We start from the raw sequence: 576,716 nt of genomic DNA on the forward strand, positions 1-576,716 counted from the left end.
AGATTGCCTGGCCCAAACACAGTTGCTCTTCTTTTCGTGCCTAGGTTCGACCAGATCCCCCATCCGTGAGGTGACCCATTTTTCATGAAATGACAATATTGAATAAAGAACAATTGTCTCCTTCTGCCAACCTGTTGGAGGCACTGCAAAGGCTCCACTTCCCAGAGCTTCAATCTCACTGCCAGTAAGCTGACTTTGACTCATAGCAGCAAGGTAGCCTTCTGATAAGTTCAGTGTAGCCTCTTTGCCTTACAGGCTCTCCCAAACCCGTGTATACACAAAGCCCTCTGTTTCTGACTGCTCTACACAGAGAGCTCGGGAAGTTACAAATCCATAATCTTGTGATAGATCTTAAGTTTCTCATCCTTAAATATGGATCCTCAGTTCTCCATCAACCGGTCCATTTTCAAGAACCTCAAAATGTTATTGCAAGAACAACTGAACAGGATAACGGAAGTAGATGCCGGTAAACCAGCATTCTCAAAGCCATTTCTGTTGATGGCCAATACCCCATTTGACATATATGTATCAGAAAGAGATAGAAGATATAAATTATAAGGAGGCTGTGTTGTGATAGATAGCTCTATGGAAAAAAGCATTGGGTTCCTAATTGGAAAAACTGGATTTTAATTCTGCTACTACTTTGGGCAAGTGCTTTTTGTTTGGGAAAAATTATGCTTATGAAAATTCCTCTTGGGGTATAGGGAGCAGTTGGTAAACAAATGTAAAAACCAGATTTTTTGTGTAAAAATTGACTAATATCACAGATTTCAAATTCATTTTCTGAGAATTGGAAATCTTAGTACTTGCCCAACTACCTCAGTATGATTTCCTATGGCCAATTAAGCAATAGATGTGACTGCATTTTGGGAAATACATGGCACACTGAGCTACACGAGGACTTGCGGTATAAATGATCATAATCATTATAAACCTGTTCCAAAGCCTTTTAGTTTGCTCTGAAGACAAATGCCATGCTGACCTCCAAAGTAGGGCAGCTACTTTCCCAATGGATACACTGACCTTTGGTTACAGTTTTGTATTTCTTGGTCTATTGCATTCTCTGTTTATTGGCCCATGTCCTTCCTTGTCAGAAATAATCAGCTTCCAGTGTTGTTTTCAAAGTATGAATCATACTTACTTTTGAATCACTCATGTTATTGTGTCTGGGCATCAATTAAAAAAGTGCTCCTTGAGCACCTACTGTATGTGTTAGACACTATACTAGATCCCAACAATGCAAAGACGAATTCAGTAGCTTTAGAGCCAGTCTCAGGTTGTTAGAATAGGAGTGAAAGAAAAGACAATCCGGGAAGGATACTCTCAAGGGCACATCTGGGAATGCCTCATATCATCCCATTGACACTCTCTTGGCTCGAAGCTACACAGCACGCTGGGGGCTGTAGAACATGCCCTTCCTGTGTGTTCAGGAAAAGAAAAATGAAACAACACACTTTGACCACTTAGCATTGTCTCTGCCAAATGAGCCCTTCACAAAATATGATATTGGCTTCGGTGTGCACATGGCACTGTGGGAACAGAGAGGGCGCTGTCATTAATTCTGCTCAAGGGTTGGGGAAATTGGCACTAAAGTGGAGCTTTGAAAGATGACTCTATTTTGCTAGCTGAAGAAAGTGGAGGCAAGATATAAGATATTTTTTTAGAGAGAAATGGTGTGGCACAATTGTTGAGACATGGGAATGCACCTGTTTCGTAAGCGAACAATACTTTACTAGTGAGGCCAAATTTCACAGCTCTTTGAAATATGGCAAAATGTAAGATTGGAAAAATGAGCTGGGGACATATTTCTAAAATAGTTGAATGCCAAGTTAGAATTTAAATTCACTCTAGCAGGCAATGGTAAGCCATTAAATTTTTTCCATAAGAAACTTGGACGTGATTTGAAGAGAAAGAGCCTTTCAGAAACAGAATGGATAGGAAATTGTACAGAAGGAGACTACTGAAGAAATGAACTCCTATCTGTGGTTTGCAAACCTGGCTGCACACTAGAATTGTCCTGGGACCTCTTAAAAATACCGATGCATGGACATTTCACCAGACCAACTGAACCAGAATTTTTGGTTCGTGCACTGCCTTTTTCAAAATACCTTATGTGATTCACAGGTAGACAAGAATGAGAGTAACTGAATGATACCAATTAAATGATAAATGTTTAAAGGGAAATCCTGTGTATCTAGCATTTTAAAAAACATTTGACAAATAATGAGACCAGGCATCTCTATGTGGTTGACTGATGCATATTTTAGGTAGGGTTTTTCTGATTCAGGCCAGTGCAAAACTATGGTTTGGGGTTCCATTCATAGGGGAAATTAGCTTGGAAAGCCGTTTGCATGGGAGGGAGGTGGTAGGAGTGGGTACTAGGTCCCAGATATACTGCTTGGCATTTCACACACCACAGAGGTTATTCTTAAATGTTTTCTGTGTGTGCATTTTCACATATAATTAGGTGTAGGATTCATCAACGCCACAAGGTTTCCACACCTTCTAAAATCTTATTTGTTTTGAGATATTTGATTCAGCTGCAAAAAAAAAAAAAGAATTGAGAAAACTACTTTCTAAACAAGTCTAACATTTTATGTACTTTTCACACACACCCTCCAACAAGCATGTTATGTGTCTGCTATGGTTCAAGTCTAAATCTGCCAGGTGATAGGATCGCTAACCCTCCCAGTAACCATCTTCCTTTCCCTGGGGCACAAGTGCTACTGCTCTCCCCCAAGGGCATGCAGGAGGAAGAAGGCAGGAAATGTGGAGTCCTTTGAAGGGGAAAAGCCTGTGGGTCTGGAGCTCTTTTAGCAAATGAGGTTTGGATGCAATCACCTTCTGTCCTTGGGAATCTCTTGATGCCTTGAACTTGTTCCTCTCCACAGCTGCTGCTCCCCTGTTCTACTGATTGCTCCAACATGACTCCCAAGCTTACTTATGGTTCTCCATGGGTCCATGTTTACCATCTGCTTATGGAAGGTCTCCCCTTAGCAACTAGAACATTTGCAATTCGATTGCATTCAGACTGTCTCCACAGCAATATCTCTGAGGGCCTCTCTGGGGAGAGTCACAGTGTGGCACTGCGTTTTCATAACAAATATCTTCTAAGCTTCCAGTAGTTCACTCAGGAATCCAGCCAATATGGCACGAGATTATCTCATACTCAAGACTGCCGCTTCGGTGCTGGTCTGGTGCACTCTAGTGTGGCAGCAGAGCCCCTTTCATCTCTGTAGCACCGACTGAAGTCAAATAGGCAAGGGCCAAGTTCATCTTCATCTACCTCCTCCAAGACATGCAGCAGTCTGTAGCAACAATCACAGTAGATCGAAGGATCAACATGAATTCACATCCCTCAATAGAGCTGCATTGCTTTTAGAACCTCCCAGCTTCTTTTGCAAAAGGCTGTTGCATATTTATTATATTATTTATTATACTTACAAAGTGTGGGGTCATTTCATGAACATGCTCTAATAAAACATGGTGACTGCATTTGTGAGCTAAGTTTCTGACAATGATCCCCGGGCTATTGCATTTACTTTATAAAAGTAACAACCTTTGTATGAAAAATAAACAAAATGGCGCCAGGTGTCGCTTACACTGCAGACTTTGCAGCTGTGTGTTAGTGTTGAGCAGCTTGTGGCTGGTTTGTTACCACTCTGACTTTTTTTTCCCCCTCCTGGGAGTGTCGGATGCAGGTGAGAACTGCAGCCGTTACATGTTCAGCTCCGAGGAGGCCCTGCAGTGCCTGCTGCTTCATTCAGCGGTTGCTTGCCTGCCTGCCTGTCGGCTGCAGTGCTAAGCAGCTGGTCAGAAAGCTGCTGCAAATTTCAACTACGGTTATTCAACGTGATACTGGTCTTCGAGTCTAGAGACTGGCGAGAGAACGGGAGTGGAATACGAATCATTGACATCCCACTTACATCTCTTGCCATCTTTGAACACTGCTTTCAAAGCAAAACATTTCCACTTCACAGGAACATGCAGCTGCCAAGTGTAAAGCCTGGTGTTCTCATTTACATATCAGCCCCAGACTGCTTTTCCACCTTCAGCTCATTGGAGCTTGCGCTTTCAGGTGGAATAAATAAAAGGCTGAGGTGTCCCTATGGTTTCCAATTTCATGAGATTTGTACCTATGATAGGCAAACAAGAGAAGTAGGACATTTTTCCTGTGCCCCAGGATTCGTATGACTTCAAATTTAAAACCGAAACTGTGGACAAGCAGAGAAGGAATGATGCTCTTGCTTAATCTGTTTACGGGAACGTTTGAGTGCTTTGATTCTAGGTTCTTCCAATCTGTTTTATTCTCTAGTTTTAGTCTTATAGACTGGTACATGTCCTAGATTCATAGACCATCAGAACTAGAAAGGGCTTGACAAATTGTCTAACTAAGGCACCCCAGTCAATGGGCCACCATCATTAGCAAGCTTTTTAAACCAGTTACTGCTGCTGGTTCAGCTCCCTCTGCACTAAGTCCCCTTGTTGACACTTGTCAAAAGTGACAGCAGGAGCAAGAATAAAGTCATCAGGGGCCACGTTCCTGCTGACATTGACTCTGGCCAGTAAATATTTCTGACCACCTGCCCCATGAACACGTAGCTTCAGAAATATGAAATGTGCATCTCTGATCGAATAAAAATGCATACCTTTCTTGGACTTTTTATCGCAAAAGGAAGAAAACAGAAGCCAACATAGAAGGCCTCCTCACTGTTAGAATGGTGGCAGCATAAGGCGAGGTTTCTGGTAGTTAATTCAGGGCTCAATCTGCCCTCCACAGGAAGTAATTAAAAGCACCTCACATTTGCCAGTCCCTGGTCCGAGCCTGAGGATTCCAGGATGACCAAGAATGAGAGTGGCCATTCTCCAGAGAGCTTGTACTCTAGCAGCAAGCACAACTCCACTTGCAATTAATTCCAGTGAATTAAAATAGTAGAGCTGAGTTGGTTCTTGTTGTTGATAGTCTCTAACTCTGGCCCAGAGGGCCGCTCTAGCTGGAATGGAGGACGTGGCAGTGGATCTTCCTCTCATTGTTTTCATGGAACTTCCAAGCAGGAAGTAAGAAAGTCTCTGAATTCATGCATTTTATGAGCATCCAGTTAGTGAAACACAATCCAAAAAATCCAGTGCTGAGACAATATTTTCTTCCATTGATTGAATACTCGTTATTTGTTACACTCTATATGTGGCATTAGAAATTCAATGAAAAGTGAGGGCATTTCTAGCCAAGAGAGCATAGCATGGCTTGACAAAGCAAGAATCACATGAATAAATGGATATTTATTATAGTAACTACAGTAAATCATCCCTAAATTCCCATTGTCATCAAGTCAGTTCCAACTGAAACTGATGTCTGGTTTCCAAGGCTGTAAATCTTCCTCTCTTGGAGTGGCTGGTGGGTTTGAACCACTGATCTTGTAGTTAGCAGGACAGCACCTACTTGACAGTGCTACAAGAGCTTCTTATAGTATGCCATAGTAAGTTAATAATGATCGACAGTAAGACCAATTCCCAAGATGGAAAGACAAATCATAGTCCCTCTTTTCTCCTTCTCTATTATTCTAACAGGAACCCTGGTGGCATATTGGGTTGTGATGCGAAAGGTTAGCAGTTCAAAACCACAAGCCACTCTGCAGGAGAAAGATGGAACTTTCTACTCCCATAAGCAGTTGCTGTCTCAGAAAATCTCCGGGCATTTCTACCCTGTCCTATAGAGCCACTATGAGTCAGCATGGACTTGCTGGCAAGGAGAGTACTATAACACCAGCCAAACACACGGCACTTTCTCTGTGATCCGAACTGCTCAAAACTTGGGTTTAGACTGTCCTTCCAGCACGACACATACACAAAAGGCAACCTTTGTGCTGATTTCCACTGCAGGTAAGACACATCTCCTTATCAGTAGACAAGTGCAAGGTGTGACAAGGCGTTATGGTTAGACTTTATATCACTTTGATGTAGCTGTGGGAGGTAGAGGCGATGTCAACCTGTCAATGTGGCCTTTCTATTAGGCAGCCACTCTGGAGGACTGCGTTCTGCCTCAAACGGCAGTCTCTCCTTTTCCATCCGGGTTCTATAATTCATTGCAATGGCCATAAACTCCAGACAGACAAGATTCACGATGAATGGGTTTAGTAAGGAAGTTAACAGGTTTCGATGTAGGTGAGAAATGCTCAGGACACAGATATCCCCTCAGGAAAAGTTCCTTCAGGGCTGCTAACATACGTGCAAAGGGCATGCCACTCCGCTGTAAACATAGTAAATCCGAAAGCGGTCCGCTCAGATACTGAAGGCCAATGAACGCAACTGCGCAAGTGAAATGTCCAGAGGCACTCCATTCCCAAAGCCAGCCTCCTGCCCCAAAGCACGCAGCTCTGTTTGCTCGGGGGGCTGGGAAGTTCACTATTCTGTCTCTTCCTCTAGCTCCTGGTGTTCCTGCTACTGCTGGCTCTTTGCCACTCAGATGGCAGAACTGTCTTCTGAATCAAGGAGGTCCACTTATGAGGGATCTCGGGCTCTGTAGGATATGCTCTGGTTGGTAGTGAGATTCTTCCCTCTTGCCAACCCTGAGAGCTGTGGCACCCTGCCATGTTCCTGTGACCTTGGGCCCATGCCACTCTGCAAAGACTAGTCTGTGGTCTCTCAGATCCCTGATGTGCCTTCCTGCTCCATCCACTGGTAGCTGAGTGAGCATGAGCGTCTCCAGGTAGCATCTCTCCACCCGACTGTCTGTACTGCTTTCTTAAAATAAAAATGCTCTCTTGATATGAAGCTATTTCTCATACCTGTCTTGAGTGTCACTGGCTTTATTTCACTAGAAAACCCAGTCTAATGCAGGCAGAAAAACATAGGATATACACACCACCCCGCAGTGGCTGATTTGACCCTAGTTTGTTTTGGGGGTACTTTTTGGAGGGGATGGACATGGGGCCCTGGCATCAAAGACATAGCATGGGCTCTGAGGAACACGTACCGAGAAAGGGGAAACATGCTATGGAAAGCCAGTCAACATCAGAAGACCCATCGGAACGACAGGTAGCCAAAGGTGGATAGTCTGCCTTTAGTAGGATTAAAGCCGGGATTTTCATACCATGGGGTCCTCAGATGGGCTAGCTCTCCTTCAGTGCTCCATACAGATCAACCCAAACCAAACTCACCATCATTGAGTTGATGCTGACTCACAGGGGAGGGGAGTTTCTGAAGCTGTAACTCTTTATAGGCATATGATCTTATCTTCTGAAGAGGCTGGTGGTTTTGAACTGCTGACCTTGCAGTTAGCAGCCCAATGTGTAACCCTTACACCACCAGGGTTCCTTCTTCCATACCGATCCAATGCCAAGCACACTGCCATCAAGTCAATGCGGACTCATAGTCACCCCTCTCTGTGTTTCTGAGACTGTAACTGTTGACAGGAGTAGTAAGCTCAGTCCATAATGAAATAGCCCTTTAATAGACTCACTCGTATTTGTTCAAATTTCTTATCTGACTGGTCTAAGGGCTGTCCCACGCTTGCAAACTTTCCTGCGAACAGGTCAATAACCGAGAGAGAAGAGGCTTGAAATGCCAGGACCCCTCCCAGTAACATCAGGGGTAAACTGGAAGAGAGGGCAGGATCAAATCAGAGAGCTGCTTAAAATTTGTTCATGACCAATATCCATTGACCAATTCATGTCTGTGTTCTCTTGCATAAAGTCAAGTTATGGGAGTTCTTTGTGTAGTCACCAAGGAAAGAGCAGAGAACTGAAGAATGACTTCATCCCTTGATGTGCTATCAAGGGTCGGATAGCTTGATCTCGGGAGCAAAACTCATAAAGCTAGACTTTGAAGAGTTAAGTTCGAACTTTGATTGTATTATCTCTGCAATATACCTTCTGTCTCAGTTTTCTCACCTGAGGTGTGACATAGTGAATTGATGCGGACTCAGCATCCCCATGGGACAGGGTGGAACTGCCCCTGTGGGTTTCCAAGATTGTAGCTCCTTACAGGGCCAGAAAGAATTGTCTTTCTCCTGTGCAGCGGCTGGCGGTTTTGAAATGCTGACCTTGCGGTTAGTAACCCAATGCATAACCATTATGCCACCAGGGTTCCTTGTGGTTGTTTTTGTTAGGCGCCATCCAGCAGGTCTGGCCCACAGTGACCTTCTGTACAACAAACAGAATGAAACTCTGCCTGATCCTGCACCATCCTCACAGTGGTGTCTTCCCTGGGTCCATTTATAGCAGCCGTCGGGTCAGTCTTTCTCTTTGAAGGCCTGCCCTTCCTTCACTCCCCCTTTGCTCCGCCAACCATGATGTCCTTCTCTGGGGACTGATCTCTCCTAACAACATGTCCAAACTATGGGAGAGAAGTCTCTCTGTCCATCCTCCGAGGAACACTCTGGCTGTGCTTCATTTAAGACAGTGCCTGGTTCTTTCCGCAGTCCTTGACACGCTCCATCGGCCTCTCCGCCCCAGAACTCCAATGCATGGCTTCTTCTCCAATCTTCTCCACACAATGCCCAACTTTCCAAAGCAATGAGGCAATTGAAATACCAAGGCTTGGGCCAGGTGCACCGGAGTTCTCAAAGTAACACCCTTACTTTTCAATACTCTAAAGAGGTCTTGTGCATCAGCTTTACCTATTTTACCTGGGCTCCTATTTTAATAAGGACCAAGTGAATTAATGATAGGAAGTACATAAAACACTTCCTAACAATCCAATGCATATTAACTGTTCTTGCTTGGGCTATGGTGAGAATTGCTAATGGTTGAGGAAAAACATTTGGAATTAGAATGGTGAGTAGTCCTGGGAGAGGACTTGTGGTTTTAAGCCCCTCATCTCTCTGTCATATTGATGGCAACTTATCCACATTATAACACAAGAGCCAGAGGGGACTCTCTCAATCCAGCAACCAGGTTGGCCTGAGTCATTTTTGAGAGCACAATCTTTGCAAAATTTATCCATTGCCAGGAGACAAATATCAGACAAAGTTACAAGACAATGGGAGCACACAGTGATCGTTAAACTCTTTGGCCAAGGTATCCCTGGGTAACAGTGACTTTGGACTTTTACTAGCCCATCAAGGTGAAGGTTTCTTCAAACCTTCCTTCTGCACATGGGTAAACAACACGGGGAAGGTAAAGCAGGACACGCACACAATCCACACAAGTAGACAGACTACTTGGAAGCACACTTGACATCTCGACAGGCACCAGAATTATTTGGGGGTCTACTACCAGGAATAGACACATGAGCTAGGTTGGTTTTACAAGGGATAGTAATCATTTTCATTTGCAATCACTCATAGTATGCATTATTGAATATATCTCTTACTGCTTCCTCACACATAGTAGAGGAAGAAGAATGGCTTGGATCAAGGTATGTATAGGCTTGATAAATAATGTGAGGAAATAGGTGGAAATGCCTTTCACATCTAAGTTCCTGAAGAACCGCATGGTATCTGGTGGAAAACCAGCACCGAGTTTACATAGCTTACTTTGGCTGCCATGTAGGAGCCAGGCCAAATCCAGGTTCATTATCCACGTGTTACCTCCAACCTCTAATCAAGAAAATGCATTCGTGCTAAAAACCAAAAGAAATCCGTTCTGCAGAAGTCTGTGTCCTGCCGACAGAAAACATTTGTTCTATCCTATGCTTTGAGTCAGCCCCAATCCACCTTGTGTATTTTACCCACATATTTCTAACCACTAAAATACAAAAGTGACCAGGAAAATCCTGATAAAGCAATTATAATTAGGATGCTTTTGAGGGAAAAAGAGGATAATGAGGGTGTAAATCAATTCATTAAAGCAGGCAGGCATACACACACAAAGAATTGGGAAGATGGATAGATAGATAGATAGATAGATAGATAGATAGATAGATAGATAGATACTAGTTCACTGATTTCACCAACTCATTTACAATGGACAAAATATCTCAGATTTTTAATCAGCTCAGTGTACCCACCAGAGGAAAATTGGGGACATAACAGGTTGAGCTCATGGTCCTTGTCAGCGCTGCTAAGCTGAAGGAATTGCCCAGGCTCTCCCACTCCTTCCCAGCACTTCCATAATAGTTCTTTTGTTTCAGTTGGGATATTTGGGTTTTTATTTATGCACATTTTATTCTTGTCCCACCTTTTACCGCTTAGGTCCATAAAATGTAAGGTACTTTTTATCAGACCCTTGAATTCATATGTAGTTTAAGAACAAAACCTTTCTCACCGCTGTTGTCCAAGTCTTACGTGGGCAAGCCTTCCTAGACTGGCTTCCTCCTCTCTCTGGGCCCAGAGCCACTCACTTTTCTCATGGCTCGTTCTGTCTTTCCTTCCGCACTCTGTTCATCCTCCAAACCTGTCCAAACGCACTTTCCTGAGCATCACCATCCAAGATGCAACCTAAGTTTTCACTTGACCTAACACAAGTATGCTATAAAAATTATGACAATACTCTATACTGCATTTTATATTTTATAGTACATGCAGCTACTTTTTCTTGAATCAATTGTTAAGTTTTGAATGAACTCATATTTTATATCACAAGAAATACAAATTATTTTTGTAAGTAATTCATTTCACTGTTTACCCAAAATAATTTTCTTCTTAGGGCAGGGCACTTGAAAACCTGATCACCCACATTTACTTGCTGCATTGCCAGTTCCCCCACACCCTTGGCTCATAGCCATTTTCTCACCACTGGTAAATATAGCATCAACATCAGCCTCTCTGCAAATTAATAGTTTAGTCTTGAACAATATGGGGAGGATTTCAAGTCAATATGTAAATTTTGGAAGATGAGAAACATCTTTTCATGAGGATTCTAGACTTTAGTTGGTTATGAAAATACTGACATTTCAACACAACTGCATTTCTCCATCAATACAGACATGCGGTATTCCTATGGATATAGCCTATCTGGAGAGAGAGCCTTTCTGTGCTTTACAGAAAGCTGACCTGTCTATTTTCCTTAAAATGTCGAGTACGAGCTCACTAAGAAATTGCAAATGTTTGCACAAGATGACTTTTGAAAAGGAACTTCTTTGAAAGACTGATGAATCACACAACACCTAAGAAAAATGATTAAATAATTCAAAAATAATTTTTATAACTCTTGTATCCCAGCACGCCTCAGGAGGGGCACTGTTCTTTGTTGAACAAATAAACAACTTCAAGCATTCAGTAATTTTTTTCAATTTTCTAAAGGTGACTTTGAACATTTACCTTCATAGCGCTCATGCTCGGTCTAGGAGCTCTCTCTCTCTCTCGTTCTCTCTCTCTCTCTCTCTCTCTCACACACACACACACACACACACACACACACACACACACTCACAATTTTGCAGAAGTTCTCTGGTTTTTGTGCTTCCTAATCTTAATGTTGAATTACAGTCAAAGCATATGTTCAGGCAATGATTTAGCTTTACAAACAACAAAAGCTATAAGCCAGAGACTAGTGACACATAGTAACCAGCATGGTGGACGCATGGTGAGGAGCTAAATCCCACACAGGATTTGAACTCAGATCCTTTGTGCCCAATTTTGCTTTGACTTTCACTTTCCGTCATACTTTTTCTTTTTCAAATCATTCTATTAGGGGCTCATACAACTCTTATCACAATCCACACATACATCAATTGTGTAAAGCACATTTGTACATTCATTGCCCTCATCATTCTCAAAACATTTGCTCTCCACCTAAGGTCCTGGCAGCAGCTCCTCATTTTATCCCCTCCCTCCCTGCTCCCTCCTCCCTCATGAACCCTTGATCATTTATAAATTATTATTTTGTCATATCTTTCCCTGTCCAATGCCTCCCCTCATCCACTTTTCTGTCATCCGTCCCCCAGGGAGGAGGTCACATGTAGATCCTTGTAATCGGTTCTCCCTTTCTAACCCACCCTCCCAGTATTGCCACTCACACCACTGGTCCTGAAGGAATCATCTGTCCTGGATTCCCTGTGTTTCCAGTTCCTATCTGTACCAGTGTATATCCTCTGGTCTAGCCAGATTTGTAAGGTAGATTTGTGATCATGATAGTGGGGGAGGAGGAAGCATTTAGGAACTAGAGGACAGTTATATGTTTCATCATTTCTCCGTTGTACCCTGTCTCGTCTCCTCCCCGAGATCCTTCTGTACGGGGATGTTCAGTGGCCTACAAATGGGCTTAGGGTCTTGACTCCACACACTCCCCCCAACTCATTCACTATGATATGTTTTTTTGTTCTGATGATGCCTGATACCTGATCCCTTCGACATCTCATGATTGCACAGGCTGGTGTGCTTCTTCTATGTGGGCATTGTTGCTTCCGAGCTAGATGGCCGCTTGTTCACCTTCAAGCCTTTAAGACCCCAGATACTATATCTTTTGACAGATGGGTATCAGCAGCTTTCTTCCCCACATTTGTTTATGCACCCATTTGTCTTCTGTGATTGTATCAGGGAGGTGAGCACAAAATGATATGATTTTTGTTCTCTGATGTTTGATAACTGATACAGGGATACATATAGTAGACAACTAAAACAGAGGTGGGGAAAGGGAGAAAATAATAAAGAAATGGGTAGTGTGGGCACAGCGTACTAACACACACATAGGTGGGGATATTGTTTTTATCTCCACAGGGAAAGAGGGACCAGACTTTAACCCAGTGCTCCAAAGTATGAATGCAACATCCCTTCGTGGAGTATGGAACCAGTGGAGAGGTCTGAGGGGCCAGCCCCAATTCCAACTACTATGTGGACACCTGCCCCTCCACCCAGAAGAATTTATTTCAAAAGACGGCATTAAATCTGCAGCTCTGGGAGAGAGCTATATCTGATCTGAGCACATGGGAGCAGATGAAGTGGGAGGAAGAGAGAGTGGAGCATATCCTGGCCCACCAGACCTTGAGGACAATGTTCCTGATTAGAGCAGTCAATCCACAAGAGGACCACATGGCTGGCACCACTATGAGACATGACGTCCCTTACTGATCCATGACCCGACAGGGGACAACACTGGAGACACAGTGTGGGAATTATGCCCGACCTGATCCCACCACGCTGAGGCAAAGCACTGGGGGAGTGCAGAGGAACAGCAAGGAAATGGGGCGGTGAGGTCCCTAGGGAATGCTGAAGGTGGACTTTGGGGCCAGGGCATGGTGCCCCTACAGACTGGACTGGAAAACACTCCTAAAGGCCAATAAACAGTCCTTGAACAAACTACAACCTCTTCTTTCTTGTGTTTTGTTTTGTCATTGGTTATTTGTTGTTGTTTTCTTGTATATTTTTGCTTGTTTTTGTGCAGGTTATTATATCCGCAGGTCGTTCTAAATAAGATAGGCTGGATGAACAATCTGGAGGAGGAAACAATGGGACCATTAGTTCTGAGGGGACATGGGAGAGGGGGAGGTGGGGGGAAAGGAAGTGGTGCTAACAAACCCAGGGACAAGGGAACAACAAGTGATCCAAATCCGTGGTGAGGTGGGTGTAGGAGGCCTGGTAGGGCATGATCAAGGGTAATGTAACCAAGAGGAATTACTGAAACCCAAATGAAGACTGAGCATGATAATGGGACAAGAGGAAAGTCAAAGAAAATAGAGGAAAGAGTTAGGAGGCAAAGGGCATTTATGGAGGTCTAAATGATGGCATGTACATAAGAAAATATATTTATATATGGGGATGGGGAAATAGATCTATGTACATATATTTGTAGGTTTAGTATTCAGGTAGCAGAAGCATATTAGGCCTCCCCTCAAGTACTCCCTCAATGCAAGAATACTTTCTTCTATTAATTTGGCAATCTTTGATGCTTACCTTCCCGACACACCTGCTGAAGACAAAGCGGGTGAATAAGCAAATGTGTTGAAGAAAGCTGATGGTACTTGGCTATCAAAAGATATAGCATATGGGGTCTTAAAAGCTTGAAGGTAAACAAGTGACCGTCTAGCTAAGAAGCAAGAAAGCCCACATGGAAGAAGCACACCAGCCTGTGTGAGCACGAGGTGCCATCTTACTTTAACTCTGTTTATTCCTCTGGTAAATCTTTATTTAATGCAAAGGGAAAAAAATTCAATGCTATCAATTCCAAGACCAATTCCGGTCAAAAATAAGCACCGATACCCTAACTTTTGCTAGTTGCCAAGTACCTCTGTACTAGTGTTGTCAGTTTGTTGGGGCATTGTTGACCTATTGTTGTTGTTTGATGCTATGGAGTCAGCTCCAATGCATAGCCACCTGATGGACAAAAGAACGAAAAATACCCAGTCCTGCACCGCTCTCCCAATTGTCGTTAGACCTTGGCCCATTGCCGTGGCCACGGTGTCAATCCATCTTGCCAAGAGTTGTCTTCATTTTCACTGAAGACAAAGTGACAGGGTAAGGAGGGGGTTCCACTTGGTGAAGCTTGGTCTTCCTCCTTTCATACCGTTGCTTTTGGATCAAATCCTGACTCTTGAAAGGATGCCACACCTCCCTGTTCTTTGTGGTGTGTGACTATTGTTGTGCTTTCTATTTTTTTTAATGATTCTTGCACCAATCAGTATTTTGCCTGTAGACTCCCTGAAATTATCATCTTGAAACTTGATGTTTGCACCCAACCCCCTTTCATTTATTCCAGTTTAAACTAATCCGACCATGTTCTTCTTTTCAGGTTTCCTAATACCAGATTTTCACACATTTCATGACAGTGCTCTGTCTTCGTGATCTGACGTTTGAAGTTGTGAGTTCAACTCTTTGACTTCACACGGTCGTTTCTTTCTTTGCTGTCTTCCTAAGGACCTTTAGTGATTGGAATGTGGTGGGTGTTTCCTTCATGCGTGGTGTCCTTGAGGCATGACCAGGCCGAACTGGTCTGGGCTCCAGGCATTAGTGTTCAGGTCATTACATCTCTTCTCGAGACGGTCTGTCAGCTAAGGGGAGATGTGTGCACGGTCACATATTTGCTCCCTGGGATCGCTTTAAATTTGTTCAGCTTTAACAGCAACTTGCATATAAGTAATTGACGTTCTGTTTCACAGTCGGCCTCGATCCTTGTTTTAACAGATGACATCTCCAGCTTGACTTGCTACAGATGTTGTCAATTTAATCCTGTGTGTTTCCTCTGCTCAGTTTCATGAGCAAAACTGAAAAACCTCAAACTCACGGTCAATTGTGACTCAGGGATGCTATAGGGCACAGGAGAACTGCCCCCTTGGAGTTCCCGAGGCTGTCACTCTTCTGAGGAGCAGAAAGCCCCATCTTTCTCCATGAAATGGCGGGAAGTTTCAAGTTCCTGAACTTGGACTTGCAGCCCAGAGCTTAACTAACTATGCCCCTCATTTCCACTGGTGTAGTTACAGTTCATGTTACCTAAAGGGCATTTTCAATGTATCAGTAGTTGGTTTTATAGAACTCTCTCATGGATCATCTAGTTTCTTCTCTATCAGCAAACCCACACTTTCCAGCTATTGATCTTTGTGTTTGACTTTCACATTCCAATCACTAATAACTATCAACAGATTACAATTGCTTGTTTGATCAAGTTCAGACTGAAGAAGTTTGTAGAATTTTTCAATTTCTTCATCATTATCTTTAGTGGCGGGTGTGTACAGTTGAATAATAGTTGTATTACCTGGTCTTCTTCGTAAATGTATTATCCTAACACAGTCCATGTTGTTCTCCAAGACCATTCTTACAGTGCTCTATTTGAAGGTGAGTGCCACCCCGTTACTGCAGTATCTTCCCTGCCTGGCACAGGGGACTGTACAATTGTCCAATTATAATTGGCTAACCCATTACATCGTAGCTCACTCATGCTTAAGAGAGCCATCTTTATGTGTTCAATGTCATTTTTGACTGGTTCTAATTTTCCTAGATTCCGATTTTGTACGTGTTTGCACTTGTTTCTTCTCATTTTGACTCTTGCTCATAAGGAGGTGATGTTCTGTCCACACCATTAAGGTCAAGTCCACCTTCAAGAGACAGCTCTTCCCCTAGCCATATTTTGAGTCCAGTACCACTTGAGGATCAGATATTGTTCTGCTTCTACTCAAAAGCTTTTCTGTGGCCAATACTTCAAAAGTGTATCATCTCCTTCTTTCATGTCTGTTTAGGCTGGAAACCCCCCTAAAACTTGTTCATCATGTGTAACCATGTTTGTATTTAAAATGTTGGTGGCATTACAAATACTCCTAACATTATTGCAACATGCAAGCCACAACAGTATGACAAGCGCTCAGATGAGTGTGTGTGTGTGTGTGTGTGTGTGTGTAGGTGGGGGGGGGGTTATCTATGCTGAGATAGAAACAGGAATATTTTGCTGAATTTATAGACTTTGGAAAATAGACTTAACTGAAACTTGCTACTTTTTCCTTCTAAAAAGAGCTCATGTAACATTGAAAGAAAATAAAAGGAAAGCAAGGAATCCCATCACAGAAATTCTTTATGGGTTTCTCCAAATTTAATTCTGACTGCAACATATCTGTGAATTTTTGACAGCACATTATTGAGAATTCTCAGTCTAAATGAGTATGCTCGGTTTATTCACTCCTGTTTAATTTGTATTACTCCTGTGGCCTTATTATCACACTGAAATATCAATTAACCAGGGAATATAATGCTATGGTTCTTTGATTTTACTGGTTTATTGCAGGCTAACTAGAAAATAGTTTTCTGCTCCCAATCTTATAGAAAGTTTTACCAAAGTTGCCCACTTTCATTATTATTCAGCCCATAGCGGGACAGTGCTTGTGCTCTATGGACAAGGTTCAGTGGGGGGCACTAGGTGCACACGCCTGAGAGACTTGTCCACCTAATAGTCAGAGATAAAGTCTCCTTATTGTCACATGTGGAACATAGGATTAAAGGCTGAATAAAGGTACAACCACTGTGAGGAAAGTGTGGAGAAAAGGCAATCTCAGCGAATGTGGGAACTCACTGCTCACAGGTTTCATGTCTTCACCAAGAACTCCTCTCTCTCTCTCTCTCTCTCTCTCTCTCTCTCTCTCTCTCTCTCTCTCTCTCTCTCTCTCTCTCTCTCTCTCTGTCTTTCTCTCTCTCTCTCTCTCTCACACACACACACACACACACACCCTATACACAAAGAACTCCCTTCACTTCCAGTTTGCAATCTTCAGGAATGAGAAGTGTTTTCACTCCACAACTTGAATCATTCTTTGGTTCCTCCCTTCTGCCATATAAGTTGTGTCTCACATGAAATGAGAATGCCAACAGTCATACCACCCCTGCCTCATGACCTCTTAATGAAGGCATTTTGGTTGCCTGTGCATGTTAGAGATTCCAGAAGAGGGTTGCATGTTGAACTCCTCTGATGAGAGCGAGACTGTCAGAGAATTAGAAATTTCAGGGATCAGAGGCTGTCATGTGTGAAGCATGCTTGTATTCAGGGAATTGTGGATTATTCAGCCTGTATGTTCCTTGTGAAGATGGATTGTTGAATCCAATCTTTAGCTGAAAGACTATGAACATCAATATTGGAGTGTTGAGCCAGGGAGAAAAAGTATCATAATCAAATTCGTTTTTTAGAAAGATATCACTTGGATCCTTGCTGGGAACTGATAGGGACAGGGCAAGAGCTAGGTGTAGCCAGATGAGATTTTGACATGTGTGGTGATAATTAAAACAGGGTGAGGTTGTGAAATTGGTGAGGCGTATAAAAGAAAGGAAGGAGAATTCTACAGCTTGGTGGTTTTTAAAGTGTGCTTCTATGACTAGCAATGGTAATATGGCCTTTCAAGCAATGTATCTCCTCAAGTTTCCCCCCTGAGTGATTTAACTCCAGATTATGAGGGTGGAGCAAAATAAAGAGTCCTAGTCATTCTGATGAATAGTTTTACCCCCAACCCTCCTCTGGTCTCCTCTTGGCCTTGCCACTGGCTAAACCCCACCTGAACTCAGAGGTAGCAGGAGTCACTGCCGTGGAGTGCAGCATCTTGGGACAGAGAGTTAGGTGGAGAATGTTGAGCAGACCATGGGGGGTGGGGGTGGGCACTGGGAGCAAAATCAACATGGTCCGCACAACCTCTTGACAGCCAGGTTTCTGCCCAGATTACTGTCCACTCCTCCTGGTTTCTCCCTACCTCTTGGTCTGTTAATAAAAAATACCCAAGGGCCCAATCCCTGAACCTCTTCTCTTTTCTGTCTACTTCTCCCCTCTTCATGCCTTCTCCCAATTGTGTGATTTTAAAGGCAGCCTAAATCTATACGCCCAAACTCTCAAATACCATCTCCAGCACAGACTTTTTTTGTATTTGCAGTCTGGTACATCTAACAATTTACTTGCCTTTTCAATTGCCAAATTGCCAACCTCAATTTGTTCAAAATGGAGCTCCCCATTTCCTCCTCACCAGCAGGCCCATACTTCTCACACCACCCCACATTGTAGTTCATGAAAGCTCTACTGGACCTTTGGTCAGCTTCAGCAGCTTGAGCCCATTCTTGATTCCATCTTTCACTGCATAGCCACATTATATCCATAAATAAATCTTATTGGATGTATTTTCTAGTTTATTCTAGACTGGATCACTTGTTTTCCTTCCCCATGGCTACCATGGTATTCCAAACCACCATTATCTCTTGCTAGGATTTGTTACTTAAGATCATGTAGTCCCTTACTTTAAATTTCATAGCGATGTCCTATGTCAGCCAACCAAGGTCATGCTGCTGCAGCAAAAACCACAATCACAGTTAAAACCATCTGTTTTCATTTCTTTCTCAGATAGCATGTCCAGAGAAGGTTTTTGGAAGGCTTTGGGGAACAAAAATCACTCTGAGAACCAGGTTGTTGAAATTTTACTTTGACATGTATGAGAGGATTTTTTTAAAGTTTGTGAAACAATCCTATTAACTTTTAGTTCCATTTTCCCAGGAATGGTTTTAAGTGCACGTCTACTTCCATCATCATTGCAACAATGAGAGAGAGTGGGGAAATACCAGTGGCTTTTAAAGGCTCCATTTCTACCTGAATAGATGCATTATATTTCCACTATAATTTCAATGATAAAGCAAGGTGTCCTATTGTCTAACAAACTACTACAAACCTCTTAATGGCATGCACCTAGGATGCGTTTTTCTCATGGTGATGGCAGAAGTTCAAGAAGGCAAACCCCACTGAGCAAAACATACCAAGCCTTTGCTTTGATGATGTCTAGTTCCACCTCATTGTCCAAAGCAAGCCACATAAATAAAAACATAGACAAAGGGTAATGAAGTGTACCACTAACAGACTAGGACATCGTGTGAGTGCAAAACATAGTGAAGAATTGGGACAATGATTCAGGGTGCTACACAGAACCACATCAACCTCTCGGGGACCAAGCAAGATAAGCAAACCTTCTGTGTGCCTGGGAGAACAACTAGAAATATTTATGGACTCTTAAAAAAGACTTTTAGTGATAAAAGTCAACGTTTTTACAATGGCTAGAGAATGTCTATAAAATATGACTGCAATTAGCACTCTAACTTCACCTGTTACCATGTACCCATAATTGTATTCCAGTCACACGGAGCAAGCTTCCACCTCTGACCATTTATACTGACCACTTCTACTTGCTTTTCCCTCTTCCTGGAATACTCGTTTATTATTTAACTATATGATGGGCTACCTTACCTCCTTTGCATTTCTACTTAGCTTCGGAATGAGCCTCTCTCCGTTGGTATTCCGTCAGTTCCTGAGCCCAGGCTTTGGTCAGTGCCTTCAGCACAGCTTGGACTTCTTTCTGTGATAGTATTGGTTCTTCATTATATGCTACTTCTTGAAATGATTAAATGTTGATTAATTCTTTCCGGAACTATCATATCATGTCTTCCTTCCAGTTTCACTTGGTATTCCCTGCATCATTCAATATTTTGCTTACAGAATAGATGACATAGTGACCCCATTTAAAATGGGTTTGCCTTCCTGGCTTTCATTTAACCATAACCATATTTATTTACTTCTCACATACTTTATACATTTTTACTGACTTACTTGTCTGCTTTCCTTACTTAAAGCTCCATAAGGAGAAGAAGTTTTAGTATGATTTGTCCCTTATTTTATTCGCAGGAACCATAATTATGCTTGGAATATAGTGGTGTAGGTATTTAATATACTTTTTTGAATAAAAGAATGCATATTCTCGAAGATTTTTTTTTGCCACCTGAAGCAATTTCTGGAGTTCACTAAGGGATTCTGTCAGCTTCTAAGCCTATTCCACTCCCTCTGTCTGCTTGACCTTTCTTCATTTGCATTATTCTCATTTTCAGGTAATGTCTTCTTTCTAAGTTATATTTACAGAGTAAATGAAGTAAACCCAAAAGAGCCAGCGTTTGTTGCTCATATCATTCTCTATGCCATTGGTTCCCAACTGAGGATGATTCTCCCACCATCAGAAAGCCCTTCATTCATAATGTTTGAAGATATTTTTGATTGTCCCTACTGATGTCAGAAGAAATCCTGAAACTTGCTCTTGAACACAAAGCAGGTAATGGAACTAGAAGAAATGATAAAGTAACACCACTGAACAGTAAATTTCATAGGGAAGTTCAAGAAGACAAAATGTTATGTAATGAAATATGATAAGGCCAGATGTTAAAAAAACAAAAGGTGAACAACTGATTCAGCTCTTTTTAATCTAAAAGAACTGAAGAAAAATCCAAGCGTCAAGTTGCAACACTGAAGGCATCTAAGAGCGAAACATTGAACAGTGCAGGAAATATCAAGTGAGGATGGGAGGGATACATAGAATCACCATTGCAACAAGCGGTGGTCGACATTTAACCATTTCAAGAGGTATCATATGATCAAGAACCAATGTTACTGAGGAAGAAGTCCAAGCTGCACTGAAGGCATTGACGAAAAATGGAGCTCCAGGAACTACTGGGATAGCAACCGGGGGAGGCTTAGTATGCACCTTCAAGATGCAGATTACACAGCTTTGCTTATTGAAGGCAAAGAACTTGTGTCATCAGTCGCTTAGTGGTGAAGGTCAAAGCCTCCAGCCTTCAGTCTTGAGTGTCCTCACAGCCAGATCAATAAGCGACACCTTGATTGAGAAAAGACTGAAACTATCAAAGAGCTCGTTTTACTTGGATCTGAAATCACTGCTTATGGAAACAATAGTTAAGAAATAAAGCAGTCCACTGCACTAGGAAAATCTGTACAAAACCTAGTTAAGTGTTAAAGGGAAAATATGTCCTTTGGAGGTCTAAGGTGTCCCTGACCTCGTCACGTATTTTTCAATCACCCCCTACGCATGTGAATGTTGGGCAATGAGTAAGAAAGACTGGAGAAGAAATGTTGCATTGGAATTATGGTGTTAGTGAAGAATACTGAAAGAACCAGACTACCAGACCCGAGGAACAAACAAATCTGGTTTTGTCCAACAAATAAATACAGCCAGAATGGCCTTAAAAACAAGAGTGGTAGGACTTCATCTTAGGAAGGACATGCTTTGTCGAGGGCCAGCACCGCCAGGAAGACCCTCACTATTAGGTGGGTTGACACAGAGGCTCAAACATACAACTGTGAGACTGGCACAGCGGTGTTTCCTTCGGTTGCACATAGGGGTGCTGTGCATTGGAACTGACTTGATGACGCCTAACAATACTGAAGAAGGGACTCTATGCTACTGACATGAAGGAATGCCGATGAGCATCCCAGAATGCATAGTAAAACTCCATTCAGAAAAAATAAAAGGTCCAAAATGTGAATAACTCTGAGGTCAGGACACCTTGCTGTTAGGTAAATGAAGATGTCCTTGTCACAGAGCTTCTGAAAATTGCTTTAGATTATTAATGCTTTGCAATTTACCATTATTAAGTTATAAATACTACAGGAGCAAGAACTGAAATGCTATTATTCATTTGTGTATTTCAAGCATCTTGTAGTAACAGAAAGATAGTATATTTTACAGACAACTTGCTTCCTTTATTCTATTTTAACATTAAACTGAAACCTATAATTTTCATAGTACAGTGGCTTTCAGTCTGTTTCCAATTTCTATTGAATCAGATAAGAATGTCATATTGTCTCAGTCTTGTACAAAGGTTCACATATTTCATGGAAATGTCTACTGGTGAAAAATGTTTTCCCATAAATAAAACAAGAAACATTTCTAATTCTTATAGAACTTTATGTGGTAAGTTTACAGTATTGGAATCTAGAGAAAAATTTTAATTGTTTACCACTTTTAAAATTGTGAGTTAAGTGGGGGCTCACGTTTCAGATCTTTAATTTTGTATTCAATAATTTAGACTAATTAGCCATCCCCCAACCGACCCCCCAAAACCCGCAGGAGCATTCCCTACTCCCTGCTCTGTTCTCTTTTCCCTTTTGTGTCAATAGTTTAAATTTATTTTTCTTAAAAAGTATTAATATACTTGCTCACTTCACCCAGTCTATTCTAGTCCCCACTTCAGCTTTCCGATGAGTGATTTCAAGCTGCATTTCTCAGCAAAGCTCATTTGTTCCCCATTTCTTGTCAGAGCTCCGTATTACAGGCAAGGGTCTTCATTTAGGCACGTGTGTGAACAGGGAAAGATAATATGTCACAGAAACCTTCCCTTTTTATTTCTGTGATAGCTAGAGTTTTATGTGATGTTCAGATAAGTCTTACCTAGAAAAAAGAAAAATACTTTTAATAAAATGAGAGTATCGGTAAAACCAAGGTGATATCATTTGATTTATTGAGGGAAACTTTGCCCAGGAAACTCAGAAATCAACTTTTCTTTTTTTCTCAGATAAAAAATTCCCCACAGAATCCAAGACTTAATAAGAGACTAAGAACCTTTGAAGGTAACTTTGATTCTGCCACCCCAATCAAGCTTTCCTACCCCTGTTCTTTCCACTGAGGTGAAAGAGCGCCCCCGTTCACCCGAGGTTTCAAACCTGGATCCTTGGTGACATTCTTGACTCCATTTCTTCCCACATGCTCTACATTACAATTTTCACATGTCCTGAGACTGCCAACTGCTCATTTCCTCCGCCGCCCAGCACCTCCAGGTGAAGCCACCATCGGCTCTCGCTCCTGAGCCCATGGTAAGCATTTCTTTAGAAGGCCCACCAGCTTCTACCCTGGGTTCTAGAGTCCAGTCTCTACGCAGGGAAAGATCCTTGAACACCTTGAAACGCGTGATTTCATTTTCCTGCTTAAAACACTCTAAAGACGTCTCAATATATCCAAAACCCGAACTCCAGATTTATCAAGACTTAGGAGACCTTGCAAGGAGCCCGAGGGGCGCAGTGTTTATGCATCCGGCTGCTAACTGTACTGTCCGTGGTTAGAACCACGGTCCCTCTGCCGGGAAAGGGGGGTCATCCCGCCTGCGAAGAGTGACAGTCTCAGAAACCCGCGGGGCAGTTGTGACCTGTGCTGTGGGCCCTCAAGGACTCAGCCTCAACTGGATGTGACAGCGAGTTTCGATTTTGTTTGTGTTTTAGATCCTTTATGAACTGGCCACATCTCTTCCACTTTCTTTTCTGTTATTCTACTCCATCCCCCTGACTCTCTTGCTCTCCTCTCAGAGCCTTTGCCCTCTTTTCTTTAGCCCGGTCTTCTAGGCTGGCTTCCCTAAAGAAGCAACAACAATATATATATATATATATATATATATATATATATATATATATATATATATATATATATATATATATATATATATATATATATAATCTTTAGAGATATTTGTATCAAGGAACTAGCTCCCAGTCGGACAAATGGGCAAAGTCAAAGTCAGTGGATCCGATGGCAGACTGAAGGTTCTTGCCTCATATATATCTACAGGGCTAATGAACCCAGGTTTGCAGGAAGGCTACAGGCTTGTGGCTACAGAGGCAAGTTATTCCAAGAGCTGCAGGTGAGACGGTAGGTCACTGACAACTCCCAAGATCAGCAGCCCAGACACCAGGCCACTGTCTCAAGTCCTACAAACTGGAGGTCTACTAGCCAGTTGCAGGACACAGACCCAGCTGAAAGCAAGCAAGGGTTTCCTCGCTCTTCATTCTCAGACGCTCGCAAACAGACATTGGCCAAATGACAAAAACAAATGGCAACCAAGAGCATCCACAAGACTTTCAGCTCCTTTTCTGAGTTTATCTTTTTATTAACCTTCTGTCATTTAACAATATGACTTCCTTTGCATTTTTGATTTACATGTCAGAAAGCATGACAGTCACCATTCATTTAGTTTTGTCTTCTTCTGCCCAAATTACAAAAGAGCTCATGTTAATTTCTTCCCAAATGGATTCATCCTAAGAAACACTGGCCAGCCTTGAGTCATGTGTCTCCCTTTGGATATCCAGGGACGGCTCACTGGTGTGGTACTGATATTGGCTATTTTGTTGTCAACTTATGGGTGGTCTAGAGCTGGCTGACCCATACAACAGCCACTAGCAGCTGTTTACATGTAAATACAAACTAAAATTAACTACAATTTAAAGTTTCTCGATCACATTAGTCACAATGAAGATGCTCAGTAGCTGTGTGTCTCGTGAACACAGTATTTGGCAATGTCAATGCTGAATGCTCCCATCATGACAGACAGTTCAATTATGCAACACTGCTCTTGAGGAGGCTTTCCACAGAGATGGGGTAGGTTGGACATGGGCATAGGAAAGAATATTTCTGATAAGTCAGTAGTGACTCTTACATTTTCTAGAAAATAGCTCATAAAACTGGCCCATTCCTTTTGGAACAATTTATTTCTCAGGAGGTCTACTTATGGTCAAAATTGCCTAATAAACATTTACTCCCTTTAATCTTCATCCCCTAAGTGACTCAGCTTCATTTGTGGCTTTTAATAGCTCAATGTTGATGACTTCCAAATTCACTTAGTTGCCTACTTAGCATCTCCAACTGGGAACTTCATAGGCCACCTGGTACTAATGTCTTCTACTGGAATTTTATTCTTCCAGAAATCCCTCCTCTCTTATACTACCTCTAGTTCACAATTTGTCATGCCAAAAGACTGTAGATACATTGACAGCTCTCATAGCCTTATTCTCAGCACATAATCACTAACTGGTCAATTTAACTTTCAAACAATTTATTCTTCATGCACGTTAAAAAAATTCTAATGCCACCATCCTAATACCACATTTTTGGTGTCTTTTCCAATATTGTTTTATCAAAGGATCCCTTCCTACCCTTAACCTAGAACCTGCCTTTCATGATCATTCTGCAAAAATACTGTGCCTTTTACAAATGTAATCAATTATATATGTAGCTGTTTTGTTTAATGCCTATCCCATACTCTGGATTGAAAAGGGTAGAAACCAAGTCTGTTTCATTGAAAAGGGTAGAAACCAAGTCTGTTTCATTTGTCTGTGAATCTGTGTCTAGTATTTAAAACAAAGAAAAACAAATAAACAAGCAAGACTTACTTCCAGGAGCCCTGACAGCATAGTGGTTTATGTAATTGGTGGCTAGCCTCAAGGTCAACAGTTTGAAACCACCAGATGCTCTAAGGAAGAAAGCTGAGGCTCTCTACTCCTGTCCAGAGTTATGGTCTTGGAAACCCACAAGAGCAGTTTTGCTGTGTTTGTGTGTAGGGTCATTATGAGTGACTAATGTATAGTTGGGTGTGAAAGTAGCCCTGAGTAAATAGGGATACACTCGGGTTCAATATTAGCTGGTGCTACTGGAAGCACTGCTCCCCGATAACTACTGTAATAGAGGGCTCTTGTCTTGGAGTAATTGCTAATACTCAGAGAGGCAGAAAATTTCCACACAAGTCAACGTTTATTGAAAGAAAGAAGTATGTTCATGTTGTTAGTGAAAACAGGAGGGACTACCAGCCCTCCCCTTACCATCCCTGAAGTGAAGGAACTGATCGCATCTATTCATTTTCCAATGCTAGGGGTCTCACATATTTATTACAGTGGGATTTGCCCGGCATAATCTGAGCTATGCTTATAGGGTGCTCCCCTAGTTTCTTGCCAATACATGTATTTAATACATGCAATATTGTTCCTGAGCACTCTAATGGAAGCCATACTACCAGACAAGGTGACTCAGCCAAAACAGGTTCTTCTTGAGATACAAATTTCAAGGAAAAGTTTATCTCCTGTCTTTAGCATCCCAGGGGGAGGGTGCAGTGGTGTGCATCGGCGTGGGTTTATCTGGCTGCAGCTTCTAGTTTGTTAGGGCAAGTGGTCCCTCTAAGTCAGCGGTTCTCAACCTGTGGGTTGCAACCCCTTTGGGGGTGGAATGACCCCTTCACATGGGCGCCCGATTCATAACAGTAGCAAAATGACAGTGATGAAATAGCAACCAAAATGATTTTATGGTTGGGGGTCACCACAACATGAGGAACTATGTTAAAAGGTTGCAGCATGAGGAAGGTTGAGAACCACTGCTGTAAGCCCAAGCTCCTGGTGTTTCCCCCAGTCTACCCTTCAGACTCATATGAGAGTGGCCGCTTCTTCTTCTTTCTTTGAAAGGCCATTTCATCGATATATACTTTGTGTGTGATACATGCCAGTCACTTACGTATATTAAACCAATTGGGATGTTGTCCCTCAACACCCCCTCCACAACCCTACTCATTGCCATTGAGCCTGTTCTTACTCATGGTGACCTAAGGGCGTGTTAATGTAATTATGGCTGACACAGATGTCCATATCTTGGATTTAATATAAAGAAAATCCTGCCTCCCAAATCCCATTAGCAACAACAAAACACAATGCAAATAAACTTTCATTAAGAAGAACACAGAAAATAATAAACAAAAGTTAAAATGAGTGAAAAGTGAAAACAAATGTTATGATGTTAAATTTTAGGCTAATTATATCTGCACTAATCCATTTTCCAATGCACTCCGTCTGAAGACAAAACTTCATCTATCTGGTCAGTGGTCTGGGGAGTTTAGTGGAGAACTTGGTTCATGAAGGGACTCTGCAAACAAATTGTGTACTTCCAGGAGAATGGCTCTTTGAGTTATCTCTGGTACTGTCTCATTTGAATCTACTTGATCACAATTGGTTACATATTTATTAAATTTTTTGAATACATAATTTTTTAGTGTACTCTGTGTTTTCTTTTTCTTCTCTCTTTTTCTGGTTTCATATATATATATATAAATCTTCTTATGGTTTTAGCTTCAACACTATCAGGATGATGCCCAGTCAATGTGACAATCCCTGGCTCCTCTTCTGAGAGACATGCTTTCTTTTCTCAAAAAGTGGCTTCTACTTCTTGTCTACCTTATTTTCTCAGGAGAAAGCCCTTAAGATTCCAACTCAATAACTCTTTCATCAGCACAAGCTCCCTTCTGCCTGATTCCTCCTCCCATATAATCACTACGACCTGTGAATTGCCCTAACCTTTCTTGAAGTTTCACTTTATGCGAATGACATCTCCTGAAATGGTGGCAGCGAACACAGCCTGCACCTCCACAGGGAGCACACAGCCTTACTTTCTCTGAATTCTCGCTTCCATACTTACTGTTAGAACCTCATGCGGTCGCGTAATTCATATTCCCACCCTATCCTTCCTGAAGACTGCTCTCTCCCAAAAAGGCCAGGGCAGAATTGCTCTGCTGAAAGGGACCTATAGATCCGAGAGTGGCAGACATGTCACTATCCGCAGGCCTTCTTTCTGCAGGAGTTCCAGAATCTCCTGAGCCCACACGACGCTCCAGGCCTAGTCCTCTCCTGTACAGGGAAGAGGAGACTTCGTTGCCATCTATGTGAGACTTTGTGGAAGCAAGCCTTAGCTTCATTTTAAAACTTTACCACCATTAATCCCTGTATAAACCTCTCTCCCTTCTTTCAGTCATTCAGTTATACTCTCTATTTTTGACTGCTCCACATTCACCTTCTGCATTTTTGCTGGTTTGTTTTTGACCCCCACCCTCCCCACACATACACACGCACACTCTTATTCCACTAGGATTAAGTTTCTCAAATTTTATCCTCAATTTTGAGTTGATGTTTTGAACCCCAATGCGTACCCAATACACAGTGAAATTTGATATATTATATAGTTAAATGAATGACTAATTTAGCTAGCTTCCTCCATATTAATGTTGGCCAAATTCCTTTTGATAGAGTTCAATACATATCTACCACCTTATCTATCTTATTCTGAATGTTTCATTATAATGGATAATATTACAGAATAGTCACTTGATGTCTTCAACTCTCAATAGGCTATATTTTCTTAAACTATTTTCAAATCTTGCCCTATAAAATGTTCACTTGGGGATCCGGGCATCTGTTCCCTTTAATAGTTGACCCTCACTTCCGGTGCCTTCCTGGCTCCCTGCACCTTGAAGACTTATAGGGAAAGCGTGGCGAGAAATGGCAAGAGTGTGGGGGTCCCAGGAAGTACAGACATCTCATCAAGTCTAGAGAAGAATGAGTCAGGAAGTACAGACATCTCATCAAGTCTAGAGAAGAATGAGTTGATAACATGGACTCAACAACAGAGTGATGACAGAGAACCCAACCTTGAGACTTTAGATATTAAAAGAGAACTTGTGTGTCTAGGCATTACTTGAAATATGAATTAAAGCCAAGGGTATTTTTAACACTTGGTTCCTGGCCAGTAAAGCTGGTAACCACCATCTAACAGTTGTTCTACAATTTGAAAGTCAAATGGTTTTGTTTAAAAATGAAGATTGCTTGGCTTATAACTTGTCGTACTGGGTACATTAACCTACTCTCTTCTAACATGACTTGCTAAAGACTTCCTAGAGATCTCTGTAGAAATAAAATTTAAAAGTATTGAAGTTAAGTTTTCAAAATTCAGAAATATACTTGAGCAGCAAACAAACAGTCCCAAATTCAATGGCATGTTGCTATTCACTGGTTGTGTAGTATATTAGGGCTTATGTTAAGTGATGGTGTATTATGCTAAGGTATTAGGTTAAGTGTGTTATGTTAAGTTTTGAGGGCATATGTAATCTTTAACTTGATCTTTTTAAACAACAGAATTTTGGTTAATGTCAATAAAGCCACTGAGTTATAAATATTCTATATTCCAGCATATTTGATACAGGATGGTCAAGAAACAAATTGTATTTCCTAGGATTATATGCATGAATAATAATTTATGAATTTTAGTTTAATATTCTACCAGAGGACTCTAGTAGAATGTGAACAATTTGGACTTCTGTTGGCTTATTATTACAGTTAAGATGGACACAATATACATTTCATGAAGTGAAATAAAATTTGTAATATGTTCACATTAAAATCCTGTTTCTATATATGGCTATTTGGATGTTTTACATGAAAATCAAGTTATCTGCGTGAACAGAAATATTCGCTCTTTCCCTCATCTCTTCTCTTCACTCGGACACATAGTAGCTTGTAGTCTTAATGGTACAATTAATTTTTGCCATCGAATACATATGTCTGTACTCCCATTGCCCAAACACCCTATAGCAACAAAACGAAATGAAGTGGCGATTTCACACGACAGTGCGCAGCTGTGGCCCTGTCTCTGGGGGGATCATGACAGAGGTGAACCCCACGCAACTGCAGCCAGCCTTGCAGCCAGACCAGCTCTCTTTCTACTTGAGCCGCCTCAGGACTTGGAATCCAGCGTGCTGGGAAGGCACCGCCTCCACAATGGTCCCCTCACCTGACAACGCTGCATCGATGAGCTGTGATGTCTTTCCAGACGTGAATGGGATGGGCAGGCGACGCCGAATGCAGTCCCCTAGGTGAGAGAAGGGAGGCTGTTTCCTAAGTGAGAAATGCCAGAGGACAATAATCCCAATTGTCTTCAAGTAGATTCCGACTCGTGTGCAGGGGAGTAGAACTGTCCTCCATAAGGTTTTCATTGACTGATTTTTTCCGTGAGAGACTTCAGGTCTTTTTGTTAAGGAAAGGTACTTCCAGAGAGACTTGAACATCAACATTTCAGTTAGCAGTCAAGTAAACTAACCATTTGTATTGCCCAGAGAGTCCCAGAGGAAATGATATTTAATTGAAAGTCCCGTGGGGAGACAACCATATGTAGATTTCACAATAGCAACAACAACAACAACAAAAACCAAACCGTGCCTCGTTGAATAGTGACGGGAAGCTGATGGAGTGAAAGCTGGTAAATTGGAAGCTTTCAGCAGAATAGCATGAAGTGCTCAGAAATCACCCCATCTTAGCATTTCAAATAGTTGGGTGCATTTGTGAAAGTAAGTCTGCAACATTATTCAGCTTTTAAAGCTACAATTGAGGACTAAATAATGGAATGGTTTTGTTCAAAAACAATATTTATTTTTCATGATAACAAGAGGCATATTACATTTGCTACAGAGAATGATATAGAAGAAAAAAGTTTCATTATTACCAACACGGCCAACAACAATAATAATAGAATGTATTATGAAAGTTTTCTGCTCTCCAAGAGTACATTGAATGAAAGACATTATCCCAGGCAAGTGAACCATGTAGAAATGTGCATTTATTAGGATTTATTTTGAAATGTAAATTGTACAGTAAGCTTTTTATTCCTTTAATGGAAATAAAGCAGATGTATTGACTACAAGTTGGAAGTGCAATGGAGACAGATGACCAAGGAAGAACTTTTAACAAAGGAGCCCCCACATCAGAAGAAAAGGAGTAGGAAAATGGGATGAATACACTTGCTTACATTGCCCCTAATAAATAAAAAGTACAGAAAAGACAAGAGCTGAGAACCATCCTGGTTATTGTAGCTAGGAACGTTTATTGAAACTTGGATCAAACTATTGATTTTTATATTTATAGTGATGGTATGAGCTACACAAACTAGTGATGTAGCTCACGTTGTGAGTGTGGTACAGGAAACCGATGTTCTCACGGGAATCTTGGGAGTAGTGAGTGATTACTAGACTGTTTACCTGGACCATTTCTGATTTTAGTTTCTGGTTTGCTCTGGAATTTGGAGAGCATTTAATTTGACTACGTCCTCATGATATCATAACATTGAGTGTATCTTCAATGATCGTTGAACGTTCACCTCAGAGAGCTGGGAAGGAATGGGGTTCTAAGGCTAATTGAGAACTGAGTCCTGAACGTACCAGGCTCAGGAATCTGACTGTGTGGCGGTCACTCATCTGGCGCTGGGACTTACCCAGTCGTGTCACATACCACTCACGCCCACGTTGGTTGTTTTCAGTTAAGTCTTACATCAGAGAAGAGCCCGGCTGTCTTTTTCTCTCCAGGCAGGAAGAAAAAATGAAGCTCTCCTTTAGAAGCCCCCAAGTAATCTTGATTTCATAGTTGCTCCCTTAAAGACCTTGCTTTAGAGAATGATGAATCACTTCCTACCCACTGGATTCAGTGTTCTTTAAAATAGACATTCGGGAACAGGGATGAAATTTTCCTATAAATATCCCGAACAGCCTCTGCACACACAGTTCTCTTGTGGCGGAGCAGGGCTGAAGCTGTGGTTTCTAGAACAAACTCCATGGGTTTGGAAAGGACCTGATTTCATTTGTTTCAGAAACAAGAACTTAGAACAGTGAGTGAATCTATCGTTAGGGATTGGCATTACTAATATGTGGTTGTTTCATTAGTACACAGGAGTTTTTAACCTATAAATAATCTATGGTGGCATGCCGAGCATAAATATCATTTTAAATCCATGTCCACCTATGGAAGAGACAGAAACACAAAAGTAAAGTATCTCAAAGGAATTAGCATAAGATGGAGAGTGAACACATGACCAAATAGGGGTCCTCTGAATTATGCCATCCCACACCTTTAAAAAAATACTTTCAATGGCCCAATCTTCCAATGAACACTATTTGGGAAGTAAAGTCCTCACGGGGCTCTTGAAGTATTTGCTCTTATGGGGGACATTTGGGAAAGAAAAAAGCTCAAAATTCTCTTCCCGTTTACAAATTGCCTCCTGTGAGATTACAATAATAAACCAGTCTTTGAGACATGTGTCAGTTAGTCGGCACGCCTCGGCAAAATGAATAAAAAAGAAGACAATGACTTAATTCCCGTAGCACCTATCTGACTGCCATGTGGCTTGGGAAACGAGTGATTATTGGACACACAGACACATGTGTAGTGTATGTCACAGTGGGGGGAAAAGGTTCATTTTTGAGTTTTTTTCTACTATTTCTCCCCTTTTATTTGTGATCCATTTAGATGTATACATAAAAACAACTTATCTTTTGTTTTTAATATATGTGGTGCTTTCTTTAAAAGAGTGAGAACTGAACCTGTTTACCCATTAAAAATCAAAATACAAACCAATCAAATTCATCTTCTGGTGTTAAAAAAAGGCTGCACATATTTGAGACATCCATTATTTTGTCAAAGGGTCCAAGAAACAATATATAAGCTCTGTCTATATATACTGGATAAACCATTTGATTTCCCTATTTACATATATGATGGGGTTTCAAAATGTTATTGGGAAAAATCCATTATCTTTTAATTCCATTTTTCCATAAACATTTTGAAGCCTTCTTGGAGACACAAGCATCTATATTTTAAGTGAGTGGATCCTCCGACACTATTAGTATATGCAATCTTATACTCTTGGCTATAGACGTTGCTAGTTGATGATGCATCTTCCTACTTTACATAACACTAACAAAGCTAGGTTGAAACTCAGCAACCGCTTGCATTCACTGCGAGCCTGGCTAGTCCTAAATTCAGATGCTGGTGGCAAAGGGTCATCTTACCACACCCTGCTTAGACTATAGGTTCCTTCCGGTTCAATTTAGGTGCGTGCACAATCCTTTATCGAGGTGGTCTGGAGCTGCAGATACAATCGCATCGTTCATGGTGATCCAGCTGGATGTCAACAAAAGCCATGCTCTTAGCCTTGCCCTTCCTCTTGAAAGGGCCAGGCTCAAACTTCAAAACCTAGGACAAGAAACATATTTCTTGTTAGAGAGCTCTTGGAGTTTAATTCAACCTTACTCTTTTTAAGGCAAATGAATGGTTCTTCAACCTTTGAGGATCTGGCCAAACCTATCGCATCTCTGACTATGAACATGCATATATTTTAAAAAACAATCTTTGATTTCCTGATGTGAAGGTTTCCACTGTTTGTAAGAATAACGTGACCTGCCCCAAGAAAGATTTTCGTGAGTGCAGCAGGTATTTTCGATACCTTTCCATGGGTCTTCTCAGGCCAAGTCCTGTCCTGAATACCATCGGAAGATTGCTTCTGACCACGGCATGCATTACAATGAATGCAATCCGAGCTTATTGTGAAGACAACACGGAAAGTTGGGGGCATTCTATGGCTGACTATTTGACGGATGTAAAAAAATAATTGCCCCCTTGAGGGTTATTTGTAGCCACAAATAAATGAAAATACCATTATGTTCTTCCATATTAAGATACAATAGAATTAATACTTCAAATCAGATTCAGATGCCACATTTTTCTTTATACATTGACACCTGTATATCAATACAACATTTTAAAAAATTACCAGGAATATACTTAGCTTCTTAAATGGATACATTTAAACAGAATCTTAAAACATTAAGCTTTAAAAGAAGCTCACTATTCATTCCTGCTATACCATTATTAGATTCACCTGGTAAATGATACAATTTTTCCCCCACATAAACTTTACAATTGGAAAACTGCTTCTTTTCTTCATATTCTTAGGGACCTGTTACCTTTTGGTTTTCATCTTATTTTTTGTTTCACATTATAAACTCTGCAGCGGCGCCACCAAACAGTTCTGTAGCACTTGACGGCCCAAGGAAATTGTACACAGCCTGTTTTATTGGTTCTCGGTGGCTGTGGCGGGGGCGAAGGGGATGTGTCTTCGTGGTCAGTGCTGTTGTAACAGAAATACCACCAGGGAATGGCTTTAGCAAACACGGGTTTGCTCTCTTCCAGATGAGGAGGATTCACGTCTAAATTCAGGGTGCGTGCTCTAGGGGAAGGCTTTCTTTCTTTGTTAACTTAGTTTAGAAGCAAGGTCCTGTGTTTGTTGGTCTGTTTTTGAGTTTCTGTGGGCTCAGCGTTCCTTGGAGGCCCCCATCTCTTTTCCCGTCTTATTCCGGGTCCAGGAGGTGACCAGCTCTGAGACCACCGTATGGTTTAAAGGTAAAGCTCTACTCCTAGTGCTTTTGTCTTGGTGATAATAGATCCTTCTCTCTCTGCTTCCTTCTCCCTTCTTTTATCTCTGGTCAGGTCAAAGGTGATGCAGGGAAACTCCTTTTACATTGTATCAGGGATCGATCAGGTCTGTAAGCCTATTAAGGGTATGTCATCCACCCTAATCCACTTACAATTGATTGACTAATTACAACACATCACATTATACAGATTATTGTGTTATTACCTAAATGCCAAATCACTGATAATCACACCCCATGAAGGTTAACACGTTTTTTTTGGGGGGGGGGCGGGCACAGTTTAATCTGTAACACCTCGTCCATCACAAAGCGGAGAAGGCACCACTATGCCCATTTCCTAGATTAGAGAATGGTGATTCTGAAAGAGGCCAACTCTCTTACTGAGAACCTATCAATAAATTTGACCTAACACCAGACCTGTGCTCTCTAACACCCCGGAATCCCATGCCTGTCTCGTGTGTCTACAGTAGCTTTTTATAAAGTATTTTCATGGGACCAAAGGTTAATACATTGGCTGTATGAAACCACCTAGCTGATCCCCGGGAGAAAGGCCTGGCCATCAGCTCCATGCAGATGATAGTCCAGAAATCTCCGAGGTGGTTCTGTTGCTTCACTGGGGCCATCAGGAGCGCAAATGGACTTGATGGACTGCTCTCTCACAGGTATGTGTGAGCTGACGTGGAGCCTGCTATGCGTTGCTTGGGATATTTGGAGAGGCGTTAGATCAGAAAAATATTGCTTTAGCTTTGGCAGGATTCTGAAAGCTGCTGTTAGGTACGATCCAGCCCATTGTAACAGACAGCAACACGATGTACAAAAGGACCTAACACAACTCGGGGACCAGGTAGGCCCAGTCCTTGGAGAAGGGCGTCATGCTTGGGGAGGTAGATTCTGTGGACAAGAGGAAGCCCCTCAATGAGACAGATTGACACCGTGCTTGCAAGAGTAGCCTCAAGCACAGGCCACAAGGCATCCCACTTTTCTTCACTCTAGATTGGACTGGCCACAAATTCCTATCTTCACATTACCTGCTTAAAAGTTATGACCAGACAAAAACATCAACTAGGAAAACTATCCCCTAGCGCCTCAGCGCTCCTCCATCCTAGTCTGTGGACCCCTTTCCTGGAGCACGTGAGCCCGCTGTTCCGTGGGCGGTCCAAAGAGGGAGAGCAGGAATCACCGTCTATGCTCAATGGTCGATCCAGCAAGCGAGCCTGGCCTCTGCTAGCACCGAGTTCTGGTGCAGAACGAACACTCCCATTGGCAGCAGAGCCTGCAAACCCTAACTTTGAACAAAGTACAAAATGGGTTTGGGGGTAGCGTGGGTAGGGAGGAGACCCTAAGAGAGCTCATGAGACATCAAAAATATCTGATACAAGTACATCGTGTCCAAACATCAATTTATAGTTAATTCAACTGTTATATTTTCTCCTAATATCCTATTCCATTTGCAATCTGTCTCATACAATGCTACATGATTTTCTTTGCATTACCCTTAGGAACTGGATTATCAGCACTTTGGAAGCAAGGATGACCACTGACATTTGTGGAGGTCTAAAGAGCAACACATCATAGTGCTAGTGGTGTAGCGGTTATGCACTGAGCTGTGATCCGCAGGGTCAACTATTCAAATCCCCCAAGAGCTCCATGGGAAAGAGACCAGACTTTCTACTCCTGTAAACAGGTATAACCTTGGGAACTCACAGGGGGTCGCTATGCATCAGTATTTGAATCGATGGCAGTGAGTTCAGTTTTGTCTGTAGCTAGCAACCCTCTGAGAGAGGTATTTTTCTAACCCTTCTCTGGTTGTTATCTGCTCTCTAGTGGGCTCTCCCCTCATGGGCACTCCATGCCCACCAGAATACAGTACTGCCCAGTCCTGCACGGCCTCCGATGGAGTGGCTGCAACCCATAAGGTTTTCGGGGTTGATTTGCAGAAACAGGCAGTCTGACTTAGTCTGCGGGGTCGGTTCAAACCCTTTCCACATCATAGGAAATGTAAGTCTCCACTGACAAATGGGTGTGACTCAGATGCATAGGGTGCTTTGGCAGAGAACTGAACCTAGGTTTTCCATGAATCCCAATCTGAACACATCTAGTTAATTCTGACTCATGGGCACCTTTCACGGGGTTTCCATGACAGTGCATTTTGAGGGGAACAGGGTGGTCTCCGTTTTCTCCTGTGGAGTGGTTGGTGATTTTGAACTGCCACCTTTGTGGTTAGCAGACCCAAACTTATCCCACAATGCTGCCCAGCTGTCTGCAGTCTCCCACATAGAAGGTGAGAATGTACCACTGCACGGCCACGTCCCTAAACGCTTCCTTTACAGGAGAGAAAGTAAGACACTTGCCCAAAGTCACAAAACTCGCAAGGAGTGGACTCAGCATTTGACTACACGTGGTCTGGCTCCTACCCTTCCCATGCAATGCTTTGTTTGTATTGCTCAGCAGCATGGCGGGGACACTGCAGGTGCTAAAGAGACGCACCCGGATGAACATGGTGAGCGATGCTACAGCCATAGAGTTGAACAGAAGGGAATGGCTTCCTACCCTCTCCTTTTGTCTCCTCAGGCATCCTCATACCATCGTGGTGATGAGCTGGGCTTCAACCCACAAGGTCAACAGTTTGAAACCTCCAGCCACTCCATGGGAGAAAGATGAAGCTTTCTACTCCCTTAAAGAAATGATCTTCAAACTCAGAGGGCCAGGTAGACCCTGTCCTATAGAGTCTCTCAGATAGCAGAGATTCCAGAGTAGCGTGTGTGTGTGTGCGCGTGTGCTTGTGTTTGTGTGTGTGTGCATGTGTGTTTGTGTGTGTGTGTGTGTGTGTGTCCCTTCTAGTCCAACCCCAACAAGCTAAAAGGAGCCGAACAAAATCATCTCTTTTCTGGGTCAGTTTTTACCCTTTCTCAATTTTGATGAAAAGTCAAGTAGAAAGAAAACGTTTTGAAAACTGGACACCCCCTTACAGAAGAGTCTCAGGGAGGAGACAAGCCAGTCAGGATGTGATGTAGCAACAATGAAACATACAACTTTCCTCTGGTTCCTAAATTCTTCCCCCACCCACCCCAACTATCATGATCCCAATTCTACCTTACAAATCTGACTAGACCAGAGGATGTATAATGGCACAGATGGGAACTGGAAACACAGGGAATCCAGAGCAGATGATCCCTTCAGGTGCAGTGGTGTGAGTGGAAATACTGGGAAGGTGGTTGGAAAGGGGGAACTGGTGACAAGGACCTACATATAACCTCCTTCCTGGGGGACAGACAACAGAAAAGTGGGTGAAGGGAGATGTCAGACAGTGCAAGATATGACAAAATAATACTTTCTAGATTATCAAGGATTCATGAGGGAGGGGGGTTGGGAGGGAAGGGGAAAATGAGGAGCTGATGCCAGGGGTTTAGGTGGAGAGCAAATGTTTTGAGAATGATGAGGGCAATGAATGTACAAATGTGCTTTACACAATTGATGTATGTATGGAATATGATGAGATTTGTATGAGCCCCTAATAAAATGATTAAAATAAGAAAATGATGATGGAAACATATGTACAAATGTGTTTAATACAATTCATGTATGGATTGTTATAAGAGCGGTAAGAGCCCCCAATAAAATGATTTATTCATTTTTTTTAAAAAAAAGTTCAAGTACGGAGAGCAGAGTTTTGATGGCATTTGTTTTTTCTCTACCTCCCAAGCTCCTCTTGCCCTCAGCACTTCCTTCAAAAATGGGGAAAAGGAGATTAGATTCTTTCCCACTGGTCAGCTATGAAGAATAAAAGACACGACCTCTTCATGTGAAAATATGCTGTCAAAACAATGGATGAAGAGTGTGTTCGATTTGGGGTGTGAAGTAGCACATCCTCTAGCACATGAAAACAACCCCGTGTGCCCATCTTGGATCACGGAAGTTATTGAGGGACCGGTACCCTATTGGTTTGCCAAGAAACTTCCCAAGATTATCTAGTCGCTATTGTCTCAGATCCTTCCACCTATTAGCTAGACTCAGATCCTTCCACCTATTAGGAGTCGGGGATGCGGGGAAGGGAAATGACGCCTGTGGAGCTGAACATGTGGAAGACCATTATCACAGCCTCATACTCTGTGATGACAGGAGTCTGTCAGGTCAGCAGCCTGTCCATTTGCTTTCTCATTCAACGGCAAACAGCAGTGTGTGCTTGGGGATGAAAGCAAAAATCCAGGCAGTTTTTCTAACCAGCCTCCTGGCTGTTCAGGGACTTTCCTTGTGTTTTATATTAAGCAATGTGAGCCCACTATATATGTGTTTTGCTGATAAGAAGAGAAAAATGAATTGGCAGACACTTTCCCAGACAAGACAGGAAAGCTCTATTGGAACAAAGTGGAAATTGGACTGCTTTCCTGGCTGATCACAGCACTGATGTTCAAGGCTTTCAGACCATGTAATAGTCTTAGGTTCAGGTATACAACCTTGAAAGGAGGAAGAAAGCAAGGCTGATTTTCAGGAGCACAAGAAGGTAAAAGAAAAATGAAAAGCCTTTATCAGAGAAAGTAAACTGGCTGGTTATGGGTGATCTGGCCACCTTTAAAGGGATAGAGCCGCTGAATTAATTACACCTGCCGGAGAATGCTTGTTCATAAGTACCATCCGAAAATGCTTTCCGATTTTCAGAGCTGAGATTCGCAGTTGCAAGCACACATATTGAATTAATAATCCACTGAGGGGCAGTCACCCATTTCACATCACCCATGGGTGAAAATGAAAATCTTGACTCTTTTTCATTGCCTGGAAGGCCAGTGAATGAGCAAGCCACTAAAAAACATCAAAGATGCTCAGCTTTACAAATGACTACACATGAAAACAATATGTGACTACTGTAACCACTGGATGACTCATTGCCATAAGACAATTACACTAATAAAACAGAACCGCGCAGCAAAGCTCTCTGCGGAGTCGGGCTCTTGTTTATTGAGGATATAAAAAACGGACGGTAGGGCCTTGTAACCATTCTCAAATTAACGGCTGACATAGGAACCCAAGTACATATTTCAGCACAAATATATTGTGTAAAGCCGAATCATTAAGCGTTTATTTAATATTCTACCCAACTGCTAAAGCAGGCAGTCTTCAAGATACATAATTTCTTGCCTTAAAAAGTGCTGGTTTTTATTTCATTTTTACTTCCTTCTCCTGCTTCCCGACTTTTTTTGGAAAGTGTGCAGGGCATCGGGGCTTTGAGGGAGGGTAGGAAATAAATCTGAAACCCAGAGGCTAAAAGGCTCATGTTTCACCCTCAGGTCATGTTGCCGCAAAGGGTGAGTGTCCAAAGGAGGGGCTGAAATCAAGTCCTGGGGCCCAGTCCTCCTAAGAAGGACACAAAGGGACAAAGGGTTCCTTACTGGCATGCTGAGAACTAACTTTGAAGGCGACAAAAGAGGTTATAATGGACCGCAATGTTCAACGAATAACACCCTCCCCACCCCCAGGGGGGGAACAACAGAAACATGGGTGAAGGGAGACAGCAGTTGGTGTCAGATATGAAAACAGTAATGATTTATAATTTATCAAGGGGTCACAGGGGTGGGAGAAGGGGGAAAAGAGGAACTGATACCAAGGGCTCAAATAGAAAGGAAATCTTTAGAAAATGATGACGGCAACATATATACAAATATGCTTCACACAATTGATGTCTGGAATGTTATAAGAGTTGTAAGAGCCCCAGTCAAATGATTTAAAAAAAATTCTATTGAACCGTGAACATTCAGTCTTAATATCTATGGACATTACTATTGGTTAAAAATTTTTTATGAGCTCTCTGGGATTACAAGGTAGTACATTCCTACTTTTATAGAATTAAAAAGTTAAAAACATTGATGGCACTTTGGAGGAACCATGACTATATGTTCAGGCTATCCACTGAGGAAAACATAATAGAAACCTAGCTGGGCATGGAATGTAAGGACACTTCATTCGGCATTGAATTTTAGCACTACATTAGCATGATGTAGAGGCCCTGCATGGCCCCAGTGGTTAAGCACTCAGCTGGTAACGGAAAGATCTGTAGTTTGAATCCACCCTGAGCCCTTTGGGAAGAAAGGTCTGACAATCTATGTTCTAAGTCAGACATTGAAAAGCCTATGGCGCACAGAACTTCTCTGATTGACATGGATCCATATGAGTTGAAATTGATTTGATAACAGCTGGGTGATTGATTATCATTCATGATGCAGCTCAGATTTTCTCTGTGGCAGGAGTATCATGGACAAGGCAGGCTTTCTGAGCCTTGGCAGGAAGGGCTGATGCGTAGCTTGATAGAAAAGAGAAAGGATGTGAGCATTTTATAGTGTTTAAATAAAGACCTTGTTCAAGTGCCCTTGGCTAGTATCTCAACAGGGTTGTCAGGAAATCAGAGGGCAGCAAGCCAGGCCATACTCTACCATGTTGTCACCACCTTTGTCATGTGCTTTTCAGATGGCAAGGTACACGGGAGTGACCATTTAAACCCATGGGTGGACTATTTGACAAACAGACTATAAAGATTAATCACTTGACCTGGTATCTTTATTCTTGTGCCTATACCTAATGCTTCAATCATCAATCTTTTAAATATATATATTTACATATATACATATATATATATATATAATTTCATTAAGATGTGGGTTTTTTGAGGGGGGGAGGTGGGAAATAGAGCATACTCTTTTAAAGGTATGTCATTTTAGATCTGACAAGAAAGTCAAAATTATAAGGTGTGATGGGAATTACATAAGGACTCCTGAAGCCCTAGGAGGTGTTAAGTGGTGGGCCCTTGGTTGCATCCTCAGGGGTCAGGAGCTAGAACCAGAGCCCACCTCTCCCTTCTTCCAGCGTGTGACTTTCCACTCACCCATGCTCTCTCTAAGTAGGAAAAAAAGGAAAGGCAAAAGAGGGCCTGCATAGTCCTCAAAGAGGGAGGAAGGGACAGAAGCCTAGGTCCTCTCTCTAAGCTCAGGGAACATGTTTTGGAAAAACAACAGAAAAGAAGAAACTATATATTCATTGACTTCGTATAGTTAATGATAATCATGACTTATAAAACTCCCTGACTTGTTGACAGATCGTAGGAACTTCTTGAAAATTCTTCTTTCTAGGTCCCCTGTCTCCAACTGCAGTCTTAGGGAGGTTTGTTTCAACGGCCGCTACTTAAAATATATTACAAATGACAAATGCTGTTTTACCTGCGCTCAAAGTCTGATACCCTATTATTTCTTCTATCTCCAAATATTTAGACCAAAGAAACATTTTTTTCATGTAAAGGTAAAATTCTCTATTAAAGTAGAAAGAATTCTCCTGAACCAGGTCGGCGACCCTACGGCTTTCCAGTTTTGCTGGACTCCGGATAGGCGTGATTTCAGTGTTAACAAGGAGAGATGGGTCTAGACCTCCTGGCAATATGGCAGTCACTCACCATGTGTGACTATTTGCATTTAAATTAGTAATGCAATGAAATAAATGAAAGTCTTTAATCTCTCCCTTGGGCTGCTCACATTTCGAACGTTCATTGTCACACATGTCCAGGGAGAATTCTCGTCACTGGTAGAGCTGGTAGCTGTTCATTTTTCCGACAAGATCACAAACTTCCTCTTTACTCCGTCGATGAGAGGAGGCAGAGAAACTGCACTTCTCTCTCTCTCTTTTTCTGTTGTTTCCTATGTTGTTGACCAAATGGACCTCGCCTGGTATAGGGTGGGATGTAGGGGTCAACTGAAGAAGAACACTACACGTTAGAGTGTCATCCGGCTCCTGAGGAATATTCTGTTCTTTCATTGTGCATTACCAAGGGGAGAAGGACAGGATGTTTGGCAAAGCAGAGGGGCACGGAGGGAGAAGGAGGCCCTGAAGGAGACGGATTGACACAGTGGCGACCATCACGGGCTCCATCACAGGAACACTTGTGAGGACGGGTCAGGACTGGGCAGGGTTGCATTCTGTTGTGAACAAGGTCGCTACGGTTGGACCCGCTCAGTGACCCCTAACAACAACAACTATGGGAGAAGAGGACAAAAAAAATAGTCTACTCCAACTGTCAACCCAATTCACGTCTCCCGAGAAATGATCATTTAAAAATCACTCCCAAGTGTCTGTGAAGTCCTGCTTAAGCCAAGAGGCATGTCGTGGAAAATAATAACTCTAACATGCTGTCTAGAGCCGTTTAAGGACATAGGTCATGCAACAACCTCTTTCACAGCGCAGAATGGTCACACACCTTCGAGCAGAAGCAGCGCGGCCTGTGAAAAGAGCAGTGACGTTAGATTCATTAGGGATGCTGTCATTTTCTGGACTCCACTGCTCAACTGTTGAGCATTCAACTATTTGCAGAGAATTGCACGGGCCTGATTACTGAGACAAGCTCCATCCCTCCCAGAAGGATGCTTCTCTCTCGTAGAGACTCTGCACATCTCATCAGTGACGGCCATCAGCTGGGGAAACTAGCCTCCGGTGCCTCCGAGGTAAAAATACAGACAGTGAGCTAGCAGAGTAAAGGACTGAAATATTTCCCTGAAGACCCTGCATTCATGACACCCCCATTCCTGGACACGCAACAAGCTGCCTGCTATTTTCCACAAGGCATTCAAAGGAGCAACAGCTGTGACACACTTCAAGGGTATTTTAGAAGTTGAAGGAAATATGACAGGCACGTTGTTCCAGGTATGCTGGTACCGACTGAGTGATCGATGTTGTTTTGTCCCCTTGCCCGGGACCTGGCAGAGGGCTTTTGTACAGTGCTCCGCCGAGTCCTAGGAGGAAGAATACTAAGACACAGGCTTGAAAGCCATGGCGTTATAGAACAGTTTCGATGATGGTGATATTGGAGACTCACTCAGGTGACAGAACAAAGGGATCGGGGGTTTCCGGCATAGATATTAATTGTGACCAGAGATGTATAGGTAACAGCTATTGTGTGCAGAGACAAAAAGGAACCAAAAGAAGGAACGTGAGTGAACCCTTCAGAATTCTATGCCAGGGAGGGAAAAATCCCTGGGAATGTGGTTAATGCTGCGGTTTCCATAATAAGCAGTCAGAAAAATCACAATAAGCAAACAAAATTCAGGAAAGCAATCAGTGCTAAAATAAAGCATTCTACATTTACTATAAAGACCCACACTTAAATATTCTTCCCCAGATTTTACCAAATAGACTTGTGCCATTTCCTGGATCTACTTTAGCTCATTTGAACTTTGACCTGGTTATTGCACTCTGATTTATCCTCAGGGTATGCATAAACATTACAGAGGTCATCAGGTGTTAGCATCCAATCTAGGGTTCTCCAGGTCATACGCACATAAAACAATGCACACGGTGGGAGCATTCTCTGGCCATGAAATAGTAGGCCTAGTCCTAAGCCTGGCCAGTGTGGCTTTCATTTCTCAGTGTCATATAATATTGATGACCTACCTATTTTCATTTAGGCCAGACATCCTCTCATAACTTATCATTATTTTTAAAGGAAAAATCATCATCTTTTGCAAAGCTGGAGAGCTCACTTAGGGAGAGATATCTATTCCTTCCACCATCCACCTGTTAACCTATCACCCAGTGCTGACCTGTGTGTTGCCAATACTGGAAGCTATGTACTGGTCGCAGAGGAGTTTCTAGACTAAAAAAAAGCCTGGTCATCTATTTCTAAAAGTCAGCCAACAACCATCCTGGGATCACTACAGTCTAATCCTGTGAACAGGGATCACAATAGTCTAATCCTGTGAACACGGTCAGAACAAACTGAATATCCATTAGCAACCGTCTTTTCCTTTAGTTTGGTGATAGTTTATAGAAGCAATTCAAATACGGTAGAGTCTCATTCACAGGGCCAGTTCTGCTCTGTCCTGTAGGATCGATATTAGTTGGAATCAACTTGGGAGTGGTGAGTGCTGTCAACATATTCTCCAGAACCAGTTGAGAGGGATGCACAAATCCTGGCTCCATCATTATTGTTTCTTTCATTTATACATAGTTTCTCTTCCAGAAAAGTTTAAATAAAAATTGATGGTTCTAACCACACCCACGGAATATTCATCGATGAAAGAGAACCTGAACAAAACATAGACTGTATCACATGGCTCGGCCTTCAAGAGAAAAACAAACACAACAACCAGCTGACAGTGAAGCACCTCAGCAAAGTCCAGTAAAGTCACACTCCTTTGGGGCAATGAATAGGAATGTGAGGAAGTTTCAAATGAATACAAGTTAATACAAATGCTGAAGTCTTTAGGTCAGAGGACCTCTTTAGAAGCCTTTGACCTCACAGCCATTCCAGTTTGAAACTCAATTTCAGAGTAAAGCATAATAAATATGAACAAAAGTTTCATGGTCAATAAGGACTATAAAATTCTTCATGTCCTCTGATCCCAATAAAACTAATTTAGAGTTTTTGTATTTATTTTCTTAAAACAATTGCCCAGAATGAAATAAAAGATAAGTAGACAGCACACCAGTTTTGCTGATTTTTGTTTGTTTGTTAGTTATTCAGAGTTGAAGGATTTGTTTGGGGGGGGGGGTTGGGCAGATAGGGAGGGTGGCTTTCTACCAGTATATATTAAACACAGAAGAACTACTGTAAAGCCATAACAGTTCAAGGGAAATGCATATTGGTTGCACTATACACATGCTAAAACTATCATTACTTTAATTTCAATGGTAAAATATAGGTTTTATAATTGTTTTATGATATATATATATAAAAGAAATTCTAACACTTTTTATTCCATTTCTAACCTTACCAATAAGTATATCTCCACACCACACATGACTCAAAAGAATAGACAATTTCAGTTTTCCTTGCCTTCAAACTATTTTAGCAAATCCTATATTTCTGACCTCCTTTTAAAGCACATAGAAAATAAGTCAGAAATATTTCAGTGAACAAAATACACCAAAATGCCAGTAATAAGCAATACTCATATCTTTGAGGAAATGGCTGTTAAAAAATCCAGTCTCTATACACAAGAAAACTTCATCTTTTTCTTCTTCTTTAAAAAGCTGTTTTCCTCAAATAACATTCCACACAATTGCCAGTGAAGGCTTAAAAGATCAGGAGAGATAAGGGAGAGGATATGGGTGTAGGGACCATGAACACAAAGAAGTGTTAAAGTGTACCAATTGAAGCCATTTATACCAGACGAGAGTAATAATCCAAGACACAACGGCCAGTTCAAGAAATGCACTCTTTTGCAGGAACTAGGGTGTGGTAGTTACATAATTTCCCGTCAACATGAAGATGTATAAAAATGTAGGGGTGGTAGCCAACCTGTCAATCAGGTCACAGCCTGACGGCGCCTCCTTGTGTGTGTGCCCTTCTCATAAGGAGGGCCTGGGAACCTCTCCTTCTCTCTCTGTCTTCAGCTTCTTGCTGATGGACCCTGCTTGCTGCCAGAGCCCTATGCCCACCACCATTGGATCCACAGTACTCTGCACCCACCAACCTGGGATGTTCCTGCATTCTGCATCATGGATGTGCCTTCATGGTCTGAAAAGGGACTTAAAGACTAATACCAGACATGGTCTTGCGTTGGAAAGGGCTGGGATCTTTATTAATATATAATTACTTCTTGATATAAATCTCTTTCTTACACATATAGGAGTGTCACTGGATATGTTTCGCTGGTCAACCCAGCCTAACACATAGGATATGTATTGCCACATGGTGACCAGTGAAGAGGTATTCACTGCCTTGAAGCAATTCCTCTTTTCACCCCAAATCCTGGCTTTAGTACCATGTCACTTTGGGGAAGGCCTGTCAATCCATCACCCAGCATACCTTGAGGGCTTCCAGGTCCCCACAGGTGGTTGTCTCAATGGTCTCATTCCTTGGCAGCTTGAATTTTCTTCTTGTCTATGATGGACTTCACTTCTGAGCATGATAGGCTTGTTGCTAATAACTTTCTGAATTAGTTCAGAGTCATTAAACACAAGAACACTCAAATTAGATAATTTTCCACCGCTGTTGGTGATCCTTGGTGGTATAGTGGTTATGAGTAAGGCTGCGGTCTTTGCGGTCAGCAGTTTGAAACCACCAGCAGCTCCTCGAGAGAAAGACTAGGCTCTCTACTCCCATATGCAGATATGTCTTGGAAACCCACAGGGGGTTGCTATGAGTCAGTCGGCAGTTAGTTGATGGCAGAGATTTTAGTTTTTGGAGTTGATGAGCAGCTCTACCACATTCTAATAATTTTGAAAGAAATCTTTAAACGGTGATTTGTCCATCTCACGAGGCAGGTTATCAGTGAAGAACTGGGGTATCTCACACTTCTTGGAGGTTCAGCATGACCTCATCGTGTCAGTCTCCCAAATCGATCTAGAGCCCCTTTGTGGAGGAGGATCTATTCGCTCTTTGTTCCTGCACTCTTTGAACCCTGACAGGCCTCTGTGGTGGAATCTGAGATTTAGGTTTCGACTCAGAACAGGGCTGTGATGGGACTTTAGCAATATGAGATGGCATCCCAGTAACTGGATGAGCTCCACTGGGAAGAAGGTTCTTACTGGTCACGATGCCCAAGAAAATGTCCATGGGCTTTTGTGCACTGTTTGAGCTACGTCTGCAGGGGCGAGGGAAGAACTCTTCTGAGCATCCTTAGGAGCAGTGTCTTCTAATTCAGGCTCAGATTCTCCTCTTGGATTTCAGAAATGGGCTTTTGATCTGATTTGGGTTCCAGATCAGGTTCTGATTCAGTAACAGGTTCCTCTAAATCAGTGCTTCTCAACCTTCCTAATGCCGTGACCCTTTAATACAGTTCCTCAAGCTGTGGTGACCCTCCAACCACAAAACTATTTTTGTTGCTACTTCATAACTGTAATTTTGCTACTGTTATGAATCGGGCGACCATTGTGAAAGGGTCGTTTGATCCCCAAAGGGGTTGTGACCCACAGGTTGAGAAACTCTGTTCTAAATGTCCTTGCATGTCACTGCTGTCATTCTGACCATAGAATGTTTCAGCATCATCAGGGACCACTTCTGACACCTGCTGCCTTTCTTCAGGTGCCTCTACTATTTCTTGAGATTCCTCTTGAAGCTCAGAGACAAAGGCACGGAAGACTTCATACTGGCATTTAAAGTTATCACGGTGAACATTAAACATAAATTGAAATAGAGCCAGCAGAAGCAAGGAAAGAGGCCTGTGTGAATCTCCTAGAAGCTTGGCTCGTATTAGAGCTCAGCCCCATCACTAGGACCACCGGACCATCACTTAGAGTAGCATGAGCACCCACAGGGTGAATATCAGTGTGACAGGTGGTCAAGCTTTGAGACATATTTTCCCATGGTTGTCCATAGACAGTATCTGTTTTCCATTTGACTCCAAGCCTCTATGGACGTAAGAAGAGTTTTTCTCCCCATAAAATCTGTGCAGCATGTCTGGTCCTGGTTCAACAGCATATAACATCCTCCACAGATTCCCACCCCAAGCCGCAGGTCAATTCCACCTGTGCAACTGAGCAGGAGAGGGAATAGCTTTGCTCTACAGCAGGACGGATGATAAAACACTAACACAACTGCGTCCATGCTTTCACTGTTCCTTTGGGCCTCAATTTTCTCGTTCATAAAGAGAGTATGAAAATAGTCTCTCTTTACAGAGAGAGGAGACATCAATAATTAAGTTCCTGGGTACTTACAATAGTGTCTGGCATGCAGTAACTGCTTGTAAGCGATCGCTATTCCTGTCATTCAAAATTGCCATTCTCTGTACATTTTGTTGTTCTTCTAGCTTTCTACTTACTTTTGTTTATTTTCACATAATCCAAAAGCCAGTTCCCTAGGTACTACTGAGCGGTACTTCAGGAAAACTGAGCATTTCTAGAGAAATATGCCTTCATATTCACAGAATGAAAAGGTCTCTGAAAATTTATATTTTCTATTTCTATTTTTGCAATCTTTTCTGTAATTTATTTTTCATTGTCTGAGTTTAATTAAAGTTTGACTCAGTCTTTTTTTTTTAATGTGACCTAGATTTTGCCATCATGTCGTGGTAAATTAGTAAGATTACATTTCTAGGTGGATGTGAAACAGATCCGGAAATTAATAAATCATAAATAGGGGCTTTGAATAGTTAGTGGGAACATTCCATTACCTTTCAACTCAATTTTTCCATGAAGTTTTTAAAGTCATCCTCATACATTAAATTAGCTATTCTAGCTGAGTTTTAGTGTGGAAGTGTGAAAGTGAGAAAGAATCCTTTTTCAGGGTGAATTCCAGGCCTTAGGCATGGTAAACTTACCGTAGATAGAAATTCAACTCCCGGTCCTTCCCCTGGCTGAGAGCCCTGGAGCAGTGAACACATGGAGCAATCATACAGAATGGCTCTGTAACCCTAAGACAGCGCTAATGCCACCAAGAAGGCTCGATGTAATATGGTAACAGACAATTGAGAAGAATCTACCTCGTGGTATTTTTTCACAGTTTTCCCAGAACTGCACGTGCAGGACCTCCAGTTGACGATTCCACAGCCGCAATTCCCTCCACAGCGCTTCACCAGCAGGCAGCGTGGGAAGAAGACCACATGGGTCAGCTTCAGCTCCTGCCGTAAGTTGGCAGAATAGTTCCTGGGAGTGCAACTGTACCTCTTGACGTCATCGTTAAGCCTGTCCAGGTCAACTGCAAGGAAACACACGCACACTTTGAGGGTCTGTGATTTGGGGAGTTTGTGGGACCAGGCTAAGAAGACAGATACCTAGAGATGGAGTCTGTCCTTGAGATCTTGCCCATTCTCCTGAAAATGCAAACTGGAAAATCAAGTTTCTATTTGGGTCCTATTTAACAATTTAAACAAAATTAAAAACTTGGTTAAATCTATAACTGTCGCACATTTTCTTGTATCGTTATTCTATTATATATGTTCAAAATTCTGAGTAGAGGCAAGCCAGAAGAAATTTTAAACAATTGCTTTTTTCATCTTTTTTTAGGGGAGGGTAATGGTTAACAGTGAGACTTTCTAAAGAGTTCATCACTAAAAGAGGCTGGGGCCTTGAAAAAGGTGTTTTCTTAATACAAGCAGTTATGTAAGTGAGAAATCAGCTAAGTCCATGCAGAGGAAGCACACCAACCTGTGTGATCCATACCTGGAAAAGGAAATGGAACCAGTGCCCAAATCCTAAACACTTGATTGTGGAAAGTACATTGGACAGTGATAGCTCACAGTCCATGTACAGGGTACTATGTGGGATGTGAATCCCCACTGCAATCCCCACTATGCAATCCCCACTGACTCCCCACTATGCAATCCCCACTACAATCCCCACTGAATCCCCACTATGCAATCCCCACTGAACCCCCAATGCAATCCCCACTGAATCCCCAAATGCAATCCCCACTATGCAATCCCCACTGAATCCCCACTATGCAATCCGCACTGAATCCCCACTATGCAATCCGCACTGAATCCCCACTATGCAATCCCCACTGAAATCCCCACTATGCAATCCCCACTATACAATCCCCACTGACTCCCCACTATGCAATCCCAACTGAATCCCCACTATTCAATCCCCACTGAATTCCCACTATTCAATCCCCACTGAATCCCCACTGAATCCCGACTGAATCCCCACTGCAAACTGTTTAGAAGTGATGATGAGCATTTTCAAGAGGACTTTAGTCATTGTATTTAAGCCAGACTAGAACGTATCATAATTTGATCACCCTATGGTCTCAATGTGAATTCATTCTAAACTTGTAATACTCTCTGCTTTCTATCGTAATGAGGTCTCAGTGAGTTTCATATGGGTACCATTGATGTCTGCCCTAGTCTTGTTTGGTTGTCTGTACATGAAAACTGGCATGGAAGGAAGCAGGAAGATAGTAAAACAACAGATGATTCACTGGAGACAGAGATGGAGGTGGAAATAAGGAATCAACATCAATGTATAAAAAATAAGAAAACAAGTCCCAAAGTTGATCGTGATTATGAATACACAGTCCTTCTCGACTTGATTGAACCACTGAATTGTGTGATGTGTTAATCATAACTCAATTAAAAAATTAAAAATATAATAATTACATCTCAGAAACCCCCAAGGCAGTTCTACAAGCTGCTATTATTTGGACTTGACTCCACAGCAGTGAATTTGGTTTTGGATTTGCCAACCAACCTCGGATTCTACAGCCATTTAAAAATATCATTGAAATCATTTGGGGAATTGATGTTGTCAGATGCCATTGAGTTGGTTCTGACACATAGCGACCCAATGTGCAACAGAATGAGCCACTCCTCGGTCATGTTCCATCTTCACAAATGCGCTTATGGTTGAGCCTGTTGTCACACCCACTTTGTCAATTCATCTCATCAAAAGTTTTCCTGCCCCTCCACCCTACCTACCAAGCAAGAAGTTCTTCTAAGAAGCTGGGGTCCTTCTTAGAGGATACATTAGGGATAACAAATCTAATTGATTTACTCGGTGGAGGAAATTTTACAAGTGAATTGTTAAGGGAGAAAAATGCTTGGTATCCTTTTAATTCAAAGAGAAGTAAAGTCTTAAAGGAAATGGCATTGTATTGTTGTTCCTGGAAGGGTGGTGCACATTTGTCCCACGAGTCCTAGATGGCAGTAAAGTCTAGTGGGTAGGAGCTCAGCCTGGACCTTCAAGCTCTGGCTCCCTTCATGGAAGGGCTCTGCTTCTGTTTACTTGGACAGTTACTTACTGGCTCGGAACGTCTGCTTTTTCACCTGTAAATTATAAATAATACAGCTCTTCATATAACGACTTGATGGTTTCCTTGCTGGGGCCTGTCACACACTTGAGGATGAGGATGGTTATCCTCATCTCATCATCCTCCACACAGATAAACTCACTGCCATTGAGTCAACTTTAGTCGGTACTGACGCCTAGTGACCCTAGAGGACACGTTAGGGCGCTCTCTATGAGGTCTGAGACAGGAACTGCTTTTAGGAAGCTCCATCTTTGACCAAGGTCTCCAACTTCCAGCCTTGGGACTCCCAGCCCAGTGTGTCATCGCTCTGCCAGCAGAGCTCCTCCACACAGAGAGTCAGCTACAACCAGACAGAATCGTCAGACAGACACTGCTCTCTTATGATCATGACTCCATGTCAAGAATTGTCAATGGGGCATGGTTGGTGGGGCTTCTATGAATTAAGACTGAAATCCAAGTTGCAATGACATACTCATTCCCCTTGCTGGCTAGTCTATTTTGATTCCTTGGGGCCTACGGTGCTCCAGGGTTATAAATCTGTAAGGAAAAAGACGGTCCCGTCATCGTGGAAAATATTTCTCCTGTGGAGTGACTCCTAGGTTCAACCTGCCAATTCTGTGTCTCAGAGCCAGGTGCCTTAACCATGGCACCACCAGGCCTCCTCATAAATACGACTTCAATGAACTTGCCATGCATTATTGCTTCAGATATCTTATATTTTAATTTTTGTTCTTAAAAACCCCTCCAATTCTCACCTACCTGGCATTCAAACCTTATCATTAGTGAGCACATACGTGAATATCTTCTCTCAAGAGTGCACTTATGAGAAAAGGATTTTACCTGCACAAGTGCCAGCCACCATTTCTAAGTGCGCTGCGTGTATGTGTCAGGTAGGAAACCACAGGGAGCCTTGCCTCTCAGAGAATCACAGTCTTCAACCACCATTCCTGGAGGAGTGGCAGGGAGTGGGATTTTGGAGTAGAAGTTAAGGTCAAGGATTCTGTCAGCAGAATATATCGGAGGCGATCTTTTCTTTATAAAAAGAAGGCACAGATATGGGCAAGTAGTCAGCCTGATCTGAGTACTGCAGCTAATTTCACAAACCACAAGGAAACAAACAAACAAAAATCCTGATCATATGGCGAGATACCCCTTGAATAAGGACTTAAAGGCCATTGGTCAGAAGCCCTAAGCCCTGTCCGTGAATAGGTAGGTGAGCATCCTTTCATATGTGCACCGATGCCTTGACTCTGAAGGGCAGGGGCTTATTCCCAACTGCTACATGCTGAGCCGAGGATACTGTGGAAACTGGATATATGCTAAATAATCATCATGCATAATTGACCATTGTTTTACGCCCTTCCTTTGTAAAGGCATGTCATAAGTTTAGTTATAATCAATCCAGATTTAAATTGAACGAACTCTGTCTTGGGAAAGGAACCCTTTTATTGCCGCTAAAGCCCTGAAAATAACAGCAAGTGAAAGCAGGAAGGCTTACAAAAATGGATTAAGAAGTGCAGCCATCATCCATTACAATGTCACCTTGAGCTAAACGCTGCTGCGGGCCTGTGCTTTGCTGGACTCGGGGCAGGGCTGGCTCAGAGGGCCAACTCTGCCGCCAGTGATAATGGGGATCTACTTGTCTAACAACAAGAAATAAAGAAGTGTCGTTAGCAGGTAGGGGTGACAACGCATGGGAAGACAGAAAGGAAGTAATGCTACTGAGAAGCACCTACACATGCCACTGTAGGGAGTTGTTCCCTACCCTTTTGAAGGGTACTGTTTACCCAAGGAGAACAGAAAGTGGTTCAACTAGAACTGAAGCCCTTCCTCCTTTTGCTCCCTGGCTTTAGTTTGCCATGTCAACCAGAACAGAGTGATGATGGGTAACTCAGCTGAAGGAAGAGGACCAATTTCCCGGGTGCTGCATCAAGCTTTCCTGCAGGGTGTTATTTGGGGGGATGGTGGTGAATGAGCAGCTTCCTATTTTCAGGATATATTCAAGTCAAATGATACCATAGCTACTGTTTGGGATCTAACTATCCCCTGAAGTACCTTCAACAAAGAGGAGAAGGCAGATCTGCCTTACTCCTCTTGAAATAAAGCACTTCATGTTCCTCACTTGTGCTAGTGCCGAGTGTTGGTGACTTCCGTTTCTTACTAGCCTGCCGAGATGTATACTGCTGTCATTTTTACGTATCAATCACCGACGTGACTAAAAACTGTGGCCCTGTGTGACTGCTGCACAATCCACCTGCCTCCTTACCAGGGGGTTGAACTCAAATTAGAATTAGAACGGAAAGCTTCCTCTGACTGGATGCAACTAACTTCAAAGCCCGATTGCAGACTCTGCAGGGGATATTGAGTTTCCAGTCAGAGAAGACTGATTAGGCAGCTTGGCTGAACATAGAACCAGGCATGAGGCTGAGCGGCAACTAACGCTGCTGGTGCTTGGCCTGGAAGAGAGATGAGTAGAGACTTCTGGGAAACAGGCAAGGGGAGCTGTGCAGACACAGGGAGAGGGGCTGCCCTTTTTCTGGCTCCAGTCTCCGTAGCTGAACATTACAGAGCAGCAAGGAGACTTCTACTTTAATTCCAAGGCCCATTAATCTCATCTAATTTTCCTTATCTCACTCAGGTGTATTAATGCTGCCATCCTTCTTCAGAACTTGAATCTTACATTTTCATGGATCTTCAACATTGGTTAAACATGGTGGGTGGCATTCTGACAACCTGCCGCTAAGTCCAACAGGACCCACCACATAAAAGGGCTTCTTCTGGACATCCATTCAGAGTGGGGTGCTACACAATGCAGGGGCTTCTTCTGTAGCCCCAGAGGTCCCTCGCGCCATGATGTCTGCGATTGGAGTATGGGGGTAAGAATACGGAAGGCAGTGGGAAGCTGGGCAGTGTGATAAAACAAACTGCTAAACATGTTGCTAACGGTCCTGACTCATGGCTCCCACCCCATTTGTTGCCCAGGAGAACTGCCCCAAGCGTTGCTTTGTCTCTACTCTTAATGGAAGCAGATCACCAGGCCGTCCTTCCCTGGTGCTCCATCACTAAAATACCAAGTTTGACAGTTCGAATTTACCAATGGCCAAATTAAGATTAGAGTCAAGATTACTTAGGTTAGAGTTGAGGGGTGGGAAGAAGGCCTTTCTGATCCTGGTACTCATATGTGCCACGTAGTGTGGAAAGTTCTTTACAAAATTGTTATGAATTGCAAATCAATATTATTACCCTTCCTGAACCTTTGAGAAATTAAACAAGAGACATCCGAGCACATAGGATGAGTAAACGGGAGAGTGGTAAATTTGGGGTGTCCAGGCTTTCTAAGGCGTGTGGTCTTATGAACCTGCGTCTGAGAGATGATGCAGACTTAACAGCTTCCCAAGCCTTCCCACCGGAGCGACTGCAGCCTAAATGACTCCCCTTACTCCGCTGAGGAGCTGCGAGGCCATTTTCAACATGTCACCAGTTACACTGACATGTGCATAAAGCTGCAGACCCAAATTCACCTAGCGCATCCCCCGGGGAAAGTATAGCATGTTTCTCCTTATTAAGCCAGTGGACTGCACAGAATCAATCTTTTTCTTTGAATTGTGCACTATGCCACGTTCCACCTTTTCCACCTCGACGGAGGGGGCTTTTGTCCATTCAGATCTTCCTGTGGCTCTTGTTTCTCTGTGACCTTCTTGTCCTCACCCACTTCCACTATTTGTCACGCAAGCGAAGGGCTGGGAGGACTCGTAACAATGATTGTCCTTAGTTGGAACAATGCCCAGCGTCCCAGAGCCTCTTTCTCGAGGACAGATAAGGCATCGAACTCACTGCCATGGGGTCCACACTGCCTTCCCGGCCGCGCCGTGAGCTTCTGAGGCTGTAACAGGTCAGGGGAGTGCAAAGCCCAGTCTGTCTCCCTCGGAGCTGCTGGTGATTTCGAACTGCCAACCATGTGGATGAAAGCCCAGTGTGTAAACACCACACCACCAGGCTCCTCATGACCGATAAAGCCAATCTTATATTTCACATACTTGGCAAGAAAGGCCTGGCTGGAAACCAACAGAGGAAAACATTTTAATGTGTGTTCTGAATCGATCATCTCCATTCTGTGACAACAAAACTCGGAGAGTGAAACAAATAAGCCCCTCATGTAGAACCGCTTGTCCTTCCCACGCATTTTTAATCACTGCTGGTTTTGTTCAACAGGAAGATGGTTTCCCGGGCCAGTCTCTGTCAAGTTAATGGCCAGCTTTCACTGTGCTGTTCTCACATCAGTCTTTATTCTGTTCAGCGTGTCACCAGGCATTTCTCCCCCTCTTGAGCTCCCTGAGTCTGCTAGAGCATCCAATTAAACTCCGGCTCGTTATTAGCGATGGACAGTAATGACTAGATAGTAACCTAGCCTAACCTTTGTAATGCTGACATCCTGTATAGACTTTCGGAGGCAAGAACAACCGCCTGCGGATGACTGCACATTTGGCCCCTGGTGATGGCACGAGGACATTCCTGAAGCTTTTAAAGTTGGGCTGTACTCTTTTTTAACCACGTGCATTTGCCATTGTATTTCCCCTTCTCTACAATCTGCCTGCCACGCCTCTAAAATCTTTTGTGATCTAAGTCAAAAGGTGCATTCACCCGATACTTCTCTCTCCTTCGCTGGGTGTCGCCCTCCCTTCTCTGCTTTCTGTTACCGTGCTCACTTTCTAGCGCTTGCTTTATTGGTTGCTGTACTTAATGCTTCGCTTGGACGGAACAGTAAGCTTCTCAGAAGCGGGAAGAGAGCCACCTTTTCATCTCTCCTGTTATCCCTCCCAGTAGACGGACCAAATGCAGGCCTTGAAGTCTACTTCCTTGAAAATAATTTTGTTTCAAGTGTTAGAAGTAAGAGCCTGACAAAGGGAACATGCCGTGTTCATATGCTAAGTGTACATGCTGTTACAGCATGCTTAACATAGCAAATTGAATCACTACAAGCAGCTAGTGCCATTTTGGCACCCTTAGCCAAGCATTAAGGAGCCCTGGTAGCACAGTGGGGAAACACTTACTCACTAACAGGAAGGTCCAAGGTTCCAATCCACCATCCACTCCCCTGGAGAAAGAAGTAGCAGTCTGCTTCCGTGAAGATTACAACCTGGAAGCCCTGGGAGGCAGTTCTCCTCTGTCCAGTGGAGTTATTACGACTCAAAATGGACTTGCAAGCAATGCATGTATGAAGCCAAATATAACCAAACTTTTGTAGAAGTTCATCTTTTGGGACTCTTAATAGATACCTATACATTTATGGTCCAATTAGAAGGGTTTGGCCATGTGTGGCTATCATGTCATAAAATATTGATATAGCTCTTCGAGCCAGGCTTTTCCTGGTGGGTCTGGGTGAGAGAACACAGAGTAAGATCTGATCGGATTATGTGATTCCGTTGTCCGTGATTGCTAACAGACTTCCTTGTGTTCATAAAAACTTGAAACTCTAACCTGGTGATTGGTCAGTTTAATATCCTGCTGGGCCTTAAATGAGTATCTCAGAAGCACAAAGTGGGAAATCTATCACCATCTAGGAAAAGAACCAATTATGAAGGATGTCTCTTGGGCCATGATATCCCTATGCCTTGAACCTTCTGGATGTAGGGATAAGAAGCTGTAGGCATGGAAGCAGCAAAGAAGTGGCAGAGGAGCAGAAGAACCAGGAGGAACATGAGCTTCCTGGCCCATGGAGTGAGTAAAACTGAGTGCCTTTTGGCTGGAGACTCACTTTGAAGGAGGTGGCCACCAGGTACTTAATCTGGCAAGCTAGGTTGGCTGAGTCATGGTGCTAGAACTGTGGGTTATTGGGTTAAGTCTTAGGGAATGGAGCGCCCTGTGGACCTTTAGGAGAACTGGTGGGCATAGAAGTTCCGAATTAGGCTGCTTATCACGAAGGCCCCAGTTTGAAACCATCAACTGCTCCATGGGAAACACACGAGGCTTTCTTCTCATAAAGAGTTACAGTCTCAGAAACTCACAGGGGCAGTTCAACCTTGTCCTATAGGGTCGTCCTAAGTCAGAATGGACTCAGTGGCAGTGAGTTTGGTTTGCTTTGGACCTCTACCAGCAGTGTTAAAAGAACTTTGCAACATTGTTAAGCAGAGAAGAAGCCAAGTCATTAGACTGAGAACCCAAGAGAGGCTGGTCTGGGCACACAGCAGAAAAAAGGATATCCTGACCAAAGAACTGTATCCTCATCATTTCTGATATTGAATTGTAACCTGTAAACTTCCCTAACAAATACCATAATTATGGGTATTGTCTATGAGTTGTGTGACTGTTGCAAAGAATTATTAAACCCAGCAGGGAAGTAGAGAGTACTGTGGGAGGGATAGATGGTGTCAGAACTGATAAAGGCAGAAGAAGAGTAAGGCATATCTGACCCTTGCCTCATAGGGAAAGGCCTTGGGCTGATGTGGAGCTTGCTCCTCCTTCTCCCTTGTGAAGTCAAAGGAGATAAGATGTTGTCTTCATATCATTTACAGATAACTTTACCTGCCATATATTTCCTTGTAAAGCACAGGTACCCTGTAACTACTACTTGAATATATCAAATAAACTAGCTTTTAAAATTTTATTTTCTTGAGAGGGTGGGAAAGATCCAAACTAGCTACCAGAGAGGGAGGAAAGTGCTTTTTCATATGTTGCAATGTTTGTTTCGGACACAAGACATACCTTGGTGCTGCAATGGGAAGGATATAAGATGGAATTGAGAAACTAGAGTTCTAGGAGCAGCTTCCTCGTGCCCATGATACATGGACATGCCTAGGGTCAAGCTGCGTGGGAGTGAGAACCCAACCTACCCATAGAACAGATGGTATCCAGAAGGCTGGTTCTCAGACACAAATCTCAAGGCATTCAGGAACACGTCATTGGTGAAGAAGAAATATCAATACTACAGGCTGTTTTTGAAGTGCTAAAAATTTGACTTTGATATTAAGACACCAAATTTGCCACACGTTGGGGGTGAAACGTGAGGGGAATGGTTACTTACAGCATCTTTACTTTAAGCCACCAGTGCCTCTCAGCCTTTTTCAAGGTTCATAAAGTCCTCAGGAGGAGTCTATTCATCTTTATGGACATTACATGCACTGTGATGTTAAGACTCCTTCGTCTATAAATCATTACATAATTTTCAGAAGGCTTATTATGCTTCAACCCCAATTTGGAAGTTCAACTATATCTGGGAAGCAAAATCATCTTAACACTTCACATGAAAAAAAGACTGGGATCTACCTTAAAATCATGAAATACACTAAATATTATGACTCCATTTATTTATTTGAGTCTAAAAGAAAGGAAACTTTGACCACTTGCATTCAAAAAACAGCAAAAAGCTATTAGCTGGTTTTCTAAGAGGAGAGGAGAGAGAAATTAACTTAAATCACAGGGAAAAATTTATCATACAATTCCTGATTTCCAGGTTTTAAAATGTTTTTAACTTGTGAGAGAATGAAAATTTACCTAACACTTACTATGTATCTGTCACTGTATGAGATGCTTCCACAAATTCAAGTGTCATGAAATTCCCATGAAAAATTTCCTACTTTTAGAGATCACAATTCACAATTGGTAGATGTGGAAGCTTACTTAAAGTCACTAAGTATATAGTAATCGCTCAATAAATATGTGCTGGAAAATGGTCGAATGAACGGATATCTGCTAGGCCCTGCATGAGGCATAAAGCAGCCCATAAGGAAATGCTGTGAACACCAGGCCCTCATGACTCACGGGGATGTACGAGGCACATCTATAAAATGGAAAAGAAGGAAGCAAGTTAGGGGATGATTGAGCACCGAGCAGGCCTTGAAACATTTCTCTTTCCCTCTAACTGGGCCATGAGTCTCTGAGCTTTAAAAGCCTCTGTGTCACCCACAGAGCATGCCCGGTCTGACAGATCCAGGTTCATGTCATGGCACTCTATTTTCTACTGCCAACGAAATTTCCTATTTATTTATTAAATCATGTAAAATGGGAATATCAGTACTTTCCTACCAAGAAATACATTAAGATGGAATGAGTTAGGAGTATTTGATGAGTTTGAAGCTAGTACCTGGCTTTCAGTAGTCACGATCCATATTCTTTATGAAAAGAGTAAAACAATGAAGTGAGATAAGGTGAATAATAGAATGTCCTAAAACCAGAAGTCATTGAGGCGCTTCATTAGAGGATCTTCTAGGAAAGGAAGGTCATGCACACGTCAGTTCAAATGTCATAAAATGATGGGTAAGTAAGTGTATTCGGTTTAACTTAATGGGACGTATCCCTGTCCTTTGCAACTGAAGACTCTTACTTAGCTGGATTCTCCAAAACTAGCTTTTCTTGGTTGGTGCCCTGCCCTTCAAGTCCTGGGCACTGAGCCAAGGATGCTGCAGTGCTTCTCAGGCACCAGGAACTAAAATGGCCTGGAAAACACATAGCATGCAGATTTGCCTTTAGTAAGAATAATTGCTATGAAAAATGCACCATACTAGGAACTCCTTAGTAAAAACCAAATACACTGACACCAAGTCCAGTCTGACAGATCCTGACCCTGCGGACCAAGGAGAGGGCTCCTGTGGGTTTCAGAGGCTTAGATTCTCTAGGGAAATAGAAAACTTCATTGTTCCCCCAGGGAGTGGCTGCTGGGTTCCAGTTGCTGGCATTGTGGTCAACATTCCAACAGGGAACTCACTGCCACCAAGGCTCCTGCACATCAGTACACCTAGACACAGAAATTACTAACAGTGTCAAATGGAATTTTCTTCTTGATTTGCATTTGAATTATCCACCTAGGCAGGAGGTTTAACTTGGCTTATGAGAGTGTGGTCAGGATATCCACAAGGATGGTCAACCTCACCTAGGAGAACAGGACAGCAAGCATTGGCTCTAGGGGGAAAACCAGCTTGTCCCTGGGAGGGCAGTGTCTTCATACGATGTCTGCGTGCCCTTGCAGACACATGGGGCACAATAAACAACAGCATGGCTTTTGTCAGTGCTTGCTGGTACACTCAGTGAGAGGGGAATCTAGAGACTTACAAATCACATGAGCCATAAACCATGGCTAATGTTAAAAACAACAAAAAAAGCATTAGCAACGAAAACATCCAACAAACAAAACAATGTCAGAAAATTTCTAGTTAAATAGTATGACATTAGTGCTGGGTGATTTTTAAAGACTGTACTGGTTATACAGATACTGGAATATGAGAGTATTTAGAGAGTGGGCAAGAGGCTCTCTAGATGATCGATGATGATCAATAGAGCCTCACAGGGAAGGCAGCATACGAATGCACAGACACTCCTTGGTCTTCGCAGAGCAATTAGAGTAAAAAGAGTAACGATGAGTCTACGAGATGCTAGTTGGCACATAGGGGCCGTAAGCACTCGGCTCCACCAAAAGGTGAGTGGACAGAATCCACCCAGAGCCACTTGGGGACAATGGCCTGGTGAGCCACTGAAAAAACAGCCATTGAAACCTACCACTCACGAGTCACCGTGAGGGAGTGGACGTGGCTGCAATTGGTTTGGTTTGGGTACATGCTATGCTGTGTATTATCTTATCTTCACATGGTTCCGCAAGGTATTATACGTAGATCCTTAGAGTTGTGGAAAATGAAGACCCAGATTTTTAACTGACTTCCATAACATCTTAGGAGCTGGGTTAGAATTTTATCACAAGTTTGCTTAGGAAAAGACCCTCTGTTTCCCCCATTACTTTTGGGTTCTATTTCTATGAACTTTATGGTAAACAATTTAAATATTAATAAAGAAGAGGAGTGACTAAGGGCACATGTCATGATTTAAAAACAAAACAGTGAAGTTAATCCCTTTTCCATGAATAAAAATTAGAAAAATAAATCCACTTTGATTTGATGTTCCCAGTATCTGTGTCTGTTTACTTTTACACAGAGGAGTGATACCTCAAGACCAACTTTTCTGACACATCCTTGGTGTCAGCCTAGGGCTTTTTTTCATTTTTGACAAATTCTCACCCAGATACAAAATAAGCAAATGGAGATCATTGCAAGTCTTCAGTTTATGGTGACTCCAGCTCGCTTCCAAAAATATATTAATATCTTTATACGCTGATATTTTTTCCCAGATTCTAAATTGCATTTGAAGGTGAGAAACTGGTTAGCATGCTATGACATGACAAATACATGCCTAATTTAAAAAGCAAGCAAAAAGGATTAGGATTTCTGGAATTCCACACAAATCCAAAGTTCCTGATGGGAAACGTATTTTTATTTGATTTGCTCCTTAGTTACTTTTGCAAATTATTTACCAACAAACAGTGTGTAAACAAAGAAGTCCAGTGATTTAGGTTTTAGGACAAAATAATATCATATAGGAAATTCTAAGATTAGTAATATGATCAGTGAAAACAGATCAGCAACCCTCCCAAAGTTGCACCTTATCATTCAGAGTATATAAACAGTATGTATTTTATACTCTATCATTTGAAAACAACATAATATCAAGATATTTGCTCCACGCCATATAAAAATGCTCATTTGTTTTTTTCAAAGAAAACTGCATGAGCATGTTAACATTGGCATGCTCATCCAAAAAGTCAACTCCTTGTGGAAGAATTACTTTAATTAAGCACAGTTGTCCTTTGCAGTTATTGATTGGGAGTGTCTCAAAATTATATACCCATATATTAATGACACCACAAACTGAAAAAAAAAAAACAGGGTACCCTCCTTGCATGCTGGATCTTTGGACAGCAGATTGTCATTATGGGATGTCAATTCCTCCTATTTCAGCAAAAGAACAGTTATCACTTACATTGTTAATATCCATAAATCACTTCTTATTTAATGTTCAATCTGGTAGAGCTCAGACAATCATTTCTTAATTTAGATGTCCCAACTATCATCTCTGCACTCAAACATATTCTGTCACCAGTTTAGAAATGTGTGTTTTAAATTAATCATAGCATAGTTCAAGTGAAAGGACCAAACCAGTGGCCTAGCTTGATGATCATCCTTATGAAGCGATCACCAAAGAAATGGGTGCTATGGCACAATGTAGCAAAGACACAAGAATGGCGTCTGGGCTCATAAGTCTTATCTTTAAAGAGGCAGTCATCTAAGTGAGGTGTCAACTAAACCCACATGGCAGAAGCACACCAACTTGTATAATCCAAGGAATTTGGGTGGGGGGGGGAATCCAGCTTTGAAGGACAGAATGATATCAGAGTTTAAATTGTGGACACCTGGTCTTCAGAAGGCTACATATGACAGAAGGAGTCCAAAGTCCATTCACAGGGTCTACACATGGGTATAAGCCTCTGCTGAGTCCCCTCTGAACATACACTAGGGACATGAGTAGCCTTGCTATCATGCAGAGCACAATAGATTTTTTCTTTTGCATATTTTGTTGACATGAAATCCAGGATATGTAACGCTATAGAGCCAGTGACCGCACTGATGATTTCGTGGAGGGGATGGCAGGGAAGGTTGAGGGGCCATGGGGGCTGATGACAATGAGTATAAGAAAGAGGAACATTTTCCAAAACTGATAGTGGAGATGATAATACAACTCCTTTAATATGATTAACCTACTGAATTATACGATGTGAATTATGCGCCAATAACACTGTTAATAAATAAGTAAAATAAGCTACCGAACACACTGCCATCAAGTCAATGCCGACTCATAACAACCCTATAGGACAGGGAATAGAAATGTCCCTGTGAATTTCTGAGACTGTAACTCTCACGGGATGTAGAAGGTGTAGAAAGGCTCATCTTTCTCCTGCAGAGTGACTGGTGGTTTCAAACCATTCACCTTGCAGTTAGCAGCCCAACATGTAACCACGACGTCAAGTCCACAGTAACCATGTAATGATTCACATTGGGATTTGGTAATTTAAATAGAATCTATCTAATATTATTTTCAGTACTCAACATGCATAATTCATCAGAATAAGTAAATGAAACCTGAACGTGAAAAGGTTCTTTTTTTTTTGTATTTTAACTTTGCAGCAGCTGCCTGGCTGAAACACAAGGCTGAACTTCTTTGGGCATTGGAACTAGATTGTCTACAGATTTCAATTATACATGCAACCCTTCTCTCCTTTACCCCCAGGAACTGAAAGTTGGATATATTAACTTGTCATATTATCTTCAGTCCAGAAGCATTTTCAGACAAGTCTGAGCCCATCTATCACTTGTGAATTTAAACAAAAGGCCTTATACATCAAAGTTTTGCCTTTGATACTTGTCAATGTTTTCTCTTTCCTCTTCTTTGTCTTTAAAATGTTTTATCTTACTCTTCTGCCCAAACCTTTATATATTCACTTGCTTCTCATTTTCAACCTTTGAAGAGACATAAATTCTATCAGCTGACCTATCTTTTTGCCAGATAAGCAGAAGCCGAATAAAGTTTAATTTTGAAATATCAATGGTTCTTGCTTCATTGCATATGGTCCTTCACTCAAGTGTATTTGTATTTTGCTTTAGAATTTATAAAACCCTGAACTAGATATTCGTAGTCCATTGTGCATTCCCACTCTTTGGAACCACGAATATTGTTACTTTTGATCAATTTAGGCAAATGAGAAGAAAAGATGCACAGTCCATATTAATAAATGGTAAGCTGATTTCTGTATAGCACCCATAATGAATTATCCTGATAGTAAGACATTTTGTTATAGACCTTTTGAAGTTCACACTGTCTTTGACAAGTGGTGACTAGTTCTGGTTTCAGATCCATGCCGGCTTCCTGGTGTTTTGGAAACAGAAAATGACAGCTGAAATATGAAAGAATCTTCCCGAGCCTTGTGATCAGGCAGGTGATTCAGCTTGCATGGAATGACAAGCAATTAAATCAGTGCATTTATGCAAGTGCAGAGACAGTGGTGACCTGGCAGGGTTAAGTAAAGCAGTGCCAATCTTCCTTGAGGGCATTCTAAACAAGAGATTAATAAATGGAACTTAAGCCACAAGAAAGAGGAATGATGTTTACTCTGTCACAAATAAGTAGCACCTCACCTCGAATGCTCTTGCATGGTTATTCCAGTAACCCGAGGCATTCTTAATGGAGCTACCCTACGTCTCTGGGAAGGTTTCTGTGAACTTCAGAAACACATCTAGTCAGTTCCTGGTTTTGATTTCACATGCACGTTAACTGAGCATCTACAATGTGCTGCGTGCTAGAGACTTAAGATGAGCATCTTCGAAGACAGTGGCTCTCGGTCTTGCCTGCATCTTAGGTTTGACCTCCTAGGAACTGGGGCCAGGAATATAACACCGTTAACTCCGTCTCATCCCCAGACTCGGGCCCAATTTGACTAGAGCGGTACCTGCGCACCAGCTGATTCTAATAGTCAGCCAGGATTAAGGCACACAGGAAGGTCTAGAGGCTCACATTATCTAAGACAACACACACACACATGTTTAATAATGTAGTGTTGGCTCAGATGCTGTGCTCTAGAGTCCTAAGGACCCTTAAGCTTGTGGAGGTTTTGCATCCCAGGGAGAGGACAAGAAAAGTGTCACCAGCAAAGCACTACAGAACAGGAATCAGAATTCTAAGTCACTACAATGAGTTACGGGGCCCCACTGGGGCAGTGGTTATGCGATCAATATGGCAGCACCTTGAAACCACCAGCAACTCCGATAGAGAAAGGCTTGACTTTCTACTCCTATAACCAGGTAATCTGGGAAACCAAGAGGGGGGTCCATATGAATCAGCATTGACTCCACGGCAGTGAGGTTGGTTTGGTTTGGTTATAGTGACCTATAGGGGCCATTACCATGCATTAATTAACACCTGACTGCTAACTGAAAGGTTGGAAGTTTGAACTTAATCATCAGTTCCTTGGGAGAAAGACCTAGAGACAGGCTCCAGAAGAGATTAAAACTCAAAATAAAACAAACTTATTTCCATTGGGTCCATGCCAATTCACAGTGAGCCTATAGGGCAGGGTAGGAGTGCTCCTCTGAGCTTCTGAGACTCTTACTCTTTATGGGAGTAGAAAGTTTTTCTTCCTAGGAGAGGATGGTGGCTTTGAACTGATGATTTTGTGAATCTCAGCTGAACTCATGACCACTCTGCCATTGGGGTTCCCAAATAAATATTACAAGGATAAGAAATCCTATAGGACAATTCTGCTCTGTCATCTGGCGCAACAATGAATTGGAATTGACTCAACAGCAAATAGCTGCAACTGGGGACACTTCTTGTAAAAGCACCATGTGCCATTTGTTCTTGGTTGATCCTCCCACAGTTCCTGACATAGTGATTAGACACGGTATACACGCAAGTTCACGGGGGTCAGTCAGAAAGGGTTAGTGACCTGTTAACAATCATCAAGTTTGTCAGTGGTAGGCTGGGTTGGAATGTGAATCCAGGTGCCTGGTTCCAGTGAAACAGAATTTCCAAGCGACAAAAATAAATCAATATACATAAAGATAGATAAATAAATAAATAAGTGATTTTAAATAAGTGCAAAAATGGGCTCTCCCTCAAATAGTTATAGTGGTTAAATTCTGTACGACAAGTCAGATTTTTATTGCTTGCTTACTCAATATCATTCTTAATCTTTTGAGGGAAATTAAAAAATGTGCTTATTTTATATTCCTGTAAACTTGACCAATGTTGGCATCGTTTTACAGAGAAGCGGGCTCTTCTGGGGAGGTTCCGTCTGAGTGTCACAATGCTCTGTAAATGGCATCTCTCTAAGTATTGTGCTCGACAGTTACTTTCTTGCCCCCACCCGCTTAGCTATAAGTTTTAATTACATGAGATTTATAACCTGAGCCAGAAGCAGAAGGTTCTGGTAGGAGTTAACTAATTAGTCATTTTGGCTGAAATATTCTAATAAGCTGTGCTTACTTAACAAAGCAAACATTATCTGCTAATTCGACCCAATGGGCTGTTCTTTAAAGTACCCTTGATATTGAAAAGTGCAGAAAACAAGCTGTAGGTTAGCTGTATCTCTACACCTATAATAGCTTTAGAAGACTTTTTAGAGAGAGAGAAAAAATTTAAATAACAACTCTCAGCAAATAAAGTGAAGATATAACAGACTAGACATTATAGTTGGACTCCATAAGATGCCATCTATCTGAGAAGCAACAAAGCCCACATGGAAGAACACACCAACCTGGGTGATCGCGTGGTCTCGCAGGGATCAGTTATCAGGCATCAAAGAACAAAAAATCATACTATTGGCTGCACACCTCCATGATATGATCGCCGGAGACAAATGGGTGCATAAGCAAATGTGGTGAAAAAAGCTGATGGTGCCCGGCTATGGAAAGAGATAGTGTCTGAGGTCTTAAAGGCTTGAAGGTGAACAAGCAGCCATCTAGCTCAGAAGCAATAAAGCCCACATGGAAGAAGCACACCAGCCAGTGCAATCACGAGGTGTCAAAGAGATCAGGTATAAGGCATCATGCAAAAAAATAATAATATGTGTGTGTGTGTGTGTGTGTGTGTGTGTGTGTGTGTAGTGAATGAAGGGGGAAGTGCAGAGTGGAGACCTGAGGCCCAAATGTCGACCACTGGAGATCCCCTCATAGAGGGGTTTAGGAGAGGAGATGGGTCAGTCAGGGTGCGATGTAGTACCAATGAAGAACACAGCTTTCCCCCAGATCCTGGATGCTTCCTCCCCCCAACTACCATGATCCGAATTCTACCTTGCAGGACTGGATAGGGCAGAGGTTGTACACTGGTGCATATGGGAGCTGGAGGCACAGGGAATCCAGGGTGGATGATACCTTCAGGACCAGTGGTGTGAGGGGCGATGCTGGGAGAGTGGAGGGTGAGTGGGTTGGAAATGGAGAACTGATTACAAGGATCCACATGTGACCTCCTCCCTGGGAGATGGATGGCAGAGAAGGGGGGGGAAGGGAGACTCCAGATAGGGCAAGGTATGACAAAATAACAATCTATAAATTATCAAGGGCTCATGAGGGAGGGGGGAGTGGGGAAGGAGGGGCAAAAAAAGAGGACCTGATGCAGAGGGCTTAAGTGGAAAGCAAATGCTTAGAGAGTGATTAGGGCAAAGAATGCACGGATGTGCTTTATACAATTGATGTATGTATATGTGTGGATTGTGATAAGAGTTGTATGAGCCCCTAAAAAATGTAAAAAAAGAAAAGAAAAGAAAGAAAGAAAATGATTAGGGCAAAGAATGTACAGATGTGCTTTATACAATTGATGTATGTATATGTATGGATTGTGATAAGAGTTGTATGAGCCCCTAATAAAATGTTTTTTTTAAAAAGATGCTATTTATTTGTAATTTCAAATAAGTACTCTCATCATAAAATAACAACCTTCGGTATACGTTTCAGGTATTTACTGCTAAGAGTGTGCTGTCATTTTGACTCAAAATCTTCTCTCTGCTTGGATGTTCTCTCTTCTAACCTCCTGGCAGTTGCCTAACTTTCTGTTGCATGTGTGCTTTCATCTATCTTGAAGATAGCTCCTAGCCCATTTTCACCTCTCATTTGCAACTTTTTTATCCTTGAAGCTAAGTGGGGCATCTGCCAGAGAAAAATTGTCATTGAGTCAATTCTGATTGTGTCAGTGTAGAACTTTCTCCATAGAGTTTTCAAAGGATGATTTGTCAGAAGTACGCTAGACAGACAGACCTCTCTTCCACCTGAGAGTGGATTTTCATTAGCAGCTCAGCGTGTTAACCACTCAGCTCCCCAGGGACCCCACCAACCAGGTCATCAGTGCTTGCAAAGCATTTCAAGAGCATACTTTGGGTAGAGCTGAAATCTCCAAACAGGATTCCAATCATTGCTTTAATGGCAATTTCTCTCATGCCAGCATTGGTAAGTCCTGTGCTAAACCAGCCTTCATATCTACCAGGGAGACGTGTTTGGTTTGGGTTTGTTGTTTGGTATGGTTTTTCACGAGTACCGCTGCTAAGGGCAAGAGGCCACAGTTCGCATTCCCACCGTTCAATAGCCTTGCAGTGTTCGGCAAAGTATTTATCTCCCTCAACTTTTCTGCTGCCTCCACTGTTCAACTGGGGCTACTGATGGCTTAGTGCATTAAAATTATGAAGCGTATAGCTCCAAAATATGACAAATTTTTGACAACCCAATTTTTTTAGTACCAAACAACATAGTTTGGGGAAAACACCAAATTTCATGTGAGGACTTGGACAAATATATGTGGTAATGGATCGGAAGTATCATCTGATTTATATAACATATGTTACATTGCTAGTCCTTGCCGATAACTAATGCCTTCTGGTGCTAACTGAAACCCTCATGATTTGAATTGACCCAACAATTCTATAGGAGAAAGGCCCGGTGAATTGCTCCATTAAATTCCCAATATAGGAAACCCTATGGGGAGTGGGGGACAGTAATACTTGACAGCGTCTAACAGAAGTTGCTTGCAAAGGCCCCTCAACCTCTCTCTTACCTTTTGACTTCTTGTCATGGTACGACCTGCCCCGATAATGCGGGGTGTCCAAATACAGACTCTCCAGGTCTTCTTGCCATGATTCTGGATTGAAGTGCTTGAGCAGATCCTCCACAGTATCAAATCTTGCGATGGTCTTGTCCAGAGCGTCCGCAGTGAGAGTGGGATCCGTTACTGATGGAGAGTGATAGGGGACCCCCTAAGGGTGACATACAGATCAGTGAATTCAGAACAAGTCCATTGCTATCAAAGACAACAGTCATACAACTATATGTATGGGGTATATATACAAGCTTCAACTTATCAGACAGTGGTTCTCGACCTTCCTGATGCCACAACCCTTTAATACAGCTCCTTAGGTTGTGGTGACGCCTAACCATAAAATTATTTTTGTTGCTACTTCACAACTGTAATTTTGCTACTGTTATGAATCACTATGTAAATATCTGACATGAAGGGCATATTTTCATTGTTACAAATCGAACATCATTAAAGCATAGTGATTATCACAAAATCAATATGTCATTATATATTGTGAGATATTTATTTCTAATTACAAATAAATGAAATGTTGTCTTGGAGCCTGGTGTAGCATGGGTAACAGTCTTCAGACTGGGTACTCATAGGTGGGCGTACCTGCGTGGAGTGGACCCGCATGGAGATGAGAGAGGAGCAGTGTCTCAGTTCCTAAGACCATTGGAAATGTGTTTTCTGATGGTCTTAGGCGATCCCTGTGAAAGGGTCTTCCAGCCCAATGGGGCCACGACCCACAGGTTGAAAATATAAGATACCATATTTCTAAATGCCAGACAAAATACCTAGTCTTGCCATAGACATAACTAAAAACAATGAATTATCACAAGGCATTCCTTTGTAGATCAAATCTGAGCAGATCATAATATTCTGGTTTATCTGGATTTTAGTCATTGAAAAAGATATAGGCTAGGTGGAAATACCAAGAGTAAGTCCTTTAATTTCTTGGTTCTGGGTCTCAAGTCATTCAGGTCCATATGATGATCATGTAAATCCTGAAGTCCTTCCCAGCAAGTTTTGTACAGTTCTTCCCTTATGTTATTTCTCTGCACTCCCCACCCCATACAGGTCAGCTAGTATTACTGCTATGGTTTGCATAGTATTTGAATCTACTGGGAGGCTTCTTGATATAGTTTGCCATTCTAACCAGTTTATTTACTGTCAGCAAGGATAATTAACCATTAAACTTGCTCCCTTTGACTTATACATGAAAGCATCCTATGGGAAGAAAGTGGAGGAGATTGTTGTGGCTTAGTGGTCCCAGTTGCCATTTAAACATTCTCAGGAATACAAAACATCATTGAAAGGCTGGAAGGGATTATATATTTTGCTATGGAACACAACCCCACACAGATTTCCAAGTGCTTACTTCACTAAACCTTGTACAATCTAGAGGTAAATGAGCCATGATCCAAGCATCTCTGTAAAAATTCATGACCCATTAACAAGGAAAGAGTGCACAGCCACAGATGATTTCTAAATGCCTTTAAAGAAACTGCCAAACAAATAAGATTCCCCAAGGGCAAATATCTACTATCACTAAGGGAAAATGAAAATTAATGAAAACTTGTTTCCCCGAAACTTCACTGCACTATCCTATTGAGAATAATATGTGTTGAGTGGCTGACAGTGAAGTCCACAGTTAGGGTCTCACTTGCCGTCAACATTTTCTCTCTCGAACCAGTCCTGGTCCAAAGGTCAGTAAGCAGTTCATGGATCCAATTATCTCAGAAGAAAGCTCCCCAGATAGCAAAATTTAAGGGGCACTAAAACTCTAGCCTGTTTTAAGGATGCAGACCCTACATAGCACACAGAGTTAATAGGCTTAACTGCTAAGTGAAAAGTTGTAAGTTTGAGTCCACCCAGGCACACCTCAAAAGGAAGGCCTGGACAGCCATTTCTGACCAAGTGGACATGGACAACCGTACGAAACACCTGGATGTCCAGGACCTAGAGTCTACTCCACGGCCACTCGTTGTTACCCATGGTGCAGTGGGGCAGCAAGAGCATACGCAAATATACTATGGAGGAAACAGGGATGGGGGTGGAAGGGAAGGAGAAAGTGGGGGGAACCTTGAGGGATGCTTCAGGCCAGGTATTTAATCTAGGCTGTTGTATGGGTGTTAGGCAGAAAAGGGTAATAACAACTGAACTCTGATTGAAGTACTTAATTTTTTTCTTGCACAGCTTTCTTGGTATCACACGCAGGTGAACAATATAGAACATTTCAAATTCCCCTTCCACTTTTGTTGCTGTTGGTAGTGGCCGTCCAGTTGTCTCCAACCCAAGATGACCTTCCACATGACCGAAGGAGCCTGTGGGAAATCTGTAGCTGACCTGGCTTCTCGGCACCAGATGCTTTACATTTAGCTTTGTTGCTTTGCAGTAGCCTGGTTCTAGGATCCGCAAAACCAAAATGTGTTGGCCCAAACTAGGCATATAGTAGCATTATAAAAGCTTTGAAAATAAGGGTTTCCATCTTTTTTTTTAAAAACTAAAGCAGGACATCAATCAAGCCAATTCCATATCAAAACAACAACACCCAGACCCTCTATTTGTCTGTGCACAGTGGTTGGAAGAAGTTGTATTGGGTGGGGCTGCTCTTAAAAGTGCCCACATTATAGAATGTGCCCAGGTATGTCTCCACCAAAAAGCAGTGGTGTGGCTCTCACTCCCTGAGGGCAGGGTGAAATCTCCTCTTACACACTGACACACACATCTAAAGTGGGGGGAAAGGAAAAGTTGTTCTGATGTATACTCTTTACTGGTGGTCCTTTCAAGTGTGGACTCAGAGAGGTTGAAAAGAAACAGCAGTGGCAGCTAAGAAACTATTCATGAGTGAGATGATGACCTAAGAAACCCAAGAGGACGTTCTGTTCTGAGGGAAACATTTTCAAGTTGTTTTTGGTTGAAAGCACCAATTGGGCGTGCCTCTTTCAACCACCCTGTACATGTGACCTCATTCAGTTTCTGTTGCACATTTAGAAAAGTAAAATTTTAAAGTTAATAGAATTACTTCCAAATAATAATAATAATAATGTCTAAAAGGTATGCCCTGAAAATTGTATGATTTTTGCAGAAGTGAACGGTAGGTCCAAGACGACTTGTTGATACTGAAAAGGATTCTTTTCTTTCTTCTTTTTCTTTTTTTTACTTGAGAAACAGAATGTGAGGGAAGAAATGAGATATCTCCCTGACCTGTCCAGAGGGATAAGCAGTGGCTCAACTAGGAACTCAACCCAGAAGAGTCTCTAGTAGCTATGGGTCTTGGCTAAGCAGCCCAGGTATCTCAAGTGAAAAGGACAATCTACCTCTTTTAAAGCAACCAGACTAGCTGTAAATAGTAATGCAATTTTTTAAGGCTAGCAATTTCTATCTGTGGTTGAGGACTAGTGAGGAAATCCTGAGCTATTGTGTTTAAGATTCTTGAGCAATGGGGGACCCATCGACAGTACAGCACACTAAGCTCTGGTTGCAGAAGTTGGAGTCTATATTGCTGAGGCAGTTGTGTAAACCGAGCAAGCGAATACTGCATGATTTAAAACGAGGAAAGATGTGCACCAGGATTGTATTCTCTCACCACACTTATCCAATCTTCATGCTTAGCAATGATCAGAGAAGGTCTTGGCTTAATATGCAGAAGAATGTGGCTTCGTGATTGGTGGAAGGCTTATTAACAGCCCGTGGTATGCAGATGCCACAGCTGAAAGTGAGGTGGACTTGAAGCACTTGCTGATGAATCAAGGAATGCAGCCTTCAGGAAGGATTCCAACTCAATATGAAAAAAGACATTTGCTTTTTCCTCGCCACTGACCCAATAGGTGACATCACGATACATCGAGACAAAGTTGAAGATGTCAAGGGGTTTGTCTTGCTTGGATCCAACAGCAATGCTCATGGGAGCCGTAGTGAAGAGATCCAGAGACACGTTGCGTTTGGTCAATCTGCTGCACAGGATCCAAAGCAAAGCTGTTACTTTGAGGACTGAGGTTCACTTGACTCAAGACATGGTATTTTCAAAAGCCACATATGCACATGAAAGTTAGAGCGTTAACAAGGAAGACCAAAGAAGAATCGATGCACTTGAATTGTAGGCTAGTGAAGAATATCGAAAGTACCTTGGGCTTCTAAAAGGACAAATCAATCTGTCTTGGGAGAAGTAAGACCAGATTGCTCCTTAGAGGCAAACATGGCAAGACTTTGTTTCACGTACTGTGGACATCTTGAAAGAAGAGACCAGTCCCTGGAGAAGGACAGCATACTGGTAAAGTAGGGGAGCAATAAGAAAGACAGCCCTCGACAAGATGGTTCGACACAGTGGACGCAACAATGGGCTCAGGCTTAGGAACAATTGCGGGTATGAGCAAAGACTGTGTCGTGTTTCCTTCTGTTGGGCATCGGGTCACTGGGAAGCAGAACCACGTTGTTAGCACCCAGCAATAAAAACAATATTGCTGCCAGGCTCAGATTGCCTGCATGTTGACATGATGCTGTACAGGTTTCCATAGAGGCAGACCAGGGCAGAGTAGGAAGAAAGGTCTGGCTATATACTTCTGAAAATCTGTTCATGGAAACTCTGTGAATCACTGTGGTCTGATCCACACACTGTCATAGGGAGGGTGCAGGGCCAGGCATTGTTATAATGTGTTGTGCACAGTCAGGAGCTGACGCAAAATAACAACATGCTTATCAAGGTTCACAGCATGAATTCGAGACAGTCAGAAACAAAACAAATCAAACACTCTTAGTACTACCAGAATAGCTTTCACTGAACCACTGTTCAGATGTGCCTTTTTATGCCAGCAGCCCAACCAGACAAATGAATAATCAGAGACTCTATCAGTGAGGAAATCCTGCCATAGAAATATTTTTAACGATCCCTCCAAAGAGCCAAATACAGCATACAACTTTTTCTTGGGGTGGGGTGGGGTGGGGGGTGTCAGTGTCTTGGACTCCCTTTAGAACCAGGAAGAGCCATTCTCCCTGCTCTCGACCTTGTGATGAGCAAATGCCTTTATTGTCTTCCACTTTATTGCTCCATGAGTGCTACACAGAGGACTGGGGGAACAAGGGCTGTCTTTCTGTGCAAAGTAGATAAGGAGAGAGAATACTGATAAATGATTAAATTTGGAACCAAAAATGAGAGCATAAACCATTGTGCAGCTTCAGGGTGTTATGTTTTATTTCCAAGTCAAATAGAACCCATGCTCGATAGGCACTTATCTTACTATAAACAGAGGGATTTTTCAAGTCTGAAAAGATCCTTGAAAATGGAAAGGTTAGGTCTCTTCTGTAATATTCAAAAGTGATTTCAAAATTTATCACTTGAGTTTGGGCCACGGACCAATTTCACAGGTTTGATACGTCTGGCCTGTCTTTCAGTTGGAAGGTTGTGCTTTGAAATGAATAATTACTAAAGGCACTGACGATCCTTGCCTTCCTACAGCGACTACTGGCATTTCCCGAGAGCCTTTCTGAAAGAGAGGGAGAGAAGGCATTCTGCCACAGCCCACTGCAACCTGCGTAAAATGGAAGAAAAAATCCTCTTGAAACCTGACTTTTGGTCGAGCCATAGGTCCTTAATGGCGCTGAAGTCACAGGAGGTTAACTTTAGCTCTCCCATCATCCCCCCACCCCCACCCCCTGCTGCCCACAGGCAACAGAGTAATTAATTACTTACTGAGATGGAACTTGTGACTGACTCCCAGTTAGTCTCTGAGGCTTCCGCAGGTTGGAAATCCTCCTAGAAGACAAAGAGACATCCATGCAAGTCAGTCCCCCCTCAAGCCAATTGTTTATGTGCAGGGTTTCATCATGTCAGCCACCCCAATTTCCTTCCAACAAAGTAAAAATCATCTATGGTCACCACCACCCCAAATGCACCCAATCTCGTCAAAGTGACAACTGGAGTAGGGACCATCCGAGATAGTTAAGGTTTATTTTGCCAACCTGGCTGATACACACATATAGGATTAATTGAAGGGAGGAGAGATAAATGGCTGTGAGCTTCACCTTTCTAGTTCTCGGGTCTCTTGCTTTCTGATGGTCGGAGCAGGGTGCAGCTGCCATAGCCAGTTCCCTGCTTCAGCTGGTAAGGCTCATTTCAAGACACTCCCGAGGAGAAGCCACATGGACCTACCCCGATGCAGCCCTGTGCTGGAGCAGCTACGTGGAGACCCCTGCCAGCACTGAGATGCTTACACATTCACTGATTCGGCTTTCCTCCTGCAGTTGGTGTCATTGAGTGTGTTTTATGAGATGGAGGAGGCCTTTGTAGATCGGTGTCGGACATATGGTTAATGTTGGACTTACGGGCTTGGACTGGACTGGGTTGGGATGCTTTCTGAATGTACACTTACCCTCTCTATAAGTCTCTCTTAGATGTTTGAGTTTCTGTGGATTTGTTTCTCTACTTTACCCAGACTCACACACCATCTTTCTACGGAACAGGCTACCATTTGTCTCATGCACTGTCCCTGCAGACTCTGACCATTTGAGACAGCCACATTACTGAGACGATCTGGCGAAACAGTGAAAGTTACAATTGTGACTCAGCCACCTGGGTAGCTTCTGGGAATCGACTTGGCCTACCTGAGCTATTACTTCCGCATTGGTAAAGGTTGGTATGAAATGCTTCTTGAATTAGAATTACTTATGTATTTGCAATTGACAATAACCAAAAAACCCAAACTCACTGCCAGTGAGTCAGTGCTGACGCATAGCAACCGCCTCTTAGTTTTTGAGACTGTAACTATTTCCAGGAGTAGAAAGCCTAGTCGTTCTTCCGAGGAGCTGGTGGAGGTTTCAAACTGCTGACCATGCAGATCGCAGGCTTACTCATAACCACGACACCATCAACTAACAGCTTAAAATTAATGCTTAAAATTAAGAGTAAGTCTTATTTGTACATTAGCTTTAACTAGGTTCTGTCTCATATGCAGCCCTGACGGCTCAGCTAGTCCACATCTGAGTGATCTTTTCAATAATAGATTAACTGACAGAGGTCTGTCCCTGAGTCCATTAAGAAATGTCAGGAGAAAGGGCAAGGCAAAGCAAATGGCTGTGGCATGGTTTAAAGCACTGCCCCTGGGACGACAGAAGGGAAAGGCAGAGCTGGGAATATGATCTGGAAGTCATAAAAGATTTGTGATGGTAATGGATCTCAGGAGGAGAAATCTCTTTTAAAGGGCGAACTTCTCTCCAATTTGGATGTGATATCCATAAGAATTCCTGGAGCCTCTCACGCACGAACTGCCACGGAGTCACTTCTGGCTCACAGCAACCCCCCAGGGCAGACTAGCACTGCCCTCCCAGGCTTCCGAGGCTGTAAATCTTACAGGAGCAGAATGCTTTATTGTTTACCTGTGGAGTGGCGGGTGGGTTTGAACTGCTGACTTTGTTAGCAGCTCATATGTACATCATCTACTAAATCACCAGGGATCCCACTGTAGCACTCCTAAGTTAAAAAATAAATAAAATAAAACCTGCTGGGAATAAAAGCTGATTGTGTCATTTTCAAATGCCGAAGATGGTTTCTTGATCTTGCTAAAATACATCACCTTAGTGAGTTTCTTCCAGTCAGGGAGTAGGAGATATTCCGGGATGATGCTAAGAAAATTTAGCCCCTTAGTCTGACAGCTGATTTACTCAAGGATATCTACTGAGAGAGGGCTAAGGATCGGGTCTACATTTCATTAACATTTTCAGGAGTTGGAAGTAAAATTGCTAATTGCTCCTGATGAAACTCGTTTCTATATGAATATCTGTACTGAAGAAAACTTCAGTTGTTTGCCAAAATAAGAAGAACTAGCCAACGTGGGATTCAAAGAATGAACATGACTTACTGAAAACTAACTCGGTATCACGATCATTTCAAACATAGGGAAGGGCAGAAAAGACACAGGAAGGGCGGCCCCTGCGCTCCGCAAAGCAGATAGAGATTAAAAAAGACAAGACTTTCCAGAGCACCGGGATGTGTACAACAAGTAAAGATTAGGATTGATAAACTGGTAACCGGATGAGATAGATAGAAAACAGAAGAATTTGTTGCCTTTCTGTAATTATTGAGAAGAGGACATATGCCTAGTGAGTTATGGCATCAGAAATCCTCAGATCACTGATTGTTTCTTTTTTAAAATCCATGAATGATGCATGTTCTGATGCCAGTCTGATCATGATTGTTTGAAAGGCAAAGGACAATTCTACCTGGAAAATAAGTCAGCCAGCCAGGAAAAATCTCACACCAAGGAAATGACTCTTGAGCTGAGTTGAGAAAGGTAAGTGGATGCCACTGGAATTGAGAGTAGAAGATTCAAAGGAAAACAGAGGCAATGCAAGTAAATTATACACAGAAAGAAGCAAGTTCCCAGGGAAAGTTACACTTTGTGCACTGTACCTTTGAGAAGCCTATGGACTATCTACATAGAGATATTCCAGAGGCCGTTTGCTTTCTGGGGCTGCACCCCTTGAGAGGGACTTGAACTTAGACGCAGATGTGAGAATCATCAGCAGAAATTGGCAGTTAAGACAAACTATGTGTTATGCTGACCAAGCATGAAAATCTAAGGAGGTATATAATTTTTACTTTTAGAGTTAGAAAGAAGTTTAGGATTATCTAGTCCAGTCTCATTTCAAAGATAAGAAAACCAATTTTTAAAGATTAAATTGTGTGCTTTGGGCTATCCAGCTATCTACTGGTGAAGCTGGGGTCATCGGAGCGCATTCATAAGTTCAAAATGTTCGGCCATCTTTCACATCAGTCTAGTTGGCTTGGGCAATGATGTGCCTGGAGGAAGATGGAACAGTGTCTGAAAGGGAAGGCAAAGGAAACAGGGAAGCCCTAAAGCAAGGAACTGATGGAGAGTTCTGAGAAGGTATTCATGGATGTTATTCTTCCTGATTTGGATTTGACATACATCTATTTTGTGCGAGTTCTTTGCTTCCTTTGCTTAATACTGACACATGGAACATAGTTAGTTAAGCTACTTTGAGTACGAAGCTATTGTGTGCAACACTAGACACCTGCTCTACTAAGAACTTTGCACAGAAATGACAGAGAATTTTATTAAATCCAGATGAAATATAAATTCATCTATTTTTAGTGTCATGGATATCAGAATTAAAACAATTATTTTTATCTTCAAAAGTTTGCCATTGTTTATACTGTGCTGGTTACATAACATATATACTCATGTATAAGTTGAGTTTTTCCAGCACATTTTTAATGCAGTTTTTGTGGTAAAATTAGGTGCCTCAGTTGATATTCAGGTTGACTTATACAGTACTTTCATGTCAACTTGAAGCTATATAAAATTGTAGGGGTGGAGGTTAGCCTGTCAATCAGGTCACACAGCCTGATGATGCCTCCTTGTGGGTGTGGCCTTCTCATAGGAGGGCTCTAGGAACCCCTCCTCCCCACCTCACTGCCTTCGCCTTCCTGCTGGCAGACCCTGGTCACAGCCATGTCCCTGGAGACGCATCCCCCACTACCACTGGATCCACAAGATTTGCACCCACTGGCCTGTGATCTTCCTGCAGTCTACATCATTGCTTGTGGCTGCATGAGTCTGAAGAGGGATTTATGGACTAGTATTGGACTTATGGACTTAAGTTGGACTGGGCTGGAATGTTTTCCTTATCTATAAAGCTCTTTCTTCTCCAGTCAACATGGTTGAACACAGATGTATTTAACATGAATTTATAAAAGAGGAGGAGCCATGATGATAGAGTGGGTTATGTGTTGGCCTGCTAATCACATGGTCAGCAGTTTGAAACCACCAGCCACTCCACAAAAGAAAGAAGAGACTTTCTCCTCCAATACAGACCTACAGGTTCAGAAATCCACAGGGCAAGTTCTACAGTTCCCTGTGGTGTTGCTATGAGTGGGAATTGACTTGATTGCAGAGAGTTTGGTTTTGGATTTTTAAAAAGTGAACAATGTCTTTTATAGAGAAAAGACATGGGAGTTTCAAAATTTTTGATCTAGAAGGAAAAGATCAATATGGGAAGGAACATAAAGATTTTATCTTCTATGGCTTTGGGGCTTGCACTTACTTCTAGCCCCAATCTATGAACAATTATTTAATATAATATGCCCCTGTTCAGTTCTCAGTCTCATAAAGAGAGATTACTGAAAATATGGATGTGGAGTCATGAAGAAACTAGATAGTGCCCAGCTATCAGAAATAATAGTGTCTGGGTTTTAAAGACTTGTTTTAAAACAGGCAGTTACTTAAGTGAGGCTAAACTAAGTCTACATGGAACAAGCACACTAGGTTGTGTGTCCAAGAATTATCAATCATAAAATCAGAATCTGAAGGTGGGAATGGTGTCAAAATTAAATTGTGAACACCTATTTTGCAGATGACAGTAGAAGCCCCAAATCCCTTTACAGGGTCCCCACACGGATTAAGTCTCTGGTGAATCCCTTTGACCATTGTCCAAGGATGTGAATAGGTTTGTTATCAGGAAGATAACATTGGGAAGTTTTTTATAGAAGATGCAGTTAGCTTACAATGTAATACTTAATGATTTTCTCTCCCTTTTGGCCCATTCTAAAGTTTCTTCCTTTCTTTTTCAGTTTTAATATTTGCTGCTTTCCTTTTGATTGAGCTTTTCCTGTTTTGTGTAGTCACTGTTGCTGGTGCCTGCATTTCATATGGTTTTGTGTACATCAAATCCAGAATAGGCAGATGTATGGAGAGAGTAACTGCACTGATCATTGCCTAGGGGCCTGGCAGGGAGAATGGGGAAACAGGGACCTGAGAACACTGAGTACCAGACAAAATGTTCTCAAACAGATTGTCATGATGACTTCACGCATCTTCTTAATATGATTGAACTATTAAATTGTATGACGTGTGAAGGATATGCCAAGAAAACGGTTTAGAAAAAGGTGTTATCTTCTAAAGAGAAATATCTAGAATATGATCAGTTCATAAGTTGTCCACCATCACCTCCCCAATCCAAGATTCCAGTCAGTCTCCTCACACCTGTCTGTTAACTTTAGCCATGCTTCCACATTTATCTTTTGATGGTTAGAGATTATGTTAACTAGACACTCCTGGGTAAGGGGAGGGGAGGAGCTCAACTTATCAATTGTGTCATAACCTGATGACACCTCATTGATGTCATACGCTATTTTTTTAAAATAAAAGAAAGAGGATACTCTCTTTGTCTATTCACCTCCTGCTGAAGTTGGATCTTGTGTCTGGCTCCCTATCTCCTGTTGCATCCCCTGCCAATCTCAGGAGCCATCGATGGACTACTGATGATGGATTCATTTGGCTGATTTCCGACCTCTTCATCCACCAGCTTGAGTCCCCTGCTGTCTCTGCTTCATCATCCTACTTGCTGTTTATCAGCTTCCAACAGTTAGGAAAAGCCTCATTTGAATCAGATTAGATTTACCTATTTCAACACAATTGTAAGCCGTTCCTTGGTATAAATCTCTTTGTATAGATAGCACACGAAGTGTAATTAGTTGTGTTTATCTAGAGAACCCAACCTAGCACAGCCCTAAGATCCACCTGGCAGTCAAACACTAAGTGTAACATGAAAGCAAATCATTTTTATCCTCTGCTTATAACTCTCCACATTTAGAATCTGGCCCTCTAAGATCTGGACGCAGCTTGCCTTGGTCTATGACATCTTCTTCCAGGGTTCCTCTTTGAATTGACGTATCATATTTCCTACTGATCACACTCCTGCGACACCAGCCTTCCATAGTCTTTAGATAACACTGTAGAGCTTTTTCTTCCTCAAGGCACTCTGTGTTGTTTCCTCTGCAGGGATGCACTCTCCTCAGATGTTCCGGAGACTCCTCATCAGTTAAGTTTGTGCATCATTTTCTTTTGAGAATGTTCCTTCAGCACTAATTAAAAAATATCCACAGCCGTGGTCATCGTGGAAATGGCAGGATGATGTGGGGGTGCCATCTCACATCCTCTAACTTCACAAAAGGGAAAGAAAATCACCAGTATCAGCTGCCCAAGGCCAAAGCCCATGAGACTGAGGTCAGGCATGCCTCCATCCTCATCCCTTTTTACCCTGTTTTTGCACAAACCATCCCTCCCACCGCCCTCTGCTTTGGTGATTAGCTCTCTAAGTCATTGCAATGGCCATGTAGACCTCACGGATGATGCTCATTATTACAGGGCTTTTAAAGGGAAGTTAACAGGTAAGAAATGCGCAGGAAAGTTTCTCCTCTAACATGCCCACAGGAAGGTTTCTCTCTGGTCCTCAGCAAATTGGCCTGGACCATGCCCCCTCAGGCAACATTCCACAGCTGTTTTACAGTGACCAGTAAATTCCAGAAGGTTCCATCACTCTGCTATAAGCCTCAACCTAAGGCAGTTAGCTCCTGATCTGTGGATTAGCAAATTCAGCTCTCCCGACAGAGTGCCCAGAGGCACTCTACTGCACTAGCCAGCCTCCTGCCGCCAAGGACTAAACATTATTTGTGCTGTGGGATGGGAAGTCTACCACGCTGGCTCTGGCTCCTGGTCCTCCTGCTACTCCCCTGCCACTCTTCTGGTATTCAAGCTGCCTCCTGGATCAAGGAGGTTCAATGAACCAAGATTTGGGGGCCAAAGAGACACACTCCATTCCGGGCTCTTCTTTCTTACTGATAATGAAATCCTCCCTTCATGCTCATTTTATACCCAACCGCGTGGCTGTCATGATTAACTCTGCTCACAATAACACAAAGCCAAGGCATTGAATCCTCTCAGCATCTCCCCCCACTTTCTGACCCAGTCCAATCAGGTAGAAAACATTGGGTGGGAGTAACAAAGACTAACGATGGCTAGACGAGTTGTCTTAAATCAGTCACTGTCCTGCAGCCACACATTACATTGAACTTGCTTAATTTTCGTTAAGGCATTTATGGTTCCTTAAGTGGAATCTTACATTTTTACTTTGATTACTGGGGTTATCGAGAGGTCCACTGCTCTCCCATGAGAGATGAGCAAACTGAAGCTCAGAGAATAAAGTTAACTGCTCAGCACCCTGAAGCTGTTCCTGCAGTAAAGACTAGAAATCAATAAGCCATTATGCATCTCTAGGCATATACTTTTTCTTACCCACCAAAGTAGTCATATAATAAACAATTCTGCCATTATAGGCATCTTAATTTGCAAGGCCTTACTCATAATAATTGGTTTATATCACTTAACAATTTGCATTCTCAGTTTGTCCCTACATTACAACAGTTTATAAGTCTATTTTGGCAATGAAACTCATTATTTGGGCTCTTGAAGCGAAACTTAGTCCCATTCTTGGAATTTTCTTATTTGAAGTAACTTTGAAAATTTAAAAACTCTCAAATTTCTACTTTTTAAATTTATTAACATGCATAGTTTGGTTTATATCTAAATATTATGGACCCAAAAGAAGGGAGGCATGTGGAAATAAAATAACATAAATTGAAATTAGAGAAAATGTTTATATAGTCAGAATGAATATGGAAGTGATATTTCTATTCGTGAATGCTTCCATCAGAAATCATGAAAATAAAAATTAATACATCTCACACATATAAAATATCATTTACGTTTGTAAAGACTACCAGAATTGAAGTAATGATGACAAACTAGTAAGCATACTCATGAACAATGTAACACTGTATATAATATAAACAGTCCCCATACTTATAATGAACTCTTAAAAATCTTCTTAGTTTTAAATTTATCTGTTTGTTTTAAAACTGCCATAACAAGCCTCTAGTTTTACTAAGAAAAGGTTAACTTTCTGAAAGAACAATAGGAAAACAACCTGGGAATGTATGTGATTATTTAGACTTAAAACTTTGTCATATGAGTCTATTAAATACGATTACCTATAAGATTCATGGTGGAAAAAAGTGGTCTTGTAGAAATGCTTCTGCCCATGAGAGATTTGTTCAAAGAAGGGGACCCAAGGGCTCTGGAATGATCACATTCCATTAGCGCCTCTTAAAGTAGGGCCAATACAGCACAAACTTTGATGTTTTTCAAAAGCCGTGAATGTATGCAGTCAGCCACTAGCTCAGGGTCAGACACATATTTGTCTGGCTCTCTTAGAGGAAAGTTTACACAAACACTATGCAAACAGCTGGGGATAAAAGAGCGCAGGGATGAGTGTTCTCAAAGAGACTATCCCTATAAAAGACTAAGAGCTAACTGATGAAACATACAACTTTCCTCTAGTTTTTGAATGCTTCCTCCCTCCCGCTTCCCCAATCATGACCCCAATTCTACCTTACAAATCCGGCTAGACCAGAGGATGTACACTGGTACAGATCAGAGCTGGAACATGGGGAATCCAGGACAGATACACCCCTCAGGGCCAATAATGAGAGTAGCAATACCAGGAGAGAAAGAGGAAGATGGGGAGAAAGGAAACTGATCACAATAACCTACATATAACCCCTTCCCTGGCGGACCGACACCAGAAAAGTAGGTGAAGGGAGACATCGGACAGTGTCAGACATGGAAAAACAATAATAAGTTATAAATTATCAAGGGTTCGTGAGGGAGGGAGAGGAAAAATATGAGGAGCTGATACCAAGGGTTCTAGTAGAAAGAAAATGTTTTGAGAATGATGCCAACACATGTATAAATGTGCTTCACACGAGGGATGTATGTATGGATTGTGATAAAAATTGTACGAGCCCCCAATAAAATTATATATATATAAAGACTAAGATCTAAATGGGAATATTCATTTCTGGAAAGGGTATCTCCTTGTCATGAATTACCTTGAGGATCAGTGTATATTGCAAGAAAACAAAGGTAGAATCCACTCCTTCCTTCACCAGGGCACACCTGTTGGTTTTCTGTTAGGTGCCATTGAGTTTCTTTTGACTCAGACTGACACTGTACAACAGAATGAAACACTGCCTTGTCCTGTGGCATCCTCACAGTGTTTCCTGTGCCTGAGCCCTTTGCTGCAGCCACTGTGTCCATCTACCTCCTTGAATGCCTCCCTCTCTTTCTGCTGCCCCTCCACTTTAACAAGCATGAGGCCTTCTTCCAGGGACTGGTCTCGCCTGACAAGTCCAACGAATATAAGATGAAGTTCCACCCTCCTCCCACGTAAGGAACGTTCTGGCTGTACTTTTTCTGAACCTAGACCTATCCTTCAATGCCCGAGAGAGATGTCCAAATGACTGCCTTACCTGTCCTTTGATGGTTGTTATGGTTTAAGTTCTGTTCCCCAAAATATGAATAGTAGATTCTAACTCCTATGCCTGTAGTTATAATCCCATCTGGGAAGGGGCTGGCCTTTTGTGTTAATGAGGCATACATGACTCCTGTAAAGTGAATTTTGAGTCAATCTCTTTTAAAATATAAAAGAGATTAAACAAGCAGAGGTGGAGAGGAGAGATGCCAAGCCACTAGAGTAGATGGCCCAGGTGAGAAGTGACAAAGACCTTTCAGAGCTGCCACAGAGAGAAAGCCTTCCCTTAGAGTTGGCACCTTGAGTCTGGACTTCTCGCCTTCCAAACCATGAGAAAACATTTATTGGTTGAGTAAAGCCATCCTCTTATGGTATTTCTGTCCTTCGCACCAGATAACCCAGTCAGTGGCAAAGCAGGGAAAGCTTGTCTTTGAGTTTGGGGGACAGCTGTTGCCAGGCCACTCTTCCCAACATTTGGGATGACGAGTGGTCCCACCTGTTCCTGGATCTCACAGAAGAAGATGGCTTGTTCATTTTCATCCTCAGCGATTATGTCATATGTGAGTACGTGAGCTATAAATCGCGCACTGCTGGAGAACTGCACGCCACCCTCACTTAAGATCAAACACATGCAATTACTTGGGCTTGTTAGGAAGCTTTCAACAACAACAACAACAACAACAACAACAACAACAACAAGAGCCAGGCTTTATTTTACCAACGATGACTTACTTTAGGAATGTTCTAAAAGACTTTTTGTTTCAAATGTATTTATCCTAATTTTGAAAACTATTTTTTTTTTCTGGCTGCTGTTTCATACTCACTCCTCAGAGGCATAAATTCAAGGTCTCTCTCCTAATTGTGTCTGGGTGTCTCTACTGAGCTAGTAATGTCAGAGACATTTCTTTTGAAATGTGAACGTGACACACTGGGGTCTGTTGGTATTCATAAAACAAAAGCCAACAAGTATGCGGCTAACATGTGCTCGGTCAGTGAATTCTTGGTTTGCCCAGGACACACGGCTTCATTCCACATACACTCAGTGAAATTCAAACACTGTTTCACTGGGAGCCCTGTGTCCTGGAATCACACTGTAGGGAGGGCTATTAGAGCAAAGACATGTGACCCTTCAGTACATGAACTACGGCGTGCAGTCTGGCCAATAACGATCAGCCGGGCCTCAGTAGCTCTCTCAATAGGGTAAATCAGAACTCGACAACCAGCCGGCTGATCCAGATAAACCTTTCCAAGGATACTTTCCATGTTCATCACCAAACAGCTCTTCTACAAATAGTATGGCAAAGGCTTTGCCAGTAGGCCAATGTCATTGTCAAGAACATCTAATACAACAATAATGAGTGCAAGAATTTGAGTGTCTTTTAAAGTTAAAGGATTTATTTATGAAATTTAATTTTATATTATTCTTAGAATCATAAGAACTCCTGAACACAAGTCTTCTGTTATTCAAAATGTATTTTTATGAAAATAAATATGATTGTCAATTTATTGTCATAAATATTCCTCATCAGTAAGATACTGATGACTTCACATTGATTTCAGAGCTAAGTTTATAACTTATAAAATATCTTATCATGAGAGACAAAAAGCACAAAGCACAATGGTTAATTTAAAACATCTAGCTTATTTTAAGGATCCCTGGAAGGGCTGTGGGTCCATAGTTCACAGACAACAGCCATTCTCTGGAACATTTACAGTCAGGAAAACCCTATCGAGGGTCCCTATAAGTGAGAATCAAATCCATAGTATGGATAGGTTTTTCAAGGCCAAGGTGTTGTTGTTAAGTGCTATCAAGTCAGCTCCGATCCACAGGGATCCTATGCAGAACAAATATGCACCATCCTGTTCCCATGCTTGACCCTATTATTGCAGCCACTGTGTCCATCCATCTTCTGGGGGCCTCCCGCTGCCCCTCTACTACACAGAGCATAACGTCTTCTCCAGGGACTGGTCTCTCCTGACAATATGTCCAAAGTATGTAAGACGAAGTGTCACCATCCTTGCCTCTCAGGAAGGATGACACAAATTTGGATTTCCTTTTAGCATTTCCTGGTATTTGCAATATTATTTTCCAGCACCACAATTCAAATGCAAATATAGGAACCCCAGAAGCTCATTTTTCTTAAGATATAAGATAAGAAAGTTTTCCTACTTGCAGTGTCTGCTTTCATCAAACCAGTTTGAAAGGTTGTTCCCAGTCTGGTGAGCAACGATTGCGGCAAACAGCCAGCCAATCGGTAATAAAATAGAAGAGAAGGGCTAGACTTCCTTTATCTCAGAAAGGGTCATGAGTTAGACATGGGTCAAGATAGACTGACAGACAAAGGAGCTCTACACATTAGGCTGATCACCACAAGGTCAACGGTTCAAAATCACCATTCTCTCCGAGGGAGAGAGACAAGGCTATCTACTCCTGTAGAGTTACAGTCTTGACAACCCACGGGTTGCTATGAATGGGAATCGACTCAACGCAGTGAGTTTGGTAGGTTTGAGTTTATCCAAAATATAAAAGGATGCAATCATTGCTTGAGCACTATGCGTTGAAGACATCACAATTATCCTTGGAAAAAAGATTGGGTGGTTAATGAAAGTGAATTAAACCCTATGTTTGCCAAAGGGCTGCAACGAGAAATACAAATCCCACAATGCACCACAGGGAACAGCTTTCATTCTGTGTGTCATGCAGGGCAAAGACCATTTAATTTTCATCCAGAAAAAGATGATGAGAAGTTGATTTACAATGTGTTGCTGAAAAATCTGTTATACATTTGTTTTCTTACTAGTTTTTGGAAAAAGACTTAAGTGGTTTAGTATGAAGAACACATTTCATAGTAAGAGCTGCCATGTACAGAACATAAATTGTGTGGCAGTATCGTATGAAACCCTTTTGACCCACAATCTCATTCACCAGTTTGACAGTGCCAAGCGATGCAGAAGCAGAGGGCCATCGTGGTTAAAGGAACTTGCTCTCCAGGAGGCAAGGAGCTCTGCAGATATCTGAACCTGAGTCTGGTTCTCCGTGTACTTGCTTCTCTGCTGAAACGTTTCTCTTTCCATTTACCAAGTAAAGAATGCTTTTATAAGGTAAGCAAGCACCCTTGATTTGGGCTAAGTACAGGTTTTCATCAATGTCTTAAATGCATTTTCAAAAAGAATATATGGTTCAGTTCACCAGTAGCCTGAAAATTACCTAAGATTGTGCTTCTGATATTGCTGAACTAATATTAAAGACTATTTGCACAACCAAACTAAAATGGATGGCTGAGGAAATTATTCTGCTAGCTTAGGAAAATTACAACTTTGAACAAAAGGAAGAAAAATGGACCTGAATTATTCATATCTCCATTTCTTTGTGCTTAGCACAATGCCTGGTCTGTACTGAGCACTCCTTTCATGTTTTGTGTTTTCTTTGTTTTTGCTCTAGAGGGAGGAAATGTGGTTTCTTTCTCAAAATTCAACAAACCCACCATTTTACCGTGACTGGATGACCCTGAGCTGAAAGTCACACTCAATAGAACCGTTAAATGTCCCTATACTTGAGTGGCATTATAGCAATGGATTATCCTCAATGTGGCCCAGAGCTAGTTATATTATTGAAACAAATATTAGAGAAAGTAAAAATTAGAAACAGTAGGAAGATTAAGGTCACATCACCCAAATCCTTTAACGAAAATCATTACCTTTATAAACTCCAATTATCCCACTGCTAATTAAACTCCTAAGATCTGACTTTGGGGAGAAAATACCATGTGAAGTCCCAAAGACAAACTTGCAGTCAGCACAGCTTGCATACTACCCGGGAAAAAATGCATTTATGAAACATTATTCAGCAAGCGATAGGCTTTTAAAATAAAGGGAGGAATCTTAAAAGAGAACCAAGGGCAGGCATTTCAGTCACAAAGCATTAAAAAAAAATCTGTGAATTCTGTTTTATAAACACCCCTATTGCCTAGGGGGGTGTCTCATTCATCTTTATCCTCACACTCTTCCCAGAGAAATAAGCGTACGTTTGTGAGATCTGCTACCCTTTGAAATTATTATTTGATACCATAAGCTACATGGGATGCAAAATATTTCATTGCCATGCTACTATCACAGAACTCTGTAAGTGAAATAACAGCTTTTTCCTTGACCTGACCGCAAGGGGATTGTCAGGTGCACTTCTGAGGTGAAACTAGCCACAGCTAATAGCAACTTGGAGCAGGAGTCTAGTGCTCATACCTCTGCCAGTCACTCCTCAGACAAAAGGTGAAATTATCACATTCTTGACCTTGCAATTCCTCTTCCCACTCCATGCTCAACTAGTTCACAAAGCAGGTCACAGGTTTTGGATCTCAAAACGGGCTGGCTGTCTAAGCCCATTAGCTCAGCTTGTTGGAACTGAGAGCCAAGCACATAAGGTCATGGGCTCCATTCTGATAGGAGCTGGAAAAGTCTTCAGAGAGAAAAGTCAAGGCCATGGCCAGACTGAGATTTGCTCGTGCCAGGGAAGAAGACCCCCTGGGCACAAATGGGTGACTCAATCCGTAGAACCCCATCATTACTCCGGAGAAAATGCCCACTAAGCCTCTCTTCCTGGCTGAGAGGACACTTCTGATACCATTTAAATGACAGAGCCTGATATGTGAATCTGCTTAGCTCATGCTTACATGTTTTCAAAATTCCTTTTTCTCTTTGGCTGGCCTCGTGAGCAGTAGCATCCTTTGCTTTGCCTGCCACTCTATTTATTAGACAACCTCATCAGCAGCTTTAGTGAACGTTTGATCATATCCAGCAAATAATTCATCTTAGACTGGCACATCTTTGCCTTATTCTCTACATGTTTTAAAAGCAGGCTGGTAGAGTAATAAGTTGGCTCTACACTGGGCTGCTAACCTCAAGGTCAACAGTTTGAGTCCATCAGAAACTCCGAACGAGGAAGATGAGGTCTTCAGTTCACATACATATTTACAGGCTCAGAAGCCCACAGGGACAGTTGTGCTCCGTCCTACAGGGTCCTTATGAGTCAATGGGCTGGATAACAATGGGCAGTGGATAGTATGAATACTTTCTATATCACATACTTAAGTAATGCACATTAATTGCTTTCTTTGCCTAAAATATAAAATGGCCCACGGTATGGCACCCTTACCAGACAGAGGAGAACTAACTGTTCCTAAGAGTTTCTGAAACTGTAAAATCATTATGAACTAGACAGACTTATCTCTCTCCCTTGGAACTGCTGGTGGATTCAAATCGCTGGCCTTCTGATTAGTAGCCCAAGGCTTAAACCGCTCTACCACCAGAGCCTCTGTTTTCCTCTAAGCCAAATGTAATCAGAAAGGGAACTTTGGCTGCAGAAAATTATAGAGTGCAGTAATTTGCAATTGAGTGAGCTTCTTCTCTATTGGACTGTGTCTCTTCAGAGCTGACTGAACCATGTTCTCCCCACTGCCTGCTAGATACATGTTAAATTCCTGGACCTGATACTGTATATGTTATCCTATTTGGACATAGGGTTTGTGTGTTATGTTAAAGTGGTAATAGCAGTATACAGTGGATATTAAACTTAATCACTTCTGGATTCTAAAAATTCCAAGAGTAGACCCCGACAACAGTTACATCCCCAAGGAATGCCAAGGTTTGCTTTCATTCACTGGAAGCTGAGATGCAGAGGAGGGGCCTCCCTCCAGCCACCTGCAGATTTCGAACCAACTGAACTGTGATAAACTAAATATCTGTTCTTGAAAGGCGTCCACTTGTGGTATTTCTGTTATGGCAGCACTTGGTAACTAAGACACTCAAGTCCAAGGATTAGCTGAGCTATTCCCTGCAAAACTGGAATTTGTATGGCAGGCCTCATGTTTCCAACTTAGGTCAAGGGGTTTGGAAACTGGAACCTTGGAGGTTATGAAGCTCTATTCACTCTCAGATGGCAATTTTAGAGTGGTCCAAATATTCAATGCACAGGGCTAGTTGCTGGGGTAATGAATAGATTCACAGAATACAATATTGCTATTAAAGAATTTACTCTATGAATTAATTCTAAGTCCCCAGGCTTGCCATCCCCTACCACATCAGCAACTTTTATTTATGAATAACATCATCAGCAGTTATCTTATTTGCTAATTGTTGTCTCATGTTTAGAATGTAAGAGAATAGAAACTTTTCTCACTTTTTTTCTCCACTTTTCTATCACACAGCTTCTAGGACCTGATACCTATTATGCAATTAATAAATACTAGTTAAATAAACTAATAGTCATTGGATTGCTATGAGGGTGCTTCACATTGGATGGTTCACTGTGAGAGTTCAATAAGCACTTGTAGAATGAATAAACAAATAATATATGGCCTATATTATAGGCCCTATAAGATATTATAAATACTATACAGGTAGAATGGATTGTGTCCACTTAGGTGGACTGGTAAAAAGTCAGAAGTGGATTTGTAGTTGACTTTAACATGACTATCAGGAGTCAGGAAGATGGCCTCCAAAGCTTGCAACAGAGAGGTCAAATACGCAGGGCATCCCGGTCCTGGCTCTGTAAAGATGTCTATGTGCTCACAGGCCTGGGTGGGAAATGAGGCTGGATAAATCACAGGATACGTCACAGAGCACCTTGAGCACCAAGGATTAGCATGGCATCTCCCCATCCTCAGAGGTAATTTATTCATGCATTCAACATTGATTGACATCCTGTTGTTACCGAATCTATATGTCAACATGTTGGGAACATAGGAGTGACGAGGCACTGCTCTTGGGCACTTTCATTCTTTAGGTCCCTTGCAAGCCACCAAAGGTTCAGTGGCAGCTTCCCTGGCAGATGCAGTGATTGGAATCTTTGGCACACTATACTGCACTGCGGGACCTTGGAGGGGGCTGTCTTTTACATAGCCACACCACACCTGCTCACACACCTTCCTTTCTACATACATAAGAAAATAAGGCCAAAATATCATTGTGATTCCAACACAATAGGGTTCCTGGAGAGCAAATAAGGAATGATGTGTCCCTACGTTGAGAGCTGAGTGAAAAGGGGAAAAAAATTAAAAGAAAGAAATTCAGTGAATTTCGTTTAGAAAGACTGTTAGAAATGTCTACAATCTTCTAAGACAATCTTAGAAATAGAAGTCATTCCTTATTTGGGTAATCAAGGCCCTAAAATGATAATAGCATTCTCCACTCAAATACAATTTAGTTCTCTCCTATCCCTCAGCAGGGTACAAAATTACCTTTCTTCTTCAAAGAAGAGTTAGAATGTCTGCCTGATCAGAGAACTCAATAGCGGAGAATCCTTTAACTACTTTATGATGACCCCTGAGGTTGGTCAGCAGGAATTGATTTGGTGGGATTACTAAAACCCAGTGGGGATCATAAAGATGCTTGAATATAAATGGCCCTGGACGGACTTTCATCAGAGGATCTCTGAGTAAAAGCAAAGTCGAAGCAAACCACATGCCTTTAAATGAAGAGCAGGCGGTAGGGAAACACCTTGGCTACTCACCTTGCTGAATGAGGATTGCATTCTCCACTGATGGAAGAGATTTGATCATCAGTGTGATACAGTGTTTATTAAAAGTGGTTTTGGAGACAGAATGCTTGGAATCAAATTCCCCCGGAACATTAAGTGCATGACCTTGGGCAAGGTAAACTCTCTTGGCTTGAGCTTCCTGATTTGCTAAATGGGAATTCTACTTTTTTTTTTTTCCTTTTCACACCACAAGGTTAGATTAAGGATTAATCAGGCAACTCATGTGAAAGCAACAGTCTCAGAAGGTCATTCATTGCATATTTTTCAAAGTCAGTGCAACAGTACCTAGTATATTATCTTTCTATTTGGAAGATGACTATAGGCTGATTCTAGGGAGGGTGAGAGGCACCTATTATAAATCCTAGTGTCAGCCTGATGAAAATGGCAGCATGTGCCCTTTCCCAGTGATCTGATCTCTCAGAGCCTCAGTTGTCTTGTCTGTGAAATAAAAATAGTAATGCTCTATCCATCTCAAACGGATATTTGTAGATTAAATAAATCATAATATGATAAGCTATTCTAAAACCGTGTGGCACACACTAAGTGGGTAGGAGCCTGAATGGAACAGTCACTAAATGCTAAGAGTCTAACCCCAAAGTGGGCAGTTTGAATCCACCATGGGAGAAAGATGAGGCAGGCTGCTCCTGTACAAATGGAAAGCTTTGAAGACCTTATGGGATAGTTCTGCTCCGTCCTGTTGAGCCACCACAAGTCAGAAGCAGCCCGATGGCAAAGCGTTTCTAGGAATTTCCTGTCATCATCCTCAGCTTGAGAACATTCCACATGTCTAGCTTGGGAGACATGTTGATTGGTTCTTTCAGTCTTTGCTGGCGTAATATTAAAAATGATAAACAAAGCCAAAATAAGTCCAAAACAAATGCTGTGGTTAAGCGGACTCAGACTGATGGCCACCCCACGAGAATCAGAGCACAATGGTGTGACATCAGGTGTTCAATGGTTGAACTTTAGGGAAAAAAAAGAGTAGGATTTTCGGGCAAGGCACCAAGGGGTAGATTTGAACCTCTAACATTTTGGATAACACTCAAGTACTCCAGCCTATGAGCTAAAATGTGTATTTACAGATTGAAACTTGCAAAAAGAAAAATGAATAAATTCCATCTCATTTAACTTTTCCATCACCACATGAGCGGGATACTGGCACAAATTGGGTTGATTAGTCATATTGAAGAGGAGATTTGGGCTGAATTTCTGAAGCCCAATTACTGTTTTCAGTATCAGCCTCCAGAATTTCCCCACCTCCCATTCCTCCAACCACAGATGATTTAGTGTTAACTACTTGCCAGGCAGGAGATCGGGTGTCGTAGTGGATTACATGTTGTGCTACCAACGACAAGGTCAGCAATTCAAAACTACAAGCTGCATCTCAGGAGAAAGTTGAGGCTGTCTGCTTGCATAAGATTTTCAGTCTTGGAAACAAACAGTAGATTACCGGTCCTGTAGAGGGTTACTGTGAATCAGAAATCACTCGATGGCAGTTTGTGAGACTTGTCAGGTTAGGAGCTAGGTATTGGGAATATGTGTTGAATCAAGGTAGGATGCACTTCTGATCACAGTCCGAAGTATATCAGAAATGTCACCATTCTCACTTCCAAGGAGCTTTCTCACAAAGCCTATTTGTTTGTTCTTCGGGCGGTCCCAGGCACATTGAATTTTCAAAAGCAACAATCCTGTGGTCTTCTTTACTAATTGTCTGACTTTCACATGCATATACGCTCTGCTATCAGGTCCATGTTAACTGATAGCTGCTCTAGGACAAGGTAGAACTACCTTGGTGAGTTTCCTAGACTGTAATTGTCATTCTTCCATGGGATGGCTGGTGCTTTCGAACTGCTGACACTGTGGATTGTAATCACTCTGCTCCCAAGGCTTCCTCATATGGATCTAAGGCAACTGAAAATACCATAGCATGCTCAAGTTCACCTTAGTCTTCAAGGTTGAGGTAGTTAGTTTATTGTGCCAACATGGCCGATAAACACATGTGGGATTAATTGAAGGGCGGAGAGAAATGACTTGGCGAGCCTCGCCTTTCTTGTCTCTTGCTCTTTGATTATCAGACCAGTGTGTGGCTGCCTTGCTTGTTCTCTGCCTCCATTTGCAAGCTACACTACCTGTGGGATACCTAACCCACAGACTGTGTCGCTGTAGTTTGAAGTTCGCCACGACATTGGAATTTACATCTCTTGAGCTGGGGACTGTTGGACCCTGTCATCTGGCTGACTGTTGGTGACCTGCCTTGCTGTTTGCTGCCTGTGCCTGGATAGCCTGAATTGCTCTACAGAGGACTACCCGGTGGCCCTCAAGACTTGAAGGACTACCAGTGTCTCACAACTGTCTCATGGGTGTGAGTTGCACTGAGCCATTTGACTGCTTTATAATTTAATTGATTGTTTATTTTTATATTACATATCTATATATCTGTATAAATATATATAAAATTATTAGCATTCTGATTTCGTTTCTCTAGAGAACCCTAACACAAAGGTGTTATCTTTAAAGAAATATTTTACAACAGATTTGATACCTTGGCTGCTGCTTTCATGGACATTGACAATGGATTCAGGTTAAAATGAAATCCTCAACTAGTTCGCTCTTGCCTCTCTTGATCATGATGCTGCTTATTGGTCCAGTCATTAGAGGTTTTGCTTTCCTTTTATTGATATGTGATACACACTAGAGGCTGCGGTCTTTGACTGTCATCCGTAAGTGTTTCAAGTCGTCTTTGCTTTCAGCAAGCAAATTGTGTCACTTGCTTACTGCCGGTTGTTAATGAGCTGACGTGTTCCTCTTCCGGCAGTCCAGCTTCTCAGGGAACCTGGTCACTGAGTGGAATGAATACGTAGGGCAATAGCATACAACCCAGACACACATTTTTCCTGATTTTAAAACACACCATTGCCTTGTTCTGTTGTAATGACTACCTGTTGGTCTGTGCACAGGTTCGGGATGGGTATAATTAGTGTTCTGAAATTTCCGTTTTCTGAAATGTTAACCATAATTTGTTATGATCTGCTGGTTGCTATTTTTTGCTTTCAGTCAAAATCCATCTCCTATCGATGATGATATTCATGTCTCCATGAATCCAGCTTGAATTTATGGAAGTCCCTAACCATGCACTGCTCCAGTCATTTTGAATGATCTTCAACAGCATTTCACTGACATGTAATGTTGATGATATTGCTTGAGAACTTCCAGATTCCGTTGGATTAGTTTTCCTTGGACTTGGCACAAGTACAAGCCCTGCCAGTTGTTAGCCAAATAGCTGTCTGGTAAACTTTTTGTAATAGGTGAATCCGTGCATTCCAGCACAGCACCACTTTGTCCAAATACCTATTCGTATTCCATAGGTTTCTGTTGCGTTGTTTTTCACTAACATCTTCAATGGTGCTTACCTCTTCCTTCAATATTATCCGTTTTTTATTATATACCACTTCCTGTGATGGTTGAACACCAACCAGTTCTTTTTGCTTCGGCGACTCTATGTATTCTTTCTCTTTTTCTTCCTGCTTCCTGTGCCATTCCCCAGTTTCCCCATAAAACCCTTCTTTAATATGTCAACTCTAATTTGGGCTTTTTTTTTAAGATTAAGAAATAATAAATGTGTTCTTCTCTTTTGTTTTCTAACTCCACCTATTTAGGTATTTACACATTCCAATTGAAGGCTTTACTTTGTCATCTTAAGGTGCCTTTGGACATCTGTTTAAGTATTTTATAACATCATTCCTTCCAATCACCCTGGTTACCCTACATGTTCAAGAGTGAGTTTCAGACTTTGTTTTGATATTTATTTTTGGTTGTTTTCTTTCTTGCCTTTTCAGTAGCCTTTTGATTTTATCATGTATGCTGTTCACGATGTCCTCCCTAACCTACTCTTCAGTGCATCACTTCATTCTTGCGGTGGTCTCCATCCAAGATGTACTCAAGGTCACACTTTGGTTTCCCTTGGACTTGATTTCATTTTCTTCAGCTTCTGCTTGAATGTGCATATGAGCAACTGACAGTCTGTTTGCAGTGGTTTCTTGTCTTGTTCAAACTGATGATCTTGAGCTTCTCCATTGCCTCCTCCCATGGATGTAGTTGGCTGTTTACCATGTATTCCATATGTTGAGGTTGAAGTGTATAGTTGCCATGTATGTTGTTGAAGAATGGTATTTGAAATGAGTAAGTTATTTGCCATGAAAAACTCTATCTTGTAATCTCTGGCATCATTGTTTCCAAATTTCACATTAAAATCATTAGTAGTTAAATGCATCTTGATTGCTTAATAAAATTCAATATCTTGATTGCTTAATAAAATTCAAATATCAACTTCTCATAGTGGTGAAAATCTTTCATTTCCTAAACTTTGGCATTAGTGTTCGGTATAAGAATTGGAATAATAATCTATTAATCTATTGATATTTATATGACCTTTAGTGTAGTCATATAAATATCATCCAATCATAGTGTTGCACTTCAGAATAGATGTTGAAATGTTCTTTTACCTGATGAATGTGAATGTATTCCTCTTTACTTTTTCATTCCTGGCATATGACTGTTTGATTCAGAATGGCTAATATTAGTCCATTTTAGTTCACTAGTGTCTAGGATATCTATCTTCAAGCATTCCATTTCATTTTTGACAACTTCTAATCTTCTGAGATTCGTAAATCAGACATTCCGTAGTCGACTGTTAATGAGTGTTGTCAGTTGTGTCTTCTCATTTCAAGACATACCTTCTTGGAAGGCCCTACCAGCTGGACTCCAGCCACATCAGTAAGGTGGTCTCTCCTTTGAGGAGCACGGTATTCTCCTGTGCCATCCCATCTCCGGGACTCATCTTCCAATACTGAATCAAACAATATGCTGTTGCTACTTTTAAGGTTTCCACTGGCCTTTTGCCCACAGAAGCTGATAACCAGGTACTCATTTCTAGTTCTTCTTAGCCTGGAAGTTCTATTAAAGCATATCAACCATGAAATGACCCTGTTGGCATTCGGAATACTGATGGTATAGTTTCGAGCATGTGCAAATCATGACAGTTTGAACACTGACAGAGGATTGATGGAAACACAGTCTATATAAGCCTATTACATTTCTTTATCTTGAAAATCTTAAATTAGGAAGGAACTTAGGGTTGTTCTAGTCCACCCTCGTAGCAATCATATATATATATCACGTGTTTCCCTGAAAGTAAGACACCCTCCAAAATAAGACCTACTTACAGTTTTGCCTCTCAGTGAAATATAAGGCAACCCCCCAAAATAAGGCCTTCCGAAGCTACCATAACTCTGGACTCTGGACCGTAGTGGCAGGCGCTGCCACGCAGCTCATGGTTGGCCACAGCATAGCCGGAGCAGACAGGAAGTGTGAGGTCTCTTTTAATAAAACAATACATGTGTACCATATTCTTCTTCATGGAAAAATAAGATACTCCCTGAAAATAAGACCTAGCGCATCTTTGGGAGAAAAAAATTAATATAAGACACTGTCTTATTTTAGGAGAAACAGGATCTATATGTATGTATATATATATATATATATATATTCAAAAGGAGTTAGAAGCCACTATCTCTTTTTCTTTCTCTCTCTTTTCTTTTTATGGAACTTCTACTTGAAAACACGTCCTATAGTTATTTAAGCACTTCCTCTTGATTGTTTTTAATTACATGCAGAGTTTGTACTGTATTGCATGCATTACTAAGTGGGTGGGACTCTGCTGGGGTGAAATATCACAATTGAAATCTCATTCTCTTATCTTCTTGTAGAAAAGAGCTAGACAGCCCTGGCAACATGGAGGAAGGCAGGAGGAACTGGGGTTAGGCAGAGTTCAGCGTCCAGCTCACCCCTGTCCTGAGCTTCAATGCTGACCATCAGAGCCTCCCTCTGAACTGTGAAGTCCATAGTTCTTTGGTGAACTCCTGTCAGTCTCACTGACAGCTTCAGAAGCAGCCTCCTCGGTACCAGGAATAACTTCACTTAGCAAAATGGAAAACTCTTGACATTTCAACAGTCCCTTGGTATCCAGGATGGAGGGGGTGGGCAGCCGGGTGAGGTGGGCTGAGCTGTCCGGGTGACAGCAATGGGAGGCTAGTCTCAATTTTCTCTCAGAAACAACCCGATGACAATTTAGCAATAGTGAATGTTTCTGCCTTTGTGGTTTGTTCGATGTCACGGGACAGAGTATGACTGCCTTCCCCCACCTCTTCCCCGCCAATAGGATTTTCAAGGCTATGATCTTGATGGTGATACTACCCATTCTTCCCATATTGCTTCCCGGTGGGTTTGAACTGCTGGCCTTTCGGTTTTCAGCCAAGCACCTACCCACTCTGCCACTAGAGCTCTGTGCTTTTGCCTTTAGTCCTTCTTATCTGTTATCTCCGTCTTAACAGATAAGAAGGAGAAGAGAGGAACCTTTTCCATATTTCTACATAATAAGGGAGAGAACTCTGTGATCCCATTTCATATGTAAAGGCAAAAAAGAGATTTGGTTTGGGAAAAATAAAATTTATTAAAATTATTTTATAAACTATCGTTTACGTAATGTGCTACTTAGAGGTATATTAAGATGTTTCCCACTGAGTTATGATGGATAGAGTGGAGGACGAGAGAGGAGGCAGGAGAAGATTGTTTAAAGTATAATAATATCATTTTAAACACATTATCAAATGAACCTTGGGTTTAGGAAAACTAAGTATTGGCTTACTGATAATTTCATGGGCTACATGGATTTTTTCTCATCCTCAAACAGGTCTACATAACTTCTATAGTCACTACTCAGCAAAAGCATATATTAGATTTCATAAGGGTAAATCAAACTTTCTCAACTTTCTTGTGTTACGTGGAAGATTCTATCCTTTCAAGACCAACAATGAGAACAAAACAATACACCCATGACATTTCATAGACGCTAATGTAACACGAATCCTTGCTCTCTGGAGGAAACTGCATTTTCTGCCAGCTTCTTAGTTTACTGAGGGGATCGAAGGGCCCTGAGTTATTGCCAACAGTAGAGAATATTGCTTTCGGGAGCTCTTTTAGCATGGCCTCCGGATTCCTTTAAAAACAAAAGGGAAGCTTGCTATTCGATTTCTGACATTGGTTGAGTGCTTTCCTTCAGTGTGATAACTATTAAGTAAATTAGCTCTAAAACGGTGCACCAGAAGCCCAATAGCGATTCCAAGAGGCTACTACTTATGCAGGGCGCACTAGAGCTCTGGACCATTGTGGACAGATGACTCCAATACCCTTGACAATGTCACTGACCCCTTCCTCTGCTTTGGCTGTCACCAAAGTCTGGCTCTCCAGGCCTCAGTCTCCTACTCTGAACACCCTGGCCGGCTGTGAAAGCACGGGGCAGGCTGCTTTTCTTCTGGACTGCCTACGCAAGGCTAGATTCCCTACTTCATATGGCTATGGGTCCCTCCTTTGCTAGCAGCGCACAGATTGCATTGTTTCACAGACTCGGGCTGTGGCAACCCTGTGCCCCGCAAGTCTAATGGCATCAGCTTTCTGACAGCAAGTACTCACTGCTGTCTTTGGAGTCACGTTGCTGGTAATTCTTCTGAAGCTTCAGATTCCTTCTTAATGCTTTTATATACTTCGCGGGCTGCAGTACAGCACAAACATAGCTTGGATGTGCACTTGGAAAGCCAAACATTCATGTGACTCATTCCTTTGTTTCTGTGGTTTGCTTCAAACTGCAATGTCTCTGGGGTATACCTGTCATTCAAAATCCGGAAGTGATGAAGGGCTGCCACTCAGAGACAGGCATTTCCATTCCTTATGGCTCTTTCTATAAGCACTGTAGGCATGTACAGGTCAACACATACAGCAAACAAGCAAATAAGGACTATTGATGTCGAGTTGACAACAACTCAGTAACTCCGTGCATCTCAGAGTGGAACTGTCCTCCATTGGGTTTGAAAGAGCTGATTTTTCAGAAGCAAAGCCTCAAAGCTTCAACTTTGTGGTTAGCAGCTGAGTGTGTTAAGGATTTGTACCATCCGGGGACTCCTACGTTCTATATAACCTTGTGTTGTCTTAATTAGTGTCCCCTGTTTTCTAATAGCCATTGCAATGGCTACACCGAGTGCTTGGACAAAAATTATGATGGACAGGTCCATTATGAAGGACGTGAACAAGTTGTGAGGCCAGGGACAAATGCTCAGGGGTGTTGCTCTTTCAGGACACGAAGTTCTCTCAGCTCTGGTAATAAGTGACCACAGAATCACTGTAAGCCTCAACCCAAAGGCACTGAGCTAAAGCTCTGTGGGGCAACACACCCAGCTTCCTGAATTAAATGTTCAGAGGCACTTCACTCCGGTAAGCCTCAGCCCAAAGGCATTCTGCCCCACGTGCGTGGGTCAGCTCCGTGAACTCAATGCCCCAGGCAACCCACTGTGCCAGCCAGCCTTCTGCAGGAAAGCGCTCCTCCTAACTCGTTCTGTGGTTGGAAAGTCCATCGCTCTGTCCATGCTCTGGCTCCTGGTTCTGTAATGGTCCCATCCGATGGCACAGCTTCATTCTGCTTTCAGAAGGTTCCCTGTGTGAGGATCTTCGGTCCAGGGGGTACAGTCCACTCCTGGTTCCTGCTGATAATGCTACCTGTCCTCTTGCTTCCCGAGGGCTCATTTTCTATGCAGCAGGATGGCATTGCAGGGAATCCTGTTCACAATTACTCACAGGTGAATCGTACCAGTTTCAGCCTCAACTTTTTCATCAGATTTCTTCAGCCAAAGGCCATGGGGTGGGAGTGACAGACTCTGGCTAGAAGAGCTGCTCTGCAGGTTCTCTTTGCCTCTATCCAGTCAGGTCACCTCATTCGAAGCTCATGTCACTCCGCTGTCATTCCCTGTCTCCCCCTTCCTATGATGGCCTCTGCTGATGTCTGAGTCACTTCCTCATAGGCACATTCAAGGACCACCGCATTGGAGTACTTGGATTTCTCTCTGCCTTCTCTTACCATCCCCTTGGATGGTGCTAGTGTCCCTGTGGATGACACAAATGATGTCCTTGGCTTGTACCCATTTAACTCTTTTGACTGTAAGAACACTTTTTATACATCCCACTCTATACTATCTTCTTGTTTCATCTGGAAATGTCAGAGTACACGCTTTTCTTTCTTTTTTTTTTTTTTCAGAGTACATTCTTGACCATGGCCTCGTGTCCTTGCATGCTCTCTGTCTTAGTTATGTAATGTTTATATAACCGGAAAAATAAAGTTATTTCCTCAAAAGTTGAGAGACCATACATTCAAATTCAGGGCTCCTGCTCCAAGGGAGGGATTTTCCTCTCTGTGGACTTGGACTCTGAGAGAAGGTGCTTGTCTCTCAGTGTTGGGTGCCTCCTTGGTGATCGTCACAGAGCATGGCTTCTCTCCCTGCTTCACTGCTTGCGTGATATATTTTTAGCTTAAGAGAATGACTTAAGGCACAAGCAGCATTAATATCATTCATTAACATAACAAAGGCACCCATTCCTATGTGGGGTTGTAGCCCTAGGTATGGGGGTTATGATTTACAACATATATTTTAGGGGACACAATTCAATCCATAACACCCTCTTCCTTCCTTGCTGTTAGTCCCTCGTGAGTCATTCAGACACTCGGTCTCTCTACAATTTTACAAGTCGTGGCAGTTTCCTAGAGCTCCCATAACAAGGTACCACAAGTTGGGTGAACACCCCATAACCCATCTGTTTGTCATATGTCAGTGGCTTATATGTTGCTTTAATGCTGAGAGCTATGTCACTGATATTTCACAGAGATACCAAGAGTCACCATAGTGGATAGACTTTGGTAGAACTTCCAGATTAACACTGATCTGGAAGAAAAACCCTGGCCATCCATTTTTGAAAATTATGCTGTGAAAGCTCTATGGATCACAAAAGAATATTGTCCTATATATTGCTGGAAGATAAGTCCTCTTGTTTCGATGACAACCAAATACACAGTGGTGACAGCAATGGCCTCAAACATACTGATAATCTCAAGGCTGGTGTAGGACTGGGCCATGTTGTGTTCAGCGTTATAAAGAGAACTGCCATGAGTCAGGGTTGTGGCCGCTGACAACAGCAAATATGAGCAGAATTTTAATCTTGCTTAGTTCTGGAGGGTAGGAGTCAGACTTCAGGGCATTGACAGGACCAAGCTTCCGCTGTCCAAGCTAGGGGGCTCTCTCTTGTCTCTTTCATTTTCTGGTAACTCCAGGCATTCTTTGGTATGTGATGTACCTCCTGCTATTGTCTGATTTCTCTGTCAGTACGGCCATTTCCCTCTTTATAAACATACCTTTCAAATGCGACCTCATCTTAATTTGACTGATCTCCACATCTTCAAGGACCCTATGCCCAGCTACAAGAGTGAGGACAACAACATGTATTTTTTTCCAGAGGTGCAATTCAGCCTACAGCACAAACTTCAGCCTTCTATTGACCTTTAATATCAGACCCCTGATTCTCCTTTAAATCCTCTCGTATTGACAACACTACCTCTTCACCTAGTTTCTCCTGGGCATGCACCCTGCAAAAACTCCACTCTGGAACAATCAGCAATTGGTCAACATCTGTCTGCTGCTGCTAGATTGTTGTAGGCGGACCCAGGACACCATATTGCTTTCTTTCTCTTACACCCTTCCTCTCTCCTTTACATTTTTGGTGTCTTACAATCTGTGAAGAGATATTTAGGTATCTTCCATCTCAAAATAGATTTCACCGGTGATAACCTCCTCTCTCGGCATTATTTCTTTCCATCGGTCTCATGTTTCACTCAGGCACTCACATCACCTGCTTGCTGCAAATGCGGCTCACCCTTCATCTCAGGAAGCACTGTTTCTTGCTCTATCACCATGATGGAAAGACTCATGACTAATTCTGGTAGACCATGAATTGCCCCAATCCCTGGATTTATTATAACTTTTCTTTTCGGTGACCTCTTTCAGTAATATTGTATTTGGCTCCTTATTTCCTTCTTTGGCTCATGATTCTCCTCCTACCTCAGCATTTCTTCTCAGAGCCCTGTCCTTTCAATGATGGTGACCCTCGGTGTCCTCATATTTGACATTTGGCACCCATCCAACAGCTGACCGGATTCCCTGGCTTCACCAATCATCTATACACGCATTGTGTCTGAACCAATAGTGTAGGCCATGAAGTCTTTGCTGAGAGCCAGGTTATTTTGCCAAATTCCCTCTCGCTCTCTCCTGTTGGCTGGTCCAGAAGCTTCTTGAGTTCAATATGCCCCAAACAGACTCACAAATTTCCCCACAGAGCCTCTTAGTTTTCCTGAGGACTCTTTCTACAAAAATACCACGAGCATCAGCCTGACTGCATGTGTCAGATAACCCGGGACTCGCACTGTTGTACCAGGTTAGTTACAACACTGCTCTAGCTATATTTTCTTCATCCTCAGACCACACAGGTACACTATGATTTAATTGAATAGTGCATTATCACTCTCAATGACTGCAATAACCTTCTAACGGGTTTTACTCTAGTCTGGCCCAAGTGCCACCTGTCTCCTATCGATCTGTCATATTGGTATCCAAAAACAATAAGTGAACACAGGCTAGCATTTGCGTCATTCCCTCCAATCCCAGAGTCCTTCGGCGGGGCAGAAACCCTAGCTCTCCTTTCAAGGACCCATTGAAATCCTCACCATCTGCTGTGGGGCTTCGTTTCTAACACCGTGGCTGACGAGTTGGCCACATTGCCTCAGCCTTCGGCGTTCTTTCATGATTCATCAGCCCTCTTGAATTTGCACGCGCTGTTCCTTTTGCATGGTTCACTGGAATGCAGAACCCAGGCGAAAACCCTTCCTTTGAGAAATAGCATTCGTTCTGCTGCGACATGTTCGCCCCTGGGCTCACCGGAGCAGACAGACTAGCAGCATGCGTTTGTTGGTTTTCTCGCTTCTCAGCCGCGTGCCCAGTGCGTGGAGCATCAGGGGGCTGTTAGGTATCACCGGACTGCTTCCAGCTGGCAACCCGGGTGCCGTGTGCCGCAGACGGCAGCTCTGCCCAGTCCTGCGCCATCCCAGCAATTGCTGTAACGTCGGAGCCTCTCTGCCAGTCCAGCTCATCCAGGGTCTTCCTCTTCTTTACGGACCCTCTGTTTTGCCGAGCATGGTGTACTTCCCCAAGGACTGGTCTCTCTGATGACATACCCGAAGTATGTGCAGTGACGTGTCAGTAGCCCTGAGTCTGAGGAGCAGCCTGGCTATAGGGATTCTTGTTCTGGTAGTCCATGGAAGAAGCCCCAGTACTCTTGCCAACATCGTAACTCAAGTGCATCATTTCCCCCCTTTGATCTTCCTAGCTTGGACACGCGTATGAGGTGATTGAAAGTACCAGGACTTGGGTCAGGTACACGTCAGTCCTTAACTGATATCTCGGGTGTCATGGACACGGAATAACTATTCGAGGAATACACGCAGGAGATGTGATACTTGCCTTTCTGAAATTTTTAAGAAAGAGCCATTGTGTATCACAAAACAATTCAGTGAAAATTTTAAATCCACATTTCTAGGTGGCCTGTTTGGTTTCTTTTTTTTTTTTTTTTCTTTAAGGCCATCTTCCTTCATACAAGTAACGGAAAGTTGCAGGTTGGGATCAGGGTTGAAAGGTATTTCTATTCTTAAACATTTCTAAATGTGTGATCACTAAGGTCTTTATAAAGCCATTTGCTGACAGCAAGAAAGCAGCTGACATTTAGCTTTATCTCTAAAGGCGTCGCTCTCTTTGGGAAACTGGTAAGATATTGCCCTCAACAAGCATGCCGGGAAGGTGAGGTGGTAGATGGTGAATTCAATTACTGTAGGGTTGTGTGAAAAGGATATTTTCTCTATTTTTATGTCTTTTGATATATCAGAGCTATTCCTGAAAGTGCGCTCAGTACTGAAAGTCAAGATAGTGCAGCGGTTTCCACAGATTTAACTATCAAATGGGTCAAAATCTGTTAAGCGCTTATTTACTAGTCATTTTAAATAAAAATATATACATTTTAGTAACAGTAAAATATTCAGACTAACTGCCCCACCCCTGCCCCTCCACAATGGTATTTCATAAAATGCCCATTTGGGGGGCTGGAGAAATCTATAAAAGTGAATGCTGTGAGAACATTTTGCTATAAGATAGAAAACATGATATTAAAAAAGGGATAGGAATGCTTTTAAAATAGTTTTCAAGATATCGGTGATCAAGGTTAAGCGATTTGAAAACAGAAAGGTGGATACTGTAATTACACACACTATACATCTAGATAGAGGGGTCGCACTATTTTCCTGAGAAATGTCCCTAAATAACTTTATTAAACTTCCACAAGTATATGTACAAGGTCCTTGTGAGGGCAGAAAAATGGGGCATAATATGTATTACTTGCATGGAAATATATATATATATATCACCAGGATTGACACACATAGATATTTGTGATATATGTGTGAAATATTTCTTTAAATTTCAATAACTAATGAAATATGGCTATAAAAGATCTTATACAGGACTGGTAGGGAGGAGCAAAAGAGCTTAATAAAGAGTTGTTAAGCCTCTAAGGTGCCACCAAATCTAGAAATATAACTGCTTTACCTGCAATTTCAAAGAAACACGTAGTGTGAAATATCAAAAGTAATGAAAAAGAACTATGGAAACAACAGTAAGACGTCTTAGGGGTGCCAAAATGCATGCACATTAGACTGAAACTAGGAATCAAGTGTTACTCTGTGCAGTGCATTGGTACAGTGAGAATCAGATTACCAAATCATTTCTTGAGTAATTTAATATAAGATGTTGACAAACTTGGGGGGATTTAGGGAAGAATTGATTGATCAACAGACTGGGAAAAATGACTTGTGAGACAAGCTTATAAAACTAAATATATTGTTCATTGACTAAGGAATTAAATACTTGATTTACAGTATAGATAAAATTGTGTTCAGATAATTACTTAGGGGGATATGATACAAATATCTAAGAATTCAAAATGCTTCAGCATCACGAGAAAGAATTGTTTATCATGCTTCCTGGGGGCATAACCGGACATCAGATATGAAACTGAATAAGAGGAAATGTCGGCTCCATGTCTACAATGTTTTCCCAAGAGTGAGAGCTACTAAGTTGTCTCACAATGGAAGTAGTAGAACAGCCATCATGTAAGTCATTTCACACAAGAGTGGACAAAATAGTCAAAGATATACATTTGGAATAAAGCCAAAAAAGCATGCACAAAACCCTACTCTAGTGATGTGATGGAGAGTGTAATGAAGGACCCACTAGAGCTTTCAATTTCTGGGTTTAGAGAGTTTTGCATTTTCATCAAGCATTGGTGCTCTATTGTGAATGTATTCATAACATAGTTTTCATTTTATTTTTATTATCTCAATATCTATTTGCCCCCCCTCCATAAGTGCTTCGGTTTATAAATTTTTTTATTTGAAATGAACATGCTTTTGGAAAATCACATTTTTATTTAATATCCTAAGCTCTCTACAATAAACTGCTCTAGGGGAAAGCAAACAAACAACCCATAGAAAGCCGTTAGTTGTGCTTTAATCCATTTTACAATATATCTATAAATCTATGCATCAAACTCTAAACTAGTGGCCCATGAAAGTGATGAGAAAATAGAAGTAAGTTTCCATATTTTACTTATTACTATAAACCCCACTTGTAACTACTGAAATCCCTAACTTTAACCATTCATAAATATGTAATTTTGCTTTTATAAAAAATCATTTTATTGGGGGCTTGTACAACTCTTATCACCAGAAAGATGTTTACTTGTGTTTCATTCACAAATGCAAAGGCATTTGACTCTGTGGACCATAATGCACTGTGGATGCCCTTGAGGAGAATAAGAACTCTGGAACACTTCATTGTGCTCATTTGGAAGTTTTACATGGATCAAGAGGCAGTTGTGCGAATGGAACAAGGGAAGGATGCATGGTTTAAGCTATCAAAAGAGATAGTGTCTGGGGTCTTAAAGGCTTGAAGGTGAACAAGCAGCCATCTAGCTCAGAAGCAAAAAAGCCCACATGGAAGAAGCACACCGGCCAGTGTGAGCACGAGGTGCCAAAGGGACCAGGTATAAGGCATCATGCAAAAAAAAAAAAGAGACATATGTGTGTATATGTATGTGTATGTATGTGTGTGTGTGTATATATATACCATATTGAATGAAGGGGGAAGTGCAGAGTGGAGACCCAAGGCCCAAGTGTCGGCCAATGGAGGGGTCTAGGAGAGGAGATGGGTTAATTAGGGTGCAAGGTAGTACTGATGAAGAACACAGCTTTCCCCCAGATCCTGGATGCTTCCTCCCCCCAACTACCATGATCCGAATTCTACCTTGCATGGCTGGATAGGGCAGAGGTTGTACACCGGTACATATGAGGGCTGGAGGCACAGGGAATCCAGGGTAGATGATACCTTCAGGACCAAGGGTGTGAGGGGCGATGCTGGGAGAGTGGAGGGTGAGTGGGTTGGAAAGGGGGAACTGATTACAAGGATCCACATGTGACCTCCTCCCTGGGAGAGGGACAGCAGAGAAGGGGGGGAAGGGAGCCTCTGGATAGGGCAAGATATGACTAAATAACAATGTATAAATTACCAAGGGCACATGAGGGAGGGGGGAATGGGGAGGGAGGGGGAAAAAAAAGAGGACCTGATGCAAAGGGCTTAAGTGGAGAGCAAATGCTTTGAGAATGATTGGGGCAGGGAATGTATGGATGTGCTTTATACAATTGATGTATGTATATGTATGGACTGTGATAAGAGTTGTATGAGTCCCTAATAAATTGTTTTAAAAAAAAAGATCAGGACAGGTGTGTCGGGATTGTATCCTCTCACCATACTTGTTCCACCTATATGCTGAGCAAAACATCACAGAGGTTGATTTATATGAGGAGGCATGTGGCATTAGCATTTGAGGGAGGCTTAACCTGCGTTATGCAGATGGCACAACGTTGCTTGCTGAAAGTGAGGAGGAATTGAAGCACTTGGTGTTGAAGACCAAAGCTTGTAGAGTTCTGTATGTATGATAACTCAATGTAAGGAAGGCCAAAGTCTTCACAGCTGGACCAATAGGTAACAGATAATAGATCAACAGAGAAAAGGTAGAAGTTATCAAGAATTCTGTCTTGCTTGACTCCACAACAAATGCTCATGGAAGCAGCAGGCAAGAGATCAAAAGAAGAGCTGTATTAGGTAACTCTGCTGCACAAGACCTCTTTCAAGTACTGAAAAATGAGCACATTACTTTGAGGATTAAAGTATACCTGACCTACATCATGACATTCTCCACTGTGTCATATATATCTATATATATGGAAGTTGGACACTGAATAAGGAAGACCAGAAAAGGGTAGATGCGTTTTCATTGTGATGCTGGAGAAGAGTAGGACAAACCGATCTCTATTGGAAGAAGTGAGGGTAGAGTGCTCCTTAGAGATAAGGGCGGCAAGACTTCATCTTGCATACTTTGGACATGCCGTCAGGAGAGATCAGTCCCTGGAGAAGGCTATCATAGAGGGGCAGTAAAGAAGAGGAAGGTCCTTGGTGAGATGGACTGGCAGAGTGGTGCATGAATGGGCTCAGGCATGTTCCATTGTGAGGATGGTGCAGGACCATGCGGTGTTTTGTTCTGCTGTGCATATGTGGATATGGGTAAGAATCGATTCAAGGACACTTATATTTGACCTTTGGGATTCAGATTATCAAATACACATACAGAGTTGACCCTTGAACCACTTGTGCTTGTGCTGGGTGATGGCAGGCCCACTTAACATGCAGAATTATTTTCCCGCTGCTGTAATGATGAATTCAAGTTTGCCATCTCTGTCTCAAATGCCAGAGGACTCTAATCCCCTCCATGTGAGCAGTTCAAATCCATACTATTCAATAGTCAATGACAAACTATGTTTTTTGTTTGTTTATTTAGTGTGCTGGGGGTCACTGCCCTAATCCCCATGTTGTTCGTGGATCAAATTTTGTAGGAACCTAAGTCCATAGGTGGTACAAATGATTTGCACTGCAAGGCTATTTTCAATGTGGTAGGTTCAAATCCACCCATACATTCCCAGAGATACAGTGCAAGATATGCCTGGCAAAGTACTTCCTATACAATTCCAGGTATGTAAACTTACTCTGGAACCTATGGGTCATCACAAGTCAGGATTGAGTTGATGGCAATTAACAAAAGCAGCAACACATATATACTTAAATCTTAAAAACAAAAACAAAAACAAAAACAAACACTCAGGCTTAGAGGGTTTCAACAATCTCGTATAAAATTTTACCACCACATTCCAGGAACTTTACAGAAACCCCTCCAAATACCAGTAAACCCGTTACCCTAGAGTCAAATCTGACTTATGGGAAACCCCACGTGTAGGATATTCAATGGCTGATTTTCAGAAGTACGTCTTTCTCCAAAGATATCTCTGGTTGGACTCAACTATTCAATCTTCCTCTTAGGAGCCAGGCACATTAACCATCTGGACCACTCAGGGGCTCACCTCTAAGCACAGGAAGCAAATATGTCTACAGCCTGTGCGAAGATCCCACCTATTATTAGAAGTACACTGGCACCAACCAGAACCTGTGTGAGGGAGTCTAGGTTAGAGGCAGAAAGTTCACATTCCACAGAACAAAGAGTGGCAGGAGAGTGGTGACTGCACCCTACCAAAGGTGGAAAGCTTCAGAGATTTAGGAAACAGGACAGTCCCACTCAGTTCTGGCTCTGGCCGATATCCCTGTTTCATAACGCTTATCCTTTTGGAACTAAGAATTATACACTTCTTTTTAACAGTTTCGGATCCCTGGTGGTGTAGTGGTCTCACCTTGGGCTGCTGAAGGCAAGGTCAGCAGTTCAAAATCACCTGATGCGACATGGGAGAAAGACCAGGCTTTCTACTCCGGTGAACGGTTACAATTTCAGAACCTCACCTGGGCAGTTCTACCATGCTCTACAGTGTTGCTGAGTCAGAATTGCCTTGATGGCAGTGAGTTTGGTTTGAGTTTTTTGTTTTGGTGGTTTTTTTAAAAAAAATGTTATTGGGAGCTCATACAGCCTCTTATCACAATCTATCCATACATCCAGTTTGGTTTTAGTGTTAAACACTTTACCCTGGTGGTACAGGCAAGTGCTCATTGGACTTCTAACCACAAGTTTGGCTGTTCAATACACGTGCAGCTGCACCAAAGAAGGACGAGGCTATCCGCTCCCATAGCTTTGTGATATAAAGTCTATTGTGCCAACCTGGCCGATAAACACATGTGGGTTAATTGAAGGGCGGAGAGATAAATGGCTCAGCGAGCCTCACCTTTATAGTTCTCAGGTCTCTTGTGCTCACTTCCTGCAGCACATCCCAGTGGAGAAGCCATATGGACCTACCCCGATGCAGCCCTGGGTGCTGGAGCAGCTGTGTGGAGTCCCCAGCGCTGAGATGCTTACATGTTCACTGACTTGGCTCTCCTCCTGCAGTCGGCATTATTTTGTGAGATGGAGGAGGACTTTGTGGATTGGTGTTGGATATATGGGTTAATGTTGGACTTGTGGGCTTGGGCAGCACTGGATTGGATGTTTTCTTGATGTGCACTTACCCTTTATATAAAACTCTTTCTTATACATATACGTTTCTGTGGATTTGTTTCGCTAAAGCATCCAGCCTAACACACCTTGGAAGCCCTTTATAAGGAATGTTCTGGCTGTACTTATTCCAAGGTGGATTCTTTCAAGATTCTTTGTCAGCACCACGATTTAAATGCATTGATTCTCCTTCAGTTTTCCTTATTCAGTTTCCAACTTTCACACACAGATGAGGCAGTTGAAAACCATGGCTTGGGTCAGGAACACCTTAATGCTTAAAGTGACATCCTTGCTTTTCAACACGATACAGAATTTTTGTTTACCGTATTTACCTAATGCAATGTGTTGTTTGATCTCTTGCCTGCTGCTTCCACGAACATTGTGGATCCAAACAAGACAGCATCCTTGAACTCAACCTTTCTCCATTTATCATGATAATACCTATTGGTACAATTGTGAGGATTTTGTTTTTCTTTACATTGAGTTATCATCCATACAGAAGGCTGCAATGTTGATCATCAGTAAGTGCTTCAAGTCCTCATTTTCAGCAAGTAAAGTTGTGTCATCTATATATTACAGATTGTTAAAAAGCCTTCCTCCAATCTTGATGCCAGTAGTTCTGGGAACACTTACCCTTTTGTGATACATAGGGACTTTGGGAAGGTCAATGATCACTTTGGTATTCAAGGGAAATACAGTATATTGTGCACAAATACGTTTTCTTATTTTTTAAAAATATAGTTATTGAGGCCACTATTCCAAATAATATGAAGCAGTAATATGAACACTAAAACCTCTTAAGAAGCCATTAAAGTGGAAGCTTTAATATACTATGAACTGCCCTTTTGTTTATCCAACTCCATGTGTGTCAGGATAGAAACGTGTTCTATATAGCTTTCCATGGCTGATTTTTTGGAAGTAGATCATCAGCATCCCCTGCCTCCCCACAGCCCCCATCTTGCCTTTTGTGTGCCAAGGTACTCGGGATATTCTGAAACCTCCAACCTTTTGGTTCACAGCTGAGCATATTAAATATTCGCACCATCCCGAGACTCTGTAGGATTACTAGAACTAGGGAAAATGGGCCCCGCTATACTGCAACGCGAGCAGAAAACAAACTTACAGCCCTCCGTAGCACAGAGAGGTTGAAAACAGGCGGCGACTACAACTTCACCATCAATTCCTCTTTAGAGAAAGAGTCCGCCTCACTACTAACAGCTGGGAAAAATTGACATTGAAAATACTCTAGTATTTTCTCAGTCTAAGAAAGCAACTTTTATTTTAAAACATTGTGAAACAGAAGGAATTTTCACTTCATTGAAGGTAGGAACTTCAGTGTATTCAAAATGATATCTTACTGAGAAAAAAATGGACAAAGTATATGGGGATTGATGGATAAACAGTAATGGGGTTCCTTTGTTGTTGTGTCCTTACTTTTTCATGATTACCTCAGAACATGAGTGCCTCTTTCAACGCCACCACCTGGGTACTTCCTCTCCTAACACGTCCTCCCGCACACGTAACTGACAGAATGCGGTCCTAATGCTGTTGCATTCAGGGTCGCGGGGACCTTTATGATCACTGTCTAATTAGTTTTAGGCTTTTTAAAGTGTTTTGCTTGTAAATGTCAATACTTGAACTGAAAAGGTTTTACACTAAGAAAGAATTGTAAAAGTTTGTGGAAAATGAAATCAAAAGATAATGCACATTTTCTACCAGTTACTGAAAGTTCCTTCCTACCATCACCCACTGCGTCAATTCTGCTCCTTTTCCTGGAAGTGCGTTCTGTTTTCTCCATGGGTCAGCTGCTGTTGTCTATGGAGATGATTTTTTTAAAAAATCATTTTACTGAGGGCTCATACAACTCTTATCGCACTCCATACATATCATGCATTGTGTCAAGCAAATTTGTACAGTTGTTGCCACCATCGTTTTCAAAACATTTTCTTTCTACTTAAGCCCTTGGTATCAGCTACTCATTTTTCCGCTCCCTCCCCCAGTCTCCCTCCTTCATGAGCCCTTGATAATTTATAAATTATTATTTTGTCATGTCTTACACTGTCCAACATCTCCCTTCACCCACTTTTCTGTTATCTGTCCCCCAGGGAGGGGGTTATATGTAGGTCCTTGTGATCAGTTCCCCCTTTCTCCCCCCATCTTTCCCTTACCATCCTGGTATCTCTGCTCTCATTCTTGGTCCTGAGGGATTTCTCTGTCCTGGATTCCCTTTGTTCCCAGCTCTGATCTGTACCAGTGTACATCCTCTGGTCTAGCTGGATTTGTAAGGTAGAATTGGGATCATGACGTGGGGGTGGAAGCATTAAAGAACTAGAGGAAGGTTTTATGTTTCATCGGTGCTATACTGCGTCCTGACTGGCTCAACTCCTCATCTATGGGGGGTGATTTGCCGACTTCTTTCCCTGTCCCTTAAGCACAAAGACTGCCTCTTCTCCCTTCCCATAAGCCCTCCTTTGTACTTCAGTCTTTGCTTACCATGTCATTTGATCTCCACCTGTGACTGGCTGGAGAGCTTGGTGACCAGGGCCTGTGTGGACAGCCACAAGGAGACAGAGATTCCGAGAATGTACGCAGACGGAGTGAGCAGATCCATGAATCCAGGGATTCAGTTACAGCCCAACCTCCCTGAAAGATCCCTTATTGATTTTAGGAAAGACCTTTGGTGCATCCGATGGTAGTAGGTTGGGGTTGTGGTTTGAGGGTGACCGAAAGAGGAAAGTGAATGCATAAAAAGAAGGTGTTTTCACCATTCTGCCCAGAAGGACTTTCGGAAGAATGGTTTGTCTTCATATCGATACATGACATGCATTGTTGTTTGGTTATTCTTAACATAAAGAAAACTCCTGAAAAGGGCTTAGAATGAAGCAGAACAATTCACAGTCATTTGTTACAGACAATTATTCTGTTAGATCAAAACTATATCCTCGTCTAAAATTTAATTTAGAGGTCTACATTATAATACTGATTTTACTTCAAAAATTACTTATTGGCTAAAGTGTCTTTTCATATTTTTATTTTTTAACGATTAAAATGAAGCGAATCTTTGGTTACTTTTCTTGGCTCAATGAAGTAATTTTCTATTTGTTATTCATACACACACATATATACATATATAAACTCCCCAAACCAAACCCACTACCCTCAAGTTGGTTCTGACTCATAGTGATTGCATAAGACAGGACCGGGTCAAACTCTTCTTGTGGGGTTCCAAAGCTGTAACTCTTTATGGGAGCAGAAAGCCCTGGATCACCATGTGGATTCAAACCAGTAACTTCGTGCTTAGTAGCCCAACACACAACAGACTGTGATATCAGGTCTCCATATATATGTGTACCTCCTTTTTTTTAAAGATTACAACAGTAGGAGGCAGGATAGAACACCATTTTTCCTTGGGAAAAAATGAGCTGCTTTTACTCTTTCAATGGCAGCAATGGTTAAATTATATGTCAACTGGCTGCCTACCTTAGTTGGTGCCCATTGTTTGGTTAAAAGAGTATAGATATTGTAATGAAGTACTTTCATGCGTTAACTATTTAAATTAGTTGGCCTAAAGTAAAACAAATTGCCCTTCATACCATGATGGGTCTCATCTATCAACTGAAGGGAAACTGGGACGTTTTCTGTGGAAAAAAATCTGCCTCCTGTCATAACCTGACCCGCTTCCAGAGTCTGCCTTTCCCTCCGCCACCTGGTCTCCTGACCTGGGGACACACACCTCCCATAATTCCCAGCCTGTCTTGACCTGTGGATTTTGTACTTGCCAAACCTCATGATGGTGCTGATGAGCTGAGCCTGGTGGAGGGACAGAGTATTCAGCGCTGAAGAGTTCAGGAATCAGTAGTACTTTGGACGTAAATAAGCCCTAGACTAGACGAAGAAAGATGTGCATCCTTGAGGGGGTAGAGGAAGTCTTGAGTTCCAGAGTGGGCATGCTCCATGAGCGCAAGCCATATTGTTACTACGGCTCTGGGTCCTGCCTGCATTGCATGGATCCCAAATGAAACATATTCCAACATGTCTCTGCACGTGGATGGCTCTGACAAGCTCTCTTTGTGACACGCTCATGCGTTGGTCTCACTAGAGTGCCTCTAAATCAGGCCCAATCCAAATCAGTGGCTCTGAGGGGATCTGCTTGCTCAGCTAGAATCAGGTCAGAGAGGTGCGCTCAGAAGGTGGTGCTGAAAGATGTTGCTTCACAAGGGCTGGCGGGGTTGGGTAGGTGGGGGGAGGGTGGACGGATCTTCTTGAAGGACACAGGTATAGTACGGGGGGCTTATGATCAAGACGTTTTAAGAAAACCGAAAACTATGCCGGTAAGCAAACAGCCAGGGAAATAGCCCTGAAGAATCAGAGCATGTTTTGCTGTGTACACTTGTGCCCCAATCAAAATCCAGCCAAACAAAACAAGTGACCGTGAGCACAAGGAAGCAGACGATGTTCTAGAATTGAATGTGGTGGTGACTGTACAACTCTACTTGAGATGGTTGAATTGTCTGACATGGGTGAAGTGCTAATAAAATGGTTTTAAACAGTGAGAACAAACAAAAGGACATTGAGGGCATTTTTTCCCCCATTACGACCATGCGCCGGCTCAGTTTTCAAGCTCCGCTTGCGAGGGCTGGCTGAAAATCATTTTGCTGGAAAACCTGATTCTATCCACCTTGCTGCCCTGATACTGCCCTTTCCAGGCTTTTCTTTTGTTGCTCCTGAACCTAGCGGATATTTAAAAGGAACGTGGTTTGTGTCCACAGAGGATGCAACACTGCTGTCTTGATGTGGTATAAAATGAAGAGCACAGAATTCTTTAAGGAAGAGTACGAGCGATGGAAATGCCACCTTCAGAAGGGAGTAGACCTCGCTGGAGTATATCTTGAGAAATAGTAATCTCACATTTCAGTACTCTTTATTTAGAAGCTTTTATAATTTTCTAACAATATCTTTTGATTTACCCTTATATAATGTTTTCATGGCTGAAATATTTAGGAAATCTGATTGCTAGGCTTCTACTGAGTTTGAACCAGGTAAGTAGTCAAGTGCTCGACACGGGGGTCTTAACAGAGACAAGCAGCAGCTACTCATAAAACAGTGAGATGATGGGGGGATAACACTGTTTATCTTGATTGAAGATAACAGACAGAGGCAAAAGAAGAACGGATGCTGGAATTTTAGGTTGGGGTCAGAACATGGAAAGCGCTTGATAGAATTGGGCGTTTGGACATTATTCTGTATGGAATAGGGTGTCACTCACAATTTTTGTGCTGGAAAATTATATGAGACGGCTCTCCTTTAACAGGCATCCAAGTTCAGGACAGATTGAAGGTAGGGGAGACTGCAGGAGGGGAAACCAATCAGAAAGTGATTACCAGGACCTAGCCAGAAGCCATGGTTACTGGATTATTTATTCATGTATTGCTGCTCTTCAGGGGTGACCCTCTGCCTTTTTAATCTCTCTGGGCGTTTTCCTACCTATATGATTCCTATTTTCAATTGCAAAATGAAGGAAGAGTCACTCTGAATCTATAGCTTAATTTTCTCACAGGTGAAAGAACTATTCTTGAGTGGAGGTCAGCCTTAATCTGCCCCAGTCTCACTGATAATGAAACATCAAGGAGCAGTTGTTTGCAAGGCTGAATGAATCCTGTCTTTATGATTGATGTCTAATTCCTTTGTTTGCATGAGTTTGGAGACTGAAGTCTCCCCAGAAGTTTTTGAATTATTAGCTAGTAGATGAAGCCAATCCTTACAAAGGAAGGAGCCAGCAGGCTTGCTAGCTCTCCTTAAGACACGTCACAAGTAACATTGATTTACCAGAGATGCCTAATTGAAATGAGTATTTAAAAATTACAGTGTATGTGGACCGTTTATGGGAACATGGCTCGTTGCTCTTCTGTGTGGGGGGTGGGGGCAAGGGTTCAGGGCTAATTCTTTTCCTCAAATTCCTGCCTCAGCTTATAGATGTGTGACATGAACAAGTATTGTTGGTCTTTCTCTTCACATATTATTTCCTGCCAGCCTTTCTTTTGTTCTTTCTTTCTACCTTTCCCCACATTTCTCTGCCAACACCACTCATTGGGAAGGTTTATGGTTCTATTCCATCTCCAAGGGCCATCTGCTAAGCACAATGGGGTCCCTTTGGGCTTGGATTGTAAACACTGATATCTCATTGAGGAGGCAGGGGGTGCCAGTGCACCTCACATATCTTTTTGAGACCTCAGACCTCCGACAATAACCCTTGGATCTGAGTGTGAAACAACGGTTAGCTGTCATTGAGTCGGCTCTGACTCATGGCGCCCCAAGCACAACAGCATGGCATACAGCCTGGTTCCACGCCAACCCCATCATTGTGGCTCCACAAGTTGTGATTTGTGGTATTTTAATTGGCTGATTTTTGGAAGTAGATGATCCACAGATGTTTTTTCTAGTCTGCCTTAGTCTGGAAGCTCTGGTGAAACCTGTGTAGAATCCAAGAACTCTATACACCTTCTTCAGTGACAGAGACACCAAGGCGCCAAAAAGGGACTCTGGCTACAGATTGCACTTAAGTATCCCATATCAAGTGGGAAGGTGCTCCCACTAAACCACAAACACATTTTGACTTTAGGTTTCAGTCAAGTTCTCTATTTTTTTTTAAAACAAGGGAATAGTAAACGTCGGTGTTTCTTGGATCACCATTAATAGAGGTCCTAGTCTGAGCACCTTTTGGCTTGTATTTCTTTTCTAGTGGTTAGGATAAAGAAGGCTAGTAAATAGTTTCCCCCTTTAGCCCATGACACTTTCAATGAACCCCTCAAGTTATTATGAATCCTTTGTGTGTATGTGTTTTGAATTCGTGTCTTAAAAGAGGCAAGGTTCTCTTCCTGGCTTCCTCTCCTTCCCTTAACACATTGTGGACTATTCCGAGTTTACTTGTGTTTCGCGCGTCATCTGTTACGGACTGATCATGAGATAATTTGTGATTTCTACACACTGTCTTCAGATGCCATCTGCTTGGTATATTTTAACTACTTTGTCTATTGAGGTGTTTTCCTCAGTAGTGAATGTATCAAACTCGGTTGTCTTCATGTTCTTTTTGTTTATTTAGCATTTTTGTGCATTTTGGTTAAATCAAATAGTTCCTATTTGTTTGAATTGTTTTGCAGTGAGTTGTGCACTTATCATGATCAAACCTTAGTGAAATGTCAAACATCGCCTAAATCGCTCAAGTGGTCTCCCATTACACGAAAAGACATGAAGAAATTCTTAGCCCTAGTTCTTCTAATATTTCAAGTAATATGGATTAGGTTGATTATTTTTACAAGTTTATAGTTTCATGAAGGTTATAGTTCATAAAAGTAACAGTGTTCTGCATACATTGCAAAATATTGTTTCATAAAGTGAGACAATGTTTTATATTCAAAAACTGAAAGTTATAAATAAATATGATAAAAAGTTGATGAGATGTAAACCCATTTAAGGTTTAATGCAAAAAACAACCTAACAGTCAAAAAAATACATGGCCAATTAGGTAAGTTGTTAAAAAAAATCCAGTCTTTTATGTGTTAACTTAGTTCAGCAACCCTTGCCTTTGTGAAATGTAAATGTCCTTGTTCCTTGAACACAAGACAAGATTCAGATGTTTTTTATCACTACATTTCACACTGCTTTATAACTGCATGGCGTTCTTCCCCACAGGGCTGTCATGTTCTCATTATCCAAAGTGAGTCCTCAGAGATATGTGTTGGATGGAGACATGAATAATGAAGGGGAGGTACTTTTTACTGAGTTCATTTCTTTCCTAGCTTTTTAATAAAAAAATACAGCTCCATTTTAGGCATATCTTAAATATGGAGGACTTCTAATACAAATTAATATTTTTTTCATTCTTCACCTTTCTAATTTCCCAAAATATTCGTGTATCAAAAAGCACAGTTCCAGAGAAAAGGTTCTATGCTGATGTCTGAAGAGACACAGTCATAAGAAATCACTACATTCTGTGGCTTTCCAGGATCAAAGTTTACATGTAGCATGTCCATATAGTTTATCTACTTTATCAAACACCAGATAAACAGGATGCTGGACGATGTCATTAAACAGCATCTTCCTCAAAGCCGGACATGTGTTTACCCAGCACATGCAGAATCATCTGCTCATGTGATTAACGCACAAGATTTATGAGGAAAATTAATTACAATAGCAAAGGATTATTTTAAACTCTGTGTGTTTGAAAGAACAAGTTAATGTGGAAGTAAGCATCGCAAAAATGAGGTACCACAAAGGCCAGTACATTCTGGATTATGAACTGGCATCTGGAAACTCACTGGGCATCATGGAAAAGATCAGGAGGTTCATTAACTGCCTAGAATTCTATGTATAATTTTGAATATATTTATTTTTCTTCAGAGAGGGTTCTCATTTTTCATTGCTCATGAGTATCACGTATCGTGAGTTCTGTGACCACCTACAATTCCATAACCTCCCTGTGTCCCCGTTTAAATTACATCTCCTCACTTGTGGAATATGAGGGATTAAGTCTGGACATGTGATAAACCGAGCACTTGGCTGCGTATATTTGCCCTTATTCCTATACTCGCAAACACAGGTCTGGGAAACTGGCCCAATTTAGAGAAAGATGCCCATTGTTCTGAAATAGAAATGCCTTCAAATACACATTCTCCAGGCCAAAAATGTGCCCCCCAAACAACCCTCTATTAAGGTGAATTCATCCATAAAAGATGAATCATTTCTGCATCTGGCTATTCCTTGTATCTGAAGGTTATCTGTAGCTAAGAATTATCAGGTTCGACAGCCCAATCCACTCCCACCAGAAAACATAGCAACCCCCTGGGAGGTATCAGGGGCATGGGAGTTCAACTAACACTAGGTCAAGATGATGAATCAACTCATTGAATATTTAGTATATTACCTGCATATGATGTTACCCAATTACTGTGCAATATGTTCACTGTATGATGTATATGCCTTTTTAAATTTTTACTTGTTTTAATTAAATACATTTATTGGGCTCTTACATCTCATCACAATCCATTCATTCATTCAGTTTGTCAAACACATTTTCACATATGCTGCCATCATCATTTTCAAAACATTGTTTTCAAATTTGAGTCCCTGATATCAGCTCCCCATTTCTTCCCCCTCCCCAGCCTGCCCACCCTTACAAATCCTTGATAAGTTATAGATAATTATTTCCATATCTTACATTGTCCTATGTTGCCCCTCACCCACTTTTGTCATTCATCCCCCTGGTGGGACAAGAGGAAAGTAAAAGGAAATAGAAGAAAGAACCAGGAGGCAAAGGACATTTATAGGGATCTAAATACAGGCATGTGCATATGTGTATGTGTGTGTGTGTGTGTGTGTGTGTGTGTATAAAATAAGAGGGGAATAGAACTATATACCTATATCTATATGTTAAGAATTAAGGTTGCAGATGGACATTTGGCCTTGACTCAAATACTTCCTCAACACAAGAACACTTTGTTCTAACAATCCGGCATTCTGTGATGCTCAACCACCCACGATCACTGAAGACAAAGTGGGTGTATAAGCAAGTGTGGTGAAGAAAGCTGATGGTGCCTGGCTATCAAAAGATATAACATCTGGGGTCTTAGAGGCTTGAAGATAAACATGCAGCCATCTAGCTCAGAAGCAACAAAGTCACATGGAAGAAGCACACAAGCCTGTGTGATCATGAGCTGTCTATAGTATTAGGTACCAGGCATCTAAGACCCAGAACAAAATCATACCCAAGGTGAATGGGGTGGGGGGTGAGTATGGAGTGGAGGGAGACCCAATGCCCATCTGTAGACAATTCGACATCTCCCTACAGAGGGGCCACAGGGAAAAGATGAGCCAATCAGGGTACAGTATAGATGAAACACACACCTTTCCTCCAGTTCTTTGGAGCTTCTTTCTCCCCACTATCATGACCTCAATTCTACCATATAAATCAGATGTGTATGCCTTCTGACAGATTTGTAATCCCCGTTGTATACACCCATTGGAAACTACATTCATGGTCTTGGTCCTGACATAGGAATGAGGAGCCCCTTTACCCGCTGTCTGTCTGTGTCTGTTTTCTGCAATTGCAAAGCCATGCCTGAGGACCATTTGACTGTGGGAGACCCATACCCCCACATCTACATGTTTAAGGTGCTACAGTCCTAAACTCCATATTGTTTCTAACTCATTTTTCATAGGGATGTTTTAATGTGAGATCTAGCTGTAACAGATTATTTTCAGAAAGCTGTGCATTGCAATCACATGCCACATATAGGACCTCATACATTCAGTCATCACAGTGCTGTGAAATGCTCTATCTTAATCTTTTTACTAATCTTTTGTAAGTTATTATTATTTTTGTTCCTTTTGTCAGATCCATGCCCACTGAGCTATAAATGATGAGGGCAGGAACTTTGCTTTCTTCACTGTTCTACATGCAGTACAATATAGTACCTGACATAGAGTGAATGATCCACTTTTTAAAATCTGTTGATGAAAAGAATGCATGAATGACTGATATAAAAAGGGACTGAATCAGACAAGGCCAAATAACATTATGGGATTTAATTTTACCTCACTTTCTTGTCTTTTAACCAAAAAATCCCAAATGCCTTGCCATGAAGTTGATTCAGATTCCTGATGACCCTGTATGTATCACAGTACAATGGTGCTCAGTTGGGTTTCTAATGGCTGATTATTCAAATGTAGATAATGAATGCTTTTACCAGAAGGGCCTGTGCGTGTACTCAGACCACCAACCAAATCTTTGTACCACCAAGAGCTGAGTCTCGTTTCGTCTAATCCTTTTTACGCTACCTGTTCGTTTCTTCCCCCTCCCACCTCCTACTTGAAGCTGACCAACTATCAAACAAACTCACTCTCACTGAATTTCTTCGGCCTCATAGCAGCCCTATAGGGCAGGATAGAACTGTCACAGTGGGTTTCTAAGACTCTAACTCTTTACAAGAGTGGAAAGTCTTGTCTTTCCCATGGAAGAAGCTGTTGTTAATCTCATCCACATGATTTCTTTAGACCCAGAGAGGTATACTGGCTATACCAGTTTATCATTTGTTCCCAGATTATATTAAATCTTGCTTTTTACTCTCCATTGAAATCTATGTATTCAGGTTTTTGTAAAGCAATCTGACTAAAACGATGGATTCATTTAACTATCCTAGAGAGAATATCAGCTTCTCAATAATGTCTTCAATAGGTCAAATATTTAACATTAAAACATTTAATAAGGTTTGTCATCAATCGACATTTCACCTTTTTTGAAATGAGAAAACCACTCATACACTTGAGTTTTTCCCATAGTGCTGTCCTTGTATGCTGTGTTCAACATCACAACAGTTTCTGCGACATTTTTCCGGAGCAGGAAACACCATTTTGCAGCTGCATGCTATTCTCTTAAATTGGCCATCACAAAAAAGCAAGGTTTGCGTGAAACTGCTACAATGACCAAACTGAACCTTCCCGGCAACACCACTGGGCGCACTAACTCAGAACGGAGTTGCCTAATGCTCGCCTAAAAAAGCTCCACTCCATCTAGCCCCGTTCCAGTTTGGGGGAGGGGGCGGGTATCCTCTTGTACATCTCTGAGCCAGGGGGCTCAAGTGTCTAAATGAAAAGACACAAGACCCTCAGCTTAAGGGCAGAGTCCCATTGCTTCCCGGGCAGCCCAGAAGTCACCAAGTCTGCAACACAACTGTGGACCCCCAGACCCAAATTCATAGCACCAGTGCGCCTCAGTTCCCGAGACTTGGTGTGTCTGGTACGCATGTCTTGCTTGGTGTGATCCCATTGAACACAAATGGAAACGTATAATTATGGGGGCCCCAGCCCTGCCCGAGCATCTTTATGAGTATCCCATATTGCTCTCAAGCATCTTTATGAGTATCCCATATTGCTCTCACCCCAGGCAGGTTTTCAGACGTGAATTGTACTTCCCTGCAGCCGGATTAACAAAGAAGACTGCAACAGACAGGTGGAAACTGGCCAAGTGCATCCCTCTGGCTGCTGCAGCTGGAGCTGCCTGGTTTGTACAGTGCAGAAGCCGCGGGGCTTGCGCACCCTGAGGATCCCACAACATCCAACTGACATCCTGTCGCAGTAAATAGAACGAACAGAATCGTGGACGTGACGTGGTGGACACATACACTTAACCAACTGCTCTGATATCATTGCTTTTCAGTCTTAGAGTTCTTAATGTAACTAGCAAATTTCAACTCATAAAGGAGACTTTATTTGTAAACAAGTACTATTTCCGAATAGCCTTTCAATGACTTAAAATTTTGTTTTTAAATGAGAAATACAGAATGTACCCACCATTAAGCGTGCGCGTGTGCGCGCGCGCGCACACACACACACACACACACACACACACACACAACTTCTATTTGTCCCACTGGGAAATTGAGGGTTTCCAGTTTAAGTGAATGGAAGTGGAAATAAGTCACAAGACTGCCAAACTTATGTGCTACTTTATGTGAAAACATTAACGTCAATGAGAAAGGTAGCAATAAGAGCAGTGGGCATGTGGGTGTTTAGTACATTCTAGAGCCAGTTACAAATGTTAGCTAATTTAATGGCGACAATTAACTAGAGACAGGCAGTAGTCTCACCATTTACAGCGGAGACCATTCAGGCCGGTAGCACTAGAGCTGAAGTTCTCATCCATGCAGTTCACTTCTCTGCACACCATCCTCTGTGAGTCTCATAATTGGGCATCTTGAAAATAATGTACGAATGGTGGGAGAAACCATGTGAGTCCAGCACACACATTTTGCCTGTGTGATCCCATTGGGCGCTAATGGAAAGGTAGAAGCACAGGGGCCCCAACCTGGCTCTGGAAGCCTCACAAGCATCCCACACTGTTCTCACCTGAGGCTGTATTTCATGGGTGACTTGTATTTTCCTGCAGCTGGTTTAACAAAGAAGACCGCAATTCGGAACCATTTATCCATTCATTTCCCAGACTAACTGAGTTTCAAGAAGGTGATTGTAGCCTATTTAGACAGTAACTTCTTGCTACCAGTGTTTGATAATATTACCCATTCTGTTTGATAAATAATACCCTCTAAAGAGATCCTCCTCTATGGAGTGATAATAGGAAATAAAGCTGAGAAGGGGAGCAACAAAAGAAAATTAGGCAGCTCCTATAAGAGATCACCCCCCACCCCCACCCCCAAAGAGGTCAACAGACACACTATAGGCATGCTCAGGGTAAGCATAGCACACGTCGAGAAAGCGTAACACACACAGGAACAAGATACTGGTTCTACTTTCACAAAGCTTACTGCTATCTAGATATAGCCATATCCTCCCTGAGTGATGGTAAAAGGTAAGCTTATTATCATCACCAGTCGTTGAACACTTCCTATGTTCTACGCATTGTATAAATATTCTTTCTCTTTCTAAGATCTCACAGCCACTTCCATTACTATTCCTATTTTTCAGATGTGAAATGAAAGTGGAAGAAACTTGTTCAATAATTATTATACCATTAAAATGATGAACTCTTACTTTAATGCAAAGTCTGCTTTGCAGGAAAACTTTGGTCCCAAACATAATGCTATTCTGCCTCCCTTTAGGTAGGAGGAGACTGCGATTGGTGCTGAAAAACAGATACAAGTTTGAATTCTCAGATCATCAAACAGAAGTATAAAAGAAGACCATCCAAATCAAAACTGATGATCTTTTTTGTTTGTTTGTTTGTTTGTTTTACTGATGATCTTAATATTCATTACTGCCCAAATTTTGCTGGAGTAAAATAATGGCTAAAAACTGTAGACTGGCCTGGAATTCAAAAAGCTATAAGCATCAACCACATTGGTTTAGTTTCATTTACTGGACTCTGTGGTCCTGGGCACCTACTGCTTCCAGTCTCAGGGAAGTTCCCAGATACCTGAAAAATCAATGGAGTCGAAGTGCAAAGAGGTTTGTTATGAGGAACAGACGTAGACAGGTGAACTGAAAAGGAAGAGGGTCTGGACCTACTAAGAAAACGACTTGCCATTTATCCAAGAACGCTTTGACACTTCTGAACAAACATAAGACTCATAGATTCCTAATGCCCATCATTCCTTAAAGTACAAGTTTCAAACAACTACCTTTGGGCTACAGAGTATTTTTTAAACCATTATTTAAGTACACTTAAACAGGGCCTATCATTTTTAACCTCACTGCCTCCCTATTACTGTCTACCCGGCCCGCGTTGAGTTACAAGCCTGGCCCCTGCAATGTTTGCATCACGTGCTTGTACTCTGCTTTCAAGTCTTTCCGTGAAATACTCATACAAAAATAAAATGATCTTCTCAATATATTACTCAAGCCATAGATCCCTATTGAGCAATAATTAAATTGAGAGTGTTGTCAAAAAGGCATGCAGATATAAAGTCTCTACATACATGGAGGTTAAGCTCAATCCACTCTTGGGATACATCCACCAAACGCACTTTGGTCCTCATTGACCATGCTGAGCCTGGTGGCGTAGTGAGGTAGCAGCTCAAAATCACCAGCCGGTCACTTTGAGAAAGACAAGGCTTTCTATTTCTGCAAGGTAGTTACAGTCTAGGAAACCCACAGGGACAGTTTTACCCTGTCTTTTAGGGCCCCTAAGAGTCGGAATCAACTGGATGGCAGTCAGAATGAGTTGGTAGTAGGTTAACACACTGGGTTGCTAACCACAAGGTCGGTGGTTCAAAGTCACCATCTGATCCATAGGAGAAAGATCAGATGTTCTGCTCCTATTAAGATTTAGAGCCTTGGAAACGCACAGACAGTCCTACTCTGTCTTACAAGGTTACTGTGAATCAGAATCAACTGGGTGGCAGGGAGCTGAGTGCTAGCAGCCTCTTAGCAGGGGATGAGAGTCCATGAGTGCTGGCCAAGAGACTGAAAGGCAAATGTGTGAAAAGTTCTATACCTACATGGAGGTGAAGCCCAATCCCCTCTTTTTTTTTTCTATTTTTATTTATTTATTTATTTTTTAACAATTTATTGGGGCTCATACAATTCTTTTCACAGTTCATACATATACATACATCAATTGTATAAAGCACATCTGTACAGTCTTTGCCCTAGTCATTTTTTTCTCTTTTCTTCTTTTACATTTTATTAGGGACTCATACAACTCTTACCACAATCCATACATATACATACATCAATTGTATAAAGCACATCCATACATTCCCTGCCCCAATCATTCTCAAGGCATTTGCTCTCCTCCTAAGCCCCTTGCATCAGGTCCTCTTTTTTTTTCCCCCCCTCCCTCCCCATTCCCCCCTCCCTCATATGCCCTTGGTAATTTATACATCGTTATTTTGTCATATCTTGCCCTATCCGGAGTCTCCCTTCCCCCCTTCTCTGCTGTCCCTCTCCCAAGGAAGAGGTCACATGTGGATCCTTGTAATTAGTTCCCCCTTTCCAACCCACTCACCCTCCACTCTCCCAGCATCGTCCCTCACACCCTTGGTCCTGAAGGTATCATCCACCCTGGATTCCCTGTACCTCCAGCCCTCATATGCACCAGTGTACAGCCTCTGTCCTATCCAGCCCTGCAATCCCCTCTTTTTAATTACCATCATTTAAAGAAAACACAATTGACTGTGTACTGGAGATGAGTGAGAGAGTGAGGAGTGAGTACATGGAGTGATGCCCAACAATGAGCCTTCACCAACTACAGAGGCTACTCAGTGTTCCTCTTCATGTTGGCCAGGAAATGAGAAGCCAGCTTATACGATCGCCCATCACACCTCAAATAAGAGTATTCATTCCTCTCTAACACATCCTGTCCTTTCCTCTGCAAAAAGAGCTCTTTCTCCTTGAAAATATTGTGCTGAGGTTCTGTGCATCAACGCATGGAATCCAGGGCAGATAATCCCCTCAGGAAGCGTAATGGGAGTAGCAATACCATGAGGGTAGGGAGAAGATGGGGGAGAAGGAGGAGAAAGGAGGAACCGATCACAACGATCAACCTTTAACCCCCCTCCACTTCCCTACGCGAGGAGGACGGACAATAGAAACATCAGTGAAGGGAGACAGCAGACAGTGTAAGATATGAAAACAACAATTATTTATAATTTATCAAGGGTTCATAAGAGTGGGAGGGTGGGGGGGAGGGAAAAAAGAGGAGCTTGATATCAAGGGCTCAAGTAGAAAGAAAATGCTTCAAATATCATGGTAACAAATGTGATTGATGTAATCAATATAGGGATTGTTATAAGAGCTTTAAGAGCCCCTAATACAGTTATTTACAAAAAAATTGTGTTTACTGTGTCTGGCATATTTATGGATCAAGAAACTTACTAGTCACAATCAAACTTCAGAGCCCATATATTTCTGGTCTAATTGTGCCTAATATCTTAAAGAAAAAAGAGATTTATTTTCAATGTTTATCCTTTGCCATTCTCACATGCCAAGGCTTCTTTGTCCTGAAACTGTTTGGAACAGCTGCATCATGGAACACACATTAAAAGATGAAGGAATGCAGAAACCAAAGGTTCAACTTCCAGTTGACTATTTAAGCAGCATTGTATAGGTTTTCATAAGGTCAATCATGCTTAATGGATTATTTTCAAATTAAAATGGTAACCAATGGGTGCTCCTTTTCATTTACAATGTTCTATACAGAACTCACTTAATGTTTGATAACTCCTCATAATGCGCAAAATATAAACTATCAATTTTTTTCTAATCAAAATTTAACTCTTAAGACAAAAAAAATACAAAGCAAAATAAAACAAAACTCTAAATAATATCATTTAGGCTACTTGGTTCTTTTGTGACATCTGTTTAAAAAATATAGCTGGACTTCAAAAAAGTAAAATGTTGTGAGTAGACCCCAAAGAAACATCCTTTGAGTGACTAACCATTTCAGGGATATTAAAGATTACTTATACAAAAAAGTATCCCACTGTCTCCCTGAGTTTAAGCTAATCTAAAGCACTCAGTATTTCTCCTGTCTTTACTCATTATTCTCTATTGCTACTCTGTTATTCCCAAGAGTTTAAACTCCATGAGCTTCAACGGCCTTGCCTGTCTCATTGTCTTTGTATCCACTGCACCTGTCAACAGGTCTTCTGGAGAACAGGAACTTGCTACTGTCTTACTCAGGGAGGGACGAATAACGGAAGTGCATGGTGGTGTCTGACACAACAGATAGAATTTACTACACAATAGAGTTTAATGCAGTCACGCTGAGGCTGCAACTCTTCTAACAGAATCATTTGAAATTGGAAAGGACTGCACACGTGTTTGAGTAGTGGTGAGACCAGAACTAAGCATGCGTGTAGTTTATAGGATTCAAATCTGGGTCCTAAATTGAACCTTACAATCTACCTTAGCATCTGTAAGATGCTTGCCAACCAGAGGCTCTATGATTATAACTAATGGAGAGCCCATGGCTGGGTCACGATTTGGACGGAACATATTAGGTCTCCTTTTGAAGACTGGCTTTTCAACCCAGGGGAAAACACTTCCTTACATTTTTAAACCCATCAAAGTCATCTTTGCGAAAATCTGTTCAAGGTTCCCGTCTATAATTACTATTTGTGATCCATTACCTTGTTGCAATTGAACCAAGGGTAGCTTAGGGTCAACTTTCTTAGATGCTCTTGTTTTCAAAATGTGTGGACCCAAGGAATGACTTAAGAGATCCAAACAGCATTCCTTACTGATGAAAACTTTAACATTTTGGCCTCACGGAGAAGCAAAGCATGCCATAAAGACATGCCACAGCACGGTGTTTAATCATAGAAAATGAGCACTATGCTTCACCCAACCGAGGTCTGCTTTTAATCACAGGGCGGTCAAGCCACTTACCACAAAAGAATAATAAATCTTGAATCCAGGTTTAGCCACAAAGTAGTCATCAGACTTGAACGTGATCTTAATTTGGTTTGTTCGTGATGTTATCCTTGGAGGCACATCCTTGTGTCCACACCATCGTCCTCTAACAACAGTGCTGGTTTCCGATACGTCTTCAACTTCCACAAAGTCATACCTAGAAGCAATTTGGCATGCGTGAACATGTTTTCATAAAAGTTAACCTTAATATGCATATCTTCACCAATATATTTAAACTAAGGAACATAATTTCTCATGATCTTCTATCTGAGCTGAAAATTACTATCTACATAAACATGGGAAGAAAGCTATGTTTTCCAAGCCCAAATTTCAAAAATGTACTGGGACATACAGAAACCTTTTCCTCTTTCAGCTTCAGCTATTCCTAAATCATCAACCATTGAAATAGTCTGCTTCCTAGGGAAATAATAAGCCTAAGCTATGGACATACTTTGGGATGTAGCTCTAGTTATGTCTAACTACTTACTATACAAGGTTTATCCAAGAAAATTAATTGACCATCTTTAGGTGATTCACTCAGAAAGAAAAGGCTCTGTTTTTATATTTACGTATAAGAATCAGCCTGATTGTCTATCTTCTCATTTGGGACACTGAATCTTTTGGAAGGATCACAACACAACATAACTTTTTCATGGTAGAGGTAGAATATAACTGGGGAGAGATGGAAGAGAGATGGAAAAGTATTTCTGTAATGACTTATAAAATACCAAAATGTGAGAGTCTTATTTTTTGGCATACCCTCAGTCCACATTCACATGTTTCTGAGGGTTTCATTTCTCTTAGTCTTCCCTTGAACAATTCTGTACTCTCCATTTTATACCATGTCAAAGTAGCTGTTTTGACATCTTCAAGAGACTTAAATCATAGTCCCTTTCCATGTGATTTGAGTTTGGGGAACAAACGCAAATTTGAAGGCGCAATATCAGGTTTGTAGCTCAGATAGGGTCAATGCTTCTAATGCAATGCTCCTAGGACAACTCTTGCTTCCCTTGAAGAATAAGCAGGTGAATTATTGTGGTGGAAAAAAAAAGTGTCCCCAGAGCAATCTTCCTGGCCTTTTTCTCCCCGGTGTAATTTTCAATTTTACTTCCTAAGAAGCTCCTATGATGACTTGGTGTCCTTCAAAATGAAATCTATCAAGATTATCCCTTCTGAGCATCCCTAACAAAACAAAATAACATTTGCAGTGTCCTCTGACCTGCCTTTCTGCCTTACTCCAACTGGCCCAGGAAACTATCTCAAGAGTCATTCCTTCTGAAGGTGCCCCAAAGACACAAAGGACAGTCCAATGTTTGCTGGAGGAGCTTGTCTGCAGCCAGGCAGGGACTGCAAGGACACGTGTAAACACATTCTGCTTGCCTGAACTGGAATCACAGTAGCAGTAGTCCTTGAGTCATGCTCAAGATCAGCTAACATTGGAAATGGCGGCCTGTTTAACAGAGGATGACTCATTGGGACACCTTAGACAGTGAGAGAAGCATCGTGGAGGGGTACCTCCCCACCCCAAAAAACTGATTTTCCCCCCAAAGCTTTTTCTTTTCTTTCTCTCTCTCTTTTTTTTTTTTTTTTACAAAACAACCCTATCACCTTCAAAGTACTCTCCATTATACCTAGTACATTCATCAAATCTGCAATTCCCTTATTGGAAACATTTTTAAAACTCATCTGTTTGAATGGCTGACAGCACTGCCTCATTTTATTCTTCACCTCTTCTATGTCATCAAATTGCAATTCTTTCATGTCCCTCTTCATTCACAGATATACAAACAAGTCAAATGAAGCAAGGTTAGGTGAGTAAGGTGCTTGGGGCAAGAGAGGCATACTGGGTTGGTTTTTGTTTTTTTGCCAAAAACTGATGCACTGAGATGACTTTGGGAGCAGATGCATTGTCATGGTGGCAAAACCAGCCCCCATCAACCACAAATCATGCCTTTTTTGTCACACACTGTTAAGCTATCTTTTCAGAATCTGTAAATATAAAGCTTGATTAACAGTCTGACTTGGTGGAATGAACTCCAAATACTCTATCCCCCTCACATGAAAAGAACAAATAAGCATCATCTTGATCTTTGATTTCACTGGACAAGCTTTTATTGGAGGAGGCGATAATGAATGGGATCTCCCACTGGCCGGTGAGCAGACATGGTCCTATTCTTACTGCCCTGAAAGCAAACATCAATCAAGCCGGTGGGGAACGTGTGGGTTGCTTCGGAGCTGTTCTTTCCTAGACTGCTTCCAGTCTATGCTCTTTTTGCTGGGATTCAGAACCCAAGGCACGGACTTCACCGCAACCCTGCAACCCTTCTCAGTCCAAACTCTTCTATAAAATGTGCTGAACTGAGCTCCAAGACAGTCCAAATAACTTCCCCATCTCTTCAATGGTCCACTGTTGGTTTCTAAGCACCAGTGTGTGAATTTTGTTGATATTTTCTTCTGTTTGGGAAGTTGACAGACATCCAGAATGGGATTTGTCATCAATCAACATTTCACTTCTTTTGAATGGAGAAAACCACTTGTACACTTGAGTTTTTTTTCTGTAGCGCTGTCCTTGTAAGCTGTGTTCAGCATCACAGCAGCTTCTGCAGGGAAACAACATTGCACAGCTGCACGCTGTTCTCTTAAATTGGCTGTCACAAAAATAGAGGTTTGAATGAAACTGCTTTTATGAAAAAGTCACTGAGGTACTTAGTTTATTGTGCCAATCTGGCCAATAAACACATGTGGGGTTAATTGAAGGGTGAACGGATAAATGGTTCAGTGAGCCTCGCCTTTCTAGTTCTCAGGTCTCTTGCTTTCTGATGGTTGGACCAGGGTGCAGCTGCCTTAGTCAGTTCCCTGCTTCAGCTGGCAAGATTCACTTCCTGCAAGACACCCCCAAGGAGAAGCCATATGGACCTTCCCCCATGCATCCCTGGGTACTGGAGCAGCCGTGTAGAGACCCCTGCCAGTGCTGATATGCTTACACATTCACTGATTCAGCTTTCCTCCTGCCATGGGCATCATTGCATCTGTTTTGTGAGATGGAGGAGGACTTTGTGGATTGGTGTTGGACATGTGGGTTAATGGTTTAATGTTGGACTTGTGGGCTTGGGCAGCACTGGGTTGGGATGTTTTCTTGATGCGCACTTAACCTTTATATAAAACTCTCTTTTACACATGCTTTTCTGTGGATTTGTTTCTCTAATGTACCCAGACTAACAGTCAATATCCAGAGAGAGCCTTTCTAGGCAATGCCACTAGATGCACTAACTCAGAGTTGCTTGATGCTTGCCTAGTGGGAAAATTGGGTACTGCAAAAGCTCTACTCTGCTTAGATTTTTCCGTTTTGTAGTGTGTGTGTGTGTGTGTGTGTGTGTGTCTGTGTGTGTGTGTGTGTGTGTCTTGGGGGGTACTCCCTTGTACAATCCTAGTATTAAAGAAGACAAGTATGGTAGTTACATAATTTCATGTCAACTTGAAGTGTAGGGGTGGAGTCTAGCCTGTCAATGAAGTCACAGCCTGATGGTGCCTCCTTGTAGATGTGATCTCCTCATAAAGTGGGTCCTGGGAACCTCCCACCCTCTCTCTGCCTTCACCTTCTAGCTGGCATGTCTTGTGATGCTTCTATTGCTCTTGGATCCACAAGACTTTTCATCTTCTGGCCTGTGATCTCTCTGCATTCTGCATCATTGCATGTGGCTGTGTGAGTCTTAAAAAGGACTATGGACTAGTATTGGACTATGGACTCGTATCAAACTTATGAACTTGAGTTGGACTCGGATGGGATGTTTTATTGATGCATGATTACTGCTTGATATACAGCTTTTGTTTACACATATATGAGTATCTCTGGATTTGTTTCTCTAGACAAACCAGTGTAACACAAGAAGGTGTCTTAAGATGTTCCACATAAGCCTTCGAGCCTTAAAGCTCTATGTTAACAGTCCACCTTTCCATCATATACTATAACATCTTCAGTGACAGATTTCCCATTTTCTAGTGATCTTGTTTGAAAGCAGAGAATTTCAGAGTAATGTTTATCTGTGCTTTATTGACTTTGAAAAAGTATTCAATTATGTGAATGCTGACAAAATATGCATAACATGTTGGAGAATGGGGGTCTCAGACAGTTAATTGTGCTCCTGAGAAAGCAGAATATAAGTGGGAATCTTGCATGATTTCTAATCAGGATGTGTTAAGGTTCTACACATTCACCATATTGATTTAATTTGTATTCTGAGAAGCTAGACTATTTGAAGACTATATCAGGATTGGAGGAAGGCCTATTAGGAACTTCTGCTTGGTTAAAGTGAAAATTACATAAAGTACTTACCAATGAAAACCAAAGACTACACCCTTCAGTATGGATTAGACTTAAACATAAAGAAAACCATACTTTTCACAACTAGACCAATAAGCAAAACACGATCAACAGAGAAAGATATTAACTTATCAAGGGTTTAATTTTACTTAGATCTTTATTTGGAAACAACAGTCAAGAAGTCAAATGTTATATGCCTTAGGCGAATCTGCTGTAGAAGGGTTGTTTTGTATAGTGTTTATAAGTAAAGATGTCACTTTAATACCCTAACCCATAGTAATTTCAATTTTCTTAAATATATGCAAAATCTGAACAATGAACTGATACATTTGAATCTTGATTATAGGCATATTACCAGGAGGGACCAGTACCTAGGCATCATGCTTGGTAGAGGGTCAGTAAGAATAACAGAACTACCCTTCAGAGATGGATTGATACAGTGACTGTGGCAATGAGCCCAAACACAGCAATTGCTTATCAGGATAGGATGAGCTACAACGGTGTTTTACTTTGTTGTACATATGGACACTCTTGAGTTGCAACTGACTTGCTAACACGTAGCCAAAGCACTTTAAATTTTCAGATCTCAAGACCTTGGAACATTATATTCAGTAAGTGGAACTATTTGCCTCCTTTTTAGTTTTGATCTGTGTCTCACTCCTCTACACTACAAAAACAAACAACAATAACACACTTCTATCTAGTCAATCCAACTCATAGCGACTCTATAGGAAAGAGTATAACTGACCCTGCGTGTTGCTGAGATTATAACTCTTTATGGGAATAGAAAGCTTTACCTTTTTCCTATGGGACAGCTCATGGTTTTGAATTGCTGACCTTGGGGTTAGCAGTCCAAACCATAGCCACTACATAGGGCTCCTCTCTGCCCCACTAAGTTACTCCAAAATAACTGCAGGTGATAAACCCCCAACACAAATTATGGGCATTCAAGATAAGCAGTAGTATGTCTGTTTATATACATTTTCTCCCTATCATGGTTACCAAAGGGAATTAGCATGCGAAACATTATCTCTGAGGATGAAGGGAAATCAATATGGTTTTAACCACATGTCCCTCATGGCTATTATTGGATTGGGCAGAGTAATTTAAGGAGCAGGTGAAAAATAATGATATTGTGACTAAATTTTTCTGACAGTGATTTACAAGGTCCTGGCATCCTTTGCCTCAGTTTCCTTATGGGCAAAATAAGAGGTTTATATAATTTTAGAAGCTGGTCTCTCTTGGGTGCTGTGTAAATTAATTACTTAACATTTATATGGTGCTTGGAAGGTGAAAAGCACTAACAAAGAATCATTATTCAAGCAATAAAATATTACAATGTAAACACCAAGGAGGTTTTGGAACAGATGGTAGGAAATCAATTGTATTTCATTTTATATACAATATGTGTAAATCATATTTAATGCACAAAGCATGAACACACTTGAAAATCTGTTGATAACACAATAAGTCACTGTTGTTTAAAGATACAGAAAATTGGTTTAATTTTAACTCTGAATCTGAAGTCAAAAGAACATCTTTTTTTTCTCCTTGAAGGAAAGAATGAGGTGTCTCTTGAATCTATTTCCTTCTCCTTTTCTCCCCTCCTTTTACATCTTTTACTCTTTCCTCCATTATTTTTGAGCAATTTTCAAGTCTAAGATGTCAAAAGTACTAACAAAAATAACAAAAATCAGTTGTTATGGAGTGAATGCCAAGTTATGGCAACTCATGTATTTCAATACTCATAGAAGCAGCAGTTAAGAACTCAACTGAATAGATTGTGGGACTGGGCACAACTATGTGGATCCCTCCCCTGCCCATCCCCAGAAGAATGCACTTCAGAGGACAACGCTGAAGCTACAGCTCAGAAATAGGGGCACATCTGATCAGCGCACACAGGAGCAATCGAAGAGGGAAGGAGAGAGAGTGGAACAGATCCTGGCCCATCAAGCCCCAAAGACAATATTCCTGCTCAGAGCAGCCTTTTCACAGAAAGGACCATAGAGTTGGCCCCACCACAAGACATGATGTCCCTCACTGGCCTATACAGCTACAAGGTACAACACTGGAGGCAGTGCAAGAATTTTCCTAATCTGATCCCACCACACTGGGGCAAAACGCTAAGGGCATGCAACAGAGCAGCAAGGGAAGCAAAGCAAAGATGTCTTGAGGGAATACTAAAAACAGACATTGGGGCCAGGATGTGGCACCCCATCAGACTATCTATAGGCTTTTCTTTTGATGTTTTTTTGTTGTTGATGTTTTGTTTTCCTCTTGTTTTTGTACTTATTATTGTCTCTGCATGTCTATGTAAATAAGAGAGGTGGGATGAACAATTCGGAGGCAAAAACAATGGGACCCAGGGTTCAAAGGGGACACTGGAGAGGGAGGGGCACGAGAAAGGAAGTGGGTGCTAACAAACCCATGGACAAGGCAACAACCAAGTGATCTAAAATCAATGGCAAGGAGGGCGGAGGAAGCCTGGTAGGGTTTGATGAAGGGCAATGTAATTGAGAAGAATTACTTAAACCTGAATGAAGGCCAAACATGATAGTGAGATAAGAGGAAAGTCAAAGGAAACAGAGGGACGAATTAGGGGGCAAAGGACATTTGTAGAGGTCTAAATACAGGCATGCACATATGTAAATATATTTATATATAACAATAGGGAAATAAATCTATGTACATATCTTTATATGTTAAGTATTAAGTTAGCAGACTGACATTGGGTCTCTACTCAAGCACTCCCTCAATGTAAGAACACTTTGTTCTAATAATCCAGCATTCCATGATGCTCACCTTCCCAACATGATTACTGAAGACAAAATGGGTACATAAGCAAATGTGCTGAAGAAAGCTTATGGTGCTTAAAGTCTTGAAGATAATCAAGCGGCCATCTAGCTGAGAAGTAACAAAGTCCACATGGAAGAAGCACACCAGCCCGTGTCATCATGAGGTGTTGAAGGGATCAGGTATCAGGCATCAAAGACCCAGAATGAAAGATTATATCATCTTGAATGAGAGGGAGTACCGAGTGGAGACCCAAAGCCCATCTGCAGACAATTGGACATCCCCTTACAAAAGGGTCACAAAGAAGAGATGAGCCAGTCAGGGTGCAGTGTAACACACCAATGAGACATACAATTTTCCTCTAGTTCTTTAATGCTTCATCCCACCCCCACTATCATGACCCCAATTCTACCTTATAAATTTCACAAGACCAGAGCAAATGCACCTGTACAGACAAGAACTCGGATTCCAGGACAGATAAAACCCTCAGGACCAATAATGAGAGGAGGGTAAGGGTAAGGTGGGGGGAGAGAGGGAACCGATCACAATAATCTACCTATAACCCCCTCCCAAGGGGACGGACAACAGAAAAGTGGATGAATGGAGATATTAGCCAGTGTAAGACATGAAAATAAAATGATAAATTATCGAGGGTTCATGAAAGAGGAAGGAGCTGATACCAAGGGAAAAAAAAGAGGAGCTGATACCAAGGGCTCAAGTAGAAAGAAAATGTTTAGAAAATTATGATGGCAACAGATATACAAATGTGCTTGACACAATAGATGTATGTATAGATTGTAGTAAAAGCTGTATGAACCCCCAATAAAATGCTTTTAAAAAAGCCCTCTTTAAAGTATTGAAAACAAGAGTATGATTTTGAGGACTAAGGTGTGCCTGGCTCAAATCATGGTACTTTCAATTGCCTCATACGCATGTGAAAGTAGGACATTAATAGAGAAGACAGAAAAAAAAATGATGCACTTGAACTACAGTGTTGACCAAGAATTGTGAACGTGCCACGGACTATCAAAAAGAACCAACAGAGGTGTCTTGGAAGAAGAGGAAGAACCAAGTGGATGGTGCCTAATCATAAGAACATATTTCATATTTCGGAGTGGGATTTTTCAATGGCTATGACCTTTGGAAGCAGTTCCCGAACTCCATCTCTTGGAACCTTTCCAGGTTCATTAGGACTGCCAACCTTTTGTTTAGTAGTCCACCTATTTTGTTAGTGAGTCAGAATTGACTAAGGAGCTACCAACAATAATAACAGGCCATCTAAAGTACTCAGCACTGGGATCAAAATCTCAGCTCAGTCATGGATGCCAAGCTCCCCTCCATCTGATATTCTTTAGCCATCCTATAACACAGTGTGTTCACCATCTCTCTCTCTCACCCCCCCCCCCCCCCCGAAATTAGTTCAACCTTTCAAGGTTAGAAAGAAGCAAAGATCAGCTTTAGGTTATTCTTTGTAAATATTAACTGCCTCTTCCAGTAGAGATTACACTCTGCTCTCTGGCATACATTATCCTCCGCGGTCCTGGAAAGTAATAGTCACTGTTGTTATTTTTTGGAAAAATAGAAACATAATAAAAACTGTCAGCATAATAAACATACAACAAAGGACAGCCAAATTTGTGGCACTCGCCTTTTATTATTCAAAGAAAATAAACCTGCTGAAAGGATTTAGCAGTTGAGTAGTTCATTGAGATGCAGAACAAGCGTACAGTAAAGCACAAAAGGAGGGAAAAATTCCTCCCTAAGTCTCCTACATGCTAATTAACTAAATGAGAAGCTCTGAGAGGACAATTCAAGGGACAGCAGCCTACAGCTTCTCTGATAAATATGCTAAGAAGGAAGATGATTCTTAGACTCAGATCTCTTCTTCTGGCCCAGAAACTAAGGAAACAGACTTTCTCTGAAGCACAGAATTGCTCAGGTTGTTTTCCCTACTGTCTCCTACATACCTGAGGCCCTAAAACTGTAGAGCTGCACAAGTGTGTCCCTGTGATGCTGTAGAGGGGCCTTGAAGCTTCCAGGCTGAGATGGACCCAGAAGAAAGGCTCAGTGCTCTACTTTGGGAAGGCAGCCAGTACATATCCCGTGAATCAGGCTGCTGCAGGACTGGGTAGCATTTCATTCCTGGTGCACGGGCTCGCCATGAGTTGGGGATGATTAGTCAGCAGTGAATAGCAACAAATCCAGGCAGACTTTGACCTAGGCCAAATGCCAAGTGGAGGTGACAAGGGATATGGAAGGCCTGGATGTGCTTACAAAGGCTGCTTTGCACATGCTCCAAATTCCCTTCTTTTGAAGTCATGCAAAGTGGCCCTGACCATCCTGGAAGGAGGTTCTGTGACTCATGAAAATGTATTTTGTTGTCTGCAGCTGAGGTCTATGCAGGATGCCATTTGTCTTCCAGGGCAGACATAAATGTTCTTAAAAAGCGCTAGTGTGTCTCAGGTACAGAGGGCCCCAAAGGGAAATCGGATGTTATATTTTCAATACATCATTTTTATATCTTGGAAAAATAAGGATGGATTTCCCCCCAGCCCCCAGCCCCTGCTCCACTTACCTACAGATATCATTTTCTGCTTCCTCCAATCCAAACTGATTGTCAAATGATAGCTGGATCCTTGTTTTCTCCCGAGAACGGAGGCTCCATGTCAGAAGCAGGTTCCGAGGGTAGCTGTTTGGGAAGCGAGGACTCTGCAGATGGCCGTTTCCTGTCACTTGGATGGCTTCGTCTTTTCGGTACAAGTCTGTGAGGTGATTGCTCTCTGTTAGTAGTCACAACTTGTAGAAATTAGTATGTTGCTCCAATTACAGGAAAGCAAAAAAAACAACAGTTTATAACACATCACTTTCAAACACTTTCTCATAATTCCAGCTCACTCTCAATTGAAATCAATGTAACAAATAGTTTTAAATCCTTCCTTTTATAGGAGGGGAATATTCAAATAAATATGTGCTTAGAGTATATCAGAACCTCCACACGGGTACAGGTAGGGCTCAATAAGTATTATTGTGAGAATATGGGATGAATAACTACCACATAAAGGCATTGAATGGCATTTAATGCCATATATTTTATATTCTACAACCATTTTCTAGTTGGTTCCCCCATCATTTCACAACAAAACCATGAATGAACAAAAGAGCCCTCCATTGGTTTTTCTGTGGTTTACATTTTATCCTCCATAGAGTCCTTCTCCATGTTAGTCTTTGTGTTTTGGAGTCTGACTTTTCACACCCCACCAATAAGCAGACCCCCGCCATTGCCTATGGGTATCCTCCCCCCGCCGTCCCGCCCTCCCCCGCCCCCATGAGAATTTACATTCACACCCATGGTGAGGGAGCCTAACCTGCCTGGGAAAACCATTGGAAGATAGGGATGCAGAAGGCAGCCTTCCAATGGTCTCAAATAAAAGATGAGAATGAGCTGGGAACCGTATGTTGAACACAAGAAGCCTTTCTCTGTCACAAATGCTTTTTGTGAGGATGGGATCAAATGTTTTCTTGGAAGAATTTGGTGTTCATTATGCTATGAATTGCCCGTATAGGCTATCCGGGAGAGAGTTAACCCAGGCGCGGCAGTGGGAATGGGTAGACTGAGGTCTACACTTGGTCTCACTCTGACTCCGCAATCACCATCTTCACCTCCAGGGAACATGAGAACAAGGGCATCTTTTGCTGAGAAACATATTTCTTCTATTTATTCTTTACTTCCTTACTCTTATTTTCCTTTGACTTTATGCTGAGTAGAAGTATAGCTATGAAAATTAATTAAATTAGTTTTTCACAAAGGAGCCCTCAGGGTATAGTGGCTACCAGTTGCTAACTACAAGGTCAATAGTTTGAAACCACCCGCTGATCCAGGGAAAAAAGATGGACCTTTCAATTCTCATAAAGAGTTACAGGCTTATAAACTCACAGGGGTAGTTCTACCCTGTCCTCTAGGGTTGCCATCAGTCAGCCACCACTTGATGGCAGTGAGTATGTTTTTTATAGTCCTGTAAAGGTTTACAGTCTAAGAAACCCACAGAAACAATTCTCCTCTGTTCTGTGGGGGTGCTATGGATCCCTGCAGAGTCAGAATGGACTCCATGCAAGTTGAAGGTTGGAAGGTTTTACCCAAAGGAGCCCTAGGGGCACCCTGGGTTAGGCATTGGTCTCCCCCCAAAAGGAAACTCATTGCCACCAAGTCATTTCTGACTCATATTGACCCTACAGGACAGAAATACTGTGGGTTTCTAAGATTGTAACTCTTTAGGAGACTAGAAAGCCTAGTCTTTCTCCCCAGGAGGAATCTGGTGTTTTTAAACTATTGACCTTGCAGTTAGCAGCCAACTGACAACCACAATGACACAGGAATAGAGAGCCTCTTTTTCTTCCCAATGAGCAATGGGTTTAGATCGATGGCTTTTCAGATGGCAGCCCAATGTGTAAGCACTAGACCAGGGGTCCTAAGGTTGGGCTATGCATCACAAAGGCAGCGGTTCAAATCCATCAGCAGCTCTGCTGGAGAAAGATGGGCTTGTCTGTTCCAACAAAGATCCAGGTCTCAGAAACAGAGTTACTATGCCTCAAAATCCACTTCATCTCAGTGAGTTTGTTGTTTTTGTAGGTAGTGATTTTTAGGAAATGGGTCTGAAAAACTGCTTTCTAGGGAGATGTATGTTTATTAAGCACAGACTCAAAATAGAACTCATAGCAATATTTTAAACACGTAAGTTTCTAGAGTTCTAATAGTACCTTTTTATACCTCCTCTAGTACCGTTATGTATTTAATATTTCCCTTTAAATTAATATATTTAATTAAAATAAAATTCATCTGGAAATAAGTTATTTATCAATATTATAAATTCAAACAAACACCCTTTACTAAGAAAAGTGAAAGCCATAAATATGATACATAACTATTAAAATTTAAAATATACCTCTCAAGTATTTTCATTCCTCACTTACTGGAGCAGGGTGAGTTTAACCCAATTGGAATGATGTCCTTACCAATGAGGAGAGGGGACACAGAGTGGTGAAAATAGAATGATGCTGCTGCATGCCAAAGAATGCATGGTGCTATTAGAAGCAGAAATAATAAAGGAGAAAAGAGAATAGTCTCTGAAACCTTCCGACAGAGCCAAGCCCTGGCAACATTTTACTTCCAGATGACAAGCCTCCAGAATCATGACACAATACATTGTGTGTATAATCACGTCCATTGGGAGGTCTTGTTACTTCAGATTGAAGACACCATATAGAGACAAGAGCCCTGGCGGCTTAGAGGCTTAGTTCCACACTGGGATGCTAACCTCAGGTTGGCCATTTGAAACTACCAGTCACTTCATTTGAGAAAGGTGAGGCTTTTACTCCTATAAGAGTTAGTCTCTAAACCCGAAGGAGAAGTTCTACACTGCCCTATAGGGTCACTATGAGTCAGAATCGACTCAGTGAGTTATTGAGTTGAGATAGAGACCAAGGGTTGGGAGCCAGCAAACATGCACAGGTAGAGGCAGATGATGACCAAGGTGCACCCGTGGGAATCACAGAGGTAATGCTGGGAAAAAATAGGGGACTCAGAGTATAGTCATGTTGACATTGGGAAGAGAGGAAAAAGATGATTCAAGGACAGAGTGGCCAATCACATAAATTACAAAAGAGTAGGAAACAGAAGAAAGAGGAAGGCCCAGAGAATTAAGCAATAATAATATCAATACCATTCTTTAAAAGTACACTTTCACCGATGTGGGGAAGTAAGAAAAAAGGTTATTGTGTTGTAGATCCCTACTGCTAAGCAGAAAATCTTAGAGGCAACCACACAGGTCATGAAGGAAAGGCAAGTATGTCGTTTTCGAAGGGCTGGAGAGAAGCATGGGATAGAGGGGCTCACCAATTTGAAATAGTCTGACCAATGAAAAGCTGGCTTCCAATTTCACACACTCGACAGACATGTTTCATGACATTAAGCTAGAGACACACAGAGAATTCAAGACTTTTGCATGGTGTTCCCTTATAAACAAATATTTCAAAAGTACATATTTAGAGGAAAAATATGAATAGCTGGAAAACCTAGTGTTTCATGTCAGTTAGTGAATTAAGCATCAATAATACAGTATTAATTAAGTATCAATAATACAGTGGCTGCAACAATGGGCTCAAACGTAACAATTATGAGGATGGCAGAGACTGGGCAGTTTCCTTCCATCGTGTGCACAGGGTGGCTATAAGTCAGAGGTGACTCAAGGGCATCAACAACAGGGCGCTAAGCACTTGCATGTTACATTGAAAGGGTCAGAGCAATTTATCTATATGATCTCACGTGTGTTTATGGGGGACAGTGATCATCTATACTCATCAATAACTTGATGACACATGTATTATTATTACAACTTTTTCATAGATGAAGATGTTGAGGCAGAGAAGCCATGTAACTTACTGAAGGTCACCAAGCTAGTGGAGGAGGGCGTCAGAATATAAACCATGGCATTCGGGTTCCAGAGTTGGTACCCTGAAGAATTCTGCTATACCAATGATTTTTCTTTCTTATTCCGCAATTTGTGAGCGACAATTTTAGATTCTTTGCTCCCTATAATACATTTTAACTTTGGAGTCATATTGTTTACATACAATCATGCCAACTCAGTGCTATTCTCAGCAAAAGAACTATAATGAATTATAAATACAGAGAGGGACTTATCAGGTGACGACTGAGATAACTACCAAAGTAAGATATACAAAGTCACATTCCTTTACGAAGATATTTACTTTGGTGTTCTAATATAGGCTAACATTTATGAAGCAATCACTATGTACCAGGCACTATGATAAGCGCTTAAATGTACCATTTCGTTTAATGTGGGCATCAACTCTATGCTATTGATATTATCGCATTTTACATAAGAGGCTAAGAGAGTTTAAGAACTAATGATCTCAGACAAAAGCTAGTGGTAGAATAAGGATTTGAACATAAGCAGTCTAATTTCAGAGCACACACGTTTTACTTTTTTAATAAATCATTTTATTGGTGGGCTCTTACAGCTGCTATAACAATCCATACATCAGTTACAGCAAGCACGTTTGTACATATGTGGCCACCATCATTTACAAAACATTTTCTTTCTACCCGAGTCCTTGATATGAGCTCCTCTTTTTTCCTCCCTCTCCCACCTTCTCACCTTCATGAAACCTTGATAAATTATAAATCATTCTTATTTTCATATCTTACACCATCCATATAAAGCTCTTTCTCACATATATGAGATATGTGAGATATGCTTTACCTCAGGAGGTTCACATGAGTTGGAATTGACTCAAAACCCATAACAACAACACTCAGTCATGCATCCTCACATATCATAATGCTTAAGGTTAAATGAAGTCAAGAGTAATGGTGACATTTTTCTCCTTGGAATGTATCATTTTCTATGGGGTAAGCCCTGGAATATTTGATGTACGAGAAGCACAGACAATAGCATACGTGCCGATGTGTCACCTCACATGGAATTTATGGATCAGTGCGATCATAGCTATCTGCTCTTATGGCCCCACGAGACCAGTGTGATCATAGCTATCTGCTCTTATGGCCCCACGAGACGGCCAGGGACTAGCATGGTGACCGAGAGTTACAAAATCTGTATTTTGAAGCTCCAAGTCAAAAACAAAGGAGAGCCATTGTCAAGGAATCCCCAAATTGTAGAGTTTTATTACAAAATTTACTTTCAGATGACTATCTTATGATCATACAACCCGCCATGTCTGCCCAGGTAATAGTAAATACTATGTAAACCACAGCCATGTGTCTATAAACAACCACACCAAGAATGATTTCTATTTGCAGAGGCAATTTTATTTAGAAGCATCAACGTTCTAAGTTTATCATAAGAAAAAGTTGAAAAAAAAGAAGGTAGTAAATATCAGCACTTTTAGTCAATTATTATTTAATCATTTTAATAGGAAGCAAAAGTGACACAGAGAAGTTAAATATGTTTGGTGTAAGTAAAAAAGATGGAAGACTGGTTATGTAAACATGAAGGCTTGCATTAAGTTCTATTGTTGTTATATATTGTTAAATTAAGTTGACTTATGGAAACTGTACATGACTCATGTACCATAGAAAAAGATGTTACTGTATCCTGGGTCATTTTTATGCTATAATTCATTGTTGTAGTTATTGTGTAGTTTGCATACCTTCAATCTAGAGAGTTCACAGACCACAGATCTGTCTCAGATGATACCTATGTGGCACAGACTTTCTATTGGCTTATTTTCAGAAATAGATCGCCAAACCCTTCTTCCTACTCTTTCTTAGTTGTCTGCAAGCTCCGCTGAAATGTCACCACTTTGGGTGACCAGTTGGTAAATTAAAATCACAGTAGAATAGTTTTTAGCCTAAAAGGAACACACATGTCTCTACTGCATGACAGACTGAAGAGCAATGGTGTTCTGTTGTTGTTAGCGGCCACGGAGTTGACTGCTACTCATCAAGACAAGAATGCAGAGTAGAGCTGCTCCTTGGAGATATCAAGGACATGAACTTTTAGAAGCAGATTGTCATATCTGTCTTTAAGGGTTCCTTTGGATAAGGCTGAACTGCCAACCTTTTGGTTAGCAATCACGCTCTTAACTATTGCTACCACTGATATTAATATTAGGAACATTGTGATAGGTATGTTTATTGTGCCAATCTGGCCAATAGGAACATGTGGGATTAATAAAGTTACAGTTTGAATGGAGGGCAAAGAGATAAATGGCTTAACCAGGCCCACCCATCACTCTCTTGCTCTCTGGTGATCGGATCAGTGTGCAGCTGCTTTAGCTAGTTCTTTGCCTCAACTTGGGAGCTACACTACCTGTAGCACATCCAACCTGGGGATTGTTTTGCTTGGTTCTTTTGAGACCTGCTTTGCTACGCTGCTGGTGTATGCCTAGATTGAGCTTAAGGCTGGTGGATCCGATTGTTATACATTGCTTGAATTTAATATCCCATACGGACCTACTTTGCTAAGCTCCTGAGTTGCTGATTGTTGGTGACCCACCCTGCTGTTTGCTGCTTGAGGCAAGACTGCCTGCATTACCATAGGGAAGACTCAGCTGTCTGTTTCCTTGACCTTGGACTCAGCAGCCCTCCTGAGTTGAAGGATTTCCAGTATATTATCTGCTCCATGGAAGTGAGTTGAACTGAGCCCTCTGTACTGCTGTGTAGACTAATTAGCTGTTATATTCCTCATGGCATATTTCTGGTTTCTATTTCCTGGACTATATTTAGTGAGCATGGTGATGTGGCAAATATCATTCCTCTAGGGCCCACAATGACATGATTTCTCAATAATTTTCTCTCAGCAGCCAGAACTGTTAATGATATGGTCATGGTGAATAGGAAAGAGTGAGGCACTGATGAGACAAAATGAAAACACCAAACCTACTAGCAGCAAGTTGATTTTGGTGTGAAAATAGAAGATGAAATCTAAAATAGTTAATAGGCAAATGGACACTTTTTCATAGAAAATGATGTTATATACAGTTGTATGTTTCATCTCAAACAAGGATGAATTACACAGGAATAAAATCAACTACATCTGTGAACTGACGCAATGGAGAAGTTCAATATCTTTATCAGAATAAAGCCCGGGACTGCAGCAGAATAGACCATTAATCACTCCTCTTCTAGTAAGGTTAATGCCGAAGAGAATTAAAAGAAGTCCATGAGAGCTAAAATGCAACCCTACCTGAATTTATGGGGCACTTCAAGAGTAACTGTTGACCAAAGAGCAAGTGAGTTGTAGGAAGACATCATAAATGAAACAAAGAAACCAAAAACACCAACCTAAAAGGTCATTTAAAGATAATAAAGACAGAAAATCCAAAGTAGGTGACAGAAGAGCCTCTGAGAAGTGATTTTGAATATAGAAGTGCTAACGTGAATGGAAGAAATGATGAAGCCAAGGAAGCAAATAGAGAATTCTATGGATAACTGGATATGATAACAAAATGTGCAAGGACTTGCAATTAGGATACCAAAGGGGAGAATATGCGGTCAGCATTTCTCATGCTGAAAGCACTGAGGGAATAAAAATGTAAACCTCAATTTGTTATATTGAAGAATTCTATTGACCAAATATTGAACACTGCAGAAGGTATCTGAAAAAAGACGGGAGGAATACCCAGAGTCACTGTACCAAAAATAATTGGTTGTTTTTAACTATTTCAGCGTGGCAGATGATGAAGAACCTATGATATTGAAGGAAAATGGCTAAGTTGCACTGACTGCATTGGTGAAAATCAAGGTTGTAAGAATTGATCAAATATCTCAAGAAACAGATACATACCTGAATGTACTCACTTGTCTATGTCAACAAATTGGGAAGACAGCTATCTGGCCAAATGACTGGACATGAACTGTGTTTGTATCCATTACAAAAGTAAGTGATCCAACAGAATGAGGAAATTATCTAACAATATCATTACTATCATAGACAAGCAAAAGTTTTCTGAATATAATTTGAAAACATTTGCAGAATGATAACAGCTGGGATCTTTCAGAATTCAATTTGGATCCATAAGAGGATTGGAAATGAGTAATATAATTTCTGATGTCAGATGAATCTTGACTGAAGGCAAGGAATGCTAGAAAGACATTAACCTGTGTTTTATTGGCTCTGCAAAGGTAGGCATTCAACTGCTCGATCATAACAAGTTATGGGTAAGATTGTAAAGAATGTGAATTCCAGAACATTCAATTGTGTTCATAGACAACTTGCACATAGACTAAGCATGGGTCACTCAAACAAGAAGATATTACCTAGATTAATACAAGGAAGATGTATATCAGAGTTGTATCCTTTCAACATACCCATATAATCTGTATGCTGAGTAAATGATCTGATAAACTGGGCTATCTAGAGTTGGAGCAAGACTCATTAACAAACTTGGATATTCAGGAAAAAAAACCCAGTGTTGCGTGTTAGAAGGGGGTTTACTGATGAAATTCCAAAGACTACATGCTTCAAGATGGCTATTACATAGAAAACCAACGTTCCCCACAACTGTACCAATCAGTTATATCACAATAGATGGAGAAAAGACTGAAGTTGTCAAGGTTTGCATTTAACTTGGATCAAAACCAACCTTCATGAAAGCAGCAATCAAGAAATCAAATTATGTATTGCATTGTGCAGATTTTCTATTAAAAAACTTGTTAAAGTGTGGAAAGACACAGATGTCACCCTGAAGACTCAGGTGAGTCAGATCCAAACCATGATGTTTTCAACATGTGAAAGTTGATGGATAGGGAAGATTGAAGAAGAATTGATGCCTTTGAATTATGGTGCAGAAGATTATTAAATATACTATGACAACAAATAAAACTTTGTTTAAAAAAGTAAAGAAAGAATGCCCCTTAGAAGGAAAGATGGTGAGACACCATCTCATATACCTTGGGCATGCCATCTGGAAAACCAGTTCCTAGAGGAGGCCGTCATGCTGCGTAACATAGACGGTGACCAAGTGGGAGACACCTCCAAGGACATAATTGTTTTAACAGTGGATTCCAGTATAAGATTGACTGTGAAAATGACAGTATGGCAGGGTAATATTTTATTCTATTGAAAACTGAGTTGATATGAATTGGAACATACTCAAGGGTAACCCTGTTTTACAAAAACAGCAGTGTAATATGAGTTGACATTCATTTTTAAACTCCAGGGACTAGAACTGTAGGTTCCAGGGTCAGAGTGGCTGGGCTCAAATCTGGCTTATTTATAAATTATGTGGTCTTGGTCAAGTTAAAGAAGATGACAACACATCATATCTTGGTAATCAACAGGAATAGTCAAGTCAGAAGCCCAGAAGGTCTAGTCAATATGATTATTTCTCTATAGTTATGAATAAAACCAATGACTAAAAAAAACAACCACATTCTCTTTCTTAAAAATCTTGTCCACATAATTTGACATCTTCATATCCATACGGTGTAATGGTTAAACTCTTGGTTGCAAACTGAAAGACTCATGCTTGGAACCACTGAGAGACAGGGTCTGTAGATGTATCTTAAAGATCACAGCCTAAAAATGGCATAGCTTTTTCAGTATTCCTAGTCATTGTCCAGTTTTCATATATATATGTCAGGTGATTGAAAATACCATGGCTTGCATTAGATGTGCTTAGTAGTCAAGGTGATATCTTTGCTTTTTATTTTTTAAAAAGCAGTTTTAATGGCACAACTCCCACCTCATACAATTCCATAGTTCGCTCATATTCAGAAGAGTTGTGTAAACACCACAGCCAATCTGAGGACATTTCTTCTTCCTTGTACTCAGTGTGAATGCCTCATTTCCTGCTATGCCCCAGGAAAACAATTCATCCTGTTGCTGTATTTACAGATTTACCTATCCTGGATTTATCTTCTTTCTTTCTTTCTTAATGAATCATTTTATTGGGGGCTCTTACAGTTCTTTTTACTTTTTAAAATCATTTTATTAGGGGCTCATACAACTCTTATCACAATGCATACATCCATCGATTGTATCAAGCACATTCATTGCCCTCATCCTTCTCAAAACATTTGCTCTCCGCTGAATGCCCTGGTGTCAGCTCCTCCTTATCTTTGCTTTGAAAACACTCAAGAGGTTTTTGGTTCTTGTTCTCCCCCAGCGCCCAGCGGTTTTGTCAATGTAATACATTGTTTGATCTTTTGATTATAGCTTCCAGGGGTATTGGTTTTGGATCCAAGTAAAAGGCAATGCTTCACGACCACACTAGTGTATCCATTTGGCACAATATTGCTCTGTGTCCATTCATGAGAATTGGTTTTCTTAACGCGACTTCAGCCTTGCATCACCACCAGTGAGTGGTCCACGTCCTTTTCACTTTCAGCCCGTGGGTTGTGTCCTCTGCATAACACAGGTTCCTTCATGAGTCTTCCTCCAATCCTGACGCCACCTTCTTCCTATGCTCCACTTGTTTAATTATTTGTTCAGCTTGAATGGGTATGATGAAAGGATACAACCTTGGTATTCATCTTTTCATGTGTTTATACCATGCAGTCTTCCCTTGTTCTATTGAATGATTGTATCTTGGTTTATGGGCATTTCTGCATGACCACAATTAACTTTACTTGAATTCCATTTTTTCTCAAGGTTTTTTCATAGTTTATAAAATGCAGTCAAATATCTTTTTACTTCTCTCTGTTCTTTATCAAGACCCATCTGATATCAGCAATTATATCCTTCATTCTCTTCTGAATCACGATAAATTTCTAGCTGTTCCCTATTGATGTATTGCTGCCACAATTTTTGAATTATCTTCAGCAAAATTTTACTTGCATGTGAAAATGTTGATATTTCCTATATTGTGTCGAATCAACTTTCTTTGGAGTTGATACAAATCTGAATTTCTTCCAGTCAGTTGACCAGGGGGCTGTATCCCACATGTCTCAGCAGAGATGAATGAGTGTCCCAGCCCTGAATCACTTTACTGGAACACCATCAATGTCAGGGGTTTAGTTTTCATCAGTGTCTTCAGTGCAGCTTGGACTTCTGCCTTTCATACAATTGCTCTTAAACACGCGCTGCTACCTCCTGCAAGGTTTACATGCTGACCAATACTTTTTGATGTAGTGACTTTTTGTATTCTTGATACTTTCAACTTTAATCCATAGCTTCTCCATCAGTAGCTTCTCCATGAGTCAATGAGGACTCCTCATGACCCCACAGGTAGGGTAGAGCGATCCCTGCAGGTGTCCGAGATTGCAACTCTTTACAGGAGTAGAAGTTTCAGCGTCTCTTCTTATATCTATTTTGGTCTTTTCTTTCTTTCCTATCTTTAACGCAGTTTTGCTTTCTTCATCTATGATGTCTTAGACATCATTCCACAACTCACCTGGTCTTTGGTCAGTAGTGGTCAATGTATCAAATACATGATTAAGATAGAGTCTACGCTGGTCTGCATTTGAAGCCCTGGGGGCTTCCGACTCTGAACTCCTGCTGCTCTGAGCCGTCCCCGCCTTGCTGGGGTGCTGACACTATGGAGACACTATCAGAAGCAAATGGTACCTTTGCCTTAAGCCTCTTGTGAGAGCTGGGTGAGAACTACTCCAGAAATGTGTTTTTTTCATTCACGAGCATCTCCTCTGCCCTGGCCATGATCTTGATGGGAGTTAAGGGAAACACCAGCACCCAGATGAGCCAGGCACTTTCTTTAAATAAAAGCCCAGGTGGAGGTGGAGATGTTCACCAAGGTTTCCTGTTGTTTCTCACTGAAGTTAACAAAACTGTCATGCAATTCTTGCTCAGAACGGCCGATGGCCTATGCAATTTCTTCCCATCTTTCAAAGATTCCTGCCATAAATTCTAGTAAGCAGAAATGGAAGAGCTGGACTTCGTTAATGCTACAGAGGATTCCAAGAAACATCCCAACACCTGGGGAGCCGAGAATACAGAAGATGAAATTACAGAGCTGTTGTGTCCAGGCACATTTGGTTCAATGACTAGCTTGGGTCGCGTCAATGCCTTCTACTTCAAGGCACCTAGAACAATCAGTTTAACAAAGAGCAGACCAAGGAAAGACCGTCTAACATCAGCAAGAAAGAGGCGAAGCGTGTGCAGATGATGTTTAAGACATCTACTTTTCCAATGACCTGTGTAGGAGAAATCTTCACCAAAATTCTCGTGCTTCCCGATATCATGAAGGAGCTGGACATGATCAGCATGCTTACAAATGAAGACACTGACTTGAGCATGTTGAAGAAAGAACTTGCTTTTGGGAGGTTTATGGAAGTGATAAGGCCAGCTGTGTTGGATGAGGAAGAAGTAGAAGTCTTCCTTCCTAGAATTCAGCAGGAGGAGAATTGTGACACGGAGGAGTTCCTTCGCAGTCTGGGTTGACTGACGCCTTTGACCAGGACAAGGCAGACCGCTCCTCATTATCACCTGAGACAAGCCTGCTTTGCCCAAGATTGTGCACAAAGCTTTTGTGGCAGTCAACGAGGAAGGCACAGGGGCAGGGGCTGCCACCGCTGCCATCATGAGGATGTGCCGCATGCAGATCACCCCCCGGTTCTGCACCGACTGCCCCTTCCCCTTCTTCATCCACCATGCCAAGACTGACACGATTGTGTTCTGCAGCCAGGTCTGCTCTCCAGAAGCAAGAGGAGTCATTGGCTGTAGCCCTTCTCCTTTCTCCTACTCACCTGCCTTTCCGCTCACACTTCACAATGGGCCTGCACCCCGAGGTGACCTTTTTACCACAGTGATGGCAATTCGGAAAGAAAGAGCCTGATATTTGGGGGTGGGGTGGGGTGGAGAGAGGTGGGAAAGTAGTGTCTACATTCACGTGAGATGTATTCAAAATTTCATCCTCTGATACCAATACCCGCTATTGTCAATAAATTGTGATGACTAACAGTAACCCTAGAGCACAGAGCAGAACTGCCGATGGTATTTCTCACGCTATAAATCTTCATCCAGCAGACAACTTCATTTTCTCTCACACAGTAGCTGTGAATTCAAACTGCCCACTTTTTGGTTAGCAGCCAATGCTTAACCCACTGAACCACCAGGGCTCCTTTTCATCCGGTGCGAAGTAAAATTGTTTAAAGGGGCTTCTTCTCTCTAGCTTTCGCCGGAAGTCTGGTGGTGTAGTGATTATGAGCTGGGCTGCTATCAATGAGGTCAGCAGATTGAAACCGTGAGATGCTCCACGAGAGATAGACTGTGTGTTCTACTCCTGTGAACCGTTACTGCCTCGGAAACTACAGGGGCAGTTCTGCCCTGTTCCAGTGACCACAGGAATTGAGTGGAACTCACTGCCGTCAGTGTGGGAGTAGGTAGAGGCCCCTAAATGGGGATTAGTCCACTTTCCCAATCTTCTGAGTATAAGATAGCCGCCTCAGACACAGGACCAGAGAGAATCCTATGATCATGAAGAACAAAGATCCACCAGGGGTGCCATGGAAGATCCCTGTCTGAAGTGGCAGAGGCAGCAAAGGCCACAGCATAGGAGCCATGCCAAGACAGAGCAGAGGAACGATGCTGAGCCTACGCAGCTGTGATGCAGAGGGGTGGGCAGGCTCCCTGGCACAGAGACAGAGGCCAAGGGACCGATTGATTAAGGCGCAGGACCACAGGTAAGCATGACCCCTGGCTGAGCCACGAGGACTCTATCATTAATGTCTTCTGGTCCTGTGATAACTTTGTAACTTCCTCAGTAACACCCCATACTCACGAGTACTGTATGTGAGTTCTGTGTAGCTACTGCAATGAAATATCCCAAGAAGGAGATGTGCTATGGAGGCATGGTCGGTGTCGGAATAGATAGAAAGGAGGATAGAGGGGGTAGGCACATATGGTGTCTGCTTAGTGGCAATGGCCTTGTTCTAGTCTGGGTTTGGAGCCCCTTTTCCTCTGCTGAAGCCAGAGGGGGTCTGACACAGCCTCCACACCATTTTCCTCCCAACAACTATTTAATTCTGAATAATAGTGTCACCCAGAATGAGGTATGTACATTGACTAATCATTATTACTATTATTCAACTACTTCCAATGAACCTTGCTCACTTCCTTCAGAAATAACAACATAAAATAGAAGCATTCCTAGAATGCAAAAGAACACCTTAATGCAGTATGTTCTTAAAGAGCCAGCAAAACAAAACAAAACAAAAACAAGTCAGCAATAGAAAATGTAGGAAGTAGGGCAGGAAGTCCTAATTTAAAAATGAATAGGTCAATTTGTAGAACATATCCTACAATACACAGTTGAGATTGAATTGAACTTAATTAGATCACTTCCCATAAATTACCTCCTAATTTATAAAGTACAGGGTTGGAGTCTCAATATGTGAAATGGAAAAGGTGAAAATTAGAGGTTCATTAACTATGCTAGCTTAAAAAATCAGCGTGGAAGCCTTTTGAACATTTTCCCCCTCAGTGTTTTCTGAGGACCTGAAACTTGCAACCAATGAACTAAATTCCTTTTGAGATTACTGAGTGGAATAATCTTTACTGAAACAATTTTGGGTTGCCATTTGGCAGGTGTTCCTAGTGAGAACCAGGGTTGTAATTGCTCATTATACAATTGGTGTTGAGTTGACTCTGCATTGAGTCAACTCCATATTAATTACAGCAGGACTACAGTCCATAGCACTTTCAATGGTTGATACGTAGCATGGAGGTGACTAAATCTGTCTTCTGAGGTGTCTCTCGGTGGATTCAATCCTCTACCTTTAGATTAGCAACAAAGAGTATTAATCATTTATACCACTCAACAACTTCATAATTCCCTATAGATCTCAAAACCAACAATCAACTGTACTTCTCTTTTTTGGATTTTTTAAATCTTTTATTGGGAGCTCTTACAGATATCATAACATTCCATAGTTCAATCACATCCAGCAGTATTGTACCATTGCTACCAAAATCAGTGTCAAAACATTTTCTTTCTTCTTGAACTCCTTGATATCAGCTCCCTGTAGCCCCTCCCTCCACATCAAGTTAGGGTAAATTTTAACATTTACCCCTTTTTTTTCTTTTAATCCCTTTTCAACTTCTTCTAGTTTTATTACATTGTTATCTTTTTGATTTTGTTTTTTAATTGTTTTATTAGAAGCTCATACAACTCTTATCAAAATCCATACATACATCAGTGGTGTAAAGCACATTTTGTACATTCATCACCCTCATCATTCTCAAAACATTTGCTCTCCACTTAAGCCCCTGGCATCAGGTCCTCATTTTTCCCCCCTCTTTCCCCACTCCCCCCTCCCTTGTGAACCCTTGATAATTTATAAATTATTCTTTTGTCATATCTCGCCTTGTCTGCCATCTCCCTTCACCCACTTTTCTGTTATCCGTCCTCCAGGGAGGAGGTCACATGTAGATCCTTGTGATCAGTTCCCCCTTTCCAACCCACCCTCCCTATACCCTCCAGTATCACCACTCACACCACTGGTCCTGAAGGGATCATCTATCCCAGATTCCCTGTGTTTCCAGTTCCTATCTGTACCAGTGTACATCCTCTGGTCGAACCAGACTTGCAAGGTAGAATTGGGATCATGATAGGGGGGTTGGGGGGAGGAAGCATTTAGGAACTAGAGGAAAGTTGCATTTTTAATCTTTGCTACATGGCACTCTGGCTGGCTGATTGCCTCTCCAAGACCCTTCTGTGATGGGATGTTCAGTGGCCTACAAATGGGCTTTGAGTCTCCACTCCGCTCTGTTCCCGCTCATTCACTATGATAAGATTTTTGTTCTGATAATTCCTGATACCTGATCCCTTTAACACCTTGTGATCACACAGGCTGGTGTGCTTCTTCCACATGGGCTTTGTTGCTTCTGAGATAGATGGCCGCTTGTTTACCTTCAAGCCTTTAAGACCCCAGAAGCTATATCTTTTGGTAGCTGGGCACCATCAGCTTTCTTCACCACATTTGCTTATGCACCCATTTGTCTTCAGTGGTTGTGTCGGGAAGGTGAGCATCATAGAATGCCAATTTAATAGAAGAAAGTATTCTTGCATTGAGGGAGTACTTGAGTGGAAGCCCCATGTCCTTCTGCTACCTTAATACTAAACCTATAAATATATGCACATAGATCTACCATATATACTCGTGTATAAGTCCAGTTTTAAATCTGGGGTTCGGCTTATACATGGGTCAGTGGTACCCCAGTGAGGTGTAATATCTCATGGGTGACTGCCATTCCTCCACTGTTCATTCAAAGCCCCGCTGACACTGCAGGGCTTTGAAAGTTTGTTTACTCACATCTAACCAATCAGAGCCGTCCTATGACATGGAGAGCTCCAATTTACAGAAGCACCCGTACTGATTCACTTACGCCGGCAGCTGAACTGGTAAGGATGTGTCTGTGGCTGCGCTCCGTCTCTCCCCTCTGGTCTCTGTGTTAATTCACAACCTGCATTTCCCACCCTAGGCTTATACTCGAGTCAATCAGTTTTTCTGGTTTCCCAGGTAATAATTAGGTACCTCAGTTTATGCTCGGGTCGGCTTATATTCGAGAATATATGGTATTTCCCCATCCCCATATATAAATATATTTGCATATGTACATGTCTTTATCTAGACCTCTATAAATGCCCCTTTCTTCCCAGCTCTTTCCTCTATTTCCTTTGACTTTCCTCCTGTCCCACTATTATGCTCAGTCCCCACCAGGATTTCAGCAGTTCCTCTTGATTACATTGCCCTTGATCATGCCCTACCAGGCCTCCCACACCCTCCTCACCACTGATTTGGATAACTTGTTCCCTTGTCCCTGGGTTTGTTAACACCACGACCTTTCCCCCCACTTCCCCTTCTCCCATGTCCCCCCGGAACTTTTGGTCCCGCTGTTGTTTTCTCCTCCAGATTGTTCATGCAACCTATCTTATTTAGACAGACCTGTGGAGATAATAGCATGCACAAAAACAAGACAGAGCCAAACCAAACAACAATATACAACAAAACAACAATAAAAAACCGATGACAAAAAAAGCTTGTAGTTAGTTCAAGGATTGTTTATTGGAATTTAGGAGTGTTTTCCAGTCCAGTCTGTTGGGGCACTACACCCTGGTCCCAAAGTCCACCTTCAGCATTCCCTGGGGACCTCACCACTCCATTCCCTTGCTATTCTATTGCACCCCCTTAGTGTTTTGCCTCTGTCTGGCAGGATCAGATTGAGTGCAATTCCCACACTGTTTCTCTGGTGTTGTCCCCTGTAAGGCTATGGGTCAGTGAGGGCCATCATGTCTCATAGTGGGGTCGGCCATGTGGTCCTCTCTGTGGACTGGCTGCTCTAATTGGGAACATCGTCCTCACAGCCTGGTGGGCCAGGATGTGCTCCACTCTCTCCTCCCCCTTCACCTGCTCCTGTGTGCTTTGATCAAATATGTCCCTCTCCCAGAGCTGCAGATTTAATGCCGTCCTTTGAAATAAATTCTTTTGGGGGACAACTGTACTTCTCTATGGCTTGTTTTTAAATAACTCAAGAGCAAACTGATTAAATACCAGGAATTTGTTTACAATTCTCCAGAACAGAGTTGTTTTTGTTTGATTTTGGTTTTACCCTAAGAATTCTCTTGTTATAGAAAACTTTTTTTAGTTTATGAACACTTGGGGAAGAGACAGCTAGTTGTTTATCAGTTACACTTCTTCTTCTTTTTTTAATGGCAGTTTCTTTGGACCCAAGTCAAGACGTGAAAGTTTTACAAACAATCTTCTTCACAGGCACAATTTAGAGACAGTGTTTTTGGAGAGTAAGCTCTTGGTAGTTCCATAACCTCAACGTTTTTCTTCCCTAAGAATCTGAGTTCATCATAAAAGAAAAAAATGATCCCTATTCTACCTTACAAACCTGGTTAGACCAGAGGATGTACAGTGGTACAGATAGGAACTGGAAAAACAGTGAATCCAGGACAGATGAACCCCTAAGAACCAGTGGTGAGAGTGGCAATACCGGGAGGGTGGAGGGAAGGTGGGGTAGAAAGGGGGAATCGATTACAAGAATCTGCATATAACCTCCTCTCTGGGGGATGGACAACAGAAAAGTGGGTGAATGGAGATGTCGGGCAGTGTAAGATATGATAAAAATAATAATTTATAAATTATCAAGGGTTCATGAGGAAGGGGGGCGCGGGGAGGAAGGGGGGAGAAGAAAAATGAGGAGCTGACTCCAAGAGCCCAAGTGGAAAGCAAATGCTTTGAGAATGATGAGGGCAATGAATGTATAAGTGTGCTTTACACAATTGACCTATGTATGGATTGTAATAAAGAGTTGTATGAGCCCCCAATAAAATGATTTAAAATCAAAAAATCTTTTGAGCATTTGTACAGGAGGGGTAACAATACTCAAAGCCCAACAGTGATCATCTTAACTAGACTCTTCTTAATGTGGAAGGACGTGTTTTGTCACTCTACAGCAGTGAGTAGACATACTCCTTCAATATAGCATGTGTTTTATGGGTCGATTGCAGATGTGGCTATAAAATGATACTACGTTGAATATGACTTACCTTGCTGAAATAATTTTCCATCTACTGTCTAGAAAATTAAAATGAGTAAAATAAAACTTTTCCTCAAAAAAGGTAACATTATATTTGATTATAATAAGAAAATGCATCATTCAGTTTTCTTCAATTATCATATTTTTGTGTTGTGATATTGTACTTTATATGTAAAGGTGGCAAAAAATGCATAATAAAATAAAATCTCTGGCAGATGAAGAAGGAAGATGCTGGATGGCATCACAGAAACTCATTCACAATCAAAGGTTTCTGAGTAGAAAGATATTTTCAATCAAACTAACAATACACAAAAGACAAGGCAACAGCAACAATGCATCTATGCCCATTGCCAATCCAGCTCAGAGATACAGAAAGATAAGAGAAAAAAAAATAAAGAGAAAAGCCATCTCTAGAAATGTCAATAATTAGAATTTTCAACAGAACATGTACTGTAGGCAAATCTCTATTCTTATAAATATTAGCTAGGATGACTATGCATTGAATGTATCAACATTAAGCATCGACAGGAAATTCTGTTTTCTGAAATTATTTTTACAAGGGAAGGTTTTGGAGTTGGTAATCAATATAACAAAGTTAGTGTGGACTTTCATAATGTGGGATAGAGTAGATGAGCATGAAATTCCTGTATGATTAAAAACTCGATCCATGTGGACAACATAAAAAGCATGAACTAAGTCCTATTTGACATAAAACGAAAACAAACCCACTGCCATAACATCCAATTTGATTCACAGTGACCCTATGTAACAGAATAGAAGTGCTTCTTTGAGTTCCTGAGACTGAATGCCTTCACACCAGGAGCGGCCGCATCGTTCTTTCTCCACTGGTACAGGTGGTCGCTGGGACCTCTGACCATTCGGTAAGCAGCCCATTGTTTAACCCGTGAAGGCTCCATCATTTGATTATGGGCTCACCTGTTCCTGTGCGAAATGCAACTGGGAATTACTAGGAGAACTAATAAGATGGCTATTATTATACTTATGTTTATGAGGAATGCCTGCACAGTGCAAATGGTCAATGTATATTGTTGCTCACTAGTAAGTTAGTGGTTTTAAAAAAGCCAGTGAAATCCTTTGGCAAACAGTTCTACCGGAACACATATGAGTTGTAATTGCCACAGTGACATCTAGTTTTAAATAATCCTTGAGAATTTATTCAGAATGCTTGTAAATACTCTTGACCTCTGCAATATGCCAATACAAATCATTCTATTTTTTTGAGGGGGAGAAGCACGCCAGTGACAATCTAAAATTATTTGAATTAATTTATTTCTTTTTATATTTCCTTTTCTCTCTTTCTAACCCTAATCCAAACCAAAACCTGAACCCTAAAATTATTTTCTTTAGATGAGTTAGAAACATCTGGTATTTTGTGCAGTAAAAAATTACTTATTAGTGTTTAAAGGAAAGTAAATAAAATGGAATTGATGTAAAAGAAACCTATTTCTGAATGCTAATCAGCACCTTCAGCGGTTAACTGAGAAGTTTTGTAAAAAGAAGAACGGATGACATGCCATCGTATATTTGGCTTTTATACTCGCTGCTACTGAGTTGCCTATGAATCATAGTGACCATAGAGAACTTTCCGAGGCTCTAAATCTTTGTGGGATCAGACAGCCTCGGCTCTCTCTTGACCTTGCTGTCAACAGTCCAATTCTTACCCAATAGTGACATAAAGGATGATTTCTAGCATCAATAGAAGCCCATATATTAATATTAACCAGATGAGCTCTTCCTAGATTACCAGGAAAGAACCAAATGAAATCATTTTCTTGGGCAAGACGCACATAGTTCATCCCTCCACCTCCATTTCCTAAGGTCTTAGAGTTCTCAGTGGGGATTAATGGAGCCAGGTCTTGTTTTCATAACAAAATACAATAACACTAAGGAGGATAGCAACTTTTGAATTCTTTTGTTGTTAATTCTTTGCAAAGGAAAAGCAACAATAAATTTATCTAGTCTCATCATTTGAAGGTTACCAAAAGCCCCAATCAACTCACTTCCATCAATTCCTGCCAGCTCACAGTACCCCATAGGGCATGGTAGAACTGCCTTGGTGAGTTCCCAAAGTTATAAGACTTTATGGGAGTAGAAAGCTCCCTCGTTTTACCAAGAGCTGCTGGTGGTTCTGAGCTACTGAACTTGTGGTTAGTTGCCCAATGCGAAACTATTAGTCCACATCACTCACTCACTCATTCACTACTGAGTGCCATCCAGTCCATGCCAACTCATAGGAACCCTACAGGACAAGGCAGACCTGTCCCTGTGTTTTTTCAAGACTCTTTATAGGCCTAGAAAGCCGCATCATTCTGCTGCAGGGAGACTGGTAGTTTTGAACTGCTGAACAGGTTAGCAGCCCAAGATGTAACCACTATGCCACCTGAGGGCTCCTTGTAAGACAGAACATATGTATGTTACTCCAGACTTGCAATTATATTATCTTTTTATTAAAGTCCTCAACCCAAAAGAGTCCCTCTTTAAACCTCCTAGTTTTTCATTCTGAAAATTACACTCAATAAAATTCTAACTTTTAAAGTCAGCTACCGTTACTTATATTCTGCGAGACATCAGCTACTGAAACACTTCTATTTTTTTTCTTTCTTAGATTGACATAGTTATTGTTTGAAAAAGAAATGCATATTTGTTTATTCCCAAGAGGTTTCAGATATGAACAAAGATAGCTTTTAAGCCAATCTAAGAAAAAGGCCAATTTCAGAGGCAAGAAGGCCTCTAAGTGATCTCTTCTGTTACTTCAAAGAGAATGCCAGGGCACCATTGCCTTTGCCTTTGGAATCGAAAACAGCAGCTTTCTGTCAACTTGAAGCACATGTGCTCATAGGAAAGCACATCTTTAACATATTTTTAAAATTCAGCTGGCATATCCAAAAGTATGTTTTTCGAACTTGCAGGATTACAGGTCTGTATAATAGCCCTAACCATCTTATATACAGAATAAAAAATGGAGTATAAATAGCCTCAAAAGTTGAATACATTAAAAACCACTAGAGAATTGGCCTTAAAATTACTTATGAGGGAAAAAAAAAAGAGGACCTGATGCAAGGGGCTTAAGTGGACAGCAAATGCTTTGAGAATGATTGGGGCAGGGAATGTATGGATGTGCTTTATACAATTGATGTATGTATATGTATGGATGGTGATAAGAGTTGTATGGGTCCCTAATAAAATGTAAAAAAAGAAAAGAGGAGAAAAAAATGATTAGGGCAGGGACTGTACAGATGTGCTTTATACAATTGATGTATGTATATGTATGAACTGTGATAAGAATTGTATGAGCCCCTAATAAATTGTTAAAATTAAAAAAATTACTTATGATGCAATAAAACAAATTATTAAGCAGTGCAATTACTTATCATGCTATATTTCACCAAATTATGATACTTTGTGAGAATTCTGGGTGGTTGTCCCGTTCCGATATTCATGTCTTTCTCAATTCTATTTTCGCTTTTAGTTTAAAAGAGAAATTTCTTTATATGGCTCTTCTATCCATGTCTTTGTCAATCCCACCAAACGATTGGGTGGAACTATGTGGACCGGGCATGAGATATAAAAATAGTGAGGATTGGTCCATTGTAGTTGTCATCCTCTCTAAGCTATGAGTTATCTCAAAAGAATGAACAGAGAGAAGTCTTAGGATCTTCAAGGAAGAGGAGTCAAGCAGGGCACATGTTCAAGACCACTGCTGCCTGAAGTGGTGGAGCAAAGGCTGAGGCCCAGTAAGGCTGCTTCCCTGGAGACTATGGCACGGAGCAAAGAAGCTGCACTAGGAGAGGCCAAGACAAGGAGACCATGACACAGAACAGAGGAGTGGAGCCAAAACTAGGAGAATGTCCCACAGGTGCCGAGACCAATGGACCACTTGGCTGAGAGGCTGAGGACTGGAGAGGGCCTTGGCTTCTGGCTGGGAAGAGGGCTTTCTTTGGACCAGTGACTGTATCCCCACTGTTCACTGATTCTGACTTGTGGTAATGTGTTAACTTCCCCAACCAACCCCCCTTAGTTGTGAGTAGTGTCTGTGAATTGCGTGTGGCTGCCGCAAGGGATTCTCAAACCCAGTAGACAAGTCTAAGAGGAAGGGTTGGTGTCAGAACAGGATGAAGCAGGATGGACAATGGAGGCTTGTCTGAGCTCTGCTGCACAGCAATAGGTCTTGGCTGGTGAGGAGTTGGCTGCTCCTTCTGCTTTTGTAGCTTCCATGCCAGTTTATGCTTCTCCATATGTAGTTAAAGCTCACTTAGAAATTAAGTAAAAATGCTAGCTGTTTTTCACTATCGATACCATATTGTGCAACAGAGTTCAGAACCCCAACAGCCACGTATTATCTCCCAACTGATCAGTTTCCAAAGAAAACCAAGCTCTCCAGAAATACTTGTTGGAGTTGTCTCCACCACCTTGAGACCGAAAGAACTAGATGGTGCCTGACCGCCACTGCCAACTTCTCGGAAAACAATCACGTTAGAGGTCCTAGGTTGAGTGGGAGAAAAGTGTGGAACAAAACTCAAAACTACAAAAAAGACCAGGCTTATTTGTTTGATAAAATCTGGCAGAAGCCCTGAGATTATGGCCTCTGGCCACCCTTCAGTACAGAAACTGAACTTACCACGGAGGTTGCATTTTCATCTAAAAAATTGACAAGTCCATAAGGGAACAACATCCAGGAAGTACATACACCTTAGAATAATTATCCATTTGATATCAAAAGGTGATATTTACCCAAGGACAAAATTCAGAAGGGTTAGGGAAGGACAAATGGAAACAGGAAACATGGGGGGAAGAAAAAGAAATGATGCTATACTCTGTGGAGTGCATGAAACAAATATGTATGCGTTAATGAATCGAAAACTGATCTGCTCTGTAAATCTTCACCCAATTCACAATATGAAGTTAAATTCTTGCTGAGTGAATTCCTCTGGACGTCTACATATAGAGAAGAGGCCTGTATGTATTGCCCAGTACAGACAGCTAAATGAAAGGCGACTTGAGCAATAAGGAACATGTGTCATTTCACGTGGGAAGACCTGGAGGTAGGCAATTTTCAGATTAGCCCATTCCAGATGTAGTTCAGCATCTTCCCTTCTTTCTGTTCCGCCATCATTGTATCGGCTGCTCTCTCAGAAAGGTGACAAAGTGCTTTCTTCCCAGGAATTCTTCTTAAGAAAGAAACAATTCTAGAACACCCACATCCATCCCAGGCAGGTTTCCCCTCCACCTCATTGGGCAGAACCGGGGCACTTAACCCCAGGCAGAAAATGAGGTGACCATGCCAAATGCAGGCTCACGAAACAGTTTATCCCTGGAGTTCTGAATGCCAGATTTGCCTGTCAGAAACTGCATGGCATTTGAAATGGCCAGTCCCGGCAGCGATTCGATAACTGCTGTGTGTGCATGTGATTTCCTCCAGGCTTACGAGGTGACTTGCAATGTATACTACTATAGGAGCAAACCGATTAAGAGGGAATCTTTTCTGTTCTAGAAATGGTGTTTGTAATCTGTTTGGTATAAAGCAAGACTGGTGGGAAACGAGTCTTCCTGTTCTTCCTGCCACATGGCACCCCACAAGAAATGTTGGCCATGTCAAAGTCAATTTGTAGAGCCTCTTCTCAGACATCCCTTCCCTTTCAGAACTTCCGGCTAATTTCCCCCAAGTGTTTCTATCTCACTGCTATTATCAAACACATAAAAACAATTGGAAGGGACATTAGGTAGATTTTTTGAACCCTAGTCATCACAGGCTTAGCTTCCACCCACTTTAGCCAGCCTTCAGTCCCAATCTCCTGGTTCTCCCGTCTAAATATCCAGTCCAGAACTCAACAGTCTTATTTGCGGTCTTGTCCTACCCCCACCCCACTGCAATAATGACTTATTCAAGATGCTAGCTCGTGTTAATCTTCACAAGTTCCACATGCTTAAGCATGGAAGTGCCCCATCAATGTAATTGAGGTATAGAGGCTTTGATTTCTTCCACCTGTGTGTGTGTGCGTGCGCGCACGCCCGTATGCGTGCATGGGGTGGGGAGGGGGGGTGTGGGCTGATATTTACCTTGAAGGGCATTCAAGGTAAATTCAAGTGGAATTGTCTGCATTTTTAAAAATCATTTTATTGGGGACTTTTACAGTTCATCACAATCAATCCATCCATCCATCGTGTCAAGCACATTTGTACATTCATTTGTACATTCATTGCCATCATCATTTTCACTTGAGCTCTTGGTATCAGCTCCTCATTTTCCCCTCCCATCTGCATTTTGACCTTATCTCATTTAACAAGGATGTTAACTTTCGTGAAAAGAGAGCCTCACAGAAAGTACATGTTCAATAATTAACTGTTAAAACAAGTAAATGGTTTCAATAAAATCTCTGCCATTTGTGAACAAGTTGTTTGTTTGTTAGGTGAAGGTACACCATTGTCCTCCTACCTCCTGAAAATCTGGAAGCCTGCCCAGTATCTATTGCTGTTCTTACTGGTGCGCAACCTTGGGACAGGAGAATGTTTAGATTTCAAAAGAAAATCAAACTATCTTTGGATGTAGTAGTGGAGATGTGGAGCGGGAATTCATATTTCCCGAGTCAGGCATTGGGATGGAATGCCAGTGCGTGAGCTCATTTACTCCGTCAGAAGCGCTCTCCTCCTCTCCCAACTCCTCATTTCCCAGATGCAAAGCTTAAGGAAAATAGAGACTAAGTTTCCTTCACTTTTGAACCAGGACTTAGTAGGAAACAGGAAAGGTTGTCACTAAAATTTTCTTTGAAAATTTAAAGAACATAAACTCATAATATTCTTGCAGTGATATACTATGTGCAGTGTATTCACTGTGACCCAGTACAGAAGAATGTAAGCAATTAGTCCATTTGCACACTTGATAGCTTGTTTGTAACTTCAAAGGCGACTCACAGCCCTGTTGTCACATCATGTGACCTGTTGTATTGGACAGGGTTCTCTAGAGAGACAAACCAGATTGCTAGTAATTATATATAAATACATTTTAAAGATAGATATATAATTCAAGAAACAAACCGTTAAATAACATACAGATAGATAATACAATAAATTAACAGTTAAATTATAAAGCAGTGAGACACTAGCAGTCCTTCAAGTTTTGAGAGCTGCCAGGTGCCAGTCTCCTTCTGTAGAGAGAGCTGGGCTATATATACCCAGGCAGCAAACAGCAAGGCAGGTCCCCAACTGTCATCAACTGTCAGTCCCCAGCTCCAGAGATGAACATTCCAATTGTGTGGGCTTAAAGGGACCTCAGTTTACAGCGACACAGACCACAGGCTAGGCAACCCACAGGTAGTGTACCCCTTTAAACTGAGGCACAGAATGAACAATCAAGGTGAGGCTCCCGAGCCATTTATCCCTCTGCCCTTCAGTTAATCCTACTTGTGTTTATCGGCCAGGCTGGCACAATAAACTATAGCACCTGTGTTCCTGTCAGACTGCGTCTGTGAACTAAAATATGTGTTTTGCTTGTTTGTGTTTGGGGGGAGAGTTGAGGGGAAGTCTGCCCCCCTCATGTCATAGGCCTTGTTCTGTGACTTGAAACCAGGATGGGCCCAGGTGGCTGCTAGGGCAGGGCTGATTTCCCACCAGCAATGTTGGTTGCACATCAAAGAGCCCTGGTGTTTGCACCTTCCTTCCCTCAGGGCACTTCTTTTCCTGCTGCTTTTTCATCTGGTTTATCCTTCAAGCACGTTCAAGCCTGCTTTTCCTTCCCAGATAATGTGTGACTCTTTTCCGGGTTCAATGTGTTATTAAAAGCACGTATTAGTGTTAAATGTATTAAATATACGTCAAGTCTTCTCATCAATTTGTGTGATTTCCCTACTTACTATTGGGTTCCCCAAGGGAAAGGGCTCTGGCTTTATCACTTAGTTCCTGCTCTCTAGCCTGTCCTGTACTCTGTTGATCCTAGCTCTTCCTCCCCTCAGGACGTCCTCACATGCCACTCCACCTGCAGAGCGGGCTCTCCCTCTCCCAGTCTCACCAGAGAATCCTGCCCCTCCTCATGTGTACATTATCATTCTATTTATTCACACACAGCACACTTTGTATTATGTGTCTGGATCTCGTCTTTATGGCCTGGCTCTTCCAGAAGATCATAGTCACCCTGAGATGAAGATGTGGGGTTGTCTTGTTAAATACTGTGTATCTAGCACCTAAGACAGTTAGCCTTTTTGTTATGTAACAGAGTAAATGATCTGTTATAGAGTTAATGCTTAATAAATGTCACTGAATGAACTAATTTTGAGCGCCAAGAGCATAACCCAATGCCTGGTATCGGTAATAATAGGTGAGGCTCAATAATAGCTGAAGAACACAATTCCTAAGTAATGATAAAGAGATAATTCTTCCTTCTAGCCAACCGAATTCAATCAAAGTATGATTTACATGCTTCTGATCAAACATGAAAGGAGCACCGGTGGTGTAGTGGTTATGCTTTGGACTGTGAGTTCCTCATGGCCGGCAGTTCAAAACCATCAGCTGCTCCAAGGGAGAAAGACTGGGCTTTCAACTCCTGTAAATAGTTACAGTCTCTGACACCCACAGGGGGTCGTTATGAGAGAGCTTTGACTCAATGGCAGTGTTTTGTTTATGGAGAATCATACGTGATAGGGGATTGTGTTCTCTACTCGTTTTTGCTTTTTTTGGACAATGGTAACAAAGCTCTCCGACCTTGTTATTTTGAGCATTCACAGCCCGCACCTGGTAGTACCAACCGCTGGAGGGTGAGGTGGGGAGTGGCTGTGATGGTTAAGGCTCCTTGACGACTGAGCCGAGTCACAATTCTCAGGGGGTTGGTAATTACATAATGATGTAATCTGACAGCCATGTAAGGAGGACACTTGGCAGTTATATGAGGCTGCAGTCACTGTCCGCTTTGTTATCTGATGTAGTAAACCCTCATCTTTACAAACCCCCGATTTCTGATTAGGGTCTTTGGAACCTAGTTGGGTCGTTCATTGAGGAGTGGGTCAATATGTATTTAGTATTTATTGCTTTTTCCGAAATAACATGATCACTTTACAGGATACAGATAAAAACAGGGCATAGATCCCATGTAAACAAGGCACAGAGAAGGGAAATCAATCACAACAAATCCCGATGCCAATTCCAAAAGAAATGTATCCGAGTGGGTATTCTCCCATAGTTAATACTTTGTAACTGAGTTCCTTTGGAAAATATCACCTAACCTCAGCACCAGATTCTTTAGATGAAAAAATGACTTCTTTACAGTGTTTTTCACATAAGAGAATGGAAAAAAAAGATCGCTATACATACCCATCTTTTAAAAAATACAAGAAGTCTAGCGATGTCATTTAGTTAAGAGAACAGACAGATGGAAAAATAAAACAAAGGAGCAAATAAAGGCCAAGTGACCTTTTGGTAGTAAGCATTGTAGGATCACAGAGGATGAGAGTCAGGTTATTTTCAGTCAGATTTAATGCTTTAGAGAAAAAGGAACATATGTAATTAAGTGTAGAGATGGAAACAGATATCTAATATTTAAATTCTGCCTTTCACTGACATTACTACTAGAAACGTTAGGCCCTGTAGATATTTCTTCAATATTTTCCTAATAAGTTTGAAGTAACTGTGACTGTTGACTGCTGACATATTACACTGACATTATACACTCCACAAAATATTACCTGATTTTATCTACTGAAGCTCTCCCAGAGATACCGCAAATGATTTATTGACGACTTCTAAATGAACAGGAAAAATCCAATCTACCAAGCATGAGATCATAAGTATTACCAAGCATATACATATTAATAATAACAATAATTATTTTATTCTATTTCGACTGTACTTTTAATAGGTGTTTGTACACACAATGAAGAGCCCTGGTTGGATAGTGGGTTATGCAATGGGCTGCTAACCATGAGGTTCGCAGTTTGAAACCACCAGCTGCTCCTTGGGGGACAGATGAGAGAAAAGGCAGCTGTGGCTAATTTTTAAGTGTTTATTGTTATAGATTTATTCCAGTTGTTTACTTTTTCTTAGGTTCCATTCTTTTCTATATTTCTTTACATGGATTTCTCTAGTGTTAGTCACTTATTTTCTTTCTCCTGTGAGTTGGAAGCTGGTAGGTGACTTAATTAACTGTGACAACTGAATGCAGGTAAAATGATTGGTTTGGCAGTTCAAGGTCTGGAACTTAACTTAGAAATAATCCTATGTTTCTACTCAACTCTCTCATGCACATTTATTGGGTAGCCTGTTAGTCCCACAATGGGACATAGGGCAGACTTGAATCCAACCTCATTAGAATCCAAAGTCACCCAGAGTCTAGGTCAGTCAAATCCCAGTTGATCTCAGAAATAGCTACGCCAATGAGTTTGCAGTGCTTGCTACCAGCTCCTTAGGTTAACAGCCAACCAATGAACATGTGAACAGGACCTTCCAAGAGTCAAGGGATAAAAAAGGTATTGATGAGGGTACTCTCACACCAGAGCCACTGGCACAGTAAAAGAGGCACTAAAGACTAGGTTTATGAGTAGCACTCCCAGGCCACACCTAACTCACTGCCATCAAGTCAATTCTGACTCACAGTAGCCCTGTAGAACAGTGTGGAAATGCCCCCATGGGTTTCCAAACCTCTAACTGTTTAAGGGAGTAGAAGGTTACAGCTCTCTCCCAAAGAGTGACTAGTGGTTTCAAACTGCTGACCTGGTGGTTAGCAGCCCAACAACTAACCCACTACACCATCAGGGCTACTGAAAACTCCAAATTTTAAAATTCCTGATATCTTTCTCAGACTGTGATACAAAGAAAGGGCTGTTCTTCCTTACTCTCATCTCCAGTTCCCAAACCCAACCTCAATGGCATCAGACTGACTCTGAATCGTAACTACATGAGTACAGGGTCGAATTGCCTGTGTGGGTTTCCAGGACTGTAACCAGTCGTTAAAAAAAAACAACCTAGTCATTCTCCCCCAATAGAGCTAGAGTAGCCAACAAACAAACAAAAACAAGAATAGAATAGAATGCACCAAGAGCACAACTTTGTTAATGAAATAAGAATGTTTCCTTATACCTCAAAGCTAAATAGTGGTTTGAGCAGATGAACAACAACAAAAAAAGGAGGAAAAGTAAAATCATATGGACTTGGAATCTTCAGTGACAAACAAGTTCATGTCAAATAAACAAAGAAAGAATGCTTCAAGCCTTAATACATTGAATTAACTATAAATTAATAGAATATATTTAGCATGAGATACATTGAATTATACTTTCTTAGAAAAGTTACAGTGAAATAAAAGTTAATTCGCTTTTCCAGTGTGGACTCAACAGATGTCCTACTCATCTGTTTTCCTCTCAAATCCTAATGGAGAGATCTCATCAGGATATTGTTCAAGATTGACATGTAGACCCAAGAGCCTTAAAGAGAAAATTGAAATAATTCATGTGCTCTCTTTGAACAGATTGATCAAACAGGATTTCTCACCAAATACTTGGTCAGAAGTGTGATCTTACAATGACATATTTTCTGTGACACTAATAAAGAAAGACTTTCCTCCTCCAATTTTATAAGGTTAATTAAAAAAAATACCCAAGTGTGGTGCATATATCTGAACAATAGAAATATTTGGTTAAATGTAAGTGTTTACACACCCATAAATATAACTGGGCATTTTTATTGTTATTAAATTTTCCTGACTATTATGCAGGTAAATCGTTTTATAAAATGAATTTTTCTCCAAAATTGTGTTGGTGTCTAGTTGAGTTAGTAAAACATGAAAGCTATGGAACAACTATTGCCAGAAGGAACAAACCATATACACAAACCTCTGATTTAGCAACTGTAGCCAAACTCTGCGGCTCACTTAATAAATTGGCTAGAGCCATTTTGGGGTTCCCCAGGGTGAAATGTTCCACTTTTTATAGCTTTGTATATAATTAAAATCTGCCGTAACTATGACCTCAAACATCTTCTGGAATAGGCATAATTAAAACCTCGGAATCTCTAGTAAATAACAGCTGCGAGATCAGCAACACACACGACTCCTGAGCAGTGCTTGATTTGTCTTTCGCATCAACAAATGTCTTCGCCCTGATGCATTTGAACTAGAATGTCAGTCATCCTATGTTTCCAGGGAGCTCTTGCTCCCACAAGATTCAATTTTCCTTTAGCAATTAAGGTGAAATTTCTTTCAGCTCACTTAATTCACTCAGCCAAACTTACATAACCGTTGTGGAAGCGCTCCTTCCGACTGGGCCACATTTAGGCGGCATTGCTTTTGAGCACAAGGAAAAAGAGGGCATTGACCGCTCTTATATCCATAGCTCTGACTTAACATTTCAAAAGTTCATTAATGATCCATTCTTAGTAAACCACGTACTTTTTCTTAATACCCAGTCTCAATGTAAGTTTTAAATAATGCAGAATTAAGAAATGTCACGTATACTTTTTAGGAAGCACATGGTGCAGCCATAGAATTAAAATTAAGTAAATATGACCTAGAAATGTGCTACAAAGATGTTTATGTAGCATTTCTCTTCTGACACTGAGCCAGTACTACAGTACTGATGTTCAAGTGGAATGTTATACATTGGTAGAGCCACTGTCCCAGCATGCGTAGGATGAGAGCTTTCCTGTTGTTGTTTTGCTAGAAGCTTTGCTGCTGGCATTTGAAATACCACTCGACTCATCTCTCATGAACACGTCATGAACATGTTACAATGGAGCTTCTAGAATAAGAACTGACTTCTTCAAGACAAGGAAGAAGGAATAAATTATCCACTCCTGAGAAAATAGAAACCTTATGAGCATTGATTTTTCCCACTGGATCCTTAGAACATTGTCTGGGGATCAGGAAGTGTTTCCTCTTGTTATTCTTAGTGACGATGAGTTGGAAACAATTTGCCAGCAACTCTCAACAATAAGGACCCTTGATGCTATAGTAGGTTACTGAACCAACTGTTGTGCTGGAGGACGCTGTGGCTGTTTCCTCTCAGAAAGATTTCTACCCTGGGAAGCAGAAAGGGCCAGTTCTACCTTGTCCTCTAAGGGCACTAGGGCTTGTAATTCATTTGGTGACAGGAGCTTAGGGTTTCTTTCACCAATAAAATCACTATTGGAACTTTCATATTAGATTTAATTTATTTTAGAAACCATTTCCCTGTTATTCTGACTGTTAAATTCATAATGAAATTATAATCACATATTAGTCATTAAAATTTAATATACAACACTGCTAAACTAAGCAAAAGAGATGAACAAAGTTGAGAAGTGTTAATTAATGTTTATATAATTTCAAATTATTCTTCAACATCTTTGATTTTGAGATCCTATTATAAATTTAGGAGCCCTGACAAGGGAACAAGTGATCCAAAATCAGTGGTGAGGAGGGTGTAAGAGGCCTGGATGGGCTTGATCAAGGGCAATGTAACCGAGATGAATAACTGAAACCCAGATGAAGGCTGAGCATGATAGTGAGACAAGAGGAAAGTAAAAGGAAATAGAGGAAAGAACTAGGAGGCAAAGGGCATTTATAGAGGTCTAAATACAGACATGTATAGATGTAAATATATATGATGATGAGGAAATAGATCCATGTGCATATATTTATAGGTTTAGTAATAAGGTAGCAGATGGACATTGGGCCTCCACTCAACTACTCCCTCAATGCAAGTACACTTTGTTCTATTAAACTGGCATTCCATGATGCTCACCTTTCTGACACGCTTGCTGAAGACAAAAGTGGGTACATAAGCAAATGTGGTGAAGAAAGCTGATGGTGCCTGGCTATTAAAAGATATAGCATCTGGGGACTTAAAGGCTTGAAGGTAAACAAGCAGCCATGTAGCTCAGAAGCAACAAAGCCCACATGGAAGAAGCACACCAGCCAGTGCGATCACGAAGTGTTGAACAGATCAGGTATCAGGTATCAAAGAACAATAAATCATATCATTGTGAATGAGGGGGGAGTGTGGAGTGGGGGCCCCAAACCCATCTGTAGGCAACTGGATATCCCCTTACAGAAGGGTCGTGGGGAGGAGACGAGCCAATCAGGGTACAGTGTAGCACCATAGAAACATGCACCTTTCCTCTAGTTTTTTAATGCTTCTGTTTCCCCCCCCCCCCCCACACACACACACTATTATGATCCCAATTCTACCTTACAAATCTGGCTAGACCAGATTTAGTACAGATCAGAACTGGAAACACAGGGAATCCAGGACACATGACCCCTTCAGGACCAGTGGAGAGAGTGCTGATACCGGGAGGTTTGGAAGGAAGATGGGGTAGAAAGGGGGACCGATTATAAGAAATGCATATAACCTCCTCCCTGGGGGATGGACAACAGAAGAGTAGATGAAGGGAGGCCTGAGATAGGGTAAGACGACAAGATAATAATAATTTATAAATTATCAAGGGTTCATGGGGTGGGTGTGAGGAGGGAGAGGAAAAATGAGGAGCTGATACCAAGGGTTCAAGTAGAAAGCAAATATTTTGAGAATGATGATGGCAACAAATGTACAAATGTGCTTGACACAATGGATGGATGGATAGATTATGATAAGAGTTGCACAAACTCCCAATAAAATGATTTAAAAAAATTTGGAGCCCTGTTGGTATAGTGGAGTAGTCCTGGTGGCAGAGTGGTTACACATCAGGCAGCTACACAGGTCAGCAGTTCAAAACCTATAGCTGCTCCTCGGGAGAAAAATGGAACTGTCTACTCCCATAAAAAATTATAGTTTTGGATAGTAACAGGGGCATTTCTACCCCATTAAATAGGGTGCTATGAGATTGAATCGGCGTGATGGCAGGGACGTTTGTTTTGGTTTTAGTGGTGTTAACCCCATAATTACGTATTTGAATCCACTTACTGCTCCATGGGAGAAAGATGAGGCTTTCTATTCCCATAAGGATTTCCAAACATGAAAACCACAGGGCAGTCCCACTTTGCCCTGTGAGAGTGTTCTGAGTCAGCATTTACTTGATGTCAATGACAATAGTTTTATAGCACACCAAATCTAAATATATATTGTATGTGAAACATTAAGTGGGACTTTGAGAAGCAAAGATGATTATATATATATATATATATATATATATATATATATATATATATATATGAAAATCGTGCTTTCTTTGGGACCCTAGTGAACAGAAATCTCCATAAAATACATAATTTTGTATTTAGTGTCAAAGGAGTTTTCACCTAGCCCTATAAATTAACAAAATAGATCACCAAAGGATGAATATCACCAAGTGTAATCCTTAATAACAAATCTGAACAAGATATGGTATGAATAAAATAGAAACAACACTTTAATTCATTAGTTATCATGTTGCTATTTTATTCATATTTCATATGTAAAAGAAGTGGTCAGCATATATGAATTTTCTTCAAAGAGCCACAGTTGACTGAACTGCATAGAAACAACCAGCACTTAGTGTCTCTTCAATGTTTGCTGACATTGTCAAAACAATGAAAGAGACACATAAGGCCTCCGTCAAGAATGTGCATACAAATGACCTATCTGCACATATAAGTGTCAGATCTGTATAATCTCCACTGACGAACTGATTTCAATAAATTGTGTGCAGAATATGGAACAGTTCTTTAGCAAAGTTATATTGCTCCATTTAACTGACTATGATTAAGTAATAGAAAAATAAGTCATCACCATTGAGTTTATCCCAACCCATGGTTTTCCCAATGCAGGTGCTTTAAAAGAAGAAAAAATAAAAAGCTAAGCGAACTTCTCAGTGGTCAACAGTATATCAACATTGAGAGCCTTCTTTAAAATGTACATACATTTATGCACAGAACTATTAGCATTAAACTGTGATTTGAACTACAGTGTAGCCAAAGTTCATGTCCTTAAAAGTTTATGCCAAATTTTCTGCCTATTATATTTTATTATTGACTGAAATGACCAAATATAGAAAACGGTGAGATCTGTCAAGGTACATTTAAATCTGAATGAGCCAATTTAGAGTAATAGCTGAAAACACAATTAAAGAACAGATAGAATAAACAAAGGTCCACACTGACCTTGGACCCTAATCGAGTCACCAAGATTGTGACCAGATGGTGTGAATTGTTTGAGACTAAAATACTTGAACAAAATAAACAGCATACATTGGATGAAGTATGTGCTATTCCACCCTCTCCCCAGCCCACCTTGAAACAAGCAACAAACAAAAACAAACACTAATTCATGGCTTGTTTCTTCTTAGAAGCTGATTCAGAATAAAGGACTAGGGTGTAAACTGTAAAAATCAAACTCACTACCACTGAGTGAATTCTTACTCATAGCAACCCCAAGGGACAGGACAGACAGCTTGCAGCTGGTCTGAGACTGCAACTCTTTACCGCAGTAGAAAGCCTCATCTTTATTCTGCAGAGCGGTTGGGGGTTTCAAAATGTTGACCTTGTAGTTAGAAGCCCACCATGTAACCACTGAACTACCAGGACTTGAGTGCAGCTAGTCCATGCGTGGTGCAAATGTTAATGCACTTGGCCTCTAACCCCTAAAATTGAGGGGCTTACAAGATGCACCTCAGAAGAAAGCGTTAGCAGTCTGCTTGTGAAGTCATCCATTGGAAACCCTATGGAGTAGCATGCACTCTGATATAAAAGGCATGCCGCTATCAGCTATTATCATCTCCACAGCAACTGGCAGGTTTTATTGGAGAGGTCATGCAAGGAAACACACGTGGGAAAGTGGGTACACTGAGACCGGGAAGGAAGCAAGGCTAAGGAGAGTAGTATTGCTTTGGGCCTATGAAGCAGAGTCCCTTCTGAAGAACCGTTCAGATGTACCTCAGAATTGCCTCAGTGAGTGATGGAGATGCTGGGGGATTTACCCACAGGATCCTATCGTTTACTGTTTGAGAGTTACCATTGGTGGTGATATTAAAGCGCCCGAATTTGAGGCTGAGGATGTGTGAGCCTCTCTAGGCTCCAGAAGAAGTTCTCAGACTGAGAAATCATGTCAGAGTTCACACACACAAACACAAAATGCAAGCTCAGAGAAATGAGATGGGAAGAAAGAGGGTCCGTATCACAAGACCATGCTTTTTAGAAATCACTACTGTCTTTCTGAGATATTAGACTGGGCCGTTCAGTTCAGGAGTAGTGCAGCTGATCCATGAGCTCAGCTGATAATTAACAGACTGAACGTTCCCAGCAGGGGTGCCTTGATGAGAGGGAGGGGGACTTGAAGCTCTGCTGGTGAAGCTCAAGGATTGTAGCCTTCAGGAGAGATTACAACTCAGTGTAAAGCAGACCCAGGTCCTCACCACCACGGGACAAGTAGGTAACATGATCAATGGAGAAAAGATTAAAGTTATTTAGGATTTCATTTTGTTTGGTTCCACAATCAGTGCTCATGGAAACAGCAGTCCAGTGATCAACTGCACTAGACATCTTTAAAGTGTTCAAAAGCAAGAAAGTTACTTTGAGGACAGGCAATGATTTTTTCCAATGGTCTCATATGCATGTGAAAAGCAAACCTTGACTCAGGAAGAATCCATGCATTTGAATTGCGGTGGTGGAGAACACTGAAAGCACCACAGACTTCCCATAGAACACACTGATTTGTCTGGGAAGACGTGGTCAGAGCTCCTTACAGGCAATGGTAGAGTGAACAGTCCTTGGAAAAGACATCCTGCTTGATGAGTAGTGGCAGCCAAACAGAAGAAGACCCCCGACAAGAGAAATTGACTCCATGGCTGTACAATGGTCTCAAACATAGCAATTGTGAGGACGGCAGAACACTGAGCGACGGCACTCTCCGTTGTACACAGGGTCCCTAAGAGTTCACGCAGATGGGAAGGCAACTCACAACAACGATCTCTCTCAAAACAAACATTTCTAGGCCCTGGGAACCAGAATAAATTCTTTGGGAACTTGTTTTCCTCTTTTCCACGTTTCTTTTGGATCTGCTCACATCGTTTGGCCATTGGATCATGCTGGTGTCTCCAGATATTTTCAACTTACTTTTGTAAATCACTTCCCATATGAGGGCACACTAAGACACGGGGATTTCTCTGTTGCTCTTGTCATTGCTGCTTTGCTGACCTACATGGATATTGGTGTCACTGTCAGCTCTGGACTTCCACCTGGATGTTTAGGAGAGGAACTTTCTCTGTGAATGTGATGTGATGTGGGTGGATGACACTCAAAGTCCCTTGTACCGTTCTCTTGCCCTATTTTGATTCTGTGCTCCCCTGAAAGGATGGATACGGGCTCTATGTCCATCCATTCCAACCATCACTAACACACTGTCTTTTAAGACAGTATATTCAAAAAAAGATATTGCACGTGAAGCTTCATTGGTGAAAACAACACATTATAATTTGTTTACATTTATTTTTAATTGCTCGACTGAAAAATTCATATCATCTTTATATTTTACTATACTAATTTTTTTGTTGATAATCATCACTGAGTGGATTCCAATTCAGGGCGACCTCATGTATGCAGAGTAGAACTCCTCCGTACTATTTTCCAAGTTGTGAGCTCTCCGATTTCTGTGCTTTGCTTTCTGAAGTGCCTCAGGATGGGTTTGAAATGCCCACCTTTCAGTCAATAGTCAAGCACTTGCTTAGCCACATGTACCTCCCAGGGACTTCATAAATTATACTGTGCACGATTATATACTGAGGTTGTGATCATTTGTCTATTTATTTTAACTAATGAAGTGTCCCAACGAAAACAACTGAAGGCTGTTATTCAGGGATGCTCCATGATTTTTCCTTTGACCACAGGATCCATGATTTCTGTCAAAATCCCTTTTATTTTTAAGCCCTCCTACCGCTCGCTGTCAATTGTCCTGCGAAGGAGTCTCCAAGATGGTAAGCCTCATTGCCTCATGCTTACACTGCCCCTTCCAAATGCCTGTGAGAATGTACCCTAGTGCTTGATCTGTTCGCCTCTGCAATCTGTCCCGATGGTTTGATAAAAGAAGGAAGGAAGGAAGAGATGAAAGAGGCAAGGAGGGGGAAAGAAAGACATTTGAGAAAGTGTTTCTTGGAATGAAGCTCTCTTGGTGTAACCATAGTCCAGGTTACTTACATATTTTGGACATCAAATCAACCGTTCAGTGGCACACATCTAAACAACTACCATTCAATATGGAACATAGTTTTCATACTTAATTATGGTGAATGAATTTTTAAAATTTTTCTTCTGTTTGTCTCCTCAATGATTCTGTACCTTACAAGGAGTGTACATACTTTATATACTACTGTGCCAAGTAGTATAGACATTTTAAGTTTCAGGAATACCTGTAGACTGTTATAGTTGAAGATGACATTAAATAATGTGCTTCACTAGTGCTCATTGAGTTGGTAAGGGACTTACCTTAATTTTATTTTCACTCAATGTTCAATTGATATGTTAAAAGATATCTATATATTTCCTCTAGGATTTATAAATGTCATCCGGTCTTTTTAGTTTTCTAGATTATTAATTAGTGCTTTTACTCATATGAGAAGGAAAATAATTACTTTGGGTTGACACTACTATTTATAAGTAAAATGGAAATTACTCATTGAGTTAGCCTCAAAATCTTATGTGAATGATTAATGATATTATCCCCATTTAACACATGATGATAATGATGCTCCAAGAAATCAATGTTCTGTTCAATGACCCTCAACCTGCAAGGCCTGGAAGCCTCTACACCTAGGAGACCTTTGCCAAACCGGGAGTTGGTTATCCCACTGATCCATATGACTTTATGGCTCCAGTTTATTTGTCTTTGAAATTTTACCCCACCACTAAAGATCTACAACACTGTAATTTTATATAAAAGTAAAACAAAATAATTTGTTCAAATTTTGACCCCGGTCTTTGATGATCCTTGCATTATGTAGCCTTCTCTTTGTCCAGAGGTTAAAGAGGGATTTTTTTTAGCATTTTATTAGGGGCTCATACAACTCTTATCACAATCCATACATATACATACATCAATTATATAAAGCACATCTGTGCATTCTTTGCCTTAATCATTTCAAAGCATTTGCTCTCCACTTAAGCCCTTTGCATCAGGTCCTCTTTTTTTTCTCCCTCCCTCAACACTCCCCCCTCCCTCATGAGCCCTTGATAATTTATAGATTGTTATTTTGTCATATCTTGCCCTATCCGGCGTCTCCCTACACCCCCTTTTCTGTTGTCTGTCCCCCAGGGAGGAGGTCACATGTAGATCCTTGTAATCAGTTCCCCCTTTCCAACCCACTCACCCTCTACTCTCCCAGTATCGCCCCTCACACCCCTGGTCCTGAAGGTATCATCCACCCTGGATTCCCTGTGCCTCCAGCTCCTATATGCACCAGTGTACAACCTCTGCTCTATCCAGACTTGCAAGGTAGAATTCGGATCATGGTAGTGGGGGGGGGGGGAGGAAGCATACAGGATCTGGGGGAAAGCTGTGTTCTTCATCGGTGCTACATCGCACCTTGACTGACTCATCTCCTCCCCTAGACCCCTCTGTGAAGGGATCTCTAGTGGCCGACAAATGGGCTTTGGGTCTCCTCTCTGCACTTCCCTCTTCATTCACTATGGTATTTTTTGTTTGCATGATGCCTTATACTTGATCCCTTTGACACCTCGTGATTGCACAGGCTGGTGTGCTTCTTCCATGTGGGCTTTGTTGCTTCTGAGCTAGATGGATGCTTGTTCACCTTCAAGCCTTTAAGACCCCAGACACTATCTCTTTTGATAGCCGGGCACCATCAGCTTTCTTCACCACATTTGCTAATGCACCCGTTTGTCCTCGGCGATCAAATCATGGAGGTGTGCAGCCAATGATATGATTTTTTTGTTCTTTGATGACTGATAACTGATCCCTTCGGGACCACGTGATCAGACAGGCTGGGTTGTTCTTCCATGTGGGCTATGTTGCTTCTGAGCTAGATGGCCGTTTGTTTATCTTCAAGCCTTTAAGACCCCAGACACTATCTCTTTTGATAGCCGGGCACCATCAGCTTTCTTCACCACAGTTACTTGTTCACCCGCTTTGGCTTCAGCAGTTGTGTCGGGGGGGTGAGCATCACAGAATGCCAGTTTAATAGAAGAAAGTATTCATGCATTGAGGGAGTGCTTGAGTAGAGTTCCAAGGTCCTTCCACCACCTTAATACTAAACCTATAAATATAAACACATAGATCTATTTCCCCATCCTCATATATATATTTGGAGGTACATGTCTTTGTCTAGACCTCTATAAATGCCCTTTGCATCCTAGCTCTTTCCTCTTTTTCCATTGACTTTCCTCCTGCCCCACTATCATGCTCCATCCCCACCTGGGTTACAGGTACACCTCTTCTTTTCGTAACCTTACCCTTGAACATTCCCTACCAGGCCTGCCGTTCCCCCCTCACCACCAATTTGGGTCCCATGTTGTTCTCTTGTCCCTGGGAAGTGGTGTTAAAGAGGGTTTATAGCTTCAAATAACTAATCTCACTGCCCTACTTATAAGAAGTAACTAACTGCGAGCCTATTATATTGAATGTGAATCTTTTTCCTCTAAAGTATCCTGTATAAATCCATTGCCATTGAGTTGCTTCTGATTCCTAGCAATGCAACAGGATGGCATAGAAATGTCCTGTCAGATTTCCAAGGCTGTAAGTCTCGATGCAAGGCAAGCATCACGTCTTTCTTCTGCAGATAAATTGGAGGGTTTCAATCACCAAGCTTTTCTTTGGCAGCTGCACACTTTAACCACTGTCACATCAGAGCTACTATCTTGTAACAGAATGAAGCAATCTTTTAGTATCAACTAGGATGAAAGATTACGGAGTCCTGGTGGTCTAGTGCTTGCAAATCAGGCTGCTAACAGAAAGATCAGCAGGTGGAAACCATCAGCCACTCTGCCAAAGAGAGACCGGCTTTCTACTCCTGTACAGAGCTACAGTCTTGGGAAGCCACAAAAGCAGTTCTACCGTGTCCTGGAGGGCTGCTGTGAGTCAATATCAACTCAATGGCAGTGAGTTCGGTTCTGGAGACTAAAAGAGACTGTTTTAGCTGCAAAGTTGCATACCGTAGGAGAGTGGCTTGACCTAAATGCACAGCAGGTCCAGACCGGCGTTGCGTTGCTGGGTGTTTGGGTTGCAGAGCCATCATGCAGACAGACACCGTTCCTTCCTTCTTTCCTGGTGAAAGCTGCCGTCACCCTGGTTTCCACGCGGACTCACTGCAAAGTTAGGAGGGTTGACCTCACTCCCCTTAAACTTCTCTATCGCAGAGCTCCCGTTTAAACAGCAGAGGCCCTGAACAGCAGAGACCCTGGACAGAGTGGGGCTACTACGCTTTTATTTCAGTAGAACGCCGGTGCAGCTCATGTGACTTAAGTGGTACTTTACGAGTTGTCCTTAGAACATTCGGTCCGGTGTCTCTTAGCCACAGGCATGCAGGCCCACCACAATGCCACATTCTAGATGAGACACACTGCCACAAGAGCATACATTAAAAATAAGTCTGTTCAAAATGAAGGCTTTTAAGTTGCCTTTAAGAGAGACGAAAAGGAAATTCCGATAAACAAAAGACTCAAAGAAAATTCATTGCGGTTGCCTGAGATATTTAGATTTCATTATAGATACAGTTTGTAAGGGGAAAAATACACATCAATAGTCCACCCTTCTTCCTCTACAATATTAGAAAGAGCCCCTGATATTGAAAGCAAGGTTATGTGGTCTGATGGGTTCTAGTCCTCTGGAGGTCCCCAAAGTTAGGCTGTTAATGGTCCGCGAACAAGTAACACTGGGAGCACAGTTTTGCAAGCTGAGTACAAGGGGATTTCAGAAGTACTATGGCAAAGGTACCGGAACAGAGATGGGCATGGAAGTGCCACGGCTCTCAGACTCAAGAGAGTGCCATCAGAGGCATATTCGTTTTCCCAAACCAGCCCAATCAGGAAAGGGATTATGGTCAAATAAAGGATTTACTTGTATCCAGGCTGTTAATTTTTTTTCTGGGAAGACTAGAAGATGAGTTGATTTATCTTTTATTTTGATTTTAAATGAAGCTTTTGTTTATCATGCTTTGTTTTTCATTTTCATGGTTGAGATATAATTAAATTCTATAGACAGATGGGCTTTAGCCATCCATGCTAATTACCATGGTGATCAATTAACTCAGCTGCTGCTTCAAATGGAGAAAGTTACATAAACAACAATCTGGGAATTTTGTCTTTTATAAGACAGTCATAGAAATATCACCTAGCATGCATATAATTCATGCAGATATTTAAATGACTATGTTGTCATGGTACAATAGGGTTTTATATTGGGGACATTTTCAATATCACTCTGTCTTGGTAAAGTAGCATATGTCAATCTACAAAGATAATTGGACCCAAAGTGTCACCATAAATGAAGTAATTTTCTATAAAACAATATGTTAAGGTGTCATGGTTGGGTTTGAACCTTTCAATTAGATGAACACATCACTACTATGTTTCCATGGCTCCTTCTTGTAGCCACCTCCCTCACTGCCATCTAGTCGATTCTGACCCATAGTGACTCCATAGGACAGAGCAGAACTGTCCCCATCAGTTTCTAAGGTGTAAATCTTGACAGGAGCAGAAAGCTTCCTCTTGTTCCTTCAGTTCAGCTGGTGGTTTTGAACTGCTGACCTGTTTCCAACCCAACCTGCAACCCAATAAACCATCGGGGTTCCTGTGTACCACCCCACCGAGACCCAGACCCAACGGAACTCGCTGCCTTTGAGTTGAGGGCGCCTCATAATGGCTGTATTATAGGAGAGGATAGAATTGCCCTGTGAGTTTCTAAGACTGTAACTCTTTATGGAAGTAGAAAGCCCCATCTTTCTCCTGTAGAGCAGCTGGTGGTATTGAACTGCCGACCTTGAAGTTAGCAGCTCAGTACTACCAGGTCTCCTTACCAACTAGACACTCCAAATTTAAGCATGGTTGTGATCAAATCATTCTTCTAGCCCCACCTCAATGGCACTTCCTCTGGTGAGTCCGTCTACTCCTGACTCCCTACCTCACACAGGGAAGGCAACCTTTGTGTCCTCTGAACAATCTTGACATCATATTTGCTCATTCCTCATGACTCTTACTGACTTCCACCACACAAAATTGAAAGTGCAGGTGCCTTCTATTTCCTCTAGCACAGTGGTTCTCAAACTTCCTAACGCCGTGACCCTTTCATACAGTTCCTCACGTGGTGGTGACGCCCCAACCATAAAATTATTTTAGTTGCTACTTCATAACTGTAATTTTGCTACTGTTATGATTCAGACGACCCCTGTGAAAGGGTCCTTTGACCCCCAAAGGGGTCGCAACCCACAGGTTGAGAACCACTGCTCTGGGAGCTCTCCCTTGTGTTAAAAGGAGGAAGCAGACATTTGTTCCTTCTTCTTTGCTCCAAGTCCCTCGGGACCCAGCCTTGCACACAGGAAGTAGTCCTGAAATATTTCTCCAATAACTGACTCACATGCTTATCCCCAAATGGTGGAAAACTTAAACAATTTTGTAAATACTAATCAAGTTTATAACTTGCCCAATACAATACAGTTCTTTTGGGCAATTCATGAGACCAAGAGGCTTCCAAATAATTATGTTACGCTCCACATTATTTCCCGATAGGGTTGATTAGAAGGGGAAGAACAACATGCACAAAAGCATAAAAATAACAAAGAAAATGGAATTAAATCTAAAACAAATACAAATGCTGAGGTTATGGGACCCAGTGGTTTCCTCCCAGCCGCAAGGAGAAGGACGACTGGTAGTGTTAGTTTCTGGTGTAGTTGTTTTCTGTGGACACTTGTAAATGGAGGAGTTCCTGTGTAGTGAGATATGTACATGCTTCCCAGAGATTCGACCATCTCAACCCACTAGTGGAGCGTTGGAAGATAGGTCCAACGGTCTGTTCCCAAAGGTCACAATCTTGAATGAAAAGTTGTACTTTTGTACATACCAGCTTGCCGGGAATCCTCTGAATCGACGCGACAGGAACTAACAACTTGTCTCTCATGGAGACATAGATGGGTATCTCATTTAGATGTTGCGCTGCTAACCACAAGGTCACTTGTTCAAACCTATTGGATGCTCTGAGAGAAAGAAGATGAGGCTGTCTGCTGCCCGGTGAGTATTTATGGTCTCAGAGTCCCTGGGCAGGGTCACTTTGAGTTGGGATCGACTCTGTGGTGATTTTGTTTTGGTGTGATCGTGCTCGACGGAGTCCTTGATGGTGTAAATAGTGAGCGCACTTGACTGCTAAGCAGAGATCGATTTAACATTTGAATCTATCCAAATGCTCTTTGGAAGAAAGGGCAGGCCCTTTATTTCCCTCCCCACGAGAGCCGATGGAAATCCCGTGGAACACAGTTCTCTAACACACATGTAGGCTCTCCAGCCGAGGGGACAAACTTGACAACAACGGATGGCTATCATGACCAAGACTCTAAATTAGGGACTTGGGGGACATTTCTAGGTTGCATAAGATAAAGTGTCAAAAATAAATAAAATAGGAATGCAGGAAATGTACAGATAGTTTTAATGAAACAAGGCAGCATTCTTTCTTTTCAATAATGTTTAAGAAGGATTTAATGAAGTCACTGACTGACTGTATATACTCGAGTATGAGCTGAGTTTGTTCAGCACATTTTTAATGCTGAAAAAGTCTCCCAGTTTTTGTGGTAAAATTAGGTGCCTTGGCTTATACTCGAGTCTATACTGTATATAGAAATTCCTTTGCATTGTTCTTTAATGCACATGATTAGACTTGGAGGCTAAGGAAAATGCTCAGAATCATGACTTTTCTATCTAGAAGAAATCCTGGTTTGCTACCAGCTAGACAAGAGTGCAAGCCTACCAAGGCTTTGCAGAAACAAACAAACAAACAAAACACAAACAGTGAGGCTATCTGCTCCCACAAAGATGAATAGCTTCCGAAACCCTCTACAGGGTTTTGATGAGTCAGAAACAAGTCGAGGGAAGGGGGTTTGTCTTGGTTTGGGGTGGTAGGAGAGATAGGGAACAGGACGTTTGGGAATACTTTGTTATTGGATGATAACTATGAGATGATTAAAAGCAATGATGACTTCATATAGATGCTAAATTAATGCTAAAGATAGGAAAGTATAATTTAACTTAATAACAGAGTCCATTGCTATTTCTGACATGTAGTGATAGATGATTTTAAAAATGTTTATCATAAGTCAGTAGAAAATTTAAAAAAACAATAACACAACAAAAATGATTTGAATGACGTTCTGATTCACAATGAAATTCAAAATTGCACTCACTGTTGATGGCATAGTTATTTGCCACGTAGCTGGAACAGGAAGCTTTAGACCTTATTTTCCTAACATGCACTGAAAGCTAAGAAATGTGAAATGCCAACCCTTTGAGTAAAATCACCATTCAAAAACTGGCTGCGATACCTTTATTTAATCTGTAAATATTTTCTCGCTAATGATACAAAAAAAAATAAAGCCACCCCAAAACATCACTGCCATCTTAACGACCCTTTAGGGCAGAGCAGAGCTGTCCTTGTGGAATTTCAAGACTGTAAATCTTTCTGTAAATCTTTCCAGGAGTAGACCCCTTCATCTTCCTCACAGGGAGTGGCTGGTGAGTTTGATCTGTCCACTATTCAGTTTGCACCCAAACGTGTTAACGACCATGCCACCAAGGACGCTTCAAATTTCCAGGAACAATGTGGATCATACCTTTCTTATTATGTGATCTGATGGTGGGAGAGACCACAGTGTATAAAATCAAAAGAGACAATTTTAAAAAGAAGGAAATTCATACAAGATCACACATATACCTATCCTGGAAGCATACGTTTTGAAAAATCCAAAAGTTATATTTTGTTGTTTTAAACATGAAATTTGCAGCTGAAAATGAATCTTTTCATGCTGTGTTAAAACTCATCATGTATAATGAAAGCAGTAAATAACGAATAAATAAATGAAAAGTCCCATGATAAAATGCTCTGCTGCAAAATGATATGATCGTTTAATTGCCTTTTCTAAGTAATTAAAAACATATCTTGACTGACTGTGAATGCTCACTTCCTCTGTCTCTCTTTCTTGTATGTGTGTGTGTGTGTGTGTGTGTGTGTGTGTTTGCATTCTATCCACACCTATTTCCATATAATAAAGAAAAAAGTACTAGCTGAGTTCCCTAGGGACGGCTGGAGACTGAATTCTCTGGCCCCATGTGTGTCCTCAATAATGTCTCCTCACTTATTTATTCCCTTAACATCATCCATCAGGAGGCTTACCCTTTACATATGAACAATGCCAAATCTATTTTACATGGGAAAGTTTTCAACCACACAAAGAAAAATTATTAACGTTGTAAGAATAAACTTTCTTTAACTTTTTAGCTATGAAGTAACTAGCTGATGGAATAAGTCGTAGCCATTCATGATCGTTCTGGTATAGTCTACTGCATTATTATAAGGCAAATAAAGGAACAGCGAGAAAATTAGTTGTTTACTTTAGGATACAGCTTTGAAGATCCCGCTGCTTTTCTAGATTAAATTTAAAATCTTTGCTGCTGATTTAACTAGCTTAATAAATGTCAATTGCACCTTATTTTGAAAGAAACACTAGGCATATATTTAAAGGAAGGAACCACATACCACAAGAGAATGTTTACTAAATTTTATTTATTGCATATGTTACATAATGACCTTTCTCAGCTATTTTATTTTTCACAGAAAAGACATTTTATTTTTTGCTTTGTAAAGCAACATTGTTGTTGGTGGTGGTTTCAGTGAGTCAGTTCTCAATTACTTCCCAGTACTGAACCATTCTTACATTTATTGCTATATTTGAGTAGTTATTCTGTCAATATGTTTCATGGATGTGTTAGACAGGGTTCTCTAGAGAAACAAAACCAGGACACTTACTGTTTGATAGATAGATAGAGTACAAAGGAATCTAACAGCTAATTAGCCCACACAGCAGTACAGAGGGCTCAGTCTAACTCACTTCCGTGGAACAGTTAATATACTGGAAGTCCTTCAACTCACAACGGTTGGGTCCAAGGTCAAGGGAGCAGACATTTGAGTGTTCTATAGAGCAATACAGGCAGACTAGCCACAGGCAGGGAAATAGCAGGGCAGGTTATCAACAGCCAGCCAGATGACAGGATCTGACAGTTCCAAGCTCAAGCAATTTATACACCAGCATCGAGGCGAAGCGGGTCCAAAGGAATCTCAAGCTCTAGCAACACGATTCACGGGTTTGGTGTCCTACAGGTAGTGCATCTTGCATGTTAGGCAGAGAACTAGCTAAGGCAGCTGCACGCTGGTCTGATCACCAGAGAGTAAGAGAGAGTCAGGCACAGCCGTTATCTCTTTGCCCTCCAATCAAACTATGACCTTATTAATCCCACATGTTCCTATTGGCCAGGCTGGTACAATAAACCTACCTAATGCTTACCCATTAACTTTAAAACCATGATGCTTCCAGGCAATGGTCCCTCCAAATAGCTTGGCCAAAGTAAGGTAGCCTTGCCCATCTTGACTCCAAAATATTTCCTGACTATTCTTCTACAACAGCACTCTGTTCTTCTGGCAGCCCATGTTATATTCAATATTCTTCACCAACATCATAATTCAAGTCCGTCATTTCTTCTTTGATCTTCCTTATTCATTATACTAGTAAAGCGATAGGCAGCACTTAAACTTCAATGGAATCTACTAAGCACCAGCAATTAGCTGAATTCTCATCCCCCACCCGCCCTGCATTAAGCTTTAGAAGAAGGCAAATTATAAAGGTATTCTTGTGGATTAACTCCAAAAGAATACCTCTGAGGTATTTACTTGGCCAGCATGAAATCAGAGCCATCTCTTCTATTTTATGGGGTGTTTATTGTATACAATGAGAATTGATTTTCTGAGAGATCGCCCTGAGACCCTGCAGGCATCTCACTTTTCAAAGAAAGCTTCAATTATGTGCCTATATTATATCTACTAAGGAAGAAAAATAAAGGAATATACTTCACAAAGAACTCCTCAAGAAAAATAGGAATAATCTTGAGTTACTTGGATTATTAGACCTGCATAATTCAGATCACCCATTTACCCATTTTTTAGCCATCGGTGCAATAAGGATTTGTGGTATAAACAACCTTTATGAAGAGAGTATTTCTTTATACAGTCCAAACCTACAGCAGGCAGACCCCATGTTAAGTAAAATAAATCTTCCAATGGAGGAAAATCCAAATATTTCTAGTAGCACAATTACTATGAAATCATATGACTGCATCCTGTTAAAGGTGGAAACTTGTGAGCCCCCCCAAAAAACCCAAAGCAGCCTCATAAAATTACAACTGTCACAGGTTTTACCACATCTTTTCCAGTAGTCCCAACTTTTTAATAGAAGCATAAGAAATGTTTTGCTACATTTTTGAAGTAAGAGCATTACACATTGGACAACTGAGTCACCAACGTCACTTTCATTAGACGCAGTCAAGTGATTTGGGTCTCCTTGTGATTCAACATTTAGCGCCGGTAAAATGGAAGAATGATGGAAGAAAAAGTATGAGATTGCCCCCAGGAAATTGCATCTGTATTTTCAGATGTCACGGTATTTGACAATAAGAGGCATAAGCATTGGGTGGGTTGAAGGTCTAAAGGACGAGGAGGCTCCCTCGCAGCCATGACACCCTGTGATCCTCAGCATGGCAACAGTGAGTTAATTGGCCAGATATGCTTTTCTGCTTTCTCTGTTGTCCTCCAAGTGAAGGGTCAAATTGTGAAAAAAGCACATAGGTGCAAAGGGTGCCATCAAAAGTGTGTAATTACTATAAAATAATAAGACTATTCCCTAAAGTTCCATTATGTTCAGTAGCAAGGTGATGCTAATATTAAAGGAAAATGCTCGTTATTTTTATGTGAGCTTTGAATTAATCTATTTAAAAACAACATACTTTCAGAGCTCCTTAATGATGGATCCTTAAGATTGTAAGGGCAACTTGCTCAAAACTTCTGGAGGCCAACAAAGCAGCACTGGATTCGATTATCACTGGCATTTCACCTATTGTTTAGTTTAGAGATTTTCATGTGATATCACTTATAGCAAACCTGTTTCCAAGCTCAAGAGAAACCTTTGTGGATCTCTGCTATCACGATGCCAAGAAATTTAAGAACTTACTCTGACTGGGTGGAAGGGCACTTCTGCTGCGCAGGACCTCTTTAAAGGATGTAAAGAGCAAGGAAGTCACTTTGAGGATGAAGGGGCGCCTGACTCAAGCGTTAGCAATTTCAGTCACCTCGTGTGCATGTGAGAGCTGGACAATGGATGGAGAAGACAGGAGATCGATGCATTGATTTACAGTGTTGGGGAAGAATGCCGGAAGTACTCTAGACTGCCAGAAGGACAAACCAATCTGTCTTGAAAGAAGTAGAGCCAGAAAGTTCCTTAGAAGCAAGGACAACAGGACAGCCTCCTGTCCTTTGCACATGTTACGATGAGACAAGGCCTTGGAGAAGCACATCATGCTCGCTTGGGAAAGCAGAGTGGCTTTATAAACGAAGAAGACACTCAGGGAGATGGGTTGACATGGTGGCTGTAACAATGGCCTCAAACTGGAACAAGAATTTGGAGGATGGAGCAGAACAGGGCAGTGTTTGGTGACCCTTGAGCACAGTCAGGGTTGCTAAGAGGAAGCACCCGCTAGACAGCACCTAACAACCACCTCAAAAGGCTGTTCAGCTCTAAGCATCATAAAAAAGCAAAACACTCACAATTTTCTGAAGGAAAATTACAGTGATGAATTTCCCTCAGATTGCACAAAATCCTCATATCATAAAGTGTTGCCTTTTCAGTTAATGACTCAGAATCCAGCCATATGGTCCTTGGCAGGTTTTCTTTGTTTTTCCACCTCAATTCTGACCTACTTAGCAGCCTCTCATCTTTCTAAGCCTCACTTTTCCAGGAAGCCTCTCCTGTCTAACACCCTTTACCATCTCTTTCATTTGCTTTCTTGCTATTAAAATTGCTCCCTCACTGTGCTCATTTCTACTGTGTCTGACGCCCAAAGTTTCCAAGTGCTTACGTGTGTGTGTGTGTGTGTGTGTTTTGCCTTTTTGAGATTGTGAGTTCCTTTAAGGGAAGAGCCCGTGTTTATAATATTCCTGACTGCAAACTTAGCATATACTAAGAGGATGTTGGGTCAATATTTCTAAAATAAACAAATAGGAGTATGAAAACCATACTCATAATTAGATAATTAGAGCAATGAGTGAGACAGCTTCTTCTCCCTGTTAAACAAGAGAAACAGGAGCAAGGGGGAAAATATCTCTAAAATGATGATGTCTCCTCTTCTGATTGATGATGGGACTTCTCTGGAATAAACAAACAAACAAAAAACAAAACTTGAAATAAAGAAAGGAAATGAGGCAAACGATGCTGACTTCCCTGTGTTCCATCAGCAATTGCACCTGGGAGGACTGCGTCAGGAAAAACAAAACAAAAATGCTCCCCTCCCCCTTTAAATGTAGAGAAAATTAAGTGATACTCATGGAATTCTATCTGATCACCAATTTTTCTGAGGTTCCACTCCCATATGAATGAGGGGTGCACTGTGCTCTAGGGTCAGAATCATATTTGGATCTCAGCATGGTATTCATAAATCCATGTAATGCAGAATTAAAGTGAATTTTCTCATCACAAAGGGCCATCTCACTGGTATGTTAGAGACTGCACCTATTTCAAACCAGAAACGAAACCAATTTCCCTGAGTCGATTCTGATGTAAAGGGAGAACTCATATATCTGTGTAGAACAGTGTTCAATGAGGTTTCCAATGTCTCATTTTTTCCCCCTGAAGTACATCACCAGGTCTCTTTGGAAGGAGCCTCTGGATGAACTTACACTGCCTACTTTTCAGTTAGCACACAAGTGCATTAAGTGTCTGTACCTCCTATCGACTTTCTCACCAGTTTTGTTTTTTGAGACCCTCTACTGTCCATATTATTTGCTTCTTTTATGTGCTCACACCCAGTGGGTCAATGTCTTCTGCTCATTTTGCTTAAGAAAAAATTGCGTATCCAACAATTTCAGTCTTTCTTAGGCCTTTTGGAAAGTAGCAACAATTCTACCTTTGAGCTATTATTAAGGACACCTCCTAAATGGGTCTTCTGACTCCACTCGCCCCTCTATATGGCATTAGAAGGTCTTCCTTGGGTACATTAAGAACATTAACCAAACAAAACTAACCATAAGTGTCTTTACATTGTTTCCTTCTCATCTCTGTTTTTTGTGGGCATAGAGGAGATTCTTGCTTATTGATGACATGTAAACCCCTTGGATTTATTCAATATAGGCGCAAATTCAAATCCATGTACAAATCCCTCTTATTAAATTGAATGTTTTCTTTTTCTGCCATGAGTTCTTGCTTTTCTAAATGATTCTTTTTGTCTAGACCGATGCTCACCAATTTTCAGTGCGCAATGGTTAACTTCACCACCCAGCTTGAATATCCTTTTGAGAGAAAACACAATTTGTCATTTTATTCTATTTCATTTTGTTTTAGCAACATGGCCATATATATGTAAAAATACTTGACCAGCCTTCTGATCCTTTACCCATCAATCCATCCCTGGTATGTGAGACTGTAAGAGCAGGCATCAACTCTGACTTATTTTTCCTGTTAAGAGCATACCAGAACACTTCTCATATAGAAAACAAAAAAGGGAACCAGTAAAAGTACATGACATTTAAAAATGAACAAAACGAGGGTTGGCATGGTGCTTTGGAAAAAAGTTTTGGAAAGAATCGTCCCCCTTTCATTGCATCCATTGGCTTTGAACGGGTGGCCTTAGAACCCACCGGACGTAAGCAATTGTGTTTCTACGGAAGCAGACAATCTGAGTTCCAAAGCACATACCTACACATGAACTTCGGAACACAGCAAGGGACTTCCACACTCCATGGGCCCCAGAAGCAAGCACTACAGCTGGGTGGGAGTGGACCTCTTGGGGAGCTGAATGAACCCGAGCCAGCGTCAAGCCTTGAGAAGCAGAGGCTCAGAAACCAGAAACCATCTCTGGTCAGCAAGTGAACCATCCAATGTCATCTGCTCACCTGGCCCTCCTGGGCCCAGGCCATGCTGATCACTGTGTACTGTGTGCGGAGGGACCTCTCCGAAGTCACCTTCTCTCTCCAAGTCAGTCCTGATTTTGAGCTTTACAACTTCCGGGTACTTTGTGAACTTGAGTCTGGCATTCCTTTGGAGGAGACTCAAATCATCTTCACCGAGCGACTCCTCGCTGATGACCATTGCTCCTTGGGGTCCTATGGCCTCAAAGATGGTGATGTTGTAGTCTTACTTCAGAAGGAGAATACAGGGTCTCGACCTCCAGGCCGAACATCCAGCCAGCCTCAGCTAGATTTAAGTGGGGTGGCCGTACCTGGAACATCCAGCTCCCGCCAACAGCAATACCATCAACAGCAACGTGCACAAATAGCGCATCAGGCCCGCCTGGCTTCTGGAGAGAAGATGGCGTCTTCTCAAGGTCTGGACAGTCCAGCCTTGATCCGGAGCATGCTGCTGTCCAATCCCCATGATCTGTCCCTGCTGAAGGAGCGCAACCCTCGCTTGGCAGAAGCTCTGCTCAGTGGGAATCTTGAGACCTTTTCTCAGGTGCTGATGGAACAGCAGAGGGAGAGGGCGCTGAAAGAGCAAGAGAGGATTCGCCTCTACGCTGCTGACCCGTTTGACCTGGAAGCTCAGGCCAGAATAGAAGAAGAAATCCGCCAGCAGAACATCGAGGAAAACATGAACATAGCTATGGAAGAAGCGCCGGAAAGTTTTGGACAGGTTGCAATGCTTTATATTAACTGCAAAGTGAACGGGTATCCTTTGAAGGCTTTTGTTGACTCGGGCGCACAGATGACAATAATGAGCCAAGCTTGTGCCGAGAAATGTAACATAATACGGCTGGTCGACCGACGATGGGCGGGCATTGCTAAAGGAGTGGGCACCCAGAGGATTATTGGCCGCATCCATCTAGCTCAGATTCAGATCGAAGGTGATTTCTTACAATGCTCTTTCTGTATATTGGAGGAGCAGCCCATGGACATGCTGCTAGGACTCGATATGCTTCGAAGACACCAGTGCTCCATCGACTTAAAGAGAAACGTGCTGGTGATCGGCACCACGGGCACGCAGACTTTCTTTCTTCCTGAGGGCGATTTGCCCTCGTGTGCTAAGTTAGTAAGTAATTCAGGGCATGATGAGTCTTCCAACAAGGAAGTTGCAGGTTGTTTTAAACACTAGGTCCTAGGTTAAGGGGAGAAAAAGCATTGAGGCAGGTTGTGAATGTATCACCGCTCTCCAGGTCCCAGAAGAAGTGAGCTAACAGCAATATAATCATTAAAAACATCAGTAACAACGACTCTTGGCATGGTCATTAAGTTTTGGGATCTGTAACTTTGTGAAATTCAGTTGTTGTTCTCGGCCCTTCCTTCCATTTCCTTTACTCGGAGATCATTGCAATTCTTTGGGGGAAAGTTCTGGAGGCTCCAGCTAGTTTCTAAACAACACCCAAGAGAAACCAATCCCTTCCTTTAAAAGACACCATCCCAGTGCATTAGAGAGTTGTCACTGTTAGTTGTCATCAAGTATCTTCCAGGTCATAGTGGCCCAACGGGGAACAGAACAAAACACTACCAGATCCTTAGCCATCCTCGCAATTATTAATGTTTGTGCCCATTGTTTTAGGCACTGTGTCAACCCATTTTATTGAGTCTTCCTTGTTTTCACTGATCCTCCACTTGACCAGGCATGATGTCCTTTCCAGGGTCATGTCCCTTTAATGCGTCCACAATACATGAGACAGATCGTCACCATCCTTGCTTTGAATGAGCCTGCTGGCTACACTTCTTCTAAGACAGATTTGTTTCGTCTTCCGGTAGTTCATGGTCATTTCAATATTCTTCACGCACACCACAACTCTAATGCACCACTTCTTCTTTGTTCTTCCTTATTCGGTAAAGCGTAGCTTGTCTGAACTAGCTGCTATTCTGTAGGGTCCCATGGAAACTAAATGGCTGCGCATGCCATAAGGCATCTAAGCAAAGCTCTTCCATATCTCTTATAATGATTGTTTGTATTGAGAGAAATCTGTTTCATTTCTCAGAATTTGTTTTCTTGTGAAAGGTATTCAATTATACATTTGAGTTATTAATTTTTGTGACTGTGATCTGGATAGCATAAAGGGAAATTTCTTCCTATTTTACATATGTTTCCACTGAAGACTGTCAATACCACAGCATGTTGAGTTTTGCCATATTTGAGATTTCTATTCACTTACTTTTTCCCCTTATATACAATCCCCCTGCCAAAAAAAAACCCCAAAACCTGGCTGTAAAATGAAGGCAATAATTTAGGTTTTATTCTCAAACCATTTGTGGGAAGCTGTTATTTACATAGTGTTGGAAATTTGGTGGTGGTGGTGGTGGCACAGTGAGCCGCAGTGGTCCAAGCGTCCAAAGCTCATTCTAGCTCAATTTCCTTAAAAAAAAAAACCCAACTAACCAACCAACCAAAAACCCTACTTCGTATATTAAATTGTTATGTAAGAGTTTTAAACAAGCAGTTTAAGTGCTAAAATAATACTTGAGAACATCTGAATCAGAAGAAATCTAATGCCTCTTTCATCTCCATTTTAATAGGCTACTACTGATGGTGGGAAATGAAGGATCCTAGACTTCATTGAAATTATGGTTAATGCACTCCAGAGAAAAGGCCTGCTTGAGCCCATCACACTCAGGACACATGATTCAGGGCCATAATTCATTCAGACTGGTATTAGAAACAAGCGTGGATTCAGAGCCAAGATATTTATGTTCTCATAAGCCAAGTAAACCAGATGCATTGTTGTTGAGTCGTTCCCAGTTCACACTAACCCATAATTCCAAGCAGGTCTGCCCCATGTGGTGTCCAAGGTGGCAACCTGTAGAGAAGTGCATTGCCACGTCTCTCTCTAGTGGAGTGGCTGGTAGTTGGGACCCCCTGGGTTTTCAGTTAGCAGCTAATTCCTTAGTCACCAAGGTCCCTTGTGTGTCTGCGCAGCTCTGTATCAGGTTCGGTTTACGTATTATAGAACTCATATTCCTCATGTGTAAATTCTCTGTGAGGATAAGTCATGTTCATTTTCTAAAAGTAGATTAGGATACATATATCCTTTAAATTATTTCAGCTACTTTCCCAAGGATGTGGAAGTATTACCAATGGCTTATTTTTAAAAAGTCTCTATAATTATATCTTTTTTGTGGCTTCCTTCTGAGTGAGACTTATTACTTTCCTTCTAAAGAGTCACCTATTTCCCCTCTAGCTGCACTCAGTTCACATCCCAGTTTTCCTCTTCCTTTGAGGTCTAATCCTTATGATTAAATTCCTTAACCTAGTCTACCCTTTCACCACCGCTTACATCCTGCACAACTGCTCAAAAGGACCCAATGGATAGATTCCTACTTTCGTTTCTAATAAACTATTCAGGAATAATGCAATTAACATCTAAAGGGAAAAAATCAGAGTAAAGTCAAAGGTAAGGCAAATGTCTATGGATTTATAAGACCTGACCTGGTGAAAATATGTACAACATTGACAGTTTCTCTGTTGTCAGCTTTAAGGTCTATATTTAACACACACCCCACCACAGACACACACACAAGGCCCAAAGAACAATTTTCAGGTCATATGAAAATATAAGATTGCTTAAGAACCAGCAAATAAAAATTTAGTATGTAGCCTATTAAAATGTTTGGCATGCAAAAGCTAGTCAAAATATTACAGAAGTTTGAAGCTAAAAGACAACAAAGGTGGGGTGGTGGTGAGAATCACATCACTGTGAATGAGGGGAGTGAGTGATGGGGACACAATGCCTATCTGTAAACAGCTGGACATCCCTTGCAGAGGAGTAGTGGGGAGGAGATGAGTCACCCAGGATTCAGTGTAGCAACAATGAAACTAAAAACCTTCCTCTAGTTCCTGAACGCTTCCTCCCCTTCCAATTATCATGACCCCTATTCTACCTTGCAGACCTGGTTATACCAGAGGATGTACAGCAGGGATCTGGAAACACAGGGAATCTAGGACAGACGAACCCCTCAACACCCGCGGTAGGAGTGGCGACACCAGGAGGGAGGGGGGTGTAGAAAGAGAGAACCGATCTTGGAGATCTATGTGTGACCTCCTCTCTGGGAGATGGGCAATGGGGAGGTGGGTGAGGGGAGACGCCGGGGAGTGTAAGATAAGATATAATAATTATTTATAAACTATCAAGGGACCAGGGGGAAGGGGGGAGTGGGGAGGGAGGAGGAAGGGGTAAAAAAGGGAAACCGAGCTGATTCCAGGAACCCAAGTGGAAGGTGAATTTTGAGAATGATGAGGGCAACAAATGTATAAGGGTGCTTTGCTCAATTGATGTATGTATGGATTGTGATAAGAGTTGTATGAGCCCCAATAAAAAGATTTATTAATTAAAAAAATAAAGATAGTTATCAATGTTATTTACTCTAACCATGCTAACCTTGATCTACCTCAATCTTATCATTGGTAACAAGCTCATATTATTATGAAATATCGATGTAAATTCTTCTAATGATACGGCCTGTCTTTCTAAGGCAGCTGTGCCGTTTCGGAATACGTAGTAGGAAAAATCCTTTGGTTTTTATTTGGAATTCAAGTCTATTTTAAACTTTCACTAAATTGGTCTTACATCTTCCTTTTGCTAAGAGCACATTTAATCTTTGTGGATTAAATGGATCTACTTAATAAATGACATCAGTGTCATCTTAAATATTCTCCTTTGTGAGCTTTCACAAGATTATTTGACTGTTTTCATAGGCCAAGCTTGGAGCCTACTAAGAATTTCATCATGTTCTCTGGACATATTCCAGCTTCTATAAATATCACTTTATTGAATTGATTTGTAAGTTAAAAACACTTTCATTGAATTGAAAAGCAATGACCTCAAAGAAAAATCAATCAGTAAAGTAAATTAATTGAACGTTGCCCTTATTGATTAATTTTTTAAAAAAATATCATGCTCTCTCAATTTAGAAACTATTTTAAAAATTAGTTTCATGGGATTTAAAGTCTTCACTAAATTCTGTGTCCATTAAAGTGCATTCTAATCAATTAAGTTAAAAATAGATTGGTTTCAAGTAACATTAGTACCCTTTAAAATCTAGGTACTGTGGGTGGTTATGCATATGTTACTGCCATAAATATTCAGAAAAAACTTCACAATAGTTGTAACTAACTCCATTTTACAGATGGAAAATTGGACACTTTCAAATATTCATAGCATAGGTTTCTTTTCAACTTTTAAATAACCCAAAATTAGAGAAATCTGATTGTATTGTGAATCAGTTTTACAGACACATGCATGTCATTGTTAGGTGTTATACAGCTTGTTCTGAACTCTAGCAAACCTATGTACAGACTAAAACAAACAAACATTTCACAGCCCTGCTCCATCCTCACCATCGCTGTTACATTGGAGCTCATTTTTTCAGCCACTGTGCCAAGCTATCCACTGAAGGTCTTCTTTGTTGTTGACCTTTTATGTTATCGAGCACACTGTCCTTTCCAGGACAGTCGAACTGATGTCCTGCCAACAGTCATACTATATACAGATGCAGGTATAAATGTGTCCATGCTTTCAAGAAAAAAAATAACCCCAAATAAACCCTTAAAATAATATAACAATACCTCAGTAGATTATAAATATTTTATTCATGTTCTACATTTTTAAAATGTGTTGGACATTTCTCACTAAATATGTCCAACCTCAGTGTCCTGATTCACCATGGGAGCACCACTAGCTGTCCAATCTCATTGTTTGATTCAAATCTTTCTGGTTTCAAATGCCAACCTCTTTCCTCTATAACATCTGCCATAGGTAATACATTTTATTTCTAAATTTTGGCACAATGTTGTTTCAGAATTCTATTTTGTGAAAGCTAATGAAACACCACCAATAGAAAGGACTACTAGCAGCAGGGGAATGGCAATCAGGATGCACTCAACAATTATTTATTGAAAAATCGTGAGTGTTGAGTGAGGCTTTTATAGATAAGAAAATTAATAAGTGACAATTCTAGCTCTCAAGATAATTGCGGCCTGGTGAGAGATGGAGAAGTACCCATGGATAGATCAAATGATTAACGTGTTTGACTGATGGCTGGCTGAAAAGTTGATGGGTTGAACTGCCTAGAGGGCCAGGGGACACAGACCTGGCAATAGGTTTCCAAAAGGCCCCACCTTGAAAATCTACGGTGCGGTCCTATTTTGCACACACAGGTCCACCATGAGTTGGAACTGACTCAAGGGTGACTAACATCAGGAGCAAGGGTTAGTCAAGGTGCCTGGAGGGTGCGAATGAGTTGTGCTCAACAACTAACTGCAAAACTGGGGTACAAATGCAGTCAGGAGCACCATGGGAACCACCTAGCTGCATCATGGAAACGACCCAGAAACACTAGAAAGAAAAGACTCTCAGAGTATTGTTGTTAGCCAGAGCCCCGGTGATTTTGGCTTCTCATATTCCCCCGTGACATAGAGCAGCGTCATAGAGTTTCTGAGCAGTGAGTGAAGAGCACAAGGTCTTACTCCCACAGAGAAAGGGTGTACTGCAACTACTGAAAATCATGTGCAGTGCAGTTGTGAAATATCAGTGATTGCCACAGGTCAGAATCAACTCAAGAGCAAACGTCTGTTGCTGTTGAAGGTAAGAGATAGGCTTGTAACCAATGAAAAAAATAAGTAAACTGGTATCACATTAGTTAAATGTTGGTACAAAAATAATTTCATTTGTTTAAATAAGCAAGTGGAGAGACCACTCCACAAAATGATTTATTGAGAAAATTAAATGGCATACTGCATTGGGTAAAAAAAAAAAAAGCAGAGATGCAACCTCTGTTATTCTTTAAACTTGGAATTAAACTTACCCCAATGACTCAATACTCATGGAAGCAACAGTCAAGAGATCAAACAACACATTTTATTGGCTAAATCTGCCGCACAGACCACTTTAAGATGTTGAAAAGGATCTTGTTACTTTGAGGACTAAGGTATGCTTGACCCAAACCATGGTATTTTCAGTCACTTCATATGCGTATGAAAGTCAGACATTGAATAAGGAAGACTGAGGAACGTTCAATGCATTTGATTTATAATGCTGCAAAGAAGATTGAAAGTACCATGACTGCTTCAATGACAAGCACACGTGTCTTGGAAAAAGTATAACCAGAATGCTCCTTAGAGGCAAGGAAGGCTTGACTTCACCTCACCTACTTTGGACTTGTTATCAAGCGAAATCATTCCCTATAGAGGGACTTGATGCTTGGCAAAGTACAGGGGCAGCAAAAGAGAGGAAGATCCTCAAGAAGATGGATCGACACACTGGTTGCAACAATGGACTCAAACATAAGAACAATTGTGAAGATGGAGCAGAATTGGGCAATATTTCATTCTGTTGTACAGAGGTCGCTATGAGTCAGATCTTACTGGACAACAACCATGACTCAACTTTTAACCAAAGAAGACACATGTGACCAATAACAATAAGAGTTGTGCTCCTTAGAATAATCAACCACAGGCGAGGAAAGGCAGTGTGTCCCCAGGGATACGGCTCAGAAGGCAGAAAGTGGATGTAGGATAGAAGAAACAAAATCGGCAAACACAGGGAGGAAGAGAAGAGTATTGTATTGTAGGGATTACAATCCAGATCATGAAACAACCTGGACAAATTGCTGAATGAAAGGCCAATTTTCTCTGTAACCTTTTAATCAAATCACATTGAAAAGCTAATAAATAACAGACAAATAAAGTTGAGCCTAAATTAGTAGAATCTCAGTAGTCTGTTATACCCTTAGCTTCATTTTCTTCCTACTTAAGTGTGGTCTGATGAAATATTTACTCTTATCAAAGCAAAGAGAACAAACAAACAAAAAACAACCTATGGAGCAGAGTTTGATTCTCTCCACAAAGGAAGCCCATGAGTCAGAATCAATAGCATGGCAACATTTTTTAAGGGTGATTATGGTACGTGTGTGTGCATGTATACACCCACAGACATAGAAATGATATAATTCAGCCTGTAACAAACTCTTGTGCACAAAAAGCCAAACCAACTCCTATCATAAAGATCAATGATCACCACAAGGCATGTTCTCCAATATGTTCGTTGTATTATAGTCACAAAAAGAACAACAAATATGTGCATTAAAAGGATAACCAAGAAGGTACCCAGACCGTAGACACATTGCTTATCGTGTTTTACTTGGAATAAAAGTGACACAAATAGTTTCATATGGATTAACCTTTAGAAATTAGAACACAAAATTATTGATTAAGTCTTCTTGGACATGGCCTAAAAGATAGCCTACAAAATCACAGTCCTTGTTTCTAAAGAGAAGGACTCCTTCCACGATGCTCCCAACCCAGCCTGTGAACTGCCGATTTCTCCAGCCCCATGCAAGGCGCCGTCAACACAGTGGTGTCTCTCTCATGGAACCTTCAATAAGATGCTCAGAGGTTGTGCTGTATAATAGACAAAATCAGATCGCTCTGAATGTTTAAATTACATTTCCCCTTGACAATGCACTGAATTTCTGGCTTCTGGGGCCGTGAGTCAGAATGGAGTTGATGGTATTGCGTTTTGAGGGAGTACCTCTGGAGGAAACCTTGGTGGGGCCATGGGATCAGGACTGGGTTGCTCACTCTAATGCTTAAACCTACAAGCAGCTCCTCGGGCTAAAGATGATGGTGTCTGCTGTCACGTTGAGCTACTGTCTCGGAGAATCTACATATGGTTGCTATGGTAAGAGACTTGAGGGCAGTGCATTTGAAGTAAGTGTGAATATGATCTTATTTGAAAATAGGGAATTTTCCATTTTCACATGAACAAGGTCTGTAAATGATATTTCTAAACCAAATCATATTTTTTTCCTTAAAAGACTAGAATACACACACACACACACACACACACACACGGAAGAAAAATGCTATGAGGACCATCAACAGGCCAAGAGGCTCAGGCATGTCTGGAGCTATCAATAAGGAAAGACTCAGTACAGCTGAGTGTTGGATTTGAGTTACTTACTTTTCAGAACTGTGAGAAAACAAATATCACTCTTTAAACCCTCCCACACTCACCCAGGAAAAATGAAAGTAGGTAAAATGTACTTTCAATGTGTGTAAAGTATCCATCATCTGAGGCTGAAAAAAAGAACAAAACGTACCCTCTCCTTAAAGTTCAAGTTGCTCTTATATAATTTTAAAATCTCTTCTAATGGGACTTTATTACCTGAACACTGATAAACACAAGTTCCTTTTCTTCTCATTAGAACTCATGATAAAGTAGACCACATGATGAGATAAGCCTCATCTATTTAAAATAAAAAGCCATTTAAAGATACATTTAACCATGGTTTCACCTGATGTCTATTAAAATTCCCATTGTACCTAAAAGATATTCACTAGTGTGATATAGGTACATTTCTCACTATAATGTTTTATTCCAGAATAGCTAAGCAGAAAAACTGATGCTGTTTGAAATAAGTAGAACATTTAATTTTGAGTTATTTCTTTAAAATATTGGGACATTGGCATTTCATGATGTACACCTTCCCGACACAATCGCTGAAGACAAATGTGTGCATAAGAAAATGTGGCAAAGATAGCTGATGGTACCTGGCTATCAAAAGATATAGCGTCTGGGGTCTTAAAGGCTTGAAGATAAACAAGAAGCCATCTAGCTTAGAAGCAACAAAGCCCACAAGGACGAAGCACACCAGCCTGTGTGACCATGAGGTGTTGAAGGGATCGGGTATCAGGCATCAAAGAACAAAAATATCATATCATTGTGAATGAGAAGGAGTGCGGATTGGAGACCCAATGCCCATCTGAGGGCAACTGGACACTCCCTTACAGAAGGGCCGTGGGTAGGAGACGAGCCAGTCAGGGTGCAGTGTATCAATGATGAAACATACAACTTTCCTCTAGTTCTTAAATGCTTCCTCCCCCCACTATCATGATCCCAATTCTACCTTACAAATCGGGCTAGACCATTGGATGTACACTGGTACAGATAGGAACTGGAAACACAGGGAATCCAGGACAGATGATCCCTTCAGGACCAGTGGTGAGAGTGGCGATACCTGGAGGGTGGAGGGAAGGTGGGGTAGAAAGGGGGAACTGATTATGAGGATCTACATATAACTTCCTCCCTGGGGGACAGAAAACAGAAAAGTGGGTGAAGAGAGACACTGGACAGTGTAAGATATGACAAAATAATAATTTATAAACTATCAAGGTTTTATGAGGGAGAAGGGAGTGGGAGGGAGGGGGAAAATGAGGAGCTGATATCAAGGGTTCAAGTAGATAGAAATGTTTTGAGAATGATGATTGCAACAAATGTACAAATGTGCTTGACACAATGGATGTATGTATGGATTGTGATAAGAATGTATGAGCCCCCAATGAAATGATTAAAAAATATATTGGGACATAGTATTACTTTTTTTTCCCCTTAAGGTATTATTTATTCCCCTTCAAGGTAAAAGAAAAATTGATGTTGAATATGTGAATGTATCTACAATATGTCACCAAATATTCCCTTGTTTAGTTAAGAGAACATTGAGCTTCTTTGGGAATTCCAATTCTAAGAGGTGATTTTTTGTCATGCAACATTCCGTAAAGAAACACCTGGGTACATTTTTAGGGAGGGTTTTGGAGTCACAGAAGGAAAGTGCTGGTGAGATAGTAATCGGTGTTAACACCCCTGAGTTCTTTTTTGAGGTGAACAAAAGCCTGAAGAAACAAGGAAGAGGAACAAAGGTAAAGTTAGGTATAGGAGAGAAATATTAAATCTGGCTTGCTTTAAACTAATTCTCAATTTTTGTAAGGATTGTGGATTCAACTGTTTTTATATGTGGGTGGTGATATAAGGCTGACTTTGTAGACTAGCTAGTGCGCTTCAGTTGTTCATTCACAAGTGATGAACAAATGGAAATATTTTCATTTTTCCCAAGAGAACCAGAGCCAAACTTGCTTTGAACCTCGGCTTGACCCATCTGTTAGAATCTTTGAATTTCTGAAGAGACTGCCATCTAAAACCTAGAGCTGTGGTCCTGCTGTGTCCTCCCGTGGCGTCTCATGGGATTCATTTAGCTGGCTTTGAGATGTGCACACCTGGAGGGGCTTTGTCTAGTATTCATGAACAGAACGTTTCCTGATGATTATATCCTTATTTTTGATGAGGGATTTTTCTACACCCAGTTTTTCTGTATTTCTAATCAGTAAGGCTTATTTTAAGAACATTGTAAATATCACAAGGTGATCTTCTATATTAAACTTCATTAAAGTCTATGTGTACTACGCTCCAGATGAAGGTAAAGAAAATACAATATGATTTCTATAGAGAGAGACAGAGATCTGGCGGTATACAGTGCCTTCACACTGTATCTAACGAAATAATTACTAAGATAACCATATTCCAGGTTAAAAAAAATTCTTAGCTTCAACAAATTCAGTCACCATTCTGCATTTTATTATGCAGGGCTTGAGTTAAATAAAAAAGTAATTAAAGTTACATTGATTCACATAGCCTCCTTTTCAAACTCATGTCATGTCATATGATTTAAATGGTCTGTTAGTAAAACACGATCAGTATGTTACATTTATCAATACAACTAAAAATGTAATATACTTTTCAATGAGTGTAATAGTTGTCCTAGGTCATGCAGTCTTATAAGGAAATGTACTTCCAATCTTAACTTTAAGAATAAAACACCAAAAGTATCCAGTTAGAAGAATTAGAGAAAAGGTTACAGGAAAAATACTTTTAAAATAATTTGTATTCCAGTGAGGGCTTGTGAAATACAAACTATAGAATTTAGAGAAATGGACTTGTGCCCACTGTGTGAGTAGTTAGTTACAGGGCAGCAGATTGAATCCAGCAGCACCATGCCGAGCACTGTCTAGATGTTCTCAATGCAACAGGTGACCTGTGGAGATTAACTGGAGTCGTGGTCGAATCTGTGACTTCCTCCAAGGAAACAGATGACCATATTTACTTACTAAGTGTGAGCGTATCACCACTGTTAGAGTAAAAGTTCCAAGAAGAGCTTCTGGGCTATCTCTGCTTTGACTTGCAGCGGCCTTGTGCTCAGGTTGCCTCCCTTACTCTAGGCTCTCCCCTCAAGTTACACACTGCTAAGGAATGGGCGATTTAATAGATCGAATAATCCATGTTATCAATTCACGTTCAAAAGTTGGAAATAGAATGTCCTAATCTATGTGTATAGGATAAACTTTTAAACGCATATTTAAATAATACTTAATTTTAAATATTACAATTAAATGCGTGTATCACATATTTCCATTCAGGAAATTAAATCTTTAAAAATAGGAGAAATTATCTGTTAAAAGAAAGAGTGAAACATCGTACTGAACGTGTTCTATGAAAATAAACAAGAATAGGATACGAGTCAGAAAGTGCTGGTCTTAGAAACCTAGCTCGTAAATGCACGGGTTTATTCCAAACAAAACTTCACGCCGAAGAGAAGAGAAGGTGGCTACAAACAGGTTCTCTCCGTAACATGCTCGAATCCGTCTCCTTAGACTGCCTGCCACCCAGAGGCCCAGTGAAACAGCAGCTTCCCACGGGAGCTGTTTGGCCAGTTACTATCCAGGGGGAAAGACCAGCGCTGAAGGTTAAAATTGTTGGATGGGATTCCACAAGGATAATCTTGGTGGATATTTTTTTCAAAGGTTACAGACTGATCGTAGAAGAAGTTCTAAGAAAATGTGAAAAGAAAAAAAACACACAACCCTCCATTACTGAGTAAAAGGCCAGAAAAGGTACACTGAATGATTTTTTAATAAATAATTTTCATGATTAATTAAAAAGATGGCGCAAGCTGTGTATGAGAACTTCATTGGCAAACCTGACCTCACCCACCCGACAGCACTGCTCCACCTGTCTCAGACTTCTGCGTGCTCCTCGATCTCTAAGAATAGTTACAAGGAACATGATTTGAGTCTCCAGAGGACGCCAAAGTTGCCGTTTTGATATGGCGTGAAATAAAAAAAAAAGGTCAGAATTCGTTAGTGAACAGAATGTAAGATAAGATTCCACAAAACGAGCCGATTTTTGATAATGTGATGTGCCTACGGATGGAAAATTCTAAAACAAGAGGTTTACTGAGTGGTTGAGGAGAGGAAGAAACATGGAGGGCTCACGTTAGATCGAGAAATAGGAACACTGCCTTCTGAAATAGAGAGCCTATATGAAGAATATATCAAGAAAAATAACATTTGATATTTTTATTTAAGGAAGTGTTCTATTTTGTGGCAGACTATTGCAATGCATCCCCATGTAGCTGATGTCAGATTCATTAATGAATCTTTTAATTTCCAAACCCCCTTGGAAGGAGTATATATATTTATGCCACTAAAAAAATGGAATCAGTACAATCCGGAGCATGTTACTTCTGTTAGCTGCCACCCAGTCAGTTTCAGGAAGCCCTGCTTCCCAGTTGCCCTGTTCTAGCTCCTTGTTACAACTATTGTGATGCGTCTCATTGAGAGACCTCCCTCCCCAGGGACTGCCTCTGAGAGGGAATGCTTCTTAGGGACATTCTGGTTGTACTTTGCAAAATCACTTGTCCTTCTGGCCACCTATCATATAGTTACTATTCTTTGCCAACATGACACTTCCAAGGTATCGATTCCTCCTTGGTTTCTCGTATTCATTCTCCAGCTTTCACATGCATATGGGGAGGTTGGAAATCACGTGGCTTGGGTTAGGCACATTTTTGACTTCAAGGTTACATCTTTGACTTTTAACTCAGAAGGTCTTTTTCATCAGATTTTTCCCAGTGCCAAATATCACTTGATTTCTTGGCTGTTGCTCCCAAGGGCATTGATTATAGATATAAAACTATCGAATCCTTGGTAATTTTAATCTTCCATTTATCGTAATATTGCTTATTGATCCAGGTGTAAAGAATTTTTTTTAATGTTAAATGTAATCACTACTAAAGGCTGTATGTAGTCTTTGATCAGCATCAGTGGGTGCTTCAAGTCCTCTTTCCAATAAGCAAGATTGTCCTGAAAACAACTGATAAAACATGCTATTGTGAAATGAAATCTCACAGTAAATCTAGGTTCTGAGATTTTTAAAGGGATATTTAGACAAAGGAACAGAAACGCCAGAGGAAATGCAATTAAATAAAGATATATTACATTTAAAGTTATCATGGTGTTCTTGAAGGTTTAAAACACAGTACACAGGATGTAAGATAAGACTCCAGAAAAGGAGCCTGGTTTTGATAAGAGATGTACACACAGACCGGAGAGTAGAGAAACAGGCTCGCTGAGTGTCTGGCTGAAGAGAGTAAAGCATCTGGGGTTAAGGAGGCAAGCAAGGGAGACAAGACAAAACTAAGATGTTGTCATAAGTCGGCAGGATTATTCTAAGAAAAACAGGCCAGTCACTGATATCGAATGCACCAAATATTCTAAAGAAAAACAAAATTGTCAGGTAAGAACTTTTGTTTTCTCTTTGGAAAGGCAATAATGTTTGTGGTCAGAGTAGTCCATAGAACTGAGGGGTGTGTGTGTGTGTGTTTGTGTGTGTGTGTGTGTGTGTGTGTTGTGGGACAGGGACAGGAGTCAAAGACGTTGGAACACCAGTTGGACACCAAACATCTCATACAACCTCTCTTTTGTTTTCTGTAGCACTATTGTTTCAACTCACTTTTGAAAACTTTACTTTGATCATGTCTGGTCAAGGGTATGCAATTAAATGTTATTAAGACAATTTTTGGATAAATATATTGGAGCCAGTGCTTTAGGCTTGATTCTGACAGAACTAATTGGGAAAAGTTAAAGCAACAGATGGGCATTTAGAATAAAACGGAAACAAGATATTTTCTGTTCAAACACTGCCAACTGCTGACTCTTGGTTTCCAAAACAGTATGTGATTGACAGAAAACGATTTCATGGATATTCCAGAAGCTATAGGAGTTTATGGCCCCATATGGCCAGGTCTCCATTGTCAGAGCTTCCCCATATAATAACCCCTGGGTCCAATCTGAAAGGGCCTCATTAACATGAGAAGTAAACAGTGCTGGTTCTTTTCTGTGGCTGTTTAAAAAATAAGCACTAAGTTCACAAAGGAACTTCAAGCTTAATGAAAATGCAAAACCCTTCCCATACGCTCCCTTTGTACTCAGTGATTTATGTTCAATGTTAAAAACAGATTAGATAAAACTATAATGGGCAAATGGTAGGGTATATATTTTCTTTTTGTATTTTTCTTTTTTTTTTACATTTTATTAGGGGTTCATACAACTCATCACAATCCATAATACATCAATTGTGTAAAGCACATGTGTACATTGATTGCCCTCATCATTCTCAAAACATTTGCTCTCCACTTAAGCCCTTTGCATCAGGTCCTCTTTTTTTCCACTCCCTCCCCACTACCCCTCCCTCATGAGCCCTTCATAATTTATAAATCACTATTTTGTCATATCTTGCCCTGTCTGACGTCTCCCTTCACCCCCTTTTCTGTTGTCCGTCCCCCAGGGAGGAGGTCACATGTAGATCCTTGTAATCCGTTCCCTCTTTCCAACCCCCTTTCCCTCTACCCTCCCAGTATCACCACTCACACCCCTGGCCCTGAAGGTACCATCTGCCCTGGATTCCCTGTGTCTCCAGCTCCTATATGCACCAGTGTACATCCTCTGCTCTATCCAGACTTGCAAGGAAGAACTCGGATCATGATAGTTGATGGGGAGGAAGCATTTAGGAACTGGAGGAAAGCTGTATTCTTCATTGGTGCTACATTGCACCCTGACTGACTCATCTCCTCCCCTAGATCCCTCTGCAAGGGGATCTCCAGTGGCTGACAAATGGGCTTTGGGTCTACACTCTGCACTCCCCCCTTCATTCACTATGGTAAGATTTTTTTTTTGTTCTGATGATGCCATATACCTGATCCCTTCGACACCTCGTGACCACACAGGCTGGTGTGTTCTTCCATGTGGGCTTTGTTGCTTCTGAGCTAGATGGCCACTTGTTTACCTTCAAGACTTTAAGAGTTCAGACACTATCTCTTTTGATAGCCGGGCACCATCAGCTGTCTTCACCACATTTGCTTGCTCACCCACTTTGTCTTCAGCGGTTGTGTCGGGAGGGTGAGCATTATAGAATGCCAGTTTAATAGAAGAAAATATTCTTGCATTGAGAGAGTACCTGAGTGGAGGCCCAATGTCCTTCTACCACCTTAATACTAAACCTATAAATATAGGCACATAGATCTATTTCTCCAACCTCATATATATATTTGCATATGTATATGTCTTTTTCTAGACCTCTATAAATGCCCTTTGCCTCCTAGCTCTTTCCTCTGTTTCCCCGACTTTCCTCCTGTTGCACTATCATGCTCCATCCCCACCTGGGTTTCAGCTATACCTCTTAGTTACATTACTCTTGATCATTCCCTACCATGCCTGCCACCCACACCTCACCACCATTTTGGATCACTTGTTCCCTTGTCCCTGGGCTTGTTAACATCATTCTCTTTCCCCCCACTTCCCTCTATCCCATGTCTCCCTGTAACTGTCAGTCCCGTTGTTTTTCCTCCAGATAGTTCATCCAGCCTATCTTATTTAGACAGACCTGCAGAGATAATAACATGCACAAAACCAAGACAGAGCAAAACCAAGCAACAATGTACAACAAAACAACAACAAACCACTGACAAAGAACAAAACAAAACCCAACAAGAAAGAAAAGCTTGTACTTAGTTAAAGCATTGTTTGTTGGCCTTTAGGAGTGTTTTCCAAATGATTTCTCTAATTAAAATACATTTATGTGTATTTCAGGGGGGCAGGGTTGGCCTGACAATCTACTTCTGAGAATCAGGCAGTGAAAACACTATGGAAGGCAAGGGGACAGTCTATTCTCTCATGCACTTGTGTTGCAACTGTGCATAGTTTTGTGAAGGCTTGGGGTGGGGGAGCGGCGGGTGACTGCTAAAATAGATGGACATACTGTAAGTGTTATTAATCCCACAGGAGGTTACAAGCTAGTGACTCACATTCCTCAGGTACAATTTCATAGAGAATGAGTAAAGGCGAATGGTCAGATGAAATGCATGATCCTCCTTCATAGTTGCCCCAAATGATTCTAGTCAAGAGCTAAAACAAATCAATTTATATTTTTAGAGTCATTAAGCATGTACCAACTTATTTCAGTCTAGCAAAATACAAAGGAGAAACCTAGTAGGCAGCTTAGAGATAAAGCTAATATTATATAATGTTCCCTGAGTGATCATTTATGAGTATTTCGCTTGGCTGCATTCTAGTAATTTTACGTGACATTCTAAAGATCACACATTCTAAAGCTCGATGCCCAGGGACTGTCTTCACCTTGAGGGTAACTTACTGATCCAAAGAAATCCAGCCAACTGGGGGAACATAATCAATTCCAAAGAGAAAATGACAAAGGAGGAAAAAAATTGAGCAAGAGTATTTAAAAGAGTATAACTCAATTCTGTCATTCTCGCTCTGCTTGCTTCTTCCACCGAGATGGCAATTCAAAGCTAGTTCTCTTCATTGATCAAGCTTGTGTCTCCCAGGTGAGTGGGAAATGTTTAACCCAAACCAACCTTATTGAAAGCTTTCCAAGGCCTACTGCCTGTGAGAACTGTCTTGTCGGCTTATTTTACAAGTACTCTAAGCAACGTTTACCTCCTGACAGACTGACCTTTGCCACTGCTACAATCATGCTTGAATTCCCCAGAGCTAACTTGTTTTCAGGCCTTGTGGACATAATTAGAGAGCATGTCAAGACATAAGTCTAATTAGTGACAAGGCACTCACTTGCTCCTTCAAAAACTGGATTATGAGAGCTGACAGTGTGCCCGGACCAGCTTCAGGGAGGAGAAACAGTGGTGGCCAAGAATAATAAGACCCTTTTTTCCTCATGAAGCTTATTGTCCAACAGAAGTCTCAAGTGATATTAAAGATGATGATGATATCATCCGGTCCCTTACAGAGCCCTTACTAGGTGCACCATTGCTCGAAGCATGCTACGTGCTTTAGCTAGTTGTATTTTCAGAAAAACCTGTAAGAATTCATCAATATCCCTCCAAGAACAGGGTGTTGAGGAACAGAAAAGTAACTTTTCCAAAGCTGCAGGGCTAGTAATATGACTTCAGGAGCTCCGGCTCCAGAGTTCATATGCTTAATCATTCTTACATGCTGTTTCTCATAAATAGCCACAAAAAAAAAAGAATGAATGAATGCCAGGTAGAGTTAGGATCTACGAATCGGAAGAGTAGGGGCGAGGGAGTCAGGAAAGAGGGGATGCACTACTTAGTCTAATATAGACAAGGAAGGCCTCTGTGAAGAGATGCTAGCTGAGGAGAAACCTGGGTGATGTGAGAGTAACTCTTCAGGAAATCTGGATGAAGATCATTTCTGAAGGGAGGCACAGCAAAGGCAAAGGCTTTATGGCAGGAAGAAGGTAGGAGGAAGAAGGTAGGAGTGCTCTGGGGACAGCAAGAAAGCTCGTGGTTTGAGTGGAGTGAGACAGAGGATTAGGAGATTAAGTCAGCCAGGCCTACGTTGAAGCCAGGGCTCATTCAACCCTAAAATTGTAGGGTGTAACTTAGGTGTCTACATGAGGGTGCACGTAGCTTCTGCTGATGGATTAAAACCAGCATAAATTTAATTCACTCCAATGAATTCCAACCCTCATGCTCCTGAGCAATTTTTACAGATAGAAAATAGGCCATTAGCCAGGCAAAATGAACATTAGTTGAGCTTGACCTTGTTACTTCTTCAGGTCTTGGTGGCCCTAAAGAAGAGAAATCCTCCACAGAGGTCCGAATAGGATGGGCCAGCACCCTGGGAGATACAGAAATGAAAAAGCACCTCTCCATTACCATAGAAACCATTGTCATTCACTGTCATCCTACTGAGAGAGGTGCATTGCCAGCTGTAACACTCAGAAGTAAGGGAAGCTTGGTAAGAAGGTATCACCAATGTGACATTAGTTAACATCTCATTCACTGCTATTAAAAAGGGGAAATTAATTTTAATTGTAATGACCACAAGGCCCCCAACCTAAACTGAGAATTAGCTGACAAAGGCAGGGCAATTATTAAAGGCAATATATCAAATTCTACTCAAATGGTCAGTGGGGTGCCACAGGCCTTGCTGTCAGTGACCTTTCTAGTCAACACCGTTATTAATGATGTACCAGCAGGCGAGTGGCTTTTCCAAAAGGACTCTACAGTGAGGATTATTCCAAGCGCAAACATCCATCACCATACAACTAATAAGAGAAATGAAAGCAGAGGTACCTGGAAAGATTTAAAATTCAAAGCACACATTTGCATATTGAGATATCACAGATGGGAGAAGTTCTAGGTGGAGGTGTTAAACGGGAAGATGGCACTTCCTGACGGGAGTGGTGGGAACCGTGATGGCACAAAGCTAGCGTGATGACCGACATATATTGAATAAGATGTCTTTTAGATAAAAAACTCATCTATAGTCTTCCAGATATAAACATGTCACCTATGGATTAGCCAGATATTATAAATCTTAAATGGGTCAAAAAGAGTTCAGATGAGAAGGTGCTACATCTGAACCTCACTGGGTCTGCAGTAATCCACTGTCCAAGGCACGCCGCACGTTAGCCAGGCTCCTCACGTCCCTGGGGATTCTGGTCACAGGGGATTTTGCTGTCTTCTCATTCGAGATTTTTCTGTTTTATTTCATTATTTTGTAAGACTTTCTGGATATGTTTTTCTGTCTATGAAATCCAGTATAGGTAAATCTACAGAGACTGTAACTGTATTAAAGGTTCCGTGGGGTGTGGCAGGGAGGTGGGTGGGGGAAGGGGAACAGATACCAATGAGTATAACAAATTGGTTGTGCTAATGATTATACAACTCTTTTTGATGTGATTGAACTATTGAATGGCATGAAATGTGGATTAGATGCAAATAAAACTGTTTGAGAATAAAGCAAATACTTTAAAATTATTCAGAAGTACATGCCTGTGCCACAGGTTAATTTTAAAGTGCAACACCGTATCACTCTGCCTCCTATTCAGACAATGTAAAATCAGAAAAGAAAAAGAAGAAGGTACAACTTTGTAGACTTTCTGAGGGAAGCTACAAAGATATGGGGGAGGAGATGCTATAAGCCTCCAAAGCTTGTCCTGCAAAATTATTGTGACATGAACATATTTTATTCACATATGAAGTCACATTTAGATCTTTGCAACAGAGATGCTATAAGTATTCATTGATTATTGATTAGCAGGAAGTCTTGGATTTCCCTTGGACCAGTGGTTCTCAACCTTCCTAATGTCATGACCCTTTAATACAGTTCCTTATGTTGTGGTGACCCCAACCATAAGATTATTTTCATTGCTACTTCATCACTGTGGCTTTGCTGCTGTTATGAATCGGGCGACCCCTATGAAAGGGTTGTTTGACCCCCAAAGGGGTTTCTACGCACAGATGAGAACAGGTTATTGCCTTAGACAAAAATCAGGATATAGCAGAGGCCCCATGAATATTTAATGAATGAATTACAATAGGAGTCATAGAGATCATGCAATATGGTTGACATGAACAGAGGTAGTTGTTTCGGCTTCTGTCATCACTTATCTTGATTCTCAGAGCTGTTATGAGCTTCGTGGGTACTAACTGAAAGGCTTATTGTTGGTTCAAATCCACCCAGAAGCACCTCAGAATAGAGGTCTGACCATTTACTCCTGAAAATATAGTCACTGAAAATTCAAACCCACATTTGATTGCCACGAATTGGAATGAACTTGATAGTGATTCCTTTCATGATTGTCTAAATTGATAGACTCATCCAAATCAGGACTTGGGCAATTGGCTGCTTTTCTTTAATTAAAATATAATTTTATTGGGGGCTCTTACAACTCTTATTACAGTCCACGCATCAATTGCAGCAGATATGTTTGGACAGATGCTGCCAGCCTTCTTTTCCAGACAGTTACTTTCTATTGAGCCCTTGGGACCAGCTCCCCTTTATTTCCTTCCCATCCTCACCCTCATAACCCGATAGATGATCAATTATCATTATTTTCATATCTCACGCCGATCGTTGTCTCCCTTCCCTCCTGGTTTCTGTTGTTCTTCCCCATGGGTGTGTGGTTATGTGTTGATCACTGCAATTGGTTCCCCCTTCCTCCACTGCTTCCTCCACTTTCGTCCTACCCTTCTGGTATCACTATGCCCTTGCCTGTTCCTGGATTCCGTGTGTCCTGACCTCTTCTCTCTTATCTCTACCTGTGTACATGCTCCCATCCAGTCCAGAGTGGGAAGCAGCACTGGGGTCATGATAGTGGGGGTGAGGAGGCCTCAAGGGATCAGAGGTATATTGCGTGATCCATTAGTGCTCTACTGCACCCTGACTGACTCATCCCTTCCCTGTGACCCCTCAGTGGGGGGATGTCCCATTGTCTACAGATGGGCTTTGGATCTGCTCAGACTCCCCCTCATTCTCAACAATGTTTAAGTGTGTTTGTTTGTAGTTTGTTATGGGTCTTCTGGTGGTTGTTACTTGGTCCTGATGACATCACATGAGCACACTGGCTGGTGTTCTTCCTCCAAGCGGGCTTGTTGCTTCTCTGCTGGATGGTGGCTAGGGTGATTTTCTTAGCATGTAGTCTAAATAAGTTGTAGAAAAAGCCAGAGAAGATCTGTTCTTATACACCCATAAACCTACCTTCTTTCCCTCCCTGATGTCTCATAAACAGAAAGACCTTGTGAGATCTTCATTCTAATTAACCTAGCACAGAAATTATATATATATTTTATTTCCTATCAGACAATAAAATGATGTATCAGACAGAGGTCTTAACTCTGTTAACTCTGACTTTGATGGTAATGATTCTAAGTCATATTTTAGGATTTATCTAGTTTATAAGTTTATTATTTAATTAAATAAACACTTTCTCATAAAACCTGAATGGTGAACCCTCTTAACAAACCTCAGTTCATTGAACTGAAATGGACTGGCATTTTAATGAAAAACGCTGAGGGAAAAAGAAAAAAGTCCTTTTTATGTTGCAAGAGGCTCAGAAAGAATACTAAGAAGCTCAGAGTCCATTTAGAATCTATAAATTTTCTTCAAGGAGATGTTATTTTGTTTCTATTGTATTTCAGATCCTTGGGAGAAAGGTCCTGTGCATATTGATGGGGACTGAACTCTTAAACTTGCATTTGTCTATTCATAAACATGTACATTAAAATGATCACTGTATTGACTCACTTAATTCAAGTGACATGGCAATTCATTTCTGTGGAAGCTGACAGTTATCTAAAACCTCATGAGCTTATGACTGAAATGTTCCAGACCACTCATATTAATTGTATTAAAATGTGTTAAATAGCCATAACGGTTACCAGTGGATGATAAATTGTTCCCATGCTTTAATGCAATTGCAGTCATCTATAAAGCCAAATGGTGTCCACATAAAGAAGAGTGATCTTTTTAGGCTGAATCCATTTGGGGAAGACAGTTTATAATAGAATATATGAGAATAAGAAGTACGCATAACCAACAGAGCAGGAATATATACGCTTGCATAACCAAGAGCAATCAACCACGAGATAATGTGGAAACACAAAACAACACATGCTCATTGTAAAATTTGATGAATCTATAAAATTCGATGGAACAAAGCCCCAAACTCCCGAGGTTTCCAAATTGCAGTCCCCTCTTGGTTATGACAGTACTTTGCTACATGCACAGCAGAGATAAAAGAGATTTACTGTGTAGCAGAAGGCACAACCGAGGCATTTCTGAAGGGAGAAGATGCATGAATTATAGAGGAACAAACAAGACTAGCAGGGGAAGACACAGGATGTTTCCAAGACAAGCTTGATGAAAGCCCACTGCGCCCATTATCCCAATGCAATCCCCGAGGGCACCTGCCGTCTCCAGAGTTGTCGCAGCAAACGCTGGCACGTCACAGATCACATAGTTACCTCTTACAGATTACATACTGACTTCATAAGTGGACTTCGACTACTGGGAAAGAATTTCTCTAAATAAGGCAGTAAACCATATGCTCCTGGCAACAAAGCATTGATAAAATGACAACTGAATAGTTTTCATAGTTTTAACATATGTGTGCCCTGTTGACCCTCACCAGCGAACAAGTCATATTTATTTCATGATTCTGCTAAATGCTGGATAAAGAGTAATTAAATAATTTATTTACTCTCTCCATTAAATATGCATTAAAGAATTAGAAAACATATGTGTGTGTTTTGCCAATCACAAAATCCCTGCCACCCACACTATTTTTAAGTGGACTTAGCATGCTCCCCATTACATGTGGTGGTGTTTTATTTATGTGATCATGTTATCTGCACACAGTAAAACAACCTCAGTGTAACAGGCAATCCTAGAAATAAAACCGTAAACACATGAGCACTACTGCTTCATTTGTGTGTGTGTGTGTGTGTGTGTTCGAGAATCCACACAACTATAGACCATCTCAACAATATCTACATGACAACCAGCGGTATGAATTACATACTCAAATTGTGCAGTAGTTTTTGCCATCCTCCAAACGGTTAGTCTGACCACCCTTGACTTAAGCCCACTTCCCCCATGTGGCTCATCTAAACTTTCAACTTGCTGCTGTCAATTTGACTTTTAGTAGATAATCCATCAGGACAACTTTAACATCAGAGCAGAAAAATCTTTGGAAGACAATTCATGTAGAAGGGGGAAAGATTAAGATGGGGAAGGATAAGCAGGAAATAAGAAAGCAGTGCACGCACACAGAGAACCCTGGCGATGGTTTCGAATGAGAGGAGGGAAGTAGACCAGGAGCCGGAGAGGCCTGTACAGGGCCGTGTGTGTTTATTTATTTGTTGATGAGAGGGGAGATGCTTGGCCAAGTGGCAATATTAACACAAAGCCAAGAGAGACAGGAAGCAAAGGAAGATTAGAAGTTAGAGAAACAGTAATGGTGATAGGAGGGTAACTGTGGGAGAAGCAGGGGCTTTTGGGAAAGAAAGTGTTCTAGGCAAGTGGTGGGCTAGGCATTAGGTGAAACCAGGACCTTAACCTGTCTACGGCCTTGCACACGGAACTTGTCACTCGTGACTAGATGGAGGGACACTAGTGGCTGCAGCCCTGGGTGCAAGCAGGAAAACAGTGTGGAGGATGGCACAGTCTATTGTGCAGAGGGCAGCTCTGAGCCAGAACTGACCTGCCGGCACTTAACAACAGCAAACCCATTCTTTACATCCTCATCCTAGGCACCACAATACTTATCATCTTACAAATACTACACACATCACATCTGGCGCATTCAAATGCTTTCTAAATAACTGCACTTTCCATTCAGTTTTATGCAAGATGTTATCTGGTACTATCAGCGGCCTTTAAGCAAATGCCATACATGTTCTGAAGAAAATTCTTTGGGACACAAAAAGATGTATTACTCCGTGGTGCCACAAAACAGTAATTAATCACGGAAGAAGTCACTTGTAAAAAATTAACAAAGACGTTATTTTTAATAGTCTGGCAAACAGAGTCCTACTCTGCAGCAGGGTGAGATCAGAGGTGGACATGGATCCTGTCCATTCTCAGCTCATCTTGATTCACTGCTGCATGCTGACACTTCGCAAAGAGCCCGGCTCAGTAAATACTTGTGGAACATATAAAGCTTGCATAAGCTCCTTATGTTCTTGAACTGTGGCTCCTTTAACTCTAAAGAGGATTCATACGACTTCCAACTCAGGGATGTTACAGGAATGGAAGTCATATATTGAAGCAACACAGCTCAGGACATGCAAGTGGAAATATGTGGCCAATGTCAATGCTGGTAGCAGTAACGGGAAATCACAGTAATCTGAAGGCATTAAGTACAAGCTTAAATAATCAGAAGTTTATTATTCATAAACTCTAATATACACTATTGGGGGATATAATGTTTTTGTTACGTATTTCTTACTTGGAGAAATCTTTTTAGAACTTGCCAAAACCACAGAATTGAGATCCCTGCGTTATTTCTCCAGGAGGACAGCTTTGGAAGTCTCGACAATCATGATCTAACGTGCTATAGAAATCACTATGGAAGCAAAAGCATAATGGAGCTGTTGCCATAGAAATAGTATTTTTTTTCACTCTGTTCTCTTCATTTGGCTGGAGTTCCTTTATTCAAGAATAAGGAAAACATAACAACATGGGGAGTACTTTCTTTAATTTAATTTTGTCCTTTTTTTGCCTCTTACACTAGCATGCCTAATGAACAGCAAAACTCAACAAGCAGAACTAGAATACTCACGCTTCCCCACAGATAAAGGATTTATCTTTAATTTAATATATATAAACTTGCTAAAACCATGCTAACCCTAAAATGGATAGCTTTGTTCACCAGTAACAAATCTATCAAGCTAGAGATTTAAGAATTATCAAAGTGGAAAGGAGAACAGAACAATTAATGTACCTGTCAGATTAACTGGAAATAGAAATCTATGGTGTAACCAAGGTTGTGCCTTTCCTGCATTCTTGACTTATGCTGTACAGTGTCAGGATTCTTCACATGGAGCAATGGCTTTATTAGAATAATTAATCATTGTTCAAGTATTCACCAAGGGAAGAGAAATAAAGAAAACTAATCTTAGTTGTGTATTGGCTACTGTTTTAGGGTACAAAAGAGGCCCCAAATCTCAAATATAATTTAAGGAGAAAATTTATTAAGTCTTAAAAAGGAAAAGACAGGACAAAGACAAAGACACATCAAATGGATGAGGGAGACCATTAGCACAAGGTCCTAATGAGTCTGCAGAGATTTGCAGATGTAAGAAGGATGGGGGAAGACAAAGAACACATTCACAAAAACATACTCTCTCCGAGGTGACCATGCTCATTAAAGTTTACCTCTAACTTGCTATCTTAATGCTATCATTTTAGGATTAGTTCATTTAAATCCAGTTCTTTAATTAATTAATCGAGCTTCTGAAATTTATAATAACTTCCACTTTATAGCAGTTTTCCATATGCTCTGCTTCTTTGACCCCCCCCCCTTCCGGTATGAAACCTGTCTGCATAAGCAACTGCAACTAGTCCTTCACGTGTCAGCCTGAGCAGCCTCCTGCCCTGAATGCTTTGCTACCATATCATTTGATTCATCAATTTCTATCTTGTATTCAGGCATTAATTCACTTACCAGAGAGCACCCCTCGGACATTTATTTGTCTCTTCTACTTAACTAGGGTGTGGGGTTCTGTGTTCCACATCTGTATTCCCCCAACCCTCAGCAGAGTGCCTAACACCCAGAAGGTGGTAACTACAAGTTTGGTTTGAGCACAAATCATTTTGAAGACCAGTTGTAATTTCACTGTAAGGGGGCGTTTCAATCCATGCAATAGACTGACCTAAATGGGTGATAGTGAAAGAAGAAATTTCAGAATGAAATTGTAGTTGAAGGACAATAGACTAAATTTTAATTAGACTTTTTGCTTGCTTGCCATGTGTTTCTTTTCCATAAAAGTGTTGATTGTGTCGTCTCCAAATACACCAACTGGGTACCTGTATATGAACCATGCTGTATGAATGCTGCAAAGAACTCTGCACATGGGATATATAAACAAATTGCATTCTAACCGTGTTTCCATTTCTGTATATGAGTTTTGCCCAAATCAGTAGCAGAGAGGATTCAGGTGCTCAAGTACACTTAGGCTTAATGGTACACCTTCAGAATATATAAGGGCAGGTCAGTGGTTCTCAGATTCATTTGACTTCCTCCTTGCTGGCCAGGTTTTACACTTGAATGTCCACAGTCTTTCAATTTTGTCAGAAGTAGATCACCATTCCTTTCATCTGCGATACCTCAATCTTGGATTTGCCTATGAGTAGTCAGGTTTGTGAATCCTATGCACCACTCATGGACAGGAAGGGGGCCAGGTCATGCAACAGTTAAACACTGGACTGTTAACCAAAAGGTTAGCTCTTAGAACCTACCCAGTGGCTGTGAGGTTCTGGAGGAAGACTTGCCACGTGCTTCTGTAAATATGACAACTAAGAAGATCCAATGGGGGCAGTTCCACTACTGGCATAGGACGTCACTAGGAACAGAAGTGACTCCATAGTAAACAGAAACAGCAAAGACCTACTAGTATCAACTCAACCGTAACTGGTTTTAAAAACCAGGCAAGTGTCAAGCTCTGAGCCAAGTGTATACTTGAGAGATTTAGAAAACAGTTGTGTTTATACTAACTTAAATCTGGGTGCCCATCTTGGCGTGATGAGCTTAGAAGAGACAGAGTGGCTAAATCATAATGTTGCAGTGGGAGAGACTGAGATGTGGCCTCTGGGGGGTTCATTTAGCTGTGATCCTACTGCTCATGACGAAATTCTGCCAAGGCTGACAGCCTAGTGGGTTTCTGAATGGTTCACTAATTGGCATTTCTATATACACACCAGCATGTCTAGTTTGTCAGCTGATGAATGATGTTCCATATGTCATTGTTAGAAGACAGAGCAAACCTGTATCAGAAATACCATTCTCAATAGGTTGTATTCATACGTCATTCCCCACCCCCCCCAAGCATTTTATTGGGAGCTCTTACAGATATCATACCATTCCATAGTTCAATCATAACAAGCGGTATTGTACATTTGCTTCCCAAATTAGTTTCAAAACATTTTCTTCCTTCTTGAACTTCCTGTTATCAGTTCCCCTGACCACCACCATCCACCTCCCCTGTCTGACCCCACAAAAACCCCTATTCTAGTTGTTGTCTCTCTAGGCTCGTCAATCCTGGGTGTCATACACCAAAAAAAAGGAAAAGCACATAACGATTTATGAAGGCTACCAAAATGCGTGTGCCTTTTAAAAATGCATTTAATTTTTATTTTAGTGCTTTTGTTGAACTTCTTGATAAAAGTTTCATTAAAATCATGCTATAGTTCAAGTAAACCCTCACCTCTCTTAATAAAAATTAAGCTTGCCTATAACTTGTTTCTCTTTCTCATATATTTCATTTTAAAGAATAATTTTTTCATGTGATTTAAACAAACAGCTTTAAGCAAAAGAAGCTTTTGCAAGATGGAATAGGGGGATATAATTTTGATTGAAAATGAGGATAACGACTGTTCACCTTTCCCCTGAAGCAAATGCATTCTTATTCCCAGATAGGACCTAGTATTTCTCTCCGTTACAAGGAAACTGAGACCGTCTACCCAGAATACCAGCAAGAACTTTGGTCTAGTTATTCCCGGATCTTCCTTATCCTTGTTTTTCTCCTTAAGCACAGACAAGGCGAATTCTTCCATCTCTCCTTCCCATTCTCTTATCACACTTGGTTCTGGGCATCCTCCTTTTCCCATCCCTACACTGGGCTCTGTCTAATAGAGTGAAAACTCAGAATTCAAAGAAATAGGAGGAACTACATAACAAATGCTGTCTACTTGATATGAAGTGTCCCAGTTAAATTTTGAATTAAATCATGTTGTGTGGTTGAACTGCAAAAGTATCCAGGTGGCAGCTCCATAACTCAGAATATCAGCATTAGAGATAACAACCCATATTAATTAAATATGCTTATCCACCCACTTAAATCCTCAATTTACTGCAGCAGTAACCAATTGAGGATTGACACACAAAGAGAATAGATTATTATGTTCCTATAAACATGCTCTAAATGTCTGCAATAAAAGAAGAAAGAATTAAAACTTACTCCCTGGGGACATGGGGCATATTTGAAAATTCACGTTAAGGGATCAAAACAAAACAATGACTTCAATGAGTTTAAACACCATTACCCACACAGATGATAGCAACGACGTTGCTGACTAACTATGCAGCTTTCTCCAGAGGTAGAAATAGAGAAGATCTGTCCGTACTTTAAATTTTCTCTCCCCCACGGTCTTACTGAATTCTGTGTTCACTTCTTTTCCCCGAAAAACAAACAAAACACCTTATAATTGGAACTTCCATCTTTTGGGGTTATATACAAGGAATCTTCAAAAAATTTCTGGAAAAATGGAATAACAGATAATGATATTTTTCCCACAAAATTTTGAAGCCTTTTTGTATGTGTTTTTGGCAGTAAGATAAGGTTTGTGCCCTGATTGATACAGATGCACAGCCTCAGAACCTTTATATAATAGAGTCACTATGAGTCAATTCGATGACAGTGGCTTTGATTTGGGGTTCTGTGCATACTTTATGAGAACCCCTCAAATCCAGCTAACTAGAGCAATTTTTCCTGGCTTTAAGTTGTAAAATGATTCAGAAAATGGGGCTTTCTACTCCTGTAAAGAGTTAGTCTCTGAAAGCTGTAGCGACAGTTCTACCCTGATGGCAGTTCGATTCAATTATGCTGATAAATCTTACAGAATGAGGACACTGGACAGGTTGCTGGGCCATGGACTATAAATTTCTCCAAGAAGGAAATCTTGAGAACTTTCTCTCTCAAAAGATGTTCAGTTGTTCTTTATTGCCTACGCAAAGACATTTGGTTGTGTGGATCATGGCAAGCAAGGGATAGACTTTAGAGGGATCAGAATTCCAGAACACTTCATTGTGCTCGTGTGAACCTTGGACATGGATCAGAAGGCACTTGTGCAAACAGAACGAGATAATACTGCATGGTTTTAGATAAGGAAAAATGTGTGTCAAGGCTGTACCGTCTCACCATACTTTTTCAATCTACATGCTGAGAAAATCATCAGCAGCACTGCATTCTATGAAGAGGAATACAGCAGCATTATTGGAGGCAAGCTTATGAACAATTTCTGATATGCAGATGACACAACGTTGCTGAAAGTTAGGAGGACTTGAAGTACTTGATGACAAAGATCAAGAATTGTAGCCTTCAGTACGGATTATAACTCAATGTAAAGGAGGGCAAAATCCTCACAACTGGACCAATAAATGCCAAGTAAATAGATACATACATACATAGATGGATAGAGAGAGATAGATGGATAGAGAGATATATACATGAGATAGGGAGGTAGGTAGGTAGGTAGGTAGATGAGAGAGAGAGAGAGAGAGAGAGAGAGAGAGAGAGAGAGAGAGAGAGAGAGAGAGAGAGAGATTGATTCCTGGTGGTGACGTTGATTGGTGATTTGGCTGCTAATCTCAAGGTTGGCTGTTCATATGCACCAGATGCTTTTCCGGAGAGAAATGAGCTATCTGCTCCCATCAATAGCTAGTGTTGAAAATTCTATATAGAATTGCTCTGCTTTGGAATTAGCTCCATGGTACTCGATTGTAAACGTGTACACACTGAGGCAATCGGCTTTAGCAATATCATTAATATTCAGATAGAATAGGACACTTCTCTTTATGGCCTTTTCAAGAGTGCAAGTGCGAGCACACATGTGCACTAGGGACAGACTTGTTGAAGCAATACAGGAGAAAGAGCAACTCTTGTTCATTCTAGGATGATTGATAATTAGATGTAATCTCAGGAATATAACTTTGCCAGTCTTGTCATTTTTTAAATTATAGATGATTTCTTGTCTGTTTAGTAAACCTAACCTCAAAAATTCTATGTTGATTCAAAAGACAAAGGCATGTAGCCAACAACTACATGAAAAGATGACAGAGAAAATTAGCCATGAAACCACGACCATAGAGTTGATTCTGACCCTAAAAGACAAAAATTGTCTCCTCTTTCTCCTGCAGACCTGCTGGTCATTTTGAACTGCTGACCTGGTGTTCTGCAGCCCAGTGTCTAAACTACAGCACCCTCAAAGTTCTCAGTAGCCAATAGAAAGATGTGAATCAAAACCACACTGAGTTCCCTCTCACCCTGGCTATAATGGCTTTGATTTGAAAACAAGAGAACAATAAATGTCGGTAGGATGTGGGGAGATTAGAACCATTAGCCATTACTTGTGCGAATGTAAACTGGTACAGTCCAGAAATAGAACTACCGTATGACCTACCAATTCAAGTCCTAGTTGTTTGCCCGACAGAGCTAAAGGTAGTGGCATTTTCTATGCTCATTACAGCTTTATGCACAATGTTACAAAACAGGAAACCACTGAAGTGGCCATCAGTGGATGAATGGCTGAGCACATTGTGGTGAATTCATACAGTGGAACACTAAACAATAACAAGGAACTTAGAAGCATAGTCTTAAGTGACATAATTCAAGCACAAAAGAACAAATAGTGTATAATCTTTCTTTTATAAGAAGTCTTTTTTAAAGAGATTGACACATAGAAATAGAGCCATGTTCAATGTTAGCAGGGGAGAAGCGTAAAGAGAAGCATGCACTAGATCACAAACAAAATAAAGGGTGTTTCCCATTGGATCAGGATGATACTGCATGAGTCCAGAAGATCAACATTTAATCCAGAGCTGAGAAGATAAGGGGACAAGGAAGCTATGGTAGGGAATCTGGAACAACCAGAGCACAATGAATGGAAATGCTGGTGGGATGTGAAAAATGTATTTAATCCCATTGGCCAATTTATATAGAAATTGTTAAAGGAAAACCTATTGTGTTTTACCTACACAATAAAATATGGTTAGGAAAAAAATGCTATGGAGTTGGAAGGAGTAATGAACAAAAAAGAGTTAAAATTTTAAATTAAGATATAGGGGAGCAAAAAATGTATAACTTACTCAGGACTTTATGGTAAGTGGGAAAGTCTAGAATTGGACTCCAGACTGTCTGGCTTCCAGGTCTTCACAATGAATCAACCCCAGGCAAGCGATGGCTTTGTAATCTTCAACATGAAGGTCGTTAGTAAGTATAAGCACATTGGTAACACCCAAATATAACTCTCACATTCCATTGTAGAACAGGTTCACAAAATAGAAAATGTTGCTTTCACAATGATGAGTCCTTCATTTTTGAGTTCAACAAACTTTATAGGCATCACTGAAAACTGACTGGGATGATTTCTTAGGGTTACTTATTTCATAGTCAAATGATAAGGGTCTTGACAAGGGATAGGTTTACATGGTCAAATAAAATGTACTTAAATTAAAAAAAACAAAAACAAATACAATGGGAACGATATTCAGAATATCGTATGAATCACAGTTCCAGTGGTGTCTTTAGACAGATGCATAGTGTGCTTCAAATGTGCATGAAAAACAGGGGGCTGACTATCCTCTCCCTTGGGCAGGTACATTCGCTCATCACACCCCTCACAGACAGAGACCAGAGGCAGGTAAGCTATTCAGAAGGTCAAAGAATAAAGGACATGTGTTGTATAGTTGGCCATTATTTTGGATTGTGGTGACTTTAGACTAGTTTGTCTATAAATTAAGAGAGGTGTACTGAGAAGTGAATTAAAAGAAGGAAATGAAACTCTGTGTGAGTTAGATTATTCTACATGAATGAACTACTCTGGACCGAGGATCATGTAGAGATGACAATTTATTTTCATAGCTAATCCTTAAATGCTATATTTTCATAATTTGACTTCACCTAAAATAAAGACACTGTATAATTGTTCACACTGCAGGCTAATAGTACCTGATGTTAAAGTAATATGTAACCACTGAAGCACAATTTCTATTTCAATTCCAGAATAGAATTTCCTTAATTTCTTTTCTTCAGCTATAATAAACTATTTTTCTAATTTCAAGAGTTAAGTGTTTTGATTTTTTAAAAAAAGTTTTAGCATTAAAATAATCTCTTAGAGTTCCTGGGTGGCACATGCAGTTAAACAATCAAGTACTAACCAAAAGGCTGGCAGTTCAAACCCACCCAGAAGGTACTGCAATCTGTTCCGAAAGATTGCAGACATGAAAGCCATCCTTCTCCCATGTGGCTACTACAAATCAGATTTGACTCAATAAAAATAATGACAATGACAAATGAAAGCAAAATTATTGTAGAGAATTGTATTCTACACTATCTACAAGCATTTAGGGTGCCATGGTTGGGTAGTGGTTACAACTGGGCCGAGATCTGCAAGGTCAGGGGTAGGAAACCACCAGCCTCTCCACAGAAAACAGGTAGGGCTTTCTACTCCATAAACAGTTACTCTCTGAAACAGACGCATTCTATCCTGTCATTTAGAGTCGCTATGAGTTAGAATCAACATGGTAACAGTGAATTTCAATCTTGCAATGGAAGAATCTTCATTTTTAGCCATTACTTAAATTTGATATGGTAGTAAATATTCAAAGATAACCTCTAGGTAAAATATTATTAATGTTTTTATAATTCGTTGTCCAACTTTCTTTATTAAAAGTGTTATGAAGAAATACCCTGAAATCCTTTGAAAAAATAAAGTTGAAAAAATTCATTTTAATGGGTTCTGTTACAGCTCTTATAACCTTCCATACATCAATTGTATCAAGCATATTTGTACATATGTTACCACATGTCCAAAAAATGTTTTCTATTTGAGCCTTTGGTATAAGCTCCTCTTTATTTCCTTTTCTTCCCCCGCAGTCCCACCCTCACGAATCCTTGATCAATTATATATTGTTATTATTATTTTGTATCGTACACTGACTGTTGTCTCCCTTCAACCACTTATCTGTTATGCATGCCTTTAGGAGAAGGGGTGCTATATACCTAATCTTGTGATGGGTTCCCGCTTTTTCCCCCTTTCCTCTCCCCTATCAACCCCCTACCCTCATAATGTTGATACTCCCACTACTGTTCCTAAGGGGTTTAGATGTCCTGAATTCCATGTTTCCAGAGCCCTTACTTGTAGCAATCTATGTTCTCCAGTCTAGCCAGATTTGTAAAGTAGAGCTGGGTCATGGTAGTGGGAGAGAGGAAGCATTCAGGAACTAGAGGAATGATGTGTGTTTCGTCGGTGCTCTACTGCACCTCGGTTGAATCATCCCTTCCTTATGACCCTTCTGCTGAGGATAACCTATTGTCTACAGAAGGGCTTTGACTCTCTACTCTAAGTCCCCTCATTTTCATCAATATAGTTGTTTGTTTGGAATCTTTTGATACCTGATCCCATAGATACCTCATAATCACACAGACTGGTTTACATCTTCCATGTGGGCTCATTGGCTTTCTCTACTGGATGGCTGCTTGTTTAACTTAAAGTATTTAAGACCCCAGACACTGTATCTTTTGAAAGCCAGGTACCACCCACTCTCTTCACCACATCTGCATATGCACCCATTTTGTCTTCAGCTATTGGGTTGGGAAATCGAGTATCAAAGAGTGCCAGGTTATTAGAATGAAGTGTTCTTGTGTTAAGGGAGGCCACGAGTAGAGGTCCACAGTCTGTCTGCTATCTTAATACTAAACATATAAATGTATGTACGTTGGCCTCTATTCCTTTCATTATAAAGTAATATATTTACATATACACATGCCTATAGCTACATCTACATCAATCGCTTTTCTCTATTTCCTTTCACCTTCCTGTTATCCCACTAACATGCTCACCTTCCACTCGGCTTTCAGTAATTCCTGTTGGATACACTGCATTTGATTAAACCCCACCAGACACTATATGCCCTCCTCACCATCAATTTCAGATCTCTTGTTGTTCCCTTATCCCTGTGTTTGTTGGCTCCCCTTCCCGACCCCTCCTCTCCTATGTCCCCTGGAACTACCAGTCCTGTTGTTTTCTCCTTGGGATTGTTCATCCTGCCTATCTTATATAGATAGATATAGGGCAATACTTCTCAACCTGTGGGTCATGACTCCTTTGGGGGTCAAACAACCCTTTCACAGGGGTGGCCTGATTCACTAACAGTAGCAAAATTACAGTTATGAAGTAGCAACAAAAGTAATTTAATGGTTGGGCAGGGGGTAGGTCACCACAACATAAGGAACTGTAGTAAAGGGTCACGGCATTAGGAGGATTGAGAACCACTGACATAGAGCAAAATACGTTTGTCCTTTTTATATATTATGCCTTGCTTGTACTTTTGCTGGAACAACATTCTGGTAAAGTGCTACAGACTTTCTGTTCTGTAGCATCATAACATATTTAGCAAACCTTACAGATAAAAAACTAGGGCACTTAGATTAGCGACGGAGAGTTGTTGTTCTTGTTAGTGCCATCACAATGGACCCTTGATAGATGGTCACTTCATGTGTTACACAGAATGGGACAGCTGTATCGAGTGTCCTTGGTTATAATCTTTATGTAATCCACTCGACGTGCCTTCTGCTAAGTCTCTGGTAAGGTTCAACTACCAACTTCAGGTTAGCTAACAATTTCCAACTGCTGGCACAACCCAGGTTATTTGAGTGAAGGGTAGAGATGCAGGTTTGAATTTTCCCAAACTGAGAATTTTGGATTGGATTGGAAGAAGTGGGGAGAAGATTATGATAGCATTATTTTGTCTACTAAAAATTAGGGGAAATGGTTGACTTTGTAGAGGAACATCAGACCTTCCCTATTTTCTAGTGGTTGACATACCCTAACATGATTTATTAAGTATGTTTTCAAGATCCCCAAGTTTCCTTTCTCTAGGACCCTATGAGAAAACATAAAAACACATTAAAATATAGCCCTGTGTTGAATTAAACAGAATGCTCTGACATATATAATCAACTCTAAAGGTTAAAAATGATCAGATACTTCAAAGCACCAGTATGCACTAACAATAATTTTTTAAAGATTTATGCTAGGTCTAGTGTTATTATTTTGAAATCAAAAGAGTGATCACTCAGAATAAAATCTCTTACTGCAATGACACAAACCTATTTAATGAAAGTTTTCCGACACATAAAAACAAATATCTTGTTTTAGCTCTCTAGCACTGCTACAACAAAAACACTTCTAGCCGATAGCGTTAACAAACATTAATTTATTTTCTCACAGTTCTGGATGCCAGAAAACCTAATTCAGGACTCTAAGGGTCAGGGGCCTTTAGCTATTTGTTTGTTTGTTTTAAAGACAGTCCTTGGCTCCTTTCTAGATCTGTGAACCTGACTTTCCTTGGAGACCTGCATTCTTCCTGGTTCAGACTTCCTTTAGGGATAGGAAGTTCCCTGCACAAAGATCTAGGGTCCACAGGTTATGCTCCACTCCCGGCATTTCTTTATTGGTGGAAGTGAAGTCCCTCTCTCTGCTCCTTTTCTCGCTTGCAAGATAAAAGCTGTGGCGTAAGCCAAGTTCGAACTTGAGTAATGTTGGTGACTTGAGTAAGATTGTGACTTGATGATTCATATCTTGCTACAAGGCTGTGATTCAAGGTACAACCCACCCTAATCCTGCCTCATTAACAGATACCAAAACCTGTTGGTTGCCTTTAAGTCAGTTTTGATTCACAGGAACCTGCTATTCTAAGCCTTTCCAGGAGCAGACAATCTCAGTTTTGATTCACAGGAACCTGCTATCATAAGCCTTTCCAGGAGCAGACAATCTCACCTTTCTCCACTGGAGTGGCTGATGGGTTTGGATAACTCACCTTGTGCTAGGCAGTCAAACTAGTACCAAATAATGTCAAAGGGGAACAAAATTCAATCCATAAAATATAAGGAGTAGGCAATAACCTTTGAAACAGCATCCAGAATATAAGGAAAATATCTAGGCAAATTAATGCCTACTTGAACGAATTTATAAAGGAATGCTGAAGATATTTTTAACATAATCTGAAGCACATTTAAGAATATAGTGGTATAAAACAAATCTCGGTGTAACTGCATAAAATTCTGGGTTCAATTAACACTAGTAACTGATTTCAGATGATATTATATGTTTCCTATGATCAAATCCCATTTGCCTTTCAAGAATTTGCTCCAATAATACAGTAAAAAGCAAAGTATTAAAATATTGAATTCAAGTAATTATACTATCAACTTCGAAGAAAAATTTGTTTGCACTATTCCCAACACCTTTCTACTCTAAGTAGTATATTTTAATTTTTCCCATACTGATTGAGGACCAAGACGCTGGTAGGCAGGCGGGAGATGAGAGTCTCCTCTACAAACTTGTAAAGGAAGGACCTGACACTCATTTTCTTTTTCCCACAGCATATGTTGAATCTATAAGCATATTGTAAGTGAAATGAAATGCATTTATTAGTGTCATGTCAACACTTACGTTTACAAGGATACTTTCAAATGTTTATGTAAAGACAATAGCCTTTAAACCAAGGGAGATATTTCTTTAGATGGATATCCTAGGGAATTTAACAGATTTTTGAGGCATGATCAAACAAAGCCTTTCCTGCTTCTCAGTTACATTTGAAACTCATTTATTTTCCAATAGGAGATATTTGCTAAATAGTTAACAGTGGATTAAATCATTGTTCTGGCCATATTAAAATAGGCAGTTAAAAGTGCATTAAAGAATGTTTTCCTGTTTTCATATACATGCTTTTTTTAAAAGCAAGGTTATTTATACTTTAAAAATATTTTATTGGAATGTAATAAAACAACACACACATACAGACAGACATGCTTGAATTCGAGTCAGAAGTATTACGAAGTATACCAAAATAAATCTTTTCGTTTCCTATTATTAATATATAAGACTGGAAGAACACAAGAGGTCAACTGGATACCGTATCTTCTTTAGCAAGCCACGATGAGTCAAAGAAATAGTGGATTCAAATAGAAACATATTTTAGAGGTCGGAGGATAGAAGGCCTTTGCTGATGTCCATGACCTAACTAAGTCTAAATGAACTTCTCGCCTTGAATTTCCTGTAGACTCTTCTCTGATCAACGGAACGATTTTGAATTCACAGGGCAGTGTGCTCATCGAGTATCTGCCAGCAAGAGCAGGTAAGGAAAGCACGTTAAACCTGGTCCAATGAAAATGCCTTGCTCTATTTCCTTGATTGTTCCATGGGAATAATGCTAACGGGATTGCATGAAGAGAAAATTACATGTGTGAACCTGCCAAGGCAATTTCAATCAAATGGCAGAGTCTCGTGTGCTATCATACGTTTTAAATGTCAACAGATTAAACAGTAAATTTACATTTCAGAGTTACTCTTTTTAATATGTGCACCCAGAAAACACGTGTTTTGGTTGTATTTCTCAATTTAGAAAGATAAAGAACACTGATAGCAATGACTGAGCTTCTTTAGACTAACTTGTTAAATCAGTCCCAACACTTAATGTGGTGAAATTAATATTTCAGAGATGAAGTAGCTGATTCACAGAGATTAAGTATAAAACATGATTTGAACATAATTCTGCATGAGGTTCTTCTTTCTTTCCTTTTTTTTTTTGTTGCCTGACCATTTTCTTTCCTAGATTCAGGAATATAATTTCATTAAAGTACAACCAAATTCCAATTAATATTTATTTCTTTTGCAATGAGTTTCTTTCCTCAAAGAAGCCTTAGTGAGTTATGCTTTGAGTTGTTACCACCAAAGTCAGCAATTTGAATTCAGTGCCTAACCCAAGGGAGAAAGACAGGCTTCTGCTCCCATAGAGATTTATGTCCCCAGAAGTCCAACGGGGCACTCCCGCTGCATCCTCCAAAACAAGCAAACAAACAAACCACAGTGCCATTGAAACAATCTGACTCACAGCAACCATACAGGATAGGGTAGAACGGTCCCCTCTGTGTTTCTGAGGCTATAACTCTTCATGGTAGTAGACAGCCTGGCATTTCTCCTGAGGAGCAAGCTGATGGTTTCGAACTGCAGACCTTGTGATTAGCTGTCTAAAGCATAACCACTATGTCACCAGAGCTCCTAAGCCTATACTATAGGGTCACTATGAATCATAATAATTTCATGGAAGAAAGTCTTTTTAAGTTTTCTTTCCTTGTGAAGCTTTTGCAACTAATCTTATAAAAAAAATTCCTCAAAGTTTTTTTTTCTGTAAAGACCGAGCTGAAAAGGGCATGGATCCAGAATACAATTTAAATATTTTTCTTAATGTTTCAATACACCAATATAATAGTTTGGAATTTTTTCAGAAAGGGTATTTATGATTGGATTTACATTATAATCGACTAAAGTGCATGTTATCCAAAGAGGCATGCAAACAGGGAGAAAGGAGGTTTTAGGGCTGAATTGTCACAGAGCGGCAGCTAATGCTCAGTGGATGCTTTGGTGAAAAGCTCATGTGAAGATTAGATAGAACTTCTTGGGGGAAAGAACAATCCTACCCCTTTATGCAAAGTCTTTTGACTCTATGAAAGAAAAGGGCCAGTACCAAGGGTGCGACTCCAATTGCAACTTTTCAAACTACATTCTTTCATTTCACATTTCTGATCATCGGCAAATAACTACTATAATTATATGTTATAATACTTTCATGAAATGTTAAATTGGGAATTGACTAATTGATTAGTTTATTGAATATATTGATCATCACGGAGTGAAATATATATGTATAAACATCTACTATACATTTATTGACTACCTCATCATCAGATATTTCGCATTGAAAAAAAATTTAAAAACTGATATCTAGTTATTCTGCTCGTGAATGATGTAGGTCTGGAGTAAAAAGCCAAGGTATGAGACAAAAAGTACAGTTGATTCGGTTGATGAAGGTTATGTGTCAACTTGGTTGGGCCATGATTCTCTGTGGTTTCCCAGTTAGACAATGTTGTAATTTAGCAGTTATGGAATGATGCAGCTACCTTTCACCTAGTGACTTCATGTTGTCATCCTTTAATATTGTATGAATGTTGGTTTTCACATAATGACTGGGTATTTTGCACTTAACTATGTTGACAAGGGAAGATGTGACATATGTGTACATAATTGTGGATCTATCATGTTTAAAAATATTTGAACACAATTTCAAAATTGCACAAGATACTAGACCAATTTAAAATAAATTTTAGTCATGTAATCACTTTGCCCATCAATATCTCATTGTAGATTTTCTAAAACAGTGACTTTCTTACATAACTATAGCAAACTTTGATATCAAGACATTGACATCAATGATACTGTTTTTTATTTAGTTTATAGATGTTAGATAACTTATTATTGTCCAAATAAGGTCCTTTGCAGCAAATGAAAATCTAAGATCATTCAGTTTCGGGAATCTCTAGTCATGCTTAATCTGAAATTGCTTCTGTCTTTCTCTTTTATGTTACTGACATCTTTGAAGAGGATAAGGCAAGTATTTTATAGGATAACCATCCATTCTGGTATGTCTGATGTTTCCTCATGCTCAGATTCGGTCTGTACATTTTTGCTACGTGTGCCACACAGGTGATGATGTGTCCAACTCAGTATATCATTACTAAGAAGCTGGTGCTCCCAAGTAGAAAACTAGATGCTCATGTTATCAGTACCAGATAGACTTGTGTATAACTCACATTTACAGCACTTATTTTATGTAGTTTTTTTGTGGTAATATTAGGTGCCACGGCTGGTATTCGGGTGGGCTTATACTCCAGTTTTCACAGAACCTTGATGCTCTGTTTAACATGGTATTTGCATGCATTTCCAATGTAAATCCATTATTTTAAAGTTTATAATTAACAACTAAGTTAGGAAGAGACATTTTATGTCCATAAATCTTGTTACTTATAAAACATTCACCCACTTCCTTTACCAGCCATTGAGGTTTTTTGTTTGAATTAAAAATAAGACATCTTGTGGTTTTATAGTGAATTTCTAATTTTATCTTTTGTCCCACATTTAATTAAAGGCTTTCTACAAAAGTAATAACTTTGCATGCTTGGATTCATGCATCTGACTTTATACATTATAAATTTCCACTTTCATGATGCTAATGTTCATATTTCCCTAGATTTGCTCAGTGGAGACCTCCTTTCTGCTTCCCTTTATGCCCTTGGGACATATCCTCATCAGTCTTTAGATACTCACTTATTTTTTGATATAAGAGAATTTCTCAGGTTCCCTTGAATTATTCTCCAACAGCCCTGGAATCAGGAATCCATCGAAGGAGAGTTTGTTCCTTGTAGTGAAGAATGGTTATTATAAAACAATATCTAGGGAGCGCCAGGATGTGTTCCACTTGTACATATGTAAATATCTTTATATATGATGATGGGGAAATATATCTGTGTGCATGTATTTATAAGCTTAGTATTTAGGTAGCAGATGGACAATGGGTCTCTACTAAAGTACTTCCTCAATGCAAGAACACTTTGTTCTATTAAACTGCTATTCCATGATGCTCCCCTTCCCGACATGATCGCTGAAGACAAAGTGGGTGCATAAGCAAATGTGGTAAAGAAAGCTGATGGTGCCTGGCTATCAAAGATATAGTGTCTGAGGTCGTAATGGCTTGAAGATAAACAAGCGACCATCTAGCTCAGAAGCAACAAAGCCCACATGAAAGAAGTACACCAGCCTGTGTGATCACGAGGTGTCGATGGGATCAGGTATCAGGTCATTGCAAGTGATGGGGAGTGTGGAATGGAGACCCAAACCCATCTGTAGGCAACTGTACATCCCTTACAGAAGAGTCATGAGGAGGAGACCAGCAGGTCAGGGTGCAGGATAGCAACTATGAAACATACAACTTTCCTCTAGTTCTTTAATGCTTCCACTACCACCCCGCACCTACTTTCATGATCCCAATTCTAGCTTATAAATCCGGCTAGGTCAGAGGATGTACACTGGTACAAATAAGAAATGGAAACACAGGTAATCATGACAGATGAACCCCTAAGGACAAAAAATGAGAGTAGCGATACTAATGAGGGTAAAAAGGTGGGGTATAAAGGGGGAACTGATCACAAGGATTTGCATAACCCCCTCCCTAGGGGATGGACAGCACACAAGTGGGTGAAGGGAGATGTCAGACAGTGTAAGACATGACAAAATAATAATTTATAAATTATCAAGGGTTCATGAGGGAAGGGGGTGGGGAGGCAAGGGAAAAATGCGTTAGCTGATATCAAGACTCAAGTAGAAAGAAAATGTTTTGAGATTGATGATGGAAGCAAATGTACAAATGTGCTTGACACAATGAGTATATGTATGGATTGTGATTAGATTTGTATGAGCCCCCCATAAAATGATTTTTAAAAGAAAAATAAAACAACACATAAAATAAAAATTTAATAGATTAAATAAAACCATAGCTAGGGATGAGAATCAATGGGTGGGAAAAGCAGGCAATGCACTTGGCTATTAACCGAAAGATTGGCAGTCTGGGTCCACCCAGAGACGCCATGGCAGATAGGTCTGGTAATCTATTTCTGATAAAGTCTTCCTGTAATGCACAATTCTGTTCTAACCCACAGGCAATCATGATGACTCAGATTGGAAGATAAATGTGTCCTTTATTTAAGCATTAAGTATGTTCATTCCAACCATAGCATCGTGGCTCTAAGTTTTTCTAGAAAAAAGAACTAGAAAATAGATCTAACTAATTATCTAAATGACAAAGCATTAGTAATCTCTGATATGTCATATCCTAAATCACGGGGCTCATTCTATCTTTCCCTTTCTAGATCTGCAATTCCCCAAACCAACTTTGAGAAATCTAGTTCACATTACCCACAATAAGCTTTATTTACTCAATCACAGCATAAATAGGAAATTTGAATATCTTTGTCCAATGTCTCTGATCGAAGAAGATATTACTGGGTTCAATATATATTAAGAGTTGTTTTTGTCTTTAGACTAACAAAAATTATAGGGGTCAAAATTATTTAGGTTAGATCCTCCCTCTGCCCAATTTCAGTATGGTTGTATGATTCATATGTAGTATGAATTCATTTGTTTCTACTTGTTTTCAATGTACAGGCTCTCCCTCAAAGTTTTATTTTTCCTTTTTAGGATATTAAATATTATCAGTCTTAAACGTGAGCATTGTGCACAAAGGTCTATTAAATGATTTGTGGTGTTGGCTAAGCATATTGAAAGGACAGACTGCTAAAAAAGATGAACCGACCTGTATTTTAAAATGTAAGGCCAGAATGCTCCTTAGGGGCAAGAATGGCATACCTTTGAACTTATTGCCAGGAGCGTTCAGTCTGTGGAGAAGGACATTACGTTTGGTAAAGTGGAGAGCCAGTGAAAAAAGGGAAGGCCCTCAATGGGATGGATTGACACAGTGATGTCATCTATGGGCTCAAACGTAGGAAGAATTGTGCAGATGGAATAGGACCATGCAATGCTTTGCTCTTTTATTGTTAAGGTCCCTATGGGTCAGAGTCAATTCAGTGGCACCTAACCACAACATTTGCACATGCAGTACATATATCCATGGGTATTGTTGACCATACAAGGGGCAAAGTTTTGAAAAGTTCTTAGTTCAATGTAAAAGTTCTGAAAAGTAACCAAATATATTTATGAAATAAAATTAACCAAATATATTGATGGAATATTTCAAAGTGTGGGTCTCATTCCTGCAGTGTAGCCATTGTATTTGAACCATAATTTTGTGGTTAGCCCAGTGCTTAATTCCCAGCACCACCAGGGCTCCCTGAGTATACATATATGAATATATAAAATATACCCAAACAATCAATCCACTGACATCGAGAAGCACATCTAGAACTTACTTAGAGTTTCAGAAGCTGTCAATCTTTACAGGAGCAGGTTGCCTTACCTTCATCAAACAGTTGGTGGACTTGAATCAGTGACATTGTGGTGTTAGTCCAATGCTTGCCTGGCAGTCACCAGGACTCCTGCGATAGTTAAGTATCGTGTCATCTAAAGTGGCCCAGGATTCTGAGTTGTTTGGTAGTTGAGGACTCCCCCATCATGTGACAAAACAGGATGAACTCAACTCCATGGTAGACTCTGCTGTGAGTCAAGCAGATAAAGTGGCCATAGACCTTGTGGTAGTTACATAATCTGGTGTCAATTTGTGAAGAGGTGAAGTCTGGCCTGTCAATCAGGTCGCAATTTGATGACCTGATTTTGGAGGCATGATGGAGATAAATAGCTCACTGGAGTCCAAATACACAGAGACTCTCTGCTTCATCTTCCTGCTGACAAGACACATGGAGCTATGCTACAGTCCTGTGGCTGGAGAAGCCACATGGAGACCCCTGCCAGTGTTGAGATACTTCCACCACTGCTGGATCCACAAGACTTTACAGTGTCATTTCAGGTGTTGCATGAGTCTTAAGAAGAATGTATAGGTTGGTATTGGACATAAGGCCTAATATCAGACTTATGATGATCTGGTCTGGGCTGGGATGTTTTCTCATATTCAATTGCTGTTGTATATAAAGCTCTTTCTTATACACATATGAGTGTCTGTGAATTTGTTGTCTAGTCAACCTGGACTAACACAGGCCTCATAATATCTCCTTGGGAGGACTGTATGGAGAACCCTTCTTGCTGGCCTGGGTTTCAAACCAGTCACATCCATCTCTGGTTTTTGAGCCATGGATTCATCAGACTTTTCCAACACAAGGTTGATCTGCTGACATACAAAAGCCCCACGCTCTCTTGCTTCTTGGTCTTTGGGTTCTGACAACTGTATGTTTCAGGAAGAGTCTTTACCTTAACATCTAACCAATGGACTTGAACTGGACTAAACTGTTTTTTTTTCACATGCAGAAAATAATTTATATATTGACAATCAAGTTTGTTTATCTTTTATTGGATCTAGATTTCTAGGCATAGTTATAAAACTTGTCCCTGGACTCTAATGTTAAGGGAAAATATGCCCATTTTTTGCCTAGTATTGTATGATTTCCTTTTTTTCAGTTGTTCTAGAAACATTTATTACTATAGGCTATCATTAATATGATGAGTGAGATGCATCTTTAACTCATACTAAAATACCATATGTATTAAAGTCAATTTTTGGATTTTTAATTCTATTCTATTAGTCTTTAATTGTAGTCATCTGTCTGTAGCTTCTATTTTAACTATTGAGGTCTCAAAATATCTTTTATATCTACGCAGACTCTTCCCCTTAGAACATTTTTCATTTAAAATCCTGGGGCTGTTTTGCAATGTTATTTTTCTATGGGACCTCTTGTATTAATTTTTTTATTACAATATATTTGGTATAACTTTTGGAGTTGTATGGCATTTATAAATTGCATTAAATATATGAATTAACTTCAGAATTGATTGAGAAATCTTAGCCAAAAATAAGGTATGTTTTCATTTGTTCAGATCCACATATATGTGTTTTAGTGATGTATGTTTTCTTGATGTAAAGTTGCACATTTATTTTAAATTTATTCTTATGTGTTTACTTTTCTTTTGTGCTATTATAGATATGATTTCCTTTGAAATTATATTCCCTAGAGGTTGTTTGTGTATATTACACTATCTGTTAATTAGCCTTTATGCTAATTTCATGACCCTTTATCCTTTTACGGATTTGTTTGTTTGTGTTAATGTGTAGTCATTACCTCAGATTTCTAAGTGTGTAATCATATAATCCACAGAGGCAGGGTTGCTTCTTTGCCACTTCTCATGCCTCTAGACTGTTGTCTCTTGTCAGAATGAATTAAATAACATGTCTACTACAAAGCTGAAAGGTGGTCAGGATAGTGGGTAATCATGTCTTATTTCTAAACTTAGTGGAAATATCTCTAGTGCTTATCTGTTATTAAAACTGCAGCCTTCAGACTAACAGAGTTAAATATATGAAGATTATATATATTCAGCCACAGGTATTTTAAAGTTGATATATAAATGACCATTACAATAATTATGTACAAGTAGTCCTTGACTCACTAGGGTTCCCATGAACATAAGACTAATATTTCATTTATGTATTTTTTCAGTGAATTAGTTCTCATTATTATTACTTCTTATAATTAGTATATTTATAAATCCAATCCATATCTCTTGGGGATTGGAACAATAAATAAACTTAGAGATATATCTTAATAATACATATATTAAAAACATAAATCATCAAAAGAAATGATGATTGTGAATATATCACACATTAAAGACCATCTATACTGTCTCTATTAGTGTAACTTCTTTATGAATCAAATAATCACTGAACCCATTGGCTAGTGGAAAGTACTGACATGTTTCCTTTCTCACCTCCAGAATCTGAGTCATGGTTGACAGAATGCAGCACAAGAAGTCATTTCTAAAACTTTTGAGGAATGGGTTATTTTAAATTTCCGTATACATGCATATACATACACACATATATGGTAAATGGGCTCTAATTCATGATACGCATATGCAGTAGACTATTGCACTAATGTTTTCAATGTATTCAGCTTTTCTATATGCACACCTTACAGCCCTGGTTGTGTAGTGGTTGCATATTTGGCTGTGATCCACAAAGTCAGAAGTTAGATACCACCTGTCACTCCACGGAATAAAGATGGGGCTTTGTCCTCCAATAAAGAGTTATCGTCTGAGGAACTCACAGGGACAGTTCTCCCTTGTCCTAGAAGGTCACTAGGAGCCAGCATCAATTCAATGGCAGGGAGTGATAGATACACCTTCTTTTTTGTGCCCCCTTTAGTTCTCATTATAGGATTGATAGTTTAACTGAACTCACCCTAGACCAGCCAGCCCCAACCAACTCATTAATTGGCCACAGACATCTGACCCAACTCTGAGAATAGTCAAGCCGATTTAGATGTCCCATGAATTTGTGAGACCAATAAATATTGTTTTAAGCCTTTAAGTGTTTTTTCAACTTATTAATTGGAGTTTAATATGTTTTTAAGTTTTAGGGTATTTTGACTTACAGTCTTATTGTGAACAACTATATTAAGTGCTCAAAACAAACAAAATAACAACAACACGCAAAAACTTTCCTTCTGTCTTCAAATAAATTCCTACTCACAGGGACCTTGTAGGGCAGAGGAGACCGACTTCTGTGGGTTTCCAAGGCCGTAAATCTTTAGAGAAGCCCAAAGAACCATCGCTCTCCCTGGGAGAGGCCTGGGCTTTGTAACTGCTGACCTTTCAGTTAGCAGCCCCAGGCACCACCCGTTACACCACTGGGCTCCTTTCGGGAAGGATTTCTTTAAGAAAATACATTTTAAATATTTCTTGTTGTCAAGACCTCTAAAGTTATGCTACTTACAATAGTTTTTGTTTAGTTGTCTCGCTTTTCACATATCTGATAATACAAATATGAGTATAAATTTGAAATACATGAGTAAGAAATCAAAGATAAGTGTGAAGAAGACCAGATATGAAGACTCATTATGGAACAGTAGCGTACTGTTTTGGGTGAGGGAAAATGAAAAATAAATTGTGATGTGTTCACTAGTGTCAATGGGAGTAAATTACAGCAACGGAGAACAGTATGTACAAATCTCAGCAAAATAACACGATGTGAAAACATCAAAAGTACTGACAGAGTGTCCACAGTGTGACCCTTGTTTTCATAAAGATTGCACAACAAGGAGCGAGAGACTCACGAGTCTACTTCTTGCTCCTAAAAGGGTGGAGAAAAGCAGCTGGGGGTGGAAAATCCTAGGTGAAATGTAATTCATTCCAGCAGTTCAACCGTTTGGGTGGTGGGATTAAAAGTTCTTATAGCATTATTACAAAAACTAAATAAACTCCAAAATTCAACTTCACTCCCTCCAAGTCCCTTCTGATGCATAATGATCCAGTAGGACGGGGGTGACTTGCCTCTGTGCATAAACCTTTACAGGAGTGGAACGCTTCATCTTTCTCTTAAGGGACAACGGATGGGTTGGAACTGCTGAACTAGGGTCAGCCACCAACTTGTAACCACTGCGCCACTGATCTCTCCTGATGACACCTCAAAATTATAGAAGAAGTCACACTCTCTCTGGCCTTAAGGAGCATTCTGGAGGTATTTCTCCCAAGAAAGACCTGCAAATATATATGTATATATGTATATGTATATGTATATGTATATATATATATATATATATATATATATATTTGGCAGTCCATAGACTTTCGCTATTCTTCACAGCTCCATAGTTCCAATGCGGAAACGCTGCACAGTTAACCAACGCTCATTTTGCGGTGACAGTGTCACTCGGTACAATCTACGCTCCTTGCACCTCCCTAGTGACACAGCTGCTTAGTGCTCTATGCAACCACAGCTAACATTGTCCCCGGATAACTTTATGACCGCTGTTGTTTTGGTGCGGCCATGGTGGTGGAGTGTTTACATGTGGGGCTGCTAACTGAAAGGTCAGCCCTTTGTGACTATGAGCCGCTCCACTGGAGAGAGCTGGAGCTACCTACTGCTGCAAAGAGGAAAAGTTCAGCAAACCCACAGGGGCGGTGCTGCCCTGTCCTGTGGGGTCGCTGCATTGGAATTGATCGATGGCAATGAGTGTGGCGAGTGCGTTTCTAGTACTGCTATTAATTTCAGTGTGGTCACAACAGTCCTTAACCTACAAGTCCTAAAGCAGTAAGGAGGGTTTCTCCCATGCGAGCCATGGCGTTCACGCAGGGCTTAGTCTCAGGAATTTCAACTGCTAGATGACTATGTTTCAATTTTGTTTTATCCTTCAGATTCTACTTTATCTATCTGAATGTACGGGACGTGGCTTTTACTTCAGAATCTACTTAATACATACACTATCCATTAATTGTTCTTAGTCCTGTATAATACTTCCAAAAAGAGTAGAAAGCAAATCAATCCGTTTGAATATTCACCCTCAGAAATTCTGACATATTTGCTCTAGAGCGTTCATTATGTCACTGAAGGCATTTGGACTACATTCTTCTGAAATGAGTGTTGTACAATGATTTTTCAAGGAAAGGAAAGGAGAAGAGAGATCTGCAATGGAGCAAGCTTTCATATGACTCTGGAAAATATATTACTTGGTGCTAAGTGTAGTTTATTATTGTGAGACAATACGCTTATTCCAATTCATGGAGTGAACTTAAGCTGTAATTTACAGGGAACCTTATGATTGTTTTGTTTACTGTGGAGTGGCTCATGGGCTCACACTACCTTCTGGGGGTGGTTGGTAGGCAAGCACGTTAGCCATAGCACTACCAGTACTCTACAGTCTAGAGCGGTGATTCTCAACCTTCCTCATGCCACGGCCCTTCCATACAGTTCCTCATGTTGTGGCGACCCCCAAACACAACATTTTATTCTTTGCTACTTCATAACTGTAATTTTGCTACTGTGATGAATTGGGGGACCCCTGTGAAAGGGGTGCGACCCACAGGGTGAGAACAGCTGGTCCAGAGGGGGTGGGGCTCTAACAGGGACATGAAAGGGATGAAGGATTTGGTGAGGTTTTCAACAGGCATTATTGCTAGTATCCTGGTCCGTAAGTGGAATCTGGACACGAGGAGATGCCCACGGGGAAGGGTGTTTCCCGATGAAGGATGCAGAGAGGCTGGAGCCTCTGTAAGCCAAAGAAGATCAAGAAGAGAGATTATGGAGATGATGACCTACTGAGACCTTGGTTTTGCACCTCTATCCTTCAAAACTGTAAAACAATGACTCTCAATTGTGTTAAGCTATCACACTTCATGACTATTTACTATGGCAGCCCTAGCAAATTAATACAGAATATATGTTAAAATTCAAAAATATCTTTACCATCCTCACACTACCTTTTTACCCAGAGTATTAAATCCTCACACTACAGATGGAGAAAGTGAGACAATGTGATTACGGGACATCTGATGTTCACAGAGTGACAGCCAGAAAGGAAAGCAAGGGTAGCGGATTCCAAAGGTGACTTCGTCCCATTGCCTCGTGCTGGCTTTGGAGGGCTGCTGGAGGGGGGCCCAGCAGCTGTGCTGCGCTAGCTTCACAAATGACCCCGCCACGCACGCACAAGAGGAAGGGTCACAGCTTTGAGGCTGAATGAATTACACCACATTTTCTAGACCCCTCACTTACCCAGGTGTTTTACACACACACACACACACACACACACACACACACACACACACACACCACAGCAAAGATATTCCATATCTTTGAGGCCTTAACAGTGTAGAACAATCAGCCGCCAGTCTCAAACAGAGCAGCTGTTCTCTCTCTGCTCTATTGCTCTCTACTTTGAAAGTATCTATTTATTTCATTTTTTTCTGGGTAATTTACGATGTATTCTATGTAGTCCAGCTCCTCAACCTGAAAGTACAAAAGTCTCATCCCAAATGCCTTTGAGTGGGTTAATGGAGGATACTTTATAGATTTCATGTTGATTTTGGAAGTAGTCCACAGAAATATTACTTCAATTTCATAAGGTGTTTTATATCTATAAGCATATCTATAAAGTATTTAATGTTTAAGCTGTTTTCCAATAAGGACAGGGATATTACTATAAGTCATTTGATCTGCTCACTTTATGTACCATGTCCATGTTTCCTAGATAAATGTGTAACTAACGATTTGTTGGCCTACATGTCATGTGCTCAAGAACGGTTGGACTAAGGGAAGCTCAAATGAAGAAACATCAAATTATGTGATGTTCCATAATATCTACTTTGAATATTGCTAAAAATATCACTGGTTACACTGCTGTGCTCATCCTAGGAAAACATTCATTTAGATAGTATAATTTAATTATTCTAAATTCTGAAAATTTTAAATGCAAACATGAAAATCTGGAGAGAGACAAAATCTGAAGCAGTAAACTCAACTCGTGATTGACATCTTATGCATAATTCATATTGTACTACTCAGGACGAAGTCTGCCTTCGTTTTTTCTGCCCTTAGTCACCACAGCACAATGTGTAGGTGATAGTATTTACCCAAGAAAGATCAATGGACTGGCAATGAGCTTCCAATCAACCCAGCCTCCTAAAAATATCAGATTAGTCCTTTGAACAGTTAAGCTAATGTTAGGTTAACAGACACTTGCCATCTCTACCAACAATTTCCTTTGCACATGCTCTGTCCATTTTGCCTCACACATACTGGGTAATAGAGTAATTGCAATGTGAAGCTCAATTCTGTGTATAAATAGCCATATATCATTACATCTATGAATGAATTAGAGATGACAAGAGTCTAAAGAAGGCTGGAAATGTGACTTAATGGCACTGTGCATTTTATGGACTCACATTGCTGAGCAGAGCAATGAGCCTCTATACATTTCCATGTTTTGTACATGCTCTGAAGTGTATGCCATACCCTTTGAATTAAAAGATGCTGCTGCTGACAATGTCATTGCCTATGCATATAAATGTGGGTGAGAAGCCCTATGAGTTAATGCTTCAGTTTTCCAACGGAAACCTCAGAAGCTAGGACTAACTAGACTGAAACGAGGCTTGTCACAGGTACCCCAAGGAAGAACTCTGGTGGTGCAGTCATTAAGTGCTTAGTTGAAAACTCTCAGGTAGCTGGTTCGAACTTATCACCACACTGAATGAGAAATAGGTGGCAATGTGCTTTCTGACAGCCTGGGAAACCCTTTGGGGTACATCTACTCTCTTACACATAGGCTCTGTGAGCCACAATCAACTTGCTGGCCAGGGGATTGTTTGTTTTTTGGCCTAGATGTCATACACAAAGAAAAAAGGGGGCATTAATGACTGAATGGCTCAGATTCTTGGTTAGTGCTGCCCAAGTACCTAAACTGAAGGCAGGATTTCCAAAAATTGAAATACATGATTTCTTTTTCTATTGTTATACATTGTTCTATTAGCATGGCAGTCTTTTGATTTTACCAACCAGGAAACAAGCTATATCTATTTAACTAATAGAAAATAAGTAATTCTTAAGCCCTAAAAAATCTTAATCTCTGTGTTCAAGAAATAGTGATTTGAACTGCAAGTCCAAAAGTCAAGTACTTGGAAAACACACATCATTCATTAATTCAGTTATTATTTATGATTCTCTAATTCATGCATTGGCCAAATCCTTTTAAGCATCCATTCTGTTTAGATACCTTAATCATATTAGATGTCAGACATATAAAATTGACCAGTACGGTGCTAGCCCTACTGCACCATCGGTAAATAAAGCTGAGGTAAAACCGAACCAAACAAAAAAAACCACAAGTTCTTAAGACTGAAACAAGTTATACAATCATCGTAAGCAGAAGGAAAGAGGGGAAAGAAGTGCAGGGGAAGGGAGTTTGCTTTGAATGAAGCAATTTTAAACAAAAGAAAAGCAAGTCTGTAATAGACCTAAACTATGGTGGCTGTTCAGATTTCGGTACAATCACACTAGTCAACAAAAATGTTCAATTTTGGTGGCATAGGAGTCTAAAGAATACCCTTGTCTAAAAATATGTTACTGCTTAAATAGGAAGCCAAGCCTTACTCCGGACAGTGCGTGGTTGAGTCGTTATAAGCCGTGGCCCACACAGTGAGTGATGCAGAAAATAACTGCGGGCGGGCCACGATCAGGTCCTCCATAACCAGCGCAATGGCACGACTGATACATCTGTAGATGAGAGCAACAATGCTGAAGCCTATATGAGAAAAAGGAACCAACACAGCAACTCGTCAATGTGTTCAAACCAATTGCACACTACACCCAGATCAATTCGGGAACTTTCTCCCCCTTTAAGAAAATACCAAACTCTCTGTCACCAGCTCAGGACAGCTTAGCAGAGGTTGCTAACAACCAACAGCAATAGAGATGTCACTCTACTCAGTCAAGAAAATCATTTCTGAACCGCTTCTGTCTGATTGTATAGTTACAGGATTAAAAGATTAGTAGTTATAATGAAAGAAGCAATCATTGCTTTGGGAGAGTGTCAGACTAGTCTATTGTTACCACTAGTATAGTGTCAACACTCCCATCTTTGCATAACAACGCCCCTTCCATGTGCCTCTCACAATCACACATATACCCAGTATGAACAGAAATTAACAAGAGAAGGTTAGAGAGACCCTAGGCAAAGATTTTGTGGAAAATTAAACACTTAATTGAGGTGCCCAAATATAAAAAGATTCAGACATATATAGATAGGAATTGATGGCTGAGTGGTAAAGTGTTCACCTTTCATATAAGCACAACCCGTACTCATAATTTGTGCGTTACCATGATATTGAATACACTCTAACCAAACTACAGATGAAAGGAGACAAGGAAGAAAGGTCTGCTGATCTACAAATTGGTCAGTGAGACCTCTAGTGGATCACAATGGTCCAAACTGAAACCAGGTTGTGCATCAGACAACTTAATGGCAACTATTACTTATAGGATATCAATAATAGGTAGAAAAGCAAGTGGAAAAACACTAAGCTGAGATTAAAGATTTACAGTGAACAGATTCAAAATTTAAGTGTCAATCATGAGGAGACTGACTTTTACTTCTTTTGTACCATATATTTAAAATTAATTATGCAAGTATATTTTCTAACTAAAAGTTCTACTCAAACTTGATCAATAAGAGGAAGCCACATCTCTTAAGAGTTTGCTACAGCAGTCGGACATGAATATTATTTGTTTTTCAAGATTTCTATAGATTTAATTTACAATTTCAATAGGACTCATATAGCAGTGATCTCTTGCTATTAAAATAATGGCTTTAAAAATCTTCAGGGAATTGAATAGGAATGTTCATATTTTCTAAGTCTGAAATATCTATTTTTACTAAGTTTAAAATATCTGAATATTGGTTTGAATTGAAGAGAATTCACACTTACTGTATATTGACACTTCAGCGCCTAGATAATTTCTCGTGTTAATATCCATATCACATTTCATGAAACTCCTCTGACATAAACTAGTGTTGCCAGTCTCCGAGATGCCCCCTCATGACCCTTGGCAAGTCCTCCTGTGCAGTACCTTTACATATTAAAATGGGATGACTGTTTGACCAACACATGATTAAGAAAGTGATGGTGTGTGACTTCTGAGAACCACTTTGGACCGCTTCCACTGTCTCTCTGGAGGAGTCTGGTTCCATGTTATGAGGACACTCGAGCAGTCCTGAGAAGAGCCCACCGGAAGGGACATCAAGGCACCCGATCCACAACCAACCAGCACCAACCAAACTGCTGGCTCTCTGAGTGAGCTATTGTGAAAGCCGAACATTTCAACGCGCACCCTCCACCATCAGGTGAGTCTTCAGATGACTGCAACCGAGCTGACAGCTTGACTTCAAGTTCATCAAAGAACCAGAGATTGAACTTCGCAACTATGCTAAATCCCACATCCACAGAAATGGTGAGAGAGAATGCAGGCTGGTTGTTATTTTAACAGTATTTTAAGACACTAAGTTTTAGGATTTTTGCAATGCACCGCAGATAAATAACACATAGGGGGATGCAGAGGGTAAATTAATTTTCTCTCCTTTATAAACCATGTCACAGCAATACCTGATAAGCGGTATGCATATTTCTGACAATGAGCTGGTGGAGTAACGGCTTCAAGCTATAGTTGATAGAAAATTCATGAAGTTAATCGTTTGGGTAAAAGGTGAAGTAGCTTGTTTTATGTGATAGAAATATCCTCTGAAACACATTGTTGTTTTTTTTTCAGTATCTTGGAAAGTCATAAAAAGCTATTTTTATTTCATCAGGAAAGCTATAATTCCTAACGCATTCAAATGAACTAAAACCCCACAAGACATTCAGTCCCTATGATAAACTTTCTTTCGTGCAATTATAAAATTTCATTTATATTACAGTAACATTGATATGAATAGCAAAAATATATGTTTTTAAATTACAGCTATTGATAACAAGATTCATATAAAAAAACCTTCAGAATAAACCAAACTTATCAGAAGAGCAAGGCCACGAATTAATCCAAATCTCCGTGTCTCATCATGATATTCCCTACTTTTCCTTCCAAAGAAAATCCACAATTTAAATCCAAGTTGAGTATTTTAACTACTTTCATCAGTTCACCACATCTATTCAGAGAGTAACCTTTTAAAATGTATCTTGCATTTCATCAAAATTTTGTCTAAAATGAGAAGTCTTTGTAGTGCTTGATTTTATTATATATACAAAGAGGCTTCAACAGTTCACAAAAAAAATGGAACTGAAAGGTTACAGAATTTTACACAACTTTTGAGCCCCCTTACATGTTGCATATGCTTCGTATGACACCTACATAAAACACTGAGCGAATCATAGGCCTCTCCTCAGGGCATGCAATCAATGAAGCAATCTCGCTGATGAAGTCCATGAGCAGTTCAAGATTTGCTTTCCATACACCTGGTGATTATGGCTCAGTTCATTTTTTCCAGTTGACGGCTTACTTTTCCATGAGATGATTAGTCATTTTTTTCCTTCTGTTATTATATTGGCAAGGGACAAAGTCCAATATAGATGCAATCTTAACATCCTTAAACGATACAAATCAATGAGCAATAGCTAAGGTCTCAACTAGTTTTTAGGTGTACATTCTTGGACGGTGTTTGACAAGGATGCCTTTCTTTGGCTGTGTCTACCTCTTTGAGCTGTCTAAATAGCCAACCTTGTCCGCGATGAGGTTTAGTGAACCTCACTTTCAAATATAATTCTGAAATTGACCTTGAAGTCAGTTCCAAAGGAAGTATTATTTTCTGGATTTGATCATACTTTTTCATTAAAAAAAAAAGAAAGTCCATTTCCGGCAGAGTTGTTAAACTGAACCCCCCAACTGCTCCTTCGGAGGAAGCTGTGGGCGGGCTACCTGTTTCTGTGAAGATTTACAGTTCAGAGAATCCTATGGGACAGTTCTACTCTGTCCTACAGAGTCAATAAGTCAGAATTGACTTTAACAGCAATTGGTTTGGGGAATGAATTATTCACATAATATACTGGTTCCATAACATATATTGGTTTAATGTGCACTGTTCTGTCTCACCTCATCTGCAGCCAGGTAAGAAATCAACTTTGCTTTTGCAACCCCCCTGGCATCGTGCTTGAATTGAGTCTCTTCTCTCACTCCTTACACTGCTATGAGGTAATGACTATCCAGATGACAGAAAAGAAGCTAGCATGGGACTTAAATGGTGTCAGAGAAACTGACGAGGAGGCGACTGATGCTTTCTTGGCAAGAGGAAGTGGGAATGTGGACTCCAGAGGTACAAGCGGAGGTTACACAGATGTAGGCTATCTTTGAGTCTTGGTGATAAAGCAGATGTGAGAAATGAGCAAGACCGAATAAACAGGGACCAGTCCTAGACAGTCAACTTGAGCAATGGAGTATGGTGGAAGCATGGAGGAAGAACAAATTTGAAGGCAAATTTAAAATGTATGTACATTTTTCTTCTTCCAAAACTTCTATCAATCACGTATCTTATCACCAGCTAAATCTTAGTTCAAGGGATTAGGTCATTTTTCTCTATTCTAATGTCATCTAAAATACAGATTAGAGCTGGGTATAGAATGTGGAGGTGGTTTTACATCAAGTTTTGTAACTAGGAATGCACAAATATTTAGTTGCCCATTTTTCTCTGTGTTTCATGTTATTGCTACCTTTTTCAAAAATAAACATCATGGTGTTCGGACCAAAAGATATTAACTTTAGGCAAACATATCACCCAAACTTTGTAATACTACTCATTTTATTTTTTTCTCAGCTACTCATCCTGCCCAATAACTTTAGAGGATACCATATAAACAAAATTACTTTATTAAAGTGGAAACTGAGGCACATGTTTAGATCCAGACATAGAGATGCCCTAATATCAGCGATAGATAATTAGAATGTTACCCTGAGTGCCAAGTCATGTTCTTATGACAAATTTCAAATAAAGGAAGAAGTAGTGTCTAATTCCTTTCAGGATACATTTTAAACACACTTAGAATTAGTGCTCTGAAACTTATAAGAAGTAAGAGAGCGTGTACGAGAGCCAAAGAGTGAGGGATTCCCACAGTATCTAGGCCTTCAGATGTGTTTTTTTCCCTGCATTTATCCATCTGACTTAGCAGGTGGCCTTAGAAAACAAAACATATTCCTAAATGGTCTTGTTGTGCTCACACAAAATCCAAAGTCATGTAAATTGCCCACAGTTTTTCTTACTTGCTTTCTGTTGCAATTCTGTTGCTATTGTTAGGTAGCATACAGTGGGTTCTGAAACACAGCAAAGCTACAGCGATCAAAACACTGCTCAGCCTCGCTCCCTCCTCAAACCACTGCCATGTTTGAATCCCGCGTGAACTCACTGCGCCATCCATCTTATCAAGGATTTCCCCTCTTGATCTTCTCCGTCACCAACCAGGATGTCCTTCCAGAGACTCGTCTTTTCTGATTAACATGTTCAAATTACATAGGATGAAATGTCCCCATCCTGGTTTCTAAAGAGCATTCTGACTGCATTTCTCCCAACACATAGTATGGCATATTCAATAGTATTTGCCAACAACACACTCCAACTCGTCTTAGTCTAGGTTTCATGTGGCTATGAGATAACGGAAAAAGTCCATGGTTTGAGTTGGTTACATCTTAGTCCTCAAAGTGGTATCTTTACCCTTTCATACTTCTAAGATGTTTTTGTAGGAGATGTGCCCCTATGCAATGCTCATCTTCCAGTACTATATCAGTTAATGTTCCATTACTTAAATGGCCATTAAAAAAATAGATCACTGGGTCATTTTTCCTAGTCTAGTTTTATCTAAAAGCTCAATAGAAATTTGTCTACCCCAGGTGATTCTATTGGCATTTGAAATACCAATAGCATTACTTTCAACATGACCAGCAAGCCACTACAGGACAGACTACCAAGAAGAAAAATGAGTAATAAACATACCTACTGCAATTGAATCAATTCCAACTCATGCAAAACCTACATAAGGATTCTCATATTATCAGTCTTTTAGGAGCAAACAAACTCATGTTTCTGCCATGTAGTGACTGATTGGTTTGAACAGCCAAATTTACAGTTAGCTGCCCAATGCTTAGCCCACAATGCTACCATACTCCTTTTAATAAACACAGGAATTAAAAAGCTATAATGTAGAAATTTTTGAAAGCAAGATTATCTTGAAACAAGGAGCATACAATGGATTTATGGGACTCTGAAATAAAGGAACAATCTGAATAAGTGATGAAGATTAAGGCCCATCTGGAAGTCAAGCAATGAATTTAGATTAGATTTGGAACTCATGGGAACTGGAAAAACAGAAAGACATCAGGGAGAGAATGTCCTCTGTTATTTGAGGAACCCACAGAAATTGAACTCATAGCATTCAGCGATGGTACAACTACAACTGAAATTATTTAAAATAACACAGCGAAGCAGCAATTAACAATTAACCACAACATTCAACGCTATCCGGTACAGAGATTACGCTCTTATGTGTGTATTATGTCGGAAATACCAGGTTTATACAAATTAAGGATTGATTTGGAAGAATAAAATAATATTATGTACGGCTTTAATAATCTTTGCTCATAATTTAGAGTTTACCAATTGTTATTGTAAGCAGTATATCAATTGATCTCCACTAGCCCACAGAGGAGGTTTGCAGATCCAGTTTATAGATAAGAAAATGAGTCTTGGAAAGATAAAGAGGCTTCTCCATGATTTACCAAAAAAAATGATACCACCTTCAGTCTCACTGCAGACTTTTGCTATCACAAAATGATGCCATTTTTATCTTAAATAATTTACAAAAATATTGATTGAAAACTCACTAGTCAATATAATCTATTTATTATAGCTAAATGAACACAACTTATTAGTGTTACACCTATCATAATGTAACAAGAAAACACATGCTGGGAGACTCTATTTAAACTATTATTCCATAGTGTCCTGCATTGAATTGTATTTCACAAATATATAAGCCAACTTGGCAAGGCCAGATTCTGTCGCTGTCTTCCATTTTGTAATCTGATTTAATTAGCCTCCAGTTTTTGCATTGTGAATCTTACCCTCTATATGGTAATATCACACACTCATTGTCATTGAGTCAATTCTGACTTGTAGTGATCCTATAGGACAGAGTTGACCTGTCCGCGTGAGTTTCTGAGACTGCAATTATTTTTTGAGTGGAAAGCCTCATCTTTCTCCCACAGAGAAACTGGTGGGTTTGAACTTCTGTTCTTGAGGTTAGAAGTGCAATGTATTACCCACTCTACCACTAAGAAAAATTCATGTGAGTCTGATCTTGAGTCATAACTTTACAAGAAGGCATTACTCAAACTCCGTTCTTACTTAAATCCCATTCTTAATCGAGTTGCATTCATAAAACACACACAAAAAATTTTATTGGCATATAATTCACATGTCATACAATTCAATAGCTCAACAATATTTTGTACAATTATCGCCACCACCAATTTTAGAACATTTTCTTCTTTATTGTTACCCCACTTTACCCCAACATTTCCTGACACACCTCCAAGAAACTATTAATCCAGTTACTGACTGTAGATTTACCTATCCTGGATTTGATAGACAGAAAAACTATACATGCACACACATAAACTAATGACCCTAACAAAGTCAAAGAGAGAAAACCTTCCAAATAAAGAAAAAAATATCAACAACTAGAGAAAGATTAAGACGAGTCAAGAGAGAGATCAAATGATAATATGTCCTGTTTTAACCTAACTGCATCCGAACAATGCATTTTCCAGAGCCTTCTCCGTAGTAGGAAGACTGCATACCCCTGGTCTGTGACAAGAGGAGATTCACCAGAGGCTTTGTGCTCATGTAACCTCCCTTTCCCTTTTTAAAAAAGCTGAAACAACTTTAAAATAGATCAAGAGGGAGATCAAATGATAAGATAGTACACTGGAACTTAACTGCATCTTCCACAATTGACTTTTTTCAATGCTCTGTGTCTGATAACATGAACTAGTCACCTCCCTGGACGGCCATGCACTTGGCTGACTCACCTCTTTTACACTGACTTACAAGGCAAGGACAAGCAGAGGTAGGAGATGATGCCAGGTCACCAGGATACAAAGATATCTTGAAGGGCATCCCACCTACCTCGGATGCAGACAATGGGGCACAGGCCAAAATCAACTCTCCCTCCAAAGTCATGAAGATTAATCAGCAGTGAGCATATACTAATGCACTATCAATCAAACCTATAACATACATTTTTGGAGATTAAATAGTGTGCAGTCCCTTGGTGCGAAGAGAAAAGCGGGGAGCAGAAAGAGAAACAACATCTTTATTTTATCCTCTTTTACCTCACATACTTTTCTTGTAACCGTATTGTGATACCCAAACAATAATCTATGAATCATGCATGAACAACTTGGTTCATTTTTAACAAGCAAGTGTGTAGCTTCTAAGTGTGCACAACATTTCTGTCTCAGGGCTCAGATTTGTGTGATCACAGTTAGCTAGTGCCCAGTAAATGTTTAAACCACGGTACAACAGGACAGCAGAGGGAAAATGAAAATGTTTGCTGGAACTGAAAATAATAGTACATATATGTATATTATATGGATGTTTAAGACGAATATAACTTATATAACATATGCATATATGTATATATGTGTGTGTATGTAATTTTTTTCAGGAAATATTTGCCCGCAATTCACAAAGGCAGTGACATAGAATACACAGTTCTGTTTGTGGCCCAGTCACCAGGCAAGCCCAGGAGCTAAGAAAGCCTCTTCGAGAGTTCTCCTTGGCCTGTGACCCACTGTGGCTCTCCTGGGTCCCCTCCAGCTGTATGTCACACAATGCTGTGCAGGCACTGTGCCTTCCTGATGCATTCTCTGTTATGGCTCTGGAACAAACGTTGTAGCCTGGCCTACAACTAATCTTTCAGACTCAAGCGTATCTGGGGTACGCAGATGTGGCATGCGCCTCGGGTACCAGCTAGATGGGGGAGGGATTGCCAATGAGTAGTCTCTATTCCCTAGCACAGTTTCCATCGCCAGCTGTGAAAGATCATTGAGCAATTTACAACTAATTGCCATCGGCACTTTTTTTCCATTGATAAGTCTGTGCTCTAAGAAGCCTCTCAGGCAAACTACCCAGTTACTGCTGAAATCCTAAAGCATTCCCTAAGGTCTCTAAGTCAGCAAAAGTAATGGGATTTATCCAACTCTACAGCTGATACTTTAGCTGGGAAAAGAAGGAATCGGTATAAAACTAAGAGTGTCAAATAGTCCTTTGTGGATAGCAAGCTTACTTTTATTTTGCAAAGCATCTAATAGAAACAGTATTATGAAATACTTTTTTCCATTTAAGTTTAGTTCAAACTTAAAATCATGTTGATCAGTAGCCTTCCAGAATTGGCTTGAATGAACATGATGTGTTTAAGACTGCAGGATTAACTCAGCAGCCTTTTTTTTCTTGCATTACGTGGGCTAGGTCACTTTAGGCCCCCAGGTTCTATCTAAGGAAGTGTAACTAATCCATTTCCACATCTTAGCCCATCTGGACTTCCACAACAGCAAGCTAGTCGCAGGAAATATTTTACCCAGTGTGACTGAGCTAACAGCCTCTGGGGTATCTATTTCAAAATTGATTCTTATGTTATTCACTCCAGCCAGAGTGCTCTGAGATGCGGCACTGTGTGCTTGCAGAGAAAAGGCCGACAAGCTGTCTTTAATGAGTCTATTTTCACAGCTTGCTGCAAAGTTTTCCTCACTGTGCCCTTCAATGAGAAGTGCGTGAAGACTTACTCCTTAGGCGTAAAGTTTTACGTACATAGAACATATCATAAATAAGCATAAACACCATTATATCACTAATGTCTGCATAATACTCATGTTGATTTGTTCCAATATCTACACTTCCTTGAGAAGATGTTCCAATAGTCTGGGGCTTGTAGGTGCAACAGACCATAGGAATTTAGTAAGCTGTCAGACATAACTACAGTCATATATCTATCAGGATGGAAATAACCTGGCTGGCAGTCAGGAGAGGCTGACGTTGTAGAAGTATCCCTGGAAGCTATTAAACAAAGCTTATATATGAGGCCTTTCCGCTTTGGACATACTACCCCACATAATTGTCTCACCCCCCCACCCCCACCCCCCACACACACACTCACACATACACCTCACTTAAAAACCAAACTCACTGCCATCAAGTTGAATCTGATTCACTGGGACCCTACAGGACATTGGAGAGCTGCCCCAGTGGGATTCTGGACGGTAACTTATCATGGGAGTAGAAAGTCTCTTCTTTCTCCTAAAAAGTGAGTGGTGAGTTTGAGCTTCTGATCTAGTAATTAGCAGCCCAACATGTAACCCATTCTGCCACTAGAGATCCTAGTGTCCTACCAATCCCACAACATGGTCAAGTCATGGTGTTTTCAATAGCCTCACGTGTGTGTGACAGTATTGAATAGGAAGACCAAAAAGAGTTGATGCATTCGAACTAAGGAGCTTGCGAAGAGCACTGAAAGTGCCATGGACTGCCCAAACAGCAAACAAATCTGTCTTGGTAAATGAGGACAGTAACACTTTGTCATGTACTTTAGACTGATTATTAGAAAAGATCAGTTCCCAGGAAAGAACATAATGCTTGGTAAAGTAGAAGGCAGCAAATCAGAGGAAGCCCTCAGAGAGATGAACTGACCCGGGGGCTGCGACATAACAATTGTGAGGATGGGGCAGGACGCAGCAGGCTCTGCCCTGCTGCACACAGGCTCCCCGTGAGTCCGAACTGAGCCGCTGAAACGGACAGCCACGGGTCTGGTCACAGAGGAAGAAATGAAAGCGTGGAGCAAACACTGGATCTCTGAATCAGTATGATGAGAAGAACCACAAAGGAGAGAGGACAGAGAACATTCTAACATCCTGCAGCTAGTTTAAATCGAGGATGGAATGTGAAATGCTGCCTATCTGGCTAAAAATAGTAGTTTTCCCCCCACTCCTTTATGTTGACTCTTACTATGTTCTATACCTTTGTCCTATGCATGCACCGGTATATGAAAACTGCTTCCTAGGTGAGAGTTGACCTGCTTTTAGAGCAATTCCATCTGAGAGGTAGCAGTGCAAGTTTCCTTGAAAGATAGGAAAGAAACACATCAGTCGTTGTACCAAGCAAATTGTGCCAGGATCAATGCTTCCTTTACCCTCGGTTGTCATCATTCAGCGCACTAAGTTGTTCTCAACTTACAGGAATCCTTGGTACAAAAGACCAACGCTTTGCCCAGTTCTGCACCACGCTCGCGAGCACTGCTTCATTGCAGCTGATGGCTGTGTCACTGTGTCGATTTATCTTGCCGAGAAACAGGTCCAAACACACATGAGAGTCAAACATCTCAATTTAAGCTTTTCCAAAATTACATTTCAACTTTCTCCTTTAAAGTCTGTTTCCAAAATTTCAGGGTGGTGGGTGGTGGGGACAAACAATGTCTACCTTCTCTATGCAAAGACCTTAAAAAATGGACAGAAGAACAAAAATCCTGAGTTCTGAACATCCCAGGTACAAAAGACTGCTGAGAAGGACACTGAGTTAGTTTCTTGTGCCAACCTGCCCGACAAACACATGTGAGATTAATTGAAGGGCGGAGGGTTAAATGGCTCAGTGAGCCTTGCCTTTCTAGTTCTTGGACCAGGGTGCATCTGCCTTAGCAGTTCCCTGCTTCAGCTTGCAAGGCTCACTTCCTGCAAGACATCCCAGAGGAGAAGCCACATAGATCTACCCCAATTCAGCCCTGGGTGCTGGAGCACCCATGGGGATACCCCTGCCAGTGCTGAGATGCTTACACATTCACTGACTCTGCTTTCTTCCTGCAGTTGGCATTGTTGCATCTGCTTTGTGAGATGGAGGAGGACTTTCTGGATTGGTGTTGGACATATGGGGTAATGTTGGACTTGTGGGCTTGGGCAGCACTGTGTTGGGATGCTTTCTTGATGGTCACTTGATCTTTATATAAAACTCTCATGCATGAGTTGCTGTGGATTTGTTTCTCTCAAGTACCCAGACTAATACAGACACAGACTGGCAGTTTGGAAGAAGGAAGCTAACCCAGGGAGGTCTTTAAAGGCAGTGGATTCTTGGTGGACCCCATAAGGTACTATAGAGCAATTCCTAGCCCAGGGCTCGGGTCCATGAGAGAAAGAAGTGAACTGATCCCTTATCTCCCACATTGTGGGACACAGACTTAATCTAATCCACAGGTGACAGTGGCACCCATCCCCCACCTACCTGACCCTAAGCAGATAAACCTGCAGACAGGGAGGGTGAACAGGACTGAATTTGAACAGGATACATCATTATAGGAGAGGTGGAAGTTCTTACTTCCCTGCTGCCTTAGGGCTAGAAGAAGCCCTAGTGGTGTAGTGGTTGGTTACAAGTTGGTCTGTGATCCACATGGTTGTCAGTTCAAAACTACCAACAACTCTGTGGGAGAAAGACTGGGGTTTCTACTGCTGTAGACAGTTACAGTCTCAGAAACCCACAGGGGGCACTCTGAGTAAGCAGTCATCCGATGGCAATGAGTTCACTTGGGGTGTTTAGGGCTAGAAAAGATGTATCCCAGACATTGGTTCCCAGTCAGCTAAGGATGCTTTAAATCGACCCAGGAACCCTAAGCAGGGACTGAGGCGATGGGCATTGTCTTTCCCCTCCGTTCTTGGACAATTGGTCCTGGAAGGGGGCTATTTCAGTCATTAGTTTATAACCTCTTGACCTCAAGACGGGGGCCATGTCAGGGAGCAGACACTTTTGTTTCTCATCATTCCCTTCTTGGAAGAGGGTATTGTCACATGATGCAGCCACCCTTGCACCTTCAACGGCCACAACTAGTGCGCAGGGAGTCGTATCCCTTCGGATACCACTTGAGCAACAAATGATGACAAATATGAAAATAACACCACGTCTTGGGAAGAACAGGACAGTTCGGTGCGCCTGAGAAGAAAGAAGTGGCCTAAATGAGTGGCCCAATACGGATACAAACATGGCCATTTCCAGAGGATGAAAAGGCGTTGAAGCTACTCATGGGGGAGTTCAGGTGAGTGACGTTTAGCTGCTTTAAAGGGATGGAAGAAAAATTAAAGAGAGCTGCATCAAGAGAAGACAGATGATCTCAGGAAAACACCACAAAATCCATCTGACAAGATTAATAAAAAATTAGGAGTAATTCAACAAATACAGCATTTGCTTCATTTTTATTTTCCCTCTCCAATCCATCCTGCCAAATGGTATCTTAACAATATACATCAGAACAAGATGCTCTAATTTTTAAAGTCCTTTGGTGGATTTTTAATAACTTGAGATCAAAATTAAATCCAGTCCACATTCCCACAACACAACATGATCTGACTCCTGCCTAGGCCCCCGAGTCTCCGTCAGCAATTGGTAAACCCACCTAACTGATCTCCTTCCAATTCCTCAAATGCCTCCAGCTTTTCTCTGCTCTATCATTCCCACTGCATGAAAATGTCTGTACTCTTCTTTTAACCTCGGTTCAATTCTCTTTACTCTTCAGATCTCAGTTCATAATTACCTCCTTAGATGCTTTTACTGACCATCCAAGTGAAATTATAACCCTTCCATCACTCACTCATTGCCATCGGGTTGATTCCGACTCAGTATGATCTTCTTATACTCTGTAGTTATGTATGTATTTGCACTTTATTTATTTATGTTATACAACTGAGCTATAATTTTCATATTGGAAATTATTAAATCATTAGCTGTTCAGAACTGTATATCTAGCACCTCACTGAGTGAACACATAAATTGCTCAAGGTTTATATTTAAATTAATCAACAAGATATAGTTTGATAATTGAAAGGTTTGTGTAACAATGTAATAGACAGCCCTGTCAACTGTAGTCTGAGACTTATCAGCAAGTAGTTAGAGGGAGACTTACAAATCCCTTCTGTAAATCACAGGAATACTCTGTGCCCCATACCTGTTTCTTGGTTGCTAAGTGCATTATAAATTAAAAACAAACAAACATAACAGCATCAAAAACCCTTCAAAAGAAAAATGAGATAAGGAGAAGAAGCGACCAAGGGAGAAAGATTTAGTATTTACAGTTGAAGTGCGTTTGATATGTAAGAAAAAGCTTTACCATTTTTCTTTAAATTTTGGTCTATAGAACACACTCCATAAAAAACCCTATCATCTCTGCACTGAACACTTGCACACGCAATCTCATTGCTGTTAGTGCTTAGAACAATTCAGTATATAACTCCACTCTTTCTGAAGAAGCAGCCTGCAAATTCTAGGATCATATTTATTTCTTTATATGTTTCACAATAGAAATGAAATCTTGCTTATTGATAGATGAGCAGATAAAAATAGCAGTTAGCTCTATTAGTTTTGAAGCCAGATTATTCCACAGTCCATCTTTTGAAACAATAACTCATTCAATACTCTCCCAGTGGCACGAAAGAATTAATACAATCTTCAGATGTGCCTAACCATATTCCCTAGGGAACTACTTGGCCACTTGGAGAATCTGGCACTAAGTTTGAAATATCTTGCTATCATGATAGTTAAGTTTTCTGCACATGTGTTCTATAAAAAGACAATAACTTCATGCTAAAATATAAATTGAAGCTTAAAAAAAGAGTTACAACTTGCATATTTTCTAAACAATTGTTCAATGACCCAAATGTCCAATAATGGTTTCATTTTCCTACAAATATAGATTATGTTTTCAAAGTAGAACAAGAGATGCTTTCTTTTGGTAGCTACCATAATGTGGGTACTACGTGAACATTTGCCAAAGTAGCAGGAATGGTAGAAAAACATCGCAGGAAGATGAGTGCCTTTGTTGTGTAAATTGAAGCTGAACATTAATGTAAAATAAGAGAACAGCCTAGTGTAGCGTCTTTAGTCAACATTTGATTTCAACTCATAGTCGGGGAGAAATAAGAAAATAAAGTTAACAATGGTCCTCAAACACTATGACTACATTCAGCAAACACAAGGTTTAGACAGAGCACACGGCGCACAGCTGACGGCGAGAGAGGAGATGCCTAGGTCCTTTCATTCCGTGGGAATGAAGTAGCGGGGCATTCGGGAGTAGCTCTGTTAAAAGCATTCTCATCTGTAGAAGGTTTATGAATTGCTGATTAATTTGCTTCAATCTTAAGTAGCCAATATTTAATAACCTAGACATTTCAGGTTATTGTCTGTAACTAACCATGTAGCTATAATGAATAGGGCTGGTTTGGAACAGAAATAGGGAGACGATACCAACACAATCATTGTATCCAGTGTTTGAAGCGCTTTCCCCAAACAGTACAAAGTCTATGCTTATGACTAGTGACGCACCGATGGGTTGAAAGACATGAATTATATGGTGAGGGCTTTGATGATCACAACTGGCTGAAGTAAGATCATCATTTATTTTGCGGTACCTCAACACAGCTTTCCATACTCAATAGCTTTCTCGTCAACAAGTCAGGCCATTCAGTACTTGTGGAAACCATCTCCACCTGAACGAGGGCAGATGAGGTCAAGAGGTTTGCCCCAGATCTAGGCCAGAGTCACATAATTCCACAGAACGGTTAATTTTGGGTGCAGTAAGTGCCTACTGAGAAACTCAGATGGTTCTAAAATTAATTCTTAATTAGGTCATGCGCTTATATACCAACAGTCCACATCTACTGGAGTTCTAATTACAGTGCCCAGACTAATAGTTTCAATTCCACAATAATTACAAAGGAAATTACACCATTTCAAAAATACGATTTCTCTCATATACCATCATTTTCAAGCATTTAAAATGCAGCAGTCGGACATAAGTTTTTCATGCTGTCCAGGAACCAGAATTTTGCATTATTGGCACCGCTACCTATTGGTACAGGTGGTCCACGACATGGAGATTATGACATTTACCGCTAAGGATTCTTAGATAACTAAGGGTCACCTGAAGCAAGGTCTCCAGCACAATGAGCAAACAGGAGACAGGCTCAAACAGGTCACAGGTAATAATGTCACATAGAAACATTTGCGATCCTTCAGGAACAGCAGCAGTAACAATGGCAATATACTTGAATATTAATTGCATTCTATAATTGTGCTAAGTGCTTACACAGATGTAGCAACCCTCACTCTAACTATATGAAAAAGTACTCTTGTTAACTTCATTTTACAATTGAAGAATCTGGGACTAAAGATGCTAAATAATATGCCCAATTGGTGGACTCTGACCAAGTTTGTCTGAATCCCCCAATTTCACTGTAAACGTAACTGTATTGCCTGCAGCATATTTGAAATGAGACCTTCCATTGTTCAAAGCAAGCATACACATGGTGGCCCATGCACATAATGTCTAAATATGTATAAATTATAAATCAAGAATACAGAATGCCCAACAAAATCTATCTCAGCTTCCCATTGTGAACATTTAATTTGTTTATTTACTTAATATATTTGTGAAATTTGATTAATCATTTAAAATATTCATGCAAATAAAACTATTTACTCTTCAAGTAGTTTATGTATATGAGTCACGAGTGTATGTGTTATATCAACCCAGGTTAAGTATGAACATCTATATTACTTTTAAGAAACACATGATTGTTTCCTGTTGAAAATGTTACTGAATACCACACTAGTTCATAGATGCCTATGGAACCCAAAAGTGGATCAGGAACAGAAATTAAACGTGTAATGCTCACAACACATATTTCAATGGAAAATCTACAATGAAGAAGGGTTTGATGAGGTAACACATCTTTTTCCTCATATACAGATGTTTACCTCTTGACTCTATCAAAGAAGGGTCCCTCTGATATTGGGGTAACACACCTTCCAGATGTCTAGACACAGAACTCCTACATAGGACTCATGACCAACCAGGTGGGGAGCACTTCCCAGCACTTGAGCAAGTTGCAGGTCACCCTACAGCAGAACGGAAGAGGCCCGTGAGGAACTAAGGTGCTCACGTGTTCCTGTTTGTTTTGTGACCATGGACAAGACACTCATCTTTTCTGAGGCTTAGTTTCTTAATTTGTAAAACAGCAATGTTAATAGTGTTTACATCATGGAGTTGTTTTGAGGATTCAATAAATAAATACACATGGAATGCTGAGCAGAATGCTAACATACTGTAAGGGCTACATAAATGTTATCTTTTTACTTTATAAATACAACTAGAATCACATTTACTTTTCTCTCTGCTTTCTGTTGCTGTTTGTTGTTGTTATTGTTAGGTGCTATGGAGTCAGTTCTGACATATAGGGACTTGGAACACAACAGGACTAAATACTGCCCGGTGCTACGCCCTTCTCCTAATTGTCCCTGTGCTTCAGACCATTGGCGCAGCCACTGTATTAACCATCTTATTATCAATTATGGGCCTTCTCTTTTTCACTGCTCCTCTCCTTTAGCAAACCTGGCATCCTTTCCCGTGGGTTGGCCTCTTTTGACAATATATGCCAGGTCTGTAAGACGGAGTCTCACCATCCTTGCCTCTAAGGAGACTTTGTCCATACTTCTGCCAAAATGGATTTGTTTGTTCTTTTGGCAATCCACTCTATGGTCAATATTCTTCTCCTGCACAACAATTCAAATGTATCAATTCTTTTTAGGTCGTCCATATTCCATGTTTGACTTTCACATGCATAATAGGCAATTGAAAATACCAGGGCTTGGATCAAATTTCTTCCTCAAAGTAACATCCTTGCTTTTCAATATTCTAAAGAGGTTTTGTGCAGCAGACTTACCTAAGACAACATGTCTTTTGAACTCTTGACTGCTGGTTCCATGAACACTGGTCGTGGATCTGAGCAAGACAAAATCTTCTGATCTGTGGCTCTGTTAAAATTACAGTTGTAAGTATTGATTTGTCTCCTGTTCCTCATTGATCTAACTATACAAATATGTATGTAATGTTGTTGTTAGATCAAGTTGGCTTCTCTTCATGGGGACCCCATTGATAACAGAAACCACGGTCAGTCCGTGCCATTCTCACCGTGACCAGTATGTTTGAGCCCATTGTTTTAGCCAGAGTCAGTCCAGCTCACTGAGGGTCTTCCTCTCCATTGCCAAGCATGATGTCCTGTTTCAGGAATTGATTTTTCTTGATAACACGTCCAAAGTACATGAGATAAAATCTCACCATCCTCTTTTTAAAGGAGTATTCTGGCTGTGGTTCTTCCAAAGCAGATTTATGTGTTCTTCCAGCAGTTCACGGTATTCTCAGTATGCTTTGCCAACACTGTAATTCATACCCATCCATTGTTTTGTGGTCTTCCTTGTTCATTGTCCAAATTTCACATGCATAAAAAATGATTGAAAATATCTTATGTCCATATACATAAGTCATATATACATACACACACTGTATATATCATAAAGCAATTAAAATTAATTATAACCTTATATACAATGCATATATACATTACATATATATCTATTTTTGTGTATATATGTACATGTTAGGGGTATTCTAAAATTTCATGTAAAAATTCTATTATATTTGATGTCATTTTTTGTGAATATATAGATGAGCTATGGATAGAAAGAGATCATTTAAATTATATAGATATAAATTTTTTAAAACTTCACTGTCATAGAGTTAATACTGAATCATACAGCCCTAAATAATTTAAATTATATTGATACAGATCATTTAAATTATATAGATATAGATGATTTAACATCTCAATATTGTGAAAAGAATCCATCAATGACTTAACATATATATACACAGAAGCTTCTAGAAATGAGTGTTCTACATATGTAAGTGCCATGCATCATTGGAAACAGATGTTAATATTCAAGAGTGCTTTGTAAAACAGCTGTTTGTTACTTTAAACACAGATAGTATATGAAAATGTACAGATGTCTACAGCAGGGGCGCTCACACTTTTCCAGCGTGCGAGCTACTTATCAAATGATTAAGTCAAAATTATCTACCAACTACAAAAATTCAAAGCATATTTATTTTTATGTATTTTTAATTTATTACATTTATTTATAAATGCATTGAGAATTCTTTATATGTACAATGTATATTTATGTACCTTGAATAATCACATGAATACATATTACACAACACAACACAATTAACTATGTACATTTTTTGTCATGACCTGAGTTGACTCTGAGGACTTGCACTGAATGGAATGAGACAGGGATGCCTAGTCCGGACAGTAGCTGCTGACAGCCAGCCTCAAGCACACTTCCAAATGATCATCAGTCATGGCGGAATGGTACTTGGACTCCATGATCTTTCTGTGGGCAAAGGCTGACTCACATCAATAAGTAGAGCCGAGTAATGCGGTCAAGGAGGCAGCACGTTTTCTCATGTTTGGGCACTTCCCCTCTGCGAGGAAGTTCCAGCACTGTGCATGCGCCCTGGACTCCAGCTGAATGTCGGCTTGTAGGGTCAAAATCTCCCATTCCGTAGGAAAGTGATACGTTTTTGTCTTCTTACTTGGTCCAGCTCTCCCGCTCACTTTAATACCCTTTCTTACGTTTAAGATAAAAATAACAAGGTATAAAATTCGGCCATAACTTAGCTCGTCAATTTTGCTGCACTTAGCACAGTTGTTTCTGCATGCGTTTGGCACCTAAGATTGCATCTGATTGGCTGCGCTGTATATCAATTAAGTGACGGGATTGATGATAGGTTTACATCTATTTTTTTAATGCCACACTACATTTTCGTTCGACTAGTAGATCAGGATCGACCTATTGAGCACCCCTGATCTACAGAATTAATTATGTAGGAAAATTACATGGTGTTTTTTTTTTATTTAAGAAATCTATTTTTAAACTAATAAGTATTTCCCTCTTTCTTTCACAATGTATACCAGTTTCATAAAAGATAAAAGGTAATAATCATAATAGTTAATATTGAAATAAAACATGATCTTCCTGTCGTTACATGCAGTACTTTGTATGCATTAATCCCATATGAAAATGTTCTACCATTGTAATTCATAGGAAAAGGAAACAAAGAATCAGCGCACCAGGATGGAAAATTGCCCACAACCATGCAGAATTAACCTTTGGACTGGTATTTGAAGCTTATGCCCAGCCCCCATGAGAATGAGAGGAAATTAAGGTTGTGCCCACAAAGGTTAGTTATTGATCTGATGCTTTCCCCATCACATCATGTCTTATCAATGACTAGTTTTAGTTTGCTAACAAATAACATGGACTAAGAAAATACCTGCTGAATAAAGTCACTGGACCTGAACTAAAGGATCAGAGATGAGAAGAAAGCATGTCTGGGTGAGGAATGGAAAGTATTTGGTTATTTTTCTACTTACCTAACACACTTAATAGTGTGCCTGTAAGAGAAAAAAAGTGCCTATATTTTCCAAATCCACAGGGTCTATTTATGAATGTTTTAATATTTTCTAAATGCCTACTCAGTGTTGCATGATTTTTCCCATTTGTAATCAGTCATATTATATGCAGAGGTGATGTCTCATATAATTCAATAGTGCAAACCCATAATTTTCAAAAACGACCAAAGCAAAACTCATTGTCATCTAGATTCTGACTGTCCAATCAATCGATAGAAACAAGTTTACAGAAACAGTGACTAAAACTCAAAAATACAACATAAAATACCCCCTGCAGATTCTTCTTGAGTTTTACTAGAAAAGATGCCTCCCCAGAGAGAGGATTTAGGAGGCCTGGTAGGGCATGATCAAAGATAATGCAACCAAGAGGAATTACTGAAACCCAAATGAAGGCTGAGCATGATATTGGGACAAGAGGAAAGTCAAAGGAAATAACTAGGGGCAAAGGGCATATATATAGGTCTAAATAAAGGCATATATATAAGTAAATATATTTATGTATGAGGATAGGGAAATAGATCTAAAATAAACCTATATTTATAGGTTTAGTATTAAAGTAGCAGATGGACCTTGGGTCTTCACTCAAGTACTCCCAATATGCAAGAATACTTTGTTCTATTAAGCTGACATTCCATGATGTTCACCTTTCTGACACAGTTGCTGAAGACAAACTGAGTGCATAAGCAAATGTGGTGAAGAAAGCTGATGATGCCTGGATATCAAAGATAGTGTCTGGGGTATTAAAGGCTTGAAGGTAAATGAGTGGCCATATAGCTCAGAAGCAGCAAAGCCCACATGGAAGTAGCACACCAGCCTGTGTGAGCATGAGGTGCCGAAGGAATCAGTTATCAGACATCAAAGGACAAAAAAAAAATCATATCATTGTGAATGAGGGGGAGTGCAGAGTGGGGACCAAAAGCCCATCTGTAGACAACTGGACATCCCCATACTGAAGGGTCGTGGAGAGGAGATGAGCCAGTCTGGGTACAGTGTAGCAATGATGAAACACACAACTTTTCACTAGTTCCTAAATGTTTCCTCTCCACCTCTACCCCCACCCCCCACTATCATGATCCTGGGTCTACCTTACAAATCTGGATAGACCAGAGGATGTACACTGGTACAGATAGGAACTAGAAACATAGGGAATCCAGGATAGATGATCCCTTCAGGACCAATGGTGATAGTGGCGTTACTGGGAGGGTGGAGTGTACAGGGGAAACCAATTACAAGGATCTACATATAACCACCTCCTTGGGCAATGGACAACAGAAAAGCGGGTGAAGGGAGACATTGGACAGTGTAAGATATGACAAAATAATAATAATTAGGAAAATTGGGGAGGGATGGTCAAAATGAGCTGAACCCAAGGGCTCAAGCAGAAAGCAAATATTTTGAGAATGATGATGGCAACAAATGTACAAATGTGCTTGAAACAATGGATGTATGTATGGATTGTGATAAGAGTTTTATGAGCCCCAATAAAATGATTTTAAAAAGATGCCTCACCTCTTATAAAAAAATCCAACTGAGTTTGTAATATGTATATAGATGTCATAACCATGAATTAGAATAAAGAACTGAAATTTGCAAAATAACTACAAAAGAAATCCTGAACTATACATAAAGTTGTCAGGAGTTCCTAATAACAGTGATTTAAACAACAATAGCAAAAACAACAAATGATAAAGTATCCAGAGAAGAGTCATTTTAGAAGTGCTGCTAACCTTTCCTTAAAAAAATGAAGCCAGTACCACGGGATTTTAAATCAAATATGTAAGAAACATAAATATTAATACTATGGAGTCCTAAAACTCATTGGGAAATGACTTAAGAGCAATCTGACAGTGTGCTGTAGTAAACTGTGTAATCTCAAGCCTCCATGCAGTCCCGTTGTAAACAAGATGAGTAATTCCCATTTTTCAGCACTTTGGCACTGTTTGTTTGCCAAGTTCCTCATGACCCCACTAATTGATAGCATATGCTTACATTCTCCAGCTCAGGAAACTGTGAGCACACCACCAAATACAGTCAAAGGCATCATAGCTCTTGTCGCCAACCCAACCCTGGAACAAAAACAGCTACCTTGTATTAACATATCTTTCAAAGAATCAGAGCAGAGACCTTTCTTTCTAGAAAAGCTAAACTTTATAATAAGGTAGAGCATATGCTAATGAGGGCTCTGGGTGAGATTCTGGAACTGACACATACAAAATAAAAATTCCTCATATGTTTGTTTCAGTCAATACATGAGTCTTGTTCCATTGAAGGTACTTTGTTATGCCTAATAAGCTAATAGCTCTCAGCCGTTCCCACGCTTCAGGTGTAACAGGAATGACAGTGTCATGCAGAGTTCTAAAATGGCCCATGATGAGCCACACTTTTGTAGAAGTCCCTTCTTTGAGTGTAAGCAGAACTTAAGAAGACGAAGGAATATATATTCCATAAGTAAGCTACGTTATAGAAGAGGAAGTCAAAAAGTAACGCCACTACAGTTCCAGTTCATATATGCACAGGTTTATTCCAAACAAAATATAGCTAACAATGTCTCTGGGATGACTGGATGATTGCAGACAAATTCAGCAATGTGCTTGTCTTAGTCTCTGTAGGGTGTCCTTAAGCAATTCAGTCAAAATAGAGGTTTCCCAGAGGATCTGTTGGGACAGTTAAATTCAAGGCAGAGAGGTCAGTTCAGAGGAACATGACAATTGTTTATTGGGACTCCGGCAGGGTAATCTTGATTCTCTCAAGAAACATAGGCTCATCATAATCATATTCATCACAGGATTTATTCTGAATAATTTTCAGAAAATTACTAATTTTATTGGTGACTAAATACTAGAAACATGCCCATCGGGTTATTGCCCAGCCCACCGCCAATCACAATAATGTACCTGTGCATGCTTTGAAAGTGGCAAAACCTGTCCTGGCTTACAAGAATTTCTTTGAGAAACTTTATGTCAGACATTTGGCTTATGGCCTTACCCTTGCTCCTTCAGATTTTTTTTTCACTCCCAAATTTCAAAGAATGCTGAAAAGAAAGTGGGTTAAATCACTTGAGGATGCCAAACTTGCCATTTTTTGTGTAAACTGAAGAGTGCAGATTTTTTCAGGAAATGAGTAGAGACATGGAAGTATCAACTTCAAAAATGTAAAATCCTTGGAGAGGTTGAGAAACAACAGCTTCACATTTTGATATTCTTGCTTAATAAATTGCTACATAGCTTGTAGTAATACTTTTTCACTTACCCATATGCAATTGTTAGATAATTTCATGTCAACTTGAAGATGTCTAAAAATATAGAAGTGAGGGGGAACCAACTGCAATGATCGATGTATACCACCACCACCACCATCCCCAGGGGGATGAACAGTGGGTGAAGGGAGATAGTGGTAAGTGTAAGACATAAAAAAATGATAAATTATCAAGGTTTCATGAAGGAGGAAGGTGAGGGAGGAAAACATATGGGGAGCTGATACCAAGGGCTCAAATAGAAGAAATGTTCAAAAATGATGAGGCAACATATGTACAAAGGTGCTTGACACAATAGATGGATGTATGGATTGTCATAAGAGATGTGAGAGCCCACTCCCCATCCCCAAGATTATTTTATTTTAAAGTACAGGAGTGGAATCCAACCTGTCAATCAGGTCACTCTGCTGTTCTTTCCCAGGCGTGTGGCTTTCTACAAGGAGGACCCTTACAGAGAGGGTCTCTTTGCCCCTCCAGGCTCCTGGGACCCTGGCACGACCCTGGGAACTGCTGCAACCGAGCCATGTTTCCACCCACCTTGGACCCACACGTCTGTGCACCCATCACCTGTGATCTTCCTGCTTTCTGCGCACTGCTTGTGGCTGCAGGAGTCTGAAGAGGGACTTATGGGCTAGTGTCAGATTTATGGACTTGAGCTGGACTGAGCTGGGATACTTTCTTGATATCTATAAGTACTTCTTTAGACAAAGCTCTTTCGCATACAAATATGAGTGTCACTCAACCTGTTTCTTTAGACAATCTGGCCTGACATAGCATGTATGAAAAGTGAAAACAAACAAATAAAATGTAATTAAGGTCCCTAATCAGTTGACTTTGAATTTAGTTATCCCTAAAAAGAAAGTACGGTATATACTCGAATATAAGCCGACCTGAATATAAGCCGAGGTACCTAATTATTACCTGGGAAACCAGAAAAAACTGATTGACTTGAGTATAAGTCTAGAGTGGAAAAAGCAGAAACTATTGGTGAGTTTCAATAATCAAAACAAATGAAAATAAAATTACTAAAAATTGAGACATCAATGGGGTAATGTATTTAAATATTTTTAAACAAGACTTTAAAAAAGAACTTTCATGGTAATTCCCTCCCTCCCTCCCCTGCGATGTGTTAGTCAGGAGGAAGCGGGGAGTCTGTGTGGGCAGGGGGGGGGGGTGCAGGATGTGAATTAACACAGAGACCAGAGGGGAGAGACAGAGAGCAGCCACAGACACATCCTTACCAGTTCAGCTGCCAGCGAAAGTGAATCACTAAGGGTGCTTCTGCGAATTGGAACTGACCACATCATAGGACGGCTCTGATTGGTTAGAGGTGAGTAAACCAACATTCAAAGCCCTGCAGTGTCAGCGGGCCTTTGAATGAGCAGCAGAGAAACACAATCACCAGCGAGATAACTGGAGCTCATCCCATTACCTGAGGGGGGGCGGGGCAGCGAGATGTTACACCTCGCTGGGGTACCACTGACCTGTGTATAAGCCGGACCCCAGTTTTTCAGCACAATTTTTGTGCTGAAAAACTCAGCTTATGCATGAGTATATACGGTAATTAAAAAACAATAGAAAGCCTTTTATAAGAGGTTGTAAACATAAGACATAAGATATTTCCTAATCTTTCTTGGTCTGGGGCTTTCTACTCCCTTAAAGAGTTACAGTCTCAGAACTTCACAGGGACGGTTGGAACTTGTTCCAGGGTGCTATGAGTCGGCATAGACTTGATGGCCTTGCAGTGGGTTTTGCGTTTGGTTGTGAAAGCTCCATTGAATAGCTTTTCTCCTTTGTTGGCTATAGCGATGCACAAGATACTGGAGGCAAAGCTTCCGGCATCACCGCAATATGCAAGCCAACGCAGAACAACAGATAAATCATTTCATTCTTAGACCAATAATCCGTGTTCAGGAAAAGAGCAGCTTCGAAATTAAATGATGTATTGAACTGGACAGACATGCTGCAAAAGACCTCTTCAAAGACCTAACAAGTAAGGGGGCCACTTTGATGACTAGAGTTCCCCTAAGGAAAAAGGCAAGTCAAAGAAAAGAGGCATTCCAACTGCGGCATTAGTGAAGAATAATACATATACTATGGACTACCGGAGGGAGAGATGAATCTGAAGTAAATATGGTGAGCATCTGTGCTGTTTACTTTGAACATGTCATGAATAGAGACCCGTTGGTGAAGGAGGCTACCATATTTGGTCAGTGCAAAAGAGGTGTGCCCTTCACAAGATGACTTGATCCAGTGGCTTCAACAATGAGCTCAATGGTCACAAATGATTGTGAGGATGCAGCAAGGCATTATGCTCTGCAGCAGTGAGTTTAAGTTGGATACATAAGGACACGATGAATCAGTAACCGTCTCTTTGGTGTTGGGGCAGCAAATTTCCATGTCAGACAGGGCCACATTGGCAGGAAATAGAATGGTAGATGGGTCTGTGAGCTGGGGATATCAGTCCTACAACTGTAAGACATTTAATTCTTCCAACTAGTAAGCCAAGAATAGATTTTGTTAGGAGAGACCAGTGTCTGGAGAGGACACCAGGTCCGGTACAGTAGAGAGGCAGGGAAAAGGATGAAGGCCCTCTAAGAGATGCACTGATCCTGTGGCTGAAACAATGAGATCAAGCACGGGAACAATTGTGAGAACAGCACAGGATCACGGCACAGGATCAAGAAGTGTTTCCTTCTGTTGTCCATAGAGTCTCCATGGGTGGCCACCAACACAATGGCCCCTGACAACCTCACTGCCCATTGCAAAACTCAGTGCTAAGAGGAAGGAACTCTGGAGTTCCACTTAGTAGCTATGTGTTTTTTGACAAGCTACTCAATTTCTTTGCGTCTTAATTTCTTTACTGATAAAATCGAGAAGACAAGCTTGGGAAGGTTCAGAGGGAAACAAATTTCTAATAACAAGACCAAGATCTGTTACATAGTTCCATTTTTGTTTATTCAATTCTGACCTGTAGCATGGTGCAGAACTTCTCTGGAGAGTTGCCAAGGCTGGAAATCTTTATGACAGCAGACTGCCACATCTCTCTGCCATAGAGAGCCAGGTGGGTTCAACCACCAGCGTTCACTTGGTAGTTAGACACCACCAACTGTGCCATTGGGGCTCCTTTGTTACACTGCAAATGCTTGTAAAATATTATTAATCTTATGACTACTATCACTGTATTACCATGATTACTAACTTAAGAGATTATGTCTGTACTATTTTCTACATGCTTAATTCCTAATTGAAGCTAAAATTGAATAAATAAATATGAGAAATTTCAATTGAAGCAATTAGAGAAAATTCTGCAATGGCAGCATGGAGTCTGCATGACAGTGGTGTTGACAATCACATCTTTCTTATTTATTCATTCATACACACACACACACACACACACAATCAGACCAAGAGCAAAGGCGTAAAATGTCCTATGAACATGAAAAATAGTGAAGCTAATACTCCATCTTAAATAGTACTACTCTTTTGCTTTTCTTAGAAAGAGTGTTGCATTGTTTCCCAACCACATGCCAGGTAACAGGTATGTGTGTGTGTGTATATATATATATAATTTGTAAGTTTAACTTAAAGGCAAGTGAGTGGGTGCTTACAAAATGATCTGCTACAAATCAAACTAGGGTGAAACAAAAAAATGAGGGAACAAAAATAAATTGAACAAAAGAAAGCATCTGTCTTCATTCCAAGGTAAAGAATAGCTTAGTGAAATCTGGAAAAGTATATAAACAATTCTTCAAACAGAGAGATCTGAAAGCCTTTTCCCTGTTGTAATACTGAGACTTTCAAGGTCAAGGAGTGAGCTTACGGGAATAAATATTTTGAACATGGGCTATGACCTTTGATTCTCAGTTGCATTTGTCCTGGGAATTTCAGAATCCTGGACTGAAAAACTTCAAAAATAAAAAAATTGTAGAATCCTTCAGCGTGGATAGTCCTGTTTGATCAGCATGGCTTTACAGCGACACACATGAAACGTAAAGCTTCAGAACCCCTCACTTAAATGGGACCCTTGCAGTGTCCTGGGCAAAGGGTAGAGGAGTGGACACTGGAGGGTAGAAAGTGGGGAAAAACTAATTGTATATTTACCTAGCCATGTGTTCAGTAAAAAAAGTTTATAAGGAAGACGTTTTCAATGCTGTCATTCTAGGTAGCATTCTCTTCACATTTGCATGTTCCTGCCAACACACTCGCCCCTCTCCTGAGAAGTGAACGTGGTCATGGAAGAAGTGTGAGATTCAGAGAAGGGAAGGTCAAACGGGACCTACATTTAGTTAGGATTTAATGATTGGAGTTCTGTGATCCCTGGCACTTCCTGGTACTGTAAAGTCTTTGGTAGCTGTTCAGCATAGGAATAGTGTCCCAAACACATCGCATTGCTGTGATGATTCATCATGCATCCGGTGATAGGGCCTAGATTTGCAAGGCCAGACATTCTGTGGAGATACGAAACGTCTGTTGTGTCTGCTCCGGGTTGGGTGTGGGCGGTGGAGGAGAAACAAGTTTGAAATGTAGGGACAGCAGCTCAACTTAGGAGATTTCATCTAAATCTTTCAGCTCATCTATAAAAGTCTGGGGCTACCATAATTTTAATATTTGCTTGGCATTGTTAATAAATAGCTATGAAATTAAAATAAAAATTACATAAAATTAAAAAATGAAAATAAAAACCATATGTTGTTAAGCTAGCTACAACAAAGACTGATAAATCTTTCTTCTGTATGGAAAATGATACTGTGAAATCATGGTCCTACAAAGGAACGATAAAAAATTATGTAGCCAGAAACACAGAAAAAAAATTTTTATAAAGGCATTCTAGCTACCTACCTAATAAAAATGATATTGTCTCTATATTTTTGTGCTAGTGTGGTACTGATGCTTACTAGTCACAAAGTCAGTAGTTCAAATCCACCAGTCACTCTGCAGGAGTAAGATGAGACTGTCTGCTCCTGTAAAGATACACAGTTTTGGAAACCATAGGGACCAGTTCTACTCTGTCCTATAGATCCACAATGAGTCAAAATCAACTTAATGGCAGTGGGTTTGGGATTACTATTTATAGTTTAATTATATATTTTTTGTTATTTATATAACAAAAGTTACTTATCTAGCCTTCTATATATGTATTCACTGTAATACATATCCATTCTATTTCCAGTGGTACACAGAGATTGTAACAGCTCTCCATTACATAAAACCTGGATCACACCTTGCCTTCAGATCTAATTTATGATTTATATCTCTCTTAACAGCCTCATATAAAACAACATGATGGGCGAGGTTACAAATGTTTTCATCCATTTTGGATGCTAGAGAAATGCAGTAATAAAGAGGAACGCGTGCATCTTCTGGTGCTTGTAGTCGGTTTGAAATTACAGTTTCTCTGTTCATAGACAAATTTAAAACACTGCAGGAACAGAGGATCCTTACTTCTCAATCCCAGCGGTGTATTCACTCCTGCTGGTGGCCAGGAAGAACATAACAGAACTGTCTCCAGCAATTTATTTTCCATGAATGCTGTAACAAACACCACAGACTTATGATCGTATAGCTCTGTAGGTTGAAAATCCACAATGGGCCTCACTGGGGTTAATTTAAGGGGCCACCAGGGCTGCATTTTCTCCGCAGGCCCTCAAAAGGATTGTATCGCGTGCCTTTCTCAGACCTGAGAAGCTGCCACATGCCTGGCCTCGTGACTCTTTTCTTCTACCTTACAAGCCTACAGTCTCGTTCCAAGTCCGTCCACACTGGCATCTCTACAGATCTCAATATTTGCTTCCCTCTTCAATTTAAATGGACTTTTACAATTATATAAGGCCCATGTAGAAAATGGAAGATCATCCTCCCAACTCAGTTAGCTGATAAAGCAATGCTAATTCCATTTCCAATCTTAATTCCTTTATGCCATATTGACTAACATCAACATTTTGGGGGTTCTAATATTAGGGAGGAGGATGCAGGCATCTTGGCTGGGGGAATTATTAGGCCTACTACACTCTCTATAGTTGAAGTATTTTGGCCACCTGGAGGAAGGTATACTATGTAGGTCCCAGTACATGTCTTAACAGAGGGTTGAGAAACTGTTATTCCAAACCTGCTACAAGAGTGCATTACAACCTCTCCCTAACTCAAGTGAAAGCAAAAAGAAGAAACAGGAGAAAAATATAGTAGTGAATATTTATTAAATATGATGCCTTTGTGTTTTAAAACAAAACATACAATTTAAAAATTACTTAAAACAAGTAAAAGGCTAGCAGCATAAACCTTCTGAGCCCAATCAATGATTATTTGATACCTAGGAAGTAATGCCAATTATTAGTTTGCAGTATGCATTTCGACAGTGAAACGTCTTGCCCCTAGTAAACTGGCCTTTGCAAGGGAAAGAAAGCTTAGCATGCTGCTTCTCTGCCAGCAAGTGTAAAGCAAACAGAGCACCAGGGCAATTATCTAGACAATTCAAGTAAAAAATTCTTGAAATATCCAGCTAATTACCTCAAAGCAGTGTTTCATTTGTCTAAGGAGACAAAACCTCTGGCTGTCTAGTGAATACTAACTAATGAGTACACACATCTATTATTAATAAAATGTCCTATCAATTTTTAAACCCAGTAAACTTTGAGTCAATAATATCCAGAAGCCATGAGTTCAACTAATTAAGTATGTGTAAAGTGGCATTCATTTGCCTTTATTCTGGCTTCGTGAATTCAAAGGAAAATAAATAACTCACTAGCAAAGCTTACACTGTTCATGCAGCATTTGGAAGATCTTCTCAGGTATTTTCTTTAGTGCACACCTGCATCTCTTTGTGTTATATTACTTTAGGGGGCTTCACATTTCTTTAAATGAATTTTACCTTCCTATTTTGCTGTAGTCACTGGGTGCTGACTAAATATTTGAGAAAAGGCGTAAAAATTATGTTTGTAATTGGTACATACGCAAACTACCCCAGTGCTTTCATAGTGATCAAGCTGTGTGGCCACTTTTCTTCCTCTTTGCTTGGCTAAGGAGTCACCAATTCATCAAGGCCCCGTCCTGTGACTGATCTTTTATTTCTTGAACAAGCAATCGCGGGGGGTCTGGTGTGCATTAGACTGTGGGCTAATGTAGGAAGGTATGAAGGCAAAGGTACAGGTTATCCCCTCACTCACTGACAGCTGATCTGGGAAGGCAGCTGCCATTTTGCAACTGCAACTTCCAAAGAGTAACTTAAGGAGCAAAGTCGAGAGTGTGCTTGGCCCCTTGTTGGGACCCCGAGGAAGACATCCCTACGGATGACCAAATAAAACTAAATTGTTTCTCACAGAAGGATCTGTGCATACAAAGACTTTAGGAAAATAAACATTCAACACATAATTATTTTCAAGTCAGTTCCAATTCGTAGTGTTTCCATGCGTGCAGATCCGACTTGCTCCCTATGGGATTCAAGTGTGTGACCTTTCAAAAGCAGATCACCAGACCTTTGTCATCACTCACGAGTGACAACGTTTGTGTAAAATGGGGTTGAATGATGGCGGAACTGTCTCATTGATTTCTTTGAGAGCCTTTGTACAGCAGGAAAAAAAACACACAATGACTTCTGTCATTTTAATTCATAATATTCCTCTAATATGCAAGTGGAGATGCCAAGTAAAAGGTTATATGGGAATGTCCAGGCTAAACGGGAACACGTAGGAATCAGGAATGGCCAGATGGCAATTGCAGTGACGAGGATTCATAAGATTTGACCCCTAAAAGAATGTGTTGTGCGAGAAGAGATTGAGGGCCTCGAATGACTCTGGGGAACAATTGCCTTAAGTTAACGAAGCTTTTTTTCCGACATTATTCTAAGAGGCTTTCAGGTAGACCGCACCAGTCTCTAACACATTCAGTTTGAAGCCTGAAACCAAGAGCGAATCTTTACTTTCCTCCTCCTCATTTCCACCTAAAAGAAGCCAAGAACTTTGCTTGGCTCCTCCAACACACATACAATAGTGCTATGGAGCAAAATAAACACTCGTGTAATTTAAAAGTTGTCACATAGCTGTAGGGGAAATGGTCATGTTGCCTCTTTAAGTTCTGAAACAGAAAATCGAGCAACTTGACAGCATTCTAGGTGTCAGTCGGTTTGAAGAATGAAAAGATGTTCTTACGATTGTGCCAGCACCTCTGAAAGACTGTGTAATATGGGGGGGGGGGTCCCCCTCCATTACAAGTCTGGCGTCAGTATTCAAAAGAATGGGCCCAAATGAGAAGAACACTGTCTTACTGCCGAGTGTATTTTGCTCATCGAGAGAGACCCATAGGACGGGACACAGCTGCTTCTGTGAGTTTCCAAGACGAACTCTCTGGAGGAGGAGAAAGCCTAGTCTTTTCTACTCAAGGACTACCAGACAATCTTCCGTGACCCATCTTTATTAAACGTTAATACGGCTGCTCATTTGAATTGCTCCACTGTGTTCATGTTCACATGTTTCTTATTATTCAGAACAGGTTCACAAGAATTACTTTTATCTGTCTAAGCTGACTGAAAAGGCTTAGATGCCTTCCAGTTACGGTGAAGGGTAGTTTTTAAATGTATATTTCATTTTTGATTTTTCACCAGATCATATCATTGAATCGACTATTTTAACGAGGGTTGTGCAATCATCCGCTCAATCAATTTCACATTTGCTTCTTGTACTCAGTGTTAGCGCCCCACTTCGCCCCATCATTTCCTGTCATTCCTCTGGTTAATTGTCGAAGGGCTAATGGAATGGAGTTTTAGTAATGTAATAGACTTTTTTCAGTTTTGGTTCTAGCCCAAACAACACCCTTTCTTGAAGGTTATAAAAACAAACAAACCAGGAATTTCTCTTCTCCAGAAAAGCTGTCCCCTACTCCCCCAGGGTGGCAGACTTTCTTGTTCACATCAATGCTTAAAGTTTTGAGTTGCTGGATCCCAGACAAGACAGTAAAATACCTTAGTATATATTCAAGTAGGAGACAATAAAATGATTATTCCACTACATTTCTTCTAAATCAGGTCAGTGCATCCACCCGCTGCTGCCAACTGAGCTCTGATTCAAAGAAACTCTGTCAAACACAGTAAAAGTGCTTTTGACAGTTTCTAAGACGACCCATCTTTCTGGGACCGATGGTTTTCTCTTTCTCCCAAGAAGCAGAGGCAGGTTTGAACAGTTGGAAACACTCCTTTACAGGCCAGTACTAAAGTTTTACTGTTAAAATTATTGCAACAAAGTGGTAATTTATCAATTTGTATTTTATTGCCAAGATCTATCTATTAATTAAAGAATCCCACTGTCATCCTGGGGCAATTTTGAAAAACGTCCATGAAAGCCAAAACTTTTTGTAGAAGTAAGGGGCAAGAATGATAGATACAATTTTACTCTATTGGTAACCTGCCTTAAAACTAGTTAGAAAACACATCTTTTTTTCACAGCTTAGAGGTCAAATAAGAACTGTAGTGTCTGAATTTACTGCTCATCAGCTATTTGACTTTCAACACAATTTTTAACCTAAGTTTCAGTAAGGCAGACGCTGGGTTTAGAAAGTCAGATTTACTTACAACCTGTATTTAGGGGTGAACCTCACAAAGTCTATTACATTACAAATTTGAGGTAAATACAATGGCCCATGAGAAAAAAATATGGTAGTTTGTGACCAGAATAAAAAAATTATTACTATTATTATATAATTATATTAGTATGCCAAAGATGTTCTAATTTATCTGGAAGTATTTTTAAAATCATTTTATTGGGATCTCATACAACTCTTATCACAACCCATATATCCATCCACTGTGTCAAGCACAGTTGTACATTTTTTTTGCCCTCATCATTCTCGAAACATTTGCTTTCTACTTGAGCCCTGGTATCAGCTCCTCCTTTTTCCCCTCACTCCCTCTCTCATGAACCTATTTCCCATTTCTCCCTCTCTCAGGAACCCATGATAATATATAAATTATTATTACTTTGTCATGTCTTACACTGTCTATCGTCGCCCTTCACCCACTTTTCTGTCGTCTGTCACCCAGGGAGGGGGTTATAATATGTAGATCCTTGTGATTGTTTCCCCTTTTCTACCCCGCCTTCCCTCCACCCTCCCTGTATCTTCATTCTCACTACTGGTCCCAAAGGGATCATCTGTCTTGGATTCCCTGTATTTCCAGTTCCTATATGTATCAGTGTACATCCTCTGATCTAGCCAGATTTGTAAGGTAGAATTAGGATCATGATAGTGGGAGGGAAGCATTAAAGAACTAGAGGGAAGTTGTATGTTTCAACTCTACTCTGACTGGCTGATCTCCTCCCTGAGAACCTTCTGTAAGAGGATGTCCAGTTGTCTACAGATTGGTTTTGGGTCCCCACTCCGCACTCCCCCTCATTCACAATGATATGATTTTTGTTCTTTGATGTCTGATACCTGATCCCTTCACCACCTGATGATCACACAGGCTGGTGTGCTTCTTCCACGTGGGCTTTGTTGCTTCACAGCTAGATGGCTGCTTGTTTATCCTCAAGTCTTTAAGATTCCAGACACTATATCTTTTGATAGACAGGCACCATCAGCTTTCTTCACCACATTTGCTTACGCATCTGCTTTGTCCTCAGCGATTGTGTTGGGAAGGTGAGAATCATGGAATGCCAGTTTAATAGAACAAAATGTTCTTGCATTAAGGGAGTACTTGAGTAGAGGCCCAATGTCCATCTGCTACCTTAATACTAAACCTATAAATTTTGCACACAGATCGATTTCTCAATCATCATATGTAAATATATATTTATGTACATGCCTTTATTTAGACCTCTATAAATGCCCTTTAAGAGGCATTTGCCTCCTAGTTATTTCCTCCATTTCTGTTTACTTTCTTCTTGTCCCACTATCATGTTCAACCATCATTTGGGTTTTAGTAATTCCTCTCAGTTATGTTGTCCTTGATCAAACCTTACCAGGTCTCCTACACCCTCCTCACCACCGATTTTGAATCAATGGTTGTTCCCTTGTCCCTGGGTTGGTTAATGCCCACTTCCTTTCCCCCACCTTCCTCTCTCCCATGTCCCCCCTGGAAGCCTTAGTCCCTGTTTTCTCCTCCAGATTGTTTATCCCACCTATGTTATCTAGATAGACCTGCAGTGATAATAATGTGCACAGAAAACAAGACAGAGCAAACGAAAAGAAAACAAAACAACAAAGAACCAATGACAAAAATTAAAAGAACAGCCTGTAAATAGTTCAAGGATTGTTTGTTGACCTTTAGGAGTGTTTTTCTGTTGAGTCTAATGGGGTGCCACGCACTCTCCCCAAAGTCTATTTTTGGTACTCCCTAGGGGCTTCCTTGCTCTGCTCCCCTTGCTGTTTTGTTACATGCCCTTAGTGTTTTGCCTTGATGTGGGGTCAGATTGGGTGCAATCTGGAAGCATTTCTTTAATGTTTTTTATGCACAGAAAGCTACAATATATACTATATACAAAAACTATCTGACTTTAGATAAAAACTGTACTTACCTGTCTAATTTATATACAAATTCAGAGTAAAGACAGATTTTTAAAGGGACTCGTTTTCAATCTCTAGATGGCCTATCTTCCTTCCTCTGAAAAATCAGTCTTGGGAAATCCTATAGAGCACAGCTCTGCACGATATTCATGGAGTCACCATGAATCAGGATCAAATATAAGGCACTTGGTTATCAGATAATAGGACCAAATAGATACCACCCATAATTGTTTTTATGTCAAAATAAAAGAAGCACATAAAAGAAATACTCAGCATATATACTTTTTAATTGTTTCAGTATCACTTATCCTGGAAGAATGTCTATCTTCAGTGCTCGTGAGAGAGATTTAAATATCACAATTTTTATATTGCCCATATGAAAACTGTCAGTAAAAGACCTTAACTATTAATTATTGGTCATATGTACTTAGATCTAGGTCCAAATATGAGAACAAGTCAAAAAGTATTCCTATTACGGTTTTAGTTCATACATGCATGAGTTTATTTAAAAGAACACATATTTAAACAAGTCTCTGTGATTAATGGATAGCTGAAAACAAGCTCTCAATAATTCACTTCTTTTAGACTCATGGGTAGCCCTTGTGGTGCTGCCAAGTAAGTATCGGACGCTACCCTCAAGGTCAGAAGCACAAACCAAGCAGCAGTTTTGAAGAAGAAAGGTGAGACTATCTGCTACCGTAAAGACGCACATCTTCAGAAACTGTATGTGGGGGCGCTATGACTTGGAACCAACTCAATGGCAGTGGGAGACTCATTAGGATACCTTCAAAAAAACCCAGTAAAAATGTAGATTACAAAAAAAGGTATGTGGAAATGAGCTAGCTCAAACTGTTGATCCAGCCTCAGTTTATTATACAAAAGCAAAACTAAGGAAGAAACAAATCATACCGGGGAGTGAGTTTTGGATTTGCCAACATGTTCCCAAGGATAAGACTCCATGAAAGCTGTGGTCTCCATGGGAAACTCCAAGACCAGTTCATGGCAAGGGAAAGGGGGCCAGCTCAGAAGTGTATGGAAGCTGTTTCTTGAGCTCTCCGAGGGGACATTTTTGATAGATTTACTTGAGAGACATGGGATGCTCCTGAGGGTTTGTTAGGAAGAAGTTTTGGGATAATAGAAACTGCAGTGGGGACAAATAGGGCAGCAAAGTTACACCAAGGAATTCTTTTTCCCTTGATGATAATACAACTGCTTATTCTTCAAGGACAGCAAAAGCTGTCCGATGCAAATTTTGCTGAGAACCCTGACACTACATTTCTCCCTTACCTTTCTGAACTTAATTTTCCTTTCCTAAAATGCTGAGAAACTTGTAAAGAAACATGATTCGAGTCCCTTGAGGATGTCAAAACTGTCTTTGTGACATGGTGTAAATTAAAGAGCACAAAATTCTTTGGGAACGATTAGAGAGATGGAAACACCGCCAACAGAGACATGTAAACTTAAGTCGAGAATATGTCAAAAAAATCAATAGCTTCCTCTCTTTCTCTGTCATATCTATATCTCTATATGTATAAACAAACAAAATATAAAAATATATATGGTTTCTGTGATTCTATAACAATATTATTTTAAAGTATTTTTACTTTAAATCTTTTTATTGTAAATTATGTGAAAAGTTACAAAGCAGATAAGTCTTACATTCAACAATTTCTCTGTATTTTGTTTCAATTCATCCATTGAAATCACTTCAAGGTCCCATCATGTATCTCATGTCCTCTCTGTTTCCTGTTTCCATTGCCCTGCTTTCCTAACTCTCTGAACTCTGTCTTTGGGTGAATGCTGCCCTTTTGTCTTAGATGGATCATTTTTCTAACATAGGGATGTTTCGTTTCAGACCTTAAAGATGACTAAAGGTCATAGAATTGAAGGCCCCACCAGTCTCTATCTGAACAGCAAACCTGTTTGTTTGTTTGTTTGTTTTTAATGCTTTTAAGTCCTATTCCATATTTCTCTCCCATTCTATCCAGGACTTTCTGATGTGCTCTTTTTTAGTTCAGTTGGTGATGATAGGCAGGCACCAACCAGTACTTGTCTCCACATCATGGAAATGATGTATTTATTTTCCATTTGACTAATTTGACAAAATTAGTCCCTTTGACTAATTTTTCCATCTATATTTTGATTTTCATCACTCTTATTTCCTCTTGACAGAGAGAGACCAATAGATGCCCCTCCGGAGCACTGAAGACCCTGGTTGCTGTTCACCAAAGTAGGATGAAAAACATAGTCTTCATGAATGATGCCCTGGTATCCCCAAAGACTATGGTCCTCCTCCTCCAGGTCCCCAGGTCCAGAAACTCATTATCTCAATATGTAGGGTTATGCTTAAGAAGATTTCATAACATTGTCCCATATATGTTCTTCCACATTATGGATATACTTTCAGGAAAGTTACACACATACAGCTATCTTGTCAAATATCTGTTCATGGGCATTCTCCCACTCTGCTCTCACAAGTTCCGTACGCATATCTATCCAAGTATCTCTTTGTACATCATCCTTATTGCAGAATTCTGCGTATAAAGGTTTGTCTCTGTGTCTTTTAACTCTTCAGTAGCTATACTTTTTTACTTAACCTTGTGTAAACAAATGCCATTATCACAGATTTTTGTTTATACATTTTGAGGAATTTCTATCATAAGGAATATTTTAAAAATCAAATTATATGTCATCACTTCATTGTGTATTTACTAGTGACCTTTTTTTCTCTTAAAATCACTTTATTGGGGCTCGTACAACTCATCACAATCCATCCATCCATCCATTGAGACTAATGAGGTTTCTTAAGAAAATAACATTCTCATCGTTTTCCTTGTGAATATATGAGGGTACTTCTAAAGGTTCTTGGGAAAACTTAAAATATAATGGTATGATTTCCTAAAGTTTTTGAAGCCCCTTACTGTAAAGCTACACATAATTTATTTAGAAAATCCATAGACTGGGTTCCTGATATCAGAATTGTTGGTGGAGTTCTGGGCTGCCATTAGGTAGACAGCCAACGATCCCATACATATGGAGCTGAAGACACCCCAATTATAAGCCCATCCCTATGCTAGGTTGTAGATAAGAACATTTTGATCCACAATTTTTTCATTGGCTGATTTCAGAAATATTACCAGCTCTTTCTTCATAGTCCACCTTAATCTAGAAGCTCCACTGAAACCTTCGCATCATGATAGCAACACATAACTTTCTAGGTAATGGCTGTGCATTAGGTGCAGGGCCCTTAAGCAAAACCAGGTCTCCCACACAGAATGTAAGAATTCTTCCACTGAATCACCAATGCCTCACACATACAACCTTACACATACTATTTAATAGTACGCTAAAAAATAAAGCCCTTTCTACAACTCAGCTGTCTCTTTCCATGTGGAAAGAGCTCCACTAGTGTAACCCCCCTTAGTTTATGTTGTGCTCTCTCTCATCCTCAGACAGAGAGGTCCAATCAGCGAGCTTGGAGAGGAGTGGTGGGCATGCACACGCCTCACTACCTTTTGTCTTGACAGTAAGCTGTAAGCTGTCTGCATATAGGAGAGACACAGGCTCCTCTTTCCGCCATCGCTAGAGCTCTGAGCCGGTGGCCAGGAAGGCCTGTCTGAGTCCAAGAGTGCTAACATGGATACTAGGTTTCACTAACCCATAGAAAACCTCACACGAAATGGACATTATTTTACCACCATTCTGACCATGTCAGTCTGCTTATTTCTCAGTGGTTTCAAAATCCAAGTTAGGAAAATAAGTACTATTCATTGGTGCTCTTGAAATTCAAGCAAATTCAATAATTATTCAGTTGACATTTTTAGGGAGCATAACATTAATTTGAGGCACCTTGGAAGAAAGGCCTGGTCATCTACTTTTAGAAAGGAGCCTGGTTTTTATCTGACACACACAGGATCATCAGGAGACAGAATCAACTTGAAGAGAGACAAAGAAACAGTTTGTCCCAGCACATTTTTTTAGACGTTCAATAAACAGCAGTGCCTATTCATTTTTGCTGTTGCTGCTATTATTTTTGTTCAAAGATCCTTATATATATTGGATGGACAATTAATTTAGCAACACACTTTATGGTGGGCCAGCAATGCAAGTGTGTAGATGGTGTGATTTCACGGAGTTTCTATTTTGTAGCCATTAGTCATACACTTACCACTGACATGTTGCCCCTGATATTTTTGGACTAAACAAGAACTCTGAATAGATTTTGAACAGCTAGGAGACCCTTGAAATCTGCAAGGAGCCAGGGAGAGCGCAGGCGGGATGCCGCCTCCCCTTAGAGCTCCCTATTTCCCCAGCAACTCAGATCTCAGTTTCCTCCCCCCACCCCTGCTCCTTTGGGCAACCTCAAAGAATGTTGTTGTCCAGATAGCATTGTGTGGCAGCTACTGAGGCTCCCTAGAGACTGGTTTAATGACGAGGAGACCCTGACACTTATGCTTCCCAGCTCCTGAAAATAGCTCAGGATGAAGATTTTACAGCACTTCTTGTCCACGCTCCCCTTAGTCTGCACTGTTTCTTCCTGTGATCCTCTTGGATCATGAACTGACACATGAAAATAAATGCATGTCTTTCTAGTCGTGTTCTGAGGAGGGGTTTTTTTGGCTTACACAGAGAAGAGTATAAAGAGTAGGTGGAAAGCTTGCTCTAATAGTTGCAGGAAACCCAGATTCTTTCTTGCAGCAGCAGCGTGCAAACTCTTCTCAGAGCAGAGTTCCTCTTAAGGAAAAACTTTAAACTAAATATCATTATCTCTGAGCTAGAAGGTAAGACCTGAAGTCAGGATTCAAAGGGGATAAATAAAAGAGAGAAATAAATAGCTACACTATGCAGCAAAGGAAATTAAGGGGCAGCACTGGATGTGGCTAGAATCCCTAGTGGCATGGTGGGATAAGTATGCGTCTTCCAACCACTAGGTCATTGGTTCAAACTCACCATTCTCTCCTAGAGAGAAAGATGCAAAACAATCTGCCCCCATAAGGATTTATAGTCTCTGAATCTAAATAGCAGCTCTGTTTTGACCTGTAGGGTCAGTAAGAGTTGGAATTGACTTGATGGCCATGCGTTTGGGCTCAGTGGATGTATCAAAAAAGTACAGAAGACAGGCAATAAAAGAACAGTGAGAGAAAGTGGGGGATGAGCAATACACCAGGAAGCAGGAACCTGTAGAACTTGAATTGGATAAAAGGTTATAATTCTTTTTCAACTCCCCCAAGCTCAGTGCCCCTGAGTTGATTCCATAGTGACCTCAGAGGGCAGAGGAAGACTGCCTCTGTGGGTTTCTGAGACTGTGGCCATTTCATGAGAGACAGTGGATATGGGCAGCGTTTTTCTAAACTAGGGTAGTTTTTATGAACTAGAAGAACTTCGGTGCTTTTTAGCTGTTTTTGTTTGTTTGTTTTTTGTATTTATGACATAATGATGAAGATTTGAAGCTTTTATGATCTAATACTAGATCCTATATTGTGGAAAATGGCAAAAATGCTCAAATCTATTTGCACACTTGCAATGGTCCAGTGTTGGTCATGAAGTAACTCCAGCACAATCAATTAAGATGGCACTGTTTGCGAAGCATGGTCCAGTCTCTAAAGGTGACGACGTCATTTCACTTTGAGCATTCAACTAGACAAATATTTCATTGTGTTTTTGGTGAAAGTTTGCACCGCAAACTTTTTTTAGGTTCTCATTTAATGATCTATCACATCGCAAGTTGAAAGAATGGAAGGGAAAATTCAAGACTCATTTTGAAATATTGAAGGATCCCATGGGAAAAATATTGACTTATGTAAAAAGCATCGAAAGAACCTTGAATATATATAAAGTCATTGTACCCAATATAATTGATTGAAGTTCAACCATTTCAAGAGGTAATATAGGATCAAAACTAATGGTATTGAAGGAAGAAGTTCAAGCTGCACTCGAGGACTTACCAAAAAAAAAAAAAAAGCCTTAAAGAATGGACAAAATACACAGTAAAATGGTTCAACAGGCTGCTGAAGCACTGACTCCTCTATGCCAGCATATTTGGAAAACAGCTATCTAACTGGAAGAAATGTTGAATTTCTGCAACTGTTTCATGTGCCCACTTGGAAGAAAGGTGACCCAATAGAATGCGTAAACTACTGAGAAGTGTAATTAATAGTATATGCCGGTAATTTTAAAATAACCCCCAGACAGTTGCAGTAATTCATGGACAAAGAGCTACCAGGATTCAACCCAGATTCAGAAGAGGTCTTGGCAAGTGGAATGTCATTGCTGAGATCAGACGGATTTTGGCTGAAAACAAAGAATACCAGAAAGATATTTATTGACTAGTAAAAGGCATTCAACTCTGTGGTTTTTAACAAACTATGAATTACAGGAAGAAAGAAAATTCCAGAACTTTTCATTGTGCTCTTCTGGAACCTGCACATAGACCAAGAGGGAGTTGGATGAATAGAAAAAGCGGATCGGTATGGTTTAAATGGATAAAAAGTGTGTGTTAAGGTTGTACCCTTTCACCGTGTTTTTTCAATCTGTATACTGAGCATATAATTTGAGAAAGTGGACCGTATGAAGAGAATAGTGGCAGAATTGGATGAGGGGTTGGTAAGAAGCTGTGATAGACAGGTAATACAACCTGGCTCACTGAGAGTGAGGAGGCCTTGATACACTGACTCATGAAACTCAAAGACTGCTTTCCTTGATATAGAGGGCAAGGATTGTCATTCAGTGTAAAGAAAATCAAGTTCCTCACACCTGGGCCAATAGACATCAAGATAAGCAGAAAAAAAACACTGAAGTCTCAAAGATTTCACTTTGCTTAGATTTTCAATTAATACTCATGGAAACAGCAAGAATTTAAAGATTTTTTGAATGTATCATTAAATTAAAGAATTTAAAATGCACATTGAGCAAATCTGGTGCACAAAACTATTCAAACTGTGGAAGAGCAGGGATGTCAGTTTGAGGACTCAGGTGTGCCTGGCTCAAGCTATAGTGTTTTTACTTACTTCATACACATGTCTGCACAGAGAACAGGCTTGTTTCATACTTGTTTAATTTTGAGTTAGTCTGGGTACTTTAGAGAAACAAATCCATAGAAACTCACACATATAAGAGAGAGTTTTATATAGAGGTTAAGTGCACATCAAGAAAACATCCCAACCTAGTGCTGCCAAGCCCACAAGTCCAACTTTAACCCATATATCCAACACCAATCCACAAAGTGCTCCTCCATCTCACAAAATACACACTATGATGCCAACTACAGGAGGAAAGCCGAATCAGGGAACGTGTAAGCATCTCAGCGCTGGCAGGGGTCTCCACACGGCTGCTCCAGCACCCAGGGCTGCATCAGGGTAGGTCCATGTGACTTCTCCTCAGGGATGTTTTGCAGGAAGTGAGTCTTGCCAGATGAAGCAGGGAACTGGCTAAGGCAGCTGCACCCTGGTCCGACCATCAGAAAGCAAGAAACCCGAGAACTGGAAAGGTGAGGCTCACTGAGCCATTTATCCCTCTGCCCTTCAATTAACCTCACATGTGTTTACCGGACAGGTTGGCACAGTAAACTTTAACTATATCAAATGTGTTTGAGGAGCAAATAACGAGAGAAGGTAGCTTGTGTGAAGAAGACTGTGGCAGCAGGTTTAGAGGAGGGCTTATTAACAACCTGGGATGTGCATATGATGCAACCTTGCTTGCTTGAAGTGAGGAGGACTTGAAGCACTTGCTGATGAAGATGTAGGATTGCAGTCTTTAGTATAAATTAGGATTCAGTGTAAAGAATATCAAGAGCTGGCAACTTGACCAATAGGGAACAGCATGATAAATGGAGAGAGGTTTGATATTGTCAAGGATTCTTTCTTGCTTGGATCCACAATCAATGCTCATGGAGGCAGCAATCGAGAGATCAAAAGACATGTAATCTACTGCACAAGACCTTTTTGAGAGTACTGAAAATCAAGGAAGTGACTTTTAGGACTAAGCCATAGTAGTTTCCATTGCCTGATATGCACCTGAAAGTCAGGCATTGAATAAGGAAGACTGAAGAAGAACTGACACATTTGAATTGTGGTGCTGGAGAAGAACAGTGAAAGTCCTGTGGACAGTTCCAAGGCAAACAGATCTGTCTTGGAAGAAGTATGGCCAAAGTGCTTCTTAGAGGCAAGGAAGGTGAGCTTTCATCTTACATACTTTGGACATATTATCAAGAGAGACCAGTCCCTGGAGAAGGACATCATTCTTGGCAAAGTGGAGGGACAGCAAAGAGGAGGAAGACCCTCAATGAGATGAATTGACACTGTGGCTGCAACATGGGCACAGGCTTGGGAACACTTTAAAGATGGTGCAGGACAGTGGCTTGCTCTGTTGTGCAAAGGGCGCTGTGGGTTGAAACCGGCTCAATGGCACATAACAACAATGATAGATGCATGTGAAACGTGGGCATGGTGTAGGAAGACCAATGAAAAATCAACACCTTTGAATTACAGTACTGGTGAAGAATATAGAACGTACTATATATAGGCTTCCGAAAGAACAAACAGATTTGTCTTGGAAGAAGTACAAACAGGATGTTCCTTAGAAGCATGGACCGAGAGCCTTCATCTCACGTACTTTGGCAATGTTGTTAGTAAATACGAGTCTCTGACAAAGAGCATCGTGCTGGTAAAGCAGAAGTGTCGGGGAAAAGAGGACGGCCCTGGACGAGTTGAATTAGCACAGTGGCTACAACAGTGGGCTTAAAAATTGCAGGAGTCGTGAGGATGGTACAGGAGCAGGCAGGATTTCGTTCAGTTAAACTCGGGCCAACTGACTCCACAACAGAAACACTGTCGGTATTGTGAGCTCCACTTTATAAGATTAAAAAACAGCAGAAGGGTGGGTGAAGGGAGGCAGCAGTCAGTGTAGGACATGAAAAAATAATAATTTATAAACTATCAAAGGTTCGTGAGGGAGGGATGTGCATGAAAAAATAATAATTTATAAACTATCAAAGGTTCGTGAGCTGATACTAAGAGCTCAAGTAGAAAAAAAGTGTTTGAGCATGATGATGGCAATATGTGTGCAAATGTGTGTGACACAATGGATAGATGGATGGATGGACGGATGGATAGTCATAAGAGCTGCACCAGTAAATGATTCGTTTAAAGTCAGTATTATGAACTCAATTGTGTGAGATTAAACATCAGTATTTTGAGCTCCTTTTTGTAAGATTAAAGGTTAACAAAAAACAAAACAACTACAGGCCAAAGACACTATACATTCCTGTGTAGCCATTACCCCTCTGTGAGTGCTTAACTGGGTGCTGCTGATGCTGCACCAGGTTCAGAGGAGTTGACAGAGTAAGGTAGACTTCTGACAAGCTGCCAATGTCAACTGCTGATCTTCCTCTGAGTACCAGCCAGTGAAAACGTTAGGAAGCACAACAGTGTGATTGACAGACACTCATGGAGATGACCCACACGACTAGTCAGGGCTGGAGCTGGAGTGCACGTCATCGCCACAGTCAAGGTCTGGCTGGATGGCAGCTAACAACACTAATAAGCCTTGTTTTGCGACAGTGACATCAACTGGTGTTAGATGTTATGGCGAACCCTTAAGACGTGGGGCAGCACACTGCTGGGGCATCTATGTCAATTTAGAAGAATCAGGAAAGGCTGGTGGATGAACTTTTGACATAGGAGGAGGGCTATTTTTGTTATGAGGGGGGTTTGTGTGAGAGACAGAGGGAAACAGAGATAGAAAAAAATGAAGTACATATAAAATGCCAAAGGTGAGCTAGGACATACGATTTTCCAGAAGTGGCAAGCGATTAGTATGGCAGAAGTTCAAACTGTATGATTGTTTTAACCCTGAAAGACATGTTATTTGAGAGGTTAGAAGTCAAAGCAGGGGCCTAATTCAGAAAACCACACAGTGCCATTGAGGAATTTAAAGGAGCGAGCACTTTAATCTTATTTCACCTACTCATTGAAGTGTGGCGGACAGTAAGTTAGAGGATGGTGGATTTGAAGGTGGGGAATCTGAGTGAACAGAAATACCATTCATCAGAGTACCCAAGGAGAAGCGACGTTAGAACAGACTAGCATGAATTTAGTTTTGAGTTCAGAGAATTTAAGGTATTTAAAAGACAGCTATGCAATGTCCACCAAGAATTGAAGGTAAGGGACTGTACTCAAGCAATAGGCCTAGGAAGGGGATGGAGATCTAAAGAAAGATAATAGATAAAAAGCACACACTCAGGACTAGGGGGGCACAGCATAGGAGCCAACTCCCTCATAGATTGGAGAAGGATCCTCAAAATAAACATGGCTCAGTTGGCACCCAAAAGAAGATTTCCCCAAGCAGAGAGGGGAAGTGGGCTGGAAAGGGTGTGAGGGCCATTTCTCCCACGAGTATTACACATGCAGAGGACACCCTATAAAGCTGGGGTGTGGAATCTCTGAAGTCAGGTATCCACAAAGGGCAATCCCACCCAGTCCCCATGCACCCTTATCAAGACCTAGCAATTCAATCTTGACAATTCAATCCTTAGACCCCAGACTCAAAAATAACGGCTTAACGACTGAGCTAGTGTCTACAAAACTCCATATAAACAAACCTAGATCATCACTAAAGTCACACGTGAAGTCTTCTAGTTAATTATGACAAGCTAATCCAGGGTGTGTTTCTTCCCTTAATAAAACCCACAAGTCATGTCCAGTGTAAAAGGACATTGATATCAAAAACTGATAGATCTGAAAACAGTAATAAATGGAAGATAAAAATTCCAATTAAAAGAAAAATAAAACAGTTGAGGGTGGTTGACTCCGGGAATTGAGACTGGAGTGTAAGAAAGCATTCAAAACACCACGTTCATTACTATGAACCTTGAGGAACTTCTACTTCAGCGTAATTGTATTGCTATGACGCAGGTAAGCACTGTACACCTTACAAAATGAATGGTACGAGAATGAAATTTAATCTTCACACATTCAGTTTGCACGCAACTTTCCAAAAGTCCATTTTTTCCAATAACGAATAACACCACAAGCATGATTGTGCCACAGTAAATCTATGTCAACACTCTCTCCGTCAGGACAGTTCACCCTGCACCAACTCTAATCTGTCATCACTTTCTGGCTTTACTGCAAATAAAGTACAAAGAACAACCCTGACTGCCAGACTGAGGACTTTTAAGAAACTCTGAAAGCATTAGAGCCAACTCCTTACAACATTTACAGATACATTTCACTCATCGGACATCACAGAATTTTACAGCTAGAAGGAATATTAGTGTGAAATTAGTCTAGCGCCCCCGTGGCATACGGAAAATGATGAACCATACTAAGGAATTTGCTAGAGGTCCAATAGGTTGTCAAGCAGCTTTGTCCTAAGTTCCCAGAGTTCCCCTCGCCTGGCTCACTGTTTGTTCTGTGAAACCAGCACTTCTCAAACTCTGCTCTGTTGGCCACAAGGACCTTTACGCCAAGCGGCCAACATAAAATATGAGCACTATTGTGCATAGTAAGTGCATCTTTACCTTTGTCTGTTGTCTACAACTTCAGTAACAAAAGAAGATTCTTAACACTGAACCAATACAGAACTGGATTCTCACGGAAGAAAATGTTCCAGAACTCTCCTGAGCACATAGAATGGAACATAGATTTAGTCCTTGTCCTTCTGCAGTTTATCGACATCATTATCACATGAGCAGGAGGAAATTATACAAAAAACATGTAACACAATGTGATGACTAAAACAAACTAAAACTTAATGGGAACCAGTCCATATTGCAAAAACTCCAAATCACGACTACGCCTACAGCTAAATTTATGGAGAGGGTTGTTTCCAGAATAAAACAAGTAAAGCATATTTGGTAAATGTTACTAGCAATACAAGGAAAAGATACAATGCAATCCTTCAAAAAAGCATTGAGCCACTGTCAGGATTCTATAGCTCACAAAGTTACAACAGGTATGATATATTTCACTGGATACAATCTAATTGACTGCAACATGGTCCTTGTTGGTTTTCACATATCAAAGTCTTTGAAACTTAATTATGATCTTCTAGTGTAACTAAAATTATTCTGCTAGCAATGTATATTCCCCTTTTAAGCCTTCTCCCCTATCATTTGCTTTGTTTGAAATTTGTCTGCTCTTGCCAAGTGCCTACTCCAGTGCTATCTCTTACAGCCTTCAATGACGTGTACCTCTGTCAAGTCCCCATTCACACCCTGCCCTGATGCTCAGTGCTTCGCCCCAGAGCCAGATCAATGCTGCACACCCGCCTGTCTTCCTAGCAGATAATGAGCCTGCAGCAGAAACCCTGCCCTGCATCGTCTTGTGTTCTTGACACTTGGCAGAGTGTAGACATCACACAGTCTGCCTTATGTTGTAGAGATAAATATTGTATGAACATTTTCTTATTCAGAACAAATGACATCAATCTATAGAGTTATCATAGCTAATTTACTGTAGTAATCCTATTATTAACAAAGAAATGAAATAATTACTATCTCCCAATTATAATGCCCAAATTACCATATTTATTGAACAGAGAAAAATTGACACCAGTTTCTAATTTATACATGAATGCTTAGTCCACTTAGAAAACAAATTAAAAAGGCCTCTACTTTTAAGAAAACCTATATTCTCCAAGCAGTTATTTTATACAGAAATTTTCTGACTTAAGCAGCCAACTCCCTGGTTAGGTTAAATTGTTTTCCCAATTTTAAAATAATCTGATTCTCTAATTGGGTTAAATAATTTTATGTTTCCTCCCAGCCCTAAAGCTATTATTAAGAATGTTTCTAGGTTCAAAGATGACATAAACAGGTATAACTAGGGTAAATTACTTATGTATATAAAGTTTCCAATACTTGATTAGGAAGTCCGCACAATTCAGTGAGATGCTGCTTGGTCCTTCCTACACCACCACTTCCAGGATCCGTCGTGAATTGGTTCACTGCAATCCACAGGTCATTCCTTGGCTAATTTTCAGAAGAAGGGCAACCAGACTTTCTTCTCGGTCTGGTTTTGCCTGGTAGCTCCGCTGAAACCTATTGCATGTCACAGCAATCAACAAGATGGTGGCAGCGCTTGAAGTCTATTGGCTGGAAATCAAACCAGGCCTCCTTCATGGAAGATAACTCTCCCACAGAACCACTAAGGAGTCTACACTGTTTTTAGATCCTTGATACTAAAACTACCCTGCAAAGGAACATGGGCACCACCTGGGAGTGTGTTTTCTTAGATGAACGCAGACCCACCCCGGACCTATCAAACCAGAACCTGCCTTCTAAGAAATATCCAGCAGATCTGTGTACACACTCACTTTTGAGATGCATTGCTTTAATTCTTCGACTTTCCTTCACTGACTTTTGTATTTTCACCTTAATGTAAATAATTTTAAATAGCTATAGACCTGATTGTGCAGTGCAGTGGTTCTCAACCTGTGGGTTGTGACCCCTTTGGGGATCAAACGAGCCTTTCACAGGGGTTGCCTGATTCATAACAGTAGCAAAATTACCGTTATGAAGTAACAACGAAAATAATGTTATGGCTGGGGGTCACCACCACATGCAAAACTGTATGAAAGGGTTACAGCATTGGGCAGGCTGAGAACCACTGGTTTAGGGGGTTATAGGTTGGACTGTTACCACAAGGTCAACAGTTGGAACCTCCCAGCTAGTCTCCAGGGAAAAAGATAGCACTTTCTGCTCCAGTAACAATGTGTAATCTTAAAAACCTAAACAAGCAGTTCTACTCTGTCCGATAGGGCCACTCTGAGTGATAATCAACTTGACGGCAGTGATTTGGTTTTCATAGTTTTAAAACAAGGGCCTCTGGTGGTGTAGTGGTTAATCTCCTGGCTCTTAACAGAAAGGTAAGAAAAGTTCAACCTCACCCAGCTGCTCCGTGGGAGAATGATGTGGCAGAAGGCTTCCCTAAAGATTCCAACTTTGGAAATTGTAGGAGGCAGTTCTAATCTGTACTTAGGGTCATTTTGCATTGGACTTGACTTGACCACAATGTGTTTGGGTTTGGATTTTAAATGTGGAAAAAATAAGGTAACATTGATTCCACCTGGATGAGAAAAAAATCTCTAGGGAATGCAATTCAACCCCACACCCTTAAGACTGGAGAGTAACAAAAATGCTGCAGTTGGAAGCTATTGTTGTTAATTGGATGCAAAATAATTCAATAATTACTTTTCACCTGAAACAACCCAACACTTTAATCATAATGACATAATTAGAATCAACCATACATTTCCTTGGTTAATGAGTAAAAAACTCTCTTCCCTGAAAATCAGCATTCACTCTGCACAGGAGGAAGCTTTGGGCACTTAGTATTTCTTAATAAATAACTTTCAGTGAAAAACAAAACAAAAAAAATAAGCAAGTGTACCAGTTAGTGTGCAAATTAAATCCTAATTAAATCATTTGAATATCAGAACAAATATAGCACAAAATTCTAATGTCAATTAGCATTTTATTTATCCATCATTTCCATAAAACAAAGAGCAAATATAACCATGTTACTTTAATAAGGTCATAATTAGAGTAAATTACTTAAGCACAAAAATGAAAAGAATCTACACATGACGTATATTTCAGTATTCCACTTGAGACATAGAGACTGAGCTCATTTGCAAACAGATAATAAATGAAAATGATCACAAATTCAGTAAGCCCTAGTGCCCATCAATATTCTCCAATGTCAAAAGTACTCAAAAAGCAGTTTTTGAAATTCAAACAAAATAAGAATATTAGTTGTCCCTCTCTTCTAATCTCCAAAAATATTACTGATGAAATTATTTTTTCTTCCATCTCCGTTTTTGGAGGTGTAATTTTTGATAAAGATAATTCTAACAATCTACCTAACACAGGATCTTTTAAACAAAAGATGCTTGGTAGTTTTTGTCTGACAACAGATGAATGGGTTTGCAAGTCTTCTGTGAGTTCACTTACCACCAAGTTTACAAGGTCTGGATGTGACTAAATGAGTATTTTCTGATGGGACTTGTGATGATGCTCTAGAAAGATCCAAAGCCCCAAAACATCAGTTTCCAGAGATAATGTGTGTTTGTCTAAGACTGTAGAAATGCAGACTGGGAAGCACTCACCTCACAGAACCAAGCTTCCTGCAAGACTCACCATTCGAAGCATGAAAGGGCAAGAAAGGGGGTCTTGATATTTCATATCCATCAGAGCTTCAAGACCACCTGCACTTGGGGCGTCCTGAGAGGGCAGGCATTCCTTGGACTATGGGGACTACTCCAGGGAAGAGAGCGGGTCTATGAAAGCTATACACCTGGAGATGTCCTCCATAGTGCTGAAATCACATTGCCCATGCAGCTTACTGGGAGATGGTAGTCCATCTGCTTTTGTATTTTTTAACAAACAAAAATCCTCGCAACTGGACCAATAAACCATATCATGATCAACACAAAAAAGACTGAAGTTGTCAAGAATATCATTTTACTTGAGTCCGCAATTAATGCCTATGAAAGCAGCAGTCAATCAATCAAGGAAGTATTCCATTGGACACGTAGGATGCAGAAGCTCTGTGTAAAGTACGAAAAGGAAAAGAGTTACTTTGAGAACTGAGGGGCATGGTTTAAAATTGTTAGATCACGTCTAGTTGTATTTTATATATCTATTCATAACACAAATGGAACCCATGATAATATTTTCCACTGTGTATAAAACACACCTCTGCACATCTATCTAGATTTTCTTATATTCATCGTTACATAAATATGCTCTGGTATGATATAAACAAATGGGGTGTCATTAGCATAATAATGCTAATTTGTATGATAAAAACTAGAGCATCATTGCTGGAATAATTCCAATCAGGAATTATCAATAACCCTAGATTTTCAGGAATAATTTTATTGAATGGAAGGTAGTATTGGAACCAGCCTATAAACTGGGAACTTTTACAATTAAAAACTGAATTTTGAAAGTAACAAAAACCGAATTTTGGAAGAATATACAGGTTAGGAAACTAGACTAAGCAGAGGAGTAGAGGCAAAAGGGTAAGATATATCAAGGCACCAGGAGGAGAGCCATCAGGGAGGAACACAAGCATGCTTGGAGGCGTGCAAAGAGAGAAGTTAGCCCACACAGGTAAAGGCGTGCCGGCCATGAAGACCCTTTGCTCCTGGACACTCCTGTTAAAATGATTGGAGAACTATAGAGAATCAGGCCGGAATCTATTAACCTCACCAGGTAGGAGGTTACAAAACCTACATGTCAGCCATGGGACTCTAAGGGAAGAGTGTACCCAACCCAAACATTGATCTTTTCAATTGCCTCATATGTGTTTGAAAGCTTTTCGGTAATAGGGCAGCAATGGTTTCTAGTGCTATTTTGGAAAATCTTTAACTAGATATTAAGATTTATGAAAACACGAATATCTATGTCTAACCCATGTATTTTGTGAAGATACTTCTTATAACCAACAAGTCATTTTTGACTCACAGACTCTGTTCAGCTAAGTAGAACTGCCCTTTTATTCCTGAGGCAACTGAAGCCTCATCTTTAACCCATGGGGCAGCTTGTGGAATTGAACTTGTGACCTTGTGGTTAGTATCCCCTCACATAACCCACCATACCACCTGGGGTCCTTTCTGAACATATAAGACATAATAAAGGGGAACAAAAAATAATCAAAGGGAGTTCTTGAGTCAATGCTTATACTCCAAAACCAAAATCATGCTCTAGTATCGGCCTCTATGACAATACAAAATCCAGTGCCTGATTAGATTTTGAAGGTCTGAGTTAACTTATCTATTTCTGTCCTGAGGGAGTCCTCATGGCACTGTAGGATTAGCATTGGACCGCTCAGGTTGGGGGTTCGGACCCACCAGCAGCTCTGAGGGGGGAACCATGAGCTGTTGTAGTCCCCTAAAGATTTACAGTCTCAGAGAGCCCCAAGGGCAGTTCTCCTCTGCCCCTTAAGGTGCAGGCAGGATTATTTGCTCACAGTGAGTTTTGCTTCAGGCTAGTTTCTCAAACACGTGCTGCAGCAAGGTTGGTAGACGTTTTTTACTCAAGGCATTCATGTTGACAGTTTTTTTGTGTGTGATAGTTTTGTTTTCGGTCAATTGTTGTTTTTGTTTGTTTGCTGTGGCCCTTGAGTCCTACAAGTAATCTCCCCAGGAATATATAGGTAGTAAGCAGTGCAGTCCTCTTTAAATGACAATCTCACTCCCCTTAGTTGTTCCTTCAGACAGTCTCTCATCAAGTTAGATTTTATTTTCATGTTAAGAAATTTTGTTAACTTCTGTTAGTATAAGTTGGACACTGCACTATGAAATACATGTATATTTTTAAGCCCTTTTTTCCATACATACTATTGAAACCTCTTCATCAGCACTGTAGAAACAATAATAAATTAGGTTTAAATGTGTGTCAAAATGGGAGATTTTACAGTTCAATCTTAAAAACAAGCATACATTAACATGTGTGTGTATTTTCTTTTACCTTAAAACATAAATGTGCATTTCAATGATAGAGTTCTTGTGAGGGTCCAACGCCTGTTCTTTCTTTCCATAATAATATTTTATAATATTTTAGGTGAAAGAAATTAGACTCCCATCTAATCATGTGTATACAAATTGAGTACACTTTTCAACCATATGTCAGAATTCTCTTTTTTCTTTTCAGTCTGTGTTCTATTTCCATAAATCTAACTCCCCTGCCGGTCATTACATTCTCACCGTTGCTTTAGGGTCAATGTGGATCATTTGGTCTATATAATTGATTGCTTAAGAAGCGCAGTGCTCATAGGTGATACCGTACATTTTATAAGACAATACATTTTTTTAGCTGACATGTGACCTCCGGAGTGACTTTCGTTCCAAATTCAAAGAGTATTTTAGAGGAACAGTCAGGTGTTTCCACAATCAGTCATGCTCTGTCCAATAAATTTGACCTTTATTGAGGAGTCTCAATTTGGGTATACATTTTCTCCTAATCTATTTGGGACTTCTATTATGTAGCCTAACACTATTTAAGTCTGTGGGTTTCAGGATAGATGAGTTATTAGGATTGTGAATTAGTTTCTTTTTGTGTCTTTATCTTTATGAACTGCAATTAACTGCACTGTCCTACAAGACTTTGGCCTTAAAGAGACACATTTTTTATGAGGTTGTGTCTCATACCAGTAATTCTTTGTAATCTTTCTTACATGAACACCATCCACAAATTACCATTTATATTTCCTTTTTTTTCAAAATAGAGAAAACTTAAAGATACTTGTGAGGAGGCTTATTATATAAGCCTCCAGAATTTTTAGATTTATTTGACTTTTTTTCTGATTCCTTGCACAATATTTCAGTTGTCTCACTCATACCTACTCTATAATGGTTACTTTTTAAAATAAATTTTTATTCTCAAGTTTTATTAAAGCACTCAATTAAGTATTTACTTAAAAAGCTTTATCTTTAAACTAAGATTTCATTGTGCACACCATTTGATAACACCATTCAACTATATAATATATATCTGGAAGATATAGATTTGGGATCAGATAAGTACGAAAGACCCTTGGGATATTTATATTTTACTGATGGGAGCAGACCTGTGTATAAGGGAACTAACCTGAAAAACACTGTGAACAATGTGGTTACCAGTTGGTCAGTGTGTGAGTAGTTCTTTAAATTAAGCTTTATAGGATGACCCACCCTTGTTAGGTAATCCAGTTCGGGGAGTAAAATAACTCCTGTTGCATTAATTTCTTTATTTGGTGGAGTATTATAATTCATAATTAAGAACAAGTAGAAGAGACAATTATAAAGAAAACAAAACACAACAAAAAAAGAAAAACTGTAAATTCTGAAATGTACATCTAAGTTCAAAATGCTAAAAGGTACATATACATTTAGTATATATATGCACATATGGTATATATATAAATATATAGTGTGTATATGTATCACCTATCTATATCTATCTAATATATATACACACACATATATGATAGCATCTCCTTAAATGGTGAAATTAGTACTTTAAGAGGAGGGAATACCCCAGACTCTGAAAATCTGATGCTTATACATTTTGGTATACCCTTAAGAAAAATAATTCTGAATTTTGAATACATAATGAGATAATAGGGTCTTGAAGGTACTAAGAAATTGAAGGGTCCTGCAGTTGAACCTTTATTAGTTTCCAATTTAGTTTACCTATGCTACCTTGAGACACTTTCCTCTTGTCAGAAGTTTAACTCTCCCGTCATTGCACTTTAGGACATGATTCTTTCAGTCATCCAGAACAGACTTACGGACACCTCCTGTGCACCCAGTGCTATTCTAGGAGAGCTGGCCTCACTGGGAAATAACAAAGGGAGAGTATCCTTCCAGGGCGTTAATTCTAGGGAAAGCTAGAATCTAAGCAAACAAAAACAAATGTTAAAATTTCAGTTGGAGATAAAAGAGAATGAGCGATAGTAGGCTATATTTTTAAAATGGCTGTTTTTCAAACTGAGGCCTTGACTAAGAAATGAAAAGTGTTCAGCCAACAATACAGTCAAGCTGTGTCCTGATATCTATCGAGTTGTTGAAGGGATACTGAGTTTAAGAAGCAATCTCTACTTTAGAACAAGCCTCTCTGCCAGAAGTGTTTATTTTAAAAACTACTTACACTCTGTTATGGCCCTTTGTGTGAGGAGACATCAAAATAGGTGATACAAAATAGAAAATAGGTTGAATCCTCCAACATGAAACTAAATGAGTTTTGTAGCAATAACATTTTCACAGAGCACCATTGTATACCTGCCTCTCTTGAAAGCACAATCCAATGACCCATGTTCAGACAGGTAAGGATGAACAGGTAAGGATGAAGCCTTACTGGACATTTTGCATGATAGAATGACTTTGCTCAGCCAAGTGATAAGCATTGTAATGGACCATGCCAACAAGGACCTGATGGAGGGCTTAGGTGAAATATGGCAAAGTAGGGATATTTTATATCCATATAATGTTTTTATATCAAGAAAAATTTTATATAATCTAATAACTATATATCAGTATACTAATATCCATATATCCATGTAATTTTATTCATATATTTTAAATTCTAACCCATATTATAAATGGTATACATCTGAATTCTTAAGATGTGGAATAACAATTTTCATGTTTTCCAAAAAAAGCTCTAAATACAAGGTCATACGTGTTATTTAGTGAAAATTCATTATAAATATGTAATATAATATAAAAAGTTCTTTTTACACACATATTTTACAGATCAAACAGAAAAAGCACATTTAAAAAAATTAGTCAAGTGATAAACATAAATTCTTTATTGCCTTAGTCAAATGATGTTGCAAATGAAAACGAATAACAATGCTGGTGAAATATGGCTTTTCCCATTGATGACAGAGTAATGATGAACCAGCTAGTGTTTCCATAAGAAGCATATCAGGAACTTTGCGCCTGGCACAAAAACTGAGTCATTTGGGTGACTGTAAGGTTATTAGATAGCAGAATAATAAAGATAAGCAGGACCATGCACTCTGTCCATACACATTAGCAGTCCACTGATACTCAAGGATTCTTTTTCACTCATGGCAGCAGCAGTCAAGAATTAAACACACATTGAAAACCAGACATATGGCAATATATTAGGCAAATCTGCTGTGCATGACCTCTTTAAAATGCTGAAGAGTAAAGATGTCTCTTTGAGGACTTTGGTGGTCTTGAACAGAAAGGATGTCAACTTGAAGATAACGTGCATTTGACTCAAGTCATGGTATTTTCAACCATCTCATATGCATATGAAGGCAGGACAACGAGTAAGGGAGACCACAAAAGACTAGGTGCATTCAAATTGTGGTGTTGGAGAGGAATATTGAAAAGTACCATAGATTGCCAAGAGAATTAAAATGCCCGTCTTGGAACCAGTACAGCCAGAGCGCAGCTCAGAAGAGAGGATGGCTAGATTTCATCTCACTGCCTTTGCACTTGCTATCAGGAGCAATCACTCCCTGGGAAAGGGCACTGGACTCAGTAAGGTGGCAGTGGGTGAGAAGCAGGAGGAGGACTCAACGAGATGGGTTGGCACAGTGGCTGCAACAATGGGCTCAAATATAACAATAATTATGCAGACTGCGCATGACCGGGCAGTGTCTTTAGGATCCCTGTGAGCAGGAATATAGATTCAATTGCACCTACCAGCAATGTATTAATATTAAAGTAACAAACATAAACCACAGAAAACGTATGCATGATGGGTTAAATTGACCAAAACAGTGACGCAGTATATTTAATATATTGAAACAAGAGATTCGAAATATTTTCATAAATTAAATATTTGACTATTCGAAATAGAATAACTTGTGTTTGTATAAGTAAATCATTTTACTTATACAGTATTATCAAAATCAAAACTAATACCAGTGTTGTAATGGTCAGTGGTATTGATGTGCTCACCACAAGGTTGGTCATTTGAACCCATAAGCCCTTTCCCAGGAGAAAGATGAGGTTGTCTAGTCCCTTAAAGATTTATCATCTTGGAAACACTGTGCAGTGGTTCTGGTCGAGCATGTAGGGTTGCTATGAGTTGGAATTAATTTGATCACAATGGGCTGACTTTTTGAGTTTTTACCCATGTGGCTATTGAGTATTTGACATGTTGAATGTCTAATCTGAAATAGGATATAAAATACATATGAGGTCTTATTCTAATAAAAAGAATGTTAGAGAACCTCAATATTTATACACTTTTATTAAGTAGGGGATATGTTTGATTTGGTCAAATCCTGGGGGCTTCAAACATTTTTGGAAAATTGAATTGAAAGAAAATAGAAGCCCCCTCCTATATTATTAAAATTAATTTTACTTCTTGATGTAGTTCCTAAATACATAAAAATAATAAGCTATGCCTTCATTTCTTAATGCTGCCATAGAAATACCACAAGTGGGTAATGATTAGAAATTTATTTTCTCATAGTTTAGGAGGCTTGTCATGTTATTATTAGGTCCTGTTAAACGGGTTTGTTCTCCTGGGACCCCAGAGAACGGCTCCAAAGGGTTTTGTAAGCTCTGCGTTTTACAGAGGAGGTCACACGGGCTTTCTACTATGGAAAGGCGGGCTTGGTTCCCGTTGGCATGTCAAAGTTTAGCTACTGCACCACCAAGAAATGTAGGGCACCAACTCCGGAAGAACGCTGTCTTTCTTTTGGCTCGAGTGGAAGGCCATTACCTGTTTTCAGCTTCTGGTCCTCGTTGCAGGAGCCCTGATGGCATTCTGGTTACATGTTGGGCCACGAACTGCAAAGTGAGCGGTTCGAAATCACCATCCAACTCAGAAGGAGAAGAGGGAGGCTTTCTACTCCCAAAGAGTTACAGTCTCAGAAACTCACAGAGGCCACTCTAACCTGTCCTATGGAAGTCAAAAGTGACTCAATGGCAGTGACTTTGGTTTTGGTCTTCCTTGTTGATCTCTATGTGACATTATACTTTATTTGTACTCTTTCATTATGCGATGGTGTCCTGCTAACACTACCTACTACTATGAGAGGTTTCACTTTTACTCCAAAGTCAGTAAACCCCAAACTCCTTTTGCACCCATTGCATGCTTACTTCTCTGTCCACACTGGTGCAAGCCTGGCCAATAGGAGAGCATGGCCGTGGGTGGCAGTTGCATAATCTGTCAACTTGTGAAGGATGGAGGCTAGCCTGTGAATCATATCACAGCTTGATGAGCTCATTTGGAATCGAGGAGATAAAAGAGCTCACTGGAGGCCAGATACACTCTCTCTGCTTCATCATCCTGCTGATAAGACATGGCACTCTGCTAGAGTCCTGGAGCTGGAGGAGCCACATGGGGAACCCTGCCACCGTAGCACTGGGATGCTTCCACTGCCACTGGATCCATAAGACTTTCCACCCACTGGCCTTCATTCGGTGATCTTCCTTCATTCGGCGTCATTGCGTATTTTGCGTGAGTCTGAAGAGGAATTTATAGACTGGTATCGGACATATGAGCTAATATCAGACTTATGGATTGATCTGGACTGGGCTGGGATGTTTTCTTAATAAACAATTGCTTTTTTATAAAAAAAAAAAGAGTAGGGGTGGGATTTAGGGAGGAACCCCTCAAAAATCATAAAAAAAAAACAGGCTTACTGATCAAATAGAGACCCAGAAGACTATGGCCCTTGGTGACCCTTCAGGTCAGAAACTGAATTTATTTACCCTCATAGCTCAATTTTTGGCCAGACAGGTGTCTAAAAGGAACAATAATGCGAGTGATGTCTATACACCTTAGAACAGTCAGCCATGTGAGATCACAAGGGCAAAATGCATTCAAGGATGGAATTCAAAAGAGATAGTAAAAAAAGAGGAACAGAAACAGGAACATAGTCGAGAAGTGAGCTTAAGTGATATTATGGTGTAGGGATTCCAGTTTATGAGGTTTAAAAACATGGGTATACTATAAAACACTGAACCTGAAAAAAACAAAAGTGCTGAACCTGAAGGCTATTTTTAAGTTTTAGTTTTGTTTTTTAACCCTTTTCTTTTACTCCTTCTCCGAGGTAGACATGTTATGTCAAAATGTTCAAATAGCAATACTGTCAAGGTCTGCCCAAAACAATTTGATTCTGGTCACTTGTGCGTTCATTTGTTTGGGCTTGGTTTATTTATTCTGAGATAACTGAAAATCTACACATTTTATTGGCCTCTGTCCAAAATTAACCTAAGTATGTCTAAAATTCTAATCTTGGGACTCTCAATATAGTATTTTTCAAAATATAACTAGTAATCTTTAAATTCGCCTCCTTTTACAATAGATAGTATAGCACATATACAAGTTAAAATTATTAGAAAACAGCAGGAATTATTTTCTTATACCCACAATTATATATATATATACTTTAAAAACATGATAACACATCATGAATTAGTTTCACTGAATATATATATATATATATACATATATATATATATAATGCTAACAATTTTCTCTCTTGATTCCTTGTACCTATACTTCACAACATAGATTTTTGACAACCACATAAAGATTAAAGTGTTGAAAAAATTAATTTTTTATCTCTATGATTTTCTTTTATCTGCTTTTCCTCTCATACAATCCCTACTCTGTTAAATGATATAACAGTCATCCAGAAAATAGTGGGGAAAAGCTGAAAGGAATTCTACATTTTGAGTTTTAGCACCCTTTCTCTTACTTGCTTATAACCTGTGTACGAGGCAGACGTAAAACAAACGCTAAAACAGAATACCACCAACAAAAAAATCCTCATTCCCATCCAATCAATACGAACTCATAGCAACCCAATATGACAGGGTAGAACTACCCCCTGTGGGTTTCTGAGACTGTAACTGAAGGAAGACAAAGCTGCATCTTTCTCTGATGGATGGCTGGTAGTTTCAAATGCTGACCTGTGCTTAGCAGCTCAATGGGTAACCACTATGTTAACAGGAGCCTAAAGATGAGTTATGAAAATAAGACACTAATTGTTGATTTTCTGATTCTTCAAAACTTATCAAGCATGTTTTCCATGCCAGACAATGAAAAAAAAAAGAATGCTTGCATATATCAAATATAGTCATTATGCTCATGTTAGCATATATCAGATGTGTAAATCAGTATTCTATTTAATAGGAACACTCGTTCTTTACCTGGTAAGTCACATATAGCATGAACATGTTCTCTCTATATAGACAATCCTATAAACAGATCTATAAACAGCTCTTACCAATTGGTGTAGTGGTAATGCATTGGGCTGCACACTACAAGGCGTTTGAAATCACCAGTGGCTCTTCAGGAGAAAGATGGGTCTTTCCATGTGCATAAGCAAATGTGGTGAAGAAAGCTGATGATGCCCGGCTATCAAAATATGTAGCTTCTGAGGTCTTAAAGGCTTGAAGACAAACGGCCATCTAACTCGGAAGCAACAAAGCCCACAGAGAAGAAGCACACAAGCCTAAGTGAACATGAGGTGTTGAAGGGATCAGGTAGCAGACACCAAAGAACAAAAAACATCATTGTGTGATCACCTTCCCCACATAAACGCTGAAGACGAATGTGTGCATAAGTAAGTGTGGTGAAGAAGGCTGATGTTGCCCGGCTATTGAGAGATATAGTGTCTGGGGACTTAAAGGCTTGAAAGTAAACAAGCAGCCATCTAGCCCAGAAGCAACAAAGCCCACATGGAAGCAGCGCACCAACATGTGTGATCATGAAGGGCCAAGGGGACCAGGTTTCAAGCACCAAAGGCGGGAATGGGGGGAAAATCATATCGTGGATGAGGAGAGCGCGTGATGGGGACCCAATCCTCATCTGTAGACAACTGAACATCCCTTGCAAAGGGGTAGTCGGGAGGAGATGAGTCACTCAGGGTTCAGTGTAGCAACAATGAAACTCAAAACCTTCCTCTAGTTCTTAAACGCTTCCTCCCTGCAACTATCATGATCCCAATTCTACCTTGTAAACCTGGTTAGACAGAGGATGCACCAGTGGTACGGATGGGATCTGGAAACACAGGGAATCTAGGACAGATGAACTCTTCAGGATCAATGGTGAGAGTGGCGATACCGGGAGGAAAGGGGGTGTAGAAAGGGGGAACCAATCACGGGGATCTACATATAACCTCCCTTCTGGGGGATGGGCTAAAGAAAAGTGGGTGAAGGGAGATGCCAGGCAGTGTAAGATAAGATTAAAAAAATCTATAAATTATTAAGGGTTCATGAGGGAGTGGGGAGCGGAGAGGGAGGGGGAGGGAAAAAAGGAAAATGAGGAGCTGATTCCAGGAACCCAAGTGGAAGACAAATCTTGAGAATGATGAGGACAGCAAATGTATAATTGTGCTATACACAATTGATGTATGTATGGATTGTGATAAGAGTTGTATGAGCCCCTATAAAATTATTTTTTAAAAGGGAAAAAAGTAATAAAGATCAAATAATTGGAGTTTTCTTATAAGTTTCAGGATCTTTTAAAATTTAATCTGAAAAATTTCTTCACTGTAGTACTTGGTACACCCTTACAGTTATTGTCCATTTAAGGATTGCTTGATTCCTTTAATAAACTCTCTAATTATTAAAGAAAAAAAGAGAGATGGATCTTTCTCCTCCTGGAAAGAGCTAGATAGTCTTGGAAATCCATGTCATCAGTTCTTCCCTGATTTATAGGGTTGCTGTGAGTCAGCATAGACTCACTGGCCATAGGATAAACAGAGAAAACATATATTGCTCTTTCCTTAAGTATCATTGGTTAATATAGAAATATGTGATGAAGAAGTGATCAATTTAAACTGGAGAGGGTCTGAGTCAACAGAGAAAGTGTCATGCAGTGATAAAATTCTCCTCTCTACATCTGATTAATTAGGCTGAGCATTCATTGAACAATTCATTCAATGAATATTTTTAAAAAGATTTTCCCTATTACCAACCTCTGATGTTTGTGTAGACCTTACCCAGTCTCTTAATAGTTTAATCTGTACAAGTCAACAATTCATGTATGTGATTCACAGCTGGCATATACTGGCATAATTTGTTTTTCTCAACAGTGTTTTCAATTCTATACCATTGGCTAAAATAATGGCACTATAAATAGAATTGCCTTATGCCCCAGGAGGATAATTGTTAATATTCTCTAACAGAAATGACAATGATGTTTTTAAGTGAACCAGAGACATACATAAAACAAGGATATATAATTGTGCTTTGGACTTGCTCTTAATTTTAGCCCCAGTAAAACACTTAGATCTTATTACATGACCTTGCTTGATGCTGTATATCATGAAGAGATTTACTGAAGATATGGGTGCAGTAGCAAAGTGTGGCAAAGAAACCAAGAGCTTCCTGAAAGAATATCACCTGGGCTCTTGAAAGCTTGTCTTCAACGAAGCAGCCATCTAAGTGAGGCATCAACTAAGTCTACACTGAAGAAGCAGACCAGTCTGTGTGATCCAAGGATTGTCAACAATATAATCTAAATCCAAAGGATGGCATGGTATCAAAGTTTAAATTGTGAACACACAGTTCTCAGAAGGCTATAGATGACAGTGGAAGTCCAAAAATCCATTGTCAGGGTCAACACATGGATTAAACATCCTGCTTATCCCTGTGACCTTGGTGGTTGAGGGATGGGAATAGCTATGTCATGAGACAGAGACTAGTGTAATAAAGTCGATTAGGGCAGAAGTAGTTAGGTTAGAATGTAATTTGTTATTATTTTATCTTTTAAGTCCCTCTAAAGCTGTTTTTCTTCTTTTTTAAAGCGAAGGGGAAACTCATGTGGATTAAGCCTCTGGTGAATCCTCTGACCACAGACCAGAGATGTGGATAGTATTTCTCGTATGCAGAACATATAGGAAAATGGGTTGTTGCAGATGCAGGTAAGTTAAATTTTAGCACATTACCATTTGATGTCTCGTTTGACTTAATTCATGTTTGTTCTGGTTTTTAATATTATCTGCTTTCTCTCTTATTGAGGTTTTGCTCTGTTTTACTTTGTTATTGCTGTTGGGTTTGTTTGTTTTTTAATGGTTTTCCCTATATGAACCCCAGCATAGGTCAATCTATAGAGACAGTAACTGGATTAATGGTTGTTGAGGAAATGTGAGTTGGGATCTCGGCACCATCCCTTCTAAGGAGCATTCGGCTATTTAGCTACACTTCTTCCAAGACAGATTTGTTTGTTCCGTCAGTCCATGATATAGTCAATCTTTTTTGTAAACATCACAATTCAAATTTATTTTTTCTCCTCTTTTCCTGAGTTTTCAGCATTATACCATGTTGAAGACACATGACAAGTCTCTCTATATATACATATATATGTGTGTTCCCACATTATATTCCCACTATAAAATTTAATAACTTATAACATAACATTAATTTTATGTTTAAATTATCTTATTTTTTATATCACCAGGATACTAGATAGGATTCATGACTTTTAAAAATATTTTCTTCCTCTATAAGGATTAATAAAAGTTCCAAGAAAATGATGAAAACAAAATACACTTTTAAAGATTTCTGTAAAATTACCCTTCTTTAAAGAGTCTAAACTGACTATGACATTTGTTCTGGCTTTATTTCCATCACCCTTTCAAACTTCTGATTTAGGACTAGTTACAGCAAAGCGGTGTCAAGACAGTTTCAAGGAGAGAATGGCTGATTCTAAAAGGAGAGTATCAATCAAAACAACCCCACTCTGATCAGTCCAGTTGAGGGCTTGAGATTGTTCCCAATAGAGGAACTAGAGACCATGAACCATAGTGACACTGAAAAGGTTTATAAGGTGATAAGGAAGGCTGCGGAAGAGGACGAAGAAACTTGGATGTACTTGTTGGCTGAGTGGGCAGAGGGAAGAAAAAAGAAAAGACTGAAGACAGTTGATTTATGGGTTATGGGACTAAAAATATCAGACAATTTTGGTATCCTACACAGAAGACAACAAAAATATGACCTACTCCCACACTGGCAGCCTGTCTCATGCAAGAGTATTTCTGCTAAACAAAACAAAAAAATGTTTCTGCTTTCTGAATTTTCTTACAGCATCGAAGCTTAAAACCAATTCTATACCTTTGCTCTTGCTGTGGTATATTCCATTCTTTTAAAGAATGAGTACATTTCTTGAAGAATAAATTGTGCTCCATTCAAGTAGCTAAGTGATAAATTATAGGTATCCTAGCATGTCAGAGCCAACTCAATTGCAAGTAACAAGGATCTGTCTTTCTATCTATCATCTATCTATCTATCTATCTATCTATCTATCTATCTATCTATCATCTATCATCTATCATCTCTACCTATATGTATAACAACCTATGTATTATAGCATAAACATGTTTACCTGAGATATCTGCTGTATAATTATGCAGCTGCTTCCATTTTCTAACAAAGGAGTAGTAGTATTAGCATTTGGGTTGAATTTCATCCTAATAAGATCAGCCCATTATTTGAACTTAAGAATGTCTAGATTCTCCAATTTCACAGCTGGAAACCGACAGCCTCCTGGTCTACCACCTGTCTTTTGCAAATTAACATTTACTGGAACATAACCGTGCCATTTACTCACACATTTCCATGGCTGTGTTCATGCTGCAAGGGCAAGCTTGAGTGGTTACATCAGAGACCTTATGGCTGACAATGCTTGAAATATTTACTATGTGGTCCTTTGATGAAACTTTCAGATGACACTTGGAACCAATCCAACCTATTATCTATCTTTTCTAGCTGAATTATGCTAATGTGTATTTGTGTCTTCTATGTTTTCCTCGAAATTAATAATTCTGAATCCAAAGCAATGATAAAAAAATAAAACTACCCAAGATGAGACAATTCTCTTGATGAACACAAATCTATTAGTTTCTGTCTTCATTAGGTAGTGTTGTTATAACAGAATGCCACAAATCAGTCACTATACCACACAGAAATGTGCCGTATCACTTCGCAATCAGGATGCAGGCAGTCAGCCACAGGGAAAGGCGTTCTCTTTCAAAGAAAGCTCGTTTCTGAGCACATTTCTTGGCTCCTTGTCATGTTTGGGTAACACTGTGTCTATGATCCCCCATATAGAGTTTCTCCCTTCTATCCCTACAATGCTCCTTTCAGATCCCAAATGTAAGGGCTGATAGGTTTAAAACACACACCACACTGCCTTTTCCTCACTGATATATCCAAGGCAGATGGCATTGTTTCCAGATAGGATTGTATCCTCATGTATTTTTTAAAATCTTATAAACTCTAGCTGTCAACTGGCTCCATTTTCATTCCTAAAACAAAGGAGTGGGAAACCCCATTGTCACCGAGTCTTATTCTGACTCAGAGCAGCCGTACAGGACAGAATCGAACTGTCCCATCGGATTTCCAAGACAGTAGTCTCTACGGAGTTACACTGCTACATCTCTTTCTTGGGAGCAGCTAGTGAGTTTGAACTGTTGAACTGAAATTCAGTTAGCACCAGGGCTGCTCAAGCACTGTGTCACCAGAGCCCCTCCCCGCCCCCCCCACGTGGACTGATCTGAGTCTAACCTGTGCAGTCAGGGTCTCCAGTCACAAGTGCTACCAGAATAAGGGTTAGTACTAACAATACATGATTTTTAAGGGGGAGGAGGGGCGACAAAAATCAATCCATGATAGTTAGAACAATGAAAATAATAGATCCATTATCGTCCCGGTTGCGATCATTCTTTCCCACAGATCTATCATGATGGGCTTTGTCAATTTTCTTGTTCAAATCTGTGTGTACTTCTGCTAGTATCACTGGTTAATGCCTTATGAGTCTGGTAAGCCTATCAAATATGTGACCTACCTTTCCTGTATGACTCACGGACATCACTATTACCAACCAGCAGCTTTACAGGCCCGTAATATAGTAATTCCAAAATGCCACACTGACGTAGGCTGGGGCTGCTTTTACCTTCTTGAGTAAGAGGCTGAGCCAGCTGGGCTTGTTTTGGTTGCTTGAGTGCTCTTCATGGTCTGGCAATGTCTCAGGAGGAAGGAAAACCACTAGCTGTCACTCCCCAGTGCTAATTTGAATAACTTGAACCTGTCTGCATCACCACTGCTTTGATATGGAAACCCCATAAACAAGTATAATGAAATTATACGTAAAGGAAAATGGTCTTTCAGTATCTACCACATGAGCCTTATGAGCTCATTTACATAGTTTATGACACGTACTTTGGCTTGTAAGTGGAAATTTCATGCATTTATTAGTTCATAAGGTTGCATTTTACATACTTGAGATTGCTGAATAACTAAATTCTGTTTTGTCTAATTAAAACAGACAAAAATCACCAAACTGCACACAATACAGATCACAAAAATAAGCAGTATTGGTCTGTCAATATCAAAGCTAAAAGATGTCAGTATACGAAGGTGTGGAGCAGGGGGCAGAAATACCCTGAAATGCATCATCAATGCTTATAAAAGCAAGGTACCTTTGGTCTGAAAAAAACACTTGAAGAAAGAATTTCTTTCTATATGTGCACTTGTGCACTTAAATGTCTTCTGGGCTCATTCCCTTAATTATGACTTGATTTTGACCAAAAATACTATATGGGGAAGCAGAACATTTCTGCTATAGCATTTATCTTGGATTCTTTCCTTTTTACTATTAAATATTATTCTCCTGTAGCGTTTAGTTGAAATTATCCTTCCCATAGAAGTTAATGTAAAAATACTTCCTTTTAAATTGCGTTAATTCTGACATGCCAACTGTGTTAAGTTGGGTTAGCAAAGCAAAACCAGGGATGCGTACAGATGTCTATAATGAAAGAAATAAAAATCAAGCAAGTGGCTCACACAAATACAGAAGTGGGTAAGTCAAGTTCAGGTCAAGTATGCGGATCCTCTATTCAGCTGGAGGCTTTCCCTGACTTGTGTATCTGTAGTGGCTGATGAGCCAGGACACAGGAAGCTGAAGCAGGAAAATCACATCTGGAGGATACAGAGAGGGAGCAATCCAAGGTCTACAGATCAGAGTGTAGGTCAAATGTTAGGCGTTGATTACTCCCAGGGTCAGCAGAAAATATGCCATGCTGTTGGCTCAAGTCCAAAGAACAGATGTTGAAGAGTCAGATACAGGATACAGACTAGCAAGAGATGAAGCTGCTCTCTACCTATGAAGGTGGCCATGCCTCCCCACCCACCCCTGGAAACACCATTAGGGCTGTGACCTGAATAAGGGGTTGTGCTCCACCCTAATCTGTCTACACTTCCTTGGCTGCTCACAGTAGATCCCCATGGAATTGACAACATCATGTTAGATCACACAAGCATTAGTCAAGATGAAGGCTCCAGACATTCGACTGTGTAGATCATAACAAACTATGGATAACTTTGAGAAGAACAGAAATCCCGGAACACTTCATTGTGCTCACACAGAACTTGCACACGGATCAGGAGGTAGCTGTGCAAACAGAACAAAGGAAACCTGCATGGCTTAATAGCAGGATGGGCGTCCACAGGGTCATATCCACTCACCATATTTATCAGTGTGTATGCTCCAGAAATCATCAGACAAGCTGGATTCTAGGAAGAAGAACGTGGCATCAGGATTGGAGGAAAGCTTATCAACAACCTTCAGGATACAGATGACACAACCTTGCTTGCTGATCGTGAGAAGGATTTGAAGCACTTGATGATGAAGATCTAGGATTGTAGGCTTCAGTAGAGAGTACAGCCCAGGGTACAGAAAACCCAAATCCTCACAACTGGACTAACAGGAAATATCATGACAAATGGAGAAAAGCTTGAAGTTGGCATGATTTTACCTTGCTTGGATCCACAATCAATGCTCATAGAAGAATCAGTCAAGAGATAAAAAATCATATTGCATTAGGTCAATCTTCTGCTCAAGACCTCTTTTGAATATTGAAAACCTAGGAGATTAATCTGAGGACTAACGTATACCTGATCAATGTCATGATATTTTTCATTGTTTCACATGCATGTGAAAGTTGGTTAGGGAATAAAGAAGATTATGGAAGAACTGAAGCATTTGAATTCTGTTCCTGGTGACGAATAGTGAAGTTACCATGGTCTGCTAAAAGGACAAACTGTCCTGTCTTGGAAGAAGGGTGTCCAGAGTGCTGCTTAGAGTCCAGAATGGTGAGATTATGTCTTCCATACTTTGGACATGTCAGGTGAAATCAGTCCTTGGAGAAGGACATTGTGTTTGGTAAAGCGGGGAGGCAGTGAAGAGAGGAAGGCCTTTGGGCAGATGGATGTAATGGCTGTCACAATGGGCTCCAGCATAGGAACAATTGTGAGGCTGGTGCAGTAGTGTCTTCTTAAAAGCTTGCAACAGGTCATAACCAACTTGATGGCACCTAACAACAATAGCCTGCCACACAAATGGCTACGCCTGCTGAGTATTTTTGGACCAGCTAAGTTCACATAAAACTAGCCATTACACAGAACCTCGAAATAATATAAAATATTCTTGAACACTCTACTGCAGGCATCCTCAAATTACAGCCCGTGGGCCACATGCGGCCTGCCGAGGATATTTATCTGGCCCGCTGGGTGTTTTTGCACCCCCCCCCTTCTTTTTTTACTTCAAAATAAGATATGCGCAGTGTGCATAGGAATTTGTTCATAATTTTTTTAAAACTAGAGTCTGGCCCTTGAATGGGTCTGAGGGGCAGTGAACTGGCCCCCAGTGTTAAAAAAGTGATGGGCCCCTGCATGATGTGTTACTTTTACCCTAGAGAATACCCCACTGCAACCAAGAGGAGCCCTGGGAGCACAATGGCTTAAGTACTGGACCACTCACTGGAAGGTGGGTGGTTTGAGCTCATCTCATCCGTGGGACAAAAGATGAGCCAGTCTGCTTCTGTATTTCACAGCCTTGGAAATCCTGTGGAACAGTTCTACACTGTTCTATGAGGTTGCTTTCACTCGGAAGTAGCACACCAGCAATGAGTTTGCCTTGGGTTTTTGTACTGAACTTCAGATACAATTAAAACAATGCACACAAAGGAAGGGAACTGTGTGATGTTATGGGTTCTTGGGCTCCTGCTATTTGGAGGTTTTGAATTTTGAAAGCCAGCTATGATATTGTTGTTGTTCTTCTTCTTAGGGCCACAGAGAGAGTTCTGCCCCATAGCGACCCCATACACAACAGAACAACACATTGCCTAGTCCCAGGCCATCTTTCCAATTGTTCCTATTCCTCAGCTCATTTTGGAGCCAATGGGTCAGTCTGTCCTGTTGAGGGACTTCCTCGTTTTCTGTGCCCCTCCACTTTTCCAAGCATGATGCCCTTCAGGGGCTGGTCTCTTCCAAGACCGACCTGTTTATCCTTTTTGAGGTTCATGGGGTTTTCAATATTCTTTGCCAGCAGCACAGTTCAAATACCATTGATTCTTCTTCAAGCTCCCTTCTCGGTGTCCAGCTTTCTCATGCGTAGGAGGAAATGGGAAATACCACGACTTGGATCGGGCTCGCTTTAATCCTAAAGGAATGCCCTTGCTTTTCACGATTCCAAAGAGGTCTCATGGGTTCTACCTGCTATTGCTCATTCTGATTTCATGCCGCAGAGAGAATGCGGGGTCAGATGAAGCGCCCCAACCATAGTAATGACCTGGAAGCTGTCGTAGGGACATAGGCACACGGCACTCAAACACGGAACCCACGCTCTCGCCTTTTGCAAGTTTCTGTGGCCTCTACCACCCTCAGCATAATGCCCACCGGCCTTAGGATGACACGTATGCTTTTCATGAGTGGACATCTGCTTGTCGTTGTCCTCGTTTTCCTCTACATCTACTCCTTCCATGGTGACGTTCCACCTCTCTCCTCTAACTTCTTCTTCCTCATTTTTAATCATTTTCCTCTAACCTCTTCCCTCCTACTCAGCCTATATTCCAGAGGTTAGACATCACCTCTTCCCAGGAAGCCTTTTTGGATCTCTCAAACCCTACTGGGTGCTCCTGGTGAGCTCCATTACCCCTGGTGCAATTCCTCCATGAAGCGTTCTGCAGTACAGCGCGCACTCTTTAAAACGACGGTAAACATTGGGTGCGCGTTTTCAAATTAAAAATTCTACCATGAACTGACATAGGTGAACCAGAACTGGGAGCACACATGTGGAGTTGTTCTGCGACAGGATGGTGACACACTCTCTCAGCTTCATCGTCGTCCCTACACTGACATATAAGGTCTTCTGGGGAACTGGGGCTCTGCAGCGTATACTTGAAAGACAGCAGTTACACGGTAAAACTGGCTACTCATTTGTTGATACTACCTATTGCGCCAAAAAGAAATAAAACGTGTTGGATCTAGCATGAAATCTGGCAGGTATTAGAGATGCAATAAACAATTGGCAAGTAAGTATATTATAGCTAGAGATAACCAAGAAGAATCATTTGCACATTATTTTTCCTCCATTTCACCTTAAAAGATTATTCCTATCCTATCAGCTAAAAAATGGCTCAAGAGATGGCCATAAGAGAGGAGCTAGAAACCCTGGTGGTGCAGTGGTTTGAATCTGCCCATTGGCGACATGGAACAAAGACCTGGCAAACTTCGTCAGAAGAGGGTAGTAAACCAGATGAGGCACTTCTCCTTTGATGGGATCACTGATTGGAATGAACTGAGCAACACCAAGCAAAACCAATTCAGACATTAAGTTCCACCCTAAAACCTTGCTGATCCTTGGGTAAGACAAAGTATTATCTACAGGATTTAATATAAAAGCATTAGAATCACTCTATACCTGGTCCATCTAAAGAGTTTTCCTGTTTTCCTATAGTAATCTTGTTGAGGTGTTCAAGAGCTGCCTCTGTGTACTAATCCAATCATTTCAGTGGAGAACATTCAAAACTAAGTACCAGGGGAAAGCGATTTGCATTATGAGTCATCTCCCAAGGACAGACACAAAAACATATCCTCAGGCTCTCAGAATGACAGCGTCTGAAACCACAGAAGGGCCAGGTTCAAGCATGACAACACTCTTAAGGACCACTGGTCACTGAGACCAGTGTCGCTGTGGGCACTGCTCTATCCTCCAACCCTAGTGTCTTGAAACAATAAGACTTTGCATTCATTCAAAGGTATCTTCTCCTACAGAGCATTCCCATCACTCCCCAAGGCTGACTCTCTAAAAGCAGCTTTATTAGATAATATAACCGATTGTGGCAAGTCAAAGCCACAAATATGTAATCACCATCTCCCTTTAAAGGATGACAGGGCCTTAAAACCCTTCGAGTTAACAGAAAAGATAAACACAGAACATAAGACGTCGACACTAATCTGACTCTTAGCTTTCAGATACCTTAAAAATAATTTGTTTATATTGTGCTCCATCCTGTTGCTTTCTCTTTAAGCTCTGATCTTGTACCAGTCAATGTGCTGTCTTCGACGATAACAACAGAAAGTCCCCCTGCTTAAGGAACAAACTTGACTGCTTTAAAATCTAAGCTCTCACAATTACGAAACTGCAGGCCTGCCACCAGATAATGACAATGCAAGCATGATTCAAGGACTGGCATAGAAAACCACCAGAGGAACTAAATTCAGAGTTGGTTAACAAAAACACCTGTACTTTTTAAAAGCAACAAAACATTCACCCAAAAAAGAGAGAAGTGCATCTGTATTCTTAACCCCCTTAGCAGGAAGTACTATCTAGTTAGATTTAAAAATAAGTAAATGATACTGTCAGTTAATTGCTACCTTCACAATTCTTGATGCCCATTCGGAGCTGCATCCGTTGTGGACAGTTGTTATTACAAAAATGCCTATTGCACAGGCACTAAAATAGAATATTTGGATGCTAGTTTTAAATGAACAGTGTCTGTGTGTGCCAGGAAGCAGGTTAAGAATGAGTTATAAAAACAAATCAGCTCAAATAACAATAATAAACAACATATTTGAGAGAAAGAAGTATGAACAACCCACTGAGATAAAGACAATGCTAGGGTTCAATCCTTTCATATGTTTCCTGGAGAAGGGGACAGAATTCAACCCCCTTTAGGAATTCTGCATGTGTTGTGAAGGGCAGACATCCATTCCTACAAGAATTGGGATTGAGAGCTCTGGAAAGTCAGCAGACAGCAGCAAACCAATCTCTTATGAAGTGTAGACACAGGTGACCATTTAGCAACCCTGTCATTATGGCCTTTCCGTTTCTTAGTGACTCCCATTGTCTTGGGCAATTAGGCACAGAGAGATTTGAAAAGAAGGCTTTGTATCAGGCGGGCAGGGTCTGTGAGTGGTACAAATGATTTGTCCTTTCCTGAAGGTTGGGAGTTCTAAACAAAACAATGACACAGAAGGTTGTTAGTTCCTCCCTATCCAGTAATGCCCCAGGGGTGGTTGGGGGTGGATTAAGAAGGTCTGGGGACCCCCTTTGATACAATTACACAAACATCCCTGGGGCACAATCCCACTCTGAAGCACCAGGGGTCCCAGGGAGTCTGAATTGACTAGGTGCCAATGGGCTGTAGGGTTTTCTTTGGGCAAGAGGCCTCCTTCTGTTTTTCCTTTCTTGGTATCAACTAACAGAATCAGCAGCAAGAGGGATGTCTGCACATTGACAACATGCCACCGCCTCATACTGGTTTCTATAATTTCTGTTTAAGGATTATGTGATTAGTTTGTTGTCCTTTGATTATTTATTGTTTTAATCTGAGAGCTAGATCTTCTAATGATCCTAAATGAATGTTTGGAAACTCTTATCACCTATATTTTTCCTGATTATATTCCCATGTCCATGTCTGGCCCAAGCATATGTCTCACCTGAATCAGATTCAAAGTTGCAAAAATAATGAAATTGGGAAAAAATAAATTGAGAATGTTTGGCATCTGAACAAAAGTTTAATTGAACAGGTTATCATCTTTTTTCTGTCAGCTCACCTACTGCCATCAAAATTTTTCAGATCGCATTTTCCCCCCATAGATTCCTTCATTCTCAGACTTTCACCAAAACTCAATGTCAATGTGTCTCAGCCTTTCCTTTTTTTCATTATCATTGTCTTGCTCGTCTTAGGAGTCTATTTATAATTTTAAAAATCATTAAATATTAATAGCATAGGTAGGCTGCATATCAGCTTATATGCTGTGGTCTCTTGAAGGAACCAAACTGATTATAATAGCTATGTGTTCTCATCCCTTCCCCTCAGGACCAACTGTCACCCCCCTGGAGCACAAAGTTATCACCTTGAGAGTACATGATGTATATCATACTTTAAAAAGTGCTGTCATTTGAAAAAGTTCCACAATTGACAAGCAATTCTGAGTGTTTACTTTTTTCTACTCTATACAACACATTTCCTAAATTTTTGTTTGTCTCTTCCAGTCTTGTTCATAAAATCCAACTGACATCAAGAAATCTGAACCAATCAAAATATGGGTGTGTACTCGAAGGAGCTGCAAAATATTCTTAGCTGAAATTTGAAGAAATAAAATATTCAGGTTAATGTTTTAAATTGGGATAAAGCATTCCCACACACTAGACCTATGAACAGAGTATTAACAATGACAACTCTAAAATCAGTATGTTCTCTTCCAAGCAAAAGTACCATCTTCCAAACTACCTGACTTGGTTTTAGTAACAATCTTGGGCTACGGTTACAATCTGTCCTGGACTTCGTCTATCTGATACTTTGGGGCACAAGGATTACAAACTCATGGCTATAAAGCCATGCAAATGATAGATTTCACATTTCTACCATGTAGCTAAAGAGGGATACAAAGTACAAATATGAGCAAATCTAAAAACCGATACTCCATTGATCCTACCAGGTGGAAGCATTAACAAATGAAACAGTCTAAAAAAAGTTTGGTCCTCTGCCCGGACCCTTAAAAAAATGAGCAAAGAACAAACAGAACAGCCTGCATCATCTAACTGAGGTAGACAGTGATTAACCAATCGGCTGTTAGAATATCTTACATGAAAGCACCGTGTGAAAAACAAGGATGTAAATAGAAGGGGTATTTTGACTAGGCAGGGTTGTATTCCCTCTCCCGGTCCACACATCTTTCCTACTTCAGGTGACTTGAACACACTCAACACACACATCTCTCATCAGAAAACATATATTTTTTAAAGTTCCAAGTTTTGGAACTTCAAATTCAAGGCACACCTAATGAGAACTTGACAAAGGAATGAGCTGGCTTCCGCAAGTTCCCCGAGTAAGACGATGGCATATTTCTCACCCAAACAGCATATTTCTCACCAAGGAGCAATGTGTTAGAACTCTCAGGAAGTAGATGGACATAATGATATGGATGAAGAAAGAAAATCAGCAACCACCAAGAAATGATAGGTCAATTCAGATAGAAGGCAGGAAGAGTTGCAAAGTACTGGAAACATGGGCTGCCTTTAGAAACTGTATAAATCCACTTCAGTGCTTGGTGGAGTACCCAGACAGCAAATAAATTCCATTACATCCCTGCGACCTGATGACCCAGGTGTCCTCCAAAGTGAAGGAAAATAGGCGTGCTGGGATCTGGCTTGGGATAGCTCTTTTGAGAGCTTTGCTCCTAGCAAACAGTTGGAAACCCTTCTGTCCAAGTAAACTACCAACTGAAGTGTGATTCCCCTGAGGTAAGGATCCACCCCCTCCCCGAAGCCCCAGCCCCTTCTGCTGGACTCCTAGTTCCCTAGCCACCCTGACCTACAGTGGGAAAGTCATTTTAGGGACTGGAAGGGTGAAATGCTGCCATCTCAAGACAAATAAATTGCCTCTCCCTGAAACAGCTGTGAACTGAACCGCATCACGCCCCCTGCCCAGACCAAAATTAGGATAATGAAATGGAAATGGAAATCACCACCTAGAGACCATCACTTTGAAGTCTTTCCAGCTGTCACATAAGCAAGCCCCGACTTTCCTGGGGTTTCAAGTCCAAGGCCTTAAGCGCCTGCCTGACCAAGGGGCGGCGCAACAAGCAACTTGCAACTCCAGGATGAAGCACGTACCTCATTCCTGATGAGAGGTTATGGGCCCCCAAATGACTTTGCAAGGGTGCAAGCTGAGCCTGTGACCAGCCCTGCCCCCCATGTCAAGAACCCCACACCTCTCTTTCACATTCCACAGGAAGGGACTCTGAGGAATGGGATAGGCTTGGGACCCCTCTCCCTGGAAAATGCGTTCAGGCCCAGGTGATAAGAATAGTTGGTGTGAGTGAGTGAGTGAGTGAGTGAGTGAGTGAGTGAGTGAGTGAGTGAGTGAGTGAGTGAGTGAGTGAGTGAGTGAGTGAGTGAGTGAGTGAGTGAGTGAGTGAGTGAGTGAGTGAGTGAGTGAGTGCGTTTGGGGCAGGAAGAGCCAGGGGACACCAATTGCTGCCACAAAGGAATGATTTTAAGCAGGAAAATCTGAGTCTCTTACCATCTCGTCTGAGGTTGCCCTTGCGCAAAGCTTTGATGGATGCGCTCTGCGGAGTTGCAAAAGTGCCCCAATAGCTGCCAAAGTTGAGGCAGACGAGGACGTCGAGGAGGACGAGCCGGCGCATTGGGATCGGCGACCCAGGGACAGCTTGGCTCCCAGAAACCGCCGGGCTCCGCACCCGGGAGCGACGCCTCGCTGCGCGCTGGCCGCCTGCGTTCGCGCAGAAGGGCCCGGGACGCCGAGCTACTCGCCGCGCTCTCGGCAAACTTCCTGCATGCCCAACTTTCCGAGCGCGCGCGCGTGGCGGCTGCGCTTCCCGGCGGGGCTGCGAGTGAGTCCGAGAACGGCGACAGGACGCACAACAGGTTGACGCTTCTCGCCCCCTCCGGTGGCCAGCGGCTGCACGGCAGGCTGCAGGGGCGGCGTCCCGCGGGCCGGCTGGCGGCGCGCTTGGCTCCAGGAGCGGCTGGGGCTGCAGCCTCTGGGCCGGCTGAAAGTAGCTCAGGCTCTGGGCATGCCCAGTTCCACGGTCGCCCAGGGCTCCGTAACCTCTTCAGGGTTCCCCTTGGCAGTTGGACCCAGAAGAGAGCAGGGAATCATGTAGCCTGAAGGAAGGGGGAGAGGGTAGGACCTCCTTAGTCTCCAAAGGTGGCCAGACACAAGCCCCAGCTCCTGTCTGGGTGTTGGTGGGGCTTGGGGAGGAGGGTTGGAGTTGGGCGCATTTATTTTACAGCGACTCAAAATACAGGTGACTGAGTCAGGATTGCACTACGTTGATCGATGGTGCAGCACAGACTAGGGCTTCCAGCCCTGTGATTGTAGTGCGGGCAATGCCAATTCTTCAAGCTTTAAAAAAAAAGCCCTTCTTTCTCTCTCACCTGAGCCTTCCTGCTTCCCAGTGGTTAGAGCCCTTCACTGCTAACTGAAAGGTCCCACACTGCTAACCAGAGAAAGATAAGGCAGTCTTGCTTCCCTAAAGGTGACAACCTTGGAAACGCCATGACGCCATGACGCAGTTCTATTCTGCCCCCCCCCCCCTGGGGCTGCAAGGAGTCAAGACAAAGGGTTTATCTCCTGCAGATTCTTCAGGACGCAGTTAACCCAGTGAGCAGTGAGCACTGGTTCTGAACCATCGCACTGCGCTGTTGTGATGAGACCAACGGTAAAGTGAATCAGAGTGCTCTGTGACAATAAGGCAAGGGCATTTTACCGTCTCCACCGCTTTCACAGGATAGCGAGAAATTCAGGGCTTTCTAGTCCCTTCAAGAGATAGTCATTGAAACCCACAGGAGTTCTATCTACCCTGTCCTATAGCTCTGTTACAAGTCAATGACAGGGAGGTGCTTTGTTTCATTTCTTTTGTTTTTACAAAGGCAACTAGAAAAGAAAATGGAGTTGAGCAGAAATACTGGGCAAAGTTAATAAACTGACTGAGCTAGTTAGTTTATTGTGCCAACCTGGCCGATAAACACATGTGGGGTTAATTGAAGGGCAGAGGGATAAATGGCTTGGTGAGCCTGCCTTTCGAGTTCTCTTGCTTTCTGGTGGTAGACCAGGGTGCAGCTGCCTTAGCCCATTCCCTGCTTTAGCTGGCAAGGCTCACTTCCTGTAAGACATCCCTGAGGAGAAGCCACAGACAAGGACCTACCCAGATGCAGCCCTGGGTGCTGGAGCAGCCAGGTGGAGAGTTCTGCCAGCGCTGAGATGCTTACACATTCACTGATTCGGCTTTCCTCCTGCAGTTGGCATCATTGAGTCTGTTTTGTGAGATGGAGGAGGACTTTGTGGATTGGTGTTTGGGCGTATGGGTTAATGGGTTAATGTTGGACTTGTGGGCTTGGGCAGCACTGGGTTGGATGTTTACTTGATGCACACTTCACCTTTATCTAAAACTTTCTCTTATACATGTGTGTTTGTGGATTTGTTTCTTTAAAGTACTTAGACTAATACATTGACTGAAACCATATCACATAAAATTTGCGTCCACCCCCCACCCCATTGCCTTCTCTAGGAAGAGGCAACTGCCATCTGGATCTTTGTAATTATCCATGAACTCACTGCCTTCAGCAGTCCATAGGGGCTGGGATTTTGAGCAACGTAGATCTATTTGGCCATGCTTGGGGGCTTTATTTGTAAAAGTAAGTCTTGACTCTACCACTAACTAGTGTTGTATTGTCACTTTGGTCAAACAACTCGGCATCTCTGACTTTGTTGTTTTACTTACAAAATGGAGGAAGTCATTGTTCTATATGGCTCTGATGGGGATTAAGTACGTTTAGAAAGTTGTCTTGTCTGTGGTTAAATATGGATAGAAATTTATTTGTCTCAACTTGTCTGGGATGGGATAGAGAAGATCACTTTGCAGCATCTTTCAAGGTTTCCCATCTCTAGAAAATCTGGGTAGGAAGAGCATAGGGAGCTGGAAGTGACTGAGAAAGAAAGTTTAGGAAAAGATAGATATGACAAGTTATGACACTCTCCAGTCACTAAGTAGGATGCAGGGATTCTTTGGACATACATTAATCTGCTTTATCTCTATAGGCAGTTTTGTTTAAAATAGTGTTTGCAAGCTACACATTTATGGGTCATCGAATCCATTTAAAAATCAGCATTATTTTTGTAATTGGTAGAATGGGGTGACATAAAATAGAAATTTAATTATTAGGATTCATTGCATGTCCTGAAGTGAAATATTGCTTCATCATTATATTGCTGGAGATACACACATGTGGAGATAAAAACGGTATTATTGTGGTGCAGGAACATAAAAGTTTGAAAGACATTGAGATAAAAGGTCTATTTACATTGTGTCAATGTATTCAATCAAACTCTGGAATCAACCCCAAAGAGAAGTATACAAGCTGGATCTCCAGCAAATCTTTTATTCGTTTAACATTTGTTTACTAACCATTAGACTGTCTTTTTGTGCCACAGACTGGTCTAGAAACTATGGGAAAACATAAATGGACAAAAGGGACAAGGTTTGTAATCCCATGGCGTTTACAATCTAAGTAAGAAGAAATATCAGGAAAGTAAATGTAGGAGGGGGTTTTGAAAAGTTCGTGAAAAATGATCAACATATTAACATAGTGTAAGACATGAAAATAATAATACTTTATAAATTATCAAGGGTCATGGAGGAGGAAGGCTGGGGGAGGAAGGAAAAAGTGAGGAGCTGATACCAAGGTCTCTAGTAGAAAGAAAATGTTTGAAAATGATGATGGCAACATATGTACAAATGTGCTTTACACAATGGATTGGTGGGTGGATTGTTATTAAGAGCTGTCAGATCCCCCAATAAAATTATTTTAAAAATTAGTGAAAAAGGAAATTAAAAGATAATGGAATATTTCCACAAACTCTTTGAAACCCTTTTATGTGTCTATGTGTATATATTTGATTCCTCTTTTCCCTTCTCTTTTTTTTCTGTGTCTATATTAATAAGTAAAGATGGGTAGAAAATGATGGGAGGGAGGGATAATAAAAAACGGCAATCATATTTTATAAAGTAATTGAAAATTTCTATTGAATTTCATGCCTAGATTCTGACATGAAAATAATTAAAACAATGTACAACTAGCTTATGTTATGATGACCACTGTTAAAATAGGATAATCCATTTCAATATCTTATATAAGATCATGGATTTAAAATAGTCAAAGTAGTATGAAAGATATTAAGAGTCTTCACTCACATGATATTGTGGATTCATAATGATAGATAATTTAGTTGACGTTATAAAGAACATCACATAAAAGCAGCATGTGATCGTGATCTTTAATGTTATTAAAAACCTAAGATCAATAATAAAACGTAAACCTTAGAAACCAGAGGTCTATTCATTGTTCTCAACCTGATTTTCATTATTATCTAATAATTAATACTCACACATTTGTTTGTACCAACTCTGGTAATATTTACATAGGATAGGTGGCAGGTGCTTCATAAAATACATAGAGTAGGGAAAAAGTTGGGTACAAAATTTAAAATATTTTTAATTTAATTTTTTAAACATGAATGTCAAACAAACTTACCAAATCATGAAAGTTGGTTTTAAATGATTATATTTTAAATGATCAAAATTAAATTTGAAGACTATGAGTCAACATAATAAAGTCAGATTTTATAAATATGTATTATGGTTCAGACTGCTATAAATGAACTCTTTCATATTTAGCTGACATTTCATAATTACATACTGACATCCATATAATTATGAAAGATACTCCCATTATTTCGAATACCATATGGCATTAACTCATATATGCAAGCATTAATCTAAAAGGGAGCCCTGGCGGTGTGATGGTTCTGCAATGGGCTGCAAACTGCAATAGCAGCAGATTAAGATCAGCTGCCATGCCCCAAGAGAAAGAGGAGGCTTTCAACCCCTAGAGACGGGAGAGTCTACCCTGTCCTATAAGTTTACTATGAGTTGGAATCTACTCAATGGCACAGTTTAGTGTTTAAAAACATACTTTAGAACCAATTACTCAAATATTAGGGTAGTTTAGGGGACAGAAACTTATTGACTAATTTAATTTCTTTCAGAGCTATATTAACTTATTCTTTTTAAAAATCATTTTATTGGGGACTCATACAACTTATCACAATCCATACATACATCAATTGTGTAAAGCACATTTGTACATTCGTTACTCTCATAATTCTCAAAACATTTGCTCTCCACTTAAGGCCCTGGCATCAGCTCCTCATTTCCCCCACACTCTCTCTGCCCTCGTGACACTTGACAATTTATAAATTATTATTTTGTCATATCTTACACTGTCTGACGTCTTTCTTCACTCATTTTTCTGTTGTCCATTCCCCAGGGAGGAGGTTATATGTAGAACCCTGTAATTGGTTCCACCTTTCCACCCCACCCTCCGTCTACCCTCCTAGAATCACCATTCTCACCACTAGGCCTGAAGGGATCATCCTTGACTGGATTCCCTGTGTTTCCAGTTCCTATATGTACCAGTGTGCTTCCTCTGGTCTAGCCAGATTTGTAAGGCAGAATTAGGATCAAGATAGTAGAGGGGAGGGGGAGGGGCGGAGGAAGCATTTGGGAAACTAGAGGAAAGTTGTATGCTTCATCATTGCTACACAGCACCCGGACTGGCTCATTTCCTCCTCATTACCGTTTTGTAAGGGACTGGCCAGTTGCCCACAGATGGGGCTTGGGTCCCCATTCTCCACTCCCTCTCATTCATAATGATATGATTTTTTTGTTCTTAGGTACCTGATACCTGATATCTTCGACACCTCTTGATCAACCATGTGGGCTTTGTTGCTTCTAAGCTAGATAGCTGCTTGTTTACCTTCAAGCCTTTAAGACCCCAGATGTTATATCTTTTGATAGCTGGGCACCATCAGCTTTCTTCACCACATTTGCTTATGCACCCATAACTTACTCTTCTAAAACATTTGCTGAATGCTGTATGTCCTCAAATGGGAATGACACTGGGTCTCTTCTTATGAAACACATATCTATCTTTAAAACAGAAATTCCAATGATACATAATAAATGCATATTATAAAAATATAAGACAATTGGCAGAAAAGCGTATTTCTGATTACTAGATCCAAAATAAAAATAAAATCAGTTGTCATGGATGTATTCCATCTTATGTGTGCCAGAGTTGAAACATGCTTTTTAGATTTTAAATGGCTCTTTTTGTTTCTCTCGGAGATTGCCAGGCTTTGCTCCGAAGTCCCTCTGTGTGTTCTGGAACCACTGATCTCTTGGTTAGCAGTCAAGCACATTAACCTATGCAACACACACAGTCTCAAATGCAAGCCTACTGTGATTATGGACCCAACACAAAAGAATCATTGTGTTTAAGTCAGCAGGAAAAAATTACAAAGTGTAGAATTAAAAATAATGGTCTTTCCCCCTGAACTTTGTCATGCCTTTTTGTATATCACTACAATCATAAATGCAGGTATTTCCTATTTAGGCTGCGGTTCATTCTATTGATTACAGATGATATTTTTATCTATAGCCCCCACAAACCATTTAAAACCCTACATAGCAATGCCAAATACAATTTATCTGGTTACAGCACTGACATAGTTTGAACACTGACATCCAGGCTTTATCATTAAAGATTGGTTGTAGGCGAGACCATCAGTCTTCCATTCTGACAACAAACAGTTCCAACCAGTGAAGCAGACAGTCAAGATCAAAGGATCTCCACATGACTCTAACGTGTAAGAGAATGTGGTACCTTTGAAAGGTCGAGTTATCTATGATTATATTCTGTATGTTTGGCCACAGACTACCCAAGCATTCCTTTTCTTTTTCTTCATTCAATTAACCAGCGATTCCATTTAATAGAATGAGTCCTTGAACTATTGGTGTATTATGTAAAACAATCCCCACATCAATATTTTTTTCTTCAGCTAAGTTATATATCTCATCTCCATTTACCCATTGTGAACTGCATTATCTAAATTTAAGGTTTCAAAAGATGAATAGGTTGCCTATTCTGCAGGATTTCTTCCTTAATTGAACTGGGATATCTGCCCATCTCCTTTAAAATTCTGCACTTTTATCTGTATAAGATTGGCTTACATCCACTTACTGTCATCATCTGAGTTCCCTGCTTATTCTGCCTTTGAGCAAGAAATTGGCATCCAGACCTTTAAATGTACTTTCCTTGAGTGAACACTATTAATTTAATAAAGAATATCTTTTCTCATATTCATTTCCCTTGAAATTCTGTATTACACGTTTATCCTTTGTTTTCTTTTTGGTTGAGCTGATATTAAGTTTATTCAGATAACAATATTTAAAGCTTGGGTGTCCATCCTTTATTGATTACTAGATTATTTTCTCTCTCTTCACCTAGTTTAATCCTTTTAATGTTCCTTGTAAAGGTTTGAGATTAAGGCTATTTTATATAGTCTAAAATTTCAGTTAACATTCACATTTATTGCCCTAATTTGTCTTTTAAATAGAAGTATACTAATAGAAAGAAGCAAAATGTACAAAATGAATAATACAGTTTACTTTGAATAAATTAACTTGTGGTGGAAATAGTATACATTATTAAATATTATTCATGTTTTTTCTTAGAATTTTTTTTCATTTTATAGACATTTAAAAATTGATGAAGTAGAAGATTATTTTGATCAAGGTTAGATGACATGCACTAAAGTTATCTTATGATTTTAGGATTATTGTCAGTGTCATAATATGATCAATTAAAGCATCTTCACATGACTCTAAAGTATAATAGAATGTAGTACCTTTGAAAGTTCATGCATTATATATGATTATATTCTGCATTTGGGGGCACAGGTCACTTTCAGAGCTCTGAAGAGTCACTTCTATTTTTAGAGTAGGCTAAAGTAAAGGGGAAATCTAAGTCACTTAGGAAACTTGCAATAAATAAGCAAGTTTATTGGCTTTATGTAGCATAATAAATGAAATGCAATATCAAGAATGGACTGGACAAAAAAGAATGGACTGGACAAAGTGAAAATGGGGCAAAGAAAGGATGTGGGGAAACTTAGGAAGGGAATAAGACATTTCAAGGTAGTGAAGGCAAAGAATGTTCAACTTGTAGTTTCTTAAATTACTTAACATTAAAATCAGCCAGTGAACCCTATACAAAGAACACAGAAAAATCAATATATGGACATATAAAGCCACAAGAACAGTGAAGTGTCCATGGAGAATCTATGTTTTAAGAATTTATGAAAATAAAAGCTTGAGATGAGTGAGAGTAAAGGGATAGAAGTGAGTGCGGATGGGGGGAATGGGGCAAATGGTGACTAGGAGTTCTGGTGACATAGTGGTTACTCATTCGGCTGCTAAATTCCAGGTCAGTAGTTCTAAACCACCCATTGCTTCTTTGAAGAAAGACAGTGCTTTCTAATCATGAAGGGTTGCAAACTGGAAAACTTATAGGGGCAATTCTACCCTGTCCTATAGACTCACTGTGAATCATCATCGACTTGATGGCATTGAGGTATTTGTTGTTGTTGCTTTGAGTGAATGGAGTAGTGAGAAATGTAGAGAAGCATGACAATGTTTTTAATTATTTGAAGAGGTGAAGATCTAGCCTTTGGAAGAGTGATGAAACAGTTCATTAAATTTGTAATATATAAATAATAAATGAGATTTATATTTATCAGGAGTTGTATTGCGAATCAACATTGAATTAAAATATAGTTTTCATATTTAGCATATTTTTTGAATTGTTTCTTTTTTTAGTTAATTAATTAATTAATTTTTTACATTTTATTAGGGGCTCATACAACTCTTATCAAAATCCATACATATACATATACATACATCAATTGTATAAAGCACATCCGTACATTCTTTGCCCTGATCATTTTCTTTCTTTTTTTTAAAATCTTTTTATTGGGGCATATTTAGCATATTTTAAGGAGCCCTGATTGCCTATCAGATACACTTTGGGCTGCAAACTGCAAGGTTAGCAGTTTGAAACCACCAGCTGCTCCTAGGGAGAAAAAAGGGACTTTCTACTCTCATAAAGAGTTAAATTCCCAGAAAATCACAGGGGCAGTTCTGCACTGTTCGATGTATTGTGTATGATGCTGTGAATTGACAGTTCTTTGATGGCAGTGAGTGAGAGCATATCTTAAACTTGTCCCTTCAAAATGATTCGATATGTGATTAGTTTTCCAATGAGGGTAAAAATTTGAAACATCCATGTTGACATCAAATTTCTCAGAGGAATTCATTGCTCCTTTTACCAAATATATATAATCTTCTTTGTGCCCAATAGAGATGTATGTGCTCAAAATGATCCTTTTTCAGGCAGATCACAGGACGGATCAAAGTGAAGGATGCCTATCTATTGGTGAAAATGACTATGTTTAGGCTAAACTATTTACAATGTGATTTTTTTTATAGCATCTTAGTTGAGACTTGATTGAAATGGTGGTAAAAACACTACCATTGACCGGAAATGCTTTGAAGAATTATAGTCAAATGAATTTTTGATTGTTCGATAAGTTCTTCACTGAAAATTCGATGCATGAATTCTCTTTCTAAAATCTCTGATAAGATTTTTGTTCACACTGTAACACTGAATACCTGAAACTGAATTATGATCTGAATTATGTAGTTTTTCATTCATTATCATCATATAATCCTCGTTTTATTATATTTTAGTAGATTAGATATTCAATAGAAGGAAAATTATGATATTAACATATATTCATTCTTTTTTCTTTATTATATAGTTTTCTCTTTTATAAATCAGCAACATTAACCTTTTTCCTCTTCACAGGAAGTTATTAAAAAATGAAAATCTTACCATATATTAAGGGAGTTATGTTTCAGTACAATATGACTATGAAATCTATCTTCATCTCTAGTGAAGGTAATGAATTAATATAAGCACCTTCATAATACAGTCCTTCACCCTTAAGTTTCCTTCTAAGAAAGTAGGGCTCTACAGAAGATATATTTTAACAAAATTGTTGGTGAATTATGAGGAGGAAAGACATTTATTTTAAGAACCATGAGAATTTAAATATTTATTGAGAAATAGAATCTTGTTCCTGGAGTTGCTACTGTCTGTCTCCATCAGCAATGTCTGATATCTGTATTATCTCAGCAAGAATATGGTAAATTTTAAAAATATTATATTATTATGATATTTTCCCTCTTTCTGGAAGTGTTTTCCATTAGTGTCACATAGTCTTTAGTTTTTATAATTAAAACAGAGAAAATATTATAAAAGTAATATAAATACACAAATATAAATGCAGATTTCAGTGACCTCTAAAATTCACATCACTTAGAAAGAATTTTTTTCCCCAATCTATTGAGTACACTTATGTAACCAAAATGTAATGAAAGAAAATTGGCACAAAAATTTAGTTTCTTTGGGTTGTGCAAATAACCTTGACAGATTAATGACCCACTGATTCCATTTTTAAAGCAATGAGTTATACAAATTTTCTGTTTGCATTGGTTATAGCTATTAATACTGGCTGGCATGCCATATTTTAGAAACAAGGTTAGGATTTGATTTAAGGTCTATTTAACTATTAAGAGATGTTGAATATGCATATATATACATACATATGTATGTATGTATATATATAGAAAGAGATATAAAGAGAGAATTTTGAAGTCAAATTATGTAAAAACTAGAAGGAAGTAGTTTTCTCAATTTATAGGTCATTTAGAGAATTATAAATATAGGATGAGACTTAAGTTCAAACTGTTCATTTAAAAAACAAATTAATTATAGGAAAATAACTCCCCCAAACCCATTGCTGTTGAGTTGTGCAACTTAAAACAACCCTTTCAGAAAGAATAGAACTGCCTTACATTGTTTCCAAGCTATGCATTGTGTGGTTTATAATCAAGAAAGTATGTGTTAGGGTTACATCCTTTCACCTTGTTTGTCCAATCTGTTTGCTGAACAAATCATTGAGATGCCAGATGCTATGAAGAATAACGTGGCATCAGGACTGGAGAAAGAGTCCTTAAAAGCCTGTGGGATTATAGCTGACACGGCTCTGCCTGCTGAAAGCATAGACGACAATAAGCACTTACTGATAAAGATCAGAGATTACAGCTTAATGTAAATAAAGCAAAAATCCTCACAAACGAGCCCATAGCAACCTCATGCTAACTGGGAAAAGGTTGAAGTGGTCAATATTCACTTTCCTTGACTTCACCAACAGCAGCCATGGAAGTGCAGGGAAGAGGTCCAACACGACCTTGGGTAAAGTGCTAAAGAACAAAGATGTCCCTTTGAAGATGAAGGTGCAGCATGTCCCAAGCAATGGGATTTTTAATTGTTTTATTCGCAAGTGTGCATCGTACAACAAATAAAGAAGGCTGAAGAGGAACTGGTGCATTTTGAATTATGATGTAGGTTAAGAAAATTAACTACACCATGCTTTTCCAGAAAGAAGAAACGAAGACATCTTGGAAAAAAGTGATGGTTCAATTCTGCTTGATGTGATTGAATGATGCAATGACAGGACATTTGTTTGAACACCCGAGTGAGAATACATTTGGTAAACAATAAAAGCAACGACACAGAAAAAACTACATAGATCAGGAATAGTGTTGCGCTTACACTAAATCCAAGCTCAATTTAAGAACAATTAGTTCTTATATCATGATCCTGCTTGACACCCTCAGGAAACGAACACAGAGGAGAAAGGTACTACGACAAAATATGGCGAAGAAATTTGATGGTGGAACGACATAGGATATAAGCCTCTGGGGAAATCCTTCTATCCGCAATGGAGGGGAGTGGTGACCAAACAGAGTGCATTTGAGAGATGAGTATAGAAGATCAAAGGCATACATGTGACTTGAACAGTTCAAACTTGGTCAGCAGATCCCCCCTTATAATGCATGCTCGACCCGATCTGGCTTTCAAATGTTTCTGTATTTTTATTGTTTTGTTTGTCTTTGTACATCTTAGGGTATTCCTTAAAGGTGTTAGGCTCTTGGAGGGGTCACCCTAATGATCTTGTGTTATATGTTCTTTCATTTTTTGGTATGGAAAGCCAGGATTGATGAAGCTATAGAGAGAGCGAGTGGAATAAGGGTTTCAGGAGGAGAGGGGACAGTGGTGGTGGCAGGGTAGAGGGGAAAAGATGTCAAGAAGTCCATGTAAAAAAGGAATATTTGGAACTGATTGTGGTCACAAATGTACCATCTGCTGGACACGATTGAACTATGGGGTGATATGATATATGTGTTAGTTCCCAATTAATAATACATTTAAAAAATAATAATTGTTGAAAAATGTACAGCTAGAATGCTCCTTAGACATGAAGATAGTGAGTTGTTGTCTTAAGTGTTTGGACATGTTATTAGGAGGGACTCGTCCTGGAAAAAGACACCTTGCTTATTAGAGAGTCCACTAGAAAGAGAAAGATGCTCAACAAATTAAATTTATGCCTCAAACACTGAGAAGATGGGGCAGGTTGTTCTATTGCGAAACGAGTCACTGTCCATCTGAACTAACTTGGAAACACCTAACAACTAGAATAGCTATCTTTAGGGAAACACACTGGCATATATTTCTGTTGTGGAGCAGCAGGTGTGTAGGAACCACTAGACTTTCAGTTAGTAGTTAAGTAACTAGCTACGGCATCACCAGGTCCTCTACCAGGAAATAACCAAAGCAAGCCCATCACCATTGATTTGATTCATGTTAAAGTTTATGAGACTGTAAATCTTTACTACAACAGACAGCCTCGTCTGTCTTCCTCCCACAATGCTCCTGGTGAGCATGACCAAAGGAGAGTGCAGGTAGTAGCCCACACCACCAGCAGGGCTTCTATTAGGAAGCTGATGCTTCATGATTAAGACATGGAACGAGGACGGTTCGGTTGCATGAACAGAGGCATGTATGGCATAGCGTATGGATGGCACGAGGGTAGAGAGCAAAGCCAGCGTGTGGCCGACTGAAGCAAATTGAAAGGAGAGCATTCGATGTGCCCTAAAAGGACTCCTTAAAGAATATTTTTATCATCTCGAGAGTGGGAAATGGCATAATCTTAGAGGTTATATGGGTGAGTGTTTGTAACATAGGAGTGAGTACTATCGTTTTAATAATAAAGTAAGTCAACAATCCAAACAATATTAAACAAAGGGACAGAGTACATTATTGGGGTGCATAAAGATATTTGTCATATTTCTACAGGCTCTTGTGGGTAGGGGGGATTGAAATAATGTCCAATAGAGAACTAGAGAAAAATATTATCAGAAAATTAGTTGAAATTCAGAGACCTAGCCATTAAAATGTTCTTCTTTAAAGCATTCCACCAACATTTCTTTAATAATATGTCACAGACACTGTTCAAGGTGCTAGGGATACAGCATAAATAACATGCTCTGTGGAATTACTAATCTAATATATGAGATCCAGATAAAATATCCAATAGACTAGAATAATAGCGAAGGATAGAAAATAAATCCAACAATGAGACTATATTGTGTCAGTATTTAAGAGTGGGCAGTGAAATTATCAAATATTTTAAAATGATTTCCCAGGAAAGGTTTCTTTTAAAAAGTAACTTTAAAAAATAAAGAGCTGGAGGAGGTGATGGATCAAACCATGCAAATATCTGAGGGTAAACATACCCCAGACAGAAGAAACTGCAATTGGAAAGATCCTGCGATGAGAATGTGTGGCTATGTGCCAAAAGCCATGAGATTAATGTGGCTGCAGTCGGTAGAATAAGTGGAAGTGTGATTGAATACGTAGGCAGATAGGGATCTGTGGACTAGGTTATTGTAGTGTTTTGGGGGGACTAGAAGCCATGAATTCATATATAAATAAACATAATATATGACACCTAACAATTACAATAAAAACACACAGGAAATCTCAAAGAATGCACAATTAAGTTCCTAGAACTAGTAAACCAATTCAGTAAAGTTGCGCAGTACAAGGTCAGCATGCAAAACCCAATTGTTCTGTGCATCAACAATTAATCAGAAAAGGAAATGAAGAAAACAATTCCTTCTGTGGTAGCATCTAAACGATCCAAGGATTTAGGAATACATTTTAGTAGGCAGATAAAAGACTTACACATTGAAAACTGCAAACTATTTCTGTGGAAATAAGAAACTCACAAATAATTTAAAGGACATTTCTTGTTTGTGAGTTAAAAATCACTGCCAATGATTCAATTCCAACTCACAGGAACCCTACAGGACAAAGTAGAACTGTTCCTTAGGGTTTCTGGGACTGAATCTCAGAAGAGCAGACAGGTTCACCTTTCTGCCACAGAGTGACTGATGGGTTTGAACGGCAAGCCTTGTGTTTAACAGCGCAGAGGTTTGGCCCACAGTGCCACTAGGATTCCTAATGACTAATGATAGTGAGATTAGGAAACTTTATGCTGTTTACATATCAGTACCACTGAGAGGAATCTATGAGTTTCCTACAAGCCCCATAAAAATTTTAACAACCTTTTTTTCCTGTACAATGGAAAAGCTGGACTTCAAATTTACATGGAGTTGCAAGGGCAGTAGCCCAAACAATCTGGAAATAAAAGACCAACAAATGATATATACTTCCTGATTTGTAAAACACTATGAAACAGTAGTAATCAAAACAATGTGGTACCTCCTATAGACCAATGGAATAAAATTCACAGTCTAGAAATAATCTCACACATTTATTGGTAATGGGTTTTCAACAAGAGTGCCAACTTCATACAATAGCTAAAGCATAGTCTCATTAATAAGACTACAAGGTCTCATGCAAAATAATGAATTTTGTCCCATACCTTAAGAGTTGGATCCTCAAAATGGATCAACAACCTAAATATAAAGCGTAAAACCATACATTTCTTAGAAGACATGATAAGGGTATGACTCTAGGACCTTGTGGTTGGCAATGAGTTCTTTGAAAGGACACCAAAAGCATGAACTACAAACAAAAAAATAGATACATTAGACTTTATCAAAATTTAAATGTATGATACATCAAAGAGCTTTGTTAAAAAGTGAAGAGAGGACTGAAAAGATGGAAGAAAATATTTGGGAAACATATCTGAAAAGGGTTTAATATCCAGAACATGCATGGAACAAACAACTTATATAAAGAATTTAAATTCTCAACAATCAAAAGGTAACTCAATCAAAAATAAGGAAATAACATGAATACACATTTCACCAAAGAATACGTACAAATAGCATAAATGGCATACAAAGATGCACAATTTCATTAGTAATTAGAAAACCTCAAGTCAAAGCAAAACTTTAATGAGATATCCCTGGTTCCCACTAGCAAAAACAAATATGACTCAGAGTGATACCAATAGGCCCGAGTAGAAATGCTCCTGATATTTCTGAGACTGCTTCATGTCTCATTAACTAATCTTTGAAGCACCACTATTATTTCGGCAAGTCCTGAAAAATTCTAATACAATTATCTCCTCAGATTGGATATTTAGGTTATTTCACTAACTAATTAAAACAAAAATATTGATGTATCAACATCTTTGTACATACATACACTTGTCCAACTTTTCTCTGAGCATAAATTCCTAGAATTGGAAATATTAGGTGTAAAATTATAAATATTTATTAAGCCACAGATGTAATTAATAAAACTGTTTTCCAGTAAAGTAATACCTATTTGACTCCTACCAGGAAATTTGAGACTTTCCATCTCACTCTTCTTTCCAATAATGCACACAATTATTAAATCCTTATCAATTTGATAGATAGCATGCTTTCCCATTACTTTTTAATATGCATGTAAACCATCTTACTGAGGATATATATATATATATATCTGCCAGGAGGGTGGACCTGGCAATTTACTTTTGAAAAAAAGTCTGTGTAAACCTAATAAATATTCAGCAGAACATTATCTGATGTATTACTGGCAGATGAGGGCCTTGAGTTGAAAGACACTTAAAATGAAATTGGGGAGGAACGACATCATCAAAGTAGAGTCGCTCCTAATTACTAGGAGGGAACGTGGACGGAGTAAAACTTTCGGGGATCCCGGCGGCATAGTGGGTGGAGTCAGGCTGCCAACCACAAAGTTAGCAGCTGGATTCACCAGTCACTCTGTCGGGAAATTATGGTGGATGCTTCAGCAAATATCCACAATCTTGCAATCCTAAAGGGCGGTTTTACTCTATTCTAGAGCGTCTGTATGATTTTAAATTGACTCATGGGCAGGAGAAAATTTTAGTAAAGCTTTTGAGACCTTCATATGTTGATGTGGCATGGCTCAAAATGAAACAGACAGCTACAAACATCCATTAATAATTGTAATATGGAATGCGGAAGTATGGACCTAGGAAAATTAGGATTCATCAAAACTAAAATGGAACAGAAGATCAATATCCTAGACATTAATGAGTTGAAAGTTGCTGACGCTATAGCCACCTAACCACATAGTTTCGTTTGCTAGAATTATGCATTGAAAACAAACTGCTTCATATTCATCACCAAAAACGAACATGTCGATATCTATCCTGATCCAATGCCATCAATAATAGGAAAACATCTATATGCAGATGAGGGATACCATTTAACAGGACTCTTATTCAAATTTCACATAACCAGTAAGGAAGATAATTAAGAAGTTAAGGACTTTTACCAACTTCCGCAGGCTGAAATTGGGCAAACACGCAGTCATGTTGTATTGATAATCACTGATGATAGGAATGACAGAATTGAAAACAAAGAAAAAGAATTGGTAGCTGCAAAATATGTCTTTGATGATGGAAACCATACTAACATTCACACGCCAGAATTTTGCTAAGTTCAATCATTGAAAACACCTTTTGTTAACACAACGACACAATCCACTACAATACAAGTGGACCACACTCCATTGAATACACAGGAATCAAACAGGCTATAGCTCTGCCAAGAACACGTAGAGAAGCGCAGTATTATCCATCAGAACAAGGTCAAGGATCAACTGCAGAACAGGCCACACATCAATTATCCATATATAAGTTAAAGTTGAAGCTAAAATAAAAATTAAAACAAGTCCACAAGAGTCGATGTAAAACTTGGGGAATATCTTATCTGAATTCAGAGACCATCTCAAACATAAATTTGACACACTGAGCACAAATGATTAATCACCATCATACATGAAGAAGGAAAAAGATCTTTAAACGGACAAGGAAGAAACAAAAAAGATGCATGCCAGAAGAGACTGGAAATTGCTCTTGATTGTATAGAAGAGAAGTGAACATCGTAATGCCCAATGGTGTAGCAGGCTGCAGGTTGGGCTGCCAACTGCAAGGCTGGCAGTTTGAAACCATAGGTCTCACCACAGGAGAAAGAAGAGTCTTTTGATTTCTGTAAAGATTTACAGTCTCAGAAACCAATAAGGACAGTTATATTCTGTCCTATAGTGTAGCTATCAGTTGTAATCAACTCAATGGTACTGTTTGGTTAACGTGAACAGAAAAAAAATGAAGTAAAAGTTTATCAGAAGATTCCAAAAGGTGTTTCCAATCAGAAGACAAAGCATCTGACCTTCTCTGCCCTTCCAAAGAGAATAGAGACCCCAATTTCACATCAATCAAAGACCAATTTCTATGAAGCAGAAGTAAGACACAGCTCTTCCTTTCAACATCATTTACCCTGACAGCATCCATCTCTACCATGGCACCTTAATTCTATGCTGGGTTTGATAATCCATTGAAATAGCAACAAATAACACAAGACAATACTATTATTAGGGATTGGTAAGCAAGATAGCAAGTTATAACTCAGGACCAGAAATATTAAAGATACATTTTTTTAGCTTCCAGAATGTCATCTAACTCTGCCTACAGGCTTCCTCCTTCTGCCACATGGTCCCAGGACCTCTACCCAGCCAGGCAATTTTTACAAATCTCCTTAATACAGATAAGTGTCCCAAGGGTACCCACACTCCACCCCAGTCTTCTGTCCAAACGCTCTCAGCTTTCTTCATTCTGTGGTCCGGGAAACCTGCCCTTTGTCTCAAGCTCTTGTCTCAGCACTGCTGCCTCTGCTGCCACCCCATATTCTCTGTTGAAATCTTAGACACATTCCCCTGCAAGCTCTTCTTTCTCGATGCTCATGAGATTGGCCCCTTATTATTTATGAGATGACTTGCTTTATAATATAAAGTATACATTTTGCATCCAGTGGAATGACAGAACTGACCAATGATTGTGCTGCTGATTCGCTCACCCTATTTTCATGCTACCACCTTGTCATTTGGTGGGGGTGACAAAGACTAGGGATAGATAAGTCTTACCAAGTAATTCAACTGTACCAAAAGTATGACAGTGTCTCAACCTTAAAGAACTGAAGAATTCAAGTCTGAAACTTCATTACTGAAGGTTTCTATGGGCAACATATTGAAGGATATAGCAAGCCTCAAAGAAGATAGAATAAAATCATTGTACCCAACAGAATTGATCCAATTCCAACTATTTCAGGAGGTCGCATATAATCAAGAACCAACGGTATCAAAGATATTCAATGCATGCTATAGATGTTGCTTGAAAACAAGGCTCCAAAGAACAGACAGAAGGCCAGCAGATGTGGTTTTGCTGGTAGGTGTCATCATGTCAGTTTTGACTCACAGTGACCCATCATACAACAAAATGAACCATTGCCCAGACCTGCGCCATCTTCACATTTGTTACTAGGGTTGAGCGCATTGCTCCTGTCAGTGTATCAATCAATCTCTTAGAAGGTCTTTCTCATTTTCACTCCCCCTCTCTCATGAAGTGGTGGGTCCACATTGACCTTCTAACTGCAAAGTCAGTAGTTCAAACTCAACAGCTGTTTCAGGAAAGACCAGGTTTTTTATTCCCTTAAAGAGTTACAGGCAGTTCTACCAAAATTATGCTGCCCTTCTTAAATGTTTGAATATTATTCAGTCTCCTTACCTGTATATATAATCAGCTTTAATATATGAAGTGGCTTCAAAACAGTCATGTAAAAATGGAACTCAAAGCTAATTTTTCCACAAACTGTTTCAAGTCCCCTCTTAAAAATCTGATAAAGCACACCCATACATTCCCTGCCCCAATCATTCTCAAGGCATTTGCTCTCCACTTAAGCCCCTTGCATCAGGTCCTCTTTTTTTTCCCCCTCCCTCCCCATTCCCCCCTCCCTCATATGCCCTTGGTAATTTATACATCGTTATTTTGTCATATCTTGCCCTATCCGGAGTCTCCCTTCCCCCCTTCTCTGCTGTCCCTCTCCCAGGGAAGAGGTCACATGTGTATCCTTGTAATCAGTTCCCCCTTTCCAACCCACTCACCCTCCACTCTCCCAGCATCGTCCCTCACACCCTTGGTCCTGAAGGTATCATCCACCCTGGATTCCCTGTACCTCCAACCCTCATATGTACCAGTGTACAGCCTCTGTGCTATCCAGCCCTGCAAGGTAGAATTCGGATCATGGTAGTTGGGGGGAGGAAGCATCCAGGATCTGGGGGAAAGCTGTGTTCTTCATCGATACTACCTCACACCCTAATTAACCCATCTCCTCTCCTAAACCCCTCTATGAGGGGCTCTCCATTGGCCGACACTTGGGCCTTGGGTCTCCACTCTGCACTTCCCCCTTCATTTAATATGATATATATATACATATATACACACACACTTATATCTTTTTTTTTTTTTGCATGATGCCTTATACCTGGTCCCTTGGGCACCTCGTGATCGCACTGGCTGGTGTGCTTCTTCCATGTGGGCTTATTTGCTTCTGAGCTAGATGGCCGCTTGTTCACCTTCAAGCCTTTAAGACCCCAGGCACTATCTCTTTTGATAGCCGGGCACCATCAGCTTTCCGGATAGGGCAAGATATGACAAAATAACGATGTATAAATTACCAAGGGCATATGAGGGAGGGGGGAATGGGGAGCGAGGGGGAAAAAAAAGAGGACCTGATGCAAGGGGCTTAAGTGGAGAGCAAATGCCTTGAGAATGATTGGGGCAGGGAATGTATGGATGTGCTTTATAAAATTGATGTATGTATATGTATGGATTGTGGTAAGAGTTGTATGAGTCCCTAATAAAATGTAAAAGAAGAAAAGAGAAAAAAATCATTAGGGCAAAGACTGTACAGATGTTCTTTATACAATTGATGTATGTATATGTATGAACTGTGAAAAGAATTGTATCAGCCCCAATAAATTGTTAAAATAAAAAAAATATGAAAAAAACGGAAAAAAAATCTGATAAACCTCCCAAGGACAATGGCAGTAAGGTATTAACTGTGTTTTACTGAGGAAGAAACACATGCTTTGTCTGACATTCAAACCAAGGGTAATTGCAATTAAAAGGCTTGGGTAACAGAAAATACTCGCACTGACCTAAGAATTGCACATCTTATACTGTGGACAGCACAACAAAACAATAAGAGCATGCTCTCGTCATGCCTATTTGACAGATGTGGTAACAGAGACGTAAGCATCTATTGGAAGTCACAGAACTCCTGTGCCACTCTGCTTCAAATGGCACTGTACGCAAATATTCTAAGCTTTGTGTAGAAAGGATCTCAGTTAAGTATTTGTTCAAACTAGAGTTGACAAACTATTGTAACATTGATACTCCAAAGGATATAACGGCTCACACTCAATAAAGCTGTGTCTATGAAAATTCAATACGCACCATTCTAAAATTACTCATTATACAAAAGTTCTGCTTAAAAAATTATGAGATTTGTGGGAATGCTAGGATTGTGACAGACTTCTCAGAACACTACAATACATGAGGAAAATGACTCACCAGTCAAACTTCCGAAGAAGGAAGAAAATAATTGGATATTGCCATTTAATATAGGTGAAAAATCTTGATACAAAGGTAGATTTAAAAGTGTCAGAGCGAATGATAAATCTGTGAGAAACCTCATGCTATGGATGAACCTGGAGGACATAATGCTGAGTGAAAGAAGTTAAACCAAAGGGACAAATATTGTATGGGACCGCTGCTTACAATTCAAGAAAAGATGTTCTTATTAAATGAAACAATCTTCCTTGGCTCCTGACGGTGACAGGGGGGACGGTGGAAGGAGAGGCAAAGGCTAGAGGATACACCGGTGTCATTTGGGAGAAAGGGAAAACAATATTTAACAAGGGGAGATGGTCATGAGGGAATGCTGAAGTAAGACAAGACAATTGGAGGTTTGATACTTGTTGAATGTGACACTAATGATTTGCTCTGTAAACTTTCACTTAATTCTCAATAAATAATTTCTAAGGAGACATAAAGATATAATTTACATTCAGAGCTTTGGGACAAAGACCAGAAAGCATCACGCAGAGTATATGGCCCAATATAAATAACCAAACCCAGAATAAATGTAAATAGAATATGATATCACAGTTCTCTAAGGAGCACTGGCCCCACTTGTCTGTCTGTTCATTGTAGTGTGGTGACTCATATGTTACTGAGATGTTAGAACCCACGTCGCTGGAGCTACGCTGCCAGCACAGTCACCCAAAATGAACAGGCGTCAACTGAACTTCCAGATTAACAGACAACCAAGATGGACTTGGATTCCCACTTCGAAGGAAGGAGCTACAGAAAAAAATGTATGCCCAGCTTTGACCCATTGTCTGATACTGAGGGCCTGGTGCAGTGGAACACAACGTCTTCAGCGGCAGTGCTGGAGGAGGGGCCCCTTGCGTAGGAAGCCTCTCGAGCTGTGACCACAGCGGAGCTGATTTCTCAGCGAGTAGTTGAATGTGGTGAGAGGAGTTGGGTAAACCTGTGGAAATACAGCCTTTGGGGTCTTTATTTGCTGACGGGGTACAGCTCAAGGTCAGGCGAAATAGAAGCAAACATGCAAATGGTGGCTAATCAGAAATTGGAATGGGTGAAGTATGAAGTTGGGAAAACAAAGTCATTGTAATGTTCAGTTGACTAATATCCATGTGAAAGTTAGACACTGAATAAAGAAGAAAAAGGAGGAATGGATTCTTTTGGACTGTGCTCCTGGAGAAGAATATTGAAAATGCAATGGATTGCTAAAAAGATCAAAATCTGTCTTGGAAGATGGAAAGCCAGAGTGCTACTCAGAGGCAAGGATGGCAAGACTTCATCTTACATAATTTGGGCATGCTGAAAGGAGGGACCAGTTCCTAAGCAAGATATGGTGTTTCGGGGAGCACAGTGAAGGAGAAGCAGACTCCCACGGAGCTGGATGGATGCAGCCAGCGACTGCAATGAGGGGGAAGCCTGGAAGGCTCGATGGGGATGGTGCAGGGCCAGGCAACATTTCATCCTTCTGTGCCTATAACTGACCTGATGACCATTACCAGCAGTTGTATTTTGTCCTTTAGAGATCCACTATGTCAGAATAGACTAGGTGGCAATGTTATTTTAGGGCATCTGTCTCTCACTGTCAATGTCAATCCTAGAGGCCTCATAGGACAGGGTAGAACTGCCCCCTTAGAGTTTCTGAGACTGTTTATGGGATAGAAAGCCTCATCTTTCTCCCTTTAAGGATGTGGAATGGGGAAATCACATACAAAGTCACACCACCTCAAATTTGTTCTATAATTTTTCTATCTAGAAAATTTTAATGAGTTAATTCACCGCAGAAGTTAGCAAACCCGATTTCTGTGATCTGTTTCTCCCTAAATTAATAGTGCTGTTCAGGTGACCATGTTTGCAAAACGCTCTGCTTTACATGGTCTTTCCAGAGCCCAGGTGTGTGGAGCCCGGAGGCTGTTCACCCAGTCAGAAGGGGGAAGAAATAGCTACCAACTTGCCTTCTGAGATAATATTCATGGGCTGCCCTCCAAGAGGTGTTTATCACTTCCTTTCACACCTCCTTGTCTGAAACTCAATTTCATGGCCACACATATTAAAATGGAGATTAGGAAATATGATCAAGGTAGCTTTGTGTTCAAGAAGAAGAAAGCAGCATGGGTTTTGACCAGAGAAATACTCTATGCTGGAAAAATTCTAATAAGATGCTATTTATATTGCAAAGCATAAATTTGATGGCCACTGATAGATGACTAGACCTTTTTAAAAAAAAATATATATATATATATTCTTACTGATTTATTTTTAGTGTAGTGGTTTCTTGAACTTTTTATTATAAACTATGAGTTATCTTGATCGCAAAACAGACATCATAGAGGGAAAGGAATAAGAATGAACTAATAATAATAGCTGACATCTATGGAACCCTGAAAGTGGACTCTATCATAAGTGTTTTACATGCTCCCTCTTGTTTCTCATTTTAATCTCATAACATCTCAGTGCAAGGGGTACCTGAGTGAACCCCACAGAGGCCATCTCTGACCTCCTCTGGCTAACCCAGGGAGAATCTAAGCCCACATAAACACAAAGCTAATTGCCACAAGGCAGGGCTTGGACCGTCCATCTGTCTTTATTTACCTCTCTGAAACCAACCCTTCTTCTATAGCACTCTACTTTGCTGCTGGATTCAATAATCCATCTCAGTGGTTACACAGAACTCACAATGATCAAAATTCAGGGGACTTCTTAGGGAAGCTAACAGAGTACTATAAACCAGAATCAGAAAACAGTAAAGATACGCCAGTCCTTGGTCCATAGCCAACTCCTCTCCTCAGTCAAGTCTCTCTCTAGTCTTCAGCCTCTCAACCACACAATAAATCCCTTAGCATCTGCCTTCAGGGGCCAAGAAATCAGTCTGCTGCTTGACCTCACAGTCTCACAGTCTCAGCACTGCTCCTCCGTTCCGTTTCATGGTCTCCTGGCCTCGGCAGTTTTTTTCCCCCCTCATCATTTTTTGGCACGTAATTTACACATCATACAATTGAGGAGTTCCAGTGTGCAATCATATCAAGAGAAATTATATAATCACCACATCTATCTTAGAGCATCACCCCCAGCCCCAGGATGAAATCGCCTTTGAAATGAACTGTGCGATCATGCTCAGTTTTAGCGTCCCTCCCCCACCTCCCTTGATAAAGTTTATTGTGCCAACCTGACCAATAAACACATGTGGGGTTAATTGAAGGGCGGAGAGATAAATGGCTCGGTGAGTCTTGCCTTTCTAGTTCTCGGGTCTCTTGCTTGTGGATGGTCGGACCAGGGTGCAGCTGCCTTAGCAGTTTCCTGCTTCAGCTGGCAAGGCTCACTTCCTGCAAAACATCCCTGAGGAGAAGCCACATGGACCTACCCCGATGCAGCCTGGGTGCTGGAGCACCTGTGTGGAGACCCTGCCAGTGCTGAGATGCTTACACATTCACTGATTCAGCTTTCCTCCTGCAGGCGGCATCTCCGTGTGCGTTTGTGAGATGGAGGAGGACCGTGTGGGTTGGTGTTGGACATGTGGGCTAATGGGTAATGTTGGAGTCTTCTGATGCTTTTTACCTGATCCCGTCGACACCTTGTGATCAGACGGGTGGTTGGTGTGCTTCTTTCACATGGGCTTTATTGCTTCCCTGCTAAATGGCTGCTTGTTTAACTTTAAACCTTTAAGATCCCAGATACTATATCTTGTAAAAGCCGGGCACCATCAGCTTTCTTCACCACATTAGCTTACACACCCATTTCGTCTTCTGCAATTGTCTGGAAGGTAAACAACAGAGTGCCAGGTTATTAGAACAAAGTGTTCTTGTGTTGAGTGAGGACTTGAATAGAGACCCAATGTCTGTCTGCTACCTTAATACTTAACCTATCAATATATGTACATAGATCTATATCCCGACTGTTATATATTAATATATTTACACTGGTCTATACCTATGTTTATACCTCTGTAACCGTCTTTTGCCTCCCAATTCTTTATTTCCTTCTATTTTCCTCCAGTCCCACTATGATGTTCAATCTTAATTCGGCTCTCTGTCCTTCCTCTTGGCTAAATGGCACTAACCAAAACTGATCTGAAATTGTTAATGCATTAAAATTGAAAGAGGAAAAAAATAGTGGTTCTTCGATTCTCCTTACTTGATTCTAAAAGAGTGCCTCCGCTGTGCAGGCTACTAGCATCCTGACCCGAGAGGCCGCGGTCTTCTAGCAAAATTCTTCCTCCACCCACTTTTGATCATTGTAGGCTATCAAAGGAAAAAAGGCATTCCTGCTAATTTATAAGGAAGAGCTGCTAAGAGTGAAATCAAGTGCAAAAATGACATCTTCAATTATTTTCTCTTCTTCAAATTTCCCACAGCATTCCATGTGACAAAAAGGAAGAAATGCAGCACCAGTATGCAACTGTAGGTCTCACACAACTTTAGCTGGAAATGCCAATTTTGGGTCTGTGCTTTGTCTCTAATGGTAAGCATTTCCTTCAAAACAACTTTATTTTGCTAAGATGTCTCCCTCTCAAAAGCATCCTTCCAGTTATCACATAGATACAATATAATTAAATATCAGGGGAACAAAAGGCAAATATGCAGAAGAGAAATTTCTCTTGACTGGACGTTACCTTGTTACAGTCTATGAAGGATAAAATACCATAAAAGACACTAATATACATGAATATGACCCTTTGGGACTACTATTCATCTCCATGTAACACAGTGTTCAGGTAACTGCTTTTAGAGAAGGAGCAAGCCCCTGGTAAGCAGGTGGGCAGAAACACCACAGACACTCAGCCACAGCAAGACCCACACCCAGACAATGCAAACGAAGCACTTGTGTAGTTCTGCTAACTGCAGTGCTTAGCATGCCAGAGTTGGACATTCAACTTCGATGAATAAAAATTCTTTATACCTAACTCAGTCAGGGTTTCCAGGCTACAGGCATTACTTTAACCTTGTAGTTTCTTTGTTGGAGAGAAATGGAGTGGCCTTGAAACTGTGCACTGTGCGGTGCTTCTAATGAACTTCCATGTCTGCATAAATAGTAGTAGTATTTTACCCTGAGGTGATTCTTAGGTTCTCCAGAATTTACTATTAAGTAACTTGGCATGTAGTATAGCAATAAAGATTTATTTCAGAGACACATTTTTTCCCATCACAAATCACAAAAACAAATGCATCTTGTGGTGGGAGGAGTTATACAAATGAGTATTATGCTTTTAATGTGTGCAAAATTTATCACAGATTACTTTTTAATGAAAGGGAGCCCATAATGTCTAGACTGATTATCAATGAGTGCAATAAAAAATATCTTGGCAGCCTTTTTCCTGTGATTTTTTTCTCTAATACCTAAACTTCCTTTTTAACCAGAAAGGAGTCGGGTAAATATCCCCTGGTTTGCAGCATCAACAAATGTCTAATAAAAGCAACTGGGAAGAGTCAGTTACCAGGAAGCCTCAGAAATAGTTCTTAACATTTAAGAACATCCAGGAAATAAGCTATTTCAACTGCTATTGATGGTCAATGCATTCCTTCACAAAATTAGTTTCTTAACAATTGGAGAGTTCTCGGGATATTGCTCATCTCTTCTTGCGTTGCTATAACTAAGAAAACTTCAGCATGGCCTGCGTTGCCTTAAATGAGTTAAGTGATTCGTCCGTGACAACCGTCAAGTTGAAAAGTGGAACTGATGGTCCTCGAAGTGCCTAATGGGAAAAGCCTGCAATGTACACCAGGATGCCGGGTATAAATCTAGAGGTCTGCCTCGGAGCGTCTCCCGGCTACCCTCCTCCAAATAGCTTTATAAAAGCCGTACTTGGAGGTTTTCTGATTTGAAATGCAAAATTTGCCTTTCCAGTTTTCTCGCTCATGTTGAAGGATGCCGTTGTCACCCATGATGTTCTCACCCAGCCGCATGCGTCTTTCCACCTCTTCTTCAGCTCCACAAGAATATTAGTTGTGAGCGCTTCGGCCTTAGGAAATAGCAGCCGTGGCCCATCTGTTCATTCAAATGTGAATTGAATGTGTGCAAGGGTTTACCCCAGCATCATACTTAACATTTCAGGGTTTGCAGTCCTGTTGGGACAGTGTTTTCGTGCTTGGCTGATAACAGAAAGGTTGGCAGTTTGACCCCAGCAGCTGCTCGATGCAAGAAACACCAGGTGATCTGCTCCGGTGATGGAAAATGACCCATGAAACTCCAGGGCCATGGAAATCACAGCCTAGAACACTTCACGGACCAGTCCACCTTGTCTTGAAGGGTCCTCACGAATCGGAATTGACTGGAAAGCTCACAACAGCAAAAACAATAAGGTCCTTCATGAATGACTGCATAAATGGCAAAATCATGTTGGGAATATTCTATTTTTTTGATAAACAAATAGCTGAACATTATAACTTTACAGATTGTAAAGAGCCTCTGTCACTTCTTTCATTCCCAGTATCTCCTAGTCTTCTTTGGAAATTGTGATGAAATGAAAAGTAATTAAGATAATTTGTTGATCCTATGTCTCATTAATGGATGCAAAGATAATCTGTGCGTCCCTAATGCCCACTCCTTTTTCTCACAGACTCTCAAAGCTAAGGAAACTTGGCCAGCCGTATGCTCCCCTGGGACAGTAGGTAGGGATTTTTAGAAAGACAGATTTGACAGTCCATTAGTGGCATTGTGAAATGCAAGTTTTTCAATATATGCAAAAATACAGCTTAAAAACACACCTGAAAAGTAAACCATAGTATTCTGCTGGTTCTTTGAGGCTCCTTCATGGCCCCATTCCTGCATGTCAGTACCAGGTAGACTGGAGCATGAACACTGGTACAGATGAGAGCTCACAACACACGGAATCCAGGCCAGGTAAACCCCTCAGGAACAGAAATGGGAGTAGCAATACCAGGAGGGGAAGGGGAGGGAAGGGAGACAGCAGTTGGTGTAAGATATGAAAAAAGTAATAATTTATAATTTATCGAGGGGTCACAAGGGTGTATTTTCCCCATTTCAAAGTGTGTGTCTTAGCTCTATGCATACAATCCAATTGCATATGATGGTGTGCAACCTTCTTTCACAAGAGTTATTTTCTCAGAGCAACGTTGATGCATAGCACGGAATAAATATTTCAACCTCAGACTGCTTAAACTACTCTCACATGATTCATCTATCAACACTTACAAAATACATTATTATTGTGTCCAAAATACCAGGATTTTATATTATTATCTTATATATCACACTGGCATCACTTGATCTGTGATTTGTGATCTATAAATATTCACAACTGGATGTCATACCTAGCATGAATCTCAATGGAAACATGTAGCAAATAGTAATTTGTGTTCCCCCCAAAACAGTCTGAATGGATCTGAATTTTAACCTTTCATCATCAATGAATACACTACACAGAAAAACAAATAGGAATATAAATTTAAGTTGTCTACTCTGTAAAGAAATGATGTTTTGTTTTGGGTGGGTTTTTTTTTAACTTTTACTGAGGTTCAGGTGAAAGTTTACAGAGAAGATCATCCACTATATGTTCAATAATTCATACCCGTTTTTCATACACTCCATCGCAATCCTCTCAGTGGGACAGTACTTCTCCTGCTTCCTCCCTGTGTTTCCTGCGTCTATTTCTCCTTCTTTTGTAATTCTTCTGAACTTTGTCCTTGGATTGATGCTGCTGTGTTACCTGGAATGATTGATTATCCTAAGGTGAGAAGATTGGCGTTGATGTATGCTTTATAGACCTATCGCTTGCCTAAATTTGACCAATGAGGCTAAATTTCCCCACACCTGAGACCAGAAGACGTAGGTGATGGCCAGCTCCTACTACCAACTACCCTGGAAGAGTTCACAATGGTTTTCTTTTCCCCTGTATTCTGTCTTTTTATTAATCATTTTATTGGGGGATGTTACAGCTCTTATAACAATCCATATATCAATTGTGTCACGCAAATTTGTACATATGTTGCCATCATTATTTTATAAATATTTGCTTTCTGTTTGAGCCCTTGGTATCAGTTCTTTTTCCCTTCCCTCCTCCCGTCCCACCCTTGTGACCCCTCGATAAATTATAAATTATTACTTTTTTCATATCTTACACCAACTGCTGTCTCCCTTCCCCTCCTGGTATTGCTACTCCCATTTCTGTTCCTGAGGGGTTACCTGGCCTGGATTCCGTGTGTTGTGAGCTCTCATCTGTACCAGTGTTCATGCTCCAGTCTACCTGGTACTGACATGCAGGAATGGGGCCATGAAGGAGCCTCAAAGAACCAGCAGAATACTATGGTTTACTTTTAAGGTATGTTTTTAAGCTGTATTTTAGTTAACCATTCTGGACTGCAGTTTCTGTGTTCACAAGGTGCTGTGACAAATTCGGTTTGTATATAAATTCTTTGTGAACCATAAAGTTCTGTTCAGCTATACATGCATTTATTCCCTGTCAGGAAGTAGATAACGAGCCCATCGTTAAATTGAGTATTTCAGTCCAGCCCAATCCTGGCACGCTTATAAAGAAACCGTCTATAGCAGGTCGCCAGTTGGCATGAATCATTTAAGGCCTGAATACTATAATTATACCTATGACTTGTGAACTCATTTACTGTGCCATTTACTCGTGCTGTTAAACAGAAAAGTTATTTAAAATATGTAGTTTGGATTAATTTTCCAAAGCTGATGCATTGTAGCCATGCTGTTCTTCAAGAATAGAATATCTAGCAGAATAATAAAGTAATAATCTCTCTAGTCTAGGTCTGTGTTTGCAAAGACACAAGTGTATGTTGCTAAGTCAGTGAGCTCAGGTATGCTAAATACACAGTTTAACACAGATTGTGTTTCTATAGAAACCTACCGTGTCCAAAACATGATTTCACTTCTAGATTTTTACATAGGTATATCGACAACCATTATTTCTTTTTTTAAATTAAATTTAATTTTTTTTGACAACCATTATTTCTAAAGCAACTATGGTGATAGTTTTCAAGTAGAAATGGATCTAGGTAATCATAGAGACAGTGTGTTAGTCTGGGTTGAATAGAGAAACAAATTCATAGACACTCGAGTATGTGTGTATAACAAAGAGTTATGTATACAAGAATAATTGAATCTTGAGAAAATATCCCAGCCCCGGTCAGATCAAGTCCATAAGTCTGATATTAGCCCATATGTCTTGTAGCAATCCATAAAGTTCTCTTCAGACTCATGAAACACGTGGTGACGCTGAATGCAGGAAGATCACAGGCCAGTGGGTGGGAGGTCCAGAGGATCCCGTGACATTGTAAGCATCTCAGCGCTGGCAGGGGTCTCCATGTGGCTTCTCCAACTGTGCAGCTCTGGCTGCCATCAGCCTGTCTCCATCGTCCTTTCAGCTGCAATGTCTCCCAGGGAATGAGCGTGTGTCCAGCTTCCAGCAATCTACTTATCTCCTTAGGGCCTCCAAATGAGGTCATCAAGCTGTGACCTGCTTGACAGGCCAAACTCACCCCTTGAGTTGTATCAAATTGACAAAAGATTATGTAACTACCACAGACAGTAATCTTGGGCCTTGTGCCTTTTCTTCCCCTCTATGAGAGTATTCCAAAACTTTCTCTCTATTTTTCCAAAGCATAGTGCCCTTAAGGAAAGAAATAATTCTGCAAAACTAAAGCAGAGGATCTATGGGCTGAGAAGTAAAAATCCTACATGTTTTATTTCATTCTGGTTGGGGATTTCTAAAAATAGAAACTAATGGAAAAATAGAATTAAAGGATAATGGAATTTCCCCCAAGAAATTTTGGAGGCAGTCTCATACTTCATTGAGCTTAGCTAACCAATAATAAGCATTATTATTTTAAAGCTTGTAATTCAAGACAAGTATGTAGGCAAGTGCTAATGCAGGCTCTTCTAATACATCACTCCCTTACTGATTTTTCTGTTCTATCTCCTTTGTGAACAATACAGTACCATCTGTTCAGAGTTAGTTGATCCTCAATTAACTGGGCACAGGTTGCTCTGATAGGCAATGCCAGGCTGATGAGTAAAAGTGGACGTAGTTGAAAACCCCTAAACCTTATAGTTAACGCTCCTATAAGGAGAACTCCCCAAGACCTTAACTTTTAAGACTCGTGACTCAGTCAGATTTGTGGTAAAAAGGCAGTCTTGATGAATTGGAAAGTCTTACAAAATCCAGAATTGTGTCCGGTGAGAATGTGACCTGGAGATGCACAGGACAGGGAGTGCACGACTCTTCGTGCCTTTAGCAAAGAGGGTCTCATCTCTGAGACCTGCCCACACGGCAGAGTTTGGGTTGTTCCTCTCTAAGATACAAGGAAGACAATTGGGAGTTCATACTACTCTCAGTGGCGTCTCATGACGTCCTTTTAAATGACTCAATAGCTTCCTTAGGATTAAATCTTTACATGAGCCCAGGTGATCATTTCCATCCTCCTTAATCCTGCACAGGACCAGGTTCGGGTCTAATGCTCTTTCTTAAGGCTTATTCTTCTAATGGAGGCTTGACAAAAAAATCCTGCAAATCCTGCCTTCTGTTCCACCCCTTTCCAGCTCTGAAGAGTTCGCTATACATCCAAGGTGAATATATTTTGTTTTTCCTTATGTACAGTTTCGATTACAATGGAATGCTAAAGAAACATTTTTTTCCAAAGAATATTTCCCTTAAAGGCACATCTGTAAAACTAAAGCAGTAGACTGACCTGCTTTATTTAATTCAGACTAGAGCTTTCTAAAAAAAGAATGAATGGTTGACCTTTTAATTTTAAATAGCATCATTGTTAGTTTCTGATTCAAATATGTGGATGGTGATGTGGGCTGGAGGGTAATGTTTTTATTGGCGTGAAAATGGACAAAGTTCGGAGATATGTTTAGTTCTACATTATTCCTTATTTTGTCTGTGTAGCCTGTGTCCTTTCTCTGACCCTACTTACTATGGGTCTATGAACTAGAAAAATAAAGATAGAAAAAAGTAGGGGGAGGGAATCATTTCCTATTGCTAAAATTAAAAGAGCCAGTTTATTTGCTCTCTTACTTTTATCCAGAATGCAGCATGTACAGCACACTAACTTGAATCAAACCAAGAAAAGATATGTTTCTGGTGCTAAAGGCGTAGAAACCATGGTCTCAGCTTAAAATGCTTCAGTGAGTTCCCCGTGCACTTATAATGAAATTGAAATTTCTTAATGTGGCCCAAGGCACCGCACCATCTGGACCCTGCCTTTCTCTCCAATAACATCTCATTGCATTCTTGCCCTTGCTTCTCAATATTCTTGTCACACTTGACTCCTTTCTTTGCCTGAGCATACCAGACGTACATACCTAGGCTTTCTCATCTGTTATATTTTTGTGTGAACATTATCCCTCCAATTTTCTAATTAGCTGGATTCTAATATATTTGATCTTAACATTGTTGTGATGAAGGGAAGTTCTCTAACTAGCATATGCATAAATTCCAATCTTTTCTTCACTATTAGTGTTTGGGGAAATAGAGACTGAGAGAGAGAGAGAGAGAGAGAGAGAGAGAGAGAGAGAGAGAGAGAGAGAGAGAGAGAGAGAGAGAGAGAGAGAGAGAGAGATTCCTTTAATTTTCTGCATTGAGTTTGATGCTTCAGCTACTCCATTTCTTTCAGATAGTTTTTGGGGATCATATCAGAGTTTCTAGATTAAATTTATAGAAATCAAGTTATATTGTGAAAACTATAAAAAGTAATACAGGTGTGTGTTATTCTGGGTTGACTAGAGAAACAAATCCAGAGACAATCATATATGTGTAATGGAGAACTTATATCAAAGAGTAGTTGTATATTAAGAAAACATCCCAACCCAGTCTAGATCAAGTCCATATCTGATATTAGTCCATATTTCTGACACCAATCTATAAATTCCTCTTCAGACTCATTCAAAATATGCAATGATGCCAAATGCAGGAAGATCACCTGCCAGTGGGTGGAAAGTTTTGTGGATCCAGTGGCAGTGGAAGCATTTCAGCACTGATAGGAGTCTCCCTGTGGCTCCTCCAGCTCCAGGACTCTAGCACAGCTCCATGTGTCTTGTCGGCAGGAAGGCAGCAAAGAAGAGTCTCTGTGTATCTGGCCTGCAGATAGCTATTTATCTTCGTCGCACCTTCATCAAGCTGTGACCTGATTGACAGGCTAGACTTCATCCCTTTGCAAGCTGACATCAGATTATATAAGTACCACAAGGTGAAGGTCATATACATTATAGTTAAGAGTCATTAATTTCTCCTTTAACTTTTTACTCCTTTTATTTTTCTCTGTATCCCCCAAATAGACTGATTTAACTTCTTTGTATTACTAAAACTTAAAGAAGTGGTTCATAAGTTTAAATACTCTCTTTGAGCTAGAAGCTTGCGATGTTTTGTCCTTTTTCCTTTTGTTGTATCTTCTCATACATTTTGAAAATAACCAGCCTTATATTGTCTCGAGTCTTATTTCATGCCTATGGTTTGAGGAATCAGTCACCAGTGGGGAGGGTGCTGTGGTTTCTAACTCACTTGGTTTCACAAAAATGCACATTAATTTACCCCCCCTTATGTTAGGCCAGGTTCTCTAGAGAAGCAAAACCAGCCATTTTATATATATATATATATATATATATATATATATATATGCCAAAGGTTTCTCCTGACACACATAGTTTTAGAGCTTGACAAACCAGGAATCAGGAAGACAATAAGCTGGTGGATGCACAGGAGAATGAATCCTAGGTCAGCATGCCAGGCTTGTCTTTGCAAAATCCAATTCATTTAAAGGTGAGCAAGTCAGATGATAGGCCAGATGACAGGCTGCTGATGGTTCCCAGGGTCAGCAGGCCAGAGGGTAGGCTATTGGCTCAAGTCCAATGAATTGAAAGTCATTGAGCTATATGCAATATCCAAACTCAGCAAGATGCCCATACCCTTTCAACCAAGTCTATTTATATAGGACCACACCCTGATAAAGTGTCCTTTCAGTTGCACCAGGCCTGTGACCTGAGTAAGGAGGTTGCACTCCACCTCACTCCTCCCTCAGCTGAGCCCATCCTGAAGTTGATTACATTCTGTCGGGTCACATCATGGGAGCTCCACTAGCCTAAAGCACCGGAGACTCCTGGCTCAGTAATGTTGACACAAAACCTAATTATCACAGAGCCCATTGTCCAGACACTTTTAATGCTAAAATAGAACTCTATTTGGGCCTTTTCCACCTCTGCCATCTCTAAGAAGGGCTGGGGTTACTCATAGCTCTGCAGTTTTGCCCGCACTGTCCCCTCTGCCTGAAGTGGCTGTGCCCTCCATCCCGATATCCTTGGCTCGTTGCTACTTAAGTTTCATAACGACTTTACATATTACTTCTGGGCGAACTCGTTCCTAACCTCTTCAGGTAGACTTAAGCGCGCTATCGTTTGAGACGTCATTAAGATTTCTGTCATTCAAGCTGGGATACTTTAGAAGGTGAATGGTGCTAATAAACTTACACTGGTCCAATAAATTTAAGTTGGAAATATGATGAGCAAGTTGGGAAGTATGTTTGCTAATAGTTACGTGTTTGCATGCCTTCCTTTTTCTCTTATGGTCTTAGTTTACTTATAGTGCCACATGATCCTTGTCCCTCTCTCCTACCACGCTGTTATAGGTACTGTGGGATCTATTCTAAATCATGCCAACCCCATGTGTCATGGAGGAAAACGCTGTCCTGTCCAGATGCTTATGTCCAATCATCGCTCTGCTTGAGCCCATGTGAAAGCCACTGTGTCAGTACGTCTTACCCAGTGTCTTCCTCTCGTACGCTTACCCTCTGCTTTGCCAGGCATGGTCTACTTGCATAAATCAGATACTCCAGGTAACAGGTTCAAAGTGTCTGAGACTTTCTGACTTTCCTGTTTCAAAGATCAGGCTATCAATGGCTTATATGCCAATAACAATCGGAGATAAAGAAAATTTGTTTTAAAAGTCCTCCAAAGCACCCCTCTGAGAATGTCCTCTTTGAATTTAGACATCATTTTAAGAACAGTTTTGATGCATTAAACACTAATGAGTAAAAACCAGACAGACTGTGAGTTGATACGAAGGACATTGTACTTGCAGAAAGCCAAAGATGAAACTCCTAGCCAAGTTCCTGACAAATCGCTTCTTGATTTAGTAAATGGCCAAATGTATGCTGAGTTGGCAAGGAACAGAAAGCAGGGAGGGGCAAGCCCAGTGACCTGGGAAGTTCACACTGAGCCTGGTAAGGTTTCTACCTATTCATTTCCCAGTCTGTTCTCAGCGCTAGCACATGGCTCAGTTTGCTAAGTTTTCATCCTTCCTTTTGTTGTTATTTGCTCTCAAGCAGGAAATCAAGAGTTGCAAAAGATATAACCACTGATAGCTCTTAAATATAAAATATTAAATGTTAAAAATAGAAGCTTTCAGGTCCTGAGGGTTTTTGAATATTGAATATTTTCGAACTTGTTTTCCTTCAACAAACAGTGTCAAAGATCAGAGACTATTTTCTCAAAATTGCCATACCTAACTCTATTTCTTTCATTTGCTTTATTTCAAAGTAAAATTATGTAAAATATGAAGTTGATTTTGGCCTCCTATCCCATTCATTATCGCTTATGCTGAGCTCAGTGGATACTTATTAAATGACTTACATGTCTGGCCTCTTCTTTCAGTCTACCATTGCGCAGCAGCATCTCACCATCCCTGCAACGTGCATCGACACCCATTGGAGCGAAGATACGGCTGTAGACTCTGGAATTGAGAGAGTTACGAAACATCACCCCTGCCTGCAAAGAGGTCACAGGAGGTTACTCCTAGCAGTTAAAGATTCTTGCCATGACACCACTTTAGTCTGTGACAGTGCTCTGTGGTGTGCCTTTTCCTTACCTGCTCTACTTTTAATGTATCCCTCAGCTGTACAACTCATTCAACTCGACGAAACCAAAAATCATCACAACTGGACCAATAAGTAACCTCATAATAAAGAGAGAAAACATTGAAAATGTAAAGAATTTCATTGTACTAGAACCCAAAACCAATGCTCATGGACGCATTGGTTAAGTCTAGTAAATAATCTCTTTATAATGTTGAAAAGTAGAGACATCACTTTGAAGGGTAAGGTATACCTGACCTAATCCATGGTCTTTTAAATCACCTTATAGGAATATGGAAGCTGGACAACAAATAAAGAATATTGATGAATAATTGACGCAGATGTACTGTGGTGGTAGCAAAGAATATTAAATATAAACTATATCATCAATTTAAAACTGAGGATGCCAAGACTCCATCGCACCTATGGTGGGAACAGTAGCAAGAAGGACCAGGACACGGGGTAGGTCATTGTGCTTGGTAGAGAGTAGCAAAAAAAGGGCCTTAAAGTGGCAGGTAGACACACTGCCCGCAGCAATGAGCTCAAATATAGGATTTGCCATGCTGACCGTACAAGACTGGCCGGCAGTGCTTCCTTCCATTGTACACGGGATCACTATGAGTTGGAACAAATTGGACAGCAATAGTCATTGAATCAAAATTTCTAAAAGGGCACTGAGAAAAACTCATGCTTAAAAGTAACAATGTCTGCATTCATTTAGATAAAGGGTCTCTGACACAAAAACTCTAAGACAAGGGGGTTGCCTGACTTGGGTGAACACAGAGAAGAATGGGAGAAGGGATTAAGAAGGGGAAAAATACAAGCTTGGAGGAAGACAAACATCTTCATTGCAGTGATGTGGTGATGGTTTCACATAGGAGACCTTGGAACATTTGTGGGAAAATGGCATTAAAGTTGGAAGTATATAAGCTTTATTTCTCAACATAAGCTCCCCTGAGGTCAATACACTTTTTAAGCAATAATACCAACCATTTGTTCATCTTTGAAGAACTAAAAGTCCTGAGAATTTAACCATATTGATGCCGTTAACATGATTAACTCAAGAAAAATGGCTTTTTGAATATATTTTCAAATTAGGAAGCAAAAAGAAGATAGCAAGAGCCAATAAAACCTGTATTGTAGAGACCTAATGATTTCCCATAGAGATTTTCATATACTTGTCCTTGTTCAATGGGAAGACTGAGCAGAGCACTGTCATGATGGAGAAGGGCTTACTGGCAAAGTTTCCAGGTGTTTTTCAATAGAAGTCTGAGTAATTGTCTTACAACATAATCAAAATAATTCATTGTCATAGTTTACTTAACTTCCCAAAACTCAGGAATAAAAAGTCATCAAATATCCCTCCCCAAAATGCCATGACCTCGTGCTGTTGAACTGTTGACTTGCTTTGACTTGAATGCTGTACTTTTAGGTAGCCATTGCTTTGATTGTGCTTTGTCTTCAGGATCAGATTGATAAGACAATACGTCATCTTCCATCACAATTCCTCCAAGAAATACATCAGGAATTTGATCCCATGTATTTAAAATATTCATGGGAAGCGCCACTCTTATTTTCCCCTCTTACATAGTTCAGCTTCTCTTACGATTTGCTCAGCAGACAGATTGCATATCTTTAATGAAAAGATGCAAGCCAGATTTAAAATACTTGATAATCTCTTGTTCTGTTAGAATTACTACTCTTCATCTATGTTCAGTTTTCACATGAGCACACTGAAATGTCCATTAGTTTCTCTTTGTTTCTTTGAGATGAACTTGTTCTCACGAAAGTCTCCAAGTCTATTCAGTTTTACTTTCCCTCCTCTCTTTTCTTAAGCCACTCAAACCACTATTTAGATTAATTCCTATTATTTTCAATACTATCCATAGGTTTGTCATGATTCACACTCCCAAATTCCTTTGCATAAGCAATAAAACATAAGTAAACATTTTTAGGACATACCCTACTTTTACTGAAGATCAGCATTTTTTTTCAGTGTGGAAGTTAAAGTATTTATTGATGTGTTAAACTGTACATTCTCCACAAGTCATATTAAGGAGCTTGTAAGTGAAGTTCAATCTGTGCATAGGGGGAAGAGACATGGATGGGACCAAAGGGGAGGGAGGAAATAAAAACAGTCACAAGAAAATAGAGAAAACAGACACAGGTTACCAGACCACCACCACCACTACCACCACTATCACCCCCATGGGGAAAAAAAAATAATAGTTGTAAGCATCCACAGCAACAAGACCAGCATCTAAAGACAAGACCAGCATCTATAGACAAGATCAGCATCTAAAGACAAGACCAGCATCTATAGACTCCTGCAAAGGAAATAAAAGCCTTATGCTTTCCGCTGTGCTGATGGGACTGGTTTCATGCCCAACCTGGAAGATCCTCTTTTCAAATGAAAGGAAACCCTCCTCCCCATGTTCCTTTTGGGCCATCAGCAGCTGCTTAGTCATCTTAGAGTAGGCACCAGGGAAATTGGTGACAAGAGGGGGAGGACACAGGCTTAAAAATACAAGCCAGGGGTGGGGTGTACAGTCAGTGCCTTTGGAGGAAAATGTCCAAAGAGAGAGAGAGGAAAAATGCATTACATTGGAATATTGTTTGTAGAGGCTCATGTCCAAGTCCTTTTCTGAATCCAGCCTGGATTTCTGATGGAAAGGAAACTATGATAGAATTTTGCAAGACCAATGACTTCTTTATTGCAAATATATTTTTTATCGATGACATAAATCATTAGTATACTTGTGAATTTCTCCAGATAAAATACCCAGAAATCCAATTGACTACATCTGTGGGAAAAGATGATGGAGAAGGTCAATATCAGAAATCATATGAGGCCAGGATTGACTGTTGAACAGACCATCAATTGCTCATATATAAGGTCAGATTGAAGCTCAAGGAAACTAAAGCAAATTCAAAACACAATTTTGAGTATATTCCACTTGAATTTGATAATATCTCAAAATACATTTGACTCATGGAGCACTAATGATTGAAGACATGCCAAGCTGTGTGATGACATCAAGAATATAATACTTGACCAAAGCAAAATATTATTAAAAAGACAGAGAAAAAGAAAATATTAAAGTGAATGACAGAAGAGGTTTGAAACTTTATCATAGAGTAGCGAAAGCAAATGAAAGAAATTATGAAGTCAAAGAGCTTAACAGAACATCTCAAAGGGTCGCTGAAGTAGACAAAATAAAGAATTATAGTGAAACGTTCAAAGACCTTGAGGTAGTTTATTGTGCCAACCTGGCTGATAAGCAAATGTGGGGTTAATTGAAGGGTGGAGGGATAAATAGCTCAGTGATCCTCGCCTTTCCAGTTCTCAGGGTGCAGCTGCCTTAGCCAGTTCCCTGCTTTAGCTGGCAAGGCTCATTTCCTGCAAGACATCCCTGAGGAGAAGCAGCATGGACCTACCCCGATGCAGCCCTGGGTGCTGGAGCAGCCGTGTGGACACCCCTGCCAGTGCTGAGATGCTTACACATTCACTGACTCAGCTTTCCTCCTACAGTCGGCATCACTGCATGTGTTTTGTGAGATGGAGGAGGACTTTGTGGATTGGTGTTGGACATATATGTTAATGGGCAAATGTTGGACTTGTGGGCTTGGGCAACACTGGGTTGAGATGTTTTCTTGATGTGCACTTAATCTTTATATAAAACTCTCTCTTATACATGAATTTCTGTTGATTTGTTTCTCTAAAGTACCCAGATTAACACAGACCTGTAGTGAGAAAACCAAAAAGAAAGGTCATTCCCAGCATACATCAAGCTGAATGACTTGGGAAAAAAAAGTAAGCCTCAAGTTGCAATATTAAGACATTATATTGAGAAATGTTGAATGACGCAGGAAGTACCAAAAAAGATGGAATAATATATATATGTATACTATAATAAAATATTTTATTAGATAGGAATTTTAGGTCAATGCTGGATATATTGGGGAGACTGAAGTTGGCTCATCTCAGATGTACTATAAATGATATCTACATGTGCTGCTGTCTAGATTCACTTCAAGTTCATAGGAAGAAAGGAGCTATATTCACCACTGCCCTGGGTTATTCTATTTTCAATCTCCAAAAAGCTTAATTCTAAATGTTTACATTTTACTACTACATTGTAAACATAACCATGCAAAATCTCTTGTGTTTTCCTCTAGATATTAAGAAGTTAGTGTAGAAATTTAAACCTCTTAAGAGAAGCTCAAATGAATTTATTCTCTATTTTTGTCATATCCCATTCTTCCCTATCAAGGCCACCTCAAGCAGTAACCAGTGTCACTCATCCATCTCTCCTCCATGTCTAACCAAACCTGCTACCAACTTGACCCCAACTGATGGTGACCCCAGGTAAGTCTCCTGAAATTGTAAGTCATTATGGGAGCAGACAGCCTCATCCTTATCCCTGGAAACAGCTAGTGGGGTTGATATGAGCAGCCCAACGCCTGCCCCACGGGCACCGTCTTTTTCTTGCTTTGGGTCTGTACTATTGTTCCTTCTTTAGAGTAAAAGGTTCTTCTCTCTTCACTTTGTGGCCACTCCTCGTGTATCTTTCAAGTTCAATGACAAATATAGTCTATAGTTTGAAGACTGATTCTCTCACAGGCCACCCTCCACACCCCAAGAGCAGATTATTCGACTCTTGATTTTGCTCCTATTGCTTAATTTAGGGTATCAGTGAGTTTCCTGTATTTATCTGACCATCTATTAGAGACAAAGCATCTTGTCAAGTAGAGCAGTGATTGTTTACTTTTCATGTCTCCCACACCTGGGATAGTGCACGGGACAAGGTCAGAGAGGATAGTTGATGCTTACTGTTGAATACATACTCATACTCAACAACATATTGTGCCCTCAGTAGCAAGACTGCCATGGGGCACATTAAATGTTTTTCAAATAGCTTAATTAAGAGGATGAATTCTCGATAGGTTGCCTTTCTTTTGTCAAAAAGGGCTAAAAGTCCCAAGAATACATAAAGGATGTGGCAAGTATGGAACTCTAATTTTTAAATTAAATTCTGATTATGTCATTTCTGTCTTGGCACGGCCCTGGTGGCACATTTTTCAAAGTGTTAGGATGATGATGGAAAGGCCAGCAGTTTCACCCACCACAGCACTGCAAGAGAACGATGTAGCCAACAGATTCTGTAAGATTCGACAGTCCTGGAAATCACAAGGGACCATTCTACTCTGGGCTACAGCCTCTCGCTGAGGCAGAACTGGCTTGGCAGAAGAATGTTTGCTTTGTGTTCCATCTTTGAAATCCAACAGTGGTTGCCCACTCCCTCTCAAAATTAGACCGAGGCTCTTTTGCCCAGTGCTTCCCAGCCTTGACCGAACACTAGCATCACCCAGGGAACTGTTAGAAATGCCGATGCTTGGTCTCCAGCCCAGACCAATTACATCAGGATCATGGCGCTGGGGAAGATAGCAACAAGATGTTTTGATGTTCCTCTGATGATTCCGATATACACACAAGACTGAGAACCATTGAGTCTGACATACAGTTATGGTGCTCAGGCCTGATCATTTCCTCCCAAGATGAGTTATTAACTCTAACTGTAATGGAAAGCAACATGATATGCCTATGCCTTAAACATCTTACAGGCTGTTGTGGGACATGTAGGCTGCAATAGGACGGGACTTCACTACATCAACCCTTATACGCTGACAACATATGGTGAGAGATGACGCCACATTAAACAACGGTGTTAGGAACAGCATGGTAGAAAACGTGTTTGGGGTAAATCGTTCTTTGTTTTAGTTTTACCACTAGGAACTTTCAAGAAGCAGGAAAAGGGAATAGCTTAATTCACTCAGCTGGCTCTCAGAATTGGGAGGATGGCAGTGTTCTCTGCCAGAGGACAAACACCCATGATCTCACAGCTCACAGGAAGCAGTTGATGGTAGCGCCATGGGGAATGAGCCTGTCAGGCGGGCTATGGTGATGCTCACAAGAGGTTTTGTAAAAATTGTGGAATTTCAAAACAACATTTCTTTTTTTTTCTATTATTATTATTTTATTTCATATTTTTATTGGGGGCTCTTACATTTTGCTTATCACAATCCATACATTCATCCATGTGTCAAGCACATTTGCACATATGCTGCCATCATCATTTTCAAAGAATTCTCTTCCCATTTGAGCCCCTAATATCAGCTCCCAATTTCTTTTTTTTTTTTTTAACAATTTATTGGGGCTGATACAATTCTTTTCACAGTTCATACATATACATACATCAATTGTATAAAGCACATCTGTACAGTCTTTGCCCTAATCATTTTTTTCTCTTTTCTTCTTTTACATTTTATTAGGGACTCCAACAACTCTTACCACAATCCATACATATACATACATCAATTGTATAAAGCACATCCATACATTCCCTGCCCCAATCATTCTCAAGGCATTTGCTCTCCACTTAAGCCCCTTGCATCAGGTCCTCTTTTTCCCCCCCTCCCTCCCCTTTCCCCCCTCCCTCATATGCCCTTGGTAATTTATACCTCGTTATTTTGTCATATCTTGCCCTATTCGGGGTCTCCCTTCCCCCCTTCTCTGCTGTCCCTCTCCCAGGGAAGAGGTCACATGTGGCTCCTTGTAATCAGTTCCCCCTTTCCAACCCACTCACCCTCCACTCTCCCAGCATCGTCCCTCACGCCCTTGGTCCTGAAGGTATCATCCACCCTGGATTCCCTGTACCTCCAACCCTCATATGTACCAGTGTACAGCCTCTGTCCTATCCAGCCCTGCAAGGTAGAATTCGGATCATGGTAGTTGGGTTTTGTAAAAATTGTGGAATTTCAAAACAACATTTCATTAATCTATTCTGACATTGTCATTCAGGCACAGTTAACTGTATTGTGTGTGTCCACAAAGCTCCCTGACAAGATACACTGTTGTGTAAATGCAGATACACACAAAACTACTTATCGCACACTGTCATGCGTTCAGCTGGGTTCTTTAGAGAAGCCAAAGCAGTGATTATAAATAGGTGATACTAATGCTTTTCAGATGACTATATAGATAAATAAATGATAGAAAAACAGATGTACACATATCTAACATCTGTATATGTGTGTGTATATCAAGAAAGTGGTTCACACAGTTCTCTAAGTGGGTATGTCCACTTCAGTTCAAGTCAATTGGTGAGATATTAAGCTGCAGGCTCTCCCTGACTCAAACAGCTCCAGAGCTGAATTGGAAAGAACTGGAAATCGTGAAACAGATGTAAGACTGATATTAGCAAGAAGAGACAAACCTTCCTGCAGGGCTCCTTTAATGGGATCAGGCCAACCCTAGCCCCAGCCCACTCCTACCCCAGGAAGCAGCCTTTCCAGGGCTTCAGAGCTGTGGCCTAAGTAGGGAGGCTCCCTCCTCTCTGATCCTTTTAGGATGCTTTGATGCACCCAGAAGCACTTATCATGGAGTAGATAGCTGCTAGGTCACGTCATGGGAAATTGCCATGGCCTACCTGCTGAACCACTGAGGATCATGTCCGAGCCGAGTTGACACAAAAACCCAATTCTTAAACTGGGAAATCTCCATTCACATACTTTCGAAATCAACTAGAACAACTAGCAGGATCTTTCATTAACCTAGCACATTTAGCATTCTTTTGGTTTTGTGTTGAGCTGCTAACTGCAAGGTCAGTAGTTCTAAACCACCAGCCACCCATCAAGATAAAGATGGGGCTTTCTACTCTAATCAAGAGTTAGCAGTCTCTGAAACCCCTGTAGACAGTTCCACCCTGTCCCATAAGGTCCTTATGACTTGGCATCGAGTCAGTGGCAGTGAATTGTTTTGTTTTCATAATGGTGAGAAATGAAGTATTTATAAGAATAACCCAGTGCATATTCTGTAGCTAGTATGTGATTACTTTAAGGAGTTCTCATGGCACAATAGCTAAGGACCTGGATGCTACCCAAGGATCAATGGTTGGAGCCTGCCAGCAGCTCCATAGGGGAAAGGCGTGGTCACCTGCTCTTAGAAAGATTCCAACTCCAAACTCACTGCCATCGAATCAATGTCGACTCATGGTGACCATATAGGACAAGACAGAATTGATCCTGCAAGTTTCTGAGACTGTAACTCTTAGGGAATAGAAAGCCTGGTCTTTCTCCTGAGGAACAGCTAGTGGTTTTGAACTGCTAACCTTTCTGATGGGAGGACAATGTGGTAATGACTATGCAAAGATTGCAATCTATAAATCACTATGGACAGTTTTACCCTGTCATATGGGATCACTATTAGTTACACTGCTTTTGTGGTAGCAGTATTGTACAAATACTGCTTGACACAATTGAACTATTGAATGTTATGATATAGGTATTATGCGAGTCTAGGTAGACTAGAGAAACAAATTCATAGACATTCATATGGGTGTAAGCAAGAGCTTTATATACAAAACAACTGTATATTAAGAAATTATCCCAGCTCAGTCCAATCAAGTAAAGAAGAAGGATATTAGCCCATCTATCTGATACCAATCTATAAAGTCCTCTTCAAACTCACGAAACACATGCAATGACACCACCAGTGGGTGGGAAGTCTGGTGGATCCAGAGGCATGGAAAGCATTTCAGCGCTGGCAGGGGTCTCTATGTGGCTGCATCAGCTCCAGAGGTCTGGCACCATCAGCCTCTCTCCATGTGTCTTCTCCACAGAGACGTTTCCCAAGGAGTGAGGAGAGAAAATGCCTCTTGCCTTGAAGGAGGAAACACAGGAGTACCCCAAATCCTAAGGAGAAGGCCAAGCCCACACTGAGGCCTCATTGGCTATGACCTGATTGACAAGCTAGACTCCACGCCTACGCTCTCAATGCTCGAACTGACACCGGATTATGTAACTACCACATGTATTAACTCCCAATTAATAATAAAATTTTAAGAAATTAATCTCTAGACTTGGCATCTCTTTATCCTAAACTATATGTACTTTAGCTTTGATGTGTATGTTTCTCAAACTCAAAAGCAGCACATTCTCATAGGTCCTCTATTCTTTTTGTCCACCAGGACTCAGCATTAGAACTATTTTTGTTCATCTTTAATCCTTGAATTTAGGGGTTCCCTTTCTTCCTTTGAATAGTTGGCAACACCTGTCTATATAAATTTCAACTAATTTTTTCAAAAGATCAAATATATGGCTGTGAGGCATTTTGACATACTCAAACATGATTTACACCTCAGATATTTGTGTTATCATGTCTCAGACACTGTGTTAGGTCGTGAAGAACTTCCATGACAGAGTAATTTTTTTAAAAAAAGGTCCCAGCACTCATTGACTTAAAAGAACAAATAAATATATGCAGCACATATTTTACTTCATAAAATATTAACATAAAATGAATCCAATTGATAAAGATTGCCTGCGTTATAAAGAATACTAGGTATGTGCTTAGAAGAGCTAGGTTCAAGTTTGGCTTTCTCATTACAAAACTTTGGACATGCTAACTGGAGGGACGAGTCCTGGGCAAGACTCCATATTTGGGAAGGTAGAGGGTCATCAAAATAGAGGAAGGCCCTCAATAAGATGGAATGACAACAAGGCTATAACAATGGGCTCAAGCACAGTAACAATTGGGAGGCTGGCACAGGACTAGGCAGTGCTTTGCTCTGTTGTACATAAGGCCGCTGGGAGTCATAAATGACTGAATGGCACTTAACAACTTTAAAATGCAGGCAGACTAGGTACTTCATCTAAAGCACAGAGTGTTTAGATTAGATCAGCAACCCAATTATATTTTACAGAACTGTATTTTAATGAAGAGCTATTAATACATAGAATGAAGAATGATGATTAAAGTTACCTATTTGGGAAATCATGGATTAAACTGTACATAATTCAAGCTTTTCCCCTTCAGGGTTTCCTGGAAAAATATTAATGTGTATTGAAAAGGCTCGTGGTGAGTCTACCAGGATGACATGTATATAAACAGTACACCATTTTTTAAGTACCTCTGATCATTGCACTTCTTTCCTTGGACTGTTAGGAAGTAGTGTCCTGAAATATGTGCAATAGAAAACACTGGCCTCAATGCTCTCTAAATTCAGTTATAAATATAACATACAATGGTTATAGAGAAAATAAAACACTTTTCTGCTTAGTTTCTAGCTACCCATATAATTCGGCTAATCAGAAAATCACATTTGCAGAACATTATAGCAAATTGCAATTTTATTGTGCATATATATGTCACATTTGTCATGCACTATGTTCTGTTTTAATTATTGAAGGATCTCATGCAAACTAAGTACTGGAAGGTTTATGTATTTATATCTGACTTGCAAACATCTCACATGTGCAATCTGAGAAAGCCTTTGCCTTATAAACTTTTATGGTGCATTTTAGAGAATGTAAAATTTAATATGAGTTTAAATAATCATTTTCACTTAAAATTTCAGTAGTTGATATGCAGACAAATTAAAGTTTATTAAGAAGGTAAATGCCTAATGAGAAGAGGGATGAAAAATGTTTCTGAATTAAGATAGTAGTTGTTTTTTTGTTTCTTTAATATAAATCATTTTATTGGGGGCTCATACAACTCTTATCACAATAAGAACATCCATCCACTGTGTCAAGTACATTTGCACATATGTTGCCATCATCATTTTCAAAGCATTTTCTTTCTACTTGAGCCCTTGGTATCAGCTCATTTTTCTTTCCTTTTCCTCCGTTCCACCCTCCCTCCATCGCTCCCTCCCTCCCTCATGATACCTTGATAATTTATAAATTATTATTTTTTAATGTCTTTCCCTGTCTGATTTCTCCCTTTACCCCCTTGTCTATTGTCCATCCCCCTTGGAGAGGGTTATAGATAGGTCATTGTGATCAGTTTATCCTTTCTCCCCCAACCTTCCCCTTACCCTCCTGGTATGGCTACTCTCAATATTGGTCCTGAGGGGTTTAGCTGTCCTATATTCCCTGTGTTTCCAGCTCTTATCTGTACCACTGTACATGCCTGGTCTAGCCAGATTTGTAAGGTAGAATTAGGGCCATGATAGCCGGGGGGAGGAAGCATTAAAGAACCAGAAGAAAGCTGTATGTTTCATCTGTGCTATACTGCACCCTGACTGGCCCATCTTCTTCCCATGACCCTTCTGTAAGGGGATGTCCAATTCCCTATAGATTAGCTTTGGGCTTCTATCCCACAATCCCCCCTCATTCATATTATGATGTTTTGGTCTTGGTCTTTGATGCCTGATACCTGATCCCCTGGATACCTCGTGATCACACAGGCTGCAGTGCTTCTTCCATGTGGGCTTTATTGCTTCTTAGCTAGATGGCTGCTTGTTTATCTTCAAGCTTTTAAGAGCCCAGCTGCTCTTTTGATAGCCAGGCACCATCAGCTGTCTTCACCACATTTGCTAATGCACCTGCTTTGTCTTCAGCAATCATGTTGGGAAGGTGAGCATCTCGGAATGCCATATTTTAGAACAAAGTGTTCTTACATTGAGGGAGTACTTGAGTGGAGGTCCAATGTCCATCTGCTTCCTTAATACTAAACCTATAAATATATGTACATAGATCTATTTCCCCATCATCATATATAAATATATTTACATATGTACATGTCTGTATTTAGATCTCTATAGATGCCCTTTGCCTTCTAGTTATTTCCTATGTTTCCTTTGATAGTAATGGTTTTATTATAAATTTTATTGTTTCAGATCTGTTGTGTGACTTCTGTATATTGATGCTTGCAGCTGTCCCTCCCATTTCTTAGACAGCTGTGAAAATGTGCCAAGTCACTGGTTGTTGTTAGTCTCTCCAAACATAAACGAGGCTTTCTCTAATTGAGATATCTCCTAGGCACCTGTGAGTCACCAAACAAATATCTATGGAGCACATGCTTTGAAAACTGTCCCACACTAGTCCCCAGTGTTCAACCGAACAGTATTGAACAAAACATACTCTTTGAAGTCATGGGACTTCAATCCAGAGAACTTGTTGATGTTGCTCTGTGTGCCTCAGAATACATTCCAATTTATAGCAATCCCAAATGATGGAGTAGAACTACCCAATTGGGTTTTCTTGGCTGTTATCTTTACAGAACGAAATGGCCAGCGTCTTCTCTCATGGACCCACTTGGATGGGTTTGGACCACCCAGTTTTAGGTGCAGCCGAGTGCTTAGTGGATCGAGCTATTGAGAGGCTACTTACAATCCACTAAAATCACGTGTTCCCTCAACAAACCATTATTGAGCTTTTACAGTTTTCAAATTATTTCTTGAGGAGGCCAGTGACTCAAAAATGAATCCAGCCCCAAAGGTTCCACAAATAGCCAAAGGAAAGGAAGTTAAAGAAAATATGTGAAGTGTTGAACTAGATGAGGTGGTGAGTGTCATAGGGCATGGAAAGATCAAGTATTAGGGGAGTATAATGGAGAGAGAGGTGACATCACCCAGACTCAGGGTAATTGACAGGTTTAATTAAATTAAAAGCATTGCATGTGGGTACTGAAAATGAGAGCACTTTGTACCCTGCAATAGGTTAAGATACATTCCTCCACGAGAACTTAGACCAGCAAATTCAGGAGGTAAGAACGCACAGAATTCAGGTGGAAACATACATAATTTTAATAAGAATGTGTAAATGGCAATGCTATGTCACCTAAAACACTGTGTATTGGCTTTAAAATAATTATTGATTCAGACACTAGTGACGGTCTCTTGAAGCAGTCTGGCACTTTAAGGAAAATAATTTTCAGTTCAAACAGCCCTTCCTCCAAGCACGATGCATTCAGAAATAAGGAAAGGCGACCCCTTTGCTCCTCGGTTTTCAATTGATCAGTCTAGGTCTGCTTGACATTGAGTTTTTGAGTGTAGCCTAATCATTTTCATGCAGTGAAGCTTACTTTTTATTATTGAATAGTATTCTTTTTTATTTCTGAATAATCTTGATACTACGCTTGTTCTTTAAGGGGAGGGTGTTTTCTGTTTGCTTTGGTAGGATATTGCCAACTCTACCAGAAACAGTAAAATGGATCGCTGTATTGCTGCAGTTGTGATGTTTTCAAAGCACAAATTATGGTCGAACATGTTCCACTTGCAGGTAATCCTGAACATCACCACTTGTGCTGCATTTGTGCACTCCCCTGAGGTCTTCACATCTACAACTTAATGTTTTCAATCCTCCCCTCACAGGGTTCCTGGAGGGTAGAGTTGGGAGGAAGGGGGTCAAGGGGAGCTAATTTCAATTAGTTCAAAAGAAAGAAAAAAATTTAAAACCAATTGTGGTAGCAATTTTACAATACTGCTTGATGTAATAAAACTATAGAATGTTCTGATATGGGTAAGAGCTCCCATTGAAATGATTTAAAATAATAATGAAATAAAGATGGATCAAAGTGAAAACAAAAGAACCCCAGGCAAACAACAGCTGGCTGTAATCCATAAATTTGTTGAGGAAGCTGTTTTCTAATTCTGACACTTTGCTTCTCTAGACGTGAAACAGAATTTCCCAAATAATGCAGTCCATAGTTTGCCTGCATAGATTGCCTAAAGGAATCCAGAGAGGAAAACCAAATTTGCAATGGAGTCAAGCCCAGAGTCATCGGGAAAACTTGTTAAGAAGTAACAGCCAGCGTTGCTCTGTCTGGAGTCTCCTCTCTCTGAGCCAGGCATCCTGGCTCCATGTACAAAGGAAGGAACATTTGATGAACGATTCTGCTCTTCTGTCGGCTGTCTCTACTCGGCTGGCTATCATCCGCTATGATTGATTTTTCTGCATGGCAAAAGGATTTACAATTCCCATGTCAAGTCACTAAAATTTTTAAATCATCTCTGAGGAAGATTAAGGATCTTTAAAGTTGGCATGCATTATGGAATGAGAATTTGTAAATAGGTACTTGACAGATGGATGATTGATAGTTAGATGGATAGATAGATAGATAGATAGATAGATAGATAGATAGATAGATAGATAGATAGACAGATAGACAGATAAGAATTTGTCATTAGGAAACTATTTAAAGTCAGAGGCCAGTTGGCAGCACAATAATCATCAAGATGTAAACATATCAAGGCCAAAGAATTACTCAGAGTTTATTAGGAAAGTATTATCCCATTTCTGTACTGCATTGTTTTAAAACTAAACTTTACAACATCTAATGACTCCAGTGAGACCAATCCTAAATCTACATGAGATACCCAAAAGAGTCAAGCTAAAATTACACAGTGAAAACATATTTTTAATTCCTAGAAAATAATATCATATGCCTAAAATAATTGTTATAAAATATCAATGAACATACAATGCTAACTTTTACCATATATCGTTGTTGTTGTTGTTAGGGCCTTTCACACTGGTTCCAAATCACAGTAACCATGGGTACAACAGAACAAAGCATAGCTTTGTCTTATACCAATTTCACAATCATTCCTATCTTTGAGACCATTTTTAATAGCCACTAATTCAATCCTTGGAACCCTGGTGGTATAGTGTTTACGAGTTGGGCTGCAATCCATAAGGTCAACAGTTTGATACCACCTGCCACTCCTCAGAAGAAAGTTGAGTTCTTTCATTCCCTGAAGAGTTTCAATTTTGCAAACACCCAGGGGCAGTTCTACCATGTCCTATAGGGTCACTATGAGTCAGAACTGATTCAATGGTGGCAAGTTAGGTTTTAGATTAGTTTCACTCTATTTTACTGAGAGTCTTACCCTTTTTCATCGACCCGTTCCAAAACATGATATCATTTTCTATTAGATAATCTATCCAAACAGTATGTTTAAGTGTTTAAGGCCAAGTTTCACCATCCTTACATGTAAGAAGCATTCTGGTTCTACTTCTTGTAAGACATCTTTGTCTCTTCTAGCAGCGCGTTGAATACTCGATATTCTTGGCCAAAACTATAATTGAAAGACATCAACTCTTCTTTGGTCTTGCTTATTCATTGCACATCTGTCACCTATACATGAAGTGAATGGAAATGCCATGTCTCGTATGAAGCACACAGTAGAGCTCAAAGTGACATCTGCTCTTTAACACTTTCAAGAAGTCTTGTGTAGACTCATTTAATGCCGTGTGTTGTTTGCATTGATATCTTGACTGCTTCTCCCCTAGGCAATGATTGTGTATCCAAGGGCAATGAAACTCTTGACCACTTTGATATTTTTTCTCTATCTTAGGATGTTTGTTGGTCTAATTGTGAAGATTTTGGTTTCCTTGCCCCTGAGTTGCACTTCATACTAAAAACTTTGATCAGTGGTTACTTCAAATCCCCTTGTCTTTTGTAAACAAGGTTGTTTGATCTGCCTTTGGAAAGTTGTGAATAAGCCTTCCTCCAACACGGGTACCACACTCTTCTTCAGATGGTCCAACGTCTTGGACGATGTTCTCTACAGGTAGATTGCAAAAATGCGGCGAAAGGCAACAACTTTGACAAGCAGCTTCCCTGGTTTTAAATCATGCAGTATCCCTTTGCTTTCTTTGAACAACTCACTCCCACATGAGCACCATTAAGCGTCCCATTATCTGTAAGGTTATCCACAGTCTGCTGTGATCCATACGATATGCTTTGCATGTTCAATAAAAGACAAGTACACATCATTCTGGTATTGTCTGATTTCAGCCATCATTCAAGTGACATCAGCAATGATATTCTCTTATTTCAGGGTCTTTTCTGATCAGTTTTGTATTTCTAATAGACCCCCGTTATTGTCCTGCTGCTCTCATTTTGAATGATCTCCAGTAAAACTTGACGACTATGCTGTTTATGATACTACTGGATACTTGCTGCATTCTTTCGGATCACCTCTCTTTGAATGGGCTGGGATATAGGTCTCTTATTGTTGGTTGATCAGGTAGTTGTCCTGAAAATTTCTTCCAGTTCATGAGTGAGCATCTTCAGTGCTCCATACATTCATTGAAACATTCCACTTTATGTTCTATTTCTGGATATGTGTTTTACACCAACGGCTTTAGTGAATGCAGGCATTCTTCCTTCATGACCATTCATTCTTGATCATATGCTACCCCTTGATATGATTGAATATTGACTAATTATTTTTGTTACAGTGACTTTGTGTCTTTCTTTCATCATCTTTTGAAACTTGATTCAGCATTCAACATTTTGCCCATAGAATTTTTTAATGTAAAAAAAAATCTTTTAATGTTGCAATGCAAGGCTTGGTGTTTTTCTTCAGTCCTTTCAGCTTGAGAAATGCTAAGAATACAGGAAATATATATATATTATATGTATATATGACTCTAAATGGATCAATACAAAAGCACAAAAATAGTGTTGCTTCATAATAAGGCAGATTGAGAACAATTTAAATGGATGTTCACCTAGAGGAAAGTTGGGCAATGACTTAGACATAGCTTGACTATATTCTACTACTTATCTATGAATGATATTATTGCAATCTTAATCATATCTTTAAAACTTCTAGCACACTTCATAGGTTATTAGGCCTTTATTGAATGGATTTCTCTCTCTCTTTTTTATCTTTGCAATAACACACCAAATCAAAACCAAAACACCTCACTATCCTGGAGTTGATTTCTCTTCGTGTGTCCTTGTAGTCCTTGTGAATATCCCAGGTTGCAGATCTTTATGGGAGCAGAAAGCTCCATCTTCTACCTATAGAGCAACTGGTGAGTTTAAACCATAAACCTTGCCTTGTGGGTAGCAGCCCAATACCTAACCCACAACATCATGAGGATAACAAATGCCAACATCTTAGAATCCGTGTGAAGGAAGCCAGCTACGCACACATGGGGTCACTGTAAGTCAGAATTGAGGCAGTAGCAACTAACTCACAAGGCTACCGAGTAGAATTATTTGAAAAAATTGTGCTATCATTTTAAGCATCTGTGTGATAAGTACGAGCGATCAATTTATTCATTAGTTACCAATAGCTTTAGACTTTTCTGACCATCATCCCCCAGTTTGAAAGAGACGGCAACCGGCAGGCAGTCTCTCCATGCCCACAGAAAGAAGGTTCTGAACAGCGCCGGAGCTGTTGGAAAGGTGCTAACCTACCGCTTCCCATTTCTAGCTCTCCTTCTGTATTGTTGTCCTAAATTATGGCATCTTATTTAAATTTTCATAATAATAATGTGAGACGGGTCTGAAGCATGAAAATTCTCAGGAGTTCTACCACAAAAACCGGTTAATGACTTTTTTACATTAATTTTTACATAATTTTCTCACCTATTTCTTGCATACATATTTATGCATTTGAAATTATAGCAGATATAGCTTGTTTTGTTACTGTCAAATCTGATATTCAACCTGTGTGTCAGAGAAATATATTCTACACTCTACTTCAGAGATGTTTCTCGAAAAAATTGTTTCTTGGTCAAGACAGACTAAGCAAAACCAGGAAATGAACAAATAGAAATAAACACCATCAAAGTAACATTACTGTCTGTTCCAGTCAGATCACTTTTAAATAATGAGAAACACCAGACAACAAAAATGCGTGCAGAGCTATTTTGCTTTTGTTTCCTAATTACTTTTAGTACTGCATAACCTATTCACAATGGAAAACCGTTATAAGAGATCTCAGCTATTGTTTATATTTGAACCATGAGTTCTAACAATCTTTATCTTGTAATTAAAGTGTGAATATATATTAATAAATGGTATTCCTTACCAAAAAAATCAAAACACATAAATATGAACTTGATCCTTCTGAGTATGAGGCGGTCAAAGAAATTTTCCCTGGAGGAACAAAAATATAAGTTATTTGGATGGGGGGAATCCCCCCAGTTGTTAAAAAGTTCCTATCTTTCAAGGTAAAGATGTCAGGGAAATATAAAATCCAGAGGACAGAACTTCATCTAAATTAATTCAAATTGTATATTAAATGCTAATTATGTGCTTATCACTAAGCGAATGTTAACCCTTTCTGCCGTGTTTAGGAGGTTGTAGTTCTCCTGAGCTTTATGGAAACAGGAGGGATAGTGAAAGGTTGGGTTTCTATAGGAGGTCGGAGAACCTCAGAATACCGTAACTGTGGCCAACTGCACTTAATAGTAAGAAACAGCAATAATAATAGCACGAATTACAACCTTTCTTATCAATACGGTGTTTTATTATCATGAAAGTATGGTAGAATAAATATAATAGAAATATAAAGAAATACATGAACTAAAAGGATTCATGTGCCTACCACTGAAGCAAAAATGCCTTGTCATGGTCCATTTCTTTTTGCACTCTTTAGTTAATGTGGTTTCTTTATTCCAAGTATCATGATCTTTGGTTTACGCTGCTTAAATTTTTTGTAAAGATCTCAAAATATATACTCATTGAAATTTTTTCATTTAAAATTTATTGACAATGATAACAAATTTTACCTTGTGTCACCATTCTTTCTATCCCTCTCCAAATTGCTTCATCCCCACTAATTTAAACTTCCTATTATTTAAAGTGCTCATCTCTGCTCCAGAGTTACTCATGTCCATTTAAAATTCTTTTTTAAGAGTGTGATCCTCAAGGCAAACATTCTTCATTCATTGTTTAATTTAAAGATAGCTTCCTGGAATTGTTTCGATTCAAGACTTGTAAGTCGTTTCCAGCCAATAGATTCAAAGTCTTTCCTGTCTCCATGTGTCCAGTAGGTCTGGTTCCCAGGAAGAATTTGAAGTTCTCTTCAAAGTTCTCACATGTTGTATTCCTTTGATCAAGTTTTAACTATTGGGTCCTTGATTAAAGTATTCAGTACTGGTGGACATCTATTTCTTCTGGTATGAATTTCTGCAATCTTTTTATTTGGGGGCTGCTGTTTTGTTGTAAAATTATATACAATGTTCTATTTGTCATTTCATTAGACTGCACTTTGTTGCATTAACGGGTATTGACAATTCAAGACAAAGTCATCCAAGACAATGCAAAAAGTCCAGAAAGGAGTGGTGTGGGCAACAGAAAGCCAGGACAGCCCAAAGGAGATGTTGCAAGCCAATGGCTGAGGTGTTTAAGTATAATTTATTAGAGGATTTCCTTTCATGCTCAGTGAGCTAGGCTTTCATTAAAAGCAGTAATTGAATTGATAATTAAGTCACTTATTGCTACATTACTAATGAAACACTCTTGCTAATGGGAACATTTTCTCTTCATAATAAAGAATATATTACTTTAAAAAAAACTTTTCAGAAACAACACACTGGTAGTCTGATATTAATGTAAGAGTTTTTTCCCTGAGCTTCTAATTTACTGTTTCTTTGAAAACGTGAAGATGTGCTTCAAGTAAAGCACACATTTTAATCTTCTTTCATTAGTTTAACAAATATTTAATATCTCCTTTGCTCAGGAAATTGAATTGTGAACAAGGTATTCATAATCCCCACTCTCTTAGAACTTGAAGGCAATGACCACATCATGATGACATGTTCCTGTCCAGGACACATTGGTCCATACTTTAGATGTTTCCCCCTTCTTAGTCACTTTAAAATTTTATTTTAAATCAATAGAATTTTTCATAATCTAATTCTAGTTGATGCCTCTTAGTCAAGTTGATTCACAGAAGATTTTCTTTGGGAAAGCATGCATGCTATTCATGAAAATAAGCTAATAGAATATAGTTCAAATTCACAAACCTCAAAAGAAAATTAAATTAAATATACTCTAAATTCTACTCCTGAATTTATTTCTCAGGCTGCTCTATAAGCCCTGCTGAGAGGCAAAATTACTTACACATGGATCAATGAAAAAATCAAGGAAGATGGATGATAATGAAATGGCTGAGTATAAAATATCCCCAAAACCACACAATATTATAAATGCAGATAAAAATATCACATTTTGTCATGAAGTATATAAATAAAAGGAATTGAGACAGAATGCATTTATAAATCCCAGGTATTGTCGGGTAGGATTTAAAGTAATTTTAAAAATAAATACCCTTATAGCATATTTTATTACTATTACAAAGTAGTGTATTTACATAACTTCACTAAGAGCAAGAATAACTGCTTCCTGCTGAATACAATTATGGAATCCTTGAATAAACCAGACAACTAGTTTGGAAGATATTCTAAATATTAAATAGTATTTCTTATAGAAAACAGATACTCAAACTGAAACTGACAAAGCACAACCAAACCAAACTTGTTGTCTTTGAGTCTATTCTGACTCATAGCAACATATCCACATGATCCATGGTAACGTGGTAACAACTCATTACTTTAGACTGCATCTTTGGTCTAAGCTCGTGGTTTCTAAGAGCCTCTTACAGGGCTGGTACCACATGGAGGTCTAGAGATCGCTGAGAAGAGTTTCTTTAAACTTCATCTCCTAAAAGTTGACCCTGAAAAAGTGATTTGGGTTCAAATAGTTTTTTGAAAGTGATTTCCTTGGAAGCACCTGGAGCAGAGTAGGTGAGTGGAATGGGGAAGGCAGGAGGTCAGTAAAGTGCTTTTATCTAACAGTCACAATTGTGGAGTAAACCTTTATGTTTTAGAGGGCACATGGGCAGGGACAGCCTAGCATCTGCCATGCAGCTCCATCCCACAATTTCAAATTCACTCTACCATGGTGTTGTCGCTGACTCATAGCAACCCTATAGGACAGGACAGTACTGAGTTTCCCAGACTGTACCGGTAAAATAGGAGGTGAAAACCCCATGATTAGGCAGAGAGGTGGGAGGATTTGAACTGCTGGCCTTAGAGATCACACCCCAGCATATAAATACTATGACACCAGGGATACCTTAATCAAAATATGTTTGTCCAGTGTGAGTATATATATATATATATATGAATTAGAGATGGAAAGGCCAGGACTTTTATCCTGATTTGGATTCCAAACAATTATATACTTGATGAAAGAGCTTACCTTTAAAGGGCCAATGTAAATATGAAGTTAGAATTTAGGTATACCGAATAACAGGGTTTGATACTTGCTAGTACCTACTGACTAGGAATTTCTTGTTTGTTTATTTGTTTTTCCTTTCATTTGATATTCCCTAACTACTTTTAATGCCCGGGACTGGAGTCGATGTGCAAATCATAACCCAAACCAAACCGATTGCCACAGAGTGCTCCTGACTGTCTGACACAGGAGACCGCTCCCCTTGGCTTCCAAGGCTGCACTACTTACAGGAGGAGCCTGGTGGCTCGTGGATTAAATCACTTGGTTGCTAAATGAAAAAGAGGTGGCTCTAACTCGCCAGTCACTCAAGAAGAAAGATGGGGTGGCCTGCTTTCCTGAGATCACAGTCTTGGAACGTCTATCGTTTCATTCCGCCCTAAAGGGTTCTATGAGTTGAGATAAACTTTAAACCAATTGGTGAATCTTTATGCAGACAGTCTGGTGTGTACAAACTGCCAGCACATTGCTTAAACACTGTCAAAGGGGTTCTTTAAAAGAAGTCACTGAAGGAAAATGTCTCATGCACCTTAAGTTCCATTTACAGAGATATACAGTAAACATGCAAAGACATTGACATTGCTGTTATTCTTCAGATACCTTCTGTGTCCTTATATGCCTGGCAAAGTAATAGATATATTTGACATTAGGTTAAATGGCTAACAGAGGTTAACTGGCGAAGACTAAACGTGTTAATACATATGCCACATAGGCATCCATCCTGATTATTGTTAAGTGCCCTTGAATTGGCAGCAACTCAAAGCACACGGGTGTACAACAAGCTAACCCTGTGCCACGTCAGAATTTCTGTTGTTCGCTATTCACTAGGTTTAGTTAAAAATGCAGTCAAATAAATATTGAAAGAATGTTTGCTAATTCCTTATGCCTCTGCCAATTATTTTCTGGGAATCTCCAAGTTATGTCTTCCAAGTGATAATATATTTGCTAAAGCTGCCTCTATAGGCTGTTGCTTCAGAGCATGACATCTGCAAATTTTCCCAGAGTGGTTAGACAATGACAGCTTTTCAAAATTTATTTTTCAGAATGAGCAGAAGGATCATCATTTCCAGATTTGGTTAGAGAAGGTGACTTGAGTCCCAAATGTTACATAATAATAACTGCTCGATGCCCCACCGCCACCTATTCACCCCAAGGCATATCCTGTTATTTTAGTAGAGAAGGGTCCATATACTAGCTGACATATTTCAACTACAGCCAACATACTTTGAGTTTTCCACTAGTATTCCTAAAGTGTTTATTTCCTTAGTGTGAATTTTCCATTAGAAAACCATAACTTCAGGACCAGGGGTGTGAGGGGCGAGGCTGGGAGAGTGGAGGGTGAGTGGGTTGGAAAAGGGGAACTGATTAAAAGGATCCACATGTGACCTCCTCCCTGGGAGATGGACGGCAGAGAAGGGGGAGAAGGGAGACTCTGGATAGGGCAAGATATGACAAAATAACAATCTGTGGATTATCAAGGGCTCATGAGGGAGGGGGGAGCGGGGAGGGAGGAGGGAAAAAAGAGGACCTGATGCAGAGGGCCTAAGTGGAGAGCAAATGCTTTGAGAGTGATTAGGGCAAAGAATGTACGGATGTGCTTTATACAATTGATGTATGTATATGTGTGGATTGTGATAAGAGTTGTATGAGCCCCTAATAAAATGTAAAAAAAAGAAAATGATTAGGGCAAAGAATGTACAGATGCGCTTTATACAATTGATGTATGTAATGTATGTATATGAATGGATTGTGATAAGAGTTGTATGAGCCCCTAATAGAATGTTTTTTTTTAAAAAAGAAAACCATTTGACATATTACTTCTGTCAGGACCATTCTTCTATTCCACTCTTGTACTCTAAACAAATTGCATTATGTATGAATCATAAATGTAAGGAAAATTTGAGACTCTCATCCCTCAGGATTGTTCCTTCCCTAGCTGCCATGGATACTAGTTATGTGTCACCCCCTTGGAGGTGACTCAGGCAGCCAATTCTACTAACGGTCAACCCCCAATGAATAAGTCAGAGCTTGTCTTGGAAACCCTTCTGCATATCACATTTCCCATAATAATTTCTCAGTACTTTGCTTTTTTCTTCCCGTCCTTTTTATGACTCTGTGAAACTGCTTCAGTTTGGGTCCACAAGTGCTGGTAGCTCTAAGAATGTCCTTGGTTTGTAGATTTCCATGTTCCACACTGGAATCTAGAAAGTAGATATGCCCAGGAGAAACACATTTGCACACATTCAACTTTTAGTGCACTCTGTTATTAAAGAAATTCACCAAATGTTTGAGAGAGATTTCTCTGGAATCACTTAAAACACTTTCCTTCATTCCTCATCATTCCTGAGTTGAACAGTCCCCTTCACTGCATTTTGAACAGACATTGTAAAACATGCTGTAGGACGGAATCTGCACCACTGTTGCGTTATCACTGATCCCTTGGCGAAGCTCGTTTATAATGTATTTCTAGTGCTTGGTGTTAGGGATCCAGGACAGATGACCCCCTCAGGACCAGTGGTGAGAATGGCGATACTGGGAGGGTAGAGGGAAGGTGAGGGAGAAAGGGGGAACAGATTGCAAGGGTCTACATATAACCTCCCCCTTGGGGGATGGAGAGTGGAGAAGTGGGTTAAGTGAGACATCGGATGGTGTAATATATGACAAAATAATTTATAAATTATCAAGGGTTCATGGGGGAGGGGAGCAAGGAGGGAGGGGAAAATGAGGAGCTGATACCAAGGGTTCAAGTAGAAGCAAGTGTTTTGAGAATGATGACGGCAACATGTGTACAAATGTACTCGACACAATGGGTGGATGTATGAATTGTGATGAGTTGTACAAGGCCCCAATAAAATGATTTTTAAAAGATATAAAAGTAACCTCATTAGTCATATTTCATTCACACCATTGAAATATATCTTTATCAGGTCACCTACTGCTGTAGAGCCTAAATTCTAAGGCACTTTGGTTCGTGGAAGCCTGAAATGGCATTTGTGCTCTTTATGTTACTTTCCTTAAATTTGCAGATAATTATACAGGGAATATACCTATGCTTAGGCAAGTCAGGGGCAAGACTCCAAACTCACTGCTCAGTTAACTGGTGAGCACTGGTTGCAACCATGGCTTCTTTAAAAATGATAAGTAATTAAAATCATTAGCACAGTTGTAAAACATTATTCTTCTGCTGGGTAGGATTTAACAGTCAAGCAGAAAGCTTTTCTAGGACAATCAATGAAAATACAAATGGAGAGCTTAAGGTTTATTTAATTTGTTTGACATTAAGGATTCATAATTTAACAGCAACACCTAAGACAAGCAAAGTATTTAAGACCTGTTACGGAGGTTTTGGAGTAGTTTAATAAGATATTTAAGAATAAATTGATCCTTAATTTATTTGGAAGATTTTAATTGAGCATTTACTAGGGAGGAATTCAGAATACAGGTGTGAATAAAATGATGTTAAGCTAATGAGCATGGGAGACTATATGAGAATAATTTCATTCTAATTGCATTCAGCAAAAGCCAGGTTTGAATAGACTGAATAAACTAAGTGGGGCAGTGTCATATTATTCTTTACATGATTTTTTTGTAGTAAAGATAATTAAACAGCTAGAATGATAGCTGGAGGACCAGGGGAAAAGAAATTTCAGGGGCGAGAATTTTGAGTGGTTCCTTTGTGTGTGTGTGTGTTTTTTAAACAACTTTATTAACATATAATTCACATATTTCAAGAGTTCAGTTATATTAAAAAGAGTAGTGAAATTATCAACACAATCAACTTTAGGATAGTCCTTCTTTGTACTCATTGCTATTTGTGAGGGGAAAATCAGCCCCTAACAACTGTCAGGTAGCTCTGGCGCAGGGATGGGAAGGTCAGTTATCACACGCCCAGAGAGCCAAGCACAGGAACAAGGAGCAGCGCACTGCACATGCTCAGAGGCTCAGCTTTCCTGCTGGTAGGCATGGGTGGGCGCTAAACCTGGATTGGCCCACCTGGGCCAGGTGAATTCAATTCAGCCAATGGGGTCGATCAGCGGTCGTCTACCACGCCTACCCATGGAATCCTTGAAAAGGCAGGAGCCTAGAGTAGGGAGAGAGAGAACTTGGTCTGTGGGACTCTGAGCAGCCTCCTCCAGGGAGCAGGACTCGGGAGCAGTCCTATAGGTGCCGTGTAAACCTGAAACTTCTCTAACTTTCATAAAACTCACTTGGAACACCAACCAGGCTTCGGCCTGAATTCTTTCTGGCGTGGAGAAAAGGACCGAGGTACAACTCTATCTCCAGAGAGATCTAACACAGCTATTACAGGTTCAACTGTACGGTTATCATAGATGAAGATTATAAAGTAAAGTCATAGAATATAGGAGAGAGAGTAAAATGAAGGAGTCAGACACATTTCACGGTAGCATGCTCACCTCAGCCCTTCTTGATGACCTCTGTGGAGATGTGGGAGGTGAAGAGGGCAGGAGAGCCGATTTATGTCTAACCAAGGCTTATATATCTTTGGGGCCATGATTACAGGTAACCACACACCTCACAGGAAGGGGCTATACCATAGGCATACATGTGACAGGAAGGGGATGAACTAGGGGTGTACATGCAATAGGAAGGGGAGGTATTAGGGGCACACATGTGACAAGGTGGTTGAACCCTAGGCTCAAGATGGCAGCCTAAATTTGGTCATCCTTGAGTGGGCTCGACCTTGCCTCTGGGCTCTCCTTCACGGGAATAATCCACTACCCTTATCAAAATGGAGTGGGTCCTTCTTAGGGTGGGACAGACTATACAGTCTGATTGCTCTAGATGACAGATAACCCTTAGGGAGAGTAACCTCTGACCTGCTTGTATTGACCTGCAAGTGTACAGTTGTTTACCAGGTATAGCAAGCAGCATCTTAGGCTTGGCATATATTAGGGGGAGACAACTTGGGAGAAATCTTTCTGAATCCCACAATTCCCCCGTTGTTTTCTGTATTCTATTCAAAAGAGATATAGGGTCTGCATGGTTATTTTCGATTCATTGAAAACTGTCAAGGAAAAATTAATGACAATATTAAAGTAGCCAAGCCAAAAATTCAGGCTTATGGCAAACATTTTGAATCCAGGTTGGGGGGATCAAGCCTCCCTGTGCCCATCTGCCACTGGGGGAAGGTCTGAGAGGGGTTGGATGCCACGGCAAGAAGAGATAGAGCAAATAAGAATGTCTGCCCTGTAGGGAGGCAGAAACCACCCTATGAGCTCACTTTAAGGCAGCACAGCTTTAAGGGGAGAATCTGTGGAAATGATAGTTAACGCAGGAAAATGCACTTGGAATATATCTCTAATTTATCCAAGTGGTGGCTTTCCTATCTTGGAATACTGGTTTTCCAGATTCCCTCTGTACAAGTCAGGGAAAAATCCCCAGTCATATTTCCCTCAGTGTTGGTTTCCCACAGCTGTTAGCTCCCCGTTTCCCACCAACCTCCTCTGCTAAGCCCTCTCACAGAACCCAACCTCACTGACATCGAATCCATACCACTCAGCGTGGTTCTACAGGACAGGGTAGACCTGCTCTGTGGGTTTCTGAGACTGACTCTTTACAAGAGTAGAAAGCCTCCTTTCTCCTGAGGAATGGTGGGTGACCTTGAACTGCAGAATTTGAGGTTAGCAGCCCCTAGGAAACTATTAATCCAGATACCCTGGCTATAGATTGACCTATTCTGGATATCATATACAGAAATGTAAATCATACAAAATCAGAACAGAAAACAAAACCAACAATGGCAGAATAGAACAGAGAAAAGCCTCAATAACTGGAAAAGAAAGAAGAAAATATTCAAGAGTGGGGAAAAATGCACTTGATACATTATAAATTATTATTGTTTTCATATTTTACACTGACCACTGTCTTCCTTCCCCCATGGATTCTGTTGTTCACCAGGGGTGGGGAGGGTGTGGCTTGGTAGTGATGTGTCAATCATTGCAATTGGTTCCCCCTTCCTCTCCTCCTCTCCCCATCTTCTCCCTACCATCTTGGCTACTCCCTTTGGTATTCCTGGATTCTGTGTGTTGTGAGCTCTTATCTCTAATCTGTACCTGTGGCTAGATCAGAGCATGTGCAATGTACAGAGGCTATTCTTTCTGATAGCAGAGCATTATCTGCTTTCTTGGCCATACTTCTATTGCACTCATATCTCCAGTGTTCTCTTCACAAGCGTGTCTACCAAACAAGGCCATATAATAATAACTACGTGTTATTAGAGTAGGAATATAATTAAGTGTGAGCTCAAAATCTACTCTATCTATGGTCTATATATGCCCTTTAAAGGAACTTTAGCGTGACCTTCATTGTTTTATTGGAGAACATTATAAACCATTCCCATGGGACAAATGGCATTTAAAAAAAACTGTTGAGAAAAGGAAAGTATACATATATAGTATAGTTTCTAGTCCAAAATACATAAATTGTTCATTTCTATAGATAACCACTTGAGTGACTGGACACTATTAACACAAACAATGAAGGTTAGAGAAAGGGCAAAACTTTCAGTAATGCTCATTCACAAAGGCAGATATGCCTATTTGACAAAAACATGTCATAAATAAGCAAAGAGAATATGAGCATAGCAAATGTGTTATAGTCTTGAGTTGCCATTTATTTGGCTCCCTTAAAGCAAGAGTTTTGTACCAAAGTCCAATGCGTTCCACATACATAGAACTGGGATAGTAGTAATCACGTTCATCTCCACGAGGACATTTCAAGTTTAGTCCCTTTAATCTGCTACTGGTCTGTTTAAAGGAACGTCCAGGTCACTTGGGAGTTTCGCAGTGGATCTTTCTGGTGTGGCCTTTGAAGGATGGTGTGTCCCATCGAGAAAGAGCGAAGTTAGAAGTCTTGGTTGTCTACAGTACAGGGGCTGGTTACAGAAGGCTGTACAAAAATTAGGTTGAGTCTCCAATTGAGGTTCTATCTACTTAATGTTACACTTCCTCCCCTCCCCAACCCCAGTGGTAGGCTGCCCCACTCAGTCTACCCACAGACAGAAATACGGTTCATGTACACTAGGAGGCACACTACCTTAAAGCTTGGGAGACTGGATTCAAAGGTTAAATGACCTGAGAACAGAAAACTGCTATGGTAGTTAGATTTTATATAAACTTGTACGTATGGAGGCATGGAGTTGAACTTATCAATCAGGTCACTGCCTGATGGTGCCTCCTGAGAGATGTGGTCTTTTTATAGGAGAAAACTGGGAACTTCCTTTCTCTCTTGTCCTTCAGCTTCATAATTTCCAGGGTTCTGTGTCTGCCTACAGGGAAAGTCCCATATGGGCTGCCCAACCCTGAGAGCTATGGGTACACTGTCATGCTTCCACGGACCTGTGATCTATGTGACTCTGTACCTATCAGTCTGTGATCGCCATACTTCCTTCTTCAGCCTTCTGCTACATCAGCCTGCAACTACTTGAGTCTGAACAGGCCCAGGTTAGCATTGGACCTAAGGACTTGAGTTGGACTGGACTGGGGCACTTCTTTATGTAAAGTTTCTTCCTAATATAAAGTTTTTTCTTGGAAATAAATGAATGTCATTGTTGGTTTGAGATTTTTTTCCCCCTATATACAACCCAATCTAGCATACCTTTACCTTGATGTTTATCTTTATAGTTGAGATCTCATAAAATATTTGTCATTTTGTGATTGGCTAATTTCACTCAGCATAATGGTCTATCCATATCGCGAGTTGTTTCGCAGTTCCATTACTGCTTTTCAGGGATGCATAGTATTCCATTGCGTATGTGCTAGAGTTGCTTTATCTATTCTTCTTCTCACTGGCATTTGGGCTGTTTCAAGCTTCTTGCTATTGTGAATTGTACTGCAATGAACATGGATGAGGATGCGTCTGTTTCTGATCTGTCTCTTACTTCGTTGGGGTATATGCCCACTAGACTTATTGGCGGGTTGTGTGGTATTTCTATCCCTAGTTGTTTTAGGTAGTGCTTTGTCACTTTCCACGGGGGTGTAGATGATTACATGCTTATCAATAGTGTATGAGAGTTCCACAATCTCCACATCATCTGTTGCATTTGCCATTTTCTTGTTTTCTCTTTTAATAGAGCTGACTTTGTGAGTAAAAGGTGATAAACCTCACCAAAGTTTTTATTTAAATCTTCTGAATGTCTAGTAATCATGAGCATTTAAATATGTGTATATTAGCTATTTGGGTGTCATTTTTCGTGAATTTTCTTGTTCATGTATTTTGCCCACTTTATTGGATAATTTGTTTTTTTTTCTTATTGAGATGTTGCAAAATTATACGAATTTTGATAATGAGTTCTTGCCCTTTATATCATTGCTAAAGTTTTTTTCAACCTGTGGTCCCTCATTTTACTCTTTTGAAGTCTTTTTATGCACATAAATTTATTTTAAATGGTCCCAGTCATCTATCCATTTTGTGCTTGGAGATAGGTATGGGTTCTGTTTGATTTTTCTAAAGGTGGAGATTCAATTTTCCCATTATCATTTGTTGAAGATTTAATGTGGGTTTTCTTTTTTTTATGTTTTCTGGTCATTTGTCAAAAATCAGTTGCTTACAGGTGGATGCTTTTGGCTCTTTGTTTTCTATTTTGCTCTTTGGGTTCTGAAATCAGTTTTGAGGTCCAGTCATACAATGCTTCCACTTTGTTCCTCATTTTAAGGAAGTCTTTGCTTATCTTGTTTTCTTTCTCTCCAGATGAAGCTGTTGATTTGTTTTCCATTTCTTTTAATAATGAATTTGGGATTTGGATCAGAATTGAGTTGTATTTATAGATTGCTTCACATAGAATTGACACGTTCTCAAAATTAAGTCTTCCTTTCCATGAGCACAGTACATGAATATTTCAGTCCATCACTTTCAGATCCTTGTAATGGTGTTCTGTCAGTTTGGGGTGCAGCTCCTTAGCCTCTTTGATTAGGCTTATTCCTGAGTATTTCATCTTTAGTGTAGCTATTGTAAATGATACTGTGTTACTGATGTGTGTTTTAGGATTTTCTTCACTAGTCTACTGGAATCCAATTGATTTCTGCTTGTTACTCCTGTATCTTGCTACTTTACCAAATCCCTCAATTGTTTCCAACAATATTTTATAAACTCTTTGAGTTTCTCTTTATATAAAATCATATCAACTGTAAATAGCAAAAGTTACATTTCTTTGCCCAGTTGCATTCCCTATATTTCTTTCTGTTATTTTAAGTAATACTTTCAGTATGATGTTGAATAAGAGTGTTGATAGGTGCCATCCTGGTCTGGTTCCCATTCTCAGGGGAAAAATTTTTCCATTATTCTCTGTTAAGTTGAATTTTTTTGGGGGGGTGGGGGGAGTGTGTGGACATTATCATGTTGAGGAATTTCCCTTCTATTCCTATTTTGTGAGTGTTTTTTTTTTTATCATAAATGGCTAGCGTATATTGTCAAATGCCTTTACTGCATCTATCAATACAATTAAGTCATTTTTGATCATTGTATTGCTTATGTAGTGCATTACATTGCTTGTTTTTCTAATGTTGAACTATCCTTGCACTCCTGGTATAAATCCCACTTGATCATTGCAAATTATTATTTTTTTGATATGTTACTGTGATCTATTGGCCAGATTTTCATTGAGAATGTTTGTGTCTGTGTTTATGAGGGATATTGGACTTTAGCTTTCTGAAATATTTTGAATATTTTTGTTTTAGATTTGAGGAAAGAAACTGGGGAGCGAAAAATTGAATAGTGGGAAAATTCAAGAGAAATTTTATGGAAAGCAGAGCAAAGAATCGATTTTAGATTGTAAGGTTAAGATAAGAAAATTATAGATGGTGGGATTTAGTGCAGAACCAATTGGTTCTTTACTGAGAAGGATGTAAAAGTATTAAATATAGGTTGATCTATTGGTAGGTTTTGAACATCTGAGGGAAGTTGAAGACCTTGTCTTTTAAATGATAGAAACCATACACGTGGTAAAAGTTCCAGAGGAATGGGTTGAGTTAGGGCTTGAGAAGGATCAGGACAATACTTCAGAGGACAGCACTGAAGCTGCAACTAGGGAAGAGGGACATGTCTGATCAGAGCACACAGAGAAAATGAAGGTGAGGAAGAGAGAGTGGAGCACATCCTGACCCACCAAGCCTGGAGGACGATATCCCTGCTCAGAACAGTCAATGCACAGAGTAGACCATATAGCTGATCCCACTATAAGACAGGACATCCCTTGCTGACTCAGTGCCCTACAGGGGACAACACTGGAGACTCAGTGTCAGGATTGGCCCTGTTTGACCCCACCACACCAAGGCAAAAGACTAAGGGCATGCTGCAGAGCAATGAGAGGGAGCAGAGCAGGGAGGTCCTGAAGGAGTGCCAAGGATAGACTTTGGGGCCAGGTTGTGGCACCACCTCACACTCCACTGGAGGGCACTCCTAGAGGTCAACAAACAGACTTGAACTATTTACAAGTTTTCCCTTTTTAATATTTTTATCTATTTCTTTCTTCTTTTTTTAGTCATTCTTTTGTTGTCGTAATTTTGTTTTCTTTTGTCACTTTATTTTGCTCTATCTTCTTTTGGTGCATAATATTATCACTGCAGGTCTATCTAGATAAGATAGGCTGGATGAACAGTCTGGAGGAGAAAACAAAGGGACTGATGGTTCCAGGGGAACATGGGAGAAGGGAGGTGGGGAAAAGGAGGAGTTGTTGATCAACCCAGGTACAAGAGAACAACAAGTGATCTAAAATCAATGGCAAGAAGGGTGTGAGAGGCCTGATAGGCATTGATCAAGGGCAACGTAACCGAGACAAATTATTGAAACCCAAATAAAGGCTGAACATGATAGTGGGACAAGAGGAAAGTATAGGGAAATAGAGAAAAGAAATAGGAGGCAAAGGGCATTTATAGAGGTCTAAAATAGGCATGTACATATGTAAATATATTTATATATGTTGATGGGGAATAGATCTACATGCACTTACTTAAAGGTTTAGTAATTAGGCAGTATATGGACGTTGGGTTTCCACTCAAGAACTTCCTCAATGCAAGAACACTTTGTTCTGTTAAATTGGCTTTTCATGATGCCCACCTGACCGACATGATCACTGAAGATAAAGCAGATGCATAAGCATATGTGGTGAAGAAAGCTGATGGTGCCCAGCTATCAAAATATATAGCTTCTGGTGTCTTAAAGGATTGAAGGTAAACAAGAGGCCATCTAGCTGAGAAGCAACAAAGTCCACACGGAAAAAGCACACCAGCTTGTGTGACCACGATGTGTCAAATCGATCAGCTATCAGTCATCAACGAACAAAAAAATCATATAATTGTAATTGAAGGGGAGTGCAGAGTGGTGACCCTAAGCCCATCTCTATGAAGCTGAACATCCCATTACAGAGGGTCATGGGGAGAGACAATCCCGTCAGGGTGCAGTGCAGCAACAATGAAATGTACAACTTTCCTCTAGTTCTTAAATGCTTCCACCCCCTACTATCATGATCCCAATTCTACCTTACAAATCCAACTAGACCAGAGAATGTACATTGGTAGAGATAGGAACTGGAAACGCAGGGAATGCAGGGCAGATGATCTCTTTAGGACCAGTCACGAAAGTGGCCATACTGGGAGGGTGAAGTGAAGGTGGGGTAGATAGGAGGACCGATTATAAGGATCTATATATAACCTCCTCCCTGGGGGACAGACAACAGGAAAGTGGGTGAAGGGAGACATCGGACAGTGTAAGATATGACAAAATAATAATTTATAAATTATCAAGGGTTCTTTAGAGAGGGGGTGTGGGGAGGGAAAAAATGAAAAGCTGATACCAAGGGCTCAAGAAGAATGCAAATGTTTTGATAATGATGATGGCAACAAATGTACAAATGTGTTTGACATACCATGGATTGATAAAAGTTCTATGAGCGCCCAATAAAATGATTTTTAAAAAAAGAAATACTGGATCAACCAGGTTTGTGTAATGAACTGCTGAGCTCTAGTCAGAACCCAGTTTCACACCTGAAATAGATGAAGGACATCTGTTGGCACCGAGGTATAGACCTTGTGCTGTTAATTCCAAGGCCTACGGTTCAAGCTAAATAACTACTCTCTGGGCTAAAGATGAGATTGCTTCTGTGAAGATTAACAGCCTTAGAAACCCTATATAGTTACTCTATGGATTGGAATCAGCTCCATGACTGGGATGAATAAAAAAAGGGTGGGGGGAGAGACTCATAAAATTCCATGAATTCCAAACCGATCACAAAGATAATGTAAATAAAATAAACTCATAATGTCCTGTGGAAGGCAAGTTCAAAATTTTTAACTTTCAAAAGAACAGCAGGCAAGCAAAAGAAGTCTAAGAACAGAAAAGAATGCAAGTGGTTATTATCTTGGAAAGTCAATGATATGTAATAAGAGATGTCTTTGATTTTTTGCTTTTGAATACACGATGTAGCTATTATTGGTTTGAGTTATGGAATTTTAAATGAATGCAATTTGGTTTTGAAAACTAGGCAGCTTTTCTTAAAATAGCCCCGGGGCATTTGCTACTCAGTACTATTGACCGGCCTAAACCACTATAACCATCAACGTTTCAAAGTAATGACCCTTGAATTAAGCATGCCTATCTTCCCCCCTTCCCAGATTTCTTCCATTTTTCCTTCCTTCCTGTCTTTTTTGCAGCTGCTAATAAAGAACAACATTCTTCTCACATTTAGGTGTGCTGTGAGAATTATTAAGGAAATGATAAGACTTTAACTTTCTCATATTTACAAAGTTGTTGGATTTTCTCAGATTGAATTGCTTGATAGCACATAGTATCTCCAGGGAGTGAGAATCACACATCATAAAAATCATAGAATGAAAATTGAATGAAAAACAATACTCACATTATATTATAGGTGTTCAAAGAACTGTATCAAAATCAAATCCCTTTAAAATCTAATCCCAGTACACTTCTACGATTTTGTCCAAGGATGGTCTGAAATTAATGCTCAACCCATATTTAATTCACGTTAGAAAATCCCCCAGAATTTCTCAAGGATAAATATCAAGGCATCCTGGTGGTATAGTGGTTATGTTTTGGGCTGCATTCTGCATGTTCTGCAGTTTGAAATCACTGGAAACCACGCAGCAGAAAGACTGAACTTTCTACTTGCTTAAACAGTCTGGGAAACGCAGAGTGTGGTCACTATGAGTCAGCATGGACTTGATGGCAGTAAGTTTTTGAGTGAGCATTTTGCTCTAGCTTGTTCATGTGTCATCAAGTCACCTTGTCAACATGGTGAGAGAAGGGGAAGAGTTCAAATGTATTGCAAAATGAAGCAGGGTGTAGGCAATGAAGCCTACACAGAGCCCATGACAATATCTTGAGACTACATTTCCCAGAATTCCTTGCTGCCTCTATGGAAGTTGCTGAGAAACTCCTGTAAGCAGTAATCTTTCAAAAAAGCTCAAATAAGTGGAAAGGAATTATGGGGAAAAAAGAAAAATTGAATCCGTTATGCTTCCTAGGTAGTTTTCTTTCTGCTAGCCACTTCTAAATAAAATCTCTTGCTGTGCCCTATGTACTTACAAAATAAATCTTTCTCTTCATACAAGAACCGATTCTAGTAACATAAAGTATAGCTAATCTGATTAAAAGACAATTTTTATAAAGGATAATGCTTGGACTTGAAATGTCAAAGATTACAGGGGATTAATATTTTATAAGTACAAGGTTACAACATTTATTTTAAGTGCAATCGTATAAATTATTGGCTGAGAATTTCTTGAATTATGACAATTATTGCTCCACACCAACCCTTGCTGATATTTTGCTTCCCACAACTCAAGATTCTTTCTAGATTTGTCTTTTTTCTCTATAATATTATTTACTCTTATTAAATTAAATGTCCCCATTTGAGTAATAATTTCTACAAAGCAGATGACATATATGTCCACTAGACACCCCTGTGTAAGGAGAGGGGCAGAGTTCAAGCTATCATTTGCTTCACAGCCTGGTAACACCTCCTTGATGTCACAAGTCATGTCATGTAAGCGTAGAACTTCTTTGACCTGTCACCTTTGACCAGAGCTGGATCATGCCTCTGCTTCCTTGTTTTCCATTTGCATTGCCTACCAATCTCAAGAATTGCCCATGCACTAAGGTGGATTTCGTTGGCTGACTTCGAACCTCTGCACTCACCAGACTGTGTCTCCTGCTGCTTCTGCTTTGTCTTCCTACTTCTTGTTTCTGACTTTCTGAGAGTCAGGAGAAGCCTGTCTTGAACCAGACTGGATTAACCTGATTGTGCAACTGTATAAGCCATTCATTTCCTTTTTTTTTTTTTTGCTCAATTTTTGTTTGTTTGCAAGTAATGCAGATTTTTTATATATACAATACATGCAAGTGTCATGTGTCAGTCTGGGTACTTCAGAGAAACAAATCCACAAACATTCATGTATAAGAGAGAGTTTTATATAAAGACTAATTGCACAAGAAAACATCCCAACCCAGTGCTGCCCAAGCCCACAAATCCGCCATTAACCTATTAACCCATATGTCCAACACCATTCCACAAAGTCCTCCTCCATCTCACAAACGCACTCAGTGATGCTGACTGCAGGAGGAAAGCCGAATAAGTGAATGTGTCAGCATCGCAGCACTGGCAGGGGTCTCCACACAGGTGCTCCAGCACCCAGGGCTGCATCGGCGTAGGTCCATGTGGCTTCTCCTCAGGGATGTCTGGCAGTAGGTGAGCCATGCCAGCTGAAGCAGGGAACTGGCTAAGGCAGCTGTACCCTAGTCAGACCATCATAACACAAGAGACCCCAGAACTCAAAAGGCTAGACTCACTGAGTCATTTACCCGTCCACCCTTCAATTAACCCCATATGAGTTTATTAGCCAGGTTGACACAATAAACTCTATCTCATGTCAGGTGTTTTGTTTCTCTAGAGAACTCAACCTATCACAATTTCTTTGTTATATCTGATTTAAATCTCTAAAATGAAATCAATAGATAATAATTTATCTGTGAAGGCCTAGTATTGTTCTAGGGTTAAAAGAAGATGCAAAATTCAAATGCATTTTATATAGAACCTTTTCCTTAGTCTTATACTAGACAAATCATATGGATGGTGGAGTGCCATCAGTTAGACTTTCACAGACACCTATGGACTTGCCATGAGTTGAAACGGACTTGACAGAGATCCTGATTACTGATCATCTACAAGGGAAAAATGTGAAAACAGTATTTAATATAATACTCTAATTATAATCCAAGGATGAAACTACAATGTTTTTCTAGGAATGTTCATGCCTTTTCTCATTATTCCAAGCGTTGCCCACCATTTGGGAAAACTACACGACCACTGGAAGTGCTGCATGTGTAGTTGAAGTGGCAACACAACACAGACTGTACTTGTGATGCTCATCAGAACTTCAGTCAACCTCAAGCATTTCACTACTTTGATATGTCTGCCAGCGTGGTTATCTCTGAGCGTCTGTATTAATGAAATACATGTTGCTTTATGTTAAGCTACTCTCTTTTATTTCTCCTTTGTATTACAGGTAGAGCATTAGGTTGCATTTTGAAATTCTACCTGTAAACGGGTTATTACCCAGTAATTTCAGAAAAGTAAAGGAACTCAGGCATATCATCTCCAAACTCAGCTGGAGTTCAGAAACATACATGCGATTCCCTTAGGTTTCAGTTCCCTCCTGGACTTACTCATGTCCTCACGTGCCATGTGGCCCTCCAGAGTGAACCCGGTAGGGAAGCAAAGCAGAGACTAGAGAGAGAGGGGACTACAGCTCAGAGGAGCTCCAAGCACTTCCTAGGATCAGGCTCCTCATGAGCATTTTAAACTATTTTACACAGGCATTACCTTGGAGAGCCAGAACTAGCTCCATTTTGTGGACTACATTTTTTTTTTTTGGCCACGGAAACCACATCCCCCAGAATCCCTTGCACTTGATTAGCATCTATTTGAAAAGGACTAATTGCTTATGCTCCAAAGGAAGCTTTAAATTCTCCCTGCACCTGTTGGAGCCTAACCGGTTTTGGGTTTTGCTCTTTGACTCACCTAGCTTTTAGGTCATGGTTTGGCGGCTCTCCTGAAGCTTGCATACAGTTCTGCAGTGTTGCCTCTATGCTTGACCAGAGGGATGATTTCTTTTGATGAAACACAACAACCTAATTCTACTAGCAAGGTTTTCTCAAATAAGGTTTCCCCTAGAAGGAGCTGAGAGAGAGGTGAAGGGGGGAGGAAGGAAGATGAGAGTGAGTGAGAGAGAGAGAGAGAGAGAGAGAGAGAGAGAGAGAGAGAGAGAGAGAGAGAGAGAGAGAGAGAGAGAAGGGAACAATATCAGTTGCTTGGAGCAACCAAAGCAGGAAAATGTGATGGTCGGAGCGCTGGATGACAGACTGGGAGCCGGATGTCCTCATTGTCCTATTTGAATGGGGCACCACCATCTTCGAGCACAGCAGTGCTCTTTTGGCTTACAATCCATTTATGTTTATGCAAATTTGCCCTCACTATGAATAAATTGCACTAAACAACAACTTCATCATAATCAACTGCATTTGCAGCTTTTAAATTATTGAAAAGGCTTAGAGTATTTTCTTGCACTAAAACAATGCTAAATGAAAACTGGATGTACCTATTCAGACTGATCAACACCGCTTTAAAGACACAGTTAGTCATGGATCTCATTCATATCCCAGGGATTATCTGTACAGGAAATTTCCTATATTTAAAACTCATCTTTACATAAATAAAATCCCCTAAATAATCCATGCATGTCTTGATTAGAAAATTGATTTAGAAATATTTTCATTCCAGTAATTAAATTTTAAATTAATTTGCCTGAATAATTTTTGTAATTAGGTTCTTATGTTATTGAAAGAAGATAAACAGATGCATGAAACTCCAAATTTTATTTATAAAATGGTTTGACTTCAATAACAAGAGGAACTTGCCTAATGCTGAATATACAACAGACAATTAGTGAATGCTTTTCATGGAAGGAAGATGAAGCTGAAAGTCACAACCATGTAATGATGGGAAGTCAAATACTGAGTATAGGAGGAGCTATTGATTTTTAGTTAGCTGGGAGCAATAACAAAATGAGGCAATTAGGAACATTAAGCTTTTAAGATAGCCACCAATATGGACAAATTGGAGTAAATGGTTATTAAGCTTTTTTGTTCTCTTGCTTCAAATCAAAATCATTTTTTACTGTGGACATGATGTACAGTGCATGTCACAGAAAACTTGAAGACATTATTCATTGACGAGATCTTCAAAATGCTAGTTTATCAATAACGTTAGCCAGAGAAGGATTGGGTGGTTCTGAAGACCTAGTGATGGTCAATTGTGAAGATGTGTGTGATCAATAATTACCAATTTGAGCTAAAGTTTTGATGGTAAGTATAAAGTCCAAACCTGATGACCAACTTCTAAAAATTTAGAATCCAGCTGCATTGAAGACAGAGACCAATGTCATATATTTCATTGTACAACCTAATACCCCACCACATGCTTATATATCTCAGCTTCAGTCTCTGTGCCTGTACTTGTAATTCTACTTGAACACAGGGCTTTGGTTTTCGTCATGTTAATTAACCCAAGCCACAGTAATTGCTAGTTTCTTTTGAGTCATCTATGACTCTTGGTGACCTTCAGTAACTGTCCTCAAATAGTCCACTCCTTTGCCTTCCTCACAGCTGGTCTTTATTTAAGTCCATTGTTATAACCATTTGTCAATCCATCTCATGGTTTCCTTTATCTCTGCAGACCCTCCACTCTACCACATATGATATCCTTTTCTAGCCGTTGGTCTATCCTTAGGAAGAATGAGGCCACAGTCAAGGGAGCTGCAGGTCGCACTATTTTCAGTTCTAAGGAGCATTCTGGCTGTGCTTCCTCCAAGACTTATTTCCTTTTTGTTCTGGGCATCTGTGATATATCCATTAGTCTTCAACAACACCATAATTGAGAATGGGGTAACTTGAGTTGTGTGTGTCTTATAGAGAAATGTAGTACAGCCACAGCCAGGCATTGAGGGGAAGGGGAGATGCATCTATAAGCAGCAATGAAATGCCACCGATAGTTGGTAGTCACCAGAAACTAGGAGACTGCATTAAATTAATTTAGATTCTGATTTGCACTTTGAGCTTTGAGGACTGGGAGAAAATAAACTGTACTCTTTGAAGCCATGCATTTTATATACTTTATTATGGCAATCCTAGAAAACTAATGCAGCAGGCAATAGTGAATTAGAGATATTACTTAAATAATTCGCTAGCCATCCATCACCATAAGCATCATCATCTATTTAATCCAAGAAATGAAGTCTCTGGATGTTATAAACAACGAAACACTCAACTATTAAAAATTTAAACATTACTGGGTGGGGTGTGTACCTCAAAAGAAATATTTTTCTCTCTACTCTTTAAGATCACATCCATGGAAAACCCTATAGTACACACTTCTGCTCTGAAACATTTGGGGTAGCTATGAGTTGGAGATAATTTGATAGCTACTGGTTTGGTAAATCAGTAAAACAATGATGCTCTTCTGGATAATGCAAATAGCTGTATTGCTGAAATTATAAGATTCATATTTTGTTTATAAACAGATGGTAATTATAGTTATTTGGGGAAAAGTTGATGTTTCTTTTAATACAAGCAAATTGAATTGCAATCAAATGAGCTGGAAGTCAAAAGAAATAGTGAAAACTTAAAGTTTAGCTTCTTCTCTTTTAAAAATCATTTTATTGGGGCCTCATGCAGCTGTTACCACAACAGATACATCCATCCATCGTGTCAAGCGCATTTGCACATTTGTTGCCATCATCATTTTCAAAACACTTGCTTTCAACTTGAGCCCTTGGTATCAGCTGCTCATTTTTCTTTCCTCTCCCTCCCTCCCTCCCTCCCTCAGAAACCCTTGATAATTTATAAACTGTTATTCTTTTTTCATGTCTTACACTGACTGATGTCTCCCTTCACCAACTTTTCTGTTGTCCGCCCCCCCAGGGAGGGAGTTATATGTAGATCATTGTGATACATTACCCCTTTCTCCCCTACCTTCCCCTTACCCTCTTGGGATCGCCATTCTCGTTATTGGTACTGAGGGTTTTCTCTCTCATGGATTTCCTGTGTATCCAGCTCTTCTCTGTACCATGTGCACACTGTGGCTTAGCCGGATTTGTAAGGTATAACTGGAATCCTGATAGTGGGGGTGGGGGAGTTTTAAAGAACTAGAGGAAAGTTGTACATTTCATGGCTGCTATACTGCACCCCGACTGGCTCATCTCTTCCTCGTGATCCTTCTGTAAGGGGATGTCCAAATGTCTACAGATGGGCTTTGGGTCTCCTCTTTGAACTCCCCCTCATTCACACTGATATAATTTTTTGTTCTGAGTTTTTGATGCCTGATACCTGATCCCATTGACACCTCACGATCACACAAGCTGGTGTATTTCTTCCATGTGGACTTTGTTGCTTCTCAGCTAGATGACCGCTTGCTTATCTTCAAGCCTTTAAGACCCCGGATGCTATATCTTTTGATAGCTTAGCACAATCAGCTTTCTTTACCACATTTACTATGCACCCATTTTGTCTTCAGCAATCGTGTTGGGAAGGTGAGCATCACAGAATGCCAGATTATTAGAACAAAGTGTTCTTGCATTGAGGAAGTATTGTCTTTCTGCTACCTTGATACTTAAATTGTAAATATATGTATGCTCTTTTTTCCTATCATTATACATAAATATGTACATTCTTGTATTTGGACCTTTATTAATGCCCTCTGCTTCCTAGTTCTCTCCTCTATTTCCTTTTACTTTCCTCTTGTCCCTCTATCATGCTCGACCTTCATTTGGGTTTCAGTAATTCCTCTCAGTTACATTGCCCTTGATCAAACCCTGCCAGGCATCCTATGCCCTCCTCGCCATCAATTTTAGATCACTTGCTGTTTCTTTGACTTTGGGTTTGTTAACACCTACTTCCTTTCCCCTGCCCTTCCTGTCTCCAGTGCCCCCCTGGGACCATTGGTCCCACTGTTTTCTCCTCCTGATTGTTTATCCCACCTACTTATCTAGATAGGCATGCAGAGACAATAGTAAACATGACAACAAGGCAGAGAAAAAGAAAACAAAAGAAAAACAACAACAAAAAAGAAAAACTAGAAATAGTTTCAGGTCTGTTTGTTGACCTTCAGGAGTGTTTTCTAGTAGAGTCTGATGGAGTAACACACCCTGGCCCCAAAGTCTATTTTTGGTATTCCCTGGGGACTTCATTGCTTTGCTCCCCTTGCTGCTCTGTTGCACACCATTAGGGTATTGCCCCAGTGTGGTGGGGTCAGATTGGGCACAATTCCTACACTGTTCCTCCAGTGTGGTTCCCCGTACTGCTTTGGGTCAGTGAGGGATGCTTTGTCTTGTGGTGGGACCAGCCCTATGGTTCTCTCTGTGCATTGGCTACTTTGAGCAGGCTGACCAAGCCCCGAGGACAACATTCTTGCTCAGAATAACCAATTTAGTTTCTATAGAACTAGTCTTGACTAGGGCTACTCTTCTTTTGAGTTTCAATCCCTTCTTTTCCTCAAATCAGTATATTTTAGTGCCAGGACTGGTTAAATATTTTACATTCTACTACGTAATTTTCCTTGTGTTTCTTTTGTATTATTTCTCTGTGTGCACTGCTAACTCCAGAATATCCAGCTCCCTAACAGGCATCTTTATGGTTGTCAAATATGTTTCAGGTACAGCAGTTCGACCTGTCATTGGTTTCAATGGACTGAGTACATTTGCATCTCCTACTTGAATTCTGAGAAATGTCAGGAGAGTAAACAATAACATAAAAACATTGAAATAGAATCATTCCATGTTAATGTGAACAACAATAGTCATTTTATCAGTACAATTGAGAATTTCTGAAATGCAGAAAGAACATGGTCAATGATTAACAGTTGAGCCAAGTTCAGAGTGAACTTTTATTTTTTTCTTGTGTGTTATTGACATCACAAAGGCATTTTACTTTGTAGATCAGAACAAACTGTAGATGGCATTGAGAAGAATGGGAATTCCAAAACATTCATCCTGGTCATGTGGAATCTCTACATGGCTCAAGAGGCAATTGCGTGAACAGGACAAGGAAATATAGGTTGATTTAAAATCAAGAAAGGTTTGCCTTAGGGTTGTAATCTCTCACCATACTCATACAATTTGAACAAATAATCAGAGAATCCAGATTATATGAAGAAGAATGCAGCATCAGTATTATAGGAAGGTCTGTTAACAACTTGTAACTTGAAGATGACACAACCGTGCCTGCTGAAAGTGAGGAGGCCTTGGATCACTAGGTGATGGGGATCAAGGATTGAAGCCTTCAGTATGGATTACAACTCCATGAAAAGAAAACAAAAATCCTCACACCTGGAAAAGTAAATAACATCATGATGAATGGAGAAAAGTTTGAAGTTGTCAAGGATTTGATTTAGCTTAGCAATGCTCATGGTAGAAGCAGTCCAGAAATAAAACGCTGTATTGCATGGGGTAAATATGCTATACTAGATCTCTTTAAAGTATTGAAGGGTAAGGAAGTCCCTTTGAGGTTGAAGGTGTACTTGACTTGAGCCTAATCCCCTCACAGGCATGTGAAAGTTGAATGTTGAAAGAGAAAAGAAGAATCTCCGTTTGCATCATGGTGCTGGAAATGAATTTTGAAAGTACCATGGACGGCTAGAAAAAAAAATGTGGCTTAGAAGAAGTACAGTCATAATGCTTCTGGAAGTAAGAATTGAGATATTTGGTCTTAAATACTTTGGACATGCTATCAGCAGTGACCAATCCTTGGGGAAAGACGTCACACTTGGTAGAGGCCCACTGAAAAAGAGGAGGATCCTTGATGAGATGGATTGACCCAAAGGTTGCAGCGATGGGTTCCAGCACAGCAAGGACGGCACAGGGCCAGGCAGGGCTTCCATCTGTTGACACGAGATTGCTATAGATCTTATCACGCTGGGCTGACATAATGGCATCTAACAAGGTCAGCAGAAAAGGAGGCCAAGGATAACAAAGAGGCTAAGGGAAGCCCATCTGATGATTGTGTGGAGAATTTCATTTTGAGCAGGGAGAATTATTGGGTGTTTTCATTTCTTTAACCAAGTCACTATACCCTCCCCATATCCTCAGCACCCCAAATCAAACCTATTGCTATCTGGTTGATTCTGACCTTATGTAAGTTCATGAAGCTTTCATTTTTATGGAAACAAATGACCTCACCTTTCTTTCCAAGGGTGCATGATGGGTTTAAACTGCTGACTTTGAGATTGGCTGTCCATTGCCACCCCAAAAGTACCCCTGGTGCTCTTTTAGTTAAATCGTGAACATAGAGCACAACTGAAAACTAGAGGTAGAAGAATGAATTATGTCTATAATATGAGTGTTCATTCATTTTTCCATCTTCTTTATTCTATGTCCAACCTATACATGAAAATGAGGCAATTAAAATACCATGGATTGGGTCAGGCACAACTTAGTCCTCAAAGTAACATCTTTACCTTTCAACATTTTAAAGATTTACTCAATGCCATGCACCATTTGATTTCTTTACCACTGCTCCCATGAGTATTGATTGTGAATACCCGCAAGATGACATCCTGGACAACTTCAATCTTTTCTCTTTGTACCATGATGATACCTATTGGTCTGGTTGTGAGGATTTTGGTCTTCCTCACATTGAGTTGTAATCCACACTGAAGGTTGAAATCCTTGAACTTCATCACCACATGCTTCAAACCCTCCTTGCTTCTGGCAACCAAAGTTGTGACATCTGCCAAACAATGGCTGTTAATAAATAAACCTTCTAATCCCGATGCTCAATTTTTCTTCATTGAATCTGGCTTCTCTGAATATCTGCTCTGCATTCAGACTTGATATGTATGTTGAGAGGATCTAATCTTGATTCCCACCTTTTCTGATTTTAAACCATGAACTATCTCCTTGTTTTGTTTGCACAACTCTCTCTTGATCCACGTACAGGTTCTACAAGAGCACAAATAAGTGTTTTGATCTTTTCATTATTCTGAAGGCTATCCATAATATGTTATGACCCACATAGTCAATGCCCACCCTTAATCTTATCACAGCCCTGATCTGATATAAGTGGGGTTTCCCTGAACTGTGACATCATTTATTTTATAAGAGTTGTAAAGAATAAGAAGCTAGTAAGCATGAGAGGGACTACAATCACCAAGAAAGAAAAGCCAGGAGTGGATTTTTTTCCTTTGTCCTTTGCATCCCGGGCCCTGCACTGAGAAACACCTAGACACAGGGGAAGATTGCTGCCAAGACACATGGCAGGCGCCAAAGAAAGCAAGGTGCACAGATGGTTAAAAGGACAAGGACCATTCCCCAGAGTCAGCAGAGAAAGAAAGCCACTGTCTTGAATTGAGACTCTGAATTTGGACATCTAGCCTCCTAAACTGTGAGGTTATAAATTTCTGCATTTTCAAACCACCCAGTTGTGGGATTTTTGATACGGATAATGAAGAGAATAATTTTTTTTTAGTAGAGGGAAATATTCATGGAGTCATTTAGCATTTCAGTTATCATTAACATAATAAAAAAGAAAACGTACAAATCTTTTGGCATGACTCCTTTAGGTTTTTGATGTTCTGAAAGGGCAGACACCTGTGAATTTCAGTAGGCTATAATTTTCTAGCAATTTCATTAGATGAGCTTAATTTACTGAATCTTTTCCTTCATTTCCCTGATTGCAACAGAAAATTAGGTTGACAGCTTATATTGTTGATACTTCATTTTTAGGTGAAGTAGGGGACTCCCAAACCTGGCCCTTCCATGAAGGTTTATGCTGTATAATTCGGTTTCTTCAGGAATGGAAACAAAATAGGCAAACATTTTGGTCTTGCATCAATTGAAAGGGTACTTAAAGCTGAAGTTTTTCTAGGAAATGACTAAAACCGCAAATAATGCCCCTTCCTCCTACTTATTACAAAAGTTCTCCCTAGGGAAATTGTTCATAGAAGCATTTCATATGAGCAGATTATATTTGCGCATTACGGACCTATAGAGGAAATTATGTTTGCCTAGAATATAATTGATAATTTTCTGAAATATAAACCCACTTGCTCCTTTTTGTTAAAGACTGTTCTTTGCCCCAAATTTAAACAATAATACCTATTGAACTATTTTTAGCATCCCCAGAGCACAATGTTTTTTCCAGAGAAAGCTTGTAATAATAATAAAAAATATCCTTTCTACTCTGAAGGATCAATGTTTTGTTAATCTACTGAATGGTGTTGGGTATGTCATATGTATCTGTGAAGAGATTAAAGGGCCAAGAGAGTTTTTTTGTTTCTTTCATACGTTAAACCTAGATCAGAGGAATTGGGTTATTAAAAATAGGAGATCAGCATAACTTTTCACCGTTGAAACCAAGGATCCTTTTCCGTTTACATTATATGGCACTTGTATAGCTGACATATTAATAGTCTAATCAGACTTGAGTATTTCTAATCTGAATTTATAGAGGATCTCAAGAATAGATTGGATGTAGTGAACACTCATCTAATGCAGAAGACTCGGTGAGCTGCGGGATGACATCGAGAACGTCAGACATGAAGAAAGCAAAAGGTAATTACAAAGAAAGAAGACTAAAATGGATGTCAGAGAGAATCTGAAACTTGCTCTTGAATGGAGAGGAGATAAAATAAGTATAATGAATGATGAAATATAACAGCTGAATAGAAAAATTTTAAAGGGCAGCTTGAGAAGAAAAAGTAAAATATTAAAATTAAATGTGAAAAGGCCTAGAGGTAGAAACAAAAGGGATGAACATGCTCTGCATTTCTCAAGCTGAAATAATTGAAGTAAAACTTTTAATTTATGAGTTGTAATATTGAAGGATCCTGTAGACAATATATTGAATGACACAAGAGGAACCAAACGGAAATGGAAAGAATTCACAGAAGAAATATATAAAAAATAATCCTACATTCAGCCACTTAGAAAGGTGGCATGAGTACCCAGAATCATTGGTATTGTAGGGAAGAAGTTCATATTGCAGTGAAAGTATTGACGACAAAGAACCAGGGTGGCAGGTGAGGGGCAGGAAGTGATAATATGTGAATTGAGATGTTTCAACCAATGGATACATTATTCGAAGCATTAATTTGTCTAACCAAAGAAAGTTAAAAGGCAGCTACTGGCGAAGAAAGCTGATGATGCCCAGCTATCAAAAGATATAGTGTCTCGGGTCTTAAAGACTTGAAGGTGAACAAGCAGCCATCTAGCTCAGAAGCAACAAAGCCCACATGGAAGAAGCACACCAGTCCATGTGATCACAAGGTACCAAAGGGATCAGGTATAAGGCATCATAAAAAAAAAATATTACCATAGTGAATGAACGGGAAAGTGCAGAGTGGAGACTCAAAGCCCATTTGTCGGCCACTGGAAATCCCCTCACAGAGGGGTCTAGGGGAGGAGATGAGTCAGTCAGGGTGTGATGTAGCACCGATGAAGAATACAGCTTTCCCCCAGATCCTAGATGCTTCCTCCCTCCACCCCCCCCCCCAACTACCATGATCCGGATTCTACCTTGCATGTCTGGATAGAGCAGAGGTTGTGCACTGGTGCATATAGGAGCTGGAGGCACAGGGAATCCAGGGTGGATGATACCTTCAGGACCAGGGGTGTGAGGGGCGGTACTGGGAGAGTAGAGGATGAGTGGGTTGGAAAGGGGGAACCGATTACAAGGATCTACATGTGACCTCCTCCCTGGGGGACGGACAACAGAAAAGGGGGTGAAGGGAGACGCTGGATAGGGCAAGATATGACAAAATAATAATCTATAAATTATCAAGGGCTCATGAGGGAGGGAGGAGCGAGGAGGGAGGAGAAAAAAAGAGGACCTGATGCAAAGGGCTTAAGTGGAGAGCAAATGCTTTGAAAATGATTAAGGCAAAGAATGTGCGGATGTGCTTTATACAATTGATGTATGTATATGTATGGACTGTGATAAGAGTTGTATGAGCCCCTAATAAAATGTTTTTTTAAGGCAGCTACTAGGCCAATGAACTGGAAGAGATTCATAATTGTGCCTCTTCTAAAGAAAACTGAGCCAATAGCATGAGGGAATTGTCAAGTGATAGCTTTAATATCACATACAAGTCAAGTTCTCCTGAAGATAATAATAATCTTTTTCTAAAAAGGTGGCAGTGAGACACACAGTGTGAATTGCCAGAAATTCAAGGACATTTAGGAAAGAAAGTGCAAGAACCATTGCTGATGTCAGATGAATCTTGACTGAAAGCAGAGAATAAAAGAAAATGCTTCCCTGTGTTTTATTATATAAAGATGCTTTAAATTATTGATTATACAAAATTATAGAAAACATTGTGAATAATGTATATTCCAGAAGAGGTCATTGTTCTCCTGTGGAACCTGTACACAGGTCAAGATGCAGTTGTTCAAGTAGAACATGAGAGATTTGGTAGCTATCCTGAGCTAACGACCTTCTCAAACGGACTGCAGGAAGAAAGGCATGCCATCAGGGTTAGGAGAAGGCTCAGGAAGAACCTTTGGCGTGCAAACAACAGAACCTAACTTTGCTGGAAGTGAAGAGGACTTGACGCACCGACTCATAAAACTCAAGGACTAATCAGCATATAAGCCCCTCCTACAGGGACAGACAACCAAAAAATGGGTGAAGGGAGACAGCAGTTGGTATAAGACATGGGGAAAAATATGGTAACTTATCAAGGGTTCATGAGGGAAGGAGGGTTGAGGAGGGGGAAAATGAGCTGATGCCAAGGGCTCAAGTAGAAAGAAAATGTTTTGAGAATGATGACGGCAACATATGTGCAAAGGTGCTTGACACCATAGATGTATGTATGGATTGTGATAAGAACTATATGAACCCAAATAAAATGATTTTCTAAAAAAGATATAAAAACAAAAGAAAAACTGAACTCAAAGACCATAGCTTTATGTATGGATTACAACTCAACATAAAGAAAACAAAAATCCCTGCAAGTAGACCAGAAGGAAAAATCTAGATAAATGGAAAAAATATTGAAGTGTTTGAGAAATTTATCATAATTGCATCCACAATCAACACTTATGGAGAGAGCAATGTAGAAATCATTAGGGAACCTGCTGTAAGCACCTCTCTAAGTGTGAAAGCCCAAAGACGCCAAGATGAGGACTAGATACACCTGAGTAGCCACAGCAGCCCCAACTGCATGTGGAAGCTAGACAATGAATAAGGTAGACTGAAGGAGAATGGAGATCTTTTGTTGACCAAGCATATTGTGCAGGGACTACAGAAGAACAAACAAATCTATCTTCGGAAAAGAAAATCCAGAATGCTCCTTAGAAGCAAAGATGGGAGACTTCATCGTGTGTACTTTGGACGCGTTCTTAAGTGGCACACTACCTGAAGAAGGACTGGAGCTTGAAAACGTCGAGGGTTGAGGCGATGACTGCAACAATGGGTTCAAGTACAATAGCGAGGGATGCTGGCAGGAGATGGTGACGTATTTTGTTCTATTGTAATTAGGATAGCTATTAGTGAGATCTGATTTAGCAGAAGTTAACATCAACATGAATCAAGAACCAAGAATGAGGTTCACACTTTGCCACCTCAAACAATCTGGTGCTTGCACAGCAGGGACCCAGACGCAGGATGCAATTGAGAACTCAGAAGTGAATGCATCTACCTATAGAAAGCTGATCTTCAGCAAAAAGGCCAAAACTAATAAATGGGAAAAGTTTAGTATCTTTAACAAATGGTGCTGGCAAAACTAAATATTCATTTGCTAAAAAACGAAACTGAAAGGGTCTCATTAACAAATTGTCGCTGGAGGCCTTCTATCCTCCTGCGGGCCTCACATCTTCTCTGGTGCTACACTCTCCCAACATCTCTTCTTGGTACTTACCTTTCTGATTGGGGCCTTCGTATCCATCCCTGTTGCAACTGCTTATCCCAGCAGTGACCAGCTGCACCAGGCGGCCAGAACTGCAGCCCTCATGGGAACTAGCTGTGATGAGAAAACTGGAATTGAAGGAAGACGAGATGCTGGAGGTTCAGTTTGTGAGGGGTGATGTTGTTCTTACTCATATTCCTGATAGGAGAGGAGAAACTGAATTTCAAAAGGAGCTAATGTTGCTTTGGTCAACACACAGAAATAGTAACAAAGCCAGAATATGACATGGAAGAAGGTGGCCAAGCAGTCCTTAAAAAAAAAAAAAAATCAGAACTATGTGGAAGTTTGGGGGTGAGATCTTCAAGAATCCTTGCAAAATGGCTCAGATGCAGATAGAAGTAGTAAACTTTATTCATTTCAAAATTGAAAATTCTGAACAAATGCCTAAAGTAACTTCAAAATGAAGAAAAACAGCACCAAAAAAAAAAACAACAAAAGTGTTCCATGCAATTCAAGGTTGATCCTGAAGCAACAATAGACACACCTCAAAATTGCAAGGGACACTCTATTTCAGACAAGGTTCACCTGAAATGCAGTGATAAAAGTAAATTTCTTTCATTGCCTAATGCTCAAAGGAAAAGATTAATAGCTCCAAGTCCGCATGCTGACAGTGAAAGTGAATAATCTACATCTTACTCAGAGGATGAGGAAGGGATTGCACAGCAGATGAAGAAGACTCTAATGAGGTCACATCCAGGCAAAAGATGCAAGTTCAGAATAGTTTCCACTGCTCTTTGCAAAGAAACACCTTCTAAGGAAATGAAGAATGACTTAGTAGAATAATATTTTGAAGTTCACAGCCGTTCAAAAGTTTTCACCTCTAATAGAACGTTGCAAAAACGGAAGAGAATGAAACATAACTTATTACATAACTTATTACATAACTTATTACATAACTTATTACATAACTTATTAAGCAAGTTTGCACCTTCCTTTTCTGCTGAGCTTAACCAGCTAAAACAGCCATATGAATAATTATTCCATAAGTGGATGCTACAATTACACCTGGGTTTCAACACTGTGCTCTATGCTTTGGGATCTAAGAGAAATTTACTAGAAAGGTTTCAAACCACCATGCTGCAAGATTCTGTTCATATTTGTTCACACACCCCGCCCCCTCTGCGCCAACCCCCCTGGAATCAGTGTGAAGTCAGTCCTGAATTCTATAACAGATGATGTTGATCATGTGGGTTCTTTCCACAGTGTACTAGATCAGCTAGGCTAGGTAGTTAACAGAATTAAAGAAGATTCTTCTTTTTTTTTTTTTTTACATTTTATTAGGGGCTCATACAACTCTTATCACAATCCATACATATACATACATCAATTGTATAAAGCACATCTGTACATTCTTTGCCCTAATCGTTTTCAAAGCATTTGCTCCCCACTTAAGCCCTTTGCATCAGGTCCTCTTTTTTGCCCCTCCCTCCCCGCTCCCCCCTCCCTAACGAGGAAAATTCTTCTTTAAGACCCTTTCTGTTCATCCACAATTTGGATACCCAAACATTGAGAGGAGTCAGAAAATTATTGGGCAGTTGTTCTCTTTGTGTAACATATACCTTGTAGTATTTACTGATCACCACATGCTCCCACATGTGGGATCATGCAAACCTGAGCCTTTACAAAACTCCTATATATGCATAGTCCATCTACTGAAGAAACATCCTACGAGAATTCTCTTCTGGTTAACTACTCTGGATCACTACCACTTTGTTCCCGTCTCCATGTCTTATGGAGTCTTACTCCCAATGCAAAAAGGATTGTCAGGCTACTAATAAGTATTCAGCAGGATAACCAGGATAACCCTTCTTACATTGAACATTCTTTTCAAGATATCTACCAGCAGTGTCAATAAACTTTTCTTGTCAATAGTGATATGACACTTCTGGTCCATTTAACTGAATTTAGGGACCACAAACTTACATAGAACAAAAAAGGAGACTGGTGGAGTGGAGTATTTATTAATTTCTGTAATAGGGAAAGACACAAACACAGAGGAGGCACAAATTGACAAATGGGATATACTGAAGATAAAACACCTGTGTACATTGAAAAACAAAAGTAGTGGGGCAACAGGGCACTAACCCACCCAAGGAGAGGGTATTGTTTATATCTCCACAGGGAAAGAGGGACCAGACTTCAACCCAGTGCTCCAAGATGTGCATAATACAACATGACAGCATGGGGTTGGGAACCAGTAGAGAGGTCTGAGAGGCCGGCCCCAAACCCAACTATGTGGATATCTGTCCCGCCCCCCAGAAGAGTTTATTTCAAAGGAAAGTACTGAAGCTGCAGCTTAGGGAGAGGGACATGTCTGATCAGAGCACACAGAAGCAAATGAAGGGGAAGGAAGAGAGAGTGGAGCACATCCTGGTGCACCAACCCTTGAGGACAACTTTTTTCCGCTGAGAGCAGCCCATCCACAGAGAAGACCATATTACCAGTCTCATTATGAGTCATGGAATCCTTCACTGACCCATAGGCCTCCAGGGAACAACACCGGAGACACAGTGCAGGAATTCTGCCCCATCTGATCCCACCACACCAAGGCAACACACTAAGGGCATGCAACAGAACAGGAAGCGGAACAGAGCAAGGAAGTCTCCAGCGAATACCCAAAATAGACCTTCGGGCTAGGGCTTGGCACCCCATCAGACTCAACCAGGAAATACTCCTACAGACCAACACACAGTCCTTGAAACAACTAAGGCTTTTCTTTTTTGTTGTTATTTTTTATTGGCTTTTTGTTGTTATTTTGTTTTCTTTTGTTGCTTTGTTTTGCTCTGCCTTGTTTTGTGCACGTTATCTCTGTGGGTCTATCTAAATAAGATAGGCTGCACGAGCAATCTGGAGGGGAAAACAACGGGACTGACAATTCCCGGGGGGGGATTTGAGAGGGGGAGGTGGGGGGAAGGAAGTGGTGTTAACCAACCCAGGGACAAGGGAACAATAAGTGATCCAAATCTGGGTGAGGAGGTATAGGAGACCTGGTAGGGCTTGATCAAGGGTAATGTAACTGAGAGGAATTACTGAAACCAAAATGTAGGCTGAGCATGATAATGGGACAAGAGGAACATGAAAGGAAATAGAGGAGAGATCTAGGAGGCAAAGGGCATTTATACATGTCTAAATAAAGGCATGTACATATGTAAATATATCTATATAAGAGGATGGGGAAATAGATCTATATGCATATATTTATAGGTTTAGTATTAAGGTAGCAGAAGGACATCGGGCCTCCACTCAAGTACTCCCTCAATGCAAAAATACTTTGTTCTATTAACCTGGCATTCTGTGATGATCATCTTCCCGACTCTATCCCGCAAAGCAGGTACATAAACAAATGTGGTGAAGAAAGCTTATGGTGCCTGGCTATTAAAAGATATGGCATCTGGGGTCTTAAAGCCTTGAAGGTAAACAAAGTGTCATCTAGCTCAGAAGCAACAAAGCCCACATGAAAGAAGCACACCAGCTTGTGTGGTCATGAGGTGCTGAAGGGATCAATTATCAGGCATCACAGAAAAAAGGCATATCATTGTTTGTTCACCTCCCCGATACAATTGCTGAAAAAAAATGGGTGCATAAGCAAATGTAGTGAAGAAAGCTGATGGTGCTTGGCTATCAAACTATATAGCAATCGGGTTCTTAATGACTTGAAAGTATACGTGGGTCCATCTAGCTCAGAAGCAACAAAGCCCACTTGGAAGTAGCACACAGCCTCTGTGATCATGAGGTTTTGAAGGCATCAGGTATGAGGCATCAAAGAACATATCATTGTGAATGAGGGGGAGTGCTGAGTGGGGACTCAAAGCCCATCTTTAAGTAACTGGACATCCCCCTACGGAAGGGTTGCGGGGATGAGACGAGCCAGTCAGGGTGCAATGTAGCAATGATGAAACATACAAATTTCTGCTAGTTCCTAAATGGTTCCACCACCACCGCCATTAGCATGATCCCAATTCTATCTTACAAATCTGGCTAGACCAGAGGATGTACACGGGTACAGCTAGGAACTGGAAACAGGGAATCCAGGACAGATGATTCATTCAGGACCAGTGGTGTGTGTGGTCATACTGGGAGGGTGGAGTAACGGTAGGGTGGAAAGGGGGGACCGATTACAAGGATCTGTATATAACCTCCTCCCTGGGGGATGGACAACAGAATATTGGTTGAAGGGAGCCTTCAGGCAGGGTAAGATATGAGAAAATAATAGTTTATAAATTATCAAGGGTTCATGAGGGAGCAGGCAACAGGGAGGGAGGATGTAAAAATTAGGAGCTGACGCCAAGGGCTTAAGTGGAGAACAAATGTTTTGAGAATTATGAGGGCAATGAATGTACAAATGTGATTTACATACTTGATGTATGTATGTCTAATGATAAGAGTTGTATGAGCCCCCATAAAATGATTTGGGGGAAAGAGAGAGAAGACAGATCATCTGTTCTTGTTCTGAAATGACTTATGAGAGATGCCATTTCGGAAGAAGAGGGTAATTTCATTTGGGGGGATTTTATTTACATATTTGGGGGCACAACAGGGCATCAATGACATGATTCAGTTGGGATAGTGGGGAAAGCATAAGAATTTATGGGATGTACAGAAGCCTAGGGAGCACATGACCAATAGATGAAGATAGAACAGTACATGTCTGTCTCATCACCTTTATAATACAAGTGAAATGCCAGAGAAGAAAATGAAATCCTGAATTGCAAGTTAGTAATTCATTTGAAATGAGACTATACACTGAAATATTTTCCTTTTCACTATCATGTAAGTGGGTAGCATACTGCTGGCAGGTTTTAAAGATTTTGCAATCAAGTAAATATAAAGATATCACTGTAAGATATTTCTATTTTTCCTCAAAGTGATAATTTAAAGTCTCCTAAAGATTACATAAGCCTAATTTCTTAGGAAAGAAAAAGGGTTAATCTTGGCCACTGTTGTCAGCTTGAAGCCCACCTACACTTTGTTATATTACTTTGAAATGAAATTGTATTATACGTCATTGTAGTGATGTATGTACTACAAGAAAAGAAGAAAAAAAAGGAAAGCTAATCAAGATGGATCAAAGACCTAAGTGTTAGACTAGGCTCATGAACAGAAAATAGAGGCAGATTAAAAAGCCCACTGTCAACAGATCAATTCAGACTCTGATCAACCCTGTGGAACAAGGTAGAACTGCTTTATAGGGTTTCTGTGAATGCAAATCTTTATGAGAGTTGACAGCCTCATATTTCTCCCTCAGATCAGGTGGTTGGTTTGAAGTGCCAATTGTTGGATCAGTAGCCCAATTCGTAATTCAGTGGTCCTAATTTATGACATATATAGGCTACCCCGCATCACTATAAATACACAAGGAGCAGAAGATAGATATTATGTGACTGGGATTTCCTAAAAGTTAAACACCTTTGTGTATCAAAGGACATTTTCAAAAGAGTAATAAAAGAGCCTACAGAGTGGGGACAATTTTTGTCAGAGGCATATTGCACAATGAGCTTCCATTTAACATTTACAGAACGCTTCCACACATCAACAACAAGAGAAACAATCCAACTAAAAACCAGAGTGCATGAACAGATACTACCACACAGGTGGCCAACAAACACAGGAAGAAATACTTGTGCTCATTAATCACTGGAAAGATGCAAAACATAGAAGCTGGCTAGTATCTCATCCCAGTAGCAAAGCAAAGTTAAACAACAACAATAAAAACCAAAAACAAATGTTGTAACGGTCTGTACGGATCAGAACTCTCTTCCCGACTGGTGGAATTATAACATGGTACAAGCTTACAAATAATTGTGTTCTTATTGAGCCTGTACATAGATCAAGAGACGGTCGTTAAGGTTGGAAATAGAGTATCTGTGTTCCAGAAGTGCCATGTTTAAGTGTACACCCTAGGGAAATAAGAACAGTGACATGAATATAATATACATACACCCACTGCAGAATTATTCACGTTTCCTAACATAAACTTACATGGAGGACATTATGCCAAGAGAAATAAGTCAATCACAATGTGAGGAATCTTGTATGACGACTATTATAAATAGATTTTTGCAAAAAGCTTTACCCACAAACAGAACTATTATTTAATGAGTACCAAGGATGGGAGGAGAACACAGTAATTCACTTACTAACCCCTGTTGCCTTCTAGTTGATTCCAATTAATAACAACAATTCTATGTACAACACAACAAATACAAAATACGGTCAGGTCCTGCAACAGCTTCACAATTGTTATGTTGAAGGTCATTGTGGTAAACAATGTCTCAGTACCTTTCCTTGAGTCTCCTCTTCTTTTGTGTTGACTCTCTACCAAGTACGGTGTCCTTCTCTAGGCTCTGGTGTGTCTGGATGACATATACCCAGTATTAACCGTGCTGGCTGGCTAGCCTCACTTCTGGGAGCCTCTGGCTGTACTTTTTCCAGGACAAATTTGTTTGTTCTTCTGGCAGTCCATGGTACTTTTAATATTCTCTACCTTGACATCAATTATTCTACAGGCTTCCTTTTCAGTGTTCAGCTTTCATATGCATATTTGTCCATTAAAATACCATAGCTTGGGTCAGACATTTCTTAGTCCGCAAAGTGGCATCCGTGATCTTTAATAATTTCCAGTCTTCTGCAACAGATCTGCCCAGCACAGTGCATTATTTGACCGCTTTCCATGGATGCTGGCTGTGAATCCATGTCCATTGAAACCACTGACAACTGCAATCTTGTCTCTGTTCGTTATAGTTTTGTCTATTGGTCCACTTGTGAAGATTTTTCCCTTTATATTGAGTTCTTGTTCTTACTGCAGTCTGCGATCTTCAGCAATGCTTGCTTCTTGGCTTTAAGCAAGTCCTCTTCAGCTTTTAGCAAGCAAAGTCGTGTCATTTTCATATCATGGGTTGATAATGAGTCTTCCTGAAATCCTGATGCCAAAGTTCCTCTTTACATAACCCAGCTTCTTGGACGGTTTGCTCAGCATAGAGATTAAATTAATATGGTGAAAGCACATGACCCTACTGCACACCTTTTCTGATTTTGAACTATGTATTATTTCCTTGTTCTGTTTGACTGACTGCCTCTTGGTCTATGTACAGGTTCTTGAGGAGCACCATGAAGTTTTCTGAAATTCCCATTCGTTGCAATGCTAATCGTAGTTTGTTGCAAGCTACCCAGGTGAGTGCCTTTCTATAATCAAGGAACTGCCTTTCTCATGTTCTCGGCTTTCAGCCTGGAGAAAGCCCAGTATTTTTCTATTGCAACTGTTTTTAATTTATCTTCATCAAAGTTTTACTTATGTGTGATGTTAAGGATATTTCTCAATAATTTTTGCATTGTGTGTGTCACCTTTCTGTAGAATAGGCACAAAACATTGTCTCTTAGAGTTTCTTAGCCAGGCAGGTCTCTTCCAAATTCCTGGGCACAGCTGCCCGAGGCTGCTTCTCTCCCAGCATCAACATGTTGAAACATTTCGGTTGGTCTTCTTTTAGTGCCTACAGCCTGCTTTTCTCCAGTTATTATAGTGTGTCTTGGACTTATTCCTTCAATTCTACTGGTTCATGACCATACGCCACTTCTTGAAATCACTGGATGCAGAGTCTTGTGAATGGTTGCACAGTGATTCTGTGCAGAGTCTTGTGAATGGTTGCACAGCGATTCTGCGCATCCCCCCGTCTTATTCTGATGCTCTCTGTCCCTGCATATGCGATGTTTTTACCATAACTAGAAAAAAGGAAAGAATTTAGGTACAGAACAAGTCATGTGATTTTATATGCTCTTGACCTCACTCTGTGAAATTCAAAATCAGGAACTTTCCCCCTGTTCTCACGTGGGTAATTGTGCATAACCACTTAAAACTGTCACAATGTCAACTCTGTAGGTAAGAACTGAATAACTATCCCCCCCAAATTGCACATCTGAATTCATGATTTTACTATTCCTTGGAAATAGATCTATCGCAGGATTTACTTCTAATCTGTCATTTTTATGTAATTGCTTGTTGCACTAACTATACAGTGACTCATGAGAAAAACATCATTTAATTTTATATTCCTGTAACAATCTCAGTAAGTACTTTAGAAAATGATTGCATAAAAACCCATAAGTGACTTGGATTTAGTACTTTTTATCAATTTTCAGAATGCATGATAATCTTGATTTTCAAAATAAATTACTCTACCAGACATTTTTGACAGACCTTGTTAATAAAAATGTAGCTGAAGGATGTAGAAAATTCATAACGGAATGTGTATTAAATGACCGGGGTATTTACATTCTTGATTCTTCTTGATGCATATTAGTTTTTGACATTATACAAGTTTCTTAGCTCTTCTAAGTTCTATTTTCCACTTCTGTACAATGAAATAATAAAAAACTACCTTTAGTTTTCTTGTGTGAATTGGACAGTGTTGAACATAAAATTTTATATAGATTATTATGAAATGAGATAAAATGTATTTAATAATATTTATAATACAACAAAATCTAGTTAATATTTACTAGGAATTTTGGACTATGACCACATATATCTTTTTATTTAATGTAAATCTTGTTCCTTTTGGTCTGTATTCTACATTTAACCAGTTCATTTCCATTTAAAAATTTAATTTCCTGCCTTGGCATTACTATAATATCAGTATAAGAGCAGAATTATACAGAAAATTGGCAATAATTGTTAGATAAATGAAAGTCAATTGCTATTCTTTACACTTTTATTTCAATGTTGAAAGCTCTGACAAAGCAAATTAGATTTTTCTCATCATTGAAGAAAATGTTTGAGTTTGTTTGACTTCTCCAAAAATACAAGCAGTCAAACATATTTAATTTAACTTGAGTAAAAAAATTTTTAATGATGCAATTAGGCTTTTTATAAAGTCAAGTTAAATATTTATAAGAAATGTTTGTTTGTAAACCATTGGAAATTTTATTTTGCATCAAGGCAAACAAGCAGTTAAATATGAAATATGGATAAATATCTAGATACAGATTTATCTTATTCCTTATTGTTCAGGCCATTCCATCCAAATAAAAACAATTGATAGACAAGATTAATATCATTTGCTTATATTATGACCTCTGACTGTTTCTTATATTGTAAAGTAAGAGACTTTATGCTTTCTTTTATAGCAATCTGTATATTCCAAACACAGGGTAGGAACATGTCACAGTATCATTGAAATCAGGAGCATTGAAATTCTGTTATTAACATAATCAACTGAACAAAGATGATATTTTGAATGCAGAAATTTATTTTGAATAAAATATTTTGTCTATCCTCAAACTTAAATCTTAAATTATATAAGAAACTCTAAAACCTTATTCGCTTAGCATAGTAAGATTATTATCCTAATTTAATTCACCTAAACTTCTATGATTTTTCAGGTATGAATTCTTATTTAATTAAAAAATAAATGTTCATACTTTGCTCTTAAAACCTTGTACATCTAATGGGAATCCTCTCCTCTCAGCTCTTCGTATGAGCAGCGCACTTTCTTTCTTCGGTTTTTGTTTCAGTTAAATGTCACCTCTTCACAAGGGTTTACTCAGTGCCATGCTGGAAATGGCCTTTTTCAGCTGCTTTCTCTTCTTGAATTCCTTCATCACATTTACCACGATCTATATGTGGCTCTCTTGGTGCTGTCAGCTGCTGTCTAGTCAGTTCTGTCCTACAGAAATATATGTGTCCACAGTGGAGCTCTTCCAGAAGGCATTCTGAGCAGTGAAGGTGCAGAAGTCTGTCACCAGGTCTGTGTTCCGGAACAATCTGGATGGGTTCAACACACCATCCCGGGACGGACTCTGGCACTTTGATTTTGTTAGTAGTGCTGGCGTATGCGGTCCAGTTGATTTTGACTCACATCAACCACATGTGAGAGAGGTTTGAGCTGGGAACCAAAAAGTCAAACCCACTTGTTGCTCAGTACGAGAAAGATGAGGCAGTCTGCTTCCAATGAGATCCGCAGCCTCAGAAACCCAAAAGGCAGCATGGGGTTTTCTAAGTGGAATCAGAATGTGAAAAGATGGTCAGGTCTTTTCTCCCATGGAAGAGCTTGTGGATTTGAACCGCATGTGGAGCTGCCAAGCGTGTAACTATTGAGTCATTGGTGCTGCTTTCAAGACAGAAACCAAATATGCATGACACTTAATGGGTGTCTTGTATGTACATTAGACAGTCATGGAAACACATGAACTGAAAACAGTCATATCGGTGTGTCCTATTTCTAATACAGTAGCATACAGTATAACACAATACTGCAGTTTAAATTTAAGAGAGGGTTTTAAGGGATTAAGGAAGTAATGAACTTTAGTGCTATCAGTGAAGAATTGATGCGGCGTTTGGAGTATCCCCTGCATTAGGGGTAGAGAATCTTTTTAACTGTCAACGGCCATTTGGCTATTTATAACAGCATTCTAGGGCCATACAAAATTACGAGCTTGAAAGTCCGCCTGCTATATTTGGTCAAACATTTAGCTGACTCACCCTCACTCTGATGGGAGGAAGCCCTTCTCTCTGTGTGGCGTAGCTGGAAGGATAAGGATGATTTGGTGGTCCTTACATGGCTTGCAGCCTGCAGGGCCACACACCCCCTCTATTTTAAAGCAGGAGCAGGTTTTGCATTCTAGGCTGTTAGCATCTAACGAGTTCTGCGCAAATTGTTCGGAGACATTGTTTATTCAACTAGTTCAGAAATTTTATTCTATTTTATGAAATATTTCTATTGCACCTACTCCATAGCTACAGTTTGTCCTACACAGGGGTACCTGAAAAACATTGGCATTGCGCTGAGCGGAGCAGAGCTTTCCTAGTATGCATTTTCCCCACCGGGCGAGCATCATTCAATTCGCTCTGCGTTATTTCGCCCAGTGGTGTCACCTGGGAAGTTTCTCTCTTGTCACAGTGAATTGTTTTGTGAAAGCAGTTTTGTTTAATCCTCTTTTTTTTTTTTTTTATGATGGATGATTTAAGAGAACAGCCTGCGGCTGTGAAATTTGGTGTCCTTTTCAGGAAAAAGGCTGCAGAAATGGTTGTAATGTTGAGCATAATTTACAAGGACAGCACTTTGAGAAAAACTCAAGTGAATGAGTTCCCGCATTTCAAAAAAGATGAAATGTCCATTGATGACAAACCTCATTCTGGACGTCCATCAACTCCCCAAACAAATGAAAATGTTGACTCATAGGGCATTTGGAGTTTCTTCCACCAGGTCAGACTGTTAATCAAGCTTTCAATTTAGAGGTTCTGAAAAGATTGCATAAAAGTATGCGGGGGGGGGGGGGGAATAAAGCCTGATTTGGGGAAGATGGGGCACTGTTTTTGCCACCACAACAATGCTCCTACACAAGCAGCCATCTTAGTGGGCTAGTTTTTACCTCTCTTGCTCCATGCTACTTACTCACCTAACTTCACTCCGTGTGAATTCTTTTTGTATCCACGAATGAAGAGGCACATGAAAGGACAGTGATTAGACATCGTAAAAGAAGTGAAGAACAAAATGAGGGAGGTGCTGTCAGTCATCTAAGAGAGGAGTTTGAAGAGTGTCTCCAAGGACGGCATTACAGATTGAACAGATGTACTAAGTGTAATGGACAGGACTTTGAAGATGATGAGGTTGTTTTGTAAAAATAATAATAATAATAATACATAGCTTTGGAAAAAAAGTTTGTTTTTTAAAGGGTACCATCTTTACTGTATGTGACTGTGTATTACCGTGAGGCTGCAAACCTTCACCCTAGGTGGATAGGTTTCAGCCTAGAAGACAAAGAAGAAAGGCCTAAAAATCAATTTTCTAAAGTTACACAGTGAAAACTCTATAGATCAGAATATTATATTGCCCAATGTGGTGTATACATTTCACAGGGCTGGGCAACATTTCATCTAGTTTACATAGGTTCTTCCTGAGTCGGAAATGACTGAACAACAGCTAAACCTGCTGAGGGTCCTCTGCCACGCGGTGCCTGTTAAAGTCCTCTGAATCTTTTGTGACCTTACTCCTATGATGGTTCTTCATTCATTCTGAATCACAGAATACCAGCAGTATACAAAGACTTCATCTCGATTTGTTCAGGTCCAAGCATGCTGAAGGGAAGTAGGGTACAATGAGACCCATGTTCAATTTGTATCGGACTACCAGAAGGCTCTAGATGTCATTCTCTTTTAAATTTCTGATTATTATTAAGCTTTTTACAATATATTTTGACAAAAGAGTTCACCAAATGATGAACACTATGATTATTACCTTAAAATTATAGAAATCTAAAAGAGAAAAATAAACTTTTAAACATGGACACAAAAAACTCCTAATTAAGAGGAATTTATATTTCAATAAATAGCTCCATCACACTTTGTAACCAGAGTTGCTAAATGCAAATAGCAGAATTTGGACTTGGTTTGATTTAAAAATATATTATTAATTGATCAAAAATGTTGCATGGAATTAACTGAAACATTAGAAAGATGTGTTTAAGGAGTGGATGGAGATATTGAGAGGGGGCGATTATGAGCTGTGCGACACACTGGGTTTGAGGCACCTTTGGGGACATTCCTAAAGGGGGCTAGGGATGTCTACCTGGGGTTTGGGAGGGTAAGGAGGGATAGGAAAAAATGTGTAGAAGATTTCATTACAAAGAAATCCACTAAAACAATCACATTCTTTCAATATTTCAAGGACAGGCTGCAAACGAGGAGACGGATGCCATTAAACATAAGAATATACACATACCTAGGAACCCAGAGGAGGAATGGGAACTGGTGGAGAGCGAGATCAGCAGTCCTGGTGTTGGAGGACGGGGTGGCGCGGCATCAATGCAAGTCCGGGAGGAGAAGCCTTTCGACGGAGATCTGGAAGCAGCTGTTGCCTGCAGTGACATTTGCAAATATAGTTTTAGTAAGCGTGGAAGTGGAAGCCACATTGCAAGGGATTATGTTTTTATTGGTTGGTGAGGAATCAAAGCCTGGGAAAAGAAAATAATTTTCAAGAATTCTGAATATGGATGGTAGAGAAAAACTGGGCAAAAGCTCTCCAGGCAGGAATTTGTCACATCAAGGGAAGGAGATTTTATGATTAGAACTATTTAGGTGTGCTCAGAGACAGAGATGAACGTAGTAATAGTTACTTGGATGTGACAAATGATGGATGGAAGAGCTTATTTGAAGGGTACAGTTGGGAGTTAGAATATATCATTCTATGGAGGGACAAATATGCTCGACCCATAGAACCTTCCTGGAAATCCAACAGGCATTCTGTACCCATCATTGTAGAGTCTTGTAGAATAGTGCCTTATTTGGAGAACATCCTCTCTCCTTTTACTTTAATTTTTATTATGAAGAAAACAAAGAGAGATAATTAGAGAAGGGGGGAGAATAAGAGGAGGGAACAGCAAAGACTCTCAGATAGTATCACAAAATAATTATCCAAAATCATGCACAAAAGTTTCTGTGTTGTCAACAACAGAAGCTCTGCTGCCCAGCGGGCTGACATGTGGGAGCGCCAGAAGAGCCAGTACCTGGTTCTAAGAAACTTCACAGCAGGAAACATTCTTCAGGAAATTGAACTCAACAATGGTCACCCTGCAAGAAGGACCCTTGGAATTAAACCAACAAATGAAAAAAGCCTCAAGGACCAACTCAGTGTTAAATGTATCTCAGAGATGCTTGAAAATGTAACCTCAGTGAGTGCAGAAGAATGCAACAGATTGTCAGTCCCTCAGCATAGTTCTTCCTTAATCTAACAAAATTGCATATATATATTTATATATACATACATATATAGTTTGTGAAAATACTAGAATTTCCCCCAAATCCTTCTGAACGATGAACATGGTTAGTATGGGTGATTCTGGAATTATGACCGATAGGTCAGGGAAGTGACTAGTTGCTTGTAATTGGGGCAGAGTAAACTATTTCAATGTTAGAAATCTTCAGGCTTCCTGGAAATTGCCTAGTAAAGTCTAAATTCTCCTAAGGATTTCTATTCTCCTAACGGTTTACATGGTAGAACACAGTGGAGCATATTTGTTTATTGTAAATGGCTCATATTTGGTTCAAAGTATCCTTTCTTCTTTTTTTTTTTAATTTTTTTATTTTTTTTTACATTTTTTTTTTCTTCTTTTACATTTTATTAGGGACTCCAACAACTCTTACCACAATCCATACATATACATACATCAATTGTACAAAGCACACCCATACACTCCCTGTCCCAATCACTCTCAAGGCATTTGCTCTTCACCTAAGCCCCTTGCATCAGGTCCTCCTTTTTTTTTTTTTTCCCCCCCCTCCCTCCCTTTTCCCCCCTCCCTCATATGCCCTTGGTAATTTATACCTCGTTATTTTGTCATATCTTGCCCTATTCGGGGTCTCCCTTCCCCCCTTCTCTGCTGTCCCTCTCCCAGGGAAGAGGTCACATGTGGCTCCTTGTAATCAGTTCCCCCTTTCCAACCCACTCACCCTCCACTCTCCCAGCATCGTCCCTCACGCCCTTGGTCCTGGAGGTATCATCCACCCTGGATTCCCTGTATCTCCAACCCTCCTATGTACCAGTGTACAGCCTCTGTCCTATCCAACCCTGCAAGGTAGAATTCGGATCATGGTAGTTGGGGGGAGGAAGCATCCAGGATCTGGGGGAAAGCTGTGTTCTTCATCGATACTACCTCACACCCTAATTAACCCATCTCCTCTCCTAAGCCCCTCTGTGAGGGGATCTCCATTGGCTGACACTTGGGCCTTGGGTCTCCACTCTGCACTTCCCCCTTCATTTAATATAATATATATATACACATACATATATACATATACACATAAATACACACACTTATATCTTTTTTTTTTTTTTTTTGCATGATGCCTTATATCTGGTCCCTTGGGCACCTCGTGATCGCACTGGCTGGTGTGCTTCTTCCATGTGGGCTTATTTGTTTCTGAGCGAGATGGCCGCTTGTTCACCTTCAAGCCTTTAAGACCCCAGACACTATCTCTTTTGATAGCCGGGCACCATCAGCTTTCTTCACCACATTCGCTTATGCACCCATTTGTCTTCAGCGATCCTATCATGGAGGTGTGCAGTCAATGATATGATTTTTTGTTCTTTGATGCCTGGTAACTGATCCCTTTGGGACCACTCGATCACACAGGCTGGTGTGTTCTTCCATGTGGACTTTGTTGCTTCTGAGCTAGATGGCCGCTTGTTTATCTTCAAGCCTTTAAGACCCCAGTCACTATCTCTTTTGATAGCCGGGCACCATCAGCTTTCTTCACCACATTTACTTGTTCACCCATGTTGGCTCCAGCTGTTGTGTCGGGAGAGTGAGCATCATAGAGTTCCAATTTAATAAAAGAAGGTATTCATGCATAGAGGGAGTGTTTGAGTAGAGGCCCAAGGTCCTTCTGCCACCTTAATACTTGACCTATAAATATAGACACAAAGATCTATTTCCCCAACCTCCTATATATATTTGCATGTACATGTCGTTGTCTAGACCTCCATGAATGCCCTTTGACTTCTAGCTCTTTCCTCCATCTCCCTTGACTTTCCTCCTGCCCTACTACCATGCTTCATTGCCACCTGGGCTAGAGTATACCTCTTCTCTAAGCAACCTTACCCTTGATCATTTCCCACCAGGCCTGCCACTCCCCCTTCTCTACCCTTTGGGGTCCCATGTTTTTCACTTGTCCCTGGGTTTGTTAACACCACTTCCTTACCCCCCCCTCCCCCCCACCCCAAGTCCCCCCGGAACTGTCGGTCCCGTTGTTTTTCCTCCAGATAGTTCATCCAGCCTGTCCTATTCAGACAGACCTGTGGAGTCACTAACATGCACGAAAACTAGACAGAGGAACACAAAGCAACAGTATATAACCAGACAACAAAACAACCAAAACAAACCACTGAAAAAGAACAGAACAAAACAGTTCGCAAGAGAAAAGCTTGTAGTTAGTTCAGGGATCTTTGCTGGCCCTTAGGAGCGTTTTCCAGTCCAGTCTGTTGGGGCACCACGCCCTGACCCCAAAGTCCACTTTCAGCATTCCCTGGGGACCTTGCCACTCCATTCCCTTGCTGTTCCGCTGCACTCCCCCAGTGCATTGCCTCGGTGTGGTGGGATCAGGTCAGGTGCAATTCCCACACTGTGTCTCCGGTTCTGTCCCCTGTATCGCCCTTAGTCACTGAGGGGCATCATGTCTCATAGTAGGGCCAGCCATGTTGTTCTCTCTGTGGACTGGCTGCTCTACTCAGGAACATCATCATCACGGCCTGGTGGGCCAGGCTGTGCTCCACTCTCTCCTCCTGCCCCTTCATCTGCTCCCGTGTGCTCTGATCAAATATGTCCATCTCCCATAGCTGCAGGGTCAATGTCGTCCTTTGGAACAAGTTCTTTTCGGGGGAGGGGCAGGAATCCACTTAATTTATGGTGCTGGGGCCTGCCTCCCAGACCTCTCCACCGGTTCCGTCCTCCACGCCTGGATAATGCATTCACACCTTGCGACACTGGGTTGAAGTCTGGTCCCACTTTCCCTGTGGAGATATAAACAATACCCTCCCCTTGGGTGGATTAATGCCCCATTTCTGTCATGCTGATTGTACTTACCTCAGGGGACTCATGTTGTACCTGTCCCTTTGGGACTGGCTTACCTCGCTTAGCATAATTCCTTCCAGCTCTTCCCATGAAATAACATGTTTCATGTGCTCATCGGTGCTTTTCAGTGCTGCATAATACTCCATTGTGTGTATGTGCCAAAGTTTGCTAATCCACTCGTCTATCGATGGAAACTTAGGCTGTTTCCAAGTCTTTGCTATTGTGAATTGTGCCGCAATAAACATTGGAGCGCATATGACTGGTCGTGTTTTATTTGCTGCTTCAACCGGGTATATGCCCAGTAGAGGGATGGCTGGGTCGTAAGGTAGATCAATTTCCATTTTCTTTAGGTATCGCCAGATTGCTTTCCACAGTGTCTGTACAAATCTGCACGACCACCAGCAGTGGAGGAGGGTTCCTATTTCACCACAGCCCCTCCAACACTTGTTGCTCTCTGATTTACTGATCTGGGCTAGCCTCAGGGGTGTTAGGTGGTATCTCATGGTTGTTTTGATTTGCATTTCTCTTATGGCAAGGGACTTCGAGCACTTTCTCATATATTTATTGGCCATATTGATCTCCTCTCTAGTGAAAGTTCTTCTCATTTCTTTTGCCCACTTCCTTAGGGGGTTAACTGTTTTCCTCTTTTTGCAGGTCATGATGGTGTTGTAGATTTTAGTAATGAGCCCTTTGTCTGACGTGTCATTACTAAAAATCTTCTCCCAGTCTGTGGGTTGCCTTGTCACCCTCTTGGCAAAGTCTTTCGAGGTGCACAGGTGTTTTATTCTTATTAGATCCCATTTGTCGATTTCCAGATCACCTGTGTGTGTCCCCTTCCCTGTTGCAGTGAGCCTATGTGCTCCCTGGGCCAGTGCTCTGAGATTAGTCCCGATTCCTTCCTTAATGGTCCTGATGGTTTGGGGTTTGACTTCTAGATCTGTGATCCACCTTGAGTGTATTCTTGTGCATGGGGTGAGGTAGACGTCTTGTTTCAACTTTCTACATGTGGATATCCATTGTTTCCAGCACCACTTATTAAAGAGGGCATCTGCTTCCCACTTGACGTTTTTGGGACCCTTGTCGAAGATCAGTTGTCTATATGCTGATGATTTTACTCCTGGGCTTTCTATTCTTTTCCACTGGTCTGAGTGTCTATCATTGTGCCAGTACCATGCTGTTTTGACCACTGTAGCTGTGTAGTAGGCATTAAAATCAGGCAGGGCGAGTCCTCCAATTGTGTCCTTCTTCTTGAGGAGTTCTCTGCTAATTCTGGGTTTCTTCCCTCTCCATATGAAGTTGGTGGTCAGTTTTTCCAATTCTTTGAAGAAGGTTGATGGTAATTGGATTGGTATAGCATTGAACTTGTAGAGTGCTTTAGGAAGAACTGTCATCTTTACTATGTTCAGCCTACCTAACCATGAGCAGGGGAGCTTCATCCATTTGTGAAGGTCACTTTTGGTTTCCTGTAATAGGGTTTTATAATTATGCTTATATAGGTCTTTAGTATTTTTTGTTAAGTATATTCCTAGGTATTTCAGTTTGTTCTTGGCTACTGTGAAGGGTACTTCCCTCTTAATCGCCTCTTCCATGGCCCTGTCCGATGTGTATAGAAACCCTACCGCTTCTGTTTATTGATCTTGTATCCTGCTACCCTTCCGTATTCCTCTATTGCTGTAAGTATTCCAACTGTGGAGTTTTGGGGGTCTTCAATGTATAGGATCATGTCATCTGCAAATAACGATAGTTTCACCTCCTCCTCTCCCAACTGGATCCCTTTGATGTCCTTCCGCTGTCTTATGTTGTTAGCCAGAACCTCCAAAACGATATTGAATAGAAGAGGGGACAGGGGGCATCCTTGTCTTGTACCCTTTTTCAGTGGTATTGTTCTTGTCTTTTCTCCATTGACTATGATGTTGGCTGTTGGTCTTTCATAGATAGCTTGTATGAGCTTGAGGAACTTACCTTCCAATCCTATCTTCATGAGTGTTTTGATTAGGAATGGATGCTGGATGTTGTCAAATGCTTTTTCTGCATCTATGGATATTATCATATGGTTTTTATCCTTTTTCTTCTCAATGTGGTGTATGATATTGATGGATTTTCGGGTGTTAAACCATCCCTGCATCGCTGGGATGAATCCTACTTGGTCGTGGTGAATGATATGTTTGATGTTCCTTTGTATTCTATTGGCCAATATTTTGTTAAGGATTTTTGCATCTATGTTCATTAGAGATATTGGTCTATAATTCTCTACACTTGTGGGGTCTTTTCCCTGTTTGGGTATCAAAGTAATGCTGGCTTCGTAAAATGAGTTTGGGAGCTTGCCGTTCTTTTCTATGTTCTGGAATACTTTGTGGAGGATCGATGTCAGCTCTTCCCTGAATGTTTGGTAAAATTCTGCTGTGTAGCCATCTGGCCCTGGGGCCTTTTTCCTTGGTAGGTTTTTGATGACACTCTCTATTTCTTCCTTCGCTATGGGTTTGTTGAGGTTCTTGATCTCTGTCTCAGATAATCTAGGGACAGATTGTTTTTCTAAATATTTATCCATGTCTTCCAGGTTTCTGAATTCATTAGAATACAAACCTTCATAGTACTTTGTGATTATCCTTTTTATCTCATTGGGGTCTGTTGTTATTGCCCCCGATTCATCTCTTATCCTGGCTATTGATGATTGTTCCTTTCTATCTTTGGTAAGCTTTGCCAGGGGAGTGTCAATTTTATTAATTCGTTCATAAAACCAGCTTCTAGTTGCGTTAATCCTTTGCATTGTTCTTTTGTCTTCCCACTGGTTTAACTCCGCCCTGATTTTTATTATTTCTTTTCTCTTGCTATTGGAGGGGTAGTTCTGTTGACTCTGTTCTAGTTGTTGGAGGTTTTGTGTTAACATATCTGTCATACGCCTTTCTTCTTTTTTCATGTATGCATTCAGTGATATCAAGCTACCTCTGATGACTGCCTTTGCAGTGTCCCATAAGTTTTGATATGTTGTATGCTCGTTCTCATTAGTTTCTAGAAATTTCCTGATATCCTCTCTGATCTGGACCTTAACCCATTCATGTCGCAGGAGATCGTTGTTTATTCTCCAATTGGTGACCCTTGCTTTTCTGGGTGCCCTCCTATTAATCTCCAGCTTTATGGCATGGTGGTCTGAGAAAGACGTCTGGATAATATCTATGTGTTTGAATTTACTCAGGCTGGCCTTGTGCCCCAGCATGTGATCTATTCTTGAGAAAGATCCGTGTGGATTGGAGAAGAATGTGAAACCTTTTGCTTTTGGATGAAAGGCTCTATAGATGTCTATCAGGCCCTGTTGCCTAATTACATTGTTTAGCTCTCTGGCCTCTTTGCTGAGCTTCTTTCCCTGTGACCTGTCTTTCTCTGATAGTGGAGTGTTGAAGTCCCCCACTATTATTGTTGTTTCCGTGATTTCTTCTGTCATTTTTTTAATAGTTTGTTTGACGAAATTTGCCGCACCATTATTAGGTGCGTAAATATTCAGTATGCTTATTGCTTCCTGGTTTACTGAGCCTTTGAGCATTATGTAATGTCCCTCTTTGTCTCTTTTTATGTTTTGGATCTTGAGATCCATTTTGTCGGAGATTAAGATAGCCACTCCTGCCTTCTTGGAGTTACCATTTGCTTGGTAAACTTTCTTCCAGCCCTTTATTCTCAGCATATGCTTGTCTGCTTGCTTAAGGTGTGTCTCTTGCAGGCAGCAGATTGATGGGTTATGTTTTCTAATCCAATCCTCCAGCCTCTTTCTTTTAACATATGAATTGAGCCCATTTGTATTCAAAGTGATTATTACAATCTCTGGCTTCATGGTTGCCATATTCTGTTTTGTGTTTTGGGTCTTTGCCTATCTTCCTTCATATCAGTGTACTGCGTTTGAGTGGAGGGTTTCTATCCTGTCCTCTTTTCCATCTGAGACCGTGTTGTCCTGGTGCGTGTTGCTGGCATGTTGGCTTCTAGATGGAGATGGGCTATATGGTGGTCTCCTGGAGGTTCTAGTTGGAGCTTGATCTTCTGGCCATAGTGAGTCAGCCAGTATGTTCTGCAGGGTCGGGTGACTTGCAGTATATTTTTTGAGTTCTTCCTTGTCCTGGAAGACCCTTATCTTACCCTCTATCTTAATGGATAACTTGGCAGGGTATAGGATTCTGGGGGAGGCATTTTTATCTTTCAGAATTTGGAAGATGCTGCTCCATTCTCTCCTCCTCTTCATGGTTTCAGCTGATAAGTCTGAGCATACCCTTACCTGCGCTCCTTTGTATGTGACTGTCTTCCTTTCTCTTGATGCTCGTAGAATTTTCTCTTTTTCCTCTAAGTTGGATAATTTTACAATTATATGCCTTGGCGTGTTCTTCTTGGTGTTTAGCTTAGCCGGCGTCCTCTCTGCTTCCTGTATGAGAGTCGGATTCTCCTTTGTTAGGTTGGGGAAATTTTCTTCCAGGAATTCCTTTGCTATCTTGGCGGTCGATTTGTGTGTTATGTTGTGTTCCGGTAGACCGATTATTCGAATATTATTCCTCTTCATAGCATCTGTCATTGATCTCAGGCTGTCTTCTGTTTCTTTAATTTTCCTATCTGATTGTTTTTCTCGCTTGCTTCGTTTGGTTTGAGCATCCTCGAGTTCACTGATACGGTTCTCAGCCTCCTCAAGCCTAGATATAGCTTCTGTGACCTTTTGTGTGGCCTCTGCTACCTCCTCTGTTAGTTTCTGCAGTTCCTTTTGGTGGATAGTATTCATCCCCTCTATTGTGGACTTCATCCCCTCTATTGTGCATTTCATCCCTTCTATCGTTGCATCCTTATTTTGGTTTGCTTCTCTTAGCTCCTGTATTACTGCAAGCAGAGTTCTGAAGATTTCCTTTTGTGGCTGATCTATATCTGTTTCTTCTATGAGTGACGTTAGGTCTGTTAAAGTGCCTCGTTTTTCTGATTTTTTTGTTGGGAGTGATGTGGTCTGTTGATTTTTCCTTGATCCTTTAATAGGCCCCATGCTTCTGGGAGACAGGAGTAACCTTATTGTGTGGAGGCTCAGGCCACTGTGCCGTCTCCTGGGGTGGCTGGGGCGGGCTGCGGCAGGCTTAGGGCTGGCACTGGGGACCCAACAGGGCCCCAGATGGTGAGAGCTGGCTGGAGCTCACTGACGGCTCCTCAGGGACTGCAAAGCCGAGACTGCAGGTGGAGTGTTTGATCTGCCCGGGCTGTGAGCGGGCCCCTCCGATAGCTGTGCAGGCAGCTGCGGGACACTGCAGGGAACAATGGTGTTCGCTCTCCGCCCTTTTGGCGCGAAACCGCAGGGGGTAATGGCGCTGGCAAAGGAGGCTTGGCGCGAAACCGCAGGGGGCAATGGTGCCCTTCCTCTGCTCAGGCTCAGAGTCGCGGCCGCCGGGGTCCCCGCAGTACCCTGGGGAGGGCACCTACTCTTGTGCCTTGCGCAGGGGGGGGGCCCTTGGTGGGCAGACTCAGCAGCGCGGGGCGAGGCGCTCCGCGGAAGCTCAGGGTCCGGGACAGGCGCGGGTTGGACTATGGCTCCTGTTGGCGGGAAGTGCTCAGCGCAGGGACCCCGCCAGGAGTGGAGCTGGCGCTAGGCTGCCAGGGGCTGGCGGGGGCGGGTGGGGGTGGGAGGCCAGCGCACGGAGGGCAGGTGGAGAGGTCCGCGGCAGCGGTGCGGGTGGATGGTCCCCCGTGGGGGTCGCCAGACAACCCGCGGGTCCGCTCCCCTGAGCTTGGATGAATGGAGGGAGGGACGTGGGCCCGAGGGCAGATCGCTGCCCTGTGGGGAGAGGGGAACTGCGGGAGAGGAAAGCTTCTCTCCCAGTGGGGATCCTCGATAGGGAGTGGGGAGTGGGCCGCTGGAGTAGACAGGGCAGGCAAGTGGCTCTGGCCTAGGCGCCGGGTTTGGGGATGGAGCCTAAGCCGGTCGCCAGTGAGCTCACGGCAGCTTAGTGGCCAGAGATGTCCCACTAGTCCGGTCCTCTTTCACCTAGACCCCTGCTCCGGACAAATACGTGGGGTAGGACTGGGGTGCTGACCCAGGGGGATATTTCACTCACCAGACTCTTACTATTCAGCTACCTGGTCGCCAATCCCGCTTTGTTTGGAGGAGCTCTCAGAGTATGCGGGTGTCCCTGTCGGCCATCTTCCCCCTTCCCCAGTAATTCTTTTCGTATCCTTTCTTCTAAGTGCACTTCCTTCATGGTGGTGGGCAATGTTCCACGGAGAATTCAAGTGTTTACTTCTTCGCTGCATCTGTTAGGAAATCACTCATCAGATAGGCATGCTGTCAGCTGCAGCTTTCCTTTCCACGTGAGAGAATCTGGGTGAAGTTACTCAGATAAGGAAACTGGATAAAAGCCAACAAAGAATGACACGAATCCCATCTCAGATGTTTGGAAGTGTGAGAAAGAGCAGGGCAATCATCTGGATGATGGAGTCTCACATCTGTTGCATGCACTTCATGGAACATAGACTTGTGATCCTTCTAATCAAGAGATGGCCTCCTGCTCTCTACTCCTGTGAATGCTCGCATTCTCCCTTCCCTCATTTGTTTGTTTGTCTTTGTGTAATCAACTCTATCTTTTAAAATATTGTCTTCTTTATTTTGTTTGATCTTTAAAATCTATCTGTGCTACTGATTTATTTGTTTTCACTTTCTGTTTTTATTATCTGTATTCCCCCCGCCCCCCTTCTCCTTTCCTCCTCTCTTCAACCTAGACTCCTTTATAACCGTCAAAGTAACATCTTTAGTGTGAAAGCCATGTTTCTTTCTTTTTAAAAAAATGATGGTCTTATGTATATATGTCTTTATGGGATGGAGAATTTTGCTCAGGATAGTATCTTCCAAATTAAGCCAGGCCATGAAGTGTTTGAGAATCTCAACACCTTTCTTTAGGAATGAATAGGCCATTGTATTTATGTACCAAAGTTTATCTATTCTTCCAAAGAGTGGTATTTAAGTTGTTCTTTTTGCTATTATATATAATGTAACGATACATTATAAGTGTACATATATCTGCTCATGTTTTGCTCCTTCTGTCTTTCTCATTTTACAGAGTAGAGAGAGCTTGGTAAGGGCCCAGTTGGATGGTTTTGGTTCAGATACTGTCATATCGTTACAGATATCAATGGACCACGTAGCCATCTGAGAGTTAGCCTGAGGCTTGTTGATGATACACTTATACAATGACTCAATTATGTTACTACTGGCAAGAAGCTTCAATTCCTCATTGGGTATTGGAAAAAAAATGAAACCTACTGGACACGTACACTTCTTCATGGGCTACTTGAATGTTTCCATGATATTGCAGCTAACTTCCCACAGAGGAAGGAGTCTAAGAGAACAAAGAGCAATTGCTAATGCCTTTTATGACATAGTTTCTGAAACTAAATGCAGTTTTGCTTACTTTATCCTCTTTATTAGGCTTAAATCACTAGGTGCTATTTACATTTAAGTGGAGGATAGTTAGACTTTTCTTCTTAAAGAAAACAATGTATCAATAATTTGGGTATGCATAAACTTTTTATCTTGAGTTATCTGTTACACTTACTTGAAACATATATACCTACTTTTAACAAGGCCAGGGGCTAACTATGAAACAGACCATCAATTACTCATGTAAATTCAGGCTGGAGATGAAGAAAAATAAGATAAGTACACAAAGTCAAAACATTCTCCTTGAGTAGAATCAAAATCAAAACATTCCCTTGAGTAGAATTCAGAGAACATCTCAAGATAGAGTTGAGTCATTAATTATTACTAATGACAGAAGACCGGAGGAGCAGTGTGATGACATCACAAACACCATACATGAAGAAAGTGAAAGATCATTAAAAAGACTGGAAAGAAAGAAAACGCAAAGTGGATGTCAGAAACGGTCTGCTGATTATATAGAGCAGCAAAAGTAAATTGAAAAAAAAATCATGAAATAAAAGAGCTGAATAGAAATTTTCAAAGGATTACTTGAGATGATAAAGTATAATGAAATATGAGAAGACTTAGAGTTAAAAAATTAAAAAGTGAGAACATATTTAGAATATCTCAAACTGAAAGATCTGAAGATTGAAATAGTGGAAGAGAATAAGACAGTTGTTCTCCACCTGGAGGTTGCGAACCTAAGGCCATCAGAAAACACATGAATATTTCACAATATATAATTACATATTTTTTAGTTAATTACATTTATTGTGTTCAAGTAGTAACAATGAAAAGGCATCCTGCATATCACATATTTGCATTATGATTCATAACAGTAGCAAAATTACAGTTATGAAGTAGCAACAAAAATAATTTTATGCCGGGGGGCGGTCATCACAAGATGAGAAACTGTATTAAAGGGTCATGGCATTAGGAAGATTGAGGACCACTGATCTAAGAGGTGTGTGACCCAAGCCATACTATTTTCCATTGCCTCACCTGCGTTTGAAAGTTGGGCATTGGATAAGGCAAACTAAAGAAGAGTCAAAGCATCTAAATTATGGAGCTGGTGAAGAATGTTGAAAATACCACGGACTTCTAGAAGAATAATCAATTCTTAGATATAAGTACAGCCAGAAAGCTCCTTAGATGTAAGGATGGTGAGACTTAGACTCATGAACTGTGGACATGTTGCCAGGAGAGACCAGTCCTTGGAGAAGGCATAATTATTGGCAAAGTTGAGGGGCAATGAACAGGAGCACGAGCCTGATGTGCTGGATTGCCCTAGTGGTTGTTTCCAAGGGCTGAAACATAACAAAGATTATGGGGAAGGTACAAGCCCATGTAGTGTTTCATTCTGTTGTGCTTAAGTTTCCTATGAGCTGGAACTGATTTAATGGCCTCTAGCAGCAACAACTTGATGGGGTTTCTATGAATGTAATTGGGATTCACTCTATGATTTAAGTGGCAAATTCATATGTTTCATTAACATCAAACTTTCTACTTGGGTTAGTGCCAGACCAGATTTTTTAAATATAATTTTATTGGGGGCTCAAACAACTCTTATCACAATCCATAGATGTATCCATTGTATGGCAAACACATTTGTACATTTGTTGCCCCCATCATTCTCAAAACTTTTGCTTTCTACTTAAGCCCGTGGTATTAGCTCCTCATTTTCCCTGCTCCAATCATGATCACCCCTCCCTAATGAACCCTGATACTTTATAAAATTATTATTATTTTGTGATGTCTTACACTGTCCGAAGTCTCCCTCCCTGCACTCACTTTTCTGTTGTCCTTTCCCCAGGAGGTTATATGTAGATCCTTGTAATTGATTCCCCCTTTCTACCCTACCTTCCCTCCACCCTCTGGTATCACCACTCTCACCACTGGTCTAGAAGGGATCATCTGTCCTGGATTCCTTGTGTTTCTAGTTCTTATCTGTACCAGTGTACATACTCTGCTCTAGCCAGATTTGTAAAGTAGAGTTGGGATCATGATAGTCAGGGGGAGGAAACATTAAGAACTAGAGGAAATTTGTATGTTTCATTGTTACTACGTTGCTCTTCTCCTCCCCGAGACCCTTCTGTAAGGGGATGTCCCATTATGTACAGATGGGCTTTGGGTCCCCACTCCACACTGCCACTCATTCACAATGATATTATTCTTTGTTCTTAGATGCCTGGCACTTGATCCCTTCAACACCTCGTGGTCACACAGGCTGGTCTTCTTCCATGTGGCTTGTTGCTTCTGAGCTAGATGGCTGCTTGTTTACCTTCAAGCCTTTAAGACCCCAGACACTATATCTTTTGATAGCCAGACACCATCAGCATTCTTCACCACATTTGCTTATGCACCCGCTTTGTCTTCAGCGATTGTGTTGGTAAGGTGTACATCATGGAATGCCAATTTAATAGAACAAAGTGTTCTTGCATTGATGAAGTACTTGAGTGGAGGCCCAATGTCCATCTGCTACCTTAACACTAAACCTATATATATATGCACGTAGATCTATTTCCCCATCATATATAAATATATTTACAAATCATGTACATGCAAGGCGAGGCTTTATGATTTTTAAAGGTCTGTCAGAAAAGGTGTTGGTCTATGTCTGATCTCCTTTGGCTACCCAAAAGGGGAGGAAAACCTGACTCTCCTTTTGTCCAAGGATGATTCCTATAGGACAGTGATAAGGCACTCCTCAACCATCCAAACTTTTTCCCACATTGTGACCCCATTGTCCCTCTGACAACACTCTACATTTCTGCTGGGTTTGAGAACTGTTGCAATGACCACATAGAAATCACAGAGAATATTTCCAATTATGGGAGTTCATTAGAAAAGTTAACAGGTTAACATAAGTCTAGATAAAAGTATAAAGGAAAAAATACCCTTGTCCAAAGCACTTATTTTCAGCCATGCTGGCAAACACATTTCTCTCTGAACCTTGGTCCCCTAACCACATGACATCTTGGACTCTGCCTTGTGAGAGTGAACATCTACAGTTCCCTTTTTACTGTAGCCTCTCATGACACTGTCTCTTTGTGGCTTTCAATGGTCATGGGATTCCTGGGTTCTACTTCTGATATGGTTCATATTATAAGAAACAATATGGCAAAAACTGACCAGGCCAGGAGTTAAAGCCTTCTACGCATTATTTACATGCTCCCATCTAGTCACTGGTTAGGATTTCAAGGTTATGGATAGAAGATCTACAGCACAGAATTTCCCTTCACCACAGTCTACAGGGCATCACTGTTGTCCTTCAGAGGGGTTCAAAGCAGTATTTATTTCAGATTTACTTTGAGGACATTTCTTATTTGAAGCACTATCACCTTCTGAATAGAAATGAAAATCATATAAACTTTTCAAATTGCTTGCAAATGGAAATCTCTTTTCTCTATTGATCATTTACAATACTCTATATATGCAATGAAAAGTGATCATGACTCTCAGTGTGGTGCCTAGAAATCTCCTTAGTCAGCTCCACACATTTAATAGGTACATTTTCTATCTCCCAAGTTACTGTCTATTAGTTTCACCACTTGATTCCGTACTTCAAAACAGATTGGCATTTTTCAGCTCCAATAGCAATATTCTCACTTTTCTTCCTGCCTTTCACTGTTCTTCTAATCTCTATTCTTTGCCACTTTGCAGTCAATGACTCATGTTTTAAGTTTTTGTTATGATAGTATCTTACTTCCAAACATTAACATAGGTTAATTGATAGCCTATTTCCCCACACACAAGATTCATAACTGTGAGAATGAAGGGCTAGAAATCATGCTGAATTATAACACTGTGGCAAAGTTCTGTTTCCCTCTTTACAAGATTTAATTTGTATAACAAATACTTTATCCTATAACAGTCATAATAATTCTGCTCCCTTGGCCTAGTATTAAATTGTTTTGGAACAAATGAAGCCACATTGTATAAGCTTGATTTTAATTATGCTTTCTTATCAAATTACCCTTACAATAAAAGTATCCATGAAGATCAAGCATATACAGCATTTTTCTCCAGTTGAAGAAAATAGAATTAAAGAGCTATTGTACTAAAGAATTTAGGTTTATGCATTTTATAATAATTAAACAGAAGCTGCTTCAGAGTATGAATCACATCTCTCCATCTTTTTAATGAAGTAAGAAAAGTAATTCTATCACTAAAGTTCTTAGGGAACCAACAGTCTTTGTTTTAAAAAAAGTGAAAACTTAGAAAATCTACAAGTTGTGCAAAATGAGTCTCTGAGCCTCTCAATTGACCTGAGAAGCAATATCTAATGAATACTGTATAAGCAAAAATAGGAATTTATGAGTTGATTTGAGAGGATTACTGATGAAGGTAGACAAGGAAGAAAGAAAAGTATGGCATTTAAAGATAAAGAATGACAACATACAAGCATTGGCAAAAGATCTTAGGATAAGTTCTCTAGAAAAGTAAGATATATATTTAAATGAAGCTTATATGTATATATAGAGTTATTTATATCAACAAAATTGCTCATATGGATTTAGAAGTGGGAAAATTCAAGTCAAGGCAGGTTCCAAGCCATTGGGTCTAATGTGAGGCAATGGGCTCCTCCTAACTCATTGCTGCAGGGATTGATGGAGCCAAGGTAAACAGGAAGACCACATCTTTATGGATGTAGAAGTGAATGAATCGAATATCATTATGCCAGATGACAGGTCACTGATTACTCCCAGGATTGTCAGGCAATATAGAAGACCATTGTCTTAAGTTCAATGGTTGATTAGCCAGATGGAAGACCTAGAGCTAGCAAAAAGCAAGCAAACTTTCCCACAATTTCCACTTATATTGGAAGCTGGCCATGACTCAAGGAAATCTGCTTTCAATTGCTTGCTTCGGGATTGTGATCTGAGTGAGGGTGTTTCATCTTACCCTAATTTTATAACTGACTGGCTGTTCATAGCAGAACACATTATGGGAGTGATTATATTGGGTTCAATGACATCAGCGCAGCAGTGGGGGGTTGGGGGGAGGTGGTTACTAACTTAAAGTTTAAGTAGCTGAGACTCCTGGCCCAACTAAATTGACACAAAATCTAATAGCACAACAATCAAATCTATCTTGTGCTCAAGTTGTTAGTCTTATGAGATAAAAACCCTCCATTTTCCTGTTTTTTTAAAAGTCCAATATCCACAAATGTATTATGTGAGATTCAATTCTATACTTGAGTCAGTGGGAAATAAAACAGAAGAGAGCTCTATGGCCGTTGGAAATCCAATGATAGTGGTCCCTGTTGAAGCCACCATTGGAGCCAAAATTGCCATAAGAGTGCAAATGAATCACTGGGAGGATAGCTTGATGGGCTGGGGATACAGGACAAAAACTTGCTTTGGTCTTTTCCTTTAGTTTCTTGAAAATAACCTCTGTGGTTTTCCACCAATGTGATGCCATTAGTTTGTATTCTCTCTTCAGGAAGGGAAAGAGACACAATGCAATTAATTATAAACACTCATTGATTCAGTTGATAATGTACATTCTAGGAGGAATCAATCATGAAGATGCTTGAAGTCTCAATGCTCAAAGTCACAATGACAGCTTTTAAAGACCATGGAGCCTATAGAATCTTTCAAAATTCAATTTTGAAAGATTCTATAGGCAAAATATTGACTGATGCGGGAAGCATCAGGAGAAGATGGAAAGAATATTCAGAGTCACTGTACCAGAAAGAACTAGTTGACATCACCATTTCAGGAGGTAGCAAATGAGCAAGAACCAAAGGTGCTGAAGGAAGACATTAAGGCTTCACTGCATGTACTGGCCAAACACAAGGCTTCAGGAACTGACAGAATACCCATTGAAATATTGTTTCAGAAAACCAAAGAAGCACTGGAAGCACTCACTGGTCTATGGCAGGAAATTTAGAAGACAAATGCCTGGCCACTGAGTGGAAGAGATCCATATTTGTGTCCATTCCAAAGAAAGGTGAACCAGCAGAATGCTTAAACTATAGAATGATGTCACACACACGACATTTTTACTTAAGCTCATTCAACAACGGTGTAACAGCGCATTGACAGGAAACTGCCAGAGGTTCCGGCTGGATTAAGACAAGGACCTGGGTGGAGGGAGGAGAGACTGAGGATGCTCTTGGGAACATTAGGTGGGGAGAGTCTTTAGTGGTATGCAGTGAGTGGGCAGAATTGACCTAGGACATCTGGGAGCACTCTGGGAACCCAGGCCAAACGATGAGGAAAGCTGGGACACTGAATCCTGGACCTTCGGTGTGCGAGGCACGCCCAGAGGATGCATTGGTGAGACCCCTATGGGAACTCCACTGGGATCACTGGCCTCTACCTCAGACGCACTTGTAACCCAAGGGTTTAAGGTGGAAAGTACATGGTGTCTGAGGAAGCTGAAGGCAGCTGTACCAAGAGCGGTGTACTGTGGGTTGGCAGACAAACAAGGTCTTGCTACATCAATTCCCTGTAAGCTGTATTAAGATACGTAATTTTCTGGCAAAAAACCCTAAACAACCATGGAGGTTCTTGGAAAATGTGAGACTGATGATGCATATAGGAGGACTGTATCTCTAGGACATGAAGCCACTTGACCTTGTGCTGAATTAAATATAGTTCTGTTCTGGGAGTTGATAGGTTTAGTCTATGATCTAATTACTCAGATTGGGTGAGTGAAAAGCAGCTGGTTTCTCGACAGACCAGGGAAGAGAAGCAAGGGTTCCCCAGATTAGTTTGATGTCCCACTTTGGTCTCAGGTGAAGTGGTATCCAAAGCAACTACAAGGAAAGCACTGCGTTTTAGAGGACAGGGGCTAATTACGTAATGGGTTTTATGTGGTTGCTGTGGTCTTTGTATTTTACTTTGATGATTACTTAGGTTGATGTCATAAAATGCTTGGTGTAAATTAAAGTAAGCTGTTTTCTGTAAGTAATAGATGTTTCTGCAAGTAGTAAATAACTTTTACTAGTGTCAATGCTGTGTCTCTCCTGTGTGAAAATCAATGAAAATACATAGGCATAGAATCTGAGACTGGATTACTGATACTGACTGAAGTTTTCATCCTAGGAGTCTTGTGGCTGCTTGAGACCCAAGGACCACATTTGGAGTCACTCTAGGTGATGCAGTGGGACCTGAAATTCTCTCCAGCACATATCTTTACCCTCCACAGCAACCAGCATAATGTCTTGAACATCATTGACAATGTTTGCTGAATACATTGATGGATTCAAAATAATGATTTCTAGATGATTTAAAACACCAAGCAAAATCACTTTGCCACTGTCAAAAGCATTAATATTAATTCTCCATTGATTGACCTTTACATCATAGTGAGTTGAATTATTAATTTATACTGTCTGCATGACACATTTCTTTTCTCACTCTATAGGACTTTGGTTTATTTAAACAATTCATTCCCCCATCATATAATGCAGAACTAATTTAGTGAACAATTGATTATCCACCTTTGGTGAGGTGGCAGTCTTGTCTCTGTCTTGCTCTAGGATATTATACAACATTTTCTCCCAGTGAAATATGTGTAAGAAATGTCATTTTCAACATCAACACATTTTATGAAGATTTGTGATTAGAAATAGTTATTCTCTAAGAGATAAGAAATGTCTGTGGTAATTGCATCATCTTGCCGCCATCAGATGATCAATACATAACTATTGGCATGCTGAAACAGAAGAATTTATCACATTTGCACAAAACTACACTTTAGAGATAAGAACTATCTTTAAATAACTATTTTTTACACTTTCTTGGAAAAGTGTCCATTAGTAACTTCCTATTACTTTTTAACTCACTAAAAATCTACATCCGAACCCCTGCTCTCAACAGTCCTCTCTGGGGTTTCTGAAGTTGTCTATTTGAATGGGAGGAGTTGGTGGGATTGAACTGTTTGTGGAGTTTGTGCCCCTGACAAGGTTAGTCTCATGTTTACCCGACAACCAGCAGCTTAGCCTGAAAATTCATTCACCGAGTGCCATTAGCTCAATTCCAACTCACAGTAATCCTCTAAGAGTGGATATAATTGTCGCTGTGGGTTTCCAAAACCATAATTCTCTATGGTAGTAGAAAGCCTCATCTTTATCTGGAGATGTAATCCAGTGGTCTTGAACTGCTGGCTGATAGTTAGCAACCAAATACATAACCCACCAAGGTTCTTAGAAAAAGAGTAGGCTGACATCTATTTTTCACTTTTTAACCTCCATCCCTATGTACTCACCAATGACTTAAACAGCTACTGCCTTCAAGCATATTCCAAATCATATAGTCACCCTATATAGGGTTTCTGAAACTTTGTAAATCTCTCTGGGAGTAAGCAGCTTCATTTTTCACCCACTGGGTGGTTGGTGGGTTTGAACCACTGACCTTTAGGTTAACAGCCCAAGCTTCCCCATTATAGCCACCTGAGATAGTTAAGGTTGATTGTGCCAACCTGGCCAATAAGCATGTGGGGTTAATTGAAGGGCGGAGGGATAAATGGCTCCATGAGCCTCGTCTTTCTAGTTCTCGGGTCTCTTGCTTTCTGATGGTCAAACCAGGGTACAGCTGCCTTAGCCAGTTCCTTGCTTCAACTGAAAAGGCTCACTTCCTGCCAGACATCCCAGAGGAGAAGCCACATGGACCTACCCTGATGCAGCCCTGGGTGCTGGAGCAGCCATGTGGAGACCCTGCCAGCACTGAGATGCTTACACGCTCACTGATTCTGCTTTCTTCCTGTAGTCAATGTCATTGCGTGTATTTTGTGAGATGGCTGAGGACTTTGTAGATTGGTGTCAGACATATGGGCTAAGGTTGGACTTATGGGCTTGGACAGCATTGGGTTGGGATGCTTTCTGAATGTATGCTTATCCTTTCTATAAAACTCTCTCTTATATACAAGTGGGTTTCTGTGGATTTGTTCCCTATTTGTTATTGCCCCTGTTGTTGCTAGGCGATGGAACTTAAGCATGTATTCTCAATTAAAAGAAGAACCTGGGAGTTAAATGCCATGTCAAAATTACCATTGGTTTGAGAGATTATCTGGTGCCGGGATGTGTGCTCTTTTCTTGAAAACATTGGACGAGATGAAGAAATTCTTATTAAATTGTGAATAAATAGTAAATCTTCTTCATTTAAAAGAGAAGCTAGAAAAACTGAAGTGAGGATTCCTATGGAGAAATCGATGCTAGGACTCACTAATTCGCACCTGTTAACTAGGGTGAATCAGCCTGGAGACTGCAGCAGGCGTGCTTTTGTTCAGTACTTAAAGTAATGGAAATGAATTATTTTATCTCTTTAAGGAGTTTGGGATTAACTTGACCCATGAAAATAATTATACTCTTAAAAATTTTTTTCTCCTCAATTGGTATAATCTGAACATTTTAAATAACTGCATAAAATACCTTTATTTTCTCCCAACAAGGAATTGAATATGAGAAGTGAATGTCTGCTTGTGATATTTATGGAGCGATTTGGTTGAAATCAAATTAAATTGAATAATGAAAATGGTTTCTTTTGGAGATCCTATTTAATTCCATGGGAGGCCACATTTTATTTCAAATTGTGAGGCAATTGAAAAGTAATTTACATCTATCTATGGAATAGTCTGACCTCATACAGTGTATATGGATTTGGGCATGAAATATAAGGATATTCATTGCTTGCTTGGTGTTTAGGGAACCGTGAATGTTGTGCATTGAAGAGCCATAAAGAAGTTCAAGGAAGATCAATGCGTTTCTACTGTGGTGCAGGAGGGTTGAAAGCGCCCTGGATTACTCCAAGGACAAACCTATCTTCCTCGGAAGAAGGATCGCCAGGGTGTGCCTTAGGCGCAAGGATGGCAAGCCTGGTCCTTGGAGAAGGAAACTCTGGTAGGCAAAGTGGAGGGGCACTGAAAGGTAGGAAGGCCCTCAACAAGGAGACTTTAGACTGTGGTTGCAACAAGGAACTCAGGTTTGGAACAGGTGTGCTCCTGCTGCAGGGCCTGGCTGGGTTTTGTTCTCTCGTTTTGGAAGGGACTCGATGGCACTTAGTAGCAAAAACTTCACTCTCGTGGTCAACACTGGAAGATGCCTTGATGATGTGTGCTTGGAATAGAGTAAAGGTGACATGGCATTGTGATAGAGAAGAAAGCGCTTTTGAAAGAGATCTAGAATATACTAATAAGCAAAATAAATGACTGGCCACTGCTGATAACCTGCTCAAAGCACACAGGCAAGTCTCACTTGCTTCAAACGAGCAAGCTGTGTGCTTCTGAGCCATGTTCTTTTATCTGTAGCTCATGATATATTCCATATTTTTCAGCAACATCACATTTTAAATGCATCTTTCTTCTCCAGTCTTCCTTATTCCACATTCATCTCTCACAAGAATATTGGGTGAGTGAAAATACCAAGGCTGGGAATTACTGGGTCATGTTTATATCCATGCTTAACCTTCAGAAGGACAGATAGATTATTTTAAAAAGTAACTGCATCATTTTAAAATTTCTCCAGCAATATATTAAGATAACACTTTATCCATACCCTCAGCACTGTTATCAACTGTCTCCTTAATTATATAGTTTCTACTGGGTTTGTACAGTCTTGGAAACTTTAGATAGGATTTCTAGGAGTCAGAATGGACTTAATGGCAGTGGAAACTTTTCATGTGCCTATTAGGCACTAACATTTAGTTTTGAAGGCTTTGCCCATCATTTGTTCCCATTTTCAAATGGTGTTATGTATTATTTTGTTATTGAGTTGTGTTTTCATATAGTCAATATACATATATTTTACCAGCTATACAGCTCATAAATATTTCCTCTTAGTCTACGTGTTGCTTTTACACTTTTTGGATGATATCCTTTGAAGTACAAAGGTACAAACTTTAAAATTTCTCTGACATTTGTGTTAGCCTGGGTGGACTACAGAAAGAAATCCAGTGGCTCATTTATGTGTAAGAAAGAATTTTATATCAAAAAACACCCCAAGCTCATCCAACTAAGTCCATAAGTCTGATACTAGTCCTAAGTCCCGCTTTAAACTCCTGCAGCCACATACAAGGATGCTGAATGCAGTAAGATCACTGCCCGGTGCTTGCAATGCCCTTGGATCTCATGGTGGTGGTAACATTGCAGGGCTGGAAGCAACCAGGGTTGACCAGCAGGAAGGTGAAGGCAGAGTGAGCAGGGGAGATTGCCAGGGCCCTCCTTAGGAGAAGAACATGGCTACAAGTCAGTCCCCTCAGGCTATGACCTGATGGCTAGGTTGAATACCACCTGATACTTTTATATATCTTCAAGTTGACATACAATTATATAACTAATACAGCACTCAAATGATAAATCTTGTTATCATTTGTGTTTTTGGTGTCATTGTTTATTCTAGGGTCCCCCGAAATTATTTGTTTACTTTCTACTAGGAGTTGTATAATTTGAGTAATGTTTTTTAGGCCATGGCCTACATTGAGTTAAAGTTTTTAGTGGTATAAGATAGGGGTTAAACTTTCTTCCATGAAAAAAGACGGTTTGTTGTCCCAGTCTCACTTATTGTTATCTATTTTTTCCATAGTAGGCTTTAGAAGTTTTTATTATTCAATAAATTAATCCATTTTCTTTCAGCTATGAATTTCTTATTAAAAGCTTTATACCATTTGTTCCTTATCCTTTTATTGTGTATTTTAGCTATAATTTTGATACTCTTAATTTGTGATGATAAGCATATTGCATTTTTTGGTTAATTTTTAATGATTCTATAAATATATTGACTTATTGAGATAATTTTTTTTCTTCTTAAAATTGGAGTCTTGGAAGCTTGACTACCCTACGTTCCCATACAAATGTACCTTGAGACTTGCTTGGAGGTTCTAGCAGGGGAGTGCAGCTACTCGTATACCCTTGACCGAAGGACGGTCTTCCTTCTATTGGGGATGGTCGTCCTCTTCAACTGAGCGCGTGCAGTTTTGGGAGGGACGCACATGGAGCGGTGAGGGAGGAAGGGGACACCCGCCTAGCCAGCCAGATCAGCGGAATCAACCCTGGCGACCAATGGGGTGACAGATGCCGCAGCCAGATCACCCTCACATCCTTAAGATAATTTCTTGCTTCATTTTTCAAATCCATTTTTCTCATTTTCTATTTGATTATCTTATGTTATTATTTTATAAAATCCTTATTTCCACTTACAATGAAATGAAAACTTACATAATTTATTTTCTACTTCATACTTGTTAAATACAAACCATTTAGATTTAAATTAGCTTCTTAACATTGTCTTAGTTGTATGGTCAAATTTTTAATACACTGTGTTCTCAATTTCATTCAGTTCAAATATTCCCTCATATTATTTTTTACTTAGTTATTACTTCTAACTTTATATTTGTTTTCCAAAACTTTGAATTGTCTAAGGTAAGTCTTGGTATTGGTTTATAGTTCAAGCTATTGTGGTCAGAAAACTCAATTGGTATTATTTCAAGCATTTTAAAAGAATTATGATTTTGTTTGTGGCCAAGTACATTATTTATTTGTTAAGTGTTTCATGTGTGTTTGAAAAATCTTCCTTTCTCAACAGCCTGACTTCTGGATCACAAGCTTCTGTATTGTGCACCAAACCAACCACCTAATAGAGACAATTGACCTACCGCACACTTCTAAAGAAACTAGTTTGTGAATCTGCTTCTCTAATTAATCCCTGACTTGCATCCAGGTATTTTCCTTCATGCTGTCTTGTTCAATGTTATCATATTAATACCAAGCATGCCTAGCAATGTAGGTGGAGAAATAATTTTAGGCCTAGGATCAATTTGTTTCTGAAAGGCCCTGGGGAACAACATTCTGAAATCATCGTAATTCATTTCTAGAAATAGCCTAATTTGAAGCTGAATTTCAGTCCTTGTTTGGGTTTCCTCTTTGACCCTATTTTGTGAATGCAAAGTTATTTAGACCCAATCCATTGTCATCACCAACTGCACTCAATGCATCCTGCACTCTGTCTTATTTCCAGCACGTCAAGGTTGTCTGTCTTCCACTTACCAGTCTGTCATTCAGTGCAGTAACTCATAGCATCACCCCACCATGTGTAGCCAGTCAGAAGGATTACCCCCACATAGCTCCCCAAAGTTCCTCTTCTCTCTAATTGGCCAACGTGGAGGCCCTCCTCTCTGTTTAGTAGCAGGCACTATAGACTGCCGTCCTGTACTGGGTGACAGGTGACATCAAACCTAGTTGGCAGATGACACTTGTCTGCCTGCTGTTGTATTGTTACTTCTGCCATGGAATATGGGATACTTTTTGTATTCTGTCCTCTAACAATAACAGGGGGTATAGTATGTAACTCTTGCACCTCCCTATGATGCTAGTTGAATGGCTAGTTCTTCTGGAAAATGAAACCCATATAGTTATCTAGCATCTATGGGAACCTATCCTCCAGATGCTGTCAAATAATTCTTAGCTATCTTATTATCTCCTCAATGCCTTCCTCCTAGGTATTAAAGCAAGATAACTACTTTTAATACTTGTCTCAATTAGAAGTTTGATCTACATCACCTTGTGCATTAGGCTGAGTTCTCTAGAGAAGCAAAAGGTGATCTTACAGAAGGATATAAAAAGAGAAGCTTATATCAAGTGAAATGGCTTGCTTAGTTGTCGGAGCTGGAAAGTGCAGTCCAGTTAAAGCTCCTGGGTCAGATGCTAAACCTGAAGCTCCTCTTGACTCATGTAGCTGTGGTAGGTGATGAACCAGGAAGCAGGATGGTAAAGCAGGAAGATCACAGCCTGGTAGATGCAAAGTGGAATGTGTCCAACGTTGGTAGTCTGCTGGTGGCTCCTGAGATAAGAAAGTAATGTGGCAGGAGACCTACGAACTGAATCCGATGTAGGATTCAGACCCAGCAGAAATGACCAGTTTTCCCATTAGGTTTGCTTAAAAAGGAACATGCCACAGTGTCCCTGAGGAGTCTTTGTTCTAACTGGACCACAGCTATGATCTGACCAAGGGATCTGAACTCTACTTTTATTGATAACTGCTCACAGAGTTGATTACATTGTGTTAGAACCCTTCATAGAGTTGATAACATTATGGGGGATTACTGCCAACCTACTGAGAACAAGGGCTTGTATCAGCCAAGTTGACTCAAAACTTTACCACACCTTGAAACCAGGTATCTCATTTATTTGAATTCATATTATTCTTGTGTGTTCTCTCTCTCTCTCTCTCTCTCTCTGTCTCTCTCTTACACCTATATATCTCACTATCATCTGTCTGTCATCTCTTTATCTGTCTGTCTATCATCTATCTATCTGTCTATCATTTTAAGTGGCCTTATTTCTCTTTTTAAAGCAGGCATAAATAATTAAGTGTGTAAGTCCATCAAAATGATGTGTGTATGTGTGTGTTTATCTTCAGTACTAAGCTATGTGATATCAGTTCAGTACTTAACCCTCTATGTCAGTTTTTGTTAATTTTTGGGTATTAAAATAAATTGTTACAAGCTAAACTCTGAAACTATTGCTCAGCACATTTTAAATGCATGGTAAATATTAGTTACTGTGATTTGACCCAATTTTATATTAAATCCAACATAATTTTTTAATTCAGTGAAATTTAAGTCAATAGTTATATCCCAAATAGTAAGCAAGAAATCTCTAGTGGGTTTCATTCTTTACGATAGCCTGGCCATGGTCAGTCAGAAGCACATCAAGGGCAGTGAGTGAGGTTGCTGTTGGGTCATCCAGTCAGTTCAGACTCATCATGACCCTGTGCAGCAAAACACTGATGGCGAAAAAATATTTAGTCTTATTCATTTTTTCGTTCCAACTATGCATCACCAAGAATTTCCAGATGTTAATGGTATATGTTCTACCTTCTTTAATTTCCCTTGGGAGCTAAATGTGCTATAAATATTTTTTTCACTTATTTCATCCAAGTATGTTCCCATAGTTTAGAATTCCTGTTTACAGATGTCTGTATATCTTCTAACACTATTTCAAGGCAGTAAAGGCTAAAGACTATAGACAAAATTTCCTCAGAGGACTTCCCTTACTATATCTGTTTTCTGTTTTAGTATCAGTCAGGAGGAAGAAAAGTCCTGTATAGCTTCTCCATTTTCTCTTGAACATAAACACTGAACATTTCTAGTTTAAGCTTAAAGCCATCAATCTATAATGAAGAAGAGGCCAGTGTTCTTTTCTATAACTGTATGAGCTGTAACATAGATGAGAATTGTACTGGCTAGCTCAGAAAGCAGATAGAGAAGGACATGTGTCAAATGTGGCATAAAGGGTAATAGAGAACAGATAATAGAGATTAAGAGCAAAACTCAAAAATATATGCATAGGAAATGGGTATATTTGCCTTTCTTTCAGATTTCCCACCCCCCGTAACAGATACTGAGTAATTTAGTGCAGTGGAAATCAAATGAGAAGATGTATAGAACGTGTAGAGGAGCATAGCTACATTACAGAGTAGGCATAGTTTGTGTAGACGATGTATGTACAGAAGAGAGCACATATAGCATGTATAGGAGAAAGAAGGCCAAGAAGCATTTATATATTTGAATTGCAGCTGGAGAAGAATATTGAAAGCGCAATGTAGTGTTACAAGAACAAACCGATCCATCTGCTTAAAGCCACAGTGCTCCTGAGAGAGAAGAATGGCGACGCTTTGTCATACATATTTTGGAGATAGTTTTAGAAGAGACCCATCCCTGGAGAAGGACATCATGTTTGGAAAAGCAGAGGGGCGGCAACGTAGAGGGAGGCCCTCAAGAAGTGCTTAGACAGCCTGGCTGCCACAGGGGGCCAGACAGCTCGGGCAGGCGGACAGCTGAAAGGAGGTGCAGCACCTGCTGGTGTTTCCTTCTGTGGCACAGAAAGTCGCTGGCAGTCAGAACCGACTCGATGGCATTTGACAACCACACATTTTTGTTTGTTTTTCTTCACTGTGCAACCCACCTCAGTGCCTGAAGCCCACGGGGGTAAAGCCAGGTAATGGTTCAGGGTGACAGTTTGCTTTCACATGGGACACTGTGAGAGGCCCATAAGATCGGACCTGCCACAAATCCAAACCAATGCACACATTTTCTAATCTGCAAATATGAGTAAGACACTACCGATTACACAACGATTTTATGTCAGATTAACTTTTTCTGAGTCCGCATATTAGTTCTCTCAGATATAGTTCATCTGAACATATGTAAATATCTTATTTTAAAAATGAACATTTGCACCAAAAGGAATGACATTGTTACAGATCCTATATAGGTTTCAAAGTTATTTGCACAAAACTACACTGGGCTTCATTTCAAATTCTGTTCAAATTCTGTCTCTTAAGAAAAACTTGGTTGGATGACTATGGATGGAAATGACTGTGTAGTCATGTCAAAAGTAGAGACATTATTTGAAATTACAAAGAAAGGAGTGATCTGGCATTTTCTCTTAGTTGTACTCTCTGTCAAACATTTTTTTCTTGTATTTAACTTGGATTTTCAATAACAGATTCAATAACAACATTTTAAATGCGATATAGGGCCACTTCAGGTAGGTTTCTCATTCCGTCATTTCAAATGACGAGAAAACATTTTGTTTCCTGAAATTGGCATTCACAATATATCAGTACTGAAGGAACTCCCTTTGGCCCCTGCAATTTTTGTTCTTTGTGGTGGGAATTCTGCATGCTGAAAGATAGTTATCTAGGGGTTAGTTGGTTTGCATCTAAAGTGTCTGAGAACCTATTGTGCCGGTCAGTGCTCCGGGGGCATGCTATGGAACACAACTAGGCAGAAAGAAGTGAGGTTTTTATTTGTTAGCTTGTGGTTTTGTTTTTTTTTTCTTTTTGTTCATTGCACAAAGCTGCACATTAAGGTAGTCTACTACAGGGCCAGATTTCTCACCTTCCACGTGGAAGTCACAGTTAGATTCCCAGCCCATGTACCCCATACACAGCTACCACACGTCTGCCAAAGGATTCTTGTGTGTGACTTTGTGTGTAAAGGAGGTTTCTGCAGTTTCTACACTAAAGTGAACTAGGAAAAAGCGCTTAGTGATCCACATCAGAAAACCAGCCAATGAATATCCTATGAATCACAAATGGTCCCATTGGCAAATGTTTATGGGGATAGAATAGGACCATGCAATAAATCCCTCCATTGTTATGGTCAGCATGTGTCTGGGTTCACCCTGATTTTGGGGAATAACAGTGATATGACTGCAGCTATGTCTTGGAGGTGACTGGGAAGAGGGCATGGCTTAAAACCAAGCTCAGTGCCATCAAGTCATGGCTCACGGTGACTTTACAGGACAGGGTAGAGCTGTGGCTGTGGTTAACGGCCCAACTTGTAACTGCTGTGCCACCGGGCTTCCTGGGAAGAGGGCATGGAAATGCCATAATCATCTGAGTGTTTTTATCCTTGATTTGTTTTTTCTTGAAAGAGATTGCTTTACCTCCTCTATACATTGGTTTACGGGTATGGCTTCTCAGAGTTATGGACTCACAGCTCCTACTTTTGCTTATGAGCCGACACTGAGAACTGATTTTCTTGGTCTCATAAACCAAAGTTGAGAAAACCTACTATTGGGCAAAGATGTGTCAGAAGTGCAGATTTAAAAGTTACACCCTCTGCTGTTAAATCAATTCCACTTCACACAGACCTTGTATGACAGAGTAGCTCTCTGCATGGTTTCTGGGGTTATAAATATTTACACAAGCAGACTGCCTTCTCTTTCTCCCCCAAACTGAACATGGGCTTCTGACCTGCTGATTTGGAGTAAGCAGCCTGATGTCTAACCTGCTACCCCATCAGATGTTCTGGCCCCGCTTCAGGCCATCACAGGATGACTGTAATCATTTGACAGAAAAGATGTCCTCTGAGACTGAGGAGATTTGGGGTTATTCAGACATTGAAATTGACTTTTTAATATCTCATTTTTTTAATCCAGATGTACCTTATGGCTATTCTCCCAATTGCTGCTATGAATGAAAGTTTTGGGTTGAACAATGTGTACAGGTTCTCATAGGGGATACCTTTTACAGGGTTGGGTCTAAATAATAGAGGGACAAGTACAATGTTAGTAAAAGCTGTCTGGTTAAGTCTTCTCTTTATTGTCCTTCATTTTTAGATAAGACTTCATCATGGTAAGAGATATGAAGCAGTCTAAAGTATTAAGTGATATTCAAAATTAATTAAAACGAATTGAAGTTAGTTGAACCTAAGTGTCCATTAGCTCTGTTTGGTTAACTTCTCATGAAAGTTTAGCATTATTTAATCAATCTTTGATTCATAAGATCTGAACTATCTTTGGGCCTCATTGCCCTGGAGAGTTTTTTCTAATATAATTTTTTTTCAGATCCATTTTACTTTTTGCCTTACAGTTAAGAATTACAACTGAACAGAGGATGTCACGTAAAATGCTAATGGTAATATTTAACCACTACCACAGTTAAACCCAGGAGGCTGGTGGTGTATGAGTTAAGCATGAGGGTGCTGACCATAACATGAGCCATTCAATCCTGTTAGTTGTTCAGTTGGAGAAAGAGGACCGTATCTGCTCCATACAGAGTTAGCACTTTGGATGCCCTCAGACAGCAAAATTGAGTAGATGATTGTAGTGGGCTTTAATTTCATCCCTAAGCTCAGAACGAAGTGACATATAACAAAACTCAAACTCTTAAGAAAATGTCTTTATGGTTAATAATATTAATTTTCTCAGAGCCATCCAGAATTTTATCTCTAATGATAGACATTCACTGAATGGATGAAAGAATGTAGTTTTAAAATGGTTATGAGATGAGGGTTATGGATTGATAGTGGGCAACTTTTAAATATAAATAATTTAAACATATTGAATATACCTAAAATCTACTATGGATACAACAATGATAAAAGTTAGACACCTAGCTTTGAATGTGAAAGCTTTGAAGGAATGTTGGAAATGATTTATTTCTTAAATGCAGATCCAGAAAGAGCAGCAAAAAAAGAGAGATGTGTGTTATAGACACAAATTATTAGCCTGGCATTTTTGCTATTAGTTTTATGATGTGAGGGAGGAAGACATTAATAATAGACTTAGTTATATTTTCTGAAAAATGAGGTAATTATAAATAAAATATAATTAACTGATTATTGATCATAATATCCTAACTACTATAGGTTGAAGTATACCCACCTCTGCAAAATTATATATATATATATATATATATATATATATATATATATATATTTGTATATCATGTGGTCAACAGCCCCATGCTTAACTCATACACTACTAGCCAACTGAGTTTAACTATGGTAGTGGTAAAATATTACAATTAGATTTTACATGACATTCTCTGTTCAGGTGTAATTCTTAATTGTAAGTCATAAAGTATAATCGATCTGAAAAAATATATTAGAAAATATAGAAATTATATATATGTACCCTATATTCTCAAGTATAAGGCAACCCAAATATCAGATGAGGCACTTAATTTTACCACACAAACTGCGTTAAAATGTACATGAGTATATGCAGATATATATAAACATAAATGCACACACATATTTCTGGTACTTGTGAACTTGGCTATAGTGTATTCCAATTCAAAATGTGGGCAGAGACAGAGATAGAGACTGGCATTTAGATAATGAAATGATCTGATCAGGGAATGTGATCAAGGATAATGACTCACAGCTGGTGGGAAGGGGACTGTAGTCTGCAAATGAGAGGAGGACAAAGAAGCCCAGGAGGAGGGTGAAAGCCATAGAGGACTCAACACTAGGATCTTATCTACTGTGGTGAATATTTTAGACTTTAAAATTACTATTAAAAAACTGATGTGTGAATCTTATACTACAGCTAATTTGTGTATTAAGAAAGAGTAATGGATTTGAAGAGGAAAATAAGTGCTTATGAAGAAATGTGTGAGAGAAGTGGTATATCCATGCAAAGTAAACATGAAAAGATATTGCTTTAGGGTGGGGGCAGTGAAAAGTTATCGTTGGTGTCAAGTGTCTTGAAGTAGGTTCCCAACGCACACAATTCAAGGAAACACGGCCTGATCTTGCGCCGTCCTCACAATTGTTCCCATGTTTGAGCCCATTGTTGCAGCACTGTGTCAATCCATCTCATCCACGGTGTTCATCTACCAAGAATGATGTCTTTTTCCAGGGATGGGTCTCTCCTGGTAACATGTTCAAAGTACCATCGATGAAGTCTAGTCATCCTTGCTTCCAAGGTGCCTTCTGGCTCTACTTCTTCCAAGACAGATGAGATGGTTCTTTACAACATTCCTCACCAGGACCATGATTAAAATGCATGGATTCTTCTTCAGTCTTCCTTATTTAATATGCAACTTTCACATGCATATACGGCAATATGGCGTACATATACATCTTGAGTCAGGCATACTTTAGTTCTCAAAGCGACATTCTTCAATGTGAGATCCATGTTCTTCAAGTCTTCAAGTGGTCTGTGCAGCTGATTTCCCCAATGTGATATGTTGTTTGATGCCTTGACCACTGCTTCCAAGAGCATTGGCTGTGGATTCAAGCTAAATGAAATTCTTGGCAATGTCAGTCTCTTCTCAATGTATCATGATGCTATTCATCGGTCCAGTTGTAATGTTTTCTTTACATTAAGTGTAATCCATACCAAAAGCTGCAATATTTTTATTTGCATCAGTTGATGCCTCAAGCCCTTCTTTGTTCAGCAAGCAAAGTTGTATTAACTGCCCATCAGGTTGTTCATGAGACTTTCTCCGATCCTGAGGACACATACTTTGCCATATAGCCTAGCTTCTCACATTATCTGAGAAGCATACAGATTGAGTAGATATGGTGCACAGATATAAGCCTGACACACACCTTTCATAATTTTAAACCATTCAAAATCTCTTTAGTCACCTCTCATGATTACCTCTTAGTCCATGTGCAGGCTTTGCATGAGAACAATGAAGTATTTTGGAATTCTTCTTTTTCTCAAGAACATTCATAAGTTGTTATGGTCTACAGAGTCAAAAATTCTTTGCATAGTTAATGAAACACAAGAAGTCATTTTTTCTGGTATTCTCTGCTATCAGCCAAGATCCATTTGCTATAAGTCATGACACATCTTCTTCTTCTGAAGAGGGCCTGAAACTCTAGTAGCCCCCGTTAAATTACTGCTGCAACTGTTGTTGAATGATCTTTAGTAACATTCTCCTTGCATGTAATATTAAAACATTAAAAAAATTCCACATTTTGTTGAGTCATCTCTATTTGGAATGACATCAAATGTGGATCTCTTCCAGTCAGTTGGCCAGAAGGCCAGAAGGCTAACTTCCAGACTTTTTTGTATAAACAAGTACTGCAAGTGCTCCCAGTGCGTCTTCAGCTTGCTGAGACATTTCATTCAGTAGTCCATCATTCCTGGAGCTTGGGGTGGGGGGGGGGCGGTAATAATGCCTTCAGTGCAGCTTAGACTTCATCTTTCATTACCAATGGTTCATCTTTATATACCACCTCTCAAAATGGTTGACTGTTGACCAATTCTTTTTAATACAGTGACTCTCTGTATTCTTTTCTTTTATTTTTTTACAGCTGCGTACATTAATAGACATGATAAAAATTTAGGGAAGTAATTAAGATTTTCTATCAATTTGATTTAACTCAGCTTCTTAACTTTGATTGAAAAGTCCTCCCACCCTCCAACACCCTCTTCTTCACCTGTAGCATTATTGTGCATCCTTTAATATTTAACTCAGATATGACCTGCATTGTGATGATTTTCTTCCCCTGGCAGAATTAGTAGCCTACTATTTCAACACTTGCTTGTAAGACAGCACCTGTTCTCTCTCTACAGAAGCCGTTTGATCCTATCGTAACAGGGCTGCCCCATCTGATAAGAAGCAGAATCAGCTTAAAAGAAGTCAGGATACGCACTGGAAAGACCCTTTCCACCCTGACTATAAAACTCTGCCCCCAAAGAAAAGTTTTCCTAACACTCGGACCTATTGAAACAAATTGAATTAATGCTGACATTTTTGATCACAGACACATAAAATGACTAAATTAGAGACCTTAACTAGCCTAGTCTCCCCATTTGGGGGTATAAGTAGAACAGAACCTGGGTAGGACTCCTCAATTGACTGACCATTGAAGACACAGCTGCCATGCATCCCAGTGCAAAGTGAAGCCTGTGACTCAGGGAGGAAGTCGACCACTGAAATGAAATATGAAAGAAACACGGAGGATATTGTGTTGCAGGACCACAGTCCTAAGTGGAAAATCTGGGGGAAAATGTCAAAAGACTTGCAATCATATCAGAAGGGAACCCATTAAAGAATTTCCTAAGATAAGGATTCTTAGAGAGATTAAACCTTTTTTACCACGTGCCAGCTTCTGCAACTGCCACCTGGATAAATGGTCATATAAATTATTTTTTTCACACACATTCAGAGCCTCATCTGAGACAATCACAACCTCGTGCTATTGACCTTTTGGAAGCTTATAGCCAAATTTATGGTTTATCTTTGCAGAGCTTTATGGCTTCATGAAATTATTCACTAACTCTTTTGGTCTTATATTCATTTCCTATGGCCAAGTAACAAATTAAAACATGTTTAGTGTCTTAAAACCATACACATTTATTACTTCACGATTTCTGGGGGCCAAAAGGCTGCACAGGACTCAGCGGGGAGTCTTGCTGACAGTTTGACAAGGTGGCTATTAAGGTATTGACTGCGCTGAATTCCCACTCAGAGTCTTTCCTGGGAAAATAGTCCTCTCAATGAGAGTGTCACAAAGACGCAGGTTCTTGTGGTTAAAAATTGAGGTCTTCATGTCCTACCAGCTCCTGTATTGCCTTTTGGCCATTTCAAAACAGTTGTTTCCTCCTCTAAGGCCAACTGTGGGCTTTCCTCTCCATCCAATCTTTGACTTTTTAAATGGGCTCACTGATTAATTCAGCCCCACTCCTAACACACTCATCCTAATTTATCATGAACCGAGTATACATTTTAATTACATTTGAGATTTTCTTCATAACAACACCTTGATCGATGTTTGATTGAACAATGGGAAGAAGACATGAATCTTGAAATGTTTAGGATACCTCGATTTCACAGTCTTATCCTTACTTTATGCTTGTCTTGTTTTATGTCTTATTCAAAATATATTTGCTATACGATATTGCATGCATTTTATTAGGTTGTCTCCATTCTGTTCTTGGTACTCCTTGGCATCCCTTTCTTAGTTTTCATTGCCCCTACCTCAGTTGTCACAGAGTGTCTTTCCTCTGTATTTGTGACTGTGTTCGCACATCTGTTCTTCCCTGTGTACAACACCACAGAGAAGAGATTGGGATTAGGATCTGCCATACTCCAGAGGGACCTCATTTAACTAAATAACTAACAAAAGGAAAACCTCATTTTAAACAAGGTCACATTCATAGGGACAGGGATCCACATAATCTGTTACATTTAGAATGTTCCGATGAAGACACAGGAGGGGTGTGTTTCAAAGTCATGTTTCCAGAGAGACATAAGCGTTAGAAATTGTTTTGAGGATGTCCTTGAACTTCCATCAAATAGACAATTCTCTCATCTGGATGTGCGTTAATGCAGAAATGTTTCTGTCAGGTTGTCTGCGTGAAGGTGACACAATTTTTCATCACCTTTGTCTGTTTATCTGGCGATGAGAATGTTTCCAGCTCTATTCAGTTTTTTTTCTGTCTTTCAGTCATTTTCACAGTGATTTTATAAGAGGCTGTCTCGATATCTACTGAGAGAATGAGTCCATGCTCAAGCACGGATCTTCTATATTTTTAACCCTCTTTTGAGACTGGGAGATGGGTGTTATATTGTTACTGTTAATATGAGATTTTATTTTGAATCTTGGTCCTTTTATTTATGAGCTATGTGTGCTTGACCTAGTTATTTAATTTTTATGAGCCTGTGTTCTCATCTGTAAAATTGGGAAAGTAATATTTGGCAGAAATTTTATGAGACTTTGAATATAAAATCATGTAGTACTGAGTTTTGTTGTAGTTAATCAATAAATAAAACGGAAATTTTCTGACACAATCTGATTATTAGGGTGATTTTTGGACGACTTTTTAAAAGGCACAGAATGTCTGATCTAAACATTATCCTGTAATAATGGTGGTATTGGCTAATTCATGAATTGCAAAGTTTAATCTATATAAGTTATGCTAAAATTCCCTTAATCTTACCTTGACGTATTGGATTTTGTGCCTATGTGTGGCTACCACCAAAATTACATATTGAAAATATTGAAGAATATTTTGCTTTACTGAATTAGTACAGGTTCTGAAAAATAGTTGATATAATCTTTGGCTATATAGCTACTTTGAATCTTTTAATTTAATATCTTTTAAAGAACTTCCTTGTTTTTTAGCTGACATTTTCTTCCTTTTTGTTGATCTTTTCTTAAGAGACATAATTCTATGTGATAGATGTTATATGCACAGAGTATTATTAGGCAATCATCTTTTGTGTAATATGATGCTAAGAGCGATTTACCCAGCTTCTTACATCTATTTGAAAACAAAGTATTCTTTTACCACGTCTTCAGCTCTTTGATTAATATGGACTATTTCACTGGCATAAATCAGCTTTCCAGACAGTTTTCACAAAGCATAGCCTCCAAGAAAGCATGTGTTCACAGAAAACATTTTATAAGTTCTTTTACTAAATAACATCAGAATACTATGCTAAACCCTCAAACCTACCAGGGCAGGTACCATGGAAGAGAAGACCTGGCAACCTATTTACATTAGAATTACAGCCGAGAAAGCCATATAAACCCTTCTACTCTGCAGCAAACTCAGTGTCACAATGAGTTGGAATCAACTTAATGACAGCAAACAACAACTAACTGGCCTCCATTTTATCATTAAAGAAAGTATCTTGAAAATATTTGATCTTTCAAAAGTTATACATCTATTGCTTTAAAATCCTTATCTTCCAGGAAAATAATGTTACAAGCAACATCATTTTGTCCACTAACTGGACATCTAAAATAAATTAAAGGGGAAAAAGTTGACAAATTACCTCTTCTTTATCTCTATGAGGGTAAATAAAAAAGTATTGCTACTAAGCGGGTGCATAAGCAAATGTGGTGAAGAAAGCTGACGGTGCCCAGCTATCAAAAGATACAGCATCTGTGGTCCTAAAGGCTTGAAGATAAACATGCAGCCATCTAGCTCAGAAGCAACAAAGTCCACATGGAAGAAGCACACCAGCCTGTGTGACCATGATATGTCGAAGGGATCAGGTATCAGGCATCAAAGAACAAAAAATCATATCATTGTGAACAAGGGGGGGTGCAGAATAGAGACTCAAAACCCATCTAAAAGCAACTGGACATCCCCTTACAGAAGGGTCTCGGGGAGGGGGGGGACGGGGGGGGGGGAGACAATCCAGGCAGCTTGCAGTGCAGTATGGTATCGAAATTTCTTTTAGTTCTTTAATGCTTCCTTCCTACTACTATCATGATCCTAATTCTACCTTACAGATCCGGCTAGACTAGAGGATGTACATTGGTACAGATAAGAGCTGGCAACACAGGGAATCCAGGACAGATACAAACCCTCAGGACTAAGAATGAGAGTAGCCATACCAGGAGAGTAAGGGGAAGGTGAAGGAGAAAGGGGGAACCAATCACAATCATCCACCTATAACTCCTTCTCTGGGGGATGAACAACAGAAAAGTGAGTGAAGGTAGGCATCGGACAGTATAAGACATGGAAAAATAATAATACTTTATAAATTATCAAGGGTTGGTGAGGGAGGGGGGTGAAAATGAGGAGCTGATACCAAGGGCTCAAGCAGAAAGAAAATGTTTTGAGAATGATGATGGCAACAAATGTACAAATGGATGTATGGATTGTGATAAGAATTGTAGGACTTGGTGCCAGCCCCTCAGAGGCGGCGTTCCACCTGCCTCCCCTCCCGGCCAGGTGGGGTGGGTAGGTGCGCTGGACGGGCAGGCAGCCCTGGAGAGGCGAGGAGGGGAGAGCTAAATTGGCCCCGACGGGCCAAGATGCAGAAATTCTGCACGGTCCCCATCTGCACCTGGAAGAGCACCCAGTGTGATCTGCCTTCTTCAGGGTCCAGTGGGATCCGGCCAGGGGCCAGAAGTGGGTGGAGAATTGTAGAAGAGCCGACTTAGAGGATAAAACACCTGACCAGCCTGATAAGCATTATCGGTTCCGTGCCAAACACTTTGAGCCCTCGATGATCTGTCGAACTAGTGCTTACAGGACAATTCTGCGAGATAATGTGACACCAGCCACATCTGATCTTGCCAGTCATCTGAACAATCCACCTAGCGGGCACAGAAAACGAATAAAAGAATCGAGTGAAGATGAAATCACGACACTGAAACAGAAAGCAATGACAAAACTTCTGAACCGGAACGAAAACAAACAGCAGCACTGCCCAGGACCTCCGCGCAGAAGAAGGGGGTGAAGAACAGGATGAAGCCATGTGACCCTTAAGCCCCGAGGAGAAGGAAAACCAAGAACACCGAATCTCTTTATTTGAAATTTTGAATATTTTGGGAAAGCAAAATCTACCTCTGGATGGACGTGAAGCTGACGCAATCCCAGAGGAATTTTTACTCCGACAATTTTCAAGCTCTGCCGGATCAACTCTGGGGAAGAGGTTCCGAGAAAGCGCTTTGAGACAACAGCGGAGAACTCACAGTTCTGTTGGAAGATCCAGCGGAACCAGATGCAAGAGATCTGCGAGAGCCGCCTCCTGGAAGCAGCTCTCAGAGAGGTGAGACTCGCACTTCCCCGCCATTGTCGGACATAGCGGGGAAGAGCGCCCGTCCCAGTCAGTGCGGCTTGTCGGCGAGTCTCATAACCTGAGAGAAGAATTTGTGGGCTTCCTCCTGAAGAAGCCGATGCAGAAATTCACCCCAAACATAACTAAGTGGGGGCTGAACACGGAGGACTTCCGTGGCCAGGCTGACATCGTGTCTAGTGGGGTTTCTTCCAAGACGAAAGTGGTTGCTTGTAGACTTTTAGAGAAATAGCCTCCAGCCATCTACACACTCTGCTGTTTCTGTGCCTTAAAGACGTGGTTGGTATAATCAATACCAGTTATGGGAGTTTCTGTTGCTTGGAAACCTTTGAGGGATGCGCTTTCTTCCATGATCACTGCACCTGCTTGTAGAACTTGACTATGTAATTTCCGTCCTTTTTCGGAACAATGAGGCAAGGGGCAATGAACTCAAGGAGATATGCCATTCTCAATGGACGGGCAGGCAGGACGCTTTTGACATTTCAGAGGACCCCCTGCAAGCACTTGTTTTATGTTTAGATGGCATAAATAGTGACAGGTCCGATGGAATAGCTGGGTAGTTGCCGAGAAATTGTACTCTGTAGTGCAGTAACAGACTTTAATTTTATTGTTACCATGGTTGTTCTTAAAAATGTCATCTTTTACCAGAGACTCCGGGAAAAACCTCCAGGGGCAAACCTCCGTCGTCTTCTTTGCGGCCAGCAGCCTGACTGCCGTGCTGCATTCACTGAATGAAGTGATGGACAATATCGTAATTTATCATGAATTTTGGTTTGAAGAAGCCACACATTTGGCAACCAAACTTGATATTCAAATGAAACTCCCTGGGAAATTCCACAGAGCTCAGCAAGGTAACCTGGATTCTCAGCTCACATCTGAAAGTTACTATAAAGAAATGCTCAGTGTCCCAGCTGTGGAACACTTAATTCTGGAACTGAAAAATAACTTCTCAGCACAGCACCTCAAAGCTCTTAAATGCATATTCTGGTCCCCTCTGTCATGGGCAGCTCAAATTCAATACGTCAGAGGGACATCATGCTGACATCAAGTTCTTTCCTAATGTGTATGCTTTGCTGAAGGTCCTGTGCATCCTTCCTGTGATGAAGGCGGAGAGTGAGCGCTGTGAAAATGGACAAAAACATCTCAAAGCATACCTGAGGAACACCTTGACAGACCACAGGTCAAGTAACGTGGCTTTGCTTAATATACTTTTGATATAAAACATGATCTGGATTTAATGGTAGACACATACATCAAACTCTATACAACTAAATCCCAGCTTCCTATAAATAACTCAGAAACTATTGAAAATACCTAAGAGACCATTTCAGGTAGGTTTTTTTCTTTCTTGCTTTCTTCCTTGCTTCCTTCCTTCCTTTCTATGTTTGCCATTGGGAGGAAAAGCTGTATGCTGTGGGCAGGTCGCACTTAATCACTGATTATAAGTGATTTGCCTGTAAGCCTCTGATCAAATACATTAACCATCGATAATATGCCTATTTAAAATAGCCCCTCTTTGAAGATGTACTGGTATCTGTCCTTCCAGAAGATAGCATGGAAGTGGCCTGGTATGTTTGTTGTGATATCTTGTGGCCCCCTGGAATTGTTTTAATGAGGTCACTGTAGACAGAACATTTCTTATCACTGGATCCAATGTTCAGGTATTAAGCTATGGTTCTTTCAAGAAATAAACTTTGAGGAGGAGATGATGGAGGGGTGGGGAATGCATTTTAACAAATGTAACAATGAATCACAAGACTAATTCTTGACTTAGTGGGAGTTAACGTTAATCTGTAATGGCGATTGGAGGAATTACCAGAGTGAGATAAACTGAGCTCCCAGACAAGACTCTCGATGTAGGTTTGTCTTTATCAAGTGAACCTAAAGGAACAAGTCACAGTGGAAGTTCGAATGGAGGGGCTTGCCTTTGCCCCACACCTGGTTGCTGCTGTGGACATTCCTTGGCTGAGCCTGTACTGCCAGCAACTTTTGAGCAGGTTTCTGCTGAACACGCTGTCTCATGGTCAACCCAGAATCGGAGGCCATGGACATGAACGACTAACGTTCTCTTTTTTCCTCTGCCTTCTCCCACCATCCTGATTTATAAGCCAAACCTGGAAAAAGCTACAAAATTAAATGCTTTGTGGTTTACTTAGGAAAAATACAGGGAACATTACTGGTATATTTTGGTGAAGAAAACCAATTTTGTACAGTTTACATCAATCTAAATAAAATGTGAGTTTTGTTTAAAAAAAAGAATTGTATGAGCCCCTAATAAAATGATTTTTTAAAAAAAAACGTACTGCTACTAAGGTCTTAATTTATGCATGCGTAGATTTATTCCAAGCCAAACTTGTTTACATATGTCTCTGTGATAAGTTAAAAGTGATAGACAAATTCTGTCAGCAATATACTTGTCTTAGATTTATTAGGATGCCTTCAAACAAAACAACAAAAATCAGCAATATGGAAACATCTTATGCCATGGTGGAAAATATTGAAGTCAGGACTAATATAAATTTTTAATCATCTCAAGTGACTATCTTCCTAAATCACTGACTCTTTGCAACAACGGTTGTTTACTGAGAGATAGATGTATCAATTAGGGAAGGTTGAGAAGATCTCAAAGGTGAACTCAAAGCAAATAAATTAGAAGAGAAGGTTATGAGGACTGTTTTACAGATTACAAAAGGGTAATAATATTGATAGCTCCTCCCACCCCAAGGACACAGGATGATAAGGGGAAGGGGTGTTCATAGGAAGAAATTATAAGAAAAACTTTAGATTCATTGTTGACAAAAACTCAGGAAATCAATGTCGAGGAATTATTTCTCATAACGACAATGTATCGGGCCACTGTTTAACAGTGGCCATGGCCATTCTAAGAGACTGTCTGTGGAAATGTTACTCCATTCACACTATGTACTAGGTCTTCCCCTTGAGACTTCTTTTAATTCTCCAAACTAAAAAACTCATGGTTTGAATCCCTTGTGGATGCCAAAACGACCATTTTACTGTGGTGTAAGTTCAAACATTCAGAATACTCCGGGGGTATTTGGAAAGATGGAAACACTGTTTTCCAAAGTATAGAGACCTAGAAGAGATAATAGCTTCATATTTTGACATATTTGTTTAATAAAGGTTTGTCCACCACTTGTCTTCCCATTTCTCTTACTGTAGTGGCTTTTGTGTTGCTGTGATGTCACTGGTATTTCATGTGTCTACAGGGTCATCCAGAGTGAATAGGTTTCAGCGAAGCTTCCAGACTAAGAAGAGACAATGAAGAAAGAATCAGCCGTCCACTTTGGAGGAAGTGGCTGCTGACAAGCTTATGCATAGCACTGAAACATCGGCAGACACTGATGCCTAGTGAATGGGAGCAGACCATTGTCAGAGATAGTTGTAGAGGGTGGGATCCTCTGTCCAAGGGCACGTGAAATGTGACTGAGAAGGAACAGCTTTCTTAGAGTAGGCCAGGGTGACATGAGTGCGGGAAAGTCTGTGTGAGTGGAGCCTACAGCATCTTCATTCGTGGATGGGCCTGACTTAAAGTAAGGAGCAAGAGCCGCAGCAATCTGCTAATGATTGAAACTTGAAATGTGCAAAGTGTGAATCTAGGAAATTTGGAAGTGTCAAAAACAAAGTGGAATACATTAAGATCGATGTTCTAGGTATGAGTGAACTGAAATGGACTGATATTGGCCATTTTTTTTCATCAGAAAATTATACCAAAAGGAACAAGCAATTACTTAGAGGACTAAGGTCTACCTGACCCTAGTCATGATGTTTCCAATTGCCTCACATGATGTGAAGGTGGGACATTGAACAAGGAAGACTGAAGAATAGATGCATTTGGATTGAGGTGTAGAAAAGAATATCGAACACACTGTGGATTGCTGAAAGGACACATCGATCGATCTTGGAATAAGTATTGTCAAAGCGCTTCTTAGATGCAAGGATGGCAACACGTCCTCATTCACACTTTGCACAGGTGAGACTAGTCCCTGTAAAAGGACATCATGTAATGTAGAGGGGCAGTGACAAAGAGGAAGGCGCTCAAGGAGAGTGATTGATCCTGCGGCTGCAACAATGGGTACAAGCATCGGAACCATTGTGAGGATTGTGCCAGGAAGGACACTGTTTCTCTCTGCTCTGAATAAGGTCACTATGGGTCACAACTGACTCACTGGCACCTAACAGCAACATCAAGATTTTATAGCAAAAGATTTTAACTTATCCTCTTATTAGTAAACCAACAAACATACTCACACATGTGCATGCATAGATGCCTCCTGGCTAGTTTGCTCTGACTACACGGAGCCCTGGTGGAGTAGGGGTTACACACTGGGCTGCTGTCCTCAAGGTCTTTGGTTGGAAACCACCAGCTGAGTTTGCTTTTTTGCTTTTCGATGAGACCTTACGGAAAATAAAACAAATATTATCTGGTCCGGCATTATCCTCATGACTTCCAGCATGTTTAATGCCATTGTACAGCTAATGTGCCAATTGGTCTCACAGATGTTCTGTTTTATCCTTGCTGATTCTCCTCCATGTGGCTAAACATGCTGTCTTTCTCCAGGGAGTGGTCTCTTCTGATAATATGTCTATAGTATATGAGACAGTCTCATCATCCTTGCTTCCATGGCTTTAATTCTTCCAAGACAAATTTTTTTTTGTTATCCTGGCAAGCCATGGTACTTATATTGTTTGTCAATTCTATCATTCAAATGCTCAGCTTCTGCAGGTATTCAATGGTCAACATTTTACATTCATATTAGCCTGTTGAAAATACTGTGGCTCAAATCAGACACATTTTTGTCTTCAAATGACATCCTTACTCTCCAACGCTTTAAGGAGATCTTGTGCAGGAGATTTGCCTAACATATCCTAACTGCTGCTTCCAAGAGGAATGTTTGTGAATCAAAGCAAGATGACATTCTTGACAGCCTAAATCTTGCCTCTCTTTACCAATATATTGCTTAATGGTCCATTTGGGAGGATTTTGGTTTTCTTTACATTCAGTGGCAATCCATATTGCAGGCTGAAATTCTCAAAATTAATCAGTAAGTGCTTCAAGCAAGCTAGGTTGTGTCTTCTGCATATCGCAGGGGTCTCATTAGCTTTCTTCTCCATTCAATCCAGTTTATCTGAGTATCTGCTCAACGTACAGATTGAATAGATATGGTGGAAGGATACAACCCTCAGACATACCTTTCCTTGTTTTAAGCTACACAGTATCCCCTTGCTCTTTGTGGACAGCTGCCTCTTCCTTTATGCAGATTCCCCATGAGCATTATGAAGCATTCTGCAATTCCCATTCTTCTCAATGGTATCTATAGTTTATTGTGATCCACACAGTTGAATGTGTATGCACAGTCAGTAATTTTTTTAAAAAAAGGCAAATACCTTTCTGGTATCTTGTGCTTTCAGCCAAGACCATCTCACATTAGCAATGCTAGCTTCCATCATCCCATTTCGTATTCTGAATTCAGCGTGACTTTCTGGCAGCTCCTTGGTGATATTCTGCTGCCACTGCTGTTGAGTGCTTTTCAGCGAAACTTTACTTGTATATAATATCAATAATATTATTCATAACATAATAATAATATTTCTTTTCAGAAGAAAGCAGAAAATGATAAAAACCAGAACAAGACATAAAGGAGTCACAAAGGAAAATCAAGAGACAGCTGTTGAGTTTAACCAATCTGTAACGCAGTAATCTGCAATGCATTCTGTCTGAGGACAAGATGATTCACGTGCATGGTCGATGGTCTAAGGGAGTTCAATGGTGGCTTAATCCAGTGGGACATTGGGAATGGAATTTTGAACTTTCCCTATCACCCATAGCCTTCTACAAAGCAGGTGGTCAGAATATAAACGCTAATACAATTCCTTCCTCTGGTTTTGGATTTTATTATTTGCAATCCTTTGATCACTTGGGCTGGTCTGCTCCAGCTATGTGGAGCTAGCAGGCCACCTCACTTAGATGGCTGTTTGTTTTAAGACATGCCTTAAAAATCCCAGGCATTATTCTTTCTGATAGCCCAGCATCTAATTTCTGCACTATACTTCTCACACATATCCTCAGTGACCACTTAATGAATAAGAATTTAACAGGGCCATATCATAAGAACTAATTTTTCTTAAATTAGCATGAAATAATATAGGTAGCCTATAGGGGACTTTTGATAACTATAATAATAATCATATAATTACTCTAGTCATCGAATGATTCAGAATTTTAAATACTAATGAGAAAAAGGACATATACATATATTGCAAAACTTATTGAACTAGAATACATGTAACATTAACTTGCACTAATTAAAAAAACTTCAGGGACTGAAAACTGCTTAAGAAAAAAATGGGAGTTAGACACAGACAAGAAATGTAATAATGCTTATTCACTAAAGCACACTAGGACATATTTCAAGAGCTAAGCCATGTTGCAACAATATGAAAATTGCAAGCGTAAGATTTGAACCAAAGTCCAATTATTTCAAAGCCCACAACGCTGTTATAACAGTCATGTTTCTTCTCAGCCTAGTGTGCTGCAACTTTGAGTCTAAGGGAGTATTTTATTTTCTTTACTTTTGATAGTTTAGTAATTTTTAAAAAATTACTCTTCACTATGATTCTTCGAGTTGCAGATGTCATCTGGAACAGGACAAAGTATATTATTTCTGTGACATGGTTGTTTACTTTACAGATGAATGTTTTATAACCAATATAAAACAATTCATTAAAAATTGGAATATTACTGATATACAGATGTTATTTGCATTTCTGGGCTAGTTAAAACAAGTTTTCCTTTATCTAATATTTTTAATGTCAAAAATTGTCATCCAGATAATTTGTTAATTTATCATCTAGATGTGATTCCCCTGTTTTTTATGAAGTAATTTCTTAATCATTTTGATTACTTTAGAGTATTATGTACCATGAATTTTAGTAACTTAATAATTTTGTTTATATAATTTATTTTATTTCAAAGCTGCAGTATGTATAAATTATTCTGGCAAAACAGATGAGCTAAAATTTAATTAAGCCACCACTTCCCCTTTGACAATAAATAAAAATAAATGAGTAACAAGGTAGATGCAGATCACAAAGTAAATTAGTGAAACCAGTTTAATGGCATAAGTTCCTGTAATGAGAAAATGACATAAACACACAAACACACACACACACACAAAGCACCTACTGCCAACAAGTAACATATAGCTGCAACTTTCTCCTGTGCATCAATTGTTGGGTGAGAACCTATGACTTTGAGGTTGGTAGTTCACTACCTACTCAGCAACACGACCAGTACTCCTGGTGGCATAAAAAGAAAAAAAATAAATAGGGAGCTGGACAATCCTTTGAAAGAGAGAATAGATTTAGCAAATAAATACAATGAATGGATGTGCAGAACACAATTTAATGATGTCTAACTTACCAAAATCCACTCATTTTAAGTCTACAACTCAAACCTTCTAGTGAATTTATAGAACTGTGCAATCATCACTATAATTCAATCAGAATATTTCCACCTCTTTGCTCCCAACAAGTTTAGTTCACACCTGCTTAGAGTCAATGCTGCTGTCACCCCCATACCAAGGATTTATGTCTTAAACATTTTCATGTAAATAGACCTGGACAATATGCTATACTGCCCACGTTGTTTCTTTCACATATCACAAGGGCAAGGAAACATTTTCTCTAATAGTAATATTTCTCTAGTGACAAATACTTTAGGTTTTGTGAGGCATGCTGTGTCTACTTAAGTTGGCATACATAGTACATTAATAAATAGATACGATTCTCTTACAGTGAAACTTCATGTACTTAAATAGATGGAAAGCCAAATTTGTCTTAGACTGCGGTTTTCTGAGCTTGATGATAATGCCTTTGTGACTTAGCCAGGTTGTAACATGTATTCAGGATATCCTCCTTTTTATTGCTGTCTAATGCTCAAGTGTCTAATACCACATAGTGCTTATGCAGTCACCCATTGATCAGTATGGGCTGTTTTTGGTTACTGTGATCCACATTATCGTGATAAGAGTCTCCTTTTTTTCACTGATCCTCTCTTTTACTAAGCATGAGGTTTATTTCCAGGGAATAGTCCTTCCTGATAATATGTCTAAATGCCTAAGATGAAGTTTCACCATTCGTGCTTCTAAGGAGCACTTCACCTGTACTTCTTCTAAGACAGATTTGTTTGTTTGTTCTTTGGCCATCCATATCACTTAAAAATTATTTTCTGTAAAATCAAATCATAGAGCTCTTACCACAATCCATCCAGCCATTGTGTCAAGCACATTTGTACATTCATTGCCACCATCATTCTCAAAACATTTGCTTTCTACTTTGAGTCCTTGGTATCAGCTCCTAATTTTTCCCTCCCTCCCCTCCCTTCCCTCCCTCATGAACCTTTGATAATTTATAAATTATTATTAATTGTTCATATCTCACACTGTCCAACGTCTCCCTTCACTCACTTTTCTATTGTCCATCCCTCTGGGAGGGGGTTATATGTAGATCATTGTGATCAACCCCCGGCCCACCTTCCTCTTCCCCTCCTGGTATCTGTACTCTCATTATTGTTCTTGAGGGTTTTATCTGTCCTGGATTCACTGTGTCTCCAGCTCTTACCTGTACTTGTGTACATGCTCTGGTCTAGCCGCATTTGTAAGGTAGAATTGGGGTCATGATAGTGGGGAGGGGAGGAAGCATTCAAGAACTAGGGGAAAGGTGTGTGTTTCATAGGTATTATACTGCACCCTTCCTGGCTCTTGTCTTCCTTGTGACCCTTCTGTAAAGGGATGTCCAATTATCTACAGATGGGTTTTGGGTCTCCACTCAACACTCCCCCTCATTCACATGGAAATGAATTTTGGGTCTGGGTCTTTGATGCCCAATACCTAATCTCACCAACACCTCATGATCACACAGGCTGGTGATGATGTGGGCTCTGTTTTCCATGTGGACTTTGTTGCTTCTCAGCTAGATGGCTGCTAGTTTATCTTCAAGCCTTTAAGACCCCAGACGCATAGTACTTTTATTATCCTGGGACAACACAATTCAAGCACATCAATTTTTCTTTGGTCTTCTGTATGCAATGCCCAACTTCCATATGTGCATGGCCCTCTAGGATAGACCTGAATTGTGGGTATCTAATACTACATCTTTATGGGAGTAGAAAGTCTTCCTCTTTCTCCCAAGGAGTGGCTAGTAGTTTTGAACTGATTACTTTGCAGTAGCATGCCGTGCTATGCTACCAGGATTCTCCTTCTAAGGCTACCACAGACATTTGAAACTCATAAATTTTCTAAAAATCCAAGTTCACAGCACCGTTTGAACGACATAAGTAGCTGGCACAAAGGGAATTAAACTTGATTATCTTGCTGTTTCTGAACTGCATATCTACAAGTTCCTTACACCCATAAAAATAAATGAGTGTACAGAAACAAGAAAGGCTCCCTGGTACCTGTTCACGTATATGACTTCTCATGCATTAAGACAAACTTGTACTTGCATTATAAAGAGCATGAGATGCTGCTTTATTCCCTAATGTATTCCACGGCCCTTCCATATTATTAGAAAGGAACACCTGCTGGGAAATAGCATTACTATTGCAGCCTCTGTTCCCATTAGTAAGGATAATGAAGCTGAGACAAATATTCATGTAAACCTCCTAGAAAGCTCACCTTTGAAGTATTGTAATAAATAATTATTAAAAATTACTAGGAGGCACCTTCATTCTGATCCAAACGGGAAATATCCTCTGACTTAATTAGGTGTTCAGTGCGTAGTTAGATTAAGATACAACTCCATTTCAAGTTAAAATCTAGAGGTGTAAAAACATCTCAGAAGCAGATATGCTGCCATAAAAATGAAATGGTTTCCAGATATGGCTCTCAGGGTAGAAGACACACTTTTCTAGACTACCCACATCTTCATTTCCTTATTTTTTAATCAGCATTTTTCCCCTATTGGAATGATGTTATGTTAGTCATAAGACTACCGGTTCCAGTTGCTATTGAGTCTATAGGATTAATTTTCAGTGTTACTAATCACGGATATTATATATTTCCTCTCTATCTTATACACACTCACTGGGTAACCATGCAGATCTAATATGCTTCTCTTAATTTATTAGTATAATAATCATCATCATCGAATATTGTGATAGTGTTGGAACATCTTTTGCCCCATTTTCAGCTTAAAGAAAGGCTCTTTCTTGGCCCTGAGAATTGAGATATCTCTGAAATAATGAATTTGAAGTCAGGAAATCTTAATTAAAGAACATGATTTGCTACTTATTAGATCTTAAAGAAGAAATCCTCTTGCTCCTCTGTTGAACTGCTAAATAAGAAGAAAAATAAGGCAAATAATACTTACATCAGAAGTGTCATGATGGTGGAATGACAGCTAACATAACTCAGTAAAATATAAAATCAAACAAATATATAAAATAATTTAAACACCACAATTCAGCATGTTATTCAGTATAATCATTACATATTATTTAATCACCTATTGAGGGAGGTATTGTGCCAATCTGGTTGATAAACACATGCGGGGTTAATTGAAGGGCAGAAGGATAAATGGCTTGGTGAGCCTTGCCTTACTAGTTCTCAGGTCTCTTGCTTGCTGATGGTCGGACCAGGGTGCCTTAGCTAGTTCCCTGCTTCCACTTTCAAGGCTCACTTCCCTCAAGACATCCCTGAGGAGAAGCCACATGGACCTACCCTGATGCAGCCCTGGGTGCTGGAGCAGCCATGTGGAGATCCATGTCAGTGCTGAGGTGCTTACACGTTCACTGACTCGGCTTTCCTCCTGCAGTTGGCATCATTGCATCTGTTTTGTGAGGTGGAGGAAGACTGTTGTGGATTGGTGTTGGACATATGGGTTAATGTTGTACTTGTGGGCTTGGGCAGTAGTGGGTTGGGAATGTTATCTTGATGTGCACTTACCATTTATATAAACTCTCTTATACATGCGTTTCTGTGGATTTGTTTCTCTAAAGTACCCAAACTAACACATTATGCTACCTTTGGAGTGGGGTTCTGGAGAAACAAATCATAAGATGGAGAATAGATGTTTGTTTGACTTCTCGCTCATGGTAGTTTTTCTTTGTCTAGCCAGAGGTCAGATAACACCACACTTTACTTGGTTGTTTTCTAGCAAAAATATGGGAAGTATGAAAATAGAAATTTTCTAAGTCTACTTGCTTTTAGCCATTAAATTTTGACCTGTAAATGGGTTTAGGCCATGCCTGCAAAGAAAGCTTTGAAAATATATGCCCCACCCAGTGCTTTGGAGTGCTCAGGAACCTGTGGTCTTTGTCAGAAGCTGGAAAAAATCTGGAACCATGAAGAAAATTCCTCTCTGGGATTTAATGTTAAAGGGGGCCTGTGAACAGGCTGAAATGCTTGCTAGGTGACCATCTGGAACTACTTGTTGAGTGGAAGTGGGAGAAATGCAGCAATAAAGACACCTGTGGACTTGGTTTACAGGAAAATAAGGAGAAGATGAGAGCAGGTTGACTGATCTAAAGTTCATGACCTAGCACGAGGGGGCTAGGCTTGTTGAGTATTGGTGAGAGCCCATGGCTGAAAGGCAAGGTGACCAATGGGCACCCTTTGGAGCCTGAGTGAGTAAGCCTACATTGAGTTGACCACAACCCAACCAGATGGAGATTTTTGAGCCTGTAAACTGGTACATATTGTTGTTGACTTTAGGGGTGGTCTGTCTGGATTTGACTTTGCTTATGGATGCAGATTTCACAAGGTTCCAACTAGAACGAAGACTCTTCATGTCGAAAAATATGATTGTCTTCTCTGAGAACTGGGTCGATGTAAGTGGGCACTATATAAATTGGATACTCCTATATATATTTGCATGTACATGTCTTTGTCTAGACCTCCATGAATGCCCTTTGACTCCTAGCTCTTTCCTCCATCTCCCTTGACCTTCCTCCTGCCCTACTACCATGATTCATCGCCACCTGGGCTAGAGTATACCTCTTCTCTAAGCAACCTTATCCTTGATCATTTCCCACCAGGCCTGCCACTCCCCCTTCTCTATCATTTGGGGTCCCATGTTTTTCCCTTGTCCCTGGGTTTGTTAACACCACTTCCTTACCCCCCCTACCCCCCACCCCAAGTCCCCCCGGAACTGTCGGTCCCGTTGTTTTTCCTCCAGATAGTTCATCCAGCCTGTCCTATTCAGACAGACCTGTGGAGTCACTAACATGCACGAAAACTAGACAGAGGAAAACAAAGCAACAGTATACAACCAGACAACAAAACAACAAAAACAAACCACTGAAAAAGAGCAGAACAAAACAGTTCACAAGAGAAAAGCTTGTAGTTAGTTCAAGGATCGTTTGCTGGCCCTTAGGAGCGTTTTCCAGTCCAGTCTGTTGGGGCACCACGTGGGGAAATAGATCTATGTGTCTATATTTATAGGTCAAGTATTAAGGTGGCGGAAGGACCTTGGGCCTCTACTCAAACACTCCCTCAATGCATGAATACCTTCTTTTATTAAATTGGAACTCTATGATGCTCACTCTCCCGACACAACGGCTGGAGCCAAAGTGGGTGAACAAGTAAATGTGGTGAAGAAAGCTGATGGTGCCCGGCTATCAAAAGAGATAGTTACTGGGGTCTTAAAGGCTTGAAGATAAACAAGCGGCCATCTAGATCTGAAGCAACAAAGTCCACATGGAAGAACACACCAGCCTGTGTGATCGAGTGGTCCCAAAGGGATCAGTTACCAGGCATCAAAGAACAAAAAATCATATCATTGACTGCACACCTCCATGATAGGATCGCTGAAGACAAATGGGTGCATAAGCAAAGGTGGTGAAGAAAGCTGATGGTGCCCGGCTATCAAAAGAGATAGTGTCTGGGGTCTTAAAGGCTTGAAGGTGAACAAGCGGCCATCTCGCTCAGAAGCAAATAAGCCCACATGGAAGAAGCACACCGGCCAGTGTGATCACGAGGTGCCCAAGGGACCAGGTATAAGGCATCATGCAAAAAAAAAAAAAAAAGATATAAGTGTGTGTATGTATGTGTATATATGTGTATATGTATATATGTATGTGTATATATGTATATATATATCATATTAAATGAAGGGGGAAGTGCAGAGTGGAGACCCAAGGCCCAAGTGTCGGCCAATGGAGATCCCCTCATAGAGGGGTTTAGGAGAGGAGATGGGTTAATTAGGGTGTGAGGTAGTATCGATGAAGAACACAGCTTTCCCCCAGATCCTGGATGCTTCCTCCCCCCAACTACCATGATCCGAATTCTACCTTGCAGGGCTGGATAGGACAGAGGCTGTACACTGGTACATATGAGGGTTGGAGGTACAGGGAATCCAGGGTGGATGATACCTTCAGGACCAAGGGTGTGAGGGACAATGCTGGGAGAGTGGAGGGTGAGTGGGTTGGAAAGGGGGAACTGATTACAAGGATCCACATGTGACCTCTTCCCTGGGAGAGGGACAGCAGAGAAGGGGGGAAGGGAGACTCCGGATAGGGCAAGATATGACAAAATAACGATGTATAAATTACCAAGGGCATATGAGGGAGGGGAGAATGGGGAGGGAGGGGGGGGAAAAAGAGGACCTGATGCAAGGGGCTTAAGTGGAGAGCAAATGCCTTGAGAATGATTGGGGCAGGGAATGTATGGATGTGCTTTATACAATTGATGTATGTATATGTATGGATTGTGGTAAGAGTTGTCTGAGTCCCTAATAAAATGTAAAAGAAGAGAAAAAAATGATTAGGGCAAAGACTGTACAGATGTGCTTTATACAATTGATGTATGTATATGTATGAACTGTGAAAAGAATTGTATCAGCCCCAATAAATTGTTAAAATAAAAAAAATGAAAAAAAAATTGGATACTCAAAACTAGGGGGATAAAGGCATGAAATAGTTAGGTCACAAATTTTCATAGGTGGGAGAACATATTTACAGGATTATAGGATTAAGGTGCAGGTGTTACTTAATTGTAATTGTGAGGCTAAAGCATTAAGTACATGTGCCAAGTTGGCAAGGGGTGGATTGAGGTAGTTAGTTTATTGTGCCAACCTGGTTGATAAACACATGTGGGGTTAATTGAAGGGCAGAGGGATAAATGGCTCAGTGAGCCTTGCCTTTCTAGTTCTTGGGTCACTTGTTTTCTGATGTTCGGACCAGGGTGCAGCTGCCTTAACCAGTTCCCTGCTTCAGCTGGAAAGGCTTCACTTCCTGCAAGACATCCCTGAGGAGAAGCCACATGGACCTACTGCGATGCAGCTCTGGGTGCTGGAGCAGCCATGTGGAGACCCCTGCCAGCGCTGAGATGCTTACACATTCACTGACTCAGCTTTTCTCCTGTTGTTGGCATCTTTGTGTGCGTTTTGTGAGATAGAGGAGGACTGTGTGGGTTGGTGTTGGACATATGAGTTAATGGGTTAATGTTGGACTTGTGGGCTTAGGCAGCACTGGGTTGGGATGTTTTCTTGATGTGCACTTACCATTTATATAAAACTCTCTCATACATGAGTTTCTGTGGATTTGTTTCTCTAAAATACCCAGCCTAATATACCTTTCGTTTCTTTGAATTTTTAATATCCCCCTAGTGTGGGCATCAGCGGTATTGTCACACAGCTGATAGAAACTGTAGTTAAGGCAGACGAAGAGACTTGCCTAATTGGAGCAGCAGTAAGACCCATCTTTGAAATCCCCAAATCATTCCATTGCACTATAAAAATATATTCATTAAGTCATTATGCTTAACTCTCCTACATCCATTCAGCCTGTGGGTTTATCCATAGATCTTCTGGAAGATCTTTGTTGTTCTAGAATCGTGTACATATATTATATGTGCTGGCTTTAACTTCTGCAGTATCCGAGTGTCTTCCTGGCCTCGATTATGTTTTGTCAACTTTTCTCTTGTATATTGCCTTCTCTTCACCCACGTTTACAAGTGCCCACCTGCTAGCCACTCCCCATTCTCTCTAACCTCTGATAAGCATCAAATACTTTTAAAAAATGCTTTGATAAGAAACACTTTAATTGTTTTTTATTACAGTTTCCTCATATAATATCTGTAATTTTGTGATTGTTCATTCTTATTCTTTTACATAGGTTAATATTTCATTGTGTATATGAACTCAAGCTTGTAGATAAATTCTTCTAGTGAAGGGCTTTCATCTCTTTACTGCTGTGAATAGTGGTGAGAGGCATATGAGTGCGCACACATGTTGTGTTATTGCTCTTATGAGTGCTTCTCTATGATAGATGAGGGATTTTTGGATCATTTGGCATTTCTATTCCCAACTTTTTGGATACCGTTTTCACCATTTTCCAATCACATCACTAGTATTTGAGGGTTTTATTCTCCCCAAATCCTTGCCCACATTTGTTGTTTTCTATTCTTTTGAGCTTAACTAGTAATGCTGGAATAAGATAATACCTTATTGTTATTTTTATTTACATTTCTTTAAAGGCTAATAATTACAAGCACTTTTTAATGTTTGTTGGCTTCCTGAATATCTTCTTTTAATTGGATTGTCTTTTCCTTTTGAGATATGAAAGTTTTGGAAAAATTTAGAGATGACTCCCTTGCTAATTCTTATTCCATCAGTCTGTGAGTTCTCTTTTTATATTTTGGTGAATTATTTTATACATGAAAGTGTCTAGTTTTTATAAGGTTTTGTTTCCTAGCTTATTACTGCTGTTGTTTGTGTGTTTTAGTTATACTATGCTTTGAATCAGGGCTCCTAAGGTTGTTGCTATTTTTTGGTTGATGATTTATACTACTCTCTGCTTTACATTCAAGTTTTATTTCAGTGGACCGCGTAACAGGGTTCCAGTTCACTCTTTTGCATGTGGCGCTCCAGTTTTCCCAGCACAATTGGTTACAGAAGTGTCCTCTTTTTTATTTCACTCCTTTTACAAGGATCAGCTGTCTGTAGGTGATTGGATTCACTCCAGGGTCCTCAATTCTATTCCATTGATTTCTGAATCTTTCATACCCATACTAGTTTTTGTCTACCATGCTCTGTAGTAGATTTTGAGATAGGGAAGGGAGAGGATGCCGATTTTGTTGTTTTTATTTAGAAGTTTTTTTAATCCAATCTCTTTCATTTCTACATAAAGTTTGTGATTAGTTTCCTACCTCTCTAAAGAAAACAGGATACAGAGTGAGATTGCACTGTATGTGGAGAATGGCTTCGGTAGTGTTGGGATTTTCACATTACTGTCTTCTTGTTAATGAACATAGTATAGTCTTTCATTTAGATAAGTCTATGTTTTTCTTTTTTAAAAAAGAAGTATTTTGTACTTTAGATATATAATTCTTTAAGAATATCAGAAAGTAGGCAAGCATGCAATCAAGATGTATTGATAAGCATTGGCGATTGGAATGCAAAATCTGGAAACAGAGAAATTAACAGCAGTTGGAAAATAAAGTCCATGTGACAGAATGAAGCCGGAGATCCCATGGTACAATTTTGCAGGACCAGGATTTGCTATAGAAAATGCATTTTCAACAATAAAAAAGCAACTATACATGTGGACTTCTCCAGATGGAATATTCAGAAAGCTTGTGGTTTTGAACTACTGACCTTGCAGTTAGCAGCCCAACATGTAATTATCACAGGGTGGGATATGTCTTGAGCCAGCACCTGATTAGAAAGGGTAACTCAAATCACCACTCTTTGTTCCCTTAATGGTTTGGTCTATACCCAATGTATATGAATGTTCTGCCAATGTTTTCTCTCAAAGTTGCATCTGATTTGTCTTTTTCTGACCTGTGGTTCTTGGGAACTGAGTCAACAGTCTTACATCTGATGTTTAGATGGTTGGATTTGACAGATCCTACTGTCCTGTGAGCCATTACCTGCTTTCAGACTCTTGCTAATTCTGTGTCCCTCAGCTCTGAACCCAACAGAGTATCTTCTGACTAGATGGATTAGCTTGTGCAGGCTAGTGAGCTGGCAAACTGTCTTGAAAGACAATTTGGATTTGTTGGCCTATGCAACTGCACGATTCAGAAAGACCCACCAAATTAACCCCCGACCGATCAATTTGACCTGCAAGCCTCCACCGCATTGTGGAGCATATCTTTGAAGGTTAGAGTTGGGTGAGCTATCTGTACAAATTGTGGAGCTTTATTATGGAAGGGAAGGAAATCTGGGGTTACTCTAGGGTAAGTGTTGGGCTAACCACAAAGTCAGTGAACCAAATAACGGGAACCAAATCCCATTCTTGCATGGGAATAAGATGAGGCTCTTTTCCCCATAAGGATTTACTATATGCTATATAGGATTTCTATGGGTTTTAAACCCCTTAATGGCTGTGGGTTGAAGACTATCAAGAAGAGGAGGAGGAGTTGATATTGGAGGTGATGGAGTGGTGCAGAAATTCAGGAAAGTTGGAAATTTGAAACATTTTCACTTCAGCCTCCGCGTTGTGCTGCCCCTTCTTTTAAAAGAGGAATGTTACAGGATGTAACACTGCCACGCATGTTTCTCTGATTTTCAACCAGGCAGTATCTCTTTTCTGTTGCACAGTTTCCACATGCGCACATGAAGTGTTTCTGAATTCGCATTTTTGGCACTGTTACTCATAATTTGGTATGACCTACAGAGTCAAGTGCCTTTACATAGTCAAGAAAACACAGGTAAATATTTTTCTGGTGTTCTCTGCTTTCAGCCAACACTCATCTGTTGTCATAAATAATCTCTCTCCCTCTCTCAGCCTTTTATGAATCCAAGTTAAATGATGGCGGTTACTTGTCCTATACTACTGTAATCTATTTTTTAATTTCTTCACAACATTTTGTATGTATTATATTAGCGGTAGCATAACACATGCAAAATTATTGTTATTGTAATACATACAAAATATGTAAGATAAATAGAAAATGGTTGCAGCAGTTTATGGGCAGAAAACTGCCATAAATCTAAGCTGGATTCAGAAGAGAATGTGGAGAGATATTATGTCTGACAACAGATGAGTATTAGCAGAAATCAGAGAATACCAGAAATATAGTTACCTGTATTTTATGATCCACCTCTTACCTGACAGTTTGTCATACTGTGGTGACTTGTGTGATGCTGTGATGCTGGAATCCTTGTGACCAGTATTTCAGACACCAGCAGAGTCACCTAAAAAGAACAAACTTAGGACAGCTTCCAGACTAAGAACAGACCACAAAGAAGTAAAGGGCTATCCGCATTGAGGAACAAGCCACCTAAATCCTTATGCAGAGCGTCAGAACACTGTCAGAGATAGTGACAAAAGATGAGCACTTCTGGTCAGAGGTCACTCAAATTATGGCCGAGGATCAGCTGCTTCTCAAAGCAGAACCAATTATAATTCCATGGACGGAGCAAAGCTTTCAGGAATAAATACTTCTAGAACTTCAACTTCATTGGTTGATTAGACATGATGCCAATGAGAAGCAAACACTGCTAACATTTATGAGTGATTGGAACTTAGAATGTCTGAAGTGTGAAACTAGGCACACTTGAAGTTGCCGTAACTGAAATGGGCAGCACAAAGATTGATATCCCAGGCGTTAGCGGTCTCCAATGGACTGGTCTTGGCCGTTTTGCATCAAGAGTCCCATGGTTTGCTATGCTGAGAATGATGGATTCCAGACAAATGGATGTGCCTTCATTGTCAAAAGGACATTTCAAAAATGTTCGTGGAGTACAGCGTTGTCTACAGTAGGATAATATCTCTACAGGTACAAAATAGAATCCATACTATTATTCAAACTTTTCCCCTTTGTATTTTATCTTATTTTTTATTAAAAGATCCTTTTATTGGGGATTCTTACAGCTCTTACAGCAATCCATATATCAATTATATCAAGCATATGTTGCCATCATGATTTTCTAAACATTTACTTTCTATTGGAGCCCTTGGTATCAGCTCCTCTTTTTTCCCCTCCCTCCCTGCTTCCCACACTCGTGTATCTTTGATAAATTATAACTTATACTATTTTTATATCTTACACCAACCTCTGTCTCCCTTCCCCTACGGTTTCATTGTTTGTGCCCCAGTTGGGGGGGGGGTGTCAATCACTGCATTCAGTCCCCCTTCCCCGCCTCCTCCCCACACCTTCTCCCTGACCTCCTGGTATCTCTACTCCCATTCCTGTTCCTGGAAACAATGTGTCAGGAATTCTTATCTTTTATCTGTACTCATATACCAGCATACCGGTCTATATACCGGTCTAGCCCACAGTGAAAGGCAGGACTGGGGTCCTGATATTGGTGGGGGAGGTGAGGAAGCCTCAAGAAACCAGAGGAACATGGTGTGTTTCATCAGTTGCTACACTGCACCGTGGTTGACTCATCTCTTCCTTTGACCCTTCCGTGAGGGGATGGCCTCCATTATCTACAGATAGGTGGGTCTTTGCACCCACCCCCTTGTTCTCAACAATATGTTTTTTGGTGGGTTGTTTGTTTGTTTGTTTGGGGTCTTTTGATGCCTTTTACCCGATCCTGTCAAACCCTCGTGATCACACAGGCTGGTGTGCTTATTCCATGTGGGCTTTGTTGCTTCCCTGCTGGATGGCTGCTTGTTTACCTTCAAGCCTTTAAGACCCCAGACAATATATTTTTTGATAGCCGGGCACCATTCAATTTCTTCACCACATTTGCTTATGCACCCATTTTGTTGTCAGCAATCGTGCCAGGAGGGTGAGTGTCACAGAGCCGGGTTGTGAGAAGAAAGTGTTCATGTGTCGAGGCAGGGCTTGAGCAGAGGTCCACAGCCCATCCACTACCTCAGTGTGTAGCCAGATAACTATATGTACATAGGCCAATAGCTCTATTTTTAATGAATTAATGTATCTACATATGTACACACCTATGCTTATATCTCTATTCATAGCTTTGCTTCCTAGATCATTCCTGTCTCCTTTACCTTCCTCTTGCTCATACTCCATCATACTCACGCTACTTCTGCCTCTCAGTAATTCCTCTCAGCTAGATTGCTGTTGCTCCAACATCCCCAGGATTTCTATGACCTCCTTGTTGTTGATTTTGATTCCCTAGTTGTTCCCCTGTATATGGCTTTCTTGGCTCACCACTCCCTTCCCCTACCTCTTTCTCTCCCCCATGTCCCTCTGGAAGCATCAGTCATGTTGTTTTCTCCTAAAGCTTCCTTCCCACACATATCTTGTATAGGTAGGCAAAACCATCAACAACAGGAGAAAAAAAAAAGACTGAATACAAAGAAAGAAAGAAAAGATAATAATAACTAGGAAAAAAATCCCCAAACAAAAAGAGCATATGTAATTTAGGTCTGTCTGCTGACCTTTAGGACTATCTTTCCACTGGTCCTGGGGGGATTCTGGGAACTGCCCCTCCCAGCCTGAAGTCTATTTGGGGTGCTCCTCGGGGGATTTGTGGCTTGGCCTTGCTGCAATTGCTGATCTGTTATGCTCTCTTCTTGGTTCACCCCGCTGTGGGCTGTTCAGACCAGACTAACTCCCTGCCGTGTGTCCTCAGTCAGAGTATGCCCCAGCGAGGCCACATCATGTCTCGAGATGTGGCTGGCCCTACATTCTCTCTGGGCCTTCACAGTTCCATGCAGGGATGTCATCCTCCAGGCGTGCTGTGCCAATAGGGGTCTAGACCCTCACTCTGCGTTCCCTTCGTGAGTTGCTGCCCTGTGGGTGTGGCAGGCCGGCCCTTCTCCCCAACCTGCAGGTTTCATGTTGTCCTCAGTAGCACATACTTCTAGGGAGGGGTCAGTTCACTCTGATTGGGGCCGGCCCGGTAGCCTAGTCTTTTCATGAGTTGCTACATGTGGTTATATTGCTCTCAAGGTTCAGTACGCCATGGTGGGGTCTGCATGCACACTCCCAATTCTGTGGAGGTATACACAGTACTCTCCCCTTGGGTGGGTTAGTGCCCTGTTCACCCAGTTCCATCATCTCTCCACTCCATATTTTTGGTGCAAATTTTTGTACCAACTACTAAAACTAATGATAAAGAAATGAAAGAATTTTACAAATGCATTCAGGCTGAAATTGATCAAAAAAGCAAGATGAATGAATAGTTATTGGTCATTGGAATGCAAAAGCTGGAAACAAGAGGAAGAGTAGCTGGAAAGTGTGGCCTTGGTGATAGAAACAAAAGTCGGTGATTGCAAGACAAATGTTTACAAGACTAACAATGTCTTCTTCAGTGCAAATACATTTTTCAACCAGACAAATTGAGTCCACATGGATGGACTTCTCCAGATGGAATACGCAGAAGTAAAAGGTGGCAACATATGGGCCAAGAGAACACGAACGAGCTAAAATGAGGCTGGTGTGACTGTGTACAAGATCATCAGTTGCTTATATGTAAATTTGAGTAGAAGCTGAAGAAAATTAAAAGTCCATGAGAGCCAAAATACCACTTGGTAAATCTCACCTGAAATTCAAGAACACCTCAAGATCGGCTTTGCCACACTGAACACTAATGACAGAAGAACCAACAAGCTGAGGTACAATATCAAGAATATCATTCATGAAAAAATTAAAACGAACCCAAAAGATCATTAAAAAGACAAGAAATAAAGGGGGGGAAGTGTATGTAAGAAGAGACTCTGGAACTTACTGTTAATTCTAGAGCAGCGAGGCTAAGTGGAAGAAATGATGTAGTAAAAGAGATGAAGAGGAAAATTCAAAGGGCCGCTCCGGAAGACGGGGTGAAGTGCTACCCTGAAATGTGCAAAGGCCTTGAGTTAGGAAACCAAACTGGAAGAACAGACTCGGTATATCTTACAATATATCTCCGGTTGGAATATTGATAAAATGTATGGTTAAATTACCGAATGATTCAGCAAGCATCAAGATAAGAATGCCCAGTTTCACTGCACCAAAAAGAACTAGTACACATTCAACCAGTTCAAGAGGCAGCAAAGGACCGGGACGCAAAGGTACTGAAAGAAGAAGCACACACTTCACTGAAGGCATTGGTCAACTATAAAGAATTGATAAGATGCCAATTGAAATGTCTCAGCAAGCTGATGAAATTCTGGAAATACTCACTCATGTGTGCCAAGATATTTGGAAGACAATTACCTTGCTAACTGACCTGAAGCGATCCATATTTGTACCCATTCCAAAGTAAGGTGACACCGTAGAACACATAAATTATAAAAAAATATCACTGATATTATACGCAAGTACAATTTTGCTGAAGATCATCCAATAACAGCTGCAACAATACTTTGACATGGTTCAGAAGTCCAGAGGTTCAGGCCAGGTTTAGAAAAGGAAATGGAACCAAGGATATAAATGCTGATGTCCGATAGATCTTGGCTGAAAAGGGAAAATATCAGAAAGCTGCTTACTTATGTTTTATTGACTATGCAAAGTCATTAAATGCGTGGACCATAACTAACTGTGGATATCATTGAGAAGAAAGGGAATTCCACAACTCTTATTCTACTCATGTGGAACCTATACATAGATCAAGAGGCAGTTGTGTGACCAGAATAAGGAAATATTGAATAGTTTAAAATAAGAAAAAGGTGTGTGTTATGGTTTTATTCATTCACCATCTTTATACAATCTGTATGTTGATCAAAAATTTAAGCAGCTGGATTTTATGAAGAAGAACATGGCATCCGGATTGGAGGAAAGCTTCTTAGCAACAAATGATATACAGATGACACAAGCTTGCTTGCTGAAATGTAGGAGGATTTGATACATTTACTTGATGAAGAGCAAGGGTTACAGCCTTCCGTATGGATTACAACTCAACGTAAAGAGAACTAAAATCCTCACAACTGGACCAATAGGTAACATCATGATCAACATAGAAAAATTTGAAATTGTCAAGGATTTCATTATGCATGATCCATAATCAATGTTCATGGAAACAGCAGTCAGGCGATCACACAATATATTGCATTGAGTGGACCTGCTGCACAAGACCTCTTTAAAGCATGGAAAAGCAAGGTGCTACTTTGAGGAATAAAGTGGGCCTGACTCAAGCATGGCATTTTCAGTCACCACATATGCATGTGAAAGTTGAATATTGAATATGGAAAGTCTAAGAAGTAATGCTTATGCTTTATGATGCTGAAAAAGACTACTTAAAATACCATGAACTTGCTAAAGAACAAAAATAGTGGCCTTGGAAGGAGTACAGCCAGACTACTAATTAGAGGAAATGATGGTGAGACTTCGTCCCATATACTTTGGATATGTTACCAGGAGAGATTAGTACCTGAAAGAGAATATCATGCTTGGGAATGTGGAGGGGAAGCAATAATTAGGAAGACCCTTGACAAGCTGGACTGGCACGGTATCTGCAACAATAGAGCAAACACAGAATAACTGTAAGGCCAGCGCAGGACCAGGACCAGGACCAGGAAGGTAGCTATGAGATGATAGACTAAGTGACACAAACAACAATAACAACAAAGAATTTGGACGGCAAAGAAAGACTCCTCATTACTATATATGTCTTAATTTTGGAGTTGCACCAGATATGCATGTATGAAAATACATAAATATATATTGAGGGTGATTTCCTTCAAGGCAATGGCTCACACAATGGTAAAGAAATGGTTCCTGCAATTGTGGAAGATGGCAAGTTCCAATGCCATGGGTCAGGCACAAGGCTGGTTTCAGAGTTTGATGAAGCAAAAATGTGTAGATCTTACAGCAGATTTTGGGCCTCTGCTGACTCGTGAGATTGCAGTATCTGGTAGACCTAACTCCGAAGATCAAGTCACAAGCCAATGACTTCTGCAAGCTTAGATCTCGAGACCTAAACATAAGCAGCAAAAGGCGAGCGGTCTAAGAGACAGAGCGAGCTGTGCCAGGATATCCATTTTTATACTGGATTCAGACCACAACCCCCAAACTACGCTACCAACTGATTCGCTGTTTATATCTGTTCATACGATGGAAGGGGATTGCACAGTTTTTCCCAAATCACCAGGAACCATAGCCTAGCCATGTCGCCCCATACCAACTGCGTTAGTCTGGGTACTAACACAGATAACACAAATCCACAGAAACTCATATGTATAAGACAGAGTTCTATATAAAGGGTAAGTGCACATCAAGAAAACATCCCAACCCAGGGGTGCCCAAACCCACATGTCCAACATTAACCCATATGTCCAACACCAATCCACACAGTCCTTCTCCATCTCACAAAACACACGCAATGATGCCAACTGCAGGAAAAAAGCTGAGTCAGTGAATGTGTAAACATCTCAGTGCTGGTAGGAGTCTCCACATGGCTGCTCCAGCACCCAGGGCTGCATTGGGGTAGGTCCAAGTGGCTTCTCCTCAGGGATGTCTTGCAGGAAGTGAAGTGTTGCCAGCTGAAGCAGGGAACTGGCTAAGGGAGCTGTACCATGGTCTGACCATCACAGACCAAGAGACCTGAGAACTTGAAAGCAAGTTTCACTGAGCCATTTATCTTTCTGCCCTTCAATTAACATCACATTTATTGGTCAGGTTGGCAAAATACACTAACTCAACAACAATTAAGCTATTTTCTCATTTCAGAATGCCTATTATATAAGTTAGATGGATTTTAACTTCTGAGAGTCTAGCCCAATATTTATTTTCATGAGGAAAGAGAAAAGAGAGAGAACAAATTATGGATTTTTAAGACCCGTGTTTAATTCCATCAAAGACATATGAAGTTATATTGCAATCCTGGGTGTATACTGTAGTAGATTTAAAGCACATTAAATAAAAAAGCCAATGTTTTTATTCTCTCCTTTGTATCTGATGCTTAGAATTTTCTTCATTAATATTTATAGAATGAACTAAATCATTCAGAGTTATGATGAATGAGCAAATGAATTAATTTTATGCCGAAAAGAGCTCCTAAGGGGGTGGAGCATAGCGCAGGAACAAACCAGAACAGGAATTCTTCTGGTTCCCAAAGGCCCACCCACCTGTACTTTGAACCAGCAAGGGCCTGGCAGAGCCCCACAGTCTAATTAACTCCCCATCAGGACACTCAGCATTTATGAGGGCTGCTCCCGATTTCTTATAACCCAGGAAGAATAAGAAGTGTGTGTTCTGTACACCACCAAAAGTCTTGTTTTCCAGTGTAATGATCTCACTTTGTGGTTTGCCACAAGGGATCTTAAACTGTGATGTGAATTCTTCATTTTCTCTTTTCCTGCTTAAAGGCTCATAAGGACACCAATTTGTTGGAAAACATGAAATTGGGTAGAGTATAATTGCTTTCTCATTCAGCTCGATGCTCCGCAGGACCTTCCAGGAGATCTATAATCTTATCCTGAGGGGGGGTAGGGAGGCAATTATTCTGACCGTTTAGGCTAAGAAAGTATAGCACGAAACAGCCAGCTGTGCATTTCAAATTCACGCAAATTCCACCAAGGAGCTCAAAATAAACAATGATGAGGTGAAATTTCATAAGTGTATTTCCAAGGCGCCTATCTGTTCTGACTAATATCCATTAAGAAAATCTAATCCCATTAGCACCTGGCAATTGAGTATAGTTGGGAAGCCAGAAAACTGTCCTTTTCTTATCTTTCTTTTTTCTCTCTTCTCACAAAACTTTTCCTAATAAATGTTCCCTCTTCCTCATTCACTTCCTCCTTCTTTGTCTTTTCTTTTTACTTCCCCTTCACCTATAAATATTTAAATCCCTCATGGCCAAACTTACTAAGCTCATGCAAGAAAATCCTTTAAAACTTAAACTTAATTCTCAATTTTAAAATGATGGTAATGATGGATGTCTAATAAAGGAAGATGTGTTTTGTTTTAACTTTTTCATGGGTCCTGCTGTTAGACAAGATATTGTAAAGAAACTGTGATAGGTAGGTTTATTGTGCCAACATGGCCAATGAACACATGTGGGATCAATTGAAGGGCAGGGAGATAATGTTCCACAAGCCTGGCCTCTCTTGTCTCTTGCTCTTTGATCATCAGACCAGTGTGTGGCTGCCTTGCTTGTTCTGTGCCTCCATTTGCAAGCTACACTACCTGTGGGACACCTAACCCATGGACAGTGTTGCTGTAATTTGAGGTTCCTTCAAGACCTGCTTCGCGACACCATTGGAATTTACATGTCTTGAGCTGGGACTGTCAGACCCTGCCATCTGGCTGACTGTTGGTGACCTGCCTTGCTGTTTGCTGCCTGTGCCCGGATAGCTTGACTTGCTCTACAGAGGACTACCTGGCGGCCCTCAAGACTTGAAGGACTGCCAGTGAATTAGTTGTCTCACAGAAGTGAGTTACACTGAGCTATTTGTATTGCTTTATAGAGTAATTAACTGTTTATTTCTTGTTATATATCTATCTATATAAATATATATAAAACCATTAGTGTTTTGTTTCTTGAGAGAACCCTGTCTAACATAGAAACAGATGTGGGTAGCAAGACAACTACAGGCCTAGAAGAATAAAGGACTAAAGATTTCCTACCACCTGTCACCTTGAGAGTGTGCTGGCTGAATCCTGGGCTCATTCTTTATTGATGGTGAACTCTTTGAAGGCAATTTGTTGAAGAACTTTCTCATTGTCTTCATTGCCTGTCCTAGATATTTGCTGCCATATTCTTTTCATAAGGAGACTTTATCTTCAACTAAGGAAAAACGTTAATTATATTTAAATGTGAGTTTTAAGATTTACAACAATAATTCTTGGGACTATACTTGGATAGAATATGATATTGTTAAGAAATTGCATTTTTATAAGTTTCTTTTAAAATCCCATTGTTCATAGAAACACAGTTATTGATTTATTGCCAGAAGAGGGGATAGATTTTAACATTGTATACTTTATGTAAATATTTTTGTATCTATGATGGTAAAAACAAAACCAACCAACTAAAAACCACTCACTGCAATTGAGTCAATCCTGACTTACAGTCACCCTACAGGATGGAGTAGAACTTACTCCTCTGGGCTGTGAGAATGTAAATCCCAGCGAAGAGAAAGCCTCATCTTTCTCTTACAAAGCGGCTGCTGGTTTTAACTGCTGACCTTACGATTAGTATCCCACCATGCCATTAGGGCTCTGCTAAGATGGTTGAACTTGAAGTATGTAATGTGATCAGGTTTTTCTGTCAACTTGGTACACCCATAAGAGGACACAATTTCAACTGATCAGTCAGGTCACCATCTAATTACATCTCCTTGGTCTGCGGCCTATTTATTTGAGACCTTGTGGAGAACAGGTATCTTTCTCTTGACGCATCTCTTCCCTGCTTCTGCAGTTGATTGCTCATGTGGCCAGATGACTCTGAGAGCTGTCTGGGCCCTGCCATATTCCTGCCATCCCTGAATCCACAGGACTCTACCCTTTACCTATGGTCTCCCAGTTTACTGTGCCGCCTTCCAGATGTGAGTCTCTACCTAGTATCTGATTCATCAACTTGAGTTGGACTGAGCTGGGCTGGCTCTTCATTAGTAAGAATTTCTTTCTAGATCTAAAGTGCTTTCTGATACACATACGAGTTTCACTGGTGTGTTTCTCTTGGCAACCCAGCCTAACCCATGTGGTCTATGCTCTTAATCCATGGCTTCAAACCACTTAAAATTGATTCTCAATATATGCCCCACTAAGGCATTTCATTTTAGATTAGTTTTATTTTTTCAATTTCAAAGTTGATGTTTTAATTATTATGAAAGAGATAATGAAGGATCCTTGATGGTCGAACTGTTAAGCTCTTGGTGGCAATTTGAACTCAGCCACAACTCTGCAGGAGAACAAACGGGAGATCAACTTCTATAAAGATCAGAAATGAGGAAATGCACTGTGGCGCTCTACTCTGTCATATGGGGTCAGTATGAGTCAAAGTCAACTCAGTCACACCTGACAACCACCACCACACACTAAGAACAATCTCTTTTTTAAAACAATAAGCAGTGTTGAAGAAGTAACACGAGTCCAAGTACTTCAGTTTGAACTCAGCTTTGCCAAATGACTGGGGCCAAAGACTCTTTCTGAGCCTTGTTTTCCTTATCTGCAAAGTGGAAACAGTACCTATTACGACTCAGCCTGCTTCCCAGGATGATAGTGCACCCCAAGTGCCCTCCGGTATAGTAAAATCATGTGAAAATTAAAATTCTAAATGATCATGTGAGGTTATTATTATTTTTTCAAAAGCATAAAGATAAAATATAGAACATCTAAAAGTCACCTTTAATAGCCACTTTACTCCCTAGAATCGTCTTACCACCTAGAATTGTGAATAAATGGCTAATTCCATCTACAATGATATTCCTGAGTGAGAATGTACTAGCATTCACGCCGCAGTGAGCATTTGAATGCTTTGTCTGCAGGAACTTACTACCTGTTGTCGTTGTTAGGGGCCGTCAAGTCCGTTCCAACTCACAGCGACTCCTGTGCCCAACACCACGAAACCCTGCCAAGTCTTGTGCTGGGCTCACAATCGCTTTATATGTGAGCCCATTGTTGCCACCGTGTCAATTCAACTTATCAAGAGCAAATGCCTCTTTGTCACTGCCCGCCACTTTACCAGGCATGATGCCCTTCTCCAGGGACCTGTCTCTCTTGACAACATGTCCAAAGTGTGTGAAGCCAAGTCTCATCGTCCAAGCCTCTAAGGAGCATTCTGGTTTTACTTCAGCCAAGATAAATTCCTTTGTTCTCTGGACAGTCCATGGTGCTTTTCAAGGTTCTTTGCTAGCACCATGATTCTAATGTATCAATTCTTCTTCCGTCTTCCTTATTCTATAGCTGTGTTTCACACACATATGAGGCACTTGAAAATAGCATGTCTTGGGTCACGTATGCCTTAGTCCTTAGAGAGACATCCTTACTTTTATATACTTTAAAGATGTCTGGTGCACCTGAGTGACCCAATGCAATGTAACATTGGGTCACTTGACTGTACTTCTGTGAGCATGGCTTAGCATGCCTGGTAAGAAATGGCTTAGTTCCATGAAGCAGTCAGAACTTAATATAAGGAGATAAATAATAATACAGTAATAGATTTAATATTTGAAAATCTCATGCTATATTCTTTGCTTGAACTTAGAGTATAATAAATACCTGTCTATCAAATATCAATAATTGAAAAGCACCTTAAAGCTTTAGAAAAAAATCTCTTGTAGAATGTCAGAGGGGATCAAATTAACAAGCTTTAAAAGTTCTAAAACTTGTTTCACCACCGTCCCTTCCTAAATTTCTCACAACTCTCTCAATTCTTCCTCGGCTAATTTACTTCCTGAACTTTCAAACCAACAAACCTGTCTCTGACAAGAAGCACCAAGAGTGCTGCTGGCTATCTTTTGCCTCCAACTGTCGTGTGTGTGTGTGTGTATATATATATATATCCATTTAGCATCTGTGGTTTGCTTTAATAGCCCTTTTCTATCATCGTTTCTCCCTCTGTCTCTTACTCTGTTGAATAAAGGTTGTATCCTGGAAGTGAAAATTAAGAGTTAGCATACAAATACTGTCAATTCCCTTTTCTGGACTGACTCCTGAAGCTTTGTACATCCGTGATGATGAAATTAGTCTACAGGACACATTGGGACAATAGTGGCTGCATGATTTTTTTGCCCCCAAATTACCATGAGCCACTGTGATTAACCTCCTGTCTGATAAATTTGGAACTGGTTTTGTACAAGTATAAGGATAGATGAGGATGCAATTAGATATAATCAAGTTATAAGGTCTTTCCAAATGGTTTTACATGCCACTGGTGATAGATAAAATTATTCTGAAAAAATGAAGATAAAACTGTCTCTGGAAGCATGCTTACTCTCTGGGGAAGACACCCTAGTCTTTCAGTCCAGAAGCCTGGATGCTCTCATGGATGGTGATAAGAGTCAGTGTGAAGATGCAAGGAAAAGGTATGTGAACCTGAGAGAGGCGCCAGTAAGTGTCCTCAGAGGAAACCAACCCCCCACTTATAAAAGTCCCACATATTAAGCATTTTCTTTTTTTATAATCAAGTACAAATTCGTGAAAATGTGTGCGTGCTTTATTAATACTTTTATTGGGGCACAACTCTTATTACAACCCATCTATCCATCCATCCATTCACTATGTCAAACACATTTACACATTTGTTGCCATCATCATTCTCAAAACATATTCTTTCTACTTGAGTCCTTCATATCAGCTCCTCATTTTTCCCCTCCCTCCCCTACCAACGCTCCCTCATGAACCCTTGACAATTTATAAATTATTATTATTTTTGTCATATTTTACACTGTCCGATGTCTCCCTTCACCCACTTTTCTGTTGTCCGTCCCCCAGGGAGGGGTTATATGGCGATCCCTGGGATCGGTTCCCCCTTTCCACTGTGAGTCTTTAGGCAAGGATTGCACTGAGAGCTGCTCAGACTTGGGGACTCAGTGTGACTTCATTTCCTTGTGGGCTTTCTGTGGAGGGGACGCTGGTCAATAAAATGAATTATACATGAGAACTTCAAGTGAATGTGTTGATGGAGATGCCTGGACTGGGTATGCGGACATGTAATCCTCAGGAAAGGACAGCTGTCAGAGACAGAGAAGGATCAGATGTGCTGCCATGGAAATGTGCTGCCACTTGGAGAAGATGCTGCATAGGAGCCATGGTCTCCTCAAAGCGAAAGAGACCCAGGAAGTCTGCGTCTCACGTGTTCTTTATGCTTTTGTTGATATATTTTATAACCCTTATGTGGAGATTTAGTCAGGCTTATTTTTTCTGGTTATAAAGACTCAGCTTTAAAAGGAAATTTGGAAGGACTACCGCTTTTATTATATGTGTGTGTGTTAACATTTGTAACCTTTTTTTTAATTATTTTACTGGGGACTCATACAACTCTTATCACAATCCATCCATCCATTGTGTAAAGCACATTTGTACATTCATTGCCCTCATCATTATGAAAACATTTGCTCTCCACTTAAGCCCTTGGTATCAGCTCCTCATTTTGCTCCCTCCCTCCCTGTCCCCCTCCCCCTAGAACCCTTGATAATTTATATTTATTTTTGTCACATCTTACTGTTTGGAACAGGTTTTGATGAATGTTTTTCAGGGACACTGAAGGGATCAGAAGCAGCTACTTGTGGAAGTGAGGTTGGATGGGTGTGTGTGTGTGTTCTGTGCAGAGTACCCAGGTGGCACTCAGTGTAAACACTTGATTTCTAGCAGAAACTGTGCTGGTTGGAACCCACTAAGAGATGCCTCAAAAGACAGGCTTGGAAAATGCGTCAAAACGTCACAGCCTTGACCAGGTTCCCTCTGCACCCACGGGGTTTCTAGGAATCAGCTGATTCCACACCAATGACAACAACGACTACTCCGATTTATGACTTACATAGATGCACAGGTGTGGGTGCATCCTTCCATATGCCTCTGTCTTTCTGTTGGGGCTTACATACGTTTTACTTCAAAACAGAAAAATGGATGTAGGGCAGGTTGCAAGAAGGGACTTGCATTATGCTTGCACTTAGTTCAATGCTAAACTTTGGAGTGTTAGATGGTCTTGTTCCTAGGAAGGAGATTGCTGCAAGTTGAGAAATTCTTACTGAATTGATTCTGTCGTGAATATTTTACCTTCCTAAACTTGCAGAGATTATGAGGTCAAGTGAAATAATTTACATCCTGAAATATTTCCCATAAACTACCCACAATGCTGCACATATTCTAAACCCATTCGTTACTGCCACACCCATTCTGAATCATTGTGACCGGATAGAGGCCTGAATGAAACTACTCCCTAGAGACTCTGAGAGGAAGTCTTTAAAGGCAAGCAACCTCATCATTTCTCCTGCAGACTCTGCACATATTAGCCAAATACTTAGCCCAAAGCACCAGCGAGGCTCTTTTTGGTTTGTTAATAAGCTATCCCAGATGAATAGGAAAACCAAATGTGCCCTCACTCCCTGCTGCCCAGTGGATTCTAACTCCCAGTGACCCTGTCGGCAGAGTAGAATTGCTCCCAACCATTTCCCCAACTGCAAATCCTTATGTGAAAAAGGCATCTTTCTCACACAGAGAAGCTTTTGGGCTTGAACCGGTGGCCTGTAGTTAGCAATCTATTTAACCACAGAATCACCAAACCTCCTTGAGTCTACAGTAGAGAATTACTAAGTCTAAGATATTCAATATTTTGCCAAATGATAAATGAGAATTTAAAAATTGAGTTGGATAATATTTCTTATAAAATAGGTGTTTACAATTAATTGGATTCATAAACCTGTTTTGTGTATAATTGAAATTAAGCTAATACAATTAGAACAATTCATGTTCAACTTGGTTCTGAAATTTCTATCACTATTTCTTAAACACAAACTCATAATTGAAATTAGATATCAATATATGGATAAATCTGACCTGAACTTTTATAACTTAATTTAACGAGGGAGTAAATCGAATTGGAGGAAGCCTAGACTCTTCTCCTGAGCTGGCATTCTTTTCCTATAAGAATAACAAGACTGAAATGATGACCAGGAGCTTCAAATCTGGAGGCAAATAACCTGCATTTGAATTCCAACTCTGCCACTCACTTACTGTATGGCCTTGAGCATATATTTCCTAACTTCTCTGTGCCTCAGTTCTTCCCTTCAATACCAACTAGTAACTATTTCTCAGAGACGTTGTGGGGATTGAATAAATAAAAACCTGTGCTAGGTACACAGAGAAGATCCAAGTAAACATCACCATAATTTGTGAAGGTAAAGATTTTGTTTCGTATTTCTTTGGTAACCAATTACTGTGAACTTCAATGTCTAAAACAATCTGAAACCTTTCTTTTACATTTCTGGAAGGCAGAAGTCTGATTCAAGTCTCGCCATGCTAAAATGAAGATATCGTTAGGCTGTGTTGCTTTCTGTAAGCTCCAGGGATGGAGACGGTTTTCATAAATCATCATTTGGGTGGTGAGCAGACTTGAGTTCCTTGCATTTGTCGTAATGAGGTCCCTGTGTTCTTGATGTCAGTAAAGTCGCCCTCGGGTCCTTTCCAAAAACTACTTCTGTGGTTTTGTCTTTCTCTTTACTTTTCATATGGCGTCTCTCAGAATTTATCTCAGTCTCTCTCTCTCTCTCTCTCTCTCTCTCTCTCTCTCTTTCTCACACACACCCACACGTACACGCACATTTATCGAGGAAAGATCCTTCACTTTTAAAGATGCATGTTATTAGATTGGGTTCAGTCAGCAAACCAGAGATAATCCGCCCCCTCTAGGTCCTTGTTTTCCCCCTTTACCTTCTATTGTGAACTGAGAGAAGGTTTACAAAGCAGATCATGAGTTCTATCACTGCTAATCCACCTGCAAAGCATCTTTTTCCATGTCAAGTAATATGTTAACATGTTCGCAGGTCTAGAGATATTATTGTTTGGGTGCTGTTATTCTGCATACTACAAGAACTATAAGCCTTGTGGGTTTGGGAAAGGGCAGGGGGACCCACACATCTTTCTATCTTCAGGCCCCAAGGCTAATTGCCTCCATGCAAGGTCAGACATGCCACCGCCCTTCATTCTTTTTACCGTATTCTGACACTACCCTTCAGACCTATGTCCCTCTCTTTACTTCTATAGTTGGGCTTAATAATTCATTTCAATGTGATCACACAGAACTCACAGACAATGTGCACCTTTGTGGGATTAAGAGAATTTCTTCTTAAAAGAAATTCACTAGTTCTGTTTCTTCTGGAGTAGCCTTAACCTCCCAAAATGTTTAGCAAAATGAGCATTGCTTTCACGAAATGCTAGAAGCTCTGTTGGCATAGGGCTTATGTGTCGTGCTGCTAACTGCAAGGTCAACAATTGGAAACAAGCAGCTGCTCTGTGAGTGAAAGAGGGGGCTTTCTACTACCCTAAAGGGTTCATCTCGGAAACTCACAGGACAGTCCTTCACCATTTTGCAGGGTCACTATGAGTCACCATTGACTTGATGGCAGAGTGTTTGTTTGTTTTGAGTTTTCATGGGATAATAATAAGCACAATATGTAAAAACAAAACAAAACAGAGTTTATGTCTGTTGTTAAAAAGATTGGGAAATGAAGAAATTCCAACAGAATCCTTTAATAAAAGATTATGTACTAAGTTAGTGTGCTATTGTGTACTACAATTTTTTAAAATCATGCTTTTCAACCATATTTTATTATTAAATTTTCATTTATGCTTATTTTTAATTTTTTTGTTTTGCTAAGGTAAAGGTGGTGCAGGCACTAGGAAATCAAACAACGTAGTTAGCTAGTAGTATGCATAAATTATTGCATGGAAAAAAATTAAGCCATATGTAAATGTGATCTTTCTATACTATCCAATTTAGAACTTATTTTTGTTTTCAAAGGTAAACACTGCTTTAAATTTCTCATTGTATTAGGAAGCATCAGTTATATATACATATGGATATGTTTTTATGTCATTTATTGAAAAATAGCTATAGTTATCATTAATGTTTATATTTTTACATGTGTTTAATATGCTTCTTGTATCGGTTAAGGACTTGATGGTATGATTTTGTTTAGTCTTCATAATAACCCTCATGAAGTAAGTGTTATTATGATTCTCATTTCATGAGTCCCATTTTACAGAGGAATCCGAGACAGCAAAGTCAACAGAATACATTTTGATTTGTAAATCAAAAATAGACTGTTTTACTTCACAGTGTGTCTTCTATTCACTGTGCTACACTGCACCTTATCAATATGTTCATATATATAAAGCATATACAAATTTAAAGACACTGTTTTGTTCCATAGCAGGCTATAGAAACCGCAATCCACAGGAAGGCAGGCATGTGCAGTTATTCCCTAACTAACATCTCTGCTATAACTTTAGGAAACTGCAACACTCCCAAAAGCCTCGGCTGACCTCAGAACAACAGCCTGTCTCCTTACACACTCTGACCCAACACAAACAATTAGCACAGGCAGGACATTCTGGGTTCAAAACAAGCAATCCAGAAACTAGTCTGAGCGGTGAGATTCTATTTTGAATCTCTGAATAGAGCCACTCGAGGGCTGCAGTCCACAAACATTTACAGCCTTGGAAATCCCCAGGAGCAGTTAGTTCTGGCCTGCCCCATGGTGGGGCTAGGAGTTGAAATCCACTCATTGGCAATAAGTCTGAATCATATGAATGAACAGTTGAACAGAATGAAGTGGGTAAGCCCAGAAATGGTGTTCAAAGTCTGTTTCTTGTCTGGACAGAAGGGAAAGATAAGACAATATCTTTGACAGCTGGAAAAGACAAGTACAAAAAATTGTTGAGATTAGCTGAAAATAAAGCTTCCTAGAATACTGGATTGAAACCATATAATCCTATTGATTTTAGAATCTGGCTGATTAATAAGAATTGTCTGATAATTGAGAAGGGCAGTTTATTGAGATGCTTGATTAAAATATTGGTAAAGTCTTCTTATCACATTACTTTGATTATATAAATTTGCTCACAAGGAGGCTTTCCTAACAGGTCGTGAAAGTGTTTTGTGGCTGACAAAATCATTCCTCACCTTGGATTAATACATTGTCATTCTAATGACAGCTGGGTCTAGGGGAATCCTCGGCTTGATCACCTCTAGATGAAGGTACAGAATAAAGAGTCCAAACCCTCTTAGATGAATGGCCAGGTCACTTTCACCAGGCTGGAGGCTTGAGCCAACAACTGGACATCACACATACACTAAGTCACAAATTCTTCAGCAAATCCTTAGCGTGTGCTGAGAGTGTATGCCTAGCACCTCGCTGGATGCTGGATAGTTACAGGGAGCACAGCAGAAATATATCTTCTGAGAACTGACATTTTATAAAAAAGAACTGGAATATATATATTACAGGAATACATGAATACATTTTAAAAATCAAAACACAAAAAGTATTATATAATGTTTGGTGCTAAAAATTAAATTGAAAAATTGCATTGGGGTGACAGAATATCAGTGGGAAGCAATTATCTGAGAGGAACACTAATGGGTTTCATGTACAGATTCAAACCTGTCTCCATTATTTCCTAGTGTTTAACCTCGGACAGTTTTCTTAGCCTCTCTGTAAAATGAGATTGATAGCTTAGAATCTATCTTTAAGTTTGTTATGAACATTACCTAAGTTAGTAAGTAAGGCTAGGCAGAATTATAACTGCTATAAGAATCATTCCAGACACGTGGTGAGCATTACAAATCTGTTGATTATTTTCATTGCTCCTAGTTTATTAAGACATTTAGTTGAGGCTTTAACAAGTCAAAAGAGTAACCCGTTGAACCAAGCAGATGGCCATTTGAGGAAGAGGGAGATACTGGCAGAGAAGCCTTGTTGGGTCTCGCTGAGGATCAGAAAGAGATCAGGATGGCTTGAGCAATAGAAAAGGAAGCAATGGTCAGAGAGGAAGTTAAGCGGGAAGCAAGGCTGGGTCACAAATGGTCCCTAAGCCAATGGTAAGGATTTTTGTTTTTTGGGAAAAAAATCTGTTCTTGTTTGGAAAGTGGATAAGGGTTATGAAATGAAAGTAGAGAGACTGGTGAGGAGGTCATGACTATCGCCAGATGGCAGTTTTAATACAGCCACTTGAAAACCAACATAGGCGGAAAGCCAAGCACCTCTATATAACATAAACAATATGAATGTTGTTACAAATAGAGCTGAGAACAGGCAAACAAGAGCAGTGAAAAACGAAACAATAATCAGATGAATGCTTTATCTTCAGAGAGTTTAATCTTTCTCTTGGCTATCCTTATCATTTTATTTACCAAATGCACTGCTGTGGAGTCACTACTGATGCACTTCTAGCCCATGTGCAGGTTTATAATGCTTTTCTGGAGCAGAGAACCTCATTTTTCTCTATGAGCATGGCTAAGGCCCATACAAAACATATATGTAATCTCTCTCTCTCTCAAAGATACCTATGGCCCATCAACATCCTTAGTACCATTTGTGAGGATAGTTTATCATCTCTTCAACCTGTGGAATGATTGCTTGATATTAATATAGAACTCTGGCATACCCTTCACCACGGTGATACGTCAGAACACATACTTATCTCAGAGTCACATGTTTGCTGTGCACATAAAAAGGACTTCAAGAAGTTTGTGGGGAAATTCCATGATCTTTTCAGCCCACTTTTCTTTTTTATTCCAGGAGGGAAAATGATAAGGATTTTATTTTTTTAATCATTTTATTGGGGGCTCGTAAAATTCTTATCACAATCCAGACATACATCCATTGTATTAAGAACATATGTACATTTGTTGCCATCATCATTCTCAAAACATTTTCCTTCTACTTTAGCCCTTAATATCTGCTGCTCATTTCTCCCCTCCCTCCCCACTCTCCCCTACCTCATGAACCCTTCATCATTCATATATTATTATTAATATTTTGTCATATATTACACTGTCTGACGTCTCCCCACACCCTCTTCTCTGCTGTCTCTCCCCCAGGAAGAGACTATATGTAGATTTCTGTAATCAGTTCTCCCTTTCTACCCCACATTCTCTCCACCCTCCAGGCATCGCCACTCCCATCACTGGTTCTAGGAGAGTCATCTGTCCTGGATTCCCTGTGTTTCCAGTTGCTATCTGTACCAATGTACATCCTCTGGTCTAGCTGGATTTTCAAGGTAGAATTGGGATCATTATAGTGGTGGGAATAAAGTATTTAAGAACTAGAGGAAAGTTATATGTTTCATCGTTGCTACCCTGCACCCTGTCTGGTTCATCTCCTCCCCACAACCCCTCAGCAAGGGATGTCCAGTTGGCTAGCATTGGGCTTTGAGTCTCCACTCTGCACTCACCCACCTTGTCAATGATATGATTTTTTGTTCCTTGATGTTTGATCCCTTCGACAGCTTGTGGTCACACAGACTGGTGTGTCTCTTCCATGTGGGCTTTGCTGCTTCTGAGCTATATGGCCACTTGTTTATCTTCTAGCCTGTAAGACCCCAGATGCTATATCATTTGATAGCTGGGCACCATCAGCTTTCCTCACCACATTTGCTTATGCACACATTTGTCTTCATTGATCGTATCTGGGAAGGGCACCCACTGATATGGTTTTTAGCTCTTTGATGTCTGATAACTGATCCCTCCTGCACCTTGTGGTCAGACAGGCTCGTTTGCTTCTTCCATGTGGGCTTTGATGCTTCTCAGCTAGATGGCTGCTTTTTTATCTTCAAGCCTTTAAGACGCCAGATGCCATATCATTTGATAGCTGGGCACCATCAGCTTTCTTCACCACATTTGCTTATGCACACGTTTGTCTTCAGTGGTTGTGTCAGGAAGGTGTGCACCCACTGATAAGGTTTTTAGCTCTTTGATATCTGATAACTGGTCTCTTCTACACCTCGTGTTCAGACAGGCTGGTGTGCTTCTTCCGTGTGGGCTTTGATGCTTCTCAGCTAGATGGCCTCTTGTTTATCTTCAAACCTTTAAGACCCCAGATGCTATATCTTTTGGTAGCCGGGCACTGTCAGCTTTCTTCACCACATTTGCTTACGCACACATTTTTCTTCAGCAATCGTGTCAGGAAGGTGTGCATCCTGAAATGCCAATTTATTAGAACAAAGTGTCCTTGCATTGAGTAAGTGCTGGATTGGGGACTCACTTTTCCATGAACTCTTTGAAACCCCTCATTGCATATGCATCATTATAACTCTTAACAGCACGTGGTACACTTTCTACCCCAGGGTCCATTAGGTTTTCTTAAGCACTTAGCTATTACTTGGATGCCTTAGTTTAGTGGGAAAGACTCCCATCTAAAGGTCAAGCTAGCATGGATTTCCATAGATATGCTTCAAAATGATTGTCTTTTTCTTTAAATGATAAACCTTGGGACTTAGCTTCATCTTGCTATATCTAATATTGTTCTGACATTTAACACCAGGGTTTTCAAACACTTGGTCTGTTTGCAAGGTCTATTCATTCCCTATCCAGGAATAACACAGCTCCCACATTGTTTATTGTCTCAAGTGGTTTTCTCTCCACTCATCGCTGAAAAAAATATACAAGGGTTGAGACGGGGGCTGGAGGGTGTTGATTTATTGTTCTTCAATAATAAGAAATCAATTAATATTGTAATAGATATTTTGATAATGCATTATTTTTATATATTTATTATTTCTGGAAATTCATATCCTGTTATATGTGACTTTGGAAAAGTTTAAATATTTCCTATAATATAATAGTATACCTTAAATCTAATACCTTGTAACTGGAGAGATATGGAATATATTAGATAATATTGAGACTACCTTGCTGCCCTAAATTTTCTTCTTCATGAAAATCCTAAAATCCTATAGATTTTAAAATTAGTAATTAGAAATAATTTTATTTAGTTAATCTTTTTTCAGGTTTTCTTTGAAACATAATTTGTGTTGTGACTGACTAATTTTTAGTGAGCTGCCAAATGATCTTATTCTGGCAGACAGAAAACAGATATGGAAGAGAAGGACAATGGTCAGAGTATGTAGCTCAGCTAGGTAATATAAAATTATTAAAATGTGGGCTAGAGAAACTTTCACTTAAAAATCAGTATAATAATTTTTATTTCCACCAATGACTGCCATCATAAGCCCATGGGACCTGTCCAGACCAGGCCTCACCTTAGCGAGGTGCAGTGAGGTTTTGTTGCAGATGGAGAGCGATGACTCCAACGTAGTCCTTGTCCTAACCTCTTGTCATGACCACTGCAGCCACTAAGCTAATGCTGGCTATACCGGGGACGGGTCGGCAGGGCCAGGAAAAGTATCTTGGTATAGATTTTTGCTGAGCAACTGAGGAACGACATAAAGGAAGACCTTCCAGGTATGGTGGGGAGAAAGTTAGCAGTAGGACAATGAAGTACTAGGAATAATTACATAGGAAGGGCCCTCTAAGACTTGCCAGCAGGAATGATCCAGGTGGACTCCTGAAACCTGTGGTACTGCTGAGAGCAATGCAGGAGACTCCAAAATACCATGAGCCAAGCATGGAAAACTTTGAGCAAATGCTTTGCCCTAAAGGCAATCAACCCTATAATCTGATGTATTCCTCCTCCATTGACTCTTTACTAGGGGCACAGCGAATGGGCCAGACGATGTGTCACAAAGACGTGTGTGTGTGTGTGTGTGTGTGTGTGTGTATCTGATGCATTCTTCCTCCATTGACTCTTTACTACAGGCACAGCGAATGGGCCAGAGGATGTCACAAAGACAAGTGTGTGTGTGTGTGTGTGTGTGTGTGTGTATGTGTGTGTGTGAGAAAGAGAGAATATACAAACCTGTCTACTGACTTTCAAAACACCAAGTTACTAAAATGCTATATGCTTATTTTAGATGTGCAATTTAGCTGCTTAAGTTTTAATAGGAACTATTGTCATGCTCAATGTCAATATTAACTTCTGGCTTGATTCTGAGACCAATTTTACATGTTACTACAACCTGAAAGTCCTAAAAAGCTTGAAAATTTCCCCCAGAATGTTCTTTATATCAAGACAGGCATTGAAACATGGCTCCAGTTCTTTTCTATCTGTTATCCCTTAGAGACACAGGCACTAGGCTAGCTCGATTGAATATTTGGATTACATCAACCTATTAGATGACCACAGTTTGTTTGTAATGTGTTGGCTTTCCAAAACCCAGGCAAAGATGACTTATTGTGCCCTGGGGGCTCTGGGCAGCAATGTTGTTGGATTAGTGTGGTTAGTAAAGGAAATGTAACATGTTGGCAATATGATGATTTTCAACTATGTCTTCGTCAGCACGACAATATGGCAGCTGTGACAGAAACTGGATAGAATGGCTTCATAAAAACCTTGGCTCAACTAAGCACCAATTCTTGCCATGTCACAATTTACCAGGCATCCACTTCTCACAGCTGTCGTCTAATTGGAGAAATTATTCCTGTTACTATGACTTGCATGATTGGCTGAATTCTGTGTTCTGATCGGTATCCTGATGGACAACTAATCCTCATGGCTGGGAGGACTCCAGAGCTTAAATTGATCTCACTCTGGAAAGGCCTCCTGGGTGGCAGCAGGGGGCACTGGGCAATGAACTGCAGCACATTTTGTTGGTGGCTCCTGGACCAGTCTAATGGGGGCTTACTTTTTGCTGGACCTAAGAACTCAGTCCTAAAATTTAAAGAAAACATGTGAAAGAGGCCAGAGAATTTTAGATACTTGAGTAGAAAACACACCCAATAAACTCCACCTTTGATTTAGAATTTACACTATTTTAATGGTGTTCTATCCCACTTCTGCCAGGCTCATCATTGTTATAGGAGTGAAAACTAAGGCCCAGCAGTCTGTTATTTTCCAATTTATTTATCCTATTCTGCCTTTCACTTTTCTCTGTGTTTTCTGATATTTTTTCCCTCAACTACTTGAAAGAAGATATGTGAAGCGGTGTAAAAGTCCATTTCTGAATTCGAATAAGAGTCTTCATGACTTTGAGCAAATATGAATCTGAAAGTCAAGAGGAAATCAGGTTTTCCTGTTTTTCATTGGTATGATGTGATTTCTGGTGTTGAATTTAGCAAACATTTGAGAATATTTAATAAGAACCAGGAACAATCAAAGAGTGAAACAACTCACACGTTTGGCACTAATGTGTATGAATATGTAGGAAGTTGCTAATTGTATGCATCCTCTCATGTTGACTTGCACATTGGTGCACCTGAAGTATTTTGCCCGAACGAGTCGTATTTTCAGATAAAACAGGCAGACAAAATTGCCATCAATACAGTGAAATTATCTGATGAAATAAGAGTCGTAGTTAAAAAACTCATATTTATTCATCAACAAGTCAGAGTATGAGTAATTGGCTGACATGTAGCTCAATAAACAGAGCAGCCATGGAAAGTGACTTTAAATTATTCTTGTGTCTGCTTTAATTTCAGATTAATTTTATAGATAATGAATAATTTAAAGCAAATGGCAATTAGCCAAACAAGAGGAATGACTGAATTATCTTTTCCTCTTCCCTATAGAAAATGATATCAAAATATTGCCATATGAAAGGAAGTTCAAGAGAATTCAAACAGAAAATCATGGTATAAAGAAAAAAATTTAAGGGTGCCAGGTGGTTAATTAATCAAACATATTATGTATAATATTTACATATTATATACATTATGATGATATATTTGCCAGCTTTTAAAATTCATAATTTAAATGGTGTTTAATGCATTCTCTTATACCTTTTCATTTGTGATTTTGTTTATATTTTCTTATTGAATGACCCTCCAACTTTCACCATCATAAAATTTGTATCTTTATACCATAGTTTAGACTATAACATTGATATGGTATTTTTCTATAAGTATTTTAAAACATAACAGTTATTTAAGATAGTTTTTTTTCACTCTATGTCTTCATAAGGTTAATTATATGGGAGATAGGGTAATGCAGTTTTTGGCTAAAATGTTGCAAAAAAAGGAAATAATAATGTGGTATAAATAGAAAGATACAAAAAATCTTGGGACGTATTAAACTGAACAATAAATATTACAGAATTTGATCACATGTGATGTAATTTGACATCTACGTATTCAGGAATAAAATCAGAAATCTATGACTCAAAGTCTATTTTTATTATCTGTCATGAGTCATACTATCCTCAGGTAACCCAGGGGTCTCTCGGTATCTCCATATGTGTTTTAAAATTATGATGTTGTCTAACCACTTTCCCCTACTTTATGGTTTCTCTGTTTTGGGAAATTCATCCAAGTGTCAGCGGTCTTCATGTGACTTTGTCTCAGGAAGAACACCCCTGTCCCCTGTACACCTTTTGACCTCATTAGTACTCATTCCACACTTCATAAATCCTGCCGGGACAAGTGAGGATGAGGAGCAGAGCTGCTCTATTTCTTCCCCGGCGTTCATCTGAGTGTTGAAAATGAGGCTTCTTTTACAGGCTCCAAACGCAGCCTAAGTCAGTGAAACACGGAGGAAACCCCTGCCCCAAAGTTCTGTGCATCCGGCAACGTCTCGGCTCACTCAGGGACTTTGCCGTGTAACCACAGCTTTTCAGATGCAATCTTCTTAGACGACCAGAAAGTTAATCTTAAATGCTAAAAAAAAAAAAAAAAATCACCCTGAAGAGCTGAGTGTGCTTCTTTTCTTCGGGGAATAATTTGAATTGAAGCACCGTGTGTGCTTTAGAGGAATAGGATGGCTGATCTCAAAGTATTCGTGGAAGCCAAGCGTTTTCTTCATATGAATGTGTGAAAGCGAGCCAGAGACAGAACCTGTGTCCACAGTTCAGAGGGACACACGGTTTTGCTTCGCCATGGGAAGCAAGAAATAGGCCATGGATTCAAGAGGTGAGGGGAAATTAATTTTCTGCTGGATTTAGATATTAAACTTCCTTTAAATACAGATAAAATTTTACGATGATTAATATATTTTCACCTTCCAAATACTTCATTCCTTGTTTAGTTGTTGCCTAGTTGGCCCTGACTCATGGCAGCTCGTGAGGAATACAGCCAAAATAGTTTCCAGTTCTGTCCATTGTCAAAATTGTTGCTATTCTCAAATTCATTGTTGCATTCACTCTAGGTTTAGGGAAGAGATCCGTCTTCTAGCAGGAAATTGAATAATATTCTACTGTGATTCTTATTGTTTTCCTTGGCTGCCTTTCAAAAGTAGATTGCCTGACTTTTCTTTCCAATCTGTCTTAGTTTGGAAACCCTTTGGAAAGCTTCTGACCCTGGGTCACCCAAATGGTATATGAAAGGGCCCTGGCATATATGTCAACATCACAGCAATACCTAAACCTTCACAGAGCAATAAACAGGAGGGCGGATGGTAAAAACATACCCGAAGTACAGTGAGCTGGTTACTTTAATCTAATATTTTTTCTAGAGAAAGATGTAGTGGGTGATGACATTTGTGATTATGTATGAGATCAGAAGCGGCCACAGAATGACTTGTTCAGGACTTGCCTTCCTGCTCAATGCGAGGAACCCACCCTTCTACCACATGACGGGGAGTGCAAGGCTGTCAATGATGAGTCAGGCCAACAACCCAGCAACAGCACCATTTCTGAACTTAAAGTTGTTCTGTTGAGTCCATTAATTTTCAAAGATGAAAATTAGTCAAGGAAAGCTGAATATGTTTATGGTAGTACAGACTTCATCTTCTATGTGATTTATAAGTGGCGGCATATGTCCATTTCTCTATAGAATGAATAATTATACTATGAGTTTTCTTTTTAAACCAGATAAAACATTTGTTGAAGCTATTGCTCAATACTTCTGAAATACGCTGTTTTATTGGAATACTTAATTTTTTGAACCTACACATTTAATAAGCTAAACTGAAAGCAAGCACCCCGCCATCGAATCTGTTCTAACTACTTGAACCCCTGTGGGACTGAGAAGGCTGCCCCATTGCATCCCGGAGAACGTAAATCTTCAGAACAAATAGCCTTCTCTCTCTCCCAAGGAGTGATTAGTGAGTTTGTATAGCCGGCCTTATACATAGCAGCCCAATCTTAACTCATTATGTCGCCAGGGATCCTTACAAATTTGATAAAACATTAAAATGTAATGGACTACATTTATATTTAATTGATAGAGATAAGAATTTATGTAGACGGCACAATAAAAATAGTTTATTTCTCATTTATATGAATAGGATCCTTTTTCTAAACAACCCTTCCTGGTCATTCTCAGTTGAGTGTCATTTTAAGGAATGAAGCAATTTGGGTCCAGGTGGAAGAAAACAAAGAGAAGAGATCATTTTCCTCAAGTGTTTTATGTAGACTTTTTATTCTTCTATGTTAAAGTGCTTTATTTTTGTGGTGCTAAGTCAAGTTCAGGTTATCGTCACGATGTTCTCTGCTCTGGAGGAACCCTGGTGGCACTGTTAACTGTCTGACTGCTAACCACAAAATTGGTAGTTCAAATCACCCTTATTAAACAGAGTCTATTTGCTTGCTTAGAAATTTATAGCCACAGGAGCCCATAGGTCACTGTGAATTGTAGTCAACACTGGCTTGGTTGGATATCAAGAATAAACAGTATCTGTCCAACCTATATAACTTTTGTTCTCCAACATAAATATAATTTTCAAGATATAAAACATCTCATTTCCTGCTAAACTGCTTCATTATTTACTTTTTTGGTGTGTAAAATGACCACACTAATCGTTACATATAGCACATGGGTTTGAGAACATATGTGTTTCTTTTTTAATTAAAAAAAGCATTTTATTGGGGGCTCATACAGCCCTTATCACAATCCATACATGCATCAAATACATTTGTCCATTTGTTGCCATCATCATTTGCAATACATTTTCTTTCTACTTGAGCCCTTGTATCAGCTCCTCATTTTTCCCCCTCCTTCCTCCATCCTCCCTCCCTTCCCAACCCTTGATAATTTATAAATTATTGTTTTTTCATGTACCTTGTACTGACCTATGTCTCCTTTCACCCACTTTTCTCTTGTCCACTCCCCAGGGAGGGGATTATATATAGATCATTGTGATCGGTTCCAAACCAAACAAATATATGTATTTCTAACTAAAATGGCTACCCACAGGTTATCTGATTTTCCTTCAGAAACTAGAATGATTCCATATTTTCTAAATTTAGAATTTATGAAGGAGGTTGGGACAAATCCTCTACTACTAAATGAGTTATGATTTCATCTTCATACAAATTCTTACATACACTCCTTTTTCTCCTGCTTGGATATGTTTTGCATTGGTACTGTCTGTACTTGGCTTTGATTACCCTAAAACATCTAACTCTGATTCCTGTCTCAGCCTTTTAAAAATATCTATCAGTCCTATGTCCTGTTCTAAAAGCTGATTCTCCAAGCGCACCTTTGAACTTATTCTCTGGCTGTCGCTCTGATGACTTGGGTCTCTTCCACACCAGGAGGAATAATGTTAAAGCAGACGGTTCTATTCTGTTCCACCTCCTGAAGTTTGACAAGGCAAGGGAGTGCTGCGCGAGAGATTTTGATCCAGAGAAGACGCATGCGATGAGAGGGCGTGCTTGCCATGGAGTTAGAGAAAGAGAATTACCCACAACACTTTTTATAAATTTTGCTTTGTAGAAACCCAAGTCCTCAGTGTTCATTGATCCTGCATGATCTGCCCTCTCTCATGTACTGCCCAGAGGTAGACGATTCATAGGATTCACTAGGTGTATGTACTTTCTTATAAATGTATCAGTAGATCTCACAGCTTTACCCGGACAACTTAGAAGGGAATCATCATTACTGGTTACCTCCTCCTTGGTTGCTGTGAGGTAGATTTAACCCCTTTAATGCCACCCTGCCTTTGCTGGTGGTTACAGCTCTCTGGGAGCCTATGAGTATCTCTAGAGGCTTTTTCATTTCGATGCAAGAGTGAGACTCTTCTCTGCTCTCACCTAGAGAAGTCAGGCTCACCTGACAATCTCAGCTCATGTATCTTCTCCTCTGTGAGAACTCTAACCTTCATTTTGGCAGAATCAGAGACGTCCTCCTTCCTGCTCCCAGGATTCCGTGTGCATGTTTCCATCACGTCTCGAGGCATTTCCTATAGTTGTTATTTGGTTACATAAGTCGCCTCTCGCGAATCAGACTATAGCTATTGAGTATTTTCTTTATCTCTGTATCTCCAAAGTCTATCTACTTCAATTGAATATCAAGTAGCAGTTGTGCAATCACCTTTGCTGACTAAATTACTCTAACAACATTTCAAATGTGTATAGCACATTTTCCAAAGCTTCCAGGTAAAGATGTAACTCATTTAGTAATAGATTCCTTTAAAAGCATTTGAGGGTCACTAAAATTAATTTCAAAGAATTTTTTTACTTTTTTGGAAATATGATCTTATAGTGCTGTTTTTGGGTATCCATAATCAATGTAAGAAAATAAAACCCCTAAACGGTAGAGATTGGGAAAATGCTTATCATTTTATTTTTCAATTATTTATTAGAATATTATAAAACAACTCAGGTGTATATTTTAGCTGTAAGAAATCGCAATCCGTGTTAGTAATATGATCATGTGATTAGTACTGATAAGAATATTTTCTATTTCCACAAATGAAATTCATGCTTGCCATGTAGCAGTGTTTGGTTTTCATGAGAATTAAAATGTGACGTCATATTCATTGCTTAGTTTTTTTTATATACAGTCACCTTTGAATTATAAACAGTCTTAGATCCTAAGCCTTCTGGGCTTCTTCATATTTGAAAACAGAGTTTACAGTAGAAGCCTGAAGTATAGTTCTACTACTAGAGGCTGACTAAACCAAATAAGAATCCCAGGCAGCTGCCTGCACTTACATTCTTTCCAAGGGCAAATTCTTCTAAGTTATTGTATTGATTTAATTTGCATTCAAATTGCTCAGGATTTTGGCTGTGTGTTTTCACTTGAATGATTTGCTATCAAGTGGGGAATGAATAGATGACATGTACAGACTCAAGTGTGGAGCTGAATATTAAAATGTTTACTGATTTTAATACTTATTAATAATGAAGGAAAGAATAGTGAGAGCAAATGGAACTTTAACTTATTTCTTAAAGATATTCTAGAAAATTTTATTGGCTGTGAATTTCCATTATGAAGTTAGTTGTATTTAATAAGAATTTATGTGTTATCAAAAAATCACCCAAAACAAAAGCAAAATGCCAATGAGTCTATTCTGACTCACATTAACTCTATAGAACAGAGTAGAGTTGCCTTCCAGATTTTCTGATTCTGGAAATCGTCACAGGAGTATAGAGCCCCTCTTTCTTCTGGAGTGGGTTTTGAACTGCTAACCTTGCAGTTAGAGACCCAACACATAACCCATTACACTGTTACTGCTCTCTTTATGTGTTCGACTATTTTCCCAATTTCTTTTGTTACGTTAAATCAAAAGTAATTGGTTTTAGTAAATATTTATTAACCACAAAACATAATAACTGTTTAAAAATTCAGTCTGTAGTATGTACTAAAAGCTCCCACAGAGTTCAAATGGTTAACAGATTCACGCATTAACAGAAAGATTGGAGGTTCAAGTCCATGCAGAAGTTCCAAGGCAGAAGGTCCTATCGATCTGCTTCTGAAAAAGCAGCTACTGAAACCTTTATGGAAAGTTGTTCTATTCTGGCACACATGGAATCACGATGAGTCAGGACTGATTTGACAGCAACTGGTTGCAATATCATTGTGATACACTTATTATTCGAATCACGGACTGCTTAGACATAGAAATAGCAAAAATAATTAATTAGATTTTTGGCGAGGTTGTCAGTAGTAAAAGCTACATAGGTCCTTACAGAAAATGTTAGCAGTCAGTATATCACATTATGTTAAATTCTGTCCATGTGGCAATTGCTTTTGGCTTTTTTTGTGGGGGGCTTCAGATAATACAAGTGTCTTCTAGAGGAAATGCACTTAGATTGGATTTAGATTCCGATGTGGATTATATTCACTCTAAGATAAGCTTTGTATGTGTGCACACAAGTGAAGTGGGCAATTGGCTTATCTTTTCAAAACTCGTTATTTCCTGTTGTTAGTCCTGGAACAGAATCCTGGGGGAAATGTCTCCATTGAATAGGGTGGCAGATGGCAACAAACAGTGTTGCTTAGCAGGTGCTCCAATCTTTATAAGTGGATAAAGGAAAGAAATATGAATAAATGAATAAATGAATAAACAGAGAGGCCGAATGTACTGGGTCAGTGACCCTGTGGTGCAGAGTTGATCTTTCTTTATGAGAAATGAGGACATTAAATGACTAATGTTTAAAGGGAATAGATAACATTCATGGCAACCCTGGCATTTGTTTAGAACCTTCATTGTATCTGTAATTGCACATGTAATCATCAAAGAAATCTTTACTGAATCCTGGAAGGCTTAACTGATTTGTCTGTGCTTCACATGGTAGATTCCTCACATCTACAATCACATTGATCGTCTTATTCGAAAGGTAATGTCCCGGAACCCCATTTCCTTTCTTCATGCAATACCTGGACTATCCTTGATCAATAAGACTGCTAAGAATGTGCTCTGTTGGGACTTCTGAGTGTGAGTCTAATGGTTCAAACTCATGAGCAGCTCTGAAAAGAATAGATGAGGCTATCTGGTCCTAAGAAGACTTATAGTCTTGAAATCCCCATATAAGGTAGCTATTAGTCAGAATCAACTCAATGGGAGTGAACGTGTGTTTTAGATCAAATATTCTGTGCAGGTGTTGTTATGATCCCTAAACCAAATTCACCACCATCAAGTCAATTCTAACCCTATGTGGGTTTCCAAGACTGACTGTCACTTGTTATAGGAATAGAAAACCCAGTATTTCTCCTGCAGAGCTACTGGTGGATTTGAACTGCCAGCCATGCATATCACAGATCAATGTGCAACCACTACAGCACCAGGGCCTCCTCTATCTCACTCATTCATAGTGACCCTTGTATACATACAATAGATACAACAGAATGAAACACCATCTGATCCTGCCCATCCTCACAATTGTTCTTATGTTCTTGTTAGTGCCACTCTGTCAATCCATTTTGTCAAGAGTCTGCCTCTTTTTCCTTGGCCCTCTACATTATCAACCATGAAGGCCTTTACAGAGACTGGTTTCTCTTGATAACCTGTTCAAAGCATGTAAGTTAAACTATCATATCCTTGCTTCTAAGGAACATCTGTCTGTACTTCCGAGGCAGATAATTCAGAAGCATTGATTCTTCTTTGGTCTTCCTTATTAAATTTGCAACTTTCACATGCATATAAGGTGATTGAAAATATCACAGCTTGGGTCGGTGCACAGTAGTCCTCACATGAACATCCTTGCTTCTTAATACTTCAGTGAGATCTTGTGCAACAGACATACCTAGTGCAATGCATTTTTTGATCTCTTGATTGCTACTTCCGTGATCATCTATTGTGTATCAAAACAAGATGAAATCCTGGACAACTTCCATCTTTTCTCCACTTCTCATGTCATCTAGTGATGCAGTTGTGAGTATCTTGGCCTTCTCCACAAAACGGAAGGCTGCACTCCTTGATCTTCATCAGCAAGTGCTTTAAATACGCCTCCCTTTGAGTAAGCAAGATTTGTATATGGCGGGTTGTCAATAAGCCTTCCTCAATCCTGATGCACATTCTCCTTTAAAATAATCCCAGTTTCTTCGCTTCTCTGCTCAGAACCCAGATTGAGAGTATACAACCCTGATGCCCATTTTGATTTTAAACCAAGCTTTATTCTGTTCTGTTCACACAACTGCCTCTTGATATTATGTGATGGGCTTAGCAATTCAAGGAATCATGAGCATAGTATTCCTTAGCAGGGCATATTATGCAACATATACTTTATAAATTGAACTTAGATTTTCTCTAATTAAAATTTTCAGAAAGATTTATTTTATTTCTGATTTTCTTAAACTCCTAGAAATATCAATACATTAAATTACAGACCTTGAAAGTCATAGCCCCCAGTCCTATTCTGAAACACACATGGTTCCTACACGTCATAGTTGACTGTTCTTCAAGTGCTTGATTTATCTTTCTCAAATCGTTACCAAATCATTTAGTAGCTATTAGAATTCCATTGAGGGTAAAATTTCATCTTTCTCTACAAATGTGTAAAATTTTCTATTGGTCATTTTGAATAAGTTTACATAAAAATAGAATGAGTATTTCACAATGCAGAAAAGGCCATTAACTCTGTCAACAAGCACATCAAGGTATATATGAATTGTAAAGCTTTGACTAATGCAACAGAAAATTTGTATAATGAACAAAATTAATTTCTTCATTGAAAATACTTGTCCATTTTGTGAGACTAATCAATGCCCCCTTCTGTGCAACACATATGCACACATACACATGCATATGCACAACTTCAAAGTAAGTCTATGCTATAGAAAGACTCTTCATTGGAAGATAAAGAAACAATTTAAACTATAAATAGGTAATACACCTGAAATAACAGAACTAGTAGAGGCAGAGCATAGATTGAAATCTAGAATTTTCATCCTTTAAAGTCTAAATTCTCCAGTCATATGACACTAATGAGATTTACACATGCCCTGGTGATGTAGGGGTTATGTATTGGACTACTATCTGCAAGGGCACCAGTTCAAAGCCACCAGCACCTTTGAAGGAGAAAGATGAGGCTTTCTATTCCCATAAAGTGTTACAGACTTATAAACCAACAAGGGCACTTCTACCCTATCTTCTACAGTTGTTATGAATCAAAATTGATTTGATATCAGTGAGTTGAATGATATTTACATAATTCACTAAAATTTAGTAATGAATTCCCTTACTTCAAGAGCACTTTGCTCAGCTAAATGGTCATTCCACGATATCCACCTTCTTGATATGATCGCTGAAGACAAACATGTGCATAAGCAAACGTGGTGAAGAAAGCTGATGCTGCCTGGCTATCAAAAGATATAGCATCTGGGCTCTTAAAAGCTTTAAGGCAAACAAGCGGCCATCTAGCTTGAAGCAACAAAGCCCACAGAAAAGAAGCACACCAGCCTGTGTGATCATGAGGTGTTGAAGAGATCAGGTAGCAAACACCAAAGAACAAAAACCATCATTGTGTGATCACCTTCCCCATATAAACACTGAAGACGAATGTGTGCATAAGTAAGTGTGGTGAAAAAGACTGACGGTGCCAAGCTATCAAGAGATTATAGCATCTGGGGTCTCAAAGACTTGAAAGTAAACAAGTGGCCATCTATCCCAGAAGCAACAAAGCCCACATGGAAGCAGCATACCAGCATGTGTGATCATGAAGGGTCGAGGAGACCAGGTTTCAAGAAACAAAGGTGGAGGGGAAAAAATCATATCATCGTGAATGAGGGGAGCGTGTGATGGGGAGTCAATGCCCATCTGTAGACAACTGGACATCCCTTGCAGAGGGGTAGTGGGGAGGAGATGAGTCACTCAGGGTTCAGTGTAGCAATAATGAAACTCACAACCTTCCTCTAGTTCTTAAACGATTACCCCCCTTGCCCCACACTACCATGATCCCAATTCTACCTCGTAAACCTGTTTAGACCAGAGGATGCATAGCAGTGCAGATGGGAACTGGAAGCACAGGGAATCCAGGATGGATGAACACCTCAGAACCAGTGGTGAGAGTGGCGATACTAGAAGGGAAGGGGGGGTAGAAAGGGCGAACCAATCATAAGGATTTACATATAACCTCCTCCCTGGGGGATGGGCAACAGAAAAGTGGGTAAAGGGAGACGCCAGGCAGTGTAAGATAAGGTAAAATTATAATTTATAAATTATCAAGTGTTCATGAGGGAGGGGGGAGGAGGGAGGGAGGGGGTGGAAGGAAAATGAGGAGTTGATTCCAGGAGCCCAAATGGATAGCGAGTTTCGAGAATGACGAGGGCAACGAATGTATACGTGTGCTTTACACAATTGACGTATGTGTGGATTGTGATAAGAGTTGTATGAGCCACAATAAAATGGTTAAAAATAAATAAATAAAAAATATCTATATCTAGATATATGCCTTGTGAAGTGATACTTGATAAAAGAGACTCTCGGAAGACACTCATAGTAACAATTGAGACTCTGTTGAGGAGGGTAGAAGGAGGCACAGAAAGTAGTTGAGTGGATAAAGTGTCCATGATGTGGGTATGAGTTTTCTGGGAAGGAGTGAGCTATATTTGAAAACATGGTCACAGAAGACTATACCAAATGTATGTGACTAGTGTGGATGTTAAGAAACATGTTTCAAAATATTTTTTAAAAGATGTGACTTTCCTGATGTAGCAGGTGAGGTGAATATTTCAGAAAGTTTATTTTTACTTTGACTGCATGACTAAGAGATGTCAAGCTTCTCAGACAATTGGTAGGATAGAACTTGGGCTACTAGATATTGGAGAACGATATTGAATCTTAATAGAAATTTCTCCCAGATCAGTGCCCTGCAAATGTTGCAATCTCCATAATACAAGACACTGTTCGGTATGTCTTAACAAGACTGAATGTTCTCCAAGCTGAATTGATTTTTTAAAGAAAGCCTTTGATTGCCTTCTGCTTAAGAAACTTCAATGATGTCCACTGTATATTGAACAAGATAAGTAGGGCAATTCAATATATTGAATTTCTAGGCACACAATAAGATCTCATTTAACCTTCAGCAGAACCTTATGAAGTAGGTAAGAGTGATTGTCTCTACATAGGAGAAATCTAATATCTAAAGAGGGCAGCGAGCTTGACTGGGCTGTGTCTCCCTATCAAATGGAAACTCACTCTAACAAACAAATAAATTAAATGTATTGTTACTGAGTGACTTATAGCGCATAATAATCGTATAGGTCAGAATAGAACTTTTCCTATGGGTTTTCAAGATCGAAAATCTTTGTAAGTGTGTGAGTGGGTAAAACTCTCCTAAAAAAAAAAAAAAAACAACCAGAGAAAATAGCGCCCCTGGGGGAGCTTTTAAAGGACACAGTTTTTCTCAGGAGGTTAGCACCTAGCAACTCACTCAGTTAGTTAGCGCACTCAGTGGCCTCACTTGAAAAAGTTCTCACTGGTCAACGGGACTTTTCTCATAAAAGCACTTTCACTCAAACCTCTTTTTTTGTGTGTGTGTGATGGCTAGTTAAAGAGAACAGTGTGAACAGTGTGTGCTTGTGGAATTTTATTTCCTGCTCAGGAACAATGTGGCAGAAACGGTTTGATGTTGAACACAGATTACAAGGACAGCACTATGGAAGAAATTTAAGTGTATGAGTGGTTTTCTCATTTTAAATGAGGTGAAATGTTGATTGATGACAAACCTCAAACTGGACATCCATTATCTTCCCAAACAGTCAAAAATGTCACTAAAATTGATGCACTTGTGCTTAAAAACCACCATACCATTGAAGAGATGGGGAAGTTATCTGGACTATCTTGGAGCTCATTCCATGAATTTTTATGGAAGATTTCTGAATAAGAAGGGTTCTGTGAAATGTGTGCCTCAGGCCTGTCACCAGGAAAAAGAGCATCGAGTGGAAACATGCCATGGCTTGAAGAACATCTCAGAAGTGACCCAGGATTTTCCCCCACAAGGTCATTGCTGTTGATGAGCCTTGGTGCTATTCTAATGACCCACAAAGCAAACTCCAAACAAGCCAGTGGAAGATGCCTTCGTCTCCTCATCCAAAAAATCTAGGTAAGTGAAATCAAAGATCAAGATGATGCACATTTGTTCTTGTTTTTTGATGCGGGAGGGAGAGCAGAGTGCATTTTGGAGTTTGTTCCACCACGTCAGACTGTTAATCAAATTTCCATTTAGAGGTTCTAAAAAGATTGCGTATCAATGTGCAATAAAAAGGGCCTGATTGGTAGCAGATAGAGGACTGCTTTTGCCATGACAATGCACCTGCTCACACAGCCATGTAAGTGTGTCACTTTTTGGAAAAAAATAACATGCCTATCTTGCGCCACGAACCTTGCTCACCTGACCTCACTCAGTGGATCTTCTTTTTGTTTAGATGAATGCAGACGGACATGAAGTACAGTGATTTGAAGATGTAGAAGAGGTGAAGAGAAAAACAAGGGAGATGGTGTCAGCCATCCAAACAGATAGTTTGAAAAATGTTTCTAATAATGGAATTGCATATTTGATAAATGTATTAAGTGTAATGGAGAGTATTTTGAAAGTTATAATGTTGTTATAGAAAAAAATACAATGCTTTGAAAAAAATCAACTTGGTGGGTGGTGGTACCCCTTCATATAAAGCCTCACATTTCTCCTGAGGAGTGGCTTTTGGTTTCAAACTGTGGACCTTGCCATTTGTAGCCAAATGGGTAACTCACTATGCCACCAAGTCTCCTAATTAAAGCTCAGTGAGGGCAGATTCTGTGTCTATTTTGCTTAGATCCTATCTCAGGCATCTGATACATGCTCCGAATGTATTTATTCAATCACACACAATTGATATTCTTTCCACGGTTGATATTCTTTCCGTATCTTTGCTTAACAAAGTTCATAGCCCTGCTGAACAATTATGCAATCATTGTCTCAAAGAATTGTCTTTGACAATAAAGAAAAGTGTCTGATATAATGTTGGCAGAGGTGCTCCTTATTGTGTAAGATACTCAGAATTCACAATAGTAGCCGGAGATGGACTTAGCACACCAATTGTTGTGAAAATGATTTAGAACAAATGACCTAGAATCTCATTTGGTTGTTGGAGGAATCCAATGAGTAGAGGTGACTCAATGGGAAGTACCAATTAAAACTGCATTCTAAAAATAAAGAGTTAAGTGTGGCACTAGAATGTTCTGTGTTTCTATTATGCACCTTTTTAAGGTTCTCCTTCGATGTGCCTTTGACTTACTCTCCCTCCTTGGGTATTAAAATCAGTTATAATGTTTAAAACAATGTTGCTAACTTTTCTTAATTTATCTTTACTAGTTTATATTATACAGTTCAGATTATCTGAATATTAGAATGGACTTTATAATAGAAACCATGTCCAATTGCTAGAAGGAATAGTGCCTAGGTTTTAAATCCGTGTCTTCAAACAAGCAGCCGTCTAAGTGAAACATCAACTAAGTCCACAAGGAAGAAGCATATCAGCCTCAGTAATCCAAGGATTGTGAACAAGACAGCACAATCCAAAAGAGGAGATGATGTCAGAGTTTAAATTGCAAATACTTGCTCTGTAGGAAGCTACAGATGTGGGGGAATTCACAATTAATTTGTAGGATCCACACTGGGATGAAGCCTTTACTGTGAACTTGTGTACTAAATTTATATATGTATGTATGTATATATATATATATATATATATATATATTTCTTCATTTAGTGAATTAAACATTACAACTGGATGCAGCGAGTCTTTCTGCAGATTTTAAGTGAGTTAAGATGAGTAAACAGCAATTTGCAGAAATAATTGTTGTGACAAGAAATGCCGCGAAAGTATGAACCTAAAACTATTGCTTTTAAATTGTAAAGCAGTTAGTAAACTATTATTGAAAATTTTTGTTATCCCATGGCCAATAGCCAACTGCTTTTTAATTAATGGAGAATTCTACCTTTCAACCATTTTAAATATGTCAATATTTATAAATTTGTGGTTTGGAGGAATTGTTTAATTTTTTTCCTAATTTTCTTTCACTTCAGAAGAGATGATTTCAACCAGTAATCTGTAGTAATGACTGTGTTACCTTCAATTTTGTGGTGTAGTGGCTATATTAAAGACAAACTATTTGGTCTTATTGAAACCAACACAAACCCGTCACCGTGTTTTTCCTTCAAGGATCAATAAAATACTTAGAAATTTGTGGGGGGAAAAGTGAAGAGGTAATATATTTGGATTAAACCTTTGGTGAATCCAATCTGACCATAGATGAGATATGTGATTAACCTTCTTATCATGCAGAAAGCATTGGAAAGTTAATTATTGCAGATGCAGGATTAAAATTAGACTAAAATCCTGCACCTTACCTTAAACTTTATCTATCTTTTGACTCATTTTAAATTTGTTCTAGTGCTTCATATTCTCTGCTTTCTTTTAGATAGAGGTTTTTTAATCTGTTTTACTTTGTTATTGTTGTGATATTTAAAATGTTATTCTGTATTTGAAGACCAGGATAGGTATGTATAGTATGATACTAATAATTATTATAATTATTATGAGGAAGAATGATATAGAAATCTAAAAAATAGGAAGGCCTCAGTTTGCTTAAGACTCAAAGCTCTTTAATACGAGTACATAGCCTATGATCTTGGAGCCCCATATTTTCCATTTGCTTAGGGCAGGAGTGCTCAAACTTTTCCAGCATGTGAGTTACTTATGAAACGATCAAGTTAAAAAATGATCTACCAACTAGAAAAATTCAAAAAATATATTTGTTTATTTAATTTATTCATTAATGCATTGAGAATTATTTCTATGTACAATATATGTTTATGAACCTTGCATAACTGCAAGAGTCCATATTGTACAACCCAACACAATTAACTACATACAGTTTTTGTCATTACCTAAGTTTACTCTCATGGCTTGCACTGAATGGAATGAGACAGGGATGCATAGTCCAGACAGTAGCTGCTGTCAGCCAGCCTCAAGCACACTTCCAAATGATCATCAGTCATGGTGGAACAGTACTTGGACTTAATGATCTTTCTGTGGGCAAAGGCTGACTCACATCAATAAGTAGAGCCGAGTAATGCAGTCAAGCACATTTTCTCATGTTTGGGCACTTTCCCTCTGCGAGGAAGGTCTAGAACTGTGCATGTGCTCTGGACTCCAGCTGAATGTCAGCTTCTAGGGTCAAAATCTCCCATTCTGTATGGAAGTGATACGTTTTTGTCTTCTTACTTGGTTCAGCTTTCCTACTCATTTTAATACCCTTTCTTATGTTTAAGAAAAAAAAAACAAGGTCTAAAAATTGGCGATAACTTAGCATGTCAGTTTTGCTGCACTTAGTGCAGTTGTTTGCACATGCATCTGACACCTGAGTTTGCACCTGATTGGCTGGGCTATATATCAATTAAGTGACAGGCAGGATTAATGATAGGCTTATGTCTCTTTTTTAACTGCCATGCGCTCTACCCACACTGCATTTGCAAGCAACTAGTAGATCACGATCGACATTCTGAGCACACCCGTCTTAAGGAAATGTCTCTTTCACTTATGATACTGTGATCCTATGGGATCAATGGAAAACTACATGTCCATTTTTATAAAAAACAGTTTCGACACATTGAACACTAATGACAGAAGAATTGAGGAGGTAAGGGTGACAACAAGAACATTATGCATAAAGAAAGCAAAAGATAATTTAAAAGACAGGAAAGACAAAAAATGGTCAACGTGGATGTCAGAAGAAACCCTAAAACTTGCTCTTAATTGCAGTAGCTAAGGTAAATGGAAGAAATGATGAAATCAAAGAGCTTAACATAAAATATCCATGGGCAGCTCTAGAAGACAAAGCCAAATATCATAATGAAATGTGAAAATACCTAGAGTTAGAAAAGCAAAAGGAGGAACACCCACAGCATGTCTTAAGCTGAAAGTCTAAAGAAAACATTCCAGTCTCAAGTTGCAACACTGAAAGAGTCTATGGGCAAAAATATTGAATGGTGCAGAAAGTATCCAATTAAGACAGAAAAAATACAGAGTCCCTTGTACCAAAAATAACTAGTCTACATTCAAGTATTTCAAGCATATGATCAAGAACAAATGGTACTGAAGAAAGAAGTTCCAGCTCGACTGAAGAAAGCATTAACCAAAAACAAGTCTCTAGGAACTGATGCTTGAAATACTTTCACGAGCTGATGAAGCACTGGAACCACTCAATGGTCCATGCCAGGACGAGACTTGAAGGGAACCATATGGAGTCCCATCCCAAAGGAAAGTGACCCAACAAAATGCTCAAATTCTAGAACAGTATAACTGATAGCACATGAAAGTAAAATTTTGCTGAAGATCACCCAACAGTGGTTGCCAAAAAGTGGCAGGGAGCTGCTAAAAATTCGGGCCGGAATCTGAAGAGGACATCGAATAAGGGTTATCATTGTTGATGTCAGAGGAGTCTTGGCTGAAAGCAGTGAATACCAGAAAGATATTTACTTATGTTTTATCGACTCTTCTAGGGCATTCAACTGTGCAGACCAGAGCAAACAATGGATAACCTTGAGACGAATCAGACTTCTAGAACACGACTTTGTGTTCATGTGGAGCCTGTATATGGGTTAAGAGTCAGCTGTGCAAACAGAGCAAGTTGAGCATACTATATGGTTTAAAACAAAGAAACGTGTACATCCAGGTGTATCCTCTCACCCTACTTTTTCAACCTGTATGCTGAGGAAATCATGAGAGAAGCTAGACTTATGACAAAGAATATGATAGCAGGATTGGAGAATGCCTTATTAACAACCTATTGTATTCAGATGAAACAAGTTGTTTCCTGAAAATGAGGAGGACTTGAAGAACTTGCTGATGAAAATTAACACTTACAGCCTTCAGTATGGATCACAACACAACGTAAAGAAAACCAAAATCCTCACACCTGGACCAGTAAGTAACCCTGTGATAAACACAGAAAAAAAGATAGAAATTGTCAAGGATTTCTTCAATCCACAATCAATGCTCACGGACACACTGTCAAGAGATCCAAAGGTGCGTGCATTTACATCTGCTGCACAAGGCCTCTTACGGTGTGCAAAACAAGGAGGTCACTTTGAGAACTAAGGCGCTTCTGAACCAAGTGATAGTGTTTTCAATTACGTAATGTGTATGTGGAACTCTGGCATTTAATAAGGAAGACCAAAGAAGAACTATGGTCCTAGTGAAGAATTGTGAATGGACCGTGGTAGCCATATGCGCAAACTAACCTGTCTTGGAAGAGCTATGGCCAGAATGCTCCTTAGAAGCAAGAATGGCAAGACGTTTGTCTTATGTATTTCGAGTATGTTATCAAGTGAGACTAGTCCCTAGAAAAGGACATCATGCTTGGTAAATAGAGGGGCCCCTGGACAAGATGGATTAACACAGTGTCTGCTACGATAGATGCCAACCTAGCAACAATTGTGAGGATGCTGGAGGACCAGCTGGTGTTTCCTTCGGTGGAACATAGGATTGCTATGAGTCAGAACTTCATACAGCACCAAACAGCAGCAATCTGAGTGGAATTACAAAGCTTTCCAAAGACTAAGCTTTTTTCATTGCTAGACCAGTTTTGTAAATAGTTCATGCGATTGGCTGTCAGTTGAACCATTGAGGTTTGACTCCATTCAGAAAACATCTCAGAAGAAAATTCTGGCAATGTAGTTTCGGTTCACAAGCCAGAGGAGCACAGTTCTACTCTGACAAACGTGGAGAAGTCATTAAAGTTGACTTCATGGTGATGACATGGGTTTTATTAGTCTCATTACAGCAATTACAAAAGAGAAACTGGAACCCATTGTTATACTTATAATAATGTTTATATTTATAATTATGTGTAGTATTATTATAAGTAATAATACATGCACTTATTTTCCACATACTTGGAAAATAAGTATGTATATTATAATGATTACTCATACAATTTTTTCCTGTTAAAAATTATATGGCCCCACACATGTTCTCCCAAATACCAGATTTATAAATTTAGATGATCCAACTATTATCATTTTATTTATGAATTTTTGATCATTCTTAATAAACATTTCTATTTATTCCAAGGGTTCTGAATGTTTCTTACTCAAGCCTAAAGAAATTATACTTCCTATGAACTTAGCTTGTGTATTTCCAAAGCCTGTGAAGTTCTAAACTGTGATGTTTTAAAATGCCAAACAGACCTGTCTTGGTACCAATGCCTCTGGAGCACTCCTTGGAGACAAGGATGGAAAGACTTCATCTTACATATTTTGGGTATGTGATGAGGCGAGAACAGTCCCTGCAGGAGATCACCATGCTTGGGAAAGTGGTGTGGCAGTCAAAAGGAGGAAGGCCTCCACAGATGTATTGACACAATGGGCTCCAGCAGAAGAACCAATGTGAGGATGCCCCAGGGCTGGGCAGAGTTCCCTTCTGTTGTGTATAGGGTCGCTATGGGCCAGAACTGAGTTGATAGCACCTAAAAAGGGCAACAACAACAGCATGAAGTTCTACAATTTAAGATCCATTGAAAGAATATTTCTGGATTAAGAAGTTTTATTAGCCCTTTTTAATCGCAAATACTGATTGATTGTATTAAGGCATGTATGTTCATTGTATTCTCAGGGCTTGGCATTTTTATATATCTTAAATTTTCAACTTAGCTACATTCAACATTTTCAAATAATAGTAATTGTAATTTTTGTCAAATTGTGTGATGGTTAGGGATTATATCAACTAGACATGTATAGGTAAGGGTAGGCATATAGTCCAATCTATCAATCAAGTCTCAAGACTGATGACATCTTTTGAAACCTTGGTACTATGGTCATCTGTGTGAGAAACAGACCAACAGAACCACTTTCTCTTGGGCCCTTTACCTTCTTCTGGATCTGGATCCAGTATCTAGTCCATCAATGTCCAACTGTGCTGCCTTCCAATCCCAGGAGCCGTCATGGGATTACTCCTTTTGCCAACTTTGGATTCACTTACCTCTGCATAGCTTCCCCTCCTGTTCATCAGCCTGTTTCCTGTTCATCATCTTCCACAGCTGCAAAAGTCAGAAAGACCGACTTACACCACATTGGACTTGCCGGCTTCTACAACCGTGGAAGCCATCTCTAGACATCAGTCTCTTTCTCGGCGCAAGCACTAATAGTTTGGGTTCACTTGAACTCCCAACCTAACACAAATGTATTTCCTAACTATATATCTCCCCTGTATGTATCATGAATAACATTTGATTAATAGATGTTGATAGTCCATCTTCCTGGGAACATGATCTTTATGTTTTTTACTATTTCTGTCTGGGATTAGAAATTTCGTTCTTTTGTGGTCATTATTACTAGATGCCCTCGAGTTGTCTCTGATAGAGACTCCAGGTACACCGGTCTCTTACTCTTATCCAATATCTTAAAAACCAAATCCACTGCTATGGAGCTGACTCAGCCTCATAGTGAACCTATGGGACAGAGCAGAAGTGCTCCATCTTGTATATGAAGCTACAAATTTATAAGGAAGCAATTTATCCTGAGGAGAAGCTGATAGGTTTGAACTGCTGACTTTTGCATTGGGGCCTAATACTTAACTGGGGTGCATTTCCTGCCCAGCAATCTCTTAGGAGGCAAATCTATAGAGGAACAGCCTACAGACTTTAGAGTTGGAGCCTTTTGATTACTATCTCTGAGACTAATCTGTATTATTATCTCTAAGCCTCAGCTTTGTTAAATTTAAAATGAGGATAATATTTTAGACTTTTCACAGTGGTTTTGAATATTGAAAGATGCCATTTATGTAAAACACTTGGCATATTATTTGTTACTAGTGAATAGCTCAATAGAGTGATCATAGTGATGAGCAATTTTTAAATATTTCTATTTCTAAAATTACTTAGAACCTAGTGTCCAGAAGGCAGGAGCTGCATTTCCACAAATGCTCCTGGCCTAATGTGACAGGAATGTCACTCAATCAATATCTTGTTTTTGTTGGTTTGAGAGATGTCAGTCCTACTTTGCAAACTCTTACGGCAAGGGAGCCACATCTGTTTATCTTGCTCACATAATCCACATCACTTTAGCAAACATTTCTTGATGGTGCTGCTGATTCAACTGTCTTGTTTCCTCTAATTCAGTTGAGAATGTTCCATCCTGTCTCTTTTTTTGAATGCACTTTAATTCAAAATGAAAGAAAGACCATTGCTGGTTCAATTAGCTTGGCCTAACACCACCCCTGAGCTTCATTTCTGGATTAGCCCTGGCACTTTTACCATTTCCTTCTTGCCTTGGCTCCGTCTGTTATGTGTGATTTCAAGATGACGGTTCCCATTGGACCTTTGGCTGCAGGCTCTTGTCACTTTCAATCCATTATTTCCTTGATATTTGCTCACTGCAGAGCATCTGTCCCCAAGCAAACAGCTCTGGTAGAGGATGTAAATCTCTGAAAAAGCAAGACAAATGAGATGCCTGATTATAAGCGTAGGAAAATAAAAATAAAATGAGGGTTATTTTAAGATTTTCACTGTCTTCCATGGATACATCTTATTTATGCCTCTATTTGAGTGTTCAGTAGGTCTATTGCCTAGGACTTCTCTGTGGAACAACATCCATCAGTCAAAGCTCATCAGATTTTTTACTGAGCATTACCTATTTGAGTCATGTAGTTTGACTAAAAATATATATTTGTAAGTTGTAAAGTTCCATTCCCTTAAATAAGCAAAGGCAGCTATCTCTTGCAGAGAAAGTAATACAACAGTTTTATATATTGTCATCCTTTACTAGCATTATTCACTAACAGAGTTGGTTTGCAGTGTGATTTACCCCCACAGTCACAAGGTAGAAAGTGGGCAGTTAGTTCTTTCCATTTTTGTCATGGTGCAGCCTGATTTTCTCACTACGGTCTTGGGTCTCCCACTGTAACGAATAGGGTATATGCAAACCAGGTGCTTGTAGCTCACCAAGAGGATTGGCAAGCTTATGAATTATGCAAATGATATGTACGGCATGCTTGTGGAGGTGGATCCTTGCAAACAAGGTACATGGATCCATGAATTGCTAAATGTGAAATAATTCCTTTGAAGCCACCTTCACTTGGGAAACAGGAAGATGACGGGACAGAGTAAGAAAGGGTGAGAAATACAGCAGAGAATCACAGCAGCATATCCAGGAGACCAGGTCAAGATAGCGTATTAAGCTTCGGAGACAAAGCACAGAACGAGCCAGTTCTGTCTTTGGGCAGGAGGCTTCCTGGTGGAGCGGAGTGCCTCTTGGGCACTTCTCAGACAAACTGAACAGCTATGTAGCACTTGCTAAAGCAGATCAGAGGCCAGCCTCAAGGGCTTAAGAGCAAAGATAGAAGCCGGCCCCTGGGCAGGCCAAGGAGCTGTCTTTACCAAAGAAACGATACCTTGAGTTGTTCCTGGCCTTGAATGGTAATGTATTACTTCCACAATAAGCCTCATAAATGTAACTATTGTCTGCCAGTTCTGTGTAGTCACTGCCATGAATTGTACAAAATTCAGAGAGGTTGAAAGTGCTGTGGGAAGGATGGCTTCTGTCAGAATTGGTTAAAAAGAAAAAAAGTTGGAGAAAACAATTGTGTCTGATCTAAGGGAAGTAACAACAATGTGTATGAGAATAAAATGTTCTGAAATTGATTTTGTTGATGATGGCACACTCTTCTTAATATGATTGAATCATTAAATAGTAGGAAATGCTAATAAAATATTTTTTTAAATCCACTTTGGGCTATTGATATTGATTCTCCTTCCAATATGAAGTTAATGAACTTCAAATGTCCCTGATGTTTGTCTACCCCAACATTCCACCACGTAGTTAGTACATTTCATACACATCGGGTCACCATGAGTCAGTGTCAACTTCACAGCGACCGCTTTGCTATTGTTCTTGGCAGGAGGATTCACCAATTTTGTTTGGGTCAAAAAAAGAATTTCTAGTTGAACTCAGTCTTTCAAGATTCCAAATAATAATGCCCAGAATTTCCTATGACTCTTTCCCCAGGTGAGTCATCCTTCAATGCTCACCATCCAGAAGTCCATTGCTCTCATAGCAACAGATTCTGTGAAGGAGCACATGCTGGCCTACTGAGAAAATCACTCCATCAGTGATGCCAAAATCAACTCAAGAATGCAGGGTGGTGTAGTGCGGTGACTAGCGGACGTAGAACAGGGCATCTGAGCTCTTCCGCTTCGTAATTATGTGATCTTGGGCAAGTTAATAAACTTCTTTGGGTCTCAAAAATATCACAGATGATAGGACTCTTGGAAAGTATTTATGAAAATTTAGATATATAAGCACTTCTTTCATGCATAGTTATATGATCTAGCTAAAGGATTTCATTGTTAGTGTTATTTTACAAAGACTGCTGCTATCTTCTGCCAGAAATGTATTCTGCTTTGTCTTTCTATTCCCTGAAAGGGGATATTGCTGAATAATTCATTGAAAAATACTTTCTGCTATTATAGATATTATGGAAGACATCAGAATCAAAACCAAACACAGAGCAAAGATTTTAGAAAATGCCCTCAAAAGGTTGCTTCAGGTTTAGTACGACACAGATTCCTTAGGCTCGGTGTAGATGTCAGGCTGCAATAGGGCAAGAAACAATCATAATGAAATATTGACAAAGTTTAATGCAAAGGAGTTATTTATTTAAAATAAAACTAATAACGTGTTATTTTCCTGGAGTAAAATTACCTGTTTCCTAAATTGTGGGAAATGGAATGGCTCTAAAATGGGACATTGATTTCATTAGCTTGATATTTGTAGTACATATGCCAAGGGATCCGGAAAGCATTGGCTTGGTCACATTCTGTTATGCTTGGAAACTGCTAGATGGCTGTAAAGATAGGGAACAATTAGCTAATGGTGGTAGGGAATTTTCCACTTTGCATTAATATACTTGGATTTCCTCTCTTAACTCTCTTAGATATAAACAACCTGGTCTGAAGGTCAGAAACTTGCCATGTACTTCTAGACATGCGTGACCCTGCCATCGTAGGATTTGGTCTACCTTAGCTGGCCTGAAGTATTTTAGGCATTTTCCTTAGGGGATGCCGTGGGGTAAAAACTTTGAACATGCAGTCTTATAAGACTGTCAGTGCACTCGACCACTGGTTGATGTGGAAAGATACATCAGAGTTAGCTACTCTAATTTTGAACAAGTGCAGCTGAAGATATTGAAGTTGTTAACATACTGTTGCCTTCAACAGAAGTGTCACAATAAGCATCAATTGAATTTGCATGAATAGAATTACACAGATGATTCAATTTATTAAGCTCACCCTTTGGGGGTTGTCAAAAGGTCATTGGAACAAGAAATGGAACAAGAATTAGGGTGAGGTCATACAGTTCCTTAACTGTGGAATCTTCTACAAAATACTGTGTGATTTATCTGGACATTAACTTTTTTTGTAACATGAATAGTAGGACTAATTCACCTCTCAGATTAATTCAGGGGATATTTATTATTTCAGTGCTAAAGATTAAAAAAAGGCACCAGCTATAGCTCTTCTGTAGTACTCTCAAGGACATTGATAGTTTCTTAACAGACTCCCAAGTCAGGTGGGTCCCCTTGCTATTTTCCATATACCCTTTGTTTACCTTTTTCTGATTTTTGCTTGTAGATTCTTCTTTGATGGATATGCTTACTTTAACATCTTCCTTATCCACTGGAGAAAAAAAAAGGATGTCTCATATACTTTATAAACTTATCACATTTGGGGATATTCCAGTTTATGAATGGTATAGAGGTTATGCATTGTGCTGTGATCCACATGGTTGGCAGTTCAAAACCACCAGTAGCTCAGCGGAATAAAGACTGGGCTTTCTACTCCAGTAAACCCAGTATCTGAAACCTACAATAATTTGACTTAGCTAGGTCAGAAAAGTTTTCCTGTGTTTTTAAAATTCTATTACAAAGAAGTAATTTTGGGTAATTCAGTCAATCTTTTAGGGACTCAGTTTTCCACATCTGAGAATAATGGGAGGTATGCCCCGAATACCTGAAATCCATCCTGCATCTCCTTAAGCAGGGCTTTTATTCCTTTAAAATGCTTAGCAAAATCCCCAGAAAAGGCACGTGAATAAACATCTGATGAAAAATGAGACGATATAAATGCAAAGTAATAATAATCCAAATGCAAAATAATCAATACCCCTGAGATTCCCACTTTCCTACCAGTGGTGCCATCGGTAAGAAGTTGATTCTTGGAAGCGCTGTCCAAAGTAATAACTGATGTGGAAGAAGCAGAGCCAAGTAAATGTAGCATGAAAAAGCCATACGCAGCTGGTGTTAAGAGAGTTAAAAGTCAAATCCAGATGGAAACACTTTCTTTACTGTAGCCTAGAACACAGGAAACCCTAGCAGGCCATCTACGGAATAGACATTTGGAAAAGAAATGTACACTCACTGTGCTCCCATGTCTACAATCAAATAAAGCCCCAATTCCGGCAGGCTCGGAATGATGGACATGGATCCACAGTTTCGCTTGGGGGAAACGGATTGACATTGAGTCAATCCTGACCCACAGCGACCATACTGGGGAGGGTGTGCTGGGAGCGGTCCTGGGCTGTAGCTCTCTCTGGGAATGGGAAACCCAGTCTTTCTCTCACTGCACAGCTGGTGGTTTGGAACTGCTGGCTGTGCTTAACAGTGCTAGGAGGAGCCAACGTGCCACCATTGAGACCCAGGGGAATTTCCCCAAACTCACCAGTTAGTTTTCCCTCAAGTAGGGCTTTCCCCAAACCCCCTTTTATGTTTCTCTACTTCATAGTCAGGACCCTAATATATCCTCCTGAGAGGCCTCGATGCGGGGCCGTTTCAGATGGCAAGAGAGGTGGAAATGGGCTGGGAAATGAGAAGGAAGCAGACGCATGGGTCTGTTTTGCCTCGACACAGGAGGACCAGAGGGCTTATACAAGCTCATTGAAACGTTCATTTCAAAGGCAATGGAAGTCCCCCTCATCTGTTTCTACTTACTGGATTACCATACAGGTAGAAATACTCTCCTCAGACTTCAGGGATGGCTGTCATCTCAGCAGGGTCTATTTTCAATGCTTGGTTAAACCTGGGAAGGGTGGTAGAGAAATGGACTTATTAAACAAGGTTTTTAGAAGAATTCTTCTTAAAGTAGGGCTTTTTGTATAGTATATTTTTTCATGTGTTATGCTAATTAATGTCATAGTTGTGCTTTACTCATTTTAAAAGACCAGAAGGCATAAACGACTATCAAAGGCAATTCAGTCAAATCCCTTAGTCTCTGTCTCAAATATGCTAAAAATAATTAATTCAGTTAATTCACCAATATCCATTTATTAATTTAATTGGATTACTGTTTGGCAAGATGCGGAACAAAAAACCTATTCTTTGGAAGAAATGTTTACATGTAAGCTAATTGTTTTGACATCTTGTAAGATTCACCTAAATCATGTTCCGCAGTGCTGCACCTCCATGCTTAGGCATCGACTGCATCAAACATCACTTGATAGTTTATTCCTTTTCTTGTCCAGATACGTGGGAAGATAATAGCGAGGTCATAGACTTTGCAGGGACACCATAGAAAGACTACAGATAGCAAATATAAGGGGAAGCCGACAGACTAAGAAATAGATATCTGTCAGATTCTTTGGAAGCGCCTCTTCGACTCCATCACAGTTACAACATTACTTTTCCCCAATATGTAACCACCGCTCCTATTTTATAGTCTTTACTTTCTTGTGCATCTTTAAGTCAGGTGCCCAGGCAGATCTGTCTTGCTCTTTAAAAATTTTATTTTATATATCTTTTAAGGTCTCCATCTTGTTTGTTACCTATAAGAAATTTGATTTATGGAGTTTTCCTATTTGGACTTTGATTATTTCACATACGTCATATAGTCAAACATGTTCGTCTGGGATCTATATTACTTGAAAAATTGGTAGCTAAATTCAGTCTTGCATTGACTCAAGTTTGATCCCATCAACATAGCTATAGATTATATTGTGTTTTTTGCAAATCAAGCACATGGTGTCTAGTTGTCCCAGTTGTTGTGATATTAGATGCTATTCATATTCAATAAGTAAATCCATTAATGCATTCAGGATAAAAAATGGCGATCTTAACATTTTATTACTTAAAAATATTTTTACTTTAAAAAATATTTATAAAGAAATGTTGCATGCATCAATTGTGTTATCTTATTATCTTGCACAACCTGGTTATCAAGGTAGAAAGGTAGGTGAATGTTTTAGCCTTCAACCTTGTCCGTTTATAAGATGATAATTGAATTCCTTAATATTTCATAAAAAATAGCCAATTTTTAAATTCATTCATTATCAAGTCATGACTATAGACATGGGATGTGCAATTATTATCCTTTCTGAAATTAAATAATCTTATTGTTGGTCAATTGACTCCTTGCTGACTCTTGAAAGTTTTTGCCTTTCCCAACCTGGTAACAATCAATTCTTCACAAAGGCTTGGTTTATCTCATCTTGAAATGATCTTTCAAGAACATAGCAGGGGCAATTTCTGTGCATTTAGCAATGGTGTGCTTATACTACTGAATAGCCAGCCCTGCCCCCATCAAACAATAACAACCAAAAAAGTTCCAAATGATAGTATTTACAACATTTTACAACATTTTCCAAGTTCTGTGGGGTAAGTACTCACAATAAACAATTTCATGCTGACATGGAGAAAGTAAATGAATATAGAATTGAAATTCTGTTAGATGAATTTCTGATTCGTCATCTTTACATACTTATGCTGCACTCTTTTCAATTTAAATCCCAGTTAGCCTAATCTACAAATAGATATATGTTTAGTATTTACCTTCAGTGGTACATGAGCATAACTGAGTCCATAGTTATTTGGCTGCCAAGTGTTTATTTATTTATAGATTTCTTAGGATACACTACTAGCAAAAATGTTTCCTAAGTCTTTCATAGTTAACAATAGGTTTTTGGATTGGAAATTTTTGTAGCTAATTAGAACTTTGTTGGATGTATTATTATGGGCTCACATCCTCCTCACCACCTGGAAAATCTAACAAATGGTATTATTTTTCTGCCATAAATGATGCTAATAAAGTCTCAAGTTTAATTAATTCTATTCCTTAGAAATCATGTGCTGTTTTAATTTTCCCCTAAGACTGTTTTTTTCTTTTAAATTTTATATAAATACATAATATACATATTACACATCATTACTATAAAATCATAGCTTTATTAAGCAAAAACATCAAAATGTGAACCTATTGTTTTTTGGCATATCCTCAATGTGTAGGTCTCCTACACATTTCAGAAAGTGGTGTTTCATCTGTAACTTTTCCATAAAGAATTTTATACTCTTCAATATATATCACATTATATAATCATTTTTGAAATCCTCCAGAAACTCAAATACTCAAGTGGAAAACTCCATAGTAAAGAGTTGAATGATGCATATATTGTACCAGTCTATAATTCAATCACATCAGGAATAATTGTATAATTTTATATATGTATTAAATCCCGGCTAATTAAAATATTGCATAAATAAATAACCATTCCTTCAATTAACTATTACATATTATGTATATTTGACATAAAATATTTATATAAGGGCACATGTACATATACAAGATGATATTGTGTTCTGGTAGTATAATTATGATTAATTATATAATCAATATCAATATTGTTTTGCAATCAAAAGAAAATAAAGCACCTTTCATTGAGAAGAAATGATAAAAAATGGGACTTGTACTAGATTCAATAGCTATTGTACATATTAACTTGGCAATAGCTAGTTACTTAACTTCATTGAAATTGCCTCTTCCTCTTCAAAATGATCATGATGGCTCTTGTCTTGTGATTTTGCTCTGAGGACTAAACACAACTACAAAAGTCAAACTCATGTCATTTTCTGACACTGACCCCTTCCTCGTACCTTCTTCCTATGCTCCCTACGATGTTTTTTTCTCTGCACTGGTGATTTTTAATCCTGTGGACTCATACTCTAAATAATTGCCATGTATAAAAAATTTTGTATTTGTTAGACATAAATATTTGTATAACTTCCCAGTGCTCTTCATGTCAGATGCTATTAAATTTATGTGATTGACTTATTTTAATTCAATAAAGATAGTATAAATTTAAATATTACATTTAGAAATAAGTATTCCTGGAGTTGTTTCGTAATGATCAATTGGTTGTTAAAAGTTTGCTAAATCTTCAGTCCTGGCAGTTGCCTAGAATACTTGTTTCTTTTTGTGGCCTATTCTGAGCTATGTATTTCAGAGGGAACAATTCTGGCTGATGAGTAGCAGATGTGTGTCTGAGAGTAGATAAGGGGAAAATAATGACCCAACTTCTTAAATCTCTGAAGATAAAACCAGAACTAGAGCTAAAATAATGAAGAGTTTTCTACCAGCTATTCCTCAGAGAACCAATTTGTTAGGCATCTGGCTGAACCCATAGTAGCAGTTGATTTCTAAATTCTAAAGCCGGTAAGATTCAGGATAGAGTTTGGAGAATAGTTGGATATGTGACACAGGAGAAATATGAATGAACAGATAGAATTCCATCCCATTTAATAATTTTTGTGCCTTAAAAATATTCAACTTTTCTGAAGTGATCTTTGACAGTGGATTAAGTGACCATGAAGATATAATAATAGTTTTCCTTTGATCTTACAACTGTTTTGAAATATTACATATTGATATATATCTAGCACAGAATAGGGGAGCCAAAATAGGACTTTGAGTACATTACACCTACTTTTAAAGAGTTTCTCAAGAAAATATTTGACATATTGAAGACAAATAACTAAAACCAGACAAGGTGTTGGATGGCACCAGGAGCATCATACAAGAAGAACTGAAAAGCTATTTATTTTTTGGATGAAAAGTTATTTTAAAAGACGGGAAAGAAAGCAGAGTCCAAATGCCTGAAGAGACTTTAGAGAAAGGAAGAAAAGATCAAGTAAATGAGTTGACCATAAGATTTCAAAGGGTTAATTTAGAAGGCAAAGTAACATTCATATTATAATAAAATAGAAAATGATATGGAGTTAGAAAGTACAAAAGGAAGGAACATAGCTAACATATCTCATGTGGAAATACTTTAAGATAAAATCAAACCTAGAGATAAACTATTGAAGGTTTCTAGGACCAAATAGTGATTTCTACAAAAAGCATGAAAATATTATGAAAGAGTCGCTTAAAAAAATCAGAATTGGCCAATGTTCAACCATTTCAACAGGAGCATATGATCCCGTTTTATTAAGGGAAGAAATCTAAGCTACGTGGTAGGCACTGTGGAAAACATAGCTCTTAAGAATTGGCATAATACCAATGGAATGTTTTAAAAATAGATGCAGCACTGTAAACACTTATTTGTCTATGTCAAAAAACTTGGAAGAAAGCTATCTGGTCCACCACCTTGAAGAGTTATACTAGGGATTACCCAATCCTCCCCAAATACCAAACAAACAGGAAACAGATCCACTGGTCTGAGTTGCATAGTACGCATAGTTCTCTCTAGGCTAGCATGAAGCAGCTCACTCTGAGTTATGGCACCAATGACATCACCTAGGAACGCTTTCTCTGGTCACAGTGAATTGTTCCATAAAAGCAGTTTCCCTCCAACCTCATTTTTGTGATGGCTGATTGAAGAGCATAGTGTGGGGCTGTGGAATTTTGTTTCCTGCTTGGGGGCTGGGGTGGGGAGCAGCAGGGAAGGCTGCAGTAACCATTGTGATGTTGAACACAGTGTACAAGGTCAGCGCTATGGGGAGAACTCAAGTGTGTGAGTGGTTTTCTCATTTCAAAAAAGGTGAAATGTCGATTGATGACAAACCTCTTTATGCACGTCCATCAACTTCCCAAATGGATGAAAATGTTGACTCGAGGTGCATTTGAAGCTTGGATCCACCAGGTCAGACTATTAAGCTTTTCTATTTAGAGGCTTTGAAAAAGATTTTGTAACAGTGTGAGGCAAAAAAGGCCTGATTTGTGACAAATGGGGGCCTAGTTTTGCCACCAGGACAGGCACCTGCTCACGCAGCCAACTCCGTGCATCAGTTTTTGGCACAAACAGCATGCCTCTCTTGTCCCACACATCTTATGCACATGTCCTTGCTTTGTAAGACTCTTTCTTGTTTCCTTGAATGAAGAGGGACATGAAAGGACAGTGATTACAGGACAGGACATAGAAGAGGTGAAGATAAAATGAGGGAGGTGCTGTCAGCCATCCAAACAGATGAGTTTGAAAAATATTCCAAGAATGGAATCACAGCTTTGACAAATGTATTAAGTGTGATGGAGAATACCTTGAAGGTGATGTGGTTGTTTGGTTAAAAAAAAAATTACATACATAACTTTGAAAAAAATCCATTTTAATATGAGTACTCCCTAGCATACTTGTGCCCACTTCAAAGAAAGGTAACACAACAGCACGCAGAAGGAGCAGAGTCATGAATAACACGTGAAATTATTTTTTCTGAAAATAATTTTTAAATGGTTGCGGCGGTGCATAGAGTTAGTTACTAGAAATGTAAACGGGATTTATAACAGATCCTGATATAAGGGATATCATTGCTTTAGTCAGATGGAACTTGGCTAATGACAGAGAGTACCAGGAAGTTGTTTACTTATGTTTTATTGACCATGCAAAGTGACTCCATGGATCTTAACAAATTTTGGATAACATGGGGAAGAATGGAAATTCCATATCACTTAATTGTTATTGAATGGTTTGATGGAATGGTTTGATACCAGGAAGGTCATTGTACTCTTTCACCATATTTGTTTAGTGTCTATGATGAGCAAACCGTGTGACTTCCAGAGTAACGCACATCTCTGCTTGTGAAGAGGTACTGAGAGTATGACCTTTAGAAGCAACAATGACAAAACTTTGTAACCTGTATTATGGGTATATTTTTTGGAAAGACCAGCCTCTAGGGAAGGACATTATGCTTGTCAAAGTAGAGGGCAAGGGTAAAAGAAGACACCCTTATATAGAAAAACTACCATTATCTGGATGGAATAATGAAGTGTTTGGGCAATAAGCTCAAATATATGAAGGATTGTGAGAAAGACACTAGACGGTACAGTATTTTCTGTTGCACACTGTATGATTTTATGTCAGAATTCATCAATGTCACCTTATAACAACAACAAGGCAAAATGTATTCAGCAAATGTCTAATTTTAGGATAATTCTTCATTATTTAGATTATCAGGAAGATTTTAGGTATCTAGTTTGCTGTAAACTCAACATTTGGCATGGCAGATATATACAAAAACTTAAAAAGGAAGATAGAGCCCTTACCCACAAAAGGCTTATTATGATAATTGGGTGTTATAGCAGTTAAAAATGAAAGACTTCAAACTAATTAAAACAAAATAACAATATGCCAGCTTAGGGCACACCGACCTTGAAATTTGAATGAAATTATTTTAAATGTCCATTCCAGGTTTTCTAACCATTGTGTAGTGATTTACTTAGTATGGCTCTTCTGGCTAATGTCTTTGTCATCCCCACAAAACCCTTGGATGGGACGTTGTTCACTGTGTATCTCCTGTTTCCATGATGAGTCTGGGCAAGAGGAGAAGGGAGAAAATGCTGGCATATGAAGGTGAAGCCTTTGTAAGTGATGACCACCGGGGTTCATTGTAACTTTAAAAGAACCCCTGGAACCCCAACAGGGGAATTAGTCAATGTTTCTATCCCTCTGGATATATATACAAAAATGAAAATATGTACTGTGAGAAGAACAAACAGATCTGTTTTGAGGACTATTCAGGCAGAAGGATCAGTAAAAGAGAAGACAGCAAGATTTCTTCTCATGTACGTCGGGCAGGTTATCAGGAAAGACCGGTCCATGAATAGGGCATTATACTTGGCAAAGGAAAGGGTAAGTGAAAAAGAGGCAGGTCTTTGATGAGAAAGTCTGAGATAGTGTGGACCACGAGGGGCACAGGCATCACAGCCCTCACGAGGACAGCACAGAGCCAGGTGGTGTTTTATTCTCTTTTACAGAAGGTTGGGATGAATCAGAGCTGACTTGTAAACAACAAACAACGGGGTATAAAATAAACCACCTCAGAAACAGGAATAGGGGATCTCCATAAAGAAAGGAGAACCGGGAACATAATGCATTCTTTGAACCCCAAGATTAGATAGTTTGAACCACCTCAATCAAGGAGACAGACATCTGTGATACTAAACGAGTGACAGAGGGGCAAGCAAAGGCAGAATTTAGAGCCAGAGCAGGAGACAAAGTGGGAAGCCCACAGAGAAAGTAAAGTATGGGATCTTTTCAGGAAGAAGGCACAATTATAATTGGGGTACCGCCAGGCACACTATGTGGGGAGTTAGGCTGGCTGACCCACATATCTAGAACTGATTGCCTTCAGGTCAATGCTTAAGGCAGATGTTTTGCCCTTTGGCATTTTTTGGCAGTGCCAAAATGCTTTGTTATATTGTCCAAGCAGGTCAAAGGTCCAGTGACTAAGTGCCTAAGAGGCCAATAGCCGGAGAGATAGCTGCTTGGGTGCTTTGCTGGGAAAAATCTGGTCCTGATCAAAGAACTGTATTCTGAGCATCTCTGATCCTGAGTTGTAAATTGTTAATTTCTAAAAACGTTGTAATTGTGAGTAAAGGGTGTGAATTCTGTGTATCCATTGCAATAACTTATTGAACTCATCAGAGAAGTATAGAATGAAGGGCAATTGTTGGCAGCATTGGTGAAAGTTGAAGAATGGAGCCCCATCCGCCAACCCCCACCGCCCATAGGAATTGACCTTGGGCTGATGTGGTCTTTAAATATCCTCCCCCTTTGAAGTCAGAAGAGGCCAGATGCTGCCTTCACACTCTTTTTCACAATTCCATTCCTCAAGATATTTGGTTGCTTGCTGACATGTGTGGGGCTTTTGATTTACCACCTTTACATTTCTGAATGTTGTCCTTTGGTAAAGACATCCTTTTTTATTTTAAATTGCTTATTATTTAAAGATGTGTGCTATTGCTCACCTTATTTACCAGTTGGTCGATTGACTGGGACGAGTTCAGTCCTAGAGTTGAAGGGTAACTAAGGGCAAGAGTCAATGTATTTCCATCAATCCATCCTCGACCAGTACGCCTTTGAAATGCATAGATCCCGAAGCCTAGAGAGGACAGAAAAGACATAATAAAAATAATTTAAGTAATCCTAACATGTTTTCAATTCACATTACACCCACCATATGTGCTGAACTTTTGTCTCCTCTCTCTTGTCTGTCTGGCACATGCCTCCAATGTTGTGCTTTTGAACTTGTCTCTTTTCGACTCTTAAGATCTTTGTTTGATGAAAATATTTGCTTTGGATATACCTTCCTTGAACTCACAGCATCAAAATAATTTGGTATTTCTTTCAGTCATTTCACATTTAAGATAGATGACTCATCAAAATTAAGTTTTTAGCTTTATTAGCATAATACCCAGCAAGATATTTATCAACTAGGGAGGAACCATACATAAATGTTTAAAATTTCTGCCGTGCTTTCATCTCCTCGATATCATCTTAACTGAGTGTGAAATCACATTTCCAATTTTATCTACAGGACAGATGTTGGTTTAGATAGGTGTTCTTGTTTTTATTGTTGTTTTTAAATGTACTGTTGTTTTCAAATTCCAAAAGCACATGATGAATCACTTGTGAGCTTTTCAAAATAAAAAGAGAACAAACTTGTTACAGTAGTTCCAGTGTCAAAGATGACATCTACAAATCTTCCCTCGGTGCTGATATCATTGATATAATTAAACAGAGCAACTTTGTAGTATTTCTAGCATATGAACGAAGGAAGTGTTCATGATCTGCCTATTTAAAATGAATCGTTTTACTAGCTAATCAAAGGAGCAGCTTGATAATTCAGAAACACTGGATCAAGAACTACAAGGTTTGGCAATGTGCTTTGATTCTACACTTGATCTGAAAGAAGTCTTATAAACACTATAAAATATCTAAAAAAATTAAGTTTTCCACCCTGCATATGCCAATCCTAAATAATGCTTTTATTTTTCATTGCTATTCTGAGAAGCTCATTCCTGTTTCATGATCTGAAGTCATGGATGAAATTAGTGCAGCTGAATCATCTACATAGAGTGAGAAAACTTAATAAATAGTAATTGATTGATGAAGTGCCGCAGCCGCTTTATCTCCCCGGTGTCAGTTGAATCTATGCTAAATCATACAGGGGGAAATGAAACTATAGAGTTGTCAAAATGAGCTTATGCAAGATGATACATTTAAATGAATTTTTAAATGAATATTAATGTAGCACAATTCATACAAATGGATTCAGATGTGTACACAGCTACAGAATATAGGAACTGTTGTCTTTTAAAATGACACATCTTGCCTTTTCAATGTTAGGTCACTGTATTAGATCCCTAACTGTATGTTAACTGTATAGCCTGCGATTTCTATCTGATAGGGGCTTAGTTCTACAGATCTCAAGAATTTATAAATAACACATTTATCTACACAACTTATATAGAGGGGCATGCTGAGCATTTACCATATGATGTTAAAGATGACTGCTTAGTGCTGCCTTACTTTCTGCCCACATTGTCATTGCTGCTTTTCCTATGGAAATGTTTCCTATGACTTTTAAAAAGCCAAAGACTTTATAAAAATGATTTAAAGAATAAGCTCAAATTCTGGTACTGGTCTGAGTTTAAATTCTGGTTATGTCACTTTATCTGTGTAATTTGAGAAGAAATTAACTTCTCTGTGCCTTAGTTTCTCCATTTATTTTTTAATGAACATCATAAGAATATATAATATTAGATATATTCTTTTGACCATAAGATCAGCAGCTCAAACACACTAGCTGCTCTATGGGAGAAAGAGAAGACTTTCTGTACCCAGTGAAGCACTTCAACCACAGGGTTGCTGAGTCAGAATCAATACCATGATAATGAGTTTGTTTTGGTTTGGGTATTTTTCGTGTTGGAAGACTATATATTTGTAAAGTCCCAGGCACACGGTAAACTATTTCAATATTTATAAGGAAAATACATTTACCATATGATGTTAAAGATGACTGATTCATCTTTATATGAATATTCTCAGTGGAAAGGGAAAATCTTATTTAATTAAAAATTATAAACAACAAGTCACAATATTACATATAACGGAAATTGAAATTGGGCTTCAGCTATAACTCATTCCAACTCTTTTTATTCTTTAATCATTTTATTGGGGGCTTGTACAATTCTCATCACAATCCATACATACATCCATTGTGTCAAGAACATATATACATTTGTTGCCATCATCATTCACAAAACATTTACCTTCTACTTGAGCCCTTAATATCTGCTGCTCATTTTCCCCTCCCTCCCCACTTCCCCCTACCCCATGAACCCTTCATCATTCATAAATTATTATTATTTTGTCATATATTACACTGTCCGGTGTCTCCCCCGCCTTCATCTCTACTGTCCCTCCCCCAGTGAGGAGGCTATACGTAGATTCTTGTAATCGGTTAGCCCTTTCTACCCCACATTCTTTCCACCCTCTAGGCATCGCAAGTCTCACCACTGTTCCTGAAGGAGTCATCTGTCCTAGATTCCTTGTGTTTCCAGTTGTTATCTGTACCTATGTACATCCTCTGGTCTAGCCAGATTTGTAAGGTAGAATTGAGATCATGATAGTGTGGGGGAGGAAGCATTTAAAAACTAGAGGAAAGGTAGAACTGGATAGAGCAGAGGTTGTACACTGGTAGAGATAGGAACTGGAAACACCGGGAATCCAGGGCAGATGATACATTCAGGACCAGGGGTATGAGGGGCAATACTGGGAGAGTAGAGGGTGAGTGGGTTGGAAAGGGAGAACTGATTACAAGGATCTACAGGTGACCTCCTCCCTGGGAGATGGACAACAGAGAAGGGGGTGAAGGCAGACGCCAGATAGGGCAAAATATGACAAAATAATAATCTATAAATTATCAAGGGCTCATGAGGGAAGGGGGGAGCGGAGAAGGAGGGGAAAAAAACAGGACCTGATGCAAAGGGTTTAAGTGGAGAGCAAATGCTTTGAGAATGATTAGGGCAAAGAATGTACACGTGCGCTTTAAACAATTGATGTATGTATATGTATGGATTGTGATAGAGTTGTATGAGCCCCTAATAAAATGTTTAACAAAAACTAGAGAAAAAGGATATGCTTCATCATTGCTACCCTGCACCCTGACTGGCTTATCTCCTCCCTACAACCCTTCAGTATGAGGGTGTCCATTTGGTTACCAATGGGCTTTGAGTCTCCACTTTGCACTCACTCTCATTTACAATAACATGATTTTTTTGTTCCCTGATGCTTGATACCTGCTCCCTTCGACAGCTCGTGATTGCACAGGCTGGTGTGTTTCTTCCACATGGGCTTTGTTGCTTCTGAACTAGATGGCCACTTGCTTATCTTTGAGCCTTTAAGAGACCAGAAACTATATCTTTTGATAGCCAGGCACCATCAGATTTCTTCACCACATTTGCTTATGCAAACGTTTGTCTTCATTGATCGTATCAGGGAGGTGGGCACCCATTGGTATGATTTTTAGTTCTTTGATGTCTGATAATTGGACCCTTCTACACCTTGTGGTCAGACAGGTTAGTGTGCTTCTTCCATGTGGGCTTTGGTGCTTCTCATCTAGACGGCCGCTTGTTTATCTTCAAGCCTTTAAGACCCCAGACACTATATCTTTTGATAGCCAGGCACTGTCAGCTTTCTTCACCACATTTGCTTGTGCACACATTTTTCTTCAGCAATCGTGTCTAGAAGGTGTGCATCCTGGAATGCCAATTTAATGGAACAACGTGTTCTTGCATTAAGTGCTTGAGTGGAGGCCCAATGTCCATCGGCTGCCTTAATACTAAGCCTATAAATATATGCACATAGATTGTTTCCCCACACTCTTATATAAATATATTTACATTTGTACATTCCAGTCTTTAGACCTCTATAAATACCCTTTGTCATCTAGTTCTTTCCTCTATTTCCTTTTACTTTTCTCTTGTCCCACTATCAAGCTCAGTCTTCATTTGGGTTTCAGTAATTTCTCTAGATTACCTTGCCCTTGCTGAATCCCTACCAGGTCTCTCACACCCTCCTTGCTACTGATTTTGGATTACTTGTTGCACTCCTGTCCCTGGGTTGGTCAGCACCACCTCCTTACTCCCTCTTCACCCTGTCCCGTGTCCCCCCAGAACCATTGGCCCCATTGTTTTCTCCTCCAAACTATTCATCCAGTCTCTCTTATCTAGATAGATCTGTAGAGATAATAATATGCACTGAAAATCAAGGCATAGCAAGATAGGCGATGAGTGAAAATACTGCGATGACAATGAAAAGGGAAAACAATTACCCATAGAAGAATAATTTAATTAAAAGAAAAATATTTTTAAAAGAAAGAAAAACCTGTAAACAGATCAAGGTCTGATTTTTGATATCTCGGCATGTCCTTCAGTCAGGTCTAATGGGTACCATGCTTTGGCCCCAGAGTCTATCCTTTGTACTCCCTCAGGGGCTCCCTGCTCTGCTCCCACAATTGCTCTGCCACAAGCTTTAGTGGTTTGCCTCAGTGTCACAGGGTCAGTCAGGGTCAATCCCGACACTGAGTCTCCAGTGTTGTCCCCCTTAGGGCCCTGGGCCATCAATGGACAGGGTGTCTCATAGTGGGATCAGTCATATTGTCCACTCTGTCCATTGGCTGTTCAGAGCGGGGATTTCGTCCTCCAGGCCCGATGGGCCAGGATGTGCTCCACTCTCCCTTCCTTCCCCTTCATTTGCTCCCATTTGCTCTGATCAAACATGCCTCTCTCCCCTAGCTGCAGCTTCGGGGAGAGAGGCATGTTTGATCAGAGCTGGTATGGGGGCCGATCCCTCAGGTCCCTATACTGGCTCCCTACTTCATGCTAGCACATTTCATTCATCTGGCACTGGCTTTATATCTGGTCCCTCTTTCCCTGTGGAGACACAAACAATACCCTCCCCTTCGGTGGGTCAGTGGCCTATTCCCCCAGCACAAATATTTTTTTTCTTTCCCCTTTCCTCCCTCCACCCCTATTTTAGTTGGCTACCATATGTACCCCTGGATATGGTCTGGCCCCTGCCATATTACCTGGACCTCACCCCTGGAGAGTTTGTATACAGTAGCTTTTTCCCTGTGCCCCTCTTGTACTTACCTTTCTGTTCTCTCTTTTATATATATATAAACTTACCTCAGCAGACTCATATTATACTTTTTCTTTGGTGCTTGGCTTACTTCGCTTAGCATAATTTCCTCCAGTTCTTCCCATGCGGTGATGTGCTTCATGCGTTCATCACTGCTTTTCAGCAATGCATAGTACTCCATTGTATGTATGCACCTCAGTTTTTTAATCCATTCATCTGTTGATGGAAATTTGGGTTATTTCCAGCTCCTTGCGATTGTGAACTGTGCCACAATGAACATTAGAGCACAGATGTCTGGCCGTGGTTTGTTTCTTGCTTCTTTTGGGTATATGCCCAGTAGGGGGTTTGCTGGGTCATATGGTAACTCAATTTCCATCTGTTTGAGAAATCGGCAGATCAATTTCCATAGTGGCTGTACATATATACCTACAGGTCCACCAGCAGTGGATGAGAGTTCCTATCTCACCACAGCCCCTCCAACACTTGTTGCTTTCTGATTTTTTTGAAAATTGGGCTATCTTTGAGGGTGTTAGGTGGTATCTCATAGTTGTTTTGATTTGCATTTCTCTATGGCTAATGATTGGGAACTTTTTCTCATATGTTCATTGGCCATTCGGATTTCAGATTCCGTGAAACGCCTGTTCAAGTCCTTTACCTAACTCCTCAGTGGGCAATTAGTTTTTCTCTTATGGTAAGCTTGAAAAGTATTGTAGATTTTAGTAATAAGGCCTTTGTCTGATGTGTCATTGCTAAAGGTGTTTTCCCAGTTGGTGGACTCTTTTATTACTCTCTTGGTGAATTCCTTAGATGTACACAGGTGTCTTATCTTCAGAATATCCCACTTGTCTATGTGTGACTCCTCTGTCTTTGTATCCTTCCCTATTTCTGATAGCCTATGTAATCCCTGTGCAAAGGTTCTCAGGTTTGTCTCAATTCCCTCATTGATGGCCCTAATTATTTGGGATTTTGTCTCAAGGTCTGTGATCCACCTTGAGTTTATTTTTGTGCATGGAGTGAGGTAAGGGTCTTGATTAATTTTTCTGAAGGTAGATATAGAATTTTTTCCAGCACCATTTATTGAAGATGGTATGTGCTTCCCATTTAATATTTTGGGCCCTTAACAAAGATCAGTTGCCTGTATGCTGATGTTTTTATTTCAGGGTCTTCAGCTCTTTCCCATTGGTTTGAATATCTGTCATTATGCCAGTACCACACTGTTTTGACTACTGTGGCCATATAGTACATGCTGAAATCAGGTAGAGCAAGCCCTCCCACTTTGTCCTACTTCTTAAGGAGTTCTCTGCTAATTCTGGGTTTCTTCCCTCTCCATATGAAGTTGGTATTCTGTTTTTCCAATTCTTTGAAGAAGGATGATGGTATTTGTATAGGAATAGCATTGAACTTATATAGTGCCTTGGGTTGAACTGACATCTTTACTATATTCAATCTGCCAATCCACAAGCATGGGATATTCTTCCATTTGTTGAGATCACTCTTGATTTCTTGAAGTAGTGTTTTATAATTTTCCTCATAAAAATCTTTCGGGTTTTTAAAATCAGGTATATCCCTAGGTATTTCAATGTGTGCTTGGCTATTGTAAAGGGTACTTCATTTTAAACCATCTCTTCTGTGGTCTTGTGTGATGTGTAGAGCAGTCCAATAGACTTCTGTTTGTTGATTTTGTATCCTGCCGCTCTGCCATATTCCTCTATTGCTTCCAACACTCCACTTGTGGAGTTTAAGGGATCTTCAATATATAGAATCATATTGTCTGCAAATAATGATAATTTTGCCTCTTCCTTCCCCAGCTGAATACCTTTAATATCCATCCTTTGTCTTATGTTGTTAGCTAGGACCTCCAGTATGATGTTAAATAGAAGTGGAGACAAGGGGTATCCTTGTCTGGTCCCCTTTATCAGTGGAATTGTTTTAGTCTTTTCTCCATTAACTACCACATTAGCTGTTGGTTTTTCATATACGGTTTGTATAATATTGAGGAATTTTCCTTCTATTCCTGTCTTCTTAAGTGTCTAAAAAAAGGAATGCATGTTGTCGAATGCTTTTTCCGTGTCTATCGATATTATCATATGATTCTTATCAATTTTCCTGCCAATGTGGTGAATAATGCTGATGGTCTTTCATATGTTGAATCATCCTTGCATCCCTGGTATGAATCCCACTTGGTCGTGGTGTACTTTTTTTAATATGCTTTTTTATTCTATTTCATGCCAACTTTTAATGATTATTTTTCATAATTCTATGAATATGAGTTAGTAAAAGACTGGATCACTGTATTGAGAGAAAAATAATTGCATAAAAGTCTTATTTCACATGCTTCTTATAAAATAAAAAAAGTATTAGATTTTATTTTATTTAGATTTTACAGATGAAACTGTACTAGAAGAAACTAAGAGCAACTTCAGATAAATGTTTTTTCAACCTAACGGTTAACATTTTACAAAATAACCCTCGACATTCAAGAAAAGAGCTTATGTAATTTTGTATATGAACCACTAAGATGCTATAACCTCTTGTTGTTAATTTCATGTTTTAAGCTCAATGACATGAGAGGTAAAATGTTAATATTCTTATATTCCTCTGTATACAGTTAAGAGGTTAGCCTTCTTTTTCTTCTCAATTTTCAACACTCTCTTACATTTCAAGATTTTAACCAGCATTTGTCTATAAACGATGGATTGATAGACATTTAACTGGTGCATTCTGTTGTCTTCTCTTTTCTAGTCTCCCCTTGCCTGTGTCAGTTGGAGTCTCAGATCATTTTTTCTGTTCGCTGTGTTACTGATCCTCTATTAAAACACAATGATCATCTTTATGTTGAGTCGTTCTCCGTCTGTCTTCTCTATTGTCATCGCTTCAATTGCTTTATTTCCTTTTCTCTTTGCCTCTGCAATTGTTGAGATTACCCTAACTGATCCTCCACATGATTCATTGTATTTTCAGATGTGTCTGTGTCCTGTTGTTTCTACCTCACAGCTTTAGTAAGAAGTAATGCTTTTTACATTCTGACATTTTCCCTAAGTCCACAGCTTTGCTTCTCTTTCAATTTAAATATGTTTTACTTACTTTTTTCCTGACATCTTCTTTGGTCAGATTTTTTAGTTTGGGGAAATTATTTAGTGCAAGTCAATTAAAAAATGAAAGAAAGCAAAACAAACAAAAACTTAACTCTCTTGCTTATCTGTTCTTCCAGATTGGGGCATGTGTGTTGGTGAGATAATTTGAAAAGGTGTAGCAATAACATTCACACAACTTGAAAAATAAAAACAGTATCACAGAATGGTATGTGTAGAAATTGTAGATATTGGCATGTTTGTCATACATCCTTTTTGTTAAGGGGGAGGTCTTTAAAAATGAAATTAAATGGATAAATATCAATATTCTAGGCATTAATGAGCTGAAATGGATGGGCGGTAGTTTTTAAAAATCAGATGGTTTGTTATTCAGGAATTGACACAATCAAGGGGAATGGTATTGCATTCCTTGTTAAGAAGTACATTTCAAGGTCTATCTTGAAATACAATGCTCTCTGTGACAGAATTATGCATATCAGCATACAAGTAATTAATATAACTATTATTCAAAATTATGCACCAATCACAAAAGTGAGTGATGAAGAAATGGAAGGATTCTACAAATGCCTTCAATCTAATATTGCTTAAATATTCATTCAAAAACACTCATAATTATTAGAGATTGAAATGCAAGTTGGAATCAAAGAGGAAGGAATAGTAGTTGGACAACATGATCTTGGTGATAGAAATGACACTGGAGTTTGCATGCTAGAATTTTGCAAGACCCATGATTTTTTTCATAGCAAATACATTTTTTTCAAAAATACTAAAGGCAACTCTCTGTATGTGTACTTCTCCCAATGGAATACACAGAATTCAATTGGACTACTTTTGTGGAAAGAGACCATGGAGAAGCTCAGTACCAGCAGCTGAAAAGAGAATGGGGCAGACTACAGAACAGGCTGTAAATTGTTCATATGTAAGTTTAGGCTCAAGCTGAAGAAAATGAAAGCAAGTCCATTAGAGTGTAATCCACCTGAATTTCAAGAACATCTCAAGGACAGAATTGATGCATTGAATGTCAATGACAGACGACCTAAGGCGCTGTGTGATGATATTCAGAGCACCATTCAGGAAGAAAGCAGAAGGTCATTAAACAGATCGGAAAGAAACAGATCAAAGTAGATGTCAGAGGAGATGCTGAAATGTGTTCTTCATTCTAAAGCAGCTAAGGCAAGTGGAGGAAATGATCATGTGAAAGTGCTTAACTGGAAATACCAAAGTGCAGCCTGAGAAGACAAATTAAAATATTATAATAAAATGTACATTGATCTAGAGTTAGAAAAGCAAATAAAGAAAATACACTTATCATGTCTTAAACTGAAAAATATAAAACAAGCCTCAAGTTGTAATAATGAAAGTTTCTATAGGAAACACTCTTAATGATGCAGAAGACATCAGAAAAAGATGGATTAAGATACAAATAATCACAGTACCAAAAAATTACTCAACATTCAACCATTTCAAGAGGTAGCATATGATCAAGGCCCAATGGTATGAAAGGAAAAACACATGCTACCTGGAAAGCAGTAGCCCAAAGCAAGACTGCAGGAATTGGTAGAATACCAATGGAAATGGTTCAACACGTTGATACAGGACTGGACGCATGCCCTCATCTATGCCCAGACATTTGGGAATCAGCTACTTGGCTAAATGATTGGAAGAGATCCACAGCGTTCCTACCCGAAGAACAGAAGGCTCAAATCTTGCTGATGATCATCCAACATTGACAGGAAGCTGCCAGAAGTTCAGGCCAGATTCAGAGGAGGATGTGGTATAAACGATGCCCTGGCTGATGTCAGGTGGGTGTTGTACTTGAATGGGGGTGTTGACAATGAATATTGGAGTACTGTGAACTGTCAAAATAACAAAAAACATCTGTCTTGGAAGGAGTAGAGCTAGAATGCTTCTGACAGGCAAGGGTGGGGAGACTTCATCTTACATGCATGGCACGTGCTGTCCACCAGGAGAAACCAGCCTCCAGAGAAAGCCATCATGCTCAGTAAAATGGAGAGGCGGGGACAAAGAGGAAGCGCTCAAAGAGATAGACTGACACAGTGGCTGCAACAGCGGGTCCAACATAAGAACAAACATGAGGGCGACACAGGACAGGACAGTGTTTGGTTTGGTCTTATGTAGGGTTGCCATGAGTCAGAGTCAACTTAACTACACAGAATAACAACATCCACATCTTCTCACTACAATTAAAATATAATATGAAAAAAGAATTTTAAGTGGAGGTAAATTTCCTGCCATTGTTTATTCCACTTATTCTCTGAGCACCAAACTCAAAAGTTTAATGCTCTACTCTGAGTATAGCTTGCTGTTTCTCCTCCGCCTTAGGTCCTTCTGATAGCAGACCGTGAACATTTTCCTAGACTCATAAATTTTGTTTGTTTGTTTCTCGTTGCAGTTGTTCCTGACTCCACTGATGGGGTATTACCCAGGGAAGGGTCCCGCTGGCTGTTTCAGTTTCCTGAGCTTTAATTTCATGGTCCACTAGAAAGAAGATTCTTTGATGTTATTCCTAGTTGCCATCATCATAGGGTAAGGTAGGGTGAACAGAGGAATAGAGAGAATTTAAGGTGATTTGTAATTTCTAATACTAACAATCTGTGACAAACTATTACAATTTCTTAATGGAACCATTTTAATAAAAAAGCAAGAGGTATTAATCTTCTGATTTTACTTTTTGACTCCATTCAATTTATATTAGAGCTCCTAGAATTAATTTATCAAAATTGAGGATATTGCCATTAAAATTTAACGCTGCAAACATGTATCCACTATCTGAAAATATTTGTGTATTTTGTTGTTAAGGTTGTGTGTTGCAAGTAATTCTAGCTGATAGCAACTCTATAGGCAGAATCGAACTGCCACATCGGTTTCTTAGTCATCAGTTTGCAAGACTTTCTCTAGTAGACAAGCTGCTGGGTTCAAAGTACTGACTTTTAGGTTATGAACCAAGAGCTTAAGGATTAACACTGCAGTCCGCCTGTAGGCGTTGTTGTTATTGTTAGATGTCCCTGAGCTTGTTCTGACTCATAGCAATTCTTTATCCATGGAATAAAACTCTGCCTCGTCCTGTGCCATCCTCACAATCCTTCCTGTGTTTGATCTCATTCTCGCAGTCACTACATCAGTCGTGTTGAGGGTCTTTGTCTTTGTGGTGACTTTACCAGACCAGTTGTTCTTCTTCGGCGACTGGTCTCCCCTGGTAACATGCCCAATGCACATGCGACAAAGCCTCCATATCCTCCTTTTTAAGGAGCATTCTGGCTGTAGTTCTTCCACCAGAGACCTGTTCATTCTTCGAGCAGTTTACGGAGTCTCCAGTCCTCTCTATCAACACTGTGACTCAAAGACTGCTAACTCCTCGGTGGCCTTCCTATCCCTTGTTCAACTTTCAGACGCATGTGAGGCGATTAAAAACATTAAGATTTGGGTCAGGACCACTCTGCAAAGTGACTTCTCTGCATTTTAACCCCTTTAAGAGAGCCCTTGCAGCACATTTGCCCAATGCAATATGTCTTTTGATTTTCTGAACGTTGCTACATGGACTTATGGATTCAAGTAAAATTATAGCATCTGGGGCCTTAAAGGCTTGAAGGTAAACAAGCGGCCATCTAGCTCAGAAGCAACAAAGCCCACATGGAAGAAGCACACCAGCCTGTGTGATCAGAAGGTGTCAAGAGATCAGGTAGCAGGCATCATCAGAACTAAAATTTTACCATAGTGAATGAGTGGGCGAGTGCGGAGTGGAGACCCAAAACCCATTTATAGGCCACTGGACATCCTCTTACAGAAGGGTCTTGAGACGAGCCAGTCAGGGTGTGATGTAGCAATGATGAAACATACAACTTTCCTCTAGTTCCTATATGATTCCTCCCCACCCCACCCCTCCCCACTGTCATGATCTGAATCCTACCTTGCAAGCCTGACAAACCAGAGGAGGCACACTGGTAGAGATGGGAACTGGAAACACAGGGAAGCCAGGGCGGATGATCCCCTCAGGATCAGTGGTGTGAGTGGCGATGCTGGGAGGGGATAGGGAGGGTGGGTTGGAAAGGGGGAACCTATTTCAAGGACCTGCATTTGACCTCCTCCCTGGGGGACGGACAACAGAAAAAATGGGGGAAAGGAAACATGGGACAGAGCCAGATATGACCAAATGATAATTTATAAATTATCAGGGGTTCATGAGGGATGGGGGAGTGGGGAGCGAGGGGAAAAATGAGGACCTGATTCCATGGGCTTGGGTGGAGAGCAAAAGTTTTAAGAATGATGAGGGCAATGAATGTACAAACGTGCTTTACACAATTGATATATGTATAGATCGAGATGGGTGGTGTATGAGTCCCTAAAAAATGATTTTTTTAAAAAGAAGTGGGGCAAAGTGGAAACATGTTATTATATTTTAATTCATTTTTTCTACACTTTAAAAAATCCCCTCATATTATACTTAACCTTAAATAATACATTGTTTAATGGTTTTTAAAAAATATTACATGCCATCTGATGTAAAAAAAAAGAAAGAAAATGTTTTGAAACTGACTGTGGTAGCAATTGTACAATACTGTTTTATGTGACTGATGGAATGTTATGATATATGTAAGAGCTCCCAGTAAAATATTTTAAAATATTTCTCCTTTAAAAAATTAAATACTCCATAACTTCAGTTATTTACTAATTATTATGATCTTTCTTATTGATCCATTTGTTGGGATTTTTGCTTTCTTTATGTTTAAGTGAAAATTATATTCAAGGTTGAATAATTTGATTTTCATTAGAAGTTTTTCAAGTCCTCTGCTTTCAGCAGTGTTAAGCCATCTGCATATGACAAATTGTTTTCTAAAAAGTCTTTCACTAATCCTCTAGTAACATTCCTTGATTCAATGTTATTTTTCATGTTATCCAGATTCTCAAATTATTTGCTTAACATAGAAGTTCAATAAATATGGTAAATGATTATAACTCTGATATACACTTTTAATTTTATTTTAAACCAAGCCAGATTCCCTTGTTCAGTATGAATGACTGCTTCTGGTATAGGCACATAAGAACTACTAAGGAGTCTGTAATTCCGATTCTATGCAATGTTATCCACAATTTGTTATGTGACACACAGTCTAAAGTCTTCGCATGGTCAGTAAGCACAAATAAACATCACTCTGGTATTCTCTGTTGTGAGCTAAGATCCATCTGAAATTAGCAATGATATCCCTTGGAATCGCAAGTAGTTCCTTATCAATGCAATACTATAACAGTTTGTAAACTACCTTCAGCTACTGAATTTTTAAATTATTTTCAGCAAAAATGTATGTGGCATTGTTAGTTTTGCTTTATACTTTTTGTATTCTATTGAATCACCTTTCTTTGGTATGGGCATGAAAATGCATCTTTCCCAGTCAGTTGGCCAGGTAGCTTTGCTACACATGATTTTAGTATAAGGGAGGAAGCCACCTCAGAGCACATCGGTTGATTGAAACATGTTCGTCGGTGCTTTATCAATTCGTGGAGCCACCAAAGTCCTCCTTGTAGCTTGGACATCTTTCATCCATATCTTCAGTTCTTGATCATTACTACTTCCTTAAATGATTGTGCATCATCCAGTTCTCTTTGATACAGTGACTCCATAGATTCCATCTAACTTTTGGATGCTTTGTTTGTCCTTTAAATTTGCAACTTGAGGCTTGGACATTGCCCCTCAGTTCTACAGTATATGAAATGTAGAATGTGATCTTCCTTTCTGGTTTTCTAACTCCAGGGATTTGCATATTTCATTATAATATTTTATTTTGTCTAGTTGAACCACCCTTTGAAAAGTTTCATTCAGCACTTTTACTTGATAATTTTTTCTTTCACTTTCTATGAATATATATGAATCAAATTTTTTGGTGTGGAAAAAAATCCCATTATCTTTCAGTTTTTTCTTTCATGAACTTTTTGAATCATAGACATATAAAGACACTTTATTTTTAATTGAATGATTCAGAAGACATCATTCTATAAATTATTCAGTGGTATCTTTAGATGTGTCCTATCCTATGTGGAATAATATCAATTTAAATTAATGTGAGCACAAAAGTTAGCCATAGGTACACATATTGTCTCTGAGGAAGTTTTTCCCATGTTTATGTACATGCTCAACAGTCTCACTGGTCTTTTAGCATCTTTAGGATGTAAAAAAAAAAAGGGCATTTTAATAACCTCATTGCCTGCTAGTTAATTCCTAGAGGAGCCCTAGTGGTGTAATAGGTAATGTTTGGACTGCTAACCCAAAGGTCAGTAGTTCAAAACTGCCAGCTGCTTGCTCAGCAGGAGAGAAAGATGAAGTTTTCTATTCCCATAAAGAATTATAGTCTTGGAAACTCACTGGGGCAGTTTTACCCCATCCTATAGGGTCATTGTAAGTCTTTGATGTATAAATTATATGATTTATTTCTACATTTCTTGAATCTAATGCAGGACCTATTATAAAATAGGCACACAAGTAAATGCCTTTAATTTAATGAATAAAAGTCCTCTCTAAGATAACCAGTTTCCTTCAAGTCAATCTGGACTCATGGCAATCAACATGTGTCTGAGTACAGTGGTCAGTGGTGTGTTACAGAGCTTTCAGTGGCTCAGTTTTCAGAAGTGGATGGCCAGGTCTGTTGGGACGATTGTCATGGTGGATGTAGACTTCCAACCAAAAATATTCACTGTTGGCACCACTCATTTTTCTATTTGCCCAATATCTCTTGAGTATGTGTCATGTGTCAAGCCCAATGTAAGGGACTTCTCATAAATTAATGTATTCTATTCTCACATCTCCCCCAAATTTATATTTTACTCCAATTACACTGAAAGAGAAAAAACAAAAGCAGTTTTAAATAGCATTTTCAATGACACAAAATAGGACACATTACATATGAAAATTATATTTCTTATGTTCTTTTGACAGCATAATAAAATCTTTTCTTATGAAGAAGGCAGGTTTAGTTAAGCAAGGTTTCTACAATTCCATTACTTCATTATACAAATGAACACAAACAATATACATATAAGAACTAGGCAATGCTAAAATGTCAAGGGAGCCGATTCTAGTAGTGTGTATATATGTAATACATGATTATGTGTGTACAAGCGTGTAGATATCCATGTGTGTTTCCAGTTAGGATATTAGGTTTTGATAAGGAAATAACTAATTGGACAAGAGGAGTCGGTTAACAAAAAGGAATATTAGTTGATATGTAAAATGGCTGCTAACAAGGATCTCAAATTGTAGGCCAAATAGTAGGTTCTTTATGGGGAAAGGAAGCGCAGGGCAGGTTGTGTTAACAGTGTATTAGCAGCATGAATAATTCATCAGATAAACACTCCTCCACATATGCACAGTAAAAACCTTTAGGTGAAATTTTCCTTCTAGCCCCTTGCTGTGCTCTGTGTCATTGGAGTTTGTAGCTCTGTGCTGACTTAGCATTGAGGTCTTTCTTCTCTTTATATCATTAATTCAAGTACGTAGTTAGTTTCTACAAATGTTTGGCCTCATATCTGCTTGAATTTTCCTACACAGAACATAGCAGTCAGCAGTCCTTAAATGACTGTCTCAGGAATTTACGATGATAGCTCACAGCCCAGAGAGCTGGAAGAATTTCCTAGAGGGCTAAAAGTGGCTTGTAAGACCAGCCTTGAGCATTCTTGTGCTTTGCCAGCCATTCTGTGTAAAAGAGATTGCATAAAATGTTCCCATTTACAATCTTGCTTCATGCTATTGGGGAGGTTATAACCTACTCTAAGCATTGTCAGAAGACCATATATATACTTAAATAAACAAAGTCAATTGAAAACATAATGAATGCTGCTAAATTATAAGTCATCCTGTTTAACCAAGCTTATAGTCATCAAAAGAAGCGGTGTTGGTTTTTTTTTTTTTGAGCTATGAAGAACTATTGTCCTAAGAAACTCTATCAAAAACTCTCTGTGACTTGTGGGTGTGTAATCTCTCTAAATCAAATCTGGGTGATGCCCTAAGACTATCTTGGCTCTCTTTTGTCTGATCTTTTCTGGTTCACCATTTACCACTCTCTAGTTTATATTTATTTTCCAAGTTGCACTGCATATCATTTTCTAGAAGTTCATACAATAGTTTGCCTGACCATTGATGACCATGTTGTTCTTTCTGCAGGAAATAGCCTATTTTCTAAGCATTCCTTCAGGTTCACCTGCTTTTATCATCTCTGTCAGGGCCTTTCCACGAACATAAATTGTATTATGTGCTCTCATAACCCGAAAGCTGGTTACACTTAATGCTGTTATAATTCTTACATATTATAGTTGCTACTTACTCCGTTTCTTTCACCTCTGCAAATCTGGATCTATATCTAATTCCCATTTCTATCTTTAAGTGACTAAAACAATCCTTAGCACAATATTCAAAAAGATAGAAAACCATTGTCATTGAGTAGAATACAACTGCTTTCTATTGTGTGTGTGTGTGTGTGTGTGTGTGTGTGTGTGTGTGTTTCCCTGATTGTAGCTTATGGAAGTAAATTCCCAGCCCTTTCTTTCTGATGGACTAGAAGTACCAATCTTCCAATTGGTAGCCCAAAGGAAACTGTGTGTACCACAGTATAGAGACTTAAGCCTTTATTTTGAGTGACATCCAGTTTAGGAGGAATGGCTATGTGAATATTCAAATACATATTTCCAGGTCCCTAAAAGAGAAAGGAAGCTTTATTTCACCATCCTAACCTGTCTTATATCAAAAACAAATGTCAGGATAAGATTAACACAACTTGTCATTTTCAAAAAGGGATTAGCAAAGACAAAATAGTTATCAAGTCAATGCCAAAGCCTTTGGGTAAGGTCAAATAACAAGAGAGTTGTTCTGGACATCAGTGTTTAGTCTGGGGAGGAGCTACCACTTTTGGGGATGCTGGTATTTTGTTTGAATGTGGCAACAGGGACAATTAAAATTCTTTGAAAAAAAATTAAGGTAAGAAATCCAGTACCAACTGACAGCATGTACATATAGAACTGATGATATTATATTTGTGGCTATTTGATTTTCAAGCAAGCACCTTCTGATAGACTAGGATTTTGACCTACAAACTACACACACACACACACAAAACACATTAAACTACACACACTAAAAAAAACATTAAACTACACACACACAACACATTAAACTACACACACTAAAAAAACACATTAAACTACACACACAAAACACATTAAACTACACACACACACGATACGTTAATCAGAATAAAATTTGTCATGATCCATGAGTAAGCATCTGACTGATTCATAACTGTCTAGAATATGAAAAAGTCATCAGAAGAGATAGCAGATTGGGGCCAAACTGTGTTATGGAGTTCCTTCCTGAGTAGACCAAGGTCATTAGAACCCAGCTCTTTCAATATCGACTTAAATGACAAATGTAGCATGATCAGACTTGGAGATGGAATTAGGGCTAGAAGAAGGAGTCAAGATGCGAGAAAGCTTCTCAGAAGTCATTTCATTGTGATCTCGCCGACATGGATGTGGCCTGGACTCTGTATAGCACAGACAGCAGGACGGCAGCGACGCAACTGAAGAGCGCCTTAGAGGTGCGCCTTAAAGGTGGCGAGCCGAGGGGCAGATGTGCAACCAGCGCGGTGTCCTGACAGGCCTGGAGAGATAAGTAATCTTGCTTTCTTCCTTTCTGGGTGATAGCAAAGTCCAAGCCGATTCAGAGTTAGATTTTGAGAGGAGCCACCGAGATTGCTACCGTTACAGTAATTTGATTATTTCCTGACCATGAGACTATTGAAAAGTGGGAAATCATCACCTGCATCCATTTTGTTCTCTGTTATTACATCATCACTTGGTGAGCACATTAGTGGGCATGTGATTTCTTCAGTCAGTCTTTCCCTTCCAATCAGCACTCTTCCCGTGTTTTCATTGCATCTTTCAGGAATCTAATTTCAACCTCCTGTTTAAAACTTTTAATGTTTACAGAATGATATTTAATTGTATTTAAAACTAATATACATTAATTTATGTAGTATCTTAATTATGTATATGCCACTACTATGTCACTTTCTCACCACATCCACATACTAACTTTCTGAGACTACTTAGTTTTCTCTACACTATTTCCTCTAATGAGAATTAAATATATATACATACACACACATATATATAATAGAGAATATCGTGTGGTATTAATGATTTGGAAAAACTGATTAATTGATGAAAATTCATATCTCTTTTTTAAAGAATCATTTTATTGGGAGCTCATACAACTCATCACATTCCATCTATCCATCCATTGTGTCAAGCACATTTGTACATTTGTTGCCCTGGTCATTCTCAAAACATTTTCTTTCTACTTGAGCCCTTGGCATCAGCTCCTCACTTTTTCCCTTCCCTCCCTCATCCTCCCTCCCTTCCTCATGAACACTTGATAATTTATAAATTAATGTTAATTTTTCATGTCTACATTGTCGGATGTCTCTCTTTACCCACTTTTTGTTGTCCTTACCCCAGGCAGGGGGTTCTATGTAGATCCTTTTAATAGGTTACGCCTTTCTGCCCCACCTTCCCCTTACTCTCCTGGTACCGTTACTCTCATTATTGGTCCTGAGGGGTTTAGCTATGCTGGATTCCCTGTGTTGCCAGCTCTTATCTGTACCAGTGTACATCCTCTGGTCTAGCAGATTTGTAAGGTAGAATTGGGATCATGATAGTGGCAAAGAGGTAGCAATAGAGAACTAGAGGGAAGTTGTGTGTTTCATCGGTGTTATACTGCACCCTGACTGATTCATATCCTCCTCACAACCTTTCTGTAAGGGGATGTCCAGTTGCCTACAGAAGGGCTTTGGGTCCCCACTCTGTTCTCCCCCTCATTCATAATGCTATAATTTTTTTGTTCTTTGATACCTGATCCTATCAACACCTTGTGATCACACAGGCTGGTGTGCTTCTTCCATGTGGTCATTGTTGCTTCTCAGCTAGATGGTTGCTTGTTCATCTTCAAGCGGTTAAGACCCCAGATGCTATATCTTTTGATAGATGGGCACCACATTTGCTTATGCACCCACATTGTCTTCAGCAATCGTGTCAGGAAGGTAAGCATCATGGAATGCCAGTTTAATAGAATAAAGTGTTCTTGTGTTGAGGGAGTACTTGAGTAAAGGCCCAATGTCCATCTGCTGCCTTAATACTAAACTTATAAATATGTGCTCATAGATGTATTTCCCCATCATATATAAATATATTTACATATATACATGCCTGTATTTAGACTTCTATAAATGCCCTTTGCCTCCTATTTCTTTCCCCTATTTCCTTTGACTTTCCTCTTGTCCCACTATCACATTCAGCCTTCATTTGGGTTCAGTAATTCCTCTTGATTACATTGCCCTTGATCAAGCCCTACCAGGCCTCCTACACCCTCCTCGCCAACAGTTTTGGATCACTTGCTGTTCCCTTGTCTACTTCCTTTCTCTCACCTCTCCCTCTCCCATGTCCCCCCAGAACCTAAGGTCTGTTGTTTTCTCCAACCGTTTGTTTTTCCAGCCTATCTTATCTAGATATACCTGCAGAGATAATAATATGCACAAAAAAACAAGACAGACTAAGCAAAGCAACAAAAGAAAAACCAACAACAACAAAAGCCAATGACAGAAAAAGAAAGAAAAGCCTGTAAATAGTTTAAGGTCTGTTTGTTGACCTGTAGGAGTGTTTTGCGGTCAAGTGTGAAAGGCCCCAAAGTTCTATTTTTGGCATTCCCTGGGGACTTGGTTGCTCTTCTCCCCTTGCGGTTCTGTTGCACACCCTTAGTGTTCCACCTCAGTGTGGTGGGGTCAGACTGGGTACAATTCCCACACTGTGTCTCCAGTTTTGTCCTCCGTAGCATTATGGGTCAGTGAGGGACATCATGTCTCATAGTGGGGCCAGCCCTATGGTCCTCCCTGTGCTTTGGCTGCTCTGAGCAGGAATATTGTCCACAGGACTTGGTGTCCAGGATGTGCTCCACTCTTTCTTCCTCCCCCTTAATTTGCTCCTGTGTGCTCTGATCAGATATGTCCCTTTCCCTGAGCTGTAGCTTCAGTGCTGTCCTCTGAAGTGAATTCTTCTGAGGGGAGAGGGTGCTTTCCATGTAGTTGGAATCAGGGCCAGCCCCTGTAAATTCATATTTCAATATACTTGAAACATTCTCTCTGCATTTTGAAATTTCCTAGGGGAAGAGAACTAGCAGAATTATGAAATGTAATAAAAGAAGAGTTGTCTCAATTTTTTAAAGCCTATAAAAATAAAAATTTTAAAAATCTCTTCCTCTCCATGGGAAGTAATAAGGCCCAGATCTGTTAATTGAGTTCTCCTGGATTCAACAGTTGGTAAGAATTAAAGGCAGACTCAGCCAGCAGGCTTCAGTCTTCAAGTTCTTTAACAAAAGAGGTAGCCAGATCCTTTGATATGTCTTGTAAGTTTGAACCAATCGTGTGAAAGAAATGCCACTCTTCTAAATGAAAGAGTTTGTTTCCTTTGTGCAGGGTTACCATTTCTTTACAGCTCCATGGTAGAAAACACATCATTCTTAACAGCAGAAGCATGAAACGATAAAATGCTGTGGAAAGCTACAATTTTTCTAGGTTACCTGAATAGCTAACATTCACGATTAGAGAAGACATGATATCTCTGCTGAAATCCTGGATTTTATAACTTTGCTGGATTCCAGGTGGTTTATTCAGCTTTAAGGTATTCAGTGCAGACCTCTTTTGTTCCTCTTTTTAAGGTCCTTCAGGGAATTGTGGAGATGCTAATAAAATAATTTTTAAAATGCATGGCTACTTTAGAAAATTAGGTTAAAAGTCACAAGAGTTTATGTTTTTTTTTTTTAATACACTTAGTGTGGCAAAAATGGGGAAGAAAGCAATGCACAAATATTTGCACATTGCACTGTAGTACAAATTTTAGGTGTTAATTTGTTTTCCTTTGAATTTTTGTCTTAACAGGACAAAACTATCTTATTATATGCATTTAAATTCATTTTTATTCTTAAATGTTTTTCAGCATTTTTGCTGTCAAAGATTGAGCAACACTAGACCAGTAGATTCCTTCCTTTGTTAATTTAAAATTTTTTCATAATGTCTTTCCTAATTCCTTTTATTCGTTAGTCCAAGCATAACATGAGAGTAGAGTTTGGCTTTCTCATTGATAACACAAGACGATGCTTTATTGGGCATAACCCATGATAAAAATACTGCATAATGTGTTCAAGAAATTTAATAGGAGTACATGTTTTAAATTTGTCATGTTGGAGTCCATTGTTGCAGTTGATATGGCAATCCATTCCATTGAGAGACTTCCTCTTTGTTCTGAGCCCTCCTTCTGTCCGCAATAGGACACGGAATGCAAGTGACATTATCTTTGCATCTATGTTTTCAGGTATAAAGTAATGTGTGGAGAGAATTAAAGTTAACTGAAAGTAATCCTTAAAGTTTTATAAATGGGGAATTCATTTCGACATGTGCTCTGTTTAATGACAATCATAAGGAGACAAAGGCCATACTCGGTGCTTCTTTCTGTCCTTCACCTTCTCACCTTCCTAATGATTCCCTGAACACCCTTAAACTTGGTCTCAGCTTCACCAGTCTTCATGCTGGTGAATAATCCGGGGTTGCTATGTTACAAAAAGATAGGAAGGATTGTGTTTTGGATTTTAAAAAATTATTTTGTATATCATTTATTTACAAAGATGTTACTTCCCTGTCAGAGATGGTTTAAATTTTGTTTATTTAAACATAAATAAGTGTAAATTTTGTTGTTAGGTTCCAATTCTTAGAACAAGCCATGCCCTATCAATCCTGTGCCATCCTCACAATTGACCTTACGTCTGAACCCAGTGTTGCAGCCAATGCGCCATTCTCTGTCAGAGAGGGTTCTTCTCTTTTCATCGGTTACTTGGATAACATCATCAAAGAATGTGAGACAAAGTTTCCATTTGCACTTCTCAGAAATATTCTAGTTTACTTCTTCGAAGATACATTTGTTCATTCTTCTGTAATCCATGGTATGTGCAATATCCTTTACCAATACCATAATTCAAAGACATTACTTCTTCACTCTATTTTATTTCTTACTCAGCTTTTGAATATGTACAAGAAAATTTGTAATTCCATAATTTGTGTCAAGTACATCTGAGTCCTTAAAGTGAGGTTTTCGCTCTTTAATATTTTCTATAGGTTTCATGCAGCAGATTTCCCAATGCATTGCATCTCTTGATTTCTTGACTGCTGCTTCTAAAGCATTCATTATGGATCCAGGTAAAAAATGAAATACTTTTCCCCATTGTTTCAATCTTTTTTCCATTTGCTTTAACGTTCATTGTTCTAATCTAGAGGATGTTTCTATACAGTGAGGTATAATGTGCTATGAAGGCCTTAGTCTCCCATCTTCATCATTATGTACTTAAAGTCTCCTTTATTTTCAGCTGGCAAGGTTGTGTTATCAGCGAATTAAAGTTTGTTAATGAACCTTTTTCCAGTTCTCATGCCAAGTACTTCATCAGAGTGTTCTGCTTTTCAGATTAATTGTTCAACATACAGATGGAATAAACATGTTGAGTGGATATAATTCTTTTTTTTAAAAACATTTTATCAGGGACTCATAAAACTCTTATCATAATCCATACATACATCAATTGTATAAAGCACATCTATACATTCTTTGCCCTCATCATTTTCAAAACATTTGCTCTCCACTTAAGCCCTTTGCATCAGGTCCTCTTTTTTCCTTTCCCTCCCTATTCCCCCTCCCTCATGAGTCCTTGATAATTTATAAATTATTATTTTGTCATATCTTGCCCTGTCCAACATCTCCCATCACTCCCTTTTCTGTTGTCTGTCCCCCAGGGAGGAGGTCACACGAAGATCCTTGTAATCAGTTCCCTCTTTCCAACCCACTCTCCCTCTATCCTCCCAGTATTGCCACTCACACCCCTGGTCCTGGAGGTATCATCTGCCCTGGATTCCCTGTGCCTCCAGCTCCTATTTGTACCAGTGGAAATCCTCTTCTCTGTCCATACTTGCAAGGTAGAATTCAGATCATGATAATTGGTGAGGAGGAAGCATTTAGGAACTGTGTTCTTCATCAGTGTTACATCGCACCCTGACTCACTCGGCTCCTCCCCTAGACCCCTCTGCAAGGGGAGCTCAGTGGCTGACAAATGGGCTGTGGGTCTCCACTCTGCACTTTCCCCTTCATTCACTATGGTAAGATATTTTTTTTCTGATGATGCCTTATACCTGATCCCTTCGACACCTCGTGATCGCACAGGCTGGTGTGCTTCTTCCATGTGAGCTTTGTTGCTTCTGAGCTAGATGGCCGCTTGTTCACCTTCAAGCCTTTAAGACCCCAGACACCATCTCTTTTGAAAGTTGGGCACCATCAGCTTTCTTTGCCACATTTGCTTATGCACCTGTTTGTCCTCAGCAATCATATCATGGAAGTGTGTACCCAATGATATGATTTTTTGTTCTTTGATGCCTGATAACTGATCCCTTCAGAACCACGTGATCACACAGGCTGGTGTGTTCTTCCATGTGGGCTTTGTTGCTTCTGAGCTAGATGGCCGCTTGTTTATCTTCAAGCCTTTAAGACCCCAGACACTATATCTTTTGATAGCCAGGCATCATCAGCTCTCTTCACATTTGCTTCATAGAATCCCGATTAAATAGAAGAAAGTATTCATGCATTGAGGGAGTACTTGGGTAGAGACCCAATGTCCTTCCACCACCTTAATACTAAACCTATAAATATAGGCACATAGATCTATTCCCATCCTCATATATATATTTGCATATGTACATGTCTTTGTTTAGACCTCTGTAAATGCCCTTTGCCTCCGAGCTCTTTCCTCTATTTCCCTTGACTTTCCTCCTGTCACACTGTCATGCTCCAACCCCACCTGGGTTTCAGCTATACCTCTTCGTTACATTACCCTTGATCATGCCCTACCAGGCCTGCAAAACACCCCTCACCACCAATTTAGATCACTTGCTGTTCCCTTGTCCCTGGGTTTGTTAACACCACTTCCTTACCCCCCACCTCCCCCTTTCCCATGTTGAGTGGGTATAATTCTAACACATAGCTTTTCCAACAACTGTTTCTTGGTCTTTGTACAAGTTCTACATTAGCACAGAAAAATGTTCTGGAATTGTCATTCATTACAATGTTATCCATAGTTTTTTATTCTCCATACAACCTGATGCATTTGTGTGGTTAGTCTACTAATCTTATCTAGGATCAAGTCAATAACAGCAATGCTATGTTTTCTTCTGCATCCCCTTTCCAATCTGGCCTGACTTTCTGGCAGTTTCCTACCCATGTTTTTAAATTCTTACTGTTTTTTAATGATCTCCCAAAAACGTATATTTTCTTGTGATACTGATGTCATTTTGGTAATTTTCACATTCCATTTTATCATTTTCCTTGGGAATGAACTCCCATATGGTTCCCCTCTAGTAGGTTTTCCAGGTAGCTGTCTTCCAAATTTCTTGGCATCGATGAATATGACCTTCCAGCATTGCATCTGCCAGTCGAAACATTTCAAGTGCTGTTCAGTCAGTTTTGAAATTTTTGTCAGTGTCTTCACTAAAGCTTTGACATCTTCCTTCAGTACCATCAGTTTGGGGTCATATGTTACCTCTGGAAATGTGTGTGTGTATGAATTGGGCATTCCTTACATCTTCTTTTGCTGTTTTGTTTATCATTCAATATTTTGCCCATAAAATTCATCATTATTATGACTCAGGATTTGAATTGTTCCTGCTTTTTGTTCCCCTTTTGACAAATGCCTACCATATGCTCCCCTTTGGATTTTCTAATTACAAATCCTTGCATATTTCATTATAACATTTTACATTGTCTTCTGGTGACACCCTTTGTAAGTTTTGTTCATCTCATTTACTTCATCATTCTTTCATTCACTTTAGCTTGTGTACATTTTAGAGCAAGTCAAGGTCTCTTGGGACACCCATTTTTGTCTCTTCTGGTTTCTGAAGCTTGACATGTAGAAGTAGTGAGAGGAAGGGACGGCTTTAGTTTTCCAGACAGAATAGCAGCATGACTTCTTCCCCACAGTCATTTCCAAATTACAAGATGATCTTTTCAGGGTCCAAAAAGTTTCCGTGTCTCTATGTAAATAATATGCTAATTGGAGCAAAGAATAAGCACTTTGAAGTCCTTAAATTTGGAGGTGGGAAAAATTAAGGAAGTGGGGAGTGTTATGGGACAGGGGACACAATTAAACCTTTTCAATGCTATCCCATATGAATAAAATATGCACAGGATATTAATGGTTCTATAATAACAATGGTAATAATATAAGCAACCATGGTAGTGCTTCTTTTGGGGATTGAAATGCCAGCCTGTGTGCCAACCACTTTAAAGAGTACAGTAGTTCAAATGTTTAAGTACTCAGTGTAGGGATGACTGAGACACAGTGAGAGCCCTAACTTCATTTTGAGTCTTTTTATGGTTTCCGTCTCCATTTGAGTTCATTGTAACCATTCATGAGGGATGTGCTGTTTTTCCCCTCAGGTAGAATGTGTTTGAGAGTAGATTACAACTCCCCAATTCCCCTGCCATCACAGAGAGAAGCAGTCTTGTTCTCAAGGAGCTGGGGTGGGGGTGGGGAGTCTAGGAGTACCATTAATGATTTACAGAGGCATGTCTCCTGGACGTTTGACACCGGGACCAAAAGAACCTGTCATACTCTGCCAATCAAGTAGCCAGATGGGCAAAAGACCCCAGAAACAATCTTGTACATTTTTCTAAACTGCAATTCAAAGTAATCCCAATCTTAGTCTTAGGCTGCTTCTATAGTTCTACCTATGATAGTGCTGGCTTGACCACTGCCAATTATAATTTTGCTAAGATTTTTTTTCTTTCATCTATAGTTAGCCACCTGGCCATGAGTGGTTTAGACTCCATTATGGCTTCATACAGACAGCTTCCTGCATCTGGGTGATTTGTGTCTTTTCTTACAAACCAAAGTACTTGCTTAATTATGCTTAACGTGATGATAAAGGAGTCCATGTTATTGACCTCTGTCTACAAATAAGGAGTTGTCGCTAAGGCAATTTGATTCATAAAGTACAAAATGGAGACGCCGGCCTAGGTCCATCTAACTCTGAAACGCACCCACCTAGCACTTCAGAAAAACGACAGACACTGTCCTCTAAAGCACAACTAATTTCATATCCATGGCTTTGGTGTTATAATTAAAAAATAAGATAGATGAATGAATTGTGCCAGTCATTTAGTTTGAAAAGGAGTCATTAACTAATTTTAATTGATTTTTATGTTGACTTTACAGACATTTCCCTAAGAACATTATTAAAGACATAAAATTTAAAATGCTACAGAAAAGTATTACTGATAGAGTAGCACTTCAAAACTCAATGCACAAGCACAACTAAAAATAAATCAGTAGCAACTCTGTTTGTGAAAGCAGAAAGAAATTGAACCCATTTTCAAAGTGCTTCTACTAAACTTCAAGAGTACTACCACAATTTTATTATACCACAGTGATCTGCTATGAAAATCTTTGAAGTGTAATACCCTTATGAAACTTTAAAGTATGCAGCTAAAAATTCAAACAAAACCACTTGTGGCCTCAAGTCACATGCTTATAAATATTTTAATAGTAAGACATTTTTATTTGTAATGTACATTGAACCTTATGTGTGTACATTGCTCAGAATAAATCACAGATAAATTGAGAATATATTGAAACTTAAAAGTCTTTCGATTGAAAATCTGGTCTTGAACTGATAAAGCATGACTATCTCCCAGAAGTTGTGGACATGTGCTAAAAACCATGCACTTAATATTGTCACCACTTGCTAAATTTGTGGCCCAGGACTTCCTTTGCCTCTTGGAGTTTAGATGTTCACATTTTAAAACTAGGGTACTTTCTTAACCTTTTGCGGAGGTAGTTATTACTGGGTGCTGTTCTGTAGGTTCTGACTTATAGCAAACTGTGTAGAACAGAATGAAACACTGCCCGATTCTGAGTCAGCCACACGATGGTATGTTTAGCACACTGTTGCAGCTACTGTGTCCGTCCAGCTTATGTAGGCCCTACCTCGATTTCCTGGTCTCTTTCAGTTATGGGCCATGATGTGCTTCTCCAGGGAATGACTTCTGCTTACATGTCCAAAATGTGTGAGACACTGAATCCTCACTCTTGCCCTGAAAGAGCATGCTAGCTATACACTCTTCTAAGAGAGCTGTCTGTTCTTTTGGTAGTCCCTGGCCCATTCAATATTCTTCAGCAGCATCATACTTCATATGACTCTGTTCTTTTTCGGTCTTCCTTATTCACTGCCCTACTTTCACAAGCATGGGGAGTGATTGCAAATATCAATCATGGTTTGGATCAGGTGCCACTTGATCCTGAAAGTACCATCCTTGCTTTTCAGCACTTTAAAGAAGTCTTGTATGTAGATTTACTCAAGGCAATACATCATTTGGTCTCATGGCTGTCGCTTCCGTGAGCATGGATTGGAAAGTCAAGCAAGACAAAATCATGGACAACACCAGTCTTTTCTCTCTTTATCACCATATTTCTTATTGGTCTAGTTGTGAGTTTGGTGAATTGTAATCCATAGTGTAGATTGCAATCCTTGATCTTCATCAGCAAGTGCCCCTGTCCTCCTCACTTTCAGCAAGCAAGTTTGTGTCATCTGCATATTGCAGGTTGCAAATAAGCCTTCTTCCAATCCTGCTGCTACATTCATCTTTATATAATCTAGATTCTATGATTATTTTCTCAGCATGCAGACTGACTAAATATGAGAGGACGCAACCCTGACACTTGTCTTTCCTGATTTTAATCCATGCAGTAGTTCCTTGTGCTGCTTTCACCATAGTCCTCTCGATCCATGTACATGTTGTGTATGAGTACAGTGAAGTGTTCTGAAATCCCATTCTTCTCAAGGCTAAACATAGTCTGTTATGGTTCACAGTCAAATATCTTTGCATAGTCAATAAAACACAACTAGACCTCTTATTGATATTCTCTCCTCTCAGCCAAGATTCATCTGATATTAGCAATATTCGTTGTTCCATATCCTCTTCTGAATCTGGCCTGAAATTTTGGCAGCTGCCTGTCAGCGTACTGCTACAATTGTTGTTGCAAAAACGTACATGCATGTGATCAATGATATTGTTCTATAACTTGCACGTTCTTTTGCATCACCTTTTAAAAAATTGTTACAAATATGGATCTCTTCCAGTCAAATTTCCTAGCATGACCAGTGAATTCTTCTAGCAACTCATCAACATGTTGGAACTTTTCAATTGATATTCCATCAATTCCTGGAATATTGTTTTTGTTGTCTTTCAGGGCAGTTTGTACTTCTTGCTTCAATAACATTGGTTCTTGCTCACATGCTCTTTCTTGAAATGATTGGATATTGACTTGTTCTTTTTGATACTGAGACTCTCATATTATTTCCATCTTCTTTTGGTGCTTCATGCATGATTTAATATTTTTCCCATAGAATCTTTCCATAGTGCTATTCTATGTTTGAGTTTTTTTCTTCAGTTCTGTTTAAGATATGCTTATCACATTCTTTTTGTTTGTTTTCTAACTCTAGGTCAAAGCAAACTTCCATGTAATAGCTTGCCTTTCCAAGATACACTTAGTTATTTTCTATTCAGTTGTTTTATTTCATAATTACTTCCATTTGCTTTAACTGGTTTATGTTCAAGTACACGTTTCAGCACCTCTTCTGACACCCACTTTGATCTTTTCTTTCCTTCCTGTCTTTCCATGACCCTTTGCTTTTTTGTATGAACTTGCTGTCATTTCATAACTCATCAGTTCTTTTGCCAGTGGTGTTCAAAGTGCCAACACTGTTCTTGAAATATTCCCAAAATCCAGATAGGACATGCTCAGCATCATATTTTGGCTCCTGTGGACTTGTTTTAATTCTCTCCATCATTCACCTGACCTTATATATGACAGCTGATGGAGTGTTCCACCGCCAGCTTCTGGTCTGGTTTTAGCTGCTGATTTTGAGCTTACCCATCATCTGTTTCCAGTCTTATATTCAATTTGATTTCTCTGTATTTCTGGAGAAGCCCACATTTGGAGTCACCATTTTTTGTTGTTAAAAAAGTATTTCTAATGAAAAATTGTTTGTCTTGCACAATCTATCATATGACCTCCTCCTTTTCTGTCGTCTACTACTTTTTCCTCTGTTCCCAACTTTTGCATTCCTGTTACCAGTAATTATAAATGCATCAGAATTTCACAGTTGATCAATTTCAAATGTAGGTAGAATTCTTCAATTTCTTCATCACAAGCTTTTGTGTTTGATACATATTTGGAATTATAGTTGTCTTGATTATATTTCTTTATATTTCAACAAGCACTATCATATCGAATTGTACTTCAAGATAGATCTTCAAGTGTCCTTTATTACAAGGTATCTAGCACCCTTCCTTTTGATTGTGCCATTTCCACCAGTGTGAACTATATGATTGAGTCATGCTCTATCAGCAAATGAAGGTCCTGACGGTGTTGTTCCCACTGTTCTTACTCCATTCACATCATTATGATCAACTCTACTTGAGAAGGTAGCTCTTCGTTAATCACATTTTGAGTGCCTTCCAACCTCGAATCTTACCTTTTGGCCCTATCTCTGACACTGTTCTGCTTCTATTCGTTCGGTTTTGAGCATTTGACAATGTCTTCATGCCACCCATAGTGTTTTAAGGGGCTAGTTCCTCAGAAGTGGAAAACCTGCTTCTTCTCCACAGTAGGGGCTTATTCTGGAAGCACTGCTGAAACTTGTCCATTTTGGGTGACCCTACTCGTATTTGAAATATAGTGACATAACTTCCAACACTACAGCAACACACAAGGCACCACATTGTGAGAAACCGACAGACAAGTTGTGCTCTTATCCTTTCAGGGTTTAGAAATTCATTTCTCTAAACCCAGGCACATCAGTATAAAACTTCCAGTATCGTATAATAATATCACTGCATTCCTTCGGGTTACTTTTCTTTGGAATCGATACAATTAGAAATTACTTCGGTTAACTGTCCAAGTACCTAGCTTTCTTGACTTAGACCAGTGATTGATTGCATTGCTTCATCTGTTTGTTGAACTATTTCAAGTGGTAGTCTGCCAGTGCCTGAAACCAATGCCTGCACTTCCTTTACTATTGTTGGGTCTTAAGAGGTATTATTTATGGAAATGATTGAATGTTGACCAGTTATCTTGGGGACATTGTGTCTGTGTATTACTTTCAACCTCTTTTGATGCTTCCTGCATAATTTAATGCACATATTGCCCTTATTATCCTTCAATATTTCAAACTGAGACTTGGATTTTTACTTCAGCTATTTTGGCTTGACATATGCTGATTATTCTGCTTTGTCTTTTTAACTCTAGGTCAATGAACATTTCAGTGTAATATTTTGCTTTCTCAAGATTCCCTTGATAATTTTCTCTCCAGCTCTTTTGTTTAGCTGATCTACATTCAAGAGCAAATTTCAACATCTCTCTCAACATACCTTTGCTCTTTCTTCCTAATGACCCTTTACATTCTTCCTATGTTATGTTGTGATGTCAGGTCACAATCTTTATTATTAAGTGGAGTTTTCAGACTTAAACATTCAGCTTCACACCAGAACAATCGATAGGTCTAAGTCTGTGATGACAACAGAGAAGTATCCGTCTTCCTCATGGTGGTCTTGGAATTTTCTTAAATGCTGTCATCGTCAACTCTAAAAAGGGCTGGTTCAAATAAAATTAAACGTACACAGGGACTTAATTAAAAAAGTAATGCTTCTTCCCTTTTATTTTCCTAATGCTTGTCTTCTCTTTTAATTGGGAAATCTGCATGTAATATATATTTAAATTAAAGTACATTTCTGGATTGCAAGTTGTCAATATACAAAATTTAGAATTTTGAAAAATAGGACAAAACAAAAAGAAAATTTTAAAAATCACTATATCTATTATCGCAAGAAATCTGGTACTTTGTGTGTTAGGTAGTGGGCCACTAACAACAACGTTGGCAGCTCAAACTCACCTGTAGGAGCAAGATGGGGGAGTCTGCTCTCAGAAAGATGAGCAGTTTCAGAAACTACAAGGAGCTGTTTTATTTTGTCCTACAAGGACTCAATGAGTCAAAGTTAACTCAATGGCATCGGTTGGTTTGGGGTCAGTGGGAGTCTACAGAGAAATATTTTTGGCTTAATTTGTTCAAGCTGCCTTTAAATAAAAAGCTGCAATCCAATGAATGACTTTTCAGGTGTGAGCTAGAGCTGTCAATTATTAATTCAAACGCAGAAAGGATAACTCAGATGGTTATGAAGACTGTTGGCATTCCAAAGGTGCAATCATGATAGGTTTTCTTGAAGGAATCAAGGGGACCATTTTGGCTTATTAGGAATAAGTATTGAAAGAATATTGAATGCTATATTTGTGGCGGGAAAAGGCCAGGGAAGTGGCACTTCAGCATGATCCCCCAATTAGGACCATCCATCTACTCATCCTTTGAGAAAAGTACGTACTCTTCAGCAAGGGTCTCACTGGGAAACTCTAAGCTCACCCAGCCTCCCTCTGATTCTCTACCTGTGATCTTGCTTTTTCATGCATCATTATGATCTTAAAACTTAGGGAATATTTAAAAGAAAAAAAAACACAAAAGTTCCTCAAGGATGCCAAAATTTCTATTTTGATATGGTATATTAAAGAGTGCATAAATGTTTAGATAAGAGTTAAACAAATGGAAATATTGTCTTCAAAAGTTATATAGACCTACGTGGAGGACATGTGGACAAACTTAAGCTTCCAGTTTTGAGATTTTTGTTTAAGAAAGGACTCTATGATTTTGTAGCAATGCCTGTTAATGTGTGTGTGTGTGTGTGTGTGTGTGTGTGTATATACAGGTTTTAAAACATTGAAAAGAAATTCAATTATCTTAATTCTATTTTATATGAATTTAAAGCTCCCTATGCATATGGTTCGTCAATAAATAGTTTATTAATTCTGTAATAGTCATTATACGTATATATACACAAACAAAGTACTGCTTATTTTTACTCCTCATTTCACAAAATAATTTCTAACTAGAGTTTTATTCAACACAGTTATTGACAGTATCATAGAAAAACACATATGGTGCATTCCTTTCTAGTTCTTATACAATTCCTTTGTTTTTCTTTTGTTTTCTTTTGTTTTCTTTTGTGGGTAGGTGGATGTCGTTGATTCAAAAGAAATTAGCTGTCTCTAACAATTGATGAAAATTTCACAGAAACTGTCTTTTATCTGTGCTTTCACCATATTGACCTTCTGTTTGGTAAATCTGTGCCTTTGGTCTGTTAAGTTAGGCTCCTTCACTAATTTATTGCTACTAAGCAGCTCAAGCACTAGCACAACAAACAACAGAAGCCAAAAACATGCTGATTCAACCTCCTTTGAAATGCTGCAGAAATTACAATATCTTAGAGATTCTTGACTCTGAGGAAATTAAACACCTTTTCTATTTAGTTTGGATTCATGAATTAACTTCTTTAAGTATAATATCTGCAAATATTTTTCTTTATTAACATTGACCTAACCAAATTTAATCTATCACCTCCAAATTTATATCTAAACCTTTTATTCTGATCAAACGAGTCATTCCTGAATTTGTGGCCACATAAAACCTTCCTTCTGGAGTTGTATTATAGGCCCTGGTAGCATCATCAAGGCACTTTATAGGAAATGAAAAGGAGCAGCTGTGAGATAATAAATGCCAAGTTTAATTAAAAATCTTTTCATTTTCGAGTACCCCAAACACATGACTGTGGACTCTGCACAGTGAGAGGCTTCCTAAATTACTCTGCTCGGTACTGTCAGGGCAGGATTAGTTCCCACCTGGATATGTAGCTGCCATCCCAATTACTGCTGTCTGCCAATGAAAATTATTAATCTACTGTGCGATTGTTTCACAAGCTAAGTGTTTGGTTCCTAAATATGATTTCCATATAGATTTCCTAGTAACAGTCTTGTTTACTGAAAATTCTGTCAAAAATAATAGACTTACATTCTATCTTGATAAGTGGAGCTCAACTAGAAAATATTCTGGGTTCATAAAATGCCATGGTTGGAAGGGACCATAAAGCCCATGTAGTTCTACTGAGATCACTTAAGGAAAGTTGACATACTCATAATCACAGATTTGGTAAATGGCAAAGGACCTAAGGTCCTTTGATAACTTTAGATTCTAATTCTCACATATTTTCCCCAATTTCACTTGCTTCTAATACTCCTGTAGCATCAATATTCTGAGACTTAAGTTTTGTTGCTCATGTATTACTCGTGGCTTTATAGTAGTTTGTTGTTGTCAGTTGCCTTCTAGTCAGCTCTTACCTAATGGCAACCCTATGCACAAGGGCACACAGTATGGGTGGTCCCACATTATCCATAGGATAGGCGGTGTATTAGATAATTATAATAATAAGGTTTTCCAAAGTGGACAAAGAAAATAAATCTAATTCCATTCAATATAAGAATTTCTGGAGGACTAAATTAAGTTTCTGTATATGTGATTTGTAGTAATAAAGACCCAACTATATTGTAAAAAATAGAAGAGTGATAATTTAAAAAATAATGACCAGTTTTAAAATTAATCATTCAAACTTTCTAGATTATACCACAATGGGATTATCTGTCCTTAGTTTATGGGGATATTACGTACTGTATCTTAGGACGATTTGATCAGTGATACTGTTCAAGTTATCACTATGGTAGCTCAACAGCTGAACACTAACTACATTATTACAAATACTACATTTTAATGAACTTTAATCGCATTTAAAATCATGTGCATAGCATAAATACAGGCAAGTAATAGCTACTTTGATTATTTTTCTTGGTACCCAGGATAATTGCATTTTTATTTTCTAGAGACTATAAAGGAGACAAATATATATATCCTGTTTTTCCCTCAAGTTGGGTCTTCATAGAACGGCGCAGTAAAAACTGAGAAGGTATTGGGGGTTAAGAGACGCCTGTCACTACTTGTATGTTTTACACCAGCTTCACTTTGGACGCTTTAGTTTCCATACTGATTGCCATGGACTTGTTTCCAAATAATCCCAATTCTATGCAGGGTTTCCAAGCTAGGCAGTTTTGATGGGCACAGACGTCCTCATCTCTGTCCTGTGGCTTTGCCCAATTACACGATGCTCCTGAGGAAGGACTCAGGAGTGGCTGATGGGTTTGAATCACTGACCTCATGGTTCGCAGCCCAAAGTATAACCCAGACTTAAACTTTAGTTCCGAACAATTTCTGTTCATCTTTCCCTTTATTCATTGTGGTTTTATTAATGTAGTTCTCTTTATAAAATTCAGGGAACTTAGGACAGCAAGAGATATGGATGATAAATGAGAAAGGAATCAGATTGCCCAGCTAAAGTTTCAAGCCTTCCTGTGAACATTGGCTAGGCTGACTCCTGAGGGATTTTGAATGTAAACAACTAAATGCTATAGCTTTTCTGTAAGACAAGTGTTTTCCATAAATCTCTGTTTAATTCTTAACTCGGTGATTCAAATTCAATGACCTAGAAGGGACAATGTAATACAAAGGTTAAGAATTTGGCTTTAAAGTTATACTGATTCTTTTTCATGCCAATTCCATGTTGTACTTGATTCTTGACTTTGGGAAAATATCCAATTCTTTGGCTTCTAACTATTTCAATCATAAAAGAAGAAAATTATGACATTAGCTTCACAGGTAATATGATATGCTATGTTCATTAAATGAAATAGCTTATAGAAAATGCTTTGGAAGTGTATGGAAGACAACAGGTGAGCAATCACAGTCGGATACAAGGAGGGTAACAGTGATGTCTAGGGCAGACCTATTGCCCTTATGCATGTGACCAGCAGTTATATCTCAAGGAGTCCACTGACCAAAACCTTCCTCCCTTATTGTACCATCATGATGTGTCTCCCAACTGTCCAAAAATAACAGTGAATTGGAAAGGGGATATTTTGAGGGAGAGAGATTTTTAAGAACTTTTAGAAGCATATCCTTTCATAGTAAATAAAACTTTCATAGTGATTCTTAATATTTTAAATATTTCTCTACCTTAGTTGTAGGAGCTCCATTTCCATAGAGAAGACGGTGATGCGTGATGATCATAGAAAAGGCAGCGGAGTGACCTTCCTACTTCTGATGAAACTGAGGAGTGGGAAAGAAGAAAATGAACCGTTGTCTATAGGGCTATAATACTCAACAAGAAACTCTCTATAAGCTTCAATCAAATTAGAAAAATGTTGAGTTTATAAAACTTTTAAAGATTTTTCTAAGATTTAAAAGGCTAAACTCGTCATATTTTCAACAAATATTAGAATATTTTATTACAAAACATTATTTTCATAATGTCAGGAAGGACATGACATACACTTTATAGATTTTTTATATGTAAACATATAAACTGGGTTGATTTAATTGTATAATTCACAGCCATCGAGTCAATGCTAACTCATAGCAACCCACCTATAGAACAGGCTTTAACTTCCCCGGGAATTTCTGAGACTGTAACTGTTTACATGGGAGAAGAAAGCCCTATCTTTTCCACAAGGACAGACTGGTTGTTGGGAATCCTGATCTTTTCGATAGCAGCCCAACACATAACCATTGTGCTATTATATCATAAGGTGTTCTATGAGGGAAACTTCCAAACACATATGGAATAACTATAATCACCCAATATGCAATCTGTTATGGAGTAAAATTGCTCAATACGGCTCTCCTACCCAAGTCTCTGCAACTCCTACCAATGAGTGGGTGGGACTATGCAAAAGGACGTGGCTAACGCTAACAGAAGGGATCTGTTTTCTTTACCCTTGGCTCTACGGCTGAAACATCTTGGAAGAAAAAAGAAACTCAGAGGACTTGGAGAAAGCACATTTAAGACCTGTGGTTGAAACGGTACAGACTTCCGAGACCAGATACATCAGAGACTGGCACAGAAAGTCAGAGTGCCTTCTCCTCATCTGGCCAAGACTATGGAACTGTGGGACAGAGTTATGGGTAAGCTACCTTCCTGACCCATGGAGGCAAAAGCCAAGGGGCCATGTGGCTGATTGGCTTGAGGAACAGAAACTTGGCTTCTGGTTGAATTGACCAATAAGCATGTCTTTACTGTTTGCTTATCCTGACTTGTGGGAACCAACTGATTTCCTTAATGAACCCTCTTAATTGTAAGTATTGTCTATGATTTCTATGTGGCCTGCAAAGAATTCTCAAGCCCAGCATAGATAGAGACTGGGGTGGGAAGTTCCTCAGACCTGGCAGCAGTATGAGACAGGAAAAGCCTCCAGGTTGACAACTGGCACATTGACCTCAGCCAGATGTGACCTAATCACTTCTAGCAACAAAATATGAATATGAACATGAACATCAGCAAAGACATAGACATAAACACAAACACTAACATAAACATTTAAAGAATATATATGAATATATATATATAATCTCACTGGTTTGTCATCTCTAAGGAATTCAGTCTAACACAGCACTTAACAACAACAGCATATAGGATCAGTACCCACATACCCACGCTTCTCCGATGTGACCTTATGTTAAGTGATGACTTCTTCAAAGGTCATATTGCCATGTAAGATCACAATCACAGGTGCCAGAGGTTAGACCTTCAACGTACCATGTTTTTGTTTGTTTAATGTCCTTCATAGATGTTTTATTATGTATTGGGCAAGAGATAATATGGCTCACTGCTACTGTGATTTATAAGGAATACATATTACATCTGCTACATGACAAAATGCAGTTGAAACCACATAACAGGGCTGGTTTTTAGTTTTGTATTTTTAAATTATCCTATTGGTGCTTATAGCTCATAACATTCCATTCATCAATTGTATCAAGCATATTTGTACATGTGTTACCATCATCATTTTCTAAACATTTACTTTCTATTTGAGCTCTTGGTATCAGCTCCCCTACCCCGTGATGCCTTGATAAAATTGTAAATTATTGTTGTTTTCATATCTTACACAAACCAGTCTTCCTTCACCCACATTTCTGTTGTTCATCCTCCTGGGGTGGGGGGCAGTATGCATTGATCATTGCAATTGGTTCCCCTTCCTCTCCTCCTCTCCCCACCTTCCCCTGACCATCCTGGAATCTCTACTCCCATTTCTGTTCCTGAGGGGTTTATCTGACCTGGATTCCATGTATTGTGAGTGTCATCTGTACCAGTGTACGTGCTCCAGGCAAGCCAGAACTGTGAGGGAATAATCTATTGTCTACAGTTGGTTTTGATGTCTCTATTCCAACTGCCCTCATTCTCAACAATACACTTTTTGTTTGGTTTGGTTTGTCTAAGGCCTGTTACCTGATTCTGTCAACACCTCATGCTCAAACAGGCTGGTGTGCTTCTTCCATATGGGATTGTTGCTTCTCTTCTAGATGGCTGATTGTTTAATTTCAAGCCTTTAAGACTCCAGACACTCTTTTGATAGCCAGGCACCATCAGCTTTTTTCACCACATTTTCATATGTACCTATTTCTGTCTTCAGCGATCGTATTGGGATGTTAAGCATCACAAAATGTCAGGTTGTTAGAACAAAGTGTTCATCTGTTGAGGGAGGACTTGAGCAGAGGCCCAAAGTCCATCCACTACCTCAGGGTATTGACATATAAATGTATGTACATAGGCCAATAAGTATATTTTTATAATTTAATATATTTATGTAATTTATGTAATATATTTATATAAACCTATATTTATACATCTATCCATAGCTTTGATTCCAAGATCTTTCCTGTTTTCTTTTACCTTCCTTCTGTCCGACCATCATGCTTGCCCTTCTGCCTCTTAGTACTTCCTCTCAGCTAGATTGCTGTTGCTCCAACACCACCTGGATACCTATGTCCTCCTCCTTGTTGCTTTTAATTCCCAAGTTGTTCCCCTGTCTATGGCATCATTTGCTCACGGCCCCTTTCTCCTCCACCCCCCCCCCCAGGTCCCTCCGGAACCATCAGTTCCGTTGCTTTCTCCTTGGGCTTGTTTCCATGCCTATCTTATATTGGTAGACAAAACGGCAATAACAGAGACAAAAAAAATAAAAGATTGAATAAAAAGAAAAAAAATTTTTAATTAATGAGTGAAAAAAACCTACATATTTCCAGGCCTATCTGCCAAACTTCATGACTATTTCCCGCCTGGTCCTGGGAGTTTCTCAGGAATGCCCCTCCTAGTCTGAAATCAAGTTTAGGGACTCTCCAAGGATTTTGTTGCTTCTCTCTTCTTCTGTTACTCATCGGTTATGTTCCCTTCTTGATTCACCCCACTGTGGCGGTGGTCAGACTGAACTCCCTCCCTGATGTGTGTTCCCAGGATTGTCCTCTGTCACAGTATGCTCCCGGGAGGGGACATCGTGTCTCGAGATGTTGTTGGCCCTAAAGTCCTCTCTGTGTCTTAGCAGCTCCGTGCAGGGACGTCATCCTCAGGTCTTGGTGTGTCAGTATGGGCTCTAGGCTCTTGCTCTCTCTTTTTCCTTGTTGGTTTGCTTCTGTATGGATGTGGTAGACCAGCCCCTCTCCCCAACTTGTAGGTTTAGTGTTGATCTCTAAAGCACATCCTTAATTCTTGGGATGTATGGTCGATTTGGCTCTGATTGGGGCCGGCCCTATAGGCTTCTCTGTTCATGGGTTTCTCCATGTTGTTAACATCGCCCTCAAGGTTTGACGTGCCATGGTGGGTTATGCATGCATACTCCAATTGCTGTGGAGACAATGCGCTCTCTCTAGCTGGATTAGTATCCTACTCCCCCAGTGCCATAGTCTTCCTCCCCCTACTTTCCTCCCTCTCTCCTCTACCTTTCCCCTTTCTTGGTGTCAGAATGACATATAAAGCTTTGGGTTTGGTCTGTTCCCCACACAATCACCTATCCCTCAACCCATAAAGTGGGAGTTAAGTGGCTTTTCTTTTATACCTACTGTGCTGATTATACTTCCTTCCCTCAGTGGACTCATTATTGAGTTGTACTTAGCCCAACTCAATTTCCATTTGCTTTACATATTGCCAGACACCTTTCCACAGTGGTTGTACATATCTGTACGATCACCAGCAGTAGAGGAGAGTTCCTGTTTTGCCACATCCCCTCCAACATTCTATGATCTCTGCAATATACCTTCTTGACAAACACAATTCAATCTACAACAGGGTATAAATGATCACTTTGTTGAATTCTACCTCAAATGCATCTTTGGTAAATTGGTTTAGTATGGATATAACAACTTGTTTTGATATTCTGCCCTATGCTTACATACATTATTCTAGGTAGTCAGAAATTTTAGTGATTTTGCTAATTTCCACCAAACTTCAACCAATATCATTTTAATTGTATTATTGCTTCAGAAATAAAATTTTGATACTCTTTTTTGATGATAAAATGTCAAAGGATTTTATAGGAGGTTAAGCTTTATGCTTTAAAAAAAATTAATTCAGTAAATGATCTCCTTTATCAAAATATAACAGGATAAGTGATGCAGCCTACAATCATTCATGTATCAGCCATAATCTGTTCAGAGTAATTTAATTTGAAAAGTACAATATTGTGTAGTGAGGAGACATTTTTTGTTCTGTAAATATTGTCAATTCTTGATAGTTCCTTAAAGTACTTGGGCTTACCTTCATCATATTTACTGATTTCCATAAACAAATGCCAGTAGTTATCAGCTTAGAGTTTACTTTTATAATACGACATCCTTAAATTCTTGAAATACATCTATCCATCTAATTATATTGTATCTGTTCATATCCATGTACATACAGTTTTAATGTGTACATAAATCTGCTAGGTACAAAAACAATGATGGGAGAAGTAATTGGTCCTTTTTGTTTTGTTTCTGCTTTTAAGCAGTTTTATTAGGACTTAAACTAAATATTCTAGTATTCAATAGTTCAGTCAGATCAACAAAGTTTTTCAGTAATTACCACAATCAATTTTAGATCATTTTATTTTCTTGTATTCTTTATTTTTAGCTCTTTCCCCTACTCCCTTTTCTATATCCCAAGAAATCATTACTCCAGTTACTCTCTATATAGATTCACTCTTTCTGAATTTTATATTCTGAAAAACATACAGAAAAATGGAGTCAAAAACGCTAGCAACAGTATCTAAACAAAACCAAGAAAAAACTCAAGCTGAAAAGAAAACAAAAAATATTAAAAACTAGATAGATTTAGTATTAAGGAAAAAGATGGACAGTGGGCCTCTGCTCAAGTACTCCCTCAACACAAGAACACTTTGTTCTAACAATTTGTCAGTCTGATGTAGGGAACTGTGTGTCCCCTACCCTGGATTTAAGCCATGTATGACCTTTATGAATTTACTCTGTTTCCTGCCATACAAACTGCCCTGAGATTTTATTGCCCTTTGTTCCTTTCCCGCCAGATGGTGGCTGCCTTGACCCTTGCTAGGATTGGTGCTCTTTCACTAGCAGCTGCTATGTTCATTGGTCAATACATGACTTGTGGCATCTCCCCCAAGGCACTAGGTATGCTTCATTAGCATACTTACCTGTTTGATCAGTTGTCTGCCATTTCTTCCTTATTTGGGAGATCCACAACTATTGGCTACCTCAACTGTACCTTACTTTACATGTAACGTAATGGTGCCCGCCCTTCACTGCCTATTTAAACCTCTGCTCTCAGCTCAATAAATGAGGCTTGATCAGATTCCTGTCCTGCCTCCAACTCTCCGTGCCCTTGCCCTTCTTCATTCTCAGTCCCTCTTTCAGGTACCGATGTCGTTGATATCCCGCAGGATGGGACATTTTGGTGCCCCAACTTGCCGCAAGAACGAGTCGATAAGCCTTACCTTCTGCGACGCTGGCATCTGGCTGTATTTCTAAGTTGTATCACTGAGCTGTAACACTGAAAAAAAATGGTGCCACTGGCGCCCAGCTGCTAACGCCGCAACTGAGCTGACACTCTGAACTGCAGACACTGAACTGGCTCCATCGCTGAGCTGCTAAAGCCGCGCTGAGCAGTTAACACCTGCAGAGCTGCTAGCGCGGTCGCTGAGCCCAAGGCACACGGTTACCAAGCCGCAAGGCAAGAGCAGGCCGCTGCCCGCTGACACCGCTGCTATAAAACGCAGGGCCCTGACACGCGCCTCAGGCCGCTGCCCAGCGCTGCCGTAAAGCGCAGCCGTAAAGCGCTGCCGTAAAGCGTACTGCCGCCGTGGAGCCCGCCGCTGGCGCCTGCTGTGGCCTCCCACCGCCTGCTTGGCTCCAAAAGCGGGGCTCCAAAAGCGCAGATTTGCAGTGATACTGCAACATCCAGCCGCTGTGCCTTTGTTGCTTGGAAGCTTTGAGATGGTCCTCGTTCAAAGGACCCTGAAAACGAGGGAATACCCTGAGGAAGCAGACAAGTCATCAAGGCTCGGCCGATTGACTTATCAAGCCCAGTACACCATCGTTGTAACCTGTGAAAACAAATAACCGGCTGAGTTTTTGTCTGACGATGGGTCAAGAAAGTAGTCAGCATCAATTATTCGTAGGACAAATTACGTGATGCTTTCAAGGCGATTGTAGTAAAGGTTAAAAGTTGTGATTAAAAACAGAGGATCCCATGACAGACACCACTGAGGAGCACGGCTGTGAATATTTAGAGAGAAAATTAAGAGTAAATGGTGACAAGTTGGAAGTAATAAATGATGGAACAGATTTCTAGTAAATAAATGTATGTATGTAAATATGTTTCAAAATATGTTAAAAGCTAAAGAAATAAAAATAAGCTACTAAAGATTAGAGAAGTTTTCAGATTTTGTGCCTAAAAACAGTTCCCTCTGCTGCTGAAGCTGCTGAAGGCGTTGAAAGCAGGCAGGAGCAGTTAGAGGGCGGGTCAATACATTATCATGATAAGGATTTAGGACTTTGAAACCTGGTGCCAGAGACTCAGAAGTCCTGCTGGGATGAAACAAAGGCAAAGGCGGTAGCCTGGGAGCAAGAGTATGAGTCATTAGCTTGTTGTGGAAATCGAAATTTCTTGAGAGTTTTCAAAATACAGCAGATATAAGCTGTTTGTGTGAACAATGTGTGTGTGTGTGCACGCGCACACGTTTGTGTTTATGTGTGTGTACATTACATACTCTTTCACTTGTATGTATGGAGAGGAGAGGTTTTTCTGAATGTTTAAGGATAAAATCACATTTGCTTGTGTTTATTACTGCTTAAAGTTGAGTTTTTTTTAATATTTAAAAAATAATTATACCAATGATACTACTCTCTTAAGGAAAATATTGCCATCGTTTGTAGAATATGTAACCTTCAAGTATGTGCTAATTTTTTGTCCCTTTGTCTAATTCAAATCAGAAATTTTATTAAAAAATTAAACAATTGACTTTAAAAAATGCAAATACTGCCTGCCAGGTAGTAGGTGCTGAGACCTTTAAGAAACAAGGGCAACCTGTCGAATAATATCAAACCATGCTTGGATCCAAAAGATTATAAAAGATTTGCTTTTAGTGTTCCTAGTGTTGATTTTGAAGAACCTATGGAGCGTTATCAGTGGAAAGCCTTATGTCAGGGAATGTCTAATAATGTCACCTTATGTCACAAGTTTGTAACTGCAGCTATAAAGTCAGTAAGAACTTCTGAAACATCGGTGTTTATCATTCACTACATGGATGATATTTTAATAACTCATAGGGACCAAAAAGTGGTTCTCTTTATTTTTGACTTATTACAAGAATCATTAAAAAGGCATGAGTTAGTTATAGCAGAAGAAAAAGTACAAGTTATTGAACCTTACAAGTATTTAGGACATAATTTACAGAAAGGTTTTGTTAGATCCCAGAAGATAGAAATAAGAAAAGATCACTTACAAACTTTGAATGATTTTCAAAAATTATTAGGGGATATTAATTGACTTAGGCCATATCTAAAAATAAGTACTGGAGAGCTTAAGCCTTTATTTTATATTTTAAAAGGAGATCCTGATTCAAATTCGACTCTGGAAATTTCCCCTTTAGCAGAACAAATCTTAAATTTAAGTAAATTTATGTATTCTAGAACAACAAACTATGTATATTAATTATGGAAAACCTTGGTACTTTTACATCTGGTGTTTTAAGGCAGAAAAGAACATTATTGTGGGTATATTTAGCCTCTTCAAAAAAAGAGTTCTAAAACCTTATTTTTAAAAATAGCTGAATTAATGATGAAAGATAGTTCTGAGTCTGTTAAATATTTTGAAAAAGACCCTAATTCTATAGTCATACCTTATGGCAGACTCCAAACTTCTTGGTTATGGGAAAGTTGTGATTTATGGAAATTAGCATTTGCTAAATTTTGTGGATGATGAACAATGTTTATGCTCCAAATAAATTATTACAATTTGCTAAAAAACATGTATTTATTTTCCCCATCATTTGTAAAAATAAACCCATACCTGATGCCCTTACAATATTTACTGATGGTTCCTCCAATGGAACTGCAGCTATTTCTTATAAAGGACATACTATGGTTAAAAAAATTTCCGGCTCAATCTGCACAATTAGTTCAGCTACATGCAGTCATAGCAGTTTTTCAACTACATGCTGAACAACCTTTTAACATTTATTCGGACAGCTTATATATTGTTTTTGTATTAAATAATTTAGAAAATGTTGCTTATGTTCAATCACAAAATAAACCTATTTTGGCTTTATTTGGTGAATTGCAACAATTAATTTGGAACCACAAGTATCCTTACTTTGTGACACATATCAGAGTTCATTCTTCCCTACTAGGGGCTTTGGCAGAAGACAACAATTTAGCTGGGCAAATTACTTTAGCCCAGCGTTCAAATCAACTACATCACCAAGATAGTCAAGCTTTAAAACATCAATTTAACATATCTAAAGAAGCAGCAAGGGACATAGCAAAATCTTGTCCCCATTGTGGAACTCATTTACCAGTTCTTCATTTAGGTGTCAATCCCAGAGGACTGCTCCTGGGACATCTTTAGCAGATGGATGTTACTCACATTCCTTCATTTGGTAAATTGAGTTATTTGCATGTTACAGTGGACACTTACTCTGGATTTATTGTGGCCACTCCTATGACTGGTGAAAAAACGTCTTTAATTATTCAACATATGTTACGTTGTTTTGCTATAATTTGTATACGTAAATGCTTAAAGACAAATAATGGATCCACTTATATTAGTAAATCATTTGCTCAATTTTGTGTCACTTTTCGAATTAAACACATAACTGGAATCCCTTGTAATCCTCTAACCCAAGGTATTGTGAAACATGCCAATGAAACTATTAAGCAACATTTAGATAAAATAAAAAGGGGGAGATATACTCTTCTACTCCTCGCAATTTAATTAATCATACTTTATTTTAACATTTTGGAATGTGGATGTACACGGTCAGTCTGCTGCTGACTGCCTTTAGAATAAGATGGCCAAATATAAAGACAAAGCATATCTAAAAATGGCAAGATCCACTTAATGGCAAGAGCCAGCTCCCCTCCTAATTTGGGGGCAAGGGGATGTTTGTGCTTTTTCCCACAGGATGCTGACGGAGCTTTGGTGCAGTTTGCAAACCATGCAGATGGTAATTTGCCTCCAAGTGCTTCTGGAGACTTCGTACAGTGAGCAGCACTAGGCTTATGTTCCTGATCCACCATTCTTACATCCTGCTGTCTGGGAAGTCTAGAAATCACCGTGTAGGTTAATGACTCACGTCTTCCCTGTACAAGGTGAAGGAAATGTAATCTCATCCACTCCGCAGTCTTTTTCTCCTTGTGGACTGGAGACTTGAGATAACATAACCATGTTGTGGAGATCGTGTCTCACGGACAAGTCCATCCAGTATAACATCACAAAAGAGAGAGACATCATCAATTGGTCCGGCAACCAGGATAATAATAAAAAAATACTGCCGAATGGAAAATAGAGACTACTTTGGAAATGTGAAGCTAATGGATATTTCCTCCAAACCGCAAGGAAACGTTACTGCCTGTGTAACATCGTTTTATGTACTTTTGGCAGGGAATATTATTTTAGATTGTGATGATTGTAAGCTTAAAATGTTTTGTAATAATTGTAATTTGTCTAATTGTTTTAACTAGACCCCTGCAATAGTTTATTGTGCCAGCCTGTCCGATAAACACAAGTAGGATTAACTGAAGGGCAGAAGGATAAATGGTTCAGTGAGCCTCGCCTTGCTTGTTCTGTGCCTCAGTTTAATGGGGTACACTACCTGTGGGATGCTTAGCCTGTGGACTGTGTCACTGTAAGTTGAGGTCCCTTTAAGCCCACACGATTGGAATATTCATCTTTGGAGCTGGGGACCAACAGTTGATGACAGTTGGGGACCTGCCTTGCTGTTTGTTGCCTGGAGATATATAGACCAGCTCTCTCTACAGAAGGGGACTGGGAACTGGCGGCTCTCAAGCCTTAAAGGACTGCTAGTGTCTCACTGCTTTATAATTTAACTGTTAATTTCTTATATTATCTATCTGTATATCATTTAGCGGTTTATTTCTTGTATTATATATCTATCTTTATAAATATATTTATATATAATTACTAGCAATCTGGTTTGTCTCTCTAGAGAACCCTGCCCAACACAACCCCTGAAGGTATTGTCATTGCTATTTTGTGTCAATCTTCTTTTGTTATGCTGCCAGTGAATATTACTGGGCCTTGGTATTCAAAAAGATGGTTACAGGTTTTGGAAGAGATTTGAGAAATCATTAACCAGACTTAAGCATTTTGTAGGTTTGCTTATAGCAAGTATTTTTAGCTATATTGTTTAGTTGCTACTGCTATTACTGCAGCGATTGCACTTTCACTAAGTATACAAACTTCTCCCCTTTTTTCCCGCAATTGTCCCCTTTGTTGGACCTTTCATTGTAATTCTAATCATTATTTCCCTGGGCTCTGTATTGTTCAACACACTCATGGCGTTCGTAAAACAATAAATTGAGGCAATCCAGGCTAAACCTATCCAGGTGCATTATCATCGGCTAGAGATGATGGACAAGGGTGGCCCACTCTCAGACTCATCCGAGTGATAAGAGCCCCTTCCCTTGTGCGCTCGGCTGGACAGCCAATGACGGGTAAGATTGGGCATGGCTCATACCAACCTAAGCGGGGCCCTGGCTTTTGAAAAATGTGCATTACTTGAGACCAATGATGGGTAAGGATGAGTCAGTAGCCCGACGACCTAAGCCAGGCACAGCCCCCGAAGGGATACTCCATATTAAACTCATACTCTTGCCTGTTATTGTCTTGGTAAAGAAGGGGGACATGTAGGGAACTGTGTGTCCCCTGCCCTGGATTTAAGCCATGTAAGACCTTTATGAATTTCTCTCAGTTTCCTGCCACACAAACTGCCCTGTGATTTTACTGCCCTTTGTTTCATTCCTGCCAGAGGGTGGCTGCCTTGACCCTTGCTAGGATTGGTGCTCTTACACTAGCAGCTGCTATGTTCATTTTTAATACATGACTTGTGGCATTTCCCCCAAGGCACTAGGTATGCTTCCTTAGCATACTTACCTGTTTGATCAGTTGCCCGCCATTTCTTCCTTATTTGGGAGATGCATGACTATTGGCTACCTCAGCTGTACCTTATTTTACATGTGATGTAATGGTGCCCGCCCTTTGCTGGCTATTTAAACTTCTGCTCTCAGCTCAATAAATGAGGCTTGATCAGATTCCTGTCTTGCCTCCATCTCTCCGCGCCCTTGCCCATCTTCATTCCCAGTCCCTCTTTCAGGTACCCACATTGTTGATGTCCCGTGGGACAGGACAGTCTGAGATGCTCACCTGCCTGGCGCGATTGCTGATGACAATGGGTGCACAGGCAAATGTGGTGAAGAAAGCTGATAGTGCCCAGCTACCAAAAGATATAGCACCTGAAGTCTTAAAGACCTGAAATAAACAAGCAGCCATCTAGCTGAGAGACAACAAAACCCACATGGAAGAAGCACACCGGCCTGTTCCAACTAGACCACTGAGGACAAAGTGGGCGCATAAGCAAAAGTTGCGAACAAAGCTGATGGTGCCTGGCTATCAAATGATATAGCATCAGGGGTCTTAAAGGCTTGAAAATAATCAGGTGGACATTTAGCTAAGAAACAACAAAGCCCACAAAGAAGCTTACCAGCCTACCACGATGCGAACGCTGAAGACAAAATGGGTGCGTGGGCAAGTGCTGTGAAGAAAGCTGATGGTGCTCAGTTGTCAAAATATATAGAATCTGGGGTCCCATAGGCTGGAAGATAAACAAGGGGCCATCTAACTGCAAAACAACAAAGCTCACATGGAAAATGCATACCAGCCTGTGACATGACAAGACATCGAAAGGATCAGGTATCAGGCATCAAAGACAAAACAAAAAAATAAAAATTCAAAGCATTGTGAATGAGGGGGAGTGCAGAGGGGACCCAGGGCCCATATGGGGGAAATTGGACATCCCCTTGTAGAGGGGCTGTGGGGAAGTAACAAGCCAGTCAGAGTGCAGTGTAGCAATGATGAAACATACAGTTTTCCTCTAGTTCTTGAACGCTTCCTCCCCACTACTATCATGATCCCAGTTCTGCCTTGCATGGCCGACTGGACCAGGGGTTGTACACTGGCACGGATAGAAACTGGAAATAGAGGGAATCTGGGACAGATGAGCCCCTAGAGAACAGTGGTGGGAGTGGCGATATCGGGAAGGTGAAGGGAGGGTGAGGGAGAAAGGGGAAACACATGACAGGGTCTACATGTAACCCTCCTCCCTGGAGGACAGACAGCGGAGAATTGGGTGGGGAAGATGTCGGATGGTATAAGATATGATAAAATAATAGTTATTTATAAATTATCAATGATTCAGGGGGAGGGGGGAGCGGGGGAAGGAGGGGAAAAATGAGGAGCTGATACCAAGGGCTCAAGTAGGAAGCGGGTGTTTTGAGAATGATGATGGCAACATGTGTGTGAATGTGCTGAACGCAAATGATGTATGTACAGATTGTAAAAGGAGTTGAATGAGCCCCTAATAAAATGATTTTTTTAAAAAAACTAGATCAACTTTAAAATGGGTCAAAAGGGATATCCAATGATAAAGTGTTATCTGCCATAATCTACTTTCCAATGCACTCTGCATGTTAGCAAGGCTTCTCACATGTCTGTGTGCATTTCCTTTTCCCTCTATTTTCTGTATTAAAGTGATAGAACTTTTAAATGGGTCAAAAGGAGGATCAAATCAGTTGTTTTATTTTCACCTGGCTATATCTACTATAATTGTCTCTACACTATTCTTTGTCTGATAACAAGGCCATTCACATGTCCCAACTATGGTCAAAGTGAAATCACCAGAGGCTCAGTGTCTGTGTGGATCCTACAAATGGATTTTGGACTTCTTCTGTCATCCATAGCTTTCTGCAAACCAGGGTCTCACAGTTGAAACTCTGATATCCTTCCCACCTTCAAATTTGGACTACGGTATATTTTTTACGATCTTTGGGTCACATTGGATGGTGTGCTTCTTCCATGCGGACTTAGTTGATGCCTCACTTAGATAGCTCCTTGTTTGAAAATAAGCCTTTAAGACCCCAGATGTTATTCTATTTGATAGGTCCGCACCATCTAGTTTGCTCCCCTCATTTTGTTGGGGCACCTACATCTTCAATAATCTCTTCCTGAGGGCCAGTATCAAGCAGGACCAAGATAAAGGACTAATGGTTCCTCAACTGGGGCTAGAACTAAGGCTCCCCAAGTCCACTCATATATCTATGGTTTATATTTATCTGCAGTTCACCTTGGAGACATCATTGACATTTTATGTTAAAGAACATTATCCCTCATTTCCCTCATAAACTCGTTCCAGATATTAAGTTTTTGTAATTATTGTGCAAAAAGGTACAACAAATTAAAATGAGAACATGCACAGCAATATGCAGAAATTTTGATGCTACAGTATTATAGAAGAGTATGCAAGGCTTGACTATACAGATAATGCAATATAGATGAATTTCCCCATTTCCAAATTGAGATAGGTATATATAATTGTCTCTAAGGTGTTTTTAAATCTACAATTTAATAACACATTGATCTCATATTAGGTTCCTTTTTAGACAAAGTTACTCCTTGAACATGCTTATGTAACTGCATAGCTGGGGGTTAAATCCAAGCACAAAGATGTTATAGTTTTCTGGTGTATGTATCACTGATGTTTTCTCTTCAAACCCTAAAGAAAAGCAAGGAAACAAGTCATGATGAGCCATAGGTTGCAAAAAAACAAAATACAAATTATTTTGTAAGAAATAAACCACTAGAAAATGTAGATTATATTGGTAAAAATAATTGGGGCAAGCCGGGCTTTTCTACCCTATAAAAAGATATAAGAATACACTGGACAATATCATGCTTAACATAGTGAATTGAAAATCATAGTTATATTTCTTATTGATGTATATCAGATGTAAAAATTAATATTAATCTTTAAATTTATTTTACACCACTATGACATTTTCATTATAAATCTTCAGCTAAAATTGATTCATCAAGAAACAATTTTTACAATGATTTATTTTTTATTAGTACAGTATATGCATTAAATAAGCAACAAATAAATATATAAATAATCAGATGATTTTGAAGGAAATTTAGCCAGTTTTTAATTTAAAAAATTATTTTCTTAGAGTCACTATTACTTGTCTTTATTTTTTGGCTAATATTATCTAACTTGTCTGTATTGTTTGGCTAATACTGAATTTGGAATGCTTGGAAAATCATTTTCATGATTATATTTTAAAATTCACATACATATCATTTAAATTCATATACATGTGACATTGTGCTAGCATGGGTATACTAGAGAAATGGGTAGACTAGAGAAATAAATTCATAGGCACTAATATGTATATAAGAAAGACCTTTATATATAAGAGCAGTTGAATATTGAGAAAATATCCCCACCGAGTCCAGATCAAATCCATAATTCCAATATTAGCCCATATGTCCGATACCAATCTATAAAGTCCTCTTCAGACTCATGCAACACATGCAATGATGTTGAATGTGGGAATCACAGGACAATGTAATGAAAGTCTTGTGGATACAGTGGCAGTGGAAGCATCTCAGCACTGGTGTGAGTCTCCCGTAGCTCCTTCAGCTCCAGGGCTCTAGCGCAGCTCCATATGTCTTATCTGCAGGAAGGTCTCCCAGGAAGTGAGCCCGTGTCCCACCTCCATAGAGCTATTTATCTCCTTAGTGCCTCCAAAAGAAGTCATCAAACTGCAACCTGATTGAAGCTGTTGAAGTATTTCCTACAATCAACACTCTAGGAAACAGCTGTGAATAAATTAAGCAAAGGATTTTGTTGGACAAATCTGCTGTGAAACTCTTAGTAAAGTGTTAAAAAGCAAGTATGTTACACTGAGGGCCAATATTGTCCAAGACATGGCATTTTCAGTAGGTCAGTACCTTCAAGAACAAGGGAATACTGCTTGGTTTACAATCAGGAAAGTTATGCAACAGTGTTGTATCTTCTCACCATACTTGTTCAATCAGTATGATGAGCAAATCATCAGAGAAGCTTGCTCATACAAAGAAGAATGTTGTATCTGGATTAGAGAAAAGCTTATTAACAACCTGTGATACACGGATGTCACAGTCTTGCTTGCTGAAAGTGAGGACTTGTAGCACTTGCTGATGAAGATCATGGCTTGCAGCCTTCACCATGGATTACAACTCAAGGTAAAGATCAAAATCTTCACTACTGGACCAATAGATACACGGAGAAAAGATGGAAGTTGTTTGGATTCGCAAGTAGTGCTTAGGGAACCAGTAGTCCAAAGATCAAAAGCCAAGCCATATTAAGTAAATCTGCTGCACAAGATCTCTTTAGAGTATTGAAAAGAAAGGGTGTTATTTTGAGGAAAAGGTGGGTCTCCCTCCCTCCATGGTATTTCCATTTCCTCATATGCATGTCCAAGTTGGACAGTGCATGAGGAAGACGACAGAAGAATTGATGTGTTCGGACTATTGTGCTAAGAATGTCGAAAGTACCATGGCCTGCCAAAAGGACAAACAAACCAGTCTGTCTTGGAAAAAGTACAGCCGGAATGCTCCCGAGAGGCAAGTGTGTTAGTCTGAGTAGACTAGAGAAACAAATTCACGGACACTCTCAAATGTATAGAAAAGAGCTTCATATATATGAACAATTGAATATTGAGAAAGCATCCCAGCCCAATTCAGATCAAGTCCATAAGTCCAATATTAGCCCATATGTCTGATACCAATCTATAAAGTCTTCTTCAGACTCATGAAACACATGCAATGATGCCAAGTTCAGAATGATCACAGGCCAGTAGGTACAAGGTCTTGTGAATCCAGTGGCAGCAGAAGCATCTCAGTGCTGGCAGGGGTCTCCATGTGACTATGCCAGTTCCCAGGGCACGGGGTCTATCGGTGTAATACCATGTGTCTTGTCAACAGAGCACCTCTCAGGGAGTGAATCTTGAGTCTTGTCAGTAGAGAGTCTCCAAAGAAGTAAGCAGACAGAGACAGTGTCTCCCGCCACCAAGAAGGAAAAATGGGAGTTCCCGGAATTCTCTGCAGAAGGCCATGCCCACACAGAGGTCTCATTGGCTATATCCTGATTGGATTGACAGCCTAGACTCCACCCCGACACTCATCATCCCCAAGTTGTCACCACATGGTGTAACTACCACAGCAAGGGTGGTGAGAATTAGTCTTACATACTTTGCACATGTTGTCAGAAGAGAAAACGCCCTGGAGAAGTACATAATGCTCGGTAAAGTGCAGGGGCAGCAGAAAAAAGGACGGCTCTCAAGGAGATGGATTGACACAGTGGCTGCAGCGAAGGGCTCACGCATGGGAACAATTGTGAGTATGGCACAGTCAGTCCTGAAAGTGTTTCTGTCTGTAGTGCATAGAGTCACTAGGAATCAGAACCAACTCACTGGCAACTAACCACAATCCCATTAAGCCACTTATATACACTCACACCTTCTATCAACACATGGCAACCAGATGTCTTCATTCAGCCTTTATTAATTTACCTATTCTGGATATGTCATGTATACGAAGTCACAGAATCTATTATTCTTTGTCTGTGAAAAATTAGTTTTTAAA

General features: G+C 40.0%; 2 protein-coding genes, 1 non-coding gene and 4 pseudogenes across 4 annotated transcripts; 4 read left to right on the plus strand and 3 right to left on the minus strand.

Annotated features, from left to right (window-relative positions):
• Nucleotides 1–30,177: 30,177 nt before the first annotated feature.
• PDGFD (platelet derived growth factor D) lies at nt 30,178–315,074 on the minus strand. Of its 2 annotated transcripts, none has more exons than XM_075546530.1 (7): nt 314,699–315,074; nt 136,911–137,097; nt 127,198–127,378; nt 73,771–73,833; nt 68,058–68,256; nt 48,379–48,593; nt 30,178–32,747 (listed from the first exon to the last, which is right to left on the minus strand). In XM_075546530.1, exons 1-7 carry the CDS (start codon nt 314,820–314,822, stop codon nt 32,622–32,624), a joined length of 1,095 nt encoding a protein of 364 aa, XP_075402645.1. In that variant the 5' UTR covers nt 314,823–315,074; the 3' UTR covers nt 30,178–32,621. The 2 variants fall into 2 exon arrangements, with proteins under 2 accessions (XP_075402645.1, XP_075402644.1); XM_075546529.1 differs by having other exon boundaries at nt 136,911–137,115.
• LOC142444305 (ras GTPase-activating protein-binding protein 1 pseudogene) lies at nt 45,670–47,385 on the minus strand (annotated as a pseudogene).
• On the plus strand, nt 148,355–149,608 carry LOC142444306 (serpin B6 pseudogene; annotated as a pseudogene).
• Nucleotides 188,425–189,597, plus strand: DDI1 (DDI proteasomal shuttling factor 1). The gene has a single exon (XM_075545107.1). The coding sequence runs from the start codon at nt 188,425–188,427 to the stop codon at nt 189,595–189,597; it is 1,173 nt and encodes a 390-aa protein (XP_075401222.1).
• Nucleotides 315,075–398,656: 83,582 nt separating the features above from the next.
• On the plus strand, nt 398,657–411,531 carry LOC142445973 (origin recognition complex subunit 2-like; annotated as a pseudogene).
• A 26,940-nt stretch (nt 411,532–438,471) lies between these two features.
• LOC142447662 (small nucleolar RNA SNORA42/SNORA80 family) lies at nt 438,472–438,606 on the minus strand. Its single transcript, XR_012784326.1, has one exon. It is a non-coding gene; the product is annotated as a small nucleolar RNA SNORA42/SNORA80 family (small nucleolar RNA).
• A 9,944-nt stretch (nt 438,607–448,550) lies between these two features.
• LOC142447021 (52 kDa repressor of the inhibitor of the protein kinase pseudogene) lies at nt 448,551–450,635 on the plus strand (annotated as a pseudogene).
• The last annotated feature ends 126,081 nt before the right edge of the window (nt 450,636–576,716 follow it).

The sequence above is a fragment of the Tenrec ecaudatus genome, chromosome 4, assembly GCF_050624435.1.
Source record: "Tenrec ecaudatus isolate mTenEca1 chromosome 4, mTenEca1.hap1, whole genome shotgun sequence".
Taxonomy (NCBI): Eukaryota; Metazoa; Chordata; class Mammalia; order Afrosoricida; family Tenrecidae; genus Tenrec; species Tenrec ecaudatus.

Excerpts from the sequence above, each read along its gene's own strand:
- DDI1 (XM_075545107.1), top strand. The coding sequence starts at position 188,425 with ATGCTGATCACTGTGTACTGTGTGCGGAGGGACCTCTCCGAAGTCACC.
- PDGFD (XM_075546529.1), bottom strand. The coding sequence starts at position 314,822 with ATGCGCCGGCTCGTCCTCCTCGACGTCCTCGTCTGCCTCAACTTTGGC. Across the intron at positions 137,116-314,698 it reads GGGCAACCTCAGACGAGATG|AGAGCAATCACCTCACAGAC; the intron begins GTAAGAGACTCA and ends GACTACTAACAG. Across the intron at positions 127,379-136,910 it reads GCAGAAAATGATATCTGTAG|GTATGACTTTGTGGAAGTTG; the intron begins GTAAGTGGAGCA and ends AATTGCTTCTAG.